Source organism: Lissotriton vulgaris, chromosome 12, assembly GCF_964263255.1.
Source record: "Lissotriton vulgaris chromosome 12, aLisVul1.2, whole genome shotgun sequence".
In the NCBI taxonomy this organism is placed as follows: Eukaryota; Metazoa; Chordata; class Amphibia; order Caudata; family Salamandridae; genus Lissotriton; species Lissotriton vulgaris.
The window spans coordinates 81125713-81702428 of NC_141700.1; the positions used below are offsets into that span (position 1 = coordinate 81125713).

Below are 576716 nucleotides of genomic sequence, written 5' to 3' on the forward strand. Positions count from 1 at the left end.
TAGTACTGGTGGCTGTAGTACTGGTAGTACTGGGGGTGGTGGTAGTACTGGTGGTGGTGGTACTGGTGGTGGTGGTAGTGGTAATGGTAGTGGTAGTACTGGTGGTGGTGGTACTGGTAGTACTGGTGGTGGTGTTAGTGGTAGTACTGGTGGTGGTGGTGTTAGTGGTAGTACTGTTGGTCGTGGTACTGTTACTACTGGTGGTGGTGGTAGTGGTAGTACTGGTGGCTGTAGTACTGGTAGTACTGCTGGTGGTGGTGCATGTATCAATGAGTCTAATTTTTCCTAATGAAATAGCCATTGGCATTACGTGAGACACACAAGACATTTGTGAATTCCCATTGTAACAGCGGGAAGGCTCTGTTTTCCATGATTATTGCGTATTCACGTTTTTTCCACAAACTTTAAAATAATGATGACTGCATGTTAACTCTGGGAGTCAGGCTCGACAGCACGTGTCACGAAGGTCACTTTTAACCTTCATCATTTATTCAACCAGTAGTCTGCATGTCAGCACTTATTAAAATTCGGAAACAAAGCTTACAGAACCAGAATCCAAATGTTTTATAATAAAACGCCTTTAAACCCCGTTTTTTAAACCACAGACAAAAATAGTGCAGCGCAGCGTGCGAGGAAAAGAAGGAAATGACCTTTGGAAATGAGAGTATTCAAGAAACACAAGAACTACAGTGTGGACGAGCATGTATGAGTCATCTTCTGTGAGCCTCGCCTGCTGCCTGAACGCGCTCACCGCTGTGAAAGTGCACGCATCATCTGGATTGCATTACACGGGCACTCTGACAGCTCCTAATTAAGATTAATCCCTCTGCTGTGCTCGTTCACGTACAGAATATGCCATGAAACTGACATCAATGACGGACCAAAAGTCAATATAGCCTATCACGTCAAGGCTACTAAATAGACAGCACAGCGAAGACGAATCACTAGGCACATGCCATAAAACACTATGGAATTTAAGGAATGTGTCTGGCCATAGCCCTACATATCCTTTTTTTTTCTTTAACATTAGGATCTCGAAGCTCTGCCCCTTCGGGGGCGTAGTCCGAGCCCTAAACAGAGCTTTGGGGGGGCGTGGCCAAGATGGCGGAGTGAACGGACGTGTTCCTCCTGAGCTCCCGCGCCCGCCTAGGCCCTGAGCCCTGAATTCACGCCTTTCTCCCCCCCAATCGGCCCGGTGGTCCGGGTGTGATCGGGAGAGCATAGGAGCGCAGCTGAGTGGAGCGCCGATTCCTTCGCCGGTCGCGGAGCCAGGTGCGGTGAACCCGACTGCTAGAACCCCGAGCAGCGGTGGCGGAGCGGCGCCGCCTGGAAGCCCGGCTGACAGTAACGCAGGCCCTGGGGGCTGCGGAGGAAGATCTACTGCGACGGAGTCGCCCGCGGGTGGACCGGAGGTGCCGGTGGCCTAGGACCGAGGTGAGCTGAGCGGTCCGTGGACGGTGCGGCAGGCCCCAGGCACGCCCCCAAGGCTAATCGAGGCCGCGGCTGCGGCCGGGCTGGAAGAAGACGCAGGCCGGGACTACTGGCGAGGCTGCACTGGTGCAACAGCGGGTACTGGCGGATGCTTAGGAGGGGCGCGGAGGAGCTTTGCTCTTGATCGCTGACCGGTTCCCCGGTGGTGAGGGAGGCTCGGTCCCGGCCCGGGGACTACGCGAGGCCGCGGCTGCGGCCTAGCTGGGAACGACCGATGGCTGAGGGCGCCAGAGAGGCGGCGCCGGAGGAGTGGCGGATCCTGTCGGGCTGATCACCGGCGATCGGCGGCCTGCCCCGGGAGCTGCAGTGGTCCTGGTCGGAGGTATCGAGGCCGGATTGTGGTGGGGCCGGGCCCCGGGCGTGATTCCCCCCCGCGATCTGGCAGAAGCGCCCCGGGGTGACGAGGAGAGTACAGAGCGCCCAGGGGCATTGCGGATTGACCGCAGGAAGAGCCAGTGTTTGCGGAGCACAACACCGGCGTGGAACTGGCACCGCGGCGACACCGGGCCTGAGGAACAAAGCCTGAACAGGGACGCTGCCCCGGAGAGCGGTGACGGGGCTGGGAAAGGCCCCTCTCGAGTGGACAGCTGCCGGTAGTGGAGGATCCTCGGCGCCCTGCGGATCGCACCTGGGGGCCGGAGTGGTGCACGCCGGAGCGTCGGAGTCGGGCTGCTTGGAGCCGGGCCCTGGACGGAGCTTTCCCCTCTCCCCACGACTTCAGCGGAGGAGGTGAGGTGTGGGCTGGGTGAGTGCATTGGGATGTGGAGCCCCCAGAGGAGCTACAGATTGCCCTGAGTAAAACGAAAGTTTGCGACATATTGCACCGGGGTGGCCTGGGAGACACGACAGCGCCTGGTACCCGGCGCATAACAAGGAAGGAGGAGTAACCTGGGGACAGCAACTGAGTGGCACTGGGCTCCCCCTGAGTGAACGGGTGCCGGGGGCTCGACCTTGTGTCACAGACACCATCGGGGACAGGCCTACGTAACGGAGGCTCCCGAGGGCTCACACCAGAGATAAGAGCCTGGTCGGGGGACAGATTGTCTGGGGCCTGCTATAGTTTACACACGAGCAGCGGAGCGGTGAGGAAGATGGCCGGGCAGAAGGGCGGCAAAGGAAGCAATCGCACGCTCACGGAAATGCTCAATAAACCACCAAGCAAAGGAGACAAGACCTCAACACAGTCGGGAGGCGCATGCGGATCTCAAGGGGGGAGCAGCGGAGAGCCCCCGGTCACCAGATCTTTTTTAGAATCCCTCTTCGGGACATTGAGGGAAGACTTTCAAGAGTTGAAAAAGGAGGTGGCCGGTGAAGTGCGGGAACTATGCAGAGAAGTGGATGGACTCGGGGAGAGGGTAGAAGCAGTTGAGAGCTCCACGCAAAGACAGGACGATGAGATTACGCACTTGCAGCAGGAGGTACTCCGCCTCAGGGACCAACACATAGACCTTCAACTGCATAATGAAGATCTGGAAAACAGATCAAGACGAAACAACATTAGAGTCCGGGGAGTGCCGTCCACAGAAGAGACCTCCGGCATAGTGGCCTATTTGCAGGAACTGTTCCGCACTGTCCTTGGCGAACCTGCGGATTTCCCCGTCAAGATAGATAGGGCTCACAGAGTAGGCCCGCAACGGCGTGCAACTGGGCCCCCACCGGATGTATTGGCTTTCCTTCCTGACTTTCCACTGAAAGAGCGGATTATGTACGAAGCAAGGAAGAAACAGACAATAACATTTAGAGGTCACCAAGTAGCGCTATATCAAGACCTCGCTGCGACCACGCTCCAGAAGCGCAGGGCATTCAAGATTGCAACAGACTTCCTGAGACAACACGATACGCCCTACTCATGGGGGCACCCTTTTCGCCTTATATTCCGATGGAATGGAGAGTCGCACCAGCTACGGTCTCTTCAAGATGTCTGCGAAGTACTAGGGATCACAGCAGAGGAGGAGGAATCGTCCACGCCACAGAGGAGGAGGAACTCAACTGATGGAGGCTGGCGGAGAGTCTCGAGACGCAGGACACAGAGTGCCTCACAGAGACCGAATTCGCCCACAATCAGATCGGGGATGGCGGATGCAATTCGAACAGCAGCCGAGACCTCGGTGGTTGAGGATGAAGTGGCACTAACCGCATAACGTGACTCTGGGGGGAGATTGACAATGCATTACTGATGGAGCTGGCTTTGGGGGGGGGGTGGGCGCAGGAAGGCGAGGGAGGGGTGCTGGTGGCAAGTCGCCCACGAAGATAATTCACCACAGACTTGTCCGAGAGGGGCAGGCCTGGGACTACTTGGACTACAGACGGTTGAGAAGGATGGGTTGGAAGGTTCAAGTTGGGGTAAGGGGGAAGGGAGTGCGGGGGTCGGGGAGTTGGGGTTCGGGAGCCTTGGGATCCGGGTGGGGGGAGTTCGGGGAAGCTCTGTCCGGTGCTTCTGTTAGGTTTGCTCAGCTTAGCCAGACCTCACAGGCCGATCCGAAGGCAGGATTGGCACTTGCTGCTTGTGCTCGTCAGGTGCTGGAAGGTTACATTAATCTGGTATGGCAGGATTGAAAGTAGTGACTTTGAATGTGAAAGGGCTAAACAATCCCACGAAACGTAGGGCGGTTCTCTCCTTGTTAGAGGCCTCACAGGCAGACATCTGTCTGCTGCAAGAAACGCACTTGCTGGTTGGTGACTGTCATAGGTTACGGTCCCGCTCCTTCCCCACACAGTTCTTTTCCTCCAACACCACTAAAACGGCAGGAGTAGCTATATTGGTATCTAAATCCTTTCGGGGTGAGGTGCTACACAAATTAGCTGAGCAAAAAGGGAGAATGCTGGCGTCCAGATTTAAGTTGGGGCTTCTGCAATTCACGGTGGGGTCGGTTTACTGCCCAAACGAGCGTCAGGAACATTTCCTCCACACTACATTGATAGATGTCACAGCATCTCCTGACAGGCATCTCATTCTGGGGGGGGACCTGAACCTGGTGTTTGATTCCTCACTAGAGAGATCAGCGCAGCGCTTTCCACAGACCGGGGAACTGTCGAACTCTATGAAAACACATTTAGCTGAACTCGATATGCACGATCTTTGGAGAGGATTTCACCCCACAGATAGGGACTATTCTTATTTCTCGCACGCACACAAAACATATGCACGGCTGGATTATCTGCTGGTCTCTGGCCCGGTTCGGGACATGGCCATTGCCTCCGAGGTAGGGGTCATCTCCCTATCAGATCATGCACCGGTCTCGGGGACCTTCCTGCCCCCGTCGACCCCGGTTCAGCGCGGAGTCTGGCGTCTGCGGGACACTCTTCTACACAAAAAAGTTGTGGTGCAGCGTATCACCGATGCAATGACTGAATTTCAACTGCATATCTCTAACCCCGACACCACATTGGCGACTCAATGGGGAGCGCTTAAGGCGGTTCTACGGGGAGAATTTATAACAATATCGCCAACCGAAAATAAGGAGAGGAAAGTTAAACGGGAAGAACTCACGCTCAAGGTCAGGGAATTAGAGCAGGTGCATCGGCGAACGGGGGCTCCTAGAATTTGGAAACAACTGAAGGCGGCGAGGAAACTCCTGTCGTCTCTGGCCCTGGACAGAGCTGAATATGCGGCTCTCCGTCTGAAACATGCATATTACACGGGAGGGGATCGTTGTGGCCGGTTATTAGCGGCTAAGCTCAGAATCGCACACCAATGCCGTCGAGTCAAAGAACTTGCGGTGCCAGGTGGGCGCACAGTCACAGAAGACATCGAAATAGCTGACGCTTTTCGACAGTTCTACTCTGAGCTCTATGCGGAGGACGGCACAACGACTGGGGACCCTGATGAATATCTGGACTCAGTGACTCTCCCGTCCCTAGCTCAAATACAGACTGACTACCTGGACCGAGAGATTAGGATAGAAGAGGTTATTACGGCGATCGCTAGGCTGAAACTCGGGAAGGCTCCGGGACCAGATGGATACACCACCCTCTTCTATAGGACGTTTTGCACTACCTTGGCTCCAATATTGACCAAGCTGTTTAACTCTTTCGACTGCCCCGGTGCTATCCCACCGGATCTCCTGCAGGCCACGGTATCAGTCATACCAAAACCAGGGAAGGACAGGGCTCAGTGTGGCTCGTACAGACCGATTTCCCTCCTAAACGTTGACCTTAAAATCTACACGGGGGTCCTGGCTGCGAGGTTGGCACAGTATCTCCCCGGGCTGATTGAACCGGACCAGTCCGGCTTTGTACCCGGCAGGCAAACGGTGGATAATACCAAGCGGTTGGTGCACGTACTGGAAAAAGCTTCACGAATCCCTGGGGAAAGGATGCTCCTCTCGGTCGACGCCGAAAAAGCGTTTGACCGGGTGCACTGGCCGTATCTTGAGCGGGTGAAGGCTCGAATGGGCATAGGGGAGAAATTTAGGTGCATGGTCTTTAATTGTTATAAGTTCCCGTCGGCGGCGGTGCGTGTCAATGGCTGTGGATCGAAGCGCTTTTATATTGAACGCGGCACGAGACAGGGATGCCCGCTATCTCCTCTACTCTTCGCTCTCTACATGGAGCCCTTTGCCCAGAGAGTGAGACAAAATCCAGATGCTACGGGGGTGCGGATGGGGGGTTATACCCACACGGTCAGCTTATATGCAGACGATGTCATTTTTACGCTAGAGAATCCGCAGAGGGCTTTACCCGCGTGTATGGGAGAGCTCGGGGCTTTCGCGAGAGCGGCCGGGTTTAAGATGAATATGGGGAAATCTACGGCATTGGATATCTCCCTGACACCTGGGACGAGAAGAGAGTTGCAGAGGCGTTACCCATTAAGGTGGTCGCGGGACCACGTGCCTTATTTAGGTATCCTGCTGGCTCCCACGCTGTTGGCGACGGTGGCGGTTAATTACGAGACGTTAGGCAAGAAAGTGAAAGAGGAACTGGGGAGGTGGAACAAGGGGACGATATCGTGGCTAGGCAGGATAGCGGCGCTGAAGATGACAGTGCTACCACAGATCCTATATCTCTTCCGGGCACTTCCGCTGCAGCCCCCTAAAGGCTGGATACGGATGATGCAGACTGCTCTATCCCAATTCGTCTGGCAAGGCCGTAAACCCCGAATGAAGAGAGCATTGACGACTCTAGCGCCGGAAGCGGGTGGACTGGGAGTCCCTGACCTTCACAAATATTTCCAGGCGTCACAGTTGAGGTACCTGGTGGAATGGAGCAGATGGGAGTCGGACAAGCACTGGCTCTTCCAGGATCAGGCAGTGGCGGGCCGGCCATTGCAGGAAATACCATTCCTGCGCAGACAACACAGACCCCCGAATCTCTACGCCTCCTATGTTACTAGGGTGCCGCTGAGGGTATGGGATGCCACTAGTGAACTATTCGAGCTTACCTCGTTCCCCTCTCCGTTCACTCCTATTGTGGACAATCCAGACTTCACGCCAGGGACGGAACCGGGTGCCTTTGCGCACTGGCGAGAGAAAGGCTGCAGGGCGCTTTTTCATGTGTACGGGAGGGATGGGATCCTCCCCTTTGAGGACCTTAAAGAGAGTTACCAGCTGGCCGAGGCGGATAGGATGAGATATTGGCAAGTCAGACACTGGGCACTACAACCGCAGGTGCGGGACGCGGCGGACAGGGACCTGCTCCCTTATGAGCGATGGATGGCGACGCGCACATCGGATGCAAAACTCATATCGGATCTATATAAAATGCTACAGCCTCCACCCACACACATCTATAATCCTGGTAGGGAGAGATGGAACTGGGGAGAACGCTTAGCCACAAGGAATGGGAGCAAATCTCATACCGAGCGCGACATTCTGCATATCATGTGGGGCTCACAGAAACCTTCACCAAGGTGTCAACGTACTGGTATCGCACTCCCGAACGCTTGCACGAAATGAACAGGCTCATAGACACTACATGTTGGCGCGCTTGTGGGCACACTGGGACACTGACGCATATCTTATGGGACTGCCCACTGATACAGGACTACTGGAAGGAGGTGATCGATGAAATTGATAAATGTTTTGATATAGAGTTACCTCGTTTCCCGGCCTATACCCTACTGGGCCTGCCTAATGCCTTAATGTTCCCGTTGAAATCCCGGAGAGGGAGACACATAGCCATCGCTTTGGGCTCAGTTGTGCAGAACATTCTAATACACTGGCGCACTTCCACTGTTCCCTCGATCACGGGTTGGCTACACAGGCTGTGGCACGTACTGGGCATGGAGAAAATTTCGCTTACATTGGCTGGGGAGGTCGACCAATTCACAAAGCTGTGGCAACCATTCCATACTTTACTAGCTACTGAATTCAGGGAGCTTACGTGCCCCAGATACCTGAGACTCCTTAGGCTTACACCACCGATCACTTGAACGGCCAGTAGGAAGCGGGAGGGTCGGGTACGCATGTTAGGTAGATGGCAGGAGAGGACTTGTGAGTTTCTGAGATCTTCCTAGCACAACACCGGACGGAGAGTGAGGGGGTGGGGAAGGGGGTGGGCATGGGGGGTTGTTGGGGTAGTTTGTTACATTAAACGTGAAGTACAGAGGGATTGTTATTTGCTTTCTGATCGACATTCGAATGCAATGCTCGAGGACGCCACCCATGGCGGCTCTCGCCTAGCTAGGACTGTAGAACTTTGCAGGTGGCGGTGAGCTCTGGAGAAAGCATCAATTTTTCACGCTAGGAACTGTCTATTATCGCCTGGTTTCTTTCTTGTTTTTCACTGCTGTACCACTGTACTTACTTAATAAAATACTTAAACCTAAAAACAGAGCTTTGGACAATAACATTTCCAGCTGATAGGCAGTATTTCTCTCCATGTGTCCTTATATAACGAACAGTAAATGTTTCAGCACCCAGGCTAATGTGCTGCATAGCTAAATACACATAAGGTCCCAAAGCCGAGACCGATTGCATTGCAAATGCTTGTTTATAGAGGGTACTAAACACAGAGGGATGAAAGGTTTTGTGTGCTCAAGGGCAGAATGGGTTAGAAACCGTTTCAGAAATCAATTTAATTAACACAACAACTCTGTGTAAAATGTGTATTTATTTTACTCCCCTTAATGCCTCGTTGTCACTGTTTTTCAAGTTAGCCTGTTCCACTCAGTGGATGCAAAATTGCAGTCAATGTTTGTGACATGTCCCTGTTTTTGATTTAAAAAAATCTGGTCACCCTACTACAATCATTTAAAAAATCTGGTCACCCTACTACAATCATTTAAAAACCACACATTAATGGAAAGCATTCTGCATAATAACACATTGACAGTAGCAAAAGGCCATGTACAATTGGAAAACGTCTGAATTAACATAATGTGACTTTCTGCCATCTAACATAATTAATTAGACCCCTTTCATGTTTCCTGAAAGGGATGTATACATTTGTTTCCTAAATGTCGCTAGAAAATTCACTTTTTCTTAAGCACTGCTGCCATCTAGTGGAAAGTCACGTTCAAGTTCGCCTTTTTTCAAATTTGTAAAATGTCTCCGTGTTCGATTTATTAATTGTATTTATTTTGTTATTGTTCTTAAACATTTTTATAAAAAGCTCGTGCATCACTGCGAATATTAGGGTGCCTTTAAAAGAACTTATTTCAGCTTTAGAATCATTTGATATAATGAATTATATTCAAGCAACAAAATGATTCCTCAGATTTTAATATCTTAAAATTTTAATTCTCAAGAAATTGAAAAATGTCTCCATTAAATGGGAAGCTGTAAAAACGGAATTAAAGAGAAAGGGAGACTTAGTTCGAAAAATTATTCTAAATATTTATTAATAATAAATGTTTGTTTGTAGTACAGACCAGCCATAAAAAGCGAGTGATTTACCCCACATAAACAATAAAAGGAAATAGAATATCATTACTGATGATTCCTCATTTTTTTGGAAACCGATTAAACTATTAAATAAAGTAAACTTGTAGTTACTTGCGAGCTGATTTGCGGGGTTCTAGTACAAAAAAGTAAAAGAGATGTAGTAGTTAAAGGAAGACAACATCAAAGGGCTGTACTTCGCTGTGCGTAAAACACTGCACTTTTGCCCAAAATCATGTTGCCTTACGATAACAAACATGTTTGGAGAGGAGCTAGTGAATCCTGAACTTTTACAGGCTTGGGGCCTCATTTAAGGTTTGGTGGTCAGGGTGGTCTGTCACAGCGGCAACAGAATATTCCATCCATCACACTCAGGGTTAACATGCCCTATATTGTGCCGGAAGGACCACCTGGTTTCCACCAACAGAGTCAAATTCACTCTGTGGGAGTAAACCTTCCTTACGCTGCACAAGGCAGTCTGTCGGAGCTGTTTAAAAGCTGTTCTGTATTTCTCTATGCAAGCAGCAACCCGCCTGTTCTTCTACAGGAATAAAAGATCCCCTTGCAGGCAGGTGCAGTGAGTGACTTCACCCGCCTGCAGGGGGCTGTCTGGGGGGCCATGAGACCCCCATTCATCCCTTGAGAGAGCTGCCCTCAGGATGTACACTGAGAGTGTGCCATCTTTTTGTGACACACTTTCAGTGCTCATCCTAAGGGCATGTTTGCCTCCGCGCCCATGTTGGTAATACGGCAAGGTTGCAGAGGCAAAGTGATTCCCTCATTTGCATAGGGCCACGCCCCATGCAAATGATGGAATGCCCTTTCTCAATAGTGCTGGTGCTACATGTGTGCCAGTGTATTACAGAAGGGGTAATCAAGATTCTGCAGCTCTTTCTTTAATAGCAAAGTGCCCCTGGGAGCACAAAGCCAACTCTAATGCCCATTGCGCTCCCAGGTCATTTTCTGTAATATTGCCCCAAGCTTCTCCTAAATTCACTGTATAGGCCAATAGGGTTAGCATGTGGGTGGATATTATAACAAATGCAATGTAATTTTCCACTGAAAGAGTTTTCGTTCTCTGCAGCGATTAAAGTCCCACAACTTTTGCAACTTGTTTCAATGATTGTTGTAAATCAGGCTCGCTGTATCCAAGTATCTTACACCTTTGCCGTGTCAAAATATATTGGTCAATAACATCAAACACCACTGATTTACGAAAGGATGTCTCCTTTGGTTACATGTGGTTCAAGATTACTGTTGTATCTATATATATAACAAGCACTGGCGTTGCCAATAGGTCTCGCAGTAGGAAAGTTGGAGCTATTACAATTGCAAATAACAATGCCTTTTATTTTGCATGTTAAAAACATAAAGGGCTTTGTCATTTAAAAAACCAATATCTCCAACTTTCCTACTGCGAGACCTATTGTGCACTGCACAGTGTGTGTGAAAGTGGCACTGCGTGGCTGAGTGGCACTGCGTGGCTGAGTGGCGTTGCGTGGCTGAGTGGCGTTGCGTGGCTGAGTGGCGTTGCGTGGCTGAGTGGCGTTGCGTGGCTGAGTGGCGTTGCGTAGCTGAGTGGCGTTGCGTAGTTGAGTGGCGTTGCGTAGTTGAGTGGCGTTGCGTAGTTGAATGGCGTTGCGTAGTTGAGTGGCGTTGCGTAGTTGCGTGGCGTTGCGTGTGTGAGTGGCGTTGCGTGTGTGAGTGGCGTTGCGTGTGTGAGTGGCGTTGCGTGGTTGAGTGGCGTTGCGTGGTTGAGTGGCGTTGCGTAGTTGAGTGGCGTTGCGTAGTTGAGTGGCGTTGCGTAGTTGCGTGGCGTTGCGTAGTTGCGTGGTTGCGTGGTGTTGCGTAGTTGCGTGGCATTGCGTAGTTGCGTGGCGTTGCGTAGTTGCGTGGCGTTGCGTATGGAAAGGGGCGACCAATCGGTCCCCCCGAACGTATGGTGGAGTACCCCGATCCCCCCGGGAAGCCATTTTGGGCGGGAGGCGCGTCTCGGCTGGTATGCCCGAAGCGGCGTAGCCGGGGCGCGCTTTTTCCCACCCAGGAGTGGGTTGTCCTAGACACCGAAGCCGTCCGCCACGCCCAGGGAGGCGGGAGGAGGCGGGTTCACGCCCGCCCAGAGAAGAATAAAAGGAGCCACAAGCCAAGGAAGCATCCTCTTGTTCCTGTGCTCTGAAGCTGCACCTCCTCGCTGCACGTGAGCTCGAGACGGAACGAAGAGCCATTTTTGAAATTTGTAATTTCTCTCTTTTCTCTTCTAGCACTGCAAATCGCGTTCAGGATCTTTCACCTACGGAAAATGCCGGGCAAGAGAGTCGCAAAGAAGGTTAGCACCGACCAGATGCTCCGGATGTTGGTGAAGGACATGGCAGAGATGAAGAGAAAAATGGCGGCCAGGGACGGTACGGGAAGGCCAAAAAGACCCAACCCGACAGAGGCCCCGGCCGGAAGAAGGAAGAGGGCCAGGAATGGGTCAAACGAAGACGAGGTCCCAGTTCCGGGGGCTCCCCCGGTGAGCCCTCCAAGACCAGCGGAGATTCCCGCGCCGGCTCCTGCCGAGGGCCAGCGGATCCCTTTGGGGTTACCCCGGTGGACGAAGGGGACATGCCTCCGGAGTTGGCCGCCCAGTTGGCGGCATGGCTGGGTAATAGCAGCGGGCGTTCCGTGGCTCCGGGGGACACGGCTGAGGAGGCCAAGCAATTAATGAGGCAGTTGCGGCAGTCTCGAGAGGCCGCGAAACCTCCTTGTCCGTTTGTTTCCCCGCAGGCTCCTGTAGAGCAACCCGCAGCTGGCACGAGTTCGGCGGCAATGGCGGTTACAGCTTCTAGCTCAGGTAAGCAGCTAATGCCGATTGCGGGGAAGGGGTCTGTACCCTCGAGAAGGGAGAAGTTGGCTCAGCATATTCCGGTGGAGGTCAAAGAACGGATATGGGCTGAGAAATACGTAAACATGTTCTCCTTACTAACCGAACATTATGAGATTGAGCATGTGAAAGTTCAGAAGGAACTCATGCATCCGAGTGTTTGGCGCGCAAAAATGGCCGCCTTTAGAGTCGATGAGACGATAGGTAACTGGGGTAGGGCATTTGGCATATTCACTTCGATTATGGGGGAACGGAGACCTGATTTGTTGACCGAGTTACCTGTGTATCAGTCACGTATTATGGAATATTCGCAGACATATGCTGGCAATGAGTGGTTTTGTTATGACAATATTTTTCGTAAGGCTAAAGAGTTCGATACGTCCCTGACGTGGGATTGTTACGACTCCATTTCTTGGCAAAAAATGGAACAATCAGGCATGTTAAAGGCGCCATTGTTGGGGGGGGCGGGGGTGAACTTTCCCGCCAATCATCCGGGGCCCCCTTTCGGACAGGGGCAAGTAACGAGCATCACCCAAAGCCGAACGGCAATACAGGTAAGAAAGGGGTATGCTGGAACTTTAACAGGGGAAAGTGTACGAGGCCCCACGGGTCATGCAAGTTTAGACATGAATGTGGGGGGTGTGGACAGTCTTCGCATCCCGAGACCATGTGCAGAGCCTAAACGGGTGATAACGGTAGTAGGGCAAGCGCCAAACAGGTCTGACATAGTCCAAGGGGCGGCTTTACCTACACCGGTTGATACCATGACAATGATTCCTTGGCTCAGCGAATATCCTGATCATGGCTCCGCTGGGGTGCTGCGAGATGGCTTTTCTTACGGTTTCCGCATCCCGGTGGGGAATTTTCAGGGTAAAGCACAGTGTAGGAACCAACTTTCGGTCCTGCATAATACGGCAGTTGTGCAAGCAAAGATTGGGAAAGAAGTAGCCCGTGGTCGGGTGGCAGGACCATTCGACACGCCACCAGTTCCTAATTTCGTTTGTTCGCCTTTGGGAGTGGTCCCCAAGAAGGACCCGGGTGAGTTTAGACTGATACATAATCTGTCAGCCCCGAGGGATTTGTCAGTTAATGATGCAATAGACCCAGCGCTTTGTTCGGTGAGGTACGCATCCTTCGATGATGCAGTCACCATGTTGAATCGCCTGGGGCCCGGAGCGCTGATGGCCAAGTCCGACATCGAGTCCGCTTTCCGGTTGCTCCCGGTACACCCGGACGATCAGCGTCTCCTGGGCTTTATGTTTCAGGGGCGTTATTACATGGATAAATGTATGCCAATGGGCTGTTCCATATCGTGTGCTTATTTTGAAAAATTCAGTTGTTTTCTGCAATGGGCATTCACAAGGATTACGGGTTTCCAGCATGTCATGCACTATCTAGACGATTTTCTGTTTCTGGGGGCAGCCGGGGACACAGAATGTGCACAGGCTCTAAACGAATTTTGTGATTTGATGAGACAGTTTGGTGTGCCATTAGCGCCAGGTAAGACTGTGGGGCCCTCAACTTCGCTCGAGTTTCTTGGAATAGAGCTCGATTCCGAAGAAGGTTGCTTCCGCTTGCCAGAAGAAAAAGTGCGGAAATTCAGGGCTTCGCTTGTAGCATGTATTAGAGAAACTAAGGTGAACTTGCACCAATTACAGCAGACTGTGGGGCAGTTGAATTTCGCCCTTAGAGTGATGCCAATGGCCCGCCCCTTTTCCCGCTCGATTGCACAAGCCATGGTCGGTCTTAAAGAGGGGCATCACCGCACGAGGCTCTCGGCCGAGATTCGCCAGGACATGCGCATTTGGTTGGCATTCCTGGCGGACTTCAATGGTTGAGTTGTCTGGTCGAAGCCGGTGGTGTCCTCCGAAGAGTTGGGGCTGTGGACCGATGCGGCGGGGAGTATAGGCTTTGGCGCCATCTTTGGCAATCACTGGTCGGCTCAAACGTGGCCGTCATGGTGGCACGAGTGTGGACTTACAAGTAACATTGCTTTTCTTGAACTGTTCCCTATTCTGGTGGCTTTGAAAACATGGCCTGAGGGGTTTAGGGATCACTCTGTGGTGTTCTGGTCGGATAACATGACCGTGGTGGAGTGCATCAATAGTCAGGCAGCACGATGCAAGTGGATCTTGAGGTTGCTCAAGGAAATTGTTTTGCTATGTATGTAATTGAACGTGCTCTTTAGAGCAAGGCATGTGCCAGGGGTACTGAATCAGGCTGCTGATGCGCTTTCTCGTTTCCGTATGCAGGCCTTCTGGGGTTTTCTGCCCACAGCGGACCCGGTGGCGGCACCATTTCCCGAAGCTCTCTGGTCTCTCGGTGCCCCGAACTACAAAACCTCGTGGGAGAGAGTTTAGCACCCAGGACAAGGAAGGCATATGAAGGGGCGTTCCGTTCCTATTGGTCCTTTTTGGGTTCTGCTAGGGGAGAGCTTTGGGGTCAGGAAGAGTTTGTCATAGAGTTTTTACTGTCTCTACGCAGGACAGGCAAATCGGTAGCCACGGCCCAGAGGCATCGGGCTGCCATTTCCTTCATGGCGCGGGCTCATGGTATCCAGGACCCTACAGCGTCTTTTGTGGTACAGAAGGCACTGCGTGGGTGGCAACGCCTTGAGGGTCGCAGAGTAGACGAAAGGCGCCCGATAGGTCTGGATAGGTTGGCCCTGTTGCTGTCCGTACTCCCTGCTACATGTTCATCCCAGTCGGAGACAGTGTTATTCCGGGCCGCTTTTGCATTAGCATTTCATGGGGCTATGCGGGTAAGCGAGCTAGTGGCAAAGAATAAGCAGGATACGGGGGGTGGACTGTGCCGAGAGCACATCCAAGTAAAGGGGGAGACGATGACTGTCTCGTTTGTCAGGTCCAAGACCGATCAAGGCGCGATCGGAGATAGTGTAGTAGTCCAGCGGATGCCCGGATCTCCCATGTGCCCGGTTGCATGCGTTGAAGAGTATTTGGCGCAGAGGGCGGCATCATGGGAGGGGACCTTGCTGAGGCATGCAGATGCCACCCCACTGACAAAGTTTCAGTTCCAGCGGGTGCTTGCAATGGCAATTTCGGCCGCGGGCCTGAACCCGGGCGAGTTTGGGACTCATTCCTTCCGGATAGGGGCTGCTACGGAGGCTACAGCCGGGGGTCTGAGTGTTGAAAAAGTGAAACAGTTGGGGCGTTGGTCCTCGAATTGTTACAAAAGGTATGTGCGGTTGCACATGTTGTGAAGCTGATATCATGTACTCACGCTTCTTGTTTTTTGTTTGGTTACAGTTTCGCAAACCTACGAGGCGGGGCGGACTGTGCAGTCGGCCCGACACCTGGGAACCAGCGGTCAGAGATCACCGGCTGAGGACAGAGTGGTGTGGGTCGTGGGCCACTCATACGTGAGGCGTGCCGGGGACGTATTCAAAGCAGGTGACATGATTCACACAGCTGGGGAATACGGGTACAGGGTGACCTTCTACGGAAGGGGCGGGCTCTGTATTGACCAGTTTCAACCTTTTCTTGAGGGTTTATTAGGGCGGACAAGGTCACCGCCGGCTATAATCATAGTACATCTTGGGGGCAATGATTTGGTGACCACTGGTAGACGACTACTTCTCGAGGCGATACTATCCACAGTAAGTTGGTTGGCGAGGAGGGTTCCAGGGTGCACGATTGCATGGTCCCATATGATTCCACGAAAGGTATGGCGGGGGGCTAATTCAGTGTCTGCTATAAATCATTCTGTGAAAAAGATTAACAACAAGCTTGGTAGACTGTTCCGTACCAGTACATTGCATTCGATTCCTCATGGTTGTATCAGGGGGGACAATATGTATCTAGAGGATGGGGTCCATTTGTCCCGGGTGGGGAATTCTTTACTCATAGGAGACCTCGTAGCCTGGTTAAGGAGTTTGCAACATGACCTTTAGGTAGGAGTTTTTTGTGGGGGGTCCGGATAGCCGGTCAACTATCCGGCCTGTGGCGGTAAGGTCATGATCGGTGAGCAGTCATTGGAAGATTCCTAGGGGGGGCGTCACCCATTACGGATGGGAGCGCCCGGGGGGAGGTGGCCATTGGCCCCTCAACGGGGAGGCGGTCCCTTCTAAAGGACGGGACGCCTAAAGGAAAGGGAAGGCGGTCAAGGCCCCTCCCTGGATAGGAGGGGCTACGGGCCCCTCCTGGGAATTTCCCGGGGCCAGGACATCTGCGACGGCAGATGTGGTAAGTTGTGTAGGGTGGGAAGGGGGGTCTACACTACCTTCTAGACACCGCACAGGAGTCCTCGGACGACAACGTACATGGCGTCGAGTTAACAGGGGCCCCCGTCAAGACAAGGGAAATTGGTATGGCACACGAGGTGCAGTCCTCTGTGCGGCCGCCCCTCACAAGTGAGGGGGGAGTTCTGGTTTAGGGATCTGACACCGGTTACGACCTTGCCGTTGGCCCTTAATGTTAGGATGTACAATTTCAATTTGAAATGCATTTTTGTAAGGATGTTAGTATCGGCTAGGAGAACCTTTGTATTAGATATATGTTAAGGTTAGCCAAACATCGTAATGTGGATATGAAATTGTACATAATATGAAACTGTTATTTTAATGTTTTGATTTTGTTTCATATTTTAATAAATACGGCCGGGAAGGGTAACTCCCTTCCCGCCTTCCAAAAGTTCAAGAACTGTTTCCGGTTTCCCAATTCTTGGGGATTGTGTTGAGAGGGGGTGGCGGGTATCTCAGCCATATGGAAAGGGGCGACCAATCGGTCCCCCCGAACGTATGGTGGAGTACCCCGATCCCCCCGGGAAGCCATTTTGGGCGAGAGGCGCGTCTCGGCTGGTATGCCCGAAGCGGCGTAGCCGGGGCGCGCTTTTTCCCGCCCAGGAGTGGGTTGTCCTAGACACCGAAGCCGTCCGCCACGCCCAGGGAGGCGGGAGGAGGCGGGTTCACGCCCGCCCAGAGAAGAATAAAAGGAGCCACAAGCCAAGGAAGCATCCTCTTGTTCCTGTGCTCTGAAGCTGCACCTCCTCGCTGCACGTGAGCTCGAGACGGAACGAAGAGCCATTTTTGAACCCACCCACCATCCCCTGAAGACAGCAAGTTGTTGTGGTATAAAGTTCGTTTTTACGTAGTAGTTTTTCTTGCAGGTTGTTTCTGAATAAAGTTTATGATTCGGTTGCAATAAAGTGGATAACTCTGTGCGGTATGCTTGATTAAAGACTTTCATCAGAGTGATTAGTAATGTTTTAGATGTTTTAGGTTGAGACGTGATCTGTTTTAAGTAGGAATGTTTCTTGCCTTTTAGTCATTAATCTTGTCGTATTTATTGTTTGGTCGGGCGGTAAGGTCATGATCGGTGAGCAGTCATTGGAAGATCCCTAGGGGGGGGCCTCACCCATTACGGATGGGAGCGCCCGGGGGGAGGTGGCCATTGGCCCCTCAACGGGGAGGCGGTCCCTTCTAAAGGACGGGACGCCTAAAGGAAAGGGAAGGCGGTCAAGGCCCCTCCCTGGATAGGAGGGACTACGGGCCCCTCCTGGGAATTTCCCGGGGCCAGGACATCTGCGACGGCAGATGTGGTAAGTTGTGTAGGGTGGGGAGGGGGGTCTACGCTACCTTCTAGACACCTCACACGAGTCCTCGGACGACCACGTACATGGCGTCGAGTTAACAGGGGCCCCCGTCAAGACAAGGGAAATTGGTATGGCACACGAGGAGCAGTCCTCTGTGCGGCCGCCCCTCACAAGTGAGGGGGGAGTTCTGGTTTAGGGATCTGACACCGGTTACGACCTTGCCGTTGGCCCCTAACGTTAGGATGTACAATTTCAATTTGAAATGCATTTTTGTAAGGATGTTATTATCGGCTAGGAGAACCTTTGTATTAGATATATGTTAAGGTTAGCCAAACATCGTAATGTGGATATGAAATTGTACATAATATGAAACTGTTATTTTAATGTTTTGATTTTGTTTCATATTTTAATAAATACGGCCGGGAAGGGTAACTCCCTTCCCGCCTTCCAAAAGTTCAAGAACTGTTTCCGGTTTCCCAATTCTTGGGGATTGTGTTGAGAGGGGGTGGCGGGTATCTCAGCCATAGTTGCATGGCGTTGCGTAGTTGCGTGGCGTTGCGTAGTTGCGTGGCGTTGCGTAGTTGAGTGGCGTAGCGTAGTTGAGTGGCGTTGCGTAGTTGAGTGGCGTTGCGTGGTTGAGTGGCGTTGCGTGGTTGAGTGGCGTTGCGTGGTTGAGTGGCGTTGCATGGTTGAGTGGCGTTGCATGGTTGAGTGGCGTTGCATGGTTGAGTGGCGTTGCGTTGTTGCGTGGCGTTGCATGTGTCAGAGGCTAAATGTAGCACAGGGAGACCTCCAGTGGTAAGACAATCAAAAAGAACTTAGAAAACATTTCACAGTATGAAAAGATCAAACTCATGAACGAGCGTGATACACCTCAGCTAAAAATCATGATAAATAACAACACACATTAGAAGTGAAACTGCAAGTACAGAAGGACCAGCTTTGCTTGTTTAAAACTCCCACTTCAGGCAGATGAGTGTAATGTGTAAAGCGTCTTGTGCACATGAGCAGATCGTGGAGTCTGGAAGCAAATACAAACAAGAGGAATGACTGAGGCGCATTGGTGTGAAGCACATCAAAGGGCTTCTCCTCCCCTAATTAGGTGAGGAGAAGCCGCTGGGAAACTGAAAGCACGGCCGGCCTGTGGCCGGCCATGAATAATTAGGGGAGGAGAAGCCCTTTGATGTGCTGGGCTGGCTGGCCCTGAATGCGCGTGCATGTTATCACGTGGTTCACGTGAACAGCATGAAAACCGAGGGGCTGAAAGCCCTTTGGTTTGAAGATGTTTTCGCCACATGAATTCTCGCTCCGCTCGATGCGCTTGCGCACATCGATAGGTCGCGAGACCTAAAAACGAATGTATGTCTGTCTGTTTGTCCTTTATGCATTACTACACCATTCATCTGATCAGCATGAAACTTTGGGAAGTTGTTGAGTACACTCCCGCGAAGGTTTCTGGCAAAAAAATAAAAATAAAAATAAATATGTGTTAAAAGTTGTTGAGTGCACTCCCGCGAAGGTTTCTGGCAAAAAAATAAAAAAAAAAAATGTGCTAAATATCTGCCCCCCGGCCCCCCAGGGCCCTCATAATCTTTCCAATACTGAACGTTTACAGTTTCCGGTGCGACTCGCTTTTGCAATGAGCATCAACAAAACACAAGGACAATAGCTGCAAGTGTGAGGACTAGATTTGGAGAATCCGTGCTTCTCACATGGACAACTGCAGGTGGCCAGCTCACGCGTCGGAAAACCTTCTGATTTATTTGTGTACGCACCAGACGGAAAAACAAAAAATACTGTGTATCCACAAGCACTCGAATAAATAAACAGAATTAAAACAACACTTTAAAATGTTTTCCATATAAAAATGAATATGTTTCAATAAAAATGACACAATGTAAATTAAATGTTATCATAACAAGTTTCCTTAAATTTCCTTTCTTCTGAGATCGCAGCAACGCGCGACGGGTAAGCTAGTCTTTAATAAGCAAACTAGACTGTATCACAAAATATTGTAAAATGGTTTCACTATTCAAAAACAATAGCAATGGTAATGAGTCAGTCCAAGATATGTTTGGCCTTCCTCATCACTGATGTTTATCTTTGTGATTTTTAATTAGCATATCTTAAACTGGAGTAATAGGAAACTGAAACATCAAGACCGTGCAACATTGGTGTTGATATTAACATGAACCCCAAGATGTTGAAGATGTGTGTCTATTTTGTGTTCACATTCATTAGATGAACAAATTCTAATATCATATGTTTTTCAGTATTCACTGGATAAATCATATCTTCTCATTGTAATCAGCTGTTTTAATGATTAAGGAAGCCCCACCATTATATAAACGTATTTTAGATTCACAGAAGTTAAAAGTGTTAACACCAAAGACAGCCAACTGAATCAATAAATCCAATGTTTTATTAAAATCATTTGTTCAAAAAGAGCTTTTCAGATATAATTAATTGAATCCAAAATAATTGCCCAAAGGCATAATCTCATCTTGCTATGGAAATAGGAGTTTGACCTTAAATTTCCTGCAACAATGACTAAATTTAAACTTTATCTTAAATGATCTAACCAAGTGAGAAAGCATACAACAAACCTTTTTATGGTGCATTTCTTTATACGCTGGTGCAATATTTTCCTCAAAATATATGTGTTCTTCTCGTTACATTCCCTTCTAAATCCGCTATCGCCCTTTCCTTCGCCACCTCACTGTTGAGGATATTTCCAATGCAATAAGAAATGAATTTACCTAATGTCTTCTTTGTCAGGCATTGCCTGAGAGGGAATGGGTTAAGGTTGCTATTTTCAGATATTCTTATACCAAACACCCTGAGGAACTAGTATTGATGCCTGCCTGTTCTCAGCTCAATTTATCAACATTTTTGTGCCTAGATAGTTAAACAGACAATCTCCTTAGGTCATCCTTCCAACTGATTCTAGTCAATTATGACTTCAGATTCTCCTACAGAGCCTCACTACCTCCAACCAAATAGATGACAGATTTCACAATTTCCTAATAGTTAACACAAACAAATAGGAAATATGTGTTCCATATCATATACTGTCTTCTCGACTAATTTAGAATTTCATTACAGAATCTGTTTCTAGCCTTGTAGCAGCTGCCTGACAACCATCTCACTCCAAAGTCAACATTCTTGACCTTGTCTTCTCTACATCACCAACAATCCACTGCAAACCGCCCATACCCATTGACGAGAAAAGCCACACCCATCCTTATCTCCCTGCTCAGTGTATACCAGAAAAACAAGAAGGAACCCAAACAAGGGAACCAAACCTTCAGATCCTTCAAAGACTTCTCCATAGAGAACCTTGTACTTGAACGTATCTGTCACCCAATCAACTCAACGTCTGAGGTCAACACTATTTTAAATAATTTTTTGGGAAAGCTATGTGAACCTAAACCCACCAATTAAAACATGCAAGAACAAGTCAAAGCCTTCAGCACCCTGGTACGCTAAAGTTCATACTGACAACAAATGGTCTTTCTGTAGACAGGATAGAAAATGGAAGAAAAACAGAACTACTGAGGACCACTTGATGCTGAAGTGCCTCAGAGCCACACTTAGGCAGCGCATCACATCAGCAAATGCAAAGTACCTTACTAACACCATCAGAAGCAGAACTTTGTTCAAGATAAACAATTACTTCATTAAAACACCCAGCTATTCCTTACTCAACAGAAGAGTGCAATGCTATTAATCTCTTCTTCAGTGAACAAATGCAGTACATTGATAATACCAAGCCTGTCTCACCTCCTACGCCCACCCTGTCCCATTGAACCCCACAATGGCTATCCTTCAATGCCCTGTCTCTACCAGATCTTGCTGACATACTTAACATCCCACAAAACAACTTCAAATGAATATTATTTCTTATAATTTTCCTTTAGCAAATCTCTCTCTGGGTATGCTCACGCACTCCTACTTGCCCTAAGCTCTACTCAGAGGCCACCCGCTGGTAATTTGAAATGTTGTCATGCCAAATATCAAGGTTCCGTAGTCTTAAATCACCTCATGCATCTTTAATCCACTACAAGACACTGCCTGCCCCATATTTCACTCTTACTTTCCCCCTTCATGATGATTTTTCCATCTTTCTCTTCCTCCTTCTTCCACTTTGTGTGGTTTTCCTTCTTTTGCTCTTGGAAAATATCTGAGGTGGAAAAATAAGTACTGGTCCCCAAAAAAAGTGCCCACACCGGCAACCATCGGCTCAAATTAAGGACTGTACTTACATTGTCAATGTCTCCCCTACTCTTGGTGTCTTTCCATAAGCAATCAAGACAGGAGAGAACCTACTACTATTAAATAAACCTACAGTAGACCCTGATGACCTTGCCATCTACCAGCCCATCACTCAAGCATCATTCATCAGCAAGACCATTGACACAGCAGTCTATGTTCAACTCCAAAATCAAATCAATGCTAACCATCTCCTACACGGATCCCAGTCTGGCTCAGATCACACTGCAGCACCGTTACCCTGCATATTGTGGACAATGCCCTTTTGACCACAAATGAAGAAAACTCTGCCGCCTGATATTGCTGGACCTCTCAGCTTCCTGTGACACAGTAGAGCAATCCACCCTCTTATGCACTCTTGAGTCTCGAACAGGGCTCACCAGCAATGTCCTTCACAAGTTATTCTCCTATTTTCTAACTTACTCCAGTCTGTCTACATGGGCAGTGTGAGACGTTGGCCTGATATGTGATGTCCACTATTCTAGTGGGCACCCTGTATCAGTCCGAACAACCCTTATGGTGATGGTTGTAAAGTCAACCTTATAGACCAGCTATCCTAGTGGTAGCACGGACAAAGCAGTCTTAGGCTAAAACTTCAGAGGGCATGTAAAGCCAGCTGTTTTACCATATGTAACCCCTTGAATACCAAATGAAAGGACACCACACAGGTTATATATGTATTTATTACTAAACAACCCCTCTGAGCTCCTTATGAGATCAGAGGCACAAGCACATAACAAGATACTCAATTATCATAAAATAAGTTGCACAAAATACAGTAGGGCCCTAGGGGCACGCTAAACCATATACTAAAATAGTGGTATAAGAACCACGTCACGGACAATGGATAGGCCTAGGGCCTAGGGAATCGCTGGGGCTACGCTGTACTACCAAAGGATAGGAAGCAGGAGGCCCACGGGAGGCGTGTGCAGTGTCTTAACACACTCGCGAGTTACCATAGAGTTAGAATGAGAACAAAAGAATTGGAAACTAGTTCTTTTAGGACACTTCCGGATGGACTAGGAGAAAGCTACTGAAAACTGGGACACTAGGATAGTCAATACCCACAGGAGCACCGGAGTACTCGCATTACCTCACCCACAGGAAACGGGTGCATAGGTGTCAAAGCGAGTCGGGTTTCGTCGCTGAATCCTATGGAGCCTTGGAGAAAGATGCTGCAGGTGACCAGGAGAGAAGTGTCCAGGTGGATCCAAGGGCGGATCGAGGATGAAGAGTACCTAAAAGCAGAAGGGACAGAGTCTGGGTCACTAGCCAGTGACCAGGAAGGAACCAGGAAGGAACCAGGCGATGTCGTGAAGCAATCAGGTGATGTTGTGAAGCTTTTTCTCTGCAGCCACGTGGACCAGGAGGTGTCGACGATGACCAGGAGCTAGGCACGGACTGTCCCAAAAAGGATCTTGCTGTCGGCGGTGTTGGCTTCCGGATTGGAGTCAACAAGCCTTGGCAAAGGCAACCCACGCAGGAATCGAAGATGGGTTCTGGTAAGACCAGCAAGGTATGATGGGCTTCTCCTTTTCAGGGAAGCAAGGGCCAGCCTGGAGCAACCAGGCCAGCAGTGGAAATTCATAGGTTCGTCGTCACAGAGGTCACTAGCCAACGGGCAAGTGACCGGACAGATGCGTTGAGCACAAAAACACTAGCAGGCCCCACGCGGCACTCGTGGAGTGTGGAGGGCTGTGCATCGGTGTAGAAGGTGCTCGGGCTGGGGATTCTCAATCCCCAATGCACAGCTTCGAGGGTGCCTCAGGAGCTGCACAGGTAGTAAAGTGCAGGTTTTCCAAGATGGCTAGTCCCACGTCTCTCGTCGCCTCCACGGGTCTCAGCTTTGCTGTGGCTGTGGATCGGGCTTAGGGAAGTCTGGTTCTTGTCAGGCTCTGTGATCGGGCTCCGGCGGGAGCAACGATAAAGCAAACCGCACATCGCTGGATGGTGCCTGTTTGCACAGGGTGGTCACTCCTTGACCACAAGGGAGATTCTTCAGTCTTCTATCCTCAGTAGAACGTCGAAGGTCCAGAGTTTCATTTCAAGTTTCAGTTCAGGATAAATCTAAAGTCTCTTGACTCAGCTCCTACCTATATACTAATCTGAGGGTCTGGATTACCTGCTAGGTCCCTCCTATGGGTGGGACCAGGGAAGGGGGTGGTTACACCCCTTTCCCTTTGTCCAGTTTTGCGCCATAGCAGGGGCTGGAGTGCCCCAGCAATTGGTTTGAACCGGGCTATGCATGGGACACCTTGTGTGCCCCAGGCAGTGTCTCATTTCATTCAGTCCTCCCTGCCCCAATACACTATGGCCTGTCTGGGGTGGTGCTAGCACCTCCCAAGACAGGAAACCTATTGTCCAAGCCTCCCTCGCTGGAAGGACTCCCAGCAGCAGGAGGTCAGACTTGTGTCTGTGGCCGCAGCACCATTTTGTGATGCTGAGGCTCTGGTTAACTTTAACCGGGTTTACTAGGAACAACATGTCTTCTCCTTCTAAAAGGGTGGAATGTTACCCCCGTCGGCAGAACTGGCGAGGGGGTAGTATTCCAAAGCGTATGACACCTTACACGACATGTTTTGATAAAGCCAAACCAAAGTTAGCATTCAACCGCGAGGAAGATAATGCACTTAAGAGTATATGGTATGGCTATATCATAGAACAGCTATAAGGACAATTGTTCCCATAAGCTTCCCATATCTACTCTCACAATGCTAGGCCCTGCACACTCTCCACATCTCCTTTCCAAATCTGCTCCATACAACACATTTAACACCTTGGCTGCTAATGGTTTTCCCCTCCTGTGCTAACATTCTTTAAATACCATTGTTCATGACGAGCTGAGCTCGTCATGAGCAGCGAAGGGGTTATTATGCCATACCCTAGACTTCTATTGGGTGCTGAACTATACTAAAATCCATAAACAATACTCAACTCTGTATATTCTGTATATTCAGACTTAAAATGCCACATACACACCCTTCTGTCCTATGACTGTTTATTCCACATGATGTTACACTTGTTTATATATGGTCTTCGCTCTCAGAATCTGTTGTCCACATGCATTTTCCACATGAATATTGTCTTGCCATATAGGTGTCCAGTTCAACATCCACTTGCACTTAAAACCATTCTTACTCAATGATCACATCAAGAACTATATACTATTCACTGTGCACCTCACAAGGGGCTTCTCACGTGACACTATCACTTCTCTCCAGCCCCACAATCTGTCACCCACTTCACTTGTCCACACCCACTTAAAATACCCATTCACCTAAAGCTGTTTAATCAACATACCTGCCACTCTAGCATTCCAAATGCAGCAACACTCACAGGATAACTTATTAAACCCCCTCTTACGAACACTTGCCAAGACATACTTGGTACACCCTCTGCTCACTGACAACCACTGATGCTACTTACTTCACACCATGTATGCACCATTACCACACTACACTATTCACTCCAAACAGCCAAACACAACCATTTCCTCGGCTGCTGACACTCTGTACCATCAACCATGTATTATCACTCACTCACTACATTGCACAGTTACTTTGAACACCACTCCTAACAACTCAGCACTACCTACTAACACTAGCCTCTGACACCCACTGACACAACAACCCGCTGATACCAACTCAGATATTCGCATTATTCTAATTTGACTGTTCACCCTCAGGCACCCAAACTTGCCACCATTCTCTTTACCCCATTCACACTTGTTACTCACAACACCACTGACTCATTATCACACACCTCACTATACAGTTCTCCACACAACACCATAATCTTGCCGACCCAGATACTCCAAAAGTACCAACCAAAAGCATTCACAATAAAACTCACAGCTGTCTTCCTCTCGCATCGAGTAAACCACTCACTCACACCACTCAGACAGATATAAAGCAGGAAATAGGGAAATAGAAAAAAAAATCGGGGGGATTTATTTTTCCACGTTGACTAACATTGAAACAGAGACAATTGTAACCTGGAGACAGCTAACATTAAACCATTTTTTAACTTAGAAATTGGGAGTCTCCCAGCTGTTGGCATGAATGCTCAGAAGTCATGTGAAGTCCACTTTGAATATTTATAAACACCCTCCTCACAGTGCCCCTCTCGCTCAAATGTTGTTTTTACCTTTCATTACTCAGACACTGCCAGCAATAGCTAAAAGAATGCATGGTCAACAAGAGAGAGATCATTGGCCTAATTTCATGATGATAGTTCTCTCTGGTGATCAAAATTACATTCTTCTGAATTTAAAAAAATCATATTCTTTAAGTGGCAAGTGAATGTCTGTGCATTTAACAAGATTGTTTCATTTTAGAGAGAAATTTAGAGAGAAATTATCCTCCTATGAGGGGGGCGCTAGAGGGCGCACGCGCAGTATGGCCGCACGTATGTGAGGCTCCGGCTGTCTGGACTAATTATCCTTTATTTATCCTTAGCAACAGATGTGCCGAGCGACTGAAACTTAGCCAAGTTGTAGACCAAGATATAAGGCGCACTCGGTGAAACTTTGAGGCCCAGCGGAGGTGATCTGTGAAATCGCCGACCGGACCAAGTTTTAGCTCGAGGCCTGACCTACTACACGGCGGACGCGTAGAGCGGAGAGGTGCTCTAGGCAAGTCCGAGGATTGTGGCACAGAGAGAAGGCCGCTAGGCTCAACGCGCGCGAGGAGGCGGCAGCGACGGTAAAGACACACGAGACGCTGCACTTCTGTGCCACTGAAGCAGTCACAGAAGAGACCGGTGTAATTAACGTGGGCAGTAAGCGCCGCGAGGACTCTGGCGGGAAGTAAGTGCGCATGGGAGGCCCATAATGGGAAAGAGAGGAGACGTGCGGCATACTAGCGGCCATGAGCGGAGGCCTAGGAAGTGCGCGCCGGGACCTGGAGTACCTTGGGGCAGGGCCGGCGCTAGGCATGGGCAGCGTGGGCGGCTGCACAGGGCCTCGCACTCAGCCCACCAGCATGGGGCCACGCACTGGTGATGTGTCCTGTTGTTTCCCTGGCTATCTATTTCAAAGAAAGGTGTTGCCTGCAATTAAGGTCCATTGGAGGGGGTCCCCTCCCTGGGCCTCTCAGGGATGGTGTCCGGGAGGCCTAGGGGAGGGAGACAGAGACGCTCCCTCAATTGCAAAGAGACCATTCACAGACACTGTGGGGGGCCCATTGTCCAGCATTTTGGTGCCCCCACAGTTTTAACTTTTAGACCACAATCAATTCTCACACCTATCGGACTGAAGGTCTGAGAAATGCTTGTGGAGTAAAAGTTAAAACTGTGGGGGCGCCAAAATGCTGGACAATGGGGCCCCCACAGTGTCTCTGAATGGTCTCCTTGAAGGGGCCACTTATCTAAATTAGAGGGGGCCTCGCACGGTCCCTTTTAGCCCGGGGCTTCGCACATCCTAGAACCGGCCCTGCCTTGGGGGGGGGCAGAAAACAACTTGCGGAGTAGAGATCTGCGCTACAAGGGGGCTGGAGAACAAAGCGAGGTGCACCGAGGGCCTAGCTGCGGATGCGGGAGGTCGCGGCCTAATACTCCCGATTGGGAGATACGGGGACTGTGGCACCACACGGTATAGGCGGGCATTACACGCCCATTTGGAAGCGGGGGCCCACGTTCCCCCCACCCCTCCCCCCCCCTAGGACGGGGAACTGGATTGCAGAAACACTGAAGCAGCAGCACTACATAGTTGGGAGTGTGCACGAAGGAAGGGATAATAGAGGCATGCAAAGTAGAACGCAGTTGGCTGTATGTACGAAAACTGAGGACTGAGCCCATTGCTGAGGGAGAACGTGGGGTGCGCCATAGGCCCTGCTTCGGAGATGAGGAGCCACGTCCTGCTTCCTCAAACCAGGAGGTGCATCGAATAAGGAACCACGTGGAAGCTGTGGATATAGCGAGCCGGTTTTGGGGATTGGGGGAGAGTGAAGGCCCCCTTGCCCCCCCCAGACAAGAAGATTGGCTCACTGAAAACAGAGACAATAGCACTGCACACTTGGGTGAGTGAATGAGAGCGGAGACCATAGTGGCAAGAATAACAGAGCAAGACCGGATACGCAAAAAGCTCTGGGGATTTCGCCACTCTCATTAGGAAGTCAGCACTGAACTGCAAAATACTGGGTAAATATTGTAGTAGCGGGGATATAAGGACTTGATGTTAGCGCCTACGGGTGGCCTATGTATATGTAGGTCACAGGCATAGATGGTGGCAAGATCAGACTCTGCACGGCAGTACCAGGACTGGCTTAAGAGTTCCCTGCGGCACTTGGAAGTGAGTAGCTGAGAAAGTGAAACCTTGTTATACCCCATAGTAGCAAGAAACTTGGTGTAAAAATGGGAAAACCTGACACTAGGCAGCCGAAAATAAACTTTGAATCAGCCAAAAGCGTGACCAAACACAAGCACAGTGAACCGGAGTCTGAAGAGGAGGAAAGAGGCAATGCTGGTAACACATCGCGAAACGCAGATATGCTTAATATATTGCAAGACATGAGGCAGGGTTTTGCGACTGTGGTGGACAAAGTTGATTGCATGTCCTCTAGAATGGACGCCATAGCACACAAACCTAATGCACATGAGGAAAGTATAAAAGACACGGAAAGGCGAATATCCGACAAAGACGACACTACGACTGGACACACGGCACAACTTGAGCGCATGGATAAAATTCTGAGGACTATAGCGGCTAAGAATGAAGATTTGGAAGCCCGCAGCCGCCGGAATAACATACAGGTGGTTGGTATTCCGGAGCCAACCAACACCGGTAAAATGGAGGAATACGTGGAGAAGCTGTTGACAGCAACTATAGGGGCAGAGGCGTTCTCCCTGCAATTTATTGTCGAACAGGCCCACAGATCCCTCGGACCAAGACCTGCGCCTGGCCCCCCTCCTAGGCCCATAATTGCACGAATATTGAACTATTGGGTCAGAGATGTGGCCCTGCATGCAGCCAGGAACCAACAGTCCATGAATTAAGAAGGTAACGCGTTTTCGATCTATCCAGACTTTACACCCATAGTGCAAGAGGAACATAGGACATGTATTGAAGTAAAGAAAAAGCTACGTGCGGCACAAATAGATTACGCCCTGCTCTATCCGGCGAAATTGAGGGTCACGCACCAAGGCAAACAAAGATTCTTCACCAACCCTAACCAAGTGGAAGAATTTCATTGCACAGTGAAACATATGCACCGGGGAGAAGGAAGCTGTGGCAGTTCCCAAAGATCCTCCCCTGCAAGAGATGAGGAAAACCCACAGTGACTGCGAAGTATAGACGGAACGAACGCTGCACTGGACTTGGCGAGTATATATGGCTATGGTAGAAATGCATAGGTAAGACTTTACAAGATGCACCGGTTGTTAGAAATAGTTGAGATCCAGGCCCGACTCCCCCTGAGAAAAGGTCCCGACGAGATACACCACGGAGGGCCTAAAAGGGGGAGGAGTGTCTGTGTAGCCCTCTAGAGATGGCCTCAGAGGGTGTACCCCTGTAATGGACCACAGCACACGAGATGCTGAGGAACTAGAGACTCTTTTGGACTTGTTGTTGGGGAGGGCGATGGAAACTGGCAAGATTGGGTTGCTTCAGTGGGCGGTGGGGGTGGAGGAGGGGGAGTGTGGTGTTGTATGTTTGAGAGGTTTAGAGTTAACAGTACACATTAGAGAGAACGATAGGGTTCGGACGAGACAATATGGGCAGCCTATACATCACATTGTGGTTAAGAAGTGTAGCAAAATGCTAGGGAAGGGGCATCCTTCCGGTTTGATGATCACTGTAGGGCAAACATTTGGAGTGTATGGCTGAAACAACGATGAATACGCTGAACATCATTAGATGGAATGTGCGGGGGGCTGGGAGATCCCAGGAAAAAGAGGCAGGTTTTTTCTTATTTGGATAGAAACAATGTGCACATTGCTATGCTCCAAGAGACTCACTGTTCACGCAATGTGCCAGTCACGCTTTCTGGTAAATGGGCGGAGACTAGAATATTCTCTTCTTATTCCAATTATGCAAGAGGAACTGAGATATTGGTTAAAAAACATGCACCATTTCAGATGGCAGGAGCTACATGGGATTCGGAAGGCAGATATTGTATAGCGTGGGGGCAGTTGGGATCCCAATCAGTCACTTTGGCCTGTTGCTATGGGCCAAACTTGGATGACCCTGGTTTTTTTCGTTGTACTTTGGGCTAAGATTTTTGAGACAGAGTCTACACATGTCATCTGGGGAGGGGATTTCAACGTTACGTTTAGTCCCAATTTGGATAGATCCCACTCAGCACCGCACCTTTACACTAAGGCTCAGGCAGTGGTAAAGGAAATTTAGATAAAGTATCAGTTGATAGATGCATGGCGGCATGTGCATCCACAGACGCGAGAAGATACACACTTCACTGCACATGCACGGTCTTTGGCTAGACTGGATTATTTTCTGGTGACTTGGGGACTGGCCCCTGCGATAGCTGACACACGGCACCTAGCTAGGCCGTATTCTGATCATGCACCAGTGCTAATGGCGCTCTCCTCTACGGATTTTAATATAATGCGTAGCCCTTGGAGGCTATATGCCCCTATCCTACTTGATACGGTTTTCCAGGAGGAACTAAGGGAGGAGATTAGTGAATTTTTTAGGCGAAATAAGGACTCGGTTGCCGGTGTGGAAGTAGTTTGGGAGGCATTTAAGGTGACGATGCAAGGGTACTGTATAGCGAAAGGAGCTGGAGTGCTTAAGGATATACAGGCCACATTACGATCATTGGATAGGGATCTCAAACGGATGGAAGCCGAACTCTCTGAGACGCCAAGTGGAGCGACACAGGCGGCCTTTAGAGAAAAACTCACGCTATACATGGAAGAAGCACAGAGGGAAGTGAGATTTAAAAGTAAATACTGGGTGGCCAGGAATTTCGGAGAGGGAGATAGGCCTGGCCGGATCTTGGCACAGAAGGTGAGGCAACCACGCTGCTCCACATATATAACAGAAGTAAGGAACTTGAATGGAGAGGTCTGCCGAGATACACACACTATACTCAATGCATTCTTGGGGCATTAGAGCACACTCTATACCACAACAGGGCAAGACAACATTGAGTTGGATGACTTTCTTGGAGATGTAGCTTTGGGGTGGCTTAGCGACGGGCAGAGGGCTTTTTTATGTGCGCCATTTGAACTGGATGAGGTGAAGGAGGCAATAATGAGTATGCAGTCCGGCAAGGCCACAGGCACAGATGGGATACCTGTGGAATTTTTTTTTAAATTTACATTGATATCATGGCTCCTGTGCTTAGGGAAGTGTATGAAGATGCACTGGAAGTGGGACACCTACCCCCTACTATGAGAGAGGCCCTCATACTATCACTCTTGAAACCAGGTAAGGCACCAAAACTGTGCGACTCTTACAGGCCGTTGTCGCTCCTTAACTGCGTCGCTAAAATATTGGCCAAACTCATAGCAACGCGATTGAGCTTGCTCATGGAAAACCTTATCCTGCCAGACCAAGCCGGCTTTGTGCCTGAAAGAGCCACCTCTCACAATTTGAGAACTCTGTTTGCTATCTTAACTACAGTGTCCCCAGATCTCCCTATGGCGGCGATTTTTTCAGACGCCACTAAGGCATTCGACTCCGTGGAATGGAGTTATATCTTTGAAGTGATGAAGAGAATGGGGTTCCTGCCTTTGTTTTTATCGTGGATTAGCTTACTATATACCAAGCCAGTAGCTAAGATTCTAATTAATGGCCACACGTCACGCACATTTGATATAACGAGAGGGACTAGGCAGGGGTGCCCGCTGTCACCATTATTATTTGCGCTTGCTGTTGAACCACTTGCGGCGCAACTGCGGCAAAGCCACAATGACAAGGCACTGCAGTGTTATCAACGCCAACTACTTATATCCCTCTATGCAGACGACATCACCTTGTATGTTCGAGACCCACAACAGAACCTGAACCCAATAGTACGGGAATTCATAGTATTTGGGAGACTTTATGGTGTACAGATTAACTGGGCAAAGTCTAGTATCTTCCCCCTCACGGAAGCTACAGAACGCTTCTTGATAGACTACCCCTTAAAATACTTAGGGATCAGAATCATGAAGGATAGGGGGGAACTTCTGAGATTGAATTACGGGACAACTATGACTAGAATGACAGATAACGTGACGCGGTGGGTGGCATTATTTCTGTCGACGGCTGGCCGTGCGTCATTGATTAAAATGGTGATACTTCCACAGCTCTTGTATCTCTTTCTGAATATCCCATACTACCCGGGTACGCACTTCTTTAAAACACTTAAATTAGAGATGATAAGACTTGTATGGGGTGGCAAACAGCCCAGATTGCAATGGGAGGTAATGACGTGGCCTTACTCACAGGGTGGGTTCGGAATCCCTGATTTTGAACTTTATTTCACTGCAGCGCAAGCCCACTTTGTGTGGTATTGGATTAAGCAACCTCGCTATATGCCGCAAGTAGCGATAGAACATTGGTTGGCACACCCTATTCCTATAGATGGAGCACTATACATATCGGTAGGGGTCAGAGAGAGACAGCCTAATGCACTTCACTGCACGGTCTCAGCCTGGCGGAGTATTGCTCGTATGCTGGAGGTACCATTGTTGCCCCTAAAGTACCACCCAGACATACCACTGCTGCAGGAAGAAATATTTCATAACTTTAAAAGAAAGACTAATATAGCCACTTGGGGAGACCTGTACCACGAGAGCAGGTTTCGTACCCTTGACCATATGTGCCCATCAGAACAGAGGACACCACTAGATGTCTTTTTGTACATTAGACTATGACAAAGTATAAGATCACTAACTCCGAAGTTCCCGGAGGAACCTGGGGGGCTGGCCCCTCTACAACTCATACTGGGAATGGCCAAGCCCATGAGACTAGTATCCCTGATATACAAATCAGTGCATACACAGAGGGTGCGGCCTTACACGTGTAAGATGGGGGGAGGAACTAGGGACGGCCCTGACGGATGACCAATGGGAGACCTGTGGTTCTGTGGTTCTGCGGTCTTGTGGTTCCGTCATTCTGAACCCATTCAATAAAGGTCGTCGGATATAGATGATTTTGGTGTCAGTGAACCGCAAATCACGAGTGCGGTATGTACGAGTGTTTTCGTGATAACCGATCAATGAGAACACTACGTATTCATGGATTTCGTCTGAACCCTCGGGTTCCATTTTGTGTACGGCAGCCATTTTGTGTGGTTGCCCTCACATAGGCCGATGATTACGGCAGAACGAGTCTTTGGGACACGTACACCTTAGCTGACTTCTGTGTGACCTGAACAAACTGACTCCCTTGCCCGAGGCTGACCTCGTTGAGCCAGTTCCTTGTTAAGCAACTGGTCAGATAGAGATCAAAGAGCAGGACATTGCTGAGTTTATGGTACATGCACACACCCTTCTATCTTGCTTCTCATCTGCTTCTGTTCCTTCCTTTATGGCTTAATTATTGATTGGGTTGAGGTCTTTACGATGGGTTTGTCCGGCCCGTTCGAAAATGAATGTTGAATTTTGCTTGGTCATTTCTGGTGGGCTGGACAACGGAAAGTGGGATTGTCGTTATGCGATATGTTTGAAATGTCACCCTACGATTGGTCAGTTTGTATGTAATTGATGCTAGCCAGGAATGTGATTTTTAGCATAAAAGACGATGCTCCGCTCTATGAATTTGTGCAGTCTCTAGTGAACCACCCGTGTTGTGCTTCGTAGACCTCTGTTCCTGGTTGCAGCCAACAAATTTGGTCTTTGACGTCATCAAGAAGTGTCCTGTGTCTCTGTTTGCCAAGGCAGGGGAATCCGAAGACATCGGGCGTTATTCCTGGCGCCGCTGGGTTCTAAAACCCGGTTCTTCAGTTGGCGCCCAACGTGGGGCGTCTTCAGCGGTACCGGTCCAAGCCCGAAGATCGTGAGGAGCTTCATGTGGAAATTCTGGAGGAAGGCCTGCCACTTCATCGACCCCTGTATGTCGTCGTGGTCCGAAAGTCTTTGCTGCGAGGTTCCCCGCTTTCTGACGGCTACGAAGGACTGCTGCCCTGACTGTCGCCCTGTCTTGGAGCCATTAGACGATTTGTATAGCGAGATAATAGACGGGTCTTCTGATGACGCCATCAACATTTCAGTTAAGTATGAGTGGAGCGTCTCCCAGTCCTTAGTTTTGTTTTGGTATCCCATCGGGATCGCTTTGATTTGGTACCTGCAGGCCCCAAAGCCGAGGGTCTCGTGTATTCACGAGACTATCGTTTTGAGATTTCCCTTGAAGTTTGAAGTTAGACTAGTGAGCGAAGATTCCTGGTCTTAGCAGACTTGGAAAGATATTTGGTTGTGGTTGTACTAGGGATTCCCGGTTGGAGGATTCGTGTCCGGTTCCTCCGATTGGAACTCCGACCTATGAGCTCGACGTAAAACATGGAGTGGGCCCCATCGCGTATAATGAAATATGGGTCAAATATACCAGGAAAGACGGTGTCCTACAGTGGCCCCGTTATGGTAGCTTTGAAACGGAGATTTTAGACAGTCTCGAAGTTAAACTGTTCAAGAAGAAAGCCCGGCCGGCGATGTTTGACTCTTTCCGCTTATGGCGCAAGGAAGCCAAACAGAAAGAAATTAAGTTAGCGAAGCGAAATAAACGAGAACGAGGTATGTCAATGGTGCAAGCTGCTATACAGTTTAGGGATAACGAAGAAAAACAAGACAGCAAACAGATGCTTAGGCAACGTAAATTAGCGGTAGACAAGTGCAATCCAGCTTTGCCACCTCAACAGCAAGAAGAAAAGAAAGATCTTGTGAAAGATCCTTTAATGTTGCATCTATTGAGTTCGCCACCCCCTTATGTGCAGAGTGCTACAACACCTCCGCCACCTGTAGTTGCGCAACCTCCGGTTGCTTTGCCTCCTGTGATTCCTCAACAGCCAGCTCCTCTTCCGTTGGCTTCTATTCCTTTGGCGCAGCCTTCTCAAGGGCCGCCGACTTTGCTACCTCCTTCGTCTGCTACTCCTACACCTGTGTTGTCTGTTCTTTCTGTTACTGTTCCGACTTCGGTTTCTTCTCATTCTGCTCCGTCTCCTGTTCTTTTGTCAACTTCTCCTTCTGCTTGACAGAGAATGACTGATGCTGTTGCTGGTCTCTTTTCTCCTCTGTTGGGTTCATTGGGTATATCTCCTGTTGCAGAGCGTAAGCAATTGCGTAGCCAATTACCTGGTCCTGATGAACGGACAGTGTTAGATCATTTAGCGCGTAAATGGGTTACGTATCCTTCGCATTATGACCTTGAGGGTGTTATGGATGTTTTCCATCAATGGGAAGCACCGAAACAAAGATATGTTTTCGATATGATGTGTTCTTTCCTTCGTGAACAATGGGAAGATGATGAAGTAGGGTAGACTCCGTCTGAGTTGTACCGTATACGTTCTGAGTTTGCGAAAGGCACTTTAGTGGGTCTTGATGTTGAGAAAGCAGTTGCGAAGTTGTTGTCGTTTAGGAGTGAATCTCCTTCTCAGCGATTGTTTGAGCCTGATTCGTCGGTTAGGAGAAAGGCGCGTCAATATCCAATGCGAGAGGTTCCCCCAGTTTGGAAACCTGGTGATGCAGCTGCTAATCCAGCTATTCCGCCACACTTTCAGCGAGTTTGGGTACATGTTCCATGGAAGCGTGCTGAAGTTTTAGCCCTTAAGCAGACTTTGCCTGATCCACGTAAAAATCCTGCAGGGTACTATAAGGAGCTATCTCAAACTGCGGACTCATGTATCATGAATCTAGCCGATATAGACATGTTGTTTGGGAATGTTGTTCCACAGCCTATTTGAGGAAAGAATTGCCATACGTATCATGCACAGGAATTGGGTGATACATGGAATAATCTTAGAGCTGCAGATGATAGACAAGTAGGTGGTGCTAAACCTGAGGATTTGATTGCTGATCTCCCTGGTAGGATTATTGATTATTTGAAGACTTTAATGCCTGCTATGCATGTTAATTGGGACAAATTGTCTGCATGCAAGCAGAAGAAAGACGAAACTGTGTCCGACTTTTTGACAGAAGGTGGTCAACGGTTGTTCGTTGACAAATTTGTTCATAATTTGCTTCCAGAATTATGCAATAGGTTGAAGGATTCTGAGAGTGCTTGGGCTGTTTCTACGTCAGCGCAGATTTTGGCTACTACCCAGTACTATGAGAACAGAAATAAGGATGAGCTAGAAAAAGCGGATAGGAAGACTAAGGAATTAAAGACTAAAGTTCTTCTACAGCAAGCTAATCCGCCCCGTAATAATCAGCGCGATTATCAGCAACCTCAGCAATATCAGAGAAACTCGCAAAGGTTCGAGTCTTCTCAACAGCGTTTTCCCGTAGGCCCTAATCAATGTGCGTATTGCAAAGAAGAGGGTAATTTCAAGAGTAGTTGTCCGGTTCTGTTACAGCGCACGAATGGTGCTTCTGGTGTGAGAGGTCGAGGTGTTCAACAAGCTCCTAGAGGTAGAGGTCGTGGTCAGAATGCGCATCCCTTGCCTCCACAGAACTCTATGAATAGCTTTGATCAGCAGAATGGTGCATCTGGTAGGACGGCACAGTACTATGCGGATGATTATTATGCTGAAGGTGAGAATGTGGATGGTAATGATTGCTAGGACAGCCACAAACAAAAAGAGGGAGTTGTTTCAGTTCCAGTAGATCAGAGTGGACCCTATGTTGAAGTGATTGCATCAGGTGTGTCAGAGCCTTTTCTGTTGGATACTGGTGCTGCGAAGAGTTCTATCATGCACTCTAAACTCCCTGGCGCACCTTTGTCTGGCTTAAAGAATGTTTCAGTAGGTTTTTCTGGCGCCCCGGTTACGAATCCGATTTCTATTCCATTGTCTATTTCTGTTGGACCTTGTGAATTTGACGCACCCCTCATTCTGACGACTGGTTGTGGTGAGAACTTGTTAGGATTGGACTTGTTAAAAAGATTGTATATGACGCTATATTGTTCTCCGTCAGGGGTAAACCTTACATTGGGTAAGAGAGTGATCTCTCCGATGTACTTGTCTAAAGACCGACTTCCACCTGAATTGTCTTCTCTCCCTGATTCTCTTTGGGCTACTGGTCCTAACGATGTAGGTCTCTTAGAGATTCCGCCATATGTTGTGACGTTGAAAGCGAATGCTAGATTACCACGCATTCCGCAATATCGAATTTCCAGTGATGGTGAAAGAGTACTTCTGGCGATTATCTATGATCTGATTGAGAAAGGTGTGATTGAGGAAACGAGAGGTAATGTGTGCAATAGTCCGGTTTTGCCTGTTCTGAAAATAGCTGATTCTTCACAGCCTCCTGTATATAGGTTTGTGATCGATCTTCGCGAGGTGAATAAGATTGTTGTTCCGCAATTTCCTGTTGTGCCTGATATCACCGCTTTACTGACTTTGATCCCGTCTACAAACACATGGTTTTCGGTGATTGACTTGAAGAATGCTTTCTTCAGTATCCCGATTGCCGTGGAGAGTAGGGATATTTTTGGCTTCTCTTTAGGAGGACGATGTTTCCGGTTTAAGCGCGCTCCTCAAGGCTATTGCGAGAGTCCATCGATCTATAGTCAGGCTTTGAAAACACAACTTGATTTGCTTGTTTTACCTGATGGTGCTGCTCTTATTCAGTATGTCGACGATCTGTTAGTTGCTGCTGACAATGAAGAGATTTGTAGAGAGGCTACTTTGTCGTTGTTACGTCATCTGTCTGATTTCCATCATAAGGTTTCTCTTTCGAAGTTGCAATATTGTCGACAAGAAGTTACCTACTTAGGTCACCTCTTATCGAAGGAGGGAAGGAAACTGAACCCAGAAAGAATTCAAGCGATTGCGAAAATGAGTGTGCCTACTACACAGAGAGAAGTACGTGCTTTCCTAGGTATTACGTCATACTGTAGACAGTGGATCCCTAATTTTTCGTTGCTTGTGAAGCCTTTGATAGCTCTTACTGTTAAGGATACTCCAAATCCTATTCCTTGGACTGACGAATGTCAGAAGAGCTTTTCAGAATTACGTGATGCGTTGTGTTCGGCTCCTGTGTTGGGTACTCCCGACTACAGCAAGCCTTTCACATTGTATGTCCACGAGAGAGAGGGATGTGCATTGTCAGTTTTGACTCAACAATTTGGCGATAAGCAGCGTCCTTGTGCTTATTTTTCGTCAACTTTGGATCCGGTAGCTAGAGCGTTGCCGAGTTGTTTGAGAGCTATAGCGGCAGCGGCTGTTTCAATTCGACAGTCTGCTGGTTTGGTGATGAACAATACACTGATTGTGATGGTTCCACATGCAGTGGATACCTTCTTGAATCGTACCAAGACACAGCACTTAACTAGTGCTCAGTTGTCGGGTTACGAATTGACCTTGTTAGCGAGTCATGTGCATATAAAGAGATGCAACACGTTGAATCCAGCTACATTGTTGCCGATTTCAACTGAGACAGACGATACCGAACAGCATGATTGCTTCCTTAGGACTGAGGAAGAAACGAAAGGGAGGATAGACCTTAGGGATACTCCTCTTCCAGAGTGTGATGGTACCTTATGGGTTGATGGTTCGTGCTTCAAGCTTCCGAATGGTGATACGTCTGCGGCATATGCTGTTACGACTTTGCATACGATTGTTGAAGCTGCACGTATCCCACATGATTCAGCGCAAGCAGCAGAGTTGATTGCATTAACGAGAGTGTTTGTGTTGTCGAAAGGAAAACAAGTGACTGTGTATACCGATAGCCAGTATGCGTTCGGTGTGGCTCATAGTTTTGGACGTTTGTGGAGAGAGCATGGGGTCCTGAGTTCGCATGGGACCAAGATCCAGCATGGTCAGTTGGTGAATGAACTTCTTGAATCACTTACTTTGCCGTTGCAAGTTGCGATTGTGAAATGCGGTGCGCATAAGAAAATTACGGATGTTGTTGGTCGTGGTAATGCGTTTGCAGATGAAGTCGCGAAAGAAACTGCGAGAAATGTGATGAGTCGAATGTATGTTGCGGGTCCGGCGAGATGGGTTCCGGATGGAAGTATGTGTGAAGATTATTATTTTATTATTATTAAAGGGGCTTATAAAGCGCCTGGTGACGCCTCCCGGCGTGTCCCCGCGCTGTGTGGAGAGAGAGTCTTGGCCAGAGATCAGAGAGACTGTACATTATAAAGTAAATAAATGAGTTTTCAGCAGCTTCCTGAAGGAAGCCTCATTTTGTTCTAATCTGATGGCTGCAGGGAGGGCATTCCATTTCCTAGCCGCAAGGGTGCGGAAGGACTTTCCACCCATCCTGGCTTTTTTTATGCGCGAGGTTTTAAGCAGCCCCATTCCCCTAGAGCGTAGGGTCCTGTTCGGCTCATATGGTATGGCTAAGTCAGACAAATAAGACGGGGCTTTTAGATGGATGATCCTGTGACACCATAGGAGGGCTTTAAATAGTATCCTATGTCGGATGGGTAGCCAATGAAGGGAGGCAAGGGAAGGTTTAGACGGAGCCCTGCGAGGAAGTCTCAGCACAAGGCGAGCCGCTGAGTTTTGCAGGACTTGCAGCTTTCTAATGTTTTTATCCGATGTTCCCAGCAGAAGTACATTGCCGTAGTCTATACGGGAAGTGATAAGTGCCTGAGTCATTGTGCGTCTGGAATTCAGGGGAAGCAGATCTAGGGTGCGGTTAAGAGTTTTCATAACTCCAAAACATTTGCCCACCGTTTTTTTGATATGGCTGTCATATGATAGCTTGTTGTCTATCCAGACACCCAAGTTTTTAGCTTCTTGACTAGGAGTAGGTACAGGTCCCAAACTAGTGGGCCACCAATCTTTTGTCCACAGAGAGTCTCCTCCACCTATTACCAGTACCTCCGTTTTAGTGCCATTTAATTTGAGGCAATTTTCATTCATCCAGACAGCCAGTTTACTCATACAAGATTTGAAGTTTTCAGCCTCTGCGGATGGGGATTGTGAGAGGGAGATCAGTAGTTGGGTATCGTCGGCGTAAGAGACCAGCTCTACGCCGAACGATTGTACCACCTCTGCCAGCGGAGCCATGTACAGGTTGAACAGGGTGGGACTCAGGGCAGAGCCCTGAGGTACCCCCTGTGCAAGTGTCATGTTATCTGAGAGGAAAGTCCCTCTTTGGACCTGAAAGCTTCTGTTGGTAAGAAAAGCTTTCAACCAACCCAGAGCCTCTTTGATGACACCTGCTCGGTTTAGACACTGTAGCAAGATGTGATGAGCTACAGTGTCAAACGCGGCACTGAGGTCTAGCATAATGAGGGCCATAGTTTTGCCATCATCGGCTCCTTCCCTCATAGTTTCGGTGGCTCTCAGGAGAGCTGTTTCAGTAGAGAATCTGGGTCTGAAACCGGACTGAGATGTATGAAAGGCATTATGGGCTTCCAGATGTGCCATAAGTTGGACATTGGCAATTTTCTCTGCCAGCTTGGCCAAGTAAGGTAGCAGGGAGATGGGACGTAGATTCTCTAACAGATCCTGACTAACATTGGGTTTTTTTTTGATGGGGAGGACTATGGCTTTCTTCCAGGCTGCGGGTAGGCAGGCAGTGGAGAAGGAAAGTTGCAGGATGTGCCTAAAATGGGGCTCCAGAACTGACAGACTAGCTGCTAAGATTTTAGGAGGGGCTGGGTCACTAGGAGAGCCGGATTTAATGCTTTTGCAAGTAGATATTAGAATGTCGGCAGAGGGAACAGAGAAGGCGTCTAAGCAATATTGAGTGCTAGTACGATCTTTATATTCTTCAAAGTCAGAGCCAGACATTTTACTACCAGAAAAGCTCGCATATATCTTCTCGATTTTACCAGAGAAGTAATTTGCGATTTTGTTGCAGGTTTCCACAGAATCAGTGTGGGAGACAGGGCTGGAGTCAATTATTGATATTTCCTTAAATATCTGGAAGAGCTCCTTAGAGGAGTTCTCGGCTTCTTGAATCCGGTCGTTATAGTGAGAGGCTTTAGACGCACGTATCAGTTTATTATATTCTTTTTGTGCGGCTTTATAATGGATTTTTTTATCCGGACAAAAGTTTAGGCGCCATTCCCTTTCAAGTTTTTTGCAAGCAGTCTTGGCTTTTTGTAGCTCCTGACTAAACCAAGGGGCCGATTTAGTTTTCCTCGTGGCACTAGTCATGACGCGTTTGGGGGCAGTGCTGTCAAGGGCCTTAGTGATGCAGGTTTGAAGGTGATTATATGCTGTGTCACAATCCCGACCTTTAGGCGGTCCAGCCTCTTGAAGGATTTTACTAAAGGAATCAATAGAAAATTGTTTCCATTTCCTGCAAGTGTATTGTTGTACACTTTGTTTGTGACGTTCATTGCCGTCCATTTGGAGTCTTATCGGGATGACAAAATGGTCAGACCAAGGTATTGGCTGGTGAGGAAGGACTTGTACTCCCTTCCAGTTCCCAAAAACAGGATCTAATAGATGTCCTTGTTGGTGTGAGGGTTCGGAGTTTTTTAACTCTAATTGTATGGAGAGTAGCTCCACTATAATATCAGCTGCCTCCTTGTCTGTGGAATCCTCAAAGTGGACATTGAGGTCGCCTAGTACCAGTAGGCGATTTCTCCTGAGAGCGAGATGAGTTAGGGACTCCATGAGAGTGGGAATAAAGTCGTAAATCCTGCCCGGGGGGCGATACATAAGGATACCCGAGAGAGAATGATTAGGCCCTGTAGTAATTGTGAAGGATCCAGCTTCACAGTGGTCAACAGATATGGTAGTTAGGGTGCATTCAAAAGGTGTTTTAGTAGCGACAGCGATTCCGCCTCCTCTACCATTCTGTCTATCCAGTCGTGATAGGGAGTACCCAGGTGGTAGGGCCTGAATAATATCTGGGTCTGAATGACTGTCCAGCCAGGTTTCTGTGAGAAACAAGATATCAATATTGTCATCCTCAAGTAGATGAAATATCTCTACACAATGTTTTCGCATGGATCTACAATTCAGTAATGCTGCTTTTACTGCGCTTAAGGTTTTGCCAGAAGTCATGTTAATAAGGGGCGTAAACATACATAATTTACATTTCTTCAGTGATAGAGCGCTCATGGCATGGTTGCAACACAAGGGAGTGTGGTGCTGTAAGTCTAACAGTTCCTGTCTGCCATACCTTATAGTGTCAGGTGTAAGAGAGCCAAGGGTTTGTGCCCCATGCCCCGTCCTGTCGCGGACGGGCGCAGACGGGCAGGACTTAGGCTTGACTTCGGCTCGCTTCCGGCGCGCCCGCTGCACGCGTCCGCTGCGCGGACGCTGACCCAAGCACATTTATAGAGGGGGGAAGGGGTCGCCAGAGCGCTGCGCTGTGAGCCCTGAACCCGGAAGTGCTGGGCTCCTCCTCACCCTCTGCTCAAACGCCCAGAATTGGACGCGGCGGACCAGGGCGGGAGTGGGCGGACTATGTAGATTCCCTAAGCTCTGACTCAGCCTGGAGAATTACGAGGGGAGCAGGTATAGTGCAATGCAGTTTTGACATTCAAATTCAAGTTTTTAAAAACAGTATCAACATACACAGTAAAAAGTTTTAAAGGAAACTTCAATCGCAACAATTAAAAGTAGCGCGCTAAACGAGCAGCGCTGTCCGTGCAGCTGATCACACCCAGAGCGCTAAGTGGATTGAGCCTGCCTCTACCACCGGCAAGACTCTACTCCACAGCGCGAGTGCGTTTTACCTGGACTTTAAGTAGTAGCCACTCACAGTGTCGCCAGAGCGCTGCGCTGTGAGCCCTGAACCCGGAAGTGCTGGGCTCCTCCTCACCCTCCGCTCAAACGCCCAGAATTGGACGCGGCGGACCAGGGCGGGAGTGGTACGATTGAGAGTGTGAAATCCATCCAAGCCAAAGCTACAGAGAAAGAGTTGAATGAATGGAGAGAGAGCAAGGGTAAATTGGATTCGAATGGGTGTTGGATTGATTTGTCAGAGCATCAGAGATGGTTGTTACCCGATGCATATGTACTTCCAGTGGTTACAATGGCTCATGGATTGGCTCATATCAGTGTAAAAGGGATTTGTAAGTTGTTGGCTCCAGTATGGCAGAATGCTGGAATTCCTAAGAGTGCAGAGAATCTGGTTAAGAACTGTATGGTGTGTTTGATGTACAATCCTGGTAAGGGAACTCCAACTCCAGCTGGTCATTTTGCTCCTCCAACGTATCCGTTTGAGACTTTGCAGCTAGATTTCATCCACATGGAGAGGTGCAACAACCTGAAGTACGTGTTAGTGGTTGTTTGCTCTTTTTCTAGATGGGTGGAAGCCTACCCTTTGAAGGATAACACTGCTTTGTCCACAGTGAAAGCCCTTATTAAGGAATTCTTCCCTAGGTATGGTTTGCCGAGAATGATCTGGAGTGACAATGGGAGTGAATTTGTGGGTCAAGGGATGAAGAGAGTGTGTGATGGATTAGGAATTAGGCAAAAGTTCCACGCTGCAAATCACCCCCAATCAGCTGGTCTAGTTGAGTGCTACAATGGCACTCTTAAACTGAAATTAGCCAAAATTCAAGCGAGCTCTGGTTTACAATGGCAAGATGCCTTTTGTCCACTAGAATGACTGTGCATTCACGAATGGGTTTGAGTCCATACGAGGTAGTGTTTGGTCGCCCGGCAAACATTTGGGGTGTGCCGCGGCCGACAAAATTTAGCGAAATAGAACATCCTGTGTTGCTTGACTACCTGTATGAGTTGACGGCTAAATTGCGTGTTTTGCACCAACAGGTTCATGATACACTGCCACAGGCTTCTGAAGATCCAACATGCCATTGAACCTGGAACTTGGGTCCTCGCAAGAAACTTCCAGCGGACCAAGAACGGGCAGCCCCGCTGGAACGGACCATACTTGGTGTTATTGGCCACCCGTTCTGCAGTACGAGTGCACGGTAAAAAGAACTGGATCCACGGCGTACATTGTAAGAGGACCCCTTTGCCTCTGCCGCATGACCGGTGGGTCCAGAAAGGACTTCCTGATTCTGAGACTGAGACCGTGCCTCGTTTTCTGCCCTTTAGCGATGCCCGTTTGAGTGGAACGAACACTGAGCAAGAAAGTGACGATCTTCTTCAAGAAGCTGTGCCTCCGTTGAACTGTTTGAATACTGTTGAACCTGACTTACTGTTACGTGAACAGACATTGCCTACCAAAGAGCGTTATAATTTGCGACCGAGAGTCGCGGGACAAATAAAGCTTTAAAGTTTTTTCTGATTTTTTAAGGTTAGCTCTCCTCCGAGGAACTACTTTGATTTTTTTTTTCCAAATTGCCATCCAGGTTCAGCTGTAGGGTCGCGGTTGTCAAGTCTTTGGAGTGCAAGCCGAAGACGTTAGGTCGACGGTTCTGGTTGGTCTAAGGGAGTTGTCCTGGACTGACAGACGCGTTCCTTAGCATAGAACACCCTACCACCGCGAGCAGCAATTAGAGAGGATGGAGTTTTTCGAGATGGAGAGACCTGTTGAAAGAATAAGCTTTAAGAGCAAAAATTGTAAATTAATGAGTAGAAAGCGTTTTTTAATATTGTGTTTGCTTATGTTGCTTAGCTTAATGATGTTTTTAATTGGATATGTGACATTCTCTTTTCAAGTGACGTTAATGCCCACTATGCAACCTATGCCTCCTCCTACTGTTTCTTCTCATTCTTTTCACCCTTTGCCCAAACATGAAATCGTTAGAAGATTGGAATTTGCTAATAATTCCTTTGTTCAACTTCTGCACCAACACCAGCTAGTAATGAACATGGCAAATTGTTGGGTTTTTGGCCTTTTGCCCCATACCACCGATAAAGGTATTCCTTACCTGGTTTTGCCTTTCAGCTACAATGGTTCAATGTGGGCATATAGGACGATGTTCATTTATGCTCATGGAGTCTATCCCCAACGTTCCGTGAAAGATAGTCCGAAGACTAGTGCTCTGGTCAAGAGTCAAGGGTATAGTCAACATGATTAGAGGAATTAGTTCCTATGAGACTATCCCGAGAGATGAGGCACAAACATACATTGGTTGGAACGTTACTGGATATGGAGTTAGTCTGAGTGTTAACCAGCGAGCGAAAAGTTTCCCTCTGATTTGGATAGCGCCCTATCAGGGTCATTATTGTCTGCAAGGTAATGGCAAGAATCCGAGAGTTCAGTTAGGGAAGAGTGTTTGCACTGACACCTATGTATTTGCGTCTCAGACTTCCCCAGTGTTCTTTGTAGCTAAGGGTACCTATTTCATCTGTTACGATAAAGCGTACACATGGTTGCCCCCTGACTTCTCGGGCACATGTTTTGTTTCGTTCCTGTTGCCTCCCACTTTTACAGCTGCTGCAGATTACCATAAGAGGAGAGTTGCTAGAGGTGTCTTCAGTAAGGAAGATACTGCAGGACAAGAATTGGGAGATTTCTTTAAGGGTTTTCTGCCGTTCTGGGGACCTATGGCTAATGGCAGGAACATTCGACAGTTGACTAGAGTGGTTGAGTCCACCATAGTCGAAACTGCCGGTGCCCTTAGTAACTTGCCTGCTGAGCTCCAGTCGGATCGACTTATGACTCTTCAGAACAGAGTTGCGCTAGATGTCATACTTGCAGATAGAGGTGAAGTGTGTAAATTGATTCAATCGAGCTGCTGCGTTTTCATTCCAGACAACGCTCCAACAGTTTTCCAGGCCATTTCCAAGCTACATAAGATCTCCGAGTCTGTACATATAGATAAGGGAGATTGGTCGTTGATGGGATGGTTTTGGGGACTGTTATCCACGTGGGGATGGAAGATTCTGATGGTCATTGGGATGAACGTAGCTATCCTTTTCCTGTTCTGTCTTTGTGTACAGTGTGCTCCTGCTATTTGTGTCCTTTGTGCTACTTCGTGTGCGAGGAGACCTGTCCAGAGAGAGTTACTAAGTACTAGGATGATGCTACAGCAACATCTTGATGATACTATTTTTAGTAATAGAGCGCGCTATAAAAAGTTTTTATATCATATCATATCATATCATATCATATCTGATGAATATAGACTTGGATTCAGACTGACATGGGTTTGGGTTTGTTGCCTATGTAAGGGCAAAAGGAGGGTCTGTAGTTCTGTGGTTCTGCGGTCCTGTGGTTCCGTCATTCTGAACCCGTTCAATAAAGGTCTTCGGATATAGACGATTTTGGTGTCAGCGAACCGCAAATCACGAGTGCGGTATGTACGAGTGTTTTCGTGATAACAGATCAATGAGAACACTACGTATTCATGGATTTCGTTTGAACCCTCGGGTTCCATTTTATGTACGGCAGCCATTTTGTGTGGTTGCCCTCACATAGGCCGATGATTACGGCCGAACGAGTCTTTGGGACACGTACACCTTAGCTGACTTCTGTGTGACCTGAACGAACTGACTCCCTTGCCTGAGGCTGACCTCGTTGAGCCAGTTCCTTGTTAAGCAACTGGTCAGATAGAGATGAAAGAGCAGGACATTGCTTAGTTTATGGTACATGCACACACCCTTCTATCTTGCTTCTCATCTGCTTCTGTTCCCTACTTTATGGCTTAATTATTGATTGGGTTGAGGTTTTTACGATGGGTTTGTCCGGCCCGTTCGAACAGGAATGTTGAATTTTGCTTGGTCATTTCTGGTGGGCTGGACAACGGAAAGTGGGATTGTCGTTATGCGATATGTTTGAAATGTCACCCTACGATTGGTCAGTTTGCATGTAATTGATGCTAGCCAGGAATGTGATTTTTAGCATAAAAGACGATGCTCCTCTCTATAAATTTGTGCCGTCTCTAGCGAACCACCTGTGTTGTGCTTCGTAGACCTCTGTTCCTGGTTGCAGCCAATAAATTTGGTCTTTAACGTCATCAAGAAGTGTCCCATGTCTCTGTTTGCCAAGGCAGGGGAATCCGAAGACAACGGGCGTTATCCCTGGCGCCGCTGGGTTCTAAAACCCGGTTCTTCAGACCTGCTGCTTACAAACAGAGAGAGTATCAGCGAGTAGTAGACTCCGAATTATACACTATAAGTTTTTACTCAAACTATACTACACACCAGCTAAGTAAGATGTGCAGATTCAAGCTTCAGGATGGAGGATAGCTGTGATAGGTGTCATACTGTGGAGCTGATTTCCTACATTTGACGTGGGATTGCCCGAGTGTTAAGGAATACTGGAATCAAGTGTTTAGTGCGCTGCAAAAAATGCTAGATACCGCGTTGGAACCAAACCCTCTGTTGGCGTTACTAGGGTTTGTTAAGCCCATAAGAGCAGAATGTCGTAGATTCATTGCCATGGCACTTCTAATGGCCAAGAGGAGGGTGGCCCGCAGATGGGGAAGGGGGCGGGCGCCTAAATGTAAGACATGGCTGGATGACCTGATAACTTGTCAGGAGAAGCTCGCTACATATGCAGAACTACTACCAGTATCTTCTAGACCTAATGATATATGGGCCCCACTGACATGTTATCTGATTAACAACCCGAGAGATAGGCCTTAACGCTGAGAAGCTGATCACAATGTGACAATGGGCGTAGTCACAGGTGGACTGAGAAAGTGCAGTGGGACGCTGCTCACCTGATGGGGAATGAGTGGATGGTGGGGAAGCACAGATATTGTTCTTAGTTTGTATATTGGCACAATTTCTGCGACTGGAAGCTTGCTATTTGATGCACGATGGATGATATGATGTTACAGATATGTATAATAGCTTAGGAACTTGGGCTTCAGAGCCTGCACAATACAGTCATAGCAAATGTGATGATGTTCGGCATATGTAATGTATCGCACAGTGATGTAACTATGAGGATTGTGAAGTTGGACCCATACAGTATTGTGTTATGATGACGATGAGAAATGTACTTGTTTGTACCCTGAAAACAATAAAAAGAATGTAAAAAAAAATTTTTTATTAATTATGCTACTACGCTCTTGGCACTCCCAATCCGCGAAACATGAGAAACTGGTCTAGACTCTCATTAGAACAGTGGTCCAGCTCTCTGGCAGCCTCTAGACCTCTGTTTTGCCAAAATCACTCACTAGATAATAGGGAATTTGACAACTGGATCCGGAAATCCCTTGACGCCATACTCCCCCTGAGAAAAATTAGTTTTAAAAGGCCACAAGAAACAGCCCCTTGGTATTCGGAGGAGTTCAGAGAAAAAAAGCGATACTGTAGAAAGCTTGAAAGAAAATGGTGCTTGGGATACGCTACTACAGATAAAGTCATATATAGGGAAGCTATTAGAGCTTACAAATCGGAAATAATATTGTCACAATCCATGTATTACAGTAGCAAAATTATGAAAGCCAGATCGAAACCGAGAGAGATTTTTCAAATTGTCAAAAGTCTTACTAAACTCCCCCCTCCCACAGTCCCCAATGACAATCCTCTGTCCCGCTGCAATGAGTTAGCGGAATTTTTCCACGAGAAAATAAATAAAATCTATCTGTCATTTGCAGCCACAGTCCTGGAGCCCCCTGCTGATGAACCTCTCCTCCCTACGGAAGCTGATCAGCTCTCTCGAATAACTTTGGACCATTTCCCTCTGCTAGACCTAGAAACACTAGGATCCCTGATCCTACAAGTAAAATCAGGCTCCCCTTGCGATCCCGCACCTCCACGCACAATGACGGCAGCCAGCCAAGTTATTCTCCACACCCTGCTGGATCTGCTCAATATCTCCTTAACCGCAGGTAGTGTTCCGCCCACTTGGAAACAAGCTATGGTGAGAGCACTTCTCAAAAAACCTAACCTGGACCCTATTAATCTTAATAATTACCGCCCCATTTCCCTGCTACCGTGGGTGAGCAAAATCTTGGAGAAACATATAAACCACCATCTAACAATGTTTCTCGAAAACAACCACTTACTCAATACCTCTCAGACTGGATTTCGCCCCAAACATGGAACGGAAACGGCCTTGCTGGCCGTGACGGAGGAAACTAGCCGGATCTTAGATCGAGGAGGATCAGTGGCAGTCATCCTCCTCGATCTAAGTGCAGCATTTGACACGGTAAGCCATAAAACCCTGCTTTACCGACTCGCCAATCTGGGAATATCAGGAAATGCCCTTGCCAGGCTCAAATCCTTTTTGAGCGAAAGAACATTCACAGTCTTTGACGGAGACTTTATCTCCTCAAGTAAGCCTCTGGACTGTGGGGTACCGCAAGGATCGTCACTAAGTCCTGCCCTATTCAATGTGTACATGAGACCACTAGCTGAGATCGTTCACCCATACGGTATTAAGATCATTACCTTTGCGGACGACACTCAGCTGGTGGTCTCTCTCTCACAAAAGAATTGCAAACCATCGCAGACCAACTTAATGGACTGTATGGAAGAGATCAAAAACTGGATGACGGTATCGTCCCTTAAACTTAACGGGGACAAGACCGAGCTTATGTTACTCGGTCCACCAGCACTCCCTACCATCGACCTCCTATGGCGACCTCCTATGGCCCACTAGCCTAGGCACTCCACCCACCCCGAAAGACAACATAAAAAGTCTTGGAGTATGGCTGGACAAATCCCTGACCCTTAACACTCAAGCAACCAAGACATCTGCGATTTGTTTTGGCATCATCAGAATGTTAAAGAAAATCTTTTCCCTCCTACCGTTTGAAGCCAAACAAGTGGTAATACAAGGCTTAATTCAATCCCGACTGGACTTTAGTAATGCCCTGTACGTAGGGGCACCGGAATATGTACTACAAAAACTCCAGCGAACTCCACGCATGCTGCTCCAGCTCCCACGTAGGGAGTCAGCAGAAACCGGGTTGAGAACCTTACATTGGCTACCTGTCAGGGATCGAATCAAATTCAAAGCCATGTGCATCTCCCACCAAGCCTTCTGGAAAACTGGACCAAAGATCAACCATTTTCTGCTCTCCTCCTACCATTCCAACAAACAACTCCATTCCACCAACGCATTTCTGTCCATAGCTTCTCGGATTAGGAGATCAAGGGCTGGAGGCAGGTCCTTTACCCACAATGCCGCCAAGATTTGGAACTCGCTCACTTTATACCTGAGATCTAATCCTAACATGTTATCTGTCCGCAAGCAGCTCAAAACATTTTTCTTCACTAAAGGAAAATAAATTCCTAAGTGACTGCACCATGAGGAACTATTTTCTTCTTCCCCAGCGCTTGGACGCCTGAGTGCAGCAGTCGCGCTCTACAAAACCCCTTTTCATTTCATTTCATTATGCATCACTGAAATCTAGTGTGAACCCCTCTAAATTGGGAATGATGTGTGAAACTTTGATTTCTGTATGTTATTCTCCATTTAATGTTAAATATATATTAATTAGAGTAAGTAGTTGCAGTGATAGTTCTTGAAATTATAGTACTAGCATTATGTCGGGCAGGTTCTGACATTCACTAATTGAGGGCCTTTTTTTTGCTTAACAGTACACAGCACGTACCAGTACTGTTGAAGAGTACTAGAACGACAGTGAGTGAGAGAGCTAATAATCACAGAAAATGACATTGGTTGAAGCAGTCATCGTGGAATTACATTGGAGTAGTAAACACCTATTCAGAAGCGCTCACACAGTCACAAAGAGGTAGTAAAATGACGTCCAGAAGTAGTCAAGAAGTCACTGTGAAGTAATAAAATCTCATCCTGAAGTATTCATGAAGTCAACAAAAAGTAATCTACTCACATCCTCCAGTTGATGTAAAGTCATGGAGAATTATTCTGATCTCATCCCCCAGTTGTCATGGAGTGATTGTGAAGTATTCTGCTCTCATCCCTTAGTAGTCACGTAGTAATCCTATAGTAGTTAAATATAATCACACATTTTTCAAGGACGTAATCATAACTAGTTAAGTGGAAGTTGTTATTGTGATGCCTCTGGATTCATCTTGTATAAATATTTCACCATATAGTTAGCTCCCAGATGTCACAGGTCCATGTGAGATGTGCTGCTCCAGTTAGGGCAGAGGTCTTCAAACTTTTTGTAGGTTGAGCCCCCCCGCCCCCCAGCTCACTTTATTCAGCTGTTGGGCCGCCCCCCAATACCTGACAAAAATTTCTGGAATCTGGTACACTACATAATTGACCGCAGCACGCATATCCGGGGCCATATCCAGCATATAATGTCCAACATAATAAGAGTGTTTAGTTAAGTGCAGGTTTGTGAGTGGGTGTGCTGAAATGACAGATTATTACATAGCTCAAACCACCATTTTCCTAGATAAAATGTGCGCAAATAGTAGGATGCTTTGTTTTACACATGACATTGATTGAAAACACCACCAACATAAATGTGATGGGTGTGCCTGTTTTTCACCACAGACGGTCAATCTGTGGATGGATTTTTGAGAATGAGAAGCGCGTTGTCTGAATGCAAGATGCATTCCCAGACACTTGAAGTAACTCAGAATGTTATTGAGGGCAGAGTAGGGTTTCAAATGTGTTAAATCATGGGTACTCACAAACTTTCTCTCAGGGGCCAAATCTACAGTGTGGTTTGTGTCCGAGGGCCGCACCGGTCGGGGCGGGATAAGTGGGGGAGGGGGCAGGGCTAGAGAAACAAAAAAAACTGAGGTTGAATAGAGGTCCCTGCAGCAGACGGCTTCGTCCACTGAGCCACCAGACCCGGCATACACACATCTCTCTCTCTCTCTCGCCCTCTCTCTCCATCTCTCTCCCTCTCTCTCCTTCTCTCCCTCCCTCTCTCCCTCTGTCTCACTCAGACTGTCTCACTCCCTCTCAGTCCCTCTCTCTCCCTCCCTGACTCCCTCTGTCTCACTCACTCTGACTGTCTCCAACCCTCTCTCTCTCTGTCTCCCTCTCTCTCTGTCCCCCTCCCTCTCTGTCTCCCTCTCTCTCCTTCCCTATCCCTCTCTGTCTCCCTCTCTCTCCCTCCCTCCTCACTCTATCGCCCTCCCGTCTCCCTCCTCCCTCCCTCTGTCTGTCACCCTCTGTCTCCCTCTCGCTCACTTTCTCTGTCTCCCTACCTCTCCCTCTCTTTGTCTCCCTCTGTATGTCTCCCTCCCTCTCCCTCTCTTTGTCTCCCTCTGTCTGTTTCCCTCTGTTTCCCTCCCTCTCTTTGTCTCCCTCTATCTGTCTTCCTCCCTCTCTTTGTCTCTCTTTTTCTGTCTCCCTTTCTCTGTCTACCTCTCTCTGCCTCCCTTTCGCTCCCTCCCTCGCTCTCACTCTGTCCGCCTCTTTCCCACCCTCCTTTCCCTCTCTCCCTTGCTTTCTCTCCCTCCCCCACTCTCCCTCTGTGTGTCTGCCTACCTTTCTCTCCCTCCCTCGCTCTCCCTCTGTCTGCCTCCCTTTCCCTCCCTCCCTCGCTCTCCCTCCCTTTCCCTCCCTCCCTCACTCTCCCTCTGTCTGCCTCCCTTTCCCTCACTCCCTCGCTCTCCCTCCCTTTCCCTCCCTGCCTCTCCCTCTGTCTGCCTCCCTTTCCCTCCCTCCCCCTACCTCTCCCTCCCTCCCTCCCTCTCCCTCTGTCTGCCTCCCTTTCCCTCCCTCCCTCGCTCTCCCTCCCTTTCCCTCCCTTCCTCGCTCTCCCTCTGTTGCCTCCCTTTCCCTCCCTCCCTTCCCTCCCTCCCTTCCTCTCCCTCTCCCTCCCTCGGTCTGCCTCCCTTTCCCGCTCTCCCTTGCTCTCCCACTGTCCCTCGCTCTCTCCCGCTCTCCCTCCCTTTCCCTCACTCCCTCGCTCGCCCAATTTCTGGATGATTTTGTTCTTTACGATTTTGCGCTCTTGGTATGGATTCACTTCATCTCAAAGGGGGGCCCGGGCTCGGTGTCAACTTTAAATGCTTCCTGTTTGCAATTGGCACTGTTCATTTTTTCACAAAGCATAATTTGCATTTGGGCTCTGTTAGAACTGGGGTTACCAGACTACATAGGGTAGCTTGGCACAAAGCAGGAAGGTCTATCCCAAAAGGCAAAAGTGTTAAGCTTGCGTCGCACCCTTACAGTAACACAGCGTCCAACCACTAGAAAAGAAAGACACTACACCAGTCTTAGGAAAATACGAGCTGTTTTATAAAATAAGTTCTCTGTTCTTCAGCAAATTGCGTTTCAATACATAAACAGTAAAATGACTACACATTGGTGTACGGACATAAGGGTATCAGTTCAACATTACATACACAACATTTCTTTTCTTTCCCCAATTGTCAAGAGTTCACTGCTACATCTTACTTCTCCCCACAACAGAAAGTAAACGCAGTCTCAATTGTAGCAGCTAGGAAATATCACTTCTCCACACAGTTATTTACTAATGTTCCTTACCCTTAGAAGTTCAAGGTTTCTATTATCAGCAGGATACAAATTTTGTCAATTACACCCCACTTAACTCTTCAGCACCTTGTCTCAAAACAGGAATACCTGAATAACAACAAGTAAGGTAATCATCTAATGCATGAGGCATAAAATAACATCAGTCTTATTCCCCCCAATGGTTCACTGGCAAAGATTTCTCATTGGTTTATACCATATAAGACACTCCGTCTGGTCCCACAGTCAGTTAATCTTCTTTGTGGCTACACCTTTAAGGTAATTTATAGCTCAGGGTCACTCTGGTTCCCCTTCCCGCCTTGGTGAATTGAAGGTTCTTGAATTCTTCTTACCCTCCCTTCTCACCACCTTACGTGACTCCTAGGTAGCCTAACTTTCCTCTTTGGGACAAATTCTGTTTATTTCCCAGGTTCCTTCTCTCAGAAGAACCTCCCTCAGCCTGGTAATACTTGGGATGTGCCCGTCCTGCAGTAACCGAGCACTGATAGTGGTGCGAGTCATTAGGTGGGGGGGCCAGAGGACTGAACATGGCTTCCTTCTCCCGCCTCCCCGGTGACCCTGCTTACTGTAATTATGAGGTCCCGACAACTCGTTCCTCAGCGGGACCCGTACAGTTCTAAGTTCCGGAGAAGGCTCCGCTGTTGGTGAACCGCACTCGCCTGGTTACAGAAGGCGCGATTCTTCCGCGTCTGTACCGTGACTGTCTCGCCGATCTCCAGGGCAGTTCTCAGCTCTTCCGGGGTTCCTTCCTCACCGTCTCTGAAGGGATTCAGGACTCCGCCCACAGCCAGCCTCCGTCCGCTCTTCCGGGGTTCTTCCCTCGCAGTCTCTGAAGGGATTCAGGTCTCCGCCCACAGCCGGCCTCCGTCCGCTCTTCTCCACCTCTTTCGACATGGCGACAACAGCTGTGGAGATCTCCCGCGTCCGCTGCTCTTCTCTTGCCAGGCCTCCCCTCACAACTCCAACGGAATTCTCATACGGCAGGCACGCGCCCTCACAGCTGTTGGTCACGCTACCGCCGGGGAACTTTTTCTCAGCACTTCAGGTTCTCTACTGCAGTGAGTGACTCCTCGATCACAAATACTTCTGTACAATGATGCTCCAGGTCAACTTCCCACCGCCTCCAGAGGGTAGCCTGGGTGCGCTTGATAAGCAAGGAGCCAGAAACAATCCCACCAAAGCAGGGCTTGGTCGATGAGTAGGGGGTCACGTCACTTAAGGAGGCAGCCGGCCCAAAAGTCGATCTCCCCGACTCAGTGCGTCTTCCTCCCCACAAGATCGCCTCACTCCTCTCCTGACCAGGCTCCACAACAACTAGTTGGTCACTACAAAATGGCCGACCTCACACTGGCCTTTATATAGGCTGGCCTCAGGCTCCTAGAACCAGCTGGAAGGTTCTAGAGTGTCCCTATGCTATCCTATGGGACCCTTTTTTTGAGGTGAACAGTTATGGCAGTTACAAGCCACCATTTTGTGTAACTAAGCTTGCCCTCAGAAAAGGAGGGATTTCTAGGCCTATGAGGAACCATGGGGTCAAGATGTACCTAACTCCCAGGGCAACACCTAAAAATTACAGTGGACATCAAAAATGAAAGGATTGAGGGGCAAAAAGGGGACAAAAATAAACAAATAATAGGAGGGACCACCCAAAGGGCAGACAGGTCTAACACGCGTCCCCCCCAGCTGAAAGTGGGGAGAGCTACCCAACCCCTTGGGAGTTCTCATCATTAAGGCGGAAATACCTGGAGAGACCGTCTGCATTGGCGTGGTCCACCCCAGGCCGATGTTCTACGCGGAAGTCCATTCCCTGTAGGGAGATGGACCATCTCAACAGCGTGGGATTCTCTCCCTTCATTTGCATCAGCCAACGAAGGGGTCGGTGGTCAGTCTGAACCAGGAAGTGCGAGCCAAACAGGAATGGCCGCAACTTCTTCAGAGCCCATACCACCGCAAAGGCTTCCCGCTCTATTGCACTCCACTTCTGTTCCCGGGGAAGCAGTCTCCTAGACAGGAAGACAACAGGCTGATCCAGACCCTCTTCATTGAGTTGCTATAACACTGCCCCAATGCCATGCTCTGATGCGTCTGTCTGGACAATAAACTCCTTGGAGAAATCCGGGGCCCTTAGAACTGGAGCAGCACACATTGCTTGTTTCAACTTCTCAAAGGCCTGCTGACAAGCCCCCGTCCAGACTACCCGTCGAGGTTGTTTTTTGGATGTGAGCTCAGTGAGGGGTGTCACAATAGTGCCATACCCCTTCACAAAGCGACGGTAGTAACCTGTGAGGCCCAGGAAGGCTAGGACCTCAGTTTGGGTCTTGGGGGGCTCCCAGGCCATGTTAGCCTCAATTTTTGCCTGGAGGGGCTGCACCGTTCCCCTACCCACCAAGTGGCCTAGGCACACAACCGACCCCTGCCCGATCTGACATTTACTCGCCTTGATTGTCAAGCCAGCCTGTTTCAGGGCCTGGAGAACAGCTTGTAAGTGACACAAATGGTCCTCCCAACTGCTGCTGAAGACGGCAATGTCATCCAGATAAGCAGCGGAGAAAGCCTCCATTCCAGAGAGGACCTGGTTCACCAGCCGCTGAAAAGTGGCAGGGGCGTTCTTGAGCCCAAAGGGCATTACACAGAACTGGTAGTGGCCTTCAGGTGTGGAGAAGGCTGACCTTTCCTTTGCTCCATCTGTAAGGGAAATCTGCCAGTACCCTGATGTAAGGTCAAAGGTACTCAAGTATTGGGCAGCTCCCAGTCGGTCAATAAGTTCATCCGCCCTAGGGATCGGATGTGCATCAGTTTTGGTCACTGAATTCAGTCCCCGGTAATCCACACAGAACCTCCGTTCTGGAGTGGTGCCCGGTGGGGCAGCTTTTGGTACCAGAACCACCAGACTGGACCAGGGGCTACTAGAAGGTTCAATTACTCCTAGCTCCAGCATCTTTGTGACATCACTGTGGATGCTGGCCTTCACCTTGTCTGACAGCCGGTAGGTCTTAGACTTCACTGGTGGGCTGTCTCATGTGTCCACATCATGGGTACACAGGTGGGTCCTTCCCGGGACAAGGGAGAACAGTGAGGAGTACTGCTCCAGGACCTGGTGGCAGTCTGCTCGCTGCTCAGGAGGTAGGGATGGTGAGAGAATCACTCCCTCCACGGACCCATCCTTTTCCTGAGACGAAAAGAGATGAGGGAGAGGCTCGCTTTCCGCTTCCACTGCTCCATCAGTCACCATCATTAAGATGACCTCGTGCCTCTCATGGTGGGGTTTGAGACGATTGGCCTGCAGCACCCGTAGGGGCTGTCGAGGCGTCTTAAGATCCACCAGATAAGTGGCCTTACCCTTCTTCTCCATCACCTCGAAGGGGCCTGTCCAGCGATCCTGGAGGGCACTAAGCTCTCCAGGTTCCATCGCCCACACTTTCTGACCAGGCTCCAACTCCACAGGGTGAGCGTTGTGGTCATACCACTCTTTCATCACTGCTTGGCTGGCTTCCAAGTTGTCTGAAGCTTGCTTACACAACTTAGCCATTTGGCTCCGGAAGGCCAGCATGTAGATCATCACATCCTGGGGAAGCTTTCTGGGAAACTTTGCCCATCCGTCTTTCACCAGGCTGAGAGGTCCACGCACAGGGTGCCCATACAGAAGCTCGAAGGGGCTGAAGCCCACTCCCTTCTATGGCACTTCCCTGTAGGAAAACATCAGACAGGGTAGGAGGACGTCCCATTTCCTCCGCAGGCTCTCAGGCAGACTTCTTATCATGCCTTTCAAGGTCTTATTGAACCTTTCCACTAGACCATTGGTCTGTGGGTGATAAGGAGTGGTAAACCTGTAGGTAACTCCACACTCCTTCCACATAGCCCGCATGTATGCTGACATGAAGTTGGTTCCCCTGTCGGACACAACCTCTTTGGGGAAACCCACTCGGGTAAAGATCCCCATCAGGGCCCTAGCCACTGCAGGTGCAGTAATGGTCCTCAGAGGAATTGACTCTGGGTACCGTGTGGCGTGATCCACCAGAACCAGGATAAACCTGTGACCAGCTGTAGTTGGTGGATCCAATGGCCCCACAATGTCGATGCCCACCCTTTCAAAGGGGGTGCTAACCACAGGAAGTGGTTCCAGGGGAGCTTTCAGCTTCACCCCTGTTTTCCCACTGGCATGGCAAGATACACATGTCCGACAGTATGTGTCGGATGCCACCCTCATCTGAGGCCAATAAAAGTGGGGGAGAAGCCAGGCAAAGGTCTTGTCCTGTCCTAAGTGTCCTGCCAAGGGTATCTCATGAGCCAGTTCTAAAGGAAAGGCTCGGTAACGTTGAGGGACAACCAAGGCCCGTGATGAACCGTGCACGGGTGCCTTAGGTTCACTGTAGAGGAGTCCATCCTCCCAGTAAATATGGTAACTCCCAGTAACGTTCCCTGCTGCCTGGGCTTCAGCCTGTCGCCTCAGTCCCTCAAGGGTAGGGCACTCCTTCTGGCCCTTACAAAACTCCTCTCTGGTAGGCCCTCCCTCCACATGCCACTCAGCAGGGATAGGTAGGTCCTCCAGGGAGACAACTTCCCCCTCCACGGACTCCTGGTCCACCACCGCAGGTGGCCTATCTGTCTCATGGGGCGTGGAAGCTGAGGCAGGCTTCTCCTGTCCTCTGTTCTTTCCCTTTTTGGCAGCTGGCTGGGCCCTTGTTCCAGGCTCCAGCCCAAGCGAACTCCCCCTCCGGGTAGTCGGGGACCTTGTGCTAGCACAGGCCCAGTCAGGTGTACCCAGCATCTCAGAATGAGTCCGGTATTCCACCTCCTTCCAAGCATTGTGCTCCATATCATTCCCCAGCAGACAATCAACTGGCACGGCAGGGCTTACAGCAACTCGAAGTGAACCTGCAACCCCTTCCCACTCAAATGGAACCTCGGCCACAGGGTAGTGGCCCAATCTGCCATCAGCCATCGCGGCGGGGTGGAGTACATGTGGAATCACCTGCTCTGGAGACACCAGTTGACTCCTTACCAAAGTCATACTGGCTCCTGTGTCTCTCAGAGCCTCCCCTCTTTGGACATTGATGGTGACCCACTGCCCATACTTGGTAGTATTTGAGGGCACCTGGATCTTAGGAACCATCTCCCGATCTCCGAGGGACACTAAGGTGACACCCGCCCACTCCCCCCCTTTATCTAAGGGCAACTCCTCCCCGAGCACTACACTAGCTACTCCCGGGGCTTTTCCTCCAGTGGGAGGGGGTGGTCTCTTTGGGCGCTTGACATCTCCCTTATAGTGTCCAACACCACCACACTCAAAGCAGTGGACAACCCTTGGCTGCTGACTTTGGGTAGGATGAGGGTTTCTGGGTGGGTTAGCCTTAGGGGTGAATCCTGTTCCCTTTCCCGGGAAACTGTTTTGGGGGCCTTTTGAGAACTCCCTCTTTTTATCTCCCCCCTCTTTCTTCTGAGGGGCGTCCTGTCCGGTCCTTTGGGAATCCCCTCCAGTCCCCTTTGAGGACACGCGGGTACTAGCCCAGATGTCCGCCTCCTCTGCAAGCTTCCGGGGGCTGGTCAGCTTGCTGTCCACAAGGTGTTGTCGCAGCTCGGGAAAACATTTCTCGAGTAGGTGCTCCTTGAGAATAAGGTCCTACAACCCCTCATAGTCCCTCACCTCGCTGCCTTGTACCCAACCCTCTAATGCCTTCTTTGCGTAGTCCAAGAAATCCACCCAATTCTGTGTGCATAGTTTGTGACTACCCATAAACTTCTGCCGATACTTCTCTGGGGTCAGTCCAAACTTCTTGATCAGCGCCACTTTCATGGTGGGGTAGTGGGTCTGCTCTCCCTGCTCTAGGGCCAAGAGTGTATCCCTTCCTGTAGGAGGCATGTATTTATACAACCCCCCCCCCCAGTGTTTCTCCAGTATCCCATGGGCTCTTAAGGAGACCTCATAGGCAGCCAGCCACTTGACGATGTCATCCTCTGCGCTGTAGCTGGCGACTACGTCCTTTGGTAAATAGGGTCTGGGTTCCCTGGTCAAGTCCTTAGGTTCGCTGCCACCATTCGGAGAACTGGAAGTCCCTACTTGCAGGGCCTTAAAGTCCAATTCTCTGAGGCTCAACTCATGAGCTAGCCTACTCTCTTCTCTTGCCTTCTCTAATTTCGCCAACTCCCATTTTAATTGTCTCTCCTCCTTCCTGTCCACTAGTTCGGCTTCAGTCAAACTTCTCATGGAAACACTGCTGCCCTCCCTTGAGAGTGTTCTGGGACCTGTCAGTAGGTTCTCCCTCTCAGGTTGGTACAACACATCTACCCCAATGACAGTGTCCCGGTCCGCCTCCTCCTCCTCCTCCTTCCCATCTGGGTGAGCTGCCACCCACGCCCTCAAGCTGGTTTGGAGTTCCCCCTTTTTAGCACCATGCTTGAAGAACACTCCCATATTTTGACTAAATCTTCGGAGTTGAGCCACAGTATAGGTCTCTAATTCTTCCAGAGCAAATTCCATTTTGCCAATCAGAGTCAGGGACAGCCGCTTGGAAGAAATTAGTTTAGAGGGTAATTAGAAGCTACCTCCACCCACCACCAGGAGTAAATTTGGAAAAACAAAAATATAATTAGGGAGTCCGTTAGGAGAAAACTCCAGGTGTAGGTCTGTGGAGTACACTACTTTACTATTGAGTGGACGCATGCACTGTTGTCATCCCACCGCTAGACACCAATTATGTTAGACCTGGGGTTACCAGACTACATAGGGTAGCTTGGCACAAAGCAGGAAGGTCTATCCCAAAAGGCAAAAGTGTTAAGCTTGCGTCGCACCCTTACAGTAACACAGCGTCCAACCACTAGAAAAGAAAGACAACACCAGTCTTAGGAAAATACGAGCTGTTTTATAAAATAGGTTCTCTGTTCTTCAGCAAATTGCGTTTCAATACATAAACAGTAAAATGACTACACATTGGTGTACGGACATAAGGGTATCAGTTCAACATTACATACACAACATTTCTTTTCTTTCCCCAATTGTCAAGAGTACACTGCTACATCTTACTTCTCCCCACAACAGAAAGTAAACGCAGTCTCAATTGTAGCAGCTAGGAAATATCACTTCTCCACACAGTTATTTACTAATGTTACTTACCCTTAGAAGTTCAAGGATTCTATTATCAGCAGGATACAAATTTTGTCAATTACACCCCACTTAACTCTTCAGCACCTTGGCTCACTACAGGAATACCTGAATAACAACAAGTAAGGTAATCATCTAATGCATGAGGCATAAAATAACATCAGTCTTATTCCCCCCAATGGTTCACTGGCAAAGATTTCTCATTGGTTTATACCATATAAGACACTCTGTCTGGTCCCACAGTCAGTTAATCTTATTTGTGGCTACACCTTTAAGGTAATTTATAGCTCAGGGTCACTCTGGTTCCCCTTCCCGCCTTGGTGAATTGAAGGTTCTTGAATTCTTCTTACCCTCCCTTCTCACCACCTTACGTGACTCCTAGGTAGCCTAACTTTCCTCTTTGGGACAGATTCTGTTTATTTCCCAGGTTCCTTCGCTCAGAAGAACCTCCCTCAGCCTGGTAATACTTGGGATGTGCCAGTCCTGCAGTAACCGAGCAATGATAGTGGTGCGAGTCATTAGGTGGGGGGGCCAGAGGACTGAACACGGCTTCCTTCTCCTGCCTCCCTGATGACCCTGCTTACTGTAATTATGAGGTCCCGACAACTCGTTCCTCAGCAGGACCCGTACAGTTCTAAGTTCCGGAGAAGGCTCCGTTGTTGGTGAACCGCACTCGCCTGGTTACAGAAGGCGCGATTCTTCCGCGTCTGTACCGCGACTGTCTCGCCGATCTCCAGGGCAGTTCTCAGCTCTTCCGGGGTTCCTTTCTCGCCGTCTCTGAAGGGATTCAGGTCTCCGCCCACAGCCGGCCTCCGTCCGCTCTTCTCCACCTCTTTCGACATGGCGACAACAGCTGTGGAGATCTCCCGCGTCCGCTGCTCTTCGCTTGCCAGGCCTCCCCTCACAACTCCGACGGAATTCTCATACGGCAGGCACGCGCCCTCACAGCTGTTGGTCACGCTACCGCCGGGGAACTTTTTCTCAGCACTTCAGGTTCTCTACTGCAGTGAGTGACTCCTCGATCACAAATACTTCTGTACAATGATGCTCCAGGTCAACTTCCCACCGCCTCCAGAGGGTAGCCTTGGTGCGCTTGATAAGAAAGGAGGCAGAACCAATCCCACCAAAGCAGGGCTTGGTCTATGAGTAGGGGGTCACGTCACTTAAGGAGGCAGCCGGCCCAAAAGTCGATCTCCCCGACTCAGTGCGTCTTCCTCCCCACAAGATCGCCTCACTCCTCTCCTGACCAGGCTCCACAACTACTCACTGGTCACTACAAAATGGCCGACCTCACACTGGCCTTTATATAGGCTGGCCTCAGGCTCCTAGAACCAGCTGGAAGGTTCTAGAGTGTCCCTATGCTATCCTATGGGACCCTTTTTCTGAGGTGAACAGTTATGGCAGTTACAAGCCACCATTTTGTGTAACTAAGCTTGCACTCAGAAAAGGAGGGATTTCTAGGCCTATGAGGAACCATGGGGTCAAGGAGTACCTAACCCCCAGGGCAACACCTAAAAATTACAGTGGACATCAAAAATGAAAGGATTGAGGGGCAAAATGGGGACATAAGTAAACAAATAATAGGAGGGACCACCCAAAGGGCCGACAGGTCTAACAGGCTCAGTCACCTAAAGCAGCGCCTCCCTCGTCACCATGGCTTCTGTGAATATCATCAGAAACCATCACAGACCTCATTTCCTAAATTAAATATCCTCGAAAGGCAGTTTTCGGTTTAGCAGAAGAGACTTCCTGCCTCCTCGCTGAAGCTGAATGAATTAACCCCCTCCTGGGAGGGTAAACATAATAAAAGCATGGGCAATAGGGGGGCGCGCCCCACAGTTTGAAGAACTCTGAGTTAGGGTAACTAAGCGCCCTGGATTTGCCAGGGCAGTCATGGTTTTATGGCTGCTGTCTTGGCAGAGTTTACCAAATTTGTTTCATGTCCCAAGTTTTAGGAGCGGGTGACAGAAAGCAGCGAAGTGCACATTTTTATGAGTTCCAAAGCAGGACAAGTTAGCAGCTCTTATCAGACAGCATTTTAATTAACAGGCAAAATGCTGGGCATAAAAAGTGCATTTTATTTCGTTAGTATGTCTTTGTCAGTGTTTCTGTGTTATTGAGTGGGGTCATTTGGTACCCCTCAAATGATGTCAAACTGTAGTCCTTCTTCCATATTTGGCAAATGTCACAGATTTTTGTTTTCAAAATCTAGTCCCTCTAACTCCAGTCCAGTTTTTTTCTTTTGTATTCTGGGATGTATAGTGCTGCTTTACAATTGAATAAGCAAGACTACCAGCCCCAGATTGAAAAAACTCTAGACTCGATGTGCACATAACGCATGGACCAGGGAAATTTGCCAGGACTGTCAATAGGCATACTTCACGATAGTTTGGGATCCCTTGCCCAGATAATTGCAGGAATAAACCAGCTGAAGTAATTGACTACTACTTTCTTAATATGTTTGTATTTATTTTCATTAAGTTTTTAACACTTGATTGTATATGCTTTTTCAATCTTTCCTTTATATATTGTTATATATATTTATTGTCTTAGACAGTATAATATTAAATATTGTTCTATATATGGATTTACTTTTTAATGTATATCATATGATCCTTACCCTTATTACTTGTATTTAAGTTGGAGATGTAAAGTGGGTTAAAGAATCATATTTGCGAATAGTTACAATGGCGAGAGAAGAAAGGGAGGTGGTAAAGCCGACAGTAAGGGCTCATCAATTGCGGAAGACTACACTGGCCATGGAACCGTACCTGAATATCATCACAAACCCCATCCATCAATTCCTACTGGTCAGATTCAGACTAAATCAATTTCATTTTCTTTTTGGTGAGTCACCGGGTTGGAAGAGGGTGGAGGATTTAGGGGTTTGCTTATGTGACGATTTTTCTGTGCAGGATACTATGCATTTTATCTTTTTCTGCAAGCACCTTACTGTTATTAGGAAGCGCTTCATTCTTCCAATTTTAGCAAACAAAGGCTTTGTGCAAGTTAAGCCAGCTCCTCTTTACCTGCAGTTATTGTCGAATGTGTGGGAAATTTTTAACGTTGCTAGCTTCCTTTCTGCTGCAGTAAGAATTATGAGGAAAATAAGTCAAGCTTAAACTGCCCAAACATATTACTCTGAATTAATTGAACTTATTGTTGTGGTTTTATGTAATTCACCCAAATTCTTTTTCCATTTGTTTTGTGTATTTAAATATTTGTATATTTTTAATACTCTTATATGTACATCATGGTTTTATATTTTCTTGACACTATGTGTCTTTTAGCATGCTTTTATGGTTTGTACATAAACCGAATAAAGTACATTTCACTGACTGAGTTTTCTTGTTTTTGTTTAATGATTCTAAAATGCTAATAAAAAATTTCAACAAATGAAGTAATTGACTACTTCAGAATGACTCCTGGAAGATCTTTCTTTTAACTCTAACCTCTATAAAGTGTTGTTGCACAATGTCTTACTAGAGTTGCCACTTTGTCTGGATTTACCAACCTGGCCAGTGTTTGTGTATGTAGGCCAGCAAACAAAGGTGGCAACCATAACATGTCACACAGAAAACATTAAAATGTTTGCCATGATAGTACTGAAAAACATGGAAATGTCACACATAAATGCAGTGAGAACTTGGTAGAAATTGATGGATTGCATATACACACATTCAATTTTTCTGCCACTAATTACTTTTTTTATCAATGTTATGTTATGTGGATTTGCAAAGCGCAGCGAATCACCAGCGAGGTTATCCAGGCGCTGAGTAGGGCAAGGGACAGAAAAAGTTGGACAGATGGAATCATGCTTGTTTTTGTTTGGAAATGCAGGTCCTGAGCTTCTTTCAGAAGTCCATGAGGGAGGGAGCGGTTCTGAGGTGTTTCAGGGTGTTGCTCCTGGCTTTGGCTGCGATGTATGAGAAGAATTGTCCCCTGCATCTGGTCTTCTTGATCCGAGAGATGTATGCGGTAACCTGGGAGGCTGACCAAAGGTGTCTTGTGGTTTGGTAGAAGTTGAGGTGGTGGTTTAGATATGCTGGTATGATTTTGTGGAGGGCTTATAGGCATGCATAGTCAGCTTGAATTTGCATTTTTCCTGGACTGGGAGTCAATGGAGTGTGTTGAGGCGCGGTGAGATGTGGGAATAGCATGTTAGAGAGTTGCTATGTTTCTGAGACAATACTTGCAAAGTTAACACATAAATGCCAATAGACCTGATTCAGGCAGGACCCACACTCACGCATTCTGAAGCCAAAAAAGTATTTTGTCTGTGTCCCACCTGCAATTCCCTCTATTTCAATAGAAGTCAATGGGGGAAATACATTTTCCCGTTTATATTTTTGAAATGTTCCACTTTGCTCTTCTAAAATGTTGCCATGTATGGTAAACAGCAAATCAACAAGTCCCACAATATGTCACCTTTTCCACTCAAACGCTAGAAGTGGTGGAATTTTACACAAAAAAGGAGAGCTCCAGCATCTGTCAAATCTCCAATTAATGCAATTCCTTGAACACATAGTTAGCTTTTATTCCCTAGGAGAAAAGACTGCAAGTCACAAATTCCCTTAGCCTTATGTAAGCAATTGTTGTTCTTCCGCCATATTATGAACATGAAAACGTCGCCACTGAAAGTAAGAGGAACGGCATGGGAAATATTAATGGTTCAATAAAAATGTCGCTTTAAATTTATGTGTACCGAATACCTGGTCATTGTTACTTTGTGATGCAAAAGTTCAACAGTTTATTTTACAATACATTGTTGCACATTAACTGTTAGCTTTCAAACGATAACCTAGATCATGTGCTATAATGTCAGACAGCCACGATTCTGTATTCCAGTGTTATTGTTTATTGCGCACTCCAGCGCTGAACTGTGCATCAACAGGAACGAGACTGTCCCTCCAACATGGCCACCGAATTTACTGGCGCGAGGCGAGCCCAGGGAAAAACTGGCTCGCGCAAGATCCGTCCTAACGTCTCCGGCAGGGGTAAAGGAGGACGCTGAGCGTAGTGCGCACGCGCCTCCGGCGGCCTCGGCGGCTTCTCAGTACTGGCTTAGCAAGCGGAATACCGCGGTGCTTTGTGGGAATCCCGAAGGGAGTAAAATGGCGGACCTTGCGAATGAAGGTAAGGGAGGGGGTGGCGTCCGTTGGATAGCTGGAGAGGTTCTACTGGCTTGAAAGAGCTAGTTGTACCCATGCCTTTCCCTTGGGACTAGGGGTACTGGTCGGCCAGACGGGAAAGTGGGTTAAAGGCACCGGGCGGGGGGAGGCGAGAGCGCGCCCATTTCTTACATAGAAATAAACCAGGCCTCCCGGTTGGGCGGGGGCATACTTTAGGGCAGCAGGCGGGCCCGGAGCCGACTGCCACCCCGCCTCCCCATCACTGACATAACAAAGGTTGCGCGCACACAAGGCACTTGTGTTTACTCACACGGGCACCTGCACCTCCTGATAGGCCGCTATCTGTGGATTGTGTATCAGCTGAAGTCATGGCAATATCCTCCCTGTATACCCTTTTAACCGGCGTTTTGGCAACGTTTGGAAATGCCGCCAGACAGCTCTCCACCCGGTTGGATGCGTTGAAATCTCATCTGTTCAACTTTGGTGGCATCTCGTTGTGTCATATGGGAAAGCTGTCTGTTAAGTGTCAAGTCTTCTCGAGAAGCGCGCCACCTGATACATCTACTGCTACTCAGCCTGTTGGTGGAGTCCACCAGTAATAGAAGAATTACATTTAATATTTCATTACTTTAGACTACCCATTACTATTTTCCAATTTAATCGTAGGTTTTCTTGCAATTACACTACCCAGTAAATCACGTGTTTGAAATTCAGAACTGATCTAAATGTACAGTGAGCCAGTTGAAACCTACCACACGATTGCTTGCTATAAATAATGTAATAGTTTGTTGACACTCAATGACCTATCTTTGTTGACACTCAGTGACATAAGTTAACCGCGATCAAATTGGTCTTACATTGCTTCATAACTTCTTTATTAGTGACCGTGAACAATCTCCACGCAGACAAGGTGTGAAAAGTTGCTAAGGAAATTTATTTAGTAGTATCCAACAAAGGGTCACCAGCCAACTGGCCAGCCCTTCAAAACTACACATTCCATAGAACGAGAATGTTGCATCAACACTCTTAGCTATTTAACAGTGCAACAGACAGCTTTCATTCTTCTGTTTACTTTTTTTTTTAAACAAACCTCCAATATGCAAATTTAGTTTACATCTCGTGATTGCAGTTATGCGATAGGTTTGTCAAAGGAAAGACCACGAGTGCAGCAGGAGGGTGGTTGTTATATAGCTCTGTTTATAGACACACGCTCTAAAAAGTTCAAGTCGTGGTCAGACACACACAAGTGCAGTCCAAGCTAATTCTATTGCTTGTCTGGAGACGTTATGGCCAGGCTTAAGGTCTTCAGCCGGGTCACCTGAGGACGGTTGGTAACCCTAACTTGCATTGCCTGTTTTACTTAGTTTATGTTCATATTTATTTAGGCATGCATCCGTAATTGGTGATCTAGCACAAGTGCTCAAAACTGTGTTGTGCTATAATCTGCAATTAAAAAGAAACGAATAGCATAATAAAAATGCGACATCACTATGTTGACGATGGCTTTATAAACAAATCTATTGAAATCCGATTGCGGTACATGCATAGTGGCATTTTTACTTTTTCCAAAAATTGTAGTTGTTGTCGAGGTGCACATTACTGACACTTGAAGTCAAACAAGAGAATATTCGAAGTTAAATAATTGACGTTTAATTTTTGAGCACGTCGTTGAAAATATATAAGGCTTCCATTTTTTTTTCTGAACGTGCACACAAAAAGCCATCAAGTTCTGTCTGTCTAGAAGTTTAAATAGGGACAAAAAGACAGAAATAGACCGTAATAAAGTGTGAGGCCGGTACCTGGCTCAGGGGTTAGAGGCGGCAGACCCGGAAGCTGAGATCGGTCCTGGACCAGGGTTCAATTCCCCACCCCGGCGGGTCTTGGGCTAAAAATTCCACGGACTCGATAATTCTCGCTCCGGTGCCTTCTCGACTCATGGGTTCACACTCTGCGACTCTCACACTCTGCGACTCTGGGCAATAGCTTGCTTAATCTCCACAACGGCCCCTCGCGGCGGGATGCCTGACTTTCACCTTGTGGATACCCGCTGGGGCTATCACACAGGGGAATATCAGGACGGGTTCCCTAAGCAAGCGCCGGGACACCCACTGCGGGTAGCTGTGCGCTATATAAGCTCAACTACATTTACATTTACCTACGCAGAATATAGGAAGGAGAGATTAAATAAATAACGAGCTTTCGTAATTAAGCTTTAAACTGTTGATGTGCATGTATGTTCTTTAGTACAATGCTGACTGTTTATCCAGGTGTATTGCACATGAGTGAATATAAGGTATGGTTTCTTACAGCCGAAACCCTTCAGGCTTCCATGCGCACGGGTATATTTGTACATTAAATGAATTTGTAAATAAACCTGTTGCATGCCGATTTTATTCACAAAATAAATATGGGTAAATTGAAATAGCAATGTATAAATAATACATGCCAATAAACCTGTGGCCCTGGGTGTCGAGTGCACAGCGGAGCTCGAAGCCCTGACTGATTGACCGCATCTGACAGACTAGTTAGGACCGGTGCCATGAACACATTTCCCCCGCGTTACGTTTTTCTGTATATAGGGACTGTGACATCAAGTACTCAAATACAGAGCTACAATTTCAATGTAGCACATCTTGCTAGAGTTCCTCTTTCAAAGTATGGTATGTTCACCACCAATGCCACGATTAACATTTGGGATTTTTAACGAAAAGAACCATCTGCTTTACTCAATTTGTTTTTTGCAGAATGAAAGACTGGTGTGAGAGGTGACATTTTGACCCTACTGTCCTCTTTTAGAACGGAATGCTGACTCGGGAGTAATTCTCTAATTGTGTTGCATCTTATGGTTGCACAGTTTCTTTTCCAGTTTCCCGACACAGAACAAAATAACTTGTGCACATCATATTTATCACTTTTTTGACATTTATCTGCAAAACATTTTACACCAACCTGGCTTTAATCTTAATAGTATTTCCATATTATATGCTGTTGTACCTAATTTCCGTGATCCAATAACTTTAACTAAGTAGAATAAATACATGTGCAGTTATTTTATTTGTTGCTCAAACTAAATGAGACTTTGGGTATTATCACTTGTTACCTCCGTAGCAAGACGCACCTGAAGTCAGAGAAAAACGGATGGTGTTCACAGAAAAATAAAATACCAGTCTAAAAGCTATCTGGATTGTTGCAAGGCAGCAGTGGATTAGCACAAAACGTTCTAAGTACCACTAATACTGCTTTAAGCCATGTAAGCCAGATCATAGAGTACATTATTGAGGGAGTTCTTCCTGCATTTCTGGGCAAGCAACGCTGGGATTCTTTTCACTTCACAGCCAGTTTAGCTCTCCCCATAGAGAATACAGTTGACAGACATTTTGTCCAACCAATTATCAGGACTTCTTCAAGGCCACAACATTTTGTATGCAATTAATTTTAACGTGGTCTTTTTTTCCTGTCTTCTATGTTGTTACATTACATGGTCATGTCACAACTAGTGTTGTTGTGTTGATCAGAGATGTCTATAATTCTGATGTAAGGCTTACCTGGCACGTGAAATAAGCAAACTTTTCTAGTATTATGTACCCTAGTTTTTTTTTCAAATTTTTAGGTGTCGCCTACCAGATAGCCTCTTGTGGACCGTACCAGAAACTTACAGATGGCTTAGAGCCCACTGCTTCTTGCCATTTGTTGACTATATTGCCACTCTCATTCGCTTACCTCTTAATTAATGCCTTGCCTTTATCTTCTTGTATGTTCCTACCCTGTAGGATAGCCTCTTTATGGGCTTTATGATTGTTTGGCTGGATTGTATCCCTCCACTGCTCACACTTAGGGAACTGCTCTTTTTCGTCTTTTAGAATTCCATGAGTGTGCACATGTTCTAGGTTTTGCGTGTGCTTCTCCTCCCACCCAGCTGCACACCCCCATGCTCTTTGTTGCTTTCTGCCTCCACTTCGCCTTTCCATCACACACTGTTTTTCCTTTCGATTCTCTACCTCGCCCGCATATTAAGCCTTGCTCCCTTCTATCTTTTCCTGTGCAATCATTTTGCCCTAACTCTCGCCATATCCTCTCCAACCTGCTCTCTTCGTCCCCTCCTTTGATGTTTATTCCACCTCTCTTGATTATATATATATATATATATATATATATATATACACACACAAGTGAATTCTTTTTTATATCCAAGTTGCATTTGTCATCTGAAATTAGAAAATAAAAAAAAAGATGTCCGCCATGTCATTCAGTAGGTGTGTGGATGTATGATGCGTGCTAGTCTTCTGAATGGTGCATCTTCTTGACGTCATGACAGATACACTTCATGATGTATAGCACTGACACAAACATTGTCATGGGCCAGTAGATCACACAGGTGAGCCCCCTTGGCCTTCGACTTTGTGTGTATATATGTGTGTGTGTATTACATAAGGAAACGGTTCACATGATTTGTATATATACTTCCAAAGCCTTGAAGGAGTCTAGGTTGTGAGGCTGAACCGTTGTATTTATTGTATTTCTTCTTCAAACAATTGCAATTCCTGTCAAGTGTAAAGACCCTGGATTTCGAAAGCCAGCTTTAAATAATGTAGTGTGTGCGCATTCCTGATCAGTTGAATTTGGTTTGTTCCGACCAAAAACTAAAGTTCATGGAGTGTCAGATAACACTAAACCTGCACCACATTTTTTTTCAAGCATCACTTGATTAAAGGAATGCAAATTGTGCGTGTGGAAAATGTAGCCACAGTCTTTCAGTTGTGTGACATTACAAGTGGTAGTCAGGGTTGCAGAAACCTGAAATACATATATTGAAGTAAAGTTGCGATTAACAGGTTACATAGCAACGTGAGTCTGAACACATTCTACAATTTAAATACTAATCGTGAGTAGCTGGGTATAGCTAAGGAAGGTGAGGTTGATGTAGGGTTCGGGTGAGGAATGGTTGAGGGGACATGCATTCATGATTTTATTCGAACAGAAATCTTGTTTAATTAATAGAAGCGTTAAGATGTGGGTAAGGCTGGGCTCCACTCAGAATGATACCTTCCCTTGATTATTGCTTTGTAGATGGGATTGCTGAGCAAGTCATTAGAACGGGCCTTATAAGAACACCCTCTAATCTGCAGATCTACCGTTCCTCCTGGACAGACCAGAGTAGGGCTGCTGTTAAAAAATAAAAATCTGTTCCATTTTCTGATAATGCAGGTGTCTTTAGAGCGTAATTTAGCTCTGTACTGAATTCGCTTGTGTTATGAACCCAGATTATCAGTCCGGATGGTTTGGTGAAGGGGCATCCCTTCTTACTGCAGATCAGAGGCTGCTTCTCCGCTTTGAATATTCCAGGCCATTTATTTGAGGTAAACAAATCACTGTCGTTCTTTCTCAGGTGTGCTGCGACGTTTTTGCCCTGCCAAACGGCAAGTGATTAGTCCAAGAGTTAACTCTAAATAGCAAGCCCTGTCGGATTTCTCATACGTACTTTTATGAATTTCAATCTAGAGGCACAAAAGCAGCTGTCAAACTCAAATGTATCAGGCCTACTTTAGCATGCCAAGAAGTTTAAATGGTATTATTAACAATGATGCCGGATGGTGTTGAAGTAATAGGGCATCTCAGGTCAGATGTAAGTGTATGTATTCCAATTATCGTACCTTATTTTGACTGGATTATATAGTCACACAGCTAGGTGCAGCCTGGGTCCTCGCCATGAATTTGCTGGAAGAGAGTGGCAAAACCCGAACAAATCAAAGTATAATTCAAGTAAAACTTATTTACTTCATGTTGGTGTTAGATAATTTAGGTACTGATGTACATTGCCATTTCCTTCCAAAGTAGGTCACTGGGATAGAGCAATATCGCTTCGAAGGTATTCCCACCAAAATTGGTCTTTCCCATTTTATCTTCTCGATGTGTTTTAAACAGGCCACATTTCAGTTATAGTGAAAGGTAGAAACCCTACCCAATAATTGTATAGGTGTGTGATGCCCTGACCTCTTAGTTGAATTTGCTCTCCCCTGTTTTGACAATGAACCATGTTTGTGTGTGTGTGACTCATATTTTTTTTTTTTTTAAAGCACCAAATGTCACAAATATTAATTACTTTAACTTGCAGCTCTGTTTTGGTCCTGCTCGGCTGCATGTTATCATTTCAGACAGAAGATGTAGTGCAACCACTGCAAGATTGATAGCACTGTTCTCTGAGCTTCTTGCTGGTCGAAAGTGCCTAATACGTCTAGATTTGTTGTTCGTTTTGTTATTTAGTTGGCATAGCAATAAAAAAGAAGCAAATACATTGATGCGCCCGAAGCCTATGCTGTAAAGCTTTTTGTGGTGGGTGTCTTGGAGCTATATTAATTCTGCCAAACATCAGCCTGTACCCAGTCTGCTCACCTTCAGAGGTTCCACTACATTTAGACGTGGTGAAACCAGCTAATTTCAATGATGGATGGACCTTTGGTCCTTGGGGGGCCAGTGGCTTAACAGCAATGGCCTACTTCAGTTAGGCTGTTGCAACCACTATGAAATGCTTGACAATCTCCCTCTTGCATTGGGCATTTCTAAATATGATTGGCCACAACTAGATGAGTAAATATGGTGTCTGTGCCACCTTGAGCCTTCCTGACTGACCAGTTGACCTCGTGTTCATTTGCTGTGGACATTTATATTCATAAAAAGCAAAAAAAATTCTCAGTTGATAAAAATGGTTGTTTTTTGTTTCTATTCAAAATCTAGTTTTGTTGGGTGATACGCTTCCCAGGTTGGCTTATGTTAAAAAGCTTTGATTAATGTGACTGTGATTTTGGGCCACATCCAGTTATATCCCCTAAATGGCTATGGTATGCCATTTCTTTAATCTGGGTTTACAGCTCATTTGTGTCATTACGTATTACCGCCAATATTTTTAAACATACATAAAGTGAATTTTGGCTCCCGCAAGAGGAGCGTTGCTTTCTAATCTAATGCATTGGTCTACTTGGTGCATCACTCCGACTCCTTTGGAGTGCTACTATTATAATGCACCATGGGCTATTTTACATCTCAAAAACTACATTGAGTTATTGCACATTAAATACATTTTCATTGATGCATTTTATCCAGAAAGTAATCATGATTTATTTTGTTTGTTCATTCTAGTAGGTTTTAAAAAATGTTTTCTCAGGCCTCCAAACGCAAGTCAGACCTGATGACGTTGCCAGTGCTTGTTCAGTTTGTAGTACATCCTGCTTTAGTTGTTTTACAAGAGTTGTTTATTATACTTTTTTTTTTAATGGGGGTTGGGGGGAGGGGGGGAGTTGAGCTATAAAAATCACTGGTACTTAAAGAAAAGGCTCCCGCATCATTTTTGAAGCGGGCTAAACTAAAAAAAAAAATCCAAAAAATGTTTTTTATTATATCCGTTCAAAGGACACCACCTGCCTGCAGATTTTTGTGATGGTTAATGTATCTTTGAATTACTAGATATTTTTTATTGCACAAAGATGGTTGCCACTTTTAAGCACCTTGTTTATGTTTGTCGCACACGCTTGCAAAAAGGTAAATTAGCATCACACTAACTTGATGGGCCAAACCTGTTGGCTTTGCGAGTGCTCAATAATTTGTTCTCTGCAAGTCTATTCAGTGCAAGATTTTCTCTACTCGGCCAATGTTGTCCCCTCAGATGGGACTTAATATGCTTTAGACTGCAGCTTTTACTGACCTTTACCAGTTGTAAGTATTCTCACAATTGTTAGTAAACATTTGTGATGTATTAATGACTGACCCATGCTTTTGTCTGCTCTAAGCATGAAGCAACTTTTACTTCTTAAGTACATTTGATATATATTTAAAATCAGTTTGACGAATGGCTTGTGGTAGGAGCAGTATTTGGATCTTTCTGCAGTGTTGCTTTTGGGAGCCTGACTGAATTCTGGTAACATTGTTATATTCAACTTTTTTTGTGCCCCAGGTCATGTTCGATTTTCAGAAAATATTTGTCATTGTAGGTGATCTGCGACCTGATTTACTGTGGTGAGTGTTTGAGTAGTGATTCATCACACATATTGTCACCCCCAGTTACAATTACGACTTTCATTTATGTTCACTTGGTAACTCTTACCTGCGGTTCATGCTCTGCATGCCTACGAGTGGTCCAAACATTTTTTGATAGATTCATATGATGCGAACTTGGCCCAAAAACATTAGTGCTGTCTAGGAGCACCGGATTACATTACACATTTTTTATTCTTAAATTATTTGCCCAGAATTATTAGGCCACATCTTCTCAGAACAGCAGTGTTGCTGCTTTTCAGTAAGCTCATAATATCCTAAAGTAGGGACGTGTAAATAGGTTGGGCTACTGGTGCTTAGTACTTTAAGCCTCTTAACTAAACCAACTCCTTAGGGCAGGGAATGAATTCTTTGTCCTTCAAGTTTCCCTTGAATATGACCTAAAGCTAGGGTCTTCTTTGTAAGCTAATTTATGCTGCACTATCACAACTTACTTGTGGTATATGAGATGGAACGTGCTGGCCAGACTAGTTTTCTTTGATTTGTGCATTGCCTGCCAGCAACGACCTGCTTAGATTGTTCTTTAACATGTGGCAGTTATTTAATCTGAAACACTTGAAAGTTCCAGTTCTAAGTTTTCCTGCGCTAGATTGGTTTTGAGTCGAGTGCTGGCTTCGGATGGGGCTGAAGATTTCGGAAATTGGAGTGCACCTATTTGTCTGGAAATGTCTACAAAGCTTCTATTTTATTATTCAGTAGTTATTAGCAAGGTCTAGTTGTTTGACGCATGTATGTCTTAAGTATACGTGTTCTAAAATCCCATATCAGTACTGATTTCATTCATAGCAGTTTCACTGTTTTGGTAAATGGAAGTGATCATTTCTCCAGGCAGCTGTCAGCCATTGATTGACACTAAAGTGGTTTCAGAAGTGTGGTTGCTTGCTATATTGTTTAAGTCAGAGTATCGTTTCAGGTTAGTTTGCCCACTATGATGTCATTTATTAACTACCATTAAACTTTAAACCCATTTCTGATTAGTAGGTTCATTCTCAATTTTATTAATTTCTGAAGAGCAAAAAGCGTACTCTATCTAGTTTCAGGTTTCTGATTGTGAATTTCAAAATTAGCCTATTCCTGTTCAAATAGTATGTCTATTACAGTTGGCATCTATTTACATGCATTTAGGTTTGGGTGTGCTCCGAAGTACATGTTTAGACTGTGGAGTACATGTTTAGCTAATAGATTAGGGAAAGTTATGAGAAAAAGGTAACTTGGAAGGGGTGTGGGTACATGCTGTTTTTTGTTGTTGTTTTTTTTTGGCCCAGCCCTCTATATTAAATAGCTTTTTTCATTCCAATCATTTTGTAAAAATCTAAATATCTCAACACGGAAGTCTTACTTAGAATTGAAATTAATATGGACTAAAAGTAAAGGGCTCTGTGTCGAAGACTAGTGTGTTTATGTGAAGTCATGTTTTGGTCATTGCAAAGAATACGGTTTGTCCTGAGCATTCTGGAGGGGAGAAGCCAAAACTGTAAATACTCCACTCATGCTCTGTTGAAATGCAATCTTGACAGAACTGGTAGTGCAGATAGTAAATTATTGTATACAACAGTCCTCGAAAAATTATAAAAATGTAACTAGACCTGCAGGGCTAGTGACTTGACTTAAAAAAAAATCTACTTGACCTACTTGTAATGCTCTTGACCCATAAACTGGTTTCAAATGATGTGATTGTGGGCAAATATTTTAATTAATTGAGCCGCCATTTTCTTCATTATCACATTCGAGAGCACCTCCAAATCTATAAGTTCTGCATGTCTGTTGTACAAAACTCTTTTGTTTGATTTAATAGATAACTTTTTTTTCCATATATAATACAAATATAGCAGCATATAGGATACACATGACCCCTTACTTGATTGTAGTTCATTAACAGCATTGTCATCAGGGCAGGGGCAGGAATGTTTCTCAAATCACGTTTAATAAATGCATAACTAAAGCATGCAGTGGTAGCACACTATTTGTAAACAGATTTTACATTGGAATGGCCACCAACTTTCCAATTGACATGCAGCCTTACTGATAAAATAATATAGTATACAAACAATAATGTTTGGAAATAGTTTCTGCAAATATTTCTCATTTGCACATCACCAAGTAAAGTGTTCTGGTTTGTTTTGCTCCTATTTAGCTCTTTGTTTGCATCACACTTCTTAATTACAAAAACATTTGCTTTTGTAATTCCTGATATATTGTAAAATATTTGTTATATTAATTTACAGGCTATTTATTTAAATGTTATGTGTTAGAGAAAAATAACTGACATCTGACTTGACAAAAACCGTTCTCTCTATTAAGAGAGAGAAAATTAAACCTCATTTTCCACGCAGCAATTAGTTAAAAGACAGGCAGGGGGAGGGAGAAAGTGCAAAAGGAAATAAAGGAAGCAACAACCAACAAAACTTTCTGCACAAACTCAATCCGATCTCCAACCAGATCTTTCTCTCATAGAAATCTACTCCGACAAAGGAGACCCACTAAGCGGCACTGCAGAAGAGAGAAAAGACAACTCCAAAAATGCTGCACAACTCTCTTCCAACCAAAAATGTATACTAAATTCTGCTTCTTAAAGGACACAGGATCTGCTCTTTTCATGTGTCACAGGGATTCAGGGCTTGCAATCACCCCCTCAACCACTAGAAAGTGGAAGTCACATGGAGGAAGACCGTCCTCAGACAAAATCTGCTAAATGCAGACTAGGTTAGGGACCGACCAGATCTCCACCATGGCCCTAGGACTTCCGGACCATACTATGCCTACACTGCACAAACTGGGCACACAGCCTAGTTGATCGCATCAGAGGTCAACGCAGCTTACAAACATGATCCAGAGCTAGTCTCTGCCCGCTCCCCTCAGTGGACTCAAAACTGGAACATAGAACCACCTAATTTAAGGTCCAGAAGAGACACCAGCATCAGGAGTAAGAACTGCAAAACAAATGAGCCACTAACTATAAAGCATTTGGACAACCCGATGTCTCCAGACCAGGGCCAAAATGGACGGGACCAGCTTCCACAGAACCAAGAACAAATGCAAGGCAAAGAAGGGCCCAAAGTAGGAAAGGCTGGAAAAGTAAGTCTGTCTTAAACCAGGCAGGCATCTACTCCTCTTTTTAGGTTAACTTCAGGTCAAACTGCAACCACATCCATTGATGGGAATGAACAACCACCTGAATCTGTTATGACCATCAGCCCATCACAGGAACTCTATGCCAAGCCACCCCGGGGACTGTCGAGGAGGGGGCTCAAACTCAACCAATGCTCCAACTAAACTCAACAGCAAAGAACCAAAAATAGAGAGAACTCTGAAATAAGCACCTGCAGGACATGCGCCGGAACAGACCACTTCCAACAAGCTTGCGGCCTAACTACATCCAATCAACCTGGGCCCTCAGGTAGCACCAGTTAATGGTGACAGTCAGACTGGTTTGGACCCCACCATCAAGAGGGATAACCACCAAGAAAACACCACAGTTCCTACTACACTCACCAAACCACTGATCAGACAGCGAAGGTCAGATGAGGCAGCCCAATCTCTTCCTGATGGGCATGGATGTGGCACTGTGCCTTGGGAGGCACAACTCGTCTGACCAAAGCGGGATTCATGACGTTGACCTATTCGGCAAAGAAAGGTCAGGGGTAAGGACCAAAGCACTGCCTGGAAACTAATACTCAACCTGTTGCTCTTCTGAATTCGTGACACACCAGACACTCGTGGCAGCAAATTCACAATGGGACACTAACTTATTTCAGTCCAGAATATAAATCCAGAGGATCGCACTACGTCCTAAATCGAGGAAATATAGTCGGGCTGCTAGCAAATATTCTGTCTTGGACAGATCTGTCCTTAACAGACTTGGGTTCAATAGAATTTATCTGCTGCAATACCCCACTGGGGACTCAAAAAGACTATTTGGAGAACATCTAACACTGCATTTAAAGTCTTGCGGAAAGCTCCTTCTTTGGGAACTAAGGAATAACCATTATCCCCTTTCACAAACCTGACTATCCTGCACATCTGCTATAAGAGGGCAGGGGTAACCCATCTGCAAACAGGGTCGTCTAACCAGAACAGGCCAGCGCTTATTGAAGGACCTTGAGCATCTTATCCTAAGGGCCACCAATGGGAGGTTCGCTGAAGACAACCCTTTGGCAGCCACCTACTACTTTTCAACTACAAGCACAACAATAGATTCCACTTTGTCTCCCTTTCCCTGTTCAAACAGGTCATTTCATTCCACTTGGGAGACCAAGACGATAGTCCCCACCGACACCAAGAGCTTTCAATAAAAATAACTATGCCCATCTTTGAACGGTCACAGGCTGCACCTGAGTCAATCTCTGCTATCTGCTACAAGAAGATCAGATTTGCACAGGCAACAATGGGGCATCTTTCGCAGTCCGTCACATCTCTCCTCAAGGCATTGTCTGGAGCAAGTGAAATAGAGAAATGGGAGTCTTTCACCACCAACATGGCAGAGACTTTTGCTGTTCCACTAAAACCAAAGGTGCACCAAAACAACAACTGGGCGAGGCCCATCCCAAAAACGCAATGGGTCCAAATCAAGAAGGCCAAAAGAATTATTAATCGCATGGAAAGTTCTCTTCACCACAACCCATCTGACAACGCTTCTCGGACACTACTGTGACAGCAAAAATTACATCTAAAGAGATTGTAAAGGGCTGGCTGCCAGCAGGCAAGGAGAAGAACAGGTCTGGGCAAAACCCTACTCTGATTTCAAGCGCAAAGATCGTGCTAGATTTTGGGGCACATTCAACAACCTCACTTGTACCTCATCGAGGGGGGTGTTACCTCCCACATTTCTGAATGGGTAAGATACCTAGGGGACCCCTTCCATCAAGACTGCATCCCGCAAACTACTGGGCCAGAACCAAAAAAACATTAAATTGGAAACGTCCCCACCGTCCAAGTAGATGAAGGCAATTCCTCCAACAGAAGTGAGCACAACACTCCTACCATCTCCAGCACTCAACATCCCAGCAGTTAGAAGGCACTTTGGCAAAGATGTGAGAGAGGGGGCCCCTTGCATTATTCAAACAGGATTCAGAACTCTAAGCTGAAGCATTAAAGCCTCTCTTTTCCGAAATAAGGCAGATTGCTGCAATTTAATGTTCCTGGAGGGGCTCAATAATCTCTCTGATATTTAAAAACGGCAACTAGTCCCTGCTTAAAAACTATCGTTAAGTCGCTCTTAGACAATAAGGTGAAATACTTTGCAGGAACACTCAGAGAAACTCTTGTGTTCCAATGAGACATCAATCATACCGCTCAATTAGACATAGTTCTCAAAGTTAGCCGGCACAACAACAAACATCTTGGCTAGGTCACTGCTACTTGACAAAGCAGAAGCATAAAAGAATGATGTTACATCTATGCTTTATTGACTACAAAGCCACCTTCGATTACGCAAATCGTGGCAGACTCTGGAGTAAATTGGCACGTTGATTGATTACACAGACTGCTAAATCTGTAAATCACCACCCTTCATACAAGTACATTGGCACAGGTAAAGATCGGTGGCAGCTCATTTTTATCAAGATGCATACTGACGAGCAAGGGGGTCAAGCAGGGATGTCTTGGCCCGACCCTATTCAATCTCTTCTTGGAATACTTTGTACCGTCAATGAATGCCTGTAATTCCCATTCCCCTAGACTAGGAGTCCTAGCACTGTCAAGCTTTCTATATGCAGACGATATAGTCTGGTCAGCCACACACAGGTCGGCCCACAGCACCTCCTCGTCTCAATACAATAATAATCTGAAGCAAGTGGCCTGAACATCAATCTTGAGAAAACAAGGACCATGACAATTGGCAAAAACTACAAGAAACCACTGGCCTGGTTCTGGGGCATAACACGCGTCGAAGCAGCAACGGAATACAAATACTTAGGGGTGATCATAGCCCGGGGAGGTCACTTTGTGCCCAGAAAGAGTCAATCAAAAGAAAAAGTTTCACTTTAAGGATCCTTAGGTCAAAATTAAAAGGTCCAACATTACTCTCCTTAGTTGGAGTAATCCAGGCCAAACTTATACCAACGATAGTTTAGAGCAGTAAACTACAGAGCGGCTGGGCTGCTAAAACTCTGGACCGCACCGTAGTAAGAGCATATAGAATCCTCTTCAGCCTACCAAATCACACCTCGCCATCACTGATCAGGCTGGAGTTTGAAACAAAGGCAGACCATGGCAAGGAAAGGAGCCTTCATTATCAGCCGGGACAAAATCCCGAAGGCTCCACCAGGAACCTTCAATCCCTACCTATGGTTAAGAACTGCAACAGAGAGCCTCCTCACCAGCCATGACTTACCTCAATGAGTGCCCGTACAACACAGGGTTCCTACAGCGTTTGAAAATCAACCATCAGCAGTGCTCCATTAAAAAAGCTAGTGTGGAAATCAGTAAAGCCCCTATCGCTGGTTGAAGACAAAGCTGCATAAGCAAGGACTCATGGCTGGATGACATTGAGCTCTTATAGCGCACTGGCACCTCAAATGCTTAAGCTACTCAAAAACCATTAAAGACCAATTCTAGAAATATTGACTGGGGTTACTACAATGCGCTCAACTCCTTCCGCACTGGCAAAGGCACAGTGCAGGAACTGCTTGCCGCTTATGTGGCACACCCAAGAAAGATCTGCTGCACCTTGTATGTGCTGCAAGGAACTCTTGAAGGAACGGCAGCAGCTCCTAAAAGTTAATTTTAAGCAGAGTTGTGTTTGGAGTCAGAGAGGCCGTACAGGCCCGCTTTGCACCAGAGGATCTGCAGCTGAACTGCTGACTAGTACAATTCCTGAGACTGGTGGCTAAAAATATGTCAGATTGCTGACTTAGGGGTTTCTGACCCTAAACAACTCCACGCCCTCTACAGGCACATCTTAAATTCAAGCAGAGCTTTACTTTTTATGCATGGCCTCACTGTATTTTAATGTCAAGTTAATCATTGCCGCAGCTACCACCAAGGGCTATCCCGCCAATGCTGCACAATTTTATACCTAGATGCATTCTAAGAACTGGAATTCCTTATTTTAAATGACTTCTTTCTGCTCACACAATATTTGATCACTTTGTAAGGACTTAATGCTTTATTTCTCTTATGCAATGTTTTTAAGTAACTAAAATGAATTTTGACTTAACTTCCTGAGATAAAGCTTAGTTGAGGCACATCAAAATCTTCATGCGCCTATCCCGCTTCCCTTATGTCATGCGTGCCTATCGTAAACCTCAAACAGACAATAAAAATATGGCTATCTATGTGGATAATAAAGTAGACAAACATTTGATCGGTGGAATGCTTTAACCCCTTCGGTGCTCACGACGGACCCTGGCTGTCACGCGCCACGGTGGGCATGCGTGCACGACGGCCAGGGGCCATCCGAATCCTGCCCACCCATTAATTCTCCCACACAGCGGGAGAATTAACATCGCGTGGAAGGGGTTAATTAATCCTAGCTACTGGTACTTACTCTAGACCGCATCCCAGTCCATCTTATTTTGCACACCAGGCCACCTCAATTTGGATGCAGCCATATGGAAATCCGTTTTGGGCCTGCTAAGGACACTATGTTCCTGATGAAACCCTTATTAATAATCACACATAGGCAGAAACATGTTGACAACACCCTAAAGGGATATAACTGAACAATTTATTCTTTTTTTTATCCCACACTTCTTTTATCCATGTCTGACTGGCAAACTAATAAAAGTTTTTTTGACAGTCTAGATATTTTTAAATTTACTTTCACCTATCACAACTCACATGATACCAGCTCCGCAGTAATTCTGGCATTGAAGCACACCAAGGTGGCATTCGGCTTCTCCTGGTGGGGCCCGATGATGAAGCATGTCACCAACTAAGTTGGTGAGTGAGGGCTTTCTAAAAACCTAGTTGTTTTTTTTACATGCATGTTCTTCTTTGCAGAAAGGTACACTCTTTCGTTGTTATGATTACAGTATTGAGTGGAGTAAGAGTGCTCCTGAGTTGATTTCCCTTCCTCTCTTGTTTCCTACCTGCTCAAGTAGGAACAATACAGCCTAAACTGCCAGGCCCTCTCTGACCGACATAGAAGCAACCCAAGCCCAGTTTCACCCTGACTGGAGCTTTTTCAGTCCGGTGTATCTGGGTTCCAGTGGCACAATTTAGCACACAACTCCTGTCTGGATATACCCGTCACACTGAAGTATACAAAAAGCGATGGGTGGCTAGTAAGTCACAATTGCACCTTAGTAGCAATGGGTTGTTAAGGGGAGGTTTACATATTTTCTTATTAGTAATTTGGACTTTTTGTATGTTTGTTCCTTGTGGCTTATTAACTCCATGCCTGTCCTTAATATACTCACTAAATAAAAATGCCTCATCTACCAGCCCTCCCACATCCACCTAGAAAACATAGTGATGAAAAATGTACAGAACTGTCTGGGGATTCACTGGTCTAATACGTCCACTCCAGAAGCCTGTGGTTGCAGGTTAATAAAATATTATTGAGGTGGGTATCAGCACCTGTCATTCAGCTCCAAGATCCCCTAAGGGATGAAAACGTGCTCCACTACTACACCTGTTATATTATGGAATATAATTTATTCTCTGCGTTTGGGCAGCTAAATGTATTAGTAAGATCAATCTTGAAATGATGCAAACAAGTTAGGAATACATAATCTTTTTCATTGTTTGGGGTGAATCTAGAAGATACAATATTGTACACGGCCAAAAAAGGATGAGGTAGATGTCGCTCAAGCAGCTGTTATTTGGGGTTGGATAAAAAACTGAACCAAAGAAAAACTAATCCGAATGCACGAAGAAGAACTTAAGCCAAACAGTGAGGATTCGAATCACGTTAACTTTGGTTGGGTCTCTTCTTGTATAATTGCTATGGCTCCAAAAGTGTTGATTTGACTATATAAGGTAAACAACTGGAACATTTAAAAAAAAATCTGTAACATGCTTAAAGTTAGAATGCCACTTTCAGTGTAGGAACATAGGTCTTTCTTGACTAGGAAAGCTGTGCCCAGCTGTCTATGTTCAGCTTTTTCTGGGGTTACGTTTATAATCGAACCGTTTGCTCTAGTCTGAAAGTCATCCTTGTTGTGCTGAGACGTTCCGCTGCAAAGCACAAGATTCTGCTGGCGAAGGAAGTGTGCTACATTATGTCCCTTTCTGATAGATACATCTGCCAGTGGATTCCTCACCTTGTGAAAGCCCCCTGCGTCAGCAGCATTCGGAAATTCTTTTTGTAGCTTCGCGCCGACGTGACAGAGGCACGGCATCACACGCGACTCCGCTGACGTCACCGACATCATAATAGGCCCACGCCGGCGTGATGACATCAGTTCTCTTTTTTCCGTGTCGTCGACGCTAACGGTTTTCTGGGATCGTACAGTAGCTTTATAGTAACTTTGTTACTTCGTGATTATTTTCACTGTATCTTCGTCTTCTATCGAGATGTCTTCGAAGAAGACTGGTTTTAAGGCTTGCGGGGAATGTGGCAAGACTGTCCATAACTGACCCGCATGAATGCTGAGTCTGGTGTCTAAGCTCCGACCATGACGTCGAAGATTGCCAATCGTGCAAGAAAATGACTCCGAAGGCCCTTCGGGAGAGAGAGACGAAGCTCCTCGTCGCGAAGCTTAAGAAAAAAAAAGAAAAGAAGTCTTCGAAATCTCTCGGTCTCGACGGTCGAGGTCTCGTTCGAGGTCGGGATTGGAGTCGTTATCTGCCCATGCTTCAAAGTCTTCTAGGAAGAAGCATAAGAAGAGGGGTCATGAGTCACGTCATCACTCAGGAAAGGACTCCAGTTTGCGACTGAGGCCAGGGTCACCAAAGCAGCAAGCGAACCCTTCTCCGAATCCGTCTAATCCTTCTGGTCGGGACGATGAAGGTGAGGTGGAGGAGGTTGGAGATGATGAGGTGCAAGTGCCAGCGGGTACGTCGACCCCAGTGCCGCAGGTCGAGGAGGAGGTCGACGTTGTGACGATTCCACCTCCTCGAGAGCAACCAGGTGGACCTTATCCAGCCTTCCCGGCTCCTGGTCAGGATCCATCCCAGTTCCTGAATGCAATGTTCGGAGTTTACTCCAGGGCGATGTACCCCTCTGGTGCACCTGTTGGTCCCACGGGTCCTATCGCATTTAACTTGGGCGTTCCTCAGGCTTATGCTCCTGCGCCCTTCATGTCTTTTATGCCGGCTCTTACACCGCAATGGCATTTTCCGACGCCAGAGAAGCCTTTGACGCCGAACCAGTCGACGCCGATTCCATCGACGCCGGTGCGCACAACTCCGAGGCAGGATTCTGTTCGACCTCTACTTCCCCCGACTTCGGGTTCGACGCCGGCTCCGGCGGAGTCGGTACCGGGTCCGTCTGCTTCCTTTACTAAGGAGAGGTCAAGGCGTGAAGCCCAGAGACTTCTGGTGGAAGAAAGGTATCAGTTTGCTGATGTTGAAAAAGGGGAGTTACAGGATTCTGATGATCCTTTTGATTACTTGAGAGAGGCCAGTGGGCTTGAACTGTCTACTGAGTGGGTTTTGGCTTCTGTGTCAGATGTACCTTCTAAAGATGTGATACCATATCATGTTGTTATTAAAAAGGCAGCAGGCTTATTGAATATTACTCTGCCCACTACGGAGTATAAGTCTAATCTTCTGACAGAGGTCCTACACTCACCTTCTTTAGTTATTGAGCCAATGCTGCCGTTTAATGATGCTTTGGCTGAACCCATCTATGAGGTCTGGATGAAGCCTTTGACAGCTCCAGCTGTTTCAAGGTCTGTGGCCAGGAGGTATAGGGTTGCGCCTTTTCTGCCTTGTGGTATGTCAACAAGCAGGGAGGAGTAGGGTCGCAGTGTCTCTGCAGAAAGGCTCTGCGTCTCTGGTCCTGGGTTCAGGACCATCAGATTTGTCTGATGGCAAATCATCTGGCCGGAGTTCTGAACGTGCGAGCAGACAGTCTGTCGGCAGTTCTCCGCCGACCACGAGTGGAGGCTTCACCCGGCGGTAGTTTGTCACGTCTTCCGGACATGGGGAACTCCTCGGGTGAACCTGTTCGCCACTCGCGAGAATGCTCACTGCCCGTCATTCTGCAGCCTCCAGTATCCGATGCAGGGAGCCTTGGGGGACGCGTTTCAGTTGAGTTGGGACTCGCAACTCCTTTACGCGTTTCCTCCCATACCCTTGATTCCTCGGGTTCTGAGGAAGGTTCGCCAAGCCCAAGTTATATTGATCGCTCCGGATTGGCCAAGAATGGTGTGGTGCACAGATCTTCTACACCTCTCCTCGTGCCCCCCGCTCCGTCTCCCTCACAGGGCAGATCTCCTCTCCCAGATGGAGGGGCAGGTTCTACACCACCACCTCCAGACCTTACACCTTCATGCCTGGAGATTGATCGGGGCAATCTGATTTCCTTTTCTCTTCCGCACGATGTGGTAGATGTCATCTTGTCGGCCAGGCGTGACTCTACCAAGTCCATTTATTCTTATAGATGGTCTAAGTTTGTTGCTTGTTGCGGGGAGAAGTCCGTTGACCCTTTAAGGGCTCGTTTGTCCAATATACTCCAATTCGCACTTTCTTTGGCCCAGCAGGGTTTTGCAGTGGCAACTGTCAAAGGTTATTTGTCGGCCTTGTCGGCTTTCCTTTGTTTGCCAGCCCAGCCCTCTTTGTTTAAGTCTCCAATTGTTTTGCGTTTAATTAAGGGCCTAACGAATAAATTTCCTCCTACACCATTTATTGTACCTCAATGGGACTTGAACCTTGTTCTTAGGTTTTTAATGGGTTCAGCTTTTGAGCCTTTACACACATGTCCCTTGAGACTTTTGTCTTTCTTTTTTTCTGGTGGCAATTACCTCGGCAAGGAGGGTAAGTGAGCTTCAAGCTCTTAGTTCTAAGCCCCCGTTTTTATCCATCCATGCTGAAAGAATGGTTCTGAGGAACAGGGCTGCTTTTCTGCCTAAAGTGGTTACTCCTTTCCATCTGGGGCAGTCCGTTACCCTCCCTACCTTTTTATCCTGCCCCTCACCCTTCCAAGGAGGAGGAGAGACTTCACCGTTTGGAGCCTAAGAGGGCTGTGAGCTTTTACCTGGACAGGACACGGGAGTTCAGGTTGGATGACCAGCTGTTTGTAGGCTTTGCTGGCTGCAAGAAGGGGAAGGCGGTGCTCAAGCGCACGCTCTCGAGGTGGATCATCCTCTGCATTAAGATTTGCTACCCCCTTGCGGGTAAGGACCCTCCAGAGGGTATAAGAGCTCACTCTACTAGAGCAAAGTCATCAACCTCTGCTTTGTCTAGGGGTGTTCCTGTTGAGGACATTTGTAGAGCCCCGACTTGGGCCTCCCTCCATACTTTTGCGAAGCATTACTGCTTAGATGCCGAAGTGAGGAGGGAGGGCCACTTTGCGCGTGCTGTCCTTCAGGATTTCCTGGTATAGGAGAGTGGACACCCTCCTCCGGGAGTGGGGACTGCTGTGGGACTCTATTCACAAGGTGAGGAATCCACTGGCAGATGTATCTATCAGAAGAACAAGTTACTTACCTTCGGTAACGCTTTTTCTGGTAGATACAGTATCTGCCTGTGGATTCCTCACTGACCCACCCGCCTCCCCTTTGTCCACTCCTTTAAACCTGAGTAACTATAATGTATTTACTTTGTTGTCAAGGAATTGTTTATTTCAAATGTTTATTTGCATTTGTTTCACACTGTGTGTGTTACCTTTATATTTGTGTATTGTGTATACTGTGTATACTATGTATATCTCTACTGTCATTGGTCCGTCCGTGTGCCTCGAAGGCACGGAAAAAAGGGCGGAACTGATGACATCACGCCGGCATGGGCCTATTATGGTGTCGGTGACGTCAGCAGAGTCGCGCGCGATGCCGTGCCTCCGTGACGTCGGACCACGTCGGCGCGAAGCTACAAAAAGAATTTCCAAATGCTGCTGACGCAGGGGGATATTCACAAGGTGAGGAATCTACAGGCAGATACTGTATCTACCAGAAAAAGTGTTACCGAAGGTAAGTAACTTGTTCTTTCATACCTTTTAGTCTGGTGTGTTTGGAACTCCACCAATAAGGCCATGCTGTAATTGCCTGTTGGTATAGCTCATTCTAGAAAAATGAAGGTAAATGCACAGAAAACTGACGCCTGCGTGGCGGTTATCTCAAGGGAGTGGGCGTTCAGGTGCCACTAGAATGTTGCAGCCCAGTTCACTAGTACTGATAAAAGAGGATTCTGTTGGACTAGTGGTTGAGTACTTGCAGATAATCATTCCAAGGTCTGAGAGTGATATCTGACCTTTTAGTGCAACAGATCTTTTTTTAGGTCTCGACCTATGACAATGCGCTTTCGCATTGCAGAGATAGAGACTTATAGAGTTGGATCCACAAAAGCTAAACCAGGCGGATTGCGCCGAGTGCATGTGCCCGTGCTTTCCATTTGCTCGCCAAGCTGCCTGCCTCGCATCATTGCATCAGACCCGCCACAGCAATGCCGAGAGCTTCACTTCAAAGGGATCCGCTCCCCCGCCCCCTGCTTCACACTTCAAAGGAATGCGCTCCACGCAATGCCGAGAGCATTTCCCAGACGCTTTTCATTTCGTTTTGCGGCCACTTTTAATTTCATTTCGCTGCCGCTTTTAAGTATCCTGTTTGTCTTTTGCGCTTGTTTATTCATCCGATTCCTAACATATGCCATGTACTGAACAGTTATGTACTAAACCTGGCAGAGTGGATGCCCTTTGAACTTCTTTTTTTTTTTTCGCAAGCACGCATTTGTCCTGATCAGAATTGGTGGAAAGCATCAAACCACCAGATACTTAATGCCACCGCAATCTCTTTTTGATTCATTTAGTCTTTTTCGTCTATTTATTTCTTGAAAGCAAATCATTTTCTCCCGTTACTATCTGTATTTGAAGAGAATTCGCTCACAACGGGGTCCGCTTTGAAAGTAACATTTACTGCCTGTTGACAGCAATGCCATCAGTTGTATTTTTTTTTACGTTAGAAAGACTGAGGGATTGTGCTCGCTTTCCATAAACTTCCTCCCTGGTTCCTCCCTTCGGGTGATATATGGCATTCCTAGATGCGTGTTCCCTTTAGTGACAGCCCCTCGGTAATTCTGGTCAAAGGACCCCTGTGCGGTGCTCTGTGGTGGTCTGTGTTCTCCTGCGTATTTAAAGGCTTGGCGACTCCGCCCCATGGCTGTCCAAACACACTTTCTCCACAGGCCCCAACATCAAAAGAGCTAAGCCGAGGCCACTGGAAATTGGATCCACAGGGTTCTGTATATCAACTTCACCACTGTGATGGGCCATGATTTCTTTCCATAATGCATCTTTTCTTAAGATCTGGCAGGTGTATCTCTCTGTGCGTGTAATGGGGAAGCACAGCAAGATGGCTCTTTATTTGCAGCACCACCACATCACCACATTATCACTCAGCACCACCACATTATCACTCAGCACCACCACATTATCACTCAGCACCACCACATTATCACTCAGCACCACCACATTATCACTCAGCACCACTCTGCAGCACCACTCCAGCACCACTACAGCATCACTCAGCCCCACTACAGCATCACTCAGCCCCACTACAGCATCACTCAGCCCCACTACAGCATCACTCAGCACCACTACAGCACCACTCGGCACCACCACACCACAGCACCACCACATTATCACTCAGCACCACCACAATATCACTCGGCACCACCACAATATCACTCGGCACCACCACATTATCACTCGGCACCACCACATTATCACTCGGCACCACCACATTATCACTCGGCACCACCACATTATCACTCGGCACCACCACATTATCACTCGGCACCACCACATTATCACTCGGCACCACCACATTATCACTCGGCACCACCACATTATCACTCGGCACCACCACATTAACACTCGGCACCACCACATTAACACTCGGCACCACCACATTATCACTCGGCACCACCACATTATCACTCGGCACCACCACATTATCACTCGGCGCTCCCCCAGCATCACTCGGCGCTCCCCCAGCATCACTCGGCGCTCCCCCAGCATCACTCGGCGCTCCCCCAGCATCACTCGGCGCCCCCCCCCAGCATCACTCGGCGCTCCCCCAGCATCACTCGGCGCCACTCCAGCATCACTCGGTGCCACTCCAGCATCACCATCCTGCACCACCGCAGCATCACTCGGCGCCACCCCAGCATCACCATTCTGCGCCGCCACCCCAGCATCACCATTCTGCGCCACCGCAGCATCACTCAGGGGCACCACAACATCACTCTTCGCCACAGCATCACTCTTCGCCACAGCATCACTCTTCGCCACAGCATCACTCTTCGCCACAGCATCACTCTTCGCCACCACATCTCTCCGTGCCACTATAATAACAAGTGGTTCAAATATGTTCTCTCAATGTTTCAAGCTCTATTACAAATGTCACAAAAAAGATGTTAATATTTCACTTCCATTCTTGGATTTTCGTCACAATAAAATACACTGAACATAATCTTCACAAAAGTTATTTACAAAAGTTTAATCTATTGCCATTATAAATTACAATCACTTTTATTCAAGTATTAATTATTTTAAACAATTAAAAGCCATTGTTATTTGTAATATCAATACACCTAAGTCATGTAAATACAAAACATGTTGCATTACAAATGCTATAGGTGTCACATTTGCGAAAGTTATAACTATTGGCATTGTAAATGACAAAGCTATTAATTTAGCTATTTTCAAAACCAACACATAAATAAAAAAATGGTCATTTACAAGACCAATAGCTCAAACTTTCATAATGCGAGACCTATTGCATTGCAAATACTTGTTTTCTTCACGTTTTGGCTAGAGAGAAGTGTTTGGTTTGCTTTGATTGATCTTCACAATCCTCTAATTGTGCCTTTTTATACAGAGTTTGATTTCAAGTGTTTATACAACTTCACAAATAATGTTGCAACAGTGAAACATTCTTTTGAAGGCTATATGAATGTAACATTTTGAAGAATTAGTTACACAGAGGAGCGCAATGTAGATATCCAGAAAGAGTAGTTTATTGAAGTAACAGGTGTATCTTTCGTACAGATGTAAAAATGCCCAGAGATTCCTCCAACTCCTCTGAGCATTTTAATCATCATCAAAGTATATTCCTTTACAGAATCTGATGGCAACAAAGCCTTATCCATCCAATTCTCCTTAAATCTGACAATGTCAATTATGATAATTCTTGCTCCAGAATCCACTAAAAGAGGTAGTATGTGCACATCAATCAAAACATTGACCTGGGGATCGCTGTAACACTTGTTGCTTGCAATATTACCCATGTCTACGACCTCTGTAGAAAGGACAGATTTTTCCACTTTTTTTTTTTAAAGTACATTCCAATTCAGAACACTAAACGATCCAACAATAACCTGGCTTTGTAACACAATACATAGAATGTTGCATTAACTTATATAAACAGTTCATAGAATGAAACCATTACATTTAGCTACACAGATACCACACCTTTGTATGTAATTCATAGTGCTGATATATCTCGAATAAAGTTCCTTGTGTGGTCAGGCACATAATTTCTTTCTTCTACACAGTTATCCCCTGACATCATCACTGGCTAACCTTTCTTGTTAGGGTGAGTTGCTGAGGTGCCACAGTCCTGTTGGTTCATAGTCTCTGGGACCACGGTCGGCGAAAGCAAGTGAAAGCTTGTCTCTCCTCTTGCCAGTTTTTCTCATTTTTGGGATGCACTGATGACGACATTCCAAAGTGTCCAAGTCCTATTGAACATTGCTCCTTGTTGAGCGCTGAGGTTTCTCCCACATTCGTAAGAAGGAGATGGTGACTAAGATCTGAACCGCAATGGTGCAACTCAGCATACGTGTGTTAGTAAAATGATTGCAGCATTATAACACATGAACTGAAAATTAAACATGAGACGTAATTTGAAGAGATGTGAAGAAACCGAGTGGTGAGTTAAGGAATTGTTATCTGATGTACTGACCCATAATATAGAGTAACAAAACGCAATGTGACGTATACCTTTAATGGGAGCTGGAGACCATCCTCAAGGATAATATGATCTGTAAATTGAGAAATTGTGGTCGAATTTGAAGCCTGCTTCATGGGAGGCTTTTGTAGTTTACTAGAGATGTTCGGCACTTTAAGAGTTCCACACTGCACCAGTAAGCACACTTTGTATGCTTACTTTTGACCCAACTTTTCCCACTTTAAAAATGATAGTGTTCACATAGTAGATTAACAGGTTTTAATAATGGCCCAAGCTTTGTCAGACCTTTGATTTGCAATCCAGAGGACTAATGTTTCTGCCACTTTCCAAGGCCTTTGTCCTGAGGGTGGATTATACTCTGTACTTGGTCCACTTTGGAATGCCCAGGTTTTTCCCTTGGTATTACTGGAATGTTGAAAAGGGTGGCAACGGATTGTTGGAGGTTGCGAGGAGCTGAGCTCTGGCTGTAAATTAGAGGTAGATAATGAGATTCCACAGTGAGATGTGTGAGGCACAAGTCTCTGGGGCACCGGGAGAGGCAAAATCAAACGAAACTCAGTATTTTCCTGTGTAATTCAGACACCCAGTGCTACTAGAGATCGTCATTTTATTGTTCCATTGCGACTAAAACTGCTTCCAAGTTAATCATGTATTTATGTGTCCGGATTTCGTTTGGGCTATCGAGAGAAAGCAAAAAACAAAACAAAAAAACCCTCAAAACAGAATAAATTGTTAGACAAAAGGATGCAAAATACAGGTGTAGCCCACTCCGAGAACGACATTCATTGAAAATATTTCTGATGAAAAAATTAATTATCAACAGCTGGAGAAAAGCAGCCGCGGAGGTTAGTGATTGTTATGTTTCTGACGTTTGTATAGTGCACTGTCGGCCATTTCGACGAACTCGTAGCGCTGGCGGATGCCTTTTAGATAAGTGTGTGTGGTGAACAGGAAAAGCGAGACCCGTGGATCCATCTCCAAGCGCCAATCTATAAATTGCCTTGATAAAAAGACGTGTTTGTGTGCATGTATGTATATGTATATGTGTGTGTCTGTGTGTGTGTGTGTGTGTATATATATATATATATATATATATATATATATTTTATTTTTTTATTTTTTGGGCACATATGTATGTTTGCCTGCGCTCATTCACTTCTTTTATAATTCCACTCTGAATTATGTACAGCGGAAAAAATCATTATCATAAAACAGGTTGCCCCTTCGACCCTAGAGGGGCCAAGAAGCTTGGGGTAGAAGTCGCTTCCTGGACTGCTTGCGCTCCTGCTTTTTAGGTCGAAGCCTGCGTTTCAGCGCATGCGCTGTCGCAGGCGAGAGTTCTTGTTAGCAAGAAGGGGCATGAAACCACGCCCCTTCTTCCATTGGCCGGCCTTGCCAAACGGAGGCCTGCCACTGGACAAAGCCCGTGTTCGGATGATTTGTCTGGCTGTGATCCTGCCTCTCGAGGACTGGGTGACGTGACTTACGGTGTCGCAAGCGTATTTTCTAAAATATCGCCATGGCAACAATGAGTCAGGTCACCAATCCGGGAGGGGCGGGATTCATTATCGCGTTTCTGGCTAATTCTTTTTTTTTTCTTTGCATTTTTGCAGTCATTCCTGCGCGTTCCTCGGCGGTGGAGGAGGTAGGGGCGAGGCGGTGCTGGTTATATTTATATATCTTCGCTTTTCCCACGCGCAGCTCAAGTTCACAGATTTCATGGAAGCTGTGAAGCTGTTGATTTTTGCACTCTGCAGGTCGCATGTCTTCGAGAACCTACTTAACTTCAGATTACATTAAAAAACAAACACACACACATTAGGCTCGCAGCTTCACAAAGACACACCAGCCTCACATTCCAGGAACTCGTGGTGTTCGCTGACCGGCAAACATACTCACACTGAACTTGATATGTTTGAAATTGGTCAATGTTATAAACACTCTGATGTTATTGTAAACTGTACCGTGAAGATAACTGAAATGTATTGACACCTGATATCTCTCGAAAAGTTGACGAATCTATGAAAGGGATACGTCTGGCTCCAAAATACGTACCTTACAGACTGACGACAATTCCCTGAATACGACAAGGGCCCTTGCCTACGTGCTAGCTTTTCAGGACAGGAAGGTGGGACATTTTGAAAAACAAAAACAAACATGGGCATCTATTTTCCCCCTTTACTTCTATTGAAGCAAAGCAATTTCTGCAGAATACAGCCAAAATAAAGGGAGTCTAGTGCCTGAATATGTCCTATTGGCACATAGGCCCTTAACCTTCCATAGCTTTGATATCCTGTAGCCACCTAGTTGCAATACATTCAAAATAACAAATCTCTAAATCCTTTCAAACGAAATGGCATTGTGATGTGGCTGCTGTGCCAATAAATATAAATTTGTCTTGGTATCAAGCCTGAAATCACTGGGGGTCCTCAACGTTTTAAACAGGTGCAGCACCGAGGCTGGGATTACACAGAGCCTCATACATATACATTCAAAACCATTTTGAAGAGGTTGGCACCTGTGATTTTTGTATAGAGCATGGTGAGTCTTCTAATAACAGTGACCTACTAGGTTACTGAAATGTTTCAATACACGGAAAACTGAAGAATCAACACAGGTGCTGACGTGGAATATCACATAAGTTCGAGTGGTGTCAACTTGTATATTCACAAACTCATCCTCCTATACATTCCTCTCAGTGAGTGAAGCCCCCCGCTTTAGATAGGTCTTTTCTCTACATGTCAGTCACGTCTTAAGTGTACATACAACTCTGCCCTGCTAGATCTGCTCTTCGGGAAACGGAAGACTGTATTTACGCCTTTTGTGAGAGTGGAACGCTTGCTTTGCTACTGCAGGCTACACAGGCAAAATAATACAACATGGAGTATAATGGAGAAGCACACCGGCGAGAGCGAGCAACATGAGTGCGGATGGGTGGAGATAAGCACATGGGTGAGAGAAAGCTACTTGCTTGGTGGAGAGAAAAGCAGATGAGGGAGTGAGATGGAAAACAAATGCAATCTTGAGGAGTGCTTATACAAAAAGAAACAAGCATTTACTATGCAATAAGTCTCACATTTGCAAAACTTTGAGCTACTGGCATTGTAAATAACAAACCTTTTATTTATGTGTTGGTTTCCAAAACTTATAAATGAAAGGCATTGTCATTTACAATGCCAATAGCTTAAAATTTCGCAAATGCGAGACCTATTGCATTGCAAATGCTTGTTTAATTTACCAATCCATCTCGTATAAGTAAATAAAGATGAAGAAAAATGCTCAGTTTTTGAAGGTTCACACATCTATGATGAACACCTGTACATGACTACAAAATGACACAGCTACTGCGTCAACATAACACGTGCATGGCTGAAAATATTGGCAAAACCAATAGGTCATATAGGCGAGCCTTATTGGCTTTGCCAGTGCTTGTTTAACCACAGGTCAGGATATTTGTGTACGCTGGATTTCTTAGGATCCTTTTCTTCATTAAGCACCTGCAGGCTGCCACTTGTCATTTCTTAAAATGACATGCAACCGTATGTACTTTTTTAACTTTTAATATAGCTTACTTTATTTCAGGTACCGATATATAGTTTTGTAACTAGCTTGTGACCAAGCTGCACGACGGCTTCTGCTACCGGTGGCGTGAATGGCTTGACCAACTAGTTGCCACAATCTTCTAGGGTCTTTGTGCAATTCTTACTCGGGACCGGTAGCAGATCATTGCCCTGTGCAGAGCCGGTAAATATGCTGGTCAGTCTTGTCCCCACGAGAGAGTCGGCGTCTATTTTTACTCCAGCATCATGCCACTGTCTTGCAGACGAAATGTTGAGCCCGCCCATAGATTAACGGGAGTAAAACTATTTGAGCGGCGTTCCTGTTATTTTCCAGGACATCTCTCATCCCCAAAGAACTATTTTACTGCCGACATTACGTGATCCTTTAAGAAGTACCAGGAATATGGTAGCTCGCGTTAGTCCTTGCAGTGTCTGAGTTAGTCACTCGAGGCCTGCTAAGTGTTAGACAACTAGTCTCATATATTGTAGACTCACGCATTTGTATCCCTAAGGCTTTGGGAAAGTGAAACGAGTTAATGCCACAACAAATCTAAACTGTTTTCATAGCCGCTCCTTAACAAAACTAACTAAATGTTTAACAGTTATTTAATGTTTCACATTTTAAGTTTTGAAATGAGGAGATGCAGTAGTCAGTAGGCGGAACTTTCCAGTCCTGATAGTCCACTTACTTACATAAATATTATGTATGTTCTTGCCTTCCTTAAAGATTTGCAGAGTTCTGTGTAGTAATGATTGTTTTAACAGACTGAAGTGCCTGCTTGAGTGAAGCTACCATCGTGCAAACATTATGCACCTTGTTTTATCTGCACATGTTTTTATACTGTACCTCTATGTTGTGCATTGCTTTTGTTTTGGAATGTCGAATTATTAAGCAGGATTACGCTACCAATCAGTGTTGAGCAGCTTCCGGATTTTCTGTGGGTTTAACTACATTTTTAAAACTTCGATTTAGGAGGAGTTTCTAACAGGAAAATGCTTGCCGGAACAAAAGGGTTTAAAAAAAATAAATACATCTAGAGTGACTTGGTTGAGCATTGCAGTAGATCGCCCCATAAAATACTGTACTTGACTGTGAAACATCAGCAACTGCTCCAGCTTTCCTCTTGAGGCGAAACCCAGCTCATCTAGTAAAATGGTCCTATTATCCAGAGGACGCTGAGAATTTTAAAAATAATGTTAACAAACCTATTCATTACTGAAAACCAATTAAGTATTCAGCACTGCTGACTTGGGATGGAGCTCGAATTACTTAATCGCATGCATCATTTTTTGTGGTCTGACCTTATTCATAAAGTCAAGAAAATCAAAACACCCCCTTGAGTTTGCACCTGTAGAAAACAGGAGCATTAGCCACATTACAGAGGGGCAACAGTCAAGAAAATAGAGCTGGGCGCTATTGTCACAGGACAACTTTTTAAATAACCAGGAAAGCCCTTTTGATTTGTTCAGTGTTGACCTCCTTAATTCAGACTTTGATGCTTTTCATATTAATGCTTCATTTGTAGGTCTCTCAGAGCCAGCGCGCATGCGCTGCTACCGAGACATTTAGTAAGGGAGTCTTCAAAGTGCTACAGCTGGCATCGAGCTACAGTGCATGAGGCGTGCACGCACGCAAAACAGCCCCATGGCTTTACGTCGCTCTCCCTCAGAGTCTCCTCTCCGCTCCCCTGCCTTTCTTATCTCATTTACGAGCCGTCATGGCTCATTAACTGCTTTTGCGCGCCGTGCGATCGCACACAACTCCCTCCGCCTCTCTCCCCCGCTGCAGCCCCCATCTATGCATTCTGCCTCCTGGACCCAAGATCTTCTCTTCAAATTCTCTTCTTTTTCTCTTGATTGTCTCCAAAGTATTTTCCTTTTTTTCCAAGCCTCTCCTCACAATCTGTGCCTTATGTCTGAGCCAGTCTCCACAATGTGTTTGATTTTACAGCCTCGCTTTCCCCCCTCCTGGTTCACATTAGAAGCCCCCCACCCTCGAAGCAGGAACGCAGAGTGTACATTGAGTCTGTTTTTTGTCCACGCTTGCGCTCAGCTAATGGCTGTCTTCCCTTTTGTTGAGCACGCTATTTCATTTTTATTAGACCACCTCGGAGCGTCAAAATATGTGCTCTCATGCTGTGCTTTATTGATTTACACCTCCCGGTTCGGTTGAGCTCTCTCCCCCACCCTCCGAGCACAAAGACAGCGTTTCTCTCCCACCACCCTTTCCCTGTGCATCAAGTGAGGCACCATCTGTGTTCTGTGGAAGAGGGGGAGCATTTAGGCCCTATTCTACAGGTGAAGCGGCAGGGTAGAAATTTAACAAACTTCATCACATAGTCTGCTCTTTTGGGCAATTTTATAGGCTAGCAAACCTGGTGGAGGCCTTTAGCGCGTCGCTGACAACAAGATTGTCTGTGCTGCTATGTGTGTTTCAGCTTCACCTTCCCCTGCATCTAATGTGCTGCATCGCAAAATACCTATAAGTTCCCAAAAGGGGGACTGATTGCATTGCAAATGCGTTTTTTTCATGTGAGCCTGGACCAAGCCCAGATGTATTTACCTTAATTTCTGTCCCTCCACTTCAGGTACTGTTTGCCTTGTCTGTGTTTCTTTATCCTACTCGCCTGTTTGTGTTTCTTTATGTTGTTCCTCTTTCTTTCTTTCTTGTTATTTATACCTCACCCGCCCCTCATTCGTGTTTCTATATCCCCTGCATGTTGTTCGTGTTTCTTAGCCATTGTTTATTTCCCACACCCCACCCACAAGTTGTTTGTTTCTTTATCCGCCCTGCCCCTGTTTGGCCCTTCTATATTCTCTCCACACCTCCCCCTCCCAGCTGTCCTCCTTACCACTCCCTTATTTCATGCTGCTTTACCCCACAACCCTGCTTTCATAACGCTTTTCCCAGAACATTTAGCTGTGTTGCATGGCTGAAAGTTATGATGAAATAGCGCTGAGTTGCATTCAAGCGCAATGCAAAAAGCACTATAATGTGCTAGTTGGAATAAATGGAGCCACAACAAACACATCTTTGGCTGCACCAGGCTAGGCCGAGCACAGAGCTCATTAGTGCTAGAAGGTATGTTTGCAGTATGTCAAGCACAAGATAATCCAGATTGTAGCCCAGCTGAGGAGCCTTAGAAAACATGACTTGTATTCAACGTGTCAATAGTAGTACACTATACTGCTAGGTGAAATGATCCGCGTTCACGGGTGACTGTTTGTGGAGGGGGTTGGTCTGAAAGGGAATAGAAAATAATTTATGGTTGGAGCTTAGAAAAGCAGAGCCCAAGCTCCAACCATAAATTATCATCAGATCCCAGGATCAGGGCTTATGCCCTAGGCATAGAGGCAAGATGGCGGTTAAGTGAGACCGCAGTGCACACTGATCAGAGCTCGCTAAGGAAATATGACCCCGTTATGCTGAGCAAAAGCCATTCTAAATGAAGAACTGATCACGGAGACTCCCTTTGAGAAGGAGAATCCAGTCCGCAATCGATTACTGGCGCTTGGGACTATAATTGGGCTCACAGTTCTGCGCTATCTCTGGAGAGGTCATCCTAATTTGAAAGCTGCAGTCGGGACTTACCCTGAGTCCTGTACCCACACTCGTGCTGAAGCCGGTGTCCTCATGGCACCAGATAATGCGGCAGCAACAGCGGCCAAGGCAAGGGCAGTGAGGCAGGCACAACAGGAGCTCGCAGAGCCAGGGGACAAGACAGGCGGGACGGCAGAGGAAGTACGGGGTGCTGCTGCCCCGACCTGTAGGACGCCGAAACGTGGGAGCGCTGTCAACGGAAAGGGATCAGGACCGGCCCCACAGTGGCTGACTTACTTCGGAAAACTCCGGCAAAAACGCTTCCGGGTTAAGAAGTGAAGAGCAGAGCTTGGATTATCAGTGACACGGACAAGGAGTCTGCTGTGGCTGCTTTCACCGGAGATGAAAATACGGCCCTGGTGAATGTCTTACCTACACTGGTAATGCCTGCGGGGGTCGGAGAAGGCAGCAGCCCGGTAAACACGCCTGATCAGAGTGTGAGGATTCAGCCGGAAGCTGTTCTCTGCAGCAATGAAGGTATGATTTCATCAATACCCCCCTTGCTAACAGACACTGAAGCATGTAAATCTGCTGAGATAGCTCATTCAAATACCACCACCGGTAAGGGGGGTAATTTTGGGGAGTCTGATCAGTCAAGCCAGATAAGCAACTTAATCGATCAGTCATACACCCCAAAGACCGCAGATATCAATGAATGATCCTAACGATGTGCCAAATATAGATTGTACTAATAAGAACAATGAAAACCGCGCGAACCCAGATACAGAGTTAGATCATAGTGATTTATTTTCCCTCTCGGAGCGGAGTGGTCCGATGACACTGCCTCTTATACCACTGACGAGTGGGACCGAGGAAAAAAATAAAGACGCTGGGTCTAATTTAAAAACTCTTTTGAAAAAGAAAAAGAACCGCCATGGCTCAAAGGACCTGGCTTGGGATTATACTCCGACTAACCAATTGACTAACCCTTGCTGCGCGTCTAATTCTGAGCAGCAAACTGATCATCCAGCTTACTCAGACCCAGCTGTTACAACCCTGGGTACTATTCTCCAGGCTATCGCAGCACACCGTGAGGAAACATCCCAGGATGGGCGCAAAGCACAAGCAGCCTTACGTAAGATCCAAGGGGTTGTGCACAAATTGACTAGGGCTTGCAGTACGTTCAGAGAACGTTTAACCGATTTGGAATCAAGGATTGTCTCTAACGAAACAGATCGCAGCAAATTCAGTACGAACGGACTCTCATGAAGTGGAGCTGGCAGATGTCAGATGGAAGCTGGAAGAGTTCGAAAACCGCCAGCGTAGGAACAATCTTCTAGTCTTGGGGGTCCCCGAGGGGGTGAGGGGAAAGACGCTCGCTCCTTCGGGATTGACCTTTTTTCGCGACTCTTTGCCAGAACTTTCCAGCTGGGACTGGACTTTAGAAATCCAACGGGCTCACCGTATGCTCTTTACTCTAAAACAACCACTGAAACCCGTGGCTTACCCCCGTGCCATTCATGTATTTTTGGCAATATTCTGCTCAGTCAGGCGGTCTTTGAAAAGGCTAGGCCTGAATCTAAACGACCCAGAAATTGTATTTCCTACTTTGTCCGCCCAGATTTCTGTCATTCCACCGTCGAAAGGCGGTGGAGGCTGAGCCAATTAATCAAGCCATTTCAGGACAAGAAGGCACAGGCGTATCTCAACAATTCTGCTCAGCTCAAAGTGATTTTTGGGGGGGGCTACATTTTTTTCCTCTCAGAAATCAAAGCCAAAGAATATCTTGATGGGCTACGTTAGGCTACCTTAGGTTCTTGTTTTAGTGCGCTTTTGCAGTGTAAACAATGTAAACTCCTTCTTTGGTGTTAAGAAATGGAGAGGAAAAAAAAAGAAAAACTAGAAAAAAAAAATATATATATATATATATATATTGCCTCACCTCCCAGCAGGTTCGTGGTCTGCGCCTGTCACCTAGTGCCAATCCAGCGTTGTTACCCCAAACATGCATCCCTGATCCCGCGATGCACCACATTGAAGCATTGTGGGTCATGCAGTCCTCCCACGCAGGACTACATGGGAGTGCCTAATGGCATCAGGGGGCAGAGCAAGGCACATATATCTTCATGGAGACAGGACTACGTACGGCATAGCACTTACGGTTGGAGAGGGGCGCTGAAGAAGGCCTACAAGCCGAAATGCATCCGCCTGAGACTTTACCGAAATAAAGTGCTCTTTTGAATCTCCCCTGGGGTCACTACTCTTTCTTACGGAGGAGGCTAATGATATATATATATATATATATATATATATATATATATATAAAACAAAAAGAATGGAGGGGAAAAAAGTGCTGATAAACGAGCTCTAGATACGTACTGCGCATGCGCGAGAGATCAGCGCTGCTTTGAACGCCGACGGATTTCTACGCAGCCACTTAGACATCCTTGTCAGGCGAGGTGATTTTACGATTCCCTCGATTTGCATACTTGACTCCAAACGCGGGGATTCAAGTTCCTTCTACAGCCCGCATTCTCCTGGACCCTTTGGTCCTTCGGCAGGATTCGCTAATCGCTCTGCCATCCAGGATCCTGCTCCTCGTGAGAAAGGATTCTTCCGCCATGAATACGACGCTTCCTTGGATACACTCTTTTTGAGTGGTTTGGCCCTGAGGAGAATCCCCAAGACTGCTAGGGATTCGAAACGCGTAGGCCTTTTCCTTGGTCTGCTTTTGGTTGCCCTAGTGTTTAACTGTGTTACACCAGGATTTATAACTATACACCCACTTGTGTTGAAATTTTGAAAAAGTTGAATTAATTGAACTGTAAGGAGTGTAATGTCTCAGTGTATAGCAGACCTATTACTTCTCACACTGGTGTATTAACCCCCCAGTCCGTGCGAAGTATCTTAGCATGAATGTGTGAATGTTAGTGGCATGACTGTGATATGTCTGACTTATGATTGTATGGTTGAGAATTTATCTTGTCCTGTGTCCTCTTATCATTGTCACAAATTTATAACTGACATTGTGCACTAAGGTCAATTCAATGTACCTTGCAATTTATTTTGTAGAATAAACAGCTATCAAATAGCACTTCCCAGTTTTGAATAGAAATCTTTATTTGGATGACAAATTGATATATGAATTACAGCATCAGTATTGGCATTTCTCCTCTGTTTTGATAAAGGAGCTCAGCATTAGCATTATCTATGTAGCGACAGAGCTCTGGCCATGTAGTGCATGCTCATCACTAACAGACTCTCTGGAGTCTGTATGCCTCACATTGGGTGCTGGGAAGGTGGGGGGGGTCTGTGGTTTGGCGCAAAGGGCTATAATAAAAAAAGCAACTCCAATAATGATATTGATATAGCAGTTGAAATAATTAAAATGGCTGTACTGGCGATGGAGAAACAAAAGATACAAGATATTTTAAAATTTTTCCAAGGCTTTGAAAATGGACTTGTAAGCCCCGGGAAGTCAACTAGCAAACTGTAATGGGGAGAATTACAATTAGCTCATGGAATGTGACGGGTCAAAATGATAGTGGAAAACGGCTCAGCTAGCAGAAATAATCAAACAGAAATCTTCGGATATAGTCTGTCTAAAAGAGATGCACCCACCCTGGGATAAGAAAGTTCTATTACGGGTCAGAGGCTATAATATCCTAGCTTGCACAACACAAACATCAAATACTCAGGGGGTAGCCATTCTAGCTAAAGTATCTCTAGGATTGGCGTTACATAAGGCAGTCGGCACCCTTGGGAGATGGGCCATTATAGAATTAACATCAGGTGTAACTATTTGCTCAGTCTATGGTTCAAACCAAGACCATCCTCAAATGTTTGAGGATCTCGAAGTAGAGCTTGCCTCGTGGCCAAGATCACTAGTTTTCTGTGGAGATTTTAATATCTCCCTAGGGTCCTTTCATAGCAGGCAAAAACATGAAAGATACTTAGGCCGAAAACCAAGGGTATACAGAGCTATTAGCCAACTTAGAGATGGGTATGGTTTGGTCGATGTTTGGGATACCAAGAATCAACTGGACCCTGGGCATACTTACTTCTCATACCCCCATAACAAATAAGTCAGGATAGACTATATATTGGTGACAGGGGATCTAGCTGACCAAGCAGAAGTTGTCAAATGCCCTAAAATAATTTCACACCATAACTCCCTAATTCCGTCAATACAGCTAACCAACTTTACCAGACCTTGTTCAAACTGAACCTTTGACAGAAAGCTTTTAGTAAATCAAGATAATATTAAATTTATCAAAGACTAGGCACAATGTTACTTCGATATGAATCGCTATAGTGCATCTAGGGGGGTCGTCTGGGACGGTTTTAAAGCTGCCCTTAGAGGGGAAACAATAAGCTATGTAGCGAGAATAAAAAAAAAAGCTTCACAGGGAGAATCATCTACTGATGCAAGATTTACCTAGAGCTGAAGAGGAACATATATCTTTAATAACTCAGGGAGAAGATGGGGGACATACTATGCGTCACATACTTGTTTTAAAACCAGAATTAAATAGCTGGCTGACCCAGAAAGCAGCAGAGACTTTTCAATCACACCAAAGCAGCATTTACGAAAATGGAGAGAGGGTGGGTAAGAAGCTGGCTTTGCGCACCCGGCAGAAGATTTCATACAATACTATAACCTCTATTAAAACAGACAATCATGGGTATACAAGCCCTGGGGATATTACCGAAGTTTTCCAACAATACTATCAAAAGCTATATCAAAGCAATATCCTAGCTGATTCAGAGGAAATGACAAAATTTTTAAGGGAATTTACGCTAATCATTGGAGGGAGCAAGCTTCTAGATAGAACAACCAGAGAAGATCTTGAAAAAGAAATCAACATTATAGAGCTGCAATTAACCCTGTCGGGTTTAGCTTCAGGGAAAGCGCCTGGCCCTGATAAAATCCTCTTTGAACTCTAAAATACTAGGAGCACAAATAGTACCTTACTTATTGGATTGTTTTTTTTTTTGGGGGGGGAACCTTTTATTAGTATCACAAGCAGTTACAAGTATGGGCCTACAACCTTCCCGGCCGGCCGCTAATCAGAGCAGGAGTACAGCAAGCAATGTGAGAAGTTATAGCAGCTCGAAAACCAGGGTCACAGAAATGCCAATACAGAACTTGTAGTAAGACATGCAGGTTTGAAGTCAGGATTTGAAAGGTTCATTTTCAAAAAGAGAACTGAAAAAGAGTGCCATACAGTCATATATGGTCCTACAATACTGCGCGCGAATCAGGATATCCACTAATAGTACAGATACGAATGAAGCATCTGGGGTAAGATACACAAATCAGGAGAAATGCAGGCACAAACCCGGTACATAGCAAGTCCAAACCCCACCCCTCGAGACAAAACATACTGCAGGAATCATGAATGACGACGACACTTAAAAGAGAAAAAAGACTAAAGGGCCATAGAAACAAATATCGAACAAACACCATCCTCCCCACCCTGCACACCCGCAGAAGACCATGGCCTACCCCCCCACAGCCGCGTGCCTGTCGCCCTATAAGAGACCCGAAATATAGAAAAGAGAGAGAGAAGAAGAAAGAGTATAAGCGGAGGAGAGCCCTCGGTTTCGTTGCCCGACCCCGCCCTTCAGCCCATCACACAGGAAAATCTCAAAAGCAAGGTAGAATATCAATGGAGAACATCAAGCATTGGCCACAACAGCAATGGAATCCCGGTCAAATATACCCAGTGCACCGTCAGTCAACAATAAGGCCACTAGACTCTGGACTATATCATCCCTGGCCTTGTCTAGCAATGGAACCTCCAGATGTCCACTGGTCAATCAGTTTACAGAGCAGCTTGGGGGGTCCAAACGAACCGGGCGGGTCAGGCCGGAGTGTAGCCACAGAAAAGTACAGCATCCCCAACCCAACCGAGTATACGCAGCGGAAATCCGGTAGTGTCGATTGTGACCCCGGGAACTTCCCGAAGTCCACACACAATAGCACCATCCAAGAAAGGAGAGTCACACAGTCCGGCAAACGCCACGACTTCGCCGGGGCATACCAATAAGGAAAACTATGTTGTGTCTTCAGCCGCCAATTGAACATGTGCCCCGAAGAAACACTCATGTGTACAACCATGTCGGCCAGAGCAGTCACAGGCACCGGGTCCTTCGGCTGCTCCCGGTAACCAGGCGGAGCTGGGACTCTCCCCGTGGGCATAGTTGAGGGCACATCGGCACTCTGTTGGGATCGATCCGTGGCCACTAGGGACGGCGAGACAACAATGGCGGCCATTCTTCTACCCAGGTCCCGAGCATTACCGATCAGGGTCTTGTGCAAAATAGTTAGGGCAGCCAATACGTCCTTGGATGTGGGCTCCTGTGTACGCCGCCAGCATCACGACCCCATCCGTGTGGGTGCCGTCCGACCTGAACATGATCCGTAGAGGAGGGCGCCAGCCGCCATCTCAGTCAGGGCGGAGCCTTCCCACTTCACCTCGCCTCTGGGACCAGGCCCCAATCCAGGGCGCCACAGGATGCACAACCGGGACTCAAAACTGTGAGGCGGGCTTCCCGGGGGAGAGTCACCAAAGGGCTAAACAAATCCCTGCCGCTCCCCGGGAGCCGCCCGCCTATTTCGGGGGCAATCCTTCGTTATGCCCGGGCAGAAAGATTGGGGAGGGGGCCAGGAGTCATGCGCCCCCACCGACCCTGCTTCGCCACGCAGCCCCTCAAGGCTCACCGCCAAGTGGACCGTGCCATCACTGCCATCTGCGGCCCCACAAGTCAACGGCACGCTCCGACCGACTCCTCACCGCCATCAGCTGCCGTTGTTGTTGCAGTCGCGGCCGGCTGCACGTCTAAGGCAACGCCCCGGTCTCATCACCACAGAGGCCGCAAAGCAATCGGGGACAGTTCTCCGGGTCCGCCGCACGTTGGAGCCCCAGAAGCAGACGGTAAGTGATCGTTCTCCTTCTGTTGAAATACGCCTTCGTAGCTCAGGATAAGTGTCAGGATGTATGTGTGGGGTGAAAGGGCTAGCGGAGCCGAGGGACTATGCGGCCATTTCGGATGCCCGCTTGGCTCCTCCCATTGGATTTGTTTATCATTATACAGCTGAGTGGTAATCCTCCAGAGTCCTGGAAGGAGACGAACAGTCATTTTTGCTAAAAAGGGCAAACAGGTCGATATGATGAAGGAGCCTCGACTGATCTCCCTGATCAACTCCGATTCCAAGCTTTATGCTAAAATACTGGCTAATCGGCTCGGGAGGGTCGTTGAACATCTGGTCTCCCCCTGGCAACATGGCTTTGTCCCTGGCAAGGGTACAACGGATCACGTCAGCAGAGTCATCTCACTATTTGATGATATGTCCAAGACAGGAGGTCAGATGTCAATGATCCTCCTTGATACTCCTTACCTCTGAAGGCGGAAGCTGGAAGAAATGCTAAGCTGCTAATTTCTTTTAAACTGTGTGTATTTTGTGATTTTAAAACATACTTGCACTTGCCCCTGGCACCACGGCGCTGCAGAATTAAACGCTGCCGTGGGTCATTTGTTTGGGTTGCCGCCTTCCTCAGTACACTGAGGCCACGCCCACTAACATTTAGGCCACGCCCCTTTTCCCATCCGGGTATTTAGAGCGCGCTGACTCACAAGCGCGACCCTAGAACTCCTTACCTCCTGAGGCGGAAGCCGGGAGAAATGCTAAGCTGCTAATTTCTTTTAAACTGTGTGTATTTTGTGATTTTAAAACAACATACTTGCACTTGCCCCTGGCACCACCGCGCTGCAGAATTAAACGCTGCCGTGGGTCATTTTGTTTGGGTTGCCGCCATCCTCGGTACACTGAGGCCACGCCCACTAACATTTAGGCCACGCCCCCTTTTCCATTCGGGTATTTAGAGCGCGCTGACTCACAAGCGCGACCCTAGAACTCCTCACCTCCTGAGGCGGAAGCCGGGAGAAATGCTAAGCTGCTAATTTCTTTTAAACTGTGTGTATTTTGTGATTTTAAAACAACATACTTGCACTTGCCCCTGGCACCACCACGCTGCAGAATTAAACGCTGCCGTGGGTCATTTGTTTGGGTTGCCGCCATCCTCGGTACACTGAGGCCACGCCCACTAACATTTAGGCCACGCCCCCTTTCCCATCACTCACGCCCTATGTAACATGCGCCTTTTTCGGAAGCGCAGCGGGCGCGCCGTTTGCTCGCCAAAGGCGCGCTTAAGGCAAGCTCGTCTACGCTCGTCCGCGCCGAGGTAGCGCCATGGGCCACCCACGCTGCCGGTTTTGACCCCATACATCAGGAGCGTTTCCCTCCAGGGCCACCCTATTCTAGAGAGCAGCTTATTCAACTGGGTCAGCTATACGCAGATAAAGGAATACTGTCCCTAGCACCTATATCACATCCTCGAGCTGATGTACTATGTGACGACTTTCTGAACTGCGGTCTACTAAACGTTAGGTTCTTGCCTAAACACTGCACGGAGATCCAACTTATAAGTGGAATCTCATGAACTAGACATTCTGTTCATGACAGAAACTTGGACTCGGCCAGACTGTTTGGTCGACCCTGGCTTTGCCTGCCCTGACGGGTTTACATTTTTTGTCTCCCCTAGGCCTACCGGCAAAGGCGGGGGCGTGGGAGTGATCTTTAGATCCTCCTGCAACATTAAAGGTCCTTAACTTAGACCCAACTCTGGGCACTGAGATGTTGGGGCTCTCTATTTTTACTCACCCTGGGACAATTGTCACTGGGCTAGTCTGCTATTGTCAACCAGGATCGTTTAACCTGTTGCAGCAACAAGCGTTAATCACCACCCTGACCAATATCGCCGTATCCCATCAAAAGTTACTTATCATCGGTGAGTTTAATCTTTGGCGTAATGGTACACTTGACTCAGCTCTTGGGAACCTTCTTCAAGCTTGTGACAGTTGCGGCCTTTCCCAACTGGTTCTCACAGCCACCCACAAAGCTGGCCACCTTTTGGATCTGGTCTTTGCAGGACCAGATCTGGTGGTCATGGGGGACACCTTGCCAATGGACTGGACAGACCACTCTTTAGTTAAATTCTTTCTTTATAAGAAATTGGACCCACACAAGGCCCCAACTAGAGAAATTAAATGTAGAGATTGGAAAGCTCTCTCACGATTACACTCTTCTGGCGAACTATTCCATCTGGAGTCGCTTTTTGATGTGAACAAAGGGGCGGATGAAAACTATAATTCCTTTCACACCAGTATTTCACTGGTCGTCGATTCGCGTGCTCCTCTAAAAACCCGGTTCTTTAGAGGTAGAGACTCTGCTCCTTGGTTCAACGATGATCTCAAAACTTTAAAACTGGGGTGTAAACAAGCAGGGAGAAAATGGAGACGCGATTACAATGAATCCTCTAAAGATATATGGAAAACTAAGATTCTTGCCTATAAAAATCTCATTAAAAGATCTAAAGCTGATTACTACTCCTCTTTGATCTGTAATACCGTTAATAATTCTAGGAGTATTTTTAACATCTTAAACAACGTTACCAACCCGGAATCGTGCAAGAATGTGATTGTCCCGTCCCAAGATCTTTGTGACAATCTTGCCATATTCTTTAAAGAAAAAATAGACTTGATTCTTAAAGATCTGGACATCCCCCTTGACAGTGACTCTCCCTCTGAACATGGACCTGTCCCACCGGTTAACCCAGTACCTGATTCGGCTCTGGCTCTGGAAAAGTCATTGCTCAGGTTCCTGCCACTTACTTTTGAAAATTTCTCCAATATAGCGGGAGGAATTGCTTCCGGCTCTCCTTTGGACCCGGTCCCCCCAAAATTTGGAAGGAATTTGCAGAGGAGTTTCCCCCCCCCACTCTATCTTGTCTGCAATCAATCCTTGGTGACTGGCACCGTCCCTGCTCACTGGAAACGGGCGTTAGTCTCCCCCCTGCTAAAAAAAACCATCCTTGGATCCTAAGTGCTCAAAAAACTATCGGCCTATCTCACTGCTGCCATTCCCCGCCAAGATAGTTGAGCGGGTGGTTAGCAACATTCTCTCCACCCACTTGGAACAACTTCTACTACTTGACGAGGATCAATTCGGCTTTCGGCCTGCCCATGGTACCGAAACAGCCCTCATCACCGCTATGGATGAACTTCAAAGGCGTGCAGACAGAAGTCGGGCATCTTTTTTGATCCTGCTCGATATGTCTGCCGCCTTTGACACAGTAAATCATAAGATCTTGCTGAGGCGGTTGTTTGAGGCAGGAGTGAGAGACTCGGCATTGCGTTGGTTCCATTCTTTTTTGCAGTACAGGCAGCAGGCGGTTTCAGTGCCTCCTTTTTAATCATCCTTTTCCCCGGTCTTGCATAGAGTGCCTCAGGGCTCTGCCATCAGCCCTATTCTTTTTAATGTATACCTCAGGCCACTAATCCCGCTTATTAACCCCTTCGCTGCTGATGACGAGCTCAGCTCGTCATCAGCCACGGGTGGCGTGTGCTGATGACGAGCTCAGCTCGTCATGTAACGCGGTAAAATGAAAAAAGCCGCACAGCGCAACAATCGCCGCAGCAGCGATGCGGTTAAAGGATTCGGCATTCGAATTATTAATTATGCCGATGACACGCAGATGATTCGCTCTTTGGAAGGAGAGAAGTCTATCTCTGTGGAGGTCCTACATAACTGCCTAAGGAACACGGCAAGCTGGTTAAAGGCAAACTCGCTTCAGTTTAATGCCGGGAAAACTGAAGTGCTTTTCAACGCTGGAACGAGGATCCCTCGACCGTTTCCTAACAATTTCTGGCCCCCGGAATCCGGCTCCACCGTACGGCCTGCGGACTCTGTCCGCAACCTAGGGGTTATGTTGAACCATGGGCTCAGTATGGACACCCATGTACAGAAAACATCGGCCTGTTGTTTTGCCATCCTTCGTTCTCTTAGGAAGGTTCTGCCCCTTTTACCCTTCCATGCTCGTGCCCAAGTGGTTAGATGTACCATCCTGAGCAGGTTGGACTACTGTAACGCCCTCCTGCTCGGGTCCCCTGAGTATCTATTGGACAGACTCCAAAGGGTCCAATCTGCGACGGCTAAATTGGCTTTGGGGCTGCCTAGGAGATCTCATGGACCTGCTGCCCTGGCAAAACTACACTGGCTTCCTCTTAGAGGATCCAATTTAAGGCCCTCTGTATAGTTTTTAGGGCTCTCCACGGGTGCGGCCCAGCCCCTCTAAGATCCAAGTTTGTTTGGTATGCCCCTACCAGACAGCTTCGCTCATCTGATGCTAAACTGGTAGTCGTTCCCAGATTTAGGAAGGTCAGAGCTGGTGGTAGATCCTTCCAGGTGACTGCCGCCAGACTCTGGAACTCTCTCTCCATCGAGATCAGTGCCACCAACGAACTTCTGCAGTTTAGGAAAAAGGTGAAAACCTGGCTTTTCCCTGGCTAGCCTTTTCCCCCGGAATTTTTGCTATTCTGCCTCTATTTGGGTTCTGCTCGCGCCAGGATGCCTGCAATGGTGACAGCCGCGCTTTACAAATTCTTAAAATAAATGAAATGATGCCGAGAAGGCTTTTGATCGGGTGTCGTGGGAGTTTTTTTGGTCGTGCTAGAGTTAAACAACTTTGAGCCTGGGCTTATTAATTCAATCAGAGCCATGTACCAACAACCAAAAGCTAGGCTCCAGTTAATGGGTATAGAATCTCGACCTATTAATATATAGAGAGGAATTAGACAGGGGTGTCCCTGCTCCCCGATATTGTTTGCATTCTACATTAATCCGTTGATTATTAGATTGCTACAAACCCAGAAAATAAAATCGGTTACGGTAGGAATATACAAGACCAAAATATTAGCTTATGCTGATGATGTGGCAGGTTTAACATTGAACCCCACTAAGGCTATCTTAGAAATAGAAATAATCACCCAGCAATTTGGTCAGATTCTGGATACTCCCTCAATACAGATAAAACGATCATTTTATGTACTGATAATCAGGAAAGATCTTGTAAGGGTTAATAGCTTACATCTGTCAATTATTGGCAGAGGTAATTTTTTTAAAAATTAACATACTTCCCAGGATATTATATCTGTTTCGGGCTATCCCATTAATCTTAGAAGATAAAATTATTAAAATGCATGTGTCACAAATGTCCAATTTCGTCTGGTAGTATGGGAAGATTCGGAGGTTGTTGAAATATCTGTCCCTACCACAAAATAGGGGAGGGGGGGGGGGGGGTTAGCGTTCCAAATATAATGCTATATCACTGGGCTGCCCTGCTTCATCAAATGATACCTCTTTTTGATACTTGTACGGTGAATGAAAATAGGCAGGGCATAGAAATACCTTCTATATAGGAGTTATCATTGGGAAAGAAGGCTCAAGGGCTTCTGCTGAGGCAAACAGAATCAAGTTACTATAAAAAAAAAGTCAGATTCAAGGTAATCACTAGTGCCTGGAAACTTTGGAGGCAGGTTGTTAGATTCATGGCAATTTCGAAAATTAATAGATATACTTGTCTTTGGCAATCCTCTGTGCTACCCCTACAAGCTAATGATGATATTGCTAAAAGGTGGGGAAAGAGCGGGGGTAAGAACTATATGGGATTTCCTGGGGGGAGAAGACCATAACAGATTTCTGAATTTACAGAGAACTTTTGGAATCTCTAGCAATTACTATTTTAAATTCATTCAGGTCAACACTATTCTTGGTTCTATGACCCGATGATCTCATTGGAAAAGATCCCATTCTTAGATATTCTATTTAAGAACTCAACTCGAATTGGAACAATATATGGCCTACTTCTGGAAAAGCTCCCAGACGATTTAGATTATATAGAATCATCTTGGGCAAGTAAACTGGCTAATCCCAATATCGATATTGATATGAGTTTATCTCGAACATCACGATTACTTCTATCCTCTAACTTGAAAGCTCAACTTTACAAGACTATTTTTAACTTCTATTTTACCCCTGCTAAGTTGTTCGCCTGGGGAAAAAGAATGGACGACTCTTGTTCTAGATGTGGGTTAGGGCCAGCCACTGTGCCACATATGTTTTTCGATGGTTTCACATTAACACCACTTAAGATCATGTTGTCAGGATTTTGGGAGGAGGTATTCGGGCACAGGGTGGTGGAATCTTCTACACTTTTTATTCTTGGTTATGATAGTACTCTGGGGTTAAGCTTGGAGGAGGAATCATGTCTGTTTATAGGGACAGCTGTCTATAGAATACTATTGGCAGCACAGTGGAAGGATGCTGATCCCCCTAGCTTTCAAATGTGGTTAGCTAGGTTTCTGGGAGTGTATAATCAAGAGAAAGCCATCTCTGCTACTAGAGGAATACGCACTAGACTTCGTGGCAATAAGATCAGGTTACCAATTGCGGCCTGGACAAGCGATGTAAGAAGTTAGTGAGAAAGTTATATTTGTGATATTTTGTGAGGGTATTTCTAGAGCGCGACGTTCGCTCCGGAGGGAGCATCTTGGCGCTAAAAATCCTGGGTATCCAGTCCTAGAGAAGGAGGGGGGATTAGATGGCTGCCTTGGAGTAGTCATCAGAGAGGTTGAATATCCAGGTCTTTAAGAGCTTTCTGAAGGGTGTTTCAAGGGTCTGTTGTCTAAGTGTTTTGGGCAAGCTGTTCCAAGCTTTCGTGGCCAGAAAGCTTAAGGTTTTTCCGCCCTTCGTCTTCAGGTTGTACCTAGCAGGGAGGATGAGGTTGTCATGGGACGAGCGAAGGGAGCGACTGGGGGTGTAGTGGGGAAAGCATTTGGAGAGGTATTTAGAGCCGGATTTATTGAAGGCACGGAAGGCGATGATCAATATTTTAAAAAGAATTCTTTTGTGAAGGGGCAGCCAATGTAAGGATCGAAGGGCTGCGGAGATAGAGGCTCTGCGGAGTAATTTGAGGACCAGTCGCGCGTCTGTGTGAAGCACACTTTGGAGTTTCGATAGCGTGTTCTTTTTTGCCCCTGCAAGAAGGCCGTTGCAGTAGTCTAAGCGTGAAATTATAAGCGCTACTGTCACAGTCTTTCTGGCGTCGATTGGAAGGAAGTCAAAAAACTTTCTAAGTGATTTGATTATTCCGAAACATTTGCCGGCTACAGTCCTGGCATGTTGATCAAAGGAGAGGTCTGAGTCAAAGACGACGCCAAGATTCCTGGCCGATGTAACTGTCTGAGGGGGAGCGACTGAATCGTCTGGCCACCAAAGGGCTGGGCAGAAGGAGGTGTTTTTTCCAATCGGAAGGATCTCGGTTTTACTAGAGTTGCATTTTAAATGGTTGCTGTCCATCCAGCGGAAGACTTCAGTTAAGCAGTGCTTGAGGTTGAGCTCAGCTTCAGTGGAGTTGTCCTCTAGTGGCACGATGAGTTGGGTGTCATCGGCATACGAGGTTACTGGTATGCCGAATGATTCGATCAGGGACAGGAGTGGGATGAGGTAGATGTTGAAAAGGAGGGGACTCTGGATGGACCCCTGCGGTACACCTGAGGAAACCGTCTTCTCTTTGGAATGGAAAGGACCAAGAGCGACAGTTTGTGATCAGTCGGTGAGAAATGACTTTATCCAAGATAAAGCGGAATCCGAAATACCAATGTCCATTAGTCTGCTGATAAGGATGGAGTGGGAAATGGTGTCAAACGCCGCGGTTAGGTCGAGAAGGATGAGAATTGAGTTTTTCCTCTGGTCTTGTAGCAGTTTAATGGTATCAGACAGTTCTATCAGTGCTGTTTCGGTCGAGTGTTTAGGACGGAAACCCGATTGTTGAGGATGGAGAATGTTGTTATCTTCCAGGTAGCGTTTGAGCTCTAGATAAACTAGTCGTTCAGTTATTTTTCCCAGGGCCGGGAGTAGTGAGATCGGGCGAAGATTGGTCAGGTCTGTCGGGGATTTGTATCATCTATATATGTATCATCTGACATTCATGATTTAATGTGATCTCTGTTTTTTACGACTGTTACCTTTCTCTATCAATTATGTATGTATTTATATATTTATTTATTGAGATGTATCGCCATTCTTTTCTACATGTAAAAAATTGGAGTTGCTTGATCAATAAAAAAAAGAAAAAAGAAAAGCAGAGCCCAGACGTTTATTAAATAAGGCCCGTGCTAATAATTCCAAACAGAAAGCAGAGGCCAGAGCAGGGACTTTACCACTCACCAGCAGACCCCCGGGGTTCTATGAGTAGCTCATATTGCAAAGCATGGCAAGTGCTCATATGTATACACATTCTCTTCTGTCCACTGAGTGCATGTGTAGAGATTGTGTGCACCAGCAGGCAAAGCAAGGCACGCACATTTCACTGTCACAATATGGAAAACCAATATACATGTACACATGTTTCAAACCTTTGCTCTAATAACATAATAAACCGTGCCCGCCGTCATAGCACTTTTTCCATATATATGAATATTTTTTGAAAAATAGCTCAGTGCTGCACTGTAGTGCTTTGACAAAAGTTATTACACAGCCAGCACTGCCCGCATTATACCACTTTTGTTTTTTATTTTAGTCAGCCGTGCTGCTGTACCTTAAGAGACAATGACAAAGCCAATAGCTCTCTCATCTGCGAAACCTTTCAGCTTTGTCAATGCTTGTTTTGCTCCTGGACACGTGTCAGCAGACTTGTTACAACAGATAAGGCCGTGGAATGGCTCCAGGGCGGACTCTGCTTAGTTTTACCCCCGCCACTCGCCTTAAGCTATCTCTAGGCAGTCAGATGAGGTGTTTGTAACCAAGGCCTCATCTCCTATGGTGTGTTTAAAATGCGTATGTGTTGTTTGGGTTCACGTTGGGTAGCGCTGCAGTCATTGACTCTTCCCCAGCGCTAGCCTCCACTTTTTTTTTTTTTAGCGCACCGTTATATTACGGTTATGGTGGGCTAAAATACAGGCCCCTTCACCAAAACTAAACTCACGTTTCTTGTAATCCCTCTGTTATAAAGGTTCTCCGAGAAAATACTTGCCTTTAAAAAAACAATTCCGTTGTTTATTGTTGGCTTATTTGACTTTTTGCTAAAATATTCACCTTACTAAAGCAAACAATACAGGGACTTAATTTAAACTGGTGTTTACCGGAACGCTGTGCTGCAAAATGCATTTACACATGCCATATACCATGCGAAAGGGCGGTTTACACAACCACACACCCACACACACAACTACACACACAACCAGACACACACACAGCCACACACACAACCACAACCACAACCACACCCACACACAGCCACACTCCCACCCACACACAACCACACCTAACCACAAACACACACAATCACACACACACAAACACGACCACAGACACCACCACACACACACAAACACACCGTCAGTGCACACTTTCACCAGGCACAGACACCACCAGTTGTCAGTGCACGCTTTCACCGGGCACAAACACCACCAGCCGCCAATGCACGCTTTCACCAGGCACACACACACCACCACCAGCCGTCGGTGCACGCTTTCACAGTGACTCGCACATCACCAGCCTTCAGTGCATGCTTTCACCAGGCACACACACCACCAGCCACCAGTGCACGCTTCCACCAGGCACACACGCCACCAACCGGCAGTACACACTTCCACCAGGCACACACACTACCAGCCATCTGTGCACAATATCTACAGGCCCACACACCACCAGCCATCAGTACACACATCAATTGTTAACGCATCCACAATTAACTATTGTAGCAATCTCAGTATGGCGCACTTCACTTTTTAAACATATTCATCTAAAGAGCAGCATTAGTTCTCTTTCTCACCAAAACGTAACTAAAAGGACGAGCGACGAGAGCGCTTACTTTCTAATGAGATCCTAGTTGATTTCTTACAACCTTTAGCCTCCTATGTTGTCTTCGCTGATTCCAGACATAGTAAACAGTACTCACCAGTTGATTAGAACGAAGTCCGATGCAACACCTGAAATTATAATTATTATTACATTTTGGAAAACTAATCTGGTTACGTTCTGTGATGTATATTGTGAGAGATAGCTTTAAAGTGATATGGCAAATACAAGAGCTAGCACTTTATAAAACCAGATTGCTAAGGCCGATGACTTTCTGAACAATATGGCCTGATCCACAAACCCAATGATTTAAAGGGTTGGTTTTTTAGGTCTCGGCTAGAAGCGAGCGAAGCTCGCTCTCGCCAGAGACCTTATTGTTAGCGGCTCAGCTTCCCAGGAGGACAGCACTGGCCGTGCGCGGTGATTTGTTAAGGCCACGCGCACGAGAACGCGCTCGCGGCCAGGTGCTGTCCTCCTTGAAAGCTGCATCCCTTCCCCGTGCAGGGCGGGGCGCCGCGCTGCCTGCGGCGACCCGGAAGCATTGCCGGCCAAACCGGAAGTAGGTGCTGTCTTGCAGAGCACCGCTTTTCAACTCTCTGCTCCTCATTGCCGGAGACGGCTTTTCAAGCTCCTCGTCGCTAAGTGAGTAGCTGTACTACCTTTTCATTCATTGTCATGCACTTGTTGACTATTTCATTCTTTTGTTGCTAATTGTTACTAGAATGCAAATGTCGTTGCATTTTTCTTTTTATGAGAGGGGGATCATGGGGTGCAAGTCGGCGTAGCCAGGAAGGTTTTCAGTTTTCAATTAGAGGTGAATAATTGCCCGTGTCCCCCGCCGGGCCCCCATGCAGCCTTGTTCACGGAATGGATTGTGCCTTGCTGACTGAGGTGCCACATCGACATCTGGAGTGGGGGATGCCGAGTGCGGGGTGGAGGTAGCGGGAGGGCGCCTGCACCCAACTTGGAAGCACAGAGCCGAATTTGCTCTTCTCCCTCAGCCTAATCCTGCCCAGCCCCCGCCCCCATGTGCCCGCCAACTGCTTTGTTATTCACTTCACACGTCTATTGTCCCCTCAAGCTCCTCCCGGCAGCCAAGGCCTCTTCCTTAGAGGCCTCCGTGAATGGGTTAAACAGGGATTTGGGCCATTTCGATGATTTGATTAACCAGTGATGGACTTCGATGCAGCACGTGACACTGCCGTCCTGATGGGCTTTGTTAAAAGTGCACATCTGGCATTTGCAGTTGGTCGGCGATTATGTGTATTTTTATTGTTGTAAGGAGTACGTATTTCTTAATTGCTTTTTTTTTTTGCACAATGAACACCTTTACTCGTTCCTTTTTTTATACATTCTGAGTGTTTCTGTGTACATGAGTGCTCTTGTGTGAAATATAGTTGTATCTAAAGAGTTCTGAGGAACGCAGCTCTCTTTGTTATTTTGAGGTCAAGCGGCCCAGTTTGCTAGGGCCCATGTTGATTGTTCAAAGGAGTAGAACTGAAGCTGCTGAGACGGAATTTTAAAGTGACATGTAAAATAGTTTGAGTTGGAGGTCTTTGTGCCCGTCTGTGTGCTGTGCCTTGACTACATGTGCAACCTGGGGTGTGTGTGGCGCTGAGTGTGTGTGTTGGGGCGTGGAGTAGAACTGAAGCTGCTGAAACAGAATTTTAAAGTGACATGTAAAATAGTTTGAGTTGGAGGTCTTTGTGCCCGTCTGTGTGCTGTGCTTTGACTACATGTGCAACCTGGGGTGTGTGTGGCGCTGAGTGTGTGTGTTGGGGCGTGGATTGGTTGGGGCGTGGATTGTTTCCAGTGGGAATCGCCACCTATTGCAGCCCTCCACTAAATGCCTGAACTCGTGACCACCTGTGTCAAAATGCTCATGGCCCGTTGTCAACAAGCCCGGTGTGATAGCTGATTGTACAGCTGCGTCTCTTTTTATCCACGCTGGGTGGGGGAGCTGGCCATTCAAATATTCATCTGTGTAGGTGTGAGAAGCGCATGTAGTGATCCCGGCTGAGTCATCTTTGACGTACTTTTATCCCTAAGTTGTCAGAGTAGTGAGTGCAGAGAGTGGTGAGTGCAGAGAGTGGTGAGTGCAGAGAGTGGTGAGTGCAGAGAGTGGTGAGTGCAGAGAGTGGTGAGTGCAGAGAGTGGTGAGTGCAGAGAGTGGTGAGTGCGCAGAGTGGTGAGTGCGCAGAGTGGTGAGTGCGCAGAGTGGTGAGTGCGCAGAGTGGTGAGTGCGCAGAGTGGTGAGTGCGCAGAGTGGTGAGTGCGCAGAGTGGTGAGTGCGCAGAGTGGTGAGTGCGCAGAGTGGTGAGTGCGCAGAGTGGTGAGTGCGCAGAGTGGTGAGTGCGCAGAGTGGTGAGTGCGCAGAGTGGTGAGTGCGCAGAGTGGTGAGTGCGCAGAGTGGTGAGTGCGCAGAGTGGTGAGTGCGCAGAGTGGTGAGTGCGCAGAGTGGTGAGTGCAGGTGCAGAGCGGTGAGTGCAGGTGCAGAGCGGTGAGTGCAGGTGCAGAGCGGTGAGTGCAGGTGCAGAGCGGTGAGTGCAGGTGCAGAGCGGTGAGTGCAGGTGCAGAGCGGTGAGTGCAGGTGCAGAGCGGTGAGTGCAGGTGCAGAGCGGTGAGTGCAGGTGCAGAGCGGTGAGTGCAGGTGCAGAGCGGTGAGTGCAGGTGCAGAGCGGTGAGTGCGCAGAGCAGTGTGTGCTGTTGAGTGCAGAGCGGTGAGTGCGCAGAGCAGTGTGTGCTGTTGAGTGCAGAGCGGTGTGTGCTGGCAATGTAAATGACAATGCCATTTATTTATGATTTAAAGAAAAAAAAGAAATGTCATGAGCTATGCCAATAGCTCTACCTTTAATGATGCCGAGACCATTGCATTGTAAATGCTTGTTTTGTTTCTTTTTTGTGTAATAAAACTTCTCCAAGTACTCAATTTTGATATACTCTTGTGAATTCACTACTTCAACAGCAGTTAATAATGAGAAGATCTACCATTGTACTGGTAGAAAGGCAATGACTGAACAGATAAACGTCTGCACTCTAAAGTGGCAGCAACAAGTGAGGTAAAACAAACACTGCTGTTCTAGACCCTCTTGTTCAACAGTTTACTTCACAGGAATGCGTTAGAGGAACCGTGACGTCCATTTGGATGCCACGAGGGGGGCGGTCAACAAGATTAGCAATCAGTGGAGGTAAAGTCTGTGGGGAGTGTGGTAATCTGCAGTTTCTACTAGTCATGCCTGGTAGGTATAGGGTCGGTAAAAACAGGCAGGCGGATGTACACAAATTTTTGTTTAGAGCTCGCTTTTGTTTGTTCCATGCTCATGAAATTTTGAGCCCTGTAGGCTTTCAAACATCTGATGTGTTGGATTTAAGGTGCCTCTAAATCGGATTAACAGTAATCCTACCATTGTGACTTGGTACACCCCAAAAACTCATTGTATGCTTTTTGTTGCCCCGAGCAGGGGAGGTTCTAAAACTGGCCCACAATGTTATTTTCTTTGAACACAACAGGCATGAGAACCTTGTGTCACAACTATACCTGAGCCTTGCAGTCTACACTCTTATCAGGATCGCCCACATGGCTGCTGGGCGTTTCCCCCCCCCTGTGCTGGAAAATGCCATTTTAGTGGCACCATGACGAGCTCAGCTCGTCATCAGCACACGACACCCGTGGGTGATGACGAGCTGAGCTCGTCATCAGCATCGAAAGGGTTAAGGTCTAAAATTTCCTATGATGATCATGCCTCGGTTGGCAGGGTGGTTCATAAAATGGGCAATGCCTGGGGCTGGTAGGCCTCTGGGTTACCTTTAAACAATGAGGTTCAATCCTTGTATTAAGAAAGCTCCAGCTTTGTTGCTACTAGTGCAGACCAAACATTCGTTCTTGGAACAAGGGCAGGGTACAAAGGGAGAATATTGAAGATGATCATCCTTTTGATTTAATTTGAGCCTAAAGCTTAAAGCTTCAGGAAAATTCATCTGTCAGTGTAGTAGTCCACCCTGTTTTGTGAGATTAAAGCTCTTGCTTTTAAAGCAGCAAGTCGAGCTAGAGCAGTAGGAGTTCTATCTATTTATGAGGTACCGACCTCCATTTCAGAGTAGTTCAATAGAATCTTGCCTTGTCCATTGCATTGGACAGCAGTTCAGTTTGATATACACTTACACTTCGCTGACTGCTGCAGGACTAGGTTTACTCACACAAATACTGCCCCACCACCCAACAAAAATTAACTATCAAATGTTTCTTTTGAATCAGTCTTAAAAATACAGTGGGAAGGCGGAGCAGACCTTTATTTTAAGAATTGGATGCTTTTACAGTAGAATGTCAGATGGTACTCTGCGTGTGTTAAAAAAAATAATATATATACATATATACATGAGATTGATAAAGCCTGCTGCGCAGGCTAAACGCTTCTCTCTGTCATTGTGGGGTCGTGGGAGACCTGAACAAATAAATTAGCCCTATTCATACCTATCATAAGTGCGTGCCACTTACTCTCTGGAGTTGGATGGATGTTTGGGATATATATTGTATATTCTCATGTTCTCTCTCTCTGCAAAAGTGGAGGCCACACTCCAATAAGTGGTCTCCTTGGATTTTATTAGTACTCACAATCTATTCATCAAAATGCAAAATAATGGCTGGCGTGTTTCGTCAACTAGTCTTTGACTAGACCATAGAGTCTTGTAGGTTAAGCTATCAATTTAAAGTGCATGAATGAAAGTGGCGTCCATGCCTGGACCTTTATCTCCTTAATTGTTTACTGTTCACAGTCTTAATTCATTGTGCATTATTGATCAAGCTCCCAAACAGTTTTGCATGAAGGTTACTTACACTGATATTTGTGTTTTCAGTTATTGAATACAGTGTGGAGAACGTTGCATTCAAAAGGGGTTTTCCAACAGAAATTATTTTAGCAACTGAGGGGCGTTTTTTTGTTAGTTATTTAAAGTAAGTTAATTCTCTAATATAAACACCGTTTAGTGCAGTCAGTTCACACAATTGTTATCCCATATAATGACAATAGCAATCTGTTGGCTCCCCAAAATATCTAAAAACTGAGGGAGGTTTCTTTCTTTCAAACAAATACATTCCCAGATATAATACTCATTACAATCATTTCTTATAATCATTATCCCATACAGTTACAATCTGTTGGTTTCCCACCATGAGAAGAAAATGGTGGTGCAGTTCAGGTATTTAATGATTTAGATAATCAGGGTATAGCAAATCGCTTTGGATTTCTTTCTCAATAAGATAGATGTTTGTTAATTCTAATTCAACTGAGTGTTCCTATATGTATTTTTGAGAAGTTACACAAACCCCTTACCTGTCTTTACCACTACTTTCCCCCCAAAAAACCCTTACAAATCAGATCCCTTACCCCTGTCTAAACCCTAAAGCTCCTTACGACCACTCACCTCCTGCCAACGCATTAAACCGTAATTGTTTTTAAACTGATGGATATAGATCTAGCTATCCGCCAAACTTGGAGTAATTCAGTTCAGCCAGTTTGCCGGTAGCTGTGTCTAATTTTCCTATTGAAAATTGCAGAGGAAAATGCCTCTTGGGACCAACCTTTTTCTCGGGCTGGCTTGGCAGATCACCCCAAAATGAAGAAGCCAAGGTGGATGACCTTTTTAGGGCTCGCTGGTACTGCATCCGAAGGATGCGTCCAGCTGGAGCCTTTAAGTTGCCTGACTCGGGGGAATGAAGGACAAGAATGTGCCACGCGCTTCTCATCTGCTGGATTTGCCTGCGTGAACGCGCACGTCGGCTCCGTCCACATTCCCAGCAAGTCAGCCTAACGCACGTGCATGCACACAGACACACACACACACACACACACACACACGCGCACACGCACTTACACACACACACACACACAGACCCCCCCCCCCCCCCCCCGCCGCTTCATTCCTACTTTCGACAAAGCCAACCTTTGGAATTGTGACAGCACATCTTGTACCCCTGACCCACTGCGCCCCCTCAGTACCCGGGTCCTGGTCGTCGTCATTCAGCTCCAACACCTCGATGATCTCCTCGTCACCATGAAAGTCTCCGGCCTGCCCCCCTGCCACAGCCCCCACGGCGTCCTCCATGGGTACAAGTGCCCAGCCTGACACACACGGGTCTCTTCCATTCCCGTATCTTACAGTGCAGCCTACCCAGAGGGGCGTCAGGCAGCTGCCGCCAATGGAAGCGAGGTGTAAACAGCAGTGGACCAATCACGATTCGGATACATTCTGCTGTCCCGCCCTCCCCGTGAGCTGGGGAAGCTTGCATGGACAGCTTTCACTTTCACTTTCTCTGGAATAGAAACTTAACTTGATGCACGGTGGGACACAAAGACCGGGAGAAGACGAGGCAGGGTGAAGACTGGAGCATCGGAGGAGCAGCAGACAAAAACACCGCAGTACAACAGTCAGGCTGCCCTGGAGCAAAGTCGATAATAACCACAGCTCGTGTCGGCTGTCAGGTTTCACAATTACCAACACAAACGACGTACGATTTATTCCTTCATTTGTCTACCACTTCAGTGTCAGCTATTCGTTCACACCATCAGCAGAAATATTAGCCATTTACCCATGGCACGTTATCAATGGCTTTCCTCACAGGTCAAATGTTACTGGGAGGGCAGAGCACCCCACTGAATCTCCTGGAGCCGCCGAGACTTGCTTTTTTGAATCAGAGCCGGGTTCTAAAATGTTGTGAGTTCGACCCAGATTATCGAAAACCCCGAGCACTGCATAAAAGTTACCTCCCTTTAGTTTCGGAAAGATTCTTAGCATGTTCGATGTGCGCACGTTCATTGGCACTGGATGTATGAATAACTTCTGAAAGAGGTCGCTGTAAGCTTCAGCACTTTCATATAAATCTGGCCATTGTCTCCTTTGAGTCATGAGGCATTTTCTTAGACCCAGGGGTGTTGAGAGACGCGAACAATACATGCTCGGCATGCGTGTGAAGTGGCAAAAACATCAGATTTGTCACTGAAAAAATGCAGGCGGCGTGGAGTGAGTAATTATGTGAAGGGTCTTTTCATGCCATTTCATGAATGTCAGTCCAAATATGGGAGTGCTCCTTCTGTCTAGAGTTGTGTAAAGGGATGTGAACTAAATTCTCAAACGCCATACATTTCGCTGTGGGTGGCCTGCATCCAGAATGAGTAGCTTTAGGTGAGTTGTGCCCCTCAACGGATATTTAGGCAATAGAAATGCGTAAATTGCCATGAAGGCTCTGAACCGCACTGGGCATTTCTGTCCGGTAGCTGCAATCCCAACTGCGCCGCACCTACTTTGCACACCAGGTTGTTTGCATGCCCAGTGACATTTAGTGTGTCGTTCTTGCACAGGAAGTACACTATTAGTGGCTTGCTACAGTTCTCACCAGTACTCCGCTACCACTCAGTGAGGTCGGCATTGCCCACCTAGTAGAGGATTGTTTATTTGATTTATTTTTGGTTATTGCAGAGTGCCCTGTTATCCACAACTGGGTCTTCTGGTGCTAGAACTGCTCTGGTAACTAAAGGGTAGAGCCAGCTGTTGCGTGAAAAGTCGTGTTTTCAAACTTGGCTGTACAACCTCCGTTAGCCTGTCCCTGTCTTGATTGTGTATGTGAAATAAAGGATTCAGTGGATTACAAATAAAACTGCTGTGCTGCACACCCTCCGTATGGACTCGTCTCTCACCAGTGTTCAGCGCTAAAGGCAGGGTAAATGCACTTTAATGATCAGGTTTGGTCCTCCGTACAATAGATCCGATCTGGTTTAAGGAGTTTTTAGAAACGCACCAAGGGTAGATGCAACATTTTGAAAGGGGGATTTTTGAGAAAAAATAAGTATTTGCAATGCAATAGGTCTTGCATTTATGTAAGTTTAAGCTATTGGTATTGTAAATCACAATGCCTTTTATTTATGTTTTAAAAACAAAAATAAAAGGCATTGCTATTTGCAATGTCAATAGCTCAAACTCGCGTAAATGCGAGACCTATTGCATTGCAAATGCTTGTTTTTTTTTGGTAATCATGAAGATTTGTCAAATGGCACCAAAGTTATAAGCAAAACAAAAAATGCTTTTCCTTTAGAAACCTGGTCCTGAGTACTACTCTCTGATGTCTACCAGTAGGTAATTGATATATCAGAGTGCAGGGTACATACTGGCGTTGTAACGCCCTTTGTGGTACAAGATTCTTGGGAATCAAATCATGTATTGGCAGATAATCGAAACGGTCTGTTAGAAATGGGGGTCCCTAGTTGGCAGTGGTATACACCCTGTCCAAGTAGGGGAACCTTCATTCTAGTCAGGATAAGGGAGTTACACACCCAAGATAACTCCTGCCCCCCCCTCCCCACCTGGTACCTTCGCACTAGCGGTTAGGCCTATTTCAGAGGCAATGCGTAAAGTATTTGTACATAACACGCACATCAGCACAGTGAAAATACTACAAATGGACACTACATTAGTTTAGACAAGCATTTGCAATGCAATAGGTCTCGCATTAGGAAATTTAGAGCTATTGGTATTGTAAATGACAATTTTTGTATTTCTGTGTTGGTTTTGAAAATAGCTATATTAATAGCTTTGTGAAGGGGCAGGAGAGAGTGAGACAGAAATTGAGGAAGAGTGGAGAGGCCAGGACAGTGAAGGGGCAGGAGAGAGTGAAACGGAAACTGAGGAAGAGTGGAGAGGCCAAGACAGTGAAGAGGCAGGAGAGAGTGAAATGGAAACAGAGGAAGAGTGGAGAGGCCAAGACAGTGAAGAGGCAGGAGAGAGTGAAACGGAAACAGAGGAAGAGTGGAAAGGCCAAGACAGTGAAGGGGCAGGAGAGAGTGAGACAGAAATAGAGGAAGAGTGGAGAGGCCAAAACAGTGAAGGGACAGGAGAGAGTGAAACGGACACTGAGGAAGAGTGGAGAGGCCAATACACTGAAGGGGCAGGAGAGAGTGAAACGGACACTGAGGAAGAGTGGAGAGGCCAAGACAGTGAAGGGGCAGGAGAGAGTGAGACGGAAACTGAGGAAGAGTGGAGAGGCCAAGACAGTGAAGGGGCAGGAGAGAGTGAGGCAGGAACTGAGGAAGAGTGGAGAGGCCAAGACAGTGAAAGGGCAGGAGAGAGTGAGACAGAAATAGAGGAAGAGTGGCGAGGCCAAGACAGTGAAGGGGCAGGAGAGAGTGAGGCGGAAACTGAGGAAGAGTGGAGAGAGCAAGACAGTGAAGGGGAAGGAGAGAGTGAGACAGAAATAGAGGAAAAGTGGAGAGGCCAAGACAGTGAAGGGGCAAGAGAGTGAGACGGAAACTGCGGAAGAGTGGAGAGGCCAAGATAGTGAAGGGGCAGGAGAGAGTGAGACAGAAATAGAGGAAGAGTGGAGAGGCCAAGACAGTGTAGGGGCAGGAGAGAGTGAGACAGAAATAGAGGAAGAGTGGAGAGGCCAAGACAGTGAAGGGGCAGGAGAGAGTGAAACAGAAATAGAGGAAGAGTGTAGAGGCCAAGACAGTGAAGGGGCAGGAGAGAGAGACAGAAATAGAGGAAGAGTGGAGTGGCCAAGACAGTGAAGGGGCAGGTGAGGGTGAGACAGAAATAGAGGAACAATGGAGAGGCCAAGACAGTGAATGGGCTGGAGAGAGTGAAACGGAAACTGAGGAAGAGTGGAGAGGCCAAGACAGTGAAGGGGCAGGAGAGAGTGAAACGGAAATTGAGGAAGAGTGGAAAGAGAGGAGAGAGTGGGGAGAGTGAGGATAGTGAGGAGAGGGGAGATTGAAGTGAGAGAGGGAGGTGAGAGAGGGAGGTGAGAGAGGGAGGTGAGAGAGGGAGGTGAGAGAGGGAGGTGAGAGAGGGAGGTGAGAGAGGGAGGTGAGAGAGGGAGGTGAGAGAGGTGAGAGGTGAGAGAGGTGAGAGGGGAGAGTGGGGAGAGTGGTGAGAGGGGAGAGTGGTGAGAGGGGAGAGTGGTGAGAGGGGAGAGTGGTGAGAGGGGAGAGGGGAGAGTGGTGAGAGGGGAGAGTGGTGAGAGGGGAGAGTGGTGAGAGGGGAAGAGTGAAGAGTGGGGAAGGGGGAAGAGTGAAGAGTGGGGAAGGGGGAAGAGTGAAGAGTGAAGAGTGGGGAAGGGGGAAGAGTGAAGAGTGGGGAAGGGGGAAGAGGGAAGAGTGAAGAGTGGGGAAGGGGGAAGAGGGAAGAGTGAAGAGTGGGGAAGGGGGAAGAGGGAAGAGTGAAGAGTGGGGAAGAGTGAAGAGTGAAGAGTGGGGAAGAGTGAAGAGTGAAGAGTGGGGAAGAGTGAAGAGTGGGGAAGGGGGAAGAGTGAAGAGTGGGGAAGGGGGAAGAGTGAAGAGTGAAGAGTGGGGAAGGGGGAAGAGTGAAGAGTGGGGAAGGGGGAAGAGGGAAGAGTGAAGAGTGGGGAAGGGGGAAGAGGGAAGAGTGAAGAGTGGGGAAGAGTGAAGAGTGAAGAGTGGGGAAGAGTGAAGAGTGAAGAGTGGGGAAGAGTGAAGAGTGAAGAGTGGTGAGAGGGGAAGAGTGAAGAGTGGGGAAGAGGGAAGAGTGAAGAGTGGGGAAGAGGGAAGAGTGAAGAGTGGTGAGAGGTGAAGAGTGGGGAAGGGGGAAGAGTGAAGAGTGGGGAAGGGGGAAGAGTGGGGAAGGGGGAAGAGTGAAGAGTGGGGAAGGGGGAAGAGTGAAGAGTGGGGAAGGGGGAAGAGTGAAGAGTGGGGAAGAGTGGGGAAGAGTAGTGAAGAGTGGGGAAGAGTGGGGAAGAGTAGTGAAGAGTGGGGAAGAGTGAAGAGTGAAGAGTGGGGAAGAGTGGGGAAGAGTGAAGAGTGAAGAGTGGGGAAGGGGGAAGAGTGGGGAAGAGTGGGGAAGAGTGGGGAAGAGTGGGGAAGAGTGGGGAAGAGTGGGGAAGAGTGGGGAAGAGGGAAGAGTGGGGAAGAGGGAAGAGGGAAGAGTGGGGAAGAGGGAAGAGTGGGGAAGAGGGAAGAGTGGGGAAGAGGGAAGAGTGGGGAAGAGGGAAGAGGGAAGAGTGGGGAAGAGGGAAGAGTGGGGAAGAGGGAAGAGTGGGGAAGAGGGAAGAGGGAAGAGTGGGGAAGAGGAAGAGTGGGGAAGAGTGAAGGGGAGGGGAAGAGTGAAGGAAGAGAGGGGAGGGAAGAGTGAAGGAAGAGAGGGGAGGGGAAGAGTGAAGGAAGAGAGGGGAGGGGAAGAGTGAAGGAAGAGAGGGGAGGGGAAGAGTGGGGAAGAGTGAAGGAAGAGAGGGGAGGGGAGAGTGGGGAAGAGAGGGGAGGGGAGAGTGTGAGGAGAGGAGAGGGGAGTGACGATAGTGAGGAGAGGGGAGTGACGATAGTGAGGAGAGGGGAGTGACGATAGTGAGGAGAGGGGAGTGACGATAGTGAGGAGAGGGGAGAGTGAAGAGAGGGGGGAGAGGGGAGAGTGAAGAGAGGGGGAGTGACGATAGTGATGAGAGAGGAGAGTGATGAGAGAGGATAGAGTGGTGAGAGGGGGGAGTGATGAGAGGGGGGAGTGATGAGAGGGGGGAGTGATGAGAGGGGGGAGTGATGAGAGGGGGGAGTGATGAGAGAGGATAGTGGTGAGAGGGGGAGTGGTGAGAGGGGGGAGTGATGAGAGAGGATAGAGTGGTGAGAGGGGGGAGTGGTGAGAGGGGGGAGTGGTGAGAGGGGGGAGTGGTGAGAGGGGGGAGTGGTGAGAGGGGGGAGTGGTGAGAGGGGGGAGTGGTGAGAGGGGGGAGTGGTGAGAGGGGGGAGTGATGAGAGGGGGAGTGATGAGAGAGGATAGTGGTGAGAGGGGGAGTGATGAGAGAGGATGGAGTGATGAGAGAGGATTGAGTGGTGAGAGGGGGGAGTGATGAGAGAGGATTGAGTGGTGAGAGGGGGGAGTGGTGAGAGGGGGAGAGTGGGGGAGTGACGATAGTGAGCAGAGGGGAGAGTGAAGAGAGAGGATAGAGTGGTGAGAGGGGGGAGTGATGAGAGAGGATAGAGTGGTGAGATGGGGGAGTGATGAGAGAGGATAGAGTGATGAGAGAGGATAGAGTGATGAGAGAGGATAGAGTGATGAGAGAGGATAGAGTGATGAGAGAGGATAGAGTGATGAGAGAGGATAGAGTGAAGAGGGAGGATAGAGTGGTGAGAGGGGGGAGTGATGAGAGAGGATAGAGTGGTGAGAGGGGGAGAGTGAGGGAGTGACGATAGTGAGGAGAGGGGAGAGTGAAGAGAGAGGATACAGTGGTGAGAGGGGGGAGTGATGAGAGAGGATAGAGTGGTGAGATGGGGGAGTGATGAGAGAGGATAGAGTGGTGAGAGGGGGGAGTGATGAGAGAGGATAGAGTGGTGAGAGGGGGGAGTGATGAGAGAGGATAGAGTGGTGAGAGGGGGGAGTGATGAGAGAGGATAGAGTGGTGAGAGGGGGGAGTGATGAGAGAGGATAGAGTGGTGAGAGGGGGGAGTGATGAGAGAGGATAGAGTGGTGAGAGGGGGGAGTGATGAGAGAGGATAGAGTGGTGAGAGGGGGGAGTGATGAGAGAGGATAGTGGTGAGAGGGGGGAGTGATGAGAAAGGATAGAGTGGTGAGATGGGGGAGTGATGAGAGAGGATAGAGTGGTGAGAGGGGGGAGTGATGAGAGGGGGGAGAGTGGGGGAGTGACGATAGTGAGGAGAGGGGAGAGTGAAGAGAGAGGATACAGTGGTGAGAGGGGGGAGTGATGAGAGAGGATAGAGTGGTGAGATGGGGGAGTGATGAGAGAGGATAGAGTGATGAGAGAGGATAGAGTGATGAGAGAGGATAGAGTGATGAGAGAGGATAGAGTGATGAGAGAGGATAGAGTGATGAGAGAGGATAGAGTGATGAGAGAGGATAGAGTGGTGAGAGGGGGGAGTGATGAGAGGGGGGAGTGATGAGAGGGGGGAGTGATGAGAGAGGAGAGTGATGAGAGAGGATAGAGTGGTGAGAGGGGGGAGTGATGAGAGAGGATAGTGGTGAGAGGGGGGAGTGATGAGAGAGGAGAGTGATGAGAGAGGATAGAGTGGTGAGAGGGGGGAGTGATGAGAGAGGATAGTGGTGAGAGGGGGAGTGATGAGAGAGGATGGAGTGATGAGAGAGGATGGAGTGATGAGAGAGGATGGAGTGATGAGAGAGGATTGAGTGGTGAGAGGGGGGAGTGATGAGAGAGGATTGAGTGGTGAGAGGGGGGAGTGGTGAGAGGGGGAGAGTGGGGGAGTGACGATAGTGAGCAGAGGGGAGAGTGAAGAGAGAGGATAGAGTGGTGAGAGGGGGGAGTGATGAGAGAGGATAGAGTGGTGAGATGGGGGAGTGATGAGAGAGGATAGAGTGATGAGAGAGGATAGAGTGATGAGAGAGGATAGAGTGATGAGAGAGGATAGAGTGATGAGAGAGGATAGAGTGATGAGAGAGGATAGAGTGAGAGAGGATAGAGTGATGAGAGAGGATAGAGTGATGAGAGAGGATAGAGTGATGAGAGAGGATAGAGTGATGAGAGAGGATAGAGTGGTGAGAGAGGATAGAGTGGTGAGAGAGGATAGAGTGGTGAGAGAGGATAGAGTGGTGAGAGGGGGGAGTGATGAGAGAGGATAGTGGTGAGAGGGGGGAGTGATGAGATGGGGGAGTGATGAGAGAGGATAGAGTGGTGAGATGGGGGAGTGATGAGAGAGGATAGTGGTGAGAGGGGGGAGTGATGAGAGAGGATAGAGTGGTGAGAGGGGGGAGAGTGGGGGAGTGACGATGGTGAGGAGAGGGGAGAATGAAGAGAGAGGATAGAGTGGTGAGCGGGGGGAGTGATGAGAGAGGATAGTGGTGAGAGGGGGGAGTGATGAGAGAGGATAGAGTGGTGAGATGGGGGAGTGATGAGAGAGGATAGAGTGGTGAGAGGGGGGAGTGATGAGAGAGGATAGAGTGGTGAGAGGGGGGACTGATGAGAGAGGATAGAGTGGTGAGAGGAGAGAGTGGGGGAGTGACGATAGTGAGGAGAGGGGAGAGTGAGGAGAGGGGAGAGCTGGAGAGGAGAAGACTGGAGAGGGAGGGGAGTGAGGAGGAGAGAGGGGAGAGACGGGCGAGAGGAGGGGAGAGAGGGGCAAGAGGATGGGAGAGTGGTGAGAGGGGATAGTGGTGAGAGGAGAGTGGTGAGTGGGGAGAGTGGTGGGAGGGGACATTGTGGAGAGTGGTGAGATTGGGGATGGAAGGGCTTCCCTGGGATGGAAGGGCATGTTCTTCACTTTGCACAGAAAATACGTTCATAATCCGTTCCTAAAGTTGTCGCAGTATCTGTTTGTTCTCCGCTGAAATGATTTAGCGGTCTCGTTTTTTCGTCTCTTAAAAACGGAAAATATCAATGACCGCATTTGTCAAAAGCTAAAAAAGAAAAGTCGTTGTAGGCCAAAGATGAGAGGCGCAGACCCTGTTTATGTTGCAGCACAGAAATAACAGAATGGAAAGTCCAGGCAGGCCCTTCAATTCCATCTGAATTTAAGGACAGGAAAAAGTATGTCTGGGGATGCGGGACCTTTAGAAGTGCAATTACTAAGTACGGTTAGATCATAAATAAAGCTATTACTCCATGCCAGGCGTAAAGAAGCCCGTTTCTAAAATGGTTAGATAGCATTTGAAAAGCATAGTCAAGTTACAACCGTTTCAACCAGCTTGTTGGCTTAAAAGACTGTAACCAGGCAGGGAGCATCGGTGAAGTACAATTTAATAATATATGCATAGGGGACATCCCTCCACTGCCCCATTGTTTGTGTCCAGCGAAGCCTTCGACCAGCCACGCCTATCTGCCCACTAACAGCATGCCGCTGGATTTGGCTCCGGTACATGCTGTCTCTCTCACTCGCATCTCCCTGGACGCAGATGTGTGTTGCAAAACACTCAGGTTCCATGTAAACGGAAGCAGAAGCAAACTTTAGGTTTCTAATATGACAAAGATGTGGGTGCTTATTTCTTTGCTAGAACAAGCAAATCCATTAAGCATCCTTTGCTACTGTTTTCGTAAAAGAATTAAGCAAAATTATTTGTTAGCAATCCATACTGGGTATATATTTTTGCAGCAAAAACGGAAGAAATTATTTTTCCGCTGTTTGACGTTTACATAATAAGAAGCCGATGAAATTTTTTTCTTAAAATCCGTACCGTCTTCCACCTTTTTAAAGTAGACCAAAATGTTTTGTTTGCTGTGTTTTATATAATGTAATAAGTAAAAATTGAACAAAATCCACGCTCTACATTTTTGCCACATTACAAACATCCTATTGTAGCACAAGCAGCAGGAAGGATATTTGTTCCATTTTCTTTTAAACTAGCAGCAAAAAGGGTGCAAAATGTATTGGCTCCATATTTTGCAGTGGTGGGACTCTATGTAATATAGCTGATCGATTACCTACATAGAATGTGCTAAACAAAAACATTTTGATTGATAGGTTCACAAATGAAGTAAACTTGCCTGCTGCCTGTCCATAGGGGCTTGGGCCTCCCGGTCAACGAGGGAGGAAAGGAATGTTGGGGTAATTAAAGCTGGGAGGGGTGGGAGGGGAAATGAGGCCGAGCGCGCGGTGAGAATGAAAACAAGTCGGCTGGGGGGCGGGGAAGCAGGAGCGTTGTGCTTCAAGAGCCTTTAAAACCTGCACTCAATAGGATATGGCATAGATAAACACACAGCATACTCTATACGCCAATCCCGTACGAGTGACTGAATGCATAGGGGACATCCCTCCACTGCCCCATTGTTTGCGTCCAGCGAAGCCTTCGACCACTGCCACCCATCTGCCCACTAACAGCATGGCACTGGGTTTAGCTCCAGTACATGCTGTCTCTCTCACTCGCATCTCCCTGGACCCAGGCGTGTGGGAGTTAAATAATAAAAGTTATTTATTTGGAAGTAACAGTGCTACATTCTCAGATCCGCTTAATAAAGGAAACCGCAAAAGAGTTTAATGTGTGTTGCAAAACACTCAAGTTACATGTAAACGGAAGCAGAAGCAAACTTTAGCTTTCGGAGAAGAGTATTTTCTATCAAGAAGAGGTTTTCCGTGAAAACATGGTGGCCTGCAGTTAGCGGGTCACGGGAGCAACCTCTGAGCTGGAAAGAATCTCGGGCAACCTCGGAGCAGAAAAGAATCTCGGGCGAATGAGGAAATGGCATGTTGCAAACTTTCCAGATACATAAGGCACAAGTGTAAAACAAGCAGAGTAACACAGTTTTAAAACAAGGCACGGCCTGCAGCCGTGAATAATTGACGGAGGGGGGCGGGGCAGCTGAAGCCTTTGATGTGGCAAATGCTGCTGGCAGGGGGAAGCCTGTGGGGAAATGCAAGCTCGTGCACGAAGGAGCTTGTGGTCACGTGATTTCACGTGAACTGTTGAGAATCCTACTCCTAAAAAGTCAGCTTTTGGATGGACAGCAATAGGTTCGAGTAAACTCGACCTAAAAAACAAAGTATCTTTATCCAAACAAGAAATCAGCTTTTGGATGGACAGCAATAGGTTCGAGTAAACTCGACCTAAAAAACAAAGTATCTTTATCCAAACAAGAAATCAGCTTTTGGATGGACAGCAATAGGTTCGAGTAAACTCGACCTAAAAAACAAAGTATCTTTATCCAAACAAGAAAAGTACGACAAACATCCAACATAAACCACTCAAAATGACTTTTAAAGGTTTCATGCAATTCTGTCCATAGAACTCTGAGTGCAGTAATATTATACAAAGTACCTCAAATGTGTCAAAATCCACAAGGTAAAACAGTCGCAGAGGAGGAAAGCTTCAGAACGCACAGGGATGCATTGTTTCCGGAGTCCTCAGGGATGCGATGCGTCGGTTCTGCTTACTAGGGTAAGTGTAATTTCATTGAACCTGAGCATAGAGACAATCACAAAAAGTATTCTCATATAAAGGGATCCAAGACGTGTGGTGAACTTGATATTCTTTTATTCAAAAGTACTTCATTAAAAGTTCCCAGCACATGGCTTGCCAACACGTGTTTCGTCTTACAAAGACTTGTTCAAGGCAGCAAAACTATGTCTCATAGATATCCAAGTAACCAGATGATTAGATTCGATTTCCAATATAATAAGTAGCGCTGGAAGTCACCATGCAGTCTCAGTCTATACAGTACTCAATATTAGCTCAATATGCTTTTCGGCGTCTTGAGTCTGGAACGAAGGGCATTACGTTGCTACGGTCGCTACTACTTGTAAAGTCTGGACGTATTATGGTCATGACTGATTGAACATTGGGGCGCATTACTAACTTCGGGTGGCTACATACACCAGGCGACCATATTAAGATGTTTACTACAGGAACATTAATATTGAGTACCCTATAGACTGTGACTGCATGGTGACTTCCTGCGCTACTTATGATTATATTGGAGATCGAGTCCAATCATCTGGTTACTTGGATATCTATGATACATAGTTTCGCTGCTTTGAAAAAGTCTTTGTAAGGCGAAACACGTGTCGGCAAGCCGTGTGCTGGGAACTTTTAATGAAGTACTTTTGAATAAAAGCATATCCAGATCACCACACGTCTTGGATCCCTTTATATGAGAACACTTTTTGTGATTGTCTCTATGCTCGGGTTCAATGAAATTACACTTACCCTAATAGGATATTGATATTATAATAAGAGGTGTGCCGTCGAAGCCCTTGTTTGTTGTGTACAGATAGATAGATAGATAGATAGATAGAGTGAGGGCGATAGATAGATGTGTGTGGTTGTGTATGTGGCTGGGTGTATAGATAGAGTGAGGGCGATAGATTGATAGAGTGAGGGCGATAGATAATAGATCTAGTGAGGGTGATAGATATAGCGATAGACATGTGAAAGGCCAGTTTGTTTTTTAAGCCGCGCCCTTAATTACATTGACTTCGCCACTTTGAGACCCCCCAAGTTCATCCCACTTAAAGCCTTGCTGAATGGAGCACCCCATCTACAGCCTTTATCGTATAAGCTCTGCAATAAATGTGGAAATGTGTGCACGTGAGCTCAAGCAAAGCCTGCGGGTTTAGAACCACCTTTAGAGTTTCAGAAAGACCACAAGACCAGCTCTGTCTGTGAGAATGTAGTGCTCCGATGTTAAATGGGAGAAGCTTTGCTGATTTGCTGCTGATGAGGAGGTTGCCCGGATATTGTTTGTATATTTAGCTCTGCCATGACACCACATCTTCGCCATGCATAATCATCAGTCTCTTCCAAAGAAGCTGTCAAACAAATGGGACATCAAAGCGCTACCCTGTTTGTGAGTGCGCGTGTGTTTGTGAGTGCGCGTGTGTTTGTGAGTGCGCGTGTGTTTGTGAGTGCGCGTGTGTTTGAGTGCGGGCGTGTAGCTGGAGCCCATGATTGATTGAAATGGAGGGGGAGGGAGAGCGGTGGGTGAAAGCAGAAACCGGCGCGCCGCTTTGAAGTCCCCATAAAGTCTTTCAACACAGATGCCAGCAGTGCCGAAGGATTGTTTGTTCCCTAAGTAGCTCATGAGCTTAGAATCCTCCAGGAATATGATGGATAAATAAAAATCCATCCAAAGAAACATATCGAAAGTGTCTTTCTGTTACCAGTGTATATTAGTGTTTACCAACGAGCGGGGCAAGTGGGAAATGTACCTCTCGTATTGTCCTGTGGTTTGGCCAGACTCTTTAATTAATGGCCAGTTGTGTCAACATTGCAACAGACGTGGCTTCCATGTGGCGCCAAGGGTCGCAAGCGTTGATTCTTGGGAGGGGAATGAGGCCTTGTCAATTGCTCCCCTCCACGGCCATCCTTGTTGGGCAAAGGGAGGGGCGGAAGGCTGCAGCCAGAGGCCACCATCCTCGCAAACACAGTCGTGCAAGAAAGACCCGCTATCCCCACTAAAAGCCAAATGAATGTTGTGCCAAATGAATGTTGTGTAATCGTGCCATATACGTGCAGTCAAATGCGCTCGCCACTCTGTTTGAAAGCATTTATAGAGGAACACTCTATTAAGTAATGAGCTTTGCAAACATTTGCAATGCAATAGGTCTCGCATTATTAAAGTTTGAGCTATTAGTGTTGCATTATTTAGCATGCCAATAGCTCAAACTTTAATAATGCAAGACCTATTTCACTGCCAATACTTGTTACTCAATAGGCTCCTAATGATCGAGGCCCGAGCGCTTTTCGTCGCAGTAGCTCCTCTGTCAGAGTGCCCTGAAGCCTGCCTCCCCTGTTGAGGGGAATAGGGGAGTCTTTTTGTTTAAAGTTGCCTGTTAACTATATTTCACCAATGTCACCATGCTTCAGTCCTATGCTTTTGTTTTACTAATCACTGCTTTCGGAGTCCGTTCAACTAAAGATCAGAACTACAATTCCCAGAAGTCTTCAGTTTGTTAAATAAAAGCTCCGGAACTGGAGCACATGGCATGGAGTCGCCTGGTACTAGAGTTCCCTAAATTCAAAACCCTCAAGAAACGTTAGTGTCTGCTCCCCTCCAAGGCTTTCCTCTTTACTACAGCTCTCGAAGTAAAACAATGGACCGAGAAAAGTCAGAGAAAGCAAGCGAAGACAGGGCAAGGAATCTGGAACAGGGCAAGGAATCTGAGGCAAGTGACGACAGGTGAAACAAGCAGGGTCAGAGGGAGTCTGCGAAATTAAGTAGAAACCAGCAGAGAGTCAGAGAGAGCAAGCAAGGACAGGGCAAGTAATCAGGGCCTGGGCGAGGAATCTGGGGAAGCACAGAACGGAAGCAGGGACCGAGGATCGCCAAAGAAGGTAAGCAGGCACAGAGGAGGGCGAGAGAAAGCAAGCACGGACAAGGCAAGGAATCCGGGACAAGCAAGCAGGGACATATGAAACAAGGAGGGTCAGAGGGAGTCAGCGAAAGTAGAGGGGGACAGGGGAGGCACACAAAAATCAATTCACGACAGAGAAAGGTCAGAAAAGCAAGCAGGGACAGGGCACAGAATTCGGGGCAAGCAAGCAGTGGCAAGGGAAGCTAGCAGGGACGGAGAAGTGTCACAAAAAGCAAGCAGAGACAGAGCAAGGAGTCTGGGACAGGGCAGGCAATTGGAGGCATGCAGGCATCAACAGAGCAGGCTGGCAGGGGTGTTCAGGGAAAGAAAGCATGGGCAGAGGAGGGCGGGAGAAAGCAAGCAGGGACAGGCCAAGCAAAGAGGGGGCATGAAGGTATGGCTAGGATAGACTCTGAGAAAGAACACAGGGACAAGAAATCTGGAGCAGCGTTAGCATGCAGGGAAAGAAAGCATCGACGGGAGAAGCACGCAAGAACAGAGGAAGCTCAGAGAAAGCAGGCAGAGACAGCGCAACAAATGTGGACAGGGGGAGAAAACGGGCACTGGGGCAGGGCAAAGAATCCGAGAAAGAGGAGGCACGTGGGGAAAACGAGCAGTGACCGGAGAAGCAAGCAGGGACAGAGGGTCACAAAAAGAGTAGGGCGTGGAATATGGGACAGGGTATTCAAGCAGGAAAGCAAGCAGGAGTGAGAAATCTGGAACAGGCAAAGTAGGCAGCGACAGGGCAAACAAGTTGGGACAAAACAAGCAAACTAGGAGATGGAGCAGTGGATTAAAAATAAGAACAGGTCACATAAGCAGGGACAAGGAAAGCCGGGCGAGGGTAAGTAGGGACAAGGAAAGCCGGACGAGGGTAAGCAGGGACAAGGAAAGCAGGGCGAGGGTAAGCCAGCCAGGAAAGGGAGTGGTTGTGACAGGAGGAAATTAAATGGGAACCAAAAGTGGACAGAATATAACGAATAAGGTAATTGACCTCAAATAAGGTCATATTAGGAACGGACAAACAGGAGCAGGAAGAACACGCAGGGTTGAGTGCTACAAAGCGCGTTCAGTTTATCAAAGCACAGAATGATGGAGCCGGTAAAAAGCAAGGGGAAACAGGAAAGCACAGGGAGAGTGTATAATGATAGAGGCAGCGAGGGCTGGGGCTTGGATAGCAATCAAGTACGGGGTCGAGAAGGCACTTAATGGGAGAACACGGAAAACACCCAGGGCCAAGGAAGGAAGATGCAAGCACACAGGAGAGCAGGCGGAGACCAGAGGGCAAGGAGTAGCAAGCAAAACAAGCTCTCACCATTGCTGCGGCAACCTTTGAAGTCTGATGCCCAGGCACAGACAAATGGTGGTGTGTGACGTGGCTGGCGTTGTGCACGCGCCTGTCTCACATGAACTGTGTCTAATCCGCCGCTTTGGTAGACTTTTCGGACCGCTTACTATAATCTTGCCGGAGTAATGCGCAAGCGCATTGACTCAGGTGAGACCTAAAAACTACAGTCCTAGACCTGAAAAGACACTGCTAAGGAAGAACTAATCAACTGCTCCTTGCTAATAAAGACTTAATGGAATTTCTAAACACAGATCTATCCTCCTCACTTTGGTGTCTGAGTCTCCAGCCTCCAACAACAGGAATGCAGGCAATTGAGTAAGCTATGCTAATCACCCAAGTTGTGTAGTGCTAAACTAGTGTCAACCAAAATGGACCCCCGCCTCAGTACTCCAACACAAATACACACATTCTTACTACCATACATGTATCAAAGGCTCACTGTACAGTCACACCCGCTTGACATGCACATGGGGTATCAGCACACACTTCTTTTGCAGATAACAGATGGATTTTACATGAATGGTTGGAAAATCATGCTCGCTGACAAAGATGAAAGGGTATCATTACACCACTCCTATATTATTGTATGATGCCACCATTGCTTTGTGATGAACAGAGCCATTAGTCCATTGTTCAGTACGAGGCACCCTTCATGTGGCGCACCTACCCAACCAGCCCCGAGGTCACGGACATCGCATTGTCAAGGACACGCCTAGGCCTCTGCACAGATTAGTGCCATATACTAGGTCCATAACAAAACAGTTAGAATACCAGTTTTACATGCACTGTACCACTCGGTGTATTGGAACATACCTGTTTACCATTCCCAGACCCAACAAAAGGCGAATCCCCTTGACTTTCAGAATACTTAGTGTTTTTCTTTAAGCTCTCACAAGGGGTTCTGCAGGCCAATATGTATAGCTTCACAAAAAAATGCTATCTTATGCAAGAAATTATTGTTACAGGGTAAGTAACTAGTTTAACTGTTCAGTTATTAATTACCTCAGAAGCAGTGCACCTTTAACCTATATGAAGCACTGCAGTATTAATCTCATAAAGGTACTGCTAATATTTCATCTCTAAACAGTAGGTCTCAGAAACACAATTTCTCTTAGAGATCTGTAGCATTGCACAAAATATTATTATATTGACCATGTCTATTATTTTTTTTATATAAATAACTTTAGTATTCTGAAATGTGTGACTTTAAGGGTATTTTGTAACTGTAAATCTATATGAACGTATGTGCTCTTCAGTATTTTAATACGTAATAGGATAGCTGTCCTCCAAATCTTGCTTTTTAAGGTAGTTTCAGAATTATTGAGATATACTAGTAGGCAAGATAATCTATTTTAATTACATAATGCTTACTATGGAGAGAATAGATTGAGAGGAGATACCTTGTGCACCTACAGTGGAGGAGTGTGACCCAACTGGTGAGAGTAGAACAGATGAAGTTGTGGTGAGCTCCTGCGGAATGGTATTTCCTGAAGTGAAGGTCACTGTGGAGGACACGTCAGCAGGTGAGCTCATAAGACTGTTAATGTTGCCACCTGCTTAACAGCAGGAGCTATCCCTTGGGAGCACTGCTTAGTTATGAGATTCTTTCACTGGATCTACATGAATTGCCCTCCACTGCATTCTTCTTCATAGGGAGAAGTAATCTAGATTTGACAATACATGTTTACAACAAGAAGACTTCATGAACTCTCATTGAAATAAGATGTTCTGCTGTTTACTCATTTGTTTTACAGAATGGGTGTCCACTTTTGGTATGGGGAGCCTAATCCATGTTAGTCTAATTGGAAAACTACTAAAAATGTAAATGAGTTCTGTTTACACTAAACTGTTTGGATGTTGTGGAATTCAGTAATGAATTCCTTCCTCCTGGACCTGTATTGGCACCCCTGATTTATAGCTGTTAGTACCGAACTAAATTCGTGGTTCTGAAATCTATGTTTTAAAATGTTTGTCATCGCCATAAATCTTTAATAGAATGTGATAACTTTGATCTAAGTTTAAAATGGAAGGATACATCGGTTAATATTCTTTTAAAAACCGTCAAACGCAGAAACAGGAAGGCTGCCGCTTGCAACCCTATCTGAAGCTATCTCCTTGCTGCATGTAATCCTCAATCTATTTATTTCGTTCACACTCTGCATCGACAATAAGGTGGTGATATTTGAAGCACAGACCCTAACCTATTTGCTTTGCCAGAACTAGTTTTGCAGCTGCATAAACATTTGTATTACTTCGAAGCACAGAAGGCGTTGCTGCTTTTCCTAGCTATTGTTCTTTCTCCTGAGGAAAGGGAATCCCTAAATGGAAAACGGAGCTTTTCTTGATAACCTGCCATCATAATCTATATATATACATTGGCACTGGCACACCTTTCTCTAGACATTCTCTGCTTTGTTTTTGCCCTTGTGCTTTTATGTCACAGCCATGCCTCACATTCCGATTTTGTGTGAGTGATGCATTGATGGGCATGGAAGTGTTGGGATTGTCATTTACTAGTGAACTAATTGTTTATGGTCTGCAATCAGTGAATTTGTAAAGCGCAATACTTACCCGTGAGGGTCTCAAGGCGCTGTGGGGGGTGGGGGGGGGGGGGGGGGGGGTGCTACTACTGTTCGAAGAGCCAGGTCTTGAGGAGCCTTCTGAAGGTGAGCAGGTCTTGGGTCTGCCTCAGATGGGTGGGGAGGGAGTTCCAGGTCTTGGCGGAGAGGAAGGAGAAGGATCTGCCGCCGGAGGTCGTTCGTTGGATGTGGGGGACAGCGGCGGAGCTGAGCTGGCGGGCGGTGGTGTGGAAGCTGAGTCTGCTGTTCAGGTAGGCTGGTCCGGTGTTGTGGAGTGCTTTGTGTGCGTGGGTGAGGAGTTTGAAGGTGATCCTCTTGTTGACGGGGAGCCAGTGTAGGTCTCTCAGGTGGGGGGTGATGTGGCTGCTTCGAGGGACGTTGAGGATCAGTCGGGCGGAGGCGTTTTAGATGCGTTGTAGTTGTTGCAGGTGTTTGGCTGGGATTCCTGCATAGAGTGCGTTGCCGTAGTCCAGCCTGCTGCTGACGAGGGCTTGGGTCACCGGTATTCTAGTTTCGGTCGGGATCCACTTGTAGATCCTGCGTAGCATGCGGAGGGTGTTGTAGCAAGCGGAGGAGATGACATTGACCTGCTTTGACATGGAGAGTGAGGAGTCGAGGACGAATCCTAGGTTGCATGCGTGGTCCGTGGGTGTCGGTGCTGTTCCCAGTGTGGTCGGCCACCAAGAGTCATCCCACGCAGAGGGGTTGGGGCCGAGCATGAGGACCCCTGCCTTGTCTGAGTTAAGCTTCTGCATGTCCTTCGGTATCCCCAAAGTCTTTCGTTTCAGTTTTTAAACCGCAGTAATCCACAGTCGGAATGCATGTTGAACCCAGGGTATTGAGGGTTCTTTTAGTATTTTCACTGCTGACAAACACCAGTTTATTATTCACTGTGTCATATACTGATAGTTGCAGTTGGTTTGAGCAACTGCGTATTAGCAGAAGATGGGAGAAGAAAAACAAAATTCTGGAGCAAGTTGTTGTAGTTGCTACATTGTTTCCCCCGCCACCCATTTGTCCCTAGAATTATTCTCAGTCGTATATAACCTATTTCCAGAGGCAATGCAGGTTGTGCACGTGTCTGCTAGCCCACGAAGTAAAGGACTCCTAGAGCACCCTTCAGTCTATCCTAGTGGATTTACTGCTCCTGTTTCGTTCTTGAATTCAGTGGGAAAATGCTTTCTTTCCTTGGCTTTTACCTCTTCTACCAGACACAGTAACACCCTCAAGCCAGGCTCACATATGAGTGTTCTGAGCAACTAGGGGATCATTACTGCTTCTAATGGCTATAGGAAGGCCATTCTTGCACAGAGGCATATAAGAAGTTTCTCAAGGTCTGCTATAAAAACAGTTTGCTAAATTACTCTGCCCATGATTGCTATAGTTTAACCACATGCGTGCGGGGGTTATTTTTGCGCTACGCGGCTTTTTGCAAAAGCCGCGTTACATGACAAGCTCAGCTCGTCATCAGCACACGACCACCGTGGCTGATGACGAGCTGAGCTAGTCATCAGCATCGAAGGGGTTAAGCAGGCTTGAAGTGAACGATCTTGACCCATTGATATGTTGGGTAAAGTGCTGTTGCCCGTTTACATTTGTTTAAAATTGATCATTCGCTTTGGAGTCTGCTTTTCTGTATTTGTGTATACGAAAAGGACTATCTTCTACCGAATGTGCACATTTGCAATATAATTGCAGTCAAACGAACTGTATGTCTCTAAAATTCTGAATTAACAACAACTTCATCACAAGGTATGAAGTATGCATAACTTCAGGAAGAAACTGCTGAAAATATTTAGGACTGTTGCACATATTGCCAATTTATATTTTGTACATTACAAAGTCTATTCTCTTCAAGGGCTAGAATACTAGTTTTAGCTACCCATGTCAATAATATTTATTGTTTTTGACCCAAGGTGGATCAGTTCAGTCAATCTAGACTGATTAGAAACTTGCTTGCAACAATAAGGATGAATTTCTCATTCTTGAGAACATTTTTCTCTACAGTGAATAATAAAATACCTTCTAAATGTGAAAATGACCACAAGCATAGTAGTTGAAGCACGAGAATAAAGAACATCGGATTTGTTTTTTGTTATGTGAATGGCCAGTTTTGGTTTTAAAAAAGACCCAAACACTAGTACTTGTGATTCGAAAGTTTGAAAAAAATAGGGATAAAGGCTTAAAGTGAGCTTGTAAGAGAAGTTGCTACCCTGGTGGTTAAATAATTATTCAATCAGCAGTTTAGCTTGTATGAAAGTCAACGAGTTCCCCCAACATGTGTTGCATCCATGCAGTGCAGCGAGCTACATGTTCTCCTTCACTTGACATGTGAATCATGCTGTTTAAATGAATGTAAAGCCTGCTTGTACTGCTTAAGCCCTCCTATATTACTTTATTATTAGGAATCGAACTCGCAAAGACCAGTCGGTCAGAAATTATTTTACAGCTCATAAAGCACTTATGCATACCTGTTGTGGATCCTAGTAAAGTGGGATTGTAATGAACACTCAGGAAGTCTGCTGTATCTGGCGTGCCCCATTTCTATAACAGTTCAAATCAGTCAAACACGTTTACAACGTATCTCTGTACATGGGAGCCTAGCAGGAAGCTACTCCTTGGCTGAACAAGTCATTAAAATTGTAGGTGAAGAGTTCACAATTTGTAGGAATAACACGTTCGTCTATCACCTGCGGACTGCTCTTCTGTAATTAATGAAAAGGCATGGTCTCAGAGTTATGTATGTAAGGTTATTTGTATAGCTGCAGACCTAGTTGGAGAGCAGCATGTGCTGAACACAGATCTCCTAGTATGGATTTGTTACGAAGTTCAGCAGGTTTTAAAGATAATCGGGCTTGGAGTGTGGGCCAATATAATTTAATCAGAGTTTGGGCGATGTGGGAAAAAATTCTCAAACCTATGATGAACCAAGCACCAGCTTAAAAACCCTTTTCTAAGGTGCTGGAGCAGACCATCCCTTCTACTCAGCTTGTAGAGACCAAGGACATGTATAACAGTTCTGAAGTAGTTTACTGGGATTAAGGGTTTAGTTCCATCAGGCCAAGGCTGGTACCTGGGTTTAGCAATGTGTTACTTGAACATGTAGTCTGTCAATTGTGATTTTGCAATGACTGTCAGATGTGGGTGGAGTGGGTGATTACGCTACCCACGTTTATCTCTGCGCTCCAGATTTGAATGTGTAGCTCTATTGGCAATGAAAAGGAAATTCAACTTTGAGTTAAGATTTAGGTTAGGAGCTTTAGGATTTAGACCTGATCATCTCAAGACACATTTTTAGTTGATGCATGTCATTAATTTTTTAAGCAAATCCCCACTATTATAATCAGCTGCCTTTATCTCCTCTTTGTGTCTGTAAAATCCCACCTGAATTTATTTTTGATGTGTAGGAAATATGGGCAACCTGAATCTTCAAGAACCGGGATTTTCCTCTGGTCAGAAATGGCATCTGATTCTGGCATTATTATTTCTTCCCCAGTTTCTCTACTATGTCTACTCACTTAATGTTCCCGAACTCCTCTTTAACTTCTTTGGCTTGTAATTTTACTTCATGGGATATTACGCCTTTTATTCAACCGTTGAAGCACTGAATTCCTCACATGATGCATTGATCTGCTATAGTTGACTAGGGTTTCTGTACTTGAACATTTATGCTTAATTTCTCAGTGTGTTCTTTTAATTCTAAATTAAAATTCCATATGGAGCCTCCACTTTGATGTGTGTCTATAATGTTCAAGCCAATGTAAACCGAGAAAACATTCTTGATAAGATACTTCATAACCCACCTTCATGGAACTATCTTTGCTCATCCTTAAAGATCTAATCGAGATACCAGTTTGGTTGTCTCTTGTTTTTTCCTATTCCTGCCCTCCAGTATATTTAATAAAATATGGTGAATAAGGCAGTGTGTCCTCTCTGATGAGATTAGTACTGAGGCATTGTCACAAAGTGGAGCATTACAGGCCAGTTCTGTTTTGATGGTCTTTCTGGATGATGCAAGTAAAAATAAGTGAATTAAATGCAGTGCAACCCACAGTGTGGAGCACTCCCTTTGTGAGAAGGCCATATTTGAGTTGTTTAGGTCTTTCCTGTTTAAAAAAAAAATGATAGCCAGAATTGTTATACATAGGACAAGCTATTCATGTTTGCCCACTTTTTAACAGAAACTCTTCAACTAATTGCTTTGACAGAATGGTTCTCAAACAACGAGACCACCTAGGTACTATGGTTGCCTTTGCCTTGACTCTATGGGTCATCATTCTCTTGCACAGTTTGGCTCATCGTTACACAAAATGTTGTTTTACCTGATATATCTGCTTTATTTGTTTAAGTAACCTCTTTGTAGTATGAATAACCTCTATGTTTGTAAAGTGCTCTGATATCCGCAAGGGTCTTGTTCGCGCTCTATAAAACTTTCAAATGGGATATTTCGAAGATTTAGTTGCTTCAAATATTCTCCTTCATCGTTCTAGAGATTTCCATCAGTAATATTAGCAGTACACCTTGTCGAAATGGGCATTAACCCAGAAAGATTGTTTAGTAGAAAATTCACCTGTTTAACAATCATCCAGACTTTAACCAGTAAGATACACGCACCAACACTAGTAGAGACCACCATACCTTACAATTTGTAAGGCAGATGCAGTTTGAGGGAGTCAACAGAGCACGTTTTTTCCTTCCTCTGGACCAGGGTAGCCTTTAGAAATAATGCCAAGGTTTCCTTCGAAGAAATCTTTGTTCAGAGGCTGTTTGGCCACTCCTCAGTTCTGTGAGTAATTCCCTTTGGGATTTTTAGGTCTCGCGGCCTATCGATGTGCGCAAGCGCATCGAGCGGAGCGAGAATTCAAGTGGCGAAAACATCGTCAAACCAAAGGGCTTTCAGCCCCGCGGTTTTCATGCAGTTCACGTGAACCACGTGATTAAACATGCACGCGCATCAGGCACTCCTCCCACACCTCACGGACATCTGTTCATTTCTCCTCCCCCTCCCCAGCCAGCTTCCCTCAGGCCCCTGCTGCTTCACACCCTCATTGCCTCTCGGCCCCCTCCCATGTTCGCCGTGTCGCATTTCACCTCCCCTTCTCTGCCTTGCCTTCCCTCGTCTTGTTTTCTTTGTCTACACCCTCATTGCCTCTCGGCCCCCTCCCATGCCCGCCGTGTCGCATTTGAACTATAGTGAACTCCCACAGTTCGATACAACATCTGGGCTCCCCTTTCATCCACACATCGCTCTGTATCAGTCAAGCAATCTGCCTTGCCTTCCCTCCGTCTTGTTCTTTTTACTTTAAAACTACTGATCCGTCACGTGCTTTTCTTTACGAGCCTTCAAAGTGAAATGTTATTACTGTTTTGGCTTCTTTCAGCACCTGCCCCCTCCCACACCAGCACCTCCCCTCTCTCTCCCCGCAAACACAGACTTGCCCTACCAGCACTCCTCCCACACCAGCACCTCCCCCCTCCCATACCAGCACCTCCCCTCTCTCTCCCCGCAAACACAGCCTTGTTCTTTTTTTCTTTTTACTTTCAAACTACTTTTTCCAATTTCAACTGTCTCGGAGTTCCCTTGTTTCTCAGAGCATGGTATTATCATCTTATTTCTATCACGTCCATCGCTAAAAGCGAGGAAGGCTTACAGGAAACATCCTCTGCAGCGGGGCTTATCTCGACTGGGACAGTAATTCAAAGTGAAATGTTATTACTGTTTTGGCTTCTTTCTGCGCCAGCAGGCGGAAAAAAAGACAATGGGAAACACCCGAGCCGGCAGAGTCAGCACTCCAGACTGTCAGAATCCACAGAAAGTACGCGCGCCCCACAAATAGGCCATCAGCTCCACCGCATGCCTTCAACCCTAGTTACATTTAATTAGCAGCAGCAGCAGTTCTCCTGCGCCAGGCCACATCAAAGGCTCTGTGCCACTTTCACCCACACAGCAACACTTACAGACACGCAACGCCACTCACACCCACGCAAGCCCACTATCATCCACGCAACACCACACTCACCCACGCAACGCCACTCACTCACAGCCACTCACACCCACGCAGTGCCACTTTCACCCACACAGCACCACTTTCAGACACGCAACGCCACTCACACACGCAACACCACTCACACACGCAACGCCACTCACACACGCAACGCCACTCACACATGCAACGCCACTCACACATGCAACGCCACTCACACATGCAACGCCACTCACACATGCAACGCCACTCACACATGAAACGCCACTCACACATGCAACGCCACTCACACATGCAACGCCACTCACACATGCAACGCCACTCACACATGCAACGCCACTCACACATGCAACGCCACTCACACATGCAACGCCACTCACACATGCAACGCCACTCACACACGCAACGCCACTCACACACGCAACGCCACTCACACACGCAACGCCACTCACACACGCAACGCCACTCACACACGCCACTCACACACGCAACGCCACTCACACACGCAACGCCACTCACACACGCAACGCCACTCACACAGAGCAACGCCACTCACTCAGAGCAACGCCACTCACTCAGAGCAACGCCACTCACTCAGAGCAACGCCACTCACTCAGAGCAACGCCACTCACTCAGAGCAACGCCACTCGCTCAGAGCAACGCCACTCACCCACGCAACCCCACTCACCCACGCAACCCCACTCACCCACGCAACCCCACTCACCCACGCAACCCCACTCACCCACGCAACCCCACTCACCCACGCAACCCCACTCACCCACGCAACCCCACTCACCCACGCAACCCCTCACACATGCAACCCCTCTCACACATGCAACGCTACTCACACATGCAACGCTACTCACACATGCAACGCTACTCACACATGCAACGCCACTCACACATGCAACGCCACTCACACATGCAACGCCACTCACACATGCAACGCCACTCACACATGCAACGCCACTCACACATGCAACACCACTCACACACGCAACACCACTCACACACGCAACACCACTCACGTTGCCAATAGGTCTCACAGTAGGAAAGTTGGAGCCATTACCATTGCAAATAACAATGCCTTTTATTTTTTTTCATTTTAAAAACATAAAGGGCTTTGTCATTTACAAAACCAATAGCTCCAACTTTCCTACTGTGAGACTTATTGGCAACGCCAGTGCTTGTTATTTTTATTTTTAAAGGCACAGAAGAGAAAGCTCCCATTAATTTAGATATGCTACAAAAAATCATATTGACTCCTACTGAAGCCCCCAATTATCATTCTGGTGTTTTCCCTGGAAAGATATTATGAAAATTGGTTAACATTCCCTAGCAGAATTTCCGGCTGGTGGTGAATATAATACCATGCTGAGTTTCAAGTTTGTAAGAGTGCGTCAGGCGATCAGGTCTGTTTTCCCAGGGTTTCCTGCAGAACCATCAACTCTTAAAGAACTACCGGCCGTGCTGGCTGGGGTGGAAAGTAGGGGGCTGACAACTAGACTCTACAATGTGTCGCAGAAAGAGAATGAGTTAATTGACCCTCCCTCGCTAATAAAATGGAATGCTGTGCTTTCATCACCTTTGACGTTGGAGGATTGGGAGTCTTTTTGTGAATTGACAGGTTGTTTGACAGCAAATTGCAAACTCCCTATTATCTATTTCAAGTATCTACATCAATTGTATTATACCACCAGCCAGCTTAAGAAATTTGGTTTAAGAACAGAGGCGAGTTGTAAACTATGTGGGCAGGAAGAAGCGTATTTCTGGCATGAGCTTGCCCAGCCATTAATGCGTTCTGGAGTAAGGTGGTTTAGGATTTATCAGATATAACTATGGAACAAATCACACGTTTTCCGGAGGTGTGCCTGCTAGGCTTGCTGAAACAGTTTTAAACCATGTAATGGGTGCCTAATTGCAATTGCTACTTTATTTGCCAACCGCGCAGTGGCGATGCAATGGGGTGCCAGGGCAGCTCCAACACTTCGGAAATGGTTACATTTCTTGGTATATTGCAAGGACCAAATGAATGTATATGCAGAAGTTACCCATAGCCTCCAGACCAAAAGATTTTTGGGCGCCGCTGTTTGTGTTTCTGTTGCAAAACCCTGACCTACAGACGACATGAATTGTATATTTTGGGAATACATATACATTGGGTAAGGTCCAATACGCCCACATAGTTCTAGACACACAGGGGATTATGTTTCTATGTGATATGCTGTGTTTGTTGGTTTTTGAGGATTTGGATGGGTGGGGGGGGGTGATTGGTTTAGCTATATGCAAAATTTTGTTTGCAACATTGCTGTTAAATGTATAATAACAGAGGTGTTCTCTGACTTGCTGTACACTAGCCTGCAACTTCAATAAAAAATAAATAATTGGTTAACGTTCCATCTGAAAGTTGCTGAAAGCAAGCTTTTCAAGAGAAGTGACTGTCTGCTTTTATGTCGGGTGCTACTCCGATCAATTTGTCCTTGTTGACCGCACTTTTGATAATGGGCAGTAAGCACTATCACATCCATATTCCACACACTAAAGGGTGGGAAATAAATTTGCTTTCCCTTGACATTGGCAGAAAGGCAGTGCTCCTATGACTTTAAGAAACAGCACGCCCCTATTAAGGACATTGCTTGACAGAAAGGAGCTAACCGAAAGGGAAACGCCAGTGACTGTTCCTGGACTAGTGCCCTTCCGCCCTCCCCCCCCCCCCCCCCCCCCCCCCCCTCTTCCCCACCCACCCACCCCCTTGCCACCTAGAAGAAGTATAGTGCTCCGGATTCATCCACAGCCTGTCGGGTAACCCATGCCCAGATTAGGTTATCGATGCAGCTTCTCACCAAAGCTTTCTCAATTCGATCACACCTACCTTCATAGCGTCTGACCGGAATGGCAGATGTATCAATGCCATGGATAAGAGGGTCACTTTTATTATCTGTGGAATCTAGTAAGCAAATGAATGTGCTTGTCGTTTAAGGATGTTATGATGGACACATGTGGATTTGCATTTCCACATTTCTAGAATTAAGTTCAGTTAAAACAAGAAGGAAGCAAAACTGATTGTGAGAGACAGTGCCCCTGATACTGTTGTGAATTCTGCGATATGTCTTTAAGGTGGGCTTCTGCCAATTACTGGACGCAGCTGTACTCCAAAAAGGAATATGACTTAAGGGCTCTTACTTTTGGAGTAAAGTGCAGGAAGTGGTTCTGGAAATGTTCTTTGGGGGCTATTCAGAAAATATGTGGATGAGCACGTAAGTGAATAAAGACTACTACAACAGTTCACATTCCCTTTTGGTGTTTGTTTCACAAGCTCTCCCAATTGTGGGGCTCTTGAAGGTGACAAGTTGACAAGAGTAGCTACTTGCAGTATAGAGCAAAGTGCAAACAATACACGTTTATCGCCAATCCTTCAACTGCCTAGAATACTCGTGGAGCAAAGGAAAAACTACTTTAAAGCTCAGCAGAAACCAAAAGGAACATCGCTTATTATTTCAAAGCACAATCAAGTTGAGGGTGACTTCTTGCATCCACATTCACAGCTTATCTTGCCTTTGAAGTTCTCTGATGCAAATTCTGAAATTCTCAATTGTTAATTGTAGATATAATTTAGAGTTTTTACAAAAGCCATCCACCAGTGGGAGACAGTTTTCACTTTCTAGTCTAGCTGCTGCAGAAAATTCTTAAATATATTTTTCCACGGTTGCAATTAAAAAACTACTAAAGCAACCAATGCAAGGAAGTGGACTGGCGATGGGGATTAATTCAAGCATGCAATTCAAGCATGCAAATCTGTGGATACTTACGCTTAAGTACTGTAGTTATATAGTTGGATAACTTTTGTCTTGCATGCCATGCACCAGTTTAAACTAAAGTGCAAATGTACTGATAATTCTGCCACTGACTTGTTGAACTACTGAAGAGGCTATATATGTCACCCAGTCATAAGTAAGCACGCTGATAAGTTGTGTTTTCCTTTAAATAGAAAAGCCTGCTATTGCCCCACCTGTCTTCGTGTTCCAGAAGGATAAGGCACAGAAGGTAAGAATTTAAGATTATATTACTTCCACAGAGTAGTTGAATTATTAGAAAGTTTTACCTCTGGTTGATTAGATGTCACCCCCTCCACTAGCCCCCATACTCACCCAAAAAATTCCCGGTTTTAGTAGAATTGATGCTCAGAGTTTAGCCATGTCTAGTTTAACCTAATGTGTTCAATCAAAAAGAAAAGTAGCTTAAAACTCTAAATCCTAATATGCTGATATTCCATAGCTTCATGTGCTCCATTTTCTAATTTGGAATGGTGTGTGCATTGTTTTCTAATATAATCACATTACAGTAATGTTTAAATATCATTGCTGTACAATTGGTGCATGGATGTCCTTCCTCCTTGTACACCGATCCACTTCAAATATCGTGTCAGCACTCCTTTACATTGTTTTGCGCATCCCATATTCATTGGAATTTGTTCCTATTTCTGAATTTTTCAGTGTTGATAGCAGTTTCTTTGACCTGCATTCAAGTGTGGTTTTAGAGCTGACACTTTTCTGTTTCATACTTCTGAACGGAATTGGTGTAAGATGGTTTGAGTGGTTCTTAATGTTGCATGCAACTCAATGATAAGCCTTTTAGTTTGTTTAAAGAAAAAGGTGTGTGACAACCTTGATTTACAACAGCAACAATGGAATTCTGTTATGGGTTCCACTACCGGGGAATATTAAGGAGATTCTATGTAAATACTGTGAAGTCCTGAAGACTATGGCAAGGGTGTCTTAATAAAGCAGCTGAACTTCTAACTCCGGAAATATGCATACTTATTGGGTTTCCAAAGGCTCTTGCATACCGCGTTCTTATGGCATTCAATACATAATTCTTAGTAGAGATTTTCCGACAGGTCTTGCTGTCTCACAGGTACATAGCTAGTGTCCGGAAAGCAAATTCACTAGGTTCAAGCCCTTGCCAACTTTCGCAGTCACCTAGGACCGCAGGGCTCCTAAAAGGAAACATCTACACGGAACCCATATTGTGTTTTGGAGGTTCACTTTATTGTTAATTTAAATAAGACCCTGGTTCCAATCGCGCACTACATGAACCTGCTCAAACTCAAAGTAAAAGCTGATTATTCACAAAAACAGAGGCCTTTGTTTTGGATAACCTCACACATTTCCCTTCTTGTTGTACTCACCCAGTCTGTTCTTGGAAGCCAGACGTAGAAGTATCTCTCTGAAATTTAGCGTGCACCCCTTTTTGGGGGGGTTTCTGCCAGCTGCTACTTTTTGGACTAACATCCTTACTCCTGTTCATTGGCAAATACAATTTTGCAGCGTGAATCTTCCTGGATTCACTATGCTGTGCATTATTCCACCATCTCGAGGTTTGGTCTGGAACTGTCGTATCTTTCTTCTTTTTTTTTTTCGTGACCCAAGTGGGCGTCGACCTACCACCATTTGGTGTCTGTTTGTGATGTCGACCCGCTTTCTGCGGAAGCTCCTACCTTTGGTCGCCATCTTCAGATTCTTTTTTCCGCCGTTGGGTTTGGGTCGTCAACGAGGAAGGGGGAGAACAGTTAAAACTTCGAAGTTTCACAGAGGATGCGCAGGGGGCTCCCTGAGCGAGGTAATGGACAAAACTCCGTTCAAATTTTGCAAAAATTCCCGACATAAATACACGCAGAAGGACCAGCATCCAGTCTGCAACCTCTGCCTGCCTCTCGACCATCGAAGCGAGGACTGCAACGCCAAAGATACTAACAGTGAGAGAGAGGCAACAAAAGGCTAACTACACCATGCAGGGGCAAGGGGCACCTCCATCGCTCCGGGATTGGGCCTATCCAGTAGAGAAGAGGACAACATCGCCGAAGGCCCAGAAGACGTGACGCACCTTGAGGTCGAAAAGAGGACGAAGGAGGTCAGAGTTGTCGAACCCCAGGCCTTTGACAGACACTCGAAGGAGTGAGTTGAAATCCTCCCACAACGGAGCATTGCCGTCGAAGACCTCGACGCTAGCAACTGCCTCCAAAGAAAGCTATCCCAGGGGATCCTTGGCTAAGGACTCCCAGACGTCGAAAGGCCAAGACAAGGTCGTCGAAGTCTGGTCTCGAAAAGGATCACTCAACGCCGAAAAAGGAAGGCCCTAGACAGAGTGCATCTTCGTCATCGACGACCTCCAAGCGAAAGCATGAAGAGCTTGATGCCGAACAAGTGTCCGAGATGGACAAGAAGAGAAGGCTCGAAGCAGAAATGACGAGCATCCTTCAAAGAAAAGGGGACTTAGATGAAAAAATGAAGCAGTACATAATGCCAACGAAGCCCCAAAGGGCACAGAAGAACTTCGACCTCCTAGCACGCTAGAACCAGCCGAAGAACAGGACGAAGAGGGCATGTATTACTTCGACGCTGAGGGCGAGTAAGAGGAACACTCATACCAGGGCTCGACGCCACCAGAGGCACAAGACTTGTAGTGGCAAGATCTCGACACTGATTCGCCGGAAAAGGGGGTAGAGACATACCCTTCGAGGCCCTTGCCACCAGACGACATGGGGATCTATAATCCGGTCATAAAAAGGGCGGCAGACACCTATGGAGTGCAGCTGGAGGAGAAGCCTCAGTCGCCTCCAAGTGACAACCACAGGGACAAGATACAACCAGTCACCATCTTCAGGGTTGTGCAAAACATCAGGACAAATAACAGTAAACGCACAGTTTCTCCAACGCGCAACACCTGTGGGAGGCAGAATAAGGGACTTCTTCCAGAACTGGAGGAGGATCACAACAGACAATTAGATACTAAAAAACATAAGACTAGGCTATTGCATAGAGCTGCAAAGACGGCCTCAAGACAGAAAATCAGGGAAAAGAGTTCACCCTGCAAAGGAGCATCCTCACTTTTTACAGGAAGCACAGGAACTTCTAAACAAACAGACAATAGAAATAGTACCATACAGGGAGAGAAGCAAGGGGGTCTACTCCACTTACTTCCTCATACCAAAGGCGAACAAAACACTACGTCCCATTCTGGACTTAAGGTACTTAAACAAGTACATAAAGGCACAAAAATTCAAGATTACATCTCTGCAAGAAGTAATACCCCAAATACAGGAAGGGGATTATATGGCCACCATAGATCTGAAGGACGCCTACCTTCACATACCAATAAACAAGAGACGCAGGCACTTACTAAGGTTTGTGATCGACAACACACGTTACCAGTTCACAGTACTACCATTCCGACGAAAATCCGCCCCAAGGGTGTTCACAAAATGCCTAACAGCAGTAGCAGTACACTTAAGGAGGCAAGGAATACACTATATCCAATACCTCGATGACCGGCTGGTAAAAGCAAACTCATACAGAGCCTGCAGGAAAGACATTCAAGTGGTAATACACACACTAGTACAACTAGGGTTCTCAATTCATTGGGAAAAATCATCCATAGAACCGCAAGGGTCAAGCTCTGACAGTGAAGACAGTGGGAAAGATGATGGGAATGATGGCATCATGCATACACTTAATCCCAAATATTCTACTACACATGAGACCATTTTAGGAATGGATACAGCAGCAATCGTCACAGGCTAATGGGAGCTGGGAGGACCTCGTGGTTGTCACGCATGCAGTAGATCAGAAAAAAGCGTGGTGGAACAAGGACAACTTAATAAGGGGAAAACCATTCTCACAACCAACTCCAACAGTGACCATCACAACAGATGCATCCCAAATAGGATGGGGAGCAGACATGAGCAACCTCAAGGTTAGGGGACTGTGGACACAGCAGGATGCGATAAAGCACATCAACTGTCTAGAATTGAAAACAGTGTGACCATTGTCATAACAGACCATTGTGTATGATCTCTGTTCTAGTCTGACAAAATTGTGATTTAGGACCTCTTCTTTGTTTTGGATGGCCTCACACATTCCCCTTCTTGTTGTACCCACCCAGTCTGTTCTTGTAAGCCAAATGTAGAAGTAAATCTCCGAAATTTAACTTGCACCCCTTTCTTGAGGGGTTTCTGCCAACTGCTACTTTTTGGACTAATACCCTCACTCCTGTTCATTGGCAGATACAGTTATTTCAAAGCTACTTGCATCGGTGGTTACAGAAACAAAATATGATTCACTATTGCAATAGTTGGTTTGTTGACCAGCAATTTGTAAACTCCAAAGAGTCTCTGGAAGCCATCTCATAGTCTAGTGTCCTCCCAATTCATGCTTAGCTATTGCACCTTGAAAGGTTCTCCTAGGTCAATAGACTCTAGATCACTACAGAACTCTGATATATACTCAACCCTACAGTATCAATTGCTTTCTAGAAGAGAGTGGAGGTAAATGGCAATAGGTAGAGATAAAAATATGCTCTGTCACTGTAAGCTTCCTTACAGCCATTGGAAATGTTGGAGTTGAGTGTAAAAGTTACTCGAACAAAAAGGAAGGGATGGATATATATATATATATATATATATATATATATATATATATATATATATATATATATATATATATATATATATATATATATATATATATATATCTCTCTCTGCTTAATTCCTCCGTTTTCAAACAAAGAATTCTCCGCACTCCTAACCCTAAGACATCGTCATGTTTTTAAACACACCTTAAGGTAAAGGAAGGACTACTGGCTTCACTTTACACGAGCATAACACACAAGGATGGCTTAAATGCGGTTCAACATTATTTGTCAAGAAGAGGCCCTGAATTTGATGAACATAATGGTATGCTCCTTGAAATGTTAGTTTTGTTTGGTTAACAACATTTTCCTTTTTAACCAGCAATTATACCGCCAATTGCAGGGAGTAGCCATGGGGGCCAGCTTCTCCCCAAGCTTCGCATGTCTCCACATGGGGGCTTGGGAGGAGCTGGTCCTTGGCCTTGAATATCAACACATTATACGTAACAATTTGGTGGCATGGTTCCGTTTCATCGACGACCTGCTGGTCGTGTGGAGAGGTAGCCATGAAGGCGCACTTAGGTTCATCCATGAGATAAACAACAATGAACTTAAGGTTAACAGCGAACCTTAGCCAGGAGAAAGTTACATTTCTTGACACAGAACTGTATGTAAATGATAAGCATTTGGAATCCAGAATTTTTCGCAAGGCTACGGCTGGAAACAGCATTTTACATGCTGCCAGTTCGCATCCAGCACATTTGGTTTCCAGCATCCCTATGGGGAAATGCTACGATTGAGACGAGTTTGTAGCAATCCCCGAGATCTAGAACAGGCCCAGAGAGAAAGTGAATCACGCTTTCTTGAACGGGGATATTCAAGCCAACTAATAAAAAGTGCCAAACAAAAATCTATGGCCTTTTCAAGGGATGAACTCTTGGTGAAAAAAATCTGAACGACAGTTAATATCTACTGACAATACACAGAGTGGGAGGCAACAGGGAGCAGGTTGTTTTCGAATAATAACAGGATACAATAAACAACACAAACAGATACGCAAAATTATTGATAAACATTGACCTATTGTTACTAAGGATAGCATTATAGGCAGAGATCTCCCAAAGAGAGCATCCCTCACATTCAGCAAAGCTCCATCCTTGCGAGACCGCATAATGGTAACCAACTCTGAACCATATGTTAAATCCTCATGGTGGCAGGAAAACAAAGGTTTTTACAAGTGTAAAACTTGTAAGGCCTGCCAACATGGAATCAATACCAAAAGCTACAAAGATGGATTTACAGATACAGAACACAAAATAAACCAAGTTCTAACCTGCAAAACTGAATTTGCGGTGTATGTTTTACAATGTCCCTGCACGATGAGATACTTGGGCAGCACTAAACATGCTGTCCACAGACGAATCCTCCAACACCTTCGCGCAATCACTAACGGTGACAACACTTACCCTGTGGCTCGCCATTTTAGGGAATGTCACCAGAGCAATAATACCAGCTTAAGATATTGGGTGATTGATGCAGTTATCAGCAGTAGAAGAGGAGGGGACAGGGACGCAAAGCTTAGAAGGCTTGAAACTAAATATATCCTCCTGCTTAATACCAAGACCCCTATAGGCCTCAACATCACAGAGGATCTCTATACATGCTTGCCCTGAAAATATGTTAAAACTTTAGATTCCAATCACTTGAGGTCTCCTCTTAATGGTTGTCGCACACAATGAACACCCGGCTGGGTGATGCTTGTATGTGCACCATGGGGAGGCTGCGACCTAACAGACACCCTTAATATATGACTGACCTCAGCTGCTACTTAAAGGAAATCAAATTGATAAATGTATATTTTTTATTCACTATCTGAGCACCATTATGAATTATTGTTTGGTTGTGGTATTCACTATTTAGTAGAATACATTAGCATGAACCAGGAAGGAATTATTTGGATCATTTGTAAATAGTGAAATTTTGGTACATACATATGATTGGAATTTAATCCATGGTTACTAAGTATTAATAACTATCAATTTGTCAAAACAACAAAAACCTGACATTAACAGATACAACAACATCACTATTGGCATATACTGATTATAGAACAAAACATATTAGGCCATAATAGAAGGTTTAGGCCATAAGAGGGGAATCAATAGCATATTTTGCACATATTTAGTGTTTACAGTACATTTATAATTGCTATATTTTGCACATTTTGCGATATTTGCACATAGATGTAGTACTGTTAGCATTTTTTGCACAGACTATATATTGAACCATGCACTTGCACTTTACTATTGACTTTTTCCCCCCTTTAATAGAACAAACATAGGTATTACATTAACATGTATTTTACAATGATTGTTGTTGTTGTGCTCCGTTTAAACATATTTTTGTATATACCAATATTTATATGTATGTATAAAAACTTGTTTTCACTAAGGGTATTTTACTGTTATCCAAAATTTAGAACGAGCGTCATGTTGGCTCAAATTCATCATTGAGGGACTATAGTATGTCTTCTATGTTCATGCTAAAGAAATCACAGGTGATAATTATTATTTGTTGACACTAGCACTTTAAAAGGGCTGTCCTTTCGACAAAGCGTTGTCATGTGATCAAGGCTCCGTTGAGCCGAAACGTCTTTGACAGTAACTCTGCAATAAAGAAAATACAAAGCCCATTTGGTCCGTGTCCGAGTTTCTTTGCCGGCTGGCGGGATTCTGGTTCAGCGCACTTGAAAGCGGATTACCTGATATATATAACTGCTCAAATTCCTCAGTTTTCAAACAAAGAATTCTCCGCACTCCCGGGGTATATTTTCAAAAGGTTGCTTTATTCAGACAAGACAGACGCCCTCGCGTTTCGGCATTCAGCCTTTCTCGATGTCAATAACCCTAAGACATCGTCATGTTTTTAAACACACCTTAAGGTAAAGGAAGGACTACTGGCTAGCTGACTATAACCAGCGCCATCTTTGAGTGGTGAATATTTACAGTGATGGAATCAACTTGCATGCACATTATCTATTTTAAACATGCATTCCCACCCTTTGCGTAAGTATTATCGAAGAGTGATTGTACACAGATTGTAACCACATCACATGTACATTTTTTGTACTTAATATCGATTAACTTATTTTGCAAATAACAAAAAATATATACACACACACACTAGTATAAAGAGAGAACAGAAACCTTTTGGCAAGGTAAACTCGGGAACCAAAGCGCCAATCCACACACCCAATACATTGTTGAATCCTCAGGGTGTGTAGATGGACATAGGCGACATAAAATTTTAAAAAAAAACGTAAATTTACAAACAAAGTAGTCCCCTAAAACTAGCGCCGGCCGTGACGTAGCGCTGACCGCGACCTAGACGTGCGTGATGACGACAGGCGGGGAGGAGCGGCGAGGAGTGGCGGTGAAGTCCGGAGCTCGGGGAGGAGCGGCGGCTCAGGTAAGGCGAGGCGGTCTGGGCAATGTCGGGGCGGGCGGGGGCCTGGGAGTGGCGGTGAAGTCCGGAGCACGGCTCAGGTAAGGCGCGGGCAGGCGGGCGGGATGCGGTCTAGGCAATGTCGAGGCGGGGGCCCGGCCGGGACTGCACAAAAACCAAAAATGGTGCCCCCAGCCCCCTTCTGCCCCGGGCAACGCCAGGGTGGGCTGCATAATATAAATATATATATATATATATATATATGTATATGTGTGTATATATATATATATATATTATATATATTATATATTTTTTCAACAAACCTCCTTCGACGAAAGAGGCCACGACTGGGGAAAACTTCAAAAGCGCTTTAATGTGCTGCACAAGCCAGAATAGATATCGGTCACCTTCTCTGGCGGATGCATTTCGGCGTGGTCTGCCTCTTCAGCGCCAGGTGAAAGTGCTCATGTGTAGGGGCGTGAGTCGAGGTTTAAACGTCCTGCCCTCTCCTCGTTCACAGACCGCAGCTCCTCCCACGCCAATGCCGTCCCAACGTGTATGCCTCATGTAGCTTGCCTGGTAGACAACGCCTACAAGTCCCAGCATGCAGTGGCAAAGTCTGGTAGGTATTTGCGGGAATGAGGTAGGAAAAGGAAATAATGCTCTAAAGTCTATGAACTGTCCCAAAACCCTGGAGCACTTTAGGGCAGCGGCGCTTCCTCTGGTCCCCATCCGCTTCAACCTCCTCAGCATAGGAATCCTTTCTGACGTGGGCAGGCCTGGAAATCCTACCTGCCCCGTGGTGTACACAGACATCAGCACCGTCATACTACTTCTTCTGCTGGGTGTTGAGCCCTTTTTGACTAATATCAGTAGTTTTAGTTTAGTGATAGTTCAGTTTAGTGATACATATGCCTAGAAACTAGGGCTCAATCATAGGATCTTTAAAAAAAGAAGGGTTGAATTGTACTGGCTAGATCAGACACCAACCTATCCTGTGTCTTCCTATTCAAGAAGAAAAGACCATAGCATGAATGGTAGATTGTTCTTGGAAAACAAGTAATTGAAGAGAGACAAGTTGATGATGCTTGGCGCTTTACCAAATCTTTTTTTCATCCACAGCAAGCATGTTTGATGTGCACCAATAATCTACAAATCATTTATTACTATTTCCTAGTCCGCGCAAACCACTGATGTTTCAAAAGATTTAGGATTAGTAATTGGTATTTCCAGTACAGAATATTTTTGTGGGTTTTAAGTTAACCAACACGGTATCTGGTAAATGTAGAGGACTAGCTGCAGCTTTGCTTTGATTCAAAGGTCTTTGTATCTATCCCTACACAGATAATTGGTTTCTCCGAGCCATCACTCACCGATAGATTCTTCATGGCTTACAGGTGACAGTAGAGGTGGACATTTATGCAAATATTCATGTCCGCATAGGCAGATTGACTTTCATTCATGCTCAGTGCATTCAGTAAACTGTAGGAACACTAGTTTATTTATTTTATTTTTTATTTATTTAGCACATTTATTGAGCGCTCTGTTACCCGGAGGTGTCCTGGCGCTGATTAGTTAATCTCTCACAGCACATTCTGCATTTGTCGTCCTGTCCACCCAGCATCTTACCTGACGACCAGAAGGGTATCCTCTGTTATGGACTGAAAGTGTACCCCCATTTTGATTGATGTTGGCTGTCGCGCTTTCAAGCCAAACTATTCATTGACGACCTATTGGTAGTGAAAAAGCAATTCTAGTCTGGAGAAACCGGGTGTTTTTTGCCCATACCCCAGTAGTGAACCTACCTCCAGATCCTACCCAGTGAAGACCTGTCTACTCACTGTAGCTGGGGCTCCCTTTTCTTGATCATGTCTATGAAATGTGCTAAAAGTGTGTATGTAATGTGTGCTTGAATGTTCGGCTAGAGCATGGTTGTTTTTAGCTGGGCTCAATTGTCCGTGTGCTGCACAAAATTGGTCCCTCTGTGAAATGCATCCCTTCTAATCCCTACAAAACTGTGTCTATAGTGGGTTGGCAGCTATCCAGTTGATTTAGTTTGTGTAGTATAGGTTTCTCCTTCTCTGGTTGAAACCTTCCCATCCCACGTTTGCTATTTGTGATTATCTCCATTTACAGTACGCTAGAAAAAGATGCTGTCTTTTAACCTGTGCAACACCTTTACCAGCCTAAACTGGGCTGACTTGGGACTCTGGGCTTAAGTCTCTGAAATTTGACCAACAACTAGAACATGATTCTCTGCTAGGATTTGAATATCATGCAAATGTTTGAATTTTGTTGAACCCCAGATTAGCTCTTGCATTCAGCTTTGTCTGTTGGACGGGTAAAGAAACCAGAACGGTTAGCCTGTGCTATTGTACTCTGTCATCCCGCCATTGAGGAGACCATCAACCCAGCGTAGGAGAGAATACTGACTAGAAGTATAATCTCACTACCCTCACTCGCACACAGGAAAAGTTTGCTTAGTTGCCTCTGGAAGCAGGTACTCTTTTCCAAGTGAGTGGCTTGACAACTACAGGGGACGTTGCTTTTTAAGCTCAATATGTTATGTTGCTGCACTTACATAGCGCATGGCTACCCGGAGGTCTTCCAGCTCTATCAGTGCGAAACATCTCTTCCGATACCTCAGGAAGGGCTATTTTGAAATAGCCATGTCTAAAGTAGTGTGCGCAACGAGAGTTCCTGCGTAGATCATCTCTGGGAGGAGAGGGGGTTCCACAGCTTGGCAGCATAAGACTGTCCTCCCATCTCGATCTTCTGATAGACTGGCATTTGGCAATAGGGAGAAATCAGGGAACAGGTGATAAGTGGCCTGGTGTTAAGAAAGGCCCTGTGGGCAATGCAAGTGTTTTAAACCTAATACTTTCAGCTTCTGGGAGCCAATGCAGAGATCTCAAACTATGGCAGGCGGTGTGATGTTTGGGGACATTGTAAAGAATACAAGCCACTGCATTCTGTACTACTTGCAGTTTCCTCAGGGTCCTTTTGGTGACACCCAAATAGTGAATTTCCTTAGTCCAGGTGAGAGAGTAGAAGGGCCTGGACCACTAGTCTCCTGGAGATTGGAGGAAGCAAAGAAAGCGTTTTTCCGATAGATAAATCTGCCAGTGGATTCCTCACCTTGTTAATATCCCCTTGCGTCAGCAACATTCTGAAATTCTTTTTGTAGCTTCGCGCCGACGTGGACGACGTCATAGAGGCACGGCATCGTGCGCGACTCCGCTGACGTCACCGACGCCATAATTGGCCCACGCCGTCGTGATGACATCAGTTCCCTTTTTTCCGCGTCGTCGACGCTAACGGTTTTCAAGGGATAGTCTGTAGCTGTACAGTAACTTTGTTACTTTGTGTTTCTACTGGTTTTTCTGGTCTTCTGTCTAGATGTCTTCGAAGAAGACTGGATTTAAAGCGTGCGAAAATGTGGCAAGATGATGTCCATCACTGACCCACATGAGTGCTGTGTTTGGTGCTTGAACTCCGACCATGACGTCGAAGATTGTCCTTCTTGTAAGATGACTCCGAAGGCTCTTCGGGAGAGGGAGACGAAACTCCTCGTGGCAAAATTGAAGAGTAAGAAGGAGAAAAAGAGTTTGAAGTTGCGAACTCTGCGTTCGAGGTCGAGGTCTCGTTCGAAACAGCACTCTGAGTCGTCTTCGGCACATGCTTTAAGGTCTTCGAGGAAGAAGCATAAGAAGAGGAGTCATGAGTCTCACCATCACTCAGAGTAAGACTCAAGTTCAAGGCCGAAGTCGCAGGTGAAGCTACTTCGTAAAGAAGCGGTGGCTTCGGAAGCACAGGACTCCGAGGTTGAGGCTTCGCATGCAGATTCGCCTAAGTCACCGAAGCAGTTAGCGAATCCGTCTCCGGATCCGTCCCATCCTTCTGGTCAGGAGGATGAAGGTGAGGAGGAGGAAGATGGAGAAGGCGAGGCTCAGTTGCCTGCGGGTTCGTCGACCCCGGTGCACCAGCCTGAGGAGGAGGTCGAGGTTGAGACGACTCCGCTCCCTCGAGAGCAACCTGGGGGCTCTTATCCAGCCTTTACGGCTCCAGGTCAGGATCCAACTCAGTTCCTGAATGTCATGTTTGGAGTTTACTCCAGGGCAATGTACCCCTTTGGCGCACCGGTTGGTCCCACGGGTCCATTAGCATTTAATCTGGGTGTCCCCCAGGCTTATGCTCCTGCGCCCTTTATGCCTTTCATGCCGGCTCCAGCACTGCATTGGCATTTTCCGGCGCCGACTAAGCCTTTGACGCCGAATCCATAGACGCCGATTCCATAGACGCCGGTACCCTCGACTCCGATGCCGAATCCGGTTCGGCCTCGGGTTAAGCTGCCGACTTCGGGTTCGACGCCGGCTCCGGCAGAGTCGGTCCTGGACCCGTCAACTTTGTTTATGAAGGAGAGGTCGAGGTGTGAGGCACAGAGGCTTTTACATAAATCTACTGGAACTCAGGGCGATCCGCCTAGCATTACAAGCCTTCCTTCCATGAATACGAGGTTCGCCGGTTATTTGGTAAGAACAGACAACACCACGGCAATGCACTATTTAAACAAGCCGGGAGGAACCAGATCTCTCTCGCTATCCCAGGAGAACCAGGAGATATGGGAACGGGCTCTTCAAGAAAGAATATCATTGTCAGTAGAACATCTCCCAGAAGATCAAAATGTCAAGGCAGATACTCTCAGCAGGCTCAAATCGTCCTCCCACGAATGGGAGCTGGACCAGGGGACCCTGCCTGGACAACATTTTTCAGAAGTGGGGGACACCAATAGTGGACCTCTTCGCCATAAGAGAGAACAGGAAATGCCGGTGCTTCGCAAGCTGGCTTCCCCAGAAGGGATCTTGGGGGAATGCGTTTTCGTTGGCATGGTCTTTGCTTACGGTTTTCCTCCAATTCCTCTTCTCTCCCGAGTACTGGTGAAGATCAAGAGGGAGCCGTGCAGGCTGATCCTGATAGCCCCGTCGTGGCCCAGACAACACTGGTTAACGGACCACCTGCTGCTGTCGGAGGACCGTCTGGTTCAGCTTTGACCAATTCCATCACTTCTGACGATGTCCAGGGGTCAGGTACTCCATCCGGACCCGAAATCCTTGCGATTAGCGACCTTTCTCCTGAACACTGTGAGTTTAGTCATCTAAATATTTCACACAAATGTAGGAGGATCCTGTCCAAGGCTAGAGCAGATAGTACAAACAAAACCTACAGGATGAAATGGAAGAGGTTTTGTCTGTGGTGTAAGAGACATAGCATTCACCCTCTTACTGCTGCACCTCATCAAATTATCCCTTACATTCTGCTGTTAGCAAAGTCAGGATTGGCTCACGCTTCCATCAAGGTGCATTTGGCTGCCCATTCCCGCTACAGGAGGTCTTCATCAGGCCTGTCCTTATGGTCATCAAGGATTATCAAACAGTTTATGAAGGGATTGTTTAGGGTTTTTCCTCCAGTAAAACCTCCACCACCACTATGGAATCTCAATATAGTACTGTCACAATTGATGAAACCACTGTTTGAGCCTATACATAGGGCGGACCTTAAGTTCTTGTCCTGGAAGGTGGCTCTTCTCATTGCACTGACTTCGGTGAGAAGAGTAGGAGAACTGCAAGCGCTCATGATTCAGGAGCCTTTCCTACAGTTTCAGGAAGACAGAATGATTCTGAGGACTAATCCAAAGTTTATTCCTAAGGTACCAACTGATTTTCATCTGAATGAGCCGTTGGTGTTGAAGGGTTTCTTTCCTCGTCCATCAACGGCAGCAGAGAGAGTGTTACACTCTCTAGACGTTCAAAGATGTCTCAAGTTCTACTTAAAGGAAACTAAGAGCTTTTGTAAATGTTCTCAGCTCTTCGTCGCCTTCAGCGTACCCAGGAAGGGTTTCCCTTTATCAAAAAGTGGAATTGCGAGATGGATTTCCAGTGCAATTGTCTACTGTCATCAAGCGGCTGGAAAGCCTCTAAATACACGAGTTCGTGCTCATTCCACGAGGGCAGTGGCCACATCCACTGCACTATTTGGAGGAGTGCCAATCCAGGATATCTGCAGAGCAGCAACCTCGGCATCTACGCACACCTTCACCAGGCACTACTGCTTGGAGGCAGCAGCTGAGTCGGATGCAGCGGTGGGAGAGGTGGTGCTGCGGAATATGGTGGGGTGGGGTCGTGGACCCTCTGCCAGGAGGCTCTGCGCCTCTGGCAATGGCAATGGCTGAAACATCAGGGCGTGACTCTGATGGTTCAACACCTGGCAGATTCTCTGAACGCCAGGGCGGACGAACTCAGCCGCCGGTGCATGATGGATTACGAATGGCGTCTGAACCCGGACGTGGCGCAAGGTCTCTTTCAGCAGTGGGGAGAGCCTTGGTTAGATCTATTCGCCACCGAAGAGAACGCGCAATGTCATCAGTTCTGCGCGTTGGAATTTCCATGGCGGCACTCGCTCGGAGACGCTTTTCGTCGCGAGTGGAGTTGCTGTCTGTTGTACGCCTTTCCGCCTATACCACTTCTGCCTAGAGTGCTGAAGAAGATCAAGCGCGACCGGGCACAAGTCATCCTTGTGGCTCCGGACTGGGCACGAAGGTACTGGTATCCAGAGCTACTCAGTACGTCAGTCGATCCCCCGCTTCATCTGCCTCTTCAGGAGGCACCTTCTGTCGCAGCAGCAGGGGACGGTCCTCCACCCGAACCTGTCCAGTCTCCACCTCCATGCTTGGAGATTGAGCGGCGACAGTTGAGGCCATTTGACTTGCCTCCTGAAGTTTGCAACATCATTCTGGCAGCCAGGCATCCCTCCACAAAGTCGGTATACGCCTGCAGGTGGAACAGATTTGTGGCATGGTGCACAGCAAAGGCTGTGGATCCCCTTAATGCCCCTCTTTCGGAGGTTCTCCTCTTTCTTCTCTCTCTTGCCCAGCAGGGCTCTGCTCTGGGCACTGTCAAGGGCTATCTCTCGGCTCTTTCAGCCTTTCTGAGGCTACCTGATCAACCTTCTTTGTTCAAGTCCCCTATCGTTAATCGATTCCTGAAGGGCATCACTCATACGTTTCCTCCTGTTCCCTTCGTGAGGCCTCAGTGGGACTTGAACCTGGTTCTTACGTTTCTTATGTGCGCTCCCTTTGAGCCACTTCACAACTGTCCTCTTCGCCTTCTTTCTTTGAAGACTGCCTTCCTGGTAGCCATCACCTCTGCCAGGAGAGTGAGTGAGCTCCAGGCCCTGTCTTGTAAGCCTCCTTTCCTTTCAGTCCATCCGGACAAGGTTGTGTTACAAACAAGGCCCTCCTTCCTACCCAAGGTAGTCACGGCCTTCCACATTGGGCAATCCATCACCTTGCCCACCTTCTTTCCGCCTCCGCACCCCTCGAGAGAGGAAGAGAGGCTCCACCGTCTGGACCCAAAACGTGCGCTCTCATTTTATTTGAACCGCACACAACAGTTCCGGGTGGATGACCAACTCTTTGTTTGATACGCGGGCGCTAAGAAAAGGAAAGCGGAGCACAAGCGGACCATCTCCCGGTGGATCATATTGTGCATCCAGGCGTGTTACTCCTCGGCTAAGAAGGAATCCCCTGTTGGGCTGAGGGCTCATTCTACTCGAGCCACAGCCACTACAACTGCCTTGGGCCGATGTGTGCCCCTGAATCTATCACTAACGTGTCTCTTTCAGATGCAACGGTTACTACTTGTGTAACGATATATCTGTAAGAGACATTAGTTAGTGATAGATTCCTTACCGACCCCCCCCCCCCCCCCCCCCCATCCTCCCCGTTCTGCGAACCGATATCTAGGGTTAAGGTCATCCGCTTTCAGGGTCCTAGTTTCATGGCACCAGTGTTGGTTTTTGGCATGCTCTGCGCTTCTTGCGCGGAAAAGCTGTGTCTAAGAACTGACGTCAGCCCACGGATGCGGCGTCTAAGTACTCAGACGACGTCATCACGGCGCCCACGATGCCGACAACGAACGCGGAGCCGCAGACGACGCCTACCGACGCGCAAGGGTACTGCTACGCAAAAGTTTTCGGATCCAGTCTGACGCCTGGGGTTATTCTAAGGTAAGGAATCTATCACTAACTAATGTCTCTTACAGATATATTGTTACACAAGTAGTAACTTGTGCTCCAGATCCTGTCTGATGTCTGAGGATAATTCTAAGTTAAGGAATCTGCGGCTAGATCCTGTCTCTACCAGATAAGGCGTTACTGAAGGTAAGTAACTTATTCTTTACTTCTTGAACCAGTTTCTCTAGTAGGGATTTGATAAGGGTAATGCTCCACACTATACCCAGTCTATCTTCTTCCCTTGAATCACTTTTAAATTGTTACAATGTGCTTGCATATGGAAATGGAGTGTAATAACTGAATCAAGATTGTGATAAGGAAGTCTTTGCGCAAATAGCTGGCATGTTCTAGCCTTCCCTGAAATGATGCCTTTCAGTTAACCCCCCCCCCCCCTCCCCCAACCCCATGCGGACCTCCTATCAAAGTGCAGTTCGAGGCATGTGTGCTGCTGAATTCATATCTGTGCATAGATCGCCGCCTAGTGTTGGGTCCGGATGATTGCACCTTGTTGTCCTGGAAGAGTCTTCGAAGTATCACGAGATAGGTGACTTCTTCCCTGCACTACAGTGCGCATGGGCATCTTCTCCATCCTCAGATAGTTTTTTCCCGCCATTGGGTTCGGATGTTATTCCTATACTCCAACTTCGAAATCGAAACAAAACTTTTCTTAAGGCCTTCGACTTCAACGGTATTGTTTTTGCTCGGTACTCATTGACTCAATCGAACTTTCCATCTCGAACCGGTCGTCGACGCGGGCCGTTCGGCCTTTTCAACGCCTCGTGGGCCTGCTGCCGATGGAAAGGAGCCCGTTCAAAAGGTACCCACAATGCCACTCCAGTTCCCGCATACTGACAATTAATTAATGAATTAATTTTTTTATCAGTCATAAAGCGCACTATCACCTTGCTGGCATCCTGGCGCTAAGGCTTCAGGGGGTTGGCGGGGGGAGAAGAGGGGTCGTCTAGTCGGGCTGGACAGCAGGTTACTTAGGAAACAGCCAGGTTTTAACACTTTTCCTAAAAGGGAGAAGCTCCTTAATTTGCCTGAGCACTCAGTATGCAACAAGTGCCTATCACGAGACCATAAGGAAGAAACCTGCCCAGCCTGTGCCCAATACCGGTTGAAGAAAACCATCCGGATTCGACGGGCCGCTAGGCAAGAGATGCAGCGACAGGCACCGGAACCAGACAACATCTTCGATGATGACCAAGAACTTCCAGAAGCTCCAGATTGTGACCTAGAGATTGTCACCGTCGAGGACTACTCGGACTCCGACAACGAGATCCCACCGGGGCAAATCGTGAGTACACTGCAACCGACACCGATTACCCCGTTACCGAAGGCTCCGGTCGAGGCATCGCCAAAAGGCCTTAGCCAAGATCCGAAGAAACATTCGCCAGCCCCGCCGTCCGGCTCGGCTCCGAAGCCGAAACCTAACCCTTCAGACACCCCAGGGCCAAGTAACGTGATCCCAAAGAAGGTTCCAGAACCCAAGAAGGTCGCCGACCCGAAGGGCATCGAACCGAAAAAGGCCGTACAGCCTAAAGGCGTCGACCCGAAGAAGGCCGTTGACCCAAAAAGCGCCGAACCAAAGAAGGCCGTCGAGTCAAGGTGCCGAACCTAAAAAGTCAGTCGAGCCAAAGAAGGCCACCGAGCCGAAGGGCGTCGACCCGAAGAAGGCAGTCAAGCCAAAAAAGCCCGCTGTGCCGAAGGTCGCCGAACCAAGGAAGGTCGCTGACGTAAAGAGTGCCTTATCGAAGCCTGTGATCCAGCCAGAGAAGGCTATCGAACCAAAGACAAGTGCTCCAAAAAGACCGGTCGATCCCAAAAAAGCCATTGACTAGACAAAGGACCGTCAACCGAAAAAAACCTGTCGAGCACAAAAAGCGTGTCGAACCAACAAACCCGGTCGATCCGAAATCACTCGTCGACCCGGCCAAAGGGTCCGAGCCGAGAAAAACCAATAAGCCACCAAAAGTTGTCGAAACAGAAGGGGGTATCGACCCAGAGGCACTAGTCGATCCAAAACAGACTAAGCCGAGGAAATCAAAGACACAGACACGGATAGTGGAAGAAGAACTCTGAGAGAGAGAGAGAGAGAGAGAGAGAGAGAGAATATATATATATACACACACACACACAGGAAGAAGAGACCACTGGACACTGACTCTCATTCCCCACTTTGCATAGTACGCCTTTTGCTCCTTACTCTCCTTCTCACTATGGGGACAATGAGGGCAACACAGGGGAAGATCCTCCGCATGATTATGACTATCCAGAGGATCCTAACCCCCAAGATGAAACCTGGGGGGAGCCAACTGACCCATATGACACGCATCTCATCCCTGACGTCCCCTCATACCCAACAAAGCTGTCACCTACTGACGACACCATTGTCTGCAACCAACTAATAGACAGGGCAGCGCAGTACCACAACGTAGACCTGGACAAATTACCCTATAGTGGAAGACTACTTATTTGACACTTTCCCTACTTTGGAAAAAAACGTCAGAACACTTCCTCTGCTAAAGGGAGTATTAAACCCGGGGACCAGGAGTTCCCACCTCACATATTTCTTGTAATTTCCCTTACTCTCCCTTCTGTTATATATACAGTATTAAAACACGCGCCTGATATATTTAAAGATACTGCCAGGGCACGGGTAATCAATCCCAGGATTGAAAAGAAATATAGAGCAGCCCCTACAGACCCTACCTATATCAGAGGTCCGTTACCATTAGACTCATGGTAGTGGCTAATGCACGCAAAAGGGCCAACTCACAGACAACAGGGGAGGTTCCTCCTCCTGATAAAGAGTCCAAAATACTAGAGGCCTCGGGTAAAAGGGTAGCATCACAAGCCTCCAATTAATGGAGAATTGCTAATACACAAGCTCTGCTAGCTCGTTACGACAGAGCACACTATGACCAGCTTGAAAGCTTAATGCAACACCTGCCTGAGCCTTTTAAAGCCCAAGCTAATGACCCCATATAGGAGGGGAAATTTATTACAAACTCCTCCATCCAAATGTGCGCTTGACGCAGCCGACACTGCAGCCAGGTCTATTAACACTAGCGTTTTATTACGACGACATGCATGGCTGCGTATTTCAGACTTTAAGAACGAGGTGCAGTCCACCATTCTTAACCAACCAGTCAATCAAGACTTCCTTTTTGACCCTGCAGTTGACACTATTCTAGACAAAATGAAGAAAGACACAGAAACTGCAAAATCAATGGGTGCATTGCAGTTTCAGCAACACAGAGGTTCCTTTCGACGCTCCTCATACAGAGAAGCTACACGAGGCAATACTTCACAGACCTCATCAACATACAAAGGCAACACCCAAGGTTCCTTTAACAAGAACTCCAACAGAGGAGGTTATAGGGGCAACAATAACAAGGGGAGAGGACGTGGAGGCAATAACACCAGAGCCTCCACTACCACGAAACAGTGACTTCATCACGCTATCTCGAGACCACCTAACACTGGTCGGAGGCAGACTCCAACAATTCCTACCTGTCTGGAACGCAATTACCACGGACAGGTGGGTGAGACAAATTATCCAGTATGGTTATTGCCTGGAACTCACCTCTACCCCACCAAACATACCACCCAGACACCGTCCTATGTCCAAAGAACACATAACCCAGCTACAACAAGAGGTGAAATGCATGCTGGAAAAGGGGGCCATAGAGCCAGTCCCTTTCCAACACCAAGGGACAGGAGTATACTCCCTATACTTCCTTATTCCCAAGAAGGACGGTTCACTCAGACCAATATTGGACCTCAGACCCCTAAATCAATACATAATGTCGGAACACTTCCATATGATCACACTACAGCAAGTGCTCCCGTTGCTACAGCAAGGAGACTTCCTAGCAACATTGGACCTCAAGGACGCGTATTTTCACATACCCATCCATCCAGCTCACAGAAAATATCTCGGGTTCACAATAGAAGGTCAACACTACCAATTCAAGGTTCTCCCCTTCGGGGTGACCACGGCTCCAAGAGTGTTTACAAAATGTTTAGCCACAGTAGCTGCGCATCTCAGGAGGCAACACATCCATATGTTCCCATACCTAGACGATTGGCTGATACAAGCAAAATCGTACTAACAGTAGTGTGCAAGAGACACGTCTCAGACACTTCAGCTGCGACAAAGCCTAGGGTTTTCCATAAACTACCCAAAATCTCATCTACAACCATCCCACATACAATATCTGGGAGGTACTATAGATACCTCAGTGGCAAAGGCATACCCAAACTCAGCGAAGATAGCCAGCATGCAAATGTTCATTCGCAAATTTCTGCCACAACACTCTCTTCCAGCTCGAGTCTTCATGCAGCTGGTAGGCATGATGGCCTCCTGCATATTCATTGTCCCCCATGCCAGACTTAAATGCGTCCATTGCAAGAATGCCTAGCACGGCAGTAGAACCAAGCTCAAGGACAACTAAAAGACCTAGTGTTTGTAGACAGTCGCTCTCACAACTCTCTGCAGTAGTGGAACCCACAAAACCTTTCCAAGGGGCGACTGTTCCAAGAGCCAGTTGCACAACTAGTACTAACAGCGGACGCATCACTGACAGGCTGGTGAGCCCACCTCCTTCACTACACAGTACAAGGGCTCTGGACAACCAAACAAAAGAAACTGCATATCAGCCAACTAGAGTTGCTAGCAATATTCCTAGCCCTGAAAGCATTCCGAAAATACTTGTACAGCAAGACTGTGTTGATCCGAACGGACAACATGACAGCAATGAACTATATCCAAAAACAGGGAGGAACACACTCTCCACAACTGTCCCACTTAGCACAGAGCATATGGAAGTGGGCAATTCCAAAAGATATCTTTCTCCTGGCAGAACACCTCCTAGGGAAAGACAATCAGATTGCAGACCTGCTCAGCAGGCACAGCCAGCAACTACACGAATGGGAAATTCACCCCCAAGTTCTCCAACCATTCTTCAGGCAGTGGGGGCACCCAGAGATAGACCTGTTTGCCACAAACGAAAACTCAAAATGCCTGTACTTTGCCGCCAGGTTCCCTTATCCGTTGTCACAAGGCAATGCGATATGGATGAACTGGTCAGGCAGATTTGCGTACGCTTTTCCCCCAGCACCACTGATTCAGCTGGTGGCACGCAAACTACGGCAGCAGTCGCTCACACTGATCCTAGTTGCTCCCACATGGGCGAGACAGCCATGGTACACAACGTTCCTGGAACTTTCAGTAGTTCCTCATCAAAGCTGCGCCTTGCACCCCATCTTCTAACTCAGAACCATGGAGAACTCAGACATCCAAATCCTAATTAGATGAACCTAGCGATCTGGCTCCTGAAGTCTTAGAATTTGGATACCTTAACTTGCCTCCAGACTGCATGAACATCATTAAAGAGGCAAGACGACCAAACTACAAGAGCGTGCTATGCAGCTAAATGGAAGAGATTTGTTATTTACTGCAACAATAACCAAATCAACCCTTTACATGCTTCCATACAGACATTATATGTTACCTGCTGCATCTTCAGAGATGCAACCTAGCGTACTCTTCCATAAGACTACACCTCGCGGCTATAGCAGCATACCTTCAAAACAGGCAACACCTTTCACTGTTTAGAGTACCAGCAATAAAGGCTTTTATGGAGGGTCTTAAAAGGGTGATCCCTCCAAGACACCCACCTTGCCCAGTCGGGAATCTAAATATAGTACTTACCAGACTTATGGGACCTCCTTTCGAACCTCTACACTCATGCGAACTACAATTCTTAACGTGGAAGGTGGCATTCTTGATTGCCATTACCTCACTCAGGCGAGTTAGTGAGTTATAAGCACTAACAATTAAGGAACCCTTCATGCAGGTACACGCTAAGGGTGGTTCTTAGGACAAACCCTAGGTTTATGCCAAAGGTCATATCCAATTTCCATATTAATCAATCAATCAATAGAACTGCCAGTGTTCTTCCACAGTCAGTAGCGGAAAGAGCCCTACACACACTGGATGTAAAGAGAGCTCTGCTTTATTATGTGGACAGAACGAAATCATTTAGGAAAACAAAGCAATTATTTGTTGCTTTTTCACCACAACATAAAGGAAATCCAATATCAAAGTCAGGAATAGCCAGATGGATCGTTAAATGCATGCAGGTATGTTATCAAAAGGCTAAACGCACTTTAACTGTCCCCCCAAGAGCACACTCTATGCGAAAAATTGGGGCATCCATGGCTTTCCTAGGGAATATTCCTCTTGAAGACATATGTAGAGCAGCCACATGGACTACCATACACACTTTCACCAAACACTACTGTGTAGACGTACAAGCAAAGCAGCAAGCTGCTGTAGGCCAGGCTGTCCTCAAAACTCTTTTTAAAACTGCTGCAGCCGGCACAGGTAACCACCGCTAGAGGAGATACCGCTATACAGTCTATGCACAGATATGAATTCAGCAGCCCACATGCCTCGAACGGAATATGCTACTTACCAGTATGCATCTGTTCTTGGCATGTAGGGCTGCTGACATTCATATCGCCCGCCCTCCTCCCCGGTGCCTGTCGCAGCTGCAGCATTATCTTTTGCATGGCAATCTCTTACTTTACTATCTCCATCTCTGCCACAATGGCGAAAAACAATCTGAGGATGGAGAAGATGCCCATGAGCACTGTAGTCCAGGGGAGAAGTCACCTATCTCGTGATACTTCGAAGACTCTTCCAGGACAACAAGGTGCAATCATCCGGATCTAACACTAGGCGGCGATATATGCACAGATATGAATGTCAGCAGCCCTACATGCCAAGAACAGATGCATACTGGTAAGTAGCATTTTCCTTTTCAGTTACACGCGTCATATGTTTTACTTTTAATGTTACATTGGGATATTCAGCTTGACTGTTTAACTGTGTTTAATAAGTTGAGATCCCTTGGAACCCCCAAGCACTGTGGAGTATTGTGGACACATTTCTTGCATAATAAACAAAATAAAACTGGGTGCTTTATATACATTTACTTGCTTTGTGTGCTTATTATTTCAGAGATCTGCCGGTGGCTCAAGTCCAGACGATGGCGATGGTGAGGATGTAGTTTTATTACAAGTCTGCCATTTTGGCTGTCTATGTTGAACACTTTTATACTTGCATCCAATTGTGTCTGTAGAAAATGTAGCAAGATAACATTGATTGATTTTTTTAGTTTTGATTTTTTTAGTTTTTTTTTTCTTAAATGCACACTTTATTTCTCAAAAATACATTTCTTACGGTGTTTCATACTTGCCACACAATTAGTTTCTCTGTCTCTGGACATTGGGTTTATGGAACATTAGACTATCTTTCCTGATGTTGATCTCTACCTCAATTTTGTTGCTTTCTTTACGTTCGGCAGACTTGTTTTGGGCCTACCTGTGGGTCTTCCGCTCTGAATTAAGATATATTTTGCTAATAGGTTAATCCACTGTTAACATGACTACACAGTGGCCTTCGCTAATAAGCACCTTTCTGCCAATGGGCACCACTTTATGCAGCAGCAGCCCCAATTTCACAAACAAATGTTTAACGGTAGCTACCATACGGTACAGCGGTAATCACATTCTTGGTGCCTCCAACTGTCAGAACTCTATAGGTTACCTATAAAATAAAGAAAATACCCACCTAATCTGTTTGAACATTCAACAGGAGTTTTCATCAAAATGACTCATCAGTTGGATGTCCATGGAAAATGAAATGTCACTCCATTTAAATATAAGTATGTTCATTTATTTTTTGGAAACTGTATATTTTCCAGTATTTTCATAAATTCTGGAGAAAAAAACGTGATTACCAGTGTTTAGACATTTTTGACATCCAAAAAGAAGTGTAGAGTTTTTTTTCCCAGCATGTACAAAAACTTTAAATTATTACATTTTTGTTTGAAGCAGAACCATTTCTATAAATGTGTGATGTATGAATTTGATTCATTTTTGCTCTTCGAGTCTTTGTATTGCGGGTGTATGTCAGTCAGTCACTTTAACTGTAAGGAGTACATATACATGGCTTACATCTTAATGACTGGGTGATGCACAGTTCGAGCATCCGGCCCAGCAAGTCACTGTTTAAAAAAAATAAAACATATATATATATATATATATATATATATCTCCCTTGAACACCTCATCTATTCTCGTCACAGATGCTCCATGCTTAACTGTAACTTGTATCGGTGATCATTGAGAAAGTGTTAGTCTTGGAAAGTTGATTAAGAGTGTTCAATTTTAAATACTTGTTTTTGAATAATTACATGGGAATTTCGAAGGCATCACGTAAATATTATTGTATCAAGCACACAGTAAATCAATCAGACATAGATACTATTCCATGTTCGTTAAACTCTAAATAATTGTACCTTTTCTGATATTAATAAGGAGGAAGGTCAACGTTTGCAGTGAAGCAGTGGTGAATCAATTTCTCTAGAGCTTGAATCCTTTTATGCAGACAATACCTATGGGCAGAGTAGATTGAGTGGAGTAGGGTTGGATGAGGGACATGCTTTAGCTGGCCTATTTCCTACCCCTTAGCATGCTAGCTTTGTGTGGGAGATAGTTCCAGTAGCCTCCCCTTCTTCCGTCATCCCCCAAATATTTTAGTTAAAAACTTCCAGCTTAACTTTTGTGACATTTGGACTTCTTTAGGAATAAAGACTGTAAAATAAGTGTTGGTTTTATTTTTTCCGTGTTGTAGTTCTTCAAATAGTATTGGCTCAGAATACTCATGAAAACATAGGGAAATATTTGCCAGCATAATAAACATGAAGTCAGCTTTGTTCAATGAAAGGAAATTCAGTTAACACACACAAGAACATGTAGGAGGAGGGTGGGCTTAGGAGCATGCTGCAACTATGGGGGCATTGAGGTCTAGGATGAATATCGCCCTCATTAGCAATAATAAAAGGAAAATGGTAAACACATGAGGCACTGAGATAGTCAGAACAGTTATGCCTACCAGCAGCAGCCCCTTTGCATTTCCCTGCTGCCTCTTGAACTAAAGCATTTGAAACACATAGTAAGGACCTTTGTCCAGTATTTCGAATTCGCAAGAGGGCCTCAAACACTCCATTTGAGTTGGGTTACAGTTGTGCTTCCTGTTGCAGTTCACAGTGGTACCTGCCAGAACCACAACTCTATCCATCTAGCAGCCTGGTATGAGGGAATATTTAGTGTCAGGCAAGATGTACCTGTAATTCTTTGCCATTGACGTTTTTTCTAGGTCGTTGCTTCAACAGGCATAGTGGGTGACGTGTCCAAGTTTCATTTAAGGGTTTCCAACCGTACATGGACCTGCCGGCCCAACTATAGCGACTAGCGGCTTATCCCTTGCGCCATGTTTTTGACTTTTGAACAAGCTCGGAACCATCCCCTCATAAACAAAAATTATTTTGCCGCTTATTGGTTGGCAGTAGAACTCCATTTGACTATGAGCTTGTGGATGGTGATGTCCTACTGGAGTTCCTGCCGATCGATCCTGTTGGATTCAAAATCGTTTGATAAAAGATCGTAGTAATTAAAACCTATATTGATTTTGTAAAATGTGCTACGAGGAAAAGTTGTTGCCTGATGAGAACTATTGCAATGGAGAATGTTATATTAGTAGGCATATTAATGCAGGAAGTGCCTTTACCCTCCACTTCTCAGCATTGGACTTAGATATTTGTTTCAGGAAACCCATAACATTTTCAGAAAATACAGTATACAGTAATGAATTTCATGGTACCCTGCACTGTGACTTGCACTTTCCAGGAATAGACCCCTCCTGAAACATAAAGAATTGGTCGGGCAGTTTTCAAAACAAGCCCAATCCAGGTAATGTTCCATCGCTGATACACTAGTAATTGACATATAAGATCATATCAAGGTTTTGGTTACTTAAATCTTTCATCCCCTATCTCAAGTCAAGAAAGATAATTGGCAGTTAAGCATTTTGATCACTTTGTATGGTAAATAGGGGTTAAAACTCTGTCTTATTCAATTTACTTTAATGAGCTGGAGATGTAGGTACCAGGAAATATACTATGCATCAAACCGGGAAATAACTTCTATAAAGAGGAGTGTATTTGAAGTTGTGTTTTTTCCTAATCGAAAATAACTGTTCCGAAGGAACTGATTTAATTGGCTCTATAGCCTGCCCTAATTTCTGTTGGACAACATAATTTGCTACTGAGTCCACGATGCTTCTTAAATGCCTATTCTCCAGTGCCTGCTGGGGCTCTTATGATTTTAAACTCCCAAACACCCGCTCAATCTATCACAATAGTTGGCTACAATACAAGAAGCAGAGAGTGGGTTTTCTTTTGCTGTGAACACTTCATCTAAGACAAAGGGGGTGAATGGACTCCATTCATCAATCGCTAGCACAACTGTTTTGGAAAGGAGTGGGCGTACATATAGTTTGGAATGCCTGAGGTGAACATTTAGCAGATAGGCCAAAGGGAGCCACCTTCTTTTGCAGCATACACAGGGAGAGCAGACCTCAGCTAATCAAATCACAACATGTATCTGCATACACACTACATAAACATACCTAGTGTTGTCCAGAAAACATACAACAGAAGGACGACTCTGTTCTCCTAAGCCATGGATAAGACTCGTTCCAACAAAGGGCCAAAATCCTCCAAGCAAATTTAGCCTTTCTACTTGTTATTTAAGGCAATATAAATTCCTGCTCTTTTGAAACTGTACCTAGTTTCCTTCCTTGATTTCAACATCTATGCTTTGCCAAAGGTTGATGTTTTCCTTCTGACAATATTGGTTCTGTTGAATTGCTAGAATAGTTTGATAATAGCACAAAGCATTCGGCGCATGGTGCTGCATTTGCTCAAAACACTGTTTTATAATCAGATTTGGCATTGACATTAGTAAAGTGTTCTGTAAACGTCAGGGGCCTTTATTGTCTAATTCGGAGCAAAGATTGATTTTCAAGGCACTTCACTCCCAGTTATGGTATTGTGCATGGTTCTGTAATGAAAAATCACCATTCAACCACGAGAGAGCTACTTTAATTAGTCCAGTTCATTTTGTAGACTGTTTCAGAAAGACAATAAGTGCTCAGACATAAATGGCTCTTGTTTTTTTCTGCAAATCAAGATACTCAAAATTGTATACTGCTGGCCACAGTAAAAATTCAGATTCATGGCAGTCTATTTTACTTAAAAACGTTTTAACCGGTATGTAGACGTGCCCACGAGTCATGCAAAATGGTGACTCAGCATGACAGACGATCAGACCTGGATACAGGAAGAGTTGCACACTCAAACAGTCTGCAAAATGTAAAAATGAGACCACTCACTGTTCCTGTTCTTTTGTTGCTTAACTGCAGATTCAGATAAAGATGATGAGCATTATATCCCACCAGGAAAGCGGGAACGAACGTCTTCTTTAACTCAGTTCCCTCCATCACAGTCTGGTAAGTCTGTTTCCTCCAAATGTTCTTCGTTCCAAGAGAAGGTTGTCGGAGACGTTTATTTAATTAAAGAAGTCAGCAATGTTTCAAGCATAACATATGTATAAAGCAATAAGCAGAGGTTTTTTAAAAGATTAGATATCTTGCTTTACAGCAATTAGGATCTCTTTCCCATATGTAGTAGATGGATCGTATCTGTCTGAGGGCATAGGTGTTGATAGTGCATTGCCAGGACAACTATAGGTGGTTATAAGTAGGTACGATGATGGAGACGATGCAGAGTCAGAGGATTGAATGGTAATTCGTTGGGATATACAGGAACAGCAGTATATGATTGGAGGTTGATAGGATGTTGTGGCAAAGTGAGAGACTAGCAGCAAAAAGTATCTGAGATATCTTGGTGTTAGGCTATGCTTGCACCTAGTTTCATACTAATGGCTATTTAAATTTTAAGATTATATACTCAATGAAGTACTTCACACGATGGTACCTCATTGTGTGTATATAATCATTTAATTGTGGTCCATCTTCACATGTTTAAAGGACCTATCCCCTTTCTCCTGTTCTGAAGATTGGTTTACATATTTACATTCCCTTTTTTGGAAGGAAATATCAATATTGACCGCAGTCAATGTAGTCAGAAAATAGACCTATAATAAAAACTCTTTTTGAAAAGAAGATATGATTTGTAAAAAATACTAAAGAATCTCGCACTTGAGTGTGGGGCTTTTTAAATATTAGGTTGATTTCAATTTAATCTTTGTGACACTAGTTTTCATTTTTCATTTGAAATAATGAATTGGAGAAATAAAATCTAAACACCTACTGTTGAATTGAAGATGGTGTTCAAGATGGGTCCCGCAGATAGGTTCCTCCTTGGTTATTAGGACAAGCACTTCGATGGTTATTACATTTACAACCATTGTGAAGGTTTTTCTCCTAGTTAGTTGTCAATTTGGCATTGGTCATACCTAATTGACCTCCATTCAATATACCTGATCTCTTGCACAGTGTGTTTGTTAACCTTAAACATTTTTACCACCCGTACATCAGTCAATGATTGTCTGATTCTTATGACCTTTGTTAAATGTCGATCCAAATACTCAGTAGAAGTAAGTGTTTTACATTACGTAATACTGACCTTTTTATTTTACTGGTTGCAGTATCCAAAAATAATGTCTTCATGCCATCTAACTTCAGTCAACCTTCGACTGGAAACTCTGACTCTGAGCCAGGTGAGGTGCTCTCCTTTTGATAAAACGTTTTGACAGTAGCTGTTTTTTTATTTTATTTATTTTTTATTTAGTTTTCAAGTAGCACAGGGAGTTCATTACTCCAGAGACATCAAGCTGACAGGGGGTGCCTCAGGACTCTACCCTGAGCCCGACATTGTTTAATCTTTTTCTCTTCCAGGTGATACTCATCAATAGTCATTAGCAGTGAATTATCATAGGTGTATGTCAAGAGACTAAAGTTTATACATACGCTCCAATATGTATGAAGACCAACAAATATGTAACTATGCAGCCCCATAAAAGCCCAAGCTAAAAAAAAACAAGCATTAGGAATGCATTAGGGCTCGGGTTTGTTTGAGTTAGAGATAATGGCATTGTAAATGGCAATGTGTTTTAGACATGTGTTTTGGAGTGGAAACATGTGGTGTGTGTTGGAGATATGTGTGTTGGATTGGGATGTTATCAATGGTGGCATGCCTCACTTTAACGCAATATCTTTAAAAGGTAAAGTGCAGCATAGTGCGATGGGTACAATATTAATTGGTGGATGCGTTATCAGTTGGTGTGTGCATTGATGTGTGGTGGATGTGTGTGCCTGTAGGAATTGTGCAGTGATGGCTGTTGGTGTGTGTGTGTTTGGTGGAAGCGTGTAGTGGTGGCTTGAGGTATGTATGACTGGTGGTAGCGTGCAGTAAGAGCTGTTAGTGAGTGTGGCTGTAAAGCGTACAGAGCTGGATGGTAATGCGTTTGGTTGGTGAAAGGGTGCACTGACAGCTGTTGATTATTGTGCCAATTGAAAGAGTGGCTGGTGCACTGTCAGCTGTTGGTGTGTGTGTGTGTGTTTAGTGACAGTTGCACTGACATTGTTTGTTGTGTGCGTGAGTGTTTAGCGGCACTGATACATGGTCGTGTTTGTTTTTGGTGAAAGCGTACATTGATGGTTGTTGGTGTTTGTGCCTGGTGAAAGCATACATTGACGGCTGGGGGTGTGTTGTTGTGTGTGTTGTTTTCTGTGTATGGTGAGTGTGTGGTGGTGAGCCTGGAGAGGGTGAGTGTGTTGTGGTGAGTGATGACGAGTGTGTGGTGTTGAGAGAGTGAGGTGTGTGGTTTGTGTGTGTTATGTGTGTGTGGTGTGTGTGTGTGTGGTGTGTGTGTGTGTGTATGTTGTGTGTGTGGTGTGTGTGGTGTTTTCTGCACACTCACACACTGCCCCTACACATTCACACACTGCTCACCCGCACACTCCCAATGTCACCCTGCATAGTCACACACTGTTTATCCTGCACACTCATTCTGCACACTAACACAATGTGCACCCTGCACCCTTACACACTGTCTCTGCAGTCACTCTGCACTCACTGTCACTTTACACTCACTCTGCACTCAGTCACTCTGCACTCAGTCACTCTGCACTCAGTCACTCTGCACTCAGTCACTCTGCACTCAGCCACTCTGCACTCACTCACTCTGCACTAAGTCACTCTGCACTCAGTCACTCTGCACTCAGTCACTCTGCACTCAGTCACTCTGCACTCAGTCACTCTGCACTCAGTCACTCTGCACTCAGTCACTCTGCACTCAGTGAATCTGCACTCAGTGAATCTGCACTCTGCACTCACAAATGCACTCTTCACTCACAAATGCACTCTTCACTCACAAAAGCACTCTTCACTCACACTCTGAATCTGCACTCTGAACTCACAAACAACACTCACAATCTGCCCTCACAAACAGCACTCGCAATCTGCCCTCTGCACTCACAAACAGCACTCACAATCTGCACTCTGCACTCACAATCTGCACTCACAATCTGCACTCTGCACTCACAATCTGCACTCTGCACTCACAATCTGCACTCTGCACTCACAATCTGCACTCTGCACTCACAATCTGCACTCTGAATCTGCACTCTGAATCTGCACTCTGAATCTGCACTCTGAATCTGCACTCTGAATCTGCACTCTGAATCTGCACTCTGAATCTGCACTCTGAATCTGCACTCTGAATCTGTACTCTGCACTCTGTACTCTGCACTCTGCACTCTGCACTCTCAATCTGCACTCTCAATCTGCACTCTGCACTCTCAATCTGCACTCTGCACTCTGAATCTGCACTCTGAATCTGCACTCTGAATCTGCACTCTGAATCTGCACTCTGAATCTGCACTCTGAATCTGCACTCTGAATCTGCACTCTGAATCTGCACTCTGAATCTGCACTCTGAATCTGCACTCTGAATCTGCACTCTGAATCTGCACTCTGAATCTGCACTCTGAATCTGCACTCTGAATCTGCACTCTGAATCTGCACTCTGAATCTGCACTCTGAATCTGCACTCTGCACTCTGAATCTGCACTCTGCACTCTGAATCTGCACTCTGCACTCTGAATCTGCACTCTGCATCTGCACTCTGCACTCTGCACTCTGCACTCTGCACTCTGCACTCTGCACTCTGCACTCTGCACTCTCAATCTGCACTCTGCACTCTGCACTCTGCACTCTCAATCTGCACTCTCAATCTGCACTCTCAATCTGCACTCTCAATCTGCACTCTCAATCTGCACTCTGAATCTGCACTCTGAATCTGCACTCTGAATCTGCACTCTGAATCTGCACTCTGAATCTGCACTCTGAATCTGCACTCTGAATCTGCACTCTGAATCTGCACTCTGAATCTGCACTCTGAATCTGCACTCTGAATCTGCACTCTGAATCTGCACTCTGCACTCTGAATCTGCACTCTGCATCTGCACTCTGCACTCTGCACTCTGCACTCTGAATCTGCACTCTGCATCTGCACTCTGCACTCTGCACTCTGCACTCTGCACTCTGCACTCTGCACTCTGCACTCTCAATCTGCACTCTGCACTCTGCACTCTGCACTCTGCACTCTGCACTCTCAATCTGCACTCTCAATCTGCACTCTCAATCTGCACTCTCAATCTGCACTCTCAATCTGCACTCTCAATCTGCACTCTCAATCTGCACTCTGCACTCTGCACTCTCAATCTGCACTCTGCACTCTGCACTCTCAATCTGCACTCTGCACTCTGCACTCTCAATCTGCACTCTGCACTCTCAATCTGCACTCTGCACTCTCAATCTGCACTCTGCACTCTCAATCTGCACTCTGCACTCTCAATCTGCACTCTGCACTCTCAATCTGCACTCTGCATTCTGCACTCTGCACTCTCAATCTGCACTCTCAATCTGCACTCTGCATTCTGCACTCTGCACTCTCAATCTGCACTCTCAATCTGCACTCTGCACTCTCAATCTGCACTCTGCACTCTCAATCTGCACTCTGCACTCTCAATCTGCACTCTGCACTCTGCACTCTGCACTCTGCACTCTGCACTCTGCACTCTGCACTCTCAATCTGCACTCTGCACTCTCAATCTGCACTCTGCACTCTCAATCTGCACTCTGCACTCTCAATCTGCACTCTCAATCTGCACTCTGCACTCTCAATCTGCACTCTGCACTCTCAATCTGCACTCTGCACTCTCAATCTGCACTCTGCACTCTCAATCTGCACTCTGCACTCTCAATCTGCACTCTGCATTCTGCACTCTGCACTCTCAATCTGCACTCTCAATCTGCACTCTGCATTCTGCACTCTGCACTCTCAATCTGCACTCTCAATCTGCACTCTCAATCTGCACTCTCAATCTGCACTCTGCACTCTCAATCTGCACTCTGCACTCTCAATCTGCACTCTGCACTCTCAATCTGCACTCTGCACTCTCAATCTGCACTCTGCACTCTCAATCTGCACTCTCAATCTGCACTCTGCACTCTCAATCTGCACTCTCAATCTGCACTCTGCACTCTGCACTCTCAATCTGCACTCTGCACTCTCAATCTGCACTCTGCACTCTCAATCTGCACTCTGCACTCTCAATCTGCACTCTGCACTCTCAATCTGCACTCTGCACTCTCAATCTGCACTCTGCACTCTCAATCTGCACTCTGCACTCTCAATCTGCACTCTGCACTCTCAATCTGCACTCTGCACTCTGCACTCTCAATCTGCACTCTGCACTCTCAATCTGCACTCTGCACTCTCAATCTGCACTCTCAATCTGCACTCTCAATCTGCACTCTCAATCTGCACTCTCAATCTGCACTCTGCATTCTGCACTCTGCACTCTCAATCTGCACTCTGCACTCTCAATCTGCACTCTGCACTCTCAATCTGCACTCTCAATCTGCACTCTGCACTCTCAATCTGCACTCTCAATCTGCACTCTCAATCTGCACTCTCAATCTGCACTCTCAATCTGCACTCTCAATCTGCACTCTCAATCTGCACTCTCAATCTGCACTCTGCATTCTGCACTCTGCACTCTCAATCTGCACTCTGCACTCTCAATCTGCACTCTGCACTCTCAATCTGCACTCTGGCACTCTCAATCTGCACTCTGCACTCTCAATCTGCACTCTCAATCTGCACTCTCAATCTGCACTCTGCACTCTCAATCTGCACTCTCAATCTGCACTCTCAATCTGCACTCTCAATCTGCACTCTCAATCTGCACTCTCAATCTGCACTCTCAATCTGCACTCTCAATCTGCACTCTCAATCTGCACTCTCAATCTGCACTCTGCACTCTCAATCTGCACTCTGCACTCTGCACTCTGCACTCTGCACTCTGCACTCTGCACTCTGCACTCTCAATCTGCACTCTGCACTCTGCACTCTCAATCTGCACTCTGCACTCTCAATCTGCACTCTCAATCTGCACTCTCAATCTGCACTCTCAATCTGCACTCTCAATCTGCACTCTCAGTCTGCACTCTCAGTCTGCACTCTCAATCTGCACTCTCACTCTGCACTCTGCACTCTGCACTCTGCACTCTGCACTCTCAATCTGCACTCGCACTCTCAATCTGCACTCGCACTCTCAATCTGCACTCGCACTCTCAATCTGCACTCGCACTCTCAATCTGCACTCTCAATCTGCACTCTCAATCTGCACTCTCAATCTGCACTCTCAATCTGCACTCTCAATCTGCACTCTCAATCTGCACTCTCAATCTGCACTCTCAATCTGCACTCTCAATCTGCACTCTCAATCTGCACTCTCAATCTGCACTCTCAATCTGCACTCTCAATCTGCACTCTCAATCTGCACTCTGCACTCTCAATCTGCACTCTCAATCTGCACTCTCAATCTGCACTCTCAATCTGCACTCTCAATCTGCACTCTCAATCTGCACTCTCAATCTGCACTCTCAATCTGCACTCTCAATCTGCACTCTCAATCTGCACTCTGCACTCTGCACTCTGCACTCTGCACTCTGCACTCTCAATCTGCACTCTGCACTCTGCACTCTCAATCTGCACTCTCAATCTGCACTCTCAATCTGCACTCTGCACTCTCAATCTGCACTCTCAATCTGCACTCTCAATCTGCACTCTCAATCTGCACTCTCAATCTGCACTCTCAGTCTGCACTCTCAGTCTGCACTCTCAATCTGCACTCTCACTCTGCACTCTGCACTCTGCACTCTGCACTCTGCACTCTCAATCTGCACTCGCACTCTCAATCTGCACTCGCACTCTCAATCTGCACTCGCACTCTCAATCTGCACTCGCACTCTCAATCTGCACTCTCAATCTGCACTCTCAATCTGCACTCTCAATCTGCACTCTCAATCTGCACTCTCAATCTGCACTCTCAATCTGCACTCTCAATCTGCACTCTCAATCTGCACTCTCAATCTGCACTCTCAATCTGCACTCTCAATCTGCACTCTCAATCTGCACTCTCAATCTGCACTCTCAATCTGCACTCTGCACTCTCAATCTGCACTCTCAATCTGCACTCTCAATCTGCACTCTCAATCTGCACTCTCAATCTGCACTCTCAATCTGCACTCTCAATCTGCACTCTCAATCTGCACTCTCAATCTGCACTCTCAATCTGCACTCTGCACTCTGCACTCTGCACTCTGCACTCTGCACTCTCAATCTGCACTCTGCACTCTGCACTCTCAATCTGCACTCTCAATCTGCACTCTCAATCTGCACTCTCAATCTGCACTCTCAATCTGCACTCTGCACTCTCAATCTGCACTCTCAATCTGCACTCTGCACTCTCAATCTGCACTCTGCACTCTCAATCTGCACTCTGGCACTCTCAATCTGCACTCTGCACTCTCAATCTGCACTCTCAATCTGCACTCTGCACTCTCAATCTGCACTCTCAATCTGCACTCTCAATCTGCACTCTGCACTCTGCACTCTGCACTCTGCACTCTGCACTCTGCACTCTGCACTCTCAATCTGCACTCTCAATCTGCACTCTGCACTCTCAATCTGCACTCTGGCACTCTCAATCTGCGCTCTGGCACTCTCAATCTGCACTCTGCACTCTCAATCTGCACTCTGAATCTGCACTCTGAATCTGCACTCTGAATCTGCACTCTGAATCTGCACTCTGCACTCTGAATCTGCACTCTGCACTCTGAATCTGCACTCTGCACTCTGAATCTGCACTCTGCATCTGCACTCTGCACTCTGCACTCTGCACTCTGCACTCTGCACTCTGCACTCTGCACTCTGCACTCTGCACTCTGCACTCTCAATCTGCACTCTGCACTCTGCACTCTGCACTCTCAATCTGCACTCTCAATCTGCACTCTCAATCTGCACTCTCAATCTGCACTCTCAATCTGCACTCTGAATCTGCACTCTGAATCTGCACTCTGAATCTGCACTCTGAATCTGCACTCTGAATCTGCACTCTGAATCTGCACTCTGAATCTGCACTCTGAATCTGCACTCTGAATCTGCACTCTGAATCTGCACTCTGAATCTGCACTCTGAATCTGCACTCTGCACTCTGAATCTGCACTCTGCATCTGCACTCTGCACTCTGCACTCTGCACTCTGAATCTGCACTCTGCATCTGCACTCTGCACTCTGCACTCTGCACTCTGCACTCTGCACTCTGCACTCTGCACTCTCAATCTGCACTCTGCACTCTGCACTCTGCACTCTGCACTCTGCACTCTCAATCTGCACTCTCAATCTGCACTCTCAATCTGCACTCTCAATCTGCACTCTCAATCTGCACTCTCAATCTGCACTCTCAATCTGCACTCTGCACTCTGCACTCTCAATCTGCACTCTGCACTCTGCACTCTCAATCTGCACTCTGCACTCTGCACTCTCAATCTGCACTCTGCACTCTCAATCTGCACTCTGCACTCTCAATCTGCACTCTGCACTCTCAATCTGCACTCTGCACTCTCAATCTGCACTCTGCACTCTCAATCTGCACTCTGCATTCTGCACTCTGCACTCTCAATCTGCACTCTCAATCTGCACTCTGCATTCTGCACTCTGCACTCTCAATCTGCACTCTCAATCTGCACTCTGCACTCTCAATCTGCACTCTGCACTCTGCACTCTGCACTCTGCACTCTGCACTCTGCACTCTGCACTCTCAATCTGCACTCTCAATCTGCACTCTCAATCTGCACTCTCAATCTGCACTCTCAATCTGCACTCTCAATCTGCACTCTCAATCTGCACTCTCAATCTGCACTCTCAATCTGCACTCTGCACTCTGCACTCTGCACTTTGCACTCTGCAATCTCAATCTGCACTCTCAATCTGCACTCTGCACTCTGCACTCTCAATCTGCACTCTCAATCTGCACTCTCAATCTGCACTCTGCACTCTCAATCTGCACTCTCAATCTGCACTCTGCACTCTCAATCTGCACTCTCAATCTGCACTCTGGCACTCTCAATCTGCACTCTGCACTCTCAATCTGCACTCTCAATCTGCACTCTGCACTCTCAATCTGCACTCTCAATCTGCACTCTGCACTCTCAATCTGCACTCTCAATCTGCACTCTGCACTCTCAATCTGCACTCTCAATCTGCACTCTCAATCTGCACTCTCAATCTGCACTCTGCACTCTCAATCTGCACTCTCAATCTGCACTCTGCACTCTCAATCTGCACTCTGCACTCTCAATCTGCACTCTCAATCTGCACTCTGCACTCTCAATCTGCACTCTCAATCTGCACTCTGCACTCTGCACTCTCAATCTGCACTCTGCACTCTGCACTCTCAATCTGCACTCTGCACTCTCAATCTGCACTCTGCACTCTCAATCTGCACTCTGCACTCTCAATCTGCACTCTGCACTCTGCACTCTCAATCTGCACTCTGCACTCTGCACTCTCAATCTGCACTCTGCACTCTGCACTCTCAATCTGCACTCTGCACTCTGCACTCTCAATCTGCACTCTGCACTCTCAATCTGCACTCTGCACTCTCAATCTGCACTCTCAATCTGCACTCTCAATCTGCACTCTCAATCTGCACTCTCAATCTGCACTCTCAATCTGCACTCTGCATTCTGCACTCTGCACTCTCAATCTGCACTCTGCACTCTCAATCTGCACTCTGCACTCTCAATCTGCACTCTCAATCTGCACTCTGCACTCTCAATCTGCACTCTCAATCTGCACTCTCAATCTGCACTCTCAATCTGCACTCTCAATCTGCACTCTCAATCTGCACTCTCAATCTGCACTCTCAATCTGCACTCTCAATCTGCACTCTCAATCTGCACTCTGCATTCTGCACTCTGCACTCTCAATCTGCACTCTGCACTCTCAATCTGCACTCTGCACTCTCAATCTGCACTCTGGCACTCTCAATCTGCACTCTGCACTCTCAATCTGCACTCTCAATCTGCACTCTCAATCTGCACTCTGCACTCTCAATCTGCACTCTCAATCTGCACTCTCAATCTGCACTCTCAATCTGCACTCTCAATCTGCACTCTCAATCTGCACTCTCAATCTGCACTCTCAATCTGCACTCTGCACTCTGCACTCTGCACTCTGCACTCTCAATCTGCACTCTGCGCTCTCAATCTGCACTCTCAATCTGCACTCTCAATCTGCACTCTCAATCTGCACTCTCAGTCTGCACTCTCAATCTGCACTCTCAATCTGCACTCTCACTCTGCACTCTGCACTCTGCACTCTCAATCTGCACTCGCACTCTCAATCTGCACTCGCACTCTCAATCTGCACTCGCACTCTCAATCTGCACTCTCAATCTGCACTCTCAATCTGCACTCTCAATCTGCACTCTCAATCTGCACTCTCAATCTGCACTCTCAATCTGCACTCTCAATCTGCACTCTCAATCTGCACTCTCAATCTGCACTCTCAATCTGCACTCTCAATCTGCACTCTCAATCTGCACTCTCAATCTGCACTCTGCACTCTCAATCTGCACTCTGCACTCTCAATCTGCACTCTGCACTCTCAATCTGCACTCTCAATCTGCACTCTCAATCTGCACTCTCAATCTGCACTCTGCACTCTGCACTCTGCACTCTGCACTCTCAATCTGCACTCTCAATCTGCACTCTCAATCTGCACTCTCAATCTGCACTCTCAATCTGCACTCTCAATCTGCACTCTGCACTCTGCACTCTGCAATCTCAATCTGCACTCTGCACTCTCAATCTGCACTCTGCACTCTGCACTCTCAATCTGCACTCTCAATCTGCACTCTCAATCTGCACTCTCAATCTGCACTCTCAATCTGCACTCTCAATCTGCACTCTGCACTCTCAATCTGCACTCTCAATCTGCACTCTGCACTCTCAATCTGCACTCTGCACTCTCAATCTGCACTCTGGCACTCTCAATCTGCACTCTGCACTCTCAATCTGCACTCTCAATCTGCACTCTGCACTCTCAATCTGCACTCTGCACTCTCAATCTGCACTCTCAATCTGCACTCTCAATCTGCACTCTCAATCTGCACTCTCAATCTGCACTCTGCACTCTGCACTCTGCACTCTGCACTCTGCACTCTGCACTCTGCACTCTGCACTCTGCACTCTGCACTCTGCACTCTGCACTCTGCACTCTGCATCTGCACTCTGCACTCTGCACTCTGCACTCTGCACTCTGCACTCTGCACTCTGCACTCTGCACTCTGCACTCTGCACTCTGCACTCTCAATCTGCACTCTCAATCTGCACTCTGCACTCTGCACTCTGCACTCTGCACTCTCAATCTGCACTCTCAATCTGCACTCTCAATCTGCACTCTCAATCTGCACTCTCAATCTGCACTCTCAATCTGCACTCTCAATCTGCACTCTCAATCTGCACTCTCAATCTGCACTCTCAATCTGCACTCTGCACTCTGCACTTTGCACTCTGCAATCTCAATCTGCACTCTGCACTCTCAATCTGCACTCTGCACTCTGCACTCTCAATCTGCACTCTCAATCTGCACTCTCAATCTGCACTCTGCACTCTCAATCTGCACTCTCAATCTGCACTCTGCACTCTCAATCTGCACTCTCAATCTGCACTCTGGCACTCTCAATCTGCACTCTCAATCTGCACTCTGCACTCTCAATCTGCACTCTCAATCTGCACTCTGCACTCTCAATCTGCACTCTCAATCTGCACTCTCAATCTGCACTCTCAATCTGCACTCTCAATCAGCACTCTGCACTCTGCACTCTGCACTCTGCACTCTGCACTCTGCACTCTGCACTCTGCACTCTGCACTCTCAATCTGCACTCTCAATCTGCACTCTGCACTCTCAATCTGCACTCTGCACTCTCAATCTGCACTCTGGCACTCTCAATCTGCACTCTGCACTCTCAATCTGCACTCTCAATCTGCACTCTCAATCTGCACTCTCAATCTGCACTCTCAATCTGCACTCTCAATCTGCACTCTCAATCTGCACTCTCAATCTGCACTCTCAATCTGCACTCTCAATCTGCACTCTCAATCTGCACTCTCAATCTGCACTCTCAATCTGCACTCTGCACTCTGCACTCTGCACTCTGCACTCTGCACTCTGCACTCTCAATCTGCACTCTCAATCTGCACTCTGCACTCTCAATCTGCACTCTGCACTCTCAATCTGCACTCTGGCACTCTCAATCTGCACTCTGCACTCTCAATCTGCACTCTCAATCTGCACTCTGCACTCTCAATCTGCACTCTCAATCTGCACTCTCAATCTGCACTCTCAATCTGCACTCTCAATCTGCACTCTCAATCTGCACTCTCAATCTGCACTCTCAATCTGCACTCTCAATCAGCACTCTGCACTCTGCACTCTCAATCAGCACTCTGCACTCTGCACTCTGCACTCTGCACTCTGCACTCTGCACTCTGCACTCTGCACTCTGCACTCTGCACTCTGCACTCTGCACTCTTCGATCTGCACTCTGCACTCTTCAATCTGCACTCTGCACTCTTCAATCTGCACTCTGCACTCTTCAATCTGCACTCTGCAATCTGCACTCTGCACTCTTCAATCTGCACTCTGCACTCTTCAATCTGCACTCTTCAATCTGCACTCTGCACTCTGCACTCTGCACTCTGCACTCTGCACTCTGCACTCTGCACTCTGCACTCTGCACTCTTCAATCTGCACTCTTCAATCTGCACTCACATTCTCCGGATGATGCCATCATTGATATCATCAAGGATGTCACTTGATATGTCATTAGTGATGTCATTAAGGATGTCATTGACGGAGGGGTGGGTTGAGGGCATCTTGTCACTAGGTGCAAGATGGCAACCACCTAGTGAGGCTCTGCTGGCTGGACGGATCATCCACCATAAATCAAACCAATTTCTATACACTGTTATGATGTATTTGGTATCTACAGTGCAGTATTGCTTGTGATTATATAAGGACCATGGGCACCAGTGGCCCACATATACGGTCGTCTCCAATCGAGGAGTGAAATGGGTCTATTAAGTACGCCTCTTCACAATAATGGTCATTGATGTGTGAGCATATCTATGTATATCAAAGCATGCTTTTAATATGAATTCCAGCGGTGGGGCTGAAAGGACGAGCAGGCTGGGAGAGGCGATGTCAGAGGCTTCTGTGAGCTCCCAGCCTGTCGTTTCCAATGGTGGGGGCTGCAGTGAGGAGCAGGCGGGAGATGCGATGTCAGAGGCCTCTGCGAGCCGGCATCTGGCTTCAATTACAACAGGCCCACAAGCTTTGGCAGGGAGCCAGCATGCGAGTACACACGGCTGAAAAAACAAGGAATGGATTCTTGCATCAGGCCAAACTCACTGCAGAATGGTGAACGCGCCCGACCATCTGGATTCCATTACCGCGGCACCCTGACAGCTCCTAATTGAAATTTATTGACTCCCTTGCGCATAACCGTACAGAAAATGCAGGAAGTGCCGAACATAAAATATATATGGCCTATTGCGTCAAGGCTACTACAAACACGGCACCGCGAGGACCAATTACCATGCAGATGGCAAAAATAACTACTGAAAATCTTGCGCACTGAGGAATTTTTGCTACACTATTCTAAGCCCCTTAACATTATGGCTCGGAGCTCCGCCCCACTGCTGACGCAGTGGTGACGTAGGCCGAGCCCTAAAAAGGGACAAACAGCCAGAAAACAACTCAGCAATACTTGTATAGTAATAAATGACTTAAGACAACTTGTATAGAGACCATACACCCAAATGGCTTCATACAAGAATCTTTATTTTCCAGAATAAGGAAAAAAACACAAGTAATTGAAGGCAGTTTGGCCCATAGGCTGCATAAGAATTACTGTCCTGAGACAGAAAAGACAACTGGCACCTCGCTTTCAAGATTTACAAGCATCTAGGCACTTTGCCTTTAATAACCTCAGAGAGCCCTATGCTCCCAGCATGCACCACAGGTGGCAGTTAGGTCAGTTCTTTTTTCCGGCTCCTTCTGTGAGGATCCTGGAGCTTGAGCTCGACAGTTTTTTGACTTTTCAGTCAGAAATTGTTATTTTTCTTGCTGTTTAGCAATTCTCCTGTGCTGGAAGACGTTTTACCTTCTTTTTCTGACAGAAACTAGTCATCTTTTCCTGTCAAAATGCCAGCTCTCTTCAGAAATTGTCCATCTTGTGGAAAAAAGATGGCTAGTTCAGATCCACACTCCGTGTGTATCGCCTGTCTTCCTTCTTCTCATAAGGTAGACGCCTGTTATTACTTCCAAAGGTTTTCCTCAAGAACACTCCGTGATAGAGAGAGGATTCGGCTTCAGGCGGTGATGGAGCGAGGAAAATCCCATCCCGAAAGTGGCCTTGGGGATCAAGAGCCCTTCTCTCATCAGAAGCATCGACACCGTCTACAGTCTGCCTCTACAACATCGAGAAAAGGGCAGATTTCAGATTGTTCGCCATCGGTGTCGCAGCCACCGTTGAAGAGAAGGCCTGAACAGTCTCCCACGTCGAGACAGCGTAAATCTCCGTCGTCGAGAAAGGCCTTCGACGTCAAAGCGTCCTGCTTAGGACCCGAGGTATGGTCAAGATGCGGGTCTATAGACGTTGAAACCTGTATCGTCGTCTAGACACCCATCGGCGTCGAGACACACTGTCACCTCGCCGTATGTCGACGTCGAGAAGCTTGCCGACGTCCAAGAGACCTGAAGACCGGTCGACGTCGAGAGCAGGTCACCATTCGAGATCGAGCTCACCGCGACGTCGAGGTCGTTCGACGTCAAAGTCGCCACGGCGTCATGCTATGTCTAGGTCTCCTTTTGAAGACATCAAAATCTGCACAGCCTTTAACTCCTACAGGGCATCACCATGGTTCGACTTCGAGGGAGAGGCATTTGTCGACGTCGAGGGACAAGGAACATGCTGGGGCCTTGGAGGAGGTTGCCGGTGCATCTCACTCTCCCTCAAGATCTTCGTCACCTGAACTTCATATTGTACAGGTTTCACTGGAGGGCTCTCCAGAAGTTGGTGAAGAACCTAGGCGGAAGAAAGCTAGGTCTATTAGTAGTCCTGGTTCGGACTACTCCCGTACCTACTCTCCTTCCCGCCTGTCAAAATCTCCAATTCAAACACCTTGGGTATCTCCACGAAGATCAAGGACACCCACTGTGGTATCTTCAAGAAGAACTCCGACTAGATCACGCTCTCTGCGATCCCGTCATAGGCATTCAAGGGATAGATCTAGATCTTTTCATTCTTCACCAAGAGAAGACCATGAAGACCTCGCACCTGGTCTACCTAGTCTACTAAGACCTCTATGAGAGAATACTCTCCTACTTGTACATCTACACCTCCATCACAAGTTTCACCTGTGGATGATCTCACTACCTTCAATAAGGTGTTATGTCGAGGATTGAGCAAGTTAAATATAACGATGTCGGTTCCTACTGTGTCTACCTCAGTAATCTTTGAGACCCTGCATCACCATTCATCAGCCAGACCGTTGCTCCCACTTGTTCCTGGCATTATTGACCTTACCACTCAGACTTTTCTAACTCCTGCAACAGTGGGTTCTGTGCCTTCACGAATAGCTAAGAAATATAAGGCCCCTGATCAGGATCCATTATTTCTTTGCTCTGATCCGCCTCCAGATTCTATTATTGTGGCAGCGGCTAGGAAGACTCAGTCATCTATGTCTTCCTCCTCAGCCCCTCCAGATAGAGACAGCAAAGTAATGGATTCCATGGGCAGGAAAATGTGCAACACATCTGCCTCTTTCACGAAGGTTTCCAGTGCCTCTGCTCTATTGGGAAGATACGACAGGTCCTTATGGGATTCCCTGGGTCGTTTTGTAGATAAGCTTCCTAAAGAAGATCAGTAAGATTTTCGCAAAATCTTAGAAGAAGGAGGTCTTGTCGCTAATCAAGTTATTAGCGCCTCAAGGGATGCGGCTGATTTAGCTGCTCACGGATACGCTCACGGGATCTGTTCAAGGCGTTCTGCATGGCTGAGATCAACTGGCCTTAAACCTGAAGTGCAGTGAAAAATTACTAACTTACCTTTAATGTATCTTCTCTCTTCGGTCCTCATGCAGACGAAGAGATGACAAAAATGAAAGCGGAACTGGACACAGTTAAAGTGGTAGGTCTGGAGGAAAAGAAAGACTTTAAGCGATTTCGCTCCAATGAGATACTCCAGTTCCAACAAAAAGGTCAATCGAACCAGTGGTTGTCGCAGGGTCAACAACAGCAAAGGTCTCATTTCCAACAAAAACGATCAGACAGGGGAAGAGGCAACAATAAACAACAGGCCTCTACCTCAAAACAGCCAACGAGACAATGAGGAGATACTTTCTCTAAACGTGTTGTCCACTCAGGTAGGAGGAAGGATCGCTGGTTTTCTGGAGGAGTGGCACAATATAACAAGCGACAAATGGGTGTTAAATATTGTCGAAAATTGAGATCTACTACGTTTCAAGACCCCCCGCCTCCTTCAATTCCTCTGAGGGAACTCAGTTCGTGTCATTCCATCCTACAAAAGGAGGTACACAGTGTTCTGTTAAAAGAAGCCATAGAACATGTCCCAGTTCATCAGAGACGCCAGGGGGGGATATACGCTAGCTATTTCCTGGTCGAGAAAAAAGGTCCTTCTGTGGAGTACCGGCCTATTCTGGACCTTCGCATCTTAAACAGATACATACGAAAAGAAAAGATCCGGATGCTGGCTCTACACCAGATCTTCCCCCATTTACATCAAGGAGACTGGATGTGCTCCATAGATTTGCAGGACGATTATTTCCACATTCCAGTGTCCAGGAAGCATCGAAAGTTTCTCCGTTTCCAAGTGGCTCGGCATCATTATCAGTTTCGAGTTCTGCCATTCGGACTCAAGTCAGCCCCAAGAACCTTTTCAAAGTGCATGGCAGTGGTGGCGGCTTTTCTGCGCAAACAAGGAATGTTCATTTACCCATACCTCGACGACTGGCTTCTGAAGAGTTCCACTCCATCTCTGCTTCAGTCGCATCTGTCTTACAGTCTCCACATTCTGAACAAACTGGGTCTACGAGTCCATTAAAAAAAAAATCGATTCTCAACCCCACTCAGAGCATTCACTACCTAGGATCGTCGCTGGACACCGTGGAAGGAAGCGTGTGTCCTTCGGAGGAGAGATTCGCATCTATCAGGAAGAAGTCTCAGGAGCTTCTACAGACTCTCCGCCCTTCGGTCAGACAAGTGTCCCCTCTCCTGGGGTCCATGGCCTTGTGCAACTTCATTGTCCCCAATGCTCGATTGCACATGCATCCTCTTCAGCAGGCTCTGGAGGACCAGTGGGCACAGGCTTCAGGGAAGTGGGAGGATCGGATTTCCCTTCCCCAGTCGGCCAAGGACTCCATCAGATGGTGGAAAAAGAGATCAAATCTACTGCAGGGTGTTCCCTTTCACCAAGAGACTCCAACGCAAACTATTGTGACTGACGCCTCCCTGCAGGGCTGGGCTGCCCATATGGATCACCTCCACGTGCGTAGTCGGACACAAAGAAGGGTTACCATATCAATTTCCTGGAACTTAGGGCAGCCTAGCTAGCTCTCAAATCCTTCTTCCCGTCTGTGAGATACAACTCTCCTTAGTTCAGACAGACAACACCATGACAATGTTTTACCTGAACAAGCAGGGAGGCACCAGGTCCAGAATTCTGTCCCAGGAGGCGCAAGCAATTTGGAAGTGGTTACTGGCAAGACGTCGAACCATCAAGGCAGTCCACGTGCCGGGTGTCCTAAATATCCAGGCAGACTTCCTCAGCAGAGAGTTTGTAGAGGCGCACGACTGGGTGCTCAACAACAACGTTGCTCAAGGCATTTTTCAACGCTGGGGCTTTCCAGACATAGACTTGTTCGCAGACGCAACAAACGCCAAATGCCCCGTCTACGCATCCAGGTTTCCTCAACCAGGTTCAATCGGTAATGCTCTACTGATAAGCTGGTCCCAGAACTTGCTCTATGCCTTTCCCCACTACCTCTCATTCCAGTGGTGATAACCAAATTTTACAAGACCAACTCCAGGATGATACTGATAGCTCTGGAGTGGCCGCACCAGTGGTGGTACCCAGACCTTCTCCAACTCTCCGAAGTTCACCCCAGAGGTTGCCTTGCCGTCCGGACCTGCTGTCCAAGAGCCAAGGGAGAGTATTCCATCCCAGCGGTACAAAAGGGGGTGGTGATGGACGGAGCATCTGAATCAATCAAACACTCACACCCAATTCAAAAGATCTGGGTTTAATCCATCACCGTTCTTTAGCCCACTCTGCCACCCCAGTTCAGACATGGCTATATGCAAATCAGTCTGACCCTGTGCCTCATGGGAACAGTCCAGCCCTAACTGCCAAGCCATGTCTTTCCTGGACCGGAAACAAGCTTCCGAGGACCGGTTTCTGGCTATCAGCCGTCTTCAGCCAGGATAGCTTGACTCCAGTGGCTTAGTGAGCACGGGACCCACGTCTGGGCATACCCTTCCCACATAGGGTGAACAGCAAAACACGGGCCATGTCTGAACTGGGGTGGTGTAGAGTGCAAAAAAACGACGGTATAGGCCCAGATCTCTACTGGGGTGAATGTATGACATTGTTCTGCATTCTGTCCATCAACTGTTGTTTTGAAATTGAATGGCAACAAGACTGAGGTGCTGGTCATAGGGAAGACTCCATAAGTGTGGTCGTCAGCATGGTGGCCCCAGACTCTAGGTCCTACCCCCACGCCTTGTGAACAAGGCTAAGAACTTTGGGGTATGGGTGGATAACAAGCTTTCTTTTGACTACCATACCAGGCGGGTGGCAGGCGCCTGTTGTGGAATTTTACGGGGTCTACGGAAAACTTTAGACGTTCTTCCCACGGCATCGAGGAAGACTATGGTGCACGCTTTAGTGACCTCTCGTCTGGATTATGGCAACCTTCTGTATCTGGGTGAAGCTGCCAAATGCATGCAGAGATTTCAGTGCATCCAGAATGCAGCAGCAAGACTGGTTCTTATGCTTCCAAAGAGAGCCTCAGCAAAAAGGGCTCTGGCCTTCCTACACTGGCTTCTATTTTGGGAGAGAGTACAGTTTAAGGCCCTGTGCGTTAGCCACCGGATTATACAAAGGAAGGGGCCCTCGTACTTTCCTGATTTATTAATTCCCTATGCACCAACCAGACATTTAAGATCTAGTGGGTCGGGAAAGGTGTGTGTTCTCATCATCAAGAAAGCAAGGATGGGTGGCCGCTCCTTTCGCTATAATGGCCGCACAGCTGTGAAACACACTTCCTCAGAGTCTCCGGTTGGAGTGCTCTGAGTCTATTTTTCGGAAAGGACTGAAGACCCATTTGTTCCTTGCTGTATAATTTTAGTTGTAGGTCCCCTGTTGTTGCTGAGTTAAGCTGGTACCATAGCGCTGGGACACACTGGCCCAGTGTAACCAGGCGCTCTACAAATGCGACTATTATTGTTATTATTATTCAGTGGTTTTATAAAGCAATATACAACATAGTAGTGAAAGCTACGTAACTTGGATGATCGAAAGAGGCTAATCAAGATGCAGAGAAACCGTTTGAATAAGTTGGTTGGTACATTGTTTGTTGGAAGCAAAAATAAGCGTTGAACCTCAGTATCTGTTCATTATTAATTCTTACTGCAGATTCCTCACCTTTAGAACATCCCCAGGTGTCACATTGCATCTGGAGAATTTCTCGTCCATGCGACACGTAACACTGTGCAACACTGCAGTGACTCTGTACCACTTGGAAGTGATGAAATGGGGACACATCAGCGCCACTCCTACATGCTACTGTCATTTTCTTTTCTTCCATGCCAATTGTCAAGTTTTCAGACGGTTCAAACATTTCTTCAGTGTGCCTTGGAATGAAGACCCCAGAGAAAAGACAGGATCCAAATTGTGCCTCAACTGCAGGAAGCTGATGTATGTAACACGGGGCCGGGGAAGGTAGTGGGGGCTGGAGTCCAGGGTGATGTGTCTAGCCGTGAAAGTCTTTCTGTCGCCCATCAGGCTGGTGCTAGTCATCCATTCAATACTTGGGGTATAGTAGGGTCCTCGAATCCTGTGCCGGGAGGTGCTATGCTTCTGGAGGTAGCCCAACCAGCAAAGCATCTTCCTGGCCACCAGTCCTTATCCTGAGACTGGGCAGGGTTTCTTTGCTAGATTTACACTGAAGACACTGCAGAGAACGCGCAGTATCACCAGTTCTGTGTACTTGAGTTTCCCCCAAGCCACTCATTAAGATACTAATTTCAGCTAGATGGGGTTGGATTCCTGTACCATTTACACTACTACCTCTTCAGCCTCGAAGTCTGAGGAAGATCAAGCCCAAGTCATTTCATTTCAAAGCTTTTATTCGATTTGTACATACAAATCATACAAGCAAAGCACAATTAAAGTATTTAAAAATCACAATTAATTTTTCCTGAAAAGGGGAAAAAACTGAAGTGCAGCAGGTAGAAAATAAACATGCCTCTATAGGCCGACATGATCTTATAAAATACACGACATTCATACATTGACTACCTAGGAGTCAGTAGAAATTACTTACTAGGCCTTTACTGGGAACTATATATAAAAAAAATTGTTAAATAATCATTCAATACTGTGAAACACTGTATAAATACCTTAATACAGACATTGATATAAAATTCAGGGAGAAATAAAACATATATATACAGACAGGGATCATTTTCATCGTAGATAACCCTGGCAGCTGTATAGCACAAGTACAGACAGGTCAGTAAACAATTTTTAAAATACAATACTTTTCCTGGCAGCTGTACATTTAAAATGAAAGTAGCCAAGAAGAAGCAAATCTCCTCGTTCGCTAGTAAGGATAAAATTATCAATGCTGTTTGTGTGGTACGGATGTTGTATTTGATAAAGATTGGTTTAAGGTATTTAAGCCTAAAATGCTGATAAAATTTACACAAAAGTAAAAAATGGCAACTACTCTGACGCGAAATACCGTCACATGGACAAGGTGTGTTTGAACTAGTCTTTGTGATCGGAAAAGCAACCAAGTGGTGCACAATACCCAATCTGACCCGTGTTAAAACATACTGGTGAGAGGGGCGGGTCACAGACACAAGATAGGATTGTAATCCAGGAGCTAAATTTAAATCTTTGTAGAATTTCAAAGTAGCAAGGTTTCCAACAACTTTATCTCGCTCAGCCTTACGAAATTTAAGGAACGTTATCTTAATTTCTTTTTTTGTAATGGATACAGCCTTTTCCGGCTCACGAAACACGTTAATGTTGAACAAAAGTAGATACCAATGGTGGATGTATCTTAACCATAATACCCGTGAGGAACGATCCAAACCTATACAATCAAGGATAATATCCTGAGTGAATCGAGTCTCCGACTTAGCCCAAATAGATCGCCACAATAAAAGTGGCCGAACTGCTGCTAAGTCAGAGATATACTCGATCCCAACTTCGTCATGGATCAACTGTATGGAGGCGGAGGGAGGAACGCATAATAGCCTCCTTAGAAACTTGTTTTCCTCCTTCTGCAAGAGAATACCCTCACAGTGACCCCACACCCCTGCCCCATACAGAGCAGAGGAAACACAACATACATTATATATGTTCATCATATCATAGATACTTCGTGAGCCGAGTTTAGAGGCAAAACGAAAAATGCTACTGGTGGACCGTAACATTTTAGTTTTTACGGCATCAAATTCCGCATTCCAGGACCCACTGTTACTATATGTTATTCCCAAATAACAAAAAGATTTAACAGAGGTCAGCTTTTCCTTATCTAGGAAGAAGGTATGTTTTACCTGCTTGGCTGCCTGACCACATGTCATTACATATGTCTTAGTTTTATTCACACGAAGCTGCCTAGCTTGTATAAACTGCGTGAAATTATCAATAAGGCGCTGTAGGCCCAACTGTGTTCGAGATAAAAGAACCGCGTCATCCGCATAGAGTAACAGCGGGACAGGTTTACCGCCAATCAGGGGGGCATCTGATAAAATATTGGTCAGGGATCGGTCTACACCATTAATAAAAAGGGAAAATAAAAGCGGGGCTAAAACACAACCCTGACGAATGCCCCTAGACACTTTAAAGAACGGGGTACATTCGCCAAGGGTGCCATAGCGGACTTTACATGAGAGTTTTTCGTATAGTCTGGCTAAAAAATACACTATTTCCCTTGGTGCCCCTGCATCAAGCAGAACCTCCCAGAGAATACTATGGTTAACCAAATCAAATGCGCTGCTCAAATCAGCAAAACATAAAAAGAGGTTGCCACTTTTGGCCACAGTATATTTACTGATTAAAAGGTCCAGGTTTACACATTGGTCCAGTGTACCCAGACCTTTGCGGAAACCGTATTGGACTTTAGTTAGAATGTTAAAATCAGTTGCCCAGTCTTCTAGCCTCTTTAGCAAGATCCTGCTCATCACCTTCACAGAGGCATCCAATAATGAAATTGGGCGATAATTAGAGGCCTCTGACTTATCGCCCTTCTTATGTAAAGGGATGATAATCGATTGACCCCAGGTAGAAGGGAATTCATTTTCAGCCGCACAATTAAAAATCCTTGTCAAAATGGGAGCCCATAACGCTATTTCATCTTTATATAAATCCAGCGGGACCCCGTCGGGGCCAGGTGCCTTGCCTCCTTTACTCAAAGAAATTGCTTCCTGACATTCTTCCAATGTTATAGCCAACGAAAGGGGCAGCCATGGATTTATATCTGGTGGTGGTAATTCAGATGTTGGCCCTTCAGGGTTAAATATTTTAGAGAAATGATTAACCCAGTCGCTACATGCCACATATGAGGTCAGTTCTGGAACATTTTCTCTACTGAGAAACGGACTATTTATCGTTTCCCAATAGAGTTTGCTGTTTTTAGTCTCAGCAGCCTCCCTCAGCTTGTCCCACGCCTCAGACTGTAAAACCCTTTTCCTTTTAGTAATGGCTAATTTATAACTAGCCCTGAGGTGTTGTATCACAGTCTTAACGCGTGGTTTAGTGCCCAGCGCTTTCTTTAGTTTGCGGAGGGCGACGATACATGTTTTGTCAAACCACCCCTGCTTTTGACTACTATTTGCTGACGTGGACTTAGTAAAAATACCCTCAATAATAACATTCAGAGATACAAAACATTCTATTAAATAGCCAGAATCACTATCATCATCCAGACAATAACTAATTTGATTCTTGCATTGGGTGACAACCTCCATCTGCTTAATTTTGGAATTTGTACTGGTCCATTTAACCCTAAGGCCCTTTGGTCTAGTAGGCACTATATCGGTTGTACATTTACCACCTGGGGCTATTGAGGTTCCATGGCCCAAAAGGGTAACCCTTAAGCTGTTATGGTCACTGAGACTTTCCTCATTCACATATAAAGTCATTCTTCGTGCCGGGGACTGGGCCAGGAGCGTCTGCTACATAGAACTCTGAAGCCTTTGCCATCCAATCGAGCCTCCACCTCAGGGCAAGGACCTGCAACAAAGTTTGGCAAACTAAATCTCCTTGCATGGAGATTGAGCGGCAGCAGCTGAATGTGTTTGACTTGCTGACTATGGTGGTGGATGTCATCCTGCCTTCTGTAGGGAATTCCACAGGGACTGTCATAGCTGGGCTGTAGGATTCATTTGGTGCCTCATGTGATGTCCAGACCCCAACCCAAAGCTAGGCTTTTTAGATGTTCTTTTATTTATTCTTTTGTTGGCCCTACACAATCTTGTTGCATGCACAGTGAAAGATTGTTTTTGCTCTTTCATCCTTTCAGTTTTAACCTGGTGAACCATCTTTAATTTACAGGTTGCAATGTGTTTTATAAAGAGTTTGACTCTCCTCGTTTCCACCCAAACTCTTTGTTATGACTGTGTGGATCTAAACTTCCTTGATGTTTCTCTTGTGACCTCCCTTCCAGCCTTTGCACAGCTGTCCTTTAATCTCTGAATTCTAAAGGCAGTCTTTCTCGTTTCCATAATGTATGCATGTCGTGTGAGTGAATTGTACAGCCTTCTTTCTGCATAATCTTGTACTGAGACCTGGAGTGGGCCTCTCTTTCAAAGGTCGTGACTTCCTTCTACTTTGGCTAATCGATTATTATTCTGCCAGCATTTTTTGTTCCACTTCACTCCTAAAACAAGTAGGACATGCTTCATAGACTTGACCTTAAAGGTGCTTGTGTGAGCAGCCTTTTGTGGGTTTCTCTGCTCAAATAGAGGCAAGAGTATGCAACACATGACCTTATTAAAGGTGGATAGTCCTCTCTATTAAGACCTGCGACGTACTGGCTATTAAGCAGCTCTCTGAAGGACTGTGGGCTCATTCCACTGGGTTTAAGCATCCTAGAACAGCTGCACTTCTGTTCAAATGGGAGAGGTGTGGCGCACCGGGCTGAATCCGGAGCGCAGGGCTTACGGTTCAGTCACCGCCAGCAGCTCAGCTCGGCATCATGTGACTCTGGGCAATAGCTCACTTAATCTCCCCGACAGCCCCCCCAGCGCCTGGATACCCTTGGTGGTCATATGTTCAGAAAACCTGCGGGTCAGGCGGGAGGTCACTTCGCCCACTCAGTTTTAATGGCACATTGGTCTGAGTTCAACCCCCAGATCTCCAACTTTGGAAGATATTGCTGTAGAAGAAATGATGCCCCATTTTAGCTCCCACAGAAAAATTTCCTCATGCCGAATTCCTCCGCTTCTGAGTGAATGAAAGTGGAATTTTACTTCAAAAGCATGCTTTTGTTGGATGGTTATAAATCTGTTCAGTAGTTTTGATATATTCACATTTCTAATAATGTTTCTGAGCAGGCTTGAAAAGATTAACACTTTTGTAGATCTTTGCCATTTTAGTCTGTGTCAGTTACAAGGTCCCCAGATGTTCATTTATCAATTTTCAAGAAATGGAGGCCTCCTTTTAAACCGAATTAACCTTTTTTCCCCATTTCGCTTTTCTGGAATCACAGAATAAAGGTCAGTCTGCAGACCCAATGAGCTATGATTGACTAACGACAAGAAAACATCCCTTTTAGATGCCATTCCAGGACGTCTTGAGAAACGCCAAGAGTTAAAAAAAAAAAAACATTTAAAGGGAATTGGAGTTCACATTCCAACCACCAGAACACAGTTAAGAGTCCCTCAGCGGACCTCTAATTGATATAAAAATTTAAATAAAAAAGCAGTTGTTCCCGGACTACATGTGTGGACCTTGGATTACATGCACCTAAAATAGTCAATGAACTGGTTTTCAAGTCCTGGGACTCCCTGTTGGATGTCTGTGGACCATGAAACTACAATGGAGTTTCGCTGCCATCTGATGTGTCCCCAGGCTTGAAATAAGGTTTGCGGACTGTAGGCGCATTAGGAAGCTGTACAAAAATTTTAAAAAGACTAAATTAAATAATTAACGCCAGAGTTCTGTTTACTCTAAAAAAATAAAAAAAGAATAGGGTCGTGGGAATTGGTCATCCCTAACTAAATTTTTTTTAATGAATGCATGGTCCGCTCAAGTGAGGAGACCGCAGTCCTGGCATGCCTAGCAGTGCGGGCAGGACTTACTCAGTCTTTTGTGGATATCTGCGGACAATTTGAGAATTGACATCAATCTAAGTTTTTGATGGATGAAGCAGGCAAGACCATCCCAGGACTCCATTGTCTGGGAATTCTTCGGTCACCCATCAACACCATGTGAAGGCCGCTCAACTCTAACTGTGAGAACAAGCAAACAGGGTATCAGCAGGAGGGAAACCAGGTTGAGAGAGGCAGTCCAAGAATTGTGCTGTAAGAGTTGTTGGACTTCAGGAAGGATACCATTAAACCATACTTCATTGTTTTTGCCCTGTAAAGAGAATGCAGGGTGCACATCTGGTGCTTTGAGTAAAATGAGTTTGAGTTTAAAGTGAAAGGATGTCAGTTAAGTCAATGAAGGGGAAAAAAGTTCAAAAAAAATAAACTCCCAATTAAAAAAAGAAAAATACAGTGCAAGCTTATAGATCTCTCTAGGGCTTTTTCTTGTATGTCTAGTCAAGGTGCCACATTAGACATTTGTCCATTTTAATGTCCCCCAAAAAACTCAGGATAAAAATACTTCTCTATGTATACAGGGCTTTTCTGTTGGTTATCTCCATCCATTAGTTTGTTGGAGTTTCTTGTATATTTTGTTTCCTCTCACCACAACATGGTGGCAGTTGGTCAACCCACTTCAGTAACTGGCTCTCTTCTTTGTTAGCAGCAGCATTTTACTTATGTACACCGTCTTAAAAAGCAGCCCACTCAGGTATCTGGGCTGGTGTGCTGATCCCTGCTTTCCTCTTTACTGTATTTAATTTGTTAATGCAATTGCATTCGTTTGGGGCGGGTTGAGCTCCTTCTTGTCAGGACCTGACACATTTGCTTTGCTATAGTCTGTTTTGTCATTCCAGGTGATGTTTTAAAATCACCTTTACGGTGCTATTTTGCCTGCAAAATAGTTTATAAGCAGCAGTAATGTTGCATGGACAGTTATTCAAAAATCTAAAAAATAATTAAAAAATATATATAATATAACTTCTTCAAAGTAAAGAAAAAAATAACCTAGTGAACCTGCAGTGGCCCTTTTCATTATTGTTGAAATGTTGGTCTAAAATGTACTTAATCTTTATTATATTTAAATGTGGTCTATGATATTTATATAGGTTTAAGGTAGCTGAAAAACAAAACAGTGGCAAGGGTCCACATCAAAGACAGTTAATGTGGCAGCGGAAAGTAGCTAGTTTTCATGAGTGAAAGTTGTATACTATTAGCTTAGGGGCTTTTTTTGTTTTCCTGGAAAAGGATATTTTCACAACTTCTGTTTGATATTTTGTTACGGCCAAGTAAAAGTTAATGAAGCTTAAAAACAAACTACACTATTTAAGCTCCATTTCTATTTCTAACTGTGAATATGAAAAAAGAAATGACAGTTAAGCATCATCTTCATCATAGAAGTGGTGTTTCTGTATTGTTACTTTAAAAGATTCTAGTTTCTCTAGGACCCCAAAATGCACTGTAATTGAATCTGTTAACTTTTATTTTGGCCAAAGATCCTCACATCCAGGCCTAGTCATGTGATATTTGTTATGGTTATTTGGTTACATTTCTTATAATTTTTTGTTAGCTTTTCACAGTCATTAAAGAAAATCAACCTGTAAGTAATTCAAAGCCTAATTGGCAGTTGAATACAGTGTTATCAGCCTCTTAAAATGGATGCAGCTCCTGTACAATGTATCAGATTTTGTTTTAACACTAAAGTGTTGACTAAGCTTTCATACTTGTTTTGGTTTTCACAATCCACATGAAGTTTCTAAAGCGCACAACTGCCCAGTCAAGAGACAATAGCATGCTGCCTTGTCCCAGTGGCTACTTACCTAGCTGTACAATTACTGGTTGTTACTAAGTCAGTCAGTATTTGTAAATGATGCTCCTAAAAAAGGCTGGCAGCTAATGTGGATATGTGAAGGTCTGTTTCCTTCTGGACAATATTTCTTGTATGCTTGATTTCAGTCTTGGTTTCAGTTAAATCATGCTGATGATTGCCACCGATCAAAATAAATCTATCCATTATTTTAATATAATGAAAAACATACTCCTCCCCATTTCTTTCATAAAAAGTAGCTGGCTTTGAATGTAAAGTGAACCATTTTAAGTATTTGCAGTACACAGTTTCAAGGGCATGGTGTTTATTCTCACATGTTTCATTTAATGCAATCTGTCACTGAGTATCTAATGTTTTCATTTCGTTTCCAGAAGAAAAGAGCAGTGTATTTCGGTTAAAACCTCCATTACTTATTCATGGCCAGGCACCCAGTGCAGGTGAGATATTAGTTTCTTTACTAGAAATCCCCTATAGTGGAGATGCTAGTTATTCAGCATTGTTGCCTTCCTGTTTTTACGTAATATTTTTTCCCTTTTATTCATGAATGCTAACTTATTTGTGTACCAAGGGAGTTTCTGTGGCAGTTTGCGAGGCACTGGTAGCCCTCTGAGCGGCAGGGCGAGTCAGTTGCTCCATGAGGTTCGGGTGCAGCAGGTAGGCCGCAGGGTTGGCGGCAAGTCAGTCATGCTCCTCAGTTCTCAGGTCAGCAGTCTTCTTCTTTGTCCACTCCTTTTGGTCCGAAATCTGAAGTCGTGGTATCAGGGGGTCCCCTAAATACTCAATATAGGGATGTTAATGGGAGTGAGGGGCTACTCTCCTCTGGGGTCACTACACCCCCTAGATGACCACTTCATTAGGGGAGTCGGCATCACCCTGACCCAAAATTCCTAATTCCACCACACACAATATGGTGGAATTTCTAATGGTGTGTACCCTTTCAGTTGGTCACCCTAAAAATGTGTCCCGCCAGGCAGTACAACGCGCCTCCTGCATAGCTAATTTTCTTGCCTGTCTAGGAGCCAGAGGACAAAGGCATCCTCTCCTGTGAGGGAAGCAAGAGTCTCATACCAAAGGCAGCGGGCTCTTTGAAGCTCCCCTGCCTTGGAATGCTAATCTGCAAGTCATCCTGTGGGAGGGGGAGTAAACACCCTCTTCACCAGCAGTCTTTGTTTTGAACCTCCGGAGAGCCAATTGCCCTCACTCTTGTAAGGTCAGAAACGTGTCTCTGGTGGCAGGCTGGTGAAAACTAGTCCGTCAACAGACCAGTAGCTGGTAGGTTTTCAGGGTGCACCTCTTATGTATTACTAAATCCATCACTGGAATCAATGTGAGTTTATTAATACAAGGTGTATGATACCAAACACCATATGTTTCATTGAAGTCATTATGCAGCTGGGTAACTCGCTTTGACCAGTGCCCAGTACATACCTTAAGTCAAAAGGCCCAGAGCAGGAGGCAGGTCCTTCACGCTCAACACTGCTAAATTATGGAACTCCCTTCCCTTCTCACTAAGGTCCAACCCTATTCTCTCGTCCTTCCGTGAAGAGTTAAAAACATTTCTCTTCAGAAATTAGCTCCCCACCTGGATCTCTCCCCCCGTCCCTCAGAGTTCTATTCCCTCTACTTAGCGCTTGGACTCCCTCGGGCAGCAGCCGCGCTTTACAAAACCCCTTCATTTCATTAAGTTGGCCTTCTAGTTCACTTGCAATATCTAGCTATTGAAATAGACATCACATGGCCATATCTGCTCATGCAGATAGGTCCTCACATAGGATATAAAGCACTCTGCCTTAGTTCTGCATGGCCTGCTGTAGGGGTGGCATACATATATATCATATACAGTGACTTGGGCATGGCACACAGGGTTCTGTGCCATGTCGTGTTTGCACTGTCACGCAGCCTGCAATGGCAGTCTGCATTTAATTTAGTATGGTGGTCCCTCAGAGTTGCATAAGACATTAGGGACCCTCTGTGGTACCCATGCCCTAGGTAACAAAGGTACCACTTACAAGGGAGTTACAGGGGTATCCCAGTGTATTCCAATTGTATCTGTTACCTTGATTTAGGGAAAGAGAATTGGCGCTGGTGCCTGGTTAGCAGGCTTCCAGTCAAAAACATCAGTATTGATGAGCAAAAAGTGTGGGTGATCATGACAAAAAGGGACACTTTCTACAAGGAGAAACACCTGATTGGGAAAGTAACCTGTCCCATTGTTGACCCAAATCTTCTTAACAGATATACAACTTGTTAGTCTATGTCTGTATCATTTCCAAAGTCTGGCATTGTGGAAGAGATCATTTCCACTTAACTGAGTTGTAAAGACTGTATTCCGTTTCTATATAGAGAGGACCTATAATAAAGTTAACTAGGGTAAATACCCTCAACAGGCCTGCTCAAAAGTGGCATTGACCATCCACTGCTCGGCTATCCTTTCTATTCATACATATTTGTCCTTATAAGGCAGCATCCTGTTTTTTTTGTTTTTGTTCATCTTCTTGGAAGAAGCAAAAAGAATGAATGCAAATTCATCCTGAAAAGCATGGTGGCTGTTAAATGTTTAATTTCCTTTGACGGTTAGAATAACGTTATCAAAGGCATGGCGATTCACACAGTCCCAGGAACACATGCTCACTAAAACAACAAGCCATATGGTCAACTGGTGTATAGTAAACTCTTTGGGAGCTACATCTACGAAAAGCAGCAAATTCTCCCACTCTGAAAAGTTCTAATCCAAATGTTTTATGGTAAGTCAAAGTCACTGCTTTTTACTAAGCTTAGCACCGGTGTTTGTTCATTGTTACCTGAAGAAGCGTTGCTTACCCTCTAAGGTCATCCACAATTGGCATTACTTCTCTTCAGTTCAGCATGGGATCTTTATTAGTATTCATAAGCAGTAAAGGTTTCTGCCAATTCACGGAGTCCCTTCACAATTGCATATCCAGTGGTCCCTTAATTTTTTCTTTTCTTTTTGAAGGTAGATTTAGAAATTAACGTAGAGCATGCTTCAAGTATATTCATTCTAATTCCCTTGCACCAAGAAAAGAATCTGAAAAAAGGAAATCGGTTTGAAAGGCTGCCCTTAAAAAATAAAAATTAAAAAAAAAACCTCACTGGCCCTTTAATGCACCCAAAGAGGAGCTACACCATCTAGATTTCAGTTGATGGATCATTGAGCTTTAGACTTATTCGCAGTGGGAGAAAATGCAAAATGCCAAATTCTTTTGTCTATATAGCAGGAAACATGCAGAAAGGTTTCATTGAAAATAGACATATGTCTCCATTTTACTACCAACTCAGACCAATAAACTGATATGAATGAGTAATGACCAGTTTATTTTTTAAAGTCTTGGAATGGCCAAGTCACTGGTGGGTCACAAATTTCCATCAGTATTTTATGGACCTCAGGTCATTTTATTGCAACAGACTTTAACGTTACTGAATTTGGTAGCCTGGTTACTGGATTCCTATAGTATGTACATCATCTTCCATGTCTTTCCATAACATCATGTGGAAATGAGTGCATCTATTGCCTAATAATGTTCAGTAGATGTTTTAAATGTATCTTTTGAAGTGCCACGAAGAAACTCTACTACCTATTCTCTGCTAATTCTGACTTGTAATTTTCATCCGTTAAGGTACACCTTAGCTTTTCCTTTTACCGGATAATGTGATAAATGTAATTATCACCCTTTTTAATAAGTATCTTAATAATGCTTTTGAAAATGATACCTGAAAGAGTAAGATCAAAGTTCCTAGAGAATTGGAGCATTGTGCATGTGTGGTTAAACATTTTTAATTTTCCATCAAATAACTTGCATAGGCCTTCCAAGCCAGAAACCGAAAGAACAACAAAGAAGTGTTCTGCGTCCAGCGTTATTGCAGGCTCCCCAGCCCAAGTCTTTCTCTCCTACAGGTAAGTAACTTTCATTATGAAATTACTTGCATATCAAGGATAAAATTTGTAGCTCGTATGCGACAAGGAACTTACACATTTAGGGCCTTAATAAAATGTTGCTGTGGTGATGTCATGGATGCATGTGAGTGTTAAGATTTAAAAGCATCTCAGTAAATGGATTAACCTATTATTATTATAATCTGTGGGGCTTTCTTGAAAAGTTGATTAAATGTTGAAGCTTTCTTGTGCATTGTTTCGCCACCATCAAAGGAATTTCTCATTCCAATCTATTATGAGTGCCTCTGCTATTTTAGAACCGCACCAAGGAAATACACATTCTTTTATAGGCATATATATATTTTCGTTAATCTTTGCCTAGCCCAGACTGCATGGTCCACAAATCTAAAAATATCGTAAACAAAAATTTATTTTTTGTGGATATTAGAAAATTCAACCACAACAGAAGAGAATTCCTTCAACTGCTGAAGCTTAAATATATTCTTTGGTCAATCAAGAAGCACTTTCCCATTATTCAAACTAGGAAAAACATGGTTTGTGGCATATGTAGCTATAGCTATACATGCTGTGTATTCTTCAGCCATCTAGTGCTGGGCTTGGACGTGTTCAAGTGGTCTTTCTTCTCCACCAATTACCGGTAACAGGCATGGGCAACATTGTTAGATTATTTGTTTTTTCTCCACCATGTGGTTCCGACATGTTCCCTAGAACTCTGGTTCGAAACCACCTCTTGTTCTCGCCGGGCCTAATTGGATGACTTTCACCATGGACTCCTCTCTTAGGCTGTTTTGCAGAAATTAACTACATGACTGTCCAGGTGAAGGATGCCACATCAATTTACTTAGAACAGTAATTCATGCAACATGACCTCAGCTTTTTTCCAGGTCATTCGAGGGACGGTAATCCTCATCAAGATGGTGAACTTGACTGCTGTGTAGTTCCTATAAAAACGGGCTTTTAGCGCTATCACTGGAAGACTTGCTGTTGTGCGTTTCCCCACATCATACTACTCATAGCAGACCACCTACTAATGATGGATAATGGTTTTGCAGACCTGATCAGCAGGATGCATCAACAAACCCACGATTTGGAACTCTACCTTTAAGACCTGCTAATAGTTGTTCACCACCCCTGGAAACAAAATGTTTTAAGACTTAATCTAACGTACCCAAGTCCATGGGCAATGCACTATAGATGAAGTGATCAGGGATCTCTGCTGCCATTTCCATTTCACCTATTCGTGGTGAGGAAGAGGAGACCAACATCTGTGATCCTCATCGTGAAAACTGTGGTGTTCCTGGAAATGAGAAATTGACGCTCAGTCCAGACCTTCTCACACTATGGCAATGCCAGATCAGACACCCCACCAGGCAACTCAATCAATCAGTTTGTCACCTAGGCTTTTAGATTTTGATCATTTAAACCTTCGTCAAAAATGCATGACCATTCTAGAGGAAGCTCATAGGCCCACTGTACAGGCCTGTTAGTTCGGTTCGCAAAATAGAAGAGGTTGGTCCACTACACTACAGCATCTATAACGACTTAGAAACCTTTGAAGTCTTACGTCCAGGGTAACGGCTACTACCTGTTATATCTACAGAAGTCAGCCATTGCTTTTACATCAATATATATGTATTGATGTTACAGCCTACATGCAGAACAGGGAATATTTATCCTTATTCAGAATTTCAACAGGCTTGGCTTTCATGGAAGGTCTTTAGAGGTTCATACCTCCTAGGATACCAGTGTTCTGGGAGGCTACCCTTTGAACATTTGCACTCATTGCACCTCTTGTTCTTTTCCTGGAAGGTAGCTTCTTTTGCATTAGCGCACTGCAGGCACCCACTTTACAGGAACCTTTCTTTCAGATTCACAGCATTATGGTTGTTCTGCTGGACCCGGTAGGCGTGGGTAGGTCCTGAGACGGCGTGCTACTGGCACGCAGTACATGAGGAACTCCTCGTGCACAACCTACAGGGTACTGTTGAAGCCTGGTTAGTCCAAAACATTGGTTAGTTCCAGTACTAACTGGTACACAACTAGGTAGTTGCATGATTGATGTGAGTATGCATCCACGTCACCAATTCTGAGTTGTGGATAGTTTTCATTTTTCTGGTCCTGACGATTTCTGGGCCTGTAGATTATACACTGAGCGAGAAACATGTTGACCTGTCACCAATAAGTATGCTTAATCTAAGACATAAGCTTAGTCAAACACCTTATTGATTGTTTTTACTTGGGGTAGGAGACCTATTGATTAGAAATTGCTGTAGCTGGTGCTACCAACCCTATTTTAGATTCATTCTAATCCTATACATCTACACATATCTGGCCCCTCGCCCTCACTTCACCATACGGCTGTTGGAAAAAGATCTCCGCTAAAGTGCCCCTACTATAGGGTGCCCGTCTGGTATTGCATTGCCGACCCGACGAGGAGCAGCCCAATGATGAAGCATGACACCCTACTGGGTGTGTGAGGGCATTATATTCCAATAATTGGATTCCCAACATTGAACAATTCTGGTCAGGTTGGTTTAGATTCCCTTCACTCTGACTCATACTCCTGAGGAACAGCATAACCTTTTCTGTAGACTTGCTCTGGGGCACTTATGCTGGACCTCCCCCAAAAAGCATCCTTGTCCTTTCTTTGTGTATTGTTCTCCAAAGCAATCATAAATTTCTCTTGAAGGTGTTATCGCACTTCAACCATAACCAAACTATAGAACTACCAGGCTTCCTCCCGCAGCCAGACTCTGTTGCAGAAAGAGCTTTACATACACTAGATTTCTGATGGATACATCTGCCTGTGGATTCCTCACCTTATGAATATCCCCTGCACCACAGGATGCCAAATTGTTTCTGGCCAAGGCGAAGAAAGAAGATAGAGGGCGAAAACGAGATAAGTCGAAGTAGTCAACTTCACATACATCGAAGTCGAGGAAACCTAAGATAAAAAGAAAGCATGGATCTCGGCGCCGCTCGTCGAAGGGTAAGGCTTCGAGGTCGCCTTCGCCTGCCCCTCGACGTCGCCATGTGGCTCCGGAGAAGACTCCTTCGCTTAGAAGCACGCAAGCGCTGAGGAATTCACCAGCTTCAGATGCCGAGTCGGTTCAGGATCTATCATCTTCTCCTGTGCCTGAGATTGAACCAGTGGATCCGAATGTTCCGACGCCGGGAACTCCCCGTTCGGATACTGGCTCCAATCCATATCTACAGTTCCCGGCTCCAGGGGCGGATCCGTCACATTTTTTAAATGCTATGTACAGTGTTTTTACAAGGGCGGCTTTCCCATCTGGAGCACCTTCTGGTCCCATTGGTCCGCTGGCATTCAACTTGGGTGTGCCCCAACACTGTGCCCAGGCACCCTTTATGGTGATGGCGCCGTCATGGCAATTTCCGGCGCCAAGACTCTCGGCGCTGTTGATGGAATCCTTGGCGCCGTCTGGTGAGCCCTCAGCTCCGTCTTGTGAGCCCTCCTCTCTGCCTCGTGTGGATCTCGTGCCTCCTTCGGACCCTCTTTGACGCTGGCTCCGGCGCAGTTGGCAGTGCGTATGACGCCACCAACGCCGCGTCCACAGATTCGTTCACAGAGAGAAGCTCAGAGGCTTTTAGAAGAAGAGCAGTACCGTAGAGAGGAGGTCGAAGAAGGCGAGTTGGAAGAGTTTCTGGATGAATTTGAAGGCAGTACTGTAGAGAGGAGGTCGAAGAAGGCGAGTTGGAAGAGTTTCTGGATGAATTTGAAGGCATTCAGGAGGCGAGCGGTTTGGATACCTCTCCAGAGTGGGGGCTCTCTTCTACAAGGGCTTCACCACCTCAGGAGATAGCTCCCTACCATTTGGTAATAAGAAAAGCTGCAGAGCTTTTGGATTTGCAGTTACCTACTGCTGAATATTAGCCTAATTTATTGACCGAGGTCTTACATGCACCGTCCTCCACATTGGAGCCTCTGTTACCCTTTAATGAAGCTTTGTTGGATCCTATCCTCGAGGTTTGGCGTAAACCACTCTTTTCGCCTGCCGTTTGTAAGGCAGTGGCTAGAAGGTATAGGACTGCACCAGGGGATCCAGGTTTTCTTTCTTCACATCCATCTCCAGTGAGTTTGGTGGTGCAGGCATCTTGCTCCAAGCTATCTTCAGGTGCTTTTCCTTAGGCCCCAGCTGACGGAGACTCAAAGAAGATGGAACAGTCAGCTAAAAAGGCTTTCTCTTCTTCTAGCATGGCTCTGAAATCGACCAATTTCACTTGTCTATTGGGCCGTTACTTACATGCTTTGATGGACTCAGCAAAACAATTGGCCCCTAAGTTACCTGAAGAGGAGAGGGGAAACTTTATGGAGGTTCTGTTAGACGCGTAGGCGGTTTCTAGACAAGTTATTAATCAGGTCTAGATATGGCTGACTGAGTAGCCAGAATTATGGGATCCTCCATAGCTACAAGAAGGCAAGCTTGGCTTCTTTCTTCTGGATTTTCCCCTGATGTCCGGGCTACTCTTGTTGATTTGCCCTTTGACGGCTCAAAGCTTTTTGGGGAAAAAGCAGATTTGGCTTTGCAGAGGTTTAAGGATAGCAGAGCCACTGCAAAATCCTTGGGATTGCAGACCCAGTCGAGAGGTTTTGGCTTCAAGAGCTATCAAGGCATTGGAAGGTCTTCCTTTCTCAACGTCCGTCAACCTAATCTGAAAGAAACAGGTTAGTATTAGATTCCTTACCATACAATATCCCCAGGCGTCAGGCTGGATACGGAAACTTTTGCGTAGCAGTACCCCTGCGCGTCAGCAGGCGTAGTCTGCAGCTCCGCATCTGTCGGCGTTGTTTGCGCCGGGATGACGTCGCCGGAGTACTTAGACGCGCCCTCGCGCGCTGACGTCAGTTCTTCTTTTTTCTGTGCCAGCAAGCGCCGATCCGGAAAAAGTGGTACCCTTTAGTCATTTTGTGACTAAACTTTTTCGATCCTTTTTGATCCTGTTTTTCTCTCTATCGGTGCCAGTAGGGATGCCCGGGTTCAAGCCCTGTGCCAACTGCAGCCGACTGATGTTGGTTACCGACCCCCATTGCCTGTCCCTGTATTGCTTAGGGGCCGACCACGATGATAAGTCGTGCCCCGACTGCTGTGCCTTGATGTCGAAAGCTAGGCGGGAGCAGTCCCGTAAGCGCCTCAAGCTCCGGCAGGCGACCCCGCGCCGCTCGAGGTCCAGGAGAAGGTCAAGGGCACAGGTCGCGGTGCCGGTGTCATCACAGTTCGGCGAGTCGACACCACTCGTCGGGCTCCAAGTCCTCCGGTAAGAGGCACAAGAAGTCGAAGAAGCCGCACCGCTCTTCTGACTCCCCCCGACGCTCGTTTGGCGCGGCCGGGGGTTCGGGCGACACGCCTACGCTGCTCCGCCAAAGCCGCAGGCGTCGCGGCCTGCTCCATACCCGCCGGTCCCTGGGCAGAACGCGCCGCTGGAGGAGACCGATGCCTTCTGCGTGGCCATGAGGTTACTCACTCCTCCGTTGGGTTCTTCGGCGCCTTCGGGCCCCACGGTCCCGACTGGGAGCCTATGCGGGCCGTGTGTTTCGGCGCCGTCAGGTGCTTCGGTCCTGATGCCGCAGGGCCCCGCCTGATCCGTCGGATCCGGGTCGCCGCTGGTCGACCTAACGACCCCTCCGCTGGCGTTGACTCCTAGGGTGTCGCCCCAGATGACGTCGTCCCTGATTTATCCCCCCCCCCCCCCTCGTTCCGGTTCTGGCATCGGAACAGCATCAATCGACGCCGCATTCGACGTCGAGATAACTGCAATACTTCTATTATCCGGCCCCATCATTTGAACTTGAGTACCAGGAGATGGAGGGCGAGGCGGATTGGGAGGGGTCTGAGGACCCTCTGCCATGGGAGTGCGAGCACCGCATATATCTTCTGTTTGCGCTCTAATGTCACCTGCGATTCATGTAACTTACTGTGGCTTTTGTAGTCTGCTCCAGTATACTGACAGCACCATACATCTACTTGTACTCGGTACATTTAGCCAAACTGCACCCGTTTTAATTTTTAATTCTTAACCTCCTGTAATGCACCGATGACTCAAATCACCGCCATTCCCTTCACCCCTGACACCACTACCCTCACCCGCAACCCCACCCCCTCCCCACGCACCAATCTTCAGAACTACACACATTCCATTAACACTCATTTCGCTCCCACCCACACTGCTCTCACACACACACCCTTCTTTCCCCTGACACCACAGCTCCCACCCACTCCCCTCTCTCCCCTGACATAACCCTCAACACCAACCCATCCCGTTCGACCAACCCTCGGATCTCCACACACACCATTAACACTCCTCTCTCCCCTGACATCACAGCTCCCACTCACACTCCTCTCTCCCCTGACAGCACCCTCAACTCTGCCCCTACCAACCCTCGGACCTCCACACACCCCATAAAGACTCCTTGCTCCCCTGACATCACAGCTCCCACCCTCACTCCTCTCTCCCCTGACATCACAGCTCCCACCCCCAACCTAGCTCAGCTCCGGAACGACACACACACAACGACAATTCCCACCCGTTATCCCCTCCCGTCCTCAGTCCCCACTACCCTCTGACTAGATATGTAGAACACACTTCCGCTCCCTACTTAACTCCCCCACCTCTCAACAGGTCCACCATCAATCCCACTCCCCCCCCCCCCACTCTCAGTCCTCACTACCATTACTCCACCTCCACCTCCTCTAACTTACACCCAGCCACCACCTTGCTCTCTCCGCCTTCCACCAACCCCCTCTCTACCTCATCCACACCGCCCCCGCCCAAACTCTCTCCCCTCCCTAACTCCGTCCCGTACATGGACACTGACACAATGGAGCCCTGCACTAACACCAGCCTTCCCCCCCTCCTGCTCGCTAATTCACAGGTCAGTCATGCACCTCTGATCCCCGCCCCCACTTCCATCGCATACCCCACGCTGGACAACATCATGGCCACCCTCATCCAGGTCAAAGAAGAACTGCACATCATCAAAGAACTTCTCTCCACAAACCCCATACAACTCTCACCCAACTCAACCCAGCCCAACTCACCAAGTAGTTCAAGTGTACCAATTACACTTGAACCACTACTGCGGACTCTTAAAGAATATGCACAGACCTTACTACCTGTTTGACCTCTTTGTTTATTTGTATTATCTGCATTTTTGATCTACGTCGTTTTGTGCTGTTAACCTTACTGACTTAGCTGTTTGATTAGGATCATGTACTCTCTCTATGTAAAGCGCTCTGATATCTGCAAAGATCTTGTTCGCGCTATATAAAACTTTCAAAATAAAATAAAAATTCTGGCAGGCTCACCATTCATAAACGGAAAATTGCTCCAGAACATCCTTTGGAGTCATACAAAATCCCTCTCAAAAGAAAAAGGGATTCTGCCACCTCACCTGTTCTTTTTAAACCTGTGGAGTCATATACACAGCACTATGCCTATTCTCCCACACGCACCAACGAGGAAGTGGGGGAAGGTTACAATGAGGATGAATTTACTTATCCTGCTGACACAGATCAGGAGGAACCTCAACCCTGGACTGACCCTGTCGACCCTGATGAGCCACACACTACGCTTTATACTCAGTCCTATAATGTCAAAACATCGCCTACTGAAGACACGGCAGCGTTTAATGCTTTAATTGAAAGGGCGGCATTTAACCATGACGTGGAAATGCATGCTGACCCAGTGGAGGAGGACTTTCTGTTCGATACTTTCTCCACCTCAGAAAGATCAGTAAAGACATTGCCTATGCTAAAGGGTGTCCTGACTCCTGCTACTGACATTTTCAAGGAGACCGCAAGGGTTGTCAACCCAAGAATTGAAAGAAAAGATCAGCCTGCGCATGTGGACCCTACGTACATCAAGGGCCAGCTCCCATTGGACTCCCTAGTAGTGGCTAATGCTCGCAAGAGAGCAAACTCTCAGACAAGTGGTGATGCTCCTCCTCCGGACAAAGAATCCAAACTCTTGGAAGCTTCTGGCAAATGTGTAGCTGCTCAAGCGGCTAATATTTGGAGGATCTCAAATACACAGGCCCTATTCCCTATTAGCCAGATACGATAGGGCTGACTACGACACGTTAGAGCAGCTAATGCAACACCTGCCTGATGTTTATAAGGAGGGAGCAGAAATGCTGATACAGGAAGGAAAGTTGATTTCAAATGCATCCATCAAGTGTGCACTCGATGCCGCAGACACAGCAGCTAGGGCCATCAACACTAGTGTAATGCTGAGACGTCATGCCTGGCTCCGCATCTCTGGTTTCAAACCAGAGATCCAAACAACTTTGCTCAATCTGCCAGTTCACCCTGACTTTCTTTTTGGTCCTGATGTAGACAAGACCCTTGAAAACATTAAAAAAAGACACTAAGACAGCAAAATCCATGGGGGCTCTGCGGTCACAGCAGTTCAGGGGCAGTTCCTGTTTGTCGCTCCGGTAACAGGGGAGCCTCTAGAGGTCAAGCATTGCAGCAAGCCCAATACAACAAAGGGAGCACGCAGACCATCTATAACAAAAATAACAGGGGTGGATATCGTGGGAAAAGCACCAAAGGCAGAGGACGTGGAAATAACAATGCCAGATCCTCCTCCACCAATAAACAGTGACGCCTTGTCACTGCCCCCAGACCACATAACACCGGTCGGGGGAAGACTCCAGCAGTTCCTGCCAGTCTGGGAAGGCATTACCACAGACAGGTGGGTGAGACAACTTATCCAATACAGCTATTGTCTGGAACTAACCTCCACTCCTCCCAACATACCCCCAAGGCACCGTCCTATGTCCGCAGAGCACATGCACTTGTTGCAGCAAGAAGTAATCTGCATGCTGCAAAAAGGGGCCATAGAACTCGTGCCTTTAGAACAGCAAGGTACAGGGGTCTACTCACTGTACTTCTTGATCCCAAAAAAGGACGGTTCCCTGCAGCCCATTCTAGACCTCAGACCCCTGAACCAGTACATCTTGTCAGAACATTTTCACATGTTAACCTTACAGCAAGTTCTACCATTGCTCAGTCAGGGGGACTTCCTTACAACCCTAGACCTGAAGGATGCATATTTCCACATTCCCATTCACCCAGGTCACAGGAAGTATCTCAGGTTCCCTGTCAACAACCAGCATTACCAGTTCAAGGTCCTGCCTTTTGGGGTCACTACTGCCCCCAGGGTGTTCACCAAGTGCTTAGCGACTGTGGCTGCGCACCTTCGGAGACAACACATCCATGTCTATCCTTACCTGGACGACTGGCTTGTCCAAGCAAAGTCAGCCCAGCAATGTGCCAGCCACATGTCCCGCACAATTCACCTCCTACACAGTCTAGGATTTTCACTGAATTACCCAAAGTCACACCTTCAACCCGCACATGTACAACAGTACCTAGGTGCAACAATAAATTCTCTGACAGCAACCGCGCAGCCAAACTCTGCCAGAGTCAACAGCATGCAATTGCTAATTCAGAAATTCAGGCCCCAACACTCACTCCCAGCGCAGGTATTCATGCAGCTGATAGGTATGATGGCCTCCTGTATCTTCATAGTCCCGCACGCAAGGATACACATGCGTCCGCTTCAGGAGTGCTTGGCACGACAGTGGAACCAGGCTCATGGGCATCTAAAAGACCTAGTGTTGGTGACCGGTCGTGCATACAACTCTCTGCCTTGGTGGAACACACAAAACCTTTGCAGGGGACGACCGTTCCAAGAGCCTGTCCCACAAAAAGTGCTGACAACGGACGCATCTCTCCAGGGCTGGGGAGCGCATGTCCTTCATTATACCGTGCAGGGATTATGGACGACGCAGCAGCAGAAGATGTATATCAACCTGTTGGAGCTGATGGCAATCTTCATGGCGATGAAGGCATTCAAATTGCACCTGCGCAACAAAGTCGTGCTGATCCGGACGGACAACATGACTGCCATGTATTACATCCAAAAGCAGGGAGGCACACACTCTCCGCAACTGTCCCATCTAGCCCAGAGCATGTGGAAGTGGGCTATTCAAAGGAACATGTTCCTCATGGCGGAACATCTCCCAGGCAAGGACAACCAGATGGCGGACCTGCTCAGCAGGCACAGCCATCAGATGCACGAGTGGGAGATACACCCCTCGGTGCTCCAACCATATTTCCAGCAGTGGGGTCATCCAGAGATAGACCTATTCGCCACAAAGGAAAACGCAAAATGCCAAACCTTCGCCGCCAGGTTCCCACACCCGCAGACTCAGGGCAATGCGATATGGATGAACTGGTCAGGCAGATTTGCGTACGCTTTTCCTCCAGTACCGCTCATACCGCTAGTGGCACGCAAACTGCGGCAGCACTCCATAACGCTCATTCTGGTTGCTCCAACTTGGGCAAGGCAGGCCTGGTACACCACGCTCCTGGAACTTTCAGTGGTGCCTCACCAACGGCTGCGCCTCACGCCCAGTCTCCTCACTCAGAACCATGGAGACATTCAGCACCCAGATCCACAACAGTTGAGCCTTGCAATATGGCTCCTGAGGTCATGGAGTTTGGCTACCTCAACTTGTATGACTGTATGAACATCATCAAGGAGGCAAAACGACCTACAACTAGGGCATGCTATGCGGCCAAATGGAAGTGATTTGTCATTTACTGTTCCAATAATGACATTAATCCGCTAGATGCGTCCACGCAAAATATCATATGTTATTTGTTGTATCTATACAGATGCAATCTGGCATATAATTCCATCAGGATACATTTGGCCGCCATGGCAGCATATCTTCAAAACAGGCAGAATCTTTCCCTTTTCAGGGTGCCTGCCATTAAGGCTTTTATGGAAGGACTCATAAGAGTGATCCCTCCCAGACACCCTCCTTCACCTGTCTGGAATCTAAGCATAGTTCTCACCAGACTGATGGGACCACCCTTTGAACCTCTTCACTCTTGTGAGATACAGTTTCTTACATGGAAAGTGGCTTTTCTAGTAGCCATCACATCGCTAAGAAGAGTTAGTGAGCTTCAAGCCCTAAATATTCAAGAGCCTTTCATACAGATTCATGCTAATAGGGTAGTGCTACGTACCAACCCTAAATTCATGCCTAAGGTGGTGTCGCAGTTCCACATTAATCAAACCATAGAACTGCCAGTTTTCTTCCCAAATCCTGATTCTGTGGCAGACCGAGCACTGCACACCTTAGATGTTAAAAGAGGTCTCCTGTATTACATCGACAGGACAAAAGATTTTAGAAAGACTAAACAACTGTTTGTTGCCTTCTCTCCACAACACAAAGGCAACCCTATTTCCAAATCCGGTATAGCCAGATGGATTGTTAAGTGCATACAGATCTGTTATCAAAAAGCTAAACGCACATTAATAGTTCCCCCAAGAGCGCATTCCACACGCAAGTTAGGGGCATCCATGGCTTTCCTAGGTAACATTCCCCTAGAGGATATATGTAGAGCAGCCACATGGACCACCATACATACGTTTACCAAACACTACTGCGTAGATGTACACTCCAAACAGCAAGCTGCTGTAGGCCAGGCTGTTTTCAAAACCCTTTTTCAGACTGCTGCAGCTGGCACGGGCAACCACCGCTAAGGAGATAACTGCTATTTATTCTATGCATAGATATGAATTCAGCAGCCCACATGCCTCGAACGGAATATGCTACTTACCAGTATGCATCTGTTCTTGGCATGTAGGGTTGCTGACATTCATATCGCCCGCCCTCCTCCCCGGTGCCTGTCGCAGCTGTAGCACTCAGAATCATTCTCAGGCATGGTCCTCACTTACTGTATTAACTTCATCTCTGCCACAATGGCGAAAAACAATCTGAAGATGGAGAGGATGCCCATGCACACTGTAGTCCAGGGGAGGAGCCACCTATCTCGTCATACTTCGAAGACTCTTCCAGGACAACAATGTGTAATCATCCGGACCCAACACTAGGCGGCGATCTATGCACAGATATGAATGTCAGCAGCCGTACATGCCAAGAACAGATGCATACTGGTAAGTAGCATATTCCTTCTTGTCCACCCACCCCCGAGAGCCTGGTTATCCAGGTCTCTAATTCCCAGACCGCATTTCCAACAGCTCCCCCAAATCTGCAATCCAAAAGGTATGAACAAAAAAAGATGTTCTCCTCACTTAGTTTGGGGTTGCGTTAATTCAACACCGCTTGCCTTTTGGGCCGTTCTACCCACTCTCTGTGGGACACGGTCGCGGACGTGCTGCCACAATGCCCGGAGGAGGCCCGGGTTAAACTCGCCCAAGCCCTTGCGGAGGGGCGAGAAGCGGCACGGTATTCCATTCGATGTGGGCTGGATACCGCGGACTCGCTAGGCAGGGCGATTGCACGTAGTTGTGACGGATGCGTCCCTCCGGGGCTGGGGTGGCCACATGGGAGAGGCGGAGATCAGAGGCCTCTGGTCCACATCAACCTGCTGGAGCTGTGGGCGATCCTGCTTACACTGAAAGCATTCCTCCCCTCTGTCCAGGGGAGTGTAGTGCATGTGTTCACGGAGAACACCACCGCCATGTGGTACTCGTACAAACAGGGCGGGGTGGGTTCGTGGACCCTGTACCAGAAAGCTCTGCGCCTCTGGCAGTGGCTGGAACATCAGGGCGTGACCCTGATGGTTCAACACCTGGCAGGTTCCCTGAATGCCAGGGCGGACGAACTCAGCCGTCAGTACATAATGGATCACGAATGGCGTCTGAACTCTGACGTGGCGCAAGCTCTCTTTAAGCAGTTGGGAGAGCCTTGGTTCGATCTATTCGCCACAGAAGAGAACGCGCAATGTCATCAGTTCTGCGCGTTGGAATTTCCAAGGCGGCACTCGCTCGGAGACTCTTTTCGTCGCGAGTGGAGTTGCTGTCTGTTGTACGCCTTTCCGCCTGTACCACTTCTGCCCAGAGTGCTGAAGAAGATCAGGCGCGACCGGGCCCAAGTCATCCTTGTGGCTCCGGACTGGGCACGAAGATACTGGTATCCCGAGCTACTCAGCATGTCGGTCGATCCCCCCCGATTCGTCTGCCTCTTTAGGAGGACCTTCTGTCGCAGCAGCTGTGGACGGTCCTCCACCGAACCTGTCAGGTCTCCACCTCCATGCGTGGAGATTGAGCGGCGACAGTTGAGGCCATTTGACTTGCCTCCTGTAGTCTGCAATGTAATTCTGGCAGCCAGGCGTCCCTCCACAAAATCGGTATACGCCTGCAGGTGGAACAAATTTGTGGCATGGTGCACAGCAAAGGCTGTGGATCCACTCTCTGCGGTTCTCCTCTTTCTTCTTTCTCTTGCCCATCAGGTCTCTGCTCTGGGCACTATTAAGGGCTACCTCTCTGCCATTTCCGCCTTCTTAAGGCTTCCTGATCAGCCCTCTTTGTTCAAGTCCCTGGTTGTAAATAGGTTCTTGAAGGGCATCACTCCTATGTTTCCCCCTGTTCTTTTCGTGATGCCGCAGTTCTGACTTATCTGATGTGCGCTCCCTTCGAGCCACTTCATAACTGTCCTCTTCGTCTTACTCTCAAGACTGCATTCCTGTTTGCCTTCACCTCTGCCAGGAGAGTGAGTGAGCTCCAGGCCCTTTCTTCACAACCTCCTTTCCTTTCTGTCCATCCGGACAAAGTTGTGTTGCGGACGCGACCCTCTTTCCTGCCCAAGGTAGTCACAGCCTTCCACATCGGGTAGTCCATCACCTTGCCCACCTTCTTTCAGCCTCTGCATCCTTCGAAAGAGGAAGAGAGGCTCCACCGTCTGGACCCAAAATGTGCGCTCTCATACTATCTGGGCCGCACACACCAGTTCCGGGTGGATGACCAACTCTTTGTTGGTTACGTGGGCGCTAAGAAAGGTCTGGCGGTGCACAAACGAACCATTTCTCGATGGGTTGTCTTGTGCATCAAGGCTTGTTATTCTCTGGCTAAAAAGGAGCCTCCTGTGGGGCTGCGTGCCCTTCCACTCGGGCCACGGCGGCTACTACTGCCTTGGGTCGGGGAGTCCCCTTGCAGGACATCTGTCAGGCAGCTACGTGGGCCTCGCTGTACACGTTTGCTAGACACTACTGCCTGGACAGCCAAGTCCGCAGAGATGTCTTTTTCGGCCGTTTCATTCTCCAGGACTTTCTGGTGTGATTATTGGTTCGCAGACCCACCACCGGGGTTGGTATTGCTGGGGTATCTATTCTAAGGTAAGGAATCTAATACTAACCTGTTTCTTTCAGATGCACAAGTTACTTACCTTCTGTAACGATATATCTGTAAGAAACAGTAGTTAGTATTAGATTCCCTACCGCCCCACCTATCCTTCCCGTTCTGCGAACCGATATCTAGGGTTAAGGTCATCCCTTCTCGGGGCCCTAGTTTCTGGCGTGGAAAAGCTGTGTATAAGAACTGATGTCAGCGCGCGAGGGCGGCGTCTAAGTACTCCTGCGACGTCATCCAGACGTTGGATGCGGAGCCGCAGACGACGCCTACCGACGCGCAGGGGTACTGCTAGGCAAAAGTTTCCTGATCCAGACTGACGCCTGGGGATATTCTAAGGTAAGGAATCTAATACTAACTACTGTTTCTTACAGATATATCGTTAGCGAAGGAACAGCAGCAGCAGCAGAATCCACTATATAAATCTTATAGAGGAAGGGCCGGAGGTCCCCAACGTGGTTCAGACCGCAATCTCTCCTCCTCCTCTTCTGCCTCTCCCGCTCCCTCTTGTACCGCAGGAAAGCAGCCCTAGATCCCCCATTTTGGAACATGTGGGTCCTGTAAGGGGTTGACTGGCTCACTTTCTGCAAGGTTGGAAATCGGTCACTACACACCTTTGGTTTAAACCTTGTATAGAATTGGTACTCCCTTCCGGGAATTTCCCCTTCCTTACCCTCTGTTAGACGGACCGGGAGGGTCGGCCGAGGATAAGGGGAGAGGTCTCCGGGGAGAGCCGTCTCCAGCGATCGTACAGACAAGTAACTTCCCCCCCCACAGACGGACACCACACAAGGGTAAAGTTCAACGAGACTTTATAGGCAATTCTTTAAGTACGATGGAATGGTACAAGGAGGTCTGGACTCAGGGGTCCCCTCGATTCTGGTCTCTGGTTTGGGAAAAGGGTAGCGGGACAGTCTTGTTACCAAAAAGGTGGAAATAGCTCTCAATCCTCGAGCTCGGCGTTCTAGATGATCGGGCCGCGGCGGAGCCAGCAGGTCCCGAGATGGACGAAGGAAACGACGGTCCGCGGCGGAGCCAGCAGGTCCCGATGAGATGATGGTTACAAACGGTCCGCGGCCACGCCAGCAGGTCCCGACGACGATGAAGGATAGGAAGGTTACGAAGGTTGCGGCAGCGCCAGCAGGCAAGACGATGGTGCACAAGGCAGAGCTACGGCAGCGCCAGTAGTCCGTCAAGGATGAGTTCTTCTTTGCGTCTCTCGACTCCAAGATACAACTGCCTTCCTGCTCTGGAGCTGCCCCAGTTATAGGGCTGATGTTCTTTGATGTCCGGACCCTCGCACCGGGAGGTCGGGAGGTCCGGGATGAGGGAGTCCAGACACCCAGCAGGGGGGTGGAGCCAGTGCCCGGGAAGGCGATGGGCGAGCGGCACTTGGCGGGGGAGAGCCATCGTCACCTCTTTCTCCCATTGACTTGCCAAGTAGCCCGCTCACCTCCTGGGTGGATGGTGGTGCCGGGATGTCTGAGGCCTGGCTAGGCCCAGGGTTGGGGTCGATCGGGGGCCAGGCGGCCTTGTGGTGGAGTGTCCAAGATGGCGCCCCGGATGGGTGCGCGGGCCAGCAGTGGATCGGGCCCACGAGGTCGATATGTTCGAAGGCAGGGGTCCCTGAGGGGACGGAGGACGTGCAATGGTGGTGTGTGGTACTTGCGTGACCGGGCTCGGGCCTGGTCGGGCCGGGGGAGAGCGGCCCTTCATGTGGCCTGTCCAACATGCGTCCCCCCCAGCTGAAGGCGGGGAGAGTTACCCATCCTCTTGGGGACTCTCCTCGCGAGGCGGAAAAACCGGGACAGGCCATCCGCGTTGGTGTGATCTGGCCCAGGTCGGTGTTCAACAGTGAAGTCCATCCCTTGTAGGGAGATGGACCAACGTAGTAACTTCGGGTTTTCCCCCCGCATCTGCATCAGCCACTGCAGGGGTCGGTGGTCGGTCTGCACCCGAAAGTGTGTGCCAAAGAGGTAGGGCCGGAGCTTCTTGAGGGCCCATACCACAGCGAAGGCCTCCCTTTCTATGGTGCTCCAGCGTTGTTCTCGTGGTAGGAGTCGTCTGCTGATGAAGGCCACTGGCTGATCAAGGCCTTCGGTGTTCACTTGAGACAGGACTGCCCCAATGCCATGGTCGGAGGCATCCGTCTGGACGACGAACTCCCGGCTGTAGTCGGGGGCCTGGAGCACAGGGGCGGAACACATGGCGGCTTTCAATTGTTCGAATGCTGTTTGACAATCTGCGGTCCAGTTGACTTTCTTGGGTTGATTTTTGGACGTGAGTTCTGTGAGGGGCCCCACTATAGTACCATAGTCTTTCACAAACCTTCGGTAATAGCCCGTGAGGCCCAGGAAGGCTCGTACCTCGGTCTGGGTGATGGGGGGCTGCCAGGACTGGATGGCGGCAATTTTGAGCTGCAGAGGGGCCACCAGGCCGCTTCCCACCTGGTGTCCGAGGTAGGTTACAGACCCTTGACCAATTTGACATTTGCTGGCCTTGATCGTGAGGCCAGCTCGCTGAAGGGCTTGTAGTACTGCTCGGAGGTGGTGGAGGTGCTCGGGCCAATGGTGGCTGTATACAGCGATGTCGTCTAGGTAGGCGGCGCTGAACCCTTCGAGCCCCGCCAGGACCTGATTGACGAGCCGCTGAAATGTTGCTGGAGCATTCTTCATGCCGAAGGGCATGACCTTGAAATGGTAATGGCCATCGGGGGTGGAAAAGGCAGAACGTTCTTGGGCCTGGGGTGTGAGGCCGATTTGCCAGTAGCCCGCCGTCAGGTCGAAAATACTGAGGTAGCGGGCAGCTCCCATGCGGTCAATTAGTTCATCTGCCCGGGGGATGGGATGTGCGTCTGTTCGGGTGACCGCATTCAAGCCCCGGTAGTCAATGCAGAACCGGAGTTCCGGTGTGGTGCCTGGGGCGGCCGCTTTGGGGACCAGTACTACAGGGCTGGCCCAGGGGCTGTCTGAGGGCTCGATGACCCCGAGCGTGAGCATTTTTGCTACCTCTTCCTGGATGCAGGCCCGTACCCGATCTGGCACGCGGTAGGCCCGGTGGCGGATAGGGGGGCTGTCCCCCGTGTCCACATCGTGCACACACCAGGAAGTGACACCTGGGGTGAGGGAGAACAGGCTGGCGAACTGTGACAGGAGGACTCGACACTCCTGGCGTTGCTCTCGGGTGAGGGCCTCTGAGAGTCGGACCCCATCCACGGAGCCGTCTTTCTCCCGAGTCCGTAGGAGGTCAGGGAGGGGCTCGGAGTCTTCTTCAGCCCCATTGTCTGTGGCCATCAGGAGGCTGAGTTCTGAACGCACAAAGTGGGGCTTCAGTCTGTTAGCGTGGAGGACCCGGAGGGGGTTCCGGGAAGATTCCATGTCGATGAGATAGGTGGCAGGACCCTTGCGCTCGACTACTTTGAAGGGCCCCGTCCACTTGTCTTGCAGGGCGCAGGGTTCGGTGGGGGACATCACCCATACCTGTTGCCCAGGTTCAAATTCGATGGAGGAGGCATTCCGGTCATACCACTTTTTCATGTCCTCTTGACTGGCCTCTAGGTTGGCTTTTGCCAGCTCTCTGAACCGCCGGGTCTGGTTGCGGAGGGTTAGGAGGTACCGGAAGACATCTGGTGGGTTCTTGAGAGGGGGCATCTCCCAGCCTTCCTTGACTAGGCTGAGCGGCCCCCGTACTGGGTGTCCATACAGCAGTTCAAACGGGCTGAAGCCCAGAGACTTCTGGGGGACCTCTCGATATGCGAAGAGGAGGCACGGCAGCAGCACATCCCACTGGCGACGGAGGGGCTCTTCCAACCCCCCGATCATCCCTTTGAGCGTGCGGTTGAACCGCTCGACGAGTCCGTTTCCTTGAGGGTGATAGGGGGTCGTGAATCGGTAGGTAACCCCGCACTGTTGCCAGAGGGACTTCATATATTTAGAAATAAAGTTCGTGCCTCTGTCGCTGACGACTTCTCGGGGGAAGCCCACACGGGAGAAGATCCCCATTAGAGCCCGGCCGACTACCGGGGCTGTCACAGTGCGCAGGGGAACAGCCTCGGGGTAGCGGGTGGCGTGGTCCACTAGCACCAGGATGAATCGATGGCCTTGTTTTGTACGCGGGTCCAGGGGCCCCACGATGTCGATCCCGACCCTCTCGAACGGGGTGGTGACCACGGGAAAAGGTTGCAGGGGGGCTTTTAGTTTGCGGCCGCTCTTTCCACTGGCTTGGCACGTGGGGCAAGATCGGCAATGCTGGTGTACATCGTTCCTCATTTTGGGCCAGAAGAAGTGGGTCACCAGACGACTGTAGGTTTTATCTTGACCCAGGTGTCCCGCCAGGGGGACATCGTGGGCCAGGTTTAGCAGAAAGTCTCTAAAACGGAGGGGCACCACTAGTACTCGGCTGGCCCCCAGCTCCGCGATTCTTTGCTCACTGTACAGCAGATCATTGTCCCAGTAGATCCAGTGTGTTCCGGAGGTATCCCCTGCGCTTTGGGCGAGCGCTTGCTGGCGGAGTCCCTCGAGGGAGGGACAGGTCTTCTGTTCTTGGCGAAATTGTTCTTGCGTGGGCCCCCCCTCTTGAGGCCACTGGTCGAGGTTAGCGAGGCCTGGAGGTTGAGCTGGTTCTGGGGGGACGTCACGGTCGGTGGTTTCGGCCGGGGCGACCGGAGGCGGCGGCGCCGGCCATTCGGGTTCCTCTGGGCGGGGGTTGGCACGGGCGGCCATGGACCGGGTGGTGACACACGCCCAGTCCGGGACGCCTAACATCCCCAGGTGTTCTCTTTGTTCTACGGCTGCCCACGGAGAGCTTTCAAGGTCATTCCCCAGGAGGCAGTCTACGGGGGCATCGTCTCGGACCGTTACCTTCAACATGCCGGCGACCCCTCCCCATTCGAAGGGGACGCAGGCCATCCGACACAGACTTTCCGAGTTATCGGCGGAACGTACAGGGCAGAGAATGTTTGGTAGATACTGTTCTGGGGTCACCAGGTGACAGCGGACGGCTGTTACACTGGCCCCGGTGTCCCGAAGGGCTTCGGCCCGGCGTCCATTGATGCTCACCCATTGGCTGTACTTCTGGGTGTTAGCGGGTAGGGGGACCCGCGGGACCATGTCTTTCCCCCCTAAGCAGGCTAGAGCCATGGCGGCTGGCTCCCATTCTTGATGTTCCTGTTCATATTCCTCTTGTTCCTCTGAGATCTGTTCCTCCCCCAGAGCAGCAGCGGCTACTTGGCGGGGTCTTGGGCTCTGGTACTGGGGGCAGTTTGGGTAGTTTGCATAGTGGCCGACTCGTTGGCATCGATGGCACGTAACATTGGCTCGGTATCCCGGTCGCGCCGGGGTGCTGCCCCGGTTGGCCGGGGGGGTGGTGCTGGTAGCGGGGGTGACCGGAGCGTTGTCTCTTCCTCGTCCTTGGCCCCCTCCTCCTCCTCGGGGACGGTGCTGACCATTGTTGTTCCGGTTCTGTTCGTAGGACCCATTCCGGCCCACTCTGGTGATTTCCCACCGGTCAGCTTCGGCTGCGAGCTGCCGGGGATCCGTTAACTTGCTGTCGAGGAGGTGCTGGCGGAGTTCAATGAAGCAATTGTTCGACAGATGCTCCCATACCATAAGATTGAACAGTTGTTCGTAGGTTGTGACCTTGCTTCCTTTGATCCAGCCCTCGAAGGCTCGGCTAAAGTAGTTTACATAGTCCACCCAAGTTGTACCCGGGATGCGGGTGCAGTCTCGGAACCTCTGACGGTACATCTCGGGTGTGAGGCCATAGCGAGTGAGGAGTGCAGCTTTCATATGGTCATAGGAGGTCATCTGGTGGTCCGGGAGCTGTAGCAGGGCGTCGCGGCCCTCATTGAGGAATCTCCCCCATAGACCGGCTCCCCAATCGCTTCTATCGATCCGGTGTGCAGTCATAGCGATTTCATAGGCCTTAAACCATTGCTGGATGTCGTCCTCTCGGAAGTATTCTCGAACGACATCCTTGGGGATGTGTACCTTTTTCTCTGTTGCCCCTGGGGTGTGGGGTTGCTCGGACACCCCTACTTCTTTATTCTGCTTGCGTAAGTCGATCTCAGCTAGTTTTCGCTCGTGTTCATATGCCAGTTTCTTTTCCTCGAGCTCCCTTTGTCTCTGTTTCTCCTCTCTTTCTTCTCGGAGACGCAGGTGCTCTAAGTTGATTTTTTGTTCGGCCAACTTAAGTTCAACGTCCATTTTGAGCCGGGCCATTTCCAGCTCGTGTAGTCGGGTTTTTTCTCGTTCCTGGATCTCGTCTTGCGAGAGACCCGTTCTTCGCTCTTCAGGGGCCGTGGTGGTTTTTGCTGCGATGCTTTGATCGGGGGTTCCGGCAGCCCCGGTTTCTGCCCAAGATTCTAGGGCATGCTTAAAATCGTCTTTGGTACTTAGTCCGGTGGTAGCGATACCTAGTTCGATGCAGAATTGTTTTAGTTCACGATGGCTGTACTCGTCCAATTTCTCCATCTGGAATTTCTCGGTTGCTCCGCTTTCTTTAGTTGTCATCGTGATTTCGTCGTGGGGTGAGCTACTCTCTGTACGATTATGCGGTGATTCGGATCGCGCCGCTGGCCACCAATGTTAGACGGACCGGGAGGGTCGGCCGAGGATAAGGGGAGAGGTCTCCGGGGAGAGCCGTCTCCAGCGATCGTACAGACAAGTAACTTCCCCCCCCCACAGACGGACACCACACAAGGGTAAAGTTCAACGAGACTTTATAGGCAATTCTTTAAGTACGATGGAATGGTACAAGGAGGTCTGGACTCAGGGGTCCCCTCGATTCTGGTCTCTGGTTTGGGAAAAGGGTAGCGGGACAGTCTTGTTACCAAAAAGGTGGAAATAGCTCTCAATCCTCGAGCTCGGCGTTCTAGATGATCGGGCCGCGGCGGAGCCAGCAGGTCCCGAGATGGACGAAGGAAACGACGGTCCGCGGCGGAGCCAGCAGGTCCCGATGAGATGATGGTTACAAACGGTCCGCGGCCACGCCAGCAGGTCCCGACGACGATGAAGGATAGGAAGGTTACGAAGGTTGCGGCAGCGCCAGCAGGCAAGACGATGGTGCACAAGGCAGAGCTACGGCAGCGCCAGTAGTCCGTCAAGGATGAGTTCTTCTTTGCGTCTCTCGACTCCAAGATACAACTGCCTTCCTGCTCTGGAGCTGCCCCAGTTATAGGGCTGATGTTCTTTGATGTCCGGACCCTCGCACCGGGAGGTCGGGAGGTCCGGGATGAGGGAGTCCAGACACCCAGCAGGGGGGTGGAGCCAGCGCCCGGGGAGGCGATGGGCGAGCGGCACTTGGCGGGGGTGAGCCATCGTCACCTCTTTCTCCCATTGACTTGCCAAGTAGCCCGCTCACCTCCTGGGTGGATGGTGGTGCCGGGATGTCTGAGGCCTGGCTAGGCCCAGGGTTGGGGTCGATCGGGGGCCAGGCGGCCTTGTGGTGGAGTGTCCAAGATGGCGCCCCGGATGGGTGCGCGGGCCAGCAGTGGATCGGGCCCACGAGGTCGATATGTTCGAAGGCAGGGGTCCCTGAGGGGACGGAGGACGTGCAATGGTGGTGTGTGGTACTTGCGTGACCGGGCTCGGGCCTGGTCGGGCCGGGGGAGAGCGGCCCTTCATGTGGCCTGTCCAACACCCTCTTTGCCAAGATTATTGTTCAGAGGACCATTTGCTTCTTCTGCAGAAGGAGGTTCTTGCATTACTTCAAAAAGGTGCGTTAGAGGTGGTTCCAGAGAAGGAATGGGGTCAGGGATGCTATTCCCGGTATTTCCTGAGACCCAAAAAGGATGGCAGGTTACGTCCGATCCCGGACCTCAGGATCTTGAATTTTTACCTGAAACAGGAGAAATTCGAGATGCTGACCCTTGCGCAGGTTCTTCCGGTGCTGCAGGAAGAGGACTGGATGGTGTTGATCGACTTACAGGATGCGTATTATCACATTCCTATTCAGAAGTCACACAGGAAGTATCTCAGTTTTTCGGTTGGATCGCAGCACTACCAGTTTGCGGTCCTTCCGTTTGGTCTTACTACTGCACCTCGAGTCCTCACAAAGGTGATGGCAGTAGTGGCAGATCATTTCAGGAGGTCGGGGATTCCTGTTTTCCCCTATCTGGACGACTGGCTGCTCAAAGCTGAGTCGCTGGTGATGGTGCTTCATCATCTGCGGGTAACATCTCATCTGTTGTTCGACTTGGGTTTTTCAATCAATGTGCCAATCTCACCTGGTGCCCTCTCAGCGTTACCTGTTTATAGGGGCAGTACTGGACACTACTGTGTGTCAAGCATTTCCTCCTCCACAAAGAATTCTCGTCATTCAGGAGATTATCTCTTTATTTCACAATGGAGCGGTTGTTCCAGTTCTGAAGGTCCTTCGCTTGCTCGTTCTGTTCGCTTCCTACATTCTGTAGGTCAACCATGCATGCTGGCACTGAGGGAGCTCCAGTGGTGTCTCCGCAAGCAGTGGTATCAGCACAAAGGAAATCTCAGGGAGTCAGTCAGGATCTCCAGAGAAGCTGCAGCGGATCTGTCTTGGTGGAGGCTGGAAAGCAATCTGTCTTTAGGAAAGCCCTTTCATCTTCCTCCATCGGTGGCCACGGTGATAACGGATGTCTCAACCCTAGGGTGGGGTGCTCATGTGGGGGATCTGGGGATCAAGGGTCTTTGGTCTCCTGAGGAAAGGTTGCTTCACATCAACCTTCTGGAATTGCGGGTGATAACGTTTGGTGCTCAAGGCCTTTCTCCCTTCCCTTCGCAGTCAGTCTGTTCGAGTCCTGACGGACGACGACATCGCAAATTGGTATGTCAACCAGCAGGGAGGAGTAGGGTCGTACCGTCTCTACAGAGAGGCTTTGCGACTCTGGTCCTGGGCTCAGGACCATCAGATTTGTTTGATGGCAAATCTTCTGTCCGGGGTGTTGAACGTACGTGCGGACAGTCTCAGCCGGCAGGTTTCTGCCGACCACGAGTGGAGGCTTCATCTGGAGGTGGTTCAACACATCTTTGGACATGCATAGCTGTCCTTTGAGGCTTTTGTCTTTTAAAACAGTCTTTCTGGTAGCCATTACATCAGCAAGGAGGGTGAGTGAGCTTCAAGCTCCTGTTTTTGACCATACATGCTGAAAGGATGGTCCTCAGGACTAGGGCTACTTTTCTGCCTAAGGTAGTTACTCCCATTCATCTGGGGCAGTCCATAACTCTCTCTGTGTTTTTTATCCTCCACCTCACCTCACCTTTCCAAGGAGAAGGTGAGACTTCACCACCTGGACCCTAAAAGAGCGGTGAGCTTTTATTTGGACAGAACAAAGGACTTACGTTTGGACGATCAGCATTTGTGGGCTACGTTGGACATGCAAAAGGCAAGGCTGTGCACAAGCGCACTCTGATCCGGTGGATCATCTTGTACATCAAGATCTGCTATGCCCCTGCTTTTAATGAACCACCTGAGGGTAGTAGAGCTCATTCTACTAGGGCTAAGTCTTCCACCTCTGCTTTAGCCAGAGGTGTTCCTGTGTCGGACATTTGTAAGGCAGCGACCTAGGCATTCCCTCCACATTTTCGCAAAACATTATTGCTTAGATTCTGAAGTGAGGAGGGAGGGCTATTTTGCCCGCTCTGTCTTGCAGGACTTTTTGGTATAAGAAAGGTGGACACCCTCCTCCGGGAGTGGTATTGCTGTGGGAATCTATTCATTAGGTGAGGAATCCACAGGCAGATGTATCCATCAGAAGAACAAGTTACTTACCTTTGGGAACGCTTTTTCTGGTGGATACAGTATCTGCCTGTGGATTCCTCACTGACCCACCCTCCTCCCCGTTGTCCACCTTTGTGTACCTTAAAGGATGCCTTATTTGGCTTGTTGTTTTACATTGTATCTTCTTTCCATCTGGTACATTTATAGGAAACACTGATATTCTTTAGCTTTCCTTTTTGATTTTGTACTGTGTGTATTGGTTTAAATGTTGTATACTGTGTATACTTTGGGTTTGTTGTCGGTCCACCTGTTTCTCCTTGGAGGCACGGAAAAAATGGGTGGAACTGACCTCCTGCCGACGAGGCTCTCTTATGACTCCTGTGACGTCTTGCGGAGTCGCAAGCGGAGCGACGTCGGCGTGGAGAGCTAGGAAAATAATTCTGCCGAATGCTAGCACAAGGGATATTCATATGGTGAGGAATCCACAGGCAGATACTGTATCCACCAGAAAAAGCGTTACCGAAGATAAGTAACTTGTTCGTCAAGAGCCCTCATGGTTTACATCGTTCGAAGAAGCCCTTTCGTAATTCTTATCTTCTCTCTACAACCTTTGCAAAGTCTCACAAAGGCCATTGCATCTCTAAGTTTGGAGTAGCAAGATGGATAGTCCTATGCCTCCAAACTTACAATGACATTAGAGTGCTGCTTGTTCTGCCCAGGGCACTCTCCAATCGTAAGAAAGTGGCACTATGGCTTTCAAACGCAATAATATGTTACTTACATCTGCAACGTGGCCACCTAGTCCGCCTCACCACGTTTACCAAGGCCTGTTGTGTGCATATTCTGGCGCTGTAGCAGTCTTAACGATTCTGCTCCTGAAATCTGCATAAGACGCTCGCTGCGTCTGCTTTACAAGGGTACTACTTTATATTCTATGCAGAGCATGTGTATCTACAGCTACACATGCTTCGACAGAAAATGTTACATAATTTTTAAGCATCTGTTCATAGCGTGTAGTGCTGTAGATTCACATGCACCCACATTCTTCTCCAGAAGCTTCTGTAGGTTGCAGATTTCTTTTGCTAACTTGCTGACACTGCGTGATGCGCATAGTGCTCCATGCAGTGCTCTTTCGAAACTCCATACATATTCTCACTCAGTGTGCTAAAAACTGTTTATGATGAAGTCTGTGGCCACGCGCATTATACACTAATAGTAAAGTCACATCGCTTCTTGTGAATCAAAAGACTTATTTGAAGAAAAACAACTTGCACACATCTGAGCCCAACAGTAGACGGTAGCAGTTTACCAAGCCTGTAAATCTATAGCACTACATGGGCAAACTGATGCTCACAGACTTAGTTGTATTTTCCTTTTCTTTACAGCAGTTTAACGAACATTTGTTGCCGTGCTTAATTTGAGGAGAACTGTTTGCTGCCTCACAGGTTAAGAGTTACTTATATCGAGGGAAAATAAGCTTCTTTAAAGTGATTTCTCCCCAGTGAATGCATTTATTAACCTTTTGCACCCTGGTTCTCTTCTAATGCATTTTTTAAATCCTATGCAAAGAAAGCTCTATGGCATAACATGTATGCAGATGAACAGGATATTCTAGGCTATTTATTTATTATAATTGTTCGGGGAGGAGTCGGGCTTTGCCTCTTGTAGACATGGTCCCTTCCTATACTCAACCGTGGTAATAGATAATATATTTATTTATTTACCCACCCCCTCGCGGTTACCAGTAGGTATTAAGTTTTTTGGTGTGGCAATAACTTTTGCGCCGTTGGACGTATCTTAGCGAACTTTTCGGAACTAATGGGGCGATCACGTCGGCTTCTATCCTGAAAGTGTCTGAGTAATCCGTCACGCGGGAGGGAAAAAGGGAGGGTCCCAAAACCCTTTTTCTCCATCTTAATTTCCATAGGAAACTGTTGACGCAGCTACAGCCCGAACTGCTGAACGGAATTACACCAAATTTGGCAGGAAGGTAGCTCTTGGTCCAGAGTGCACTCTTTTGGTGTAAATGTATTCAGTAGTTCATGAGAAATTGAAAGATTTCTACTATATGAAACTGGCTGCCGTGAATCAGCGAACCCTCCGGATCACGTGCCTGAGATCTGACTGGTAGTTAACACTTCAAACCAGGAATTGTTGACAGCCATCTTCTGATTCGGTTGAACCAGGGCACAAGATAAAAAGTTAAAAAACAAGAAAAGGGGCCAGGGTAGAAACTCCTTCATCCCTATTGCCTGTTCAGGGGTACCCAAAACCAGAAAAAAGCCAATTTTCAAAGAAATTTCGCTGGGATTCACGGTGGATCCGTGAATCAAGCTGGGTTTTTTTTTTTTTTTTTATGAAGCGCGGACTCCCGCCTTTTGTTTACTTTAGGTCCCCGGGTGGGCCAGGTTCCAGGGGCAATTCGATATTAAGATGCGTGGGACCGCCATCTCCCCGGGGCTAATACTTTGAAATGCGGGTGGGCCACGACTGTCCGTCCCCCCCGCCTCCTTCCACTCTCCACCATCAGCCACCTCCCTGGAGCTTTAATATAGTTATAATGCTTAGGGGGCTTTAGCTCCAACCACACACGCATCCCCCGGGGCCGCCACCTTCCCTGGGATAATTTTTGGGAATGTCAAGGGAGGGAGGGGGGCGGATGTGTGTGTGTGTGTAGAACAATGAATCAGTGACTGGGTGTGTAAGTACTGGTATGGCTCTGAATGGGTGTGTGAATGATTGTTTGGGAGTGGCAGTGGTGTATAAATGATTCTATAGGGGTGTGAGTGGGTGCATCAGAGATGCTGTGGATTATGTCATCACTGATGCTGTGGATGATGTCATCACTGATGTCAATTGAGATGTCATCCGTGATGTCACTGACCATGTCATGAGTGATGTAATATGTGAGGTCATAAGCAGTGCATTGCGAGGGCGCGAGTTATAGTTACCTCGGCTAACTACAACAGCTGAATGTTCGAGGCATGAGTAAAATTTGGCCCAAACTATAACGTCCCTCTAACCTTTTTTTTGTTTGAAAATGTATGTTTATATATTAAATAACATTGTACTTTTGTTGTTTTTGTATTCTGTAGTCTGTAGTATACGTCTAAATGCTTGTCTAGTGATTCACACAATAGAGCATGAATGTTGAAGAAACATATTTCGTTGTATTGCCTGACTCCTTTCGTTTGGCTATTAACTCTTTTGTTGTTTCTCATTCTAGTTCTCAGCAGTGGTACCAATGGTATAAATATATCTCCTGACACCAGTGGAACAAGTTGCTTGTTAAATAACACAACTGCGTCAAGAAGTGTATTTGGTACTGAAGATAAGGTGAGTGTTATGTGGATGATTTCTGACCTGTTTGAGGCCAGGTATAATGGAGTTTTATAATTGTTGGTAAACCTTTTTAGTTTTTTTTTTTCCGGTATAGTTACAGATGAAAAAGTAACCGCTTGTGTCTGTATATATCAACCAAATTTATAAGGACAAAATTACATTTTTCTTTTGCTGCTCTCATCGACTCTCACTCCCTTGCATCTAAATACATAAAAGTGCAAAGTCTTTAAAAATATATATATCTGAGTGAATAAGTAGACTGAAGACAATCTGGAGGGTATGACTTCGTGACAGTAAGGTCCCTATTCCATGTCCGATAACAATGGATGGGTAAATGGTGAAAACTGTACTAAATATTTTGCTAGTTTTAAGCATTTTGCAAACTGAATATAAACTCTTGAAATACAGTAACTCAAGAAGTCAGTCATTGAATTGCATTTATTGTCTGTTGTGTGGTACTTTTAAACTTCACTTTGAAGTACTGAGCTAGTTAAAGCAATAAAATGAAACCATGGTTCTCTAGTTGATCTTCATTATATCTTATATGCACTGAATTTGTCCAGCCCACATGAGAACCAGGAGAGCTTTTTACAAAATATATACTATACTCATTTATTTAAACAGACTTTTTAAACAAATGTTTAAAAAAAAAAAAGAATTCATTTCTTTTATTGCGTTATTAGAAATACAGCCATAAAACGCCCCAAGTGCCTCCCCCCACCCTCAACTATGAGAAAGAGCATCCCACAGCAATTCCACATTGTTAACCAGTAACACAGGATCTTGAGACAGTACATCCAGATCTACAGATTCGATATGCATAAAATCTTCACTTCAATTCCAGTTCATTAACATGTAATTACCATTCTTCAGGCCCTCATGTTTTTAAAAACATTTTAAAAGGTTATTTGTAAACTATGAACCTGTATAGGCTATACTGGCCATTTCAGAACAATCCATTTCTAGGTGGATTGTTTTCTGCTGTGCTAAAAGATTGCCAACAAGACCTAGCACATAGTAGGACCTCTGCACATTCAGTAAGCAGTAAGGGGCTTCTGCTGCATTACTAAGGAATATATACATTGCAGACTTATGTAAAGCAGCTACTCTGAGGTTTGTACATACTTTTAAAAGACATTGTTATCTTGATACATATTCCAAAGCTGATGCCCAAGTGGTCAAGACTTCTCTTCAGAATCAGTTAGGTTAGTGTTGTGTAGGTTTTTTCTATTTGACTTTTATTTGTATTTTTTTAGGGCCGAGATTGCTATTCTACTCTGTTCTTCTGACTTACAGTGAAGAGTCCCAGGAGGAGAAGGAATAGTTATTTACCTGTAATGTTTGTTCTCCTCAAGGGGAATATTTACTGTAGTATTTATAGTCATAAGCAACCCTACTTCCTCTTCCTCACCTTGGAACCGGCAAGTAATTAACCTCAGTTCTATCAGTATTCTTAATTCAAAAAAAAAAAACTGGCTCAGGTGCCACTGACTGGGCATTTATTGTGTACTTGTGGTGTGCTATTCTTTAAGGACTCCGAATCCTCTTCTGAACCAATTAGTACGCCACACACTTCCTGTTCTCTTTAATCAAGTAGGTGTGTGAAAGCAGTTTCCTTGTTACTGTGCTAAGCATATTGAGTGTTTTTTGGAGTATTAATTCGTTTTTTAATTTTTTTTTTTTAAGAAAATAGATGAAAATTGTCCAATTTATGCTTTTAGAAGCTATAGAATAAAAAAAAATATATATATATATATATATATATATATATATATATATATATTATTTTTTTTAAACACACACTATATATTTAAAAACAGTGCATAGATACCCTGTGTGTTGATGGGACAAGTGCTTAGGGCTATATTGATGATTTCCCTCGAGGGGAACCAGCATAATAGGTAAATAACTATTGTTTCCCATGGAATCCTTTGTATCTACAGTTCAGTACTTTTACAGATGCATGATAGTCACTGTTTTTATGTTGCAAATCAAAAAACTAAATTAATGTTAAAATGTTGATGATTAATCGCCTACAATTGATGGCCGCCAAAACATGTGTGGGGGCTGGAGTGGGGGGAAACTAGTATAGATCAAATAAGTATGAGTGAGAAGAAACCAACTGCAGGTAGTGTTGTAGCCAGGTTGAACAAGGTGGGCCCAGAGTTAGAACCCTGGGGATCCATATCAGGTCAGAAATATGGACCGACACCTGTCTTGCACAACTGACAGAAATAGGAGCAGGGGCTAGACACCAGTTCCTGTTGTATTATGCTTGATGCCCACTTTCTGGAAGTTGTTTGGGGGTGATAGTTACTTGTTGGCATACATTTGCGTAGTAGGGCAGACCCCTGCCTTTCGACTGTGTATGCAATGTATGATGCATGCTGAAAACTCTAATAAAAAGATTATAAAAAATAAAATATTAATGACTACTCAAACACCCTTTGTTAATCTACAAACATACCAAAATAACATTTAATATAGAATTTAAAAGCAAGTGTATTTGGTAAAACTACACAGTGTATTACATAATTCATATTATATACAAGTAATTAGTTTATTAGGTCTCGGCTAGCGTAGGCTGCGCACATGCGCAGTCTCGCTTGCAAGATTTAATGTTTCTGAGTAGCGAGGTTAGGCCCCGCCCCTCTTCTCCATTGGCTGGCCTCCTAAACGGCAGCCAGCCATTGGAGAAGAGGTCCCAGTGACGACATTCTCTCGATCTAAGCCCCGTCCTTTTTGGATTGGGGGTGTGTTTTTTAGTTTCTTTCTACCCTCTTCTCCTTGGCTGGAATGGTAAACAACGGTCAAAAACACACCCATTGTTTACATTCCAGCCAATGCAGAAGAGGGGAGAAAGAAAAACACGCCCCCAGTCTGAAAAGGCGGGCTGTTTTGCCAAGGCTGGTTTTTGTTCCGCCGTGTACTGTGCACTTTACTGAAAAGAGTGAAGCATTGTAAATGGAGACAATTACTGCAAATACTTGTTCCTGTAAAAGTGTAAGGCAAGTGCTTGACTCTTTGAGCATACTGTGACTTTTTCTTGGTAATCTGTATTCCGTTCACCTCGCCAAAGAGACCCTTGCTTTGGGATGACTTCTCCGGAATCTCGCGCTCCTGACAGTGTGTATACAGCAGCATTTGCTCCTCTGCATCTGTAGGGCTCCATACAGTGCACTCTATCCCTCCTCCTCCTCCTCCACCACAGCCGCTCTCCTGCGTTCAGCTGGGTCCCTGGCTGTGCTCTTGGCAGTGTGTGTGCCGTTGCAGTACCTTCCTCGGCCTGTGCTGTGTCTCGGCTCTGTGCAGGACAGTCTGCTCTTCAGCACAGACCCGCCTCAGTCATATTGGATCGAGCTCCTCCTTAGACAGGCTCCGCGCTCTGCAACGGAACCTCGCCAGCCCCCCAAACGGGATTGAGGGCGGCAGGTGAGTACGTTATTCCCCCCCAATTTCTGCCATGTATCCCATTGACCGCGGCCTGGAGAATCTCGGGCTGCCGCTCGTTCGCCCCGGGGCCCTAAGCCCACATGCGGGAAGCCGCGCCAGGAAACACCGAGGCTTTACCCCCGGGTTAGGCCACGCTCCACAGTGCAAGTGTTCTTCAATTCCTTGGTCTCCTCCAAGGGTCCATCCGGAGGGGACGAACACCTGAGTGCTGGGGAATGTTCTGTTACGTTTAAAAGTAATAACAGAACTCATTAATTATCAGACACAACAATCGATATGTCGGCCTGCACATGCAGCATATTTCATCAAGGCATCCACGTTCGTATGTTGTATTGTTCCAGCACTGTTGGTATGTATAGGAGTTGTATAATTACCTGCTAATATGTTGTTACCATCACTACCCCATGTGCAGAATATTTGCAAAGCGCCTGTGTGCTAAGTAGTTGCATCAATTAATTCATTTAAAGCATAGATGGATACGGCCTGCATATGCAGAATATTTGCATAGAAACGGCATATGGACACCATTGTTTACATTTTATTTTTGCAGTTTTATGTAACGCGAAGTCGACCAGAGGGTATTGGCGCGCTTTACATGAGCACCAGTTACATTACACATGGACATATTCATTTTTGGAAGACATTTCCACATAACAATGCGTTGTTAACTTATTAATAACACTGCCTGTGGTGTTGGCATCATCACCTTGGACGTGGTATGTTAGCATCTCTGTCCCATGCGCAGAGAATTGCATGTACCAAATAGTTTCATAGCATATTTGCATTGGTCCTATACAAAATATCTGCACCAATGCGTCTATGTACAGTACATTTGCATCACTGCTGAACAATCAGTTCATTGTATTTCCATCATATAATAAGTCTGCAGAAGATATAGACCACGAGAGAGGCATTTTGTGGCAACTACCCCAGCGCTTTAAAATCTGGCGCATGGTCGGACTGGCTGATCTACCACTAGCTTCTCCCGATGGGCTGCAGGGCAGGGGGCTGCCTTGAGCAGGGTGGGCTGCATTGACCCAACTCTAGGCGCTCCTGTTAGCAGCCTTCTGCAGTGCGGGGCTGATTTGAACCTTTTTGCCAAGGCTGGTTTTGGATTCCATTCCAGCCCTTCTAAACAACGAAAATAATACCAGTGGGTTCTCGACGCATGGGTGTCATCCCCTCTCTTGCAGGCCCTAGCAGGAAGACTTCCCCTTCAGCCCTGCAACCAGGCCGACCCTGCTTTGAAAGTTGCCTGAATCACTTGTGGTGAGGGCTTTGAAGCTGCGAGTCCAAGCGTGCACTGCGCGGGGGTAGAAAGTAAAGGCTGGCACAGCCTGAAAGTGGAGTGCACACACCAGGCTGTCAGGCGCTGACAGCCGATACACGTGATAAGGGCAGGTCCGCGCCGTTCATGTGATGTAAATATCTCTTTAATCCGTTCACAAGTTCCCTTTCTGATCTGGTCTCTCTGCCAAAACAGATTGGGTGTCAACTTGCTTCAAAATGGACTGCACAAACGAAGTGAGGCAGCCATGTCAAGGGTCCTAATGAACAACGAAAAGGGACTCCATAGCCCTGCTGACCAGTAAACAACAACCAGGTGCCAGTCACACTCCTGGACCGCAGTGCCACTGCAACTGTTGCACCATGGATCCCTAACCCCTGACCAGACGGAAATCCTAGACCAAGTGCGCGGAAAATTCAAACAGAGGTGCAAGCGCACTGCACTTAGAACACTAAACACGTGCACATCTGCAAATTAGGTCAGCAAATTCATGCACAAGGAATATGATGCGTTTACAGAAAGAATGTTGTAAGGAAAATGAGATGGCGGGATAGTTAAACATGTTCAGAACGACATCGGCTGTCTTAGAAAAGAACTTTGTGCCAGGGGGTTGGTACATGTTTGAAAATGCCCAATTCGCTACATTTTCTGCAGCAAGTATCAGAGGCCTCGCCCTCAAGAGACGTTGCAGGAAAGTGCACCTCATGTTACAAGTAATATCCCAAATTACCAGGAGTTTCAAGTGTCCCTGTCATTGAAAGTGCATGGACGTAACCCGAAAACCACTCAAACTCAAGTAGCGGTCAAGAGGACACTAGTGTCTGTGGCATTCGAGACACTGAAACCACATCAGCGAGACATGCCCATGGCAGGAGACGAGCCCTGGTGCAAGATCCCCAGCTACGGGTTGCCAAAAAGGACATTCCAGGGTTGCAAAACAATCAGAATGAATGTCTAAGACTCTTAAAGGCGCACATTTGATTCTGGAGCAAGACTTATTGTAAGTTACTGAAACACTGTTGCTTGTGAAGCTGTCAGTGTCTGGCACCGCCCCACACAAATTTTGTGTGGGACTGAAAGATTCTTTTTTTTTTTTTTCCTCATTCTGCAATAGTAGGTATACAGAGTTTTCGGGGACCCGCTTCTCTGTTTTCTGTTCCTTCACTGCCCCTTTTGCGTTTAGAGGAATGGTTTGGGGAGTTTCCCTATTATTTAGTTCAGAGGGGGGTCCCCTTGTTTCTATACTACATTCAATAAATGTATCCGTCCTGGGGGAGCTGACCAACCAGGCCACTCACACAAACACTTTGCTTGCTTATTTATTGCCATTGCATAATCATTGGATTTTGCTCTCCTTGACCGTGTAAATCATTCTTTAAAGGCCAGCTTGAGATTACTCCCATATTTCCCAAAAGTTGTACTTCCTTTTGGAGCTCCCTTTCCTATCCAGCTTGTTTATCTTATTTACATAGGATACCCAATCTCGAAGTAACGGGGGAGCTGAGCTTATCCAATTAATGCATATCTGTCTCCGTGCTAACAGGATTAAAATAAACCGCAGGTTCTCCTCTTTTTTCGATAAGATAATATTTTTGGTTACCCCAAAGATAGCAAGATCCATACCTACATCTGTTGATTTTCCCAGTACTGTGTTTAGAGTCTTACCCCCTTCCTTCCAGAATTTGTCGAGCCTGGGGCACTGCCGAAACATGTGCAGATCAGATCGTCTGCTTTTTCCATTCCGCATTTAGGGCAGTTTTTTGTGTTTGAGCCGCTGAATTTAGAAAGCCTCTTCGGGGTCCAGTAGGCTCTATGGGTTGTAAAGAGATGGTTCCTTCTTAAGGTAGCAGATTTCACAATTGACCAACATTTATTCATAGATACTTGCCATGATTTCTGGACCTCCAGCGATGGCAGCTCATTCCACCAGGGCGCCTCCAGAATCAGGAAATTCTCTTCCCATGCTAGGATAAGGGCCCAGTACCAGTGGGATATTTCTTTTTTTATGTAAATACTCAGTCATCTCTTTCTCTATCACAGCGTTGCCTCTTTTGTTTTCCTTCAAAGTTTTTGCCCAGCTAGAAAGCTGGTAGTACTTGAATTTTACCAGAGTCACATTAGTGATTATTTCAAGACTTTCCCTGTCCACTAAGGTATTTCCGTGCATTAGTTGACCCCATTCCTGGATGCCCGCTGATTTCAAAGGAGTTCACAGGCTATCTTTAAGGCACTCTGGTGTTCCGGGAGAGCTCCATATTGGTGCATGGTTGCTATAATATGGTATCTTCAAGGTGCTTCTTATCTGATACCAGAGTTTCGCTGCTGCTTTAAGGATCTTTAGTTTCACCTTCTTGAAGTACTTTGGGTGCCCAAATTTATATAAGAAGTGTCCCTCCTTTTCTGTCAGTGCTTGTAGGTAATCTGGATATTGGCCGTTATTTTTCAACAGTACTCTTATAGTCTTACATTGAAAGACCCTACAGTACTCCAGTAAGTCTAGGCTTGCTATTCCCCCTTGTACTTTTTTCCTCTTCAGTTTTTTCCAGGCTATTCTTGTGCTTTTTGCTGACCAGATGAAACTTGCAAGTTCCCCTTGTATCTTCTTTAGGGCTTCCCTCATGAATTCTAAACAGATAGTGTTGAAAATGTATGTAACTTTAGGAAGTACCGACATTTTAAGTAGGTTAGGTTTTCCAATGAAGGTGAGCGGTAGACCTCCCCATGTTTTTAGTAATTTCCTGACTTCAGTGGTGATCCTATCCAGATTAGTCTTAGACAATTTGTCCAGATCTTTGATTAGATCTATTCCCAGGTATCCAATAATCCCTGCCTGGGTGTTGTTGGCTGTGGAGTTCCAGCTCATAGTTTCTGTTTCTGACTGGTTTGTTTGATAGCCTGACACTTTCCCAAATTCAAACAGAGATTCTTCTATTGATGTGATAGGTCCCTCGTAGTTATTGGTAAAAATCATTAGGTCATCTGCATATAAGGCAACCTTCTTTTCCCTCCCATGATGTTTAAACAGAGTGATACCTGGATGTTTCCTAAGACTGTTTGCCAAGGGCTCAATGTATAAGTTGAAAAGAAGCGGGGAGAGAGGACAGCCCTGGCTTGTCCCTCTCTTTATCTTGATATTCTCAGTTAGACTTCCATTAACTAGAACCTTAGCTTTGGGTGCTCTGTATATTTCTTTCACCATTCCCTGGAAGTTTTCTCCTAGGTTGTACTTCCTCAAGGCATAATTTAGGAAAGCCCAGTTCCCCCTATCAAAGGTTTTAGCCGCGTCAAGGGTGACTATGGTCAGGGGCGTTTTTTCTGTCACTGCTATGTCTATGGCCGCAATGAGCTCGTGTGTTAAATCATGCAGCTGCCTGCCCTTCATGAAGCCTTTCTGGTCTGTCTTGATTAGGTTTCCTGCTACTATCCCTAGCCTTTTTGCCATAATTTGAGTGTGTATTTTATAGCCGCAATTTAGCAACGAGATTGGTTGGTAGGACTCACATTTTGTTGGATTTTTTCCTGGCTTTAATAAAATGTTTGTTGCGTCGTCCCATGATTCTGGAAGTTTCTCTTTATCTTGAAATATTGTGTTTAGCAGGTCTGTGAGGGGGCCAATTAAGACCTCACTGAGCTTCATGTATAGTTCATTAGGAAGTGCGTCAGGACCTGCCGCTTTCCCCTTTTTTTAGGCCTTTCAGCACTACCATTACTTCTTCTCTTGTGATTTCCGAATTTAACTCCTCCTTTTCCTCATTTGTCAGCCTAGGGAGTTCTTGGGCTACTAAGTATTCCATAATTTGTTGCTGAGTGGGATTTACGTCCTCTGTGTATAGATCTGTGAAGAATTTAGCAACTTCTTCCATGATTATAGTGTCATCTGAGCTCGATTCTGAGCCACCTTGCGGCTGGATTTTGACTATTTTATTCCTGGTTGAGTCAGTTTTCGTTTTCCAGGCCAATAATTTGCTACATCCCTCTCCATACTCGTAGTGTGACAGTTTGCTCGCTTCTCATCGCTCCCTCACTATGCCCTCTAATAATCCTGCTAGATTCTCCTTTTGTTTCATCCTATCAACTTTCAGCTCTTTTTCTACCCGCGTCGTCTTCAGACTCTATTTGTGTATCCAAGTTATTTATGCTGTTTTCTAGCTCTCCTATCTCTTTGTTTTGTTGTTTTGTTTTTGTGTACTGCCAGGCTTAATATTTTCCCCCTAATTACTGCCTTATATGCGTCCCATCTGATTTGCCAAGAGGTTCCCTCTCTGTTATTTTCGAAGTAGGTGACAGACTCTGCTTTGTTTTGTTATGATGTGTGGGTCATTTAGAATGGTGCGATCTACCGTCCACCTTGAGGTTGTATTGTTACTTCCCAATTGGGATTTTAGGATCATTGCTGAGTGATCAGACAAGTGGGCTGGCAGGTGCTCAATCTTTTTATGTTGTGAGAGGGGAAGATGGCGGCAGGCTAGGAAAGCCAGGTCTGGAGCTCCGTGTAGAGCCAACCACAAAACAAGAAGATATGGCTAAAAAAACATCCGGACATGCCCATGAATGCCTATGAATCAATCCCGCTTTGAAAGATGATGAATTAAAACAAATAGTATCCCCTTAGTCTTCTAGCGCATAACTGCGACGAACAATCCGAAAAGTTAACGGAGAGGCTGGACAGTACCTCAACACAAGAGAAAACTGGCTCCGGTACTGACACCGCTATATACAAAATACGCAAAATCGCCCCGAAATGGTCAGAACCGGCAGCACTCACCTCTTCCCATTTGAGATTCCACATCTTGGGGGAAAGCAAAGAGCAGCGGCGGTGCCTTCGTCCCCGCACATCGGGCTCTGGCCGGCCGCACAGGAAGCCCGGAAGATCTTCCTCAGAGCGGCAAGCAGAGTGTCTTTCCTCTTCCGGGGGATAGAGGGCAGCGGCAGGACTCGCACGCGCGCTTGGATCAGTCCTGGAGCTGGCTCTGACACGGAGAACGCGGAGGCCACGGGGGAAAGCTCCGATAGCAGGCCTGAAGGCAGGAGCTCGGCAGGGATCAAAGGTGCCGAGGAGGAGCAGAAGCGGGGGAGCGGGCGGTGCCCCAAACAGAAAGAGCAGAGACCAGCAAAGAAGCGCCGATACACGCAGATTCTTACACAGATAGTGCACTGGATCTAAGCACAAGCGTGGCAACAGCAGTGGCATCAAAGTTCCTACTAGCAAACTCCGCATCAATCACAAGGCAAGACGGCAGAAACGAGTGTGGGTCCCCGGGAAAGGTTCTCACTGAGACCTCCCATGAGAAGAAGTGGGAGCTAACGCAGCGTGGAGAGGCCCACTGTGAAACAGGTCGCAGAAATCGGAAGAAAAGAAGGCAGAGCAACAGTGGCACCGGCAGTGGCACCGGCAGAGTCTGGGGGAAGCGTAGCTCCACAACCGATGAGAAGGGTAAGCGGGCTTGTGGGGGATAAAGACCAGGATGGGGGAGGAAAAGCCCTAAGAGACTGCAGGGAGGGAATTACAGAGAGGGTAACTGTCAAAGAGGTGTGTGGCGCAGCATTATTGGAAACACGCCATTGTCAAGGCATTACAGAAAAAAACAGGCATGGACCCCGCAGATCTGACCAACCTCCGCCCAATCTCTCTCCTACCAGGCTTAAGTAAGATTGCAGAGAAGGTGGTCAACCAGCAACTGTCAGCCTTCCTTGAAACCAACAATCTCCTCCGTCCCACACAGACAGGTTTCTGTCCAGGTCAGAAGACTGAGACAGCCCTCCTGAAAGTGGTTGAGGAGGCCAGATGCATCTTGGATTCGGGAGGATCGGTCCTACTGATCCTCCTGGATCTAAGCGCTGCATTCGATACGGTGGATCATATAACTCTGATACAGCGCCTCCTCAGTTTGGGAGTGAGGGGCACAGCACTTAGCTGGCTCTCCTCGTTTCTAAAAGACAGAACATTTCAGGTCTGCGAAGGGAATATGCGATCCGATATCCTTCCCCTCCAGTGTGGGGTCCCCCAGGGCTCGTCATTGAGCCCTACACCTTTTAACACGTACATGGCCCCCCTGGAAGATGTGGTCTCTCCTTTTGGGATAAAAGCCGTCACATACGCTGACGACACCCAAATGATCGTATCTTTCTCACTGGAAGAGGACAAACTTAAAAACCTCCACGACTGCTTAGAAGGAATTCATGCCTGGATGTCAACCTCAAGGCTCAAGCTCAATGGCTCGAAAACTGAGCTCATGCTGCTGGGAAACAAAATATCTTCTCTTCCCTCTGCTATGTGGCCAGCATGCCTAGGACCCCTCCCACAACCCAAGACGGAACTCAAAAGTCTGGGTTTCTGGCTTGAACAGGACCTCTCTTTGAAAACGCAGGCCAAAAAAACAGCAGGTACGTGTGTGGGGTTACTGCGTTCCACCAGAAAGATCCTCCCACTACTCCCGGTACCCTCACAAAAAATGCTCATTCAAGGTCTAGTCTTATCAAGACTAGATTACTGCAACGCCCTCTTTTTGGCTGCCCCAGAATCTACGATCAATATTCTTCAAAGAACACAAAATGCCGCTGCAAGGATCCTCACAGGGACCTCCCGCAGAGCCTCAGCCAGACCCGCTCTTAAGGCCTTACATTGGTTGCCGATCCGCGAAAGGGTCAAATTTAAAGCCCTTTGCACTACTCATAGAGCCATGCAAAATCAAGCCCCCCCCAATGTTAAAGACCATGATCTTCCCATACAGACCAAACAGGCCACTACGCTCAGCCCAAGGTCATCTGGCCACAGTCCACAGGACCAAAAAAGCCTGAACTGGAGGACGTCGCTTCTCGGTCACAGCCGCCTCCACCTGGAATGCTCTGCCATCTCATCTTCGCTCCGAGCCCAACTATTTGAAATTCCGGAAACTACTCAAGACACACCTTTTCCCGCAATAACCTTTCCTCATTACCCCCCTGCTTCTATTCCCAGAGGTTTTGCAATCTCAGCGCTGGGACGCTCACGGGCAGCCATGCGCTATAGAAGTCCCAAATTTCATTTCATTTAATTTCATTTCATTAGACGGTGAAGGGGGGGGGCTCCGACAGAAGCAGGAGAAGGCAGATCAAGCTACTGCTTCAGAAACAGGCAGTTCTTTAAACATATCACCCCTCTAGCCGCCAAACAATCCATTACCCCACACAGCACTAAGCGGAAGAACAGGAAACACGCAAAAACAGACACACACTCAATAATCTCCAAGAAGAGGTCTCTGAAGGAGAAGGAGGTGGTTAGTGAGGTCTCAGAACAACCCCGCAAAATAACCTCCTCTCTTAGATCGTTTTTTAAAGTTCAGGAGCTGACGCAGTAACAGGCAAAGATTAAACGAAGGGTTCAAGCTGTAGATCCAGACCCTCCCCTAGTAGCAGAATCCACAGTAGTCAATACTACTTCTGACACTATAACAGAATCAGAGTACAGGATGGAAAATGATCTCAGTAACCCCATCAAGGAAACCACTCAGAATGCCCCTGGCTCACCCAGCACACCTAGCGCACAGGTCCCAGGTGTAGACTCGCACTTCTTACCATCTCCGCAACAAGCTGAGATGCAAGACCATGACCTGGGAGGTCACTCCCAAAAGGCTTCTACTACCTTAAATTCAGCGAACCAATTCCTTGAAAAAATGCTGGCCGAAATGAGAGCTAAATCCGCAGTCTCGGAGGTGAACCAAAGTAAAATTCGGGAGGTGTGTGAAGTACTAGATACTAAATTTAATGCCCTGAGCGATCGAGTTACAGTAGTAAGTCAGAAATTGGGATGTTGAGCAAAAACGTAGAATCAAATCAAAAAGAAATAAGGGTCCTGAGAGAAAGTGACAAGACCACAAAAGAGAAACTGGAATCATTGGAAAACCAGGCGTGGAAAAATAATTTAAGAATCTTAAACATACCAGAAGGCCAAGAAGGGACAACGTTAAAAAGTTTATGGTCCAACTCCTGGAGGAACACTTCCCCTGGACAAAAGCAGTAGGGTTGGAAGAGGACAAAGAGTGCATCGTGATCCCTATGGAAGAAATAAAGACAGGAAAAACCCCAGGAAAATACTAATAAACTTTAAAACTTACACTCTCAAGGAAAGAATCCTGAGCGAGGCCCTAAAAAAATGGTCCCCAGGATAAGGGAGGTTGGTCTTTCAGGATCCGGTCAGACCTCTCCAAAGCGACACAGGACAGGCAATGGGAACTAGGCCAACACATGCAGGAATTAAGAACCCTGGGAGCCACAGTACAGATGAAATTCCCAGCAGCACTCCGAATCATGTGGAGAAAACAAGATGTACAATATAAGAGAGCCAGATGAAGTCGCCCACTTTATTGAACAAATAAAGGACCAAGTGAGAGGTCAGATGGAACTGAAGCATTAACCATGAGAAATATAAAACAAAACGCATAAGGAGTAAGGGAGGATCAGGAGAAGAAAAAAAAATCTGGAAACAATCTGCAAAGAAGGACGTTGCACGCTGTAAAGGTTCAAACACTGAGCTCAAAGGGGCCATTAATGCAGCCCAAAAAAGACAACAGGGAGGCTTCCACAGGGTGGGATAGTTTTAATCACTTGAAAAAACAAAACAAAAAAGTGTACACCAGGGTGGCGAGAAAAATAGGGAAAAAACTAAAAATCCTCAAACTGCAAGAAAGGAGAAATCAGGGACTGCAAATTGTTGCAAAAGCATGGTAGGAAGACATGGCAAATAGGAGACAAAATAAAGAATGGTGAACAGAGTTAACATACTTTGCTGGAATGTTAACGGCCTCAGAACACCAAGCAGAAGACGTCGGATTTTGGAATATCTGAAGGTGACAGACTGTGAAATTATAATCCTACAAGAAACGCATCTTCTAAAAAAAAGAGTGGGAAGTAATCTTAAACAAGCATTTGCAATGCAATAGGTCTCGCAGCATTAAAGTTTGAGTTACTGGCATTGTAAATGACAATGCTTTGCATTAATTCTTTTTTTTAATTTGCAATTGGTATATAAACATTGTTTGTGAGTGGTTAGCTGTTGCTTATGCTAAGCTAAGTTGGCAGTAACATAGAGTGCTAGTCTTGCTTGTTATAAGCAGGCTTATTTAAAGCGCTCTGATACCTGCGGGTAAAGTTTGCACTATATAAAAGTGAAAACATAAATAAATAAAGAAACAGCCTACCTGTACCACGACAGTTCTTATGACAGAAGCATGCACAAAGAGAGAAGGGATAGAGGTGTGCACACACAAGGAAGCAGGGACGTGCACACATGAAACAATGGAAGTGCAGAGGTACGCATAAACGCGGGGCACAGGGAGGCAGAGGGATGCACACAAAAGAAGCTGAGAGGTGCAAGCGGGGATGGGGAGGAACATGGATGCGCACAGCACGAAAGAGACAGGGAGTGTACAGATGCACGGAGGAATGCATAGGAAGGCACAGAGGTGCACAGAGCGGGAGGCAGAGATGAGTGCACACAAGCGAGGCTAACAGGTGCAGCAGGAGGGGCAGATTCTTGCACATAGAGGTGAGGACACAGGGGTGTATGGGTGGACACTGGAGGGCATAGGGAGGCACAGAGATGCGTACAGCACCAGGAGTCAAAGCGTGCCTGTAGTAGAAGCTCGCTGGTCAGAGGGTAATCCTAGGGGCTGTTGCCAAAGACATTTGCATGATTACATCTGACTTTGAAAATGCTCTTCCCTGCTGCATCGTGGAACTCCTATAAGGATGGACCTTCTCAGTTATCCAAGGGGGAAGAAGGCTCTTTGGATCACTGTGCCAGCCACAGGGGAGATGCTTAGGTCACTGCTAAGGTGTGGCAGCAGTGGGGGGAAGGAAGATGTGAGGTTTATCTTCAAGAGCATAGTAGTTAACTTGTGCTGGTGGGGCTGGCTGGCCCCACCACCACTCTTTTGAGGGGAACAGGGCTCTTTGGAGTTCTCCAGCGGGCGGGAAACCACTGAAAAGCTTCATTGGTAGGCTGGTGTGTAGCCTTCATAGTTCTTCCAGGCGCACTGAAGACATGTTGCGCTGCTGGTGATACATAATAATTGGAGTGTATAGGTTGTCTAGCCTGGATCAGCAGAAATGGATCAGCAGAAATTAATCCGCAGTAATGGAAAGAGACTGCCAGGTATGAACCAAGACTGCAGACCCTATACGTGACAGACTGGGAGCAGAGCGGTTATACTCAACAGTACAGTCGAGCAAGAGCCAGTCTGTGTGTGTTTCCATTTACATGGGTCATTTTATAGTTGCACATATGAAAACCTGTGTCTGTCCAGGTCGGATCAGGACACTAAGCTCACATAAAGGGTCCTTGGAGCTACATTTCCTGATCCTGAAAGGATCGCCAGGGTCTAGGTCAAAACGTGCTTGCAAATGTAGCAGGAGCTCAGGGAAATAAGCACACCTCCTCCTTATGCAGGCCCTACATAATTTTAAGAAGTTCAATCTCTGAGTTTAGCACCAAAAAAAGTGAAAACATTTGGCGAAGGACCTTTCTGAAAGGAGGGTGCAAAAAACAAACCGAGGCAGTACTGTCAAAAACACCAATTGATACAAAACAGTAAGGGGCATATGGGATTGTGAGAATGAGGCCACCAGGCATAAAAATGTGAGACCGGTTGCATTGAAAATGCATGGTTTTTTGGGTGGTTTTATAAAGCGCAAACTCAACCGGAAGGTATTGGAGCGCTTTACATGACCCCTTCTGTGTGCGCACTAGGACCTGCAACCCCTGTAGTCTCTATCCAGGACTCTATGGTTCTGCTCTTCCTGCGTATGCGCATCAAAAGAGTGGGTAATTTGCTAGGCCCCGCTGCTCATGCTGCAACATTTATTTAGATATTCTAAAGCAAACACGCTGTATATAATTATTGCGAAGCAGCTAATATGATTAATACCACTAGATGGCGCCGGAAGCTACATCAGCTCTGTTCCCGTTCCTTGAAGGACTATTTTTTAAACAAAGAAGAGCAAACATTTTCTGGGGCTCACAAAGTTTTCCGACATGCCCCACTGTGCCCAGTATGGCGGACTCCGTGTCACTGGTTCATGTAATTCAAAGTCGTTATGTAAGGCAACTGGCTCTTTTGTAAAGCGCTCTGACACCTTCGGGTAATGTTCGCGCTATATAAAATCGCATTAAATAAAATAGACTGTGTGTGATGAGAGCCGACATAGTCTGACACACGGTGGCAATGCGCGAGTTGTAAAGTCTGCTGTATATATTGAAAAAACAACTGTTTTCAACATGTAGCGAAACCGAAACTTACCAGCCGCGCGTCGTGAGCTGTCTACGTAGAAGCTCAGGCGCGCGTCTGAATCTGCCTCTGCCATTGACAATGCTGCGCGCGTGGCCAGCTCTTCTCGTTGTCGGCTGAGCCAACAGCTTTAGTCCTCGCTGCGAGACCTAAAAAACTAAAATGGGTAGACTGGTTTGTGTGCACACATCAAGACTGTTGTAAAAGGGATAGCAATCATATTTAAAAAAGCTCTAACAGGTAAAATAGAGGAAGTAGAATTGGATAAAAAAAAGGTAAGTGGGCAGTTACAAGGGTAAAAATTTACAATAATCCCTACACTATTACGGGTTACTATGGGCCTAACATGGATGACCCTGTCCCGCTTCAGAACCTATACATGCAATTAATATCTGCCACCTCCCCAATAATACTAGGAGGAGATTCTAACTTCATTGAAAACGTTATAACTGACCGTGCCCCCCGTTGAAACAACTGAATCTACCAACAAGCATTTGCAATGCTATAGGTCTCGCATTTACGCGAGTTTGAGCTATTGACATTTCAAATAACAATGACTTTTTTGTTTGTTTTGTTTTAAAAACACATTAACGGCATTTTCATTTACAATGCCAATAGCTTAAACTCGCCTAACTGCAAGACCTATTGCATTGCAAATGCTTGTATTTTTTTTACAGTCACATCTGACATATTTGAGTTTAATAACTAACTATAATAAAGCATGAAACATTGAGAGAACATATTAGAACCAGTTGTTGTTGAATGGTGGCACAGAGTGATGCTGTGGCCTTCAGTGGTGCTGAGTGATGCTGTGGCCTTCAGTGGTGCTGAGTGATGCTGTGGCCTTCAGTGGTGCTGAGTGATGCTGTGGCCTTCAGTGGTGCTGAGTGATGCTGTGGCGTTGAGGGATGCTGTGGCGTTGAGGGATGCTGTGGCTTTGAGGGATGCTGTGGCTTTGAGGGATGCTGTGGCTTTGAGGGATGCTGTGGCTTTGAGGGATGCTGTGGCTTTGAGGGATGCTGTGCTTTGAGGGATGCTGTGGCTTTGAGGGATGCTGTGGCTTTGAGGGATGCTGAGGCGCTGAGTGAATCTGTGGCCCTGAGTGAATCTGTGGCCCTGAGTGAATCTGTGGCCCTGAGTGAAGCTGTGGCCCTGAATGAAGCTGTGGCCCTGAGTGAAGCTGTGGCCCTGAGTGAAGCTGTGGCGCTGAGTGATGCTGTGGCGCTGAGTGATGCTGTGGCGCTGAGTGATGCTGTGGCGCTGAGTGATGCTGTGGCGCCGTGGCGCCGAGGGGCGCTGTGGCGCTGAGGGGTGCTGTGGAGTTGAGGGGTGCCGAGGGGTGCTGTGGCGTTGAGGGGTGCTGTGGCGTTGAGGGGTGCCGAGTTATTCTGTGGTGCTGAGTGATGCTGTCTGCATTAATGGTATGCAATCAGCAGCATCTGTCTGAGTTGGCTCCGGTGATTCAGTTTGAACTGCGTTTAATCATTTGTTTAACCAGTAGCAGGTGATGTTTTAACACCCCATCAGCCCTCCTCCTTGTCCTTCCATCTCCCTTTCACATCCTGCCGCTACCCCCAACAAACAGCTTGTTACCAGTGTGAAGAAAGCTGAGCTGTGCTGTGATTGACTTGTGTGAATTGGAGCGAGTGTTTGTGTTTAGACGCTAGACACCACTGTGATCCCATCAGTTAGGAGCTAACCTGTGAATATTGTGAGGATGACCTAGGTCTTTCTGTATGGCCGGCTCTGCATAGCAGGCTAGGAAACCCCAGGTATTCCTATAACTGTGACTGCTCGAGCAAAACAAGACAACCATGACTCACAGGTAACAAGAGCAAGCAGCATGAGCTGTTACACAAACAGCGCTCACTTGGGGTTGGACAGTATCTGAGTGACTCCATCTTATGTGACATCATCAGCCAAACTTATCTTTTCAGCCAGATAGCTCAGTGAGATAAGCGCTCTCTGCTCACGCCCTTTGCAACGTCCAGGTAGCGGGTTTGGATCATGGCAGAGCTAACTCAGCGTGTTATCTTTCAGAGGTAGAAAAGAGGGTAATATAGTACCTGTGATACACGAAACTGTAACATGGTGGATGGAATCCAGCAATATAAAAATAAGTTATTATTTGTCCTTATTGGTGGCATACTGTGCTCTCAAAAAGATCTCATCCACCATCTCTCTCGAGACATAAAAAGGGGAAGTTACAACAACACCTCCAGAAGTAAACACGCACAGGTGCATCAACGACATGTTTATGAGCAGGATGTCAAAAATACTTAGATACAGGCATGAGGCAGGCCAGGGTCGCGCTCAGGGGAGCTCCGAGGCAGCGCTAGCCGGGGGAGTGCAGTGCAGGCGCCCCTGTGCCCCTCTCTCACGGGCTCTTCCTGGTTGTGAGAGCCCAGCAGCAGCCCTGCCAGTGCGACGCCGAACCGGGGGAGGAGTGGACTCCCGACCGAAGTTTGTGCGGAGCTTTAACCGCGTCCCCCACGCCCCCAGCCAGGTGAGCTGCCCCAAGCACCTATGGGCATTCCACCGGGACCCCTGACTTCAGTTCTCAAAAGGCACAAGGGGGCCCTGGGTAGCCAACGGGATGAACTTTTCAGCTTCCAGGTCGCCCTTGCTTCGGCCCACGGGGGCCTTCACCTCAGACCCTTGCCCTGGACGTAGCTGAAGAACCCATTTCAGGCCGCAGTCACCCGGGACCCGCTCCAGGGAAGGATCCGAGCTGCAGCCGGGCTGTGGAAGGGGTGGGGGGTGGTGGTTCGGCTGGGACCGGGGCAATGTAACCATGTGTGTCATTTCTGCAGTCCATGGATGCTAGAACTTAGCTTTAGCCCGCGGGGTGTCCTGCCTGTACCCCGCAGGGTGTTCCTGATGTCATGACTGTACTTCACAGTATCCTGACATCACACCGCAGGGTGTCGCGACTGCACCCCGCAGGGTGTCCCGACTTGCACTCTATAATGTGACTAACTGCATAGCACTGAGTGGCTGCCTGGGGAATCATGTCTACTTTCTATCTTTTGGGAGGGGTCCTGACGGCACTTCTGCACTTTTCATGGGGTGCTGATTGCTGTCTGCTGGGGGGGGTTAACTGTACTCTACGGGGGAGGGGTTGACTGCACTAGACGAGGGGTCCTGACTACACTACACTATGGGAATCCTGACTGCGTCCCAAGGGGGGTGACTGAACTCCCGGAGGGGGTCTACTACTACTGCAGCGCACACAGAGAGGTTTACCACACTCCCGGGACTGACTGCATCTCTCAGGGGGCCCTGACCTCAGTCCATGTGAAGGGGGCGGCGGTTGCCACAATCTACAGTGGTGTAGCCGCAGTCCAGAGTAGGCAGTCGTATTGGTGCCGGCCTGGGTGAAGCCAGTGTGTGTCCGGGAGAGTAGGATGGAGGTAGGGGCGTAGCTTGATCAAATGTATTAGGGGGGGATGCGAGTCTGAGGTTAGATATACCACAACAGCAAAAGAGCAAGGGGCCAAAATCATAAAATGGGGAACCTGTATGAAAACAAGCTGAGGATCGCCGGGCGCGAAACTGAAAGCACGGTGGGGGCGCACGAGACGCCGTCGCCGTGAGCGTGCACATCGGCTGTCCCAGCGCAAGCTGAGGATCACCGGAGAAGACACGCCGAGCTCAGAGTCTGAATTGGAGCCTGCTGCCAAGACTGACCCGCTGCGGAGGGAGACGGACATGCGGAAATAGCCTGGGGAGTGGGGGGGAGAGAGAGAGAGGGCGGGGATGTGTTTGTGTGTGCACGCGTGTGTGTCTGTCTGTGTGTGTGTGTGTGTGTGTGTGTGTGTGTGTGTGTGTGTGTGTGTACAGAATCTTAAAAAGGGTTACAAAAACATTCTTATTCACCAAGTTGTTTATCTTCCTGCTCTTATCATGCTTTGGGTCAGGACAGGGTTGGTGAAGGGCGGATGCATAGCAGAGGACAAGACGGTACAGCGCAAATGAAAACATATGTGAAGCTTTTGCACTGACTTGTGCACAACAATAAATATGGTCAGTTGGGCGCAATGTTGCCTTAAGCTGTGAAACTACGTGTACGTGTGAGAGTGACACAAGACCTCCGTTTCTAGCTGATACGCTGAAAGGCATGCTGACACCCGGTTTGGCTGCGGATGAAATGTTCAGAATAGATGCAATTTGCAACCAATAGAGAGAGGGAGGGGATGTGTGTGAGTGAGTGTGTGTCTGTGCGTGTGTGCGCACGCGTCTGTGTGTGTGAGCAGCATGCCGGAATCGGAGCATGTGTTCACGCGCGCGACCTGATCTGATTCCGGCATGCGCGTGCCCATCTCTTGTCTCCCTTGGCTCCTTGTAAGCTTTGCGCGCTTTCGCCAGGGCAAGACCTAAAAATGAGAGAATGGCTAGGTATCTGTAAAAGAGATCTAGGTCTGGAAGACATCTAGAAAGAGAAAGGAGACAAAACACATGCTTATACTTTTAGGAATAAAAAACTAAACTTACAGTCCAGAATTGACTTCTTTCTAGTAGATAAATCCTTGGGACTGAAAGATTCTTGTAAAATCTATAACTCTGAAAGGGAGCCCATAGTAAACATAACACACAATCTTTTATACTTCATGATTTTGTCACATATAGTCGTTGATATCTGTACTCTCCTAAAACAAAACACAGTGATGCAGATGTTATTACTTTATCCAAGCTTGCCCCTATTACAGCAGTCGCCAATCTCATCCCTTGAACCATAAAAGGAGTGTGTGTGTGGCTCTGTGTTGTGTGTGTGGCTCTGTGTTGTGTGTGTGTGGCTCTGTGTTGTGTGTGTGGCTCTGTGTTGTGTGTGTGGCTCTGTGTTGTGTGTGTGGCTCTGTGTTGTGTGTGTGGCTCTGTGTTGTGTGTGTGTGTGGCTCTGTGTTGTGTGTGTGTGTGGCTCTGTGTTGTGTGTGTGTGTGGCTCTGTGTTGTGTGTGTGTGGCTCTGTGTTGTGTGTGTGTGGCTCTGTGTTGTGTGTGTGTGGCTCTGTGTTGTGTGTGTGTGGCTCTGTGTTGTGTGTGTGGCTCTGTGTTGTGTGTGTGTGGCTCTGTGTTGTGTGTGTGTGTGGCTCTGTGTTGTGTGTGTGTGTGGCTCTGTGTTGTGTGTGTGTGGCTCTGTGTTGTGTGTGTGTGTGTGTGTGTGTGTGTGTGTGTGGCTCTGTGTTGTGTGTGTGTGTGGCTCTGTGTTGTGTGTGTGTGTGTGGCTCTGTGTTGTGTGTGTGTGTGGCTCTGTGTTTGTGTGTGTGTGTGGCTCTGTGTTTGTGTGTGTGTGGCTCTGTATTGTGTGTGTGTGGCTCTGTGTTGTGTGTGTGGTTGTGTGTGGGGGGGGCTCTGTGTTTGTGTGGGTCTGTGTGTGGGTGTGGGTCTGTGTGTGGCATTTGCGAGAGATTAATAAATGGCATTGTCATTTAATATGCCATTTATTGATCTGTTTTCAAAACCAACCGAAAATGTTGTCATTTACAATGCCAAGAGCTCTAACTTTTACAAAGGCGAGACGGTTGCATTGTAAATGCTTGTTGCCTGTGGCACTGTGAAAAGTAACCAATACATATGCCTAAATCAGGGAATTGAGGTAGAGTAACTTGTGTTATTCCTCAAGCCTCTAGAAAATTGTCTTTCAGCTAATCATTCTTGGCTACAAATGTCAGCATTTTGAGCCTACCATGACAAACATCTGTGGGTCGTATCAGGAATAGCAGGACTATAAGGCTACAACTTGGCTACCCTCCACCTGATATTCTTCAAAACTTAACAAGGGCTAATCTTGCAAGTTGAATAGCATCGACTGGCACACCAACAAATTGCACCTGTTGTGGGTTGCAATTTGTGGGGAGGTACAGAAGCCTTCTAGATGTTAATGGAGTACTCGCAGTAATTGCTAGACTATTTGAAGGTCAGTTGGTATGGTACAGATCTGTGCCACGGTGAAAAGGCATCAGCATGCTGGAATAATGTGAAATAAATAAACCTGCTGCAGCAGCATCTTCATTGTTGAATAATAACCAGCTAAATGCATATTAATGAGTGGTCCAATATATGCTTCCTGGAAGTCACTTACAAAGAGTTTTAATGGTTAAAATACAGTAAATTACCGTTCCAGACATCACAAGCTGCATTCTAGGCAACAATTTACTTATTGCTGTTCTCACAGCTTGTAAAATCTTACAGTTTATCTACTCCCTGTTCTAAAGGATTCAGTCCCAAACTAAATTTGTATGTTTTATACTCTTTATTCTGTTTGAGCGATAGGTCTTTAGCCAGCCTCTTAAGTCCCCAAAAAAACCAAACACGCTGTGTAATTCTAGAGCGCTTCCAGTGCGAGCTTCCAGGGGTCTCTCTTCCCTCCGTCTTTCTCCCCGCCGTCTTTCTCCTGGCCAGTGTATGGACCCAAAAAAGAAATAGAAAAGCAACAAGACTCAGGCTATTTGTCCTTTTTGGTTACATATGAAAAATAGGGAAGGGTTGTGCACCTTCACCAAATTCCTAACGTGATGTGCCTATGTGGTTGGGGAAACATTTGGTGCCAGTAGTGACCAATGACTCGCGCCCACAGCCCCCGTATTAACCCCGGACATGCAGGTTGCACTTGCCTGCTCCCATGACCCTCCTGGGCTGTGGTGAAGGGAGACCCCGCCTCCTCGCCGTCAGGGAGAATCGTGTTCCCGGGCACGGTGCTCCTAGAGCGGTTTCCTCTTGTTGGGTCGGGTCCAATGTTGCGTCTCTCCTGCTCTGGTTCCTCGCTGGGGTTAAAGCTCCTCGTCCTCCTCTCCGGGCCCGCGCTGAACTCCTCGAGGCTCCTCCGACGGTCTGTGTCCTCCTCTCGGTCTCTCATCGCTCCAAAGGAACGCCAAGTTCCCGGCTTTCCGCCCTTTTCACCCGTCTCCGCTCCTGGGTGTTGCTCAACAACTGAACCGTCAACCACGCTTCCGGTTCCCTCTTCCTTGGCGGCCATGTTGGGTTGGTCGGGTGAGGGCTCGGAGGGCTCGAAACCCTCACAGGCACATGGTTGCTAAGAAACTTGCGGCTGCAAGCAGGTAAATAGGTAGTAGCTGGTTCTCCTGAAATCCATGTTAGCCGCCTGGAAAAAAAACCTTGAACCTCTTTCACCGATGAAATTGTTAAAACTTGTGTACTTTTTAATTCCTCCCTTTTGTTTATCCATCCTGTTACCAGCAAAACAATTATTGATTTATTGCAAGTACTCTAGTACTCGCCATGTGAAATATTGCTATGCTACTATTGCCACACCGGTTTGCGTTAATCCATTTAGTGATATTGCGTCACCTGAGTTTGGATATTGGAATGTGAATTGTCTTGCTCTCGACCAATGCCAGAGGTTTGTAGGAAACTTTTTTTTCCAGTAGCTGTCCCCCCTCCCCCACCTTTTGCCTGGTATTTGATGCAACTTTGACTGAGGTGCACTGAGTTCCTGCTAACCAGATCCCCAGTGTCGGTGTTGTTCTTTCCCCAAAACAAGACAACCGGTGACTTGATCCCCTAGTGACCAGGCCTTTAGCACCCCTGTAAGTCCATAATAAGTGGTACCTCTGTTACATAGGGCATAGGTATTATAGGGTCCCTAAGAGCTGCAGCATATATTGTACTTCTAAGGAACCTAGCGCTACACTCAGACTGTCACTACAGGCTGCGTAACAAGGTGCTCTAAAAATTTAAAACATGACCTGGCACACCCTTGTATGCCATGTCCCCTAGCACTGCATTTGTAAGTCACCCCTACTGCCTTATAACCCTGTGGCAGGATGCATTATATTACATGTGAGGACATATCATCTGCAGGAGCAGATATGCCCATGTGCTGGCCTGTCAATTTACTGTCAATACAAGTGAACAGGGAAGCCATCTTAAGGAATGTACTGGGCACTGGTCAAAACGAGTTTCCCAGCTACATAATAGCTTCACTGAAACTTATGGTGTTTGGTATCAAACACCACATATTAATAAACACACACTGATTCGGGTGATGGATTTATTAATACATGCTCCCAGAGGGTACCATAGAGGTACCCCCTAAACCCTACTGGCTGCCTTGTGTATTGGCTGACTGGTCCAGTCCAGCCTGCCACCATAGACTAGTTTCTGACCCCCTAGGAGGTGAGCGCCCCACTCTCAAAGGACAGAAACCCATCTGGCCCCAGGACAGGCGGGAAAATTAGTTATGTAGGAGGCATACTTCTAGGGTGACCAGCTTGAAGTGAACACGAAGTGAGTAACTCCTCCATCTTGTGTGTGGTAGAATTAGAAATGTTATTGCAGGGTGATGCCCACTCCCCAAAGGAAGTGGTCATCTGGAAAGTGTAAGGATCCTATTGGCTATACCTCTCACTCTCCTTAGCGCTGCTCCTACAGGTCAGATACTTCCTCCCTCCAATTGTGGGAACGCCAGGACCGACTGGAGTCAACACCAAACCAGTGCCTCTGGTCCTGGATCCCTTGCAGCACCGAAGACTTGTTGTGTCTGGACCAGACCCCCAACGCTGAGGAAAACCGACCTGCACATCGAGCGACTTCAGGGACATAGAGAGTGGCCCAGCTGTCCTGGTTTCTCCCTTCTGTAGAAACCAAAACCCAAGAGGGAGTCCTCGGGCCCCCTCCACTGACACTTCAAAGCCCCCCAGCACCTGTGCTCCAGAAGTGGGCCAGCGGTGCCCCTACGTGCCCAAGCTTTTTAAGGGTCATGCCCCTCTCGGGTTCCCCAAAACTGGTCCCCCAATCCCAGCCTCCTTCTGACTGGACGTTCCCAATGGAAGTGAATGGGTCACTCAGCATTGTAACACACCTCTACAGGTGGGTAACGGGGACTGTTAGGACATTGCTAGCACCTAAAATCTGGAAACACTCACCGCTGCTTTAGCGGGCCTTTAGCTGCTTCTTCCTGCGTGGGGGACATCTTGGGTGAGGTAGTGCCGGTTTGCGGCAGACATCTTGGGTAGCAGTCTAGCTGCTGGGTGACGTGATAGGCACACAGGAGCCCATTTAAGACAGATAGGTTTGGGCGCTCCCCCTGAAAGGTAAGCGCTGCAGTCCAGAAGGATACTTGTTGAATTTTAAAGCTGTTTGCACGCGTGATTGGCGCTACTGGGTCGCGCTTATTAATTATTATTTTTCCCATTTTAATGCTCGTGGCTCTTAGCCGCTTTATTTTTGATTTAAATCGCCGCGCTGTTTGAGAGGGTAACGGGGACTGTTAGGACATTGCTAGCACCTAAAATCTAGAAACACTCACCGCTGCTTTAGCGGGCCTTTAGCTGCTTCTTCCTGCGTGGGGGACATCTTGGGTGAGGTAGTGCCGGTTTGCGGCAGACATCTTGGGTAGCAGTCTAGCTGCTGGGTGACGTGATAGGCACACAGGAGCCCATTTAAACCTGCCATTATGCTTACGCGCAGCGTATGCGCGCAGCGGGCGCGCCATGGGCACGCCGGAGGCTCGCCAGAGGCAAGCCCATCTATGCCCATCCAGGACCAGACGGGACCCGGGGCCAGAACCCCTGGTCCGCGCTTCATATATGGCAGAGGTGAGCTTCTGGAAATTAACTTGCGATGCTCACCACTTGAGGAGGGAAGCGAGGCGGCGCTCCGACTGTCAGGACTTTGGAAGGCTCATGATAAAAATCTTGGCAGGGCTCTCACTCATAAAGCGGGGGTTGTGCACTATGGACTGCTAAACACACGCTCTCTCCAGAAACATAGTGGAGAGGTGTATTCACTGCTGGAGGATGGGGAATTCGACGTGTTGGGGATCACGGAGACATGGTTGGAAGATTCCTCGCTACCGGATCTGGTGGCGGCCCTACCGGCAAGCTTCTCGGTCCTACATCGCAACAGAGCGGGAGAGAAAAGAGGTGGAGGGGTGGCACTTTTCTTTACTGACCGTATGCGTGGAGAAACAATCTTGGCCGAGGATATAGGCGGGGCGGAGGTTCTAGGGGTTAAACTTAGACTGGGGACAGATTGTTTAACTGTCCTGGTAGTTTACCGTCCTCCTTGGGCCTTGCCGGAGTTCCCTGATTTATTTCTGAAACTTGTGCAGGACATGCGCTCGAGGTTTGATAATTTGGTCATCCTGGGAGACTTTAATTATCATTGGGAACTTACCCCAAGAGAAGGGCAGGCTGGCCACATTGACGAGGCATTATCCTCGCTAGGTTTAATTCAGCAAGTAAGGGGACCGACACATGTGAAAGGTCACACGCTTGACTTAGTTTGGACGTCAATGCCGGTACAGGGGCCGACGACCTCACAACCGTGTGTCTGGTCGGACCATCACTTATTGAAGGGAGATCTCCTGATGAACTTACTTAAAACGAAACCGGCAGAAGGCCAGAGGCTGGTGAGGAAATGGAAGAACATCAATGGAGGAAAGTTGGTGGCACATCTTTCAGCGAATTATCCTCAGACCCGTTCAGCTGACAATCCTGATGCCCTCTGTAGTAACCTAGAGGAGAGGCTTCGAAGTGCGGTCGACCATGTGGCGCCAGCACGCAGGGTCAATCTAGTGAATAGAGGCCGGAGGTCCCCTTGGTACAACGACTCTCTAAGGGAGAAAAAGAGGGTCGTGCGCAAGATGGAGAGAGCTTGGCGCAAAGCCTATGATACTAAGGCGAGAAGTATCTATCTGCTTGAATTAGCGAATTACAAGCGGGCAATAACAGCTAGGAAGGCGGACTTCTATGAGGAAAGGATCACCACAGCTACAAATCCCCAAAAGGAAATCTTCCGAGTCCTAAATGAACTCAAGAAAGTAAAAGAACAAAGGCCAGAGTTCACTCTAGAGGACTGCCAAAGATTTCAGAATTTTTTCACCAGCAAAATTGAAGATCTTAATTCGGAAATTGCCTGTACTCCCATACATGCTTGCCCCCCACTGACTACGTCGGCAAAAAAACTGGTGGTTAGACCTCTGGATCTTCTTCCTCCCATTACGAAAGAGGAACTGCCCCTGCTCACTGGGAGAGTGAAGTCGGGCTCCCAGGCAGACCCTTGTCCTCCTGACGTTTTCAAACTGGCTATGCCAGGAATAGAAGAGGAGTTGCTGAATCTTTTGAACTCCTCTTTAGCATCAGGAAAGGTTCCTACTGCCTTTAAGGAAGCAAGGTTGATCCCTTTGCTAAAAAAAGCCTGGGGCAGACGTGAAATGCCTAAAAAACTTTAGGCCTATCTCCCAGATCCCTTTCCTGGCCAAGGTGCTGGAACAGCATGTTTTGGCCGCCCTTTCTGACCATCTAGAAGGGAATGGCCTGTTGGAACCAAACCAATCGGGGTTCCGTGCAAATCATAGCACGGAACTGGTCATGCTGTCCATCATAGATGAGCTCCGAAATAGGGCAGACAAGAAGATACCCGGCGCCCTGGTGCTGTTAGACCTCTCCGCGGCGTTTGACACCGTTTGTCACGAACAACTCCTGTCGCGGATGAGGGACGTCGGCATCCAGGGCACAGCCCACGCCTGGTTTGCTTCTTTTCTACAAGGGAGGACACAAAGAGTTCAGCTGGGAGAATTGCTCTCCACTGCAACACCAATCTCTTGTGGAGTGCCACAGGGGTCGGCTTTGTCGCCCTTGTTATTCAATATATACCTCCAACCATTGATTGCACTCCTGAATCAAATGGATTGTCAGGTATATAACTATGCTGATGACACCCAAATCATTATCCAATTGGATAATGCGCCTGGGGCATCAGCAAATCTGCAAACCATCTTGAAGTATACAGCTAATTGGATGTCGCTGAACTCCCTAAAAATCAATCCGGACAAGACGGAAGTTCTACCTATTACCATCGCTGGTAATCCATGGCATGATGGATTCTGGCCGAGGGAACTTGGACCGCCTCCGGAGCCGGCAGTGGCTGTAAAAAGCCTAGGTATCTATGTGGATGACAAGCTTTCCATGCGGAAACAAGTTACCACGGTGGTAGGAACCTGTGTTGGCATGCTTCGTCAACTTAGGAAAATCGCGCCATTACTGTCCCATTCCACCCTGAGAAGGGCGGTTTCCGCTATGATCCTTGCAAGACTGGACTACGGCAACTCGCTCTATTTGGGTTTACCCCAAAAACTCCTAGACAAACTTCAGATGGTGATGAATGATGCTGTTAGGCTCATTCACAAGAAACCCAGGAGCACGCATGTGTCCCCACTTATGCGTGAGCTACATTGGCTCCCAATAAGGCAGAGGGTGCTCTTTAAAGGGTTATGTATTGCACATAAATCCCTTTATGGTAAGGCACCAAGATATATTAAGACCCGCCTGATTCCATATAAACCTGCCAGGGTGCTAAGATCTGCTGAGGCAACTCTTCTCATGCAACCTCGTTTCAGATTGGCGACAGTGGGCGGTCGTGCCATCTCGAACACCCTCCCAGGAGCCTGGAATAGTCTACCGGTGGACTTGCGCAAAGAATCTAATTTGCTGACCTTTCGGAAGAGGTTGAAGACTGTTCTTTTCCAGAAGGCCTGGGGAGGGCTATAAATTTCTGGTAGTGTCTTTCTTTTGGTTTCCTGCGGTGCTTACTGGACAAGCGCTTAGAGACCCCTGGGTTATATAGCGCTATACAAATCGAAAGAAATAAAATAAAATACACATGCCCCAGAGCCTCCCGAGGTGACCTGTTGGTGTGGCCCTGGACCTTGCCCTGTGCTCACCTTAAGTCCAGGAGAACAGTTCCGTAAGATGCTGTTGCTCTGTGGCAGTAAATGTTTTTCCTGCATAGGTTAACATTACAGCACCCAAATATTGCACTGTTAACTTTTGAAAACTGTAAAAATGTATAACTCCAAAAGTACTTGCCTGATTCTGACGATCTTGGTATCTACATTTATGTAAAAGTATATGTCATTTTTAGGGCTGGCACATGCGTTGCTCTCGCCATATGAGGGCTTCTTGGAATCGATACAGTTCCAGAAGTCATGTCTGAACTCCGTCCTCAATTGTGATTGGTGTGCGTCGTTTCTCGTCCTTAATTACGCTAAACTTACTTCTTTGATTGCACCGGAGGGTTTTTAGTCCTATCTGGTTGCCACCCTGTTCGCTTTTGGGTCCACACCCCAACAGGATTGGATCATTTACTTGCGGCGGGAGACAGACTCTTAGCATTTTTTTTGTTGCTATTCCGGCGTTTAGCTTCAACAATGGCTGACACGCCTTTCATTTCTCAGGCGCCCCTAGTTGTCATTCCGGCTGCAAAGGGCGATGCTCTAAGTTGTATGTTTACTAAATGAGCGCTGCCCTCTAGGGACACCCTGCTCGCTTTATTGATTTATATTTTTGCGGCGTCCACTTTGGGGACACCACGTTCTGTTTTTTTTTTTTTTTTTTTTTTTTTTTTTTTTTTTTACTGAGCTGCAAAGTCACCCTTTGCCGCACTTGTTGTTGTTCATGCGGGGCAAAAGGGAGCGTTTCTCATCAAAGCAGTGTGCTTTTATATTCTGTGCGGTCAGCCTCAGCCGCACTTGTTTAATTCAGTTGTGTTTTTAACGTGGCTGTGTTTACCCGGGCTGTTCAGGCTTCTTACATCTGTCCTGGAAACGCATCCAGCCGCGCTGGGGTAGCTTACACCCTGAATTTCATTCCTGAGCATAGAAAATCGCTAATTGTTTCTTCTGTTGGTCTTTGAAGGCATTCCCCCCTTTAGCTGGTTTTGTCCCAAGCTTGAATAACCGCAGACATTCCTCCCCCTCAGCTCCGGAGGCTCGTGCGGATCACAAGAAGGGGAACCTGGTAGGGAGCACATTTGTGCTGCACAGTACGTTTCATAAATTAACAACGCTGTAAAAATGCAAAAAGACGACATTAAAGCTTGATTTCGGACATGTGATAAATAATGTTCACCTGCACCGAATTGCGTTTTTTAAAAATGTAACAAATACGGGGCAAAAGGCCTAGTTAAGTGAAGTTTCACTCTGCGATCTGCACCCAATGCTTGATGTAGGAGATACCCTTCTTGTACTGCGGATGCTGCAGGTCCATCTGCATACTAATCTGGTCAGATTGTAAGTGATGTCGCCCTAATTAGCAAGGGTTAATTTCTGCTTTCCTGCAGAGGCCTTTTGTGAAGCAAATACCATCCGACGGGGTCAACAAGCTGCAATTACAGGGCTTTCACAAATTGAGATAAACAGCTTTTGAATTCTCCAGGAAGACCATCACAGCCCCAAATTTGTTCCTCTTGGTATGCTGCTTCTTTTGTTTATTGCTTTGTGCCTGCTTCCTAAGACAGGCTGGGTTTGTGTTTCAGTGGCTCCTGTGGAGTGCATTAGAAGCCAGTGAGTGAGAGACAGGATGTTTAAGCATCAGGCTCTAGTTTGCGAATGTATGGAGAGTGCGTGAGTGAATGGTGGCCTCCGTGGAAGAAAGCCACAAACCACGTCAAACCAGGTCACAGCAAGCATGCTGCTATACTTATGCATGGGCATAGAAATACCGGTGCCGATGCACTCACAATACTCACCCACCAACTTTGGAGTGGTCTGTGGCCCACAATGTAAGCCACACAGACTATGGATCTGAAAGAGACACGTTAGTGATAGATTCCTTACCTTAGAATATCCCCAGGCGTCAGACTGGATCTGGAAATTTTTGCGTAGCAGTACCCTTGCGCGTCGGTGGGCGTCGTCTGCGGCGCTGCGTCAGTCGACTGCGTCGTGGGCGCCGTGATGACGTCGTCGGAGTACTTAGACGCCGCCTCCTGACGTCAGTTCTTCTTTTTTCCGTGCCAATAGCACAGATCGGGAAAAAGCAGTACCTTTAGTCACTTTTTGACTACATTTTTCTTTTTTTTTATCCCTTTAGATCATTTTTCTTGAGTCTTGCGACTCCGGACGGTGCCGATAGGGATGCCTGGTTTCAAACCTGGTGAGGATTGCGACCGACTGATGTCGGTCACCGACCTTCACCGTCGGTGTCTCCACTGTCTCAGCGTCGACCACGACGACAAGGCCGGGCCCTGACTTCGAAAGCTAGGCGGGAGTGGTCCCGCAAGCGACTCAAACTCCGGCAGTCGGCCCCATGCCGCGAGAGATCCAGGTCCCACAGGAGGTCGAGGGACAGGTCGCGGGGTCGAAGCCATCACAGCTCCGAGAGACGACATCACTCCTCCGGGTCGAAGTCGCCGTCAGGTAAGCACAAGAAGTCGAAGAGACGTCATCGCTCTTCTGACTCCCCCTGACGCTCGCGCGACGCGGCCGGGGGTTCGGGTGATACTTCTAACGCGGCTCCGTCTGAGTCGCGGACGTCGCGGCCTGCTCCACACCCTCCGGTCCCTGGTCATGACGCGACGCCGGGGAGATGGTTGTTGAAGGCGGGCTCGCCCCAGACAGTCGTCATCCACCTCCAGACAACGGCAGAACTCCTGCACCAGCTGGGGTTTTCCTTCAATGTGCCGAAGTCACACCTGTGTCCCTCTCAGAAGCTCCTCTTCATCGGAGCGGTTCTCGACCCGGCGCAGTTTCGGGTTTATCCTCCCGAACAGCGGGTTCGGGATATACAGGCTCTGATTCCAATCTTTCAGCCTTTATCCCGAGTCTGTCAGGTTGACGCTGCAGCTTCTGGGGCTGATGGCTTACTGCATCCTTCTGGTGCCTCACGCCCTTTGGCGGATGCGGTCTCTGCAGTGGGACCTGAAGTTTCAATGGGCCCAGCATCAGGGCATCCTGTCCGACCATGTCCTGATCTCGGAGGGCACTGCGAGACAGATCCAGTGGTGGCTCACGGACCGCGATTGGGTCAGCGGCAGATCCCTCTCCCTTCCCCAACCGGAGCATGTAGTTGTGACGGACGCGTCCCTCCAGGGCTGGGGAGGCCACATGGGAGAGGCGGAGATCAGAGGCCTCTGGTCTCCGGCGAGTCCCGGCTCCATATCAACCTTTTGGAGCTGCGGGCGATTTGTCTAGCACTGAAGGCATTCCTCCCCTCTGTCCGGGGGAGTGTAGTGCAAGTGTTCACGGACAACACCACCGCCATGTGGTACTGCAACAAACAGGGCGGGGTGGGGTCGTGGACCCTCTGCCAGGAGGCTCTGCACCTTTGGCAGTGGCTGAAACATCAGGCGGTGACCCTGGTGGTTCAACACCTGGCTGGTTCTCTGAACGCCAGGGCGGACGAACTCAGCCGCCGGTGCATGATGGATCACGAATGGCGTCTGAACTCGGACGTGGCGCAAGGCCTCTTTCAGCAGTGGGGAGAGCCTTGGTTAGATCTATTCACCATCGAAGAGAACGCGCAATGTCATCAGTTCTGCGCGTTGGAATTTCCAAGGTGGCACTCGCTCGGAGATGCTTTTCGTCGCGAGTGGAGTTGCGGTCTGTTGTACGCCTTTCCGCCTATACCACTTCTGCCCAGAGTGCTGAAGAAGATCAAGAGCGACCGGGCACAAGTCATCCTTGTGGCTCCGGACTGGGCACGAAGGTACTGGTATGCCGAGCTACTCAGTATGTCAGTCGATCCCCTGGTTCGTCTGCCTCTTCAGGAGGACCTTCTGTCGCAGCAGTAGGGGACGGTCCTCCACCCGAACCTGTCCAGTCTCCACCTCCATGCTTGGAGATTGAGCGGCGACAGTTGAGGCCATTTGACTTGCCTCCTGAAGTATGTAACATCATTCTGGCAGCCAGGCGTCCCTCCACAAAGTCGGTATACGCCTGCAGGTGGAACAGATTTGTGGCATGGTGCACAGCAAAGGCTGTGGATCCTCTCTGCCCTTCTTTCTGAGGTTCTTCTCTTCCTTCTTTCTCTTGCCCAGCAGTGCTCTGCTCTGGGCACTATCAAGGGCTACCTTTCTGCCCTTTCAATCTTTCTAAGGCTGCCTGATCAACCATCTTTGTTCAAGCCCCCTATTGTAAATCGATTCCTGAAAGGCATCACACACACGTTTCCCCCTGTTCCCTTCGTGATGCCTGAGTGGGACTTGAACCTGGTTCTTACTTTCCTGATGTGCGCTCCCTTTGAGCCACTTCACATCTGTCCTATCCGCCTTCTTACTTTGAAGACTGCCTTCCTGGTTGCCATCACCTCTGCCAGGAGAGTGAGTGAGCTCCAGGCTCCATCCTCTAAACCTCCTTTCCTTTCGGTCCATCCGGACAAGGTTGTATTGCGGACAAGGCCCTCTTTCCTGCCCAAGGTAGTCACAGCCTTCCACATCGGGCAGTCCATCACCTTGCCCACCTTCTTTCCGCCTCCGCATCCCTCGAAAGAGGAAGAGAGGCTCCACCGTCTGCGTGTGCCCTCTTACTATCTGGTTCGCACACGCCAGTTCCGGGTGGATGACCAACTCTTTGTTGGTTACGTGGGCGCTAAGAAGGGAAAGGCGGTGCACAAGCGGACCATCTCGCGTTGGATCATCTTGTGTATCCAGGCGTGTTACTCCTTGGCTAAGAAGGAACCCCCTGTGGGACTAAGGGCTCATTCCACTCGGGCCACAGCGACTACAACTGCCCTGGGCCGAGGAGTGCCGTTGTAGGACATTTGCCAGGCAGCTACGTGGGCCTCGCTGCACACGTTTGCAAGACACTATTGCCTGGACAGCCACGTCCGGAGGGATGGCTTCTTTGGCCGTTCTGTCCTCCAGGACTTTCTGGTGTGATTATTGGTTCGCAGACCCATGACCAGGGATGGAATTGCTGGGGTATCTATTCTAAGGTAAGGAATCTTATCACTAACGTGTCTCTTTCAGATGCACAAGTTACTACTTGTATAACGATATATCTGTAAGGGACATTAGTTAGTGATAGATTCCTTACCGACCCACCCATCCTCCCCGTTCTGCGAACCGATATCTAGGGTTAAGGTCATCCCCTTTCCGGGCCCTAGTTTCAAAGGCACCAGTGTTGGTTTTTAGCATAGCTCTGCGTTTCTGGCGCGGAAAAGCTGTGTCTAAGAACTGATGTCAGCACGCGGAGGCGGCGTCTAAGTACTCCAAAGTCATCACGGCGCCCACGACGACGGTGCGGAGTCGCAGACGACGTCTACCGACGCGCAAGGGTACTGCTACGCAAAAATTTCCTGATCCAGTCTGACGCCTGGGGATATTCTGAGGTAAGGAATCTATCACTAACTAATGTCTCTTACAGATATATCGTTACACAAGTAGTAACTTGTGCAACGGAGCAAAAACTGCTGAAAAGGGAACGGGACATCTCATTTTCCATCAGGATTTTTGCAACAGGAGATGAACAGCCCACCGGAGCAGGGAGTATAGACCCAATCATGATAGGTGCCTGTGGAGCCCGCTAGGGTGGTGTAGCAGTGGTACAAGGCATGTCTAATCACTCTGCGGATTAAATCACTCACGCTTTCTTCCATCTCGCTCATACTATTCTTTCCACTCCCCTTTCTTCTGCCTCATGCTACTCTCCTCCTCACTATACTTCTTTACCCTCATGCTATACTCTCCGTCCCAAATCTTAAACACTGCTCTTCTCCTTCTAACGCTATGCGTTAAACTACTGCACACGTAACAATAACAATTCAGCCAATATAAAGGCACAACATATCACATACAAACACTCAATAAGCCATAGCTAAAATACAATGCCATTCGCAAAGCAAATAACTTTAACTTAAACAAAGACGCGACCTATTACATTTCCAATGCTTGTTATAAATTTGTATTGGATTTCTGAAGTGTGTGTCTCACTTACTGCCTTTGTGTGTGTGTAATAAATGCTTAGCACTACCCTCTGATACTTTTAACTACTCCCCCACACCACCACAAGAGAGAGCACTTGGGATATCATGTGTGCCTTTGTAAACCAATTGGGGCTTGCTAGGATTCTTTACACAGTGTACCTTTTTTGGTCCAGTATATAAGGAGCCAGCTTCCTACAAGGTTTAAGCTGTGGAGCTATGTTTTTTTAAGGGCCCAAGACTGATTAAAACGTGCATGTGGATTTGCCACCTCGAAGCAATTATCCCACGAATGGCTCACTGATCGGTACTAGTGGTCCTTTTGCAGGAAGCATGATTTTGTTATACTAATATCCCATGAATGTGTTCAATGTCAACCGACTACGATCCTGCTTATGCCTCAAGAGTATCATGTGCTTGTGTGCTACGTACCTCCTATTTGGAAAGCTTTTTTCTCAGCATAATCATAAAAAAGTATTATTAAAAATGGTCTTTGCAGGTAAGTAATATTTTTATCTATGCCATCGATTCTCTTTTTTCAGTGATAAAAATGAAGGTGCAAGGGTTTCATTCTCCCATGACTACTACTGTCTTGTTTATTAGCCTAAAAGCCTCTTCCATGATCATTCCTGTCTTGTTTGGCTCTGCCAAAGTATCACATGTTACTGGAGAATTTCACGTTTCATATTTAAAATTGTGCACTCTTTTTCCCTAGGATATTGAGGGTCAGCATTATGACTCTAGCTGCAGTAGAGGTGACGAAAATTATAAGGATGAGCAGAATGCTCAAGAGACCTTTGTGTTTGGGCACAACCTGAGGGATAGAGTTAAGGTAGGTAATTGGCACACTCAAATGATGCATGGTCTGTCTTGAATCGAACAGCCTTTTCCATCTACCTTATGTTCTGCAGTCCAGCATTAAGCTTGATTTCGGTCATTTATGTCTTGCGAGAGACTTGCATCATTAGCAAGATCTTGTCCCAATCCCAGCTTTAGGTAGTTTAAAATGTTTCCCTGTAAAGTTTTTTATTTTCTGTGTACAGTTAGTCACAGCGGAACTGGATGTGACCAATATGGCAGATGGAAGTCACCTATCTTGATTGTTGCTTCAGTTGGAGCAGATTAAACGTAAACATCTGAGATAGTGGGTGGCTAATAATGGGTACTTGCTAAAAAAAAAACTGTTTATTTCACCGTTTTTTTCAAGTGCATGTTTATCTCCTCCAAATCTGAATGGAATGAGTCCATGTTTTCAGGTTGTCAGTTTTGATAACTGTCACAGAATAGTTTTACAGCTTTTTCTGATAGCATTACATGATGTAAATAGCGAAGAGGAAATAAAAGCGATGCTAATTTTGAACTGCAAGTGACTCAGTTCAGTAAGCTTAAAATACTCAGGAATAACAATACGTAACTGAACTACCTCTTCTGGAGTGTGGTTCAAGGCGAATGGAAATAATTAAAGGATAAAGTACCACTGGCGTACATTATAAGAATATAGCAAGTCACCATGGAGTTCCTTTAAAAGGGCATGGATCAAAAAGGGGACTTTATATTTATTATATTGTTTTGTAACCTATGAAATTGCCTATCTTTGGACTCCAATAAAAAATTATGACACAAAAAAAGGGGACTTGTTATATCCTATTTAAAACATGGACGAAGCTATTTTATTTGTTATAATACATGGTTACTCCAGCACACATTCCACAAACTATTCAAATCCTTTTGAAGAATGAATGCAACATTGGTAGTGTGAGGTTAAACACTCTAAAAAAGTATTTAATAATTTGTTGAACCAAAATTTTAGAACCAGATTAATGCATCTTAGGTTAAAGAAATACTGTAGAAACATGCAAAGATTTTGTCTTTCCTGTAGTCATCTAAAGTGTTAAAAAATAAATAAACATGTTTCCATAAATATCTCCTTTCTGCTGATCATTGTTCATGTTAGAAAAACAGCCCGGAAGAGTAAAAAGTCAGTTTTTGTTTGTGTGCCTAAAACTGCAGCTGCAGTTATACTCCATGATCATCTTTTTACCCAGGCTCCCGGCTCTGGCGAGAGGCAGTATGACCACATGTGGACAGCTGTGCCATTTCATTACTACATGTGCCTAAAGCGATCACAAACTGACTGCAATATATTGGACAAACTCAATGTCAGAACTCGACTGCAATTAGTTATTACAGTTCAGTTCTAGCATCTATGTATAAAGTACTCCCTAACTATCATTATAATGATATTGCAAGTCACTGAGAAGTTCCTTACCATATAGGGGAAGAAGGCTGAAGACAAGAGTTCCTTGATAAGATTATGGAACTCTCAGGTGACTTGCAATATCCTTATGTACACAGGGGTACTTTATCCGATATAATACATTGTCACACCACCACCTTTCCCACAAAGCATGTAAAACCTTGGCGTGTAGCTCTTTCATATGAAAGAGTGAGCATGTTTCCAAACATGAAGATTAAAAATAAAACCTCTTGTGCAAAATTAAACGCTTCAAAAACATGTTAGATATGTGTTGCAAAAAGATGTTCGAAACCGTTTATTACAAGTCTGTTTAAAAAAAAAATGTCAATAGCTCGGAATGTGTAAAAACATAAAGAAAGATTCTAGATTTTCTCAAAGGGGTGCAAAAAAATAAACATCTTCTCTGCTTGTCATTATAAACTTCTAACATAAAGCAGAAGAGAAAAGCAATGTTGCCCCAGGAATTGGACTTTCATAGATTCCCATGCTTTGTATCATTCCCCCGTCGTCGGTATGGGATCTTCGGTAATAGAAAAATACCATAGCAGTAGGTACTAAAGTGAAAGACAGGCCTAGGCCTCATCTCATTTTGTAGCCTATCCACCTCTTTTTAGGTCTCGTCGTATTGCATTCCGCAAGGAATGAATAGGACGAGACTATTGGGGCTAAACTAAGAGCTAAACTAAGCTCTGAAAAATGCGGATTTCCAGAAGTGCATGTGGTCTCGTGAACGCGCTTCTATCCTCGCATCACCACATGAAAGCCATTTGCTGCTTGTTCACACTTCTTTCGCGGCCGCATGGCCGTGCGTGCCTTAAAGGGATCCGCTCACCTCTCCTCCCCCCCGCATGCCCGCCCCTGTCAACTCTCCGATGACGCTGCATGTTTGTGTTATGCTTATTCAGCTTTGGTGCCGCTTTCCACTCTTAACTTAACCTCACTATGCTGGTCTCCACACCACCTCACCCCTTTAAGCAAGCTTTTTATTTATTTATAAACGGTGCCCGGCGCTTTCAATTTTAGCGTACCTTTATTTTTATTAGTGGTGGGCTATTTATATAAACGGGTGGTATGTGGCAATGATAACGGTTTTGCCTTGATTTTTTATTAGCAGAGTCAGCTTTGTATGGCATTAACTGTATAATAAAAAAACGTTTGACTTTCACATCTGTGTGTGACTCTGTATAAACCCTCTGCCTGGAGGTTTAGGATGCTTTCATGTAAATAGTGCAAGCATGGCGCACACTTTAATTTCATTTAAGTTTAGTGGATTTCGCATCTGTGTGTGACTCTGTATAAACTGGAGCCACCCTCTGCCTGGCGGTCAGTACTGCTCTGTCCCCTGGTTCTAAGTCACAAGCAGCCCCCCGCCCGACGTCACTGCGGAGCCATCCCTCCGATGACGCTGCTTGTTTGTGAACTCATCTCTCCATCCTGCTCTTTCGTAGTCACCCTGTGCCCCTCGCCACCTCCCTGATCGAATCCTTCCCTGTCTCTCCCCCCGTGGGCCCCCTCCTCTATTTACACATCTCCTCGCCACCTCCCTGATCGAATCCTTCCCTGTCTCTCCCCCGTGGGCCCCCTCCTCTATTTACACAGCTCTTCCAAGCTCAGGACCACGGCCCCTCAAGTTTGCCACAGTGTGTCATTTTAAGATTAACCCTTCCAGTGCTGTCTTTCTATCTCTCTTCCAAGGCTCAGACAGTCCTCCATTGTCAGTGTATTTCATGTTTAGTACATCTAACTCATTGCGACCCCGTTGCTCCCACAACAATGCATGCCCGCCCCCGTCAACTCTCCGATGACGCTGCTTGTTTGTGTTATGCTTATTCAGCTTTGGCGCCGCTCTCCACTCTTAACTTAACATCACTATGCTGGTTCACAGCCCGTGATCAGGGGCTGGTGCACAGCATTTAGCTCTGAACTGTTCCCTACCCCTGGGTGCTCATTAGCAAAGGTGTACAGCTCTTCTCTTAAGGCTGAGAGCTGAACGTTACCCCAGTGGAGGGCTGGCTCCTATCTCAGCAGCAAAGAGTTACCGGCCCTGTGCTCTGAGGTGCCGAGGCCACAAATCTTCCCCTCCCTCCTCGTCTCACACCCCAACGCAAGTATAAACAGTCTGCTTCAACACATGCCTCCAGCCCTTTTCGGCTGCTTCAAACACGGTTTTCTAAATCTTATCTTTTGCACCATCTTTTTTGCGCCTTGTTATCCTTTCTTCTGCCCTGCATAGCCTAAAACAACCTCTTCTAAGATAACTACCCTCCATTCTGCTACACAGTCGCTCCTTAGATGCTCTGTCCACTCTCCTCTCTCACTGCCGTCGGTCTTTATTCCAGTCCTTTCTCTTCATCCACTGTAGCACATATGTTTTGTACCATCTCTCTCCACAGACGCCCTCTCCTCATCCCAGTTACTTGCAATCACAGTTTGGACATGGGTCGGGTTACAGCACCCTCCAACCCCCCGTTGAGCCTTTCTTACAGTTAAAAAAAGAATCTTTGATCTTACGGACAAATCCGAAATTTATCCCAAAAGTCCTTTCCGATTTTCACCTAAATGAGCCTATAGTACTAAAGACTTTCTTTCCTCGACCTTCATCTCTGGCGGAGAGATCTCTCCGCCAGAGCTACCCTTCCTCCATCCTATGTTGCCCTACGCTCAGATCGTCCGGCTGGCAAAGCGGGGGGTGGAGTGGCTATCATTGCCCGGTCTGACCTTAACATGCAACTACTCCCATCACCCCCGATTACTCCCACAGATCATCTTGTAGTTTCTTTCCCTACTTTATCTCCCCCTCTTACTTGTCTATTGGTATATCGTCCGCCCCAGCTGTCACCTTTATTTTTGCCCTCCATACAGGATCTGTTGGCCACCTTAGTGGTCAACCATGCTTCGGTCCTTGTACTTGGGGACTTTAATTACTGGCCCACTGACGCTCTAGAATGTACCTCTTCTAAACAGTTCTCTGAACTTCTTTTGGCCTTGAACTTGGTCTCCCATGTCCAAGTTCCTACACACAAACATGGTCACGTGTTGGACCAGGTCTGGTCCCTCAATTGTTCTATTTCATCCATTTCTGTTTCCCCTTGTCCGTGGTCGGATCACTTTTTAGTTGCCTTTTCCCTCCATTACAGGTCAGCGGCGAAAGTTCCATTAGCCAAAAACACCTGGGCACGTAACTGGGGTCGTGCTGACCTCCAGTCTTTGTCATCTTCCCTACTGGACTCCTCGCCTAAGTTGACAGGCCTCTCCTCTTCATCCCAAGCCGCCATCCTTAACACCTGGCTTGCCAGGGGATGCGACTTGGTAGCTCCCCTACGTCGGATATCAACTAGACGTCCCAACGAATCCAATCGCTGGTTTAACGAGGAGTTAAAGGAGAAGAAGCTTGCTCTTAGGCGAGCAGAGAGGCTGTGGAGAAGGGAATACTGTCCTACATTGAAAGTTAGATACACCATCCTCCTGGGAGAGTATAAGAGAGCTATACTCGATGTAAAGACTGCTTATTTCTCCGCCAAAATTTTGGTGGCAGAAAATAAACCCAGAGAGATTTTTTCCATAGTTCATGACCTGGCCTACTCGGACAGGGCATCTCTCAAACCCCTGCCTACTCAACATTTATGTGATTCCCTTAATTCTTATTTTTTGGATAAAATAACCAACATTAAACTAAATATTCCTCCTCCTTCCCCGGCCTTCGTTGATCCTTCCCCCCCTATTGCCCGGTCTTCCCTCACTTCTATTCCTCCGCTCACTGAGGATGCGTTTCTGGCCATTCTCCCTAAAGTTAAATCGGGCTCTCCGACGGATGTCTGTCCAGCCCGCATCCTCAAACACATTTATACTGTTTGTCCCTTGCCCCCTCTTACTTTTCTTAACAATTCCTTGACTCAAGGGGTGGTGACTCCTTCCCTAAAATCCGCCACTATAGTGCCGATCCTCAAGAAAACGGGGGCTGACCCTTCCGCTCCAGCCAATTATCGTCCAATCTCGCTGCTGCCCTACCTGGGCAAGGTGCTGGAGCGGTATGTAACAACGATTTTCAGCTCCTTCATTGAGGAGAACGGCGCCTTAGCGCCCCGACAAGCAGGATTTCGACCAAGACACTCCACGGAGTCCGTTGTGGTGTCGGTCCTTAACAACCTTAGGGAGGGAGCAGACCAAAACCATCATCAGGCCCTGGTGCTCCTCGATCTCTCCGCCGCCTTCGACACGGTGGACCATTCCATCTTGTTGTCCCGTGTCGGAGCGGCGGGAATCGGGGGCTCGGCCTTGGTCTGGCTCTCCTCCTTTTTAAGGGATCGCACCCAGGCGGTCCGGCTGGGAGACTTTTCGGCTACCTCATTACCTGTCACTTGTGGTGTTCCTCAGGGCTCTTCTCTTTCCCCTCTCTTGTTTAATCTCTACATCTGTCCTTTGATTTTTGCTCTTCAGCAGCTGGAGGTCACCGTCTTTAATTATGCGGATGACCTCCAGCTTATCTTCAATCTTTCCTCTTCTTCTCATTCTATCTCTAATTTTCAGTCAGTTATGGTTTTCATCAGGGACTGGATGAATCACAACCACCTAAAGTTGAACCCGGACAAGACCGAGTTGGTCCTCACGGGTGGTTGCTCCAGTCCCTGGAATTCTCTATTCTGGCCTTCTTCTTTTGGGCCCCCTCCTTCTCCTTCTGCCTCAGTCAAGACACTAGGTGTCAAACTCAATAATCAACTCACTCTTCACTCACAAGTCAGTCATGTGGTTTCTTCTTGCTTTCTCACACTTCGCACTATTCGCACTGTTTCCCGTTTTTTTTCTTTTCCGGCACTCAAGTTGATTATGTCCGCTCTTGTTGTCTCCCGGCTGGACTACGCGAATGCCCTGTACAACGGCATTCCAGCGTATAGCCTACGGAAACTCCAGTTGGTTCAAAACCAGGCAGCCCGACTTATTCATGGCCTTTCTCGTTCGCATCACTGCACTCCTCTTCTAAAAGCACTTCATTGGTTGCCTGTCAAAGAGAGGGCCTTGTTTAAGTTGGGTTGCATGGTTTTTCACTCACGGCGGGGCTTGGCTCCCGCCTTCATTTCTTCTATGATTAGGGAGTATATCCCCACTCGAGAGCTTCGCTCTTCGTCTCAGTCCTTGTTGGTGGTCCCCCGCTTTAAGCGCAAGAAGTGGGGTGGGTCGAACTTTTCCACGCTGGCACCCACCTTTTGGAACTCTTTACCGGACCACCTAAGACTGGCAACACACTACCTTCCTTTTCGGAAAGACCTCAAAACTTTTCTTTTCAAACAGGCCTTTCCTTTGTGATATGCTCTCACTTTTCTTCAGGTCCACCAGTCGTCTGGTATGGTAGTCACTCTTCCCCATTGTTACCCTGCCCTCCACAGCGCCAAGAAACTGCTAGTGAATGTTGCGCTTAATAAATATTTTAAATTCAAATTCAAATTCAATTCATTCTCCACACTTACGATGTCCAAAGATGCCTGAAGTTCTATCTTCAATGTACGAAAGAATTCAGGAAGACTTCGCAACTTTTTGTCGCTTTTAGAGCTCCAAGGAAATGTTTGCCCCTATCAAAGCAGGGGATATCATGTTGGATTGCCAGCACGATTCATTTCTGTCATTAAGCAGCGGGGAAGCCGCTGAGCGGACGGATCAAAGCTCATTCTACGAGATCAGTGTCATCATCTATGGCACTGTTCTCTGGTGTCCCTATCAAGGACATTTGTAGGGCAGCTACCTGGAGCAGTGCCCATTCATTCACGAAACACTACTGTTTGGATTCTTCCACAAGGAGTGATACAGCAGTCGGACGAGCAGTCCTGAGGAATTTATTCCAGTGAGCGGTGAGCTTTCCCTCCTATCCCTCCTTCCTTTATTGCACATTTTGTATTTGATAATATTACCTATTTATTGTTACGAAGTTTTTGGGCTAATTATGATAATACTTATACTGTGTTATGCTGATACTCATGTAACAAAATGTGCATTTGTGGCTTAATGCTAGCTACTCTGATACAAAGCATGGGAATCTTATGAAAGTCCAATACTGGGGCAAGAAAACAAGTTACTTACCTGTAACTTTGGTTCCCCACTATTGGTACTTTCATAGATTCCCATGCTCCCACCCGCCTCCCCTGGGAAAGCTCAGCCTTCAGCAAACGTGATTACTTTTACACAACGGCTACGAAAATCTGAGGCTTTCTCAGGAGGGTTCTATGGAGTGAGGCTACTGTGATTGGTTGTTGCAATTTTTTGGTCGTTTTTACAAAAAGAGGCGGATAAGCTACAAAATAAGATTAGGCCGGTGTTTCACTTTTGTACCTACTGCTATGGTATTTTTCTATTACCGAGGCTCCCATTCCGACGACGGGGGAATGATACAAAGCATGGGAATCTATGAAAGTACCAGTACTGGGGAACCAAAGTTACAGGTAAGTAACTTGTTTTCTTCTCTGGTGTTGGATCTTCCATAGATTCACATGCATCCCCGTCATCGAAGTTGCACCATAAATCAGTATGTGTCACTGTCATAGGCTATAATGGCAACAAGAAAGTCAGTTTAATAGCCTATCTGTTCTTTTTAGGTCTCGCTAGCGAATGCAGCACAGCTGCTTTGCTAACGAGACTCTATTGTTGCCGCTTTCGTCCTGGAAGGAAGACAGGAGGTGGCACCCACGGACAGATGTGCACTCCGTACGCGTGCACATCTCCTGTCGCGGAGACCGGCGTTAACCAGCACGTCTTTCACTTACCCCCCCCCCCGCCCCCCCGTTCGGCTCCACGGAGACCGCTTGTCTTACATGCAACGCATGTAAACACTGGCAAGAAAACCTCCGATTAGAGATTAATCTTTCCCTGAAGTGAGCATAGTCTATCGGACTGGCTTTTGTAGACAATCCAGTGCAACTTTCAATATAGCAAGACCGCGGTAACAGCTGACTAACTTCTTCACAGCAATAAAATAAGAGAACAGCACGTGTTCTGTAGTGAACAGACGCAGTTTATTTCATTTTAAAACCCGACTTACTGCATGTTTACTTAGCCGATGGGGTTCAGAGCAGGCTTCTCACAGTTCGCCGTTGAGTGGAGTCCCTCCTCCCGCCCCGCTGCACAGTGACTTCCGCCCCACCGGACCCGGTGGCTGCAAGGACTCCGCCCCCTCTACATTCCCCATGTTTCCTATGAACTCTTACTGGGACATTACTTTTTACTGTTAGACGTTTAAAGAGCTCCTGAGATTTCGAGGCCCCAGCGTGAATAGCTCATACAGACCTTGATTTTTTTCCCTAGGCATTTTGATACTTGTGCACTATTTTAAATGGAACAAACAAACCTAGAAATACTACATTTCTGAGACGCTGGCCACAGTTGTCCCTGCTGTCACCACAAGACCCTCCTCGTCTTCCTGTGAAGAGAACAACAGTTGAGAAGAGCGATTGTCAAAATGGTAAAATACAGTGCCTTGCTAGTTGGAGGGCTCTGCTTCTGCCCCCTTAATCGCGCAGGGAGAGGGAGGGCACCAGAGACACTTATGCCAGCGCATTCGCCATTGGCTGCGTGTGCACGCCGGGGAATCCAATCAAACAGGACTGAAATAACCAACGCAAACCACACACAAAAACTGAAGAGGTTGGAACAAAAATTCCTGGTGTTACCTGGACTGCCTACCTCCAGGGAGGGGGCACGGCTTCCAGGCTACCCTAGAGGTGCACTGGCACGCGTGTCGAGTCATGGCCGAGCTTCTCCGTGCCACCAGTGAGCCTGGGGGCGCTTGCAAGAGGCGCTTTAAAGGTCACCCCACGGGAAACAAAAGGTTTCAGTGCTTGGAACCGGTGAAGCCGGAGAGGGGTGTTCCTTCTCCTGTGCTCACGCACACGCTGTGTTTATTGCTTGGAGCAGGTGCCTGGATCCTAAGGTCGGACCCCCTATTGCACAGCTGTATCTTGGTGTCGGGAGGACCCTTCTTAGTGCATCTTTCTATCCAGATGCCCACTGCACTGCAACGTTGTTACTATATGTTTTTTAAGGTTGTGTACAGGGCTCCTGTTATCTTAGCTGCATTGCACGACTATACACATCAAAACGGGTCTGTGATTATTTAACACATCTAAGAGAGGCTGGACGTCAGTGGCACAATGCTAGATTCTGAGTTCATTATTAGAGCCATTTAACATAAATATATAATCCCTGTGTTAGAACGCGCGCCCACTCGCAGCACATGTCCATACCTCTATACCGGGGTGAGATCCCGCGATAAGGGGCTGTGTGGCTGCCAATGTCAAGGAGACGCTGTCCTTTCACTAGGAGCCGTGGGAAGAAGGGCTGCGGGTCTCAGGGCTCTGCTGTGCTCCCCCCAGAGAGAGAAAAGAGCCCCAAACTTGTCTCTGAAAAGCCGGGGGTAGAGGGAGGAGTGAAGGAATCCCCCCCCCCCCCCCCCCTCCGCCCCCCGCTCTTCCTTTTGACAGCAAGCATTTGCAATGGAATAGGTCTTGCATTTATGCAATTCTAAGCTATTGGCACTGTAAATGAAAATGCCTTTTATTTATGTTTTTAACACAAAAAGCATTGTTATTTGAAATGTCAATAGCTCAAACTTGCATAAATGCGATACCTATTGCATTGCAAATGCTTGTTAAAAATAGGACCAAACTTGAACTATAACCAATTGGGCGACAACACCCTCTAGAACACTCCAGGCTGAGTCCCTCAGATTTTCAACCGCGCGTCATGTGAATGGAGTCTCCCTGAGCTCTGTTCAGTTTCTTCAGCTATTACTTCTATTTCATGTTTAATTTCTCTGGCACCAATATGTCAGAGTAGCAGAAAACAAAGTAATGGACTATGTAAGAAATGGGGTTGCCAAATCTCCAGGGGGGTAGCAAGGAACAAAGCGGGTAGGCCAAACTTCGGAGGACATGTGAAGCATCCGCGCAGTACCCACATACGACCCACCAGACGCACCAGACACACCACAAAAGAGGCAGGACACCGGCTTGAGTTGGAAAAAAATAATACGTTTAGTATATCTCCAACCTGCAAGGCAAAAATGCAAAACAGTGGTAATCACAACAGGACGCCAATTGGCGCCAGAGCCAAGTACATCAAGGGGGATTATTTACATGGGTGATAGGGGTTGAGTCCGGGGGTCCATGGCTGAAATCAAAAAGAATGTGATTGGATTGACATAAAATGAAACATTAGCAATATCAGTGGTAAGTACACAGTATGTCCTGCATTGGCGTCTCCTGTGAACAGAACATAAATCACCCAGCATTAACATCAGGTAGGGTCCATACTCATGGACCAGGAACACCTGTAATGAAACAGCAAGGCTTCCTCTACCATAACCCTAGGGGTATCAAACATCAGGCAATACGTTGGCAATACCAGTAACGTAAGAGCCAGGCCTAACCTCCGGGGGCAGGAGCACCTGAAATAACCACATCAAGGCTCCCTCAATAGCCTGGAGCATAACAATAGCATGGAACCCTCCCTAAGCATCAAATGTATAACAGTGAACCCCGGTCACAACATTCCCTTAGAATTCAGGCAACATTTCTCATGAATCAGGGGTCCCCACTACACCAAAACAAGAGAGGCAACACTGTTGTCCTACATATCCACAACAGTTAGTCAGCCAGCACTTAATGCAGGCTCTTGCCCAGTCCAGGAATCCTTACCAATCTACCTGGGGTCCACTACCGTTCCCAAGCAGGGATAAGTTCAGGGTGTGCCTCTGCTGGCTAAGGCGAGTATCTTCAGGCAGTCATGCACACATCTAACCTGGCCGCAATCAGCCTGACCTGGGGGCATACTCTGGTGCCATGCGCATCATGAGGCTCTACATTCCCCGGTATGGGCACCCCTGTCCTTGAGGATGAGCCCCTACACCAAAACACGGGCCCCGGGGGCGGGCACTGATCTTGTGCCCCAACACCCCTCCCCCCCCAACTCCACTGCCAGCAGCCCCATTCACCGGGCTCCTCTTGATGGTTCCTGCGGGGGCTCAGTGGGTACTGCAGGTGTCCTCTGGGGAGGCTCTTCTCTGGCACAGACCGGCGGGGTACACTTGCTTCACCCGGGCCCCTCTTCCTCACAGGGGGGGCCCTGGGTTTTCAAAACTGCCTCGATGAGGCCACAGGGGGCGAACGCCGTGACCTGGCCCACGGGGAGGAAGCCCGCCTGGCTTTCCTCCCACCTCCCACGGGGCTCCCTCGACCTCCCGGTAGCCCCGCAACGCTGTCGGGTCGCTTCTCCTGGCTGGCAGCTCGCGGGGGCGCTTTCACCGGCGGCTTCAGGCAGCCGCCTCCATTCTCCTCGGGTCCGGCGGCGGAGCAGACACCGGCAGAGTGCCCCAGCCCCGCCTCCCTCAGCAGCACCTCTTCCCGGCACCGGCCCGAGTCCACGGGGCACAGACCGGTGGGGTGGGCTCCCGCTCCGGGGGCCCGCACCGGCGCTTCGCCCCGGGCCCCCTCCCTCTTGGGGACCCGGGGCTTAGGGTCCGCTTTTCCTCCTCTGGCTGCCCGACTGGCAGCCAATCCCCGCGCAGCCTTCCAGGGGGGCGTGGCCACATAGGCCAACCGGTGTGCGGCGGGCTTGGGGCGCGGCTGGTGATGTCACCGGCGCCCCAGCCACGTGATGCGGGCCCGGCCGGCTTCTGGGCCTAGCGCGGCCCTCTCCTCACATCAGCGGCCCTCTCCTGGTACCGGGGGCCGCCGCGACGATGCCAAACACAGCGGGGGTCTCCTTGGCAGCGCCGGGCCACGGAGGTGATTTCCGGCCCCAGGCGCAATCTTCCGGCAGCGCCACAGTCTCCTCGGTGCCCGGGCTGCAACGGTGATTTTCAGCGGCAGTAAGGGGTAGGCTCCCTTTTTATTTAATTATTTATATTGCAGCCAGCGTGCCAAAACAAGGGTAGGCTCCTCCAGCGCTATTCCCCTCACAGTTCCCTAAGGCCGCACTGAGCTTCAGCGCTTCCAGGCACATAGCTTCCGATGGCAGGTTGGCACCTCGCAAATTGTGGTGCTCAGGGCTTCACAGCGCTTCAGGGCCTCACAGCACTTCAGCCAGCAACAGTTCTTATGGGCATACTCTTCCCATGCGGTGCTTCAAAGGGGCCACAGCTTCACAAGGGGGGCGGACAGTCCCACAGCAGTTCCTCAGGGGCACGCTCCTCACCTCCTGGGGCTTCTGTCGCGCAGCGCTGGCGTAATTCACGGTCCCCACACTGTCGGGGACCTAGGGAGAGGGGCCCTCCTTCATTAGGGACCCCGGGGACAGTAGAGGGGGGGTATTTGAGGGGGGCAGGGCCCAGCTCACAGGCCCATGTGGCGGTAACACCTTGCAGCAGGTCCCCTCACGTTCCTGTCCCAGCTCTGTCTGACTGCATGGTGGCACTTCCCCCTTACTTATACCCTCCTCCCAGGCAGTGCCAGAACCTTCTAGAATGTTGGCAAAGCTGGCCTAAACTGGCTCAAGGGGAGGGGGTGAGCACCCTGGGTGCCAGGCTTTCCCTCCAAAAGCTAGGGGTGACTGGGTACCTAACGTCTAGACTGCTAACCTCCTGCAGTCAGGTGGCACACACATAGCCTGGGCATCCATTTTAAAAACACAGCATTTCACCAGGGTACATTTTACACAATGGGGGGAATTTACAAGTGCTCACACCATTACATGTCATTACATATTAACAAGGTGTCTCACACCACACATGGCCTATACAGGTTTATTACCATGGGGGAGACATTTCAGATTAGGAGGGCAAAAGCGAAAACTTTTGGGGGAAACGGCCAAGTCCAACAGACTACAAAATATGTCTAACCTTTTCCTCAAAAACATTCACATTCAGAGATGAGGCTATTGGGACTACAGAAACTTAAATCTGTCATTTCTGATGTGGACATTGAGGATTTTTTCACCTCACAGGAGAGGTAAAAGGGAGAGGTCGCGCCAAGGGTCTCCAGAAGGCGCGCAGAAAAGCCGTAAAAAAGACCTACCATAAGTCTTGATACGGCATTTCTCTCACACAGAGAGAGAGAGAGAGAGAGAGAGAATAATAATAAAAAAAAACTTTCACAGGGGCAGACTCTGCAACTCCCTCTTCAGGCCTGACAGTACATCAGGGAACATTTTCATAACATGACAGTTGGGCGTCTACGGCAAAACTGCCATCAAAATCAGTTAACAATCACGATGATAACGTCAATGAACCCAACTATATTGACTATTATTGCATCATCTCTGACGGCCTTGTCTACAATGCATCGTCTGACTGCCGCATGTATGACGGTAGTCTACGACAGCCTCATCTACTGTGGTTGTCTACGACAACCTCATCTATGACTGTCTAGGACAGCCTCATCTACGTGTGGTCTTGTGAGAAAGTGCCTCTTCTTGCAAGGTTAGCCCCACTTCTTGCGCGGTTTTGATGTGGTTTCAGTTGTAGTGCACAGGATTCCTCCCAAATAAGTCCCCTGTGCCAGTGCTTCCTACCCAAAACATGTCCACAATTGGTACTTCTGCCTCCTGTAAGTCCCTAGTTAATGGTGCCCTGGGTGCCTTGGGCTTGGGAGCTGAAGATTGCCAGTGCAGTTTGCATGCCTCTGTGAGGGAGAAAGTGACAAAGTCGACAGGCACCCTGCCTGTATGCCATGCCATCCAGCCCTGCCTGAAGGTATAGGTAAGACACCCTTCCAGCAGGCCTCACAGCCCTAAGGCAGGGTGCCCAAGACCCACTGGTGAGGGCATATCTGCATGAGCATATATGCCCCAACAATATTATGGTCCAATCCTTATTATTGTAAATGCCAGTGAAGCCATGGGGAGTACATGGACTGGAAACCTGACAACTCGAGTTCCCCAGCACCATGATGTCTTCACTGAACACCGGAGTGTTTGGTACCAAATTACTCCTTTCAATAAATCCACACTGATACCTGTCTGTGATTTATTGTATTGTGTACTTAGAGGGCACCTCAGCATTGCTCCCTGAAATCCTACCAACCCTAGTGTGGTTTCTGTCCAGCTGTGGGCAGCCAGGTATTTCCAGACATGTTTCTGGACCCGTGGGCTGAGAGCCTCTGCTCTCTGAGACCAGAAACAATGAACATCCTGGGCTGAGGTGTCGCAACTCCTACCCAGGATGGGCCAGTGCTCGAACGGGAAGCTTCAAAGGCCTTCCGCCTTTGTTTTGCGACCCCCCCAGCCTCTGCAGCTAGCAGCAGATGGCAGCCCCCGTTTTATACCCCCACTTTGGGGGACAAAGCCGGTGGAAAAATTTAGGAGAATAGGAGCTGTGCCCACCTCTGCCAACACCACCCCTAAGGTGGGGAGGCGAGGTGAAGCACATCTTTCAGTCCCCACCATCTTGAAGATAGGGAGAGCCCTCCATTAGGGCTAGGTCTATGCCCCTTCCACTGGAGGTGGCATAATAGAGGGTGTCGTCATCCCTGGTAAGGTGGCCAGCCTAGTCTACATTAACCTCGTGAACGATAACTTCGTCTACGAAGGCATCATCTATGACGGCCTTGTCTGAGGTGGCTTCATCTGTGAAAACCGCAAAAACACCATAGTCCTCAAAAAGAACAAAAGAGATAATCCAGAATAACTTAATGTCAAGAATTAAGGGGACTAATATGAGCATGTCTACACCTGCCAGCAATATATTGAGGCAATATGTGGAGCAATTACACCACTTTGCTCCGCCGCGAACTTCAGAGAATGGGTACCTACAGTGACAACGTTCTGGTGTTACTTACGCCATCCTGTGGGAGAAACCATTTCAAAATGTTCTCATCTATGGTGGAAAAAATAATTGGACAAATAAGTCCTGGATCTCATCACCACTACACCAAAATGAGGGCGCCCATCTCATTTCCAACTGCTTCAGGAGTGCTAACTACTCTCACCAAAGGTTCCATAGAGAAAGGCCCACATTCTCAGCAAGGAACGACCTATTTTTGTTTTTTCCTCGTATACAAAGAAACAGAGTAGTGTCGATCCATAGTAGACCTCTGAAAATTAAACCAGTATTTCCAGAAACAATACAGTTATGTGGTCATCCTTTCCGACACTATCTGACCGCTCTGAATTTCCAGGATTCATACTTCCACACTCCCACTGACTCATCAAAGTTCTCCCATTTGGCTTCAAATCAGCTTTCTGCATTTTTACCTACTGCCTAGCCCTGAGGCAGCTTTTTTCAGGAAGGACGGCTATCTGGTATTCCCCTACTTCAACAACTGGTTGATAAGAGTTCCAACAGCATTTCAAGTGTCCAAGGCCACAGAGGCTTACCTAAAGTTGATTCACAGACTAGGTCTCCTTGTGAATTATCCAAGACCATCAGCACCTCCATCCTAGAAGATACTGTTTGTGGGCCCCAACACAAAGATTTTCTATCACAAGACAAGCAGCGAAGGGTCTGGGAACTGTCTCTCGAAATGACACTGGCATGCTGGATGCTCTAGGCTGGTTCTCTCAGACCTCCCACCTGTCAGATGACCTCAAGTTCTTATCTCAAATACCTCACTTCGTAATGACTACAGATGCCTCCCTGGAAAGCGGAGGCAGTGATCTACAGAACATGCAAATTTAAGGAAAGTGATCTGCACTCCAAAAGAGCATACATATCCATTACCTGAAGCTCAAAGCCATCTAACTCCGTCTCCGAGCTTTCCTGCCACTGATTCAAATGGACAAGACCACAAGCATGGAATGAAAGCGCCTCTACAAATGGACGTTTGATCAGTCGGCGCTAATTGTGATCTTCACGTTCTGGGGCAAACCGGCTCTAGATCTCTTTGCAACAAATGAAACCCGCACATGACCATTCTATGCAACTTGGCATCCACAGCCAGGATTGTTGGGGAATGCCTTTCAACAGATGGTCCGGGATCTATGCTTACCTTTTCCCCTGATACCTGTAATACCAAGGTTCTCGGCAAGAGGGAAAACGGGGTAGTGTTGTCTCATCCTGCTAGCCTCCAGGTGGCCCACGCAGCATTGGTTCACAGAGCTTCTCCTGCTATCTCAATACAACCACATTCACCTTCCAACATGCTATAAACCATTGACGATGAAGTAAGGCAAGGTCCTTCATCCTGACCCTACTTCTCTCGTTTTCTGCGCATGGCTCCTGAATTCTGTGAATTCAAAGATCTCCATGTTCCTTAGGACTGCAGGTGTATTCTCTCCAAGTCAAGCTAGAAGCCACGATAAAGACATGTAAACCTTAATAGAAGCCTTTCTGCCTATGGCGCCAGAAATTAAGCCTACATCCTCTTCTAGTATAATCTGCAAATAACTTACCTATTTACTCTTGCTAGCTGAGTTTTGCAGCGTGAATCCTTTTCTGGATTCCCATGCTGTGCATCATTCTGCCGTCTAGTGGTTAGGTCCAGAATTGTCTTTTTTTTATTTTCTCTTGTTTTGGTGCCAGGTACATCCCCTGTGTGATGTCAGACTGTATCCTGGAGGTCGACGTGCCAGCGTGCAGCAGTATATCAAGAAATAGATGATCATCACATTTTCTCTCTATCTGCTCTTGCAGAATCATCAAACAGTTCATGAAAGAATTATTCAGAGTTTTTCCTCCAGTAAGTGCCCCTTCACCAGACTGGGACCTGAACATAGTTTGGTCTCAACTCATTATAAATTCATTCGAACCCATTCACAAAGCACACCTCAATTCTCACACGGAAAGTCGCCCTTTTACTAGCGCTCACTCCGACCAGGAGGGTAGAGGAGTTACAGGCTTTCTCAACTCAAGCACCGTAGCAATTTAGCAGAACCAGTACAAAGATTTATTTCCAAGGTTCCTTCAGATTTGCCGCAATGAACCTATGTTTCAGACTTTCTTCCCGAATCCAACATCACCATCTGAGAGGTTTATTCTTACGCTAGGTATTAATTATATCTAAAATTCTACTTGCATCACACTATACAACTCATGCGAACTGACCAACTGTTGAACTCAGATGGACACACTCGGAAGGGTGCTCCAGTCACAATTGCAACCATCGTGCAATGAATTTCAGCTTCAATCCAGTTCTGCCACTCAAGGGCTGGCACCTTACAGTGAAAACCACGGTACACTCAACTAAGGCACTTTCCACTTTAACTACTTTGTTTGCGAACGTGCCTCTGGAGAAGATATGTTATGATGCAACTTGGAAAAGTGGGCATATAATTCATGCAGCATTTTTACCTGAACTCGCAGTGATGCAGCAGTTGGGCAGGTTTTACTACACCACTTATTTCAGTAAGGGGAGTCTCTTTTGGTTCCATGTGTAATCAATATGTATGTATGCAAATTTTTATGTATGATATATAGTAATTATTAAATTGCATATGAATGTTATGTATATATTTTCTACCCACCATTCGCTATCTGTGCAAATACTATAAGATGTGCAAATAGAGTAACTGCTTGGTATTCTGATTCAAGCATGTGAATCTATGAAAGGTCCAACACTGGTGTTGATATCTTTCATAGATTCACATATGACCCACCCTCCTCCCCTTATAGCTTGGTATTATTTATTCTCATTTGTGCATGAACATCTGAGAGACTCAGCCTCTGTTGGGAGTGTTCTAGACGGTGCTGTATCCTGATTGGTTATAGTTCAAGTTTGGCCCTTTTTAAAAAAAAAAACGACAAAGGCTAATAAACTGACTTTTTTCGTTGACTTAATGACCTATGATAGAGATACATGCTGCTTTATTGTGGTACCATGGGACTCCCTCTTCGATGACTGGGTGTGATTCAAGCATGTGAATCTATGAAAGATGCCAATACTGGAGAAATGCAGTTACAGGTAAGTAACTTATTTTCTTCCCTTTTTTGCTTTAAACAGCTGCTTTAATTATGCTCCCCGACCGTACCTACCTCTCCCCTTTGCAGCTGGCTCTGGAAGCCGGCATTGTGACGTCAGAACTCAACTATAATGTTATAAACGACAATTATAACGAAATTAGTGACTGAATCCAATGTATTAGAAATAAAATAAAGAATGGTTTTTATACAGGGATTGCAGAATCCCTTGTATTACAAGTAAATTAGAAACCCACTTTTACATAGTAATTACATGCTCATTTATACTACATTTTCTGATAAAGCCAACATATACTCTTTGAAGAAACTGCTTATTGTCTTTAAGCACTTGTAAAGACAGCAGTCTCACCAAACACTCTGAAATTATTGTTTTAGGCATATATGTTTCAGTCCCTTCCCAAAGTAATGCATTTCTAACGTTTGTTGATTAGGGACACTCATGCTGTAGTCAATAGTGAGTGAGCTTTTAATAAGTGTGTGACATCTGCCGTGTTCCCACCACAGCAGTAATGTAGGCAATAGTAAGTCCCTCAGATGACGGTAAAATCACTTTTATTGAAATGGGTCCTTTCTTCCAGTATGTTACTTTACGAGCATCTAGGAGCTGAGCTTACATAAAAGATATGGTACGATTTTTACTAAAGAATTTGCATTATCGGTTTCTTGGATTGAAGTGGTGCCTGTTGATTAGGGCAATAGAAACCCTTATTGTGCAGTAAGGATGTTCCTTGTGTCGATAATTCATAGGCAAGTTATTCACTTAATTCTACTTCTTCTTTTTCCCGGGTCCTTTTTCATGAATCGGAGATAACTCGATTGAGGAATGATGCCTTCTGCAACCTTTTTTTCAATCTACAAGGCAACCATGACTTCTTTATCAAAAGCATTGCGGTTATAGAGATAAGAAAGGCTGATTGTGTGTTAGATGTTCATACTTTCACCAGCACATACTTTCACTTATGCCCTAATCCCCAATTTTCCAGTAATCACAGAAAGGATAATAATTTACTCTTCGTAGCCAAATTAAGGCAATTGTGCATTTAAGTAATAACTTCTCTAAATCGGTTGCTAATTTTTGAAGTCTTAGAGACAATAGGGCCATTGGTTTTCACCAGGGTACTTTTTTTATTCTGACTGGAATATAATATTGGGGTCCTACCTCAAATAGTTAATGTTTTTTGTTTTGAGAATGGAAGTACCAAATACTTACCATATCAATATATTTCCCATAAGAATAAGGCTCCAAATAAGGCAAAAAAACACATGTGATTCTTTAATAAAATATTGCAATTTAAAAAAAGTTTATCTGTCACTAGCTATTGAAGTTTCAGACACCTTGTTGAAAGTCACTGTTTGCCAGTGTTCATACAGTTAAACTTCTTTTGGGTCAAAAATTTGCATTTGATAAATTCAGTCAAATGTTCAATGCAGACTTATTTCGTGGTTTTGGGTTCTTAATTACAAAAGTTGTGCAGATAGATAAGTTTGAAACAACATGCACAGTTGTATTGCCATAAACCACTCCAGCTAATTGTTCTGTTATGAAATTGTTCACCAGAGTAACCCATTTGACTGTACTTTCTTTTATTCAGAGCTGCAATAATACTCTAATTTACTTATGTTTTAATTTTTTTACGTTTTGAATTCTCTCCTCAAAGATGTTAAATGCACTCCCCACACCACACCTCCATCACTAAAATTTTCTGCCTGACCCTGAATACACCAGCTGTGGATATTTGAAGCTCTTGCATAGCGCAAAATACAGAACAGTCAACATTTCCAAATGTAGAAGTCCTACATGCTTTCACTTAATAAATTGTATCAAAGAAAGCCAATTAAATGAATGACAAGATTTTTCATCCATCTATTAAGGTACTGTTAACAGATGCTGCCTACCAAAACTATCTCCTTGAAACACTTTTTCCACTTCCTAGGTGTTTAAATTTTTTATTTTTAGAAAGTATTTAAAAAGTCATCTAACCAACTAGGGAGGTCATTTAATTCTCCCTGTGAGTACCGGAACGGTTTAGAGTTCGAAACTAAGCTGGACTGATGGACAAGTCACATAGTGACTGCGTGCCAGCTTGAAAAGAGTTCAGACTTGAGGTCATGCCCATACTGCTGCTGACATTGGATCTCACAGAACGTGTAGGACATTTAGATGCTAGTGGTGTGATAAACCTGTCTTGTTCATTATTGCTCAATTAGGTAATGGTGATCTTGTTTTTTTCTTTTCTTTATACGTCTTGGGTAGTTGCTCATTCTTCTGGAAGATGGCTAGGGAGAGTGAGTTAGCAGTGTGCTGTGGCACAGACTGTGAGCACTTTATACGCCTTTCATGCAGTATAACTCTTCAGCGTTAATTTCTTTTAAAACATTTTTTTTACAGATCTTTATATAGCGCGAAGTTGACCCGAATCAAGTATCAGAGCACTTTACATGGCACCAGTCGCATTACATGAGGACATGGTCATTTTTGTTAGGCATGGGAAATTAATTAATTTGCCCAGAATCACAAGATGTTCAGCGTCATTGCTGAGACTCAAACCCAGTTTCCCAGATTCGCTGTCGACCGCCCTAGCCGTTAGGCCAACTCCTCTCCTTATTGATGTCATTCTACGCCACCATGTTACTGATGTGTTGAGATGATAGACTAGAAGGGTCTAACAGTCCGCCTCATCCACAAAGGGCTCTAAAGTGCCAGGATCTGAACCCCTGCTAAAGGTCACTAACACTTCTTGCTAGAAAAATGTACCTTGAGGCGAAACCTTCCCAAGCACATGGTTAGAAAAATATTTTTTAGGGGTTTCTTACTGAGCCATCCACTCAAAGTGCCTCTGTTTGTAAGCCAAGCCAAGGATCATCAAAATCCCCAGCAGCAGACCCATTTACCAGTATATGAAAGCATCAGTACACTTTTGCTAAGAGAAACTAGGGATAGAGAGCTGAGAGACCTTTGCAGTCATCAAGCTGGACATATCATTGTGCTCAGTGGCCCCTTACTCGTCGTCTCGTGACTGCAATGCAGAAATTAGGAACCGTATGAATTGGAAGTCTTAAGAATATTTGCCTTTAAATATAAAATAGCTAGCTTGGGTTTGTTTTACTAGGGGAAAAAAAGCATGAGAAGGGCCTCTGGAAGTCGGGGTCTGACTCCATCGGAACCATATCAGTCCCCTGTTGTATGCTCCTATTAAGCGCCCTGGGCGAAATCATAGAAATTGACAACAGATGGTAAGCTAGTAATTTTAAGTAACGTTTAGGAAGCAAACCTACTCTGTGTGTCAGGGGCAAAATGTTCTGTTCTGCTATCCTTATAGCGATAAAGTGTTGAATATAGATGAAAACCAAAGGTGTTATGCACCTTCAGGAAGAAACTTCTTCAAGGGGTAGCAAAGTCTTTTGAGGCATTCAAAAGGAAAACATTTCTTAACATAATCCTCTTGCATTCTTCTTAACAAAAGAAGAGCTGGCAATGGTGGCAACAAATATACTCTCCAGACTTTAAAACAGTAGGCAGGCATATAAATTCCAAAACCCTATGAATCCTTGAATGCAGAGGCATGAGTGTTTTGCCTCAACCTTTAGCCAAATTCCAGTGCTGTTAGATTTAAAGAGGAAATTCTGACAAACACATATTTAATGTTCACCAGGTAGGAAGTCACAATCCTTGGAAGACGCAGTGAAACAGAACCCCAGATCACTTGACAGATTACACCTGATTGTGTCTGATCCCGCTACATGATCTGAGGAAGTTAAATAGATAGTATATTGTAATGGAGAACAACAAGAAATTGTATAGTGGTTGGATGCAAACTTACTTTAGGTCTTAGGGAACAGCACTCCCATGAGGAAAATAAACATTGTTTGTCTAGGATAGCCATTTGTAAGTGAAGAATTCTACATTGTATGGGTTTTCAAGGTATTTCGAGTGTTTTTGGTTCTATCCTTCTCTTCGCATTCACTTATTCTATAGCTGGTGTTCCACGTGCAAGACTTAAGAAATATCTTCTTTAATCTGGTGTTGTTTAAATGAATCCTATCTTTAATGCTGATTTAAGACCTTCCCACCCTTGAACTAAACTGATTGTTTTTTTGACCTATTTGTGCGTATGAGTCATTTGTCACCACTTATTTGTCTAATTTTCCCAATTCATATTAGCTGGAGCAAAGTTTTGTGACGCGTTTTTATACTTTCCCTTCTCCTCTTTTCCTGAAAATATAATAGTGTGAATCGGGACCCTGATAGATGTTTTAAAATACATTCAGTAATCCTACTTATAGGTGGTGGTATTAGATTGCTTACTTAATCCAAAGATTTCTGCCATGCTGAAAAAAAGATTTTTCCTCTTATTCATGATTAATTGTGGCAAGAGGTCTGTTTGCCCTGATTTTTTTGGTAAGTTTTTGTTTTCAATATCACTGGCGAGGGTGTGATTACTGGGTGCATGATTTATTCTTGATCAGAATACGTTTCCCGGCCGGACATTGTACACGGTCTCTCCCCTTCTCCCTGTCTCGAACCACCCCCCCCCCCCCCACCCCACTGCGTATTTCTGCTGTTCTGCCTTTTCCTTGTCTCCTTTCCTTCCATTTTTCTGACCCATGCCCGTTGGAGCTTCGTAGAGAGCTATAGAGAAGACTGGCCTTGGATTATCTCCCTGGCCGTCACCTACCCACTCGTCTTTGGGCTGACTTTCCCTTTATATCTTTTCCATGTTCCCCTTCGTCCTTTCCTTTCTCACTCCACCTCTCCCCTTTCACTCTCTATTTGTCTCTCCTGACATTGGACGCAGTTCTTCCTCGTCTCCCTGCTATGGCTCCTTCCTCCCCTCCTTTCCTATAAATTCTCTCAACCGCGTTGTTTGTTTACTGTACCTTACTACGCAATTGTAACTGATGTAAATTGTAACGCAATGTTCCTCTGCTATAGCGCTCTGATACCTACGGGTCTAGCCAGCGCTTTATAATCCTTTTGATGTACCTTCTAATGCAACGTTCCCCTGGTTATGTGCTCTGATACCTCCGGGTCTAGATAGCGCTATATAACCCTCGCAAATCAAATAAACTAAAAACTGTTTTTTCCTGAACGCTGAGACCTGAGCAACATGGCTGATGACCGGTGGAGCTGCTTGACAGCTAATGAGGAGTCTGGCCCTGGTTTTCCCCCTTGTCCGTCACCTACACAGCCGGACATTGGGCATTGTTTCTCCTCGTCTCTCCGCTATTACTCCTTCCTCCCCTCCCTCCTACGAATTATTGAAACATTGTTTATGTGTACTGTACCTTACTTTGCTCTTGTATCTGATGTAACTTGTAAAGCAATGATCCTAAATGTAAAGCGCTCTGATACCCTCTTGGGTCAAGTTTGCGCTATATGAAACTTTATAAATAAAATAGAACTCCGGACAAGAGAGATGGTATATGGCGGTAGTAGCAAAGGGGAAAGGATGTGTGCAAGATAGAGAGAATGAGTCTTGAGCATGGAGGACCTTCCAGCAAAATACTAGTCACTCTACGCTCTTCTTACTGAATGCTTATTTCTTTAGCTACAGCTGCAGTTGGTGGAGGTAAAAGAGAGAGAATGGGGTCACACTTGTTTCAATTGAAGATCAGTCTTCTAAGTAACTGTGGTTTTCTGGGTTAGTAGAAGAATCTTTCAACAGGTGCTGAAGACCTTGCATTAGCTGTTGCCCAGCCTAGTGTGACCTGGACTGGGCTTTCAGTGCTCCAAAACATTGCCATCTTTTGCCTCACTTACATCTAAGTTGAAGCTAATTATCCCTGCTGTGGCTGGATATCCTATTGGAACTCATTTAGCACCTGTGGAGACTGCATGTGAATAACTACTACTCCCATTTTTCTGGATTGATGTATAGAAAATAATAAACATGCAGACCAGTGATATACAAGTAGAAGTTTTGTGATACAGTAAAGGGAGAGTAATTTTCCAGTGCACTGTAATCCAGACAAGGTTTTCTAGTGAAGGGGTATGAAGTACCTGAAATAGTACTCAAATATGGTCATATCCTTCTTTTCTAAGCAAGTTTCTGATAACTGTTGCTTTTTCGTATCATGCTTCTGATCCTCATCTGCCGAAACATGAAATGCCCTCTCCTAGCAGATGATATTCATTATCAGCATGCGACCCAATATCCCTCCCACAATACCAATACCTCCCTTGCCATACTGTCTGTCACGTCAACCCTCCCCAGCACATTTAGAGCCTAAAATCCAACACCTCTTTTACCTAGAGCCACAGCCCATGGATTTTAGAATTTAAGATTGCACTGTACTCCACTGCTAAGCATTTTCCTCTGCTAGCTTCCGAAGCTTGTGCTTTGACGTGGGACCCTGGAGGAATAAGCGCACTAGGGTGTTTAAAGTTTCACAGCATGTGATTTTATGTTCTATTGTATTGCCAGTATTAGTCTTTTTACTCTCTCAGAGATGGAATGTTGTTAGTGAAGGTAACATTTTACGATTAAATTGATATTTTTCATCAGTATGCAAAGATAGCATGCAAAAGCAAAGCTTTATTTCTTCATAAGTGAAGTACTCAAAATAGGTACTACTATTTTTTCCAATAGTAATAACTAATGAAAGCAAGAACTATTTGGCTGGGTGAAACCGAGCTGCTGTGGTCTTGCCACGACAGAATCCACTTACCAGTAAATTTGGTCTACCCTATACTGAAGTTCTGTTTAAAAATCGCAGATTCCATCGACGATCCCAATTCACTATTTGACACTGTGGTCATGCAAGGTAATTGTACACGTAAGAGCAAAAATTAGCTTGGAGCCTGAATTTTCTTTTCCCGCAGTGCCATCACTAAGGTCAGGATCGTCTTTGTTGGCTGGAGATCAGTTTTCTACTTGTGCGTAATGTTGTAAAATCTGTGTTGTTTTCAGCTAGGAGATGTAAGTGAAGGCTCATCGGATGGACAGACAGCAGTTGACAGTCCTTCTGCGACAAACTACTTCCTGCAGTGTATCAGCCCCAGGTGAAACTTGATGCTAAGAGTTTTTACACTAACGTTCAGGTCCAGCATGGTAAAAATGAGACTAGGAACTATTTTCTTTTTCAAAAGAACAACTCGAAAAAAGTAAAAGTATTTACACGACAAATAGACCAGAGTTTGTGTCATATTTGATAAAATATGATTTTTTTATAAAACTCACAAAGCAAGTGTAGCAGGGTTATTGGTTTGTAAATGTCTGTATGTTTGTAAGCGGGTATGTTTATGCTTTTGTGTCCATATTTCTGGACCACATTGATGCTAAAAATGGGGTTTCTGACGATGAAGGCCGGTGTATTTTTTGTACACTTTCCTCAGTAAATTCCCCCTGTCTCATGTTTAGTTATTAGTTTGAGATTTTGCTTCTATACATTTTAATCCTATAATTTTGTTTCCCTAGCTGTCTGGCTCTTGGTTGTTGCTATATGTATTATACGCCGGTCAGATTTTGGGCGGACAAGTGGCTGCTACTTTTACTGTTTAATACATAATTTTGGTATCCTTGAATTGCCTTGTGTGCACTCATGTCATTCACTATTTCTTCTGAACTGCTATCAACTTGATACTCAATTTTAACAGTTAGGGAGCATTGCACTTGACAGTCTTGACATTTCAGGTTTTGCAGGCTTCAATACTGAGTTGCAAGACAGACCTTTTTATTTTGTTTTATATTTAAGCCTCACTTTTTACCCCGTTCAGTAACCAATGAAAATGTGAATTAAAAAAATTGCAGTAATCCCAGGTTTTGGATGTTCCAGGGCCTTCCTTTGACGCTCATGGTTACCCTTTAGGCCTACATTAGAAAGTACACGTCAGGTGGCCAGTTCACTTAAAAAAAAAAAAACTTAAATTGCCCAGCACTGCATAAACATTTGCTTTCTGAGGAACCTGGATCCAGTTCTGTACCTACTTATTAGTTAGTTGCTACTGTTGATCAGCCAAGACTTAACCAAATCCTCAAAAAAGTGATTTTGCTATTCCCCAATACCTTGCACAATTGGTTGTTAATACCCCAAATCTTACATAAAAAATCCCCATTCTTTCCTCTGCAATATTGGTAAACTGGAGATGCTCAAGTTCATGGAAGTTTCCATCTAGCTTTCCCTTCAGAGCACTTTCGTAGCCTGCAGTAACCGAGTAAATCTATGAATGTAATAAACAAAACGTTACCTGGGGGACTAGTTGTTAGTTGTCTACCTGACAACAAAAATAAGGCCACCTTCTCCTGCCATTTGTGCACTCTAATATTTTAAATATTTGGTGTAAAAGTTGCTGGTACTAGAACGCAGATATGTTTTCCTATACAAACTATGTCAGATTTCCAAAATTCACAAGTATTTGTGAGAGCATTTGTTTTTCTTCTTACCGTAATGAAACGCAAACCATGTAGGATTTTAATGCAGCGCTTTGTTTGACTGGTTTTCCACTTATGTAAGTCACTACTTTTTTGTTGTCATCGCCCAGGCACAAACTTTTTGTGAAAGTAGGTGATTTTGCCTTTCAACTGGACTACTCAGTTTTACATATGACTCATTGTCATTCTTTCATCCTTTGTCTACTACAATGACCTATCAAGGAACACCAGATGGTGACTTTATGCTCTCCCCTTTTTTCAAAGGAACCAAAATGGCTTCCCGTATAGAATGACGGGTCCTTCATTTCCTTTAACAAGAGTCTTCGAGGCAGGTTAGAGACCTTTATCTTATTTGTGTCTTTCATTGACCACACTTCAGGACATCACTGACTGCACTGATAACTTTTGCCTTCAGTATCCGCATCATAGAGGTCCCATTACTCTTCCATACTCTGAAATGTCCTCAGGCTCCACATGTGCATGGATTTGAGACTAATTTTGAGCTCAAACATAGGGCCTCAAAACAACCAGTATAATGAAGATGTACTACTTGGTGCAATGTACTTTATTGTCTATTCGATTCATTATGATCTTCACTCACACATAGGAATTAAAGAATTTAAGTGAGTTGGCCTAAATTAATCCTTAGCTAGAGGATACCATTTGGATGGTAAATATAATCACAGAATGGGCCACACCGTGTACAGTATAAAGCATACGCTGATGTGGCTTTATTTGTGGTGGTTACATCTGCAAATCATGTCTATGATATTTTGATTGCTTGCAAAAATATATTACCTACTCCTTCAGCTTCTGTGAGGTGATAGAAGCAGTCCTCACTTCTTAAATTGTTCTTATTCCAGTCAGATTTCACAAACATACAAACACAGATATTGCAGGTTTTGAAGTATCTTTGTGGATGCATGTATGAGGAGGTTGTGGACTGAGATTTGTGGTTTGTAAATCCTTTATAATATATTCTTTTGCTTAGACATCAACTGTTGCCATCATCCGTGTCCCATCTCCCCTATTTATTCCATTCTCTTCTCAGTATTATGATCTTAATTAATGTTTTATAAACATTAAAGTATTGATCTTAATTTTGAATGGCAAAATAATACTTTTCAATCAATCCAGTGTTAAGCGCGAATACTCACCCGGAAGGGTCTCACGGCGCTCGAAGGGGGTTTGCAGGTTCCAGTCCTTCAAGGAGGGGGTCTGTCGAAGAGCCAGGTTTTGAGGTTTCTTGCAAAGATGGAGAGCGATGGTAGAGCGGAAGGTTGTTCCAGGCTTTGTCTGCGAGGAAGGAGAAGAAGCGGCCTCCTAATTTGGGCTTTCTGGTGCGGGGGACCTCGGCGTAGGAGATCTGGGCTGATCGAAGGGTCCTTTGGGGTGTGTGGAATTTGAGTCGGCTGTTCGGGTATGCTGGTCCGGTGTCGTGGAGGGCCTTATGAGCGTGGGTGAGCATCTTGAAGGTGACTCTAGCTTCGATGGGGAGACAGTGGAGTGTGCACAGGTTCTGGGAGATGTGGCAGGTTGAGGACCAGTCTTGAGGGGGCGTTTTGGATGTTCTGTAGTTTGCCGGTGAGGTTTTTGTTTATTCCGGCATAGAGTGAGTTGCCGTAGTCCAGTCTACTGGTGACCAGGGTGTGAGTGACGGTCTTTTTGTGTTCAAGGGGGATCCATTTGAAGGTCTTACGTAGGAGGCGAAGGGTATGGAAGCAGGACAAGACTGAGTTGATCTGGCGGTCCATTTTGAGCTCTGAGTCCTGGATGATTCCCAGGTTGCGTGCGTGGTCTGTGGGGGTGAGCGGGCTACCGAGGGCGGGGGGCCACCCAGTGTTATTCCAGGCGTCGGGGTTTGGGCTCATGATGAGTACTTCCGTTTTGTTGGCGTTTAGTTGTAGGCAGCTGTTGTTCATCCATTTGGCGACTGCTTCCATACCTTCTCGAAAGTAGTGTCTGGCGGTGTTGGGTCCATTGGATAGGGAGAGGATGAGTTGGGTGTTTGCGTATGACACAATGTTGAGTCTGTAGGTTCTGACGATGAGGGCGAGTGGAGCCATGCTGAGGTTCAAGAGTGTAGGACTGAGGGGGGCTCCTCAGGTGGTTGGGGTAGGGTCTGAGAGGAAATGGGGAAGTCTGACCTGCTGCGTTCTGCCGGAGAGGAAGTAGCGGATCCAGTCGAGGGCTTTGTCTTGGGTCCCTGCGTCGTGGAGTCTGCGTATTAGGGGGCTGTGAGAGACTTTGTCGAACGCCGCTGAGAGATCGAGGAGGATGAGGGTGGCTGTTTCTCCTTTGTCCAGCAGGGTGCGGATGTCGTCTGTTGCGGTGAGGAGGGTGGTTTCCGTACTGTAGTTTTTTTCTGAAGCCGGATTGGGAGGAGTCGAGGATGTTGTGCTCTTCGATGAATATGGCGAATTGGCTGTTGATGGCTTTCTCAAGGACTTATCACTGGGAACGGGAGCAGGGAGATGGGTTTGTAAAGTTTACGGTCGCTGGGGTCAGCTGAGGGTATTTTCAGGAGGGGGTTGATCTTGGCGTGTTTCCAGCCTTCAGGGAAAGAGGCGGTTGCCAGGGAGTGGTTGATGGTGTAGCAGAGCATTGGTGCGATGGTGTCAGCGGCTCTGTTAAAAAAGCGGTGGGGGCCCTGTAGTGGATTGACTTCATCGTCTTCAGTGCGTTTTCGGTGGTGAGGGCTGTCCAGTTGTCGATCGCTGGCTTCAGGGGGTCGGGGGTTGTTGTGTTCGTCGAAGTTGTCGTAGATGCTCTTGATTTTGTGGTGGTAAAAGGTGCTGAGTTTGTCGTAGAGGTCTTGTGAGGGAGGGATGTCGGTGGACTTGCTGGTGGGTTGGGCGAACTCCTTGATGAAGTTGAAGAGTTCTTTGCTGTTGTGTGCATGGGTGGAGAATCTCTCTTCAATCGCTTTTTTCCTCGTTTTTTAGGTTTCGCCTGTCGAAAGCTGCACAAGCATCATTTCGCGCAGGTGAAATCTTTTGTTTTGCAGTATGTGGGTTTTGTCCCGCCTCAGTCTTCCATTGGCTAGCTCCATAAATGGAGGCTAGCCATTGGAAGACCGAGGCGTCCAGCCCCTTTGTGACGTCATTCCGGCAGTAGGCGGATGTTATTTTTTTTTTTGTATCGGCATGTTGGTTTCATTTCCAACGTGTGCCTTGCAGGGGTGGGCTGCGGGATTGAGTTGCTAGCAGGTAAGCAGCATATTTTACTCCCGTTCCCGTCCCCCCCCCCCGCTGTCCGTGTGCCCGTCCCCCCCTCCCGCTGTCCGTGTGCCCGTCCCCCCCTCCCGCTGTCCGTGTGCCCGTCCCCCCCCTCCCGCTGTCCGTGTGCCCGTCCCCCCCTCCCGCTGTCCGTGTGCCCGTCCCCCCCTCCCGCTGTCCGTGAGCCCGTCCCCCCTCCCGCTGTCCGTGAGCCCGTCCCCCTCCCGCTGTCCATGTGCCCGTCCCCCCTCCCTCTGTCCGCTCTCGTTTCTATTTCTTTCATCCCACGGTCAGGCGGGTCCAAAACAACACCCCCTCTGCCCACAGCCTAGTCGGATCTCCCATCCGTCCATCATTCTCTAGAAAGCTTGCTTGCGGCCTGACAGAGAGCCTGGTGACATGGTGGCGCTCTACGATAAAACCCGGAGAGACGAAAACGGGTCATTCGAGGCATGCTACGAGTTCAATCAATGGAAGTGCAGCGGCATTCTCGTTTAAATAACCCGCACTGCAAGAGAAAAACAAAGCACACCGTTTCATAATGCCGTAACTGGTTAAAACCAATGTGTACATCCATTTAAAACACACGTGAACAAACCCTTTTAAAGTAGAAAACCTTGGTACTCTTAAAGCACACAAGGATCTAAAAAACAGTTCCGGGAACTAAGCAAGGCCGCTACAAATCTATGTATTTCAGTTTGCATATCACTATTTATATGGTAGACTGTCACTCTAAAGTGCAATACTGGTTTTTTTCTTTCAAAAGGGGAAAATCAGCCGTTCATTAGGAAATTAGCATAATGTTTCACTTTCGCAGCTCACAATCTAAATGTAGCGCTATGTTAACAGCTCAGGCGCTGGCCGCAGCCTGTACTGACCTGCTGCACAGCCGAGAACCACTGGGGCAATAAAATAAGCACAGGCAGTGTTAGAACTGGCTATTTCTGGTAGGCTAAGGCTGACGCCAAAGCCAGGCAGAAACCACCATTCTAGTCAGGGCAAGGAAGTCACACGCCAAGATAACCTCTGCTCACCCCCTTGGTAGCTTGGCTCAAGCAGTAAGGCTAAACTCGGAGGCAATGTGTAAAGCATTTGCGCCAGCGCACAACAGCAACAACATACTAGGCACACCACAGAAGAGACTCCACACAAGGTTATTATAAAAATAACTTTTGTATTGTAAAACCACATCAGATAAAATCACACATATACATGGTGCCAACTGGCACGGGCAATATTCACAGGGATTATGTACACAAGACAGGGCCACAAGGGCCACTGTCATAGTCAGATATAGCACTTCTAGAATAAGAAATAATAAAACATAAAATGGTAATCACAAAGATAACAACCAGTAACCACTGGTAACAGGAACCAGGACCTTACTAGGACCACCTGTACTAAGAAAGAAGAACCACCTAAGTATCACACAGCATTAGGGGTCTAAGAAAGAATACATTACTCATGATGCAATAAACCTACATTCAGAGGAGTAGAAAAGACAACCACCTAAGTATCACTCAGCATTTAGGGGTCTAGGAAAAGGACACATTACCCATGATGCAATAACCTACATTCAGAGGAGTAAGAATAGAGCACATGATGCAATAAACTACATTCAGGGGTGCAGCGCAAGAAGACACATGATGACTAACCATTCAGAGGTGCAGCGCATGGAAAGGAAGACACATGATGCGGTAACACATTCAGAGGTGTTAGGAATAGGGCACATGATGCAATAAAATACATTCAGGGGTGCAGCGCAAGAAGACACATGATGACTAAACATTCAGAGGTGCAGCGCATGGAAAGGAAGACACATAATGCATAAACATTCAGAGGTGCCTAATAAATCAATAGCGCAAAAACACACAGTAGGCAATTACTATTTAAAAACATAGAAATCACATTGCGCCAACCCTACATAAGCCACTACCTGTGGCAGTCCCTAGGCCAACTGGCCTTGTTGGGGCACGGATGCCCTGGGTCCAAAGTCAGGGCGCGCTGCCATGCAGCGCCAGTCCAAAGTACAAAAAAAGCCTAAACGTGGCAGGTGCCCACTAAGTGCTGGGCACCTGGAGAATCAACAAAACGGCGCCAGCTAAGCCACACAGGCTCTGAAGCCAACACTGCGCACGTTGGAGCCACACAGGCTCTGGCCAACACATATGGTCAAACGTTGGAGCCACACAGGCTCTGGTCAAGACATGGCCCCTCTGAGCCACACAGGCTCTCTCAGGCTGCGGGGGTCGTTGGAGTCCCTCACGGGGGACTCGGTCACAAGAAAATGCGGCAGGGAGCCCCTCGGGCTCTAAACAGACCAAAAATGCCCCCACGAGCCTCTCTCAGGGCTCAACATCAACAATGCCCCCTTCGTTGGAGCCTCAAGGCTCTGGCGAAACGTTGGGGCGACCCACTGCCAACCGGGGCCGCCCGAGCACCAACACTGCCTCACCGGCACACCCGGCCCAGCCCTTAACTTACCGGGCCTCGGGCGGGGCTTCTTCTTCTGTGCAGCGCGGGGCTCCTCTTCCATCACGGAGTCCCGCCTGCAAGCTCAGCTGCTCTCTGCACTCGAGGCTCTCCCTCCATTCGGGGAGCCTCGCGCTGGCCTTCCTCTCCCTCGCCAGGGCTCCCTCGACACCCGGGAGCCCCCAGCAGCGGCCACGCAGCTTCTCCTCTTCTCGGGCCCGGCGGCCAATCCCAGCGCGGCAATGTGGCGGGACTTTATCTGCAACCCGGAAGTCCCGCCTATGGTCAGGCGAAACGCTGCCTGACTTCCTGTGCGCGGCTCGGCCGCGGCGGTGATTACGGGGGCAAATCGAGGGCTGGGCACCCTCAAAAGTAATATAAATTAGTTAAGCGAGGTAGGCACTCGCAAAGGACCCCTGAACAGGAGAATGCCCGTGATTATAAAATAAAGTGCCCACGAAGCACTCGAGGCCACACAAAGGGCAGGAGCGCTTCCCACACGGGATAATCACAGCGCTCTGCCAGAAAGTCAAAAATAAAGCGCTCCCACGCGCTATAACAGCAGAAAGCACTCCCAGGTGCTTAGGACAGGAAAAGCAGCGCTCCCAAGCGCTAGAAGGTAAATCAAGCGCTTTCTACAGGAAAATGCAGCTTCTCCATGCTGCTAAAGATCCAGAGATTCCAAGGGGGCAAAGTAAAGTCCCCCCCTCAGCCTAGGCAAGGCAGAGGGGTCCCCCAGAAGTCCAGGAAAGTCCATCAGGTGCCCAGGGGCTGGGCAGAGCCAGGGATTCCCCTTAGCTCAAGCAGCAGCAGCCCCTGGCAGATTCAAGTTGAAAACAAGAACAATTTGGAAGGGGATACAACCCCTTTTTATACAGTGCAAAACCTTTGAAGTTCTTTGAAGCCCTTTGAAGCAGGCAGTGTGAGAACCAGCTGGACTGGTTTAGAGGGAAGTCCCCTTCAGTATCAGGGACAGAGGTGTCAGTCGCCCAGCGGGAGGTGGAGCCAGCTTTGTAGTTACACAGGAACAGCCCTTCACTATCAGGTGCCATCTCCTCCCACTTCCCTGGCAGCAGATGCTGCCTTTCATCCATGGGCTGACTTCAGACAACCTCCTGGGCTCTCCAGCCCCTGTCATCCTCAAACCAGACAGTCAATCCACAAGCAGGCCCATGCACCCTGGGCCAGGCTCACCAGCCAATCACACGCTAGCACCAACTTGCACAAAGATGCCAACTTCCAAAAGTAGGACTTCTAGACTAGACACAGCCATGTCGCATACATCATTTTGCGGCATTCATTCTCACGAGTTCTCTCATACCAAACTCGCCCCTGCACTCCCCACGCATCAGGAACTACCATGGGCATACATATTCCCCATTCATTCCTATGGGAGGGCAGGTCACTCACCATTCATCCACAGAGAGCTCAAGCACTTTACACTGTACCACAGTGAAAAAGTGCGCAGAGGCCTAAAATCACAAATACCAGGTTCCATAAATAGGCTAGGAAAACGCAAAAAGTCTAGGGGTGAACCTGCCTAATGGGCCGGGTCCAACAGGCAGCAGTTACCTCTCTCACCTCTGCCCCCAGCATAGAAACAAACCTTTGACAAATAACACGTTAATAAGCAAGGAGGGCAGATGAGGCCGTGCCCGTCCCCCCTCCAGCTGTCCGCTCTCGTTTCTATTTCTTTCATCCCACGGTCAGGCGGGTCTGAAACAACACACCCTCTGCCCACAGCCTAGTCGGATCTCCCACCCGTCCATCATTCTCTAGAAAGCTTGCTTGCGGCCTGACAGAGAGCCTGGTGACACGGTGGCTCTCTATGACAAAACCCGGAGAGTCGAAAATGGGTCATTCGAGGCATGCTACGAGTTCAATCAATGGAAGTGCAGCGGCATTCTCGTTTAAATAACCCGCACTGCAAGAGAAAAACAAAGCACAATGTTTCATAATGCCGTAACTGGTTAAAAACCAATGTGTACATCCATTTAAAACACACGTGAACAAACCCTTTTAAAGCGGAAAACCTGGGTACTCTTAAAGCGCACAAGGATCTAAAAAACAGTTCCGGGAACTAAGCAAGGCCGCCACAAATCTATGTATTTCAGTTTGCATATAACTATTTATATGGTAGACTGTCACTCTAAAGTGCAATACTGTTTTTTTTCTTCAAAACAGGAAAATCAGCCGTTCATTAGGAAATTTGCATAATGTTTCACTTTCGCAGCTCACAATCTAAATGTAGCGCTATGTTACCAGCTCAGGCGCTGGCCGCAGCCTGTACTGACCTGCTGCACAGCCGAGAGCCACTGGGGCAATAAAATAAGCACAGGCACCAGTTACCTCTCTAACCTCTGCCCCCAGCATAGAAACAAACCTTTGACAAATAACACGTTAATAAGCATGGAGGGCAGATGAGGCCATGTGCATCCTTTGAGCTGTTCTAGCTGCAGAGTAATGGCCCGCGCAGGCGCCCCGCGTCACTTGGGCTGTGTTGTACCCCCATAACTTGAACAGTGGAAATGCAATAGGTCTCGCATTTGCGAGAGATTAAGCTATTGGCATTGTAAATGAAAATGCCATTTATTTATCTGCTTTCAAAACCAACACATAAATAAAAATGTTGTCATTTACAATGCCAATAGCTCTAACTTTTCCAAAGGCGAAACCATTGCATTGTAAATGCTTGTCTGATGAGTTGGTGGAGGGCGTTGGTGGCGGCCCTGAAGTTGTTGTGGGCTTCTGTGGATTTGGTGTTCCTCCAGGCCTTCTCGAGGCGGCGGCAAGTGCATCTGGACTCTCGAAGTTCGGTGGTAAACCATCTAGCTTTCTTGGCGTGTGTGTTGTTGTTTTTCTTGAGGAGGGGAGGGGCTTTGGTGTTGGCGCTATCGGAGATCCATCTGTGCAGGGCTCGGGCTGCGGTGTTGGGGCTGTCGTTTTCCGCGATGGTTGGGGTGGAGTTGCTGAGTGATGAGGTTCGATGGTAGTCTGTGATTCTGGTCCAGTTTCTTTGTGGGAGCAGGTGCTGGTGTCTGTGGATGGTGGGTGTTCTGAAGGTGAAGTGGACGCATCGATGGTCAGTCCATGGGAGTTTGGTGGTGTGGCTGAAGTTGATGGAGTTTTCTGTTGTGAAGAGGGGGTCGAGGGTTTGTCCCGCTGAGTGTGTGGGTTCTGTCACTGTCTGGCTGAGTCCAATGTTGTAGAGGTTGTCCAGGAGTGATGTGGTGCTGGGGTCCAGTTGGTTGTCTAGGTGGAAGTTGGACATTGAGGAGGATGCATTGCAGGGTCTTCAGTTTGGTTGTGTTCTTGTGGGCGGGTTGTACTGGATCTGAGTTCTTGGCTGTGCTGCAGGTGTGCCGCCAGCGGTAACAGCTGAAGGTTCCTTGGGTGTCGGCTGGTGATGCTAGCTTGCAGTTGTTGTTGCTGCTTGGGTTGAGAACGTGGAGTGCCGTTGGGTCATAGCGTTTGTGGTGCGGAGGTCCAGAGTTCCTTCCGCTGGTCGCGGACGGGCGCAGACTGGTTTGCCTTTGGCACGCCAGCGGCTTGGCCGCCATTAAGTAGGGATCGAAGAGGGCTGGACAGCTGGGAGCGGGGAGCGGAGCTGGATTGTGTCAGTCACGCTGGGCGGAGGGGCAGCGGGGGCAGCTTCTGCGGGGAAAGGTAAAGGGAGGAAATAAGGAGTAAAGGAAAGGGGGAAATAAGGCCGCAATAAAGAGCGGAGATGCAGTAAAGTGTAGGAAGGTGACAAAGAAGAGGGTAGAAAAACGAGTGAAAGATTGGAGCGAGAGGAAGGAGACGGGGGTCCTGGACCACCAGAGATGAGGCGCCGGGAAACCTGCGGGTGGAGGAGGGCCTCGATCACCAACACTCAAGAGTGCGGGGGCAGACCTCACTTAGTGGTGGAGCTGCGAGGGTGGGGTAGCAATTTCACTGACAATGAGGCCTTTCACACTCCTTTAGCGAGATCGATGTTCCTACATCCCAAAAATGTCTTGCAGACCTCTGATCGCCAAAATGTCTGATATTTTGCAGTCTGCTATGGGACCCTTAGTAAGCAATAGTTTCAAATCATAACACTTTAATTTTAAGAAACAATTCACCCCAGAGCACAGGGCTCTCATTTGCAGTAACATCAGTCAGTGGTGCCATGGCAAAAAAGTTAGCATCTCTGGGGGCAGCACTCCAGGGTAACTTCACAAGTTCTTCAGAATTGGATCCTTGAATGGATGCTTCATTTATTCCCTATCGTTGATCAAGGAAGTATTGCTAAAAATGTATTTGTAAAGTAGTAGAAAACACCCATGTTTTGTAGGTCACCATCCGCCCATCCCCTCCTAGGCCTACACTGCAACAAATTTGTTGTGTACGGTTTGAGCTCTACTCTTTATAGGGACCTCTGTATCGGAGATCATCTACCTCATGTCTAGTTCAGATTATCCTCTGGTGGAACTTTACATTTTTCAGGATTTTATTAAGCTTTCTGATTCCAGTAGTCTGCTACAGGGAAAGACGATACACTTCTAGTTTTCTTTCCTTCCCTTTTTCTCCTCACTCATGATATGTAAAATTACATTCTTTATTAAAACTGGTCTCTGCTAAGTTCAATCTCCTGATATAGGAATTTAATATTTCTGTTGTGATTATGGAGAAACTTAAAAAAAGAGGGCCTTGCTGATTTAGGAGTGCCTGTTGGATGCAAGTATATCTGTAATTTAACACATGCTACATTCTTTCTAATTATTAAAAGACTGCACTAGAGGGGTAAAGGAAGAGGAAACCTTGTCTTGCAACCAATGCCAGATACTGTGTTTACGACCAAGCCACTAATCTCCTGGGAATTCATCCTCACTTTGCACAGTCGGAGAGAGCCGACAGTGAATGTGTTTAAAAAGAAGTTGAAAACCAGTTAAGACTAATAATGTCCTACCTATTTTGGAGTGGTACAACCAGTAGTCCTGGCTTGACTTCACCACTTTCTGGACATAATATCCAACAACACCGGACTGAAAGAACATTCTTAATAAAGAATGGAGAAAAATGGCACCCTCATCACTATCCAGATGTCAAGAAATGTATTCCGAAAGTACATCTTAGTCTTTATTTTTGCCCAAGTATTTTATTGTATTGTAATTGCATTTATATAGCGCTTACTACCCCTGACGAGGCGTCAATGCGCTTTTTCGGCGGGGAGCACGCTACTCCGGGACCCATAGAGGATTAGTGTTGAATTAGTATAGTGAAACATGCAAGTACATTTTAAGTGGTGGATAGGTTAGTCAGTTATTTCGATTTGGAATTATAGCAGAAGGATAGAGGAGGACAAAGGTTTGTATTTATTTATCGCTCGCTTGTTGATGCACGCTATTCAGGAAGCCTATAAAAGATTAGTGGTGAATTAATATGGTGAAATATGAGGTAATTTCAGTGCTGAATATTAGTCTGTTACTTGGAGTGAGAAGGATAGCGGAGGGATAAAAGGGGAAGAAAGATATGCATTCATGTAGCACTTGTTACCCCTGATGGGTGTTGAAGCGTTTTTCTGCCGAGTAGCACTAAAGGATTAGTGTTGAAAATTAGTATAGTATAAATATGAAGTAATTTGAGTAGTAGATACGTTATTCAGTTATTTGGGCAGTATATTAGTATAGTGGAATATGGAATTTGGGAAGTGAACATGTTAGTCTGTTAATTTTGATTGAAAAGGATAGTGGAGGGATAAAAGAAAGAAGGATTTTTTTATTATTTTTTTTAGGTGGGAAGAGGCTTTTGCATGAGTAAAAAGGAGTTTTGGAGGGATGGAGTCAGAGGGGAGAGTTTCGAAAGATTTGTTTTAGGGGATCGGTGTAGTAAAAAGAGGTGTCATGATGCAAGGAGGGGTAGAGCAGGACAGAGTCTAGAAAGGGTTATTTTGGCGATCAAAGTAGTGGTATGGAGTTTGGGATAAATGAGAGAGCGGATGTAGATGATATATTGATAGATGTATAGGATGGCTTATGAACACAAAATGGTGGCTGGGGGTGCACTGTTTTAGCACACAGGTATAAGCACAGAGCAAAGGAGAAATTTGGAGGGAAAACAGATTTGTCACCAAGGAATGAGGGGGACAAACTAGAGGTAGGTTCCCCATACAGCCCCCCCCCCCCCCCGGTTTTTATTTTTCAATTCTTGATGTTGAGCTTTGTAGTAATTCCTTTGACTAGATATGTGATTCATGATGGTTCGTTTTGGTTTGGTGAGTGTCCCAGCTGGGCTTTCCCTGACCCATTTTTTTTCTATGAGCTGTAAAGTGCCCAGATTAATTACTTTTGTTATGAATTGTATCTTGGCTAGGGCTGAATAAAGCAGATGGGGCTACTTAATATCCTCCTGGCAGGTTATTAGATTGTGCACAGCATCCCGGGACTAAATGCAGAATCCTGTCCATTTTAATGAATAACAGTCTTGGTGAGGGACGTTTCTCACTTTCTTCAATCCATACAGACTGGTGGAAATTTCAAATGACAATACTGTCTTACTTCTGAGCAATTCATTCAAATCCAATGTTGTTAAATTCTAGTCTTGAATTTGTCCCTGAAACCTGGTCAGTAGGTCTGGCTTGCACAGAAGTCTCATATATGAGTTCATGACAATAAGGAGCAGGTCGGGGTACCATCACTGCCAGAGTCTTTCTTGCACTATTAGTATTATTTTGCTGGCTATCTCTGTGGGACCTTAGTATTTCTGAGGGATCTAGCTAAATGTGTGGAAATGAATACAGAAGTGGACTTGAATAATTGGTCAAAAGGACATTCATTAGAAACCCTTGTTCAGGGACACTGGACGCGAAGTTTCGGCTTTATTTGTTTTTTGTATTATGTCATTTTGAAGAGGTCTACAGAAGGCGTTCAACAGTCTTCGAAAATGCTATTTAAGTCTTTGCCTAGGACCCCTTTGTGGATTCACTGTGAATAAGGGCGTGAGAGTCTGCTTGTAGATTCTTCGTCCCTGTAATGTGCAACTCGTAGTGTTAGTTCTGATAGATACGTCTGCTTTGTGGATTCCTCACCTTGTAACAAAAGTTACAAGGTAAGGAATCCACAGGCAGATACTGTATCTACCAGAAAAAGCATTACCGAAGGTAAGTAACTTGTTCTTCTCTGATCAAGGCTCCGTGCTACATAATCTTTGCTTCCACGGAAACTGGTCTAGACCTGGTACCTCCTTGACTGTTCATATAGTGCGTGGTGGGTAGGGGTGGTGTTAGTATTGTCTGTCTGAATTTGAATTGTCGATCTCTTTTTCAGGGATGGTTGAAAAGCCTTGAGGGCAAGTGGACCATTTTCAGTTCCAGTTTATGGGGTACAATGCATCTTAAAGAGTCCACTTGCTCTATACCGTTGAACGTTATGAGCTCCCCATCCTAGTAGGAAGGCATCTCTTACTATGCTCTGAATTAATAGCTTCTTTTGAAAGGGAACTCCCTTTCGTAAGTACGTCTTCTTACATCAACATGGTAGGGAATGTTTTTCTGCAGAGGTTAACGTCAATTTGTTTTCCCAACTGTTCTCATGGTCAACCTTCCATCATTGACAATGTAGATACTGAATATAATAGATCCTAGAAGAGAGGCTATTCGTCTGGTTGGATGTTTTCCCTTGATGCAGCATTTTTCCCGGGTGCATAACTTTCTCACCTGAAGGAAACACTCTTGTATGTTGTAATTTTTCCCAAATGTAGACTATTTTCCCACAGGTGTTGAAACTGGAATATGGTGCTTGATCTGCAAACACAGAGTACACACTACATTCATTGCTTTCGCAAACCGCTACACCACGTTTTCCTGACTGTAAACCTTTACTACTGTGTGTATATCGTAGCACAATCCTAGCAAGCAGAAGGGAAGGGTAATTGCATAAAGGAAACTGCAAATTTTTTGGGATACAAAAACTCTTCCATTTAATAAGTGTTCATATTAAAACCATACATCACATACATCAATATTACATAAAAATTGGCAAAAACAAAAAACAGATTATATAATTTTACTAAAATATAATCACATAATATTTAAAAGAAACGTGAAGTGGCAATCAATACTTTTGACGCGCGTTTCGGCGTTTCAAGAAAAGCCTTCTTCAGGAGCCACAGATTATATCTGAAATATACAATAAAAAGAATACAAAAATACAATCAATTACATGAGTTAAAAAGTTGTCTTTCACTAACATATCATATAAAGCATAATTAATTTAACCAATTCAAGTAAATTAAAACAAATTTTTCAACAAATTCAAAGCAGATTCCTAAACAACACACCTTCCCTACTTGCTGTAGCAATATAATAATTGCTAAACAAGGTACAAAACGAATGTTTATATATTTGAGCAGTTGCTAGGTAACTAAACTAAAATGAATAGGAAACCAGCAGAAAAATCCCCATCCCAAGGATAGATGGTATTGGGCAGTTATGTAGACTTGGAGAAAAGCCAAGGTCATTCAATCACTAATTATTGATAACTACTTAGTGAGTCATAGATATTGCCTAGTGAGTCCTAGATATGGCCATCTGCAATCATGTAGTACGAGGAGGGCATACTTACTATTTAAAGTTTCGACACAATGGCTATAATGAACTCATGTTTCCTTAACAAATCATACTCCAGTGATGAAGGGAATATGCCATTTAATGACTGCGGGTAGAAGAGGATATATATTAGACAACGTACTTAGTGAAAATACAATGCTACAATACAACCCGATCATCTGAATGGCTAACACAGTACAGTGTTTACCCAAACGAAAATGTTATTGATTATTTATTAAAACTAGATAGTCTTAATCATCACATATGGGGACCAGAGAACCACGTTTGTAGTTTAGAATATGATACAGTTTTATAAACTAGAGGACTATATTGAGAGTTAACGGTATATTGTATTATCAACTTTCGCTTTAAATCTAATTTACAGACAAAGATAAACCCCTAGATAATTGTGTGTTTATGTCCTCATGGACGATGTTCATAGATGGTGCCAAATAAATAAACGTCCCAGACAACCCATTTATGAATGCATTAGACGAACCTCTTGTAAATTGAAGGACTTCCATAAATGGCAGAAAAATGAATGCGTTTAAAGAGGAGCTTAATATCTGCATCGCACGTTTTAATTGTACGTATATAGTCCGGCTGAATTTCAAGATTATTCAATTAAAAACAGATTGTCACACTCTTTGCTTTTGGATCTAAACCATTAAAGATAAGAGACTGGTATTTGTCTAATTTATTAAGATTACCCTTCGTTTCTCTTCTAAATTACGGCTTCTCTTAAAACAAACGCTTACCTAATGATAACGTTAGGAAATCCGTAGCATTGTAGTATTAAAATTAAAAACATAACATTCTCTGTCTCACGTCTGATTTCTGTACTGCCGTTAAGGTGCGGTCATGAAAGAAAGGAGAGAAAGGCGAAACATGAGCTACATTGTTTGTAACTATGCCTATGTTATTGCAGAAAGGACTCACAAAATTGTACAAGTCTTAATAATTAAAAGGTAGGCTTGACTTGCATATAGGTGTGATTATTATTTTCACAGCGGACAACCGAGCCAAAATTACTCGTATCGGGAAGAACCAGTTTCTTTTAGTCCCGGATATGAATCGCCTGTCTCTGTTTCACCTTCGTGTCTATATCACACTCGGCGAGTTTCTAAATCAAAAGACATAATCCACAGTATTCAAGAATGAAACTGCATGATATGCCAAAGTTAAGGCGACTAAAACAGTTAACAGAACGGCTTACAAAGTTCCTATAGCCTTCCTTACCGTTGGAGAATGTTAGAGACTGCATACAGAGGGTCCACGGCGCTGCAAAAGATAGCTGCTGGCGTCCCGCTGCCGTTAGGGATAGTATCACCTGTCTTATTACGAGACCGCCTTTAAATGCGTGAATCAGATGTCACGTGGGTGATTCACATGAATCCTTAAAGCCACACACTTCAATGATCAGAGTGTGGTGAAAATGGCGATTGTTTCTTTCCGAAACAGTGTCAGAAACTACAAACGTGGTTCTCTGGTCCCCATATGTGATGATTAAGACCATCTAGTTTTAATAAATAATCAATATCATTTTCGTTTGGGTAAACACAGTGTACTGTGTTAGCCATTCAGATGATCGGGTTGTATTGTAGCATTGTATTTTCACTAAGTACGTTGTCTAATATATATCCTCTTCTACCCGCAGTCATTAAATGGCATATTCCCTTCATCACTGGAGTATGATTTGTTAAGGAAACATGAGTTCATTATAGCCATTGTGTCGAAACTTTAAATAGTAAGTATGCCCTCCTCGTACTACATGATTGCAGATGGCCATATCTAGGACTCACTAGGCAATATCTATGACTCACTAAGTAGTTATCAATAATTAGTGATTGAATGACCTTGGCTTTTCTCCAAGTCTACATAACTGCCCAATACCATCTATCCTTGGGATGGGGATTTTTCTGCTGGTTTCCTATTCATTTTAGTTTAGTTACCTAGCAACTGCTCAAATATATAAACATTAGTTTTGAACCTTGTTTAGCAATTATTATATTGCTACAGCAAGTAGGGAAGGTGTGTTGTTTAGGAATCTGCTTTGAATTTGTTGAACAATTTGTTTTAATTGACTTGAATTGGTTACATTAATTATGCTTTATATGATATGATGTTAGTGAAAGACAACTTTTTAACTCATGTAATTGATTGTATTTTTGTATTTTTTTATTGTATATTTCAGATATAATCTGTGGCTCCTGAAGAAGGCTTTTCTTGAAACGCCGAAACGCGCGTCGAAAGTATTGATTGCCACTACTCGTGTCTTTTAAATATTATGTGATTATATTTTAGTAAAATTGTATAATCAGTTTTTTTGTTTTTGCCAATTTTTATGTAATCTTGATGTATGTGATGTATGGTTTTAAAATGAATACTTATTAAATGGAATAGAGTTTTTGTATACAAATAAATTTGTAGTTTCCTTTATGCAATTACCCTTCCCTTCTGCTTGCTAGGATTGTGCTACGATATACACACAGTTTATTTCCCTGTTTTAGGAATTAATAATTCCGATCAGGGGGTCCTTGTTGTTCACACTATGTAAACCTTTACTAGCCAGTTGTCCAGGAAAGGGTAGATTAACATGTCCTTCCTTCATTATTGGGCTGCTGCTATTGGCAAACATTTTGAGAATGTGTTTGGAGTAGGCTTGAAGCTGTAAGAGGATGGTGTTTTGATAGTGGATGTTTCCCTACTGTGAATTTTCTGTGTGGCTTTGCCACTGGAATTTGAAACTATGCGTCTTTCACATCTATTACACATATCCATTCTCTGTGTCACAGAAGCAGATAGAGCTGTTGTAAGACCAACATCGAAAATCTTTCCTTCTTAACACCATCAACTCTTATGATTCCCCCTCCCCCCCCCCCCCCCCCCCCCCCCCCCTGCGCTGAAAATCTGTAAACCCCATTGTTAATGACGAGCTCAGCTCGGCATGAGTGTACGAGAGGTGTACCTCATGACGAGCTGAGCTCGTCATGAGCGTCGAAGGGGTTAATGAATTTGTTTGTGAACCATAGGTCTAATATATAGCTTGATCACATTTTTTTTAATTTAATGTTGGCTAATGTTTGTTTCCTGATGGGTATCTGGTATTTCAATGTTGGTTATCAAGTAACTGTTGGTGGAATGGACTTGAAACACAAAGTATCCATGAGCTGCAATGTTTAGCACCCATTTGTCTCTTGTAATTGAAGTATACTCTGCTAGATGCAAACATGCCGCTCTACCAAATCGAGTGAGACCAGGAAGAGGGTAATAGATTGTCAGAGGAGTGACTTCCTCTGGAGGTCGGATGCTTTGTCGATGATTGATTTTCACTACCTCCTGCGATAAGAATATCTTAGATCTTTTTGGCATGGTTACTTAAATTGAAAAGGCCACCAAGGTCACTAAATCATTCATTGGTAATGCCTTCTATCCTTTGCTTTAAATTGCATTTTAAATAACATTTTTCTTACTTCAAAGCTCTCGAACTTCAGTCTCCATCGCGTTCTTCATTTTTAACCTTTCCTTAGTGGGTTCCCAAACAAAGCCGACCCTGAAAAAGGGAGTTTCATAATTTTAAACTCGGACTCCACCTGCAAATGGATATACCTTGACAGTATTCCTTAGCTGCGATTCTGCTAAATCACTTACTACACTAACAATTTGGTTACAAACCAGTGAATGGTGATGCATAATTTCAGAAAAGTCTTGCTGTCGATGTTTTGGCAGGTCATCGGTAAAGAATCTCGTGCCCTTGTACGTATTCCTCCGATACCTTTTGAGGAGTGCTGTTGCACTGTGAGGCCCGGTAGTAAACTCCGCAAGGGTTCCGTAGCTGCTCTTAGCTGTTTCTAGGGTTACAGAAATTGTTGATTGTTGAGCCACCAAAGAAATGTCCTGGCTAGGACTTGTGCAGGTCGTAATTTCATTGATTGGAGATGGATGAGATCTTGTGCACCCTCACCGGCCTAGAGTTACTAGTTTGTCATTGATGGTTAGGTAACTATTCTAATTTATGCTGACCCTAAAAACCCTGGACAAATATTGTAACTTTTTCTTTCTATTCTCAGTAATATGATTGTTATGATTACTGGACTGTTATAGGATTATATTCCCACTGTAAAGGACCTTAATATGTATTGCTATTTTATAGGTTATTGCGTCCTTGATTATCAACAATGTTTGTAGTGCTTAGCTTGTACACAAACTGCAACCCATCTCTGTGGTGCAAGAGTCTGCTCAATGATCGTACTAAATGTTGTCATAAATTATCCAGAGTTTTGTTTCTGTTGAATGAGATTCTGTTACCTATATACCACAAATCTTCTGAAATTCATATAAAAACAGAATTGCTTGCACACCATTTTAAAATGCTTAGTTACTTTTATACATGTATTATTATGAAACAGAATGTATTGAGCATTGTTTACACATTTTTTGCTAAGGATGAAGTTATTTCTTTTTCTCTTTTAATCGGCATCCAGTGCCGATACACGTCAGATGAATCCCCTAATCTTGAGTGCAAGCCAACATCCAACAACACAGAGCAGAGGGAGAAAATGCAGCGACATAAATTCTCAGGAAGAAAACTCATGGTGGGATTTATTTAATTTTATTCATTCTTGACTTCATCTCAGATGAAATGCACAATTACTATACTTTTTGTTGTGTTCCAAAATTCAACTCATTTCAGTCCTTACTAGAACAGAAGCTTAAATATATAACCAGCTTCCTTAAATGCTATAGTTTTCAAAACCTATTTAACTTCCTTGTTGCTGTACTTAAGCAACAATCCGTTTGGTCCACATAAGAATATTTCTTAAATGGAACATGAAGCAATGTTTAAATTCTGTTAAACGGCTTAACAAGTTGTGTTCGTATAACCCTGGATATGATCCAGGTTTCTTTTGTTAAACAACAAAGTACATATTATATATTTGTCACTACATGCAAGTACATTTAATATGCACCCCCGAACTCTAGAAAAAGATTGTTTTTCATTGATATTCGTGTCCTACATCCAAAGTGTTTTTTTTTATATTTGGTCTCTATAAATCAGTTATGACTGACATACTAGGTTTTTGTGCCCTATGTTTGGGCCATGTTCTTGGCTAACGAACTGAAACTGTGGACGAGTTGTTGGCCATGTCGTTAGATGGTACTCTGTTTTGTGCATTGTAGTGCTTCCTTGAATCCTGTACTATAGATTAATATTAATTTCAAGAAAACCTTAACTGTTCTCATTCTTCTCCTGTTTATGCAGGGCTATCCCCATCTTAGTAGCCTACCCTTAGGTTTGATTGCATTTATCTATTTGATCAATTAGTCTTCAGTGGATGGGTAAGGGAATTAAGCACATGTTAGCAATGTCAGAGCATTCTATACTAAGACTGTCCGTGAAGATTTCGTAGGCTATTATTGAGGGAAACTTGTTCCTCAGGTTGACACTGAGCAGTTAAAAGGCTGAACTAGATCGACTAATAAACAGCAAGGTGTCATTAACCCCTTCGATGCTTGTGACAAGGTCAACTCGTCATGGGTGTTACCTGCGCTGTGCGTTTGACGAGTTGACCTTGTCACATAACAAGGGATTTTTAAAATTGCAGCGCAGCACGGGAATTGCTGTAGCAATGATGCGGTTAAAGACAGTGCTTGAATTCTTTTTCCTCTTGTAGTATGGACAAAAGGCGTAAATCACTTCAACAGTTCTTTGTTTCCTTCGAAACATTTGATGTGGGAGTCATTTCCATGCTTCCTGTGCTTTATGGACAGTATCTTCAATGCAGTTATTTTGCAAGATGTGATCCTATTCTGCTGTTATACAGTTAAAGTCTATTGCAGCAAAGAAAGGATGGCAGCTCCACTAATTAACTTCCAGTTTCAAAACCTGTTTAAGCTGCCAATCAAAGGTCTTTACATTGTCTGTTATCACTACAGTATTGATGATTATGTTTAGGTACATGATCAAGTAGATTTGTTTTTTTAATAGTAATCCAAGATATGTGTCTACATTGCTAACTGATTAACAATAATGGAGAGCTGCTGTTATTTTCATTAATTCTTAGTGTTCTGTGTCCCGGGTTTTGCTTTTTAACATTGTCCTGTTTTGTCATATGTTTTTATCACATGTATGGATCTAAATTCTCCCTCAAATTGTTTTTCAGTATTTTATATACTGAAAGTAATCATTCTCAACATTGTGTCCTTTGAGGAATCTTAAAAGTCATTTCACACCAATGATGTTTTTTATTCAAGAAATCTTGTACAGCTGAGTTTAATTTGCTCTAGCCTTCAGTTTTTTCCATTTTGAGTACAGACCAGTTCAAGTGACAGAGGCATAGATATGTCAAAAATACGTAAACAATGGTTAGGAGTTTGGAAGAATTGGAGACTTTCTATGCATCAGGTGGATGTCAGTTCTAGACCCCGGTGACAGACAAGAACACTGTCCCAATATCACAGGACTGTGAAACATACACAGTTTGAGTGAAAGCACAAAGTGTACCTTATACTACTAACTTCTGCCTCACCAGGAGTGCTTATTACCAGGTCTCAATATAAAGTTTGGGCGAGGTCCCTAGACTGATTCCAGGCATCCGCAGGATATGTTCGCCTATAGACCAGCTAGCTCAGTGCCACCACAAGCCACACACCCCCAACCCCCCCCCCCCCCCCCCCCCCCCCCCCGTGGGAACAGATTAGAACCTTTTGATCTGTCACTCGTGCTCACTAGTGCTCAGAGAAATATCAAGAATACACAGTGGTATGTTTTCAATGTATTTATTGAACTGTATAGAATACATGTGCTTCGATAATCAGTAGACGGAAGCAGCTGAAAGTGATTACAAGCACCAAAAGAGTAAATAGTAGATATAGTTCTACCATGCTGCTAAAACAGTGTATATATGTATGTATGCATGCTGTACCTAAAAAAAGGGAACAGAATTACCTTTGAGACCAGCAGCGAGGCATTAAAGGTAGGAAGTCTGCAATTCTTATTTTTCCCGCCCTGGGATGCCGACAAGGATGTCTCCCCTGTGAATATTGGGACAGGAACCCGGCTGTCTAGTGACATTTATGTTCTTTCTAACAGAGGTTTAAAACTGCAACAAGGTGAAGAGGCGAAGTGCATTAGTGCTCCAATTGAATGTATGGAAGTAGAAGGAGTGCTTGGTGGGGGTGCTGATGCTGACAGTGCCGTTAGATCCAGTAGTTCTGGCGACAAAGAAAAGAGCTCTGACCCAATTAAAATTAACAGGTACGCATTATGAGCGAGGGCAGTGTTTGATTCAGCTAAAGGGAAACCCGTCTACACCTCACGTGTTTCACCCCCAGTGTCTGAAGTCAGGGTGCGCGCAAAAAAGAGCAAAGCTAAGTCGAATACCTCTGAGGAGTATCTATCTGTCAAAGGTATAAAGGGTAAGGGCAAAAGTAAGAGTGCTAAAGGCGCTGCCCCCAACATCAAAGTAACCACTTCTCTTAAAACCTTCTATAAAGTAATGTCTACTACTTCCACCACCACCGGCTCTCCTCAGCCAACTTTGCCTCCCCACCCTATCCATTCTTCCCCTGGAGCTGTGATGGAGAATGCTACAGGAGTATTATTAAAGGGGGGACATCTGGGTCACCCATGAACTCAGTCATACAGCGGAAGCTAGGCAAAACATCAGATCTGGTGGAGGAGGTGGACACAGTGCACCCAGGAGTAAGCCTGTCAAATATGTACTCAGTACTTGGTGGGGAAGGAACAGAAAATTTCCCAATGGATAACGCAGAATCAACGGAAAGTACTGACATCCCAAGCGTATCAAAGCCAGAGCAAGCACTCATAGCACACAACTTCGCCACATCCAATAAAGCAATTATGGAGGCCGCCACAGATAAATCAGACGCAACCTCACGCTCATTGGCCGACATATTGCTAACTATGAGGGATGAAATCACCAGAAGATTTACGGTATCTGAAGCCAGCCAAGCTGAAATGACCAATAGATTTTTAACCTCTGAGGCCAATCAGGCAGCGATCCAGGCATCGTGTGAAGTATTAGCATAGAGACTGGATGAGGTCACCCTGAGAACTGAGGCAATCGAGACGGAAATCCCTAAAATCAAGGAATCCATGTCCACCACCAGTGCAGAGGTGATCAAGTTGTCTGCCCAGAACAAAGAATTAAAAGAGGATCTTGAGCGCCTAGAAAACCACTCGCGCCGGAACAACGTGAGACTCCTGATTGTTCCTGAAGCCCTGGAGGGGGCTGATATTAAGGGTGTCGTGATATCTCTACTGAATGAAACTGTACTAAAAGATTCGCCAGAGGTGGACCTCTTGCACGACATCCAGAGGGTGCATCGTGATCCCTTTAGAAGAAATCCTGCAAAGCTAAAGCCTAGGAAGATCCTGGTGAATTTTTTGACGTATTCTATCAAGGAGCAGATTTTGTCTTCCACTTTGAAAGTTGGCTCCATACACTTCATTAGCTCTAACCCTTTCACCTTTCAAATAAGATCAGATATCTCGCATATAACTGCAACGAGACAGTGGGAGCTGGGAAAAAGGTTGGAGGAGCTGAACAGTATAGGAGCCAAAGCTCAGCTGAAATTTCCAGCACTGCTAAGGGTGATGTGGAACAACCATATGTACCAAATTAAAACTGGTGACGAGGCAGACGCCCTCATACTTAAGATCAGAGATGGACAGGGGGGTGGGGGGGGGAGTAGACCTAGGCGGGCCTTTCTACATATGATACGCTCTTAGCAGGAATTTGGTTTAAAAATTGAATATGTTAACACTATGCCATAAGGGGGGGGGCTAAATAGGCCTTTGCCTATTAGAAGGGAGGGTTCCTTATGGGTAAAGTCGGTATGGGGGTCAGGGGTGGGGGGGGCAGGGGGGCACAAGGGTGGGGAGCAGTGGGGAAAAAAGGAAAAAAATCATCCTCATCTCAACCTTATGTACAGTCTTTTTTGCCATGAAGGGGTGTTAATTCCTTCAGATAGAATAGGGGGGCGATGGGTGGCACGTACATGAGGGATAGGAAGACCATCTTTACCTCCTGGAATGTGAATGGGTTATGGTGCCCCCGGAGACAGAGGCTAATCCTTAAATACCTAGAACTGTCAACTGCACGAATATGCATGTTGTAAGAGACGCATTTGAGCCACGAAGAAAGCCGCGTAATCTTCTCCAAGGTCCCCTGGGTTAAGAGCTTTAGCACATCGCACCAGACATCTCAAAGTAGAGGGGTGGCTATCTTAATTAAACAGGGAACTCCCTGCACCATAAAAAAAACCACAGACTCCACGGGTAGGTGGTTGGTAGTCCAATTGGCGTTTGAAAATTTTGATCTGACTTGTGCCTCTTTTTATGGCCCCAATATGGACGATCCAACCTATATCTATAAACTAAAGTCTGTATTGATGTTGGAACCTCCACCCTATGTCATCGGGGGAGATTTTAATGTCCTGTTAGACCCATTAGATAGATCCAATCTGAGTCATTACGTAGGGACAGTAAAAATACGTTGGGCGCTACTAAATATGATTCACGATATGGATCTAATCGATCTATGGAGAGCTCAAAAAGGGGATCAGCAGGGCTTCACATTTTATAGCAAGAAACATGGCCACTCCAGGATAGATTGTTTTTTTAGAAAGAATGTCAATGGCTAACCTAGGGGAGGTATTAGTTCTCTAGTGTCTTCTCTCTGACCACGCACCTATGCAATTTGTATATCGGAGTAAAGAGGTACAGCGGCAACCATTGAGGTGGACCCTCAACAGGGCGAAGCTCTTAGATCCCGAGGTGGTTGAAGCAGTACAGGCTTCCTCTCTAGAATTTTTTTCTTTGAATACTGATTCCACAACTCCAGACATAGTATGGGATGCATACAAGGCCTGGCTAAGGGGGAAACTACATGGAATAATTTGCTATAAAACAAGGTCGAAGCTGAGGTACTAAAGGGTGTTGAGAGGAAGATCAGTAACCTCGAGAGAGAAAAAGACAGTGTAAGCAACAGGACCTCGGAGCGATTCACACAGGTCCTGAAGAATCTGGAAGAGGCAAGATCGGAGTACAGAGGGAAGTTAGAAGCCAAATGTAGGGCGCAGTGGAACTCCAGGATGATGCAGAACTTTGAGTATGGGGAGAAGGCTGGCGCCCTCCTGGCTTGGAAAGCGAGAACCGATTGCGCTAGAAATGATATAAAAGAACTTACCATCAATGCTAGCGGGGAAACCTCAAACAAGATCGAGGACATGCAGACTTGTCTCCTCTCCATTTTCTCGGAACTGTATAGAGAGGACCTGGCGCCCCTACCGAGTGCCATCCAGTCATTTCTTAGGGATAAACATCTCCCCTCGCTCTCAGAATAAAGTAAGAACAAACTAGATGCCCCCTTTATGTTAGAGGAGATAGCAGATCAGATTAAAAAAATCAAAGAACAAAAAAGCCGAAGGCTTGGACCCACTCCCAAGCGAAATCTATAAACTCCTCAATGAGGAGTTGATAAATGCGTTGGGGGTCACTTTTAACTCAGTCTACAGCTTAACTGGGAAGGTTCCTAAGACCTGGAAGGAGGCAACAATATTCCTGATCCTAAAAACTGGCAAGGATCCGAAAAAGGTGGACTCCTATCGTCCAATCTCCCTGCTGAATGCCGATTATAAGATCTTTATGGGCATTTTGGCAGGGAGATTGGCAAAACTGATCCCGAGGTTAATACATCCGGATCAGAAAGTGTTCGTCGCAGGGAGACACATCCAGGAGCCGTCGCAGCTTTTAATTGGCAACATAGATCTGGCCATTCAGAGGACTGAACCCTTGGCCGTTGTCGCTTTAGACGCGGCCAAGGCTTTTGATAGTCTGCTGGGTGTACCTTTGGGAGGTCCTGAAGGCAGTGGGGTTTGGCTTCACCTTCATTCTAACCTTGCAGAACTGCTATCAGGGTGCCTCCGCCCGAATCCTGCTAAACGGTCTGCGTACGCCAAGCTTTAACATCCAGAGAGGAACCAGGCAGGTGTGTCCGATCTAGTCCCTTCTATTTAATATATACATGGAACTATTGGCACAGGCGTTGAGACTGGATGATTCAATCTATCCTTTTAGATCTGAACAATATAGTTCCAAAATAGCTCTCTACGCTGATGACCTAATACTGTATACAAGTGATCCTGAGGTAGTGATCCCGAGGGTGGAGGAGCTTATGTGCGAGTTTGGGTCCCTATCCGGGTATCTAGTCAATAAAACCAAGACAGTTGTGATGTGCTGGAATCTGGAGTGGTCGGGGAGAGTCAGTGTTAAACTGAGATACCTGGGTATTTATATAGTAAAGGACTTGGAGAGGATACCTGAGCTTAATCTTAACAGGGTCACTAAGGAAATAGTCGGCCTCTTCAGTAGATGGAGGAACCTTCCCCTAACCATTTATGGAAAAACCGACTTGGTAAAGATGGTCATCCTCCCCAAGCTGTCTTACCTTTTTTCTTCCATACCATTAACATTCTTGAAAAATAGTTTAAGTAAGGTGCATAGCAAGATCGGGAGTTTGGGTTGGGGAGACAAAGTGGTTCATCTGGCATGGAAAAAACTAAGGCGCAGACTAAAGAAAGGCTGGCTTGCTCTTCCAGATGTGAGGCTATACGCTGCCGCATTCCATTTTTTTTTTTTAAATTGCATTTTTATTTTCTTTACATATAGCGCTCACCCGCACTCTAATTTTGGAAACTCACCGCTATTTTGAGCGGGTCACCTATGACTGCAACACACCTTTTCACCTTTTCAACCATCTTGGGTGAGGCAGGGATTTACCGTGGCGCCATTTCGGTCAGCGCCCTAGTCTTTAAGCCGGATAACTCGCCCCTATTTAAACCTCCTAATGACGACGCGCAGCGGAGACGCGCAGCGGGACCGCCAGACTCACGCCGGAGTCCAGCCAGAGTCCTGCCCGTCTGGGCTCGTCCGGCCTCAGACGGGCCTGGGGCCTGGTACTATGCTCAATAATTTGGCATCCAGACTTACGTACTCCCGGGAGGAGCTCATCGCACTCCGCTACCTTCATCCCGCGGACTGCAACCCGGTAGACAATGGAGTGCTTTTACCACCACTCAGCAGGGTGGACCAGCTGGCTCTTCCGCAGAAAGGTAAGAATACCTTGCTGTTGGGTTTGCTGAACTGCAGATCTCTCCTGAGACACTCAGTTAAAGTCTATCTCCTTATACAAGATCAGGACCTAGATATCCTGTTCCTATCGGAAACCTGGATAACTGCCAGTTCCGACGCCGACATCGTCCAAGCCCTCCCGCCGGGCTTTCTGCTGTTTCATCTGGACAGACCTGAGGGGCGTGGGGGTGGCATCGCTATCCTATATAGAGAGACTCACGTATGTAGGGCCCAGAAGGGCTTAGTTGCTGACTGTGAGAGCTGCCATTTCTCCTTACAGATATCTCCCACAGTGGCACTGTCAGGTTTACTGATTTACCGGCCCCAGGTTCCCTGGGCAACTTCGTGAGTTCCGTAATGGAAACTGTGACGACGCTGGCTTCATAGACAACACATTTTATAATGTTGGGAGATCTTAATCTCCATTTTAATGACACCACAGATTTAATAGCCCGAGACCTTCAGGGTGACCTGAAAGCATGTGAGCTGCCTTTAATTAATGCAGGAGCCACGCATGATAAGGGTCACTTATTAGACCCAATGTTTTCTAATATCCCCCGTCTCCTGGCCAGGCCAGCATATCCTCTCCCGTGGTCTGACCACTTTTTGGTTTCGGCTGAATGACAAGTTGAGTTACCCCCAACACCCGCCTATCAGGTTTTCCTGGTGGACAGAGCCTGGTCCAGATTATCGATCAATGACTGGACCTCCAAACTGGTAGACTCGCTTCCTTCTCCCGAGTCAGACCCGATTAAAGGAGATGCGAATTTTAACCAATGGTTGACCGCCTCGCTTGATGCCCTCATTCCCAATAAGAGTGCAAAAGAGGGAGAAAAGAATCGGTTCCGCTCCCTGGTACACTGCCGAGCTTCGCTTGCTTAAGAAAGGATGTAAAAGTTGGAGAGGGTATGGAGAAAGAAATTAGAGGCAAATAGGCGAGAGGAATATCGTGTAGCTATGAAGGGTTATAAAGCTGCCCTCCGGCTGGCAAAAGCCCAATTTTTTGAGGAGCGCATAAGATCGGCCTCAAACTCATCCAGGGAAACTTTCAAAGTGGTGCAAGAACTCCTTAAAGTTCCCGAACCTGTGGCTACATATGATAAACAGAAGTGTAAGGAGCTGGCAGACTTCTTTCATACAAAAATAGAAAAGATACTTAGTTCCCTGCCTCAGACTATTCGACCTCAACAGACTCAGGAAAATAACTCCTTAACTCAGCCTAGAGAGCTATTTACCTTTCTAGATACTTTCGGCCCAGTTTCAGAGGCTGAAGTACTGAAAGTCCTTAGATCTATGAAAAGTGGCTCCCCTATGGATCCGGTCCCTATGAAATTTTTAAAGCAAGTAGCACCCTCCATTGTGACTCCTATCACTGATTTGATGAACGCTTCTTTTTCCCAGGGCTTGGTGCCACCAAGCTGGAAAACAGCAGTGGTCAAGGCACTTTTAAAAAAGCCAAACTTGGACACGGCGGAATTGGCAAATTTTAGGCCCATATCTCTTCTGCCAGGCCTCGGCAAAATTGCTGAGAGGCTAGCGAATTATCAATTGTCAGGCTTCTTGGAGTCGAATGGACTGCTCCGAGACTCGCAGACCGGATTCCGTCCAGGCCAGGGCACTGACACTGCCCTCCTGGCAGTCGTAGAAGAATCCAGACGCATTATGGACTCAGGAGGATCAGTGGCAGTGATCCTCCTGGACCTTAGTGCGGCGTTTGACACCGTTAATCATCAGGTGCTGATTCAGCGACTGTCAGGGGTGGGTGTGGCAGGGGCCGCTTTGAAGTGGCTTAGGTCATTTCTTGACGGCCGCTCATATCAGGTTTGGGAAGGCAGCAATCGGACTACATCTATCCCCCTCCAGTGGGGGGTGCCACAGGGCTCCTCCCTTAGCCCTACATTGTTTAATGTATATATGGCCCCCCTGGAGGATGTGGTGGCCCCTTATAACATCAAGATCATCAGCTATGCTGATGATACTCCGTTAGTGGTCGCCCTTTCACAACTGGTAGAGAATCCCGATTTGCTGCACTCATGCCTGTCGGAAGTCCACACCTGGATGGACGAATCAGCTCTCAAGATGAATGGCTCTAAGACAGAGATAATGCTGCTAGGGAATAAAGCCCCCTCACTCCCATTGACCAGCTGGCCTAGTTTTATGGGCGATATACCCAGTATGAAAGAGGAGATTAAGAGCTTGGGGGTCTGGTTGGAACAAGATCTTTCGTTCAGGACCCAAGCTAAAAAAACAGCAGGAGTTTGTTTCGCCCTGTTACGTTCAGCCCGCAAAATCTTCCCTCTTCTTCCTTTCCCATCTAGGAAGTTGTTGATTCAGGGGCTGGTAACATCGCGACTCGATTATAGCAATGCCCTCTTTCTGGGTGCCCCTGAATCCACCTTTAACAAACTTCAGCAGGTCCAAAATGCGGCGGCCAGACTGCTCATGGGCACTCCCAGAACCGAGTCAGCTAGACCTGCCCTAAAGGCATTGCACTGGCTCCCAGTGCGGGAAAGAGTCAAATTTAAGGCACTCTGTACAGCCCACAAAATTCTCCAGGGGACAGGACCCCCTATTTTGAGAAATCTAGCAGTGCCATACAAAGCGAACAGAACGTTGCGTTCTGACCAGAAACATCTCCTCCTAGTCCCCAGAGTAAAGAGGGCACGCACAGGCGGGAGAAGATTCTCGGTGAACACAGCGAGGCTTTGGAATTCCCTACCTTTAAAACTGTGCTCTGAGACCTGCGCTTTCGCAAATGTCTGAAAACACATCTGTTCCCTGTTTGATTGCACCTGACTGACTGTTTTTATCTGTTGGTGTCCTGTTAAGCGCTGGGATGCCCTAGGGTAACTACGCGCTATATAAAATTTTAAATAATAAATAATAATTATAATAAAAGCATACTGTTGCTTCTTGTTAAACCAGGGGAGTCGGCTTGGGGCAGGCTGCTGGGAGAAATGGCAAGAGTAGAGGGAGGAGGCGACGGTGAGGCTTTTCTATATAAGTTTGGGTCACCAAAATTTTTCAAGCGGGTACGCCTGAAGGTTTTGAGGGCGGCCTTGGAGCTATGGTATTGGCTCAGATGCATCTGGGGTATGGGATACTATTCAGACAGCGCCCCTATCTGGGATTCACCGGGAACACCAGGCTGCCTAATGGATAGCTTGGTGTTGCCCATAAGGAGGGCAGGCATCACCACCTGGGCCGAACTTGCAGACTCCAGGGGGATACATCCATGGGAGTACTTGAGGGCAAAGAGTGGGCCAGGGGTCTCTAGATTTAAATATCTACAGCTAGTATCATGGTACAATGCAGAACAGAGGGAATAGAGAGATCGAAGAGATGTGGCAATCTATTCTCCCAATCAAGAAGGAAATCTCTATATGGTATAACAGCTTGTTGGAAATTGAGGATCACGAGACCCCCCCCCCCCCTTTTAGCTGCAGTGTGGATGGAAACCCCCCTTGGGTCATCAATAGATTCCTGTATGAGCCCTCTTTAAAGATTTTGTACAATTATGTCAAGGCTGCTTGTTTAAAAAAAAACATTTTTTCGTTATCAACAGGCTTTATTATACTCCTGCAAAAATCGCCAAGTTTGCCCCAGAGCCAGACCCTAAATGCCCCAGATGTTTACTACCCCTTGCTAATGATTTACATATTTTTTTAGGTCTCGCCTGTCGATGCGCATGCGCATCGAGCAAGCGAGACTATAGGGGCTTATCCACTCTTTATCCACTGCAAGGAATCGTGGCGATTCCTTGCAGTGCCCGTGACTTTTAAGCTCAATGCGCATGCGCATTGAGCTTAAAAGCGCGTGCACGTCCGTCTTGTTTTACCCGCTCCGCCCCCTCCCCTTCCCGCCGTGTCGCATTTCTCCTCCCCCCTCCCCTATCCTCCGTCCGTCTTGTTTGTTTAATTTAACCCGCTCCGCCCCCTCCCCTTCCCGCCATGTCGCATTTCTCCTCCCCCCTCCCCTCTCCTCCGTCCGTCTTGTTTGTTTAATTTAACCCCCTCCGCCCCCTCCCCTTCCCGCCGTGTCGCATTTCTCCTCCCCCCTCCCCCCTCCCCTCTCTTCCCTCCGTCTCGTTTGTTTATTTTACCCGCTCCGCCCCCTCCCCTGCCCGCCGTGTCGCATTTTTTTTTAAATCCCCACTTCCCTCCTACCCCCCATCAATGCCAACACTGACGCCGTGCTAAAGCCCGCTCTCCCTCCATTTACTGGCCTTTAGCAGCCTGTGGCACGCCTCTTTTCCTGCTGGAGGGATCTGCTTTAGCGCAGGAAAAAAATGTTTTTATTCCACGTCCGAAAACTCCTCTCTTGAAACAAGACACCAACCTCTAACCAGGGAAGAGAGTACACCGGAATTGAGGCAGCCTTTTAACACTGGTGAAATAAACACTCACCAACAGCAGGAACAGAGCGTGCAGCCCGGCCATGTCAGCAATCTCAGAGCTCTGGGAGGAGCGGCCTTTCCAGTCTTTATCCTCCGGCTCCCACAGCAGGGAGATGGGGGCTTTTCAAAGATTGCAAAGGAAGGGGCCTGTATAAGGAGGGCTATTGAGGGTTAGTCGGAGTGCTTTAAACTAGCGTAGGGTAGGAGCCTGAACTAGGGTGGCCATATTTTAAAAACTCCAAGCTGAGAAATGCTTCAAAAATAGACTGCAATTTTAAATTGACCGACGGACCGAACAATTTAATTAATTTCACGCACGAAAACACAGACAATGATACAGTGAATGGTTTAAATGTAACTTTTACTCACAGTATCATCTGTTTAAACTAAATTGATTTCTGCTAGAGCCTGATTTGTAGATCTAAACTCGAAAACATATCTCCTACTATCAGCCAGCCCTCTCTGAAAACTAAAATGTGATACATTTGCTGAACGGATAGTGAGACCAGGAAAAAAAACAAAGTATTTTTGTGTTAATCTCGTGACACAGTTTTAAAAGCTGCTAAAGGCCAGTAAATGGACGCAAGTAAAACAACGCCAGCGGCTTGTGTGAGCTTGGGCGATCCATTGAAATGCTTCTCTGCATCCATCTGCTGCTACGGCCTTAACAATGTTCTTGCTGTACTCAGGTTTAGCCCGCATGTTATTGGCTACGGCGCCAAGGGGGGTGGTTTTCAATGACGCATTATCTGAAGGTAAATTCACATTGCCATGGTGCCCTCTTGGAGTGAGCCTCATGCTCTGTTCTGCACCTTGCAAATTTGGCGAATGCTTGGTATGCGCAAGATTGCTTTGCACATTCAAATCAACAAAAACATTATTTGTTTACTTGCATTTAATTGATGATAATACTTTCTAATGCACGCATCTGTTTATTGCTGCAAATCGGGTGTAACTTGGGCAAGCTTTTAAAAAAATTGTCCATCAATAGCAACTTTGCACCAGCATGACAGGAATTTTGTCCCTATATTTTTTTATATATTTACCTTCACAAAAAATAGTGGTATTGCGTGAAACTTGCTGACTTACCTTGCCTTATGGACACTTGGGCTCCTGAACAAACAGCAATTAAAAAATGTTCATCCTGGTATAACTAAGTAGCCAGCCATCTTGTCTGAAATGATTCTTCAACCCCTCATCCTCAACCCCTCACCCTCAACCCCTCACTCACCCTCACTCATCCTCACTCACCCTCAACCCCTCACCCTCACTCACCCTCACCCTCACTCACCCTCAAACCCTCACCCTCACTCACTCACCCTCAACCCCTCACCCTCAACCCCTCACTCACCCTCACTCTCACTCACCCTCACTCAGCCTCAACTACTCCCCCTCACCCTCACTCACCCTCACCCTCACTCACCCTCAACACCTCACTCACCCTCACTCACCCTCACCCTCACTCACCCTCAACACCTCACCCTCAACACCTCACCCTCAACACCTCACCTTCAACCCCTCACCCTCACTCACTCACCCTCACTCACCCTCACTCACCCTCACTCACCCTTACCCTCACCCTCACTCACCCTTACCCTCACCCTCACTCACCCTTACCCTCACCCTCACTCACCCTCACCCTCACTCACCCTCACCCTCACTCACCCTCACCCTCACTCACACTCACCCTCACCCTCACGCAGTGCAATAGTTCTCAGACCATTTCAGTTAGAGCTTTTAGAAAAGTTTATGGCTTTTTTTATTTGTAATACTTTAGCATTGGCTACAGGAAACAAAAATGCTAAACATTTACAAAAAAAACCCATAAACAATTCTAAAAGCACTAACTCTAATGGTGCGAGACCTATTGCATTTCCAATGCTTGTTTGAATGTCCAGCACTTGAAAAATTTTGGACTGAGGTGGGCGATAACATTCGAGATATCTTCAACACCATCATAGAGATTAACATGTCATTAGTGTTTTCTGGAGATGATGGTTGTCTCAGTCAGACCCTCTCTCAGAAGGACAGAGACCTATTAAGTTACCTCATATTGTTGGCCAGAAGAGAAGTTTGCAAGAGGTGGAAGGACCCCCTACCCCCACAAAGGAAAGACTGGCTTAAAGCCTCATTCTCCATGGCTCGTCTAGACTACGAGGGCGCAGAAGACAAGCCAATAAACATCTGGCACCCTTTTGTGAGATGGGGCCAAAATTTAAGATTAATATAATTGGTCTAATGATTACACCAGGCTCCCTCACAAAAAGAGATCGGTCGGATGACCCAAGCGAGTGCGGTAAGCCTTGGGGGCCACAGATTACGAAGGCGGCTTCATAAGACCCGCAGAGGCTTGTCAGGTGAGATGAGGACCAAAAAAAAAAACAGGCCAATCTGTTCCCACCACAAGGTAAAGCCAGTTGTTTGTGTTCTGAGTGGTAGACTCAACAATGTGTTCCCAGAGTCCGCAGATGACATTCCCGGAGGCACACCTCGTAGCAGGTTTATGGAACTCCACCCAGTTCCCACAGCAGCCACTGAGGGAGGAACTGCATCATGTAAGTGTATAGTAGAGCTGATGTCCATTTCACTAGGAGCCAATGCATTCCTGGGAGGCTCGAAGAATGCCTTTATAATCAATGGAATACGCTGGGGACAACAATACCAATGGGCCTTTAAGGGGTCCATTAGTACTTCAATGTCCAGTGGCTCAACCGATTGTGATCCTAGGCATAGTTCCAAAACACATTTGTGGCTGTGAAGCAGGCAGTGGAATACAGGTTGTTTGCAGTGAAGCCAAACAGGCCTGAAGGACAAGAACTAGTGCTCATTTAGTTCTCAAAGCAGAGGTTTGCCGTTGCAGTGTTCCCTTGCGCTGTCAGCATGGCAGCACAAGCAGTGCTGTCTCCATTCCAGGTTGAACCTGGACGTCCATTGCGAAGCAGAAAAACTTAAAATCTGGATTCCTGCTGCAAGTAACAGGACAAGCTGCAGACATCCAAAAATGCTTCCCTACACAGAGTGTATGAAAGATGGTATAACTCCGAAAAACGACTGGAAGGTGCTAACCAGTCCAGAATCATGGCTTTCAGTTTTCTCAGAGAATCAAAATGTATGTTGGAAACGTTTATCGACGACCATAGCGTTGCCTCCTTAACTGTGCGAGCAGGTGGAAACAGTACTTGTGTGCAACACGTGACTATGGGATTAACCGGTACCAGATTAGTGATACCTGGTTCCATTCCACAGCAACCATGGTCATTCAGCATCAAATATCTCCCATTCGAGAGCAGCTTGAACACCGGATGAATTATGGCAGCTGGGGAACCCTTCAGATAAGAGGACCAGTTTGCAACTGAAGCATTGAATGCCCCTTGAAGAGAAATATCCTTGCAGACCAAGGGCCCGCTTAAGTCATCCTTGCAGTCGTAAGCACTAGGGAAAACTTCTGTGTCCCCATTCCTGCATCTAAACCTGAATGGTAAATTCCAGTACTCATGCACATAACCTTCCCATAGCACTTTGGATCTGCCTAGGAGCTGGTATTGTAGACAATATTGGAATTGGAAAGTCGTGACCGGTAGGGCGATGTAACCTTCGATTATCCAGTCTGTGGATGGTGTCTCAGCGACAGTGAAAGATAATTGGTCTCATTTTTCAATGTGCAACATGGTATACTTTGCATCTCTGCGTGCCATTACAATCTGTCTTTTCGTTAGATCATGTGCAGAAAACAGACACCCACTATTGATGTAACGCCATGGCACATGGCCAGAACGTAGTGTTTGAAGCATCCAGCTTAATATAACAATGGACAGGAGTTGCGATTGTCCATATTGTAAAATAAACCGGTCTTGCTGTATTCTATAAATTGCAAATAATACTATGTTGCCCAGTGAATCAATTCTTGATGTTATTGTGGTCATACCATTGTCAACCACAGTCAAAACCTTTTTTTAATGTAACCCTATCGATCACGCGCAATCTCTCAGCAGCTTCCTGCTGAGAAAATTTCCACAGCTCGTTGTATTTTCCGTACAAGAAGCGCTATTGACCTGGGTTCCGGGGACCTAACAAGAAATCCCTGCGATCCATGTCGTAAGAAAGAAGGGACAAGTGTTGCTTCACGAGAGAGTGTTGAGGTTTTTAGCTAATAAAGGCACAACTTACCAACACTATATGATTTCACCACCCCAAGTGTTCTGATTATACATATCGCTGATCAAGTCTATTAAACCAAAACCCTTTGGTGTTGCCCAGGAATCTAAATTGACACCCATTTGTGTCCTTATGTCAAACCAACCATCCCTTCCAATTGGGATCTGATAAATTGAAAGAACCATTACATATCATGGTATCTAGTGTATCCTCGCTGTAGTGTGTGAAGTGCTGCCAATTCTAAAATCGTGAGAATGTGGGAAAGCAAGGTATGTTCAAATCCTTCATTTTGGCTATTTCAAGACAGGAAGTCTGTTGCACTGTTTTATCCAGGAAAATAATTTGATGTGGTATGAAACATACTCTGAATAAGGCCTCAGTTCCCTGAACCTGCTATTCTTTTGTTCCCCAGACACATTTTGTGTGTGGTGTCGTTCAAAAGTCGAAACATTCATGAGACAGTTGGGAAATAAAGGAAGCAGAGTGTATCAGCTTGGTGTTTTTTAGCATATTTTTCTTTGCTAAAGTCAGTGCTAGCCTATAGTAATAAGAGGCTGGGCCTGATGTTTCAAAACCAGAAAAATAAGCAAACTTTAGTGCAGATGTTTTTGAACCTCCTTTTGGCGGTGTTGGGCAGTATTCCCATCGAATTTAATTGTAAACAGCCCGTGGGATACTAGCTTTGTGCATAAAATGGGGACCATAATGTTGATAAAATAGGTCGCCAAAATTAGATGTGCCATCATACAATTCATCATTAAAAAATGCAGCTGATCACTCTAGATCTGCAAGCAAATTGTGCAGTTTCAATGTACTAATCATCAGAGAAAGTACTAGGGGTGATGTCGTAATTTAAGGAAATCTTAAACAAATAAGCTATCTGTAAAAGTTCCGTTGGACTATAATCATCATACAATACCCTGTCCCACACTATTCAGGGACTAGAGCCACTGTAATGTTCACCAGGGACAGGTCCCTTCACGGTGCGATGATGCATGTGGTTTCAGAACCAAGTTCACAAGTTGGGCTGCAGAGTGTTCTAGGAGATGGTGTCCATTCAGAAGTAGGAAAAAGACAGTCACCAAACCAATCCAGAGGACCAGGAATAGGAATCCGAATGTAATCCAGAGATGCATCCAAGGAACAAGTGCCTTTTTTAGCCAAAGATAGAAAGCACTCACTCGTAGCTTGAAAGGGGGAGGCCGTGCTGGCAGCTCAGGTTCACTTGAATCTGATGAGAAGTCATCATAATGCACAAAATACCCAGATGCAGTATATTTTTGGCAGCTCAGTAGGTTTTGTTGAACTGGGAGATGGCTCAATCTGTGGCATATTCACGTAGACGTCAATTTTTCTAATCAAAATTTTTGTTTCTGTACTTGTTGATTGTACAGTGGTTGTTGTTTCAACAGGAAGGATTAATACTTCATTGTTGTTGTTTACAGCTTCTATTTGGAAAGTTTAATCTTCTCTAGTTATTAAAGCTTCCATCTGAAGTTCCTAAGCGGTAGCGAGAGAAGTTTGGAAGCTACCCTGGAGCCTACACGCCTACTTTTGAGAATCGGCCACATAGTGTAGATTGATCAGATCATTGGAGACAAACCTTTTGTCTCTGCGACTGGCAAGGGGCGGAAGAAGTATAGTTCTGGTTCCTTTGACAACCAGGATAGGAACAGGCGTAAGATGGCCCAAATTATTTCTTGTCTACAATTTTTTCTGTGACCAGGTCCCCAATCATCGAAACTCAAGCAGTTATTGCTAGTACAACCTTCACTTCCCCAGTGGTAGTGCATTTTACTTGACCTTTGCTTTGAGCGCCCCGAAATTCATTGAGTTCATGTAAAACAGCCAAATGTTCATTGATGTCCAATTGTATTCCACTGTGCTGACATTATCGGGATCTGGTACCCACGTCCTCACACCAAACAGGAGTTCATTAGGAGTTTGACCCCCTAGGGATTTTCTTGGCATGTTATTGAGTGCCCTCTGAACCACAAATAGGTGATTGGCCCAAATGCCACCTGAGCCTGATAACTTTGCTGTTAAGGACAGCTTTAAGTCATGGTTTCTCCTCTCAACTACCGAATTTCCCTCAGAATGGTAGGCGTAGGAGTACCGCAAGGCCTCACCCAAACTTCTCATAGCTTCTTTGTAAGCCCGAGAGCTAAACGCCGGGCTCTGGTCAGAATGTAGTGTGCCAGTGAGGTGTCTGTGGAGGACGTGCTATGGTGGAACCATTCATCTGCTGGCAGATGTCACATTTGAAAACAAAGTCCTTGATCTGTTTTGTAAGACCAGGCCACCAATAGTGATGCTTCAGTAATGAGACTATAGCAGTGACCCCTGTTTGTACTGATCCCAGACACTCCTGTGCAGCTAGTATTAAATCCAATCTGCAATCAGTGTTTGATAATACTCCATCCCCCTACTCCTGGAATCTGAGCATACAGAATGTTTTGTGCATCTAACTTGTACGAGTACTTGAGTGGCAAGCCCTTCGGCAGGTGAGTGTCTTTGCGAGCAGCATTTACAGCCACCATGATGTCTCTGTCCATTCTCGTACTTGAATGAGTGATTGCAGCAACGATAGCAGTATGGACTGTTGCTTTAGCTGCTTCATGGGTCATGGAATTCCCTTCAACGTGAATGCCAACACGTTGAAGACTCAATGTGTGAATGACCTGAGCCCGTGGCAAGCATTCTTTCAACATTGACGCTTGTTCCGAAAGCAGCTTGTGCAACCCTTGGAATCTCGAAATCCATTATGGCCTCAATAGTGAAAATATTCATTATAGGACTGGACACAATAGTATGAATCACACACTATAAGTGTGGGGAATTCGTGCTCCGTACTTTGTAGTGCCAGCATTAGGGTTTTGAGTTCTGCCAGCTGCGCTGTACAGTCCCCTAGTGACTGTGTGTGTTTTTCCAGGATCGAACTTTTCGTCATTCGTGTGCCCCTTTACGATTGCGCAAGCCACAGAATATTGGTGGTGTGTCCGTATGGCAGGTAGAGCAGACCAATGTGTATAAATGATATATTCATATCGATCTATAGGCATTATTTCATTTGGCAGAGCATATTCTGTTCGATTTGCAGGAATGCTTGTGCTTGTAGGGTAGAATCTAATCTAATCTGTTGCAGTGAGAGAGTTAACCCATTGAATCCATCGTGGATGTAATGCTTTGGCATTTGGTGCGCTTGATTTTGTAACCGACCGCTAACGTTAGCTGCCAATTATTCGCTTACCTTGAGCGGGTGGTCTCTCTCTCATTACAGCAGTCTGTACAGCTGTGAGAATCTTCTCATTGGGTGCAAAACGCATTTCAGCGTTCGTGTACAAATGAGATGTGTATGCAATAGGTATTGTATCATCTTCATTGAAAGTGGTGTACCCGGTGGATCCAGCGACTACGCCGATCACCAGGTTAGTTGTGTTTACACTTGTGTGTAAATGTTTGGAAGCTATCATATCAGCTTGTAGAGAACATAATATATTGGTATGTTCCCGTGTTCCGTGGTTGATTGAAAAATCAGGTCTTATTAAATCTTAGAATGGTTTTACCTGTTCTGTGTAATCCAAATGTATGTTTTACAAGAATTCACAAATCGTAAAATGGATTGTAGTCCCTTCAGTTGATGGAGGTTGGAGCAGTGCACATTTAAAAAAGAAAAGGTGTCGGTAGGCTTTTGCCTTCACTTGACAATTCTTATCGTAGAAACAGGACATTGAAGTGAGCATGTTATTTATATATTTTTTTATTACATTTGTAACCCAGGTGAGCAAACCCAAGAAAGATGTGTTTCGCTCTAGCCAAGTGTTCCATTAACTCAACGTCTGTCAGATAAATATCCTCTACAAAGGACAATGTCTTCTCATCAAAATTTTGAAGTAACTCTGTAACCCTGGTTGAAGACTGCCCAGGGCTGTTCTTATACCCTCGACACTGTGAACCAAGTGCTGAAAACGCTGTCAAATATCTGCTTTCGGGCACTATATTCTGGAAGAAAAATCCATTTGAGATACCTAGTGTTGTTTTGTATTTCTTCCGCACAATGTTATTCTATAGTGTGGCACAATGCACATTTTGTACTGCAAATGTGCGTGTGGAAGTGTTCAAATGTCTGTCGTCTAAGACTAGACTGTAGGAATCCTCTGGTTTCATTACAGGAAACAAAGGATTATTCATTGATGAGGTGCAATTTTCTATTACACGCTGGTATTCAAGTTGTTCTAGGATTTCCCCAACTTGTTTTTTAGCTTCATGTTTTATTGAGTACTGTGTCCGTGGCTGAGTGTTGATTTTATTGGGATCTCGTGATGAGGTGACTCGTCATCCCACAAAACATGATTGCGGTATAGTGCAGGAGCTAGCTCTAACGTAGACTCCTGCACGTATGAATGTTTAACTGATTCTGGAACCAGGTCAGAGAAAGCAGGTAAAATTAGATTCTCCCAGTGGACATTTCATTGCAAACTCAGACGGCCAATCATTTTCAGCCAAAAGAATATCGTAACAATGTGTCCGGTTCTCCCAGAGAGCCTTGATGTTCCGGAGTATGTCCCCGTCCATTGGGATTGTTATTTGTATAAACAATGTTGGACACTTACCCTTGTATCAGGTGTTTCCACTGTGAAATGCTTAATCAGCTCTACCACCACCAGATAATCCATCCGGTTCCGTGAAGCTGTTGTGACTTCTGTCTCGCTTTCCAGCCTTGTCACTCCCCCAATCCTCATTCCGATGCAGAGTCCTCAGTAGCCTGGGCATGTCTTATTTTAATCCCTGATACCTTCTTTTTTAATTGAGGTTTAGGAGTCTTTTGTTTGTCCTCTTTTAAGGATGTAGTCTGAAGTGCGATGCCCGTAGCAGCCAGTTGTGGTTGTGCTGCCCGATCATTAACTGTCAGTGTTCGCATAACGTATTGCATTAGGTTTCTTTAAAGTTTTACTAAATCTTTGTATAGTGTTATTTCCACTGCATCTAAATCATCATGATTGGGATGTAGTGTATAAGCAACCAGGACTGGCCAAGTTGCTCCTTCTTTACTGAGCAAACTCAGTCTCACATTTTCTACTGTATGGGGAAGGGTGCCTTTAAACTAATTTATGTATTCCTGGTAGTTTAATGGAATTTCTGTATCCACATATGGAAAGTATTCCTCTTGTTTCATCTTCATTGTAAGTGTGAAACAATTTTGTGCGAACATCACAGGGATGTGGAATTCCTATAGCCCGACTCCCAGGACATGTTGTTTGGGGTCAAGGGCACCAAGTTTTAATGTTTATTTTGTCCTTGGGACAAGTAGGCCCAACCCCCTGCAGCACAAACCCTTTGGCTGCCAGTTTGCAGTACCACATTATGGATCAGGGAAGGAGACTATCTGCAGTTAAGGTAATATTTTTGCCCATATGTTACTGCTGTTCAAACTAGTATTTATGGTTCATTAATTAAAAGCCTTTATTATTAGGGTGAGTACTCTAATTAAATATTGTAAGTGCCAACTACACTGCTGACAGTGGTTCCAGTACAAAAATGTTGCACACGTGTTCAAAGTTTAGCAAAATTAAGCTATGTATAATGCTCCCGGAATGCTCTCTGATTTGATGCAAATTTTTGCAAAAGCCTGAAATCACAATTGATTCATTACTTTCAAAATAAAATGTTCATTAAAAAAATGAAAGCTGAAAGCTGGAAAAAAAATGTTGCTAAACTACTGTTAAGTTTCAGGTACCCTTTCTTTGCATCATCATTTAGTAACGTGTTGATGCATGCTAGTGTTTCCCAAAAATATTCATAATGGAAGATCAGTGTAACCAGTCAATAGGATTATGGGGGGTGGGGGGTGGGGGGGGGGGGGTACAAGCATTGGCAAAGCCAGTGGGTCTGAAATTAGGGGTCAGCTTTTTAGTTACGCCAATGTGTCACTTGTTTATGCATGGTATTTGTAAAACCTTATTGGGGTGCAAGCTGCTAGGCCCTCAACCTTATAACAAACATTGGCAAAAGCAAAAATAGTTGTTTGGTCTCAAAAAGCACACACTGCCACAGTAGTAACTGGCAATGAACAAAAATACTTTGTGTGTCGATATGCTCCTTGTGAAAGAACGGAATGCTGTCAACTCACAGTGAAGCCAGCCGAAACAGAACTTTAAGAAACACAAAAGGTCACGGTCAACGCCAGACTATGTTAGGGGCCCAATTATTAAATAAAATTTCAAAAGTGCACCCAAGATACATGTCCTTGCATTAAGGGTAGTTATGCGGCTTTTCGTGAATTCCCAAGAATTTACAGAAGTAGGACAATAAATAGTACTCCTAGAAAATATTTGTGAACTGCATTTTTGTATGGACAAATATGCATGTGTAGATTTGCTCATGCAAAAATCTGAGTGTTTGCAAGTTCACTTTCCCTCCAACCACTTTTTTCCTAAGTAGGTTTACGTCTACCATCGTCAGGAATAAATTTCCAACATTTCCCTGTATGGGAATATATTAGAAAAGAGTTTTTGATACCCTTAAAACATGCAAGTTAGAAGGTTTGCACCGACTCAAAAGGGCACTCTGACCCTGGAACTATTGCTTATCACTACCTTCAGCCCCAGTATGTAGATCTGCGGAAATGTGGCAACATAAGTGGATTGCAAGTATTCACATACTACTATGGTATGAGCCCTGGCATAATCCAGGAGGCTGTATCAGAATTCTTATATAATGAGATTGCGGCCAAAATTTGTCGCTGCTGTACATGGCACCAAGTGGGCAATTGGATTTTGTTACCGGACAAGTACATTTATGAAGCAACCTGCCCCATGGACAAGTAGATATTTTAGTAAATTCCACACCCCTGTCATCAGCAGCCGGCAATGTAACCCAAGAGTATAATACCTGTTCTGAATGCTTAGTGTGCTTCAACCACGAAGGTAATGTCACCACCTGTTCCCGGGAGGCTGTATTGTAGTAATTTCATACTAACTGCATGTCTGCCGTTTTCTGTAATATTTAGTCTATCTATCTGCTCTCCGAAGACCTCACTCGTTTCTCAGTTTACGGATATTGTGTGTAGAGAAAATAAAGTTTTATTAAATTAATTTATGGAGATAGGGTTTTACACAATTTAGAAGCTTTATATGCTACAAGCTTAAAATAACCTACAACCAATACATAGGGTATGCCTACTCAGCTGAGGCGTATTTCCCTTCCCTTCCCAGTTTGGAGATTAGTAGGGCTCTCTGAGAAAAGTACAACTGAACTACTCAGATCTTTAACACCTTGGCTGCTAAGGGTTTTCCCCTCCTGTGCTGGATCCTCATCCAACCCACTGTTCATGACGAGCTCAGCTCGTCATAAGCACAGCTCCACTGTGCCTCATGACGAGCTCAGCTCGTCATGAGCAGCGAAGGGGTTAAATAAGAGTCCAACCAATGTTGGCTATGCCATGTAGTTCCTACTAATCAGTAGGATATGCGCGTTTATTGGACAACATAAACTTTGGGCGAGGTGCCTAGACTGATTCAGGTGAACCCCGCAGGATATGTTGGCCTGAAGACCAGCTAGCTCACAGTGCCACTATAAGCCGCCCCTAACCGTACTGAAGAAATTTAAACCTCCTACAGGGGTTCACTGAAACACCTGGTTCTTTTAACCAACAAAGAAGAGATTGGCTCAGACGCTGTATTATCAAGAAAACATTTAATAACCTCACATGAGGGAGACTGCGTCACACAGTACCCTTAGGCCTCTGTATGAAACAGTCTAGGGAGTACAGAAAACAGGAGCCTTATATATTCATAGGTTACATTAGTCAGCATAAACCCAAGGGGAGGTCATGGCACTTACCAGCATGCAAAATGACTAATATGGGTATACAAAATGTGCATGCTCAAAGTGGGAGGAGATATATTTCTCCTTACATCAGCAAGAATAGTCTGACAGTACTATAATAGGAGCAGGTGCTTTCTAGTAGCTAGGCTCCTCTGAGCATGTGCAAGACTCTGGAAGAGGGAAAAGGCACATGGTTAACTAAGATGGCTGCCAAGTACAAAATTGCTTTCAGCTCATGCAAACACATTCCTGTAATCTTTAACGTACCAGGGAGCGACCATTGAACATAACCCTGACCCCTCAGGGATAGTGGAAACTGATCAGAACCTTTCGCGGAGTCACTCGTGCTTACTAGTGCTCAACGAAATATACAGAATACACAGTGGGCTGTTTTCAATATTTTTATTAAAGCAACGTTTTTCTTGTATAGAATACATGTGCTGCAATAATCTTTTTGCGTTTGTCACCTCGAATGGGAAGGGTATGCCCAAACGTGGGTCCCGTGCTCTCCATGCCACTGGAGTCCAGCTATCCTGGCTGATGAGGGCTAAAAGCCCGAAACCGTTCCTAGGATGCTTGTTTCCAGTCAGGGAAGGACCTGGCCTGGCAGTTCGTCCTGGACTGTTCCCATTGGGCGCAGGGTCAAGACTGATTTGCATATGGCTGGGTCCAAACTGGAATGGCACAGTGAGCAAATAAAATGATGTATTTAGGCCCAGATCTCTGTACTGGGGTGAATGTATGACATTGTGTTCTGCATTCTGTCCATCAATTGTTCTTTTTGCAATCTTCAATCATCAGTAGACAGAAGCAGGTGAAAGTGATTACAAGCACCTAAAGAGTAGATATAGTTCTACCATGGTGCTAAAACAGTGTATATATGCAGGCATATAACCAAGGCAGTAATCAGGCGTACTCCTACTATGCAAACCCTACTCTGAGTGTACGCAGGTGTGAAGCCAAGAAATCCCCTAACGGACGATCCAACCCCGTTACCTGGTGAGAGAGAATGAAACACCCCATCTTGGTCACGAACTGGACACCCCTTATGAGATGTGAGACCACTGCGTGGTGAAGTCTCAGCATGCAGGGACCCCTGGTGTCAGCTGAAGTGCCTCCTCTGCTGATCTATTGGGATTCTCTTTATTTATAATAGAAAGCAGCCTTGCGATGTGTGACTAGATTAGTGATGTTATGGATATGTAGGTAGCCCTGTCGCCGGTGGATGAAGATAGAATGACATTTGTACAGTGTGCATATAAGGGGCTTACACATGATGATCAAGGCATTTTGATAATGTTGCACGACGCTAGATGTGTAAACAAAGTAGTTTCAGAGAAACAAATCCAACATTGTCATGCACGCAAATATGTGTAAAAGGTCACGGCATAGGACATTGTAAGAAATTAGCTGCTTCACTACATGGGCCTAACCCGGGCACATAACAGAGTACCTGTGCTGTACACTAACTGAATTTTTTTGTGGTAGGTACAGGGATGTCATGAATTGTTGCAGTTACTTAAACATGAGTCCTAGGTATCTCATTTAAATCCATATTGCACATCTGGGTTGCTGATAAACTTTCCTTGGTGTTCACTAAATTACTTAATTTGAATTGAATCTATGTGTGGATAATATATTTAGAATGTGTTGGGCTTTGCATCAATTTCTTAGCATAGTGAAGTCGCTTATGGCTGACTTGAAATGAATGCTAGATTGAATATCTTCAGAAAAGTAATCACTCCACAGCTATGTCTTGGTATGTTACCACTCAGCAGTCCACACATTCATTGGGTAGGCAAAGATTATGCTCTATATATTTTAATGGCATGGTGACAAAATATTTTATCTAGAAACAGGCCATTCATGCTCTAAACAGGTAATGTGGACAGCCATGTAGCACTTGCTTTAAGATTTGGAGGTTTTAGTCCATCACTTCTGGTGAGGGCGAGTTAATTTGTGTAACTTAATCTTCTAATTTCTCCTTGTTTTCTTATGCATTTTGTAAGCAGGTTTTATTAGGATGTTTGTCAATTTCTTTAATAGCGGGAAGTAAAAGAATCTTGGTCCCTGTGGAACCCTTTTAATCTCTCTGTAAGTGTTTAAAGGGTTAGCATCCCACCAGATTGATTATATTTGTGTTGTCAGTGGTCTGATACACGTTTGTTTGTATTCCTCTGTTTTTTTAAGAGCCTGTTTTATTAGTGTAGGAAGTGCTACTGCTTCCAAGATCCCCAAATAACTCATTGAGATAGTCGTTCAACGTCACAATATTAGACTAGAAACTCTCTGTGTGGAATACAGTGAAAGGTGGGAGTTTAGTGCTCTTAGTTTACAAACTGCAATTACTATTGTAGAACAGACTGCAACAATCAACCTTATGTCACACATCTATCAGTTAGTCCCATTATGTATGCATTACATAATGGAAATTCAAGGCTGTACCCTTTAGGATAGTGCCCCTTTTTGACATGGTCACCCTCACTTTTTCCTTGGTATTTAATTGTGATTTCGACTGAAAGTGCACTGGGTTCCTGCTAACCAGGTCCCCAGCGCCAGATCTCTTTCCCAAAACTATACAATTGTTTCCTCCAATTGGCAATACATGTAGCACTGTCTATATGACCCTAGTATATTTTACTCCTGGTTCCTAGAGCATGAGGTACTAAAGAAGGGTCTTCAGGGGCATGCAGCATGAATTGTGTCACCCCCACATTCAAGACTGCCACTGCATATGCTGCTTGTTTTGGTGCAGACAAAAGTGAAAACGCAACATGGCACTGTGTGCCATGACCCATAACACTGAATGTAAGGTACGGGCATCATAATATATGTGAGGACATATCTGCCTATGCAGATATGCCCCTGTGCTGGTCAGTTCCATTACTACCAGTACAAGTGAACAGGAAAGCCATTCTAAAACATGTGCTGGACACTGGTGAAAATGAGTTCCCCAGCTACCTGATTGCTTCACTGAAAATAGGGATGTTCGGTATCAAACATCTTGTATTAATAAACCCACAATGCTTTACGGAATCGGCTCCAAGGCGGACTCTCTAAGCAGGCCCTTAGCACTGCTGTTTTGGTTTTGTTCAGTCATTAAATTGAAGAAGCGCACATGTGGCTTCTGCTCTAAGTACTCCCGGTCTCCCCCTTGCATGTAAATGGTAGAGTCTGCTTTAGCTCGATGACTGACAGTGATATGTAGCACGCAACCAGAAAGGAGTGAGATTTTTTCAATTATAATGGCTTTTGCTTCATGACAAATAAAGCAGGAGCACACGGCGGCCGTGACGAAAGATGAAGCCGCGCGCACGAATGAGCAGGGGCTGGCAAACAAAAAAGAGTGCTCACAGAATATCATAAATAACAGAACGAGTAAAAGAACATTTAATAGGGGCAGTCCTCATGGGAGGTTACAAAAGTCCAAAAAGAGGGACTGTTAGGCCTATTCACTAAACAAAAGCAGGAAGTTACAAGGGCAGTAACAGGAACAAGGAAAAAGATGAGAGGTGCTCGAAACCCATATTGTAGATACATCATGTTTTAAAGAGTGTGCATGGCCCGCATAGGGCAGGGCCGCCACAGTCCCACCAAGCATATTATGAGTTTCCTCACCGCCGGCGATGTCATGGAGGTTTTTCAGCCCATGCCGTGCAGGAGCTGCTTTTGATGTTCCCATTGCGGTGCCCGTTTTCTGAGGCACCGCTGTAGGAACCCCAAAATCAGACAGGAGGAAACTCATGATCTGTCTGGCGGTCTGACCTCAACCTTGGCAGTGCAACGGCGGACTGAACCAAGTGCCACACTGCCAATGTCTTTATCAGGCTCTTAGTGAACAGTTAGAAACGTGAAAGAAACACAAATAAATAAAGGTCAAACCACAGGATATTATGTCTTCTGGAAATTGTAACAATCCTATTTTGTATGAAACTGGGTTATACCCACATGATTTTGCAATGTTATATTCCTAAATTAAAATTTATAGGTTTAATTTATAAGCCATGTTTGGGCATTTGCCATGACCATTTCTGTGGCCCTCATAGCTTTTACTGCCTTTTAGAGTCTGTCACCAGATTTAAATTTCTCCAGAATAGGGTTTAGGATTTGGTCGTTGACTAGCTCGCAAGCTGGCTCTACCAGCCTGTCAGAAGTTCTTCCATAGAAAATAATACATTTTTTTTTTTTTTACTGAACGATGCGAAAGCTAGCAGCTAAGCCACTCTTCCCATGTGTTTTCAGACAATCTTTTGATGAGTATTTGTTGGTCGTCAGCCTCACTGGTGCTGGGATGCTTTTATTTTTGTTTTTTCCTGAAAGTTTGCTTTCGTTTAATGCTTTACCTAGTAAATACAGAATTGTTTTTCACCTTAAGGCTTGCCCCCGTTTCCGAATTGTTAATCTAAAAGTCTAGAGAAAAAAATGGGTGTACCTAGTGTGTTGTGAGTAGCAGGTGTGTGAAGATAGGCACTTGGAGCACAAGTAGTGGGGATGGCCATGGGACGCCACATTTTTATGCTGTTTATTGTATTTAATGGAAAAATATATTCACAGATGCCCAACATATGTACAGACAAACTGCCTTTTTCAAAGGGTCTTTGGCATGCTTAAACATTGGTTTAATCTTTTGGGGTTGTTAATAAAGTACACAAAAGACTAGCAGGTTGTCCATTAGCAGTGTGCAGAGCTAGCTTCTAGGCTCCTGAAAAACACAGCAAATAAAATGATGGGGGAAATAATAAGTAAAAGAAAACATTGGATAAAAATGTCCCTATTTTTTATGTGGCTGATCACATTGTATAAAAGGTTCTTAAACACACCGAGGGGGACCAACCAGTGCTGTATTCTGTGGTAGACTGAAACAAAGGGCTATGACTATTCAGCTGACTAATGGATGAAGACTCCTAATCAAAAGCACTAATGTGCATTTATACTATTGATTCATTCTTTTTTAGGGATAGGGTGGGCTCAAAAAGTATCAGTCTTGTGAATTTAGTACAGGAAAGCAAGACATGACTTTAATAATTATATGAAAGTGTATTTGTGTTAGGTGCTATATAGTTTACCATCATGTAACTGCTAATTTCTCAAATGAGCATGAATGTGAATTAATTATGCGTCATCTAGAGTTGCTTACTGGAATGGTAAGATGGAGTGAAGAGGTCAATATGTATTACGTTTATAGTAGATATTTTCATATACATTATAAAATATACATCTTATGTATGAAAAATGCCATGTCTAGCGAATGTGTTGCCATCTTTTACTGTAATTCTAACTTCTAATGGTGTATTGTAAACCTCAAGTTCTTTTAAAATTATTTTGTTTTTTTCAAACTGAAATAAAACATGTCTTGAATTAAAGTAGAATTTAAAACATTGATAACTCCCATGTTGAGTTTTGCGCAATTGTTTGACATGTCGAATGATCTTGGCAAGGGTGCACGTTTACTTGGTGCATTGAAATTGGTTGTGATTTCTTTTTCTCCAGTTTTTGGTTGTGTTACCATCACAATGGATGAGAAATTCAAGATTTTGAAAGCTCATCCAGCATAGAATTTTTTTTTTTTGTTCCGTCAGATTTTACCAGCGGTTGTAATGCTTATAAGAAACGGGTTCATCGCTACAGTCCGGTTTCAGTAATTGCATGCTTCCTGGTAAAATCTTAAAAGGAAGTAATTTCTTTACAGTAAGGTGGTGCATTATGGGAAAACAATAACTTTTTTGCCACATAAGGGCGTGAATGCACGGGGTAGAATAATATTCTCCAATTCTTTAACCATATAGATTCCCAAAGTGGACTTAATGGAATCCAAAACACTTTTCCATCTTTTGTGACATAACTGTAAACTAAAAAAGCGGTCTGATTTTAACTGGCATTTCTCTTCAGTTTAGAGAACTCTGCAAACATCGCAGATGCCACTGCCACCAAATTTATATTTGGTCAGAATATGAGTGAAAGAGTTTTGGTGAGTACCATCTGTGAGTTTAGTATTTGTTTTTATCAATGAAGAATGCTTGTTCGCCAATACAGATCTGAACAGTGGAATAATATTGATTGTTGTGAATACAATTAAAGCAAAGTGCACTATTTTTCCTAGAAGTAATACATGTGAACAATTTGTGAAAACAATCCTACTTTTTCCTTTTGTGTTGCATTTTTCCAAACATCAGTCACTTCAAGTTTGAAATCCATTTATTTTAATTGAGCCTGTTGATCCTGGCTGTGAGGTAATTATGTGAAAGATTTGGATGTACTGTATAAAATACACAGTAGTAGCTCTCCAAGTATTAATTGCAATATAGAACATAGTGCATTCATGTTAATGCAATTTGTTTTCCACCAATTTGAAAACCCTATAATTCAGATATGTGAGATAATATATATGTCCTGTAATTTTGTCATAATAATTTTTTTTCCACTGCTTACAATAGTTCTCTTATGACATTAAAAGCCATACAAAACTTGGATACACCGAAGAGGAGGGAGAATGTCACTCTTGCAGTCAAAGTTAAATCTTTCTGCTCATAGTTACTGCAGGTATTAGTCTAGCTAGCATGTGCGGCAGTAAAATTTCCCTTCACCGCAGCTATCAGTTATGCTGCCAAGGAGGATTGAAAGATAACGTCTCACGATTATAATATTGCTGGACTTTCTCTTGCCATTACTTTTCTTTTCTTACCGCCTTAACCTCCATTTGTCCACCTCTATAATAGTTTAGTTGTTCAGTCGGATAGCGACTAAATTCTCTTTTTACCTGGCCAGCTGTTACTGTGGTTCCTTTGTACTATGAATCAAACTGCCTTGTGTCAGTGGCAATGTTCCCTCTAATATTTTTCCTTCATGTGCTGCAATAATGGTTCTTGTGCACTACAGTCAAGGCTGCTTGCACTGAAGACGAGCAACAACTTAATATGCTAGTATGTGCCACATGCAAGCTCCCAGAATCAGTGGCATAGCAAGGGTACCATAGTCCCTAATCTAAGCCAGAAGGAAATTGACCTCCCCTTACTTTTGGGTTGGTATTAAAAGATACCCGTTACAGGGGGGCAGTGGGCTCTGTGCACCTCTGAACCCCAGTGACAATGAATCTTCTCAAGTATTGGGGTGTCTTTCATAGATTCACATGCTTGAATATTCCCCGTCGTCTAAGTGCGAGCCCCACAGTAAATAAAATAGCAATAAACCAATAATATATGTATAACCTAATTACATACATTCCAAAACCATAAATACTTATAAGTACTAAAGTTAGAAGTCTTTGTTTCGACCATGTGCTTCTTGTGGGAAATTGTGGCTCTTCTCTGAGGACCCTCACAAAAAGTGTATTTACTGCCTCTATCCAGAGCATGAGGTAGGAAAATGTAAAATTTGCAGGACTTTCTCAACCAAGACCCTTAAGGACAGGGAGGGGCGTCTCCTCCTGTGGTTGCAGAGGTTGAAGGATAAGAATTTGCCTCTTTCTGACACAGAAAGCCTTGCGTCAGGTGTGTCTAGAGCCGCTTCTAAACGTAGCAGTGTGCAGGATTTGCCATCTCCTTTCCTGAAAAAGAAGAAACTTCAACTTCAGAAGACTCCTGCTGTGTCTCCACCTCCTCCTGCTATGCCTACGCCCCCGAGATCTGACTCTCAGGCGTCCACGGCTCCTTCTACGCATGTTTCCTCTAAAAAAAAAACTTGCTAAATCGTCAACGGGAGCGTAGACGGTCGTTCCAACGCCCAAATCTGCCGTCTCCAGCTCTCTGATGACGATCGTGACGACGACTTGTGCCAGTGGGTCATGGACGGCAGCTGCGTCGAAGTCGTCCGTGTCGACTATGGTGTGTGTGAGCTACAAATCTATCTCGTCGACTATCCCAATCTCATCGTCGACGTCTAAGAGGGCAATCTCACCGACATTGAAATCTTTGTTGACGCTCTCTTGTGAAGAGAGCTTCGTCGGCGTGTGCTCGGTTGGCGACTGCTCCGTCGACGGCTGTCGACGGCGGCTTTGTCGACGGCTGTAGTCCTGTCGTCGACGGCTGTGGTCTTGCCGTCGGCGGCTTCGTCGACGGTGGTTGTCCCGTCGGCGGTGTTAATGTCGTCGACGTCTACCTTCGCATCATTGCCTCTGTGCCGATTTCTTCATCCAGATCTAAGGTTTTTGCTGTTGACCCTCTGCACCAACGGCGACAGGTACCTTTGGATCAGCTTCCAATTCCACGTCATTCTCAGCCTCCATCACCTCTTTTTGCCACGGGTTCGGAGCAGGACTCTGGTTCTGATGTGGAGGAAGAAGACGTATTCCGGACAGCTCGAAGCCCTTTGGAGCTCATCATTGTGTCAAGACTATGAGGATGATCAGGTAGATCCTTATTTTCATGAGGAGGAACCTTCTGTTCAGGTTCCCACCTCTCAAATACCGCTCTCCTTCATTTCTAATCTTTAATACATGCTAGAAGATTATAATAGACGATTTCCACCTTCTCACCAGGGGTCTCCTCAAAAGGACGATTTCATGACCACCATCGATCTCCAGGACACTTATTTGCACGTGCCGATATTTCCAAAACACCGGAAGTACTTGCACTTCCGGGTAGGGCGCAGAGGCTTTCAATTCAAGGTTCTGCCTTTCGGCCTTCACTCCGCCCCATGCGTCTTAACGAAAGTCCAGGCCCCGGTGGTGGCATATCTACGTTTTAAGGGACTTCAAATTTTCCCTACCTGGACGACTGTCTCATCAAGTCGCAATCTCGTCATCAGGCGTCTCTGGACACTCGATTCTGTCCGACTCTATTCCACTCCCTCGGTCGATCCAGCTCCATGCAGCACCTTTCTAGGAGCCATTCTGGATACTTCACTGGAGCAGGCATTCGTGTCTCGTGACCGTCTGCTGCGGATTCTACGCCTAGTGGCTTTCATCCGTTCAAAAGGGTCCGTTTCCGTTCGTATATTGAAGTCTATTCTTGGGATGGCGTCCCCCTGCATCTTCCTGATCCCAAATTGCAGGCTCAAGAGTCGTCCAATTCAGGAGGGACTGGACAAACAGTGGCATCAGTTCACCGGTTCTTTCAACGATCTGGTCCTGTTGACCGCTCGGATGAGTTCTGCTCTCCAATGGTGGGCTCAACCGTCAAACATCGCAGCCGGTACTTCGTTCCTAACCATCGCTCCGGCTCGTCCTTACCACGGATGCCTCCCTGGATGGTTGGGGCGCACATCTTCAGGGGCTATCCATAAAGGGCAAGTGGACCCTGTCTCAACGCTCCTGGCACATCAACAGACTGGAACTAATGGCCATTTTCCTGGCGCTCAAGTCTTTCCATCTTCTCCTCCAGGGGGAATCGGTACTCATTCAAACAGACAATACCACCAGTATGCACTATGTAAACAAGCAGGCCGGCACCAAGTCACCCCTCCTATCTCAGTTGGCACAGAGTATCTGGGACTGGGCACTCCGTCACCAAAGCACTCTGACAGCGGTTCATCTACCAGGCATCTCCAACATCCTAGCGGATTCCCTCAGCAGGTCTGCGTCCTCGACCCACGAGTGAGAGTTGCATCAGCCGAATCTGGACTTCATCTTTCGGCTGTATGGTCGCCCGGACATGGATCTTTTTGCGAGCCCTGTGAACCGGAAATGCCAGTCTTATTCAAGTTGGCTTCCCCATCAAGGGTCATGCGGGAATGCCCTTTTGATGGACTGGTGCAATCTATTCGCCTACGCTTTTCGACGATTCCGCTGGTTCCTAGAGTGTTGTGGAAGATGCGGAGACAGCCGTACCACATTCTCCTGATCGCTTCCAGATGGCCTCTACAAGCGTGGTTCTCGGAACTGCTGCTTCTCTCACAGTGCAAACCCATCCTCCTTCGTCCTCGAGCGTATCTCCTCACAATGGACATGGGTCAGGTCTGTCATCTGGACCCCTCCTCTCTCAAATTATGGAACTTGAGCACCTTGAATTGGCCCACTCGAACATTTCGCCAGCATGTAGAGGTTCTGGCCAATGCGAGACCTCTGTCCACAGTAAAGACTTACAAGCTAAAGTGGAAAAGGTTCTGTCACTGGTGTGCATCTGCCAACATCCATCCCGTGCACTCCTCTCCTGCTCAGCTTCTGCCATTCTTTCTGCAGTTGGCACAATCAGGACTTTCCCACTCAACTTTAAAGGTCTTCCTAGCGGCAATATCTTGTTTCCGACAGGATGGGTCCTCCTCTCTCTACTCTTCCAGAGTAATTCAACAGTTTTTCAAGTGGCTGTTCAGGATGTTCCTGCCCATTCGACGTCGTCCTCCTACCTGGCATCTCAATGTTGTTTTGGTGCAATTGATGAAGGCGCCTTTTGAGCCAATCCAAAAAACTGATTTAAAATTCTTGACCTGGAAAGTGGCCCTTCTTCTTGCTTTGACCTCCTCACGTCGCGTGAGTGATATCCACGCCTTTACCATTCAGCCTTCTTTCCTTCAATTCAAATCGGACTGTGTTGTACTTCGCACCAACCCGGCATTCATGCCTAAGGTGCCAACTGATTTTCACCTCAATGAACCATTGTTCTTAAAGACTTCCTTTGCTAATCCCCAATCTCCAGCGGAGCAGCGTTTGCATTCTTTGGACGTTAAAAGATGCCTTAAATTCTACATCGACAGGACAGCGCCTTTTCGCAGGTCTGATCAACTGTTCGTTGTTTATGGACGCATGTGCAAGGGGCGTGCTGTTACCAAGCCAACTATTGCACGTTGGATTTCCTTCACTATTTCCTCTTCAGTGAGAGCTCATTCCACCAGGGCGATGTCATCCTCTACTGCCCTGTTTGCTGGTGTGCCGATTCACCAAATATGTTGAGCAGCCACGTGGTCCAGCAGGCACACTTTCACAAAGCACTACTGCCTTGAGACGATCAACGAAGCTGATACAGCAGTGGGCCAAGCGGTGCTTCGTAATCTTTTTAAATAAGGTGAGCCTCTTTCCTTCCCTCTGCCTGTACAGTCTTTTTACTATATCGGTCTGGCTGCTTATGTAATTTCATTGCATTTTCATGCTAAGCACTACTATTTTGTCTTGCGGCCAGCTATTACTGCTCACTGTTCTATTCAAGCATGTGACTCTATGAAAGACACCCCGATACTGGAGAAGAAAAATTGTTACTTACCTATAAACGGGGGTTCTACAGTATTGGTGTCTTTCATAGATTCACATGCGACCCACCCACCTCCCCTCAGAGGCTCGCTTCTCCTCCTAGACTCTTTTGTCACTCTTGTGCTACGAAAATCTGAGGGCCTGAGCCTCTGAGGAGAAGGTTCTAGAGGGGTGCTTGTGCCTGATTGGCTGTAGTTTGGACTAACATAATGACAAGGATATGCTATAAAGGTTTTCTTGTCTTCTATGTATTCCTATGTGTTAATGCTAACCTTAGTACTTATAAGTATTTATGGTTTTGGAATGTATGTAATTATGTTTTTATCTACATATATTATTGGTTTATTGCTATTTTATTTACCGTGGGACTCCCACTTCGACGACGGGGAATATTCAAGCATGTGAATCTATGAAAGACACCAATACTGGAGAACCACCGTTTACAGGTAAGTCACCATTGTTCTTATTTTCTAATCATTCTACCTATCATTCCTTTCTTCACTATCCTCATGAATCTCTTATCTCCTCCTCACAACTTTTCCTATTCCCATCCACTTCCTCTCTCGCTTGTCCTTATCTCGTTCCTCCCGTCTCCTTGCGCCTCTTTATCTTCCGCACTTTTCTTTCTCCCTTTCCACTCTCCACTACTTCTCCCTCATCCAGTCTCCTCTCTTCAATCTACATTCTACCATTCTCTTTACCCCAAGCTATCTTTAATATCTGTCCCCTCTCTCTCATTCTACCCTTTCTCTATCAAATCTATATCTTGACTATGCTTCTCTCCTACTCATCTCATTCATTATCTTGGACCTCCTTATTTGTCACCTTTCTCTACCTATCTCCTTTTTTAAAAATGTGTTTTATTCAAGTTTTCAATTTGATGCATTTGAAGAACACAAATACAAAACAACCCCCTCAATCAGATGACGGCTCTTACCCAGCAATCCTGTGCAAAGGCACTTAACTACTATACTAATACATTTCTTTCCCTAGATTAACCCATTGAGCTAGTGTGTCCAGTGTTGCCTTGACAGTATTCTAATTGTCCCTTTCAGTCATTTTCCCTCCCCTCTTGTTACCTATCACCTTTTGTTTGTTGTTATCTTCCTTCCTTTTTCCTCTCCTTTCTATGTTTCACACCCCTTTCTTTCCCTCACTATTTCTTGCTTATTCACGTCTTCCTTTTTACTTTCTCACTCCCTTAGTTCATCCTCTTCATTCCTGCCCCCTTTTCTCTCTACACTCATATCTCCCCATTTCTCTCGCCCTCTCCCCCAACTCTTCTTCTCTCTCCATCTTTTTTATTTCTGACCTTCCTATTATTCAGTTTTTCTATCCCGCACCTTTTCTTACTTTCCTGTCCCCAATTTATCTTTTCTCCTTTTCTCTACTCTACCATCTTTACTTTCATTGTTTTTCCTACATCCTTTGTCCATTTTCTAATGCTGTGACTCGCCTGCCTCTCTTGCTCTACTTCATATCCCATTCTTACCGACCCTTCTATGTCCTTCCCTTATTTCCCTCCTCTATATCACTCCTCCGTAGTTGCCCACTCCTCCTCCCAATCTTTTATCCAGCTCTATTGCGTTTCAAACTTCTGATTTCCTTTGCCTTTTCACCTCATCTATCACCTTCCACACTGTCCCCTTGTCCACTTTTCTTTTCTACCTCATGACAAGCTCCTACACGAACCCAGGGAGTGAACGTTTCTGATGACCTCCCCAGCCTCAGTAGCCACTCTTACATGGCATGGCCCAGACTCTTGCCCCTCCTGAACCCAGGTTGCCTGCTTCCAACCATTGCAAGTATATGGGGCCTAGGGTTGGAATCCAGGTCCTGGTGGCCACAATGCATCTGCGGCCACCCTCAGCATGTGCCAGGGCTCAGACTGTACCTCTACCTGAGTACGCCTCACTGTGGGCATATGCATACCCTGCATTTCAAGCGATGGAATATGTGAAACGCAGTGTGTAGGAGTGAAAATCAGCCTTCAGGACCCATGTGCTGAGTTTCTCCTCTTCACAGAGCTATAACTCCAACCAACTGTGCTAATGTTTATTCTCTGTGCCCTCCAAATCCCCAGTGCTGATGTCCCCATTCACTCTAGGTTCTCCACAGTACTGACCAGCTTCTTTTCTGTGATCACTGCAAGCTAATCTATAAGTCCCTCATACCCGTGCCCCTGGGCTGACATATCCCTCACTGAACGTCAGCCTTCCAAACTCTACTTCCAGTGCTGACACCCGTCTTCTAGTGAGAGCAGACTGATTCTCGGAATTCTATTTCACATAGGTATTCCTGGCTATTCATTCTCTTGACATTTACAAAAGCTAACAGCTAAAAGTTACACCTTGAGGAACTGTTACCAACTCATTTGTGCTCAGTCAATCAACTTCAGAAGGATGAAAGGCTTGCCTTACATCCCGAGCCCAAAATTCTCCCTAATCCGGCTAACTATTCCAAGAATATGGCTCTCCCCAACCTGCCCTCTGCAAGTCTGGTGCTGCCACAAAACGCTGAAACTCTTCCCAAGACCACACACATGCGTCCTCTCCCTACCCCCTCTATGATGCCCTTGAGTATGACGGACTCAAAGAAGTAGAGGGAAGGTAGTGCATGAGTGAGATGCAGTTGGAAGTGCGAGAAAGGGGTAACGGAGTGAGGCGGGGGGCAGAGCCGAGGACAACCTCAGTAGAGAGGCTGGGACCGGAGCCTCAGCAGTGGACTAGACATATTAGGGGTGCTCTTAGCTGGGCCTGCCTTATCAATCCTACTCATCTACTGCCTTGTGGCCTCAAATACTGCACAGCTGTCTTTATTCGCTCTTCCGTGATATCAGCTAAGAGCTGGACAAGGGCAGGAATCAGGAGTGCCTGACTGACATGGACTAAACTCCTATTCCTCTGGACGAATGCTTTGGGAAACCTGATTTAGTTCCGATACAAAACACCAATTTTTCAACATTGACTGATCACACCTCCCGGCCACTTCCAAACAGAGGCATACAGCACAAACTGGTATTGGAGCTGTGCTTCTCCAGTATTACATCTTTCATAGATTCACATGCTTGTATCTTCCCCGTCGTCATGGTGGGAGTCTCACAGTAACCGAATGACCAAAGCAGTATCATAGAGAAGAAAACTGCATAGAAAAGCCCATAGGGACTGTAGTAGTTGGTAACCAGACCTCCTCATTGTTTGTTCCAAAAGTCAGCCAATCAGCATTACTGCCCTGCCCTCACACTCCCCAGCAGAATCTTCCTGCCTCAGATTTCCAACCGCCTTCGTGTGAGAAAGGAGTTTACCTGAGCTCTGCTCAGTTTGCTGTTCCTGTGTGAACTATTGACCTTTTAATTTCAACTATCTTATCATCTGGATTAAGGTATTGTGTGTACCTACTTTCTTTCATAATGGCTGAAAGCTCTAAAAAGAGGCTTTTCAGGCCTTGCAGATCCTGTGGGAAGGCTAGGCTTTTCTCCGAAGATCCTCACAAGGACTGCTTATATTGTCTTAATCCTAAGCATGTGGCCAAGGATTGTAAATATTGTAGAACCTTCTCTGCTAAAACTCTGAGGGACAGAGAGGCTCGTTTGCTGTTGTGGCTTCAAAAGAAGCAGGCCGCATCAGATTCAGATTCCGGGGAGAAAGGCCTCACATTCTGAGGAAAAGGTGGAGCCTAAGAAGGTTAAATCAAAGGGGAAGGAGGTGTCATCTCTCCCTCTTACTCCCCTCAAGAAGCCGTCAGGTCAGAAAGGGGCAGGGTCTGCTCCATCGACAAGCTCCCTGGTTTCTGCTGCAAAATCTGTGGTAAAGTCTTTAGCCCCGTCGACTACCTCACCGTCGACGACAACTGTTTTGACGGCAGCTGCGTCGACGACGGGGACTAAGGCAGCGTCGACGACTACTACGTCGACGAGTTTGATCATCCCGTTGACGGAGACCCAGTCGACGACGGTCCCGTCGACGATGGCTATGTCGACGACGACTCCGTCGACGAAGAGTGTAATTTCAACGGCAAAGGCATTTAAATCACCACAGTCGAAGATTTTGACCTCCATTCGCTCATTTCAGTCGTCGAGGGGTTCGGCGACCATAAGCAAATCTGCAGAATTCACGTCGTGGACGCAGATTTCGCCTCTACCCCATCTTCTTTGCTGGAACAGGATTCAGAAGGGGAGGAGTCGTCAGGAGCGGCCTATAGCCCTTCACAACTTAGAATAAAGAGCCAGGACACCGATGAAGAGTAGGTGTTTTTCTTCAAGGAGAGAGCTCAGTCTCAATCTACAAGATATGAATCTTTCCAGGAGACTTGTAACTATAATGAGGATGATGAGCAACAAGAAGAATCGCGAGAGGAGTCGCGAGAAGAGTCAATCTCCATACCTGTTTCTCTGGCCTCTGACCTGAGGTTCATGATTAACGACTATTATCGTCGTTTTCCAGAGGCAAATGCGCCGCTGGCAGCTACAACGCAACCTCCGAAGACCCAATCTACTCCTCATGAGCAGTTTGTGAGATCACCACCAGTGATAACGATCAGGGACGATCTGACGGATACTGATGATGATGAGCAACCTGAGGATGGTGAACTTATACAAGATTCTACGGGGCAGGAATGGAATGAGTACATTTTGCCGTCGGTCCCTTCACCTACTCCGCCGCCAACCACTTCTCCTCCTCAGGATATTGGAGGATTCTATGACATTATGGAAAAAGCGGCTAAGAGATTTGATTTGGAAATGGAGGTTAAAGAAACGGAATGTTTTTTATATGATTTCAAAGATGACGCCAGGAAATCTGCCCGCTCAATCCCGATTATTCCTCACATTTGGGAAGAGGGCCTAAAAATTTTAAAGACACTGGCTTCATCGCGGTTTCGGTTCCTAGAATCGAAAAGAAATATAGAGCACCAGAGTCTGCTGCGGCCTTTCTGATAGGACACCAGAGACCGGAGTCGGTGGTGACGCAGGCTGCGCAGAGGAATTTAAAGAATCCGGTTGCTACTTCAATGGTGCAGCCAGACAAAGAAGGACGGAGGATGGATGGAGCCGGGAAGAGGTTTGGGGTCATGGCAGTTTCTACGATTAAAGCAGCCAATGCTATGGCCCTAATTAGCCGTTTTAACAGGCAAATGTGGTCGGATTTGGCACCCATTCTGTCTGCACTACCGGAGGATAAGAAAGAAGAGGCAGCTGCTATCCTCCGCGATGGGGCAAAGTCGGCATCGGAATCCATTGACATTGCCATGGATGTTTCCTCTATGGCCTTCAGGCAGATGGCAGGAGCAGTTTCACTTCGGAGACAGGGTTGGCTAAAGGCAACATCCTTTCGTCCGGAGGTGCAGGCGAAGATTGTTGACATGCCATTCGATGGTGAAAATCTTTTTGGAAAGCATGTAGACGAGGCACTACAGGGTATCAAGTCAGACACAGATACGGCTAGAGCGCTGGGATCCCTTCAGCAAGGACGGTTCCAGTCCTTTCGTAAAAGAGGTGCAAGGGGTCAATCTAATCAGAGGTCTTCATAGCCATCCAACAGATATCAGCCCTATAACCAACAAGGATATAGGCAATACAATACAGGCAATCAGTATAGGCCCTCCAACTCCTCTTTCCAGCAGCAGTCTAGGGGCAAGTCTTCCAATAGAGGAAAGAATCAACAATCTAACAGACGACAATGATCTCAGGCCGGCGCTCCCCACACAGCAGATCCTGGAAAACGACCACTATCTGTCTCACTATTTCGACAATTGGATGTCCATAACATCGGACAAATGGGTTTTGGACGTAATAAGCAGAGGCCATACCCTAGAGTTTGTGGAAATGCCACCAGATCATCCCCCGGTGCTCAGACACCACCAACATCGTCAGGAGCTGCAAAAGGAAGTCCAATCACTCTTGCAGAAGGGGGCTATAGAAGAAGTACCGCAACAACACAGAGTGAAAGGCTTCTATTCGCATTTTTCCTCATCGAGAAGAAACAAACTATGAAGTGGAGACAGGTATTGGAGTTGAGGGATCTAAATCAATACATAAAGAAAATTCCCTTCCGAATGCTCTTGTTGCAAGAGATCCTCCTAATGTTAAAAAAGAAAGACTTCATGGCTTCGTTGGATCTCATGGATGCGTACTTCCGTATTCCAATTCATCGGAAGCACAGAAAGTATTTAAGATTCGCTGTGGAGAGTCGCCATTTCCAATTCAAGGTGTTGTCATTTGGCCTCAAATCGGCCCGAGGGTGTTTACCAAATGCATGGCCCCGGAGGCGGCCCACTTAAGGTTAAGAGGGCATTGCATTTACCCATATCTGGACAATTGGCTGGTGACAGGTCCATCATTCACAGGAGCCAGGCGGTCCCTTCAGTGCTGCTTCCGCCTGTTCCATCGGTTAGGCCTAAGGACCAACTTGGAAAAGACTTCACTGATTCCAGCTCAGGGTATTCAATTCCTAGGGGCATGGAAATGCACCAAGGCAACGAAAGCATACCCGTCCGAAGAACGGATTAAAAAGATAATGGGCCTAGCAACATCCCTTCAGACAAAAAGGTTCACTTCTGTGCGGATGTACAAATCCTTGTTGGGGATGATGTCCTCTTGCATCCCACTGGTTACAAACTGCTGTCTTCAAATGAGACCCTTGCAGGAGCATCTGGACGAGCAGTGGGTTCAGTCCAAAGGAACCTTTGAAGATCGGATTACCATCACTCACCGTATGAAGGTGGCCATGTCATGGTGGAAGGTTCAGAAGAACTTGAATCAGGGTCTGAATTTTGTACCTCAGAATCACAAATATGTGATGGCGACGGACGCTTCGTTGCAAGGATGGGGCGCGCACCTTCAGGAGCTGGAGATCCAGGGCCACTGGTCAGAGTGGGAAGCACAGCTTCACATAAATATGTTGGAGCTCAAAGCAGTGTTTCTGGGACTTCAAGCTTTCCTGCCTAGAATCCGGAGCTCGTCGGTGCTCAGTTAAACGGACAGCACCACGACTATGTTTTATCTTCTAAAGCAAGGAGGAACAAGATCCAAGCAACTTTCTGCACTGGGGCAAAGAATTTGGAAATGGCTGATAAGCCACAACATTTCTATTAAGGTGCAGCTTATACAGGGCATCCTCAACACACGGGCAAATGTCCTAAGTCGCACGGCGAGTGTGTCGCACGAGTGGGAACTGCACGACACTCAGCTTCACAGAGTGTTTCAAAGATGGGGCACACCAACATTCGACTTGTTCGCAACCCGGGACAATTCGAAATGCGATCAGTTTGCGTCCAGGTACCCTCAGCGGGATTCCAAGGGAAATGCATTTCACATAGACTGGACAGGAATGTTCGCTTACGCGTTCCCACCAATTCCCTTAATACCGCGAGTGCTTCGCAAAATGAGGTCAGAACCGTGTCATGTCATTCTGATAGCACCAGCTTTGCCAAGACAGGCATGGTTTTCAGATCTGCTGCAGATGTCAAAAGGCAACAAAGTGCAATTCCCGACATTCCAGAGCCTCATTTCGATGAGCAACGGCCAAATTCTGCATCCAGACCTAGCATCGCTAAAATTATCCGCATGGAACCTCATGAGCGGGAATTCCAAGCCATGAGCATTCCACAAGACTGCAGACAAATTCTATCGCAATCTAGAGCTATGTCAACCAACAAGACATACACAGCAAAATGGACAAGTTTCTGGTGTGCCAGTCAAAGTCTACATCCGTTGACAGTACCCCCAGAAGGTTTTCTGCCTTACCTGTTGTCGTTATCAAAAGCAGGTCTGTCACATGGCTCGTTGAAAGTGCATTTGGCGGCAATATCAAGATTCAGGAGAGTGCCAGATGAGCCGTCTCTCTGGTCTCACAGACTGATAAAGGAGTTTGTTAGAGGGCTCTTTAGAGTTTTTCCACCCATTCAGCGCCCGCCAGTACCCTGGCACCTCAATACAGTTTTGACGCAACTTATGAGGCCACCATTCGAGCCTATACACAAGACACTTACAATTCCTCTCATGGAAGACAGCCCTGCTGCTAGCCCTTACATCGGCGAGGAGGGTTAGCGAAATTCAAGCCTTTTCAGTGGAAGAGCCTTTTCTTCAATTTCGCCAGGACTGGGTTATATTACGGACAAATCCTACATTTATACCCAAAGTCCCTACTTCTTTTCTCCTCAACGAACCAATTATTTTGTCCTACTTTCTTCAGCAATCCCTCATCTGAAGCAGAAAGAGCGTTGCATTCTTTGGACATAGCTAGATGTTTGAAATTCTACATTGAACGAACAAGAACATTCCGCAAATCCAAACAGTTATTTATTGCATTTGAAGGACAGAGGAAATGGCTCCCTCTGTCAAGACTGAGTATCGCCAGATGGATATCATCGGCTATCATGAAATGTCATGAAAAAGCTGGAAAGCCGCTTCATTCCAGAGTGAATGCTCATTCCACAAGGAAGATGGCGACATCGATGGCCTTGTTCGCAGGAGTGTCTCTGCCCGACATCTGCAGAGCGGCGACGTGGATGAGTGTGCATTCATTTACCAAGCACTACTGTCTGGAAACTGCGTGGAAAGAGGACACTGCAGTGGGACAAGCTGTTCTGAAACGTCTATTTCAAGAAGGTATACTTTGGTTCTCTGTTAATATTCTATACAGTATATATATATATATATATATATATATATGTGTATATATATATATATATATAAATATATATATATATATATATATATATATATATATATATACATATATATATATATGTGTATATATATATGTATATATATATATATATATATATATATATATATATATATATATATATATTCACTCGAACCTCCTGCACAGCGACGTGAAGGAATCACAAGCCACTCCAGCCGGGTAGATTATCAGGTATTCTTTAATGGGCACAAAGAAGACGCGTTTCGAGCACACAGGCTCTTGGTCACATGACCACCACGGACATAGTTTCTCTTTAAATAACATGACACAACATAGAATAATGGAGGTGAAGAAAAGACTCATTGTTTACATCACATTGAGCTTTCTATTGTGCTTTAAAAAAAAAGTAAACTAGAACATGTGAATACATGTAAAGAAAATTGTTTAAATAAAGCACACTTTCAATACATTTGTGTTTTGAAGCAAAACATTGTACAATTTCTAATTCAATTAGTACAAAATTAAGGGTGTAGTACCCGATTGGTTTTATAACTGAGGTTCTTATAAGAGGGTAGGGGAGAAAGATATATTGATTGATTCATCTAGATTACAGAGGAACGACTGTTATTAGGAAAACATATCAGGGAGTAACAGCGGCTATGATGAAATGGGTATCGATATGATCGAGCATAGGGTGACTAGAGTTCAAAATCCCGGGTATAGTACCCATAGTTGTGAAAACAAATTAAGAGATAGAGTTGCAGTTCATTAAAGTAAAAAAAGGGGGGGGGGGATACGTGTCATAATGGCAATATCTATCCTATGACAGTCTTAACCCATTATTTATATATAAACTAATTAGCACAAGTGTATTGTGTCTATTCAATTTGTTCATGCAAATCTGTGCTCTTATCATATTATTACTACCAGTCGGTGAACGTAGTCATGCTCATATCAATATCTTAAATCCGTGAGGTGGTTTAATCACAGTGTTGCGTCCATAGCCTGTATTCTGGAGATAAGATAAAGACAAAAAATATTGGTCATTATATCGTTATCACATAGGCATTTATACAGTCTTTTCATCATATCATAATTCATTGGATTCGGTTCTCCTACCCCTCATACAATGATTTACGACTACACAAAATTATATGCAAACAAAAATATAAGTGGGTGTTTAAAAACCATATCAATCAATCAATCAATCATAGGCATTTATAGAGCGCTCTACTTACCCGGAGGGTCTCAAGGCGCTAGGGGGGGGGGGGTGCTGCTGCTACCCGAACAGCCAGGTCTTGAGCTTCTTCCTGAAGGCGAGGTGGTCTTGGGTCAGGCGCAGGTCGGTCGGGAGGGAGTTCCAGGTCTTGGCGGCCAGGTAGAAGGACCTTCCTCCTGTTGTAGTTCTTCGGATGCGGGGGACGGCGGCGAGGGCGTGACTGGCTGATCGGAGGTGTCGTTTGGGAGCGTAGAAGTTGATGCGGTTGTTGAGGTAGCTCGGGCCTTGGTCGTGAAGAGCTTTGTGTGCGTGGGTAAGGAGACGGAAGGTGATTCTCTTGTTGACCGGGAGCCAGTGCAGGTCTTTTAGGTGTCCGGAGATGTGGCTGTGTCGTGGGATGTCGAGGATGAGTCTGGCTGAGGCGTTCTGGATCCGTTGGAGTCTCTTCTGGAGCTTGGCGGTGGTTCCGGCGTAGAGGGCGTTGCCGTAGTCCAGTCGGCTGGTGACGAGTGCCTGGGTGACAGTCTTCCTGGTCTCGGTGGGGATCCACCGGAAGATCTTCCGTAGCATGCGCAGGGTGTTGAAGCATGACGAGGAGACGGCGTTGACTTGCTTGGTCATGGAGAGGGAGGAGTCCAGGATGAAGCCCAGGTTGCGTGCGTGGTCTGTCGGTTTGGGTGCGGTGCCCAGGGCGGGGGGGCCACCAGGAGTCGTCCCAGGCGGAGGGCGAGGATCCCAGGATGAGGACTTCCGTCTTGTCCGAGTTCAGCTTCAGGCGGCTGGTCGACATCCACTCGGCTACCTCTTTCATTCCTTCGTGAAGGTTGGCTCTGGCGGCGGCGGGGTTGTTGGTCAGGGAGATCAGAGTCCCTAAGGGTAGACGGAAGAAGTTCTCAGATCAGAAAGCAATTTACAAATGAACGTACATTTCTTCATCGACGTTCATCCCCATTGGAACAATACTACCTGCCTGGAGAATGAATCTCGATTCTGCTCTGTGTAGTGCTGTCACTCTATCACCACCTCTTACGTGTTTTGGTATACAGTCAAGGACGAAAAATTTAGCCTTAGTCCAGTCCCCATCATGATGGTTATGTAAGTGTTTGGCTGTGCTGTATGTGAAATCTTTATTGGTGATGGCACGCCAATGCTCCAGAATTCTCTTTTTGGCTGGAAAAGTGGTAGACCCTATGTACCATTTACCACAGGGACATGTTACAACATAAATAGCAAATTCTGTATTGCAAGTGATTTTCTTGTTTATCTTCCACTTTTTGTTGACCCTGCTGAGTACCACCTCCTTCACATTTGTACTGTACCTACAGGCTTTGCATTTACCACATGTCGAGAATCCACCCTTTAGTTCTAGCCATGTCTTTTTCTTCTCCATGTGGCTTTGTACGATTAAATCCTTAATCGATTTGTCTCTTCTGTAAGTTATTGATGGGTGTTTGCCTAGTTTGTCTTTCAATGTTTTATCCTGTAAAAGGATATCCCATCTTTTTCTTATTATTTTACTGAACTCTGGTGATTGAGTGTTATAGGTAGTTATTAACCTAATTGGTTCAGTCTAGGGGTCCCGTCTGCACTTTGGTGCTTGAAACAGGGTGTCTTTCCGGTCTATTAGAGAGACTCTAGCCTCACTTTTCTGGAGCATATTCTGATGGTAACCTCTTGTTACAAATCTCCCATACATGGCTTTCTTGTGTTTCTCAAATGAATTGGGGGAGCTACAATTTCTTTTGGCGCGTAAAAATTCGCCAAATGGTATTGCCCACCTGAAGCTCGGGGGGTGACAGCTAGTGGAATGTAGCATTGAGTTTCCTGCTGTCTCTTTTCTGAAAATTTCAGTTTCAATTTTATTTTCAACGATATTCATTCTAATGTCAAGGAAGTCTAGGGTTTTTTGACTATGCTTCATTGTAAATTTCAAATTAAGACAGTTTGAATTCAAAACATTCACAAATGTGGTTAGTTCGTTCTCACCTCCCTCCCAGACAAAGAAAATAATATCGATGAACCTTACCCAAATGTTCACATTTTTAGTCCATTCCTCAAGGGCATCGTCTCTGAGCACCTGTTCCTCCCACCAGCCTACCAATAGATTGGCATAGCTGGGGGCAAAACAGGTGCCCATCGACGTGCCCTGTATCTGCTTATACAGGGATCCATCAAACAAAAATACATTTTCCTCGAGACATAGCTCAATCATTTGTAACAACATAGTAGAATGAGCTTTCAAATGTTTACTTCTGGTCTGTAAGAAGTATTCACATGCTTTAAGGCCGTCTCTGTGTCTTATAGACGTATAGAGACTCTCCACGTCCAAAGATACTAGCCAAAAATGATGCTCCCAGTTAATGTTCTCCACTTTTTGGAGAAAGTCCTTAGTGTCCTGTATGTGAGAAGTTAAACCCTTCACATAATCTTTCAAAAAGTAGTCCACATAGTGAGATACATTCTCCATCAGGCTGTTAATAGAGGACACAATGGGCCTTCCTGGGGGTGTTGTGGGGTTCTTATGTACCTTGGGCAGTAGGTAAAATGTGGGTGTAGTAGGATTTTTATTGATGAGGAACTTAGTCTCATCCCAGTTTAACAGATCATTGTTATTCCATTCATGTATATGTTGGTGAACTCTACTCTGTAGTTTGGTAAGGTAGGTGTGGTTTACTTTAACATAACATGTGTTATCTGACAGTTGTCTCATTGCCTCAGTGATGTATAGCTTCCTGTCCCAAAGGACGACATTCCCCCACTTGTCTGATGGCTTGATGATTACAGAGTCGTCATTTCTTAAAGATCTTAATGCCTCCCTCATTTCTGGTGAGAGATTTTGTTTCTCAGGGGATTTGTGTAGGAGTCTGAGCATGTCATTAGTGACTAAGTCATGGAAGAGATCAATATTATCTCTGGGGAGCTGTGGTCTGAATCTGGACTTAGGTTTGAAGGGGGTCACAATAGTATTGGATTGGCTACCACTCTCTATGGGTGTTGTGTCTAATGTCTGAATTGACGTTTGTGTTGGATCTATTGTTCCCTCTTCATATAAGTCATCTAGAACAGCCTGGAGTTCAATACCGGATGTCATTGAAGTGCTCCCTAAGTCTGGGGTCTGACTTGTGGATTTCTTGCTAGAATGGATTTTGTGCAACTTCAGTTTTCTAGTGAACATATACATGTCAATGCGTGCTTGCGTGTCATCAAAACGGGAATCAGGGCAAAATGTTAACCCTAATTGCAAAACTTCTTTTTCATGTATAGTTAATTGTCTATTAGAAAGGTTTATTACCGTAAGTTCTTTGCTTTGTACATCCATTATTTGGCTTTTGGCATCTGGTTTTTGTTTCCCACTCCAGTACTGTTGGTTTTTCCTTCTCTGCTCTCGTCGCCTTTTGCTCTTCCCCTTCCTCCTCGGCCTTGATATCTTGTCCTCCCTCTGATGGACTGTTCGTTGTCCTCCAGTAGGAGGCGCATTTCGTCGGGAAAAGCCGTTATTTCCGATTGTGCAACTCCATCCAAAGAGCTTGCTTCCGAACTCACACTTGTTTCTGATTGGCGTCGATCTTTATCTGCCATTCCTAGTGCTTTATCTTTCAGGAGAGAGGAGCGGGGTTTGTCGAATTTTTTAGCAAAGGTTAGGATCCTTCCAGACATATAGTCGCGTTCGTCACGCTCAAATTTGCGTTGTTTCCTGGCCATAATGTCTTTTTCAAATTTCTTTATTTTATCGTCCACTAGAGCGAGAATCTTGGTCACCTCCGTTTGGTTAGTATCCTTTGCCAGATCGTCAAGAAGCAGTTGTATTTCTTTAAGTAATTCATTGTGTTCTTCCCACGCATTCTTGATCAGGATCTGCATCATTACTTTGGAACACGCATTGGTATTCTCACGCCATGCTTTGAGAACCTCAGGTTTAGGTTTATTCAGCGTAGGTACTATGAAGATCCTCAGTCCTCTGGGCACATGATCCATCTCAATGTAGTTTGCCAGAGATGTCGCCTCCCACCATCGGCTGAGTTCTTTTTTTCTAAGTCTTTCCAGCTGAATGCCTTTTTGTTTCAGGGAAGGTTCATTTGCCTGGTGTGTGCTACCAGTTGCTGTTCTATCTGTTCCATTTTGCGTTCTCTTTTTGAAAACGTTCTCTGCTGAGGCTTCCCGTCCCTTTAGGAACTCCATTGCCCAGAGTGCACTGCAGCCGCTTGGCCGTCTCCTACCCGGTCGCGCTCCTGCAAACAGTTGCCGAGCGAGTCCTGGCTGTCGCTCTCGTTTTCACCTCCATCTCGCTCCGTGTAACTGATTACTGCGATTTCCTCGTGGGTGCGGGGGGATTCTTCAGGTTGCAATCACGCCGAAGAGATTTGTAACGAGGTCCTGTGAACAGCCGGCGGGCGGAGATTTCCTGACTTGCCGTCACCTTCCAAACTCGGCGCAGCTCTCCGCCCTTCCAAACGGGCTGGGGCTTGTGTCTCGAGCGGGCGCCACCGCTCACGTAGATTCACTCGAACCTCCTGCACAGCGACGTGAAGGAATCACAAGCCACTCCAGCCGGGTAGATTATCAGGTATTCTTTAATGGGCACAAAGAAGACGCGTTTCGAGCACACAGGCTCTTGGTCACATGACCACCACGGACATAGTTTCTCTTTAAATAACATGACACAACATAGAATAATGGAGGTGAAGAAAAGACTCATTGTTTACATCACATTGAGCTTTCTATTATGCTTTAAAAAAAAAAGTAAACTAGATCATGTGAATACATGTAAAGAAAATAAATAAAGCACAGTTTCAATACATTTGTGTTCTGAAGCAAAACATTGTACAATTTCTAATTCAATTAGTACAAAATTAAGGGTGTAGTACCCGATTGGTTTTATAACTGAGGTTCTTATAAGAGGGTAGGGGAGAAAGATATATTGATTGATTCATCTAGATTACAGAGGAACGACTGTTATTAGGAAAACATATCAGGGAGTAACAGCGGCTATGATGAAATGGGTATCGATATGATTGAGCATAGGGTGACTAGAGTTCAAAATCCCGGGTATAGTACCCATAGTTGTGAAAACAAATTAAGAGATAGAGTTGCAGTTCATTAAAGTAAAAAAAGGGGGGGGGGGGTTCGTGTCATAATGGCAATATCTATCCTATGACAGTCTTAACCCATTATTTATATATAAACTAATTAGCACAAGTGTATTGTGTCTATTCAATTTGTTCATGCAAATCTGTGCTCTTATCATATTATCACTACCAGTCGGTGAACGTAGTCGTGCTCATATCAATATCTTATATCCGTGAGGTGGTTTAATCACAGTGTTGCGTCCATAGCCTGTATTCTGGAGATAAGATAAAGACAAAAAAATATTGGTCATTATATCGTTATCACATAGGCATTGATACAGTCTTTTCATCATATCATAATTCATTGGATTCGGTTCTCCTACCCCTCATACAATGATTTACGACTACACAAAATTATATGCAAACAAAAATATAAGTGGGTGTTTAAAAACCATATGGTCAAAGGATCAGAGTCCCTAAGGGTAGACGGAAGAAGTTCTCAGATCAGAAAGCAATTTACAAATGAACGTATAAAATCTGATATCGTTATAGATGGTTTTAATATGTTTTCTTTCGAGAACTTGCACAATATGTTATAAAGGGGAATTTGGTTTTTATACCTATCTGCCCTGTGTATTTTAAGATCATGTTCTAACAATGTTTCAGCTGCAGAACTTCCTTCTGGGTTCTATCCTGGAAACGCTGCAGGCTTTGTGGGCACTACTTACTACTCTGATACAAGCATGTAAATCTATGAAAGATGTAATACTGGAGAAGGAATTAGTTACTTACCTGTACACTATAGTTCTCCAGTATTAGCTTTCATAGATTCACATGCGCCCGTCCACCTCCCCGTTTCTCAGGCAGAACCTGTTATCTCGGTATTTATCCATGTCTCTCACTCTGGAACGGAAATCTGAGGCAGGAAGATTCTGCTGGGGAGTGTGAAGGCAGGGCAGCAATGCTGATTAGCTGACTTTTGGACCAAACAATGAGGAGGTCTGGTTACCAAATACTACAGTCCCTATGGGCTTTTCTATGCAGTTTTCTTCTCTATGATACTGCTTTGGTCATTCTGTTACCGTGAGACTCCCACCATGACGACGGGGAAGATACAAGCATGTGAATCTATGAAAGATAATACTGGAGAACTATAGTGTACAGGTAAGTAACTAATTCCTTTTCCCGCCCTAGCTGCGGCTGCCGACAGCAGTGCAGGGCCCGACCTGGATCAATGCCAAGTACAGTGATAATTTTACATTAAGATAAAAAAGTTATTCAGATTTAGATTTTAAAAAATTATCTATTTAGTGTGAGAAAGTGCCATCTTTCTTGCATTGGTCTGCCCCCACTTCTTTCTGAACTGCTGATGTGATTTTACTAAGTGTGCCCTGGGTTCCTGCCAACCAGGTACCCAGGGCCTGTGTTCCTTCCCTAAAATTGTGTTGAAATTAAAACCCACCTGTCAGCCCCTTGTAAATGGTACCCAAGGTACCCAGGGCATGGTGACCAGAGAAGACCCCTGAGGACTGCAGCACTTATTGTGTCACCCTCAGGGGCCCTGTACCCTGACACCCACACACTGCCTTTGCAGGCTGAGTGTCTAAGTACAGAACTAAACAAAGAGTCTACATGGCACACATCCCTGTGTGCCATGCCCACAAAACGCACTGCCCTGGCATACTTAAGTCACCCCTCTAGCTGGGTGCCCTATGCCAGAGGTGTGGGCACAGGTGCATGAGCCCTGTGCCCCTACAGTACCCTGGGCCATTCCTGGGCACTGTAAGTGCAGTGATGCCATTAAGAATATATGGTGCTGGGAGTTTGTCATTACGAACTGCACAGCACCATAATGACTACACTGAAGACTGACAAGTTTGGTACCAAACTTCTCAGCACATTAAACCCGCACTGATGCCAGTATGGGATTTAATTTAAAATGCACCAGAGGGCATCTTAGAGATGCCCCCTGAAAACCTAACCTACAATCCACGTCTGGGCTGAGTGGCTGCAGAGGCCGCCATACAGCAGACATGTTGCTGGACCCCTGGGTGGAGAGCCCCCTGCTCTCCTGGGCCTGTAACAATGCACATCCTGGGCGAGGTGCTAGGTCTCCTCCCCGAGGATGGGCAGGTGGAAGCTTCAAAGGCATGCCGCCTCTGTGAGCTTCTCCAGACCATTTGCTGTACTCAGCAACTGGCCCCCACCAGTCCTAACCCCCCACTCTGGCGCGAAGACTGGCGGGAAAAAACGAAGTCAGGAAGGGGGGGTGTGCCAGCCTGTGCCAACCCCACCCCTCAGGTGGGGGAGACTAGGTAAAGCACGACCCCGGGCTCCGGCCATCTTGAAAATGGGGAGCCCTGCCCAATCACAGCTAGGCTCCTGCCCCCCTCCCACAGGAGAGGACCAGGCTAGGGGTGTACCCACCCCAGGACAGGGACCCATTGGTCCCTGCACTTGCCCTACCTGTAACGTCCCTAAATTCAGTATTTAGGGGCTCCCTGAACCTTCCTTCCTCAGATCCCGATAAGAAAAGAAGAAAGAAGACCAAGAGGAAGACGACGCGCTGCGCAGGTGCTGACAGGACGACAACAACTGACTTGGCCCCAGCCCTACCGGCCTTCCGATCCTGGAACCTGCTCCTGCCTAAATCCCGGTGACTCCTGCGGACAGCAACCTTGGGACACCCATAGGACCTGCCTGCCTTGACCCTCTTAAAGACTGGGACTCCCATCAGCAGAGGCTCTGCTGCAACAACCCCCTGGTGCCAGCCAGGAAGCTCCAGACCAGCCCACTCTGCGCCCGGCCCGTGCCAGAGTGATCCAAGACCACGAGGACGTCCCCCCGGCGACTGGGACCTGAAGTCCAGTGCCCAAAGGCCCTCCTCGACGAACCAGACGACGCCTGCAGACTCAGAACCAGGGGCCACCCCAACCGCGACCAGCAGAGGGTAAGCTTTTCCGACACCCAAAGACACCCCTGCACGCGGCGCCCTACAGCCCCCTGTACCTCCATTTGGGGTACCTACCTGTGCTCCAAGATCCCAACTTACCTCTCAAAGTGCTGGTCGCCCCTGGAGAGTCTCCGCCCCGAGCCTGCAGCCTTTGTTCCCTTTTTACCTTTCCCATTGGATAACATTGATCGCCCGACTGCTCAAAAGCACCCTGCATCCAGCCGCTCCAGTACCACTTGCTGTGTCAGCTTTGCCCTATCCTGCTTCCCCCTTTGCCCTGAGCAAGTGACCAGGAGCCCAGCTCCCACAGCCGCGTGACCTGCTAGCCAGCAGGCACCAACCGGAGGCCCCCTGTCCCTCATTGGATAACATTGGGCCGAACTACCTCTGCACCCGGCCGCCCCGGCGCCGCTGAGGGTGAACCAACTGTACCTACCTGACCTTGGGGGATCCCTGAGTCTATGCCCAGAAGCACAACTTCACCAGTCGAGTACTCACCTGGAAACCGGTAACTCACTTACCTGCCTTTGGCTAACATTGACTGGTTTGACTCGAAAATTCTTCTAAGTGTGAAGTTTTGGAAACTTAAAATATTCATATAAAATCAACCGAATTGCGAAGTACTCACCTGTGATCAGGACATAAACTATTTCTGTACCTTGTAGCCCAGTACTGAACCGCAAAAGTAATCCTTGCCAGGTTTACTAGTAACCTGAATTTTCTCCATAGGAATCCATTGTCTGCTTTTCTGTGAAATTTCTTCAAAATGTCTACTTTTGAAAACTGGAAATATTCTTTAAAAATCATACAAAATACTGAAACGAAATTACTTACCTGTTTTAAGTTGAGACCCCAGTGCTGGACACAGGAGCCCAGTACTGGATTACCAAAGTAATAAGATCGAACTTTACCTGCAACCTGAATGTTCTCCCATTGGATAACATTGCCAGATTTCTGTTGAAAAGTTTCTAAGTGTGAACTTTTAAAATAGCTTTATATTCCTGAAAAATCACTGCAATACCTAAAACGTTTTTGCTAAACTGTTTTCAGCTTAGACCCCAGGACTGAATCTAGGAGACAGTCCTGGAACTACCAAAGTAATCTACAAAGTAATCAACTGTGTTTATATAAGAAAATCCATTGAGCTCAATGCTAAATTGTGTGTAGAATTGTGTTGCCTCATCTGAGACCTCTCGTATTGAGAACAGTATATTTTGATACCTGTTGGTTCTAGAAATAAAAAAACTATATCTTTGATATATAAACAATTGGCCTGGAGTTCAGTCTTTGAGTGTGTGAAACCTTTTGCTGACTGAGTGTGTAGAACAAATGCTTTACACTGTCCTCTGGTTCTGCCTTACAGCTCGACCAAGCTACCACTTTGGAGAGTAACTTCACACCTGGCTTTAACCTCTGTTATACCTCTGGGGTTTGTGGACTCTATACACACTGTACCCTATTCTGGTCCAGTATATATATAGAGCCACTTTCCCACATTTAGTTTAAAAAACAATCATATATTCAAAGAATTCACATTTCAATTAAGGGGGCACTATTAAACTCTTAGCGTTTAAGTACATTTTGTTTTTTTTAAAAAAGCCAACTGGCTCATTAATCGGAATGAGACGAAGCAATTCTTTACATAGCAGCACTATCAAACATTGAGCTCATGATATATAGGGTGTGTCTCCACAATGAGCAACACACTACAGGGCTAGAACAATCTGAAAAATGGTACTAGTCCTGCAGGTTTAATACCTTGAAAAATGTCCTCGACCTAACAGTACTTGACCTCCGTCTCTGAAAGCAGAGCAAATGTGACATTGCTTATTTGCTTTGTCAGCAATAAAAAGGCCTTTAAATCTTGATATCTTGTCACATTTGCTCTGTTTTCAAAGACGGAGGACAAAAGTTAGTCTGTTTTCCTGCTCGCCAGAAAGGGCAAGTAGGACCTAAAAATAGCTCGACCTCATAAAATTTACCTCGCAAATGCGAGCGGTCGAGTGGATTTGTCGAGCCCTACTCTACTTCCATAGCGCCTGTGGTGGCGCACATGCGACAGTCTTTCAGCGATCCCCCAATAACCACCTCCTCCATAGATTCCCACCCTCCAACAGTGTCCCTCATCTCTCAAGTGCCCCTCTCTCACACACCATTAATTTGTTGTACAACACTACTCATAACAGTGTTGGGTGTCGGAGCACCTTTCGTCCCACATGTACATTATACAGAGACAATGAATCCTGTGTAATCAGTCTATATAAAATGTTACATAAGACAATGAGGATTAAAGGATATAGGAATGACATGTCATCGATACTAGTAGGCAGTATATTTTATGAGTGTTTAGTTTGCAGAAGCATAAACTCAGGATTTAAAACATACCCCAGTGGTTGGGGTTAGCATTACTAATAAGTCTCTATTTCCAGCCAAACGCACCCTTTTAGCAACATTAGGATAATGAAAGCCAGAGAAAAAAAGCATAAAGTTCTAACCTATACCATGCAGTTTGCTTGCAGCACTTTGATAAAAAATCATAGGTCACTGTGCTATATTAGGATTGTGACTTATGAATTGCAATAACAAAAGGATCCCTGTGACAAAAGCAGTAACCGCTGGAGCTATCCGCATAAATACAGTTCTGTAATTTGCATGGTACACCTTCTTTGCAGCAGGCATATTAACCCTCTACACTATCTTATGAAAAGTCAAAACTCCCACTAGGCAAAGATCCATCTCTCTCCAATAGGAACATTAATCACCAGTGTCATGTTGACATTTTATTGTTGCCTGAAAACTGCTTAACACAGCGCAACCCTAAAACCAGACTTGATCAACAGACATCCTAATGTCATATCCTTGAAGGAGCTCTCCTAGGCGATAATAAATGAATTAGAGGCATGGTAAAAAAAAAAAGTGTTTGCCAAGTCTTTACTTAAAATTATCCTGTTCATAGAATTTATTTCAAACTGCCCCGGATTGTCCTCCTGAAATGTTCCATTCTTAGTTGATGTAGCAGCCCCTTTGTCTTCAGTGCGTGTCCTGGGCCTCCTGCTGCGCAGCCTGCCGTACAGGAAAGAGTTTTTATGCCTGCCGAAAGTTACAATAAAAGGACATTTCCTTGAGGCAATGCAGCTGATGTGAAAACACTTGCCGCATGGCGTCGGCAAAATTGTATTTTATTGTTCCTCTTGCTCTTGTAAGTGGCCAGGGCGCTCCCAGAGACAGTCTGGGCGCAGGAAGAGGAAAGGCTGCATGCGCGTAACCTAAAGGGGACATAGGTCATAACAATTATCAGCATTTTTAAATGCTGTTTTTTTCATCAAGTGTAAGTTCGGGTTACTTGCATGTTTGCTTTACAATAAGATCCAACTGTGATTAATTATTTTCCCATTTACTTGTACAACTTTAAGTGTCCATGTTTTATCTTGCAGCCTGCTTGCTTAGAAATAACAGTTCTGGATGCTTATGGATGTTTATTCTCTCCACCAGAGTCCACCTAAACTCAATGAACTTGGCACAGAGAGTACCAGGGAAAATGCTGGTGTTGAGTCTGGCTCAGAGAGTTCATCACAGGAAGCAACGCCAGAAAAGTGTAAGCTATTACTTATTCTTTATGTATGATTAAGCACAAGGAGAAATGGTTTAAAGTAAGACTCTGAACAAAACATTGCATACCATGTTACTTAAGCTACTATCATCTGCCTAAGCTTTTAGGCTGGTACTAATGTTGCAATGTTTTACACTTGATGTTAAACTCAAGGAAAAAATAAATAAACATACTTGGAGATTATCTTCTACCATTCCAATGGTCCAATTTTCTTTCCAAAAATTCCTCAGCACCAAAACATGGGTCCGGTTACTCTCTCAAAAATGTCTTTCATGCCCTAACTGTTTAGGTGCTGCAAGCTTAGGCAGGTATTTAACACCGCTGTCACGGTTTGCATGTGGTTTTAATATAAAAAACTATTTACATTCTCATGCTAAGCTTAGTATAGTATCTTGTGTAGCTATTTGTGTGCTTGACGTTTAAGGTGTGTTTGAACATTTGAGCATCTGGAAGCTACCATGCTCTGTCAGTCATCCATAAACTCATGTCACAAACCTCAACCAGAGATTAATTGATAAGTAAACGGGGCATCAATAGTTTCCACTTTGTAGTCAAATAGAAACTGATTGTAGAACATGTCAGTAATCAAAAGTGTGAATGATTTTGCTGAACTCCTGGAAAAAGAAATACCGCCATTTTAAAATAAACATTTTTACAAAACCCACCATTCTTACAAAACATTAAAGTGAATTATTACATTAAAACCATGTTCAATGGATTTAAAAAATGGTCATCATATTCTGTCAGTTAGCTGCAAAATCATGTGCTTTGTGGACAGGTGTTTGATTGGTTTCATTTTCGATGACCCATAGACCATTTGTTTTCTTATTCAGATGATTGAAATACTGCATATTAGGAGCATGAATCTGTTATTGATTCACACACCATTTATAGCCTTTCACCTAGTAGTTTGAAAAGGTTTTGACCTTCTCCCTGAGATTGTGTAATGAAACGTATGATGCAGACTGTGCTTCAGAGTGGCCCAGGCATCAGCTCCATCTCCTGAACTTGTCTGTGCAAGAAATGCGGATGCGGAAAATTAAGACCAACCTTCTTGATGTCAGTGGCGGTTTCAGTGTAAATGTAAAAATCTTTTCATATAGTGAATGTTGATTGCTAATTTTCAGATTTCTGAATTATTTCAGCGTTTGATATCAACAACTGTGGGGCAGGCTTCATTTAATTAAATCCCAAGTTGCTGTCAAAAGTCCCCCTGGACCTATAAACTCATTTGCGGTTTTGTAACCACTGGTGAGAGATGCCAAAGGAAGATGGTGCAAGGCATGCAGCACTCCAGCATAAAGCAGCATAGCTTCACAGATTGACATTAGTAAGATAAGGAAAGTCTTTGAATAATAAGCATGGCACTGAGGGATACATCACAATATCCACTCATTACCAAGAGTCCGACCGACCCTAAGCCCACTCTATATTGTATTGTAGATAAATTGTCTTCAAGAAGACAAGGGAATTCTCTGGAGCAAAGGGGAAATGTGGGCAGACATAGCTGCAGTGTGTATGGTAATATAAACTCCTAAACACCACATGTGCGTCTATGGGAGAAGTGTGTCTGTCTGTGGGTTTCACTTAATCAGGAGAAATCTGCAAGATCCCACATCAAAGGTCAGCTGTGGAATCCAGGATGGCAAGTGGGCAGAAAATATAACCATTTGTTTAGGAGATATTCTGAAGTTGATCAATCATAGAGTAATATCAAATATATTCAATTAATGCAGGGTGGAAGAATGTGGTAAATTGAGAAACAAGAGCCCTTTAAAGAAGATCAGATATTGCCTTTTGTCTTAATATGAACTATTGTATAATCATCTGTTGCAAATTGGGCATACCCAAAATATCCTTTCGGTATTTTGAAAAAGGCTATTTTGTATTTCTATTTCTGACCATTAACGTTTGTATGAAAACTGTGTAATTTGCTTATTCTTTGGCCTGTTTGTTTTTTTTTTTTTTTTTACAACAGAGGTGGTTTTCATTGAGTAGTGAAAGAACCAAGCTAACCCATTTACCTTTTTTAAGTATAATACTTTATCTCATTACTGTGTACAAATCCACTGGAGCCCTCACCTATTGAGCCCTGTTTGGAAAAAAAGGAGTTTGTAGGGGATGGAATATATGAGATTTTTCTCTAAAGAGTTCTAAAGAGCTGATCTACATATTTACCAGTCAATTCATTATAACAACATTTAGGGTGCCAGTAGACTGTAGTGATTTTTAGCTCCCTGTCCTCCTTCAGGTGGAGGAATAAGAGAAGGGATCTTGGTTGAGTTTGCCCACGCGTTGGCCCCCTTGATTATTGTTTCGTCATGTTTTTGGTGTATTATCCTACCCCCATTGAACATGTTTCGGCGTGGACATCTCCGGGTATAATTAGGGCATCGACTGAATAGACCTTAGTGATTCAAATGGTGGGGTGTATAAGAAAGCATCTCTGAGTGTTTGTTTCTTCTATATCATAATTGAGCAATTGGAGTTTGTCCAAGAGCTGGCAGAGCAGTCAGTTATGCTGTACTGCTCGATGTGTGATCGAGGTGGCTCAATTGCTAGTTTAAGCACATCGATTGGGCACATTGAGCTCCCACCCACCCCCTCTTGAGGGAGGATATTTAGCAAACAATTGCCTTTGATATTAAACTACTTCAAAAATAGCTTCTCTGCTTGTCATTGATTGTCTACTGTGTGGAAGAAATTGGTTTGGTGTTATATCAATTGTAGCTTTCAGATTCTAAAAGCCTATTATCTCCTTGTTGCAGCTAATAATATTTCTGAGTCCTTGGCAGAGTCTGCTGCAGCTTATACAAAGGCAACAGCAAGGAAATGTTTGCTGGAAAAAGTAGAGGTGATAACTGGTGAAGAGGCTGAGAGCAATGTGTTACAGGTAAAAAAACATATATAAATATACGTAGAACTCTGTGACTTTGCAGTTTTCGTTCATTGTTAGGATGAACACAAACTACAACTTCATATAGACTGCACAGTAGCGTGTTTCTAGAAAGAATAGGGTGTGAGATAAACTACTTGGTAAGTATGTCTCTTACCAATAAATATTTTCATGCACCTCCTTTCTGCCAGATCCAATGCAAGCTGTTTGTGTTTGACAAGAACTCCCAGTCATGGGTAGAAAGAGGGAGAGGACTTTTGAGGCTCAACGACATGGCTTCAACAGATGACGGGACATTGCAATCTCGACTAGGTGAGACAAGATTATAGAGACTGGTTTAGGGTTCTGTACGATGACTTATGGCATCCACATTTGCATGATTTTCTGTTTTATTGAGTGGTCAGAAACATAAAACTGGAACTGTTTAATAGTTCAAAACAATGTTCTTAATTTGGTGTATGGACACTGACATAGATGTTCTTTGTGTAGCCTGATGGAATTACATTTGTAAGTAAGTTTACACTTCCTTTGTCTTCGATAGCTCCATATGCTCCTACAAGAGCTTGTTTGGAAGACTTCTATAACCTAGAGTGGGGTTTGTAAGGGAAAGCAGAATGGCTTCCTCATCATGAAGTTCTGTCTTTTGTATTTTCATGTTATTGTGCCAACATTGTGAGGTGTGCCTTAGATCAATGGGTTTTTCTTTTTCTAGTGATGCGGACCCAGGGAAGTTTGAGGTTAATTCTCAACACCAAACTCTGGGCTCAGATGCAGATAGACAAAGCCAGTGAAAAGAGTATCCGAATAACAGCAATGGACACAGAGGACCAAGGAGTGAAAGTGTTCCTCATATCGGTGAGCAGGAAGCCTCGGTTGAATAAAAACATGCAAATGCCACTTTAACGAAGAAAGTCTATGGGCCGCCGTGATTAGGAAATTGATGTCAACAGGGACTGAAATTGAAGGCTGACTAATTTTAAACGTGGGTTGTTGAGGGGTTCCTTACTCCAGTATTGGAACTTTCATAGCTTCCCATGCTTGAATCATTCCTCGTCGGCGAGATGGGAGACTCGGTATACATAAAATAGCAGTAAAAGAAAATTACAAAAGAAGAAACTAGGCCTAAGCCCATTCTTCTTTTGCAATCTATCCGCCTCTTTATGCAAAAGAGCCCAAACAATTCTGAACACCCTCTAGAACCTTGCTGAGAGAACCTCAGATTTTCTACCGCACGTTGTGCAAAGGGAGTCTCCCTTGAGCTCTGCTCACTTCAACTCTATTCTACAGTTTTTTCAGCAGTTTTTTCTTCAGGATTGTTTGATATTTCTTCTTGGAATGTCTTACAAAGAGAAAAAAGCCCTTTTTAGGTCGAAGGCCTAAAAGGCTGCGCTTGCGCAGTCTTAGGCCGGAGATTTAATGAGTTTGAGTAGCGGCGAAGGTCCCGCCTCCGTGCCCCCTCTCTCCTTCATTGGCTGGCTTCCTAAACGGAGGCCAGCCATTGGAGGAGAGATGCGTCACTCCAAAGAAGCCCCGTCTTTTTCGGATTTGGGGGCGTGATTTTTTGCGTTCTTTAGACAGTGACGTTGTCTGTCACTCAGAACCACAAAACCACGCCCCCAATTTCGAAAAATTCAGAGCTTCCCGGCCGCCATTTTGTTTCACCGCAGTGAAGGTGAGCATCGAGCCTCTGCCTCTGCCCCCATTTACGCATGTTTGTGCCGTTTTTCATGCCACCCGATTACAGGCCGGTCCCTAATTACAGGCCGGTCCCTACTTTCCTGGACGGTGGCTGACGATGCGCGGTGACTTGCCCTGACAGACGCAGCAGCAGGCAGAGACGGAGCTCGACGGCCATGGCACCTACAGCAGCAGTATCTCCTTCAGTGCCCCCGGACGCTGTTTTTCCGCGCGGTGAGTGATTCCCTCGCCCCCTCCCCTCCTTCTCCCTTTTCCTGGGTCCTTTCACCGCCCCCTCCCGCTGTTTGTGGCTCCCGCCCCCTCCCGCTGTTCGTGGCTCCCGCTGTCCCCACCTCCCGCCCTCTCCCGCTGTTCGTGGCTCCCTGTCGGCCGTGCTCCAGCCCTAGGAGTCACACTCATGAGTGAATGCTCGTATTCAGTCGTCTATTGATTTTCTCTCATGCCACCGCAGGCCGACAGAAGAGAACCGTCGGTGCGTTTCCAGGGTAGTTGTGGGAGGGCTGCTGTGAGAATGGAGTGTTGTGCCGAGGTGAAGGGTGGGAGTGGGCGCTCGTGAACGGATAGCGCGAGGGAGGAGAGCAGATGGTCGAAAGGCGTGAGAGTGGGCAGCAGGAAACGGGGTGGGGGTGGGGGTGGGGGGGATACAGTAATGCGCAAGAAAGCAAGGGCGGACAAATGGAGGGAGGGATGCCTCGAGTGGTCGGAGAAAACAGGGCTCTGGGCCCCATATGGAACCGTCATCCTGCTCTGCCCCCCCTTCCCTCCGCCCGCAGCTCCGTCGTCCTGCTCTGCCCCCCCCCTTCCCTCCGCCCGCAGCTCCGTCGTCCTGCTCTGCCCCCCCTTCCCTCCCCCCACAGCTCCGTCGTCCTGCTCTGCCCCCCCTTCCCTCCCCCCGCAGCTCCGTCGTCCTGCTCTGCCCCCCCTTCCCTCCTCCCGCAGCTCCGTCGTCCTGCTCTGCCCCCCCTTCCCTCCGCCCGCAGCTCCGTCGTCCTGCTCTGCCCCCCCCTTCCCTCCGCCCGCAGCTCCGTCGTCCTGCTACGCTCTAGCACTGTGGAGCAGTTACTCATGCTCGAAGAAATGTTTGTTAAAAGGGGACTATAACGGGGCATGCTTTGGGGGCAATATTGTTTTATGGCTGACAGATTGGGCGTATTTGAAACAACTGTTGTTTTGCTGTGGGAGACGTGAGCTTAGATGCAGACGCGGACTAGAAATGTGCTACTATACTACCCTTATACATTTGTTAAGTATGGACTTTCTTGCAGATTTTAGTTTGGGGTGTGTTTTGTGAGCAGATATGAGTGTTGGATGTGATAATTGCAGGGATGAGCCTGCGGTCTGTTCCTAGAGGCACAGTTGCGACTTTAGGGTGTATTGTTTAAGTTGTAGATGTGAGCTTGGGTTTTGTTGCTTGAGATGCGATGTGAGTTTCTGGTGTATTGCTTTAAGTGCAGATGTGATCTTCGGGTGTAGTGCTTGAGGTGCAGATGTGCTGCATTATTCAGTGGTGAGATTGGAATGTGCTGCTGTAGATGCATTCCGCGTGCTTTGGTTGTACTGCGTCCTCAGGCAGGTGTCATCTTGGGGTGTTTTTCTTCGATATATTACTATGGCATGTGCCGCTTCAGTGTCTGTACTCGTGAGGTTGGACAATGCTTTTATGGGGAGATTGTAGGTTGTCCCGCGCTTAATTGGGGAAGATGTGAAATAGGGACATGCTGCTTTAAGCGCAGATGTGTGCTTGAATGTGCTACTGTAAATCAGCCCTGCTCTGTATGTACAGCTTTAGATGCAAATGCGAGCTATGGTTGTGCTGTGATAAGCAGTTTCCTAGGGTAGATGCGAGATAGATATGTTTTGATTTGGGCCGATGTGACCTTTCGGCATTCGTAGGGACAGGGTTGAGTTTGAATGTTTCTTCAGGTGTTGTATGCGAATAGAATGTGCTGCTCTAGGTCCACATGTTGGCAAAGCATTGCGGCTTTAGTGAGGATGTGAAAATGGGATGCGTCGTTTAGGCAAAGATGTGCATTTGTGCTTTGCAATTTTAGATACAGACTTGAGTTTGGGACGTTTTGCTTTGGATTTGGTGCTTCAGCACGCATCAGGAGTTTTGAGTCCTCTTTGTTGCAGTTGTCAGTTTCTTCTTTTCTATTTTAGGAGTAGGTACACGAGTGTGGATTTGAATTTGTGGAAGGTATGAACTTGGGGGGCCTTTATTAATGTCATTCTTTATCTTAAACTTATTTTTGAACTGAACTTGGGGGGCCTTCGTTGCAGATGTCAGCTTGAAGCCGCGCTGATCGTCATGCGGGACATACAATGTCCTGTTTACTTTACAAGGTGTAGGAGGCAGGCTAATTTGGGCTTCCCATGAATCTGAATTGTGGCCTGGCAGCACGGCATGGGGGCTTTGACTGACCTCATAGAGTATGGCGTAAGGAGAGGGCTCGAAAAACAGAGGCTGCTATGTTTCGAAAAGGTACATCTTTTAATCAACCAACCACCCAAAGATCAGCGTCAAGAATGGCAGTAGTTTTATTTGGCAGTAAATGCATGGAAGCAGCAGCCCCGCGCAAACTACAAATAACCGTTACAGCTATAACGGGACAATCTTAGCTTAGATCACCTGTTTGTAGTTTCCTCTCCACTGGTGTTTGCAAATGTTTCAGCACATCATTTTAAGTAGTTGAAAGTAATTAATGTCTTAATTTTTTTTAATTTACTTTGTCCTTTGATTTTTTTATTTTGCCGTTACTCATTCTTTACTTATCTCAACTATTTCCCTAATTATAATTGCCCCGAAACGAGCTAATAGTCACAAGTAGAAGACTGTATCAGTTCTCCCATGAAGTTATTTATGGCTGGAATTTACCAGCAGCGTTAGAGCTGATCCATGACTGATGCACTCTAAAGTGACGCAAGGTAGGCTGACGTGTCCTTCTGCGCATATGGAACACGTGTGATAAATACAATCTGTTTGCTGTGACGCTACTCCCTTCCAACCGGCCCCTCTTACACTAAGGACGTGTTTTCTCTGACTCATAGGGCGCCAATAGAAAGGGGGCACTGCGTAGCTCCTAGATTAGAAGATAACATCTGTCTTAATTGCCAAATAAGAGGGCGTCAAAGCGTTGCTTCACCAAAGGGCAAGGGTGTGAGTGGCAGGTCTGACATCTGTGAGGCTTTCGTGTCCGCCTAACTCTGTTAAGGGGCCAAAAGGAGACCCATTTATTTTACATATTCACAGAGCACAGTATTTTATTGTTAAACACAGATGCCACTGAATTGAAACTAAAATAAACTTTAAAACGTGGCATTCGAAAGCTACTCAAACAGGAAAAAAGAGGGGGTTGGCACACGTAACATAGAATCTGGCTCATACAGCCAAGTACAATATTTGTAGGTATTTCTAATGGGATGAGCAGAGCATCCTTTTGTCTGACGTTTGTTTCAAACTAGGATCGATCATTTTGCATGACTGACAGGTTAGAGCAACAGATCTAAAGCCACATTACTTTACTGACCGATCCACAAACTATGGAAACCCGCCAATTCCGTTCTGTGTGCAGAAAGGCTTAATTGCAGCTAGCACCCAGCGTGTAGCGCAGTGAAGCCGATTCACGGCGCTACATATTTGCTCTGGTTCAGCATCGATCTTGATTCCAATTGATAACCAGTCATACACAAATGAATGAGATCCGCCCAATGGCATGACCGCTAGCCACTTACAGATTATTATACTGTACCAAAAAATGGGCCTCTTAAAATCGGGATATGTGGAAAGAAATCGAGTCTTGTGCTAAAGTGCGGTGCAGTCTCCTAATTTACATTTTTTTAAATGTCTTGTTTCAAAAACACGTTCTCTCTTGATGACCCTTGACCTGTACATTATTACCGATAGCTCTTGCTGTCCGTGTTCTGTACTGTACCCTTGAAATGGGGCACACTTATCAGCAGAGGCAGAGCTGCCAGTTTTTGAATGGGCAGTATTAACATGTACTACGGTAGTCAGCAGCAGTATAACTCAGAAGAAGTTCTAGATTTGTGGGGCAGTATCAACACTCCTTATCCAAATTGACTTGTTTATTTGGGGGCAATATCCGAGTACACTGCCTAGTTATGTATTGCAGCGTTATGCAGCGCCAACTTCGCTCGAGGGCATTGGGGCGCTTTACAAGAGAACCACACCATTTTTACACATTCTCATGGGCAGGGAGGCTAAGTTTTCGTAGCAAGTAGGGCAGGATGCGAACGTGAAAATGTGTCTCCTCTCATATCGAGATGGCCTGTGCGGTAGGTCCTAGTGACACGTGGGTGTGGCTAAAGGGCCAGAGCAGCAGCATTTGGAGCTTTGGAAACCAGGTTCAAGTCTCGTTGTCTCAACATCTTGTGATTCTGGGCAAATCACTTATCTCCTCCTGTATCCCAAAATAGAATGTGTCCATGTGTAACGAACCCGGTGCTCATGGAAAGCTGTCCAATACCTTCGGGTCGAGTTCGCGTTATATAAAAAATGCGCCAAACCTTGGGTCCTATTATGTCCCATTGGACCGGAAATGGGCAGGCTGCACGCGCGTATCTGCCATAAATCCGGGTGAGCCCCCTCCCCTTCGCGGGGACGCAGATACTATTGCCAGTAAGTGCCCCGCTATCAGGGTAAGTGGCTGCCCCCTGGGGTGGGTGGGGGCTCTTTCAGTGCCTTTTGTCCCCGCACAGCCAGAGGGTGCGGCGTGAAGAGCTGATAATGGGGCAGGGGAAGCGGCTTCAGCGGCCAGAAGAGGCCCATCGGCTGACAACGACTCTGACCGCGGGGGGCCGGGGGGGCAGGGCAGGCCGTGGGGGCAACCGGTGAAGGCTTCGAATACATCCAGTGTGTGTAGAAGATGTCCGCACGCGGGAAGCTGTGTATATGCCAATAGAAATAATAATGCCATTTATTTAGGGATACAAAAAATAAAAAAAATAATGAGCAATACAAATAGCTCTACCAATAATATTGCCGAGACCATTGCATTGTAAATGCTTGTTAAGGCTTGTTCACCTGTTGCAAGAAAAGGTTGTATGTGGAGGACGGGCATAAAGACTGCATCTACTGCCTGTATCCGGACCACAAGGCAGCGGACTGCTAAATCTGCCGCACCTTTTCAACAAGGACTCTCCGGGACCGTGAGGGTCGCCTTCTCACCTGGCTCCAAAAGCTAAAGTCGTGGAAGGAAACACTGTCAAGTGACAGCGAAGAATCGTCATCTGCCACTTTGTCCAGAAGGTCAGTGAAGAGGGGTAGGGCTTCCCCTTCACCATCTACAGACCATCACTCAAAGGCCTCAAAAAAGACCCTCCGTTAGTCTGAGAGCCTGAGTCCTACCAAATCTCCTCACCATGGTGCAAAGGAGAGGTAAGGACTGCCTGCAGCAGCAGTGGTGGAGTCTGCTATACCTTTCAAAAAGCCTTCTTCCCTGACGTCTGAGAAGTCTGACAAGGATAGTCAATCGTCGACTACGCTGCGAAACACTCCGTTGACGAAGGCTGCAAAGGTGCAGGTTAAAACATTGACGGTGCTTTTAAGTCTCCATCTGTTGACGTTGGTGTCGATGGGCTCGTCGACGACTATGTCAACAACGTCGGCGAGGGTGTCGACGACTGTAGATGCAACGACTGTGGCGTCGACGAGGGCATCAATGACAACGGTGACTACGACAGCCGGAGTGTCGACGGTCTCGTCTACGACCGTGTCGGTGGGTCTTCCGTCGACGACTTCGTCGACAATGGTTTCTTTTTATTTCTCCACCGTCGACGGTACCATCAACGACGTCTTCGTCGATGGAGAGAATCACCATTTCTTTTAAGAGAATCATGCCGGACATGACTTCTCCAAGGAAGTCATTTGGCTATGCCAATAGCCCCTCAAAGCTCCTAGTCAAGTGCCAAGGCACTGATTCTGAAGATGAATACCTATATGAGCACTCATATCATCACTCTTTTCACCGTCAGGAGGACACTAGCCAGGAGATAATTTCTGTTCCTTCTTCCCTCTCGGCGGATCTTCAAGGCATGTTGCTGGACTATAGGAAGAGACTCGCCCAGCCTCCTCCTTCTCCACTTCCGTTGGCGCAGGCTGTGTCTGCTCCGCCAGCTTCTTCTGTGGCTTTGCCAATGCCACCCTCCCAGATGGTATCACAGCTGCAAATCACCAGTTCAGTTATATCTCCGGTGGTTCCAGAGGTGCAGGTTGATTCCTCGTATGATGATCACAATGAGATCAGAGGGCCGGACTAGTGTGCAGAGTGGGATGATTATGTGATACCAAACCCACCTTCTCCGACACTGCATACAGCTGATTCTCCCATGGCAGACATAGGAGGGTTTCACAAATTGATGGAGAGGGCATCTCACAGATTTGGCCTTCCCATGCCTTCAGTTCAATCTGAGTGTTTTCTTTATGATTTTAAAGAACCTTATAGGAAGACGATCCGTTCCATTCCTATTGTCAGCCACGTCTGGGAGGAAGGATTAAAGGCAATGAAGAATCCGGCTACTGTCATTCCAGTCTTGCCGTGTCTGGAGAAAAAATACAATGCCCCTGACGACAGTCCAGCATCCTTAACAGGTCAGCCGAAGCCGGATTCAGTGATCTCTCAGGTGGCTCAGAGAAAGTCATGCAACCCTTCTGCACCCCTTACTACTCCTCCTGATAAGGACGGCAGATGCCTAGATAATGCTGGGAAAAGATTTTCCTCTATGGCAAGTCTTTTGATTAGAGCGGTGAATGCGTTGGCGATACTTGGCAGGTATGATAGTCATATGTGGTGTGACATCTCACCATATCTAGACCAGCTGCCCCAGGAGTCCAAGGTGGAAGAAAATCTTGCAGTAGGGAGAGCGTATATCAGCTGAGATTATCGACTGCGCAATAGACATTGCCACAACGGCTTTCCGCTCGCTAGCAGGCGCAGCTGTTCTTCGTCGCCAAGGCTGGCTAAAGGCGACATGGTTCCGGCCGGATGTCCAAAACAAAGTCCTAGACCTTCCATTTGATGGGGACACATTATTTTGTAAAAATATTGATGAGGCCCTCCAAGACATGAAGAAGGATACAGAAACTGCAAGATCCTTTGGAGCCCTACAATATCGAAAGGTTCCTTTCCGTGGAGCCAGAGGAAGAAATTCTACAACCTACAGGGGTTCATACCAGCAGCAACGATATCCTTCTTATAGTTCAACACCTCAGTCTTATCGTCCATCTTACCATCAAAGACAAGGCCAGACCTCTTTTTTTTCCTCTAGGTCAAACTCTAGAGGGAAACAGAATCGCCAGGGGCGTGACACCACTAAGCGACAATAGCGGCGTACTGGCTCTTCCTGCTGTACCCCCACTCCCCGACAACATCTGTGGGGGGCAGGGTGTCTCAATACCTCCACAACTGGCAACGGATAACATCAGACCGTTGGGTACTCAACATCATTCAATGTGGCCATACGCAGGAGTATGTTCATCTTCCACCTTCCAAGACCCCTGCCGTTGTGCCTTTGAAACATGTGCGTCTTCTGCGGCTCGAAGTTCATCAGATGCTCATCAAGGGAGCTGTAGAGCCGGGTCCCTTTTCTCAGAAGGGGGAGGGTTTCTACTCCAGATTTTTTCTGGTCAAGAAGACGCTGGAGAAGTGGCGCCCCTTTTTAGATCTCTGGGAGCGGATCACCTATCTCCTAAGACAAGCCTTTCGGATGGTGTCCCTCCAGGACGTTTTACATCTCCTCAACCCTTGGGACTTTATGGCCACTCTCGATCTCTGGGATGCGTATTTTCACATACCCATTCATCCAGCCCACAGGAGGTTTCTACGGTTTACAGTAGCCAAGAGCCACCTTCAGTTCAAGGTTCTACCTTTTGGACTTCGGTCTTCTCCGAGGATCTTTACCAAAGTGCTGGCGCCGGTGGCAGCCTTTCTCAGGAAGCAACATTTTCAGATCTTCCCCCCCTACCTGGACTATTGTCGCTGAAGGCCCCGACCAGACATGCAGCGGAAGAAATGGTCGATGCATGCACACGTCTGTTAAGCAATCTGGGTCTAACTCTCAACAGGGAGAAGTCATTTCTCTGTCCGTCCACGGAAGCGCGATTCCTAGGGGCCATCCTGGACACGTCTCTCAACAAGGCTTCTCCATCTCTCGAAAGACTAGAGAAACTGATGTCCATGGCTCAGCTGTTGCGAGGAAGAAAGTATCTTTCAGTTCGCCATTACAAATCCCTGCTAGGAACAATTTCCTCTTGCATTCCTTTAATACCTCACTGCAGGTTGCGGATGCGTTCACTTCAGGAACAGCTCGACCTGCCATGGCGACAAGTAGATGGATCCTTCGACAAGGTGGTGATCACTCTGGCCTTGAAAAAGGCCGCCTTGTGGTGGACGAAGAAAGAAAATATTTCCCAAGGTCTATCCTTCGTAATCAATCCAGCTCCTCAGGTAGTCAATACAGATTCCTCGCTTGAAGGCTGGGGCGCGGTGCTACAGGACTTGCATGTAAGCAGACATTGGTTGCCACAGCACCGCCTTCTCCATTTCAATCTCCTGGAACTCAGGGCGATTCGTCTGGCACTACAGGCCTTTGTTCCACGGCTGCAGGGATCAGTGGTTCTCGTCCGCACAGACCCCACCATGGCCATGCACTATATAAACAAAGCAGGGGGTACCAGATCTCGTTCGTGGTCTCAAGAAGCCCAGAAGATTTGGGAGTGGGCTATCCTTCACAGAATATCACTGAAGGCGGAACATCTTCCAGGAGTACTAAACGAAAAGACGGACATGCTCAGCAGAATGTCGTCAGTCAGTCACGAATGGGAACTGAACCAGATTGTCTTGGAGAGCATTTTTCACCGGTGGGGCAGACCCGCAATAGATCTCTTTGCCACCACGGAGAACAAAAAATGCCAGTTTTACGCCAGCAAGCGACACCATCACGGATCGTTGGGGAATGCGCTTTCGATAGCCTGGTCAGGCGCGTTTGTATATGCTTTCCCCCCATCCCATTGATACCCAGAATACTCAGGAAGATCAAAACGGAGCCGTGCAGGATGGTCCTAATGGCTCCAGCTTGGGTGAGGCAGTTCTGGTTCACGGAACTTCACCTCCTCTCCCTGGACCCTCCACGGCCGCTACGGACAGTCCCAGACCTTCTCACGATGTTCCAGGGCCAGGTCTGGCACCCGGACCCTCGATTCTTGCACCACTCCTGAGCAGCAAGAGTTTCTTGGGCTAGATCTCTCAGAGGAGATTACGGAGGTTCTCTCTCAGGCCAGAGCTCCTTCTACTAACAAGACATACCGTTTAAAATGGAAGCAATTCTGTATCTGGTGTCAGCAGGAGGGTTTCGACCCTTTTTCATCTCAACCTCCCCAAGTTCTTCCTTACTTCCTGTCTTTTGCTAGAGCGGGGCTGGCTCATTCATCCATAAAGGTTCATTTGGCTGCAGTTTCTCGCTATAGACACACTGCATCTGGACCTTCTCTCTGGACAATCAGGATTTTCAATCAGTTTCTCAAAGGCCTTTTTAGAGTCTTTCCTCCAGTGAGGCCCTCCACCTCCTACGTGGCATTTGAATTTGGTTCTCACCCGGCTGATGAAGCACCCATTTGAGCCGATTCATCCAGCAGATCTGAAATTTCTCTCTTGGAAGGTGGCACATCTTGTAGCGCTCACTTCCGCAAGAACAATGGGTGAGTTACAAGCTCTTACGATCCAGGAACCCTTCCTTCAATTCAAGAAGAATACAGTGATTCTAAAGACTAATCCAAGGTTCAAACCTAAGATGCCTGCGGACTTTGATTTAAATGAGCCGGTGATTCTTAAGGCTTTCTTTCTTCAGCCCTCTATGCCGCGGGAAAGAGCACTCAACTCTCTGGATGTGCAGAGATGTTTGAAGTTTTATCTGAACCGTACTAAAGAATTCCGAAAATCTTCTTAACTGTTTTTCGTTTAGCGCTCCCCGCAACGTCTTGCCCATGTCCAAGCAGCGGATTGCTCGGTGGGTGGCCAGTGCTATACGCTTTTGTCATTCAGCAGCGGGCAAACCCCTGGAGGGTAGAGTCCGAGCACATTCTACAAGGTCCACGGCTTCCTCTATGGCCCTCTTTGCTGGGGTTCAGATCAAAGATATCTGCAGGGCTGCAACTTGGAGCAGCACGTACAAATTCACAAGGCATTACTATCTGGAGGCCTTGACACAGGAAGACAAGGCGGTGGGCCAGGCAGTCCTGAGGAACCTCTTCCATTGAGTGGTGAGCTTTCCTTTTCTTCCCTCCTGCCTTTCTTTCTTGTTATTGGCACATTTTGAATTTGAGTTTATATGTGCATTTGCCATTTATTCTTAAATGTTATTGCACAGTTTTTAATGTTCTTTTGCTTGCAGCATTTAAAATAAAAATAAAAAAAGAGGAGAAGGAGACACAACAATGAGAGAGCAAAATTGCTTCTGACTGCTCCCTACAAATATGGGAATCTATGAAAGTTCCAATACTGGAGTAAGAAAACCAGCTACTTACCTGTAACTTTGGTTCTCCAGTATTGGAAACTTTCATAGATTCCATGCGACTCACCCTCCCTTGGGAAAGCTCAACCTTCAGTCTCTTTGGTTAAAGTTTTACACAACGTATTCGAAAATCTGAGGGTCTGAGGTTCTTTCAGCAAGGTTCTAGAGGGTGAGGCTGTTCTGATTAGTTGTTCAGAATTGTTTGGGATCTTTTGCATAATGAGGTGGATAGATTGCAAAAGGAGAATGGGCCTCGGCCTAGTTTTTTCTTTTGTAATGTTTTTTACTGCTATTTTATGTATACCGAGGCTCCCATCTCGACGACGGGGAATGATTCAAGCATGGGAATCTATGAAAGTTTCCAATACTGGAGAAACCAAAGTTACAGGTAAGTAACTTGTTTTCATATGTGTACTTTTCTTCGTTTATGCAAGTGTTACAGTTGGCTTTTATAGTTACTGTTTTTCTTTTTTTATTACCTTTTTGTCTATATGACGCAAGCGATATTAGTAGAATCCAGGCACTCCGATATACTAAGGTGGGGAGGGGGGTGGGGGGGATATAGAGTAGTATCAGACGAGAAGATTGTCACAGATAGATGTCAAGTTGTGATAACTATGAGTGAGAACAAATATGTGTCTTGGAGCTGTCCTCAAGACATTTTGGAGTTTTCCGAAGTATGCCTCAACGCAAAGGAATCTAACATCACTTTTTCTCCATACCGTCCGAACAAAAATGTTGGATTCTGTAACTATAGTTTATTTTGTGAGGCCTACCTGTAATATTTAGTATTGCGTTTAGCATTTCCAGCCAGTATTTACACAGCAGTCCGTGCAGATTTTTTCAAGCAATGGAAGAACTCAGCTGCTTAGTTTGCCTATTATTTAGAGGAAACACTTAATTATGATACAGTGGTCAGTCTTGAAGCAGGTGATTGTTCAGGGTAGGGAAATACCATTGTCTCATTTAAATGAAGAAAGTGCAAGGTCAGTATTGTATTTTGGAAGCATTGTATAATGTAGACCAGGGTTTGCTAGGGAAAGTAATATGTCTGCCTTGTCATGAATGTTCATCTTATTTTGTTAACGTTCAGCAATGGAATTAGATAAATGTTTTTTATGTTCTGGGCTCTGATGTTGATCAGCAAAGTCAGCTGTAAAAGTATAAGCTCTTCATCTACAATGTCTCTGCCACATTAAACATTTTATGTTGCATTGTTGTTGCCCTTGAGGGTAATCAGCCGAATAAACGAGAGGTATGATTGTCAAATTCTAGAAGCAAAACTTCTATTTTGGATCCATTGATGTTTAACTGGTTGGTTTGCAATACAAAAGGGGATGATGGACGGAGCGTTCGAGCAAATCAAACACTCACCCCCAGTCGACTGATCTGGGTTTAATCCATCACCATTCTTTAGCTCACTCAGCCACCCCAGTTCAGACATGGCCATATGCAAATCAGTCGGACCCTGTGCCTCATGGGAACAGTTCAGCCCGAACTGCCAAGCCATGGCTGCTCTGGACCGGAAACAAGCATCCTGGGACCGGTATCGGATTCATAATCCTCATCAGCCAGGCTATCTTGAATCCATTGGCCAAGTGAGCAAGGGACTCATGTCTGAGCATACCCAGCCAACTTCGAACAAAGCGATACAAAAGGGGATGATGGAAGGTGCGTTCGAGCAAATCAAACACTCACCCCCAGTCAACTGATCTGGGTTTAATCCATCGCCATTCTTTAGCTCACTCAGCCACCCCAGTTTAGACATGGCCATATGCAAATCAGTCTGACCCTGTGCCTCATGGGAACAGTCCAGCCGGAACTGCCAAGCCATGTCTTCCTTGGACCGGAAACAAGCATCCTGGGACCGGTTTCGGATACATAATCCTAATCAGCCAGGCCATCTTGAATCCAGTGGCCAAGTGAGCAAGGGTCTCACGTCTGAGCATACCCTGCCAATTTAGGGCGAACAAAGCGATACAAAAGGGGATGATGGACGGAGGGTTCGAGCAAATCAAACACTCATCCCCAGTCAACTGATCTGGGTTTAATCCATCACCATTCTTTAGCTCACTCAGCCACCCCAGTTCAGACATGGCCATATGCAAATCAGTCTGACCCTGTGCCTCATGGGAACAGTCCAGCCCGAACTGCCAAGCCATGTCTTCCCTGGACCGGAAACAAGCATCCTGGGACCGGTTTCAGGTTCATAATCCTCATCAGCCAGGCTATCTTGAATCCAGTGGCCAAGTGAGCAAGGGACTCACGTCTGAGCATACCCTGCCAACTTATGGCGAACAAAGCGATACAAAAGTCACTAGTTGCTTTGCATCCAGTATTTTGGCATCAACTTCCAAATTACACCTCAAACTATATTTAGATCTGGAGGCTGTTATGAGAAAGTGCCCTCTTTCTGCATGGTTGCCCCCGCTTTTTGCTGAATTGCTGATGTGCTTTGACTGAGTGTGCACTGGGCTCCTACTAATCGGGTATCCAGTGCCTATGTTCCTTCCCTAAAACTGCTTTGAAGCCTAAAACCAATTGGCATCTCTGGTCACAGGTCAGTCCCTGGTAAATGGTACCGCAGGTACCTAAGGCACTGTGTCCAGAGACGGCCTTCAAGGGCTGCAGCACTTATTGTGCCACCCTTAGAGGCCCTCTACCATTACACTCACATACTGCCTTTGTAGGCTCTGTGTTTTGGTGCAGAAGAAAGTGAAGAGTCGACTTGGCACACATCTCTGTGTGCCATGCCTACAACCCACTGCCCTGGTGTGAGAAAGTTGCTCTATGTGTACTGGTCCAAAGTAAGGTACCGTGTGTATAAAGTCCACAATCCCCAGAGCTATAACAGAGGTTAAAGTCAAGTCTGACCTTACTCACTAAAGTGGTAGCTTGGTCGAGCCGTAAGGCAGTACCAGAGGACAGTGAAAAGCATTTGTTGTACACACTCAGTCAGCAAAAGGTTTCACACACTCAAGAACTGAACTCTAGGCCAATTGTTTTTATATCCAAAGATATATTTGTTTTATTTTTAGAACCAACAGGTATCAAAATATACTTTTATTGATAAGAGTACTCTCAAGTAATTACTTTGCAAAGAGGCAATAAACTTTGTAAACACAATAGGTACAATGGTTGCAGTAGGCAACACAATTCTAAACACAATTTAACATTGAGCTCAATGGGTTTTTCTACATAAATGCAGCTGATCACTTTTGTAACTCCAGGACTGTATCCTAGATTCAGGCCTGGTGTCTGAGCCGAAAATAGGTTAGTAAAAACTTTTAGGTATTGCAATGATTTTTAAAGAATAAAAAGGTATTTTAAAAGTTCACACTTAGAAACTTTTCTGTGAAAATCTAGCAATGTTATCCAATGGGAGAAAATTCAGGTTACAGGTTGAGTATGTTCTCGTTACTTTTATAATCCAGTACTGGGCTACTAGGTCCAGCACTTAAGACCGGTAAGTAATTACGTTTCAGTAGTAGGTACGATTTTTAAGGAATATTTTAAGTTTTCGAAAGTAGACACTTAGAAGAAATTTCATAGAAAAGCAGATAATGGATTCCTATGGAGAAAATTCAGGTTACTAGTAAACACGGTTATGATCACTTTTGAGGTTCAGTGCCTGGCTAAAAGGTACAGTACTGGCTTCTCTCCTGATCACAGGTGAGTACTTCAGAATTCGTTATTCCGCTGATTTTAGATGAATATTATAAAGTTTCAAAACTTCACACAGATTTTTCCAAGTCAAACCAATCAATGTTATCCTATGGCAGGAAAGTGAGTCATCAGTTTTCAGGTGAGTACACAACTGGTGAACTTAAGGTTCTGGCATAGACTCAGGGGTCCTCCAGGGTCAGGTAGGTACAGTCGGTACCCCCGCAGCGGCACAGGGCGGCCGGGTGCAGAGGTAGTTAGGCCCAATGTTATCCAATGAGAGGCAGGGGGCCTTCGGTTGGTGGCTGCTGGTTAGCAGGCCACACAGCTGTGGGAGCTGGGCTCCTGGTCCCTTGCTCTGGGCAAATGGGGAAGTAGGCTAGGGTACAGGATGCACTGCCAGGGGCACTCGGGCGGTACAAAAGGGGGTGGTGATGGACAGAGCATCTGAATCAATCAAACACTCACACCCAGTCAAAAGATCTGGTTTTAATCCATCACCGTTCTTTAGCCCACTCTGCCAGCCCAGTTCAGACATGGCTATATGCAAATCAGTCTGACCCTGTGCCTCATGGGAACAGTCCAGCCCGAACTGCCAAGCCATGCCTTCCCTGGACCGGAAACAAGCTTCCGAGGACCGGTTTGGCAGCAGGGTGCTTATGAGCCGTCGGGCGCTCAATATTATTCAATGACGATCTTGAAAAGGGAACAAAGGCTGCAGGCTCGGGGACGGAGGATCTTCTGGAGCGACCAACACTTTGAGGGGTAAGTTGGGATCTTGGAGGATAGGTAGGCACCCAGGAGATGGGCACAGGGGGCTGTGGAGCGCCGGGTGCAGGAGTGTCTTTTGAGGTCGGGAAATCTTACCCCTACTGGTCGCGGTCAGAGGGGTCCTTTGTCCCGAGGCTGCAGGCGTCGTCGAGGAGGGTCCTTGGGCACTGGATTCCAAGTCAGAATCGCGGGGGGTCGTCCTCAGGGTCTTGATTCACTCCGGCACAGGCTAGGCTTGGCGGGTGCAGAATGTGCAGGGTTCGCGGTTCCGGGCTGATGCCAGGGCTTGTTACTTGCTTTGAACAGTACCACTGCTCGTGGGAGACCCAGGTAGTCAGAGTCACAAGGCAGTCAGGTCCTCCGGGGTTTTTGAGGTTGCTGACCACTGGAGATGCAGGGGTTTAACAGGAGCAGGTTCGAGGGTCGATAGGCCGGTAGGGCTGGGGCCAAATCAGTTGGTGTCTTCCTCTTTTTAGCAGCTACACAACAGGTCTTGGTGTTCCTTGATCTTCTTTCTTGTTTCATAATCTGGATCTGTGGAAAAAGGTTCAGGGTGCCCCTAAATACTGAATTCTGATAGATACATCTGCCGTGTGGATTCCTCACCTTGTTAATATCCCCCTTGCGTCAGCAACATTCGGAAATTCTTTTCGTAGCCTCGCTCCAACGTGGATAGGACGTCACAGAGACACGGCTCCGCTCGCAACTCCGCTGACGAAACCGACGCCTATAATAGGCCCACTCCGGCGTGATGACATCAGTTCCCTTTTTTCCGCGTCGTCGACGCTAACGGTTATCGGGAATCTCTGTAGCCTACTGGTACATTGTTGCCATTTTGTTGCATATTTCTGCTTCTCTGTATCCTGTCTCTTCGACGATGTCATCCAAGAAGATCGGCTTCAAGCCCTGCAGGGAGTGCGGTAAAATGATGTCCATTACCGACCCCCATGAAGACTGCATCTGGTGTTTAAGTTCCGACCATGATGTGGGGGATTGTTCTTCATGTCGGAACGATGAATCCGAAGGCCCTGAGGGAGAGAGAAGCCAAACTTCTGGTTGCTAAGGTGAAAGCTGGAAAGGAGAAGTCGTCGAGGTCTCGTTCTCGAAGGGCGAGGTCGAAGTCCAGGTCGAGATCTGGTTCTCGAGAGAGGTCGTCTTCGAAGTCTGCGTCGGATCATGTTTCGAAGTCGAAGAAGAAGCGCAAGAAGAGGAGCCATGTGTCCCGACGTCGGTCTGGTAAGGAGTCGAGGTCACCGAAGAAGGTACGTTCGAAGGTGGTTACTCTCGAAGTCTCTGAGCCTGAAGGTGAGGCCTCACCTTCCGAGTCGCATGGGCGTTCTCCCACTTCGGCTCCGGTACCCTCTCCGGCTCCGAATCCGTCTCCGGCGCCGTCCCCGGCCCGTGAAGAGGAAGAGGCTCAGGAGGTTGTGGATTCTGCGCCTGTTGAAGAGCTGAATCCGATCCCTCCACAGGACCGGCCTGATGGTTTTCAGCCGCCCTTTCCTGCTCCAGGCCAGGACCCTTCAGTGTTTCTTAACGCTATGTATGGCGTTTTCTCAAGGGCGTGGTACCCCTCTGGTGCACCTTCGGGTCCCATGGGTCCTTTGGCTTACAGCCTGGGAGTTCCTCACTCCTATCCTCCGGCTCCGTTTATGCCTTACATGCCGGCTCCGACGCCGCATTGGCAGTTCACGGCTCCGCCGAAGTCGTCGACGCCGATTCCAGCGTCGCCTGCTCCTGATCGTCCTCGAGGGCATTCTTCTGTGCCGTCGGATTCGATACCGGCGTCGGCCCCGAATCCGTCGGAGCCGCAGGTGGATCCGGCTGCGAGGCGTGTAAAGGAGAGATCCAGAAGGGAAGCTCAACGCCTTTTTGAAGAGCAGAGGTACATGGATTCACAGTCTGATGTTGAAGAAGGTGAATTGGAGGAGAGCTGTTTTGAGGAATTGGCGGATTCAGGAACTCTTGATTTCTCTCCAGAGTGGGAGTTGCCCTCAGGCTCGGGTGCTCCTTCTAAGGATATCCAGCCTTACCATCTGGTTATGAGGAAGGCTGCTGAGCTTCTTCAATTGACTCTGCCTACAGTGGAGTTCAAGTCTAATATCCTCACTGAGGTCTTGCATTCACCGAATTCTGTGGTTGAGCCTTTACTTCCATTCAATGATGCCTTGACTGATCCTATAATGGAGGTGTGGAAGAAACCTTTGTAGGCTCCTGCGGTTTCTAAGAGTGTTGCGAGGATGTACAGGGCTGCTCCTGAGGACCCGGCTTTTCTGTCTTCTCATCCTTCGCCGGAGAGCCTGGTCATTCAGGCTGCCTGTTCTAAGAAGAGTCTTAGTGCCTTTCCTCAGGTTCCTTGTGAGAAGGAAGCAAAGAAACAGGACCAGGTTGCAAAAAAGACCTTTTCATCGGCGAGTATGGCGTTGAAGTCAACTAATGCCACATGTCTTATGGGAAGGTATGTGCATGCCCTGATGGACTCTTTGCGTATCCTGGCTCCAAAAATTCCTGATGCCAACCGGAAGGATTTTGAGCAGGTGATTTCTGACACTCAGGCGGCAGCCCGCCAGGTTATTCAAAGTGGTCTGGACACTGCCAACTCTGTGGCTCGAATTATGGGCACTGCTGTCGCCACTAGGAGGTCAGCCTGGTTGAAGTCATCGGACTTTTCGGCTGATGTTCAGGCGACCTTGCTGGATCTTCCTTTTGATGGATCAGGTCTCTTTGGGAAGAAGGCGGATGCGGCTCTTGAGAGATTCAAGGATTGCAGAGCAACTGCTAAGTCTTTGGGTCTCCAGATCAGAGGCACTTCTTCCAACAGAAGGTTCAGGGGCTTTGGTCGCTCCTTTCGGAATTTCCGGCAAGGCCTACAGCAGCAGCAGCAACAACAGCAGCAGCAAAATTCAGTGTACAGATCGTACAGGGGAAAGCAAAGAGCGCGTCCTCGTGGACGTCAGCCCTCCTCTTCCTCTTCCAACCCCCCTGCCGCAGAAAAGCAGCCCTAGATCCGCTATTCAGGATCATGTGGGTCCGGTTGGGGGTCGGCTTACCCATTTTCTACAGGATTGGGAATCGGTTACGACAGATCTTTGGGTTCTCAATCTTGTAGAAAATGGGTATGCCCTTCCCTTTCGGGAATTCCCCCCTGTTTACCCTCCTTGTCAAGGTTTTTGCACCGAGGAACATCTGTCTCTTCTGCAGGAGGAGGTTCTAACTCTGTTACGAAAGGGTGCGATAGAGGTGGTCCTAGAGCAGGAGAGGGGTCAGGGATGCTACTCCCGGTATTTCCTGATCCCCAAAAAGGATGGCAGGCTTCGTCCAATCCTGGATCTCAGGATCTTGAATCTCTATCTGAAGCAGGAGAAATTCAAGATGCTCACCCTTGTTCAGGTTCTTCAAGCGTTAATGGAAGGAGACTGGATGGTGTCGCTCGACTTGCAGGATGCGTATTTCCACATACCCATCCTGAAGTCGCACAGAAAGTATCTCCGTTTCACGGTTGGGTCGCAGCACTACCAGTTTGCGGTCCTTCCGTTTGGTCTTACTACTGCGCCTCGAGTCTTCACCAAGGTGATGGCGGTGGTGGCAGCTCATCTCAGTTGGTCGGGGATACCTGTGTTCCCTTATTTGGACGACTGGCTGATCAAAGCGGAGTCGTCAGAGAAGGTGCTCCATCATCTGCAAGAGACAACTCAGTTGTTGTTCAGGTTGGGTTTTTCGATAAATGTACCCAAGTCTCACCTGGTGCCCTCCCAGCGCAACCTGTTCATAGGTGCCGTACTGGACACTACTGATTGTCGTGCATTCCCTCCTCCTCAAAGGATTCTCGACATTCAGGAAATGATTCCTTCATTTTACAATGGAGCGGTCGTTCCACTCCTGAAGGTCCTTCGCCTGCTCGGTCTGATGGCTTCTTGCATTCTGTTGGTCAACCATGCACGCTGGCACATGAGGGCACTCCAGTGGTGTCTCCGCAGGCAGTGGTATCAGCACAACGGGGATCTCGGGGAGTCGGTGAAGATCTCCAGAGAAACTGCAGCGGATCTGTCTTGGTGGAGCGTGGAAGGCAATCTGTCGCAAGGAAAGCTTTTCCATCTACCTCCATCGGTGGCCACGGTTATAGCGGATGCATCCACTCTAGGGTGGGGTGCTCATCTGGAGGTCAAGGGTCTTTGGTCTCCAGAGGAAAGGTTGCTTCACATCAACCTTCTAGAGTTGCGGGCGATACGTTTGGCGCTCAAGGCCTTCCTCCCTTCCCTGCGGTCGGTCGATCCAAGTCCTGACGGACAACACGACCGCGATGTGGTACATCAACAAGCAGGGAGGAGTGGTGTCGCAGTGTCTCTGCAGGGAGGCTCTGCGTCTCTGGTACTGGGCTCAGGACCACCAGATTTGTCTGATGGCAAATCATCTGGCCGGAGTTCTGAACGTGCGTGCAGACAGTCTCAGTCGGCAGTTCTCTGCCGACCACGAGTGGAGGCTTCACCCGGAGGTGGTTCGTCACGTCTTTCGGACGTGGGGGACTCCTCGGGTGGACCTGTTTGCCACTCGCGAGAATGCTCACTGCCCGCCATTCTACAGTCTCCAGTATCCGATGCAAGGAGCCTTGGGGGACGCGTTTCAGTTGAGTTGGGGAAATCAACTCCTTTACGCGTTTCCTCCCATACCTTTGATTCCTCGGGTTCTGAGGAAGATTCGCCAAGACCGGGCCCAAGTTATATTGGTCGCCCCAGATTGGCCAAGAAGGGTGTGGTATACAGATCTACTCCACCTCTCCTCTCACCCGCCGCTCCGTCTCCCTCTCAGGGCAGACCTCCTCTCTCAGATGGAGGGGCAGGTTCTACACCCCCACCTCCAGGCATTGCACCTTCATGCCTGGAGATTGAACGGGGCAACCTGATTTCCTATTCTCTCACGCCTGACGTGGTGGATGTCATCTTGTCTGTCAGGCGTGACTCCACTAAGACTGTCTATTCATGTAGATGGTCTAGATTTGTCACTTAGTGTGGTGAGAATGATATTGACCCTTTGAGAGCCCGTTTATCAGATGTGCTCCGGTTTGCTCTTTCTTTGGCGCAAACGGGCTTGCAGTTGCCACGGTTAAGGGCTATCTTTCGCGCTGTCGGCTTTTATTTGTTTGCCTGATCAGCCCTCTCTTTTTAAGTCTCCTGTAGTTTTAAGGTTTTTGAAGGGTCTTGTAAACAAGTTCCCTCCTACTCCTTTTATTGTACCTCAGTGGGACTTGAATCTTGTCTTGACCTTTCTGATGGGCTCTCCCTTTGAGCCTCTTCATAAATGTCCTATGAGGCTTTTAACCTTTAAGGCAGTTTTCCTCGTTGCAATAACCTCGGCAAGGAGGGTGAGTGAGCTTCAAGCTCTAAGTTCCAAGCCCCCGTTCCTGACCATACATGCTGATCGGATGGTTCTAAGGACCAGGGCTGCTTTTCTTCCTAAGGTGGTGACTCCTTTCCACCTTGGTCAATCCATTACCCTCCCTACCTTTTATCCTCCCCCGCATCCTTCCAAGGAGGAGGAGAGGTTACACCGTCTGGACCCTAAGAGAGCGGTGTCTTTTTATTTGGACAGAACTAAAGACTGTCGCTTGGATGATCAACTCTTCATTGTCTTTGCTGGCTGCAAGAAGGGAAGAGCGGTCCATAAAAGAACTTTATCAAGATGGATCGTTCTGTGTATAAAGATATGCTACTCTTTGGCCGGTAAGGAACCTCCAGAGGGTGTTAGGGCTCATTCAACTAGAGCTAAGTCGTCAACCTCAGCTTTGGCTAGAGGTGTTCCTGTGGAGGACATTTGTAGGGCGGCAACCTGGTCTTCCCTCCACACTTTCGCGAAGCATTACTGCTTGGATTCCGAAGTGAGGAGGGACGGTCACTTTGCGCGCTCTGTCCTTCAGGATTTCCTGGTTTAGAAGAGTGGACACCCTCCTCCGGGAGTGGGGACTGCTGTGGGACTCTATTCACAAGGTGAGGAATCCACACGGCAGATGTATCTATCAGAAGAACAAGTTACTTACCTTCGGTAACACTTTTTCTGGTAGATACTATATCTGCCTGTGGATTCCTCACTGACCCACCCGCCTCCCCGTTGTCCACTCTTCTTTACCACAGTTATTGTATTATATTGTTATTATATTGGATTGTTAAGGAGTTGCTTTATTTGCTTTCTTGCTTTTGCTCAACACTATGTGTTTTCTCCTTGGCAATTGTTTATTGTGTATACTGTGTATATTGCTTATGTCATTGGTCCGTCCGTGTGCCTCGATGGCACGGAAAAAAGGGCGGAACTGATGTCATCACGCCGGCGTGGGCCAATTATAGGCGTCGGTGATGTCAGCGGAGTCGCAAGCGGAGCCGTGTCTCTGTGACGTCCTATCCACGGCGGCGCGAGGCTACGAAAAGAATTTCCGAATGTTGCTGACGCAAGGGGGATATTCACAAGGTGAGGAATCCACAGGCAGATATAGTATCTACCAGAAAAAGCGTTACCGAAGGTAAGTAACTTGTTCTTTAGGGGCGTTACAGGTAGGGCAAGGGCAGGGACAAATGGGTCCCTGTCTTGGGGTGGGTACACCCCCTAGCCTGCTCCTCTTCTGTGGGAGGGGGGCAGGAACCTAGCTGTGATTGGGCAGGGCTCACCATCTTCAAGATGGCTGGAGCCTGGGGTCATGCTTCACCTCGCCTCTCCCACCTGAGGGGTGGGGTTGGCACAGGCTGGCACACCCCCCTTTCTGACGTAGGATTTCCTGCCAGCAGTACAGCAAATGGTCTAGAGAAGCTCACAAAGGCGGAATGCCTTTGAAGCTTCCCCTGCCCATCTGGGGGAGGCGGCTTGGCATCTCGTCCCAGGATGTGCATTGTAGCAGGCCCAGGAGAGCGGGAGCTCTCCACCCAGGGGTCCAGCAACATGTCAGCTGTGTGGCAGCCTAGGCAGCCTCTCAGACAGGACGTGGATTGTAGGTTTAGGTTTCAGGGGGCATCTCTAAGATGCCCTCTGTAGTGCATTTTACATTAAATCCCACACTGGCATCAGTGTGGGTTTAATGTGCTGAGAAGTTTGATATCAAACTTGTCAGGCTTCAGTGTAGCCATTATGGTGCTGTGGAGTTCATAATGACAACCTCCCAGCATCATATACTCTTAATTGCCTCACTGCACTTAGTGTCCAGGAACGGCCCTGGGTACCGTAGGGGCACAGGGCTCATGCACCTGTGCCCACACCACTGGCACAGGGCACCCAGCTAGAGGGGTGGCTGATGTATGCCAGGGCAGTGGGTGTGTGGGCATGGCACAGAGGGATGTGTGCCATGTCGACTCTTTGTTTAGTTCTGCACCAGGACACTCAGCCTGCAAAGGCAGTGTGTGTGTGTCAGGGTACAAGGCCCCTAAGGGTGGCACAAAAAGTGCTGCAGCCCTTAGGGGTCTTCTCTGGTCACAATGCCCTGGGCACCTAGGGTACCATTTACTAGGGGCTCACATGTGGCCAGAGATGCCAATCGAGTTTAGGCTTTAGTACCGTTTTTAGGGAAGGAACACAGGCCTTTGGTACCTGATTGGCAGTGACCCAGGGTACAGCAAGGAAAAGTGCATCAGGTACCAGGCAAAAAGTGGGGGGTTCCTGCAACAAACTCACTTTCTCACACCTGGCATAGGTCAGTCACCCCTCTAGCAGGGTGCACTATACCAGTGGTGAGGGTACAGGTGCATGAGCCCTGTACCCCTACAGTGTCTAAGTCCATTCTTAGACATTGTAAGTGCAGTGCTACCATTAAGAGTATATGGTGCTGGGAGTTTGTCATCATGAACTCCACAGCACCATAATGGCTATACTGAAAACTGAGAATTGTGGTATCAAACTTATCAGCACATTAAACCCACACTGATGCCAGTGTGGGATTTAATGAAAAATGCACACAGAGGGCATCTTAGAGATGCCCCCTGAAAATTGACCTACCACTAGTGTCCAGGCTGAGTGGCTGCTTTCAGCTGCCACCACCAGACATGTTTCTGGACCCCTGGGTCGAGAGCCTGCTGCTCTCTGGGGCCTGAAACAATGCACATCCTGGGATGTGGTGCCAAGCCTCCTCCCCCAGGATGGGCAGCGTTCACGAAGGGAAAGCTTCAAAGGCTTGCTTCCTTTGTGAGCGTCCCCAGGCCATTTGCTGCTCCCCAGCAACTCCTCCCCACTGGTTCTGACCCCCACTTTGGGGTCGTGAAAACCGACAAGAAAAACCATTGAGGAAGAGAGGTGTGCCCACCTCTGCCAACTCCACCCCTCAAGTGGTGTGGAGGGGGGTGGGGGGGGGGGGGGGGGGGTCAAGGGTGAAGCACAAGTTTTCAGTCCCCACCATCTTTATAGGGGGTGTACCTACTCCAGGGAAGGGACCCATTGGTCCTTACCTTTTACCTACATGTAACGCTCCTAAATCTAGTATTTAGGGGCACCCATGAACCTTGCTTCCTCAGACAAGTAGAAACTAGAAGAAGAAGGCCCTAACAGCCGTGCAGAAGCTAACAAGAGGAAGATGCCCACTGACTTGGCCTCAGCCCTACTGGCCTGTCTCCATCTCGAACCTACACCAGCGAAATCCCGGTGTGTCCTGCAACCAGCAACCTCGAAAACACCGGAAGACCTGCCTGCCTTCAACCCTAAAGACTTCGTCTCCTGTGAAAACCGTATTTGTTCATCTGCAACCTCTGGTCACAGCCGGAAACCGCGAATCCGCACCACTCTGCACCTGCCGTCCACAGCCTGAGCTCGAGTGGGCAAGCACCAAAAGGACCCCCTGGCGATCCTGACCCGAGATCCGTCGACCCCTGACCTGCCTCAAGCCTCCAGCCGAGGCCTGCAGCCTAAATCCAGAAAGTCCCTTCAACCTCGACCAGGAGCTGGTAAGAAGATCCGACCCCAAAAGGCACCCCTGCACCCAACGCCCCAAGGCCTTGGGTGGCCATACCGACGGTGCCTAACCAACCCCCAACTTCCCAACTTACCTCTCAAAGTCGTGGTCGCACCCAGGTTTCCTTTGTCCCCAAGCCTGCAGTGCTTTTATAAACCAGAGAATCCCCATTGAAAGCTACAGGGCTTCCAACGCCAAAACAGCGCTCTGCACCCAGCCGCCCCAGTGCTGCTGAGGGTGCAACTTCTGTGGTGGCCTAAACCACCATTTGCCCCGAGCTAAAGCCCAGGAGCTTTGCTCCCACAACCTAGTGGCCTGCTCGTCGGCAGCCACCAACCAGATGACCCCATTCACCCATTGGATAACATTGGGCCTCAGCACTCTGCACCTGGCCGCCCTAGTGCCGCTTAAGGTGTGACTAAAGTGCATCCTTGACCCTGGAGGACCCCTGGGTCTAGTCCCAGAACCTCAACTCCCACTACCGAATACTTACCTCAAAACCGATAATACTATTTCCGTCCATAGGATAACATTGACTGTTTTTCTGTGAAAGTGTGGAGTCTGAAAACTTAGAGAAATTCTTTAAAATTATTCTGTTTAACAAAAAAAGATTTTACTTTCCTGTTTACAGGAACTGTCCCAGAGTAGTATCCAGGTATACTACTAAGTGTAAGAAAAATAATCTCAAAGTAATGTACCTGTAATCTTACTGAGAATCCCATACAAAGTATATGTACTTTATTCTGAAAAGCATTGCATTATCAGTAACACTACTGTAATCAAAGTACATTTACAATTGCAATACAAACTGTTACATCCTGTATATTTACTGCAAAGTACTGATCACTTACCTATGCCAGGCTTGCTTGATGCTAGGTAATAAAATAACTAAAAGAATATTTTTATACAAAAACAATTAGTCTGAAGTTCAGTCTTTGAGTGTGTGAATTAATTTGCTGACTGAGTGTGCACATCAAATGCTTAAAGCTGGCCTCTGATACTGCCTTACTGCTCGACCACACTACCACAGATAGAGTGAGGTGCTATCTAACTTTACCTCTGCCTACCTGTGGTTACACTGGACTCTGTGCACACTATACCTCACTTTGGTATAGTATATACAGAGCCAGCTTCCTACAGCTGTTTGCCTTCATATGAGAGACTGTGCTGTGTCCCTGGCAGATGATGGTAGATGGGATGGAGTCAATCAAAAGCATACAGATGAGTTGTCTGCTTGGCCTCTTGGCTTAGTTTTGATGGTCCTGACAGATTATATCATCTCAGTGGAGGTTGATCCGGACTTCCTAGTTGGCTGGGGGTGAGGGTTTGGAGGTTTAGGAATTGGTTACAGCAGGTGGGGGAAACACCAGCTTCATACAGCAGGTAAATCAGGAAGGAAGTTGAGCAGCTCTTTCTGAATCTAAAAGTGGTTAGAGAAGATCTTTATTTAAGTCGTTTTTTTTCTTCAAATAGTCGTTTTTAGAGCAATTGAGGGGCTATTTGGGTAATTTATTAAGAGTGTGCACCTCAGTTTGACTGTGCAAGAAGTCATGATTTAGCCCAACATCTTCCAAAATAATCCATCCCTTCAAAACGAAGGATGTTGCTTGATCTCAATTAGCATATTTCATTGGCAAATGTTTTTCTTTCCTTCAAGTAATGTCTGGAAGTTGTCAGTTTTCGGATCCAGAATTTCCTGGGAGCAAAAACATGTTATGATAATGTTGGAAAGTGCTAGGAGAAAGGTGTTGCCCCAACCCTTTTCAAGTTTCTCTCTGATCTAACTTTGGTTTAATAGTAGATGGCATATCTTTCATCCATGGTGCACCTCCCTAGACAAGTGGATACTCTTATGGACTGATGAGGTTAAAGGTTAGTTTGCCCCACCTCAAGTTGGGTTAAATCTAGGTTGTCTATATTTTCTACTAGACTTTGCAAGAATGAATCAAGGGGTCATTGAGTCAAATGTTGAACTCTCCCAATAGGGACTAGGCAGTTTGTAGTAGATAGAGGTGCTTTGTTTAGTCCAAGGAAAGGGTCCAACCTATGTTGGTATCAGCGAACATTGAGGATCGAGAAGGTGTTCTGTGGGTGATTTTACTAATGGGTCCATTATATTTGTCCTGAAGCAACAAGTGTTGTCACATTTCTGATGGGTCAGAATCTTCTGTTGAAAGTGTTCTCATCTGATAATTTTGTGCTCTAATAGAGTGCATGGCCTGCTACTACGTTATTCAATTGTGGAGCATTTGTAAACATTGTACTTGACTGTAACAATAGTAATACAGCATAGGATCGTTTGTTGACGTTTAGGATTAGAATATCTCTGCTGTTGGGATGGTCGGTTGGGAAGAGCAGTCATTAACAATGTAATCTCATTTATTTTTGACCAACCTACTTAGGCAAGTTCCAAAGATACTGGACAACTGTATGCAGCGTTGCACCACCGGATACTGGCCCTGCGGAGTAGAGTAGAGCAAGAACAAGAATCTAAGAGCACAGCCCCTGAACCAGAGGTGGCACAATCCAATGAGGAATACAGTGATGATGAAGATGGTATTCCTCCCTCAGGATCTAACGGAAGTGGTGAGTTTGTTGTGTGAGAGAGCTAAAAACATTAGGCTATTCCTGTAAAGCGTTACTGACTCAAAGAAAATAATTGGGAGGAAAAATCTTATGCTGGTACATGTGATTGAGCCTGCAAATATTTACAGGCTCTGCAAGAACTGCCAGGACTTTATTTTCATAGTTTACTCGATGGACAAACTGTGTCCATCTTGCAGGGTGCTGGCTGACACCTACAACTTATCACTTTAACCCACTCTGCACTTCTCTTTTATTTTCTATACTCAGTTTATTTTTTTAGATCAAGGTTTATGCCTTAATTACGAGCTAGAGAGATTGTTGACCTTTGAGTGTTCCCTGTAGTTGATCATTTATTTGGACACACTTATAGTTTGACATTTTGTTAAGTGAGCTTTAAATAAATGCAATTTAAAAGAAGAGTTTCTCAAGACTTGTGAAGACTGGGCTTATTCAGATGCTGATAACCCTCTGCAGGTAAGCTGAGACTAGAGCCAAGTATAGTTTTGCAGTTATTTAAAGCTAAGCTCTAAGGCACTACTTGGACAGGCAAATATAAAAGTTTAAACCCTCCTATTTATCAGAGTAGGCCTGGATTTATGATAGTTGATCCTTTGAGTGCAACAGTGCAGTTGGACCGAAGACTAGGCTCTGTTCTTCGTTCGTTGTTACAAAAGCATTTCCTTATTTCCTAATTGATACTTAAGTGCTCTTGAGTTTGATCATGACTATCCGCATACTTATTGAATTTTGGTCAGACTCTGGTATGATTGCTTCAGATAGACACTGGTACTTTATCAAAAACTGAGGTTAAGCAATCCTTGGTTGCTGTTGCCACCCAGTGAAGTGTTGTTAGAAAGAAAGAATCTGCCTTATTTATTTAATGTATTTATTTACTACTTTTAGCTAATTTGTAAAGAGAAACTTTGACTCTAAAAAGAGTGTTGTGGGGCTTCATCTGTGAAAATGCAAAAAGACTACAAAGGGCAGCTGTAAAATAGAAGTCTCCTTAAGTTGTATAGTCATGTTTTTATGGAGGGCAAGACTAGTGAAGGTGGCAGACTTATTGAGCGAGCATGATACTGCCACAAGGCCATGGCAAGTCTTGCCCCAAGTAGCTGGTAAGCAGACCAGGTCATTTCATCTGCAAAACTATTAGAGGACACAGATGCAGAAATGAGGCTGGCAGATTTCCCTGGGCTTATGCAACAGGGATAATGCAACATGAACTGAACATAAAAGATGTGACGGCAGCGTTTTCAATTTGAAGAGCTGAAGGAAATTTGTCAGGTGTTTGTAATAGTCATCTTCTATAAAAAGGAATATACTTTAGATTAGGACATGTTTGAATTTATCTCTGGTGAGCAGAACATAGGCCCCTACCTGTGTCAAACATGTAAGTAACATAATAGAGATGACCTACTTATGTTTAAGGTGTGGTGTGTGTATGTATGTATGTATATATGTACACAGACACACACCTTAAACATAGGCAGGTCATCTCTATTATGTTCCTTACATGTTCGACACAGGTTGGGGCCTGTGTTCTATATATTTTCTGTTTGGTTGTGTTAGCCAGTTTGCAGATTTATTTTAAATAGACTGTAGCAACCCACTTACGCTTTTGACATGTGGACCACCATGCCCAACATTTTGTGGAAAGGTTTGTGTGGGAATCAGTACAGTCGGGACTTGTATCCCTTTTCTGAAAAGGTTATATCCAGGTTCCCTGGGAAAGGTTTAATGAGGCTCACTGCCATAGTTTTGTAGGCCAGTTATTATCTTGCTATTAGCTGGATTACCTGTTGGTCCACACTGCCTAATTACTTTGATTGTTATTGCCGCAAGACCAGTTAGATGCCAGTTTCTTGTTATATTCTTAGTGGCTGGTTGCATATGGGTACTGAAACTAACAGAATCCATATTCACGGCACATAACCGGATCATGGGACAAAGTGGTGCATGTCGCACAGTTACTATAGATAGCACTGCAGTGATTAAAGGACGTTAACAGACTCGCTATGGACCTATTGTACAAGTGACGAGCACCAAGGTTCGATTTGAGAACTGGCACCCGAGTGGATGGGTGGATTACTCATCAGCAGGATTTATTCTCCAGACATCTTTGATCAGCGGAAGGCTCACAGTTACACATAAAGGTACTAGATCTGAGATGTGTTTTCTAGGGGTTTATGCTTCCCACCCCCCAGATTCAGTCCCTAATTATGATAAATGCATATATAAACAAATTATGTCGAACAAAAGCACCTATTGTATCCGAAGAGGTTTGGACCTTGCCTGACTGGGGGAAAAACACATTGTGTCCCTGTCTGTGTAGAACCTTTCATGGATAAATAAAGAAAGGGGAGACACTGTAATCCAATAAAGAATGTGAGCTCTGTTTCCAAGTATTGCAAGGGTTCTGAAGCAGGGAACTTGAGATTTAAAAAAAAAAAAAAAATTTAGAAGCTTTCCTCAGTACGCAGTCATCCTGCAACCGGAAAACTGATCCGAGACATGTCCAAGAGGATGGTCCCGCCCCCATGCTCTTTATTTATTTTCTTTTTTCCCAATTGTAACTGATCTGGACCTCTTTTTAGTGAAAACTCTCAAATCAAATACGGGCATTCAAGATAAAAGATCAGAAATCCTTTTCTTCCCTTTAGTAGGGGCTGGCTATAATCAAACATTCTAAGTGCCATCTTTATAATTGTAACTGTGATATTCATGCTAAACTCACTTGTTTGCTTGGGAGCACCTCACAAGCAAAAGGAAGTTTGACCAGCAAGAATCATGCCCAGCAAATATATGTGGACTAAGTACCACCCAGCTAGCTATCTACATCCCAGAAGACAGTCAAATCTAGAACAAATGAACCACTTTACTACTGTGCCAGGAGTTCACAATCAAGTTGCAGATCTGTTAAGTCGTCAAAAACAACAGATACACGAATGGGAACTTCATCATCAAGTTCTTCAGCCATTTTTTCAAGAGTGGGGTCAGCCAGAGATAGATCTGTTTGCTACAAACCACAACTCCAAATGCCCAAGCTTCGCCGCCAGATACCCACACCCATTATCCAAAGGCAATGCTGTATGGATGAACTGGTCAAACAAATTTGCGTACGCTTTTCCACCTCTCCCACTAATTCCATTAGTGGTTCGCAAGCTACAGCAACATTCTCTCACATTGATTCTCATAGCACCAACGTGGGCAAGACAACCTTGGTACACCACGCTACTAGAGATGCCAATAGTACCACATCGCAAACTAAAACTCTCTCCACATCTACTAACACAGAACCATGGAGAGTTTATGCATCCAGACCCAATGCAGCGCAATCTAGCGATTTGGCTCCTGAGGTCTTAGAATTTGGATATCTAAATTTACCACCTGATTGTATGAACGTCATAAAAGCAGCAAGACGCTCTACCACTAGAGCATGTTATGCAGCAAAGTGGAAAAGGTTTGTTGTATTTTGTACAAATAACATCGATCCCTTAGATGTTTCCATACAAAACATTATATGCTATTGGTTACATCTGCAAAGATCTAACTTAGTGTATTCCTCAATCAGGTTACATCTTGCTGCTATAGCAGCATATCTTCAAAACAGACAACATTTGTCATTGTTTAGAGTACCTGCAATAAAAGTGTTTATGGAGGGACTTAAAAGAATAATTCCTCCTAGAATACCACCCTCTCCAGTGTGGAACTTGAATGTTGTTCTCACAAGACTTATGGGTCCTCCTTTCGAACCATTACATAAGTCTGAATTACAATTCCTTACATGGAAAGTTGCTTTTTTAGTAGCTGTGACTTCACTTAGAAGAGTGAGTGAGTTACAAGCATTAACAATTCAAGAACCATTTATACAACTTCATCATAATAAAGTGGTTCTTAAAACAAATCCAAAGTTTCTGCCAAAGGTCATTTCACCTTTCCACCTCAATCAATCTATTGAATTGCCAGTATTTTTTCCCCAACCACAAACAGTGGCAGAAAGAGCTCTACATACATTAGATGTGAAGAGAGCGCTTCTCTACTACCTTGATAGGACCAAACCTTTTCGTAAAACTAAACAACTTTCTCCACATAAGGGAAATCCAATTTCAAAATCGGGCATTGCAAGATGGATTGTTAAGTGCATTCAGATTTGTTATCAAAAAGCAAAACGCACTCTATCCATTTCCCCTAGGGCTCATTCTACCCATAAATTAGGGACATCTATGGCATTCCTAGGGAACATACCAATAGATGACATCTGTAAAGCAGCTACATCGTCTATTCCACACACATTTACAAAACTCTACTGTTTAGATGTGCAGGCAAAACAGCATGCAAGTGTGGGCCAGGCTGTACTCAAAACATTATTTCAAACTACTGCAACAGACACGGGTGGCGCCACTAGGGGAGAAACTGCTGTGCAATCTATGCAATAGTGTGGTCTGCAGCCCATATGCCTCGAACGGAAAATGCTACTTACCAGTATGCATCTGTTCTTGGCATGTAGGGCTGCAGAACCACACACGCCCACCCGCCTCCCCGGCTACCTATGTTTGTTCCAGTATTATCTTATTTAGATACACAATACATTGTCATCTCTATATGTACTCATACAACTCAATCATTTGCCCAATGGCGAAAACAATCTGAAGATGGAGTCGATGCCCATGCGCACTACCTAAGGGAGGAGTCATCCAACAGACAAAGACTCTTCCAAGACAACAACAAAGTGTAATCATCCGGGCCCACCACCAGATGGTGATCTAATGCAATAGTGTGTGGTTCTGCAGCCCTACATGCCAAGGACAGATGCATACTGGTAAGTAGCATTTTCCTTCTCTGAATTCTGCTACTTACATGGACCTTCGGTTAGTGACAGTCCAGGAACTGCTAAAGATGCAGTGTCCACAGTTTTACCTAAATTACGATGACCTTGTCATAGTTGCTGCTCAGTTGAAAGCATTGCTACCGTGTTGGCACAAAGCTGCTAGATATTTGTACTTTAAACTAGTTTTTCTGTGTGCTTTAGTATTCACAGCTGTCCCTACCCTGCCATAGTATTTGGGGATTAGGGTTTGCAGAGAAACCAGTCTTTTTGAACTTCAGCAGTTTATGGACTCTACTATAAGCTGTTTATTATAAAAACTGTTAGATCTAGGGCTGTCAGATTAGCACTCCGACCCTCTTTTCAGTTATTGGGCTACTACTCCAAGTTGATAGTCTATATAGCAGAAAATGTCCTACATCTCTTAAAAACTAGGCGGTAGATGACGTGGTCCCTTCTGTCTGTGAAATCGGTCTCTTTGGCACTCCTTTTTTTATTTCTTTAAATCAAGTTCAGAGTTGGTATTTCAGTAAAGCATGTTACTGATATGAATAACACAAACAAAGATGCCTGAGCAGAACCATGCAAGCTGTTAGGAATGATAGAATGACGTCCAACTGGTTCTCCTGATATTAGTGTAGGGGATTGCACAACCAGCCTCTACGCAATGGATCAGAATGTCAAGTTTGCCCTCTTTTCTAACAGTTGGACATGTCTGGGGTCTCAAGGAAAGGCTTTTTCGTTAAACTGGTTTTGGCAAGTTTCCCTAGGCCTATCCTCCCTTTCCATTATTCCTCTTGATGGTTTAAAAGATGACGATGAAGCACTAAAGAATGATTCTAGAGGTGCTGGTATGCACCAGACAAGATTAATTTGCTGACCTACAGGACATATTGTACAGACACAGTTTCTGTTCAAGCTCTTCAACTGCAGATATTTGCAGTTGACTGCCCAGCTGCTCAGAAGCTCAGCTCAGCTCTGACCTGCTTGAGGACTGTAAGTTAATTCTGCAAGTTGCTCAGAAGACTTCCTCTTCACATACTTTCTTAATTAATTGAAAATGATTTTCATTGTTCGTACGAGCTAAGAACTTGAATACAATTCCAATGTCTCCACAGCCATTTCTGACATTCCAGATCCATCTAGGTAGACCAGGTCTGAACTCTGTGATCAGGGTATATCTGGATGACATTGGCTCTTACTTGAATTGACCGGTTTGCCCATCTGTATTGTCTTCCAGATTAGTCAACAAATTGATGAAGGGCCTCCTTTGAACTTTTCCATCAACAAGAAGGATTCCACTATAATTGGATCTAAACTGAGTATAGTCTGCCATAAGAAGGCTTATTTTAAGACGGTTTTTACAACTTTCATTCAACCTTTCATGGAAGACCAACTCCCTGCTCACCATCACCTCAGCCTCGTGGCTTAGCGAAATGTGAGATTTCACCATTAAAGAACCTCACTTAGGTTTAGGGTCAACCTATCTAATCCAATGTTGATTTCTTTCGCTCCTTCTTTCAACATAATAAGGATATTGGTCCATGTACTTTTTTCCCATTTGACAATAAAAATGTTGGAAATTCTACTTTGATGAAACTTCGGTCAGCCAGACCAGCTGTTTGTTCGCTTACTTCAAGCAAGGAAGGGCAAACCCCTGTTGAAGCAAGGCTTGGCTGTATTGTTGTTTTCTGCATTACGCTTGCAGTTTAGGTTGACATGCCTTTGTGTGACAGGTGTCAGCTCACTTTGCCAGATGAAAGGCAGCGTCTACTGCTCTCTTTACCAGAGAAATGTTGTGAGCTCTGCCGAGTGGCAATTAGGAGGACATTTATTTTATTTTTTATTTTATTTATAAAGTTTTATATAGAGCGAACTTGACCCAAGAGGGTATCAGAGCGCTTTACATTTAGGATCATTGCTTTACAAGTTACATCAGATACAAGAGCAAAGTAAGGTACAGTACACACAAACAATGTTTCAATAATTCGTAGGAGGGAGGGGAGGAAGGAGTAATAGCGGGGAGACGAGGAGAAACACTGCCCAATGTCCGGCTGGGTAGGTGACGGTCAAGGGGGAAAACCAGGGCCAGACTCCTCATTAGCTGTCAAGCAGCTCCACCGGTCATCAGCCATGTTGCTCAGGTCTCAGCGTTCAGGAAAAAACAGTTTTTAGTTTATTTGATTTGCGAGGGTTATATAGCGCTATCTAGACCCGGAGGTATCAGAGCGCATAACCAGGGGAACGTTGCATTAGAAGGTACATCAAAAGGATTATAAAGCGCTGGCTAGAACCGTAGGTATCAGAGCGCTATTGCAGAGGAACATTGCGTTACAAATTACATCGGTTACAATTGCGTAGTAAGGTACAGTAAGCAAACAACGTGGTTGAGAGAATTTATAGGAAAGGAGGGACAGAAGGAGCCATAGCAGGGAGACGAGGAAGAACTGCGTCCAATGTCAGGAGAGACACATAGAGATGGAAAATGGAGAGGTGGAGTGGGAAGGGAGAGGACGAAGGGGAAAACGGAAAAGAGATAAAGGGAAAGTCAGCCCAAAGACGAGTGGGTAGGTGACGGCCAGGGAGATATTCCAAGGCCAGTCTGCTCTATAGCTCTCTAGGAAGCTCCAACGGGCATGGGTCAGACAAATGGAAGGAAAGGAAACTAGGAAAAGGCAGAACGGCTGAAATACGCTGGGTGGGGGTGGGGGGGCGCGAGACAGGAAGAAGGGAAGAGACAGTGTCCAATGTCCAGCTGGGAAATGTCATCTGATCAAGAATAAATAATGTACCCAGTAATCACATGAATTAATAGCTTTATGTGCAGTCCAATAACTAGTCTACAGTGGGACAAGTGGTAATTCCTAACCTGTTGGCTTAAGGCAGATCTCATTCCAGTCTACCACCAATTGCTCTGGCAAAGCAATAGTGGGCTTAAATCAATCATGTGACAATGATAAATACACTCCTGGGGATGAAAAATGTACTTACTTTTAACTACCGTTCTCCAGCTTTGGTATCTTTAGTAGATTTACAGATCACCAGCCCCCTTCCCCTTTCATGAGGCTCTGCAATTATCTACCTTTGGAGAACCTTGAAAATTTGAAGTGTGGAACCTCGGAAGCTAGAGTCTGGATCACACAATGAAGCGTATAACCTATACATAAAGTGGCTACTGACCGGTTATTTGAATGTATATGTGCACTGCTCGGAAGACTTTTTTTGTTTGTTTAATATAGCGCGAACTAGACCCAAAGATATCGGGTATCAGAGCGCTTTACATAGCACCAGTTTCTTTACACAAGGACGCATTAATTTTTTTTGTTAGGCGTGGGGAGATTAAGTGATTTGCCCAGAATCACAGGATGTTGAGAATTATTGCCGAGACTCAAACCTGGTTTCCCCAGCTTCAACGTCGACTGCTCTAGCCGTAAGGCTGCATCCTGATTGAAAAAATCCAAGCATCCAAACCTATGAAAGATAGCAATGCTAGAGAACTTTCCTTAACACTGTAGGGGTTGCACTGAAGGGATATTCATATTCAAGTAATAGTAGAAATAATTTTTATAATGTTTTGGCTATCTTTTCATTCTTTTAAAAATTGTTTTTAATATTTTTTTTTTACTATTACTGTGAATTGGATATACATAACGAATATGCAGTTTTACAGGTAGGTAACTTTTTCCCAGTAATTTATTTGTAGACCTCCTCTGGATGAGCTATCTGTAAGATGGGAGAATCCTTTAAACTTTACACTAATAATTCATAGAGATAGCGGTGAACACTATGACAGTAGAAAGAGTAAATGCAAAATGTGGAAGGACAGAGAAGCTCAGGCCATTCGTGACCAATCCGCTTTTCATCAGACTGCTGAAAGGCAAATGACAGATTGTGAAAGGATTAAGTGTTTTGTGTGTTTTTTACAGGAAGGGGAGGCTAAATGCGTGCTCGTGACTGAAGACATATTTTAATATGAAACAGTGACATTAAAAAGTTTTATTTTTGGGTGAAAACACACGACCACTTCAGTGTAGTGTGCTTCTCTTCAATATCCGTACAGCTTCAACAGTATGTAAATGCACGGCAGTTGTTAGTGCACACCTCCAAGGAATTGGGGATGTATTTATTCAAAGTAGTTGCTTGTTAGATGATTCCATAAAGCATTACTTAAACACAAATTCTTTCGGGATAGTCAAACTAGGTCTATTACTAAACAGGAGTTTTGCATCAAGGGTTTCTTCTAATGGACCCTTCTCTTCATTGATTTCAATGTTAGATTTTTTTCAGCTTCAAAAGTGCGGGAGTTGTCAGTTTATCATTGCCTCCATTGATTAGCCTCTTTCTCTATTGATGGACTTCAGTACATTCTCAAAAATAATTCTGCCATTGACTTGAGTGGTACTGTTATTTTACACTTGGTTTTAATTTAGCATATTTTCTTGGACTGCAGTATTTCTCCAGTAAAATTTCCTTTACAAATTAATCATAAAAAAGAAAACTTTTTCATGCGCTGTTGTGACTTTTTATGCTTACAGCTCTGAGGTTTCTACTAAAAGTACATTTAAAGCCTGTAAAAGCTGCCCAACCATTTTCACTTTGCAGGATCCCAATGATCAATGCCTTAGACATCCTCACTTCCAAGGCCCTTGCAGTCTCTGCATCCTGATGTCACCAAGGGGACTGAAGGCCAGAGCTGACAGCATTGGTGGTCTAGAGGACAAAGGTAAGACCACCGGTTGACATTTTATCCAGGTTACCCCTGACCCTATTGAGATTTAGGCTCTGTCTACAATAGATTTGAGAGTCTTGTCTCGGGTGGGAGGGGAGAACAGTTCAGGGGACTGGTGATTTGATCACCATGTCAGTCCCCCATTAAGATTTAATCCACACCTCCCTCTCTTAAGAGTGGAGACAAAACATAAAAGCACCATGAGCATCACTGCTTCTGCACTGTTGCACGCAGGCTGTTCTTTCAGTAATCTTGCATGTGCTAAAAAATTATGGATGTTTCATTACAAGCATTCCAACAAATAGCAAATGTTTCTTTTAATAAAGGTCAGGGGACCATGGCAGTGTTTGACACATTTCCATGCATCAGTAAATGGTTCCATAGTATGCGGGCCAGGATTTTATAATTGGCTTAAGGCTCGTTACCAAGAAGAGAAACATTTGTAGTGTTCTGAAGAACAGTGAAATATGTAAAGATGTCCATATTGGAACAGTGCATTGTCTTGATTCCCAGGGCACATCCTGTGTGTCCCTAGAAGTGTCTAACCGACTCTAGTATCCCAGCATGTTGCGGGTCGTCAAAATATTTCTGTTTCAAAGTGACGTCAGCCTCTCTTCTCTTTCGCCTGCTTTTCCAAATGGTGTACCAGAGACCACTACAATTTAAATGCTTCTTTATTTTATACACTGCAGGATAATATAACTATGTAAAAGCAGCACTCACAATCTTGAAGCTTTGCTCCGTCATAGAACCAAGTGGTCTATAAAAAACAAAACTGCATTTGATCAGGGCATTCCTAGTTGAACTGTACAATAGCAGTACCTCTGTTTAAACAGGTCTCTACTCAGGAAAATCTAAATGCTCGTTGCTGGGGCTGTTAAAAGGTATTTTAACAATATCTACAGGACAGTCTAGTGCACCAGCCATTGCTCATCCAGAAAATAAGTAGAAACAAATTTACTTTCATGAGGGAAATGTAGTAGCAGTGCAGGGATAACGTATGTTATTAACATATGTATGCCCTATTATAATTATGAAATACTTTTCGTCTTTTAAATACATTTCTGAATACCTCCAGCTAAGATGAGTTGGATTGTAGCAGAAAAAGCATAATGGTATGTTGCACAGTACAATGTTGGACAAATCCTTAAATATAAATGCGGCTTGTAGAAACTGTCATGAGATTTAGCGCAACACAGAAATGCAGACAAATCGAACGCTTCCTTGGTATGAACATCTTGTAACTTTTTGACAAGTCTTCCCTGGACAATCAAGTACATTGCAATTCTGTAATCGTATCAAATTTTGCACTACATGACAAAATAATTAGTAGGACTTCAGGAGAACACTTTAAAAAAAAAAAAAAAAAACATAACACTTATAGTTTACTTTTAAAAATATGTATGCGGCCTAACAGATTTGTCGCATCTGCGTGAAAGGCTGGAGTGGGGGTGATTCCTTTAGCGACCACATAGAAAAGGCCTGGCCATACGTAATATATGACTTAACAAGCTGTTGAGTGCACTAGTAATTCACTTGCTGGAAATTGCAATGCCATCAATTGTTATATGTCTGTGGCGATACTCGTATTAAAAACCTGCAATTTCCCCATCACCATCTTCAGATTTTATTTTCTGCTGCCGTGTTTGGTCAAGTGGAGCATGGCTGATGGACAGTAAGAAGGATGGATATTGGATCAGTAGACTAATCTGTTCACTGCAGAGATATGATTAAACCCATTGTAACAGTCTCGACTCTCCGGATGGTCTGCTCCTCCTTAAGATACTGATAAAATGAGTCCCTTTAAATTTGTTAGCAATGAACATTTGTTTTGGATCAATAATTTCACATGCACAGCAATCATCCCTTAAATGTCCTACAGGACTTTCTCCTGCATCAATAGATGGCACCTCAGCTCATGGAACCACCTTGCATATGATAACGAAGCCATATAAGTTGTCCCTGATGTTACCTTTATCCACGCTGTTCAGACCAAAACCTAAGTTGCTCCTCTTCGCATATTGTCTACCAAAATTGTATTTTGCAGTGTTTGGACAGGATGTGTTGTCTAAAGAATTTCAAGTGTTAAAACTGTGGCAATTCCGACACAAACTTGATGCTCTTGGACCTTCATGTTGCTGCTATCTTGTGCTTGGTCCCTAAAAATGGCTTTAGATTGTGAAAAGGGTGCGACCTTGAGCAGGCTAAGGCGATCAGTAAGTGGGAGATCATCGTTTCAGAATCTGGTCACTAGCTGGTACCATCCCGGCTCACCTACCATCACGTCTTTGAAGCAGACTGCTTCCAATGACAAGTAAAAATCTTTAGTACCAATCATTTTTATTGTGTGGTGGTATGGTTGTGAGTACACAGCTTAGCTGCCTACATCAGGCTGCCAGCAGAGCGAACAATGCGTAGAAATACACAGTGTTTAGGTCTACATCCTGGAGGGCGACCTCGCGAACAATCCAGCAAAGCAATGAAACAGCCCCGCCCACCCTAGCCCTTCTCCCACCCTCCCTCCGCATCAGTTTGAGCCCTACCTAAGCATCCTCGCCGCAGTCGATTATAACAGTGGACAATTATCCAGCAACCTTGTCTGTGGATGAGCCGGGCGGTTCTAATGGAATAAGGTAAAAATCTTTAAAGATGAGCACAGTGACTACTATAAGAAGGACTTTTTGGGTTCAGTACACAGTCCCTAATCCCAGAATACTTCCCCCCCAGCCTGCAGATAGGTTTGCTGACTATAGTGGCAACATTTCCTCTGTCAGTCCTGGTGGAGATGCTGCTTCTGCTCTAGACCAAACACACCCCACTTATTGCTGGAGTTTCCAGTCCCAGCAACGGACCTACACTAACTTCGCTTTCACTCAGTCAATGCGGTCCGCCTTCTGCTCCTTACTTACTTTGTTTATGCCTACTACACCTTGTGGGATGTAGGCCATCAACCAGGACTCTCTGGCCATCTGTCTTGCACTTTTCTTTCATTGTGACTCAAGATGTAGCCGATCTCCTTGAAGTGAGCCTTGAGGCCTTGGCGACAGGTGTTTCTTGGCCTTCCTGTTTTCCTTTTACCTCAAGGGTTCCAGGTCAGGGCTTGACTGGTGGTGTTTTACACTGACTTGCAGATGATTTGACCTGTCCATCCACAGCCTCTTTTCATTATTTACTCATTGGCAGGGAGTTGTGAAGTCTGCTGTCCTAGGACATTGTTGCTGATCGTGTTTGGCCAGCGAATTTGGAGAATTTTCCTCAGACCGGTATTGATGAAGGTCTAGACTCTGTTGGTGGTGGTCACTGTTGTCCTCCAAGTTTCTGTTCCACACCCTAGGACCAATTTTATGTTTGTGTTGAAAGTCTGATATTGGTTTTCCGCCTTGTTTCCTTTGAGCTTCAGATCTTCTTAAGCTGAATGAAGACATTTCTCGCTTTGACGATTCTTAGTTTGACATCTGCTTATGTGCTGCCCTGCTTGTCTATGACACTTGTCCAGGTTCGGCAAAGCCTCAACCTCTTCCATTGCATCGCCTAAAAGAGTGACAGCAGCTGGGCTGGCCATGTTAATCTTCAGGATCTTGTTTTTTCCCTTGAGGATGTTGATGCCAAATTGTGTTGTCGTGGCTGCCACATTGTCGGTCTTCTCTTGCATCCGCTGATGGGTATGGGAAGGTAGAATTCATTCATCTGCAAAGCCCAGGCTGTAGAGCTGCATCCAAGTTGTCCACTAGATCCCATTTCTACTCCCTGCTCTGGATGTCTTCATGATACAGTCTATGGCCAGCAGGAAGAGAAAAGACGAAAGCAAACAGCCTTGGTAGACTCCAGTCTTCACTTGGAAGGCTTCCATGAGTTGACACCTATGGACTATCTTGCAGGTCATTCCCTTGTAAGAGTTGCTGATGATTCTTACACCGTAGTGGTGATGGCATTTCCTTAGGGTCTTTGTGTACAAGCTGTTGAATGCCTTCTCATAGTTGATGGGGGTGAGGGGGGCTGAGTTCACTTCCATTCCATCTAAGTGCTCAATGATGATGCGCAATGTTGCAATCAGTTCTGCACTGGATCTATCTGCGGAAGCCAGCTTTGTTGGTCTCACATCCAAGCTTTCCTTTTGTTCAGGATGGCTATGTTGAACACTTTGCCTGGGGCTGGTAGAAGAGTTATTCCTCTGTAATTTGCGCAGTTACTGTGGTCACCTTTCTGAGGGATCTTGATGAGATATCCTCCTTCTAGTCTGATGGCACCTCTTCCCAGATTCTTCCATACATCATGGGTGTAGCATGTCTACTGATGTTTCAGTGTCTGCCTTCTATGTTTCCGCAGGAATGTTGTCCGGTCCTGCTGCCTACCCATTTCTTAGATGATTGATAACTTGCCACATTTCTTCTTGGGTGGTGCCCTGCAATCGATTGGCAAGTCCTTGTTTGCTGGCTGTTTGACTGGTGGAGACTGCGGGATGGGCTGGTTCAGCAGTTCTTCAAAGTACTCCACCCATCTTCGTTACCCATCTTTATCCTCCCATCTTTGTCAATAACAGGTTTTTAGTTCTGGCAGTATCTGCCAGAGTTTCCTCGTTATGTCTTAGTGTTCTTCAAAGTATTATTATTATTGGTAAGCTTATAAAGCGCAATGGTTACTCCAACCGGAGTGTCCCCGCGCTAGGACATAACTGAACCCCAACAGCCCTCCCTAGCAGCCACCAATACGCGGGCAACCAAACAAAAAGGCACCTTACCGCTACATTCCTCCCCGGGGTATACATGGCTTGCTGCCACCTGGGCTTCTGTGGCAAAACCTTGTTTGTTTCGGTGTACCTGCCCTGAGATTTAGATTTTTCCACTCTTGGTTCGTTGGTGTTGACTGCAGCTTTCTTTTCCTTTCTCTCCTGGATTTTGCAGAGAGTCTTGTGGGGATCCATTCTTTATGCTGGTGTTTCTTTGGACCCGGTACCTCCTGGCAGGTTGATGTCACTTTTTCTTTAATCTTCTTCCTCTGACTTTCTACTGGCTCTCTCTCGTTCTCTATTTCTTGCAGGACTTGAAACTTGCCGCTGAAGGTGGCTGAGTGTTCACTCAGTTTCAGTGGGTCTTTAAGGAGGGTAGTGTTATATCTCTGGTGTCAGTTGCATCAATGCTTTCTTCAACTTTAGCGTCAGCCTGGCCACAGCAAGGTGATGGCCTGACAACACATCCACTTCTCTCATCACTCTCATATTCTGCTGGGACCTACATTATCTCTTGGCAGTGCAGACATGGTCGATCTGATTCTCCGTTGAATGGTCTTTGAAGACCCATGTTGGCTTGTGTATTATTTTGTGTGGGAAAACACTGCGGTCTATCACCAGACTGTTCAGGGTGCAGAGATCTGCGAGCCTTTTACCTTTGTCGTTCATGTCGCCAAGGCCATGGTTGCCAAGGACTATTTCTTACATGGTGTTGTCGCCTCTAGTCTTTGCATTGAAGTATCCCATCGGTATGGTGCTCTCTCTCTCTGGGCATTTCTCCAGGCTGGACTGGAGTCTGTTGTAAAGCTGTTTTTTTTCTCCTCTTTGCGGTTGTTTGTAGGTGTATAGCACTGGATAACATTCATGTTTGTCTTGTTTGTCTTTGTGCAGAATGTCGGTGTGATGATTCTGGGTCTGGGGCTTCCCATCCGGTCAGAGTTCTGTTAACTGCTGGCAATAGCATCAGTGTTGCTCCCTGAGTCTGTGGGGCGTTTTCTTCCGCATGTCTACAATACATCTGCATTCCTCCTGGAGCCAGTCTTTTCTGTCTGGATGTGTCCATCTCATCTCGCTGATACCAAGCAGGGCAAGGTGTTTGTTTTTCATCTCTTCTGCCTCTTGGGCTTTCTTGCCTGTCGCATGCATTGCCCACATGTTCCATGTCCTTATGGTAATAGTCATGGTTGAAAGCAGGTGGATCGGCTTTGTGACTTTTTGGGATCTCTGTCTTTCACCACAAGGCGCCAAGGATCTCTCTGAAGGAGATTCCTCTTTCCCAAGGACAAAGTTTTATGGTTGACGTTTCTTAAGCTAGGATTTTTTATTTTATGTTTTACACAGTGGGATAGCTAGCCCCACGCATAAACCTTCGCAGCCGGGCTTGGGACCGGCCATGGTAGACTTTCTTCTGCTCCACTCTGGCTATTTCTGTTGTGCTTGTGGACCCCAAAAGTAAAAGCTCTGGCAGAACCTCTCCCGAAGGCACTGCTGGTCAACCCACAACCTGCAGTGTTTCTGACACCACTGGGTTTAACTTTGGACTCTGTATACAAGATGATGAATTTTATGTAGACTAAGGCATTCCTAGTCCGATCTAGGCGCATTTATCAGCAGTTGAAAAAGGACGAGTCCCTTTACGGCCTTTTATCTCAGTAGGATTGTCACAGCAGGTTGAGGATGTTTTGGCTCTGATTCAGACAACCCTGTACAGATAGCCTTATTTTGTTTATCATGCTCATGAATACAGCAGTAGCAGGTGAGTAATCTTCCACCTATGAGCATGGGGACTATTTACATCAAAAAGCAAATGGCCTGGCACCTAGCCTGAAGTGGTTCTAGAGTGTTCTTCAGGATCTTCCACGGTGGAAGTTCTTATTTACAGACGTCCTGAATAATGCCATAGAGTTCTTCAAGTTGCCATTGACTTTAGAGGAAAACAAGGCGAACCTCCTCACGTAAATTTTCCCACCGTCATCTTCCTCTGTCAAATAGATATTTCCCTAAACGAAGCATTGATGGATCTGTGATTGGTCTCCTAGAGCAAGCCCTGTTCTGCATCTGTGGTGAGAGCCCTGTTCAGGCCACCTCTTCTTTTATGCAGACCCCAGACCCTTCCTTTCAACTCCTACAGATAGGTAGTCGAAAAGAATTGAGGCAATGTGAAGAGGTCGTTGCAATCTGCTCCTCTAGTGCAACTTGCCTCTTGGCCTGTTACTCATGCTCTGTGGGAGATGGCTCAAATACTGATCTTATGTTAATGTTAATCTTAATTGAAATTTATAGAGTACCTAATTCCTGCAGGTCTCTAAGTGCTGAGAGAGAGTGGCTATGGCTTCCCCAGATGAGTGATTGTTAGCCCAGAGTCAATTTCTTCCTTATGTCCAAGCCTCTGTAAAGAGGAAGGTGTCCAGTATTTTCCTAATGGGAAGGAGGGCTTTTTCTAGCCGGAGGAATCCTGGTAGCTTTTTCCACATCTGCATCTATGCAGTCATTTTGCTGAAGTCATCCATGGTGGGCAAAATGTGGTTAAACAGATCCTCTACTTAGGCCTGGATACTAAATATTTGTGGTACAGGAGGAGCTTTCCAAACCGGCAGCACATAATCTCCCTGCACTTCAATCTGTATGTTTTCTATCAATAACCCAAAGTGCCATCTTCAGGCCTCCCTGGGGCGGAACTGGATACTGTCTTCCTCAGGACTTGCTGCCTCCTCAATCACTTTGGTACATTTAGGCTGTGACCCAGATGTTTCAGGACCTAGCTCTTCTTCCGGCATGACAGTCCTGCACATTCTGGATCTCCCTACCTCCTTATCTATCTACCCTTGTAACTTTTCTTAGATTACAGGTCACTCTCATAATTTGTTCCTATAGTTACCCTTTTTTTTTTTATTTTTTTTTTTAAGGTCTCATGCGCTGCATAGGAGCGGACCTTTTGGAATCAACCAGCTTTTTGGTCAAAAACGTGCACGTTTTGCATTGCTTTCTATTTCAACGCGTGCACGTTTGGCGTTTCCCTAGCAGAAGCGAGCTTTGCCGACATCCGTTTGTAATTATCTTGCAAACAGATGGTGCCCCTGGTCGCTCCCGCAAGGGAAACACTGTGTGTGTCTGGGATGCAGGCTGTGTCAGTTGCCTTTAAATTTGATACCGCGCCGCACGCTCCCTGGAAGCAGTAATACATTTTTTTCTCATAATTTAAGGTGTGACAGCCGAGACGCAGGGTATTAAAGTGATTGCATGGCCTCTGTGAAGTGCCTTCCTTCACGTTTATAACTTTCATCTCCCCTCTTTAGCACCTTCTTAAACTTATTTTTTTTTAAATTCTAGCTTTTCAGTTGCTTTATGTTTGGCAGCAGTGTCTTATTTACACATCCAGCAGCACACGTGATATCGGTATACAATTTTTTTTGTAAACGCTTCCATGCTCTGTTTTGCCCACTTTGCAACGAGCCATGAGTCTAGGATGAGTTAGATTTTAATGGCTGGCTGGGAGTGTGTTGTGGCTAGAGATGACCGTGGGCAGAGCTGCAAGTCAGCCGCCCCAAAGCTTTATGGGCATGGCTTGCAAAGGCATAGGAAGTTTATTGTAAGCTTTTCAATCTCAAAGTGGCTGTTTATTTTTGTTCTTGAAAGGTTGGTTATTTTCCATTTTTACACCCTTACGTTGTTTGCAAGTCGAGCCTCTGCACATGGACAGAAGGGACACTTTGTTCTGTTGATGGTCTTGTCACTAAGAGCAACAACCCGGCTGCACCTCTAGCTGCTATTGTGGAGCTGCAAAGTGCATGCTTGGGAGCAGCTATACACCGCATTCCTCGGACCTAACTAGACAATTGCATTGTTTTTAAATCACCGTTTCATTTTATATTTAGATATTTTGTGAAGCTCTTGTTATCGTGTGATAAATTGGAAGAGCGGAGTACCAAGCTCTAGATATTCAGGGTTCTGTTTTGCTGCTAAAATGCTTATTACCTGTTGCTTCCTGCTTTGGAGCCCTGTTTGGTATGCACCCCAAACTTGTTTGCCCTCTTAAAATGAGTTGTCCCCTGACCTAGTCAGTTCTCCGATTCTGATCCTAAATTAAGGGTGCTCAAAATTAAACTAATTGGTCATACTTCTTTTAAATACTAGAAGTTAGTATTTAAGACTAGTCTCCATCTTGAGTTTGAAACCCTGCCTAAGATGGTCCTTTCATGGCCACCACCAGTGAAGATACTGCCTCCTGCGTGCCCTTTGCCACCTCTTCTGCCTCACTAAACTTCCATTCTTTTTGAAGTTGAAGTGGGAGGGAAGTAATGTGATCTGTTTTAAGGAAATATATTTCTGTTGTAGGGGATCTCTGTGTATAGTCATAATCTAGTGAATAGTCCCGCCCATGTGCGTGGACCCCGGAGCAATCAAAAATAATCTCTTGAGTTGTCAAAAAATGCAGAACTGCAAAGACACTTAAGAGTAAGAGAGAATTTAAAGACCGATAATGCAGCCTATATCCACAGGCTACACTGTCCAGTACTTAAACTAGAAATTCCACCCAAAAAAACCACACAAACAGCACAGCCTGCCCAGTTTCCTCCATAGAGAAACTTGCCTCTACCAGCAAAAGCCTCTGGAATGATAGAGAGGAAGGTATGGACAGACAAGCCCCATAGGCTGCCATTATGTGGCTTAAACAGGATACTGTGCCTTTAAGAGAACTTTCCAGAACTTCTCCCAGTATCCCAGAATGCACAGCAGGCCCCTCTTACTTTGAGTTCTTTTTTCCGGCTCCTGCAAACAGGACCCTGGAGCATTGAGCTCTCCCTTTTTCAAGGGTTTATTGGAATTTTGTGCACTTTTGGTTTTAAAAGTGTTTTCAGATTGTGTGCTTGGTGTTTTTCTTCACTTCTGTGTGTTTGTACAGGCTTTTTAGGGCTCTAAAATGCCTGCTCTCTTCGACAAGTGCCCAGAATGTGGAAGGAAGAAGTCCAAATCGGATCCACACGAGGGAAAGGCTGAAAATCAGGCTTCAAGGCATAGAGGAGAGACGACTGCAGGCTGCAGGTGGGTCTGGGCAGACTGGGAAGGATCCCTCTGCCTCTGCTGAAGCAGGAAGCCCAGCAAAAGGTCCCGGGCGCCGTCGGCGTTCATTGCATTGACGACGACGTCGAGAGGGATGGCAACGGTGTGTTCCCCATCTCCCCGGGGCTCCAGTTTGAGAAGGCGTGAGGGATCGACGTCGAAGGGCCTGGGCAGGCCTCCGTCGAGATCACCGTCGACGGATTCTTCGTCGTCTATGTCAGCGTCGAGCCGTCGAAGAAGAAGCGTCAGGCGTCGGCGCTCGCCGTCAAGGCGACACCGCCGGTCGCCGTCGAGAAGACGGTCGGCGTCGAGGGGCTCCTCAATGTCGAGGAACTCGAGAAAGCGGTCGGCGTCGAGAAGGAGTCGACGCTCATCGTCGAGGACTGAACGTACGACGTCGCGGAGGCAGCTTTCGGCGTCGAGGAAGAAGCGCTTGACATCGCTGAGGCGGCGCTTGACGCCGGAGTCACAGAGACGACATTCGACGCCGGAGAAGCGACGCTCAGCGTCAAGAAGAAAGATCAGCGTCTGGGGGACTTTCGAACTCTCCTAAGCGGCGCAGAAGGAGTTCTGGCGCCAGAAGTCACGCTGGATCTGGGGGAGAACGCCGGAGACTGCGATCACCGACTGGAGGAGCTGGTTCACAGTCCCCTCCCCCGAAGAAGTCACCGGGCTCGGTGTGCTCGGTGGTTTATACACCACCTCGGCCTAAGACGCCCCCACCTCCTCCACCTATACCTAAGGAAGATCTTCCCAGCAATCCTCCTCTTCCACCGCTTCCGCCTTCAGGACCACCTCCGCCTCATCGGCCCGTCCCTCAGCCGGAGATACCTCCTGTTGCTCCGCCGAGGTCAGTGTCACTGCCTCCCCTTCCTACACCGCCCAAGGGGACGCTTAAGCCAAAACCCCAGGATAGGCCACGGAAGACGCCTCCACGGAGACCTGCGGAGCGTCCACGAACTGGGAGATCGCGATCTCGTTCCAGGAGGAGGGAGCGATCGCGGAGTCGCAACAGGTCATCCACGCGGTCGAGACGGCGCCACAGGAGGGGCAGATCCCGTTCCCACACGGGGTCTTTAGAGACCAGGGACTATTTGCGGACGTTGTCGGGGTCACCAGAGACAAGAGTGTCACCGGTTGACAATCTGGTGTCCTTTCATGATGTCCTGTTGAGGGGTGCAGCAAAATTGGGCATCTCTTTGACGGTGCCCACGCCCAAAACATCGGTGATCTTCGAGACGCTGCACCAGAAACATCTGTCTCGGCCATTACTACCACTGGTACCGGGCCTGGAGGATCCGGCCATGGACCTGTTTCTCACCCCGGCGGTGACTAAGGCGGCCCCCTCGAGATTACAGAAAAAATACCGGGCTCCCGACTCGGATCCGGCTTTTCTAAGGGCGGAACCTCCGCCAGACTCAGTGATAGTGACGGCGGCTCGAAAGCAGCATACCACCACTCCGTCATCCACAGTCCCACCAGATAAGGAATCTAGATGGCTAGATTCGGCGGGGAGGTAGGTTTGTGAGACGTCGGCGACTTCCATGAAGGCGGCGAGTGCCACGGCCTTGTTAGGACAGGATGACCGAGCCCTCTGGGAATCCCTCCAGCAGTTTGTAGAACACCTGCCTCGTGAAAAGAGAGAATATTTCCAAGAGATGTCGAATGAGGGGATGTTGGTGGCGAATCAGGTCATCAGTGCTGCAGCCGATTCTTCCCTCCTGGCGCGCATGGTTACTGCCATGGGATTAACCAGCGAAGACACGCCTGGCTCCGCCTCACGTCGCTGAAGCCTGACGCACAACAAAGGGTTGCCAATTTACCATTCTCTGGCGAAACCCTGTTTGGAAAACATGCAGATGACGAAATGGCCCGCATAAAGGCGGAGGCCGAAACACTCACGGCTGTGGGTCTGGAGAAGCCCAAAGATACCAAGAAATCTTACCGCCCATTCCAGAGACAGTTCGGTGGACAGGGCAGCGGGCGTGGCCAGGCTTCGGGACAGCAGCAGCAACAACAGCAGCAGTTCCGAAGACCGTTCCAGAAGCGCCAGAAAGGCAGAGGCGGCCAACAGTCGGCAACAGGGACCTAAGGCCTGGCCGGGTCTAGGCCCTGAGCGCTTACTTCCCCTGCATCCGTTACCCACTCCGGTGGGGGGAAGCGTTCAATTTTTTCTGGCAGAGTGGAGAAAAATGACTCAGGACAAGTGGGTGCTGAATATTGTTTGCAATGGATACAGTCTTCGGTTCACCAGTCCGCCTGCATCAATTCCTCCGGTCAGCGCACAGTGTCAGCTGCGCGAGCGCCAGGCGGAGGCCGATATCCCGTTAAGGAAAAGGGCGATAGAAGATGTACCTCTGTCTCAGAGAGGAAGAGGTCTGTACTCCCGTTTCTTCCTGGTTCGCAAGAAGGACAAGAAAGAGTTCAGGCCCATTCTGGACTTGCGACAGGCAAACAAGTGGATTCGCAGAGAGAAGTTTTGCATGCTGTCGTTGCATCAGATTTATCCTCAGTTGCAACAGGGAGACTGGCTATGTGCTATAGACCTACAAGATGCGTACTTCCATGTGCCCATTGCACACAAACACAGGAAGTTCCTGCGATTCCAAGTCGGCGCCAATCATGATCAGTACACAGTACTGCCACTCGGACTGAAGTCTGGGCCACAAACGTTCTCGAAGTGCATGGCAGTGGTAGCAGCACACCTCAGGAAGAACAAGGTGTTTGTCTACCCGTACCCGGACGATTGGTTGATCAAGGCCTCCTCCTTCTCTGAAGCTCAAGCACACTTCCAGAAGACGTGCGTTCTCTTGAACAAGCTGGGGTTGCACATCAACATGTCCAAGTCTGTCCCGACTCCTGTCCAGTGCATTCAGTACTTGGGAGCCTCCATCAATACGCTGTCAGCAAGCGTGTCTCCTTCGGAGGAGCGACGATTATCACTCCTTCGGAAGGCTAAAGCTCTTATGACCACTCCATCTACAACAGTGAGGACGGTGTCTTCTCTACTGGGATCGATGGCCTCTTGTATCTTCCTATCGCCACACGCACGACTGCACATGAGACCATTGCAGGAGTGTTTGGAGGATCAGTGGGATCAGAGGAAACGGTCTTCGGACGACAAAATACGACTGTCTCTGCGTGCTCTTCAGTCTCTGAAGTGGTGGTGTTCAGCGGAGAATCTCCTCAGAAGGGTTCCCTTCCACAAGGACATTTCCACTCAGACTATTGTGACGGATGCTTCTCTCCACAGTTGGGGGGGCGCACTCCGGAGACTTACAGATTCAAGGAACGTGGTCCCCGATGGAGTCCACGTATCACATCAATTTCCTGGAACTCAGAGCTGTTCACTTGGCACTGAAGGCCTTTCATCCGTCCTTTCAGACCAACTCTCTGCTTGTACAGACGGACAATACGACCACAATGTATTACCTCAACAAGCAGGGGGGCTCGAGATCACGCACTCTGTCGCAGGAGGCGCAGGCGATCTGGCACTGGCTTCTGGTTAGAGGACTGACGATCACGGCTACCCATCTGCCAGGTGTGCAGAATGTTCAGGCGGATGCACTGAGCAGACTGATTCAGGAAAACCACGAATGGGTCATAAACGACGAAGTACTAGGAGAAGTCTTCGCAAGGTGGGGGACTCCAGACGTAGATCTGTTCGCCACCGCCGAAAACAGCAAATGCCGAGTCTTCGCCTCCAGGTACTACCAGCAGGGGACGCTGGGGAATGCGTTATGGATCAACTGGACGAACAGCTTTCTGTACGCCTTTCCTCCCATTCCCCTGATTCCGGCGGTGCTCATCAAGCTGGCCCGGTCCAAGGCGCAAATGATCCTGATTGCCCCGGAATGGCCCAGGCAGTGGTGGTTCACGGACCTGCTTCACCGGTCTCTCCTGCCGTGCAGGCCTGACCTTTTAACGAAGTTCGGGGGGCAGATGTTGCACCCCAACCTCTCGTCTTTGAGTTTGGCGGCTTGACTCCTGAGATAGTGCAATATGACCATTTGAATCTACCCGAAGATTGCATGGGCATACTGAAGGAGGCTAAACGACTTTCCACTCGGACTTCCTATGCTTACAAGTGGAAGAGGTTCTGTATCTGGTGCAAGTCCAAGAACTATGACCCGACGACTTGCAAGGAAGAAGTCATCCTTCCTTACCTTCTGCATTTGGCGCAGTCTGGCCTTAATGTTCATTCCATTAAGGTTCATCTCGCTGCATTGACTGCCTACAGGAAATGCCCTTCACAGACTTCCTTCTTCCAGATCCCCGTGATCAAAGATTTTTTGGAAGGCTTGAAGAAAGTGTTCCCTCCTGTCCGGCTTCCTTTGCCTTCATGGGAATTGAATGTGGTGCTGTCCAGATTGATGAAGGAGCCTTTTGAACCTATTCATAAGGCTTCGTTGCAGCACCTGTCCTGGAAGGCGGCGTTCCTCGTGGCCATTACATCGGCCCGCAGGGTGAGTGAAATTCAGGCGTTGTGTTGCCAAGAACCTTATACTGTATTTCATGCTGCTAAGGTTGTTATGCGTACTCGCCCTAAATTTCTTCCCAAGGTTATTTCTGATTTTCATGTCAACCAGACCATAACTTTGCCTATGTTTTTTCAGAATCCTTCATCTCCAGCGGAAAGGTCTTCATATTCCCTGGATGTAAGAAGAGTGTTGAAATTTTATCTGGATAAGATATTCGTAGGTCAGACCAATTGTTTATCAATTATGGATCGGTCAGGACGGGTCTTGCTACCTCTAAGCAGTCCATCTCTAGGTGGATTGTGGCCTGCATACAGCTATGTTACCAAAAAGCTAATAAGACCTTAGGGGGTAAACCTAAGGCTCATTCCACCAGGGGAAAGCTGCTACGACTGCTTTGCTCCGTAATGTTCCAATTGCAGAAATCTGCAAGGCGGCCACTTGGAAGTCGGTCCATACCTTTGCTAAGCATTACAGCGTGGACACTGATGGCAGACGCTCAAGTTGGGCAGGCTTCGCTGCGAAACCTGTTCGCACAATAGAGGTGTTAATTCTTTCTCTCCACCGCCGCTTTTGTGTGGGGATGGGCTTGCCATTTTATTCACTAGATTATGACTATACACAGAGATCCCCTACTACAGAAGTAGTTTCTGTCCTGTAACTCCAGTTCTGTAGTAGGGGTACCTCTGTATTAGTCATAAGCGCCCGCACTCCTCCCCAGGGAAGAGAAAGATATTCATGTAAGGAATGCTACAGGTCTGGCGTGTTACGTCTTAAAAAAGAACTGAAAGTAAGAGGGACCTGCTGTGCATTCTGGGATACTGGGAGAAGTTCTGGAAAGTTCTCTTAAAGGCACAGTATCCTGTTTAAGCCACAAAATGGCAGATTATGGGGCTTGTCTGTCCATACCTTCCTCTCTATCATTCCAGGGCGTTTTGCTGGTAGAGGCAAGTTCTCTATGGAGGAAACTGGGTAGGCTGTGCTGTTTGTGTGTTTTTTTTGGTGGAATTTCTAGTTGAAGTACTGGACAGTGTAGCCTGTGGATATAGGCTGCATTATCGGTCTTTAAATTCTCTCTTAAGTGTCTTTGCAGTTCTGCATTTTTTGATAACTTAAGAGATTATTTTTGATTGCTCCGGGGTCCACGCCCTTTGGCGGGGCTATTCACTAGATTATGACTATAACAGAGATACCCCTACTACAGAACTAGAGTTACAGGACAGAAACTACTCCATATACCCCCTTACGATCACCCTCCCTTGAAAAGCTTGTACCGCATATTGCTCAGCCAACGGGAGATGGATGACATGCTCCTGTCCCTTCTAAAGTCGCATCCTTTGACCTACATTGTTCTCCTAACTCCACGCCGCCGCCACAGCACAGCATAACAGTAAGGATATACAATTATTTAGTCTGTGCTTTACTGTCAGTATATTAACATTTTCAAGCTCATGAGCAAGTTGAAAATGTATCGTTTTAATAAAGCAGACCATTTAGAAAGCACAGTTAGAGTTGAAAATCAAAAATGCCTGCATTTTTTAAGAACACTAATTGCAACATACACCCCACATAATACCACTCTGTGCCACATAATTACATGCCACGTAATTACACTCTACTCAATATAACATAAATACAAACCACATATCACTCAGTCCCACATAACATGCTACATAATTACTTTACACAATACAATATAAATACACTCCACAACCACTCAAAACCACAGAATTACTCTACTAAATGCAACAAACACTCCACATAATACCACTAACTGACACATAATTACATGCCACATACTTACACTTTACTCAATGCAACAGAAATACACTCCACATATCACTCAGTGCCGCATATTTACACTGCACATAATTACAATGTCCTCTATGCAACACAAAATACCACTCACTGCCACATAATTACACTATACCAAATCCAACACACACCCCACATACCATTCACTGCCACATAATTACTGTACTCAATACAGCATCAAAACAAAAGAATCTTTATTCGATTTAGTTAAAAATCATGCAAAGAGCATAAAAAACATTTATGTACAAGTAAAACACAATTAAACATTTTCGTATCAATCGAATTCATGTGGCAAGGTATATCAGTTAAAACAAGATTAATAAGAGTATAAAAGGCAATTCATACGGGGAAGTTTTATAGTATCTTGCGTGATCTTGATCTAGCCGCCGCCACTAAAAAATTAGCCATACAGAATGTGATACAGATGTTACTCAATGATTGTAGGTAAAACATGGCTGGTCTCACCTGGGAGAAACCAGCTTCCCTTAGAACAGGTAACAAATATTTTTTCCTCTGATCAGAAAAGAAATCACAAAACATAATAAAGTGCATGGTGTCTTGTACAGAAAAATTATCACAAGTACAGGGCGGTGCTGACTCTGGTTTCACCCAAATGTTGAAACTTCCCAAATAAAAATGAATAAGATTAAATCTAAATTTGGTTAAAAGGAACCTGTGAAATGGCTTAGTGACAAAACGTAAATCGGGTTCTAGTGCAATGGATTTTACTAACAAATAGTGTCGTCTTACTGTAGGCTTTAGCAGTTCCTTTTCCTCTCTGCACATTCTTGCCCTTAGCATAAATTGTTTTTTAATGATGACTACATCTTGATTTGTTATGCCTGAGGGGTCTGTAAAGAGTTCCGGGCGGCCCAGATCCGTAAAAGACTTCTTTAGGTAGGCCATCCACGGATTTCTACTGCTATGATCCAGAGACATGACTTCCTTCATTATCAAATGGTTAAGAGTTAATTGTGTGTTTAGCCATGTCTTAAGCCAATAAATTAAGGGCGCCAAATTTAACCTGTCGTAAACATAATCCAGGCCCACTTCTGCGTGTAAGGAAAAAGTTGGTGTCGACTGGGGTACGGACAGGAGGGAGCGTAAAAATCTGTTGTCCGCCTTTTGAATATTTTCCAAGCATACATAACCCCATAAAGGTGCCCCATACAGTGCCACAGAAAAACATTTGCTATTGTAAACCTTTAGGAGGGCTTCCATCGGTCAATGACCCAACCTTTTAGCAAAACCCAGAAGGGCCGTTGATGTCCTGGTCACCACCAAGCTTTTGGCCCTTAAAACAATCCACATAATATCACTCAGTGCCATGTATAAACACGCCACAATGTCACTTTACTCAATACAATATAAATACACTACACATAACCCTCAAAACCACATAATTACACACTACTAAATGCAACATACACTCCACATAATACCACTTACTGCACATAATTACATGCCACATAATTAGACTCTAGTCAATGCAACATAAATACACTCTACATAAAACCACTCAGTGCCACATAATTACACGCCACATAATTACACTCCACATAATTACACTCGCCTCAATACAACACAAAAACACTAACACTCTGCATAATACAACTCAGTGCCACATAATTAAATGCTACATAATTATATTGCACTCTATGCAACATGCACTCCAAATAATACCACTCAGTTACACATAATTACATGCCATATAATTACACTCTACAAAATGCAACATAAATACAGTCCACATAAAATCACTCCGTGCCACGTAATAACACGTCACATATTTACACTCTACTCAATGCAATATAAATACACTACACATAATAACACTCACTACCACATAATTACACACCACTTAATTACACTATTCATTTATTTGATTTCAATGATAAAGTTTTATATAGCGCGAACTTGACCCAAGAGGGTATCCAAGTGCTTTACATTTAGGATCATTGCTTTACAAATTACATCAGATACAAGAGCAAAGTAAGGTACAGTACACAGAAACAATATTTCAATAATTCGTAGGAGGGAGGGGAGGAAGGAGTAATAGCAGGGAGACGAAGAGGAACAATGCCCAATGTCTGGCTGGTTAGGTGACGGTCAAGGGGGAATGCACTCCACACAATAAAAACTAAGTACCTCATATAACACTTTTCATTATAACGTATCAACATAATTCACATCATCCACAATACTCTACAACATAGCCAAAACTTCAGGATAAACACAAGGTCCCAAAAGCGAGACCTATTGGCTATGCCAATGCTTGTTTTTTTTTTAGGTTGACCAATTTGTTTCTGCATGCTCCTTTTGTTCTGCCTCAGTTGGACTCTAACTTCGTGCTTACATTAACTCTGTGTTTACCCTTTGAGCCTAGGCACAGTCTGCTATGGTTCTTTATCCTAAAAACTATTCTTCAAAGTCATTAACTCTGCTTGATGTGTTGGCAAACTTTAGGGTTTTTCTGTTCATCCTGTTCACACCACATAGTTTGTAAGTCCTGAAGGATGTCACATCGCTTCATCTGAGTCGGACACTCCCTCAACATTAAACCTGCCTCCTCATCCCACCAAAGAGGAGGAGACAAACTCATTATATCCTTACAGGGCCTTCTGTGTATTTTTCAGCAGGACCTGGGAGTACCAGATTGATGATGAGGTTTTCCATGGTGGCTTCAGTGGTTCCAAGAAAGGCAAGGCTATTTAAAAGCAGACCATTTTCCTGCTGGATCATAATAAGCATCAAAATCTGATACACTTTTGTCCAGGAGGAGCCTTGCTAGGGCATCAGCGTTGGTTCTTTCCTGGAAATTTGCCAGGCTACAATAGGTCTATACCTTCACCAGGCAAAATTGCTATGTCTATAAAGACCTCCATGAGGCAATTTTTCCAGATTTATGCTGTTAAAATTACTGGTTCGATCATCTTTTCAAACGTATCAACTTGGATGTACTACTTGTATATTGATTCAAGCGGTGAGGAAGCTGCTGGTAGAAGCATCCGCCAGACAAATAATTTACTTACATCCAGTAACAATCTTTCAAGCAGATATTCTATCTGCAAATTCCTCACTGATCTAGCCCACCTCCCCATTCTGATAAGTGTTTATGGCATTTTGATATGGTCTAAAGTTGAGGCACTACATCAGCCTTTTTGGAGGTTCTTGCCATCTGGTTGGCTCAGAAGGTCTTCCTCCAGTCCATCGGGGGAATCTGGTTCAGATCTTGACAGACAACTCTATAGTCATGGGCTACTGCAAGAAAGAGGGCTGTGTAAGAGTCATCTGGAGGACTTCAGCCAATTCTTGCTCTAGCCCCCCAGTCAATTTCAAGATGCCATCATCCAGCCCGGGCAGGCCTGTAATTTTATTTCCGTGCCAAAACTTGGTGGTGGAGGCGTTGACCAGTCTGACAAACCTGAATACCTTTCCCGACTACTCCACCAGATAGGGAGTCCAAACAAGTGGAAACTTTTTAGAAGAGGGTAGTTTATTCCACCAGCTTTGCTCTGTTCTGTTAATGCCAGATGCCTGCTGGGAGGCCCTTTAGGATTCAGTGGCTCACGTCATCCAAGGTGTCCCCGAAGACCTCTGACCTGTCGTAACCCAAGCTATACAGAATGTTCATGACGCAGCCAAGTTCACAAATTGTTGTGGCTTGGATACCTGCAATTTCACCGGGAGAGCGATTGGAACCAGTGTCTCCATTCGTCACAATGGCTGGCTGGGATTGACTGGTTTATCGGGTGATATTCAGTCTTCCCATATGAACATTTCCTTTGACAGGACTCTGCTCTTTGGGGCAAGGCAGATTTTGCTCTAGAGTGGTTCAAAGAGAGAAGGGCCATAGCTCATTTTCTGGGATTATCTGCCACACCTGCCCATCAGCAGCAGTCTTATCATTCCTTTAAGGATTTCTACAGATACCCAATACCGCCAAACACCCCAACTTAACTAGTTGCCAGACCGAAGCACTTTCCACCATCCCCAGAAAGAATGACTGAAGACATCTATCTAATGCAAGCCCCTTTAGCCAAAGGGGCTGTTGAGAGGGTGCCTATGCCAGAATGGGTTGTGGTTGGTATTCCTGCTACTTTCTGGTGTCAAAGAAGAATGGAGGCCTTTGTCCTATTTTAGACCTGCTCCCTCAACACCTTCCCCTGGAAGGGCAAATTCATAATGCTCACACTGGCCCAGGTCTTGTCTGACCTCAACCCTGGAGACTGGATAGTGGTGTTGGGTCTTCAGCACAACTGTTTCCATATACCCGTCCTGCAGGCTCACCAGTGCTACTTGTGGTTCGTGGTGGGAGATGAGCATTCTCAGTTCACTGTGTTCCCCTCTGGTCTAACCAGCACCCCTCAGATGTTCACGAAAGTGATGGCGGGGTGGCAGCACACCTTCAGAGTTCAGGGGTCCGAATCGTATCTTGACGACTGGCTGTTGAAGGCAGTCTATCAGAGGCAGTCATCAGCCACCTCCAGACTACAGCAAACTACCTGTCATCTTTGGGGGTCACTATCAACGTGCCAAGGTCACATCTGACACCTTCTAAGACAATCGGGACATTTTGGACATGGTCCAGTTTTGGGACATTCAGCTGAATCCCGCTCTTTCAGCCTCGGTCCTCGATCTCAGTGAGGTCAACTCTTAAGACTGCTGAGTCTGATGGCCTCTGCATCCTACTTGCACAGTTCCCCAGGTGGCATATGCGGGCTCATCAGTGGCATCTGAGTCTCAGTGGGCCTATAATTAAGGGGTCCTCTCCGATAATATACAGATTTCGGATTAGACTGCAGGACATCTCCAGTGGTGGCTAACTCTCCTTGCCACACTCAGAGCTGAAAGTGATGATTTATTTTCACTTCTGGGTTGGGACAGCCGCCAAGGAGAATTGGAGATCAGGGGTCTCTGTTCTCCGGCGGAGTCCCAGTTCCACATCAACCTTCTAGAGTTGAGGGCCATCAGCTCGGCATTGAAAGCCTTTCTACCACCCAGTAAGGGGAGACTAGTACAGGTTCCTAGCGACACTACTTCCATGTGGTATTGCAAAAAAAAAAAAAAAGAAGGGTTTTTGGTCACAAAACCTGTACCAGGAAGCTCTGCACATCAAGGAATTTTCCTGGTGGTGAACAACCAGCAGGATCTTTCAAAGTCGGGGTGGACGAGGTCAGCCTTTGGGGCCTAACAGATCACAAATTGTAGTTACACCTGGGATAGAACAAGGTCTCTTTCGTGAATGGGGAGAACCTTGGCTCAATCTCAGCCACTGCAGAGAATGCATAATATCAGCAGTTCCTGGTAAAGAACTCTGGACTCCTGTATGCCTTCCCATTGGTACCTCATCTACCCTGCGTTCTGAAGATCAGGACGACCAGACCCAAATTATGCTAGTCAACCCAGATTGAGAACGGAGAGCATGATATGCAGAGTTCCTCAGCTTGAGCATTTGTCCTCCGCTCAGGCAGCCATTTCTGGATGACCTACTATCACAGCAACAGGGTAGAGTTCTGCACCCAGGCACTGCAATCTCCACCATCATGCATGCAGAGTGAGCGGTGACAGCCTTACTCCGGAAGTGGTTGATGTGATCTTGGCAGCCAGGCATCCCTCAACAAAAAAGTGTATATTCCTGTAGTTGGGACAAACTTATGGCCTGGTGTGACAAACGCTACATTGACTCCCTCCACGCCAATTATTCTGACTTTTTGTTTTGTCTCACACCTGGCAAGGGTTTGCTTTGGGTACAGTTAAAGGGCACTTTTTGGCGCTTTTTGACTTTTTCAAGTTGCCAGACTAGCCCTCGTTATAACTGTCTATAACATGCAGGGTTATTTCTTGGACCAGAAGATGAAAGACCAATATTGTTTATGTTGAATTTTAAAAAAATTGAAATCGCCCACTATAGCGTGCAGTATGAACATTCATCCACTGATCTTCCTGCAGTTCGTCAACTAAGATTCCAGGCAGGAGCTGTGGGTGTGCAGGTTCTCAGTGAGGTAGTGGTCTTGTGCTAAGGCTCTTGAATGAGATCCATGTTGTGGCCTTGCCCATCACCTCCTGTATCACAGCCTAAAGCCGGAGGCTTCGCAATCGGATCAATTGAAAATGATGGGGGAGGTGTCAGTTCTCTGCTATCAGGACCTGCTAACACCATTGCCAGCTTTATGATGGTCTCAAAAATCTTGCAGTGTTTATATTCGATCTGGGTGTTTGTCTTTCTCCGCACCACCTCTGGCTTGGTGGTGATTTGCTCACTTCGGAGTGTAGCTGGGCCTCACTGCACTGTGATTGGTTCCGCTTTGCAGTGTTTCTGCTGCACACAGCGCTCTGGAAATTGTGACTATCATGTCGCTCGCACTGGTGTCTTCCAAATGGATGATAAAAGTTGACATTGTTTGGGTCAAGAACAAATACAGCAGAGTTTGGGCAGCTCTGAGCAGTTTGAACTGGCAACTGCGTGTTGTTCTTTAGAAAAGAAGAACCTGAGGTGTCCAATATCTGGGGGCTTCTTCTTGGCCCAGTGTGGTGGGGTGTGTTTTTGAGATCAAGTAACTTCGCAGCACATTGTAGCATTTTGTGCATTTATATGAAAAGAAAATGACAGCCACAACTGAGTAGAATGTTGAAAGTGAGATCTGGCAACAAGGAAGGAAGCGTTGGCGCGAATGATAAATGCAGCTAGAGATAATAAGGTAATGCAAAACGTTTGTGTCAATACTATTAAAATTCCCGCTTCCATCCTGCTTCAGAACAACCAAAGAGGAGGAGGCAGGAGAACTGGTTTGGAGTGGGTTCCTTTTCAAGTACTTCTCTAGGTAGGTTTTAAGACAGAGCTTCTGTGTGGGGTGATGCCACTCACAGCAGGGTAGTCTGCAACCTGGAGCCTCAACAAAGGCACAAAAAGGTGTGAACAATCTGCACCTGGCTGTGAATTGCGACAAAGACAGTGATCAGGAAATAGACAAAAGAGTGGTTTTTCCTCAAGGACCTTATTTATATATATTTTTTAAAGCGCTTGGTTACACTAGCAAGTGTGTCCCCGCGCTGGTTGCTACAGTTGGTTCAAAAGAGTCTTGAGGCATGATTTCATGAAATGTCCTAGGCCTGGCGAAGAGGACTGTTTTCAGGTCTTTTCGAAAGATGGACTCCGAGGGTTCCAGACTGAGCCTTTCTGGTAACTTGTTCCACATCCTTGCGGTCATGACTCTAAAAGATTTTCCCCCCATTTTAGCTCTTTTTGCCTTCGGGACCTGCACTTGCCCAGTGCCGCGTGATCTTAGCTGGCGGGTAGGCTCGTACCGTTTCAGAAGGCCATGCAGATACCTAGGGCCTTTTCCATGGAGGATGCGATGTCCTACACAGAGGGCCTTGAAAGTCACCCATTCCTTAATCGGAAGCCAGTGTAGGGTTCAGTGCTTTTTGTGCTGATGCCCTTCTGGGCATCTCACCTTCTCACACTGAACAGCGGGACAGCAACCCTCTTAACCCACACTATCCACCAAGTGGCAGTGGTACAGGAAGAGTAGTCCGGAGCACCTCTCAGCAAAAGGACCTAATCGAATCTGTAGGGGCCGTGTATCCTTCATACTTTATTTTTTTATTTTGAAAGTTTTATATAGCGCGAACAAGATCTTTGCAGATATCAGAGCGCTTTACAGAGCCGGGAATACCAACAAGAGTGAATTTAAACATAATAAATGGGAAGGGTAGGTACGTGAGGGAGCAAATTAGTACAGCAAATCAATAATATAAATATAACAGTTAAAAGTGTGCATAGATAGTCAGTAGCGTCAATAATACAGGTGAGATACATAGTCATAGAGTTCGAACATAATAATACAGGTCGGTGTATAGTCTTTCTGGATCCATGCTCATAGGTCAGGTGTATTTGGCCATAAAAATAGCTTTCACTTCTTTCTTAAAAAGTGTAGTGGAGGAGATGAGCCTAGTTTCAGGAGGGAGTGAGTTCCAGATCCTGGGTGCCATTCCTGAGAAAGAGCGTTTGTACGTTTTTTCCTTCCGGAATCTTCAAGGTTTTAGCAGAAGATTGTTTGTGCCTCTGGTGTTTCTAGAGCCGCCAGGGATTGACAGCTTTTGAGTGAGGTATCCGGGAGAGCTCAGGTGTAGAGCCTTGTGTGTCATGCAGGCGATTTTCAGATGTATTCTGGCTTCAAAAGGCAGACAGTCTAGTGATTTCAGGTCAGGGGAGATATGAGAGTGCTTTTTTGATCCAGTGATGAGTCTCGCTGCAGCGTTTAGAGAGGCTCTTAGTGTTGCGGTTGTAGTTAGGGGGAGTCCGCATAGGGCGATGCTGCCGTATTCAATTCGCGGGATGACTAGTGCTTGTACTGCAGTTTGGAAGTCTTTGGCTGGTAGGAAGGGTTTGAGTTTCCTCAGGGTATTGATTTGGAAGTTAGCTCCCTTGGTAGCCTTGCTGATATGATGCTGCATGTTGAGATTGGAGTCGAGAGTTATGCCTAGGGATTTCGCTGAATCCACTATGGTGGGTTGGACATTGAGTGCAGTTAGCTGTTTAAGCCAGGTTTGAGTGGTAGCGATCTTCGCTGGAGGTGAGATCAGCAGGAATTCTGTTTTCAGAGCATTGAGTTTGAGATGATTATCCGCAAGCCATGATTGGGTGCTTCTGATCGTAGAGTTCAGGAGTGAGATGTCATTGGGGGATTGTAATTTGAAATATAGTTGAGTGTCATCTGCGTACATGTGAAAAAGTACATTGGATGCTTGAAGCAAGGTGGTGAGAGGTTCCATAACTAAGTTGAACAATGTTGGTGAAAGGGAGGATCCTTGGGGGACACCTAACGAAACAGGTATTGGAGAGGACATCAGGTTGTTACTCTTGAATTTCTGTGACCTGTTGTGTAGAAAGGAGGTGAACCACTTGAGAACAGTCCCGGAAAGACCCATTCTTGTGTTCAACAGATCGAGTAATTTCTCATGTTTAACAGTGTCGAACGCTGAAGAGAGATCAAGAAGGATGAGGAGGCAGGTATCCCCTTGATCTAGGATTTGAAGGGCGTCGTCGATTATGTGAGTCATAGCAGTTTCGGTGCTGTGACCTGCTCGGAAGCCTGATTGATGAAGGTTGAGGAGATCAAACAGATCAATGTGTTTAGTCAGTTGTAGTTGAGCGCATTTTTCCAATAATTTGGCGAGAGTGGGAATATTGGTAATGGGACGGTAGTTGTTTAGGTCGGATGGGTCAGCAGTAGGTTTCTTTAGCAGAGGTGTGACTTGTCCAACTTTAAGGGAGTCAGGGATGGTTCCTTCTTGGAGCGAGCTGTTGATAATCTTAGTCCAGAGTGGAAGGAGTAGTGGGGTGAAATCTTTGACAGCGTTAGCAGGGAGGGGATCCGTGAGGTGATTGGAAGGTTTCAGGGTGCTGAGCAGTTTGCCTATTTCTTCTTCGGAGTAGGTTTCAAAGGTTGACCATGTAGCATTGTTTTTGGGTCCAGTGGGTGTTATGCAGTTGAGTGTGGTGTGGAGTCTTGCGTCAGCACGGAGATCATTCTTTATGTTGTCAGTTCGAGGCATGTGGGCTGCTGAATTCATATCTGTGCATAGTCCGCCACCTAGTGTTGGGTCCGGATGATTGCACATTGTTGTCCTGGAAGAGTCTTCGAAGTATCACGAGATAGGTGGCTCCTCCCCTGGACTACAGTGCGCATGGGCATCGCCTCCATCCCCAGATTGTTTTTTTCCGCCATCGGGTTCGGATGTGTTTTCGGTTCCCTCTATCGGAACCGATAGTTGTTCTACTTTTACTCGAGACCAAAAGGTCTTTAGGCTGGGCGTCGGTATAGTTGCGTTCGGGTTTCTTACTGACTCTCAGCTCCGATCTCCTACTGCCCCTCCACGTGCTTCGACGCGGACGGGCCTACACTACACTCTTTGCTATGGAGCGGACGCCATTCAAGAAGTGTCCGCTGTGTCACTCTAAATATTCGCACCTTGACGTGCACCCCGTGTGCAATACATGCTTGTCACCGGATCACCGAGAGGACACTTGCATGGCGTGTTCGAAATTTAGGAGTAAGAAAACGTTAAAGATTCGCCGGGCTAATCGGCTCCAGGCTCAATTGTCGGCTTCGGCACCCCCACCTGATGACATCTTCCAGGAATCGGTTGAGGAAGAAGACGACGTACGAGAGTCGGACTCTGGCCCCGCGTCCGAAGAAGAGACCGGCGACGCGGGTGATGAAGCCTATGACGAAGTCTCCGACGAGGTAGGGGACGACGACCGGGCTTGTCCCGCAATGGGTGATAGCTCGGACGAAGAGCATCCCCAACAAGACTCCGGGGTTACTCCCCGTTATACGGCCCAGGTCGAGGGATCGCCTTCGGGCCTTACCCAAGATCTAACAATCAGTCCTACGTCCCCGCCTCCGGGCCCGGTCACGGACATTTCTAACAAGAAACCGAAAGTGAAGCCAACTGGTCTCGCACCCTCGGATGCGAAACCGAAACCGAAAGTGGCGCTGGTGAAAAAGGTTCTGGAGGCGTCAACTTCCACTAAACCCAAAATGGCCGACTTGAAGAGCCACGCCAAAATGGCTGACCAGAAAAGCCGCGCCAAAATGGCCGACCCGAAGCCCTCTGGGTCGGCGCCGAAGGTAAAGGCATCCGACGCGGCGGCGTCGGCACCGAAAGGGGTCGCGGACCCGAAGACGGCTTCGAAGAAGCGTCACGCCGACAGTGCGCCAGGCCATGGGGCGTCGGCACCGAAGAAGAGGCTTACCGTCGAACAATCTCTCGAAGACGAAGAGTCGCTCGAGTCGGTTCAGCCCTCGGCATCCCTTACAAAGAAGGTGGGAGAATCCTTACGGCGGATCCAACAGTCTGTGGTTCCCAGCCAGGACACTGTAGTGCCTAGGCCCACGCCGAAGCCTGCCAAGGAACAAACGCCCATTCGTTTTACCCTTCCTCCCAAGTCGGCGCCGAAGGCCTTCGCGCCTAAGCAGAGCGGACACTCTCGAGAAATATTGACGCCGAAGGCTGCCTTGGTGGTGTCGAAGCTTCGGCTCCAGCCGCTCGCGGTGGAGGAACGTCGTGAGGTGCTCATCGACGCCAACACCGGAAAATTGTCGCTCCTCAAACGGAAGATTACATCGGAGCCGGCCTTGGAACCTTTTAGGATTCCACTCAAGAACAAAAAGTACTCTGCGGACTCTTCGGCTCTGATGGAACCACTGTCTCCACAAGCCCTGGAACACTCGCCGGCCCATTCCCCCGTGCCTGATGTCGACGAGGAAGAGGCCGAGTACACCTATCCTGCGTACTCGGATCCGGACGAGGAGCAGGTGCCCTGGACAGCAGGAGGCGACACAGACGACCCGCAGTCGGGGCAGGACACTCAACTTTTCGCCGCAAAGACGTCCCCGACAGAGGACTCGGCGGCATTCAATGCATTAATAGAGAGAGCTGCGGCGAACCATGACGTCGAGCTGCACTCAGACCCAGTGGATGCGGACTTTTTAGTCGACACCTTCTCGGTAGCCGAAAAACAAGTCAAGACACTACCGATGCTTAAAGGGGTGCTGAAGCATGCACAGGAGGTATTCAAGGAGCCCACCCGGGCGCGGGTGGTCAATCCTCGCATCGACAGGAAGTATAAAGCGGCGCCCACGGATCCCACATATATTAAGGGACACTTGCAATTGGACTCCCTGGTGGTTTCCAACGCTCGGAAGAGGGCAAATTCGCAAACTACTGGTGACGCTCCTCCCCCTGACAAAGAGTCCAAAATCTTTGAGGCATCAGGCAAACGCATTGCTGCACAGGCAGCAAACATCTGGAGGATCTCTAACACTCAAGCCCTGCTCGCACGTTATGATAGGGCCCATTATGACACATTAGAGGCCATCCTACAACACTTGCCTGACCAATATAAGGAGGCGGGGGAGATGCTCATTCAGGAGGGTAAACTCATTACAAATGCATCCATCAAATGTGCCCTAGATGTGGCAGACACTGCCTCCAGGGCTATCAATACAAGTGTTTTACTTAGACGTCATGCCTGGCTTCGAATTTCGGGGTTCAAACCCGACATACAAACCACAATTTTGGGGCAAACAGTGAATCCTGACCATCTGTTCGGCCCTGAGGTGGATGCCTCCCTAGAAAAGATGAAAAAGGATACTGAAACTGCCAAATCTATGGGAGCTTTGCAAAGCCAGCAGTTTCGGGGTGGTTCTTTTCGCCGCTCCAATTCAAGAGGCACCTCAAGGGGACAGGCATCCCAATCCACACAATACTACAAGGGTAACACCCAGTCCTCGTATAACAACAACAAGGGCAGGGGTGGCTACAGAGGCAACAATATCAAAGGCAGGGGACGTGGAAACAATGCATCCAGGTCCACCACCACCAACAAGCAGTGACGTCTTGTCACTTCCCCCCGATCACACGACACCTGTCGGGGGGAGACTCCAGCAGTTCCTGCCGGCGTGGAGATCCATCACCACGGACAGGTGGGTGAGGTCTCTTATCCAGTACGGGTACTGTCTAGAACTTACGTCCATTCCACCGGACATACAGCCAAGAAGCCGTGCTATGTCCGACGAGCACTTGACCTTGTTGCAGCAAGAAGTTCTGGTCATGCTGCAAAAAGGGGCAATAGAGCTCGTTCCATTGGGAGAACGGGGAACGGGGGTTTACTCCCTGTATTTTCTGATCCCCAAAAAGGACGGATCACTCAGGCCGATACTGGACCTCAGGCCCCTGAACCAGTACATCAACTCGGAGCACTTCCATATGCTCACATTGCAGCAGGTGCTTCCCCTGCTTCAGCAGGGGGACTTCCTAGCAACGCTGGATCTGAAGGATGCCTATTTTCATATTCCCCTGCATCCTTCCCACAGAAGGTATCTCAGATTCAAGATCTTAGACCAGCATTACCAGTTCAGAGTCCTGCCGTTCGGGGTCACCACGGCACCGAGAGTGTTTACAAAATGCCTAGCGACTGTGGCGGCGCATCTCCGTCGCCAGCACGTCCATGTTTTTCCATACCTAGACGATTGGCTTATTCAGGCAAAAACGGAGCAGCAGTGCGTAGACCACGTGTCACGTACCATTCACCTCCTGCACGATCTGGGATTCTCTCTGAACTACCCAAAGTCCCATCTCCAGCCCGCCCACGTGCGACAGTATCTGGGCGCGACAATCAACACTCTGGCAGCCACTGCGCAGCCGAATTCAGCGAGAATCGCCAGTATCCAGGCGCTGATCCAACGATTCAGACCCCAACACTCGCTTCCAGCGAGAGTGTTCATGCAGTTGATAGGCATGATGGCCTCCTGCATCTCCATTGTCCCGCACGCGAGACTACATATGCGCCCGCTTCAGGAGTGCCTTGCACGTCAGTGGACTCAGGCTCATGGGCAACTGACAGACCTAGTGTTGGTGAGCGGTCGGGCGTACAACTCTCTGCATTGGTGGAATCCACAAAACCTTTGCAAGGGCCGACCATTCCAAGAGCCTGTCCCACAGATCATCCTGACGACGGACGCCTCTCTCCAGGGATGGGGAGCGCATGTACTCCACTACACTGTGCAGGGACTATGGACACTTCAGCAAAGGAAGATGCACATCAATGTGTTGGAACTGATGGCAATCTTCATGGCCTTAAAGGCGTTCAAAGTACATCTGTGCAACAAGGTCGTGTTGATCCGGACGGACAACATGACGGCCATGTACTATATCCAGAAGCAGGGAGGTACACACTCTCCACAGCTGTCTCATCTGGCTCAGAGCATGTGGAAGTGGGCCATTCAGAGGAACATCTTCCTCATGGCAGAGCATCTCCCAGGCAAGGACAATCAAATGGCGGATCTGCTCAGCAGGCACAGCCATCAGATGCACGAGTGGGAGATACATCCATCAGTACTCCAACCGTACTTCCAAAGGTGGGGTCATCCAGAGATAGACCTTTTCGCCACAAAGGAGAACGCAAAATGCCAAAGCTTCGCCGCCAGATTCCCACACCCCCAATCACAGGGCAATGCGATGTGGATGAACTGGTCAGGCAGATTTGCGTACGCTTTTCCCCCAGCACCTCTGATACCGCTGGTGGCACGCAAGCTCAGGCAACACTCGATGACGCTCATCCTGGTTGCTCCAACGTGGGCTCGCCAACCATGGTACACCACGTTTCTGGAACTCTCCGTGGTACCGCATCAGAGGCTTCATCTCACTCCCAGCCTTCTGACGCAGAGCCATGGCGACATTCAGCACCCAGATCCGCAACAGCTCAACCTGGCGATCTGGCTCCTGAAGTCCTAGAGTTTGGCTACCTCAATCTTCCTCCCGATTGCATGGACATCATTCGGGAGGCAAGAAAGCCCACTACTAGAGCTTGTTATGCGGCTAAATGGAAGAGGTTTGTCATCTACTGTGTGAACCACAGCATTGACCCGCTAGATGCTTCCATTCAGAACATCATATGTTACCTCTTTCACCTGTATCGATGTAATCTAGCGTACTCTTCCATCCGCATTCACCTGTCTGCCATGGCAGCATACCTCCAGAATAGGCAGCACCTGTCACTCTTTAAGGTCCCTGCTATCAAGGCCTTTCTGGAAGGACTCAAAAGGGTCATTCCACCAAGGACCCCACCAGCTCCAGAATGGAACCTCAATGTGGTTCTTACAAGGCTGATGGGTCCTCCCTTTGAGCCACTGCACTCTTGTGAGCTCCAGTTTTTGACTTGGAAGGTTGCGTTCTTAGTAGCAATTACATCGCTGCGGAGGGTGAGCGAGCTGCAGGCGCTCACCATCCAAGAACCTTTCTTCCAAATACATGCTAACAGGGTGGTGCTCCGCACTAACCCAAAATTCTTACCCAAAGTAGTCTCACAGTTCCACATGAACCAAACAATTGAATTGCCAGTGTTTTTCCAAAACCCAGAGACGCTGGCGGAGCGTATGCTCCACACTCTTGATGTGAAAAGGGCCTTGATGTACTATGTGGACAGGACAAAGGATTTCCGCAAAACCAAACAACTCTTTGTTGCTTTTGCCACACAACACAAGGGAAATGCAATCTCCAAAGCGGGGATTGCTAGATGGATAGTAAAGTGCATTCAGATCTGTTATGCTAAAGCTAAGCGCACCCTCACTATCCCACCAAGGGCCCACTCCACTAGGAAGTTGGGGGCCTCTATGGCCTTCCTAGGTAACATTCCCTTAGAAGACATCTGTAGAGCAGCCACATTGTCTACCACACATACCTTCACTAAGCACTACTGTGTAGACGTGCATTCCAGACAGCAGGCAGCTGTTGGTCAGGCTGTTCTAAAAACGCTTTTTCAAACTGCTGCAGCTGGCACGGGCGGCCGCCGTTAATGGAGGGACTGCTATGTATTCTATGCACAGATATGAATTCAGCAGCCCACATGCCTCGAACTGCAAATGCTACTTACCAGTATGCATCTGTTCTTGGCATGTAGGGCTGCTGACATTCATATCGCCCACCCTCCTCCCCGGCGCCTGTAGCAGCTGCAGTATTTATTCATATACACATATGCTCATAGCATGGTCATCACTCACTTTCTTCACTCCATCTCTGCCAATGGCTAAAAACAATCTGGGGATGGAGGCGATGCCCATGCGCACTGTAGTCCAGGGGAGGAGCCACCTATCTCGTGATACTTCGAAGACTCTTCCAGGACAACAATGTGCAATCATCCGGACCCAACACTAGGTGGCGGACTATGCACAGATATGAATGTCAGCAGCCCTACATGCCAAGAACAGATGCATACTGGTAAGTAGCATTTGCAGTTTTTTGGGTAAAGAAAGCGGCGAAGTCTTCACAGGAGGGTGCTTCGTGCAAGGTACTGAGAGGTTGGGGTTGTTCCTTGGTTTGTGTTCTGATTAACTCAAACAGTTTTCTTGGGCGTTTTTTTGCTTGGTCGAGCTGGAGGCTGAAGAAGTTTGCTTTTGAGCGCTTTATTTTCCTGAAGTAGGCGTTTCTTTTTTTCTTCAGGGTTTTCAGGCGCAGTGCAGAGGGAGCTGCCCTCCAGGTGCGCTCTGCCATTCGCATGGCTCGTCTATCTTCATTGAGACTCCCGTCGTACCATGGATTGGTGATTTTAGCGGAGACTCTTTTTAGCTGCATAGGAGCAGTCTCATTAATTATTGAGGTCATGGCGTTGAGATAGTGGTCAGTCAGGGATTGTACATCTGTAGCGCCCGTGGGCGGGATTAGGATGTCGAGTCTGTTCGGGGGTAAGGAGACTGGGTTGAGTTTTTTCAGGTCTCTTTTCCAGACTTTAGGTCTGGAGGGTTGAACCGGGTTGAGTTTGACTTTTTCATTGATGTGGAATGTGACAGTGTGATGGTCTGACCAGTCACAGGGTTGGATAGACTCAAGTTGAGCAGCGTCCTCTCTGGCGATGATAAGGTCGAGGATAGAACCTTTCTCGTGGGTCGGGCTGTTGCATAATTGTGTGAGATCCAGGGCGCTGAGGAAGCTTTTGAGACTATTAACCAGCGCATCATTAAGATCGTTCCAATGGAGGTTGAAGTCACCAAGGTATATTTGGGTGATCTGTCGTCCGGCGTTGGTTGAAATTAAGTCCATCATTTGTTGGGCGAAGAGGAGGTTGTCTCTAGGTGGGTGGTAAATGCCATGAAGAGAGCATATCGGTTTGCCATCACTGATGATATCGAGGCAGATGTATTCATAGCAAGTTGGAGAGGGTAGGGAAGGCGCGGAGACTTTCAGAACAGAAAGGCTGTTCCTGTATATTCATGCGATTCCGCCGCCTATCTTGCCAGACCTGTCAAGCCTAATAATGTGGTAGTTGGGGGGAACCAGAATGTCCATTATAGGTGTAGAAGATTCGGTTAGCCAGGTTTCAGTCAGTAAGATTAGGTCAAGGTCCAATGATAGGATGAGCTCAGCGATGGCGGAGGAGTGTCTAGAAGCCGACCTACAGTTTAGTAGAGTGCATTTGAGACGGGGTGTGTCAGGGGAGGAAGAGGGAACTAGAGAGAGGGGGACTTTTCTTAGGTTATTCGGGACGGATATTCTGTTGTTTAGAGTGGAGGGTCTATGGGGATTTGAGAGTAATGTGGGAATGGGGTGGTGCGAGGTCGAGGTGGTTGTGAGGTTTAGGGGTGCAGGGTCGTAGGAGCGGAGGAGGGAGAGAGTGTCGAGATCTGAAAGAGGGTTGCGTGTGCGACGGGGCCGGTTGTTGCGATTGTGGCCAGGGATCGCGGTCCAGTGAGAACGGCGGGTGCGGTTGTTGCGATTGTGGGCATGGATCGCGGTCCTGTGTGAGGGACGTAGCTTAGGCTCGTCGTCAGGACGGGCGGAGAGCAAGTTGATAGGGGGGGTGGTGGTGAGTGAGGTGAGTCTAGGGGGTGGTGGTGAGTAGCTCTTTTATGGTGTGCATGTCTTCTTTGATGGTGTGAATTTCTTCTTTGAGTTGTAGGAGGGAGGCCATAATCTTGTCCAGCGTGGGATAAGTGTTTGTGCTGGGGGTGGGTGGGTGGCTGACCTGGGACTTATCGTGCGGGTGGGGTGGAGGGTTGGTGTTGATGCAGGGCTCCGTGATGTCATCATACGGGTTGGTGTTAGGGAGGAGGGGGGTAAGGGGGCGATGCGAGTGGATGGAGTACGGAGGAGGCTGGTGGCGTAGAGGAGGGAATTTGTGGTAGGCGGAGAGAGCGGGGTGGAAGTGGAGTGTGTGATGGGGGAGCCTGAGGGGTAGTGAGGGCTGAGAGTGGGGGGGGAGCTAGGGTTGGAGATGGTCCTGTCATGGGGGGGGGGGGGGAGTTAAGATAGTAGAGGTGATGTGGTCTGCATGGTTAGTTAGCGTGTGGGAGTGGGGGCTGAGAGAAGGGGGGGACAGAGTGTGGGAATTGTCGCTATGTGTGTCGTTCTGGCGCTGAGCTAGGTTAGGGGGGTTGTGGGCGGGGTCTGTGATATCAGGGGGGAGAGAAGGAGTGGGAGTGTTATGGGTGGGGGTCCCCGGGACGGAGGTGTGGGGGCGGCTGGTGTAAGATGGGGAGCTAATTGTGTCTGTGATCGCGAAGTGTGGGGTGGTTACAGCCGGTGGGTGATCGACTGGTGTGGTGGGGGAAGTGGTGATGTGCATGTCGTTCTGGTGCTGACCTAGGTTAGAAGCGTTGTCGGTGGGGGCTGTGAAGTCCGGGGTGATGTTACTGGAGGGGATGTGAGTGGAAGTCCGATGGTTGGAGAGGTTCTCTTTGAAAGTGGGGAACAGGTTGTCTAGTAGTTCCAAGTTCCTGTCTGTGGATTGAATTAGGACAAACCCGTTATTGTAGATCGTAATGGTGGTTCTGCCTAGGAAGAGTTGGGATGGTGTGTGTGTTGGAAGTGAGTGGTGACTCACTTTACTGTCTAGGTCTTCTCTCTCCTGAATCCTGATTCTCTTCCACTGTCTGGGAAAACAACTTCACCCCCAACTTGTTCACAGGAATAGACCCGGGAGGACCAAAATGGAACCCACAGGACTTCATCTCTCGGCTTCACTTATACATGCAGTGCATTTACTACAATAGTCGCATACAGAAAGACGAACAACATACACTTTACTGGGATTAAGTGAAAAACTGTATAAATCTAACTGTGCATTGGCAAGGCACTGTCAGACATGCAGAGATCCTCTCCTGGACATCTTCCGAGCAGCTATGTGGCGTTCCTACATACAGTCAAGAAGCACTGCTATCTGGGCAGCCATTTTTTTTTGCTGAGAGGGGTATTTCGCCCGTTTGGCCCTAAAGCACTTATTAATTTGAGTCAATTCACACCCGCTTCCTAATAGATAATCTGCTGTGGTATTTATTCAAAAGGTGAGGAATCTGGGGTTAGAAGTCTTTTTGTAGGAAGAAGTAGTAATTTACCTTTGGTAATGTTTTTTTGGGTAGAGACTCTATTTAACTGCAGATTCCTCAATGACCCTCCCCATTCTCTGTATTGGACTCTAGCCCTTAATAAGATCCCAAGTCTGCACACTAGTCGCAAGCAATTTGTTATTGGAACTCTGCGTCTGGGAGCGTAAACAGCTTTGAAAGCAGCGTGCTTCAGTGGCGCCTATACAGGCTCCGCATGTAATATCCAAAGCAGTATGGTGTCAGTGTGGAGGCGCACAGCGCCATCTACCAGAATACAGAAGTACTACTGAAAACCTTTCTGCATCCAATCTGACGTCTGGGGTATATACAAAAGGTGAGGAATCTGCAGTTGGGTAGTCTATAACAGAAAGAGTTTGCCAAAGGTAAGTCGCTTGTTTGCATCTGATCAGATTGGGCCTTAGATTGGCAGATTAACAGGGAGACATTTTTCATAGGCTGAAACTTATGCCATGCACTCCTTAAATGTTAATTACTTTGGGATGGTGAGCCACCTAAAATGCCTTTTGACACTTAAATGTTAAGCAAGGTGCATTTCAAACAGGCTAGGCATCCATCTACCAGGGCTCTCTATGCCCTTACATGTAAGACCACTTTGTATTCTCAACGTTGATGTCCCCTACTTTTGAGTTATTCAGAAGCCCCCTCACTGTGTGTGTCTGTGTATGTGTGTATATATATATATATATATATATATATATATACACACACACACACACATTCTCTCTTACTTCCTTGTAGCTTTCACTTATGCTCGCAGCCTTTATGATGCTATGAACTGTATATGCTTTCCATACAAATAGTGTGTTGTCATGAGAACTGATCTGCATTTTCTTCCGTCTGTTTCTCTCGGTCACGCTTCCCCCAATCATCAAACTATTACCCTTGGACGTTTTGCCAAACTCATTCTCCTTCACAGAGGTGTTGGTATTTATTTATTTATTGTTAAAAGAATATTCAAGTATTAAAGAGATGAAATAAGGACAGTACACCATCAAATAAACTTTCAGTTGTGCCCCCTTTGGGATCAGCCACTTTGAAGTAGTCTGTGCCTAGATTATTTTCTTGCATTTTGTTATAGTATTTCAGTGGTGACAAAAGTCTAGAGCCCATTCAACAAGTGGTATGGTGGCTGCTGCTTCATAATAAAGAACATATCCATTCCGAAATATGTTAAGCAGTCACGTAGAGTGCAGTATATGTTCATATGATACATTAATCTCAAGATTTACAATCCAGGGTAGATACCCAGATAGGCCAAACTTCCTTAATGAATCTGTTTGTTTTGAGTGGCTTCTCCTTTATCGGGTTGGGCTTGCTACTCATCAGTGCTCGTGACTATTAAGGAGAGTTCCATGGAGGAGAAGTCAACAGTAATCCTGATTCCGCTCCAGGGAAATCGCTATTAAAGTTATAAGTGACTTCCTCCGAGAAGAGACAGTTAAATTAATTTATAATCTCTCAGGATTCTTTATTCCCATAAGAAAACTATCCTGTCACTTGCAAATCATGATTACATACTGTTGTAATGCTCTTCCTTACAGTGCTCGTTATCCAGCCTATCAAGTCTGCAGTATACCCGCCTACACTGACTTTTTTTTTCTCTCACCTTTATTTTAAGAGGTTTGTAAAATAGTTTTTCTGGTCACTTATTATATAGTAAAAATTTTACATTGCTCAATATAGCCTTATAAATTGACCATCTTCGAAAGAATCATATAAAAATTATACAGTTTGTAACAAAAAAGTGTGCTCTGGAGTCCAGTACACCTGGGTGGGGAACTTCATTGCTTATGACTTTAAGGAAGATTCTGCTGAGGCATTTGCAGGCAAATAACAATACCTGCCTACATAAGACCAAGGACCGGTCTGCTGCCTTGTCATTCTAGTGACCACAGCTTGACCTCACTAAGGGCCTGATTTGGATCTCGGCAGACTAATATCCTGTCCGCCGAAATATAAATACCATAGGATATAATGGTATTTATATTTCGGTGGACGGATTATCATTCACCATTGTATGACGTAGTAACCTGTCAACCAAGATCTAAATCGGGCCCCAAGTCTTTTTTTGACCTTCTCCATGTCTTCGTTCCCTGGACTAAAGATATGTCCATGGTGGATGGTACATTCTGCACCTTCCCAACTGAAGTGCCTCGTTCCTAAGAGACTAGGATTTTGGCAACTTGTTTTTCTTTTCTTTCCGACTGTTGACTTCACCAAGAAGTTCTCCAGAATATAAAATTGGAGAAAGTAGTCACACTTGTTTGAATGTCAATCCACTCATGGTTAGTGCATGTCATTCCTTACACAGCTGGCAGAACCAGGTTTGCGTGTGAACACCAGCCAGGGATTTTGGTCTTTTAGACACGGCAGAGCTTTGAAATGTGCTCAGAGCAAAGGGGCCAAATTAAACTCTCTAGATAATTTATTATGCCTGTCCAGAGCAAGCTACGTTGTTTCATCTCTAACGTTCCTGGTGGTCAAACATTTTGGCCCAAGAAATGTCTCCTGTTTAATCTTGCCTCACATTTGTATTGACAGTGTAAACTAGAAATGTGGCAGTGTGCAAGTGATGGGTCTGTGAGTATTACGTGTGCTAATGGGCATGTGGTGCCTCTGATGGTCCAGTCAATAATTTCCAGGGTTTTTTTGTAATGAAAACATTGCGTGTTCTTGGAGATTTCTTTATTTTTTTTTTTCTTACAGGGCCAGTTGATGAAGGGGATGGGCAAACCGTTGGCAACAGCACATAACTACAAACCCAGGCACCATCGAGTTTGCTGCTGGACCACCTTGCAATGACCTTCAGTGGACACCACAGACCAGGTTTCTTAAAAGGCAGCATTGAAGTTTCAAAAAATGGATCTTCAGTTTGTTGCTACTTCGTCCTATGTTTGAGTATTTTTTTTGTGGGCGAGGAAGTCTGGTTCAGTCAAATCCACAAATGAAGACGAGGAAAATTATTAAAGACTTTGAAGACTGCCTGAATGTGCTTTGGGACATGATTGCTCATCATATTGATGAGCTGAGAAACACTTTTTTTGTTTCCTTTAATTGAAATGGCACACTTAAGACTTGTCACGATTTCCATTGGGACCTTCCACCCCCATTCCCGTCAGTCATTCAATCTTTACCAGACTTTTGACATTAAATTTCTAAAGTTTAATTGTTTATTTTATACATAGCAGCCTCATTCTTTCTTTTTTATTTCCCGGTGGCCTCACAAGGATACTGCATTTTCCTTTCTTTGCTGTGGAGATTCTCTTGAGGTGGGTTTCCATAATTTTTCTTGCTGGATCATATAGGGGAGCAGCAACTCAAAATAGTTGTTTTTTTGGATATCCTGGTTCTCATTGTGACCTCCAGCCTTTTCACTTGGTAGGTTTCTACAATGAAGTAACTCTTTGGGAAAGTCAATAACCATCTTAAAGACATTTCTTACCTGCTTTTTTATCCTCCTGTTTCCAGTATTCTCTTTTGGGGATTTGAACGGCGCTGATCTATTTTATTTTTTTAGTTTTCAAGAAGATCTGGAGTATTGGAAAGTGAGCTCTGTTATATTTTGTACTGTTCTGTTAATATTTAAGAGAGCAAAGCCACTATATATCTTGCATCATAGATGTTCCATACAATGTTTTTTCTAGTACGTTGTTGTTTATTTTCATGTATTGTCTGAACTATGCTTATGGGTGAGGTTGATAGGCAGGTAACACTGTCACAAAAGCCGAATAGCAGATTCCCTAAAAAGACATTTTAAAACAAAACCCCTTTGCCATTGCTTCAAAGTTTAGCAAAATGAAAAATATTTTTTTTAAATCGGCTACAAGTTAATTTAGTTTTCCTATATGACTAAATCTCAAGACCTGCATCTGCTTGCATAAGCGTATTTACTTTAGGAATCCATTTCTAATTACACACCACCCGTCTCAAGATACCGGAAGTTTATTGCATGGGAACAGAATGTAGATGTCACAGTTAACAGATTATTGCAAAACTCCTCCAGAGAATGGTGTCTTAGAAGACATAGAGAACAGGCTATTGAATGTGACTTACTGAAGATGGTTTGAGCACTCTTAGATGTTACAACTGCCAGTGTATGCCAAATGGGTATTTGTCACTGATTTGTAAAATAGAAGTTGTAGTTATTTATCTACATCTTCCACGTTTGGTTAAAGCCAGGTCAGTTTGTAATGGTGTAAGAGAATCAATTGAAAGCATTTTTGAACAGTTTGAGTCAAACACAAATTTTGGAATTTCTATGTAGATCTCATTCTTGTGGAAGATTTATTTAAATATGAAACTAAGTCGGGGGAATTCTAAGAAGAAACTGGTTCACTGACAAGTATTTCTACTGCATCCTAAGGTTTTGTTTAACCTCTGTCAGAGCTTTTGCACATTTGTCAATTCACACCTGTTTGCATTGGATGTGTTTCATGCACTGCATCTGGAATCCTTGGTGAATGGAAATAAGAAGATCGTTGGATCTGGAGGAAATTGAGTGAAGCTACAACCCCTAGAAGAGAAAGACCTGCTGCTCACTGGTGCAGTCATGGTCACTGCTGTTGGATTTTGGCACCATTTCTTCCTTTCAACTTCTCAACACTTTGTGCACTAAGGACATTGTATGGTGGTTTCATGGACCACATACCAAATCTGTAGTCTGAAGGAATATTTATGGGGGTTGCCTGATGATATATCCTATGTAATAGGTCCCATTGTTGGAGCAGCTTGTTGACTTAGTTTTGTCCAGTATGTCACAGTACATGAAACAGTGTACCATGCCGTTCACTGTAATCTTCAGACAGTGATATTTTATTTTGTTTTATAACCAGTTCTGGAATATGTAATTAATTCCTCTCTGGCTACAAAGTGTTCATTTTCAGATGACATTGAACGATCAGAATTCTTTTTTTATTTCCTTGCCATGTGTACACACTTTCTATTCCTTTTGGTAAATACTTATTTAATAAATCTAAACAATTTCGGTTGAAAAACATAAACAGGTGATAGTTTACAAATTAATTTTTCAGTCTAATACAGGTATGCCACCTGATGACCTGTCTACACTATAACTCTAGGGACTGGAGATGGCATCTTGCTGTCAGTTCAGCAAACGTTCAACTTTATGTAAAGCTGTCCACATTCACTTTGCCGTAAGGGCTCGATTAATCAGTATAGGGAGGCTTAGAAAGTACAGTTGGTGATCTAGGCCATATTATGACAGTGCTAACAATTTTTCGTTTAATTTTTATGAAGGAACGAATAACTTTTTTTTAAAAGCATTTGTTTCAGAAATATTTGTACAGTTAAATTGTTTGGTCAAATTTCCTACTGGAGACATGTAACATTTCCTTCCGAGAATTTAATGGAAACAGGAGTTGAAATCGATAATTTTTCACTCCACGCATTTAGCGTTGGGGTGGGCATGGTAAGGTGTTACCAACAACCTCTATACAGTCAGTCCCAAAAACACATATTTTTTTAATTTTGCACTGTGAAATTATTTTTAAATTACAAGTGGCATTCATGAAATAATTTGACTTAAACCAAAAAAGGACATATACACACATGTAATGTCACATACTTAAAAGGGAAGGTTCAGTGGTATGCCATCCACTGTATTTGAACCTGTAAATGATCATAACTAAACCAAAATGCCCACATTAATTTCAAGCCCCGTCCAGCAAGATGTGTTAGTCTAGATCAAAAACCTTGTTATACTTTTCTGCTTTCAGCCTTAGTGAATTAGTGACAAGTAAAACCAGATAATTCCCATGTGTTTTGAAAGATTATTGTAAGATTGTCATATCAAATGTATTTGGAAATTACATTAAAACTTTTAACAAATAGTTTGCCCACAATTTTTTTATTTTATGTAAGGTTGTTTCGAAATGGGTAGGCACATTACTGGAGCACACTCATTTTGCTTAACCTCTTGTAGATGCTTATCTTGTGGACAAATTGAGAATGGCTAGGAGAAAGCATCTGGAAGAAGATTGTATTTTAAAGACTGCCATATGGAGAGAATGCTCATAACTGAAATATTTCAGAGGTATGTAAAACTCTTGTCGCCAAGCAGAAGAAGAAATTATAGTCAAAGCAAAGGTACCTCTCCAAAGTCTGGCCCAGTTGAAGCTACGGTCACAAGGGTGCTCCCATGAGAATTTCACTTCTAAGTTAAAGTTTTCTGGCAAGTCCTAATCAAAGTCTAGACACAATGCAAGAAGGCCAGGCTGGACTGGAGTACTCCAAATCACCGCTCGAAGTCTAGCAAGACGGCACCAGGACATCATGATAAAGATCGCACTTCCTGATGTCTTCTGAGTCTAAACGATCCCTCAGTAGGTTCTGGCAATCCTTGGGTCATCTTTGATGCCGCAGCAAATAACAGCCTTCAAAGAGGCCATGCTGCAGAAATATGGTGCTAATCTGGCTCCTACTGACATGGTTTGTGGCCCTATAAACCCACAGGGGTCACCAGTCAAACTACCACGGACTGTTTAGATTCTGGTCCCCACCATCATCCTGCGGGGTATGCAGAAGATCTTTACCGACTCCTACACTGACCTGTACTAAGATGCTGAGGTTCAGACTGGCACTGGTGGATTTTGACACTGTTGTCCGATCCGCAAACCAATGTCTGGCCGATCCAGACCTGTGGCGTGCTTTGAAATAAAAAAGTCAAACATGTAGTTATTCAGCCAGGTTTAGGTTCAGTACCTCTGCCTCAACATCTGGACCACCAATAGAAAGTGCCTACGTTTTCAGCGGTGGTTTGGAGGACAAGTGAAGTACTAGAATAGCAGGTGCCCACAGTAGGGACAAACACAAATGCTTTGACTGGGATACTTCAACCAGGGCAAGCTTCAGCTACACCATTATCATTTTATGAAGCCCTTATGACTTCCTTCTGGCTGCATGCTCATGCCCGCTAGTCAGTCCACCTGTGGTGAAGCAACATAGACCAGCCTGTGGTGACTAGAACTTCCTAACCGAGCCCCCAACATTAGAGAGCTGAAGTATGGCTAATGCAAATTCCTTTCTGACCAATCCACCAAAGATGGATTCAGTGGTTTTGAAAAGAGAATGTTTTCATCTGTCAGTCGCTTCACTCAGATCTATTAGTGCAGTTTGTCTTCTGAGAGGGGTTACACTTATGTACTTTGGGACATGGCCTGATAAATCGGGATTACCAGTGTTTTGCTGGTCAAGAAGCATCCAGGTATGGGCTCTAAGCTACTCTGGACTCTACAGTCCATCAGCAGAGCTGTCAGCAGAAATGGTAGGGATTGTACTAGCTGATAGTCTAAGCCAGCCTTCCCACTCTGTACTGGATTAACCATCCCAGTAACTTTGGGGGATTCTATCCAGGAGAGACAACAAACCTCCAATCTTTCTCTCCTGCTTCTTTCACTACCAAGCTGCATTAATTTGCTCTTTCAGGCTCCTGCTGGCCAGTTGAAGGCCGACCATATAACCCCTCCCTAGCAGGAGAGCCATCATGTCTGACAGGTGCGGTCGTACAGTTTGTTAAACGGGGTTATGCCCTACCCTTCATTTCCTCCCTACCCTTTTACTTCTCACCACTAGAGTGACATGGAGAAGCACACTGTAGTTTTGCTGCTGGAAGTCATCCTTTTGTTGCCAAAAGGTGCCATCAAACGAGTGCCAGACTAGGAGAGGGAAGGAGGATACTATTGGCCGTATGTCCTCGTTCGGAAGACTATTGGAGGCTCCAGCCTTATTTTGGACCTCCACACGATGAACACCTTCCTGAGAAAGGACTGGCTCAGAATTATCACTCTGGCCCAGATTTTGACAGACCTGGACCCAGGAAGGTGATCTGAATCCTTGGACTTGCATGATGCTTATTTCCATATACCAGTCCTACCATCCCACAGGCATCACCTGCCGTTCAAGGTAAGTCAGAAACATTTTGAATTTACGGTTTTCCATTTCAGCCTTCTCATGGCCTCTGAGGTTTTCACGAAAGTGATGGCATACGTTTCTGCCCATCTTATGTTGGGAGTACATGGATTCCCATACCTCACTGCAATCAGTCATAGACGATCTTCGGATGGCTGCCAAACTCCGACATCATTGGGTTTCACCATCAATGAGCTGAAGTCCCACCTTCGCCCCATGCAGAAACTTCAATTCATTGAGGCAGTTCAGGGCACAGTGGCATTAAAGACCTTTTTTCTGCTGCATAAAGTCCAGGTCATTGAGGATATAATTGCAATGTTACAGGATGGATCCTGGGTCTCAGTAAGGATGGCTCGAAAGTTTCTTGGTCTTCCGTTCATCAAAATTAGGCAGGTGCTGACCCTCAACAACAACATGACCTCCATTTGGTACTACAACAAGAATGGCAGAGTGGGTTACTAGCTCCTGTGTCAAGAGGCAGTACGACTTTGGAAATAGCTGGATCAGAAAAATATCTTCTTTCTGGATAAATTGTTAATGGGGACCAGGGGCGCCTTCCTACCGAGGTTTGGGACTCCCTTGCTCTTTGTTCAACTGATTACTATTTTAAGCTTCATAATATTTGTGAGAAAGTGCCATCTTTCTTGCCTTGGCATGCCCCCACTTTTTTCTGAACGGCTGATGTGCTTTGACTGAGTGTGCCCTGGGTCCCTGCCAACCAGGGACCCAGGGCCTGTGTTCCTTCCCTAAAAACTAAGCTGAAACGAAATACCCAATTGGCATCTCTGGCCACCTGTCAGCCCCTAGCAAATGGTACCCTAGGTACCCGGGGCATGGTGACCAAAGAAGAACCATGAGGGCTGCAGCACTGATTGTGCCACCCTCAGGGGCCCTGTACCCTGGCACCCACACACTGCCTTTGCAGGCTGAGTGCCTAAGTACAAAACTAAAACAAGAGTCGACATGGCACACATCCCTGTGTGCCATGCCCACAGAACCCACTGCCCTGGCATACTTCAGTCACCCCTCTAGCTGGGTGCCCTATGCCAGATGTGAAGGCACAGGTGCATGAGCCCTGTGCCCCTACAGTACCCAGGCCCATTCCTGGGCACTGTAAGTGCAGTAATGCCATTTAAGAGTATATGGTGCTGGGAGGTTGTCATTACGAACTCCACAGCACCATATTGGCTACACTGAAGACTGACAAGTTTGGTACCAAACTTCTCAGCACATTAAACCAGCTCTGATGCCAGTGTAGGATTTAATGTAACATGCACAAGATGCCCTCCAAAACCCGAACCTACAATCCACGTCTGGGATGAGTGGCTGCAGAGGCTACCACACAGCAGACATGTTGCTGGACCCTTGGGTGGAGAGCCCCCGCTCTTCTGGGTCTGCAAAAAAGCACATCCTGGGCGAGGTGCTAGGTTTCCTCCCCCAGGATGGACAGGGGGAAGCTTCGGCATACCGCCTCTGAGCGCTTCCCCAGACCATTTGCTGCAACTAGCCCCCCACCAGTCCTACCCCCATTCTGGCGGGAAAAACTACGACAGGAAGGGGGGGGGTGCCAACTCCACCCCTCAGGTGGAGAAGGCAAGGTGAAGCACGACCCCGGGCTCCGGCCATCTTGTAGATGGGGAGTCCTACCCAATCCCAGTTAGGCTCCTGCCCCTCTCCCACAGGAGAGGAGCAGGCTAGGGGGTGTACTCACCCCAGGACACGGACCCATCGGTCCCTGCCCTTGCCCTACTTGTAACGCCCCTAAATTTAGTATTTAGGGGCTCCCTGAACCTTCCTTCCTCAGATTCCGATACCAAGAAGAAGAAAGAAGACCAAGAAGAGGACGACCCGCCATGCAGCTGCTAACAGGACAACACCAACTGACTTGGCCCCAGCCCTACCGGCCTGTTGCTCCTGGAACCTGCTCCTACCTAAACCCGGCGATTCCTGCGGACAACCACCTTCGGACACACCGAGGACCTGCCTGCCTGGACCCACTTGGAGATTAGAACTCCCACCAGCAGAGGCTCTGCTGCAACAACCCACCTGGTGCCAGTCAGGAAGCTCCGGACCAGCCCACTCTGCACCAGCCGAGCCCGGGCCGGACCCAACCGAACCAAGACCACGAGGACATCCCCCGGCGACTGGGACCCGAAGTCCAGTGCCCAAAAACCCTCCTCGACGAACCAGACGACGCCTGCAGACTCAGACCCAGGGGCCACCCCAACCGCCACCAGCCGAGGGTAAGCTTAACGACACCAAAATACACCCCTGTGCCTCCCTTTGGGGTACCTACCTGTGCTCCAACATCCCAACTTACCTCTTGAAGTGCTGGTTGCCCCTGGGGAATCTCCGTCCCCGAGCCTGCAGCCTTTGTTCCCTTTTCAAGATCCTCATTGGATAACATTGAGCGCCCGACGGCTCAAAAGCATCCTGCACCCAGCCGCCCGAGTGCCGCTGGCTGTGACCTCTTTGTCCTATCCTACTTCCCCCCCTTGCCCTGAGCAACCGAAGGCCCCCCTTCCCTCACTGGATATCATTGGGCCTACCTACCTCTGCACCCGGCCGCCCCGGTGCTGCTGGGACTGAACTAACTGTACTTACCCGACCCTGGGGGATCCCTGAGTCTATGCCCAGAACCTTGACTTCAGCAACCAAGTACTCACCTGGATACCGGTAATTCACTTACGTGCCATTGGATAACATTGACCCATTTTTGACTCGAAAAGTTTCTAAGTGTGAAGTTTTGAAAACTGAAAATATTCCTATAAAATCAGCCGAATTCCGAAGTACTCACCTGGGATCAGGAGACATGCCAGTACTGTACCTTTCAGCACAGTACTGAACCGCAAAAGTAATCCCTAGCAGGTTTACTAGTAATCTGTATTTTCTCCATAGGAACCCATTATCTGCTTTTCTATGAAATTTCTTCTATGTGTCTACTTTTGAAAACTGCAAATATTCTTTAAAAATCATACGAAATACTGAAACTCAATTACCTGCCTGTTTTGAGTTAAGTCCCCAGAGCTGGCCCTAGGAGACCAGCGCTAGGTTACAAAAGTAACGCGATCGTACTTTACCTGCAACCTGAATTTCTTCCAATTGAATAACATTGTGAGATTTACATCGAAAAGTTTCTAAGTGTGAACTTTTATAACAGCTTTATATTCATGAACATTCACTACAGTAACTAAAAATATTTTACTAATCTGGTTTCAGCTTCGACCCCAGGACTAAATCTAAGGCCTAGTCCTGGAACTCACAAAGTAATCTGTAAAGTAGTCAACTGACTTATATGTAGAAAACCCATTGAGCTCAATGCTAATGTGTGTTTTAGGATTGTGTTGATTACTATCTACACTGTGTGCACAAACTTTATTGCTCCTTTGCAAAGTATTACTTGAAAGTACTCATACCTCGAAAAATCAATTTTTATAACTGTTGGTTCTAAAAATAAAACCACTATATCTGAGGATATAACAACAATTGGCCTGGAGTTCAGTCCTTGAGTGTGTGAAACGTTTTGCTGACTGAGTGTTTACAACAAATACTTTACACTGTCCTCTGGTACTGCTTTACTGCTCGACCAAGCTACCACTTTGGAGAGTAAGGTCAGTTCTGACTTTAACCTCTGTTATACCTCTGGGGTTGGTGGACTCTATACACACGGTACTTCATTATAGTCCAGTATATATAGAGCCACTTTCTCACATTGGTGGCAGCGGTAGGATACAAACTTGCATTTGTTGGACTACTTGGTTACCATCTGATCACACGACAGAACTCATAAATTGCCTTTAGAATTCTGAAATTGGTCTTTTCCAAAAATACTAAAAGTCTTCTAGGGTCTTGAGTAAGTCCCATTAGAATTTCTGAATAATAAATCACTACAAGCTAGGGTAGAGGGTTAGAACTATCAGGTTATATTGTCTCAAGACAACCCAGCTGTTAGTGAAGATAATACAGAACTGGTGGAGGAACAAGACCTCACACCTTACTTGCATTTGGACTTCAAGGAATTAAGGGCCCTATGCAAAGTTTAAAAAAATAACTGTAGGTCTGTATCCAACCAAACAAGGGTTTCAGGAGCTCCTGGCTGAGTATGCAAAAGACCACCCCTCTGAGCAGGGTGACACCCACCCAGAGGAAGAAGAGAGGGAAGTTTGGGAGGATAATGATACCCCCCCATCCTTAGGGAAGAAAGGGTCCTTGTACCCTTCATTCCAAGAGTCAGCCTTTGGGAGCCTGGGAACCACACAGGTGGACTGGGCCCCAGAGAACACATTAGGGAAAGCCCCAATGAAAAGGACAGCTTTCTAGCAAAGTTGGCCAAGAGATTAGACCTAGAGACCAGACTCCTGGCTCTAGAAAAAGAAAGAAAAGAGATGGGCTTAGCCCCCGTCTCTGTTGGCAGCAATACCAATAACAAGGATAGAGAGCAATCTTATGATCCTAAAATCCCCAAAGGGATTGTCCCTAAATTTGAGGAAGGTGATGACATCACCAAGTGTTTCTCAGCCTTTGAGAGGCTTGTGATATCAGACAACTAAAGAAACCTCTCTGGGGGCCATTTCTCTGGGAACTGTTCTCTGTTAATTGCAGAGACAGACTTCTGGCCCTTTCTGGGCCAGATGCAGGGTCCTATGACCTCATGAAGAAAATTCTGATTGAGGGATTCGGACTCACTACTGAGGAGTATAGAATTGGGTTCAGAGGGGCTCACAAAATCTAGACCCAATCCTGGATAGGTTTTGTAGACTACTCAGTAGAGACACTGGATGGTTGGTTAACTGGACACAATGTGCATGATTTTATTGGACTGTACAATTTGTTTATGAAGGAACACATTTTGAGTACTTGCACAAATGAGAAGTTGCATCAGCATTTGGTAGACCTAGGTCTAATTTCTCCCCAAGAATTGGCAACGAAGGCAGACCACTGGGTCAAGACTAGGGTGATAAGGACAGCCACTGGGGGTGACCAAAAGAAAGTGGTCACAAAACCTCCCCAGGGGAGAGGTGAGAATCCTCAAGATCAAAAGTCTGAGTCTTCCAAAGGGCCCCAAAAACCTGTGCAGGTGGGTGGGTCCCAAACTACTCACTATGTGCCTCAGCCCTGTAGGGGAAGAAACTTTGATCCGAACAAGGCCTATTGTAACAACTGTAAGAAGTTGGGACATTTAACTGTAGATAAAAACTGCCCCTACAAAAAAGCCCCTAAGGTACCCATTCCAGCTACTCCAGGGACAGTGAACCTACAGATGCGATCAGAGGAGTGTCCGGAGCAAATCTGGGAATACACTCAAGCTAGTTTAGTCTCCTTGGGGGATATGGAGTTTGCCAGTGTAGCTGGGTGGCCACCCAACTGTAAAAGTATTTACAATATCCCTCCATTAATGGAACTAAAGTAGAGGCCCTGAGGGATACAAGTGCCAGCATCACTATGGTGAAGGAAATGTTGGTTTCCCCAGAACAATACCTGATTGGGAAAACCTACCCAGTCACCAATGTTGACCACATTACCACCCAATGCCCTTTGGCTATTGCGACATTGAATTGGGGGGAGGTCTCTGGCCCAAAACTAGTAGTGGTCTCTCCACAACTACCAGCTGACTGTCTGCTTGGAAATGATCTGGAGACCTCAGCCTGGGCTGTGGTCGAGCAAGTAACACATGCATCCATGCTGGGTATCCCTAGACTGGTGTGTGTGCAAACCAGAGCACAGAACAAAAAGCAGGGTGAGCAAGTAGGGTTGGAGCCTGAAAATATGGCCCAACCAACCAAGAGAAAAAGCAAGAAGACTGGGGAACCAGCTTCTACACAGCAAACCTCTTAAGACCCCTCTCCTCAGGGAGAGGACTTGGAAACCCTAGAAGGAACTGAGCCCATGGAGCTTGAGCCTTACCAGGTTGGACTCCTGGGCCTAGGGGGACCCATTAGGGAAGAGATGTGCCAGGGCCAGCGAGAATGCCCTACTCTTGAGAGCCTGAGGCAGCAAACTGTTTCAGAAGCCAAGGGAGATGTCAGTGGTACCCACAGAGCCTATTGGGAAGAGAGCTTACTGTATGCTGAGGCAAGAGACCCCAAACCTGGAACTACCAGGAGGGTGGTAGTGCCACAGAAGTACAGAAAGTTCCTCCTAACTTTAGCTCATGACATCCCCCTAGCTGGACATCTGGGGCAGACCAAGACTTGGGAAAGGCTAGTTAGTCATTTATACTGGCCCCAGATGAATAAAAAAAGTAAGAGTTTGTGAGCTCTTGTGATACCTGTCAGGCCAGTGGCAAGACAGGTGGCAAACCAAAGGCCCCCCTGATACCACTACCAGTGGTGGGGGTACCCTTTGAAAAGGTAGGTGTGGACATTGTGGGTCCACTGGAACCTCCCAAAGCCTCAGGGAAAAAATTCATTCTAGTGGTAGTGGATCATGCCACTAGGTACCCTGAGGCAATTCCCCTTAGGGTGACTACAGCTCCTGCAGTTGCGAAGGCCCTCATGGGTGTCTTCACCAGGGTAGGGTTTCCTAAGGAGGTGGTTTCAGACAGGGGTACCAAATTCATGTCTGCTTACCAGAAACCTATGTGGAAGGAGTGTGGAGTCCAGTACAAGTTCACAACCCCTACCACCCACAAACCAATGGTCTTGCTAGGAGGTTCAACAAGACCTTGAAAGGTATGATCATGGGACTCCCTGAGAAACTCAAAAGGCGATGGGATGTCCTGTTACCATGCCTGCTTTTCGCTTAGAGGGAAGTGCCTCAGAAGGGAGTGGGGTTTTCACCCTTTGAACTTCCTTTTGGCCACCGTGTGAGGGGACCACTTTGTCTTGTAAAAGAAGGTTGGGAGAGGCCCCTCCAAGAGCCCAAACAAGACATTGTGGACTATGTGCTTGGCCTAAGGTCCAGAATGGCTGAGTACATGGATAAGGCATCCACAAATCTTGATGCCAGCCAGGAGCTGCAGAAGCACTGGTATGACCAAAAAGCAGCCATGGTTGCGTTTCAACCTGGGCAACAGGTGTGGGTGTTGGAGCCAGTGGCACCAAGGGCTCTCCAAGACAGATGGAGTGGCCCTTACCCTATCCTGGAGAAAAAGAGTGAGGTCACTTACTTAGTGGACCTAGGCACCAGCAGGACACCCAAAGGGGTTATCCATGTGAACTGCCTCAAACTCTACAATGACAGGGCTGACCTCACCATGCTGATGGTGACTGATGGGGAACAGGAAGCAGAGAGTGAGCATCTCCCTGATCTCCTCTCTTCCAGCCCAAAAGATGAGTCAGTGGATGGAGTGGTCTTTTCAGACACCCTCACTCCCCAACAGCAGACTGACTGCAAGCAAGTCTTGCAACAGTTTGCTAGCCTCTTTTCCTTGACCCCTGGTCTGACCAGCTTGTGTACCCATGACGTGGACACTGGTGAACCCATGATGTGGACACTGGTGACAGTAACCCTGTCAAAACCAAGTCAAGGAAAAGCATAAAGCATCAAGTCTGAAGTCAGCAAGATGCTGGAGATAGGGGTGATTGAACCTTCTGAGAGCCCCTGGGCTAGCCCAGTGGTTCTAGTCCCCAAACCTCATCAACAGGGTGGAAAGATAGAGATGAGGTTCTGTGTGGACTACAGAGGGCTCAATTCTGTCACCAAGACAGATGCTCACCCCATCCCAAGAGCAGATGAGTTGATAGACAAACTAGGGGCAGCCACATTCCTAGGTACCTTTGACTTAACTGCAGGGTACTGGCAAATTGGCATGGCCCCAGGAGCCAAAGAGAAAACCGCATTCTCCACCCCGATGGGCACTGTCAGTTTACTGTAATGCCTTTTGCGTTAAAGAATGCCCCTGCCACCTTCCAGAGGTTGATGAACCACGTCCTGACTGGGTTGGAATCCTTCAGTGCAGCCTATCTTGATGTTATTGCAGTCTTTAGCTCCACCTGGCAAGATCACCTGATCTACCTTGGGAAGGTTTTACAAGCCCTGCAATCTGCAGGACTAACTATCAAGGCATCCAAATGCCAGATAGGGCTCGGCACTGTGGTATACTTGGGCCACCTTTTTGGTGGAGGCCAGGTCCAACCCTTACAGCCCAAGATCCAGAGCATTCTGGACTGGGTAGCTCCAACCACCCAGACCCAAGTCAGGGCATTCCTTGGCTTGACTGAGTACTACAGAATGTTTGTGAAGGGATATGGGACCATTATGACCCCCCTCACAGAACTCCCATTCAATAAAATGCCCAAGAAAGTGAACTGGACTGCTAGCTGCCAAAAGGCTTTCGACACCCTGAAAGAAGCAATGTGCTCAGCGCCCATTCTAAAAGCACCAGACTACTCCAAGCAGTTTATAGTACAGGTTGACGCCTCAGAGTTGGGGATAGGAGCGGTACTCTCCCAGGTCAATGGGGAAGGCCAAGACCAACCTGTTGCTTTTATAAGCAGGAGGCTACTCCCCAGAGAGCAGCGTTGGAGTGCCATTGAGAAGGAGGCCTTTGCTGTGGTTTGGTCCCTGAAGAAGTTGAGGCCCTACCTGTTTGGAACTCACTTCCTGGTTCAAACTGACCACATACCTCTCAGATGGCTAATGCAGATGAAGGGTGAAAATCTAAAACTACTGAATTGGTCCATCTCCCAACAGGGAATGGACTTCGAAGTGGAACACCGACCAGGGACTGCCCATGCCAATACAGATGGACTTTCCAGGTTCTTCCCTCTTAGACAATGAAGACTCCCTAGGGCAAGGTTAGTCTCATCACCTTTCGCCTTTCGTTTGAGGGGGGGGAGGGGGGGGGGAGAAAGTGCCATCTTTCTTTGCTTGGTATGCCCCCACTTTTTTCTGAACTGCTGATGTGCTTTGACTGAGTGTGCCCTGGGTCCCTGCCAACCAGGTACCCAGGGCCTGTGTTCCTTCCTTAAAAACTAAGCTGAAACAAAATACCAAATTGGCATCTCTGGCCACCTGTCAGCCCCTAGTACCCTAGGTACCCGGGGCATGGTGACCAGAGAAGACCCCTGAGGGCTGCAGCACTGATTGTGTCTCCCTCATGGGCCCTGTACCCTGGCACCCACACACTGCCTTTGCGGGCTGAGTGCCTAAGTACAGAACTAAACAAAGAGTCTACATGGCACACATCCCTGTGTGTCAAGCCCATAGAACCCACTGCCGTGGCATACTTCAGTCACCCCTCTAGCTGGGTGCCCTATGCCAGCGGTGAGGGCACAGGTGCATGAGCCCTGTGCCCCTACAGTACCCAGGGCCATTCCTGGGCACTGTAAGTGCAGTGATGCCATTTAAGAGTATATGGTCCTGGGAGGTTGTCATTAAGAACTCCACAGCACCATAATGGCTACACCGAAGACTGACAAGTTTGGTACCAAACTTCTCAGCACATTAAACCTGCACTGATGCCATTGTAGGATTTAATGTAACATGCACAAGATGGCATCTTAGAGATGCCCTCCAAAACCCGAACCAACAATCCACGTCTGGGCTGAGTAGCTGCAGAGGCTGCCACACAGCAGACATGTTGCTGGACCCCTGGGTGGAGAGCCCCCCGCTCTCGTGGGTCTGCAACAAAGCGCATCCTGGGCGAGGTGCTATGTCTCCTCCCCCAGGATGGACAGGGAGAAGCTTCAAATGCCTCTGAGAGCTTCCCCAGACCATTTGCTGCACCCAGCAACCAGGCCCCCACCAGTCCTACCCCCATTCTGGCTGGAAGACTGGCAGGAAAAACTAAGTCAGGAAGGGGGGGTGCCAACCTGTGCCAACTCCACCCCCCAGGTGGAGAAGGCGAGGTGAAGCACGACCCTGGGCTCCGGCCATCTTGTAGATGGGGAGTCCTATCCAATCAGGGACCCATTGGTCCCTGCCCCTGCCCTACCTGTAAAGCTCCTAAATTTAGTATTTAGGGGCTCCCTGAACCTTCCTTCCTCAGATTCCGATACCAAGAAGAAGAAAGAAGACGACCCGCCATGCAGCTGCTAACAGGACATCACCAACTGACTTGGCTCCAGCCCTACCGGCCTGTTGCTCCTGGAACCTGCTCCTGCCTAAACCCGGCGATTCCTGCGGACAACCACCTTGGAACACACCGAGGACCTGCCTGCCTGGCCCCCTTGGAGATTGGAACTCCCACCAGCAGAGGCTCAGCTGCAACAACCCACCTGGTGCCAGCCAGGAAGCTCCGGACCAGCCCACTCTGCACCAGCCGAGCCCGGGCCGGGCCCAACCAAACCAAGACCACAAAGACGTCCCCCCGGCGACTGGGACCCGAAGTCCAATGCCCAAAGACCCTCCTCGACGAACCAGACGCCTGCATACTCAGAACCAGGGGCCACCCCAACCGCGGGTAAGCTTTCCGCCACCAAAAGACACCCATGTGCCCTACAGCCCCCTGTGCCTCCCTTTGGGATACCTACCTCTGCTCCAACATCCCAACTTACCTCTCGAAGTGCTGGTTCCCCATGGAGAGTCTCAGTCCCCGAGCCTGCAACCTTTGTTCCCTTTTCAAGATCCTCATTGGATAACATTAAGCGCCCGACGGCTCAAAAGCATGCTGCACCCAGCCGCCTGAGTGCCGCTGGCTGTGACCTCTTTGTCCTATTTTACTTCCCCCCCCTTGCCCTGAGCAAGTGACCTGGATTCCAGCTCCCAGAGCCGCGTGACCTGCTAGCCAGCAGCCACCAACCGAAGGCCCCCCTTCCCTCATTGGATATCATTGGGCCTACCTACCTCTGCACCCGGCTGCCCCTGTGCCGCTGGGACTGAACTAACTGTACTTACCTGACCCTGGGGGACCCCTGAGTCTATGCCCAGAACCTTGACTTCAGCAACCAAGTACTCACCTGGAAACCGGTAATTCACTTACCTGCCATTCGAAAACATTGACCCATTTTTTTACTTCAAGATTTTTTCAGTGTGAAGTTTTGAAAACTGAAAATATTCCTATAAAATCAGCCAAAGTCCGAATTCCGAAGTACTTACCTTGGATCAGGAGAGAAGCCAGTACTGTACCTTTCAGCCCAGTACTGAACCGCAAAAGTAATCCCTAGCGGGTTTACTAGTAATCTGTATTTTCTCCATAGGAACCCATTGTCTGCTTTTCTATGAAATTTCTTCTAAGTGTCTACTTTTGAAAACTGCAAATATTCTTTAAAAAATCATACGAAATACTGAAACGCAATTACCTACCTGTTTTTTTTTTTTGTAAAATTTTTATTTTGCATAGAACAAAAGGAAACACAGGAAAGGAGCACTGAGGTGCCGCACAGTTCCCCACGCAGGGGGAGCAATTCAAATCAAAATGATGGCATTGTCACACCCGCAGAGACAAGTCTAGTCCGGCCACACTGGATATCAGCAGGGAGTAGGAAATCACTAGTTCAAGCAATCAACCATCGGTGCTATACAGTGTAGATAGATTAAGGTCCAAAGCAAGCAGGTCCACGATCCTGTGTAGCCAAGTCAGATGTACTTACTGACATTGTCGTGCACCTCAGTAGCCCAAACGAAAAAATAAGAAGATAAATAAGGAAAATACAACTCCCATTCCCCCCTCCCCCCACGCCCCCCATGACGGTGACACACGCATACCACACTCATTCATAAAGCCGCACTAAACTTGGAAGAGGTGTAGAGATCTCAAAGATGCTGGCCACACAGCCGATGGCAAGCCCTTAGATAGAAAGGTAACCAAGGGTCCCCATATGAGCGTGAAATTCTTATAATTACCGAGGAAGATGTCTGCCATTCTTTCCAAGCTCAAGAGCTTCCACAGTCGAGCGTGCCAGAGAGCGATTACTGGTGCCTCCTTCCGCTTCCATGCCGCCGCTAACGTGAGTTTGGCCGCCCCCAGGCAAAGCCACAGAATCTTTTTGTCAGCTCGCGTTTGATGTTCAAGGCCAGGATCTCGCAGGCCCAATAGTACAGAAGCTATAGAATCCTCTATAGGATATTGGAGGATATCCTTGATATGTGAGAGGATTTCCTCCCAATAGGGCCGGATCACTGGGCAGTCCCACCAGATATGGCGGAAGTCCCCGAGGAGTCCACATCCTCTCCAGCATTTATCAGAAGTCGCTGGGTAAATGCGGTGGAGCCTGGTCGGGCATAGGTACCATTGCGTGAGAGTCTTTAGATGTGCCTCCCTCAGATGGAGCGAGTGATTAAATTGGGTCATATCCCGCCAAAGCGCCGACCATTCATTATCGGTGACATCTCTTCCCACCATCTCTTCCCACTGTTCCATATAGCGTGGCCTAGGCGACATTTCAGATTTAAGCAGCAATTGATAGAGGAAGGAGATAACACCCTTCATGGCAGATGTCCGCAGCAAAAAAGCTTCGAACGGCGTGGGGGGGTCTTGTAGCTGCCTCCAGCATCCCCGGCGATGTGGCCCAGTGCAACAACTGTGCGTGCCGATACCGATCGGATTGCGGAACCTGATAGTCCCGCACACAGTTAGCGAAAGTTAGGGGGTCTGGTCCATGAAACAGGTGGGTCAATGCCCTACAGCCACCCTCCCTCCAGGCGTCAAAGGGCCCTTCTCTAAGCGCAGGTGGAAAGGCCGGATTGAAATGCAAGGGTGTAAACGGAGAAGGGAATGTCGTCCACCGCTCGTCAGCGGCCAAGGTATCCCAGACCTTCAATGTGGTACTCGTGGGGGTACTGATATAAGCGTTCAAGGGACGGTCCCTCTTCGGCTTCCAGGCCAGGTCCCATATCGACCGGCCAGCCACACTCCGGTCCATGTGCAGCCAGTGTTTTTCTGATAGTTGCTGCAACCATTCCACCAGAACCCTCAGTTGGGCTGCCTTGTAGTATAGTTGCAGGTCCGGAAGCCCCACTCCTCCCTCCATTCTAGGCCGGCGTAATACTGCAAAGGATAGGCGAGCTCGGCCCCCCTGCCAAATAAATCGCAGTATCCGGAAGTAATTGCTGTCTAGCGGAATGGGTAAGGCCTGGAATAAATACAGATGTTTAGGGAGAAGAACCATCTTAATTGCGTGTATCCTGCCCAACCATGACAGGAATTTGGGTTTCCATCTCTCCAATTCAGCTCGGGTCTTCGCCAGGAGGGGTCGGAAGTTGGCCGAGAACAATTTGCCCACTGTCGGGGTCAAGTGGACTCCCAGGTAAACAATTGACCCGGTGGCCCAGGCTAGAGGTGTCAGTGTCCGCACGAGGTCCATTTCCGCCTGCGAGAGAGTCAGATTCAGAATGTATGATTTGCTATAATTCACCTTGAAACCCGCCACTTCTTCATATTCTAGCAGGAGCTCCCTAATGCAGGGCAAAGAATGTATCTGAAAGAGACACGTTAGTGATAGATTCCTTACCTTAGAATATCCCCAGGCGTCAGACTGGATCCGGAAAATTTTGCGTAGCAGTACCCTTGCGCGTCGGTAGGCGTCATCTGCGGCTCTGCGTCCGTCGTGGGCGCCGTGATGACGTTGTCGGAGTATATAAACGCCGCCTCCGCGTGCTGACGTCAGTTCTTTTTTCCGCGCCAGCCAGCGCAGATCTGGAAAAAGCAGTTCCCTAGTCCTTTTTTGACTAACTTTTTGGATCTTTTGATCTATTTCGAAGTCTTCACGACTCCGACGGTGCCGTTAGGGATGCCCGGCTTCAAGCACTGCGACGAGTGCGAACGCCTCATGTCGATTACGGATCCGCACCGCCTGTGCCTGACGTGTTTGGGCATCGACCATGACGACGAGGCCTGTTCCGACTGTCGGGCCCTCTCGAGGAAGGCCAGGCGGGAGCGGTCCCGCAGGCGACTCGAGATCCGCCAGTCGGCCCCGCGCCGTGTGAGGTCCCGGTCCCGGTCCCACGGGAGGTCGAGGGACAGGTCGCGGGGGCGGAGCCGTCACAGCTCCGGGAGTCGGCGCCACTCCTCCGGGTCCAAGTCGTCAGGTAAGAAGCATAAGAAGTCGAAGAGACATCATCGCTCTTCCGACTCCCCCCCCCCCGACACTCGCGCGATGCGGCCGGGGGTTCGGGTGACACCGCCCACGGGGCTCCTCATGAGTCGCGGGCCCCGCGTTCGGCTCCATACCCCCCGGTCCCTGGGCTGAACGCGACGCCGAAGGAGATAGAGCGCTTCCTCATGGCCATGAGGTCCCTTTCTTCTCCGACGGGTTCCGCGGCGCCTTCGGGCCCAGCGAACCCGTCAGGGGGCCCTAGTGGGTCGGGGGCTGCGACCCCGACGCCGCCGCTGCCCTTGGGCTCGGCGCCGCAGGGTTCTGCGGTCCCGGCGTCGTCGGTGCCTTCGGGCCCGACGCCGCAGGGTACCGTTCGGCCCTCGTCGGGCGTTGGATCGTCCCCGGTGGACCTTACGACCCCCCAGGGGTCGGTCCGTGTGGTGTCCTTCTGCCTCTTTTGCGGTGAGTTCATACCCTTGACGTTCCAAGTCCCTATGCTAACCGGCATAATACAAAAGAACCCGGGGACTCTCAGCTGCCATTCCAAGGGTTCCCTCCCCCATACTCAGGAGCCCTCCATTCAGAGGCAACGTCAGTGGGCCAACCATGTCTCTCCCAAATTATCCCCCAGCCCCCCACCAGCCTGCATCAGTCTTGACTGCAACTCCACCCAGACCACACTCACCCAGAGCATTCACACACAACATCATCCAACCATTCAACAGACCCCCCTTGTCACCATCATGTAGCCCCCCCTCACCCTTCACCCCAAACCCCCCAACTCCCGACTCACCCTGTAAAGGGAAAAACAACAGGAAGAAAAAACTCAAAATATTAAAGTTGTAGAGAATACTCATCAGTTCCAGTAGTCCAAAGTTCGCGAAGGGCCTTCCAAACTGGAAGTGGGGTAGGGGGACCAGCTTGGGGACCCCCATGGCCATGGTCCGGGGTGTCTCCTCCAAAAGTACATCCATACCCCCAGACCGAAGGGCCGACGCCCCTCCAGCGCCGATCCGCCTTTAGATCAGGTGTCATGCCGCTCCGGAGCTTTGTTGTGAATCTGCCAAAGTTGCCGAAGCCACTGCGTTGGCCTTTTCCTGCAAACTAGTATTGCGATCCGGCCGCCGCCGGTCCGGGGATGCGCCCACTCTGTGCCAGGAAGAAGAGCGGCGGCGCCTCCGTGATGGGGATGCGCTCGCTCCCTGAGAAGGTGGTACGTCGTTCAAGCCCAAGAGGTCCTTCGCTACTTGAAGAGAGCGAATCTGTGCCAGCCGATTCTGCCATCGGAAGATGATCCTGAAGGGGTGCCCCATGAGTAGGCAATGTTGCGTTCCTGCAGGAAGGAAGTTACTGGACGGAACTCTCTTCTTTTCTGTAGCGTGGAAGCTGCTAAGTCCTGATAAAGCTGAGGGCGGTGGTCCCTGAATTGCAGTGATGAGATGGCCCTGGCTTTGCGGAGGATGCGTTCTTTCACTTGGAAATCATGAACACAGACGAGGATGTCAGGAGGGGGGCCCCCTCCTCGCCTGGGCAACCCCACTCTATGTACTCTGTCCATCTTAATTTCCCGCCTATCCTCCTCGACCAAAATCTGCAAAAACAACTCCTGAACGTAGCCACGCAGGTCGCCCGCCTCACCATCCCACGGCACTGCTCGAATGCGGATGTTGTTCCTTCGGGAACGGTTTTCCAAGTCCTCCGCGTGTGTCTGCAGATCCAAGTTCTGTTCTGTGAGGCGGATGATATCTTGCTGCAGCAGGTGTACATCATTGGCCACACTCAAATCATGGTCCTCTAGTGTCGCCACCCTCTCGCCAATTCCATCCACATCTCTCCGTACTTCCCGTAGGTCGGACGCTAATTGTGCGCGGAGTTCAGAAATATCTTCCTTGATGGAGGCAAAAAGCTCAGACATAAAAGCCTTGGTTACAAGTGCCTCATCGTCCGACTGCTTCGACGAGCCACTGGCCCCTGGGGATGCCGGTTGCTGTGAGGACTTCGATGCTCCATCCTTCCCTGGACGCCCCTTGCGTAGCGTATTGGACATCGTGGCGGGCAGCACTCAGTCCGGGTGATCTGCCCTCCTCAGACACTCAAGGTCAAGGTGCTATGGGACCGCCGGGTCCGCAACGTTCCCCACTGATCAGTCCAAACGATCCCTCCTCTCTATCCAGGGAGCCCGGAGGGCATCCCCGGTTGCCGAATCTCCAGGCGGCAGATCTGTAGCAGGTATTCCGCATGCAGGGGTCAGGGAGCACCCACCCCCAAATATCCGTGCCCAGGAAGGTAAAGCGTGGAAGGACAATGCCGCCGCCGTCAACCCAGGCGCTGGCGATAGTCAACCAGTTACACCAAGAGGCCAGACAAAATGGCCCCGCGACGGTCCTTGCCGGAGTGCGCTCCTAGAACAGACGATGCAGGGCTCGAGCGACAGCAGCTTACTCCACCTCCGATCCAAAGTCGGGGTCCGCGTTCTCAATGTCCCATCAACGCACCCTCCAGGCCGCGATCTGTACTTTGAGGTGCTTCCGGCCCGCTCACGCGGCCCACATGGTAATACAGGCGCCCAGCCTCCACGTGCCTGTATGCTTTATGCTTCCCAGTGGCCAGTGTAAGTAGCACCACGTGGATCTGCAGCCTTAGGCCGAACGGGCAAAGTTGCCGCAGCTAACACGCAGGACGCGTCCTCGGTGCGGGCAAATCCGTGCTCGGCTTAGCCCACCCGCCGGGCCCTCTCCGCCGGCACCGGCTCCACACGCCTCCTCCAGTTCAGTCCGGGGCCCCCACTGGTCGTCGACTCACCCCAGCGGCCCTCGGCGTGCGCTGCTCCGCCAACACCCAGGCGTCTCCGGGCGCCCCCTCGGGCGGACACCGCGGCGTTTCTTTGCTCCGTCGCCTCTGGGTCCCTCTCCACGCCTCAGGCCAGCACCACCGATCTCCCCCGAGGCGCACTGGCAACCAGATCTGCCACTTCGCCGGCAAGGTGCGCTTCTCCTCTCTTGGTCGGCGCAGGGGGGATCGCAGGCGGGCCCTTCCTCCTCAACAGCGGGCGCTGCGGTCCCCTGCTCCGCGCGAGGCCGGGGCTTCTTAGGCCTCAAAGCTCAGCCGCTCCTGCGGCCGCTACAAACGCCGCTCCGCTCCACCGACGGCACCGGACCACTCTGCTATGCAAGGGGAACCTCCGCCACACTTTGGAAGCTTGTCCGCTGAGGTAATATAAATTTTATGGTCCAGATGTGTTCCCTAGCGCGTACCCCACCGACTCCATGTACCAGCTTAAAGTGCATGTAACTTCCCTCCTGTGCCAGCTATGAAGACGCAAATACATTTGCGTCCAACGTTAACATGTCCTCTTTAATATGAACCCTGAATGGGCTTAATAGTCCGTTCCTAAGTATGCTATGCCAACGTCTTTTTGTAATGTACTCTACAGTATTTTCTGCTCTGGCTAAAGTAGGCCTGAATTTCTGCCATCGAGCTCATTCCTGTTTGCTAACTCCGAGGGCCTCAGCTCAGATAGCCCCCGTACCTGTGAACTCTGACTTACTTTTCAGCGCGGCCCTCCGTGCTCAGCTCAGCCTGCTGCCTGCCAAGATTGACTATAACCTTCGAGTTATCTGTTTCCTCCCCGAAGATACATTCCTGCCTGCTAGCTCCAGTAAACATCCTTCCTCAGCTACAGGGCCAAAGGGCCGACTCTATGCAACTAATTCAAGTAATTCATAGTCTCCGTTGCCATGCTTCCATGGAAGGCCCAGTGCCCCCACGCTTCTCATACAGACACTCAGACGCTTATACACGCACTCACAGTCAGTATAGAATAGCCTCTGCTCTAGAGACCTTTCTGCCCAGATAGCTTAGTTCCTAAACAACAGATACACACCAGATATCAGATATGATAGAAGCACAAGTTGATCTGACATGCCAGACTTCTGTCTCTTTTCGTCAGTGTAAATGTCAAGTCCCCTGCACCCCTCCAGTTACACGTCATGCAGCTGCGCGCGCACCCAAGTTTCCGATTTCTGCTGACATTGCAACATTTTCTGTTAGTGCCACCCCTTTGTGACACCTACCTGTGACGTTTCTAGCACACACCTCTAGTTCACGCCTCTTGATTACGTACTAGCACCACGTGCATTCTGTTATCTTGTCTTCTCTCAGCTGTTACGCCTCCTGCATTGTCGCTTATGATGTGAATTAAGTATATAAGCTATGTACTGTTAATAAAATGTAGCGCTCTATCCCTTCTGACACCCTGTGTGGTGGTCAGAACATGATATCCAGGCCATGACTATTCCTTTTTATGGAATAAAACCCCTTAGAACTCTAACACCACGGACTCTGTTTTCTTTCATCCGAACTGAGTTATTATTGATTAAGCACTTATATGCATAGAAATTAAGAAGTAAATTATTTATTTACGACATTTTTGGCGCCCGAATAGGGACCCCTCCCCCACCTCACGCGCCGGTTGGTGCGGTGCAATCTCTGCCCCCTGCCATCAGTTAGATGGATCCTACGCGTACCGGCAGGATTTCCTGCTTTTCCCTCTGACCCACGGAGGTGACGAAGACTGCTAGCTGTACCCAGACGAGGCGGTGAGGAGTGCGGAGGATCCCGACCAGAGCCTAGCCGAAAGAAGCGAGGTCCGAGGTGTCAAGAGGCCCACCCAGGTTTCCGAAGTTTTCCGAAGTTTTCCGAAGTTTTCCGAAGTTTTCCGAAGTTTTCCGAAGTTCCGAGTCGAGTCCAGTCGAGTTTTCCGAGGCCTTCTGTTTCCGTGCTTCCCGGTGAGTACCATTGCTGGGTCGTATCTAGACGGGTTTGGGTACGCAAGTCCGGTCTGCACTGTTTTTAGGCAGTGTATCTGTACTGTTTAGCAGTATATCTAGCATTCCGAAATTCTGAATTTTTGCACTGTTACTGCAGTGTATCTGTACTGTTGAGCGGTACGTCTAGTATAGTGGGGTAGTCATCTGTGTTTTAAATGTTTCATGTAATTAATGTCGTGGTATGAATGTGATTGTTCTTGTGCATTATTGTGTTTTCTTGTATAACTAGTTACATTCAGAATTAAGTATCCAGGATCGAGCATTTCAGTATCTAGTAGGTACAATGCCGTTTTTTAACAAGTTAAAGCAGATAGGAACTAGGAAAGGGATGTTAGAGGAAGAGATTCCGATTCCCCCTAGGGACACTCCAGGTAATTTCATGTATAACAAGCATGGCATAGATGCCATATTGTATCTAGAATTATGGACCGATTATACCAAGCACCTAGAGGAAAGATACCGATGGCCAGTTAACGGAACATGGGATGCCGAGTGCATCATCAAGGTAGAAGAGGCCTTACGGAAAAAGAAAGCCAGACAATCTCAGAAAGACGCCATAGAATTTTGGCGTAAGGAATCACGTAAACGTGCTGAAAGAGCACTCCGTAGAGAAGACAGACTTAAAGAATCAGAAAAGGCCCAAGAAAACGAATTAGTTATTGAAGGAATTCGAGTAAAATCAGAACAAATAGATCGCATCCGAAACAGCCAAGTGAATAACATGTATCTATTGGCCGAAGGTACACCTGACGCCATTTCAGAAATACCGAAAAATTTGCCGTCACCATTAGTTCCAACTAAAGTAATGCATAAGACTACTAAAGACATATTCCTAAATTCGTACCTAGAAGATGTAGCACCAGCTTACACCAATCTGCCTGTTCGTGCCCTGCCTACTGATGGGGACGGGGGTGGTACTCCGCCCCCAGGTCATGTTCCGCCGGTACCGCAACAGACTTCTCCTGTTCCGCCAGCCCCGCCGCTTCCTGTACTCAAAACTGATCCACCGAAACCACGTCTACCAGATCCTACTAAAAGGCAAATTCCATTACATACTCCGCAGGGAGGTAATGCACAAGCGTCCGCCTCAGGAGGTGCGACCGCGGGTCCTCAGACCCCGCCACCAACTCACAGACTCAACATCAGAGATATGCAGAGTCCTCTCACGTACAGGTCTCCCCACTCCTCTAATTCATCCCGCCTTGACGCATTAAAAGAAAACATGTCAGTTTGCAGATATGATCCAGTACCCGGAAGGGACGATTTAATGGTATTAGCATCATTACGGTTAAGATCTGCTACTGATAGCTTGTTATGCTATGCAGGAATGAAAGAGCGTCTAGACAGAATATATGAGTTTGTTCAGACAGGAAAAGACCCTGACAGTATTATGGATGCCATGGAGAAACAGAAAGTTGCCATACAAGCACTGATACTACGATTTTTCGTAAATTGTCTAATCAGAGAACGAGACAGGCCCGGAACAGATCAGAGTGAATTAGATGCATTGAATAAGTGGGGTCAAAATATAGCTGATGGAAGACATGACAGACAGAATTGTATAGACGCTATGTACAAGAAAATTAGGAAAGCAGTGATAGCCGTACACCAGAAAGAAAAAGACAAAGCTTCCTCCGAGGAGGAAGAAGATAACGAGGAACCAGAACAGGCTACGAGTACTATAGCATATGTAGGTAAGGGAAATTACCTTAGGAAAGGCATCCGTCCAGAAAGCAAGAGAGTTTTCTTCTCTGCCCTAACAAATCCGAATTCTGCCGAACACCAGTTTCAGGAAACTGATAAAAGACTCCGAGACCGAATGGGGTACCATGTACTCAATTCCATGGATGAACAAGAACTAGCCCGATCAGCTGTATCATGGGCCGAGAATGCAGACATATATAATGATGACACTGTAGCGCAGACATTCCTGAACCTCTCTCCAGACGAACAGAATCTAGCAGGTGTCTACATGATTCAGCACCTTCTCATCAAATACAGAAAACACTATTCTGATCCAGGCCCCTTACATGAAACACTAGAAGCACTACTTATGGATAGATGGAGAGGTTTAAGCACCAAATTAATTCAAATTATTCTAGAACAGCGACACAGATATAATACCTTTGTAAGCTCCGAATACGTTCCCGCCCCACCTCCAGAAAGGAAAATGTATCACATGCAATGCGGTAGTGGCATTGAGAGTCAGAACCCCTTACGAGAAGTACACCCAGTTATGGGTGAGGACAAAATCTTGAAACGCGTGTATGTACACACGCCTCTGACTAAATTAGAACTGTTAGAAATGAAGAAACTAGTACCATGCCATGATAAAGACCCTGCAGGTTTTCACAGAGAGCTTAAAGACATGTTACTGATGGGGGATTACACGTATGATGATATCATGAAAATGTTAAAAGTACTGTTGCCTACGGGTATATTCGAGAAATTAAAGGAAAAGGAATGGGAGGTGGGGGACACAAAGATTGCCTGGGCAGAAATAGAAGATGAAGAGAAGAAACGGGTTCCAGGGTTAGGCCTTGGGGAAAAAACTAAAGCATTACCAGGTTTGATAGTACAGGTCCTGCCCAGATTATTGACAACTAGAAAGGAGGATTGGGATGCAATATCGTCCTGCAAACAGAAACATGATGAAGATACTAGTGATTTCTACTCAAGATTCGAGAAATGTTTTATTATTAATAGTGGCCTTAAACCAAGTAGCGAGTCGTACCCGCATCTGTTTGTATCAAAGTTAGTAGAGAATTCCCTACCATTAGTTAAAAATAGAGTGTATAAAGTTGAAAGTACTTGGCAGGCAAATACGCCATCCCAGATGTTACAAATGTTACAATATCATCAGAACAGAATTAGAGAAGAACAAGATCAGGAACAGAAACGTATGAAAGACACAAAGATGAAAATGTTAGTAGCACAGACGGTTCCAGCCGAGGGTCACAGAAAGGGTACGACCCAGACAAATCATCCTACAGCTCCCGTTAAAGGGACATGTAATTACTGCAAGCAGCCAGGTCACTACGTACATGAATGTTCAGTTCTGAAACATAACATAGCGACAGGTAAAACTAAAGAAAGACCGCATCCGCCTAGACAAGACCATAACCAGCACCAGTCTTTACAGAATACACAGAATACACAGCCTATGCATGCTTCTTCGACTCCAGCACAGACAGTGGCGGTACCACAGCCACAGCCCATTGCCGCGACTCAGCAAGTTTCACAACAAATGTATCAGTATGCCCAGTCTGCTTATCCCGAATATTCCCGATACACATGAAACAGCCTAGAGAGGGAAGGTGGCTTGCCTCTTATTGAGATTCCTGTAGATCAAGAAGGTCCTTATGTACACAGTCAAGTATTGGGTAAAGATAGAAAGTTTTTAATTGACACAGGGGCAAGCCGCACGACAATAAGTCACGACGAAGTTCCAGGGGCACCCCTCTCAGGCTCACAGAATGTTTCCCTTGGTTTTTCAGGACAGCCTATTGTAAATGAGGTATCGCAGCCAGTTCCCCTGGCTGTGGGTCCGTTATCACGTGTTACAGACTTGTTACTTACCAAATCATGCCCAGAAAATCTGTTAGGAATTAAAACGTTGAAGGCCTTAGGAGCCATAATATGCTGTTCCCCAGAGGGAGTTAGACTTTTTCTGCGGGATTTCAAGGGTCACTATTTCTTGAGAGAATTAGATGTCAGATTGAAAAATGTACCAGATTACTTGTGGGCAAAAGGCCCAACTGATGTAGGTTGTATGCACATTACACCATACCGTGTTACACTCAAGACAGGAGTAGTATTACCCAGAATCAGACAATACAAGTTACCACCCGATGCTGTAGTGGCTTTACTGAAAATCATTGAAGAACTCATTGCCCAAGGAGTGGTCGTCGAGACCGACTCAAATATCTGTAATTCACCCATCATTCCGATTCTTAAACGTACTGATCCCAATGCACCGCCAGTATATCGGTTGGTGATTGATCTTCGAGAATTGAACAAATGCATTGTACCACAGTATCCTGTGGTCCCCGATATCTCGTCTCTATTGACTGCCATTGATTCAGAAGCAACGTTCTTTACTGTAATTGATCTCAAGAACGCCTTCTTCAGCGTGCCTATTGATCCAGAGAGCCAATATCTCTTCGGATTCAGTTTAAATGGACGCAGTTTCAAATTTTCACGCGCACCTCAAGGATTCACAGAAAGCCCAAGCATCTATAGTCAAGCATTGAAAAGACAGCTAGATTGTATTCAAATGCCAGTTAACACTGCCTTACTGCAGTATGTCGATGATCTACTGATCACCGCACGTAGTGAGCCCGAATGTGAAAAAGCATCACTGACAGTTTTACATTTTCTGGCCGACAAGGGACACAAGGTGTCTCCTTCAAAGTTACAATTCTGTGTTCAGCAAGTTGTGTACTTGGGTCACTTGCTGTCCAAAGTGGGGAGACAGCTCACTCCCGATCGCATTCAGTTAATTGCAAATATGCCACAACCCCAGACACAAAAGGAAGTGCGGGCCTTCATAGGCCTCACCTCGTACTGCAGACAATGGATTCCCCAGTATGCATTTCTAGCCAAGCCACTCATTCAGTTAACGACACAGGAGGCAGCGACTTCGACTGCCCTCCCTTGGACTCAGGAACACACACAAGCTTTTGAAGAGTTAAAGAAAGCATTATGCCAAGCACCAGTTTTAGCGACACCATGTTACAGCAAACCGTTTACACTTTTTGTTACAGAACGTGATGGTACAGCATTGTCTGTCCTCACACAAGACCAAGCAGGTTCACATAAGCCTTGCGCTTATTTTTCTAGCACATTGGATTCTGTAGCCCAGGCACTCCCTGCGTGCTTAAAGTCCGTAGCAGCAACAGCATTAGCAATCAGACAAAGCGATTCAATTGTTTTAGGACATCAGTTAACAGTACAAGTTCCACATTCTGTAGAGGTTTTGTTAAACAGAACCCAGACTCAACACTTAACTATAGCACGACTGACAGGTTATGAATTAACGTTATTCCAGCCACACATAGAAATCAGACGCTGTGGCATCCTGAATCCCGCAACACTGTTACCTACAATTATGACAGATCCAGCCCCGCATGATTGTATAGAAATCATTAATGCAGTAACAAAGCCACGACGAGACTTGACAGATGTTCCACTGACAAATCCAGACCTGACACTTTATGTGGACGGTTCATGCATGAGAACAAGTACAGGAGAATTAGTGGCCGCGTATGCCGTGACCACTGAAACCGAAGTTAAAGAAACACATCGTATTGACACACTGTCCGCTCAAGCAGCAGAGCTCATCGCTCTGACCCGAGCTTGTATTCTAGCCAGAAACAGAAATGTTAACATATACACAGATTCCCGTTATGCATTCGGAGTTGTACACGACTTCGGAGTCCTCTGGCAGGAACGAGGTTTCCTGACCTCTCATGGGGCCAAGATCCAGCACGGTCCCCTCATCCAAGCACTGTTAGAAGCAATACATTTGCCCTCGGGCATATCAGTCATGAAGTGTAAAGCACATATTAAAGTTACAGATTCTGTTTCCCAGGGTAACGACCTGGCAGACCAAACAGCTAAACATACAGCAATGACTCACACCCAGATTACTGATGTGACAAAGACAATAGTACCAACAAAATGTATGGCAGTTAGAGATCCCGCCCTAGACGTAATTGATATTCAGACACATGCTACTCCAGATGAAATAAAGAAATGGACTGAACTAGGAGGGATTCAGACAGATCAAGGTTGGATGACGAAGGGAAAATCTATATGGTTTCTCCCCGACTCCATGGTTCAAAGCATGATAAACACAGCACATAGCCCGGCACATCTAGGAGAGAAGGCCATGTTAGACAGTTTACAGAATCTCTGGTACAACAAACACTTACGAGCAGCAGCAAAACAGAAAGTGCGTACTTGCATGATCTGTTGTCAGTTCAATCCAGGTAAAAGCGTCCCTGTAGAGCAAGGTGGATTTCATCCTCCCGATCATCCTTTTGAAGTCCTCCAGATGGATTATATCCAGATGAACAGTTGTAGAGGTTTTAAGTATGTCCTTGTAATTGTTTGTGCTCTGTCCCGCTGGACAGAAGCATACCCAGTCCCAGACTACACTGCTCCGACCACTGCCAAACAGCTGGTTCGTGAATTCTTCCCACGGTACGGTTTGCCCCGTGTCGTGTACTCAGATAACGGACAGCCATTCTCGTCCGAGTTGATGAAACAGGTTTCCCTTTTGCTAGGTTATCAGTGGAGGTTCCACTGTGTCCGACATCCCGAAGCCGCTGGCCTTGTAGAGAGGCATAATCAGACACTAAAGATCCGCCTTGCCAAGATATGTCAGGAAAAAGGGGTCGACTGGATAGTCGCCCTACCCGTGGCGCTATTCTATATGAGGATGGTCGCCCATTCCAGATCAGGGCTATCTCCGTACGAAGTGGTCTTTGGCAGACCACCGAATATGTGGGGGACGCCCATTCCGAAGAAAATAACCGATGTAGATTGTAATATGTTGACAGATTACCTTGCCTCCTTGATGTCTGCACTCCAATCATGTCGTTCACAGGTTGCCGCAGCCTTCCCCGACAACACTGATGTCAAGACGCCTGAGGTCCGTCCAGGGGACCTGATTCTGGTCCGCAATTTTGATCGAAAGAGTCCGTTGGAACCCCGCTGGAAGTCCCCGAAGACCGTCCTCCTTACTACCAGGACCGCCGTGAAAGTCGAGGGAAGAAAGGGGTGGGTCCACATGAGCCATGTTAAACTGTGCAATGGACTGAAATCCGACCCGGGCTCATCCACCCCCACCAAAGACTGTACCGAACTTAATGACTATACCGTTTGCAAAAGAGAAAAGACTCCCCAAGAGGAGTACCGTTCCAAACTCCGATCTAGCAAGTCAGACAGTTTAATTGTTTAAGTCCTCCCCTAGGTGAATCGGTTAAATAGTCTCTGACATGTATCCCCTAGATCGAGATAGAGAGAGAGAGAGACAAATGAAAAGAATTACATACTGTAAATCACTGCGTAGTCACTGTATAGTGACGTTGTTAATAATGTTTTTTCTAAGTATTCTAATCATTATTGCCAGCATTCTGCTACCAATATACTGGCCTATTTTCAGGCGTGAACAATCTGCTTATAACGTCTCTGCTGAACACACTTTTAGTGAACTTCCTGCACACGAACTCTCCTACAGACTTGCGCTGCGCAATAACACATTCATTAGTATGTTACACCACTCCCATCAGACAAATAATGCTACCGACTGCTGGATATGTGGCCGACTCCCTCCCTACCAGAATTACAAGGGAGCTCTGCCCCTCTTTCCGTACCCGTTCACTCACAATGGCTCCTGTGGGGCATGGTTTAAAATAATCAATTCTTTGGATCCCGATATTGCTGTTTTCGATGGGGGCTGGGTTTGGGGAAACTTGAACTTAGTCCTGCTCGACGTCTGTTACCCTGATAAAGAGGGACTTCCCACTCGAATAGGAACTGATCTAGAAAATGAAGTATATGGATTAGGTAATTACACAATTAGTCTCATGATCCTTACTGTAGAATCCGAAACTGCTCCAGTTCTGCCCCATATGTTAGTATTACCAGCCACAGGTGAATTATGTGTTAGCAAGAAAGGTTCAGTACACGTAGGTCATAGTAAATGCACTACTGTGGTCGAATTCAGTGACCATGGTAAATCGTCCTTCAAAGCTATCAGTCACTCCTACTTTGTTTGTGGTCATACCGCATACATACGTTTACCTCCAGATTGGGATGGTACCTGTTATATTGCATTCCTTCTGCCACCTGTTTTTCTAGCTCCCCCAGATTACCATAGAAATACGAATCTAGTACAGCATCGACCCAGAAGAGATATTCCACTTGTCGACTACACAGAAACGGCATGGGAACAGTACACTGATTTTAATAAAGGATTCTTTTTCTTTTTAGGACCTGTCCAGAACAGTAAATTAATACGTAGATTAACGAGAACACTTGAAGCCGTAGTACATGAAACTGCCTCCGCCTTAGGTAACTTAACAGAGGAGCAATCTGCTATACGGGTTGTTGTCCTTCAGAATCGTCTTGTTATTGACGTCATCTTGGCAGATAGAGGTGGAGCCTGTAAGGTCATCGGGTCAAGTTGCTGCGTTTTCATCCCACAAAACGCGCCATCTGTATATCAAGCTATTACCCGTCTGCATAAAATTGCAAATCAGATACATCAGAATCCAGGCACCTGGACTTGGTCCGGTTGGTTCTGGACAACGTTATCCGCTTGGGGATGGAAGATCCTATCCTTCCTAGGCATTGGCCTTGTCATAGTATTCAGCTGTTGCCTGTGCCTACAGTGTGGGCCAGCGATTTGTGGACTGTGTGCCACATCGTGCATTGAACACTCCAGTTTTCTCTCAAATAGTCAAAGGAAGAAAGATAAACATATAATGTTACAAGAACAAACTGATCGATTTATGATGATTGATATATCATGAAGGGTCCGTAGGGAACAAGGAGGGAATGAGGTAATATAAATTTTATGGTCCAGATGTGTTCCCTAGCGCGTACCCCACCGACTCCATGTACCAGCTTAAAGTGCATGTAACTTCCCTCCTGTGCCAGCTATGAAGACGCAAATACATTTGCGTCCAACGTTAACATGTCCTCTTTAATATGAACCCTGAATGGGCTTAATAGTCCGTTCCTAAGTATGCTATGCCAACGTCTTTTTGTAATGTACTCTACAGTATTTTCTGCTCTGGCTAAAGTAGGCCTGAATTTCTGCCATCGAGCTCATTCCTGTTTGCTAACTCCGAGGGCCTCAGCTCAGATAGCCCCCGTACCTGTGAACTCTGACTTACTTTTCAGCGCGGCCCTCCGTGCTCAGCTCAGCCTGCTGCCTGCCAAGATTGACTATAACCTTCGAGTTATCTGTTTCCTCCCCGAAGATACATTCCTGCCTGCTAGCTCCAGTAAACATCCTTCCTCAGCTACAGGGCCAAAGGGCCGACTCTATGCAACTAATTCAAGTAATTCATAGTCTCCGTTGCCATGCTTCCATGGAAGGCCCAGTGCCCCCACGCTTCTCATACAGACACTCAGACGCTTATACACGCACTCACAGTCAGTATAGAATAGCCTCTGCTCTAGAGACCTTTCTGCCCAGATAGCTTAGTTCCTAAACAACAGATACACACCAGATATCAGATATGATAGAAGCACAAGTTGATCTGACATGCCAGACTTCTGTCTCTTTTCGTCAGTGTAAATGTCAAGTCCCCTGCACCCCTCCAGTTACACGTCATGCAGCTGCGCGCGCACCCAAGTTTCCGATTTCTGCTGACATTGCAACATTTTCTGTTAGTGCCACCCCTTTGTGACACCTACCTGTGACGTTTCTAGCACACACCTCTAGTTCACGCCTCTTGATTACGTACTAGCACCACGTGCATTCTGTTATCTTGTCTTCTCTCAGCTGTTACGCCTCCTGCATTGTCGCTTATGATGTGAATTAAGTATATAAGCTATGTACTGTTAATAAAATGTAGCGCTCTATCCCTTCTGACACCCTGTGTGGTGGTCAGAACATGATATCCAGGCCATGACTATTCCTTTTTATGGAATAAAACCCCTTAGAACTCTAACACCACGGACTCTGTTTTCTTTCATCCGAACTGAGTTATTATTGATTAAGCACTTATATGCATAGAAATTAAGAAGTAAATTATTTATTTACGACACCGCTCCCCCAGGACCGTGCTATACGAAGCTACGTCGGATCGGCGCCGGAGAGGCTCGGAGAAGCGTCCTACTCCGACGCCATCTTGGCCACCTCTACCTACCTGTTTTGAGTTAAGCCCCAGAGCTGGCCATAGGAGACCAGCGCTGGGTTACAAAAACAACACGATCGTACTTTACCTGCAACCTGAATTTCTTCCCGTTGAATAACATTGTAAGATTTACATTGAAAAGTTTCTAATTGTGAACTTTTTAAAACAGCTTTATATTCATGAAAGTTCACTACAGTAACTAAAACGTTTTTACTAATCTGGTTTCAGCTTAGACTCCAGGACTAAATCTAAGACCTAGTCCTGGAACTCCCAAAGTAATCTGTAAAGTAATCAACTGTACTTATATGTAGAAAACTCATTGAGCTCAATGCTGAAGTGTGTTTTAGGATTGTGTTGCTTACTATCTATACTGTATCCACTGTGTGCACAAACTTTATTGCTCCTTTGCAAAGTATTACATGAAAGTACTCGTACCTCGAAAAATCTATTTTTAGAACTGTTGGTTCTAAAAATAAAACAACTATATCTGAGGATATAACAACAATTGGCCTGGAGTTCAGTCCTTGAGTGTGTGAAACCTTTTGCTGACTGAGTGTGTACAACAAATGCTTTACACTGTCCTCTGGTACTGCCTTACTGCTCGACCAAGCTACCACTTTGGAGAGTAAGGTCAGTTCTGACTTTAACCTCTGTTATACCTCTGGGGTTGGTGGACTCTATACACACTGTACTTCATTATAGTCCAGTATATATAGAGCCACTTTCTCACAATATTGACTCCGATAGGGCCGTGAGCTTTTACATCTACTGTGAGAGGCTGGCCAGGTATATGATATGCACTAATGTAAGTGGGCACCTTGCACCAGTCCAGAGAATCCTTATGGTGATTTAAGAGGTCTCAGACAACCTTAGAAAGCTATCCAGGTTGTAGCTGTGGAGATCAGCCTTCAGGTTTAGTCTTGAAGGAGTGTAAAGCAGCGTATCTGATAGACATCTAGTCGCAGATTCCTTAACTTAGACTATCCCCAGGTGTCAGACCGTATCCGTAAAATCGCCCGCAGTTCCTCTGCGCGCCGGGGGACGGCGTCACATGGCTCCCTCTTGACGTCGTCCACAGGTATGACATCAATGGAGCCATATAAGTCCCTCCCGGCCTGCTGACGTTAGTTTTCCGCGTCCCAATACAGATCCAGGAGTAGCGGTTCCTCTGGCTATTTTTGTTTTCTGGCCTTATTGGCGCCTTTTAGCATCCAGGAACAGTGTGCGATGCCTAAGGGCTTCAAGTTGTGTGAGTCCTATATGCGGCAGATGTCGGCGACGGATACACACGAGATCTACATGTGGTGCTTGAGAGAGCACCACGACTCAGATGAGTGCTAATTCTGCCGACAGCTGGTATGGTCACGGAGGCAGCGTTTGCGAGAGCGGTTTGTAAAGTTGCTGATATCTTACAGATGCAGCCTCCCTCAGTCTCTCTGCCTTCTGATCCCTTGTTGGATCTACTCAACCAGGGCACTGTGGAGGTGGAGCCCTTCCTGCCTTTTGGCGTGTCATTATGACATTCTTCTTGGGACTTAAGCGAGACCCTTATCAGGAGACCCTTTGGGTCGTGATCTTGCTCATCGTCATCGCCCGGCTCCGGATGACCCTGTCTGGTTGTCCCTCCATTCTAGTGCTCAAGGGCTGTTAGTCCAGACAGCCTCAGTCCCGCAACCTTCCTCTCCTCCTCCTCCGTTACTTCCTCCCACTATGGAGTTTAGCTGGTTGGAGTTGTGTGACCGCCATATTTTTACGTCTACTTGCTTGGCCCTTTGGTCCTTTAACACAGCTTGCGTGTTTGCACGGGCTACTTTAACCCTTTGGTATTCGGTCAAGCGTCTCCTTCCATCTTTTACAGGGGGCTCTCGGGCTGACCTGGATCGGCTGCTTCATGATGGCCGAGAAATGGCAGTTTTCAATTCGGTCGGCCATGGATGGCCAAGAAATGGCACAGTTTTCAATTTGGTCGGCCATGGACACCACTGACTGTGGGTGAGGCTATGTCCAGGTCAGTAGCTCTGTTGCCATTCCTGGCTGCACATTGGCAGTTTTCCTGCAGCTGTTCAGGAGCGTCTTCTGGATTTGCCCTTTAATGGGGTCACCCTTTTTGACTGTCATGCTGACTCAGCGGTCCAATGTCTCATGTCTGGGTTTCCATAGATCCTGTGGTTTTTAGTCCTTGTTGCAGACTTTTACTTCGGTTGTAGAATTGTCACTGTTTTTTCTGGTCCCGTCTATGGGTTCAAGACGCTACTTTACGGACGGACTATATGGCTAATCTGCCTTTATTTGGTGCAGCTAACCAGCTGTTTCTGCATTTCTTTTTGAGTCCTCTGTCTGCGAGTAAGTCTCAAGAGGTGTCCTGGTTTTCTATGGGGTTAAGACATACTCTATGTGGGGTATTCGTTGGCTATTGTATAGCCGCTCTTCTATGCACAGAAAGCTTTAAAGGCTCTTGCGGAGTCTTCTTAGGATGGTTATCTTCTGTCCCTCTGGGGAATTGTTCTATAGCTCATACTACAGGCTTCGCACTTCATTGCTCTTCCTACTGTTGTAGGACGTCCTCTCTGGTGAGACCCACAAGGCTGGCGTGGCTCTCTCCTAGGGCTTATGATTTGTGGTCTACATTTGGTCCTTAGCACTCTTCTGCCTCTCTGGATGCAGACTTTTCCAGAGTATTGTTGGGTTTCTGTCACACCTGGCTCACCTCGGCGTGTTCTTTCACCTTCTCGCTGTGCTCCTTTTGCCCACGTAGGCATGTCTCCCTTGTAGGCTTGTTGTCCTATTTCGCTCCGGAGCAGTTTCTTTCCGTGTTCTATGTGGACACGATTTGTACACAATGGGTAGGTTCAGTCACTGGGTGCTTGCCTTACACCTTGCGCCACTGTTTTGGCTGCTTTCTCTTCTTGTGGTATTGTCTACTCCTCATTCTCTGGTGTTGGGATGTGCTTAGGTCTTCTCTCGTGGCTCTGACCTGGTCTGGTTTTTGCCTATGATCAGTAAAGTCTACGCTGGACACGTCACTGCTGCATGTTGCCTTGTGCCCTTTTAAGGTCAAGCCTTGACAGCGCATGTGCTGTCCCTCGATCTGTTGTATATACTTCTCGGCTGAGAGAACACCCATTGGCTTTTTATTCATTACTAGAATTGTCCTTTCAAAAGGCTTGCTGCAATTGGTCACTATCCCTTCTTCGTCCCTCCTTATCCTTCTCTGTATCCTCCCAGCAGCAGTGCCTATTTTCGGCTATCCTCCCGTTTTTGTCTTGATCCTTCGTTTTCAGGGACTTTTTTTATTGTTCCTTTGTAGTGTTAGCAGTAAATGTTTTGAAGGGAACACGCGCCCTGGGCATAAATTCAAGAGGGGGCCAAGAGGCTCACATTACAGAGTGCAGAATGCAGCCTTCTGATCACAAATTCACAAGCTCATTATGTGCTCCAGGATTGCGTGATAAGCCTGTATTTATTTCCATTCAGGTGGAATCCTGGAGCACATAATGAGCTTGTGAATTGTTTGTGACCGAGAGGCTGCATTCCTAACTCTGTAACGTGAGCTCTTGGGTCTCAGCAACATTTACCAGACATAGAGGCATGTAGCTGATAGAGACATCTAGCCGCAGAGACATCTAGCCGCAGATTCCTTAACTTAAGAATATCCCCAGGCTTCAGACTGGATCCGGATTCTTTTTTGTAGCAGCACTTCTGGGCGCCAGGGGATGGCGCCACACGACCCCGCCCTTAAGTCGTCAACGTACATGACATCAACAAGGTCATATAAGTCCCTCCCGGCGCGCTGTCGTCAGTTTCCTTCTTTTCCGTGTGCAATGCGGAACCGGAGTAAGCAGTTCCTCTGGCCTGTTTTCAGGCCCCTTTTTGGCGCTTCGCGTCTGGAACCGTGTGCGATGCCTTTGGGCTTTTAACCATGTACCTCCTGTTTGCGGCAAATGTCAGGGACGATCCCACACCTTATCTGTATGTGGTGTCTGGGCAAACACCACGACTCGACAGATTGTGATGCCTGCCAAAACCTCAATCTGACGTCCCGGCGGGAGCGCCGGATGAGGCTCCTTTCAGCTTGCCTGTCCCGGTCGGAGTCGTCTCGACCTTCGGCCTCCTCATCGGTGGCAGGTCGCTCTGGCAGTGGTTTCCAGTTGCGGTGTTGGTCGCCCACTGGTGCCCGGGAACGTTGTTCGCCCCTTCTGGGTAAGTCACGGCGCATGTCGCCGAGGTCTTCGACCTCACTTCCCTTTGTTGTCAGGGGCACTAGTTCCCGTAGCCCTCTGGATGTGCGCCTCCGGGAGTCGCCCCTCCCCATCCGCCTTTTCCAGGCACGGGGGCGACTGACCCAAATGGAGGCTTATGCCGCGGCCCTACCGGCCTTCCTTGCGTCCTCTCCTGTCCCTGGGGTGCCCTCGGGGCCTCCGCTACTTACGGGGTCTCCTACGGACTCACCAGTGGGTTCGCCCCCGGCGCCAAATGAGCCATTTGCCCTCCAGGGACGAAGGAGAGATGGTTTTGTCAGGGTGCGGCCCGGCTGGGTCCCCCTCCCCACCCATAGCACCCCTGCTGTGCCGCATAGTCCCGTGGGGCTCTCTGTGGCGTCGTGGGTGGTTGCTGGTGCTCAAAGGCTTGCTTCAAGCACACCTCGGCCTTCCGGGCAGGCGGCCGACTGTGGAGAGCCAGGTGTTCCGGTGCTGTAAACTCGCCTCCCCGGCTCCGCTTCTTACTTCGGAGTCGGAGCCTGTTGTGGTTGAGGCTGAGTTGGCGCCGTAGGCTTGCCTCCTCTGCTCCGGTGCTGTCCCCTTTTTCAGAAGCAGGGCTTGTCGTGGTTGACGAGGAATCAGCGCTGGACGAGGCAGAGTCAGTGCCAGATGGGGCTGAGTCTAAGCCCGACTAGACAGGGTCGGCGCCGACCGAAGTCGCTTTGGTGCCATCCCGGCGCCGGATTGTTGACTCTTCTCCGGAGCTTTCTCGAGAGGGTTTGGCATTACCTTCAGGTCCGGCGACGCCGGATCTGTCCTTGCCTGTCCCCCTCCTAAGAATTTGTGGACCCGGCAGGATCCCCGCCACCTCAGCAGCTCCATCAGGACCCTCATTCGTCAATGGGACTTCCTTCATAGGCCTTGGTCGCACCCTCTGTTTCCTGGTCAACCTACTTGCGGTGGAAGACGTAGTTTACAGTCCTCACCTACGGATGAGTTGCTGTCCCCTCCTCGGAGGGCTACCGAGTCCGGTTCAGCGTTCCTTAGTGTAGTCTCCTTTGCTGCTCGTGTTCTAAGCATGCAACCCCCTTTGGTCCCCTTTCCCTTGGACCCTCAACTGGATGTCCTCCACCACGGGTCGGGAAATGTGGAGCCGCCTCTGCCCTTTGAGCCTTCTCTTTATGATGCCTTTTTTGGCACCTGGGCTCGCCCAGCTTCCGGTGATCCCGTGGCTCGTTCTGTCTTGCACCGTCAGCGTACTGCTCCACATGATCCAGTTTGCTGATTTGTTCACCCAGACGTGCAGGGGTTTGTTCTGCAGACTGCTTTCCCTTCCTTACCTCAGTTGATGCTTCTTCCGTCCCGGGAGTCCTGATGGCTAGAGTCGTGGGGTTGTAACATCTTCGACCCTCCACTAGCGCCGCCCTTTGTTCACTTAATACATGTGTGTCTTGGCTCGGGCTACCTCTGCCCTGTGGGACTCAGCAGACTCTCTTCTTTCGGCCACCTCCTGAAGGCGCTCGTGTTGACCTCCATCCTTTCCTGGATGGCCGTGAACTTGCTGAATTTACGATCCGCTCGGCCATGGATACTGCTGATTCCTTAGGCCGAGCTATGGCTGGTTTGGTTGCCTTGCGGCGGCATGCTTGGTTGCGGTATAGTGTCTTCCCGAAGAATATCCGGTAGCACCTTGTTGATCTACCCTTTGATGGGGTCCTATTGTTGGATGCCCATGACGAATCGACTGTTCACCGCCTACTTGCGGGCTTTCGCCTTCCCTCTTAAGCCTGTGTTTCCCAGGTCCTCTTTTCACTTGTTCTGGGGTGGTTGCATTTTCATTTAGCATCCTTCAGATGCATTATGCGTTTTAAGCTGGCAGTAAGCCTACTGTGACGGTGTTCCACAGGTTGTTTGTGTCTGATCCTCTGACTGTGGTTTGCCCTAAGAGGTGTTCCCCGTTGTTTGGGGGGGTGCCATATTTCAAGATGGGGTACTTGTATGCTATTGTATAGCTCTGCTTTATGCCAAGTGGGCCTGGGGATCCTTTTGGGCTCTATACGTCCCCTGGTGCTCTTATCGTTGTACGTGTTCAATGTTGTGACTTTGGCGCGATCTTCTATACGCGATGGGACGTGTTGAATATGTGCCTCATTCTCCTACTTTGTAGGTTTTCACGGTGTTTATCACGCTTAAAATGCGGCTCCCACCTGCCATTAATGCACTAGGTGTGTTCCTCCTATAACACCCATGTGGCATGGTCGTGGCTAGTTTACCCTTTTCTGCTCTCTCTCTCTATATATATATATATATATATATATATATATATATATTCTCCAACACTCCTCCACACGAAGGAAAGACGAGTCGCACACTTGACTTTTCTCTTAGCAGATGTTTAATCTTTGTCGAACAACATGTGGCCTTTTCCTTATGCATTTCGTTCAATACTTGAACTTCCTCAGAGGCGAGCCAACACCTAACACGCCGCCAGCAAACACTGCCTCAATCATCTTTTTTTCGGTCCCCAGATGGACTTTATATGCCTGTTGCATTATGGGGCTTGTGGTGCTTGCGTGACATGTCCATTTAAAAAACCCTCCAATGGGCGGTGTCTTGAAACATGCTGCTGCGGGTTTCATTTTCCATAATTCATTAATGTTGTTAGCATAATCAGTCAATTTAAATCCAACCCATTTTCAAAATTGGATGTAAAGCCCTTACCAAAGACGGTCCCTGGTGGCACCTTGTTGCTCTTATGTGTTTCCACGTCTCACAAACGGTTAATTTGCAACGTTGTGGCGCTCTTTGGGTGGTGCGTTTACTCTACGGCGGAACCAAGCCGTTATTTATTCTCCAACACTCCTCCACACGAAGGAAAGACGAGTCGCACTCTTGACTTTTCTCTTAGCAGATGTTTAATCTTTGTCGAACAACATGTGGCCTTTTCCTTATGCATTTCGTTCAATACTTGAACTTCCTCAGAGGCGAGCCAACACCTAACGCCGCCAGCAAACACTGCCTCAATCATCTTTTTTTCGGTCTCCAGATGGACTTTATATGCCTGTTGCATTATGGGGCTTGTGGTGCTTGCGTGACATGTCCATTTAAAAAACCCTCCAATGGGCGGTGTCTTGAAACATGCTGCTGCGGATTTCATTTTCCATAATTCATTAATGTTGTTAGCATAATCAGTCAATTTAAATCCAACCCATTTTCAAAATTGGATGTAAAGCCCTTACCAAAGACGGTCCTTGGTGGCACCTTGTTGCTCTTATGTGTTTCCACGTCTCACAAACGGTTCATTTGCAACGTTGTGGCGCTCTTTGGGTGGTGCGTTTACTCTACGGCGGAACCAAGCCGTTATTTATTCTCCAACACTCCTCCACACGAAGGAAAGACGAGTCGCACACTTGACTTTTCTCTTAGCAGATGTTTAATCTTTGTCGAACAACATGTGGCCTTTTCCTTATGCATTTCGTTCAATACTTGAACTTCCTCAGAGGCGAGCCAACACCTAACGCCGCCAGCAAACACTGCCTCAATCATCTTTTTTTCGGTCTCCAGATGGACTTTATATGCCTGTTGCATTATGGGGCTTGTGGTGCTTGCGTGACATGTCCATTTAAAAAACCCTCCAATGGGCGGTGTCTTGAAACATGCTGCTGCGGATTTCATTTTCCATAATTCATTAATGTTGTTAGCATAATCAGTCAATTTAAATCCAACCCATTTTCAAAATTGGATGTAAAGCCCTTACCAAAGACGGTCCTTGGTGGCAACTTGTTGCTCTTATGTGTTTCCACGTCTCACAAACGGTTCATTTGCAACGTTGTGGCGCTCTTTGGGTGGTGCGTTTACTCTACGGCGGAACCAAGCCGTTATTTATTCTCCAACACTCCTCCACACGAAGGAAAGACGAGTCGCACACTTGACTTTTCTCTTAGCAGATGTTTAATCTTTGTCGAACAACATGTGGCCTTTTCCTTATGCATTTCGTTCAATACTTGAACTTCCTCAGAGGCGAGCCAACACCTAACACGCCGCCAGCAAACACTGCCTCAATCATCTTTTTTTCGGTCCCCAGATGGACTTTATATGCCTGTTGCATTATGGGGCTTGTGGTGCTTGCGTGACATGTCCATTTAAAAAACCCTCCAATGGGCGGTGTCTTGAAACATGCTGCTGCGGATTTCATTTTCCATAATTCATTAATGTTGTTAGCATAATCAGTCAATTTAAATCCAACCTATTTTCAAAATTGGATGTAAAGCCCTTACCAAAGACGGTCCTTGGTGGCACCTTGTTGCTCTTATGTGTTTCCACGTCTCACAAACAGTTCATTTGCAGCGCTCTTTGGGTGGTGCGTTTACTCTACGGCGGAACCAAGCCGTTATTTATTCTCCAACACTCCTCCACATGAAGGAAAGACGAGTCGCACACTTGACTTTTCTCTTAGCAGATGTTTAATCTTTGTCGAACAATATGTGGTATTTTCCTTATGCATTTCGTTCAATACTTGAACTTCCTCAGAGGCGAGCCAACACCTAACACGCCGCCAGCAAACACTGCCTCAATCATCTTGTATGCTATTGTATAGCTCTGCTTTATGCCAAGTGGGCCTGGGGATCCTTTTGGGCTCTATATGTCCCCTGGTGCTCTTATCATTGTACGTGTTCAATGTTGTGACTTTTGCGCGATCTTCTATACGCGATGGGACGTGTTGAATATGTGCCTCATTCTCCTACTTTGTAGGTTTTCACGGTGTTTATCACGCTTAAAATGCGGCTCCCACCTGCCATTAATGCACTAGGTGTGTTCCTCCTATAACACCCATGTGGCATGGTCGTGGCTCGTTTACCCTTTTCTGCTCTCTCTCTCTCTCTATATATATATATATATATATATATCTACCTACAGGTTGACATGGGTACCCTTCTTTCTACAGCTTCACCTTTCTTCGCTGCTGCAAGGTCCTATGTCTCCGTGTGTCAGGGAGCTTTTCTGTGCTGCATTCAGGATTGCCCTTGTTCTACTTGGAAGTGTCTCTTTCAATACACTAAAGTGCACTTTGTTGCTTTTCCTGCATCTTCAGAAATAGGGTTCCCTTTGCGGCCCACTCCCTGAGGTGGTACTCCAGCTTCACGCTGCTCCTTTCTTGGTGTTCAGATGCTGGACGATAGATCTCTGAGGGGCAGTATATTTTCCCTCACAGTCAAGAGGATGTGGTCTAGAACTTTGAGGTTCTTTTCAACGTTTATACGTGTTCCTCTTCACAGCTCCGATTAACGCTTCTGATAGATACATCTGCCGTGTGGATTCCTCATTCAGAAATTCTTTTGTAGCCTCGCGCCGACGTGGACCCGGACGTCATAGAGGCACGGCATCGCTTGCGACTCCGCTGACGTCACCGACGCCTATAAAAGGCCCACGCCGGCGTGATGACATCAGTTCCCTTTTTTCCGCGGTTTTCTGGGATCGTCTGTAGCCTTGGCTGTAACTTTGTTACTTGCTATTTATTTCTAATCTCTTTGTCTTCACTTTCTTTCGACATGTCTTCGAAGAAGACCGGGTTTAAGGCCTGCGGAGAATGTAATAAGATAATGTCCATCACAGATCCACATGAGTGCTGTTTGTGGTGTCTGAGCTCCGACCATGACGTCGAGGACTGCCAATCCTGCAGGAAGATGACTCCAAAGGCCCTCCGGGAAAGAGAAGCAAAACTTCTGGTTGCCAAGTTTAAAGAAGGAAAGGGAAAGAAGAAATCAAGATTGCGGACTCGACGCTCGAAGTCAAGGTCTCGCTCGAGGTCGCGATCGGGTTCGTCCTCAGCCCATGCTTCAAGGTCTTCGAGAAAGAAGCATAAAAAGAGAACCCATGAATCCCGACATCGATCGAGAAAGGAGTCGGGTTCCAAGCCGAAGTCGCAGGTGAAGCTGGTCCAGAAGGTGGTTTCTTCGGCTTCGGAGGAACAGGATGCAGAGGCTGAGGCGTCGAATGCGAATTCGCCGAGTTCGCCGAAGTAGAAAGCTGTTCCATCTCCGGACCCATCCCATCCTTCAGGTCGGGAGGATGAAGGTGAGGAGGAGGAGGAGGAGGAGGTGGTTGGTGAGGGAGAGGCTCCGTTGCCCGAAGGTCGGTCGACTCAGGTGCACCAGCCTGAAGAGGAGGTCGACGCCGCTTCGACTCCGCGCCCTCGAGATCCGCCTGGGAGTTCATATCCAGCCTTCCCAGGTCCAGGTCAGGATCCTTCGCATTTTCTGAATGCGATGTTCGGAATTTATTCAAGGGCTATGTATCCCTCTGGGGCTCCTGCTGGTCCCATGGGTCCGATGGCATATGGTCTGGGTGTTCCTCAATCCTATGCACCTGCGCCCTTTATGCCGGCTCCGACGCCGCATTGGCATTATCCAAATCCGGCGAGGCCTTCGTCTCCGATTCCGTCGACGCCAGTCCCATCAGCTTTGAAGCCGAACCCTGATCGACGTCGTGGATCTCTTCTTCTTCTGACGTCGGGTTCGACGCCGGCTCCGTCGGAGTCGATTGCGGATTCGTCGGCTCCGAATGTGAAGCAAAGATCAAGGCGTGAGGCCCAGAGGTTGATGGAGGAGGAAAGATATCGAGAGGAAAATCTGGAGGAAGGCGAACTACAGGATTCTGAGGATCCTTTTGAGGACCTGTCTGTGGCTAGTGGCCTGGAACTGTCACCTGCTTGGGACCTTGCTTCGGTTTCTGATGAACCCTCAATGGATGTGACGCCTTATCTTGTAGTGATTAAGAAGGCTGCAGGTTTGTTGAACATTCCTCTACCAACTGCAGAATTTAAAACTAATCTGCTCACAGAGGTCCTTCATTCTCCTTCTTCAGTGACTGAACCGTTGCTTCCTTTTAATGATGCCTTAAAGGATCCAATTTTGGAGATTTGGAAAAAACCTGCATCCGCTCCTGCTGTATCTAGGGCTGTAGCTAGGAGGTATAGGGCAGCTCCTGAAGACCCGGAGTTTTTAACCTCTCATCCTCTACCAGAGATTTTGGTGGTGCAGGCTGCCTGTTCCAGAAGGTCTACGGGTGCTTTTCCGCAGGTCCCAGCGGAAAAGGAGTCGAGAAAGCAGGATCAGGCTGCTAAGAAGGTTTTCTCTTCTGCCAGTATGGCTTTGAAATCCACTAATGCTACCTGCTTGATGGGGCGTTATATCCATGCTCTTATGGACACTGTGAAGCAGTTGGTGCCCAGGGTGCCTGAGGAAAATAGAAAAGACTTCCAAGAGGTAATCTCTGATACTCAAGCTGTAGCAAGGCAGGTTATTCAAAGTGGATTGGACACGGCAGACTCTGTGGCTAGGGTCATGGGTTCTTCCGTAGCCACAAGAAGAGCTGCATGGCTGAAGTCAAGTGAGTTTTCCACAGATGTCCAGGCGGCATTGATGGATCTTCCATTTGACGGGTCTGGATTGTTTGGGAAAAAAGCGGACACTGCTTTGGAACGCTTTAAAGACAGCAGGGCGACTGCGAAGTTGTTGGGCCTTCAGACCAGGGGCACTTTTGGTAGACGTTCAAGAGGATTTAGCAGATCTTCTTTTCGAACCTATAAGTCAACCCAGCAGCAGCCGCAAAACACGTTGTATAGATCTTATAGAGGCAAGAAGAGGTCTCGGGCTCGTAACGCTTCCTCTTGTTTCTCCTCTTCCCCTTCCCAGCCCCCAGCCTCCGCAGCAAAGCAGCCCTAGATCCGCCATTCCGGTTCATGTGGGCCCAGTGGGGGGCCGGCTTACCCATTTTCTTGAAGATTGGGAATTGATAACATCGGATCTTTGGGTTCTCAATCTTGTAGGAGAATGGGTATGCTCTTCCCTTTTGGGAGTTTCCCCCAAATTATCCTCCTTGCCAGGGTTATTGTTCGGAGGACCACCTGCTTCTCCTGCAGGAAGAGGTCCTGGCACTGTTTCAAAAAGGTGCGATAGAGGTGGTTCCGGAGCAGGAGAGGGGTCAGGGATGCTACTCCGGTATTTCCTGATCCCCAAAAATGATGGCAGGCTTCGGCCGATTCTGGATCTCAGGATCTTGAACCTTTACCTGAAACAGGAGAAGTTCAAGATGCTCACCCTTGCTCAGGTTCTTCAAGCGCTGCTGGAAGAAGACTGGATGGTGTCGCTCGACTTGCAGGATGCGTATTTTTATATCCCAATCCTGAAGTCGCACAGAAAGTATCTCCGTTTCACGGTTGGATCGCAACACTACCAGTTTGCGGTCCTTCCGTTTGGTCTTACTACTGCGCCTCGAGTCTTCACCAAGGTGATGGCTGTGGTGGCAGCACATCTCAGAAGGTCAGGGATACCTGTATTCCCGTATCTGGACGATTGGCTGATCAAAGCGGAATCTCCAGAGATAGTGATCAATCATCTGCAAGAGACAACTCAGTTGTTGCACAGGTTGGGTTTTTCGATAAATGTACCCAAGTCTCACCTGGTGCCCTCCCAGCGCAACCTGTTCATAGGTGCGGTACTGGACACTACTGTATGTCGCGCATTCCCTCCTCCTCAAAGGATTCGCGACATACAGGAAATTATTCCTTTATTCTTCAATGGAGCGGTTGTTCCAGTCCTGAAAGTCTTACGTCTGCTCGGTCTGATGGCTTCTTGCATTCTGTTGGTCAACCATGCACGCTGGCACATGAGGGCACTCAAGTGGTGCCTCCGCAGGCATTGGTATCAGCACAACGGGGATCTCAGGGAGTCAGTGAGGATCTCCAGAGAAACTGCAGCGGATCTATCTTGGTGGAGCGTAGAAGGCAACCTGTCTCAAGGGAAGCCTTTTCAGCTGCCTCCTCTGGTGGCCACGGTAATATCTGATGCATCCACTCTGGGGTGGGGTGCTCATCTGGGGGACCTGGAGGTCAAGGGTCTTTGGTCTCCAGAGGAAAGGTTGCTTCACATCAACCTGCTGGAATTACTGGCGATACGTCTGGCACTCAAGGTCTGTTCAGGTCCTGACGGACAACACGACCGCGATGTGGTACATCAACAAGCAGGGAGGAGTGGGGTCGCAGTGTCTCTGCAGAGAGTCTCTGCGTCTCTGGTCCTGGGTTCAGGACCATTGGATTTGTCTGATGGCAAATCATCTGGCCGGAGTTCAGAACGTTCGTGCAGACCGTCTAAGTCGGCAGTTCTCTGCCGACCACGAGTGGAGGCTTCACCCGGAGGTTGTTCACGACAACTTTCAGATGTGGGGGACTCCTCGGGTGGACCTGTCCGCCACTCGCGAGAATGCTCACTGCCTGTCATTCTGCAGTCTCCAGTATCCGATGCGAGGAGCTTTGGGGGACGCGCTTCAGTTGAGTTGGGACTCGATGCTCCTTTACGCGTTTCCTCCCATACCCTTGATTCCTCGGGTTCTGAAGAAAGTTCGCCAAGACCGGGCCCAAGTTATATTGATAGCCCCGGATTGGCCAAGAAGGGTGTGGTACTCAGACCTTCTCCACCTCTCCTCTCACCCGCTGCTCCGTCTCCCTCACAGGGCAGATCTCCTCTCCCAGATGGAGGGGCAGGTTCTACACCCCCACCTCCAGACCTTACACCTTCATGCCTGGAGAGTGAACAGGGCAACCTGAGTTCTTTTTCTCTCCCGCCTGACGTGGTGGATGTCATCTTGTCAGCCAGGCGTGACTCCACTAAGTCCATTTATTCTTATAGGTGGTCTAAATTTGTCACTTGGTGTGGAGAGAAGTCTATAGATCCTTTGAGAGCCCATTTGTCTGATGTTCTTCAGTTTGCTCTTTCTCTGGCGCAACAGGGTCTTGCTGTTGCCACAGTGAAGGGCTATCTTTCTGCGCTGTCGGCATTTCTCTGCATGCCTGACCAGCCGTCTCTTTTTAAGTCTCCTGTTGTTCTTAGGTTTTTGAAGGGCCTCACAAATAAGTTCCCTCCTACTCCTTTCATTGTGCCTCAGTGGGACTTAAATCTTGTCTTGACCTTTTTGATGGGTGCTCCCTTTGAGCCTCTTCACAAATGTCCTATGAGGTTTATGACCCTTAAGACAGTTTTCCTCGTTGCAATAACCTCAGCAAGGAGGGTTAGTGAGCTTCAAGCTCTTAGTTCCAAGCCCCCTTTCTTGTCCATTCATGCTGATAGAATGGTTCTTAGGACCAGGGCTGCTTTTCTGCCTAAGGTGGTAACTCCTTTCCACCTTGGTCAATCTGTTACCCTCCCTACCTTTTATCCTCCCCCACACCCTTCCAAGGAGGAGGAGAGGTTGCACCGTCTGGACCCCAAGAGGGCGGTGTCCTTTTAGTTGGACATCACTAAAGACTGCCGTTCGGATGACTAGCTCTTCATTGGCTTTGCTGGCTACAAGAAAGGAAGAGCGGTCCATAAAAGAACTTTATCAAGATGGATTGTCCTCTGTATAAAGATCTGCTGCTCTTTGGCCGGTAAGGAACCTCCAGAGGGTATAAGGGCTCATTCTACAAGAGCTAAGTCATCAACCTCTGCATTGGCTAGAGGTGTTCCTGTGGAGGATATTTGTAGGGCGGCGACTTGGTCTTCCCTCCACACTTTCGCGAAGCATTACTGCTTGGATTCCGAGGTGAGTAGGGACGGCCACTTTGCGCGCTCTGTCCTTCAGGATTTCCTGGTTTAGAAGAGTGGACACCCTCCTCCGGGAGTGCGGACTGCTGTGGGACTCTATTCACAAGGTGAGGAATCCACACGGCAGATGTATCTATCAGAAGAACAAGTTACTTGCCTTCGGTAACGCTTTTTCTGGTAGATACAATATCTGCCTGTGGATTCCTCAATGACCCACCCGCCTCCCCGTTGTCCACTCTTCTATGCCAGTGTTTCTATTATATATTTATTTTATTGTCAAATGTTTTATTACATTTACTTCACACTGTGTGTGTTACCTTGATATTGGTACTGCGTATACTGTGTTTATGTCTACTGTCATTGGTCCGTCCGTGTGCCTCGAAGGCACGGAAAAAAGGGCGGAACTGATGTCATCACGCCGGCGTGGGCCTATTATAGGCGTCAGTGACGTCAGCGGAGTCGCGGGCGATACCGTGCCTCTATGACGTCCGGGTCCACGTCGGCGCGAGGCTACAAAAGAATTTCCGAATGTTGCTGACGCAGGGGGATATTCACAAGGTGAGGAATCCACAGGCAGATATTGTATCTACCAGAAAAAGCGTTACCGAAGGTAAGTAACTTGTTCTTTTGTGCCTCGGCTGCCACTCCCTTTGGTGGTGTCCTTTCCATTTGGATATAACCCTATTCTATATCTGCTGTGCCTGCGGGACAGTTCCTCTGATGCCGGTCATCCCAGCTTTTTTGTCCTGCTTCTCTGTATTTGTGAGTTAGTTCTCACCTTGGCCTTCACGCTGCCTACTTGGGCCATTCTATGTTCATTTTAGCTACGCCACCCTGTTGTCCCGGTGGCTGTCTGCTTTGTGCATGTTTCAGTTGTGGCCGCACCAGCGTGCTTCAGGTTGATACTATTCGCCCCTGTCCCCCCCTTGGGTGGCTTGTGTGCACTTGGCGAGTTTCTTGCTCCCGCCTGTTCTCCTGTAATGTTGCTCAGTTCCTGTCACTTGCCCTTCGGTTCTTGGATGTGGCCTCTCTGGCCTCCCTTCCATGGGCTAGCCTGGCAGGTTCTGTCTCTTCATGTTTTCCTCACGCTTTGGTTGGTGTCCACATAGTGCGCCATTAACCCCTTAAGTGCTGCTGACGGCCAATGGTCGTCAGCAGCGCTACCTCCCCAGTGCTGCGCACGACCATTGAACGTCCATTCAGCACTAGTTCTAATGGACAGCGCAGCACTGGGGAGAAATGTTTACACGCAGCTAAGGTGTTAAGCTGAGAGTGGTCCTTCTTCCTCCTTCGTTCTGGACTCTCGCTCGCTCTCTTTTTTGTCCTGGGATATTAGGTGTCGTGCCATTCTGGCATTTTTGAGATGCCTTGCTTCCCGTTATCTTTTGCTCTTCACGAGCTACTTGGGTTGGTGTCTAGTTGTCTACCCACAGACTCCTGAATGCCCACCCATCCTCCCCGTTCTGCGAGGACCTTGCCAAACAGGTTTCTCCATTTGCCTTTTTCTGATGCCATTGGTATTTTTTCACGCGTGCTCACATTTGTGCGCCCTTTGAGAATTGCTATATGCAGCTGACTCCCTCCAAGGGGCTTCTTTCCTGTAAGATTATGTCTTTTGATTCACCTTCATCAGGAGAGTCTTTTTCTTCTCCTGCTGCCTTCCCTCCCTCCCGCCTTCTCTATTGACTCAGGGCTCTTGTCTTCTCTATAGTAGTCTTCTTTGGGGATCTGTGGAGCTCTGTTTCAGACCTCCATTACTACAGGGGAAGTGCGAGTATTTATAGCTTCCTGCAGTGGATTGTTGTTTTTTCTGTGCTCCGTCCTTGCTGGACGGCACAGTTCCACATGGTAATAACAGTCTATTTTTGTCTGTTGAGATATTCTTCCCTTGTTGCTCGCACTTGGGGAAGGGTCTACATTTCGCTTTGCGGGTTTTTTTTCTCACAGCTTTGTTCCACTCTCGCTTTTCACTTATATGTAGACAGTCTCTGATAATGTCTTTTACGATGGTGTTTTGCACCATTCTACTTCTTTATTTCACTGATTTTTCATCCTTCGCACACTGTTCCCATACTTTTACAGTTTTTGTTGGTGGCTCCGCGTTGTGCCGCGGAAAAGTTTCTCCAAAGAAAACTGACGTCAGCCTGCCTGGAGGGACGTATATGACCTCGCTGACGTCACGTACGTTGGCCAACGTCAGGGCGGGGTCATGTGGCGCCGGCGCGCATAGGTGCTGCTGCAAAACAAAATTGGGATCCAGTCTGGCACCTGGGGATATTCTAAGTTAAAGAATCTGCGACTAGACAACGTCTCTACCAGATACATCGTTACCGAAGGTAAGTAACTCGTACTTCTCTGCCAAAGTAAACACAAATGTATTTATTTATACGGTTTTATATAGCGCTGGCTAGTCCCAAGGGTATCAGAGTGCTTTACAGGGGATATAAGTGAACACACTATGCAGTATTACATTCGTACAAAAAGGAAAATGTACAGAACAATAAATACAAAGACAAGGAACTAAGAAGTAACATTTAGTCCATAACCAGGCATTGGATATCTGTACAAGTGTGGTTGGCTGGGGGACGTGGGGAGAGGGATGGGGTGGAGCCGGGGAGGGAGAAGGGGGAGGAAGTGGCCTGAAGGAGTATGCAGTGAATATATGAGGGCTGGAAGAAGGAGGATGGAGGTATATGTGAAGAAGAGAGGATGGGCTAGAAGGTCAGGCATAATGCGGTGAGAAACATAACACCATAATGGGCAGGATGTGAGACAACTGTAAGGTGACAGCATTAAGGACCCCAGTATTTGAGGAGAAGGTGTCGCTTGAGATCTCTTTTGAAGCTGAAGTATGAATGGTTGTAACGTAGATCTTGGGGAGAGAGTTCCAGATTGTAGGTGCATTACCGGAGAAAGAGCGTGATTGGGTAGATTTCCTATTAACCAATGGAGGAACCAGTATAAGAGCATTGGTGCTCCTCATTTCTCCAGAGCAGCCCGCTTTGTCGAAGTCTTTATGAGAGATACAATGGGGTTTGAAGGTGTAAGGCTTTATGTGTAATGCACGCAGTCTTGTAGGATGGATCTGCCATCAATAGGAAGCCATTGGAGATCTTTGAGGATGGGGGAGATGTGATCGGACCTCTTGCAATCGGAAATAAGCCTGGCCGCGAGGTTCAGGACAGACTTGATAGGTGCTAGTTGGACTTTGGGTGTTCTGAAGAGCAAGGTGTTACCATAGTCTAATCTGGAGAGAACTAGTGATTGGACAACAGATTTAAAGTCATCCACAGGAAAGAAAAGATTGATTTTCTTGAGGTGATGTAGGGAAAAGAGGGCACCTTCGGCTGCGTTTTTTATGTGGGGAGAAAGGCTGATGTTTTGGTCAATGCGTATTCTGAGAGATTTGACTGAGCTCGAGGTGGCCAAGGAGCAGTTGAGAGCTTTGAGATCCGAGCCAGTGTTGAATGGGGAGGGGTTGTTTTTAGAGGCAAAGAGAATGACTTCAGTTTTTTTAGGGTTGAGTTTCAGGTGATTGTGATGGAACCATTGTTGAATCTTAGTCAGGGTATCATTTAGGTGCAGAATGTCTGCATGGGATTTGATTAGGGTGAGGGGCTCCATAAAGAGATTAAATAGAGCAGGGGAGAGAATAGACCCATGAGGAACACCAAGGGAGACAGGCACAGGTTTAGAGAGTCAATCGCTGATTTTAATTTGCTGGGTTCTGTGCTGAAAGAAGGAGGTGAACCATTCGAGAACAGGACCATTGAAGCCAAACCGATCTTTGAGGGTGTTGAGTAAGGCAGAGTGGCCGACAGTATAGAAAGCAGCAGAGAGGTCAAGAAGGATGAGAAGAGAAGCCTCCCCCTTGTCGAGGGAGTGACGGATATCCTCAACAATGTTGAGCATCGCAGTTTCTGTACTACAACCCTTTCGGAAGCCTGACTGTAATGCATCAAAAAGGTTGAATGAGTCGATATGTTTGTCCAGTTGTCTTAAGACGCATTTTTCGAGGGCCTTGGAAAGAAGAGGCGGGTTGGAAATCGGGCGCAAATTGTTAAGGTTGTTAGTCTGCAGTAGCATTTTAGAGGATGGGAGAGATTTGCCAAGTTGGTGGGAAACCGTGACACAACCGGATGCCAAGGAGGAGTTGATGATGGAAGTCCAATAAGGTGAGAATATATACTTTAACTCTTGAACGAGGTTGGCGGGAAGCGGGTCAAAGGTATGAGAGGAAGGTTTAAGCTTAGTGATGATGTTGAGGACTTCTCGTTCGGTAACTGGGCAAAAGTAAAGCCAAGATGTGTTATTTTTGGGCTGTGGGCAGGTTAGGAGGTTCTCAAGGGGGGGCGGTCGTGTACGGGAGAAGAAGAGTCTGGAGGGGTGCAAAGGTAGAAAAGGCGATTTGGGTGGGAGGACATGGAGAGGTCAGGAATTCTGTAGTGGGGTAGTAACGGCAAAGGAAATATCAATCTTGAAAATTTTATCAGAAAAGAAATTCGCAATTTCTTCACATATTTTGGTAGTGGCAATCAATTTGGGGGTAGTAGAAGCAGTTTGATTTTTGATAATGCTGAAGAGTTCCCTGGGTCTTGTAGTGTAGTTCCTTTTTCCATATAGGTTCTGCGCATTTATTTATTTATTGTGTCTTGTATAGCGCACGGCTACCCCAACGGGGTGTCCTGGCGCTCGTTGTGCAGAAGTATGCTGATTTTTGGCTCTTAATGGAGTTTAGCAGAATAAAAATGATTTCAGGGCTTTTCGGAATGGAAGTTCTTCTTGGATCAGTCGAAAAGAATGAGGGAGTTTGTTCCAGAGGGTGGTAGCACCTACTTGAAACGTTCTGCCTCTGGAACGTACTTTTTTAAATTTAGGGATGACGAGAAATTTTTGGGAACTGGAGCGGAGGAGTCTGGTGTTGCTGTAGGGGCGAAGGGAAGAGGAAAGGTATGCAGAACCCTTGCCCCTGACAGCTCGATGGGTCAAAGTTAAGGCCTTGAATTCTGCTCTTTGTTTAATTGGAAGCCAGTGAAGACGTCGTCTGTGAGGGGAAATGTGATCATGCAAGGAGATGCCGCAGACCAGCCGGACTGCGGCATTCTGAACCATCTGAAGTCGATGGCAGAGGCGTGTCCAATATAGAGGCCGTTTGCGTAATCCAGATGGGACGTAATCAATGCTTGGATGATTGGTCTACTGGTATTATTAGATAAAAAATTAATGAATTTTTTGATCATCCTGATTTTAGAAAAGCATGCAGCGGACACCATTTGGACTTGTTTATGAAATGAGAGGCTGGTGTCCCATCTAACCCCAAGATTTTTCACAGATTCTTTGGGGAAGGGGGGTGTGTTTAATTCACGGGGCCACCAAAGATTGGAGTCAAGAGGGGAGGGTTGATGGAAGAAGAGGACCTCCGTTTTACCGGCATTAAGCCGTAGGAAGTTGTCATCCATCCAACGGGCTATGTTGTTGAGGCAGTTCCTTAAGGGGTCGAAGGTGGACTGATTAGGGTTATTGTAGGCAAACAGTAGCTGAATGTCGTCAGCATAAGAAGTGGATTTTATACCTGATTGGGCAATGATCTCAGCCAAAGGAGAGAAGTAGACGTTAAATAGAAGGGGGCTTAGTGAGGAGCCCTGTGGGACTCCCCACTTCAATGGGCGATTGGCCGAGGTGAAAGGAGGGGTAAATACCGCCTGAGTCCGTTTTTTTAAAAAGGAGGTAAGCCATTCCAGTGCCTCACCTTGAATGCCCTTAGATCGAAGTCGGTCGAGAAGGACTGGGTGGGAGAAGGTGTCGAATGCTGCCGACAAGTCGAGCAGCACCAACACTGCTCTAGATCCTTCATCCAGTCTCCATCTCACGGAGTCGGCCATTTCTATTAAAGCCGATTCGGTACTGTAGCCGGTTCTAAACCCATGTTGGGAGTCGTGAAAAGCGCCGTTGGATTCGAGAAAGTTAGCAAGTTGTTGATGGGCTAGTTTTTCGAGTACCTTTGCAGGTGCGGGTAATAACGAGATTGGCCTATAATTGGATGGTTCATTGGGGTCGGCATTGGGTTTTTTAAGGATAGGGACCAGTCAGGCGTGCTTCCAGGAGTCGGGGAAGATACCTGTCCGGAAAGAGTCGTTCCAAATCTCGTTAAGAATTAGGTTGAGAAGAGGGGCCAGGGACTTGTAATGTTTGGCCGGCCAAGGGTCTGTAGGTGACCCTGATCTACATTTTGTTAATTCTGACAAAGAACATTCAAGACAGATTTCCGCGAAATTGGTAAAGACAGGGGCGAAGCCTAAATTGACTGGGCTGTTATCAGTGGGCTCTTGGGATTTTTTGTCTGGGAAGGAGTCATATATGGTTGCGATCTTGTCCTCAAAGTAGTCAGAGAGACAGTTGCAAAGAGATTGGGACACTGGAGATTGTCGTTTAAGGGCCATAGGATCGGTGAAGGCTCTAACAGTATTGAAGATTTCTCTTGAAGAACCCTGTGCACGATTATTTTTCTCCTCCAAATATGATCTCTTGTGGTCGATTATCATCTTCCTATAATACCAGAATACCAGGGTGCGGAAGGGGCAGCTCGGAATGTTTTTATGGGTTTGATAGGAGCAATTATATTTATGGCAGAAGAGATTCTGTTGAAATCAGTTAACCTAGAATCTAGGTCTGAGGTTTCTATTGGGACGGCCGGGGGGAGATGGGCCGCTACGCTGTCAAGGGTAATCTTGCTCCAGTTGCGACCAACTGTTTTGGCCGGACATCTAGGTCTGTCCTGGGGTTGTAGACAGATGGAGAAAGGAATTAAGAAATGGTCTGACCAGATCACAGGATAGGGTTCACTGATACAGATATCTGCCAGATTGGAGCAGATCAGGTCAAGAATGTGTCCGGCCTTGTGGGTCGGGTTAGAGACCAGTTGATTTAGACCCCCATCGGAGAGGGTGGACAAAAAGTTTAAGTTGGTTTGATCGTAAATATTATCCACATGGAGATTAAAATCTCCAAGCAAGGTGAAGTTTGAGTAGCGGGAACATGCCTGAAGAACATAGTCTAAGAGTGATGAGAGATGGATAAGTTTGCATTTGGGAGGGCGATAGACCAAAAGACCTGAGCAGGTAATGTTAGCAGCGAATTTAATACAGAAAGGTAGTGCCTCAATAGAATCTTTTTGGGTAAAAGGAAAGGAAGAGATAGACCATTGTGATCGATAAATTATTGCCACACCTCCACCTGGATTAGAGCTCTGTCTATTGGCTCACAGTATGTTATAGTCTGGAGGGACCGCTAAGTTCAGGGCGGGGTTGGACTCGTCCCCCAGCCAAGTCTCAGTTAGAAAAAGGAGATCCCATTTGTTATCTTCCAAGGTTTGCGCTATATCTAAGGAATGTTTAACTAGTGAGCGGCAGTTGATTAAGCCCGCTTTAATATTGATGGTGTTACTAGTAGGGGGGCGTTGGGTAGGTACCTGTTGAAGGGGATATTGTTTCAAGAGGTTACATGCTCTCTTTCCATAGCCGCAATGAGTATAGGGGTAGGTGTAGGGGTTGAAATCGGCATAAGTAGTGTGCATAAAGTTGCAGTGAATAGGGTTAAGATTCAATAGGAGTTCCCTACCGTAAGAGATGGGGATGATATTGGGCCGGGAGGGTCGCCGGCCGTCGATGCAGCGAGATGGTCGCGGACGGGCGCAGACGGGCAGGACTCTGGCACGACTCCGGCACGACTCCGGCGCAGGTCCGGTGTGTCCGCTGATCGCGTCCGCTGCGCGGAGGCATGCCCTTCCCTTTTTATACTGGCCAATCGAGTGCCTTTGGAATAACATACATGATAGGCTTGGCATAGGACTGAGGTCAGTATGCCCCTATCATGTATATTAAACTTAATTACTGTGTACCTGCTAGTTCAGAGGCCACTAGAAACTTCTTGAAGGGAATAGCTTCTGGCAACCACATAACATAAAACCCTGATCCCTCAGGATCGTGGAAACAATATACTACTTTTCATTCAGTCACTCATCTCAGAGAAGTACATAGAAGAAACAGTCGGTGTGTTTACAATAAAATGTATTTCACAGTTGTTATTTTAGAACTGTAGTACTGGTTATATGTGCTGCGACAACCGTTGGACAGTAGCAGAAAAATATGGCCAGCAGTGCAGTTAAATTAAAAGGCATTGTATAGTTCTACCATTTTGCAATAGTAATGAACACATACATGAGATACAGAATGCATTAAGATAAAGCCTATACCCTTATGATGCCTAACTAGATGTACCTAAGTGTACCTAGAATGTGTGTGTAGGTCTTAGAGAGCCTAAAATCCCCCTAGGATTTAGTCTAACCCCATTACCTTCGTGGGACTTCATCCTGATCTCAAGCTGGACCCTCCAGGATGGGTGGATGGATATCTGCCAGCTGGAGCTGTGGCATGACCAGGTTGCAGCGTCTCAGGTCAGAGTATCGGCATGGAAGTCTCGGTCTCCTCTGCTTTACTTGGGCAAAGGGAGGTATATTTATACCAGATAGGTGCCTTGGAATGTTAGTATTGACGTAAAGTCGGTCAGAGGAAGACGTTAGGAATGAACCCTTAGGGAATAGTGGTTCATGCATATTTAATGAGTTCTTGAAGAAATCAATCCTGTGCTAGGGAAAATCCCAAGAGCTTAAGGGTCTATTTCTAAGAATTTGTTGTGACGTAGGTTAGTCACTGTTGGACATGGAGATGACTTATTTAGAATGGACCGTCTTCTGCGCCCAGAGCACACGTCAGATAAGGGACAGCCTCTGTTGCTCGTTATTGTGAAGGGAGGGCTAATGTAGGTGAAAGGGCCTCAAGTGGGTGAAAGGGCCTGCCTGTCTTTGTGGCGCGAAGGATTTGTGCCTCTGAAACGGCGCACCTATGTTAGAGCGTCAATCTAACACATAACACCCACTCCAATCTATGGACAATCGTGAATAACCCATTAAAAGCAAACTACGTGACTAAAACAGGCATTTGCATATAATGGGCAGGTAGTTGCATGAGAGTGGTTTATGAGCTGAAAAAATAGCAGCTGTTAAAATATGTAAAATTACTATAGACTCTGTAGAGAAAGGAAGGAGTAGTTTCTGTCCTGTAACTCCAGTTCTGTAGTAGGGGTATCTCTGTTATAGTCATAATCTAGTGAATAGTCCCGCCCATGTGCGTGGACCCCGGCAATCAAAAATAATCTCTTAAGTTGTCAAATCATGCAGAAACTGCAAAGACACTTAAGAGAGAATTTAAAGACAAATAATGCAGCCTATATCCACAGGCTACACTGTCCAGTACTTCAACTAGAAATTCCACCAAATAACACCACACATAATACAGCCAGCCCAGTTTCTACCATAGATAAACTTGCCTCCACCAGTAAAAGACTCTGGAATGATAGAGAGGAAGGCATGGACAGACAAGCCCCATAGGCTGCCATTATGTGGCTTAAATAGGATACTGTGCCTTTAAGAGAGCTTTCTAGAACTTTCTCCCAGTATCCCAGAATGCATAGCAGGTCCCTCTACTTTCAGTTCTTTTTGAAGGCGAAGCACGCCAGACCTGTCGCATTCTTTACATGAAGAAATATCTCCACCGGGGAGGAGGGCGGGCGCTTATGACTATAACAGAGATACCCCTACTACAGAACTGGAGTTACAGTACAGAAACTACTCCTTCTGTAGTAGGGGATCTCTGTGTATAGTCATAATCTAGTGAATAGAATGGCAAGCCCATCCCCACACCAAAGCGGCGGTGGAGAAAGAAAATAACGCCACTACTGTGCGAACAAATGCCGCAGCGAAGCCTGCCCAACCTGAGCGTCTGCCCTGGCGTCAGTGACCAGGCAGTAATGCTTAGCAAAGGTATGGACCGACTTCCAAGTGGCTGCCTTGCAGATTTCAGCAATCGGCACGTTACGGAGCAAGGCCGTCGTGGCAGCTTTGCCCCTGGTGGAATGAGCCTTAGGCTTACCTCCTAAGGTCTTATTAGCCTTTTGGTAACATAATTGTATGCAGGACACAATCCACCTAGAGATGGACTGCTTAGAGGTAGCAAGAGCCGTCCTGACTGATCCATAATTAATAAACAACTGGTCAGACCTACGAATATCTTTGGTTTTATCCAGATAAAATTTCAACACCCTCCTAACATCCAGGCAATGGAGAGACCTTTCCGCTGGAGACGAAGGGTTCTGAAAAAACGTAGGCAAAGTTATGGTCTGGTTGACATGAAAATCAGAAATAACCTTGGGAAGAAATTTAGGGTGAGTACGCATAACAACCTTAGCAGCATGAAATACAGTATAAGGTTCAGTACAACACAACGCCTGAATTTCACTCACCCTGCGGGCCGATGTAATGGCCACGAGGAACGCCGCCTTCCAGGACAGGTGCTGCAACGAAGCCTTATGAATAGGTTCAAAAGGCTCCTTCATCAATCTGGACAGCACCACATTCAATTCCCATGAAGGCGAAGGAAGCCTGACAGGAGGGAATACTTTCTTCAATCCTTCCAGAAAATATTTGATCACAGGGATCTGGAAAAAGGAAGTCTGTGAAGGGCATTTCCTGTAGGTAGTCAATGCAGCAAGATGAACCTTAATGGAATGAACATTAAGGCCAGACTGCGCCAAATGTAAAAGGTAAGGAAGGATGACATCTTCCTTACAGGTCGTAGGGTCATGGTTCTTAGACTGGCACCAGATACAAAACCTCTTCCACTTGTAAGCATATGAAGTTCGAGTGGAAGGCCTCTTAGACTCCTTCAGTATGTCCATGCAATCCTCAGGCAGATTCAGATGGCCATATTGCACTATCTCAGGAGCCATGCCGCCAAACTCAAAGACGAGAGGTTGGGGTGTAACATCCGTCCCCTGAACTTCGTGAGAAGGTCCGGCCTGCATGGCAGCCGAATGTGAGGAAGGAGAGACCGGTGAAGCAGGTCCGTGAACCACCACTGCCTGGGCCACTCCGGGGCAATGAGTATCATCCGAGCCCTGGACCGGGCCAGCTTGATGAGCACCGCTGGAATCAGGGGAATGGGAGGAAAGGCGTACAGAAAGCTGTTCGTCCAGTTGATCCATAACGCATTCCCCAGCGTCCCCTGCTGGTAGTACCTGGAAGCGAAGTCTCTGCACTTGCTGTTTTCGGCGGTGGCGAACAAATCTACGTCTGGAGTTCCCCACCTTGCGAAGACTTCTCCTAGTACTTCGTCGTTTATGACCCATTCGTGGTTTTCCTGAACCAGCCTGCTCAGTGCGTCTGCCTGAACATTCTGCACACCTGGCAGATGGGTAGCCGTTACCGTCAGTCCTCTGACTAGGAGCCAGTGCCAGATCGCCTGCGCCTCCTGTGACAGAGTGTGTGATCTCGAGCTCCCCTGCTTGTTGAGGTAGTACATCGTGGTGGTGTTGTCCGTCTGTACAAGCAGGGAGTTGGTCTGGAAGGACGGAAGAAAGGCCTTCAGTGCCAAGTGAACAGCTCTGAGTTCCAGGAAATTGATGTGATACGTGGCCTCCATCGGTGACCACGTTCCTTGAATCTGTAGGTTCCCGGAATGCGCTCCCCATCCCAGGAGAGAAGCATCCGTCATGACAGTCTGCGAGGGAATGTCCTTGTGGAAGGGAACCCCTCTCAGGAGATTCTCCGCCGAACACCACCACTTCAGAGACTGAAGAGCATGCAGAGACAGTCGTATCTTGTCGTCCCAAGATCCTTTCCTCTGATCCCACTGGTCTTCCAAGCACTCCTGCAGCGGTCTCATGTGCAGTCGTGCGTGTGGCGTCAGGAAGATACAAGAGGCCATCGATCCCAGTAGAGAAGACACCGTCCTCACTGTTGTAGATGGAGTTGTCATAAGAGCCTGAGCCTTCCGAAGGAGAGATAATCGTCGCTCTTCGGAAGGAGACACGCTTGCTGACAGCGTATTGATGGAGGCTCCCAAGTACTGTATGCATTGGACCGGAGTCGGGACAGACTTGGCCATGTTGATGTGCAACCCCAGCTTGTTCAAGAGAACGCACGTCTTCTGGAAGTGTGCTCGCGCTTCCGAGAAGGAGGATGCCTTGATCAACCAATCGTCCAGGTACGGGTATACAAACACCTTGTTCTTCTTCAGGTGTGCTGCTACCACCGCCATGCACTTCGAGAATGTTCTCGGCGCAGACTTCAGTCCGAATGGGAGTACTGTGTATTGATAATGATTGGCGCCGACTTGGAACCGCAGGAACTTCCTGTGTTTGTGTGCAATGGGCACATGGGAAGTAAGCATCCTGTAGGTCTATAGCACATAGCCAGTCTCCCTGTTGCAACTGAGGATAAATCTGATGCAACGACAGCATGCAAAACATTTCCCTGTGAATCCATTTGTTTGCCTGTCGCAAGTCCAGAATGGGCCTGAACTCGTTCTTGTCCTTCTTGCGAACCAGGAAGAACCGGGAGTACAGACCTCTTCCTCTCTGGGACAGAGGCACGTCTTTTATCGCCCTCTTCCTTAACAGGATATCGGCCTCCGCCTGGAGCTCGCGCAGCTGAAACTGGGAGCTGACCAGAGGAATCGCCGGAGGCGGGCTAGTGAACCGAAGACTGAATCCGTTGCAAACAACCCACTTGTCCTGAGTAATTTTTTCTCCACTCTGCCAGAAAAAATTGAATGCTTCCCCCTACCGGAGTGGGTAACAGATCCGGGGGAAGTAGGTTCCTAGGGCCTAGACCCAGCCTGGCCCTTGGGCGCCGGAGCCGACTGCTGGCCTCCTCTGCCCTTCTGGCGCTTCTGGAACGGCTTACGGAACTGTTGTTGTTGTTGCGACTGTCCCGAAGCTTGGCCACGTCCTCTGCCTTGCCCACCGAACCGCCGTTGGAACGGGCGGTACGACTTCTTTGTGTCTTTAGGCTTCTCCAGGCCCACAGCCGTGAGCGTTTCGGCCTCCGCCTTCATGCGGGCCATCTCATCATCCGCATGCTTCCCGTAGAGGGTCTCGCCGGAGAATGGCAGGTTGGCTACCCTCTGCTGTGCGTCCGGTTTCAGGGACGTAAAACGGAGCCAGGCGTGACGTCGTTGGTTAACCCCATGGCAAAACCCATGAGCTGCCAACAGGAAAGAGTCCGCTGCAGCGCTGATAATCTGGTTCGCCACCAGCATCCCTTCATTCAGCACTTCCTGGAAGTCCTCGCGCTTCTCGCGAGGTAAGTGCTCCGCAAACTGCTGGAGGGAGTCCCAGAGGGCGTGGTCGTAGCGTCCCAACAGCGCCGTGGCACTCGCAGCCTTCATGGAGGTGGCTGATGTTCCACACACTTTCCTCCCTGCCAAATCCATCCATCTGGACTCCTTATCCGGGGGAACCGTGGATGACTGGGTGGTGGCATGTTGTTTTCGGGCCGCCGTCACAATCACAGAGTCCGGAGGGGGTTCCGCCCTCAGAAAGGCCGGGTCCGAATCGGGAGCCCGGTACTTTTTCAGCAACCTCGATGGAGCCGCCTTCGTCACCGCAGGGGTGAGAAAAAGGGCCATAGCCGGTTCCTCCAGGCCCGGCACCAGAGGCAGGAGTGGACGAGACAGGTGTTTCTGATGCAATTTTTCAAAAATGACTGAAGTCTTAGGAGTAGGCACCGTCAAGGATATGCCCAACTTCGCAGCACCCCTTAAAAGGACATCTTGGAACGCCACCAGGTCATCAATCGGTGACACCCTCGTGTCTGGTGACCCCGACAAGGTTGGAGAATAGTCCCTGGTACCAGAGGACCTTGTGTGAGAACGAGAGTCGTGCCTCCTACGGCGGCGTCTCGACCGCGTGGACGATCTGTGTCGCGATCTCTCCTTCCTCCCAGAGCGAGAGCGAGACCTGCCAGCCCGTGGCCGCTCCACCAGTTTCCGTGGTGGGGTCTTCCTTGGCTCCTCTCAGGGCTTAGGTTTCGGCGTCCCCTTAGGAGGTGTAGGCAAAGGAGGCAACGACGTGGACCTCGGCGGAGGAACCACCGACCGAGGGGCGGGCCCATGCGGAGGAACCGGTGGCGGTGGGTCGCCTAACGGAAGCGGAGGGTTGGTGGGAGGGTCCTCTTTAGGTACAGGCGGAGGTGGCGACCTAGGCCGAGATGGCGTGTACACCTCTGAGTACACCGAGCCCGGTGAACCCTTAGGCGAAGGGGGCTGAGATCCAGCCCCTTCAGCAGGTGATCGCTTCCTCTTGCGTCCTCCACTAGAAGCAGTCTGACTTCTGGGACCAGAATCCCTCTTGCGCCGTTTTGGAGAGGCAGAACGACTCCTAGACGCCGACCTCTTCCTTCTCGTCGCTGAGCTTCGCTTTTCCGGCGTCGAACGTCGCCTCCGCGACTCAGGCGTCGAACGCCGCCTCCGCGACGTCGACCTCTTCTTCCTCGACGTCGAACGCCGTCCCCGCGACGTCTATCTCTTCCTCCGTGACGTCGTACGCCGCCTCCGCGACGTCGAACGTTCCGCCCTCGACGACAAGCGTCGATTCCTCCTTCTTCTTGATGCCCTCGACGTCGAGGAGCCCCTCGACGTCGACCGGTGCTTCGACATCGATCGGCAGCGTCGCCTCGACGGCGAGCGCCGGTGCTTGTCACTTCGTCTCCGACGTCAATAGGAAGACTCCGACGTCGACGATGACGTCGACATTGGCTTCGACGGTGACCTCTCCAGGCCCTTCGACGTCGAGCCGTCACGCCGTCTCGACCCGGAGCCCCGGGGAGAAGGGGAACACACCGCCGTCATCCCTCTCGACGTCGTCGTCGATGCAATCGACGTCGACGGAGACCGGGACCGTTTGCTGGACTTCCTGCCTCTGGGGAGCCCCCCAGAGGCCTCAGCAGAGGCAGAGGGAACCTTCCCAGCCTGCCCAGACCCACCTGCAGCATGCAGACGTCTCTCCTCAAGGCCTGAAAGCCTAATCTTCAGCCTGTCCCTCAGAGTCCGAGCTGTAAACTGCTGGCAGATGACACAGTCTTCAGGGACATGATCTTCAGGGAGGCAGACGATGCAGACGTCGTGTGGATCACTCTTGGCCTTCTTCCTCCCACATGCTGGACTCTTATCAAAAAGACCAGGCATTTTAGAGCCCTAAAACGCCTGAACCAACACACAAAAGAGAAGAACACCAAGAAAGTAAACTGAAACACTTTTAAAACACAAAAGTGCCAAAATATCCAATAAACCCTTGAAACAAGGGAGAGCTCAATGCCAGGGTCCTGTTAGCAGGAGCCGGAAAAAAGAACTGAAAGTAGAGGGACCTGCTATGCATTCTGGGATACTGGGAGAAAGTTCTAGAAAGCTCTCTTAAAGGCACAGTATCCTATTTAAGCCACATAATGGCAGCCTATGGGGCTTGTCTGTCCATGCCTTCCTCTCTATCATTCCAGAGTCTTTTACTGGTGGAGGAAAGTTTCTCTATGGTAGAAACTGGGCTGGCTGTATTATGTGTGGTGTTATTTGGTGGAATTTCTAGTTGAAGTACTGGACAGTGTAGCCTGTGGATATAGGCTGCATTATTTGTCTTTAAATTCTCTCTTAAGTGTCTTTGCAGTTTCTGCATGATTTGACAATTTAAGAGATTATTTTTGATTGCCGGGGTCCACGCACATGGGCGGGACTATTCACTAGATTATGACTATACACAGAGATCCCCTACTACAGAAATATCTATAGTGTCATTAAAAAATACTCTCTTAGTCAGTAGTTACTTATAAAAGTTGCGGTTTATAAAATTAAAAACTCTTACTAGCTGTTCAGAAGACCATGCTTTCTTTAGAGAAAAAAAACAAAAGGTCAATTTAGAGGGAAAGCTCCAAGCACTCTGTGAAAGTTGAAACAATAAGAGAAAAAATGTGTTTCAGGACATGTCTTGCAAAAATAGAGATAGAAAGTGCTGGCTGGGATAGACAGCATTTTCGTTGCTAGTTACTGCAGGGGACGGACCTTTTTAATACCTTGCAGAATCGTTGTGGGAACACAGAATGAACAGTGCTGCCAGTTGCTGGTTCTTAGGCAGCCGGTGCTGTAATCGATACCTGGTGCTGCTAAAGGAAGCAAAAAGGCACCCACTGGATTTGCAAGGAATGCTTTGGTTTGATGAGAATACGCTTGGGACACAGCCAAGCATGGGACTTCAGCAGTTCCAGCCTGGTGGTTAATGCCACTGGTGTTTTCCTTTGGAAGTGTCAGACAGATGATGACCACGCATTCTTCACTGCAAAAAACAGGCATCAGAGAACAGGTATTTTGCAGTCTTTCAGACTGGTCTTTTAAATATTAGAAACCATGAGAAGCATAGTTCCTGTTCGAGGTATTCCCAAGGTGTATCACACTGCTTGTATGTTAAAGATAACATTTATCAAAAGGGAAAGAGGGGCAGTCTGTATTTAAGAGTGCTATTTTGCAAAAAAGAAAAAATATTTTTTAGCTGAAATAAAAGTGCTGCACAAGCATGGTTTTCAGATTGCCTAAAGCATTGAATTTTACAAAGGAAACTTTAGTTTCACTACTGTCCGTGTTAGGGCTTCTAGCCAAAATAAAGCCCAACTTCCCTACACTGTAGGATTTCACTACCTCTGGATGTTATCTGTACATAACATAGGTCTGGCCTATGTATACTGAGTCCCTTGGTGACGTTCAGGAATCATTTTTTTGACAGGTATTTGTGTCAAAAGGCCAAACTACCCATACTTTCCTAACTGGATCTGTCCTGTTGTGTTGTAAATGGCATCTAATGTTGCCCCTGCTGATGTATGTCAACTATCCCACCTCGTGCGATGGCGCTTGGTGGTTTGGCACCGTTCCTATTGGTGTGTAAACAACCACATTTCTAGATGCATTAAAATTGTGTAGGAGTTTCTATCCACATTGATGATAACAGTTATAAAGCGTCACAATAAGAATAAATCTCTAACATTTCATCATCTGAAAATGTAGCAATTATTCCTAAAACAGACAGCATATTATTCATTGTATCAGTAACCCAATTTTCAGAAAAATGCACTGCAGGTAATGACATCACTGAATGAATGATAAAATGAAAAGTTCAAAATACATTATTCAGAATTAAAAACTGGATCATTAAGTACATCATTTAGAATGTAAAGGCTTATTCAGGTCGAATACATTTATCGGTCTCTTTTGCATTTGAATTGAAAATGGAAGTGGCTTCAGTTTTATGTTGAGTCTGTTTTGTAGAAAAGTGTCCACTAAGAGTCATACTAAAAGCTAGCTCTAAGCAAAGCCAGAACAGAAAAGATGAAGCCAGAAATACTCCATAGTTCTACTCATGGTGAAGCCAGGTCTGTATCTTTTGAAAAAAAGAAAAGGGTCAAAAGTTTGTACTTGCATGTTCGTTGTTTGTTTTTGGGCTGGCCGTCGCTTCCTGTTCACGTGAAGCCATGGAAAACGTATCACAGTTAATGAAATAGCCAGTAGCTGTATGATCATTTGTTGAAATTGCATCATATTTAGTTGAAGTTATTTCTGCTGTTTTTGTTGAAAAACATTGAAATGTTGAAGTTAATAGTTGATGTCTTTGCTGAAAAACGTTCAGATGTTAAAGTTAATATTTTATGTTTTTGTTGAAAAAATGTTGAAGCTTTTATTATTTGATGCTTTTGTTAAAAAATGTTGAAGCTTTTATTTACTGCTTTTTTTTAAAAACGTTGAAGCATTTATTATTTGATGTTTTGTTGAAAAACGTTAAAGCATTTATTATTTGATGCTTTTGCTGAAAAACGTTGAAGCTTTTATTTAATTCTTTCTTTGAAAAACGTTGAAGCATTTATTATTTGATGTTTTTGTTGAAAAACATTGAAGCATTTATTAGTTGCTGCTTTTGTTGAAAAAACGTTAGTGTACACATTTGTTTTTGGCCAAATTGCAACTTGAGTGTTGTCTTGACTTTTATTTTGAATTTGAAAGGTTGGTTCAAGGAGAACTAGTTCCATTGCATTGTTGCATAGTCCCCCACTTCATGGATTTGATTTCTCAAACCTGAGGAGCTTTTCAGTTTGAATTTCTTGAATAGTAGTGAGAGGGACGTCTACTACTGTGGAGTTCACGAGGCCTACTGCTCAGTATTGGCCACATAGTTTTTGGTTGATTCTTTCATTTGAAATGAATCTGGTGCTTTTATCACGGCAGGATGCAGCAAAAGTACAGTTCTTGTTCCTTTCACTTTAAGGACTGGCACATGTATTTTTGTTTGAGGGGACAAATTCCTTTGTGTCCGCAATCTTTTTCTCTCTCCTCAGATCCCCTACTTTTGGGATTCAGACAGGTCTTGCCGTGATTACCTCGACTTCCCAGTGGCGGCCTGTTTCACTTTGTCAGAATCTTAGTTTGGTTCAGTGTTTCCTTTAGTTCCTGTAAAACAGCCAAACGATCATGGATGCAGAATGGTTTTCATCCGCCACTGTGCCTTCACATTTATGATCAGGTTCCTACATTCGTAAATGGAGTGACACCTCCTAGAGAGCTTCTTGGCTGAGTGTGTATTGCCCCCTGAATCCATATAAGTGTTTGACCCCACTAATGCCCCGCCTAATACCCTAGCTGTTAAGGATTGCTCTATGCCCCAGTCCTTCCTCTCCTCTACCTTAATTCCCTCAGGATGGCGTTGGAGAGGAGTACCACAATATTACGTCCACCTCTTCTATGGCTTCCTAGTAGACTCGAGAGCCAAGTGTGGAGCCACAGTCAGGGTGTAACGTTGATTGCGTATCTCCTGTTATGGACTCGCAAATCGTTCTATAACCGTTTTGAGCGTCTGCCGATTGCTGAGGCCATACCTATTGGAAACTTGAGCACGGAGCCACTGCCACCAAGATATATTTTTAAGCCACCTCAAAATTTGAGGGGCCACAGTGGTCCTGTTACATGAGGACCCGAATGCCTCAACACACGACTTTCCTTCTACACCCCCTCCCGCCAACTACGATCCTCCAACCAAGCGCTTGCTACCGTACCTCGCATCAATAAAACCACCATGGGAGGTAGATCCTTCTCCTACCTCGCAGCTAAAACCTGGAACTCACTCCCCACTCACCTTCGTCTCACTCAGAACCACCTAGCATTCAGAAAGCAACTTAAAACTTGGATATTCGACAAGTAATTCCCCACCCTTCAACAAGCGCCTTGAGACCCTCCGGGTATGTAGCGCGCTATATAAATCTTTGACTTGACTTGACTTGACTAGATGTTGCAGTTCTAAACATAGCAAATAGTCTGCCTTCTGATCCCTGGCAAACCAACAGCACTGTTGCAATGAGGAAATAGTAGCTATGACCCCTGAATGCGCGGAGCCCAAGTACTTGTGTGTTTTAAATGATTAATTCCTGCCTACTATCCATATTTGGAAACACTCTATCCCCCACTCCAGGAACCTGAGCATACAGAATGTTGTTTGCACCTAACTTGTAGGAGTGTTTGAGTGGAAATTTCTTAGGTACTGCTATTCTGCCTTTGCGTGAAGCAATTACAGTTCCATATTCTAACCGTCTATTCTCGTTGTTGGACAAGTGTGCGCAGCTATGGAAGCTGTGTGAACAGCCCCCTGAGTGGCTTCAACAGCCACTGAATTCCCTTCAGCGTGCACGCCATCACGTTGAATACTCAGTGTGTTAATCACGTGAGTTTTTGGTAGGTCGTTTTTCAACTCCACTACCTGTACCCATAATTTTTGTGTTTAATTATGTCACCTTTTTTCATCTTTAACCCCATTTTGTTCCCAATGGTGTAAATATTTATTATATCATTGCACACAGTAAAAGGAATCCCACACGAGTGTGGGGAATTCTCGATCTGTGTTTACAAGTGCAAGTATCAAGGCTTTTAAAGCCGCCAACCAAGCCATGCTATTACCTAGAGGTAGTTTTTTGGTGCAATGAGGACGGAACTTGCCATCCAGCATCTGATCTTTAACAAAGGCGGCCGGTGGGGCAGACCCATCAGTGTAAATTCTTAAAATTCATACTGATCTAGAGGCAAGATTTCATTTGGTAGATGATGTTCTTTTTCATATTGCAGGAATGCCTATGTTTTTAAACTTGGATCAAATCTGGATTCAAGGTCTGATGCAACAAAAGAATTAGCCCTTTGTATCCATTCTGGATGTAAGGCTTTGGCATTAGGAATGCTAGACCCGGTACCGGAGTGAGGACAATAATGCATCTTCCCATGAGCCAGTGCTCTTTCTTTTGCTACAGCAGTCTGAATGGTTGTCAGAATTTTTTTCTGTTGAATTAAAACTTATTTCTATGTTTGTGTACAGATAAGAATCTTAAGTGATTGGTACAGTTTCACCTTCATTAAAGGTTTAATAAGTGTACCCGCATTGACCCAAAATGATACTGAGTACCAAGTGGTGCAACTTTACACGTGTGTATGTGTTTGGAAGCAATAATATCCTCCTGGAGTGAACAAAGAATATTGGTGTGTTCTTGTGTCCAGTGCTTGACTGAAGCCAGGTTTGAAAAAGGTTGTAAAAAGGTTTTACTCTCTCTGTGAAATCAAAAATGTATGTTCAGCCAAATCTAGGAATCCCATTACTGATTGGAAGTTGTTTAATGTCTTTTGGAGGCTGGAGCAGCGCACACTTTTCTAAAAAGTTAGCTGCCAGGCTTTTCCCTTCACTTGAAAGCTCATTTCCCCCAAAAATAGGACACTGAGGTGGGAAATTTCTGATTTCTCAAAATTACATTTGTAGCCCCTAGAGGCCAATCCCATAATAATGATACTCACCCTAGTCAAGTGTTTCGCCAATAGGTTGTCCGTTAGATAAATATCATCCATATAGGACAACACTTCTTCATCAAAGTGCTTTAGCAATTCAGTAATTCTTTCATAAAATACCCCTGAGCTGTTCTTATACCCACGGAGGAGATGACAAAAAATTGTCCTGGGACTCGAATATACTAAATGCTGTTTGGTACCTGTTTTCAGGTGCTATAGTTTGACAGAAAAATCCATTTGAGATTACTAGTGTATTTTTGTATTTTTACCCACATACTGTTATTCATTAATGCAGTACTATCTGCATGTTGGACAGCATATGTCTTTGTGCAAGTGTCTGTAAATGAAAACTACACAAAATGTATTATCATGTTTTGATAAGTGATGCAAGGGATTGTTCATTTGTGAAGTGCATTTCAAATGATCTCCTGGTATTCAAGTTGATCTAAGATATCCCTGACCTGTGTTTTTAGCTAGCCTGACGAATGCTGGAGGCTAATCTTGTTCTGCTAACAGTATGTCGAAACCAGAGTATAGGTTCTTCGCAAAGAGACCTTTTACTGTCCTGTGTTTGTCCTCCTCCATGTGGAGTGTTATTTCTTATAACTTGTGTGGGACTTTCACCCTTTTGTCTGGTGTTTCCACCGTGATTTAATCATTCAATTTTGCTGTCTAGAAATTCCTTCAGGTTCTGGCGAGCTATTGTTAATTCTGCCGCTCTGTCTTAGCATTGCCTGAGCCCAATCCCCGTTCAGAAGTTGAGTCCTTAGTTTTCAGTGCATGTCTAACTTTGAGACGTGCAACTTTCTTCTTTTTTTTTACTTTTTAAATTGAGGTGTGGCTTGTCTTCTGTTTTAGTTGAGTCCTGAGCGAGCTTGTACCTGGACTGCTTGCATACTTCTTTGTGTGCTGACTTTCCTTCTCTCCCTGTGTTGTTTGTCGAGAGGAATGTGTATCAGTATCCTGATACCTGTCAGGTTTCCTAATATTATCCCTATTCCAAAGGTTATACCTCTTTGCAAAGGGCTCCTGTTGAGGAGACCTAACTCCGGACTGGGAATCTTTTCTGAAAAATGTTTTTTTTTAATTATTATCCTGCTTCTTTTTAGAACAAGTAGGTGTCTGCTTAGAAGTGTCCTTATCAGGACTTCCCATTAGCTGTGGTTGTAGAAGCTTTCCCACCCAAACTGTCCCTTCCCAGTTCTGCATATGCAGTTTCAATTATTTTGGGAAGTTCTTGTGGTTGGTCTATAAGACTGACCTCTCTTAGGTGTTGGAGGATCGCCACTGAAGCTGCTTCCCTTTAATGTTAGCTAGTATGATTGTTGATACCTGGTCATAATTACCTAGTAATTTCATACCTGAGGTCAGAGCTGGTTCAGCTCCATACTTGTTCTTTATCTGTCGTAAGACATCTGGAATTACCACTAAGGAAGGAATATCATGAGTTCTGATAGATACATCTGCCTTGTGGATTCCTCACCTTGTGAATATCCCCCTTGCACCAGCAACGTTCGGAAAATACTTCGTAGCACGCCGGCGTGGACGACGTCATAGGAGCACGGCATCGCGAGCGACTCCGTCTGACGTCACCGACTCCTCATAAGGCCCACGTCGGCGTGATGACGTCGGTTTCCTTTTTTCCGCGTCGTCGACGCTAACGGTTTCTGGGATCTTCTGCGATACTTTGAGTATCTTGTTGCTATTTTGTGATACTGTTTCTCTTTTGAGATTTTCTACTTCGTCGAGGATGTCGTCGAGGAAGAGGGGGTTCAAGCAGTGTGGTTCCTGTGCCCGAATGATGTCGATCACTGATCCGCATTCGATTGTCTGTGGTGTCTTGGGTCGGACCATGATGTAAAGAACTGTCGTTCCTGCTTCAAGATGAACCCCAAGGCCTTGCGAGAGCGGGAGGCGAAGCTTCTTCTTGCGAAGGTGAAAGAAAGAGAAGCTGGAAGGTCTTTGAGGTCGGTTTCCAGGCGCTCGAAGTCGAGGCAGATGTCGGTGGTCGAGGTCGGCTTCAAGATCGAGGTCCAGAGCGAGGTCGAGATCCAGAGAAAGGTCGAGGTCTGGATCCAAGTCGGCTTCAGGTCATGCTTCGAGCTCTTCGAGGAAGAAGCACAATAGGAGTAAGCATCGCTCTAAAAATCACTCTGGCAAGGAGTCTTCGGATTCGAAGAAGAAGTCTCGTAAGCATCATAAGGACTTTGTGTCTCCTTCTCCGGCACAGTCTTGTGGAGGTTCTCCAGTTCAGGAGCAGGAACCGGATCTGGAGTTGCACCATTCTTCTGTGCATGATGAAGAAGAGGTTCCTCGGGCTCCGACTCCGGATGTGGAGCCAGAAGGTCAGGAAGGCCAGAGTGCACCCTTGCCGGATCAGCCTCCTTCGGAGCGGCCGACGGGTTCGTACCCTCCCTTTCCTGGTCCAGGCTCAGGCTTATGCCCCGGCCCCGTTTATGCCGACGCCTTGTACTCCTTGGCTCGGTACGGCGCCGCCGAGGTCGTCGACTTCGCATGTGGCTTCGCCGGCTCCGGATCGGCCTCGTGGTGATTCGGATCGTGGTGCTTCCTGAATGAATGAATGAATGAAATGGCATTTGTAATGCGCAACTATGCCCAATGGGCGTCAAGGCGCCTAACTCAAATAACTAGCTGTCAGTGATCAGAAACAGAGCTTACTGGTATGCTTTAATGAAAAGCCAGGTTTTCAGTGATTTCCTGAAGTGATCAAGTGAAGGCAATGACTTGATCTCAAGGGGGAGTGTATTCCACATCTGGGGTGCCAGAATGGAAAAGGCTTTACTCCCCCAACTGGCCTTCTTGGCTCGAGGGATTACCAGTTGGTTAAGCTCACTGGAGCGAAGGCATCTGTTCGGGACATACCTAGTGAGTAGGGATCCAAGGGCATCAGCCGGTCCTGCAATTAAAGCCTTGTATGTTAAACAGAAAAGTTTGAACATGATCCTTGAGGGAATAGGAAGCCAATGAAGATTCTTCCTCGCCAAGGTCATAGATGACAGCCAAGGCAGGGCAAGAGCAAAACGCGCTGCCGCATTTTGTATGACCTGCAGGCGCTGCAGAAGGCCCTTGTTGGCCCCGGCGTAAAGTGAATTACAGTAATCAAGCCTTGAGCCAACAAGAGCGATCACAACCTGCTTCCGTGCCTGTGGGGAAAGATAGTGGACGATCCTCTTCAGAGTCCTGATGACGCCCCAACAGGTAGCCACCGTTCTATTAACCTGGAGCTCCATGGAAAGCCGGGTGTCAAAAATGACACCAAGGTTTCTGGCAGATTGTGTGGGTATGGGGCAGGTGCCTAAAGATGGAGGCCACCACTCACCTGACCACATGCCCTGGTCTTTGCCGAAGACCAGGACCTCTGTCTTGTCCTTGTTCAACTTTAGGGAGTTGGAAATCATCCACTCTGCAACAGATTGCATGCAGGACCTAAAGTTTGACGCAGCTAGATTCACAGAGTGGGTCAGGGATACCATAATCTGCGTGTCGTCGGCATACGACACTACCTCCATCCCCTGAGATCTTACTAGTCTTGCAAGGGGGGCCACGTAGATATTAAACAGGGTTGGACTCAATGCCGACCCCTGTGGAACCCCACATTGCAAAGACTTAGCAGGGGAGAGGTACTCTCCTAGCATGACACGTTGCTCACGTTGATGTAGGAAGGAGCTCAGGAGACTGAGGGCTGGTCCTTCTACCCCTGCCTCCCTTAACCTAGATGTTAAAGTCAGGGGAGACAGGGTATCGAATGCTGCTGTTAGGTCCAGCAGTACCAGCACGGTGGTTTGACCCAAATCGACTTTCCTGCGGATGTTATCCATGACCTTAGTCAAAGCAGACTCCGTGCTATGCAGCTTTCTAAAGCCATGTTGGGACCCATCCAGGAAGCCTGAAGCATCAAGGAAGTTAGAAAGATGAAAGTTCAAATGAGTCTCCAACATCTTGGCAGGGGCCGGCAGGAGAGATATGGGCCTGAAGTTCTTCAATATGCCGGGGTCTAAGGTGGACTTTTTCAGAAGAGGCTTTACAATAGCTTTCTTCCAGACTAGTGGAAAAGTACCTTGTTCCAAGGCTCCATTCATTACTTCCAGCATCGGAGGAAGAATGATATCCCTACAGTCCTTTAGTAATTTCAAAGGACTGGGTCCAGTGGAGAAGACGATTTCGTTTTGTCCAAAAGGAGATTGAGTCTCTCCAGGGAAAGAGCAGGAAAATGATTGAGGGACTGGGGGGCATCCATATTCCAAGATTCAAGCACTGTCTTCAAGCTCCTCGTTCGACGTCGACTCCGGCTCCGTCGGAGTCTTTGCCGGATCCATCGACTTCGGTCCGCTTGGAATGGTCGAGGCGAAGGGCTCAGCGCCTCTTGGAGGAGAAGGAGCATATGGATTCCGAGGTTGAGGAAGGAGAGCTACAGGATCAGGGGGATTGTTTTGAGGACCTCTAAAGTGCTAGTGGCCTGGAACTTTCTCCTGAGTGGGGCTTACCATCCATTTCGGATACTCCATCCAAGGACGTTGCACCTTATCACGTCGTGATTAGGAAGGCTGCGGATTTGCTCGGCTTGACTTTGCCCACTGTTGAGTACAAGCCCAACATCCTAACGGAGGTTTTACATTCGCCTTCTTCTATAATAGAGCCTACTCTTCCTTTCACTGATGCATTGACTGAGCCTATAAAGGAGGTTTGGAAGAGGCCTTTGACTGCTCCTGCGGTTTCCAGGTCGGTGGCAAGGCGTTACAGGGTGGCTCCTGGTGACCCTGAATTTCTTTCTACACATCCTTCTCCGTAGAGTCTGATGGTGCAGGCCGATTGTTCCAACAGGTCTGCAGGTTCATTCCCTCAGGTGCCGGCAGACAAAGACTCTAAAAAATTGGACCAGTCTGCGAAAAAGATTTTCTCCTCGGGTAGCATGGCTTTAAAATCTACTAATGCTACTTGCCTGTTGGGGAGATATGTTCATGCATTGATGGACTCTGTGAAACAACTCTCTTCTAAGCTTCCAGAGGATGATAGGAAGAACTTTAATGAAGTGGTCTCCGATAATCAGGCTGCAGCCCGTATGGTAATACAGAGTGGCATGGACACGGTGGACTCTGTTGCCAGGATTATGGGCTCTACTGTTGCTACCAGAAGGGCCGCATGGCTTAAATCTTCTGATTTTTCTACTGATGTACAGTCTACCTTGTTGGACTTGCCATTTGATGGTTCAGGCCTCTTTGGTAAGAAAGAGGATGTGGCCCTGGAGAGATTCAAGGACAGCCGGGCGACGGCTAGGTCTTTGGGCCTTCAGGCGAGGGGTTCTGCAACTAGGAAGTTTAGGTGTTTTGGCAGATCCACTTTTCGTTCCTATAACCAAGGTCAGCAGCAGCAGCAGCAACAGCAACAGAACCCTCTGTATAAGACATACAGAGGAAAACAAAGGGGCCGTGCTCGTGGACGCCAGGCCTCCTCCTCCTCCTCTTCCTCTAATAATCAACCCATTCCCTCAACAGCAAAGCAGCCCTAGATCCGCCATTCTGGATCATGTGGCTCCGGTGGGGGGTCGGCTTACTCATTTTCTACGGGATTGGGAATCTGTTACATCAGATATTTGGGCTCTCAATCTCGTAGAAAATGGGTATGCACTTCCTTTCCAGGAGTTCCCTCCCAATTACCCTCCTTGCCAGGGTTTTTGTTCGGAGGACCACCTGCTTCGCCTGCAGGAAGAAGTCCTGGCTCTGTTCAAGAAAGGTGCGATAGAGGTGGTCCCGGAGCAGGAGAGGGGTCAGGGGTGCTACTCCCGATATTTCCTAATCCCCAAGAAGGATGGCAGGTTACGTCCAATCCTGGACCTCAGGATTTTGAATCTCTACCTCAAACAGGAGAAGTTCAAAATGCTCACGCTTGCGCAGGTTCTTCAAGCGCTGTTGGAAGAAGACTGGATGGTGTCAATCGACTTGCAGGATGCGTATTTTCATATCCCAATCCTGAAGTCGCACAGGAAGTATCTCCGTTTTACAGTGGGAACGCAACACTACCAGTTTGCGGTCCTTCCGTTTGGACTTACTACTGCGCCTCGAGTTTTCACCAAGGTGATGGCGGTGGTGGCAGCACATCTCAGAAGGTCGGGGATTCCTGTGTTCCCCTATCTGGACGACTGGCTGATCAAAGCGGAGTCGCCCGAGAAGGTGCTTCATCACCTGCAAGAGACATCGCAGCTGTTGTACAGATTGGGTTTTTCGATAAACGTGCCCAAATCTCACCTGGTGCCCTCCCAGCGCAACCTGTTCATAGGTGCTGTACTGGACACTACTGTATGTCGTGCATTCCCTCCTCCTCAAAGGATTTGGGACATTCAGGAATGATTCCTTTGTTCTACAATGGAGCGGTTGTTCCAGTCCTGAAGGTCCTTCGCCTGCTCGGTCTGATGGCTTCTTGCATTCTTTTGGTCAACCATGCACGCTGGCACATGAGGGCACTCCAGTGGTGCCTCCGCAGGCAGTGGTATCAGCACAACGGAGATCTCGGGGAGTCAGTGAAGATCTCCAGAGAAACTGCAGCGGATCTGTCTTGGTGGGGCGTGGAAGGCAATCTGTCACAAGGAAAGCCTTTTCAGCTTCCACCATCGGTGGCCACGGTGATAACGGATGCATCCACTCTAGGGTGGGGTGCTCATCTGGGGGACCTGGAGGTCAAGGGAATTTGGTCTCCAGAGGAAAGGTTGCTTCACATCAACCTTCTAGATTTGCGGGCCATACGTCTGGCGCTCAAGGCCTTCCTCCCTTCCCTTCGCGGTCAGTCGATCCAAGTCCTGACGGACAACACGACTGCGATGTGGTACATCAACAAGCAGGGAGGAGTAGGGTCGCAGTGTCTCTGCAGAGAGGCTCTGCGTCTCTGGTCCTGGATTCAGGATCATCAGATTTGTCTGATGGCAAATCATCTGGCTGGAGTTCTGAACGTTCGTGCAGACGTTCTCAGTCGGCAGTTCTCTGTCGACCACGAGTGGAGGCTTCACCCGGAGGTTGTTCATGACATCTTTCAGATGTGGGGAACTCCTCGGGTGGACCTGTTTGCCACTTGCGAGAATGCTCACTGCCCGTCATTCTGCAGTCTCCAGTATCCGATGCAAGGAGCATTGGGGGACGCGTTTCAGTTGAGCTGGGGAGGTCAGCTCCTTTACGCGTTTCCTCCCAGATGGAGGGGCAGGTTCTACACCCCCACCTCCAGACATTACACCTTCATGCCTGGAGATTGAACGGGGCAACTTGAATTCCTTTTCTCTCCCTCAAGATGTGGTGGATGTCATTCTTTCTGCCAGGCGCAACTCCACCTAGTCCATCTATTCGTATAGGTGGTCCAAGTTTGTCTCTTGGTGCAAGGAGAGAGATGTTGACCCTTTGAAGGCTCGTTTGTCTGACATTTTGTTGTTTGCTCTTTCTCTAGCACGGCAAGGGTTTGCTGTTGCTACGGTTAAAGGTTATTTTTCGGCCTTATCGGCTTTACTCTGTTTGCCGGATCAGCCCTCTCTTTTTAAATCTCCTGTGGTATTAAGATTTTTGAAGGGGCTTACTAATAAGTTCCCTCCTTCTCCCTTTATTGTTCCTCATTGGGACTTGAATCTTGTGTTGACTTATCTGACGGGTTCTCCGTTTGAACCCTTGCACAAGTGTCCCATGAGGCTTCTTTCTGTTAAAACGGTCTTCTTGGTTGCAATTACCTCGGCAAGGAGAGTAAGTGAGCTTCAGGCTCTTAGTTCCAAGCCCCCATTCTTGTCCATTCATGCTGAAAGAATGGTTCTCAGGACCAGGGCTGCTTTTCTGCCTAAGGTGGTAACTCCCTTCCATCTAGGTCAATCCATTACCCTTCCTAACTTTTATCCTCCCCCCGCACCCTTCCAAGGAGGAGGAGAGGCTTCATCGCTTGGACCCGAAGAGAGCGGTTAGTTTCTATCTTGATAGGACTGAAGACCATCGTGTTGACGATCAGCTCTTCGTGGGTTTTGGTGGCAGTAAGAAGGGCAGAGCGGTGCACAAGCGCACACTTTCCAGGTGGATTATCCTCTGCATCAAGATTTGCTACTCTCTGGCGGGTAAGGACCCTCCTGAGGGTATTAGAGCTCATTCAACTAGAGCAAAGTCTGCAACTTCTGCATTGTCTAGAGGTGTTCCTGTTGAGGACATTTGCAGGGCCGCGACATGGGCCTCCCTCCACACTTTTGCGAAGCACTACTGCTTGGATGCTGAGGTGAGGAGGGACGGTCACTTCGCGCGTTCTGTCCTCCAAGATTTCCTGGTGTAGCAGAGTGGACACCCTCCTCCGGGAGTGGGGACTGCTGTGGGGCTCTATTCACAAGGTGAGGAATCCACAAGGCAGATGTATCTATCAGAAGAACAAGTTACTTACCTTTGGTAACGCTTTTTCTGGTAGATACAGTATCTGCCTGTGGATTCCTCACTGACCCACCCGCCTCCCCGTCATCCACTCTGCTATACCTGGGTTTATGTACATATGTATTTATGTTCTTATATTTCTAGTATTTTATGCTTTTGCTATGCACTTTTAGTGGATTGCGTGTACTGTGTACATTGTATATTTGTATATATTTGTTGGTCCGTCCGGGTGCCTCGAAGGCACGGAAAAAAGGGCGGAACTGACGTCATCACGCCGACGTGGGCCTTATGAGGAGTCGGTGACGTCAGACGGAGTCGCGCGCGGTGCTGTGGGCCTATGACGTTGTCCACGCCGGCGTGCTACGAAGAATTTTTCGAACGTTGCTGGCGCAAGGGGGATATTCACAAGGTGAGGAATCCACAGGCAGATACTGTATCTACCAGAAAAAGCGTTACTGGAGGTAAGTCACTTGTTCTTCTGGTATATATGGCAGCAAAGACTGTACCCCAATTGGTGCAGTCCTCTAACTGTGGTGTTATCCCCATGGGCAAGCCGAGTGTTGGCATTATAGGCTTTCAAATGGTGTGGTATTTAGAAATACTGCTTCTAACTGGGTGATTTTCTGAGCTACCCAGAAAGAAATCTGTTCACGTTTCTTGTACAGTTTACCCATTACTTTGTGTGTGTTTTGTGGAGTTATTTAAGTAGCGGTGCTCTGTAGGAGCTGTATCATTTGTAGCTACTGTGGGCTGGACACCAAGTGTCCTCATGACTAGTTGCGCCATGGCTCTGTAAGAGTTTTACCAACTCTTTGTGTTGTAAGAGCAGTGCATCTTGTGGCATTATATCAATGTCAGGATGTGGTGCGTAGCCGGTTAATGTTGGTCATGTAGCTCCTGGTCTACCTAGTGGACCGAGACCGGTTTTATTCATTTGTTGTAGGGCACCATTAAACCAGAAATTGTGGTCCTGGTCAGTGAGCGGAATCTTAATCTCCTCCAATGGAGTGTAGACCGCTGGGACTTTTTCATGTATGTAAGAATGAAAAGTCTGAGTTGTTGCATTCACTGATGGGAATGTAACCCAAGAATAGAACACATCTGTTTGATAATCTCCGTGTGCCTCTATTAATATTACTGTACCTCCTTGGTGTGTTAAACCATGTCTGAGGGGTTTTTGTGTGAGTGTATGCCTGATTTTGGGTGCAATATGTATTGCATTTGCTTTCTCTTCGTTGTTTGAGACCTGTGTCCCAGTGACCGGAGCAGCTGCTTCGACAAACATTGTGTTGTGAAAACAAAATGCCCTAAAAAAGGTTTCAGATAAGGTTTTTAAAAAGGCACAATTGTTCGGGAACTTTTTCCTTCAAGCTTGATTGACCAACAGCCAATACATAGGAATTTTGCCTACTCAGCTGTGGCAGAATTTTGTGCCTACCCACTCCAAACATCTCTGGCGTTTTGTGAGTAGAGGTCTCTGAGAATAAGCATGACTGAACTACTCAGATTCTATTGTTAAATAAGTGCGACATTCAGGTTGGGCGCTATGTAGTGTAGTTCCTATCTCCCTTATAGGTTCTGTATATTAAACTTAATTACTGTGTACCAGCTAGCTCAGAGGCCACTAGAAACTTCTTGAAGACAAGAAGGGAATAGCTTCTGGCAACCCCATAAGATAAAACCCTGATCCCTCAGGATCGTGGAAACAATATACTACTTTTCATTCAGTAACTCATCTCAGAAAAGTACATAGAAGAAACAGTTGGGTGTGTTTACAATAAAATTTATTGCACAGTTGTTATTATAGTACTGGTTATATGTGCTGCGACAACCGTTGGACAGTAGCAGGAAAATATGGCCAGCAGTGCAGTTAAATAAAAAGGAATTGTATAGTTCTACCCTTTTGCAATAGTAATGAACACAGATACATGAGATACAGAATGCATTAAGATAAAGCCTATACCCTTATGATGCGTAACTAGATTTAACTAAGTGTACCTAGCTTGTGTGTAGGTCTTAAAGAGCTAAGAATCCCCCTAGGATTTAGTCTAACCTCATTACCTTAGTGGGACTTCATCCTGATCTCAAGCTGGACCCTCCAGGATGGGTGGGTGGACTTCTGCCAGCTGGAGCTGTGGCATGACGCAGGTTGCAGCATCTCAGGTCAGTGTCGGCATGGAAGTCTCGGTCTCCTCTGCTTTACTTGGGCAAAGGGAGATATATTTATACCACATAGGTGCCTTGGAATGTTAATATTGACGTAAAGTCGGTCAGAAGTAGATGTTAGGAATGAACACTTAGGGAATAGTGGTTCATCCATATTTAATGAGTTCTTGGAGAAATCAATAATCCTGTGCTAGGGAAAATCCCAAGAGCTTAAGGGTCTATTTCTAAGAATTTGTTGTGATGTAGGTTAGTCACTGTTGGACATGGAGATGATGTATTTAGGATGGACCGTCGTCTGCGCCCAGAGCACACGTCAGATATGGGACAGCCTCTGTTGCTAGTTATTGTGAAGGGAGGGCTAATGTAGGTGAAAGGGCCTCAAGTGGGTGAAAGGGCCTGCCTGTCTTTGTGGCACGAAGGATTTGTGCCTCTGAAACGGCGCACCTATGTTAGGGCCTCAATCTAACCATAACAGTCTATTCTTAGCTCGGTCGAGTTGGGTGCGGAAGAAGGAGGGCTTTTCATTGTGGATGTGTGTTTTGTAATGACCCGAGCGGATCGGAGGAGGGCAAGGTTTGGGAGGGAGGGATGTTGTCTCCATGTGCATTCTGTCAACCCAAGCTCGCGTCTCTCGTTGTTGAGATCAGCATTAAACCAGGATTTTGCGGGATATTTCTTTGTGATTTTGATTTGGCAGGGGCTATTTGGTCAAGGACCTCGATGATGGATTTGTTGTAGTAGTCAGTAACATCGTTAGCATTTTGTGAGGGAGGAGGAAGTTGAAGTTTTGATTTAAGTTTAGTCTCCAGTTCGCCTGGAGGAATAAGGTGAAGGTTTCTGGTTATTTTCATATGATTGGTGTTTTGGGGGGGAGGGGGAGGTGTGATGTTGATTGTGAAGAGAATACGGTGATGGTCCGACCAATCAATGGGGACAATGTGCGAAAGGGAAGCCAAATCTTTACTAGTGATGATGGTGTCAAGAGTAGCTCCTTTGGCTTGTGTCAGTGAATGGCAAAGTTGATTCAAGTCAGTGACGTCAAGTAGATCATTGAGGATACTAACCGAGGGATCAGTCTTATTGTTCCAGTGAATGTTGAAGTCTCTGAGGAAGAGGTTTTTGGAGTTGGAAATCGAGGCTTGGGAAGTAGGTCAGACAGTTCATCCACGAAGGTCAGAGGGTCACCAGGGGGATGGTAGATGTTATGTAGTCAAATAGCAGGGGCCCCCTGATCTTTAATTTCTGCTACCACGTATTCAAAAGTGGCTTGATCAGGATTCTTAACAAGGGAGAGTGGGAGTTCATCTTTATAAATTATGGCTAGGCCACCCCCGATTTTGTCAAGCCTATCTTTTCTGAGGATAGAGTAACCCGGGGGAGAGAGCATGTCAAGAATAGAAGAGGAGTGAGCCTTGAGCCAGGTTTCGTAAGAAAGGCAATGTCGATGGCTTCATTGAGGATAGTCTCAGAGATTTCGATAGCGTGTCGTGCAGCTGACCAACAGTTGATCAGCATGCAGTTGAGGGGTTTGTGGTTAGTATGAGGGGGGAATCCTGAATGGATAGTGGTGAATTGCGGGTGTGGGGGGCTGGCCAATCCAGGGGGGATCGGGGTGCGGCTTATCCCCAGGATCACAGGAATAGTGGAGTGAAGTGTAGAAGGATCGGTAGTCGAAGTGAGTTGCGGAGGGGGCCTGGGGGGGGGGCCAGTGGCAGTGGGGCTGATGCTTCTCTCTAGGATCGCCGGAATAGTGGCGTGAGGTATGCAAGAGTCAACAGTCATGGAGCTGGGGGTGGGGTAGGAAATATTTAGATCTCGGGGGTCCGGGTAGGAGAGATGGTTCATTGCTTGGTATGGGATAAGGAGGCAGTTACAAGGGAGACCCTCAGATTGTCTGCCATAAGGTGTGGTACTTCGTTGAGGAGGAAAAGAAGAGTTGGTATGAGCGTCGCCGATTGAGACGGGATGATTGGCAGGTTTAGTATCAGAGAGAGCGTTAAAGTCTTTCCTAAGGGATGAAAATTCCAACGCCAAGATCGAGAGGTTGAGTTCAATGTTAAGAAGCGATTGGGTTACAAATGTGTAAGGTAAGTAGGAAAGGGGGTCAGTGGGGAGAGGGGCATGTTCAGCATTAGCCAGGGAGGGAGGATTGGGGGCTGGACGAGAAGGGAACCCAGGAGGCGGGAAGTGAGGGGTGTTCCAGATGTTAGGCTGAGGAGGGATTTTAGTGTCAGAGCCCCCATTCCCTAGATCTGATGGTTGCTATGAGAAGGGGAGATGGGCAAGTGAAGAGAGGTTATCCCATCTCTGAGTTTGGGGGTCATTAGGAAAGGACAGGATTGATATCACTTGAGGGGCAGTAGGGGTGATGACGTGAGGGGACTCAGTGAGTAGGGGGGTTGGGGAAGGGAGATCAGACATTCGGGGATGAGGTCTGAGAAGAAAGAAGGGAGTGGTTGGGGTAGGGTGGAAGAGTGTCAATAGGAGAGGAGAGGGTTTGGGTGCTGAGAGGGATGGTGGAGAGTCGGGAGAAGGAAGGGAGGCTGGTGAGGAAATGCGAGAGAAGATTTGGGTGGGTGAATAAGATGAGGAAGAGTCAGGCGAGAGAGGATGCTACTGAAGCGACTGGCTCAAAGGTCTGGGGTTGGGGAGAGAGGATTTGGGTGGGTGAATAAGATGAGGAGTCAGGCGAGAGAGAGGATGCTACCGAAGCAGTGGGCTCAAGGATTAAGGGTTAGGAGGCTTCGGAGTAAGCCAGGGAATCAGGTAGAGATGGGGTTGGCGTTGGAAGAAGTGAATTCGGGAGGACTACCTGTGAATGTGCGGCTGTAGAAATGTGGGCAGGGGAGGTTAGTAGATCATAAAGAGTGCTGAAGTGGTGTTCAAAGATGCTGAGGAGGTTAACTGAGGCTTGTATGAAGATGTTTCTGGATTTGAATATAGAAATGTCGATTTCGCCTGGGACAGTGAGGGAAGGAGCGGTGGACAGCTTCAAGCCATACAGGATTTTGCAAGATTTCTTTATGGGGAGATGGTGGAGGAAGATACTTTTCTATTTTGAGGGCCATCTGGAGTAGAAGATGTAGTTAGTTTTGATAATGGATGTGAGGCGTAGGTAATTTTCCACAAGTAAGGTTTCTTGGTGGCGAATCAGTAGTTTGTTTCAGGTTCCTCTTGGCATTTTTAGATAGGTTGGGAGGGTAAAGGATGGACCATGAGTTGGATTCAAATCTAGTGATAAGTGTGTCTGAAGCAGTGAGGGTGGGATTGGGGGGAGGCATGGTACTACCACTAGGATGGTAGAATGTGCGCGCAGGGGAATTTGCGGGAGGCGAAAAGGTGGGGGAGAGTGGGAAAGAAAGTGAAATGGTGGGGAAGAGTGATAGAAAAGAATAGAGTCTAGATGAGGAAGATCAGTTTGGGCGTATAAGGGACATTAGACTCAGGAAAGTCTGGTCTGAATTAAAATAAAAATGCACAATCACATTTGAGATAAATGGCATCAAGATGAGGTAGATGCATTGGGGTGTAAGAAGTACAAAAGGATTACAAATAGAGAGGACATATCAGCGAGTAACAATACATTGGAGATGTAAGCGCAACAAGAAGAGGAAGGACCGTTAAACGCAGATCACCAGAAGGTTAAACAAAGACAATGCAGAAGAATTATTACAGATAGTCAAGCAACAGGCAAGGAGTACATATAAAAATTGAAGCATCACATAGAGGTAAATAACAATAAAAATAAGGGATAAAAAAAGGGTGGGCACATTGCACATTAGGTAGGAAACATCAAGGGGCTATCCGAAAAGAATAAAATAAAATACGATATATATATTTTTTATCCAGCAGCAAGAAGAGAAACATTTGCGATAAAACAGTCACCATATGAGGTGGTTAAGTTTAAAGCATTAGGTGAGAGGCGTCTGGTTGTGAATGGGCACAGGAAGTCCTTTGTCAATCCGTCGGGAGTGAAGCAATTAAATAAAAGAACATAAAATAACAAGCATTTGCAATGCAATAGGTCTCGCATTTGTGAGAGTTGGGGCTATTGGCGTTGTAAATTATGGTTTTTACCTGTGTGTTTTGTTTTGGAGTTTAGTGGATGTATGTGGTATGGACTAGAGCGGAATTATGCAGGTTGTATTCAAATTGTTAGTTGTATATTTGTGTGTTGTCTAGTGTATTTGTATAGTGGAATTGTATGTCATGGTGAATAGATAGTGGTGAGAGCTGCAGAGAATAGAGAGAAAGGAAGAATGAGAGGGATAAGTAGTTTGTGTAGGGAGCAGTTATTGAACTTGAGACAGAGGAGCAGAAATATGTATGAGAAAGATAGAAAGAAGGTGAGAGCAGGCCATTGACGCATTAAGAGTGACGTTTTGTGTATGCAGAAGACACCCTAAGAAGAGGAGGAGAGCGTAGGTTGAAGGAACAGAAACTTTGAAAAGTTATGGTATAGAAACTTTGCTTGAAAACCTGAGTCAACCACTTGAGAGAGGCAGAAGTAGTGTGTGAGAGAGCGAGAGGGTTGTGTGAGAAAGAGTACAAGAGATAGAGGGACAAGTGGAAGGGGCACCAGGGGTGAGGCAAGAGGTGGCCTAGCGCACAGCGTGAGGAGGTATGGGGAGGTAGCATGTGTGAGTAGGCAGTATAGAGAGGAGACAGTTTGTGTGAGGGAGGGATGAGAGAGGGCAGTGGTATTGCAAGATGAGAGTGGGTAGCGTGAGTGTGAGAGAAGGATGAGAGGGGAAGTGGGTATGTGGGGGAGAGATGACTGTCCATGTGGTACAAACAGATGCAAAGCAGTAACAACAAGCATTTACAATGCAATGGTTTTGCCTTTGTTAAAGTTAGAGCTATTGGCATTGCTCTTGACATTTTTTTTATTTAGTTTTTTTTTTTAACATAAATAAATGGCATTGTCATTTACAATAGCAGGGCAGGGCACAGGGAAGGGGGGGCGAGGAGAGACGAAGTAGAGCTGCGGGCTCAGGGAAGGGGGGCGAGGAGAGACGAAGGAGAGCTGCGGGCTCAGGGAAGGGGGGCGAGGAGAGACGAAGGAGAGCTGCGGGCTCTTGTTGTAATGCTTGCATGGATGAGTTGGTGGATGCATGGATGGGTGCATGCATGGATGGGTGTATGGATAGATGCATGGATAGATGGATGGATAGATACATATATACAGCCAATCCCTCAACAATTTATGCAATCCACCAACCCATCCAACCAACAACCCATCCATGCACCCACCCATACATCATGCATACATACATCCATCATGCATCCATCCACCCACTGCGTCCCACTCCGACCCCTCTAAATATAACTAATTTTTTCTGTATATAGAGATGACTGTATTCAATAGTATATGCAGTAGACCTTTCTACTCTAACATTCCTATGTGACTCTTGCAGTACATCTATTCATATCCCTTCTATATGTATATAGAAATATAACGAGAATCAACAGTCTCTTCTTTGTGTGACTACATCTAGTACATTTCAATTGTTTTCCTGTTTGTATCTTTTACTTAACGCATGTAAATCAAAGTCCTTAGGTTTGGCAACTGGTTCTTATGTAAAGCGCTCTGACACCTTCGGGTAAAGTTCGCGCTACATAAAATCACATTAAATAAAACTTTACCCCACAAATCCAACCATCCATTTGTGCCTAGGCTTACATTTTACGGCCTCGAAGCACACAGAGAAGGGACAGTTTACTAAGTCGAGGCTTTGTAGGGTGCATGGCAGGGGACAGTTTTAGGCGCCAAGGGAGGGTAGGGAGCAGAGTCAGAGTACTTCACGGAGGTAGGGGGCAGTTTTTTATGGTTCAGGGCAGGGGGCTGCGGTACTTTTTGGAGCATGGCCTTATTTTAAAGGGCTCAGTTCAGGTGGAGGAACGGCACAAAACATCAGGCAGACCGAGGGCAGAAGGACACAAAAACGAGGGGAAACAATTATAACTGAGGGCAGATTGGCACAAAAAACAGGCAGACAGAGGGCAGAAGGACACAAAAACGAGGGGGGGATGATTGTAACAGAGGGCAGAACGGCACAAAACACCAGGCAGACAGAGGGAAGAAGGACACAAAAACGAGGGAGGGGATGATTCTAACGGAGGGCAGAACGGCACAAAACACCAGGCAGACAGAGGGAAGGAGGACACAAAAACGAGAGGGGGATGATTCTAACGGAGGGCAGAACGGCACAAATCACGAGGCAGACAGAGGGCAGAAGGACACAAAAATGAGGGGGGGGTGATTCTAAGGGTGGGCAGAACGGCACAAAACACTTGGCAGACAGAGGGCAGAAGGACACAAAAACGAGGGGGGGGGATGATTGTAACGGAGGGCAGAACGGCACAAAACACCAGGCAGACAGAGGGAAGAAGGACACAAAAACGAGGGAGGATGATTGTAACGGAGGGCAGATTGGCAGAAAACACAAGGCATACAGAGGGCAGAAGGACACAAAAACGAGGGGGAGGGTGATTGTAACGGCGGGAAACACTGCTAAATATCTACAGAGCAGATGTTCAAATCAGATGACCTGCTTATAGGATCTTGACAGACTCAAAAACAATGTGTATGTTTTCAGCTGACAGGAACATGTCTGCTGCTGCCGCAATAGCTCACCAGGTTGCTTGCTAACCAGAAGATCAAAAATCATCAATTTCATGGTGATGCCTGCTTGGGATACGAGGCTATTCTAAAATGCCCATTATTTACAAAATGACCAAAAAGAGGATCATTATATTCAAGAAGACTTTTGTTGTTGTTACATTTTAAGGTGTTTAACTGATTTGCTACAATACTATATCTTATTTTAGGCAGGAGACCGGGAAATAATTTTTCCAGGTGCATACCAACATTTTTGTGCCGTTCCTCCACCTGAACTGAGCCCTTTAAAATAAGGCCTCATCATAGCAACGGGAGGGGGGTTTTGAAGAAGGGAGGGGGAATTAAACCGTTCCTTGAGCAAAACTGCATCCATTTTGGGCTAAAACAATGGTGTCCACAATACTGAGCTAGAATTGGAAAATCGTGCTTCTAAAATGTAGAGTGATGAATTCGTTGTTTAAAAAGGACCTGCAAGAAGAGTAAATCAAGCCAGCTGACAGGTTTGAACCCTCAGGCTCATGCGTATCCCCATGAGAACCCGAGACCAAGTGAAAAAAATGCATTAGCCACACGCTTAAATGCAATACATGCATGGTGCACATATTGTGAAACTCTAGGACAATGGGCCCAGACAAAGCATTCACACCAGCTAATCTCCCTGATCCCGTTGTTCAGGTCTTAACAGGTACTTGTAGGTCTTAAAAAAGGCAAGGTTTCGTTCCATTGTGCAGTTCTCTGGTCTTGGTGCGCTTCGCAGCGCTCTCGTACGTCCCGTACGGCTTCAACGGAGGTGCCCTACTAAAGCTCACGCTTCTCGCGTGAGCCGGCGTACGGCGCGAACACTGTGGAAGGCAGGTGTGAGGCATACCAGCAACCGTATCAGAAGCGCACTGTTCTCAGCGCGCAGTTGCAGCGTATGCCTCTTACTGGCTGGTAAGGTGCGCAGTCTCACTGGCGAGAGCAAAGGGGGCGAGGCGTACCTGGTGACACGTCCGGCTGGCTTTAGATGCAGGAGGGGTGTGGCTGTGTCCCAGGCGCTCGGATGCATAATACGAAGCGCCCAGTTCTCCTCATCCCAACGTACAGTTCTTAGTGCACTCGCTTCAGCTTCTTACCAATAAGGACTACGATGCACACAGTGTCCAACACACTAGGAGTCGTACTAGCCTCAGGGACACAGCAAAACGTTGCGCACCCGTTCAAAGCGCGGCCCGAGCAGGAAGGCGGGTGCCTTCAATGCCGGACCAGATTCGGGGGCATTCCCGAGACCGACGTAGCCAAAAGCCAAAAATTCTTGGGAACGCCCCCGAATCTGGTCCGGCATTGACGGACAGGCCAGTCTTCCAATGTCTAGCCTCCATTTATGGAGCTAGCCAATGGAAGACGGGGGGCGTCCATGCCTCCCATACTATACTCAATAGGTTTTCGCCAGGCAAAACCTAAAAACTGCGTATTGATCAGGAGCAATACACATTTTACACTGACGGAGTACAAACACACTGATCCCTCTGCAAGTGAAACACTTCGAGGGAAGGGGTGCCGCTTACTCAAGAAAAGCAACCCTTTAAAAACTCAGAAAGGCACTAATTTTAACTTTTGAAGGCCTGGTGTGGTGGGGCTGCTCGTGTTTCCTGCACTAGAACAGGCTATGGATGCAAAACTCGGCCGCATCTGTGGGCATGAAGCAGCCAAAAGCACACCCAAAAATCCTCGGCCGGGACAATTACAGACCAGACAATCGGACCAAAAGTCATACAAAACCAGCAAGGCTGTGTGCGTATTTCACACCCTATAAACCAACAGACAAGTAAACACAGCACGGAGTAGAAAAGTAAGAAAATGCAAACCACAAAAAAGATGCAAAACACAGACACTACAGTAACATGGAGGCTGCACGGATTTCACAGCGCAAACATAAAAAAAGCATTTACAGTGCAATAGGTCTCGCAATTACATTGTTTTGAGCTATTGGCAGTGTAAATGTAATTGTTTTTTTTTCCTTTTCTGAAGCATTATTTAAATGGTGTAATGCAAAACGGCAGTAACTATAGTCATGTGCTGTTGTCAGATCAGAGACATGAACGTAGTGCCCTCTGGTGCAGGGTATGCCACTACAATGATATGCTCTAGTTTGTGATAATAATTATTTGATATGCTTCCTGTTAGTCAGTGGGTAAAATAGCTCTGTGGGTTAACACGCTGACTGCAAAGATCTGTGAGTTCACGGGCAGGTCACCGATATGAATCCATCTGGGCTGTCTCTGCATTTTGTCTTACTGCTTAGTTTGAAAAGGTGAAGATTTGAGAAGTCACCGCAGCTTTCTTTTACAGCGCTAAGAATGACCAAACGACAGGATCAAGCGCTGCACAAGATGACAAATACGGCCATTTTAACTCATTAAAACACAAACCTTCATGACATTTGACCTTAGATGCATTTATGAGTTTAGGCCCTAAGAGTAAAGCATTAACAGTGAACCAAGCTGCACACGATGAAAAGAACAGGGTTAAAAGGCTGAAAGTGTGACATCAAACATGTTGTCATCCGCACCGTGTGCTCAGCTGTCACACCCGCTCCTGATGGTGGTAATGATGAAATTCGTGCCGCAGCGCTGTCATATGTAAAGTCCCACCACTGGGTTGCAGTCAAGCTTCTCACTGAGGGGTGCACTGACGTCCATGGCTGCTCCCTGGCTCCCGATGGACTTGGAGGCAAAGGAAGGGGCAGATGAGGCCACATGGCAGGGGTGTCAGTCTAGAGATGGGTGAACAGAAAGGAGAGATGGCCTCGGGGAGGGAGGCAGAGAATGAAAGGAGGAGGGGGGGGGAATAATGGAGGGAATAAGTGGAAAGAAGAAGGCATGAGCCGGATGGAGAGAGGCCCAAGCAGGGGAGAGAGGCTGCCGAGTGAACCCGAGTAAAGAGGCACCCGGGGATGGTGAGAGGATGCAGACATGGAAGGCAAGGCGAGAAAGACGAAAGGTGGGGGCCGAGGGAAGGTTCTAGAAGAGTTAAAGAGAGGGGTCCAGTCCATTAGTAACTTTAAAAGTTGGTAGGTAGTCGTAGTTTCAAAGATGTTTCGCCAAATATGTAGTCCTCATTCCCCTCTTTTCACCGGCGCTAACCCTAAATATATGTGGTAAAAGTGGCCAGTTCACCCACTAAATGTGTCTCTGCGAAATCCCTCCCACCTTTTAATCCACTGCTTGAAGAAGTGGAGTTCAGGCCTCCGTAGCACACCCGTGTTTTGCTGGCAGAGGTTGACAAAGGCCAGCAGCATGGGTCGGCGTGCACCTGGCTGGGGGGTGCAGTCTCAAGGAGCAGCACGCGCAAGGAAGCGACACGAGTAAAATAACGTGTTAGGATGGAGACTAGGGCTTGGGAGCGCAGGGGGTGGTGTAAAGAGACAGTGGGTGATGGTGGGGTTTCTAGGGGGGGGGTTATGCTCTCAACAGCCGACCTTGGAGGTGGGGGGGGTGAGTTGGGTCTAGGCGTGGTTCAGGAGTCATTGGCTCGCAGGGGTGGAATAGCGGCAACGGTCTGCCGGTTTAGGACGGGGGAGGGGAGGTGGGGCAGTGTGCTTGGAGCGGCTGACTTTGAGCGTAAGTGGTATTGGGTTGAGATCTGAAACTTGTTTATGATCCTCAGTTAGTTTTACTTTCTTCACAGCAACTTGCATATTTCAAACCAGTTAAATACCGAAACGCTATGTTACTGCTCGCTCTGCCACCAGCAGAGCCTGCAAAGGGTTCACGGTGGGCAGCAACAGAAGTCGCTCACTTGCTTGCAGAGAAAAGCTTGTGTTTCCCGTGTGCAGCTTGTCCAAGATAGGATAAATTTAGTAATCCGTGCGGCTCGTGGTTTCTTTCTGTAGATTGTCGGAGCTACCCTTGGACACCAACTTGCTCCCATGTGCTTGCTCTCAGAGGCACGCAGAGTTCCGCCCTGGTCAGGATCAAAGGTGGTCTCAAATTTTAAAAAAAAGCCCGCCAATGGTGCGAGTGATGCGCGCGCTCCACTGCGGCACATGTGACGGCCTATTGGTGTCTATTACGTGCACCAAGCGAGTAATAGACCCCAATAGGCCATGGGCGGAGCAATGCGCCCGCCTGTTGCCTATTGCGTGCAGTCTTTCATTAAAAGACGCATGCAAAGGCCAATAGCTGCCCACAGAAGGAAAAGCACACGCATGAGCGCGTGTGATTCCTAGGGCAGCTTCAAAAACCCTTTTTTCGATTACAAAATGCGCTCGCGCTGTGAAGCACTGCTACGCAGTGTAATGCAGGGCGCGAGCCCTAAAAATGGTTTGAAAAACCTTATGGGGGAGAGTTAGTCCAAAGGGTAGTTTATGGAAGACGAGACCATCAGATCTGTAATGTACAACATGAGAGGAGGGAAGGCTGAAGCAGCGTTTGAGGTGAAGAGTGGCAATTCAATCCGAAATGTGGGAATATAAGGTGGGGGAGGGAAATTATGATGCATAAAGAGAAAAGTAAAGATAGAATTTTGTAGTAGATCAGGCACACTGTCTGTTGGTGTATCCCTGTCATCCACATACATGTATCTCCTGGTAGTCATGGTTCTGTATCTCTCTGCATGGTGACATCTGTCCCTCCACATGTCATTTTTGACATCCACTGTTGTGCATGCTCCGTTTGTATGCTCTTACTCTGTCATACGGCTTGTTCCTTCTCTGGGATTTTGTCTCTTGCAGGTCCATGGGACCCTGTGCTCTGTTAAACAACTTATTACAGAAGTTGGGAAATTCTTCTATTATGCAGTGGCTGTTCTGGTTATGTGATTCCCTTTCGTCCCTGTCTGGATGAGAGAGGTCTCCTACTGTCCTCTGATGGATTGTGGTGTCTTTGCCTCCCCTTGTAAATGCTCCCTTACAGAGCTTAATGGGTCGGGTGTCAGCCATGCTGGTGTTACTGTCCGCACCGCGTTTTGGTCAATGTTATTGACGGATGAGTTCTCTTTGGAACTTGGTGGGTGTCAGTCGCAGACCCTCCTCCAAGTTAAGGAATCTGAGGCTAGATGTCTCCATCAGATGAACGAGGTACTTACCTTCAGTAATGATGTATCTGGTAGAGACAGTCTAGCCGCAGATTCCTTCACGCCCACCCATGCTCCCCGCTCTGCGAGGGCCTTTTCAGTTTGGGTTCTACCCACTTGCCTCCTACAGTTGGCCTTTCTCTTCCTGTGGGATGGTCTGCTTCTCCTCCCTCAGGGGTAGGATATTTTATGCTGTTTTATCTGTTACTTCTCCACCCGTTCTCGTAATTGGGTGGTGGGTTCAAATGTCCTTCCACGCTCCTCCAGCCTGGTTCTTTCGGTGTGGAACTTGATCATGTTCTTCTCCCCTCCCTTCCACCCTCTTCTATTTTGTAACCATTGCTAGGGGTCTCCTTGACTATGTTGTGGTCAAGTAGGTTAGGGTCTATTTAGCTGTTCTACAGTCAATCTGACCCTCCAGCATTTCGCAATTCACGAAAAAATCATAAAATGGGCTGATTAACGTGATGGCCACGATATTTGCTATTTTAGAAGCTAAAAAGGTTTCCCAGGAGAGAGGAAAACATATAGCTATGTGCAGCCGTAACATAGCTTGGTGTAGGCTTCTCTGTATTTAGACTGTATTCTCTGCTTCAAGGCACTCTGTTGCCTTCTAGGTTCAATTTCTCATAAAGCTGTAAAACTGCTGACTCGTTGTCTCCAGCCGGCTCTACATGCTTTGTTTGGTGTCCCTTCCCCTGTGTTGCATGTCAGGGAATTATTTCTTAAATCTGCATGTGTCTCTCCGTAGCGGTGCCAGTGTTTCTGTCAGCACCTGTCTTCAGTGTGATGTTCGTGTTAGTGCCTTGTCTCTATCTGGGGCCGTTATCATCAGCTGTTTTGGCCTCATTTCAAAGCTGAGCGTCCATTTGTTATCCAAAGCGTATACCTTTAACATTTCTACGCGTTAGATCAAGAATTTCAGAAAGATGAAAGCCAGAAGAACAATTGTTCCTTACCTGTAAACAGGTGGTTCTCCAGTATTGGTGTCTTTCATAAATTCACATGCTTGAATATTCCCCGTCGTCGAAGTGGGAGTCCCACGGTACATAAAATAGCAATAATGCTAATATATATATATATGTAATAACATAATACATAATAAAACAGAGATAATATACACTGAAAAACCTCAACAATGGTTCCTACATAGGAATGCATTATAGAGAGAAAACTCATTTGCAACATATCAGTGTCATTATGTTAGTCCAAACTGCAGCCAATCAGGCTCAAGCACCCTCTAGAACCTTCTCCTCAGAAGCTCAAGCCCTCAGATTTTCGTAGCACAAGTAATAAGAGCGTATGAGGAGAAAAGAGCCTCTGAGGGGAGGACCTCGGGAGGGTGGCATGTGAATCTATGAAAGACACCAATACTGGAGAACCACCTGTTTACAGGTAAGTAACAATTGTTCTTCTCCAGTATTAGGGGTGTCTTTCATAGATTCACATACTTGAATAGAATAGATAGCAGTAACCTCCTTAGAAGCTGAGATTGCAATAATTCTTAAAACGTGAAAACAATAACATATGGCTTAAAAGCATATAGCAATCTCAAAAAGAAATGGAGGAGGGAACAGAGGCTCACCTTATTTAAAAAGATGACGAAGCACTGCTTGCCCCACTGCGGTATCCGCTTCGTTGATGGCTTCCAAACAGTAATGTCTGGTAAAGGTGTGCCTGCTGGACCATGTCGCTGCTCGACAAATCTGGTGTAGAGGCAGACCAGCAAACAAAGCGGTGGATGACGCCATCGCTCTCGTTGAATGTGCCTTTACTGGACGTTGTAAAGGCTTGCCAGCTTGCTGGTGACAAAAGGATATGGCTGCTGAGAGCCATCTTGCAACTGTCTGTTTTGTCACTGTATGTTCCTTCCGCTTCCGTCTATATGCTACAAACAGTTGATCGGATTTACGGAAGGGGGTGATCCTTGAAATGTAAAATTTCAGACAACGCTTGATGTCTAAAGAATGTAGTCGTTGTTCTGTCGGAGATTTTGGATCCGGGAAAAAGGTCTTTAAGAAGACAGGTTCGTTCAAATGGAAGTCAGTAGGTACTTTCGGCAAAAAAGAAGGATTGGTACGAAGTGACACTCCATCGGGCTTAAACTGTAAATACGGAGGCTTGATCGTGAAAGCGTAAAGGTCACTTACACGACGAGACGATGTTAAGGCCAAAAGTAAAGCAACCTTCCAGGTAAGATACTTGATGTCTGCTCTGTGGATCGGTTCAAATGGAGGCTTCATAAGCTGTGACAATACCACGTTGAGGTGCCATGCAGGAGGAGGGCGCCTAATCGGAGGAAACTTCCTGAAAAGTCCTTTAAAGAACTGTCGGATGATTCTGGATGAACAGAGAGACGTAGAGCCATCGTGCCGGAAGTGTGAAATAGCCGCTAGAAAAACTCTCAAGGTGGCATGAGAGAGACCAGACTGAGCGAGGCTCAGAAAGAAAGGCAAAAGCTGCTCCGGAGTTGAGTTGATTGGGTGGATATTGGATGCAGCGCACCAATGACAGGAACGCTTCCACTTTAGCTTATATGTCTTGATGGTTGATGGAGCTCTAGCAGACGCTAGAATGTCTCTGCATTCTTGGGGCATATTTAAGTTCACAAATTCAACGTATTCAGGTTCCATGCTGCTAATTGAAGCGTGGATGGGTCTGGATGGCAAATTTGACCGTCGTCCATAGTCAGGAGGTCTGGACGTGGATGCAGATGAATGGGTGTGCATTGTGATAGCAGAAGCAGTTCCGAGAACCAAGCCTGTCTGGGCCAGCGCGGGGCGATCAGTATTAAGTGGCAGGGTTGCCTGCGCATCTTATACAACGTCCTTGGCACCAACGGGATTGGTGGAAATGCATAAGCAAACAGTCCGCGCCAATCTATGAGTAGGGCATTTCCGCTGGACTCTGGATGGGGATGCCAACTTGCGAAAGATTGGCACTTCTGATTCACTGGGGTTGCAAAGAGGTCTATCATGGGACGACCCCAACGGCGGAACACCAGATCTAGAGTCGGTTGATGTATCGCCCACTCGTGAGTGGATGACGCGGACCTGCTCAAGGAATCCGCAAGGATATTGGATACCCCCCGCAGATGGACTGCCGTCAAAGAAATTTGGTGATGAAGAGCCCAATCCCAAATCCTTTGAGCTAGACGAGACAGTGGCTGAGATCTTGTGCCGCCCTGTTTGTTCATGTAGTGCATGCTTGTGGTGTTGTCTGTTTGAACCAGCACCGACTCCCCCTGCACTACGGGTAAGAATCATTTGAGCGCTAGGAAGATTGCCATCAACTCCAGCCGATTGATATGCCAGGTTCGTTGTGTCGCCGTCCATTTGCCTTTGATGGAAAGGTCCAGGAGATGAGCGCCCCAGCCCTCCATGGATGCATCTGTAGTCAAAGTCAGATCCGGAGACTGGGCTAGGAAAGAAATCCCTTCGTCTAGATTGGCTGGTTGTTCCCACCAGAGCAAACTGTTCTTCATGCGGGGTGTAACCATCACCTGATCGTTGAACGACCCCGACACTTGACGCCATTGCAGGTCCAATTCCTCCTGTATAGGACGAGTACGTAACCTGCAATTGGGGATCAGTGCTATACAAGATGATGCCATCCCCAGAAACGACTTTAACGTTCGCACAGAAACTGACTGCTTTGACCTGATGAGTGAGACCAGATGAATTATCTTCTGATGTCGTTCGAGGGAGATGAAGGCTTTTGACAGGTTTGTCTCTAGGATTGCTCCTAGGAAATTTCTTCTTCGCAGCGGTGTAAAGTGTGACTTCTCCACATTGATGGTTAACCCTAGAGCCTTGAACATTTGTTGGCATAGACGTGTGTCGTGAGCCAGCTGTTGAGGAGATTGGGATTTTAGAAGACAATCGTCCAGATAAGGAAAGATCTGAACTCCCTGAAGACGCAGATGAGCCATGACCGGAGCCAGAACTTTCGTGAAGACACGAGGTGCTGATCGTAGGCCAAAAGGCAGGACTCTGAACTGATAATGATCGTGACCCACCTTGAACCTCAAGTATTGCCGATGTCGATGGATAATTGGCACATGAAAATAGGCGTCTTGCAGGTCTATTGTTGTTAAGAAATCTCTGCTGCAGAGAAGTCGTAAGACTTCCGATAACGTCAGCATGCGGAAAGATTGTTGTTTGAGGAACAGATTGAGAGCTCTCAAGTCCATAATGGGTCACCACTCCCCCGTCTTTTTGAGAATGAGGAAAAACCTTGAGTAGAAACCTTTCCCTCGCTGAGATACAGGAACAACTTCGACTGCACCCTTTTCTATTAGAAGATGAACCTGATGTTGTAGCTCCTCTAGATGGGGAGGTGGCGGACCCGAAGGTGGAGAATGTGGAGGAATCTCTGTGAACTCCAAGGCATGACCCTTGTGCACAATGTCTAAAACCCATTGGTCCGATGTTATCAAAGACCACTGGGAGTAAAACTGCGAGATTCGCCCTCCAACTCTCTGCTGAACTTGAAAGTCATTGACGTTTGTTGGAGCCTCTATAGTTAGACTTTCCTCTATAGGGCTTGGACTGCTGCTGACGAGAAGATTGTTGGTTGGAGTACCGCTGGTTCCCTTGATTGTACTGGCGGTACTGGGACTGCCCTCCTCGAGAAATGCCGGACGAGGTGCCTCGTCCACGCGCACCACGAAAAGGCTGTTTCTTGAATTGCAAGGAACCAAGCGACTTTGCTGTGTCGGTATCTTTCTTTATCGATTCCAACGCCTCATCGATGTGAGAGCCGAAAAGCGACTCTTCGTCATACGGCATGTCAAGTGTCTTTGACTGGATCTCTTGTCGGAACGATGTGGATTTTAGCCAACCCTGGCGCCGGAGCGCCGCAGCACTGGCAAGGATACGGAAAGCAGTACCCGCAACGTCCACAGCACAGTCAATTATTTCTTCTGAAGCCCTTTTTCCATCTTGAAGGATCTGGTGCGCTTCCGCTCTGGATGTTTCCGGAATCAACGCAACCAGCGCAGAAATGTCTGACCACATTTGTCGGTCGAAACGACCTAGAATGGCTAAAGCATTAGCGGCACGGACTGAAGTAGATGCCATGGATGAAAATGTTTTCCCAATCGCATCCAAACGTCGACCCTCTCTATCAGGAGGGGAAGTGATAGGAGCTGCAGGGTTACGCGCCCGACGTTGCGCTACCTGGGTCACCACGGAATCTGGCTTAGGATGCGAGAGCAAGCAAGCAGGCGAGCCAGTCGGGGCCTTATATTTCTTTTCCAATCGAGGGATTTGAGCAGGTAAGGAGTTAGGAGACTGCATGATCTTCATTCCCTCCTTCCACACAAATTCGATAATTGGTATGGTGTGGACCTGTTTATAAGGCTGGTTTTTAAAGTCCTAGAGAAAGCAGTCTTCCTGTCGCTGCACTCTTGGCAATTTGAAGCGGTCTGCCGCCTTATCCATCAAATTATGGAAGCTAGCGATGTCAACCGGAGGTGAATCACCGGAATCGCCCTGTTGTGGAGAGGGCGTTTGTATTCGATAGTCATCAAATTCTGCCATATTGCTCATCATCTGTATCCTGAGGAACTTCTCCTTCCGGCTCTGACTCATCATCCACATCTCGTTGAGAATTAGTGGGGATAGCCGGACGTGGCCCTTCTGATGGAGCAGTCTGCCTCGGAGGAGTTTGCTGGGGTTGAAGAGGCTCTGTGGTCTCAGAGGTAGCATGGCCCGGGGTACCCTGGGGCGTAGGAGGAAATCTCCTATTGTATCATATGTTGGAGGTTGGAAAACAGCGATACCGGAAAAGTCGCCATAGGAACGTGCACATATTGTTCCTCCTGTTGGTCTTTAACCTCCTCTTCGTCCTCTTCAGAACTAGTGTCCTGACACTTGATAATCAAATCCGATGGACTTTGAGCATCACCAAAAACATTGTCGTCTGCAACAGATTCCGTTTCATGGTCAGTTACCAACAATGATGAAGGTGGCTGAAGAGTAGGAGGCGGCAACTGGAGAGCAGAGTCCTGGATATTGCTCAAAGAAGACTCCGTAACAACTGTAGGAGCTGAAGTGTCCAAAGGCACTAAGGGCAAATTGGCGAAAGACAGTAATCCTGAAGTGGATGCTGCATCTTCTTGCTGTGTACCAGAAGGTAAAGGTAAAGCTGTCGTCGACGCAGTCGTCGACGTAGATGTTTGAACCGGAGCAGCCGTCGACGACGATGATTTAGAGACAGCTGTCGGAGACGGTGATGTCTTGGATGTATTCGTCGACGACGAGAGCTTTGACACAGCCGTCGACGGAGTCTTCGTCGGGAACTTAGTCGTCGAATCCTTGGATGTTATCTTCGCCGTGGACGAAGCCTTCGCCGACGGGATAAAAGTCGTCGACGAGCTGGTCGACGGGATCTTCGCCGTCGACGGGATCGTCAACGGGATCTTAGACGTCAACGGGATCTTCGACGTCGACGGGACATGCATCGTCGACGATGACTTCTTCGTCGACGGAAGCTTTTTCGTCGACGATATAATCGGAATCGTCGACGAGACTGAGGAGGTAGAGGCTTTCGTAGTCGTGAAAGCCGTCGACGAAACCCACGACGACGAAGCCGACGTCGTCGTCACAGTAGTCGTCGACGAAGCCACAGCAGCCAATCTCGTTAATGGAATGGTCGTCGACGAGCCCGTCGACGACCGCGCTGACTGAAGTGTAAAAACACTTGTAGATGCTGGAAAAGACGCCTTAGAGCCAGGTCTCGTGGGCGTAGTCACAGAGGTGACAGTAGCAGTAGGTTTCACTGGGGCTACTGTTAAAGCCAGCTTTTTCCTCTTCAGGAAAGGAGATGGTAACTCCTGAACACTGCCACGCTTTGAAGGGGCAGTTGAAGGACCTGACTGGAAACTCTCTGCATCAGACAAGACTCCTTCCTTGTCCTGAAGGCGCTTCAACCATAACAGAAGACGACCTTCCCTGTCCCTGAGTCTTAGCAGGAAAAGTTCTACAGAACTTGCAGTCAGCCACCTTATGATCAGGATAAAGGCAGTAAATACATTTTTGGTGGGGGTCCTTCTCAAACAGACGCAGTTTCCCACAGGAAGAGCAAGGCCTAAACTAAGACTTCTTACTTGACATCCTTAGGACTACAGAAGTAGAAGACAAGATGAAGAAAACTGAGCAGGGCTCAGGGAGACTCCCTTCACACGACGTGCGGTAGAAAATCTGAGGGCTTGAGCTTCTGAGGAGAAGGTTCTAGAGGGTGCTTGAGCCTGATTGGCTGCAGTTTGGACTAACATAATGACACTGATATGTTGCAAATGAGTTTTCTCTCTATAATGCATTCCTATGTAGGAACCATTGTTGAGGTTTTTCAGTGTATATTATCTCTGTTTTATTATGTATTATGTTATTACATATATATATATATTAGCATTATTGCTATTTTATGTACCGTGGGACTCCCACTTCGACGACTGGGAATATTCAAGCATGTGAATCTATGAAAGACACCCCTAATACTGGAGAAAGTGACAGACTCTCATCCTTCTTGGAGGAGCACCAACTACTCCAATCACAACAAGCGGGCTTTAGAGCACATCATAGCACTGAACTGATGATGCTCTCTGTCCTAGTCGATCTCTGAACCATGGCTTTACAAAAAACAGAGCGCCCTGATTTTATTAGATCTTTCAGCAGCGTTCGACACTGTCAACCATGGTCGGCTATTGGATCGTCTAACAGCCTTAGGTATCCAGGGGTTGGCACACAAGTGGCTTGAATCCTTTCTAACAGGGCGGTCTCAGAGGATTCAGTTGGGGGAACAAGTATCGGATAAGGGCGCCCTCACTTGTGGCATCCCCCAGGGCTCTGCACTTTCCCTGCTCCTCTTTAATATCTTACTACAGCTTTTGGTGGTAGCCCTTGCCCACATGGGCTGTCGTGTCTTCAATTATGTGGATGACACCCAGCTCATTCTCCGGATTGACAACTCCACCTACACCCAGGAAAGGGCACAAAACATCCTCAGATTCCCTTTAAACTGGATGACCGGAAATTCATTAAAAATTAACCCAGAAAAAAACTGAAATCCTTGTCATCCCTACAAAAGGCAATCCTTGGAGTGAGCATTTTTGGCCCCAGGAGCTGGATGCTACCCCCCGCCCCCTATGCCGTAAAAAGCCTAGGCATCAAATTGGACCAAGAGCTCTCTGACTAACCAAGTCACTACTGTGGTAGGCACATGTACAGGGCTTCTAAGACAGTTACGGAAACTTGTTCCACTCCTCTCAACCGCATCCCTGCAAACAATTGTGTCTGTCACAGTTTTTTCCAGACAGGACTACGGATATGTATTGTATCTAGGTCTTCCCCTAAAACTTATTAATAAACTTCAAGTTGTGCTCAATGATGCAGCTAGGAAGATCTTCAGGCTACCTAGATGGGCCCAGGCCTCCCCTCTGCTGCGTAAACTCCACTGGCTCCCCATCAAGCAGAGAGTTAAGTTTAAAGGCCTGTCCATTGCCCATAAAGCAATCTATGGCAATGCCCCGGCCTATATCAAGGAACGCTTGAAGAACTATGTCCCGGGACGCACAATGCGATCCTCTGAGACCTGCCTCCTGGCTATCCCTAGATACAAGACTGCATCTAAGGGGGATAGAGCTTTCTCCGTTCTACTTCCACAACTCTGGACCCAGCTGCTCAACCATCTGCGCAAAGAACCGGCTCTTCTACCTTTCAGGAAACATCTCAAAACACTCCTGTTTAGAGAGGCACTGGATATTGTCTAATTCTACCCTACTGTGGGGCTGTACATCTTCCCACGACCTCTGGTTATTCTCCCTGGAGTGTTGAGGGACCTTTCGGTGATTAGTGCTATATAAAACACAATTACAATTACAGACCCTTACCCCGGCCACTGCTTCCTGTCAGAGGAGTGCTGTATGGCCCCACATGACTGTGTCCGTGCACTCTGTTTCGCTGTCGAGGTCTCTGTCAGTCTCCTTACGCCTTTGTCTGCGATTGCCGTCCAGTTGCAAAACGGGGATCGACAAAATGTCTTTAAATCTTGACGATCTAACTGATGGAATAAGTGGGCAATCAAAGCAAGTGGGACCTTTGTCATGCATCACAAACACACCTGAAGGTATGACAAGGGCTCGTAAGAAGCATAGGGATAATTATCAGCAAGCTTGATTGATTTCCTTCGATCCAGAAACTGAACTGAGTCTGTCTTGCAATTAGAGAAACTGGAATGTGATTGCCACGTCCTCTTTTGTTATTGAGGAACGGTAGTTTTGCTGCCCAATCATTTTGGATTTTGTACAATAGAGACTTCCCATGTATGTTTTAAACTTAGTTATTTTTAAATCATTTTTATGTTAGCTGAGTGCGTTTTAATTGATTGTGATGGTATTTTAGCTTCTGTCAAGTGGTCTGTTGCTATATGCCAAAAATGAAATTAATAATTTCTGCACAGGGCCTGCACATTCTATACAGGGCCTGCTGTGTCTCAGTCAGCCTGGACAAATTAGTACCAGGTTCCTCCAAACCAGATAAGGCTTGCATGCCACAGGGCGTGTGTACCCTCATGCAAGCAGCAGCCCAAAAAGGTCTAAACGTGCAGAAGAATTTTAAGATATGGCTGCTTCACTGGTCTGCTACCAAATTTAATGTGAATTCGGCTGTTTTCCAGCTCCCCAAACTAATAAGGTGAATATTGGGTGCTAGCACAATGTGCCACCCTAAGCTTGCCTCCCGCCTAAGCTATTTATTTCCATTATGCACATGGGGGGGAAGGACGCAAAAACATTCCATGGAGAAATAGGGCCCCCGCTCATGAGGTTTGGTTTAAAGCTGTCCTTCTGTATAGTTGCAGGCACTTTAAATATGCCTATTTCAAAGTGGAATACTCTGTTACAATAGTTTCCATTGATTTAAGGCTGAAAAAGAATGATTACAAGTGAAATAAACTGCCGCAATAATGCAGCTAAATTTCCCTTTTTGTGCTGCTAAATTTCCATTTTTGTGCAGCTAAATTTCCAAATCTATGCCGCAATAATCTGGGGGATCTGGTCAATAGGTTATTTATGGGGTGTATGGTTGCACATACTCTGTTGTTGCAGACATGTGGTCAATTATCATGAGTCATGTTGTTCCAGTTCTTTTGCCCTCACAGTTACATTCTGTGATTGCAGACTGCCTATTGTTTGCCATGACATTCCACTCCAATGCTGTTTTGCCTCATAGGAGAGCATGGCTCTTTGCTTCTGCGACACTGATTCAAGGGGCGAGTACTCTGCTCTTCCCTTTAGTCCCTTACAGTATCAGTATTCTTTCACTGATATACATGGTGATGTTTTGGTCTCGCCTACGCATCGCGCAAGCGCTGCTTTGGAGTGACCTTTTGGAATCGCTCCAGGCTTGTGTTGAAACTTGTGCATGTTTTGCACTGTTTCCTATTAGTACTCGTGCATGTATGGCGTTTACCTTGTGGGAGCGAGCAACAGCGCCATCTGTTTGCATTTATTGTGCTCGCTCCTGCAAGGTAAATGCCATACATGGACTGAGCCTCAGTGTTTGTCTGCTAGGCCATTAACGCTTTCACATGTGCAGCAGTGTCCACTCTTTCGCCGGCGAATGACGCTCTGCGTGTGCGAGGTCTGCATATAGAGCTCCCCCTCACTCCGATCGAAACATTCCCTCACCTCTCTCAATGGCTCCCCTCCTCCGGAGGCTCCCATTGCCCTGGGGGCCGTATTTCTTGGGCTTGGATGTAAGTGATAATCTGGGCGTTGACTCAGTGCCTCATCCCCTCCCCGCTTCCTCCTGCGCTCTGTACATTTTCTCACCTCCCCGCCGCCGGTGGCCGCCTCTGTTCCGCGAGCCGCTTGCCCTCCGTTCTTCCCGGTTGCTGAATCCTCACCACCGCCAGGCAGGGCTTTAAACCCCAGACAGGGCTGTACAGGCGTTGGCCCGTCCCAGTCTTCTCTGAATGTACATGATGTCTTTAGGTTTCCTTTCCCCAGCTTGAGCTCAGCTGTCCCAGACAGCAGCTGACAGACACCGAGGAGGATGCGGGGAGGAGCCAGTAGTCCTGGGTAGGAACACAAAGGCGTCCAGGATAACATCACCCGCTGTCCCCGCCGCGCCCTCCAGACCGATCCCCACCGCATTTCCGGAGAAACAATAAAGAAACGGAGCAGGTTTTTTCCCCGGCCTGCCCAGCATCCGTGGTTTCATTTCTGGAATTATGTCCGACTTTCGTTACATACAGTTTGTTCTACAGTTACACTGGATCAATAGTACAGAGTCCACAGTTACACTATGACAGCCTTTTTATGAGGTGCACTGACAATGGTAACTATTTAGGGATAACATCTGGGACTCGTGCCCTGAACTGGTGTTGACTCGGTTTGTTTATATGAACAACTGCATTAAGTAATGTAACTTCAACTTTCCTGTCCCATGTCCAAAAGAATAAGGAAGAGATGAGATTAAAATTAATTTGAGGTGGCCAACGGCCTGCTTATAACATCACACATTACGTCATAACCAATAACTGAAGTCTGTCAGGCAGATAGTCCCTGGTTATTTAACAGTAATCTTTTAGTCCTACTCGTCCTCTTCACAGTTATTACTTTTTTAGTAATCTCCACCTGGCAAACAGGAGAAGGAACAGAAAGTGAAGGTGAGAACTCTGCCCACCTGCAAGTAGGGTTGTACCTGGCTGGTAGGTTAATTTCCCGGCTGGTACAGAAATAAGCAAAACCACCCAAAGCCAGTGTTTTTAAGCCTTATCTGTATATAGTTCAAACAGCAAATATAAATAGGCTAATGACGCTCTGCGTGTGTCGCGTGCACAGCCTGTATGGCTCTTGCGTGTGCGGCGTTGTGTGCCCAGTGTGGGGCAGCAAGAAATAAGGGTGAGGCACGCTGGGAACTGAGCTTTCCACTCCCCCCCCCACCCCGCCCCCTCTTGTCCCACGCCTCTGTTCTTGGCGGAGTCATCTCGTTTCATTTCCATTGTACCCGAAGGCTGGGACAGGTTACCTGGGTAACGCTTTTTTGTTTTAACTCTCACATTTGTCACGCACTGCCTCACCACTCACATTCCGTCTAGTATCCTCACTGATGCTTCCTCTACATATTCACAGACACACACCCCATATAGTATCTTCACAGAAAGCCCCTGGCACCCTCGTAGCCACTTTTTGGTACCCTCACCACTCACATGCCCGCTAGCATTATCACTCACATTTTCTCTAACTACCTCATACAAGCACATTCCGTCTGTTATCCTGACGAAAGCCTCTCACAGCCACTCTGGTACCCTCACCACTCGCATTCAGTCTAGTATCCGCCCTCACGGTTCCTATAGCACCCTCACATACCATCTGCTATCCTCGCCCTTAGCCCTCTGGTACCCTCACACACTCAAGCATATACATGCAAAGTCCTCTTGGCCATATGATGCGCACAGCTCTTTTGGCACCTTCACACATCTAGTATGATCTCACACGGTTCCTGTGGCACCATCATGCACACACTCAGCCGCAAGGATCATAGACTCTCTTGGTTTCCCCTAAAAAGGCAATTGTGTTTAGACCCGTGCTAAAAGGAATGCATTCTATTTCATTTCTTGCTTTAGTAATAAAACATGCTGGCACTTCAAGGTTTCAAATCTGAATAGTATTTTGGCCTCACTTCTTTTATGTGGAATCAAGCGATATGTGAGTTACGCTACAGAACAACCCAATAATTCACCTTATAAACTATCTATCCAATAAACAGATAAGCTTCTTGATGTCAGAGAGAAATTAAACAGACATTTCTGAACGGTTAAATCACCTTTACATGAACAGACTGTACTGTGGCCAGGATACTCGCACATAATGAATAATACGGGATATATTCGTGGCAGTCACCATTCAGGAATTAGTACGAAGAACAAACAAACATAAGTGATTCGATGGAACACTTGAGTTATTTATAAGTGTGTCACCATTCCCCTGGGTAGCATGCTTTTTCCTCATGTTTTGCATACTGTGCCCTTTCAAAGAGGAAGAAGGGTAAAAGTGCCTTCAAGGGACTTTATTCAATCTATGTTTGTTAGTTGAAATTATTACGAAAAGAACCAATTGATCGTCCTTACAGTGAATTAATCAAAACAAATCAATTTGTGTTATCACCATATAACATATAAACAAAGACACAAGGTGTATACGAAAAAAATGTTTTTATCAAATAATTCATTGAAGAAAATCAGCTTCATATACAGATAATTAAACAAATAAGATTTTAGGACTGTGGGTACACATAAAAATAAATTACTAGGTGACTCAACAGAACCTAAAAGACACCTATCCCAGAACACATTGAGTAAAACAAAAAGAGGGATGAGGTGTATTGTCGACGTTTCGGTTTCTTAGCGGTTATTTGATGAAACCATCCTCAGGACTGTTATCAGTTCAGATCTGTATAGAAATATTGTAGTCTGCTTACAGATTTCTGTCACAGTTCCCCGCAAGGAAATCGTGGGAGAGTCACAGTATCCCAGTAACCTGACTATTGAATGCGGAAACCGCTCATCAAAGCTGGATGTGAAGTCAAAACTTCACTCGCATATGGTTCATGTATTACATACAGAGAAATTCGTCCGGTATATATCAGACGGGGTCTTATCAAGTCTCAAAACTAATCAGGAGACGTTACGACCAGTTGAAGCTTAATTGGGCTTATGAGCAGTCTCAAGTCCTGCAGCGCCTAGAATTATGACGAGGTGGAGTCAAACCGCGTATCATCACTTCTGAGCTTGGGATCATCAGAACAGATCAGCGATGGCCCTGTCCCCAAAAGCTGTAGCCAATCCGAACTGCTAGCCCCCGTTTCTGCTAAGCAGGAGTAAAAACAACCCCTGCCAGCGGTGTATAGGAATATAAACAACCCCTGCCAGTGGTACACCGGAATATAAACAAGCATTGGCATAGCCAATAAGTCGTGCCTTTGGGATCTTATAAGTATTTACTTATGCAGCACAATATTCTTGGTGCAACAACAACTGTTGCATAAACACTTAAAAGATACCAGGAGCCGGATGTGGGCTGTCGCACGAAGGATCTTGAGTGCTGAGGGGTCGGTGTCTGGCGGGAGGACTAACAAGCCTTGGCAAAAGCAACCCACAGGAAATCAAGGAAGTGTAGGGTTCGGACCAGCAAGGTCCAGAAGACTCACCACAAGCAGGGGAGTCGGGGCATGCCCCGAGCAATCAGGGGATACCAAGGAAATTAAAGATGACCCTAAATTGGACCCACAAGCCGGAGGCCCAGGAGTCGCAAAAGGACCTCGGGCAGCTTCACATAACAGGCCACGGAGCACATGGTGCAAGGTGGTTGAAGATCTTTGTAGGAATAGTTGCTAGAGGTTGGGTCTACTTGGAGCCCAATGCACTTGTCGCAGGATTGAAAACAAGCACATGCACTTGCAAAAGTATGCGGTGCACAGGGGTTCTGGTATTGCAGCTCCCATGAGGTATTCTGACCTCGTGGGGGCTGACTACGAGGGATTCTGACCTCAAACTCGGTGAGATGACAGCTCGGCCCTCAAGGGACGTAGAAACCCACCTCCTGTATTCCTGAACCTTTCGGAGTCTGTAGGAGCTTGGGATCAGCAGACCGGTCGGCATTGTTGTGGTGCCTGTGAATGCAGGGGAGTGACTCCTTCACTCCAAGGGAGATTATCTTCAGGTGTCTTCGATGCTCCATAGGTCCAACACGGATTCTGTACGTTGCACAGGCACAGACGATGCAGCAGACTGAGAGGGAGGCTAATTAAGGCCCAAGCGAAGTCCAGTGTGCCCAGATGGTCGAAGTGCAGTGGTTTCAGTTCTGAATCTTGTCCACGACTAATCTAGGGACATACACCCAGGTAAGCCTTTAAGTACCCTAAAGACAGGGTTGGGAAGATTCAGGGGAGAGTCTGGACAGGGGGGAGGTTACTCCCCCGTCCTTTGTCCAGTTTTGCACCAGAGTGGGAGCCAACGGCTCCCAAGACTGGTTTGAACTAGACTATGCACAGGGACAGCAAATGTGCCCCTCATGCATACTTTAAGGCGCTGGCAAGCGCACCCACCCATCCCAAACACACTAAATCCTGTCTGGGAGGTGGCCACGCCTCCCTGTGACAGGATGCCTATTGTTCTGCCTTCCGCTGCTCGAGTTTGGCTCAGCAGCAGGAGGGCAGAAATGGGTCTCTGGTCGGCAGCAACCCTTTTGTGCTGTCCAGGACTAGAAGGCTGGAACTGGGAACACAGAGTCTAACTGGGGGCTTTCCCTGTGCTTGGAATCATACCTCCCACACCAAGTTATGATTCCAACATGTTTGATACCAAACATGATAGGATTTGTAGCAGCCGTTTTCAAGATGTGCTCATGCGATTCCCCTCTATTTAGTATATGGTTGCTTCACTGACAACCCGGGAGAATGGACTCTGTAGGCTGCAGGCGTGTCCTCCTCATGCAGGGGCACCCTCTCACTTAGAATTAAGCACCCTGCCCTCTGGATTGTAAAGGTCTGCTATAGGAGTGACTTACAGGTTTTAAGTGCAGTGACCCTTAGATATAGGAAACCTATATCTTTTGTGAGTGGTGCATGCACCAACATACACAGGCTGCAATGGCAGGCCTGTAGTTCTTTTTTTAATGGTCGCTCATGGGTGGCATAATACATGCTTCAGCCCATGGGAGACCTGTGGGGTACCTATGCCCTGGGTACATGGGTACCATATACTAGGGAGTGACCAGGGTACCCCGGTATCCAATCTGGGATGTACCTAAGTACTGAACACAACAATTTAGGGAGAGAGCAGATAGACTTGGGTCCTGATTAGCAGGATCCCAGTCAGACGAGTCAAAACACAGCTTAGTACCAGGCAAAAAGTGGGGATACCCATGCAGAAGGATCCTACCGTCCTACATTTAGGGTTCATAATATTGAATCCGATAGGTCTATGAGCATTTATGTCTACCACAAAAAAGAACATTGAGTGGATTATCTGCTCTTTGTATGTATCGTTGGGGCAAAGAACGAGAAGGTGGGGCAAAAAGGGAACATGTGGAAGTGGCTCATCCTCTGTATTTACATCTGCTACCTACTTGGAAAGAAGAAGTGCACAGAAGACCTGCTGGTGCAGTCCATCTAGGCCAAATCCGTACAGCGGCTTTGGCATAAAATGTGCCTGTTCTAGACATCTGCCCGGGTGCTCCAGGGTGTTGATGCATGTGTTGTCTTTAGAAAGGGCCAATTTAGAGTCTCATTCTGTCCTCCTTTGGAGGTACTGTTATGGTATCTATTCTAAAGGTGAGGGATCTGTGGTTGGAAGCAATCATCAGAAGAACAAGCACTTAGGTAATGCTATTTCTTGTGGACCCATCAGCTAGATTCCATACTCCACTCACATCTTCCTGTTCTGTGGAGTGGCACTGTTATCAAAAAAGGGTCCCAAGATATGAATCGGCCCAAAATGCAAGAAACATGTCAGCCCACTGGGGTGGTGCTTAGATGCAGTTAACATCTTTCACTTCCAGGGCAGTATGGAGTCACGGCAGAGCCACAGTACCGGCTTTTGGCATGTCAGCATTACTTAAGAATACTCTCGATCCAACCTTGTTGATGCTGCAAAACGATGTTATTTTCAAATTCATGTGATGTCTGGAATAGGAACACGACACAGCAGTGCTTCCATTCACCCACCAGGGATGTTAGCAGGGCTCGAGTCGGGGTATCACGCGGGTGGACGGCGTCCCCCCACTTATTTGCCCCAGAGCGCATTAATTATTAACTGCAACTGAGTGCAAGCCACCTTTCGTGACGTTACTTCCTGACGTCAGCGTCCCCCCCCCACTTCTTTTTTCTAGGACTTGTGCCCTGCCTGTTAGGGGGTTAGGATGCCAGGCTGGTTCTGGCCAAGGCTCACTGGGAGACGCCAGAGCGAACTCCCTCACCCCTGGTAAGTCACCCAAGAGATCATAGTCTTCGAGGAACTAGTGCAGATCGGGGCCTGTTTTATCGTCAGTGCCATTTCCCGACCCTGGACTGTTCATCATCTGACAAGATACCAGAGTTAAAAAATGGGGCAACTGGAGTTTTTGGGTCCATTAGTTAACCCCACAAAGGGTCTAGGCCTTCAGCTGGCTGAGCCATCAGCTGCAAAACCTACAAGCTCCTTTGGGCCACCTACCCCAAGAGAGGAGCATGTTCCTGAAGGTTTGGTGGCTCTGACCGAGATACTTCTTGATGCTGTATCTCAAAGGGTTCTGTAACCTAGTAGGTCCCCTAATCCTCTTTCGATACCAGCTCTGCCCCTCATGGAGCCTCCTTCTGTTTTGCTCGTGAAGCTATCAATATCTGAGCAAAAAAAGAGTACAGCACCACCCTGGGACTTAGATTTGCCCAGATGGACGAGTTCTGCTTGGACTCCAGTGCCCTTGCCATGTTTGAGGACAGTGGCTCTAGAGAGGATGACGATTCAAAGGCTAATAACCTTCTTCCCCGTTATAATACTGATGTTGGCTTATTTTTGTATTTAAAGAATGCAAGAGACCTAGACACTTCAGCAGAAGGGGGCATTTCTTACCTCTCTGGCCCTGTTTCAGAAGAAAATTGTCCTTCACAAATGTTGTGTGAAAAGCAGCTGAAGCTTTCGATTTGGGATTACAGTTGAGCTGCAGCTATACACTGGTGAAGCCCTTGCTTCTGTTAAATGAGGGTCTCTTGGATTCTTTCATAATTCTATGGTAGAAGCTCTTTTTGTGCCCAGCAGTGCCCTGACGAGCAGCCTCGTGGGCCTACTCTGGGAATCACCCACAGTTTGCTTGCTAACCATTGACCAGAAAGTTGTTTGTTAAATGTTCTGGAACTCAAACCCAAATGCCTCCACAAAGCCTCCCAATAAATAGTTGAAGAAACTTAACTTTCTGGACCAAAGATTGTTATTCTGGCCACCTGTTTCCTGGGCCACCTTGTTCATGGCTAATTAAAATTGGTGAAACTTGATGGTTAATTTGCCAGGCGACATGAAAAAACTGTTTACAGATGTTTGGAGGCATCCACATGGAAGGTGAAGTACGGCTTGGGCTCTTACATACACTGTTCCTTGGTCCGGTCGCCTCACTGGCACGCTTAGAGGAATTCAGGGTAGAGGCTCACTTCTCCCTGAAGCACTTAAGAAACAATATTGCTGTGCCTATGCCCAGCACAGGGAGACATTTACACTGACAATATAAAAGGTTAGTGGTTACTCCAGGATAGGCAGAGACAACCTACTTATCTTGACCATACACTCCAGTAACTATACCAATCGCTTCAGAGTCGAGGTGGATCCTGGGGATTGCAGTCCAGCATCAGCAAATCCATTTTGATGGAAACTTTTCACTGAAGATTAATTTTGAAGACTATCCTCTGGCACCCGACTGGAATAAGATCGGTTTCTAAGCAATGCTTCATCACACCGGTGGGTGGTACGATACGACTCTGCAGTGAATCCTTTATGCCGTGGAATTGTAAGAGGAGAACAACATAAGTGCCACACTTGCTCGTTGACATAATTTCCTTTTTTTCCAAGCCCATCGGCACAGATTTCTGAGCTCTGTTTTCAGCTTCAGTTTTCAGAGGACTTAAAGAAATTTAAAAAAAACCTGTGTGCGCCAGAGATTATATCCCACCCACTCCTCCCTGTAAAACGATCCAAGCTGTTCCTTGACTTCAGGAAACTGGTGTTAGTCACAACCCACACATTGTAATCCAGTGGTGCAGTATTACATGACTTGAAGTCATGCAGTAAAGACACACAATGGTTATCTGGGAGTGGAGTTGAAACTACATCTCTGAAGAAGAGGTTGAAAATTAGATCCCACTTCAAGCAACTGGGCCATTTGTGGTCAATTTCAAGGACTTCGTTCTGCCCGAAGTCACATCCATGCTCAAAGTCTTCAAGTAAGTTGAAGAAGTACCATAAGTGCTAGAAGTCCAAGTGGGACTTTACCACATTCCAACACTTGAAATGAGGTGAAAAGATGCAAGGACATTAAAGGGTCATACCCTACAAGTGTCTGTGAGAAGGTGGCCTGATATGCAGTGCTCACTATTCTAGTGAACACTATGTATCAGTCCAGCAACCCTTATTGATGATTGGTTGTAAGTCAACCTTATAGACCAGCTATCCTAGTAGCGTGGATACGAGCAGTCTAAGGCTAAAGACTCGAGAGGGCGTGTTAAGCCAGCTGTTATACCACACATATACCCCTTGAATACCAAGTGAAAGGACACCACACAAGTGTTATGAAAATAAACAGTTATTTATTAAAGATCACAACAGCCCTGTACTCTTTATGAGGACAGGGTACTAAGCACAAACCAAAACTCTTACAAAAATACTTAAGTTAGCACAGTATATACAAATGCCCAAGGGGCACGGAAAACCATATACTTGAAAAGTGGAATGCGAAATTACTAGCAGGTAAGTACAGTACTAATAGGCTTTGGAATCGCTAGGACTTGACTATAGAATCGTTAGATTACTTCTAGGAGACCCAGGGGACTCGGGTGCAGTGTGTGCACTCTCACGCGAGATGCGGGACAAAGTCTATGGTAGCTAGGAATTGCAAAGTTAGTGTTCTCGGGCGAACCCGACCTGGTAGGGAGAAAACGAAAGTAGATTCTGACCCTTGGATAGTGAGGCTATGCTGGGGCACCGAAATGCCGAAGTTACCTAGCCCAGGGGCTGCAGCTGCATAGGACTCAAAGGACGTCGGGAATCCTCGTTGACGGACCAGGAGCCTGGAAGAAAGAAGTTGCTGGCAGGCGACCAGTGAAGAAAGTTCGGTGGATCCAAGCCTGGGTCGATGGAAGATGACACCTGAAAGCAGAGGGGACCAAGTTCGAGACTACTAGCCAGTAGTCAGTGGGCACCAGGAGGGCACCGGATGGTAGCCACCTCGGCAAGGTGAGTGGGTGACGCTGTGCTCGGAGATCTCACGGACCAGGAGGCGTTGTCGGCGACCAGGAAGGAGGATTGAGCTGTCCCACGAAGATAGAAGCTGTCGGCGTCGCTGGACCCAGGATTGGGCAACAAAGCCTTGGCAAATTCAAGCCCACGCGGTGGACCTAAAATGGCGTCTGGAGTGGACCAGGAGGGCCCGGGGTGCTTCTCTTCAAGAAGGAAGCAAGGGCCAGTCTGGAGCAACCAGACCAGCAGCAGTGATGTCGTCGGGCGTCGTTCAGAAGGCCACAAGCCAGCCGGCTAGTAGCCAAACAACGCGGTGCACAGCAAACAGCAGAAGGGCCCCACGCAGATCGTGGAGATGCAGGGAGGCTGACCTTGGGTGCTGGAGCTGCGCAGGGTCGGGGCTTCTCGGACCCCAAAGCACTCACCCGTGGAGGACACGGTGGGCTTGTTGTAAAGATGTCGTGCAGTCTTGGCGATCGTCGGTCCCTCGAGGTCTCGTCGCACTCACGGTTCTCAGCTTTGCTGTAGAGGTGAGTAGAGGTCAGAGGTGCCAGGGAAGCCGGGTCTCGTCGAGCTGGGTCGTCGGATTCGTGATGAAGGACTTGCAGCAGACCGCAGTGTTCTTTAGGATGGTGCCCGCTTGATGCAGGGTGACTACTCCTTAGCCACAAGGGAGAATCTTGATGAAGAAATCTTGAAGTCCTTTCGCAGAAAGTCGTGTTTCGATTCCAAAGATGATCTAATTTTAACAGGGGGCCCGCTCCCATCTTTATACTAAAAAAGGGGGCTGACCCGGTGACTAGGTCCTGCCTATGGGTGGGACTAGGAGGGGGATGGTTACACCCCTCTGCCATGCCGGACTTCCCCAGGCCAGGGGCTGGTGTGCCCCTGGAACTGGTTCAGACCGGCCTATGCGTAGTGAGCACCGGGGTGCCACTCAGCAGTCACCTTCCTGAAAAGCCCTGCCTACCCAGGATACACAAAACCATGTCTGGGACGGTGCTAGCACCGCCCCTGACAGGAAACCCTTTGTCCAGGCTCCCCTCGCTGGAAGGACTCCCAGCTGCAGGGGGTCAGACTCGTGTCTGTGGTGGCAGCATCCATTTTGTGGAGCTGAGGCTTCAGTTAACTTTAACCGGGGTTCACAGTTACATACATGTCGTGTCCCTCTAGAAGGGTGGAATGCTAACCCCGTCGCCAGAATTGGCGAGGGGTTAGTATTCCAATTCGTATGACACCTTACTCGACATGTTTTGATAAAGCAATACCAAAGTTAGCATTTAACCGCGAGGATTATAATGCACTTAAGAGTATATGGTATGCAATATCATGGAACAGCTATTAGGACTTGGTTCCGCAAGCTGCAGACAGGCTCAGCTCATGCCAGAGCACCATCTCACACGATTCCAAGCACTCTGCCTTCAGGATTGTCAAGGCCTGCCATAGGAGTGACTGATAGGAATCTGTGTGTCCATTTTAGGGTTAGGTATAGGTATACTACACCTACAGCAAAGGGTGATTACACGACTTTGCCCCAGCTGTCATGCAGCCAGTTGTGTCAAATTTAGGAGGCCAGCCAGGGGTGGCATAATACATGCTGCAGCCCCTGGCAGCCCTGGGTACACCTATGCCCTGAGTTACAGGGTCTGATACGGTGGCCCAGTACCAATTGGTAAATGCACCTAGGGTACATGTTGTAATTTAGAAAGAGAACAGCCAGGCTGTGGGTCTGATTGGCAGGCCCACAGCCAGAGAAAGTCGTAAACCAGTGAAACAAAAGCAAAAAATCTGGGTGATCATAGGATTGCAGACCCTACTCTCCTACAGTGTCTTCCAACTTTGATCCTTTCCTGCACTTGGTCACACCATATCCCAAATAATACAGGCTGTCGACTCAGCAGCAACCTTAAAGTAGGCCATGCTATAGCCATTTTAGATTCTTCAAATTCCCTCTTTTGGACCCTGCAGAGCCATGTGGGGCTCCAATTGGATTTTGCAGGCAGATCATACCTCGCACCACTTGTCTCCATGGGATTCGTGCATGGGCACGTTCAGGCTTTTATTTTGGCCTCCGGGTTCTCTCAGTCCCTTGCGCGGAAGCCGCTGCAAATGCCGGTCTCTGAACCTATACCTTCTTCAGTTTGCTCCAGGCATGTCATGCTGTGAGCTCACAAAGAAGTAACAAGTACATTTATAACCAGGCTTGTAAACATCTACCTCTGCCGCAATGCTTATTCTATAAGGTTTCAAGGCCTTATTCCGATCAAAATCGGACGTAGTTCAGGGTCTGCAAAGTGTTTGCCCTGACACGGACGACGACAATGAGGTGGTCAGCATGCTCCTCTTTCACTTTACACAGAATGTATGTGGATTTCAAAAATGCCAGTGGGCTAGATAAATCTCTAGAGACTGAGCTGGAGTAGGCACCTGGGCCATATGCAGAAGAAGGTTCCTCTTTTGCAATAGTTGTGTGGCAGTCCACAGGTGTTCTCTGCGGTTCATGGTGATGGCTGATCACTTCAACTAGCTATGCTCCCCTTCCGCCTTACCTCTTCCCATTGGGTGTTAACGAAAGTGAGGTGCTGGCGACTTTTGGAGGGTGGGATATCCATACCTCGACGGCTGGTTGCTCAAGGTGGACTCCCCATAGTACATTATAGACAACGGCCAAACTCCTAAATCTTTGTTTTTTTTCATCAACAAGCCGAAGTCCACCTTTGCCCCATACAGAAGATTCTTTTCATTGGGGGTTTGTGGCCGTTAGCATTCAAGGCCATTTCCCTGCAGCAGCAAGAATGGAAATTCAGGATACGGTTGCGATGTTTCTTGTTCTCTGTTATACCAGCTCTAAGACTTCCTGGAATTCTAGCCTTGTGCATCCTCATTCCAGTTGCATATGCTGGCCTTGTTCCAGTCGGCTTAGGTTCTCTGTTCCCACTTGGACTCCATATCACTGGAGATGGCTCAGGTTCTTCAATGAAGACAGACATACACCAGCCTATACTTAGGCAGGACCAGTGGTCGAAGTGGGCGGGATCGGAAGGGCACAGTGTGCCCATACTTTTTTAAATTAAGGACAGCAGTTGCCCTACTTTATGTGAAAGACAACCGTCCCAGGACAGTTAATTACAAGAGCATGTTTCCTGTGCTGTGAAACCACAAGCCGGCAAGCCAGGCTGAAGACGGCTGAAATGCCAGAAACCGGTCCTCGGAAGCTTGTTTCCGGTCCAGGGAAGGCATGGCTTGGCAGTTCGGGCTCGTCTGTTCCCATGAGGCACAGGGTCAGACTGATTTGCATATGGCCATGTCTGAACTGGGGTGGCAGAGTGGGCTAAAGAACTGTAATGGATTAAACCCAGATCTGTTGACTGGGTGTGAGTGTTTGATTGGTTCAGATGCTCCGTCCATCACCACCCCCTTTTGAACCGCTTTGTTCGCCATAAGTTGGCAGGGTATGCTCAAACGTGAGTCCCTTGCTCACTTTGCCACTGGATTCAAGCAAGCCGGGCTGAAGACGGCTGAAATGCCAGAAACCGGTCCTCGGAAGCTTGTTTCCGGTCCAGGGAAGGCATGGCTTGGCAGTTCGGGCTGGACTGTTCCCATGAGGCACAGGGTCAGACTGATTTGCATATGGCCATGTCTGAACTGGGGTGGCAGAGTGGGCTAAAGAACGGTGATGGATTAAACCCAGATCTGTTGACTGGGTGTGAGTGTTTGATTGGTTCAGATGCTCCGTCCATCACCACCCCCTTTTGTACCGTGAAACCGAAGGCAGGCTGACAGCTAAACAAGCCTCCTTGCCAGGGTGCCTGCTTGTCCGAAACAAATGTAAATGTGCGCAACTGGTCAATCTGCAAATGTAAAGGGAGCTTGGAAACCGGTATTGGTTTGATCAATGGAATCACTTGACACTTCCTGATGACCCAGATGTATTCTTTGTGAGTGGTATTGGCAAGGAATTCACAGCTGAGCTGTGAAGTGGGTGCTTGTCTTATGCCCCAAACTATTCTCCATGCTCCAACCAGGATTCAATTCCGTGACTCTCTGGTTACAGACAGTGCATTAACTAATAGAGGTTTCATAAAGTATGACAGTGCATTTCCCACTGATTAACTTATATTACATTTATTTTACATTTAAGCTGTTATTTTATATTACATACCTGAAGGTGAAAGACAGAAAAGAGAAATCTCAGCTGGGTGGTTAACAACGGTTAATAAGCCTTTCCGCAGACCAGATGTACTTGTTCAAAGCAGCCTGAAAAGATCAACTTTGTGGAAGGGAGAAGAGCATTCAAAAATCACATTCACCACCTTAAACGAAAGAACAAAACCTTTCATCAGGTTAGACTGTATCTTCATGCATGGAGGCGTAGATGTTCTGCCTGCTGTTGCGAGAGCAGAACCCCAGAAGATTAGATTAGATTAGAATACTTGTAAAGCACATGGCTGCCTCGGCAATGAGGCGTCCTAGCGCTGAAGCAAGACGGAGTGAGGAGTTAGCATTGAGAGAAGAGCCAGATGAGGGGAGCAGATGTGAATAGACAGCATTTCACAGTAACATCCTGTCTATGAGAAAATGGATTCTTAATTGGGATGTTTGTGACACCTCACAAAATAATGCCACTATTCTGCATCAGGTCCAGTTACGTGACTTTAATTTTAACCTTAGCTCAGTCCTGGGTAGCTTTGGCACAGAAAGACAGGTCTAGTACAGGAGAAATGTGTAATGAACTCCAAAACAACAAACATCGGATCAGGGTAACCAAAGATATTAGTTTCATAAGTTTTAAAGTGTTCGGGCACCAAAAAGTACAAAACCATGGGTCGTGCTAGACCAGGTCAAAGTCAAACATTAAGGCTAACAGCGAAGGAGCACGGGTCACATACAGGGACCAGCTTCGCCCTGGTAATAAGTTTACAGTCTTTTTTCTGGAGGAATTTTCTCTTTGGCGGGGAGTGTTTCAGCTGGAACCCCCGGGGCTTGACAACAGTGGAGTAGTGCTCGATGTTGGTCCCGGTGAAATCCTTCACTTAAAACGCTTTTGGAAGGCAGTCTGATTTCAGTGGGGCAAACCAGTAAGTTAAATTTGACTGGCAATGCGACATCGCCGACTGTGATTTTGGTTGCGGTCCTGTAGTAGCCTCTGGTTATTTTCAGGGAAAAGTTCTGAAACCTTTTCTAAGTGTCCACTTTTGCAATGTCGTTTGGAAAAAAGGACGCCCTAACACCAGACAATGGTCCTGGGCCTTTTGGGAACCACTTGGTGGGTTAGGAATCAATCTACCAGAAACTACCAGTTCAGGGCAAATCCAGTTATAACTGGTCAGCTGGGCTCATTATTGTTGCAGGTTTCTTGCAGTTGTGTTCCTGTAGCTTAACAGGAGACTAGCCAACTAGACCTTAGCATCCACTCTTCTGTCCTGATGTGGTCCAGCAGTCTTCCGAAGAATGTAACTAGTGGTGCTACTTTAATGCCTGGCACTAGCGTGTGGGTGGAGGTGACTCCCTCACCAATATGGAAAAAGTTCCCAGGGCAACCCTACCCCCTTTGGCATTAGTTACTGGGGGTCCGACCTTAAAAATCCCAGTGTCCTGCTCTGCCAAAATCCATCATGGCAGAATTTTTAGGAATTCCCCTCCAGCCCCTGGATTGGTGCCAATGTGCCTTCTTAGACAATAGAAGGGCCAGGCCTAGGTGTGAGTTAGACAGAGACATAGAATACCCTTCTCAAGCTTGTACAGTTGGTGGACACGCAGCTTTTATATCTGAGAGGCAGCCTTGCCACAGCGAAAAAAGGACTGGAGTTTTTTTTTTCATTGCCACGACATAAAACTTGAGAACACGTCCAATTTTTTTAATACTATGCACCCTTCCCTTTGGGCACATAGGGATTACGTCATGGGCGAGGTACAAGAACTAAATAGGAAGGTTTTGGCCTGGCAAAAGTTGTTTTTGGGAGTGCAAATTTGTAGTTTAAAAGCTGCATGGCTAGGCTACAGTGGCAGGCCAAGAGTCATTTTCACTTGTCACTTTAATGGTGGTAAATAGGTGCTGCAGTCCACTGATGACATTTAACTTACAGATCCCGAGTACAAATAGCATCATATATTAGAAACTTATAGATAAGATAAATATGGCAGTCCAGTATTAGCAAATTGCAAATATACTTTAGGCGGTCAGAGCACATGCAATGGGCACTGCACGCCAGTGCCCCAGTGTTCAAAGTCTGTACACCAGCAATAAATCTAGCAAAAGGTTTGGGTGACCTGCAAATAGGGTCTTTCCTCACACTGCTCGACTATCTCCAGGTCCTGCTAGATTGGAGAAAGAGGTGGAAATACTTTTGGGAGCCTTTAATCCCATCGCAGTTTGAACGTGTTTCCTAGAGTCTCATATGGTTGAAACTCAGCACAGAAGGCTAGACAGTGAATGTTTTCAGATGTAGTGAAAAGATCTACCAAGGTCTCAACCCTCCTTAAAAGAAAGCTTCTGACACTTTTGGGCGTAGACTCCACACCTGTGATCGACAAGATGATGCCTGCTGAGTTTGCATGCACCTGATGTTAAGGCATCCCAACAGGTGATTGGCTCTCAGGGTAATTCCAATGATGTCCATCAACTGTCACAGCTTCAGACCCTCTGACAGAGGACATAGGACCCCTTTCCAACCTGCTTGTTGAAGTACCACATGGCATTTGTGCTGTCTGTGAGCAGCTGAATTGATCTGCGCTTGATGGTGCATAAAAACTTTGAGGGCTACTTCGCTCCAGAAGATCTATGTGCTCCATTTCAGACCAAATGTCTTTGATGCCCAGGTCGTCTAGGTGACCGCCTCAACCTCCTTGGAGGGTGTACTGCTATGGTATCGATTCACAAGGTGAGGAATCTGCAGGTAGATATAAATCGGAACAACACGTTGCCCTTGCCAACACTCTCTCAAGTGGACTCACTATCTAACTGCTGCCCTCTCTCATATCTAGGGAGTGGACTTACTATATTAATAAGGTTCAAACTTGGATTCATGCAGTCTAATCTGTCATTTGGAGTCTGAGGGCTGAGAAGAGACCACAGAATAAACTGATGTTACAGAGTTGGTGTGGTGCGTATATGCAAACCCTTGTCATCCCATCTGGAGGTGGGATGCAGTCTGATGGTGCCACCTGCTGACGTGTGGTGCTGATTAAAGATCCAGTGTGGGCAACTGAGGCGACTCATTAGGTGAGAAATCTGCAATTAAGAGTCCCCAGTCAAAAGAATGTAACCAAAAGTAAGTTAGTTATCCAACGGGTACTCAAAATGCTCAAACCTCTCTGGCTAAAATGTCGAAACCTTAATTAGGATCATGCCTGTGTAGGTCTACTAATCTTGTTAAATAGCAGGAAGACAAATAGTTGCTTGCAAAAAGATTAAAAAATATCACCACAACTATAAATGCAGATCCAGGTGCCAAACCAGATCTTTGACCCCTTACAGTGTAGCAAACGCATTCAGCGAAGTGTACAAGTTTACATTTGGACATGCCCGGAGGTAAAGAACAGCAAGCTTCTTTAAATAGTAAATATTTTAATGTATACTTATATGCAAAATGCTCCTCTTGTCAAAATCTGTTGTTTAAGTCACCGTGGCCTAGGGCTTGATGATGGTGTGTAGTCATCACAGCTGTTGTATGTTATGTTATGTATTTCTGATAAGAGTTCTAGCTGCAGTCTTCCTCACCTTTTGAATATTCCTCACAACGCAATGAAAAATACATTATTGGGGGCATGGGTCGAACCTTGCTCTGGTCCTCCCAGTCATTAGAAAGAACGCCACACATCATCGCCCTGCTCTGGGCAACCCAGCTTTTTTTTTTTTTTGCGGCACCCCTTGCCGGAAAGCCTAGTGGTGCAAACTTCTACCAGCCACTCTAATCCAAACATATTTCCCACCACTCTCCCTGGTAAAGAATCTATCGTCTTAGCCCTCCAATCTATCCGCACCAGCTGTTAAATGGGACAATACTCACAAGCCCTTTGGAATTCGGTGACACAAGTCCTCCTTGGTGTGCCCGAAGGCCTTCGATCTCAGAGTTGTGATGCTGCCAAGTTCACAATTCATTGTGGCTTGGATACCACTAATTCTGTTGGGTGGGCCATGGGCACAAGCATTGCCGTTCACTGCCTTGCGTGTCTGTGCTCGACTGGGTTTCCAGTCGATGTCCAGTCTACCTTGAGCAACATGCCCCTTGATGGGACACTCCTATTTGGGGAGAAAGCAGATTAAACCCTTTAAAGTGAGCAGGGCTACTGCTCACACTCTGGGTGTTTCTGACCAGTATCGAGAACCGGAACAGTTCCACCATTCCTTTTGTGGCGTTGGCTGAGGCGTTCCTTACAGCCAAACAATCCAGCCCTCACTTAGAACGCAGCAGTTTCACCTTAGAGGCTGTGGTGTCCACTGCTCCCACGGACAGGATCAGCGAGCCGCCCAGTTCACTTTCACCCCAACCCCACTGCGGCCCTACCTGCCAAACCTCTTTCGCGTGCCCTTTCATTGCCACAGTCCCCTGGTGAGAGGCAGAATCCACTGGGTCTTACCAGGCTGGTAGGCGATCATCAGACAGGCGGGTCCTACAGATTGTTCACAAGCCATAAGCCTTGCTCTCTTCTCTGCTGCACAGTCCATCGCCCTCTAAACAAATGGCAGAGGAGCATCTCTCCATTATGTGGCAGAGAGTGGAAGCGCTTTTGACCAAGGGGGCTGTCGAGAGGATGTAGGAATGGGTGTTATTTGCTACTTTCTGGTGCCATGAAGGACTGAGGTCTATGAGTTATTTTACATACACGCCCGCTCAACACACTCGCCTAGAAGGAGAAATTCAAAATGCTCACCATGGCCCAAGTCTTGTCTGCTTTTGACCCTTGCGACTGGATGGTAGCTTTTGACTTGCATGACGCCTATTTCCCTATTATCGTTCTCCTGGCCCATTGACGCTACCATTGGTTCCTGGCTGGAGAGGAGCCTTTTCAGTTTGCTGTGCACTCCTTTGGTCTCACCAGTGCCCTTCTGGTGTTCACGAAAGGGATGGCGGTGGTTGCAGAACATCTTTGGTGATCAGTGGTTCCAGTCTTCCCCCACCAGCCACATCCAGACTATGGCGATCTTCCTGTCATTTTTGGGAGTTTACTACAAATGTGCCAAAGTCACACCTAACTCCTTCCCAGGCCCTCCCCTTTATCAAGCGATTCTGGACACAGAATGGCAAATACACCAGAAGGTGGCACAAGGTCTTGTCAGCGAATGGAAGGTGTCATGGCTCAATCTATTAGCCACTGCCAAGAACATGCAATGTAAGCACTTCTGCGTATTGGACTTTCCAAGGCGTCTCTCACTCGGAGAAGGGTTCCGCTTCAAGTGGAACTCGGAGCTATTGTATGCCTTTCTGCTGATACTACTCCTTCCTAGAGTTCCAAAGAAGATCAGGACAGACCAAGTCATAATAGTGGCTCTAGACTGGCACAGAGTACGGTATCAAGAACTCCTGAGTTTAAGCACATGTCCCCCGATCCGGCTGCTCTCCAAGAGGTGCTGCTGTCGTAGCAACAGGGCAAGGTTTTGTAATCAGGCCTTCGTGATCTCCACCTTCATGCTTGGAGATTGAGTGGTGACAGTGGAACACCTCTGAACTTCTTTCAGAGGTGGTTTGGTGTGGCACATGCCAGACTGATCCCCTCCAGGACCAATTATCTGATGTTTTCTTAGTTGTTTTTATCTCTTGCTGGCAAGGTCCTGCTTTGGACACAGCTAAAGGTTATCTTTCATCCTCTTCGGCCTTCTTATGGTCGACAGACCATCCCTCCTTGTTTAAGATATCAGTTGTGATGCAATTTTTAAAACGGTTGAAACACTTCTGTTTTTATGCATTTTCTGAATAAACTACGTGTGTTTTTCCTTTCCTTCCCTGCCTGCTTTTCCTACCTCACTTACTCTTACCGGTTTCCACTCCCTTCTACCTATTGGTCAATGGGCATGAGCCCCGAATGTTTTAGGAACGAGGATTCTGAGGTTTGACAGTTTGTAATATTATGTGTGAGGCCCTGAGCATTAGAGTTGAAATAAATACGCTCCTTAAAAGAAGAGAAATTTCCTGCGTATCTTATCACCTTGATTACGACAGACACACTTCCCCTTTTCCTATGCTTCAATGGGACCTTAATCTGGTCCTGGCTTATCTGAGGTGAGCTCCATTCGAGCTGCTTCACAGCTATCCCTTACAGCGCCTTATCAAGGCGGTGTTCCTCTTTGCCATCACCTCAGCACTGTGCGAGTGAGCTTCAGGCTCTTTGTGTGAATCCACCTTACACTTCTTTTTCACTAACTGGTTCTGCAGACAATAGAATCCTTCTATCCAAACTTTCTGATGCCGTTCCACATCGATCAAATCCTCCTGCCGGCGTGCTATACTTTATACGAAAGAGGAGAGCTTGGACCCTAAGAGAGCGCTTAGCATCTACATAGATCATACCAAAGACTACCAGGTGGATGATCAGCTCTTTGTGGGGCTCTCTGGAGTGAAAAAATGTGTGGCTATGCAGAAGAGGACCCTCTCCAGCTGGATCATACTCTGCATTAGGATCTGCAACGTACTGGCTAAAAAGCAGCCTCATTCTAACTTTGCCAAAGCTGCGGCCAATGTGTTAGCATGCAGTTGTCCCAGTCATTTGCCAGGCGGCTACTTGGGCATCCCTCCATTCATTCATAAAGCATTATTGCCTGTAAAGTCTGGTTCACCAAGAGGGGCATTTTGTCTACTCAGTCCTGCAAGACTTTCTGTTTGAGTCTACTCACAGACCCACCTCTTAATAGGTATTACTTTGGTGTCTTCTCAAAAGGCAAAGAATCTTCAGAAGTCCCTATCAGAAGGACAAGTTACTTACCTTCAGTAGCTTTCTGGTAACACTATGTAGCCGCCAATTTCTCTCTGACCCTACCATCCTCCAAGTTCTGTGACGACACCGGATCCATTAATAAGATCCCAAGTCTAGGAATCTGCACTGTCTACCAATTTGCGGAGTGGAATGTCATCAGTGCAGTGCAGCAATGCGCCACCATAAGGTGTGCAGAAGTAGTGCTGAAAAGTTTCCGGATCGAGTCTGACTACAGGGAATATTCAAATGTGAGAAATTTGTGGCGAGATGGTCTTTACAAGAAAGAGCATTACCAACGATTACTTGTTTGTTACGTAATGTCCACGTTTTAGAGTACTAACCTTGCCACACTTGCTCGTATCTTGCTGCGGGTTGTACCCCCTTACTACTCACCATAGAAGGATCCCCTTTGATTAAACATGTGATACTGTTGGTAGCTCAAAGTGGATAAAAGTGCGCCGGTACTGCTTGATGAGCTGTAGGATGTTAACGGTTCACCCACTGCAGAAGCAGAGGTTGCAGTCTCCTTTGGTCATTATGACTGGTGTTTGGCATGACCTTTTTGTTTCTTTTTGATATTACATATATATGTAGAGAGAGAGAGACTTATAGGAGCTTTGAGCCAATCACCTTCATTCACTTGTCAGTTATTGTGTAATTTACATTTTTTTCTACTCGCTGTAGTATACAATAAATGACAGTTGCTCAGCCCACTTCAGTCATTGGCTAACTTAACTGTGAGTGACAGCATTCTGCCTCTTCACAAGTAGCACACATGCACACAAAGTAGTTACCATTATGCTTTGAGGCCAACAAATAGTTTTGCTTTTATGCACTTTTTTCTTTTAGTGAGGTCCCAGCAGATCCCCTAACAACAAAGGTTTACAGACAAAACTAAAATAGCGATGGTAAAGCCAAAAGGCCGACCGCCAACACCAGTCATTTGGTTTTGCCAATGCGTGTTTGTCTGTCGCGAAAATATTATGGATGTTGAGGTGCAGGCAGAAATACGAATTATAGAAGTTTGGTTTTTGGCAAAGGAACCGACATCTCCAACAAAGTCCCGGATGGATCTGCTTGCAGCATCCCAACCCATAGGCCAACTTAAATCCTTGGGCCAGAGGGACCTGGTGGGGTACCAAAGATGGCGTTTAAGGCATATTTCAGCTGTTGCAGCTGTTGTGGTTTTGCTCATTGCCTGGATAAGTCATGATGCATCAGAGTCGGCACCGGAATCTGTTTACGAAGTATGGGAAATGAGTCCGTGGCCTAGTGTTGCCTGGGGTGTCGTGAGACTCCAAATGGTGGGAGTTGCAGGACGATGAGATCCATGTTTGCACCTCTTGTGTTTCTTTTTTGAACTAGAGGAGCCCCACTTTAATGAGTGCTCGTCACAGGAGTGGCTTTGGACACGAGAGCATGACTGACTTCTTACGAAGCTAAGTGACAGCGAGTTTTGGTTATGGTCACAGATGGCCTTGTGATCTAATCATGGGTCCCACGCTGCAACTCCTGGCAATAGCTTGCTTAATCTCCACAACGGCCCCAACAGCGCTGGGATGCCTGGCTTCACCTTGGGGGTGCCCAGGAGTGGGCATCTCACAGGGAAAAGCCAGGAAGGGTTCCACAGCGGTATGAGTACAGCGCCAAGACGCCACAGCTGGGGTAACAGTGCGCTATACAAGTACCATATTTCATTTCATTCATTTTCGCAAAGCACTCACACAATGCTGATTTGACACCAAAGACAGATGCCATGGGTGCCTGTCACTGATATCTGAGAGTCTCCACACTACTTACTCCCTGTAGTTGTAGGCTGGAGACATGTCTGCAGACTTTAGATGGAATATTTTAGAGAGAAGATTCTGTGAGAATGACTATATTCAAGAAGCTTTGGACCTATATCATAAGATATGGAAAACTGACAGTGCACCAAACTGGTGCATATGTGGGGGCCCCAACATCACATTCGGAGAAGGCCTGATTAAATGTGGCGCTGCATCACACCATCTGCTGACACGCAAGGAAATGGCTAGTAAAAGGTTTCCTGATTCAATCTGACTCCGCGGGGAAATTCACAAGGTGAGGAATTTGCTATAAATGTTAGAGTGACCAGAATTTTTAAGCCAAAAACCGGGACATTTCACTAAAATAAAAGAGGGACTACAGTTTTACTACAAACCAGCGCACATAATGACAGCGCTCCTCAGCAGCGAATTAGAGAACAGGCAGTTAGAACATATATAAAATGCCATTTTTAAACCCAGATGCTTGCCTGGTAATTAAATTACTTTACTTTCTTGAAACAATTGCTAACTATTCCTCCTCGGGTCACTGAAATAATATCGAGGGACAAAATATCGACTTGCAAAAATATCGTGGACAAAATACCGACAGTCAAAATATCGAGTTTGTATCTACAAACAGGTAAGTACAAAAATATCGAGTACAAAATATCGTTTACAATAATATAGTTGTAAAAAAATATCGACTTTATTAAAAACAGTGTTAAATTAAATTAATATTAAAATTTAATTACTAAAATATACTTAAAAATACTTAAATTAACTTATAATAATTAAATAATAAATGAAAATAATAAAAAAAAATTTACAATCTTATTTGTTAAAACATATATATATAGTAACATACTATAATTAAATAAGATACTATTAAATTACCGTACGATACCAGAAGTGTATAAAATACTATTCACACTCCAAAGAGTGCAAGCGTAGGGAAAGCGTTGGATAGCGTAGGGGTTAAAATTACTATTCCCACTCCAGTGGGTGCAACAGTAGGGAAAACTGACCCTGAACCCAAAAAATAACCCTTTACCCAAAAACTGAAAACTGACCCTGAACCCAAAAAATAACCCTTTACCCAAAAACCCAAAACTGACCCTGAACCCTAAAAATACCCCTTTACCCAAAAACTGAAAATTGACCCTGAACCCTAAAAATACCCCTTTACCCAAAAATTAAAAACTGACCCTGAACACTAAAAATACCCCTTTACCCAAAAACTGAAAACTGACCCTGAACCCTAAAAATACCCCTTTACCCAAAAACTGAAAACTGACCCTGAACCCTAAAAATACCCCTTTGCCCAAAAGCTGAAAACTGACCCTGAACCCTAAAAATACCCCTTTACCCAAAAACTGAAAACTGACCCTGAACCCTAAAAATACCCCTTTACCCAAAAACTGAAAACTGACCCTGAACCCTAAAAATACTCCTTTACCCAAAATTAATTATTATTATTTATTTACCAATTATTTATTAATTAACAATAACAATAAAGTAAATATATTAGCACATTAGCTGTAATTAATTTAATAATTAATATTTTTTCACAATCAATTAATTAAAAATAACAAAAAATATATATATAAATATATTACTCTAATTAATGTAATTAACTAATCAATCCTATTTAATTACCAATTAATTACTAATTAAAAATATGTACAAAATTATATTAATTAATTAACTAATTAATATTAATTAATTACAAATTCATTATTAATTAAAAATATTTACAAACATATAATAATTAATTATTTATTATTAAATTACTCCCCACCCTTTTCCCCTATTAACCCAACATCCCGCTCCTAAACATTAACTACAATTTATATAACTATTAATAAATAAAACAATTTTTTTTAACCTTTTTCTACATATTATCGAAATTTTTTACTTTGACTATTTATAAATATTTTGTCTTGTCAATTTTTTTGAGTCGATATTTTTGTACTCTATTTTTTTTATCATTATTTTATTCGATATTTTGACCAACGATATTTTTGTTATCGATATTTTATTATTGTCGATATTTTTAACTCAATATTTTGTCCATTCGATATTTTGGAGTCGATATTTTGTCTGTGCACCATTCCTGCTTTGTAAAACCTAAAAATGCACCTATGCAGTTATCAGCCGACCCTCTCTAAAAACCTGGACATGAGCTAAATTTCATGAAATCTCCTGGGATAGCTGGTGAAAAACGGGGACCGTCTGGACAAATCCGGGACGCCTGGTCACCCTAAAAAACGTTCTATTTCAGAAATGTTGTTCCTTGCTCAATTTAATGAAAATACAGCCGACCTGCACATCTGTTAACTTGTCCTGTAAGGAATTAAAGTCATGTTCTGGTCAAGGAATCAAGTCATCAGGCCTTAATCATCTCCCAGAGCCTTGATTAAATAGATTGGTTGAGGTGCGTAGGTTGCACAGATCAGATCCACCATTCAGATGGCAAATCAAAACTTCTCCGTTATTGAATCTCCAATCATGGAGGTGTAGATTGTGGATCTGTTACTGAGACGGGAATTCCACCTGAAGTGGTAGCTGAACCAGAGGGCAAATGCTCAAGACATCTTTGTACACTCTCAAAGACTTGGGCCCAGTCTGTCATGACTTTCTTCAAACCTAAAGACAGGTGAGATAATGGTGGGAATGTGTTCAGCAAGC

The 576716-nt window shown here is 46.7% G+C and overlaps 1 protein-coding gene across 2 annotated transcripts; it reads left to right on the plus strand.

The window, feature by feature from the left end:
• Window positions 1-65373: 65373 nt before the first annotated feature.
• Window positions 65374-452888, plus strand: RANBP3 (RAN binding protein 3). 2 transcript variants are annotated; one of them, XR_015302612.1, is made up of 19 exons: window positions 65374-65458; window positions 148023-148078; window positions 170991-171027; window positions 175299-175385; window positions 176546-176617; window positions 203145-203210; window positions 206594-206686; window positions 233796-233905; window positions 269289-269405; window positions 294573-294664; window positions 314777-314887; window positions 344717-344795; window positions 371319-371421; window positions 374205-374329; window positions 374524-374644; window positions 375045-375187; window positions 402308-402491; window positions 411922-412042; window positions 449746-452888. XR_015302612.1 is itself a non-coding variant. In XM_086947244.1 (18 exons), the coding sequence occupies exons 1-18, from the start codon at window positions 65437-65439 to the stop codon at window positions 449790-449792; spliced, it is 1665 nt and encodes a 554-aa protein (XP_086803370.1). In that variant the 5' UTR covers window positions 65374-65436; the 3' UTR covers window positions 449793-452888. The 2 variants fall into 2 exon arrangements, 1 of the variants encoding a protein (XP_086803370.1); XM_086947244.1 differs by lacking the exon at window positions 411922-412042.
• Window positions 452889-576716: the final 123828 nt, after the last annotated feature.

What these genes read in the sequence shown, in the direction of transcription:
- RANBP3 (XM_086947244.1), top strand. Translation starts at nt 65,437, where the DNA reads ATGGCGGACCTTGCGAATGAAG. An exon ending in AGAAGGATAAGGCACAGAAG is followed by an intron (nt 148,079 to 170,990) that starts GTAAGAATTTAA and finishes TTATTATTTCAG; the next exon opens with AGATCTGCCGGTGGCTCAAG. An exon ending in TATTTGGTACTGAAGATAAG is followed by an intron (nt 233,906 to 269,288) that starts GTGAGTGTTATG and finishes CTTTTTCCCTAG; the next exon opens with GATATTGAGGGTCAGCATTA.